General features: G+C 40.1%; 13 protein-coding genes across 23 annotated transcripts in view; 6 read left to right on the top strand and 7 right to left on the bottom strand.

The window, feature by feature from the left end:
* Positions 1 to 914, bottom strand: part of LOC139479759 (neuropilin-1-like) — a 12665-nt gene extending 11751 nt beyond the window's left edge. The window contains exon 1 of the mRNA XM_071262617.1: positions 661 to 914. Within this exon, the coding sequence (XP_071118718.1) occupies positions 661 to 718 (58 nt within the window). The 5' untranslated portion in view covers positions 719 to 914. The remainder of the gene's footprint in view (positions 1 to 660) is intronic.
* A 9373-nt stretch (positions 915 to 10287) lies between these two features.
* LOC139480101 (uncharacterized) lies at positions 10288 to 11117 on the top strand. The gene is made up of 2 exons (XM_071263118.1): positions 10288 to 10899; positions 11082 to 11117. The coding sequence occupies exons 1-2, from the start codon at positions 10384 to 10386 to the stop codon at positions 11100 to 11102; spliced, it is 537 nt and encodes a 178-aa protein (XP_071119219.1). The 5' UTR covers positions 10288 to 10383; the 3' UTR covers positions 11103 to 11117.
* A 5374-nt stretch (positions 11118 to 16491) lies between these two features.
* On the top strand, positions 16492 to 18698 carry LOC139480207 (opine dehydrogenase-like). The gene has a single exon (XM_071263240.1). It carries the CDS (start codon positions 16492 to 16494, stop codon positions 17686 to 17688), a length of 1197 nt encoding a protein of 398 aa, XP_071119341.1. The 3' UTR covers positions 17689 to 18698.
* Positions 18699 to 22618: 3920 nt separating this feature from the next.
* On the bottom strand, positions 22619 to 31980 carry LOC139480505 (high affinity choline transporter 1-like). Its single transcript, XM_071263595.1, has 8 exons — positions 31824 to 31980; positions 29249 to 29356; positions 28407 to 28562; positions 27405 to 27553; positions 26006 to 26152; positions 24762 to 24891; positions 23780 to 23997; positions 22619 to 23059 (listed from the first exon to the last, which is right to left on the bottom strand). The coding sequence occupies exons 1-8, from the start codon at positions 31978 to 31980 to the stop codon at positions 22619 to 22621; spliced, it is 1506 nt and encodes a 501-aa protein (XP_071119696.1).
* An 8593-nt stretch (positions 31981 to 40573) lies between these two features.
* Positions 40574 to 42497, bottom strand: LOC139479906 (uncharacterized). Its single transcript, XM_071262825.1, has 2 exons — positions 41861 to 42497; positions 40574 to 41121 (listed from the first exon to the last, which is right to left on the bottom strand). Exons 1-2 carry the CDS (start codon positions 42495 to 42497, stop codon positions 40574 to 40576), a joined length of 1185 nt encoding a protein of 394 aa, XP_071118926.1.
* Positions 42498 to 82493: 39996 nt separating this feature from the next.
* On the top strand, positions 82494 to 198199 carry LOC139478873 (regulating synaptic membrane exocytosis protein 2-like). 4 transcript variants are annotated; one of them, XR_011654333.1, is made up of 23 exons: positions 82494 to 82576; positions 131193 to 131312; positions 143818 to 144002; positions 145416 to 145632; positions 147150 to 147314; positions 154206 to 155025; positions 158377 to 158445; positions 159955 to 160074; positions 161402 to 161528; positions 163022 to 163062; positions 164354 to 164451; positions 165978 to 166159; positions 167441 to 167534; positions 169183 to 169501; positions 170593 to 170667; positions 172215 to 172313; positions 174011 to 174127; positions 184146 to 184245; positions 185463 to 185557; positions 188890 to 189003; positions 189460 to 189602; positions 192222 to 195479; positions 197292 to 198199. XR_011654333.1 is itself a non-coding variant. In XM_071261543.1 (22 exons), exons 2-22 carry the CDS (start codon positions 131292 to 131294, stop codon positions 192390 to 192392), a joined length of 3372 nt encoding a protein of 1123 aa, XP_071117644.1. In that variant the 5' UTR covers positions 82494 to 82576; positions 131193 to 131291; the 3' UTR covers positions 192393 to 198199. The 4 variants fall into 4 exon arrangements, 1 of the variants encoding a protein (XP_071117644.1); XR_011654334.1 differs by lacking the exon at positions 82494 to 82576 and adding an exon at positions 121752 to 121830; XR_011654335.1 differs by lacking the exon at positions 174011 to 174127.
* Positions 198200 to 199435: 1236 nt separating this feature from the next.
* On the bottom strand, positions 199436 to 222343 carry LOC139478958 (eukaryotic translation initiation factor 2D-like). The gene is made up of 15 exons (XM_071261676.1): positions 222103 to 222343; positions 218213 to 218403; positions 217554 to 217637; positions 216466 to 216568; positions 215678 to 215785; positions 212564 to 212829; positions 212015 to 212132; positions 210240 to 210285; positions 208489 to 208592; positions 207293 to 207439; positions 204290 to 204379; positions 203695 to 203787; positions 202995 to 203115; positions 201861 to 202035; positions 199436 to 199528 (listed from the first exon to the last, which is right to left on the bottom strand). The coding sequence occupies exons 1-15, from the start codon at positions 222156 to 222158 to the stop codon at positions 199461 to 199463; spliced, it is 1770 nt and encodes a 589-aa protein (XP_071117777.1). The 5' UTR covers positions 222159 to 222343; the 3' UTR covers positions 199436 to 199460.
* A 228-nt stretch (positions 222344 to 222571) lies between these two features.
* Positions 222572 to 268811, top strand: LOC139478832 (sperm flagellar protein 2-like). The gene is made up of 43 exons (XM_071261493.1): positions 222572 to 222711; positions 223421 to 223523; positions 223878 to 224130; positions 225048 to 225265; positions 225683 to 225776; positions 226292 to 226365; positions 227207 to 227414; positions 228434 to 228622; positions 231241 to 231428; positions 232251 to 232413; positions 233153 to 233269; positions 234113 to 234215; positions 235739 to 235827; positions 236091 to 236148; positions 236499 to 236576; positions 236824 to 236999; positions 237568 to 237671; positions 238252 to 238523; positions 239182 to 239317; positions 239827 to 239968; positions 241069 to 241146; positions 241717 to 241804; positions 242146 to 242268; positions 242715 to 242869; positions 243294 to 243421; positions 245706 to 245772; positions 246204 to 246413; positions 247337 to 247453; positions 248125 to 248423; positions 249212 to 249413; positions 250873 to 251065; positions 257380 to 257469; positions 257942 to 258080; positions 259372 to 259471; positions 261691 to 261798; positions 262240 to 262368; positions 263828 to 264010; positions 264427 to 264570; positions 265310 to 265464; positions 266510 to 266633; positions 267111 to 267191; positions 267612 to 267737; positions 268580 to 268811. Exons 1-43 carry the CDS (start codon positions 222654 to 222656, stop codon positions 268646 to 268648), a joined length of 5931 nt encoding a protein of 1976 aa, XP_071117594.1. The 5' UTR covers positions 222572 to 222653; the 3' UTR covers positions 268649 to 268811.
* Positions 268812 to 269016: 205 nt separating this feature from the next.
* LOC139478630 (probable histone deacetylase 1-B) lies at positions 269017 to 281134 on the bottom strand. Its single transcript, XM_071261191.1, has 15 exons — positions 281042 to 281134; positions 279439 to 279551; positions 278928 to 279045; positions 278245 to 278458; positions 276734 to 276875; positions 276046 to 276138; positions 275401 to 275509; positions 274758 to 274898; positions 273989 to 274097; positions 273185 to 273243; positions 272643 to 272714; positions 272326 to 272472; positions 271576 to 271648; positions 271171 to 271202; positions 269017 to 270543 (listed from the first exon to the last, which is right to left on the bottom strand). The coding sequence occupies exons 1-15, from the start codon at positions 281085 to 281087 to the stop codon at positions 270464 to 270466; spliced, it is 1548 nt and encodes a 515-aa protein (XP_071117292.1). The 5' UTR covers positions 281088 to 281134; the 3' UTR covers positions 269017 to 270463.
* Positions 281135 to 284950: 3816 nt separating this feature from the next.
* LOC139478946 (axotactin-like) lies at positions 284951 to 479906 on the top strand. Of its 8 annotated transcripts, none has more exons than XM_071261656.1 (35): positions 284951 to 285058; positions 355213 to 355567; positions 381451 to 381624; positions 385077 to 385328; positions 399813 to 399922; positions 404842 to 404999; positions 418843 to 418997; positions 439709 to 440028; positions 441787 to 441920; positions 442486 to 442595; positions 443004 to 443237; positions 444005 to 444239; positions 445038 to 445261; positions 446428 to 446574; positions 446988 to 447167; positions 448300 to 448531; positions 449610 to 449714; positions 449873 to 450015; positions 450741 to 451001; positions 451698 to 451850; positions 452777 to 452956; positions 453407 to 453541; positions 455378 to 455549; positions 456057 to 456145; positions 457407 to 457492; positions 458649 to 458681; positions 462588 to 462732; positions 463901 to 464088; positions 465020 to 465185; positions 465599 to 465823; positions 466185 to 466240; positions 467140 to 467251; positions 468678 to 468787; positions 470679 to 470777; positions 471893 to 479906. In XM_071261656.1, the coding sequence occupies exons 2-35, from the start codon at positions 355231 to 355233 to the stop codon at positions 472154 to 472156; spliced, it is 5724 nt and encodes a 1907-aa protein (XP_071117757.1). In that variant the 5' UTR covers positions 284951 to 285058; positions 355213 to 355230; the 3' UTR covers positions 472157 to 479906. The 8 variants fall into 8 exon arrangements, with proteins under 8 accessions (XP_071117757.1, XP_071117761.1, XP_071117763.1 ...); XM_071261658.1 differs by lacking the exon at positions 284951 to 285058 and adding an exon at positions 326061 to 326442; XM_071261659.1 differs by lacking the exon at positions 284951 to 285058 and adding an exon at positions 329458 to 329539.
* Positions 479907 to 482541: 2635 nt separating this feature from the next.
* LOC139479273 (protein HtrL-like) lies at positions 482542 to 492490 on the bottom strand. Its single transcript, XM_071262137.1, has 4 exons — positions 492468 to 492490; positions 489930 to 490129; positions 488806 to 488852; positions 482542 to 486880 (listed from the first exon to the last, which is right to left on the bottom strand). The coding sequence occupies exons 1-4, from the start codon at positions 492488 to 492490 to the stop codon at positions 485963 to 485965; spliced, it is 1188 nt and encodes a 395-aa protein (XP_071118238.1). The 3' UTR covers positions 482542 to 485962.
* A 3633-nt stretch (positions 492491 to 496123) lies between these two features.
* LOC139478355 (midnolin-like) lies at positions 496124 to 545111 on the bottom strand. The gene is made up of 7 exons (XM_071260791.1): positions 544774 to 545111; positions 508125 to 508212; positions 503114 to 503170; positions 502306 to 502578; positions 501641 to 501791; positions 501250 to 501420; positions 496124 to 500842 (listed from the first exon to the last, which is right to left on the bottom strand). The coding sequence occupies exons 1-7, from the start codon at positions 544983 to 544985 to the stop codon at positions 500520 to 500522; spliced, it is 1275 nt and encodes a 424-aa protein (XP_071116892.1). The 5' UTR covers positions 544986 to 545111; the 3' UTR covers positions 496124 to 500519.
* A 7469-nt stretch (positions 545112 to 552580) lies between these two features.
* LOC139479282 (DNA-directed RNA polymerase II subunit RPB1-like) lies at positions 552581 to 561357 on the top strand. Its single transcript, XM_071262146.1, has 2 exons — positions 552581 to 552629; positions 560486 to 561357. The coding sequence occupies exons 1-2, from the start codon at positions 552581 to 552583 to the stop codon at positions 561355 to 561357; spliced, it is 921 nt and encodes a 306-aa protein (XP_071118247.1).
* Positions 561358 to 569155: the final 7798 nt, after the last annotated feature.

The following is a 569155-nucleotide window of genomic DNA, read 5'->3' as shown; positions in this document are numbered from 1 at the left end:
AAAACATCCCTTCAATTTGACTTTTCAAAAAATCTTTTTCTCTTATTTCATTCGTTTCTTTAACTCACCTGATGAAAAATTTTATTATAAGATATTTCTAATTAGTTTTTAATTCTCTTTAAACCTTAAGGTTTGATTAATAAATCTGCAAACCAAGTAATAATAAAGGGACGGACGATAGCATAATTATCGATTACATTGTACCCTCACTTCCTGGTTACATCTGATTTAGAACTCATTGAATCCTCGCTCGGATGTGCGAGCGGTTTTACACCCGTATCACGATCCTATTATGATGTTATCGCTAGACACCACGAATGGGCTTTACAACTGCTTGTAATGTAGGGAATCTATTCCGGGTCTTCCGCGTGACGCTGCAGGTTATACCTGAACACTTCACATTCAGCTTCGGGAGGACCATTTATAGAATTATAATGAGCAGCCCTACACCAATCCAATCAAACCCCACCGCACATCACACATCCGTGCCTGCTCCACGGAAACAGAACTCTCTCTCTCTCACTCACTCACTCACTCACTCACTCACTCACTCACACACACACACACACACACTCACTCACTCACTCACTCACTCACTCACACACACACACACACACACACACACACACGGTGGATTATGAGTAAACGTTATTGACCTACCTGACTGGTAAACAAGGACCATGAAACCAATACACCAACACAAGCACCTGTTCGCCATTACGGTCCCACAGCAGGCATTGTAACACTTATCAGCACAATTTCCTGACGTTGTTCAAGTTATTGACACATAAATGTAAGAATGGTCGTTGGTTAACATCGATAGACACTCTAAACCATGTACCCTCTTACACAATCTTTGCAGTGCACGTCGAGGGCTATTTTACTTCCTCAATGATGTATAGGTTACCAGTCATAGCCGGGTTGCCAGGGCCTAGAGGCAGTATATCTCGCTATCTATCTACAGCCCATATCGAGTGTAAAAATAGAATGGAGGTGTAGCTTATTCCTTTTGTTCAAAGGATATATGTTATCTACCTGACACGGTGGTTGCTGTTTGAGTGACGTTAGGTCATACATGTTGGTTACGAAGCAGTGGGTACGGTCGATGTGTGGGATAGTGTCAGGTGAAGTTGAGGAGGATAGTATCAGGTGAAGATGTGGGGGATAGAGTGAGGTGAAGATGCGGAGGGTAGTGTCAGGTGAAGATGTGGGAATAGTGTGAAGTAAAGATGTGGAGGATAGTATCAGGTGAAGATGTGGAGGATAGTGTGAGGTGAAGATGTGGAGGATAGTGTGAGGTGAAGATTTTGGGGACAGTGTCAGGTGAAGATGTGGAGGATAGTGTGAGGTGAAGATGTGGAGGATAGTGTGAGGTGAATATGTTGGGGACAGTGTCAGGTGAAGATGTGGGGGATAGTGTGAGGTGAAGATGTTGGGGATAGTGTCAGGTGAAGATGTGGGGGATAGTGTGAGGTGAAGATGTTGGGGACAGTGTCAGGTGAAGATGTTGGGGATAGTGTCAGGTGAAGATGTGGGGGATAGTGTGAGGTAAAGATGTGGAGGATAGTATGAGGTGAAGATGTTGGGGATAGTATCAGGTGAAGATGTGGAGGAAAGTGTGAGGTGAAGATGTGGAGGATAGTGTGAGGTGAAGATGTGGAGGATAGTATGAGGTGAAGATGTGGAGGACAGTGTGAGGTGAAGATGTTGGGGATAGTATCAGGTGAAGATGTGGAGGATAGTGTGAGGTGAAGATGTTGGGGATAGTGTGAGGTGAAGATGTGGAGGACAGTGCGAGGTGAAAATGTGGGGGATTGTGTCAATTGAAAATTGGGAGGACATACTCCCATCTCCACATGTAGCTCCCGTACACACACTTCCATTTTCTCCATTAGGCTCCCGAACACACACTTCTACCTCCTCCATTAGGCTCCCGGAAACACACTTCATACTACACATGTAGCTCCCGAACACACACTTCAATTTCGTCCATTAGGCTCCCGAACACACACTTCCATCTCCTCTATTAGGCTCCCGGAAACACACTTCTAACTACACATGTAGCTCCCGAACACACACTTCAATTTCGTCCATTAGGCGCCCGTATACACACTTCCATGTCCTCCATTAGGCTCCTGTATACACACTTCCATCTCCTCCTTTAGGCTCCCGTATACACAATCCCACGTCCTCCATTAGGCTCCCGTATACACACTTCCATCTCCTCCATTAGGCTCCCGTATACACACTTCCATCTCCTCCATTAGGCTCCCGTATACACACTTCCGTGTCCTTCAGTAGGCTCCCGTATACACACTTCCATCTCCTCCATTAGCCTCCCGTAAACACACTTCCAACTACACGAGTAGCTCCCGAACACACATTCCAATCTCCTCCTTTAGGCTACCGTATACATACTTCCATGTCCTCCAGTAGGCTCCCGTATACATACTTCATCTCCTCCATCAGGCTCCCGTACACACATTCCATCTCCACATGCAGCTCCCGTATACACAATCCCATCTCCACATATAGCTCCCGTATACACACTTCATCTCTTCCATTAGGCTGCCGTACACACAATCCCATCTCCACATATAGCTCCCGTATACACACTTCATCTCCACACATAGCTCCCGTATACACACTTCATCTCCTCCATCAGGCTCCCGTACACACATGCCATCTCCTCCATCAGGCTCCAGTACACACATGCCATCTCCACATGCAGCTCCCGTATACACACTTCATCTCCACACATAGCTCCCGTATACACACTTCATCTCCTCCAGTAGGCTCCCGTACACACAACCCCATCTCCACATATAGCTCCCGTATACACACTTCATCTCCACACATAGCTCCCGTATACACATCCAATCTCCACACATAGCCCCCGTACACACAATCCCATCTGCACATGTACCTCCCGTATACACACTTCCGTCTCCTCCATTAGGCTTCCGTATACACACTTCCATCACTGCACGTAGCTCCCGTATACACACTTGCATATCCTCCTTTAGGCTCCCGTAAACACACTTCCATCTACACATGTAGCTTCCGTATACACATTCCCATCTCCACATGTATCTCCTGTATACACATTCTCATCTCCATATGTATCTCCTGTATACACATTCTCATCTACACATGTATCTCCTGTATACACATTCTCATCTACACATGTAGTTCCCGTATACACATTCTCATCTCCACACGTATCTCCTGTATACACATTCTCATCTACACATGTATCTCCTGTATACACATTCTCATCTACACATGTATCTCCTGTATACACATTCTCATCTACACATGTATCTCCTGTATACACATTCTCATCTACACATGTATCTCCTGTATACACATTCTCATCTACACATGTATCTCCTGTATACACATTCTCATCTACACATGTATCTCCTGTATACACATTCTCATCTCCACGTGTATCTCCTGTATACACATTCTCATCTCCACATGTATCTCCTGTATACACATTCTCATCTACACATGTATCTCCTGTATACACATTCTCATCTACACATCCATCTCCTGTATACACATTCTCATCTACACATGTATCTCCTGTATACACATTCTCATCTCCACATGTATCTCCTGTATACACATTCTCATCTACACATGTATCTCCCGTATACACATTCTCATCTCCACGTGTATTTCCTGTATACACATTCCCATCTCCACATGTATCTCCTGTATACACATTCTCAACTCCACATGTATCTCCTGTATACACATTCTCATCTCCACATGTATCTCCTGTATACACATTCTCATCTCCACATGTATCTCCTGTATACACATTCTCATCTACACGTGTATCTCCTGTATACACATTCTCATCTACACATGTATCTCCCGTATACACATTCCCATCTCCACATGTATCTCCTGTATACACATTCTCATCTACACATGTATCTCCTGTATACACATTCTCATCTACACATGTATCTCCTGTATACACATTCTCATCTACACATGTATCTCCTGTATACACATTCTTATCTACACATGTATCTCCTGTATACACATTCTCATCTACACATGTATCTCCTGTATACACATTCTCATCTACACATGTATCTCCTGTATACACATTCTCATCTCCACATGTAGCTCCCGTATACACATTATCATCTCCACATGTATCTCCCGTATACACATTCTCATCTCCACATGTATCTCCTGTATACACATTCTCATCTACACATGTATCTCCGGTATACACATTCTCATCTCCACATGTATCTCCTGTATACACATTCACATCCCCACATGTATCTCCTGTATACACATTCTCATCTACACATGTATCTCCTGTATACACATTCCCATCCCCACATGTATCTCCTGCATACACATTCTCATCTACACATGTATCTCCTGTTTACACATTCCCTTCTACACATGCAACTCCCTGTTCAAGATACTCACGAGACCTCGGACGATGCAAGCGACTGTCTAAATGTTGTGCCTAGGACTGATGAAGTTGGTAGGGCATCAAGGTTTTGACAACAGTCATGCATAGGCTTGCAAGGTAGTTCTCCTGGAACACCTAGACCACTTGGTCTTGTTTCAGATAATGACAAAGTCAGCGGTAAAGAATCGGACACATATCAGGGATCCAGAGAACCAAGTCATTATTGCATAGACACGAATTTCATGTAAGAACAAACTTATCACAGGATCAATGAAAGAGAGTGAAAAATGAATAAAACTTGTTCATATTTATTAAAAGTAAACTTTTGTGAACTTGTATTATTGTGTGCCTTTGGTTGTCACTTACATTTAAGTTTCCCAATATGGTTAAGTGGCATTATTTTGTATCTTTGCAAATCAGTTCTGAGGTAAAATCATTTCGAAAATGCCTTTCAAGTCGTTAGAACAACACCACTTGTATCACAAATATGATTTATCTCATTTCAAGAGGTACGCTTTCGTGTCTTATTCGTTATAGATGCCATCAGAGTGTCTTTGTGTTTGTAAGGTTACCTATGTTAAAAAAAAACACAGATACAATCACAATAACTAACCAAGTACCTGATAACAAACCACCAACATAACGTTTGTTGACAATACTTATATAATGAAAACTTATTTACACAAAACAAAATGAGGTAAAAACGTTCAGATCTACCCGTGTTGGCTTTCCTCGTTCGGACAGGTTCCCTCGTTCCCGAATGGTTATCTGAGGTTGTGATTTCGAATCCCGGCGCGCCTCGATTTTGTTTCTAGGTTTGTCAGCACCATGCCAGTGTTCGTGTGTTTCAAGTGATACACGTCTGAGACCTGCATCACTTCGGGCTTTCCTCCAACATTAAGCTGACACGCCGTGATATAACTGGGAAATGATGAAAGCGGCGGTAAACTCACTCACTCACTCACTCACTCACTCACTCACTCACTCACTCACTCACTCACTTAACAATGGCGGGTGGCCCTCTCGTCTGAGTCGCCACAGACCACGGTGCTGAGTTACGGCCATTGGCATAAACCTTTCATTCTGGGTCCGAATCCCGGTAAACCCTGATTAAATATCTAGGTTTGTCAACACCATACCTGTGCTCGTGTGTTTCGCCACATGATAATAATGATAAACAGAGAAAGTCTGAAGGCTTAATCTCAGATAGAAATACACAGGCTGTAATGGGACCACATTGACCTCCATGAGATATTACTTTTCTCGAAACCTTTCGTCAGCGATAGGTATCTGAAGCCTTTACTTACGTCGATGGAGAGAAAAAACCAACACTGGCCGAAACTTCCTGAGTCTGAAAGTCATGCTCGGAATTCGGACGTCACCTACAGTGCCTGCCCAGGTCTGTGGAAGCGTTGAAGCTTTCAAAGCAGAGATGGAAGTGTTTCTAAGCAGATGGAACGTCCGCAGTTTCAGAAAAGAACCCGGAGGATGACATGATGAGTTTGGATGGGGAACATTATGGGATGGCTGTTAATTTTGTCAAGGCTAATCTACTTCTTATTTGTCCCGAAGAACTGCAAATTAAGGGGTTATGGTAGATTAATGTGTTATTGTTCGTGTTTTGAAACACGATAACAAATAATTAGTGTCTTAGTTTTCTTGATTGTTCATGTTTCTACGGCAACGTAGTCTCTTCAGATCGAGGTTTTGGGGCACGGGTGGTCCAGTTGTCTAAGGCGCTGCAAATTTGTTATGCAGAGTTGCGACCCTTAGCTACGCCAGGAACCTATGATTGTGGGTTCAAATCCAGATTCACCCCGATTTTGTTTCTTGGTTTACAGCACCATACCCTGATCGTGGGTTTCACCAAAGTGATAAACGTCTAAGACCTGAATTACTTTACATTATTCTAAATCTAATCAAAAGCGGCAAAACCCTTTCTATATTCATCAGGAATCTCTGCCAAAAGCAGTGTCGATTGTCCGTTTCCAACCATATCTCGAGCATATGTTTAAGAATCATTATCAATTAGTGATGATACCAGGTGTTCACGAAAAGATTAGCATAGCCTGCCCCACCGGTGGCACCCGTCACAAACACATGCAAAGGCAAGTCACCTGAAAAACCACGGGAACATGCGATACAAGTCAAAATAGAGAATTGCATCGGACATCAATTTTAGAAATGTCTACATGTGTACCATAAAACCGATTGAAAGCTTTACACAGGCCTTGAATGTTGTAACCGTTATCAAACAACTTTTAAAGCCACTCTTAAGTTAATAACTGGAAGCAGTTGAATGCACAGCGTCGATAAAGTCTGGATTAACAAATGCACAGCGTGCACAAATGTCTGTACAAACGGCCAGGACACAGCAAAGTGGATCCCCTCGCTAGGTGTTTCAAAACACCTCATTATATTTGAACGCGGCTGACGTGGTTGCTTCGCATGATCATACATGTATATACAGCCTCCATATATGCACCAACTACCAACATTTCAATTACTGATGATTTCCAGCGTTTTACGGGAAACTATTGCTCAACATTATACAATATCAGTCTGCCTGAAATTAATTGAGTCTGGGGCAGGCCAATCAGTAACTGAAATGTTTAAAAAAAAAGATATAACATCGTTTACCCGATCATAGTTTATCGAGTTATGTCCCTTGGACATGCCACAAACCTATGATTGTGTGTTAGAATCCCGGTTCGTTTACCCGATCATAGTTAATCTATATATGTTTATTCATAATACTGAGAGGCCACCGGTACATGTGTACAGTAGCCGTACATGTTACATAGTAATGGGTGTATATACATTTATAAGGTAACACATTTGGAACTTCTTAGCTTCATAGCATGCAATATGTACATTGACAGCTTTTTCGTTATTACTAAATTCTTACTTGACATTAATGTAACAAATTTCTGTAAACTGTAACGGATACAATATTTATCAATGAACTGTTTTCTGAGTTCAGCATACAACGAACAAAATAGTAAGATATGGTATTCACTTTCTACACTGTTTAAATCACAAAACTGACAAATTCTGTGTTCTCTCACGATCCCCATATATATTCGTGTGAACCACATCTGAATCTTGCAAGTGCAATTCTAAATGTTTTTAGTGTCACATCTAATAAGTATTGCTCTCCAAAGAAATTGTTTTAAGGAGGGAATAACTTGATAGTTTTTTGGATACTGATAAGGAAAAATGCCAATTTTGAATGTACATATGTTTCAGGGTCTGAGCTCGAGTAAAAGCATCTATGAAATGATCTGGCATATACCTATCCTGTTCTGTCCATATATTGCCATAACCACATAAATAAAGTTGATGCTTGACAGAAGCTGCCAAGTTAGTGTGTCCTTGTTGATCATAAAGTAATAACATGTTATAACATTTCTTTGGATACTAGTATCTTGTTACAGGAATTTTAACTAATTTAATCCAGTATTTTATCGTCCACATTCTCCATTAGATTAGACGTACTAGGTTTCACACCAAGGCATCTTTTGCATGCATATAAAGATAGTTTTTCTATAACTTTTTGTGTTAAAAGGAGTTTGTGAGTTTTTATAGGTTAAGACTTTTAGGGTTTATTTGGCAGCTGGTTTGTTGTACTTTTATTTTTAAATGCGATCAAGTAGGCCTGTTTTGACTAGATATATGCCTAGTTCTTTAAAAGTTTGTAAGTCATTTAGGGAGTTTAGTACCGTTGCTAGTGTCATTGGATTGTTGCAATTTAGTGTGGAATAGAGCGTTGTTCTGTGTTGCTGGTAATGTGTGAAGTATAAGTATTACGTGTTCAGACGTTTCTTTTAAGTTGCAGTGGGGGCATTTACCGGTTTGGTGGTTTTTTTTAATTTGGTGTAGGTGGGAGTTTAACTTAGCGTGGCCTGTTTGTAGTTTAGTGAAACATTCCAGCTGATTAATTTGCTTTTGTAGTCAAGGTATTGTGCTTTAAAACATAACTATACCATCGCCAAACAAAAGAAGAAATAACTTTATAGTTTCCAGGTGAAGTTTGATCCCATCAGAACAGTTCTGCTGAATGTGTTGAGCAAACTCATTGATAAAGAGGGAGAACAAAAACGGATTTAAAATGCACCCTTGCTTAACGCCAATTTTGCTTTAAAATGTGTCAGAAACAGTACTGTTACTTCGCACACAGACCTTTACATTCTGATACATACAGCACATTAACATTCCAATTTTACTGCTAAGAACATGTGCTTTGAAACATGACCATAATTTATTTCTGCTAACAGAATCAAAGTCTTAAGACAAATCTACGAAAATTGTGTATCACAATTTTTTAGGAACAATCGAGCATGCTATTTTTATGAAGATTTCAAAGACCGTCATATGACTTAAAAGTTCTTTGATCAGGGTTACAACATTCATGGCCTCAGATAAGCTTTCAAATGATTTTATGGTAGACATCAGGACATTTCCAAATGTGACGCATTAGTTACACAATACAATTCAAGTGAACATCTGACTTGCCTTTGCACGTGTTTGTGACGTTTGCAAAGGGTGTGGTCGGACCCGTACCCCTTTTCGAAAACCTGATATGATCACTGTAGTGATTCATAAACACATGCTCATGATGTAGTCGGGATCGACTCTGCTTTTAGTTTTTAGTAGAGATTTCTTATGATTAAGGAATGTCTTTTGTCGACTTTTTTTATAATGACCACTAATGATACTTGATCGACTCTGTTGATCAGAGAATGAGGTCAATGTTGCATCTGTTGGGGTTTTGTACAAACTGTAACCGCCGAAATTGTATACGTTGCCTCTACAAAATTCAAAATAACCTGTTTCTTCTCCAGTAAGTCTTTACAAACCACAAGTTTCCATCTTCTTACCCTGCCATACTTGCATTCGGGCATTGGCAGTCGTACACTGTATGGTATTTTGTGAATTTGCCTCAAGAATAGGACAGATTTTGAAATGTTAGAAGTAATTATTTCGAGTATGTAATGAAATATGCCCTTTTAAATGACCATAAGCAGAAAAAGCCACCCACAAGCTCCATTCACTCACAGCACCATCTGTTTAAATCCATAATATGTAATTTAGAATATGTCTCTTTTGTATACAATATTTTCAACAAGTTTTTTTTTATTAATTTCTTATGTCACAGGTGCACATTAGGTTATGTAATAAGAAAATTACACGTCGATTGAAACGTGACGCTTTAATCACCGAAGTCCTATCTGCAGTCTAACATGCTAATCATAGCATATGTCCAGTTCGGTCTTTGTCCAGTTAAGGATAATTATCTACACAATGAGCAATACATATCTTTAACCGGTAAGTCACGTTTTAATTAGCAAACTTATCTCGATGACAATGCAAAGAATAACACAGTTCCAAGTAGTAATTGCGATGTAATGAGGAGCCATCTGGTGTAGGACTGGAAGTGTATAAAAGTTGTGCTGTGTCGAGAAATGAGCATCACTCGAAAACATGAAGACTTTCCTGGTACTAGTGGCGCTCCTCCTGTGTTGCCACATGTTGGTGCTATCCTCTTTGGGATGGTCCCGAACGTCCCGAAGGTCAAGAAAATGAAAGCCCCGGAGGACAAGAAAATCAGGGAAGAAAAGGCCCCGGAGGCCCCGGAGGCCCCGAACGTCCCGAGGTCAAGAAAGAGAAGGCCCCGTAGGACAAGAAAGAGAAGGCCCCGAAGGTCCCGGAGGTCCCGGAGGTCCCGGAGGTCAAGAACAATCACAACCACGCAGACAAGCACCACCAACAGAAGGCCCCGGAGGTCCCGGACGACAAGAAAATGAAGGCCCTGGAGGTCCCGGAGGTTCTGAGGGTCCCGAGGGTCCGAAAGGTCCCGAAAATCAAGAAAAGTAAGGCCCTGGAGGTCCCGAAGGTCCCGAAGGTCCCGAACGTCGCGAAGGCCAAGAATGCGGGCAGGGGACGAGAAAGAGAAGGTCCCGGAGGTCCCGGAGGTCAAGAAAATGAAGGCCCTGGAGGTCCCGGAGGTCCAGAAGGTCAAAAACAATCACGACCACGCTGACAAGCACCACCAACAGAAGGCCCCGGAGGTCCCGAAGGTCCCGGAGGTCAAGAAAACGAAGGCCCCGGACGACAAGAAAATGAAGGCCCTGGAGGTCCCGGAGGTTCCGAGGGTCCCGAGGGTCCCAAAGGTCCCAAAGGTCAAGAAAAGGAAGGCCCCGGAGGTCCAGAAAATCCAGGAAGAGAAGGCCCGGGAGGTCCCAGAGGTCCCGAACGTCGCGAAGGCCAAGAATGCAGCAGATGACGAGAAAGAAAAGGCCCGGGAGGCCCGGGAGGCCCGGGAGGTCCCAGAGGTCCCGAAGGTTCCGAAGGTCAAGAAAAAGAAGGCACCGGAGAACAAAAGGGTGAAGCATCCACAGGTCCCGAAGATAGGCCACCACCTCCTCAACAAAGGAACTGACAAGGTTAGCTTGTTTCTCACTACTTCGATTTCTAATGTACGTTTCTTGAACATAACTTAACGCAATGTAACATTAACTTTAATAAGCAAAGCAAACTAGACCCAATATATCCTCTTGTTTCATTATAAAGCTGTGCATACATCATTGTTGTTACTGTTTTACGGAAGCTTTGCTTTCCTTTTCAGATGGCACTTCTTTGTCAATGAAATAAAAAAATGAACACTGAAAGATTTTGTTGTACATATGTGTTGCATACCTGGATTTGTAATGGAAATGCATGTATAATTTGGTATATGAGAAACAAACACGTCATCGAATTAGTATTTTCCACAGCAAAATAAACCTAAGACGTGGGTGGACCAGTGGTCTAATCAGCTAATTAGAAAGCTGCTGTCGTTGGTTTGAATCCAAGGGTCGCCTTTATTGGTTTTCTTGTTTTGTCAGCGCCGTAACAGTAACTGTCGGGCTTTCTTCACACATCAAGCTACCTCGTCATGATATATCTGATATAGTGTTCAAAGCTGCGTTAAACCAAGCGTACTCACTCACTAACGAATAGGTTGACATTGTACAGCTAGACAATGCATTTTATCGCAGTTAGTTATAAAGCAATGCTTATAATTAAACCATTTACTTTTCACTAATAAACCACTGTAACAGCTGATTTGGTTATTGTGAATGAACATTTAGCTGGCCAGCAATATGTTGACGACAATTTGCGTCCATTCGCTAGAATTATCGGCAGAAAATGTGGACTGCAAAATGGCAATCCCAGACCACATCGTGCAGATCGTAACCGTTTATCTACGACGAAAAGGCATCCGGATATTGGACTGGTCCGCGAAGTCCCCTGACGAAGTCTAACAGACATTTGTCGTCATTACACCTTCACTGAGGAGACACATGGCCATATTTCCCACTCTCACAAAAGCGTTGACATTTTCATACATATTCTTAAGTATAATATATATTTTGCCATGAGTCCCCCTGTTTAGCAGGCCGAATGAATAACGTATTCCAATCAACCTAATCGAACTCTTTCTTAAAGTCAAGAATAGCACTTGTAGTATTTCATTTAGATATTTCTGACAAAGAGAGCGTAGAACCCAAATTGGGTCTGTTGTAGAGTAATTACTATTTATGCACAACATACGCATTTCAAGGGTTTTGCCCACCGCAGCTGACAAGCGAGCGGGTTTATTAACAATCACAAATAAATACACTCATAAAACGCGTAAACATTCCTTCAAGTCAAGCCACGAATCTGTCAAAAACACGTCCATTTTAATCCGTTACCTGATATATACAATTCCATATAAAATTGTGACCAAAGTAAACATGATACAACTTGGAAGTTTTGTTATTGTTGTTATACAGAAGTGTTTCAAATTATAACCATCTATACTTATCTTAAATGAATCTTCATCTGTGACTGCTTTTTCTTCCGTTTTCCTTGGCTTAGTTTTTGGTCCCCACTGTAACTTTACCAGCAACTTCCCACACATCACTCAGATAAACTTTGCTCATCGGCTAAAAACTCCAATGCTTTGTGAGCTCAAATTTTTGAGCCAATATTTAGCAAGATGTAAAACTGCTCGCCTGTGTAATGAAAAAAATGAAGACCTCGAATGGTTCAACACAGTCAGTGAACACTACACGCCACCTTCCACACGTGACATCCACGCGCAATGTACCTGGCTGAAGTAGGCAAACTTTTACCGTATTTAACCCAGAGGTCATGTATTGTTTCGTTGACTTCAATCCAATTACTTATTCTCAGTTCTAGAATTGAGGTGAAACTTTTACCAGTGACATTTGGAAAAAAACATTTACCATACCACACTTGGTGAAGCACCTTGTGTAGTTGAGCAGGTCTGCATTTCTGCACAGCTGACGGGCATAAGCCTGTAACAATGTGAATAAGCTTCATTCTTGTCCCACACCTCCAACCTTATTTAACATCATATGCTTCACTAATATTCCGCCAACCTCTAATTAATTGATTCTGGGACAGTCCAACCAATAACTGAACGCATGATCAGCAACGTGTCAGCTTATTCGTAGAAACTGGCTACCCGATCACATATAATCATCTTTCACTACCAGTAATATGGTGGTGTGAATCTACTCTGATTCTAGGTCCCTACGGGAACGGGAGGTCAAGTAATTCACCACATTGTACACGTAGAAGAGAAGTTTCTGGATCAACTTCGATTTTTACTGGAATGTACCGGAAAGATTATATACAAGAAGTTTCGAAGAAAGAAGGCCATAGACATGTAACGGGCGAAAAGACCATTTTGGTTATAAAAGCAAAGTCATCAGTTACTTGAGCTTTCAAAAATGACCCTTAATGGTATTACCATTTTACACTGACACATAATTTATACCTGTCAAGTTTCCTACTTCGTTCAGTAAAGTTTATCTTCCCTATAACCGACATACCTCTGACAAATATACTGCCGCCGACAGGCTGTCACTTCATCTTTTGACGCATCAGTGACAAAAATGACGTCCGATGCAATTCCCTATTTTGACTTGTAGTTAAATTTATGTTCCGATGTTTTGTCAGTTGAACACATGATCTGCCTTTACATGTGTTTGTGACAGGTTCCAATGGCAGGACAGGAAACGCACAGTTTTTCTCAAACACCTGGTAACAGCTGGTGATTCATACCCATGCTCATGATCGTGCTTATACATTCACAAGCGATTTAATGAATTTAAAAATGCTTATATTTATTTACATGGCCCAAGTCAGTTTGTCTGCTAGAGGTCAGTTTGACCCCGAGACACATCATTAACTTGGTACCATATTACTAAAAATGTTGAACATACAGAAAAAGCTCTTTGGGCAAAGACAGTGAAACTGCCCAACACAGGCGGGACTGCTGCAACATGTGGTTTAGTAGCAATACTCTGGCGGTGATATTGCTGGAATATTGCTAAAAGCGGCTTAAAACCATACTCACTCACTCATGTGGCACAAAAAGTTGCAATAGTTGTCGTATTTTGATAACTTTTCAGCTAAACCTTCTGCATAAAGCCTTCATAAGACCTGTCATGTCATGTCTATGGCGTTGAATGTATCCTTTTTGGGTTGATGTATATGTTGAAGAGACACAACAAGACACAAGTTAGCCAGCAAAGATCGGACATTAACAGAAATTCCAATTGTGTCTACCAACATTTCTATTCTGAAAATCAGTACTCCATCCTTTGCATGAAAGTTAGAATATTAGAACAAATATACCATTCATCTAATAACCTTAACTGCAGTCGACTTTATAGGATGTCCAGAGAACCATTGGATTCGACTGTTATATGCAACAATGCCATGTGGATGTAAAGACAAAATATTAGACGTTTGCAGTCTTTCTAATCACATACTGCCAACGTTAATGTATTGATTTTATTTCAGGTATCACCAACAAAGTCGACGCAGCAATGATCACAAGAAAGGTTAAGGGCCAAAATATAACATTCATTTGTAAGATGTGTTGCCATTTGTTCTTCAGGAACAATTCACTGCACGAGACAATTCTCATTGTCGTTCAAAGGAATCAAAAGACTCCAGCAACGTTTCCTCATGGAAGGGTCTGCAAACAGGGGATTATGTGGATATGGTTCTACTCCGCTTTTAGCAATATTCCAGCAATATCACGGCTGGGGTCACCAGAAAATGAGCTTAACACATTGCATCCAACAAACCGTGAGAGCCCAAGAGAGAATAGTTCTTCATATTGCTTTGAAACATTTGACCAAACCAGAAACAAGATTGCATGCTCCTGAATTTCAAATTTGCAAAATAAGGGAATTGATACCGCCTCATCTGTTTCAAATTTAGATCTATGTGCATAAAGATTCAGAATGAATTCACAAGACTGTGTGACAAGAGGGATGACTTGAACGTCCAAATCCTCTCCAACAACCTCCATGATTTCACTTAAAGAAAAGTAACAGAAGCAGTCCACATTCGCCGCCACAAGCCATCAATCAACAGAGATCAAGGTTATTTCATCCTATCCGCCTACTATGAACTCATCAAGCAATAATCACTTATCCTGTTTAATTGGCTTCATGTCCCATTGGCTTCCACCTATGTGTTCTCTGTCCATCGTGTTGTGGCAGTATTATCCCTTTGTTGTCAACACCTACGTATGTTATCCTACTCATGTAAGCAATTGTTGTTACTGTTAATCCTCCACCTACTATATATATTCTGTACTATGTCCCTCATTCAGCATTGCTTGACAACTGTATAAGGATCTATACCGAAACGTCGCTTTTTACAGTATTAAAGAAGTTGTTATCAATAAAATTGTGTCTACCTTGTCATCCGTCAACTTCTAAGTAATGCCTATCAAACAATTTATCCGTAAGGTTTAACAAGAATTAAAACTTATTAGAAGTATCTAATACTATTGTTCGACAGGTAAATTAACGAAACGAATGCACTGAAACAAATGCACAAAGCGCACAGGTATAGTGCCGGCATAAAAAAATATGACTTAATTAGCTTCAATTGTATCGTCACGATTACTTACAAATAATAAATATCGCCCCGTCGGTCGCGATCCTATTGATTCGATCACTTTGAAGATCACGATCGAAATAACATTCTGTCGCGATCCACTGGCCATTGATCGTCGAACCTTGAAAACAACACTTAATGATTTCGCCAGGATCGCGAATGAGGGGAGGTTAGTTTCGAATGGTAGTGTAGAATAGTCGAACATGAAAACCCAGATGCAGTGCAGCTACCGGACCTCTTATCGCAAGCCGCTTCGGCCTTGTTAGATCCGTGTAATTGAATTAAACAATGCTCCATCAGGAAAGGCCAGCGCATGCCCTTTCAAAGTGTACATCCACTGCTTTCCTGTTTTGTTTCACGCTGACGACCGTCGGCTGTTGTTGGGCTCCTCCACACACTGAACGGTGAGATTTCACATGTTCGACATCTTATGTACAGAAAATATACACTTACACTTTAATCAGTTCATTTTATTGTCCTATAACTCAGTGTATTTGGAATACGTTTTGATCAATCTAATTTTCTATTCTCTCTTAAAACGCAAAACAGTAAATTCAGTTGACTTACCTACTGATTGATATTTCAAATAAATGTATACACATAGAAGTGGCGTGACCCACCAGTGTTACCAGTTCATGTTTCTATGGTCCATGTAGCCTGCTTTACTAAGACAACAAACAGTTGTATCAAACCTAATATCACGTTACTAATTACCCATATATTTCTATTTCAATTAAAATGAGTTGTAGTTTATTTAATCTAATATCGTGATTGGTTGTGATTCTACAATAAGGCATAAATTGCCATGCATATCCATCTAGGTTAACGACGATTCCACCAAATGAATCGTACGTGTATTCGTACGTAATGTATTACTGATTGAGAGAAAGTTTGACTTCTCACGAGGAATTTGTTGTTATTTTAAAAATCGTCTCTTCATCCTGTTCTAGTTTTTACCAAATAACTGAAAGAAAACTTATCAAAATTTTATTATATCATTGGTTGTGAATAAATGACTACGTGTACCTGCTCACTTCATTTTATGTTATTTCAGAGAAGAAATGTCATCGAAAGTACAGAAAATCGTGATTTGTGGAGGTGGCAATGGTGCGCATGTTCTTGCTAGCATCCTATCTTCACGCGAGAACACGGAGACCAATGTACTGACACTATATCAGGACGAGGCTGAGATCTGGAACAAAGCCATGGAAAATGGAATGCTGTATTGTTTACTACCAAACGAATCCGAAATCAGGTCGAGGCCAAACAAGATTTCTAAAAACCCAGCAGATGTTGTTCCGGGGGCCAACATTATCCTGATCACGGTACCTGCGTTTTCCCATGAAGAATATCTAAGAGCCATAGAACCGTACATACGCTACCGAACAATCATCGTAGGCTTTCCCGGACTACCTGGATTTGAATTTCAGACTCGTCACATATTGAAAGCTAAGTCCCAGTTTGTCAGTGTGCTGTCAGCGACAACCTTTCCTTGGGCTTGTAGGATAGTTGAATATGGCCGAAATGTTAAAATCATTGGGGTAAAGAATTATGTGGATGTGGCAGTCATTCAAGATTCCTCGAAGGGTACCTTAAACCCCATAGAGCTATTGCAGTCCGTATTGGGAAGTCCTCCTGTTTTTAACAAAACAAATCATTTCCTGGAACATAGCCTTATGTTCGCCGTGGTTCACCCAGGCCTGATGTATGGTCGATGGAAATACTGGGACGGTATTCCCTTATCAGAGAAACCTCTTTTCTACCAAGGAACTGATGACTTTCAAGCAAAATGTGTAACTGATCTGGATGATGAAGTTCAGGGGATTGCAAAAGAAATATCAAAACGGACTGGCGTGGACTTTCGAGGATGCTTACCTATGCACACGTGGCTCGTTAAAAGCTATGGGTCTGCAATATCAAACCCATGCAGCTTAAAGACTGCACTTGTCACCAACAAAGCCTACGAAGGAATGGTTCATCCAATGAAAGAAGTCAAGGGAGGATATGTGCCAGATTTTAAACATCGTTATCTCTCTGAAGATGTTCCTTTTGGGCTTGTTGTCGTCAAAGGTTTGGCAAAGATTGTTGGTTTAAAAACACCGGTGATTGATGAACTTATCAGATGGGGACAGCAAAAACTTGGCAAAGTGTTCATTGAAGGAACTGAACTGACCGGGGGACATCTTTTTGAGACCAGAGCACCGCAAGTTTATGGAATTACGTCACTAAAAGATCTCCGTGCAGTGATGGGTCTGTGATATCCAGAGGACTTGACTAATACGAACAAACATTATTTATTTTGAGGTATCAGTGTAACTTATCAATACATGCTAGTGTTCAATTATATTTTTAAGAATTGACGTTTTGGTGGATACAAGAATACATCTCTGTTGCTAGCCATAATATCAGTGATACATTAGTGGTATACATGTGTTCAGTGATATCCTGATATGTGTCTTCCCCGGATCCCCGAAGCTTCAGCAACCCATTCTTTTCGAAAGAGACGATAAAAGGAATCGGGTGATCAGACTCGGTGACTTGCTTGACAAAATTTCTTCGTATCCAATTTGCATAGATCGATGCTCATGATGTCAATGAATGGATTTCCTGGTCAAGAATCGATTATTTACAGACCTCCACCATATACAGTGTTTGCACGCAGACGTTGATGGTGTCATCACATCATTTTCATTGGGGCCAGTTTATTGTCAACACAATGATTAAGCTGGAGTTTATGGTATTGGGACTTGAATTTCTGTGTGATGATTCGCTGAGATCAAGGCAATTAATGTGTTGATTTAAAAGAGGGAATTATCCCCAAAAGATTAAACACATTGCCCTTTCTTTTTTGCCAAACTGACATTATAGCCAGGGAATTTAACGTTTGAAAAGCATCGGCATAGGCATTATAAACAGGGTGACATTATAACCAGTGTGGCATTAAAACCAGGGCGGCCTTATAACCAGGGTGGCATTATAACCACGCTGGGATTAAAACCAGAGCGGCATTATAACCAGGGCGGCATTATAACCAGGGTGGCATTATAGCCAGGGCGGCCTTATAACCAGGGTGGCATTATAACCAGGGCGGCATTATAACCAGGGTGGCATTATAACCAGGACCATGATAAATACGGAGCACTGTAACTTGATTATTGCCGAGTGAGGCGTTAAACAACAAACACACTAACTTCCAGGTTACAATTTTCTTATGTAAGTTCAATTATGTCATAACTTTTTATTTTTCAATCATGTATTCATGTTTAATGATAACAGTCCGACTTTCTTCTCCTGATGTGTCTCATATATTCGAAACATTAAATAACTTCGTTGCACACGTTCCCTGTCTTATTGTCTTGCTCAGTGAAAATGACAAGGCACCTCAATTACAACGGAGTCGAGCGCGACCATTTAGATACCGACCGTTTAAAAAAGGTCGCCAGGCTTGGAAATTGAAAGGAGTACTTATTAATATTTTGAAGATACCAAGAAACATTATACCCCTCATGGCGGGAACAACCTATTCCGTTTGTACAATGTACAATGTATGTGAGGAAATGGCAACATGGCACAAAATGCTTTGCTCACTGTAATCATTAATGACTGCTGTTATGACCCAATTAGACTTGGGTAGTTAAGTTATTAATGTCCCAGCAAGAACGACCATGGACCTTTAAGTTTCTTTCAAAATAGCATTGATATTATTTACACTTATAGCGGTTTGGTTATTAATTGGTGACGTGCATGTACACCCTGCTTGGGTGGTTTATCCAGCTCACATAGAGATATCTACGTTTGCATACAGCTATATATTAATTCATTTGTCGATCGCAAACTTTGCTGTTGACAAGTAATATCTAACGGAAACACATATAAGGATAAGTGTAATTTTCCTTAATGAGATAAGCTAGCAGTCTTTCTACTTAATGCAAGGAGATAGAGAAATATTTCCTTTTAGTGATACAAGTGTGTGGTGTAAGTTAAATACCCTGTAGTGCATGGGGCAAATAATTATGTGTGCGTTCGAGTTCCATACTCTGTAGTACATGAGAAAAATAATTATGTGTGCGGACTTGTTATTGACACTGTAGTACATGAGACAAAATAACGACGTGTGCGTGCATGTTACAGACACTGTAGTACATTAAACAAATAATGTGTGCGTGCATGTTACAGACACTGTAGTACATGAATCAAATAATTATGTGTGCGTGTATGTTACAGACACTGTAGTACATTAAACAAATAATGTGTGCGTGCATGTTACAGACACTGTAGTACATGAATCAAATAATTATGTGTGCGTGTATGTTACAGACACTGTAGTACATTAAACAAATAATGTGTGCGTGCATGTTACAGACACTGTAGTACATGAATCAAATAATTATGTGTGCGTGTATGTTACAGACACTGTAGTACATTAAACAAATAATGTGTGCGTGCATGTTACAGACACTGTAGTACATGAACCAAATAATGACGTGTGCGTGTATGTTATAGACACTGAAGTACATAAAACAAATAATGTGTGCGTGTATGTTACAGACACTGTAGTACTTTAAACAAATACTGTGTGTGTATGTTACAGACAACGTAGTACATGAGACAAAATAATGATGTGTGCGTGTATGTTGCAGAATTTATCAATCAACCCTAGTTAGTCTAACCGCTGGTTTGTTTATGCAATGTATAGTACATATAAGTGTCTCCCAAAGGCCCCCTGATTAAGTGTGTGGTGCATGTCAATGTCAATCTACGTGCCCCCTGATTAAGTGTGTGGTGCATGTCAATGTCAGTCTACGGGCCTCCTGATTCAGTGTGTGGTGCATGTCAATGTCAATCTACGGGCCCCCTGATTCAGTGTGTGGTGCATGTCAATGTCAATCTACGGGCCCCCTGATTCAGTGTGTGGTGCATGTCAATGTCAATCTACGGGCCCCCTGATTCAGTGTGTGGTGCATGTCAATGTCAATCTACGGGCCTCCTGGTTAAGTTTGTGGTGCATATACACGGTAATCTAAGGGCCTCCTGCTTAAGTGTGTGGTGCATGTAAATGTCAATGTACGGGCCTCCTGGTTCAGTGTCTGGTGCATGTAAATGTCAATGTACGGGCCTCCTGGTTCAGTGTCTGGTGCATGTAAATGTCAATGTACGGGCCTCCTGGTTCAGTGTCTGGTGCATGTAAATATCAATTTACGGGCGTCATGGTTATGTGTGTGGTGCATGTAAATGTCAATCTACGGGCCTCCTGGATATGTGTGTGGTGCATATACATGGTAATCTAAGAGCCTCCTGATTCAGTGTGTGGTGCATGTAAATGTCAATCTATATGTGGTGCATATACATGGTAATCTACGAGCCCCATGGTTAAGTGTGTGGTGCATGTAAATGTCAATCTACGGGCATCATGGTTTAGTGTGTGGTGCATGTAAATATCAATCTACATGCCTCATGGTTAAGTGTGTGGTGCATGTAAATGTCAATCTACGGGCATCATGGTTTAGTGTGTGGTGCATGTAAATGTCAATCTATATGTGGTGCATATACATGGTAATCTACGGGCATCCTGGTTAAGTGTATGGTGCATATACATGGTAATCTACGGGCCTCCTAGTTAAGTATGTGGTGCATACACATGGTAATCTACGGGCCCCCTGGTTAAGTATGTGGTGCATATAGATGGTAATCTACGGGCCCCCTGGTTAAGTATGTGGTGCATACACATGGTATTCTACGGGCCTCCTGTTTAAGTATGTGGTGCATACACATGGTAATCTACGGGCCTCCTGGTTAAGTATGTGGTGCATACACATGGTAATCTACGGGCCTCCTGGTTAAGTATGTGGTGCATACACATGGTATTCTACGGGCCCCCTGGTTAAGTATGTGGTGCATACACATGGTATTCTACGGGCCCCCTGGTTAAGTATGTGGTGCATACACATGGTAATCTACGGGCCTCCTAGTTAAGTATGTGGTGCATACACATGGTAATCTACGGGCCTCCTAGTTAAGTATGTGGTGCATATACATGGTAATCTACGGGCATCCTGGTTAAGTATGTGGTGCATATACATGGTACTCTACGGGCCTCCTAGTTAAGTGTGTGGTGCATATACATGGTAATCTACGGGCCTCCTCGTTAAGTATGTGGTGCATACACATGGTAATCTACGGGCCTCCTCGTTAAGTATGTGGTGCATATACATGGTAATCTACGGGCCTCCTAGTTAAGTATGTGGTGCATATACATGGTAATCTACGGGCCTCCTAGTTAAGTGTGTGGTGCATATACATGGTAATCTACGGGCCTCCTGGTTATGTGTGTTGTGCATATACATGGTAATCTACGGGCCTCCTGGTTAAGTATGTGGTGCATATACATGGTAATCTTCGGGCCTCCTGGTTAAGTGTGGGGTGCATGTAAATGTCAATCTACGGGCCTCCTGATTACGTATGTGGTGCATATACATGGTAATGTAATGCATGTAAATTGTAAATGCCAATCTTCGGTTCTTCTGGTTCAGTGCGTGTGTAAGGAGCACCTTGTTTTTATGTGTGATACTGATGTATCGCCAAGTGACACCATGCTATTGTGTAGTACATCTTAATGTTCAGCCGATAGGCAATCAATGTGTGAGACACGTACATGTCTTGTTGTGGTGCTCTTGGTGCAACTAGAAGCAACTACAGAAGGCGACTGTGTGTACAAGCAGGAACACCATGTACAATCAGTTGTAGTTTAATGAAAATTGTACACCGTAGATGAACTACACGATGTAACACATTTACAAGGCTATGGGAATGCGTATCCAAGCTACAGTTTTTGTTCACTCCACTCCATATCACGGTTTCTTCATGAGGTAGTTTGTTTTTCGTATGTAGGCCTTTTCATATACAGTAAACTACGGTTATAACGAACACGCTTATAACGAACTGATCGATATAACGAACAAACGTTTTTGGTCCCGTCTATTTGCTGTAGTTAAGCTGTATACATGTACATGCTTATAACGAACTAAAATTAGTAGTCCCTTTGAGTTCGTTATAACCGTAGTTTACTGTACTCTACTGGCGGTTCGTGGATGAATACAAGCACGGACAAGTCTTTCAAAAGGTTCTGTGAGGCGATGTCTTCAAAGGAAGGAGATATTTTGCAGTCTGGTTGCCGGTTTTCTTGTCCACTTATGTATTTTGCCCTGAAGCATTCAGAACGTCAAATCTGGACGGCAGAATCCGATTCCTGAACATCACCTTGGTGACAGCAGACACGCCCAATATTGTAGCAAAGCTGATGATAGCGATGAGTGTTCTAAAGGGAAAAGTCAGGCCGTACACGTCGTCGTAAAGTGGGAAGTGGATGAAAGGTGGAACGTTCAGAAGAGGCTCGCCTGCTCCTATTCTCAATATCAGAGCCACGATGAAGCCAATAAATGATCCATAGCCGTTTGCCCAACTCACCCACAGGGCGCAGGTAAACTGGGGGAACTGAATAACGTACATCAGGTCACCACATGCTACGAAAAGACCGTAGACGCTTTTGCTGACAATAGCTAAAGCACATGCACCGCCAGCAAAGAGAAGGCTGCAGATTCTCATGACCCACACAACCTCGCGATCACTCGCCTGAAATGACATGGACGAATACTAGATTATCTGCTCAATTTGGTGATCGCGTGACAAAGGACATGCTAATGGGTAAAATGGCTACTCAAACTCATCGTCTATTATATCATCTCGATGTATACGAAGTTTTCATCCCATTCTCCCATTCCAGATGGTTAGTAACAGAGAATGGGAGTTAAGCTAGGTGCAGACGGGTTGTCTTAAACCTGGTCTTAAATCCGCGACTGCTTCAAAATGGAGGACATTTCGTAAGGATAGCGTGTCCTGTGTCACGTGTTTAACAATTGTTAGACCAGCAGAAATATATTGTCTTTGAGAAAAACGACTCAGATCTGAATATCCATACCCTCTTTAAACAAATATTTCATCGGACTGGAACAATCTCCTTTCTTATTTCGCCATTTGGGTTACATTGAATGCTTATTGAGTCCTGTGAATCAAATTTAAACATGAATTAATGTCGTTGTATTGAGAAAGTTGTGTAAGAGAGGATAGTTTAAGGAGAGTTCATTGTCACAGTTTAAAGAAAAAGAAATATTTTCAAACTCCATAAAGAGAGTTTTCACAATATTTTCCTTCTAGATGAACGTCGTTCTGGCAATAATCCAGCCATACAACATCGGTTGAAACCAAGAATAGGCTTCAGACATCCCTCTTTCCTTGTGTTATTTTATCCAATTACGTAATTATCATAGTATCAATATTATCACCACAACTTACATTTGGTCGAAATATATCGCTATAAATATTCTTTGCCGCTACAGACGACGCTGCCAGATTCACGGAGTCAGCAGACGACATGACTGCAGCAGAAATTGCCCCCAGACCGATCATGGAAACCGGAAGTGGGCACAGGTAATTGAGGACGAGAGGCAGGATTGAGCTTTGCATCTCAGGAGGGAAAGGAATCACTCCGTCATACGATGTCTGGTTCCAATCTGTAATCACATGACAAAGCCACATAAATAAACTGACTATACATTGCCGTCTATTGTTATGTGAGTCCAAGAAGTAAAGTAAAAATGATACTGTTAGGAATGTACGCAGCACGTGGCTTCTGAGCATTGTGCTGATCTCCCAGGCACACCTACTCTCCTTCACCACAAATTCTTCGTATGTTGCCTTGATATGGTTTTGTGAACATAGCTTCATGAACTGTGTAATAAGCATAAATAGATTCGATTAAATATCTCCCCAATTCACAAAACACCGATTTAATAAAATATATTGCTGTCCGTATTTTCTATAAGATGAAAGTGTTTCCCAAATCAACGCGAATAACTTGTGTTTCTCTTGTTGGGCACACGAGAGAAATGTGCAGATTTATGAAAGGCCCCCAGACATGACCCTCGCTAGATGCTTTGCCTATTATTTCATATTTATGAGATTCACAGGTGAAAAAGTAGTCACAGCTGATATTAGAACGTGTTCGTTCGTGTTGACGGTTTCAGTGTGAACTGCCTGACAACAGAACGTTTGATGGTAGCTAAACATGAAACATATAAGGAATGTTTTAACGGTTGTGTTTTTGCTACGGGGATCACAAACATCATGTCAATGAATATCTCACAATAGATATATATAATATTTTGGTCAAATCCAGTTTTCAAATATATACTTCCTTTGACCAGTAGTTAAGTTCATTCCTTCAGTAAATCATTTTTGAACGTTGTATGTGTTCACAATATGATAACTACCATACCAGTAGCAGCTCCAATAGCACCCATGAAGACAGGAGGAACTCCAAGGACTAGTATCATAACCGATGCTAAAGCAATGGACATTCGGGCCACATGGGCTGTTTTGCATGCCAGAACACGTTGGTAGAATGCCTGTAAAGATGAGAGTAGGATTTCACGCCGTTTTGAATAATCCTCAACTTTATCAATGCCTAGCAAGTTACAGAATTGTTTGAAAATAGATGGAGGAAATGTTGGAGGACAGAAACGTTGAGACGAAAGATACATGTCTTTGGGGTACATATGTTTTTTCATATGATGTTTGTGACTCCGTTACTGTTCACGGTTTATCCTTGGTCGGTGAGCGCGGGGGCACCTGTGTTATATGTTAACCTTAAACCAATGCCATATTTTCGATCGAATTTAATTTTGACCTCACGAATTGTCCAAATTCAAATTAGGGAAAGACCTTTGGATATTTTAGTGACCATTCATGTGAACAGAGGACCTTGTCTATTTATACTTATAACATCAAATACATCAGATGTGCTTGTTGTTGAACGTCACAATCAATACCATTCCATCTATATGACTATAAACATAATTAAGTCCAGACAAGTCAAAACATCATGGGTAAATTCCACGCAATCTGGATACGATGACACTCGATCAAGCCACAGTGTCGGACCACGACAAGCTGCTGAAGACATATAGTTCTACCAGGAATCTTCACAGGCTTAAGGTAGAGTTTAACTCTTACATCAGCACCTTTTTCACACGTGTTAGTCATTCCATTTTCTTAAATCCAAACAAACCCGTGAAGATCCGGGTTAAAATTGGCGTTCAGCAACCAATGCTTGTTGTAAGAGGTGACTAACGGGGTCGGGTGGTCACGCTCGGTGACTTGGATGATGCATGTCGTCGCATCCCAATTGCGTAGATCGATGCTCATGATGTCAATCACTGGATTGTTTTGTCCAGACTCGATTATTTACATACCGCCGTCATATAGCTGGAATATTGCTGAGTGCGGCGGCGTTAAACAACTAACAAACAAAACAACCAACATAAATTGAAACACGCTATTGTTGAAAACAAAACAATAGGTTCCATTCTCAACATGGTTACAAAGTGTGAAGCCCAAATGTTGTTGTCCCCCGCCATGATATTGCTAAAATAAAGCTAAAAACGGCGTAAAACCATACTCACTCACTAACAAATATTTTTATATTTAAGTTTTAAAATTGACATGTATGTAGTTTAATACCTGCCATGGTATGGCTCCAAAGACAAGTAACAGGCACACGTCAATGTAAGATCCCGTCAGGGCAACGGGAACTGCACCAGTCCATGTGGAACTCACTCTGCTGAAATCTACTGCCGGGTGGTTCATCGCAAAAGGGAAGCTTACAATCTGGAATGATCAGTTATACAGTTATATATAGGTTTCTTGCCATTCACACGTGGGTTCTGATATCACTGATAACGGTGTTAAAACCTACAACGAAACGTCGCTCCTAATTGTTGGAATAAAGAAGTTGTTCATCAGTATATCGTATCCTTACTTAGTACTCTAACTTCTGAATGCCCCTCAAAGAAGACATTCACAGGTAGGTCTACAAATAAATACCAAAAAATAAGTCAATATGCCACATTTCCCAAGCTATTAAATATTCTTCCATGTCAGGTTGTTTAAAGACAGTCATCGAGTCATATCTATAGACTGACAGACCTCAAAGTAGCGTGTGGTCTTGATAGGTCCAAATGGAATTCTCTGTCTGCACATGTCACCCGTACAATTAATTATAATAGTTAGCATTGTAGTGCCCTGTGTTTTTATCACACAAATCATACATCCACATGTTGCTGTTCGATAGCTAACTTTACATTGTAAATAAAATAATAAATTGCAAGTGATTACATGGCATTTGATTTGCTAAGTATTTGTGATTGCATGTATTTGTCAATAAACCTAAACAAATTAAGCCACGCCCGATGTTTTGTTTGTTTGTTTATTGTTTATTGCACTCGGCAATATTTCAGCTATGTGACGGCGGTCTGTAAAAAATCGAGTCTGGACCAGGCAATCCAGTGATTTATATCATGCGCATTTGTCTACGTAATTGGGATACGATCAACCAAGTCAGCGTGCATGACCACCCGATCCTGTTAGTTGGCTCTTACGACAAGCATAGTCGCCATTTACGGCACGTATGGGTGGCTGAAGACTATATAACTTCACGTGTTCCACGCCCGATGTACACACAGCGCATTAATCCGCTACTTTTTTAACATGAAAGGAAAGTATGCACATCGGATTTTCCGTTTATAGCTCACAGCTATATGTACCAAACACACATATAGAAGTCAATTCTTAAATTATATGAAACTGTTATTCGACCCACAGAGAAGTCTCCCGATACACACAGCTGCCGGAAAGAAAGTACACATTTAAAAATAGGATTTGTCAAAACAAAATACAAACGTTATCAAAACGTTCCTAGACTGAAAACATGCCGAAAAACTGAAAACTTAAGGTCCAAAACACAACTATGATACCCCTATGAAATACATCAGCATCGAATAATCTTTTTTATTTGTTTCATTTTTAACCACCATCAGACAAAGGTGTATACTCTCTTTTTCCAGGCAGCTTATTACCATACCAGACCAATGACAATGAAGATGAGCTGCACGATGTCTGTGTAAGCCACAGACAGGAGTCCCCCGAAACACGTGTACACCGCTGCCACCACCCCAGACACTATGATCATGATCCACGAGTCCACGTCCAGTATGATCGCCATCGTTGAACCTGGTAAACAGTTTTGGAGCCATACACTGGTAACTTTGTGAGTCTACTCTTACAATGCTCCAGTGACACACACTTGAGGGGCCCAGATCTTACCATTTACAATTCAAGATCATATTTGTATATAGACGGGTATGATAAATATATTTATAATTTGATATTCATGTACAATCACTATTTGCATCGACTGGGTCGCATAACAAAGCATAAATACTTCTCGAGCACATTTCTCTCAAGGAGGAAGGTAGGACCTTTTGAACATTTTTAAGGACCTTTTGAACATTTTTAATTGAAAACGAAAGCGATGGGGATGGAATACGTTTTATTTATTTCCCGCTCAGATTACCAACACACATTAGGCCGTACATTTGTCTTGCTTGATTTACGTATCTGCTGAACTTAAAACTCGAAAATTCAGGGGGATAATTCCGGGGAATAAAGACCGCTTTGACAATAAAAATAAACATACACAATAATTATCATGTGACTAAAACAGAAAAAAATAAACAATAAATCGTCATTTTTAATCACCTTACCGACCCAAATAAAACTTTAAGACGATTATACGAGCTTTTTATTAAAAAAAGGCTACCAAATGTTTCACAACCAAAATCAAAAAGAATTTTTAAAAGTCTGACCTAACGAGGCACATTCAACTCGGCTCTATAATACAATGTTATTATGCAGCTGCTTCGTATGGTGTGGGGAAAAGGATAAAAATGACTGACGCGCATGATTTAAGGTGACGCGCCGCTGCCCGATAAATATTTCCATTTGGCCTGCTACAATGATACAGCTACGTGTATGAAAGGCGTTGCTATAACACACTACTTCATTCCAGTAGATGTTTGCTTACCTAACGCTCCCAGTATGGCCGCTGCCCAAAACAGATCCCCCATCAGTTCTGGGAAGAATAACAGCCCTCCAACATACTTGCCGTATTTCTTTTGCATGGGATCAAACATAGTAACACAATCCATCCTGTGTAATTTCGGTGCATACACGAATGCCACTGAAAGAAAAAGAAAAGTAGAGTCAATTGTACGATTCCTACTACATCATGAGCATGTACGATTCCTACTACATCATGAGCATGTGTTTATGAATCAATATCAAACAGTGATGAAACCAGGTGTTCTAAATCAGATTAATTATCAAATTATGCACTGTTTACATATTGGTTAACCATATCAATGAAAAAATGATTATAATGCAATACGATGATTATAATTTCAATACCCGACTGTTCTATGGGAATCGAGTGAGTGTGTGTATGTATGCGTGTGAGTGTAAATGTGTGGGTGTGTGCTTGTGTGTGCACCGTGTTATGCAATCCTGTATACTGTGTTCTTGTGTGAAATTTTGAGTCCTACATTCTGAAAAAAAGTATTCATCCCTGAAGGAGGCGACTAACAGGATCAGGTGGTCAGGCTCGCTGACTTGGTTGATGCTTGTCATCGTATCCAAATTGCGTGGATCGATGTTCATGATATCATCCACTGTATTGGCTGATCCAGACTCGATTATTTACAGACCGCCGTCCTATTCATGTAGCTGGAATATTGCTGAATGCGGCGTTAAACAACAAACAACAACATGTCTGTATTCCGCTTTGTTGTTTACTGTCAATGTTTTAAATGAATAACCGTGAAATGAAGATGTCTTGTATGTGTCGCAAATACATAATCTTCCCCTTACCGATCATTGCTCCTATAAAGAATCCAGGAGGCACCAGTGACCATGCCAGTCCCAGGAATGCCATGGACTCGGCAGTTCCGTTGATGTATGCACCGCCCACAACTGTCGCTGTAGATTAAAACAAACCTAGGCAATATGCTGATGTAATGCATGCCACATCAAATCGGGTAAAATATATCCCGTTAGCAATTGTTATCCGTTTCTTGATAGCAAAATAGGTGAGTTGGCATGGCACTGCTTCTTTTAGTGGCCACAATGGTATGACCATCGCATGTGTAATATCAAAAACATCTATTTACATATTACCACATGTAGGTTTTTGACACAATATATATAGAAACCGCTAACAGCATATTCTCGATTTTCCAGTGTATGAAATCTCTCTTCTATTCTGTTAAAACACATCTGTGAAGTCATTCTATTGTTTGAACGCTCCATGATTTCCCTTCTATTCTGATAAATACCCTGAATCGATTCCACTTTGTTGAATCTCACTTCTATTACGACAAATAAAATGAACTAATTCCACTTTATTGAATCTCACTTCTATTACGACAAATAAACTGAACCAATTCCACTTTATTGAATCTCACTTCTATCACGACAAATAAACTGAAGCAATTCCACTTTATTGAATCTCACTTTTATTACCGGGATTCGAACCCACAATCATAGGTTCGCCGCGCCTAGCGGATCGACGCGCCTAGGTCGACTGGGCCACCCGTGCCCCATGTAACTGTCTGAAGCCAATGTAGCATAAAAACCTCTGAAGTGTCCAACCAGTAATATTCTAGTGGTGGGTCGGTGGTGGGTGCTGGGAATATTTGTTCTAGAGAGAATAATGTTTTCAGGCGCTGCCTCAGTGTCTCAGTTTAACTCTTGTCACTAATTACATGGTCAAGAGTTGGTCGAGAAATGGACAACAGCTCGTGGAGCATTGATATGACATTTTTATTAAACGGTTTAACCGCTGCAGTTTTTGTCATTTTATAGAACACAAGGCCAAGTTTGGGCAGGTTTCATTGCTGCCAAAGTCGTGCATGTTTAAATGATGTATGAACGTGCCTTATACATATATACAGATCAACTCTTCACCATGTAATATATATATTTGTGTGTTTGTTTATGTGAGTGTTTGAGTGTGTGTTTGTGTATGTGCGCGCGCGTGTCTGTGTGCGTGCAATGTATGTGCATGTGTATGACGATGCTGATACGAGGCCGAAGTACACACTCACTCACTCACTCACACTCTCTCTCATACCTACATACATACATACATACATACATACATACATACATACATACATACATACATACATACATACATACATACATACATCAACGCTGTACATATAAAAGTGTAATCCATTTTGTAACATGCTGGCCATTTGTAGGATCTATTCAATAACATGCAAGATAATATTCAGGATAATAGGTATTAAATTAATATCTATTACGGGGAACTTCCCATTTATGTTCCATCAATGCTCGATCAGAGAGATTTGTATGTGTGTGATTACGTATGAGAATAATTCAGAACAAGTAATTACTCACATCTGTGTGCAGCATTTCACAATCATTTAAAAGGGTCACACGTGGAGTGAGTGAGTGAGTATGGTTTTACGCCGCTTTTAGCAATATTCCAGCAATATCACGGCGAGGGGCACCAGAAATGGGCTTCACACGGTCACACGTGAATAAAGGACTGGTGTATTTATGTGAAGATTACAATTAGTGGACAGTCGAAATTGATGTTATGAGAACTTCAGAAAAAAATATTTCCTTGTTCAGTATCATTATAAAGCCAATGTCAATAATTTAAAGATGAGATAATCAGTCAAATAATCAATCAATAATGTCAATTCGATCAGTAATAATATCTATGAATTCAAATCAATTAGAACGAAATGTTTACAGAACTAAAAATATCGTTTTTTAATTAAAATACCTTTTGATTTTTAAGCTGAACATGTACTGTACAGTAAACCCACGTTTTCAGTGTTAACGAGAAAGGGGTTTTCTCTTGTTAATATAATAATATTTAAAGCCTACAAAATATCAGAAAGCTGAGCTGAGTCTGGAGAGTCGATCAGTGACAAAAATTATGTACGGTGCAATTCCCTATTTCAACTTGTACCACACCTTCCCGTGTTTTGTTAGGTGAACAATTGACTTTCCTTGTCGTGTGTTTTTAACGGGTGCGACATGTGGGGCAAGAAAAGAAGCTCGGCTTTTCTCGACCAGCTGGTATCATCATTATTTAATAAAGAATCATAATAAAAAGCTAATGATCTGGTCGGAATGGTGCAATTGACTTTGATTTTAGTTTCTTATGATTATATGGAAATGGTTTTGACGCTTTGTATTTATTTCATTATAGTTATTAAATAAAGTGTAGTGAATTTGGAACCCAATTACTCAAACTGTGCGATCAGACATCATGTTTGTCACTGATGCATCAAACTACCATAAAACGTTTTGAAAGTGTTGCTATGGCCTTGAATGGTGAAACCAACAAATGACTAAATGAAAAATAACTATAGCAAAACCTTCAGACATCAAAATTATAGTTTACCTGTTATTGAGAGCACCGACACCAACGAATTCATACTACGGCCGGCCAACATGAAGTCATTGATGCTCCGTTTCTTTCTTCCAGCAAAGATGCCGACGAGGAGAATGATGACGTAGAACACCAACACAGCAACAAGTCCTGGGATGTTGACTGCCATGGTTCTTAGATGCTACTGCACACAAACCTGGGGAGATATCAGTTCAGCATCTAGCAGTGACTGATGTTAATAGCAAATGGAGACAGTTGCTGGTCATGTTAAATGTGTTCAATAATGTGCATTACGCTTGAGAGATTATACGGTGCTCGTAACATGTGCATCGTACTTGAATGAAACTATATTATCTCTCGTTTATACTATTAGATGTAATTGAATATATTATTTTCCCATAATGTGTGTGTGTGTGTTGGGGGGGGTATGCGTGTCTGAGTGTATATGTGCGTGTTTGAGTGAGTGTGTGTATGTATGTACACACACGCACGCACGCACGGAAGCACGCAGGCAGGCAGGCAGGCATGCAGGCATGCATGCATGCATGCATGCATGCATGCATGCATGCATGCATGCATGCATACATACATACATACATACATACATACATACATACATACATACATACATACATACATACATACATACATACATACATACATACATACTGATCATGTGCCATGACATATACCTATACTTTGATATTCAGATATTTTGCACAAAAGAATTATTCATAAAAAGGTGTTTTGAAGTTGGATAAAGTAGGAATGTATTTTAAGTTGGAGAAAGTAGGGATGTATTTTAAGTTGGAGCTAGTAGGAATGTATTTTTAGTTGGATACAGCAGGGATATATTTCAAGTTGGTGAAAGTAGGAATGTATTTTTAGTTGGAGAAAGTAGGGATATATTTCAAGTTGGAGAAAGTGGGAATGTATTTTAAGTTGGAGGCAGTAGGGGTGTTTTTTTAGGTCGAGAAAGTGGGGATGTGTTGAGGTTGATAAAGTTGAAATGTTTTTTAAGATTGAGAAAGTTGACATGTCAGCGATTCCCATTCCTGCAGAATACAGGAAATCAATAAATACAGCAAGCATGTTTGACACGCATTATGTCCTTGTTATCTTACCCGCCCACACCCACACCCACACCCACCACCCACATCACGTTTGGTAATAAATCCTTGCTTGAGTGTCAACAATATGAAAACACTGAGACAACCGGACACGTTTGATAGGTTATTGTGTTCACTACTGTGTTACTGTTTTCACAGATGTTGATGGTGTAAGCTACGTCCCACGCCGTTAGGTATAACCGAGAGCGTTATTCTTTCATTACAACCAATTGCTGGGGCCGCCGATGTATTCTTACCCTGATCCCCGGGGCCTACGCCAAGAACAATAAAAAAACAGCAAGCACAAGGTTGAAATGGAGCAAGGAGTATTATAGCAAGGGTAGCCTGAAGTCTTACTATCCTTATCACAATATATATAAACTGCCGGGCAAAAGAAAGTATAGGCTTGAAAATTTGATCTGACCAAAAACTAGGAACGTTATGAAAACGTTACTGAACTGAAAACAACCCGCAAACTGCAAAATGTCGCTCCAAAACACAACCATTATGCCCGTATCAAACATATCACTATCGAATAACAATTTCTTGTTCATTTCATTTTTAGACGACACCAAAATTGTTCTTCCTACTTTTCAGATGAATAAAAGACATGACATAAAATATATTTCACTTACAGATGCGAACATTTACTTACCTTATCTAAAGACTTATTTCTGCTATTGAAGTCAAGGCTGGTATTTCTAAGTTTGTATCAAAAGATATAGAGCAATATGAGGGGTATCGCCTGTCCGAAATACAACTGACCTATGGGAAACTGAACGGTGGACTGGGTCCTTACATGGGTCATTGCCGGGTTGACCTGTGCTGCGATTTATAGGCAGGTCAACTGACCAGATCAGTGACTCGTTGTCCTCAAAGGATATTTTGTAACATTTTTGTAACAGTTTGAAATAATAAGGGATCAATGGCGTGTAAAAGGATTTTGATGTATGATAAAGCGTATTTAAAGATCTTACAGACTTAAGGGATTACACTATAATTTCAAACAAGACCCATGTGGGGCCCTCTGGAAAGAATAAGCCCTACTTCATGTTCGTCAAAAGAGCAAACACATGAGGATTTAGTAATAGTGGTCTGTCACCGGGTCGTCAAACCAGTCTGGTCACGGTCTAGGTGACCGCACCGCTTCCCTCTTAAGTGTCCGGCTTCCGTTGCCATTCGGCAAAGTCCGGCGGTCGTCGAACTTCGGTGTCTTTTCAATCATTGTTAGAGAATTGGTGACCCGTAAATTGTTTTACGGTTCAGTTGCATACTTTCTACACGTATTGATTTGATATATGTCATCTAATTTATGTTTTCTACCTTATTCATGTAAGGAAAATGTTTTCGTAACTTTGATTGTCTTGCAGTAGCGTGATTATTTAGTACTGGTATATATTTCTCATGTATTTATGGTTATTTTGCCACCTGAATACTTGTACATATATTGTTGTAAATTTTTAGTGATACCGTGGGATAGCTAATATTTAGTGCTTTATTTTTTTATCTACTTCTTGAATTGTGGATTAGTAGTTGATTTGGTTTTCGGGTTTTCAATATGTTAGCAATCCCACGACTAACCAGGACAGGTTGTTCTCTCCGTGGTCCGCGCACTCGAATATAAACCTTGGCAAAATCATGTGTGTCATAAAACTCAATAAGCGCTCATCTAAACAATCCTGGACTTGCTCTTATTACATTGGAATGCAAATGGCCTTCAGAGCCATGGCAATGAACTGAATGCACTCGTCAAAAAACAGGTGATAACTGACACATACATAATGATCATGTGCCATGACATATTACCTATATTTTGATATTCAGATATTTTGCACAAAAGAAGTCTGAGAAAATGGCATCACAACTCAGTTTCTCGTCTGTCCGCCATGCGCATTGATGACTGCCGCGCATCGTCGGTACATCGAATGGTTGATGAAGGCCATAGGCACTTGAGCCCACACTCTGAGGAACGCCTGACGCAGTTCAGCTGCAGTTGTCGGCCTTGGTCGGACGTCATTGAGCCGTCTTTGATTGAATCTCGTCCCACAGGTTCTCAATGGGATTTAAATCGGGACTGAGGGCAGGCCACTGCATGGTTCTGATGACATTCTGCTGGAGGAAGTCTCTCGTTGCTCTCTCAGTGTGGGCACGGGCGTTATCATGCTGAAACCGAATGAGGTATGACATGTGGTCTCAAGGCTTGATCAATGTACCGAGCTGCTGTGACACTATTGCTGTAGCAATTCAATAACGAATGAATGTTATCCGATCTGGGTGGATTTTTATAGGGAAAGAAATGGGGAAACACCTGTGCATTTCAATTTGCACGGAACTCACGTGCATCGGGTTACCATGGCCCTTGCCGTGATGCGTTTGGGCGATCGCTTTTATTGCCATCTGCTTTGTTTTTGAATCATCAAATTTCATTTTTCCGGACAAGGTTATGTTAAATTTTAGAAACTTTGACAAAAAATACCCAGATATTTGAATGACAACTTTTCATGCAATCTGCCTTGGGGTGACGTTTCTTTTGCGGTTCAGTATAGAAAAGACAGAAAAAGATAAATACCTGGCAACAAGGGAGAAGGACTAATCGCCCTCTCCCCCACAGCTATACCAAAAAAATATCGAATCAAACGTAGGAAACCTTGAAACCCAAGTTATCTCCCTAACACTGGCGAATGGCAATGAATTACACATACCCAACATATACCTCAGGGTTTCCCCTTCAAACAGATTTGGGTCACTGAACATGCATCAACCAAGTCGCCGAGCCTGACCACCCGATCCCGTTAGTCATTATTGCCATTCATTTCAGGCAAAATTTGCAAAGAAGCGACAAAGGGGGTGAATACATGTTTAATGCCGCAGTCAGCACTATTACAAGCAGTTAAGTAGATCGTGAGCGCCTGTAAATACTCGAAACTGGACGTGCAGACAGCATGAGAGACACATTCACACGATTTCCCCGGTGGACGTAAGAGGCTTCCTATTTGAAGCCACAAAGGGACACGGTTCACTCCCATGTTGCCATACGCTCTTGGAAACGTTGAATCCAGTATGACCAGAGAGTTACACTTGAAGATGGTTGGTCCCTGGTTGATGGTGAAAGATATAATTTATTTTTTTTATTTACAGGACTTCACAGGAAATCGAAACTCTGCTTTGTGTTTCGTCCCTGTTTGAATGTGTAGATTGTATTGTGAGATTATGGTTGGTGAAAATCATGTTTGCTTTGGCACATCCCTTTGTTTAGTCAGATGTTAGATCATAGTATGATTATCTGTCACGACCCTGGTAGTTAGTAAGGAGAAGCAGGTGCACACAGACGCTTTTGTATCTGCGACGTTTTAGATATTGATTATTTAATGCTTGTTTTAAAACACTGAATTGTATTTTCCACGTTATGAACGGCCCCTTGCAACCTATGTTTGTCGTAAGTGGCGAATATATCCATCGACGACGGTGGAAATGTGTTTGTCGGGAATTGATTTTTAACACGTTTATACGCTGCCGTCGTATGTCTCGAATATTGTGTGGTCCTAAAGCACTATTCAAACAGAAATACACTGGAAATTTATGTCTTTCTGTACATATATATATATATATATATATATATATATATATATATATATATATATATATATACTAGTATGTATATACTGAGTCAAATCAAAAACTTCACATTTTTAAAAGTAAACCCATATATGATATACAACGGATAAATGTATCATAGAAGGTAGTTTTTAATCATTAATGTCCAAAGAAGGATCTTAATTAACGGTGGTAACCATTGAAAACTACCACACAACGCCTCGGCATGGACCTTGTGATGCTTGTGAACACATGATTGGGAAGACGACGCCATTGTTGCTGCAAATCGGTGCCAAGATCTTGCAAGTTCTGTGGTTGGTTCTGGAGAAACTTCTGCCAAGAGCATCCCAGACGTGTTCGATGGGATTGAGGTCGGGAGACCTTGACGGCCAGTCCATGACGTTGACTCCCGCATTCTGAAGAAAATTCCTTGTCAAAATTGCCGTATGGGGTCTGGCATTGTCGTGTTGGAACAACGGTCTGCAACAAGCCGATGGCACGTTCACGTTGCACATTTGAAAGGCCTGGCATGACAAATGGCCGTAAAGACTCCTTTTTTTGTGTGTGTGTTTTTGGTTTTATTTGTTAATGACCGCTAACAAGTATGGCTGAAAACACATGCGGTATTATGTCCACGTGACCAGTTGCACGTGAAAAACCACTTTTGCCACTACAGTGCTGTGCACATGATTTTGATCGATTCACCTGCACAAAAACGGGTGTGAAGACAATACGTGGACATTACTGTTTAAATACACAATAAGGGCCCACAATGATAACTGGTCAAAATGTTAAAAATTTTGGATTGAGAAGTTTTTAATTTAATTTGGTTCAGTATATATATAATATATATTTATATATATATATAGATATATATCTAGATATATATATATATATATATATATATGCGGATATCACAAATTACCTTGTAGACACATAGTTTTCATATAGGTATCTTCCACACTCTCCAGAAAAATCAAATTCAATTTACATCTGTGGAGCAAAAACAACTATACCTCTGATTTTATTTGTTAACTGATATTCAGTTTAAAATGTCTTAATTAAATATAAGTTATTATATCCAAAATATGAGTGAGTGAGTTGGGTTTAACGCCGCTTTTAACAGTATTCCAGTTATATCACGGCGTGTCAGCTTAATGTGGGAGGAAAGCCCGAAGTGATGCAGGTCTCAGACGTTTACCACTTGGGTGAAACCCACGAGCACGGGTATGGTGCTGACAAACCTAGAAACATAATCGGGGCGAACCGGGATTTGAACCCACAATCATTGGTTTCTGGCGTGCCCAAGGGACGCAACTCCGCACAGCGAATCGCGGCGCCTCAGACGACTGGGCCACCCGTGCCCCCCCTACAAAATATGAAGTTTAAAAAAAAACACTCAAAGAATACTTCTATATGGTTTTATATATATTTTTTTGCGGGTGGTATCTTAGACATCTTATCTGGACCAAGAGGGAGAATGGATCAAGACAGTTTGATTTATTTGCTGATCATTTCACAACTACCGCAAACCCAAGGTCATTTATACTTCATCATGTGAGGTAAGGAGAGGCAGTTCCCTAATTTTGAGGTTATTGTTCACTTACAGATTCTTAATATTGAATAGTTTGCATATTTTAAATGACTTGAAGTTATTTTTGTGTGAAGTTTGACACTTGGTTCATTGAACCACTAATTAGCCCTAAACATGGTGGAGACCACCAGACCTTCCCGCTGGAAGACATCGCAATGTTGTGAACCACTTTGCTCCGAAATCGAACCACTGCTTCTACCCAGCAATGAAGACAAGATGACAACAGTACTGAAGGTAAAACCGTTGTAAAATTTTGAAGTCTGTTGATGATTTAATAACGAAAGATATGTAATAGCTTGCTCTGGTATGTGAAGTTACTGCACTGGTGCGCTGCGGTCAAATTATGCGACTGATAAATAATTGGAATTAAATTTTTAAAATGGTGAATGACTTACAATAACATGAAAGTTCTGAAGTAATTTCAGAATGTAAACTGACATGAAAGTTGTAAGGTAATTTCAGAATGTACACTGACATGAAAGTTGTGAGGTAATTTCAGAATGTACACTGACATGAAAGTTATAAGGTAATTTCAGAATGTACACCGACATGAAAGTTGTAAGGTAATTTCAGAATGTATACGGACATGAAAGTTGTAATGTAAACTAAGAAAGTATGTAGCAGCCTTCCGATTTAATGGAAACAGCCAGCTGCATGGCCACCCAATAGCCAAGAAAGAACCCTTCACAGTAGCGAAACCGGTTAACATTCGGTAAAGCCAAGACTCCATTACATATACGTCATTCATGTTTTTATGCAACAAAAAAATCACAAAATGTCAATAATCATTCATTCACCATGTAAAGTCACTGATATTATTTTATTCAATGGAATGAACATAAACTACATATTTTATGATGAGAGAACGTTTACCTTAAATTTGCCCAGATAAGACATATATATTCTGTTCTCTATAACAGGATATGTGGAATTTTTCCTTGCTGCCATCATTGATCGAAGGCTGCAGTTTCCAATACAAGCTCGCAAGGCAGGACTTTAAACCAGGGGCAGATCACTGTTTGCTTAAAAGGGGGCCCAATATGGGCCATTTGTAACTTCAGGGGGGTGGGTAGGTGTTTGGATGTCCCACCCTAAAGCCTATTTAAAAAATCACAAACACTATATGTCAACAACTATTAATAATTTTACCTCAACAACCAAATCAAAAAGTTATCATAGTAGGAAATGTGCATATAAAGTGGTATCAGATGTGAAAAGGTGTCATATGCACGAAAATACGGTACAGCGTGTGCAATTACATTTTACCTCTTAATCAGAGATAGATGTTCTCTGTTCTAATAAACAATTAATTATCTATGATAGGAGTGCAGTGCGTATTTTTGTAAAGCCCCAGTGTCGAAAACAAATACTCTATACACGTGGATATATCTTTATATTGATAACAACTTCATTATTATCAGGGGCGGTCGGGTAGCCTGGTGGTTAAAGCGTTCGCTTGTCACGCCGAAGACCCGGGTTCGATTCCCGACATGGGTACAATGTGTGAAGCCCATTTCTGGTGTCCCCCGCCGTGATATTGCTGGAATATTGCTAAAAGCGGCGTAAAACCATACTAACTCACTCACTCATTATTATCAACAGAAGATAAAGGAGAAGCACTTAATATTTCCCATGCTGACATACGATCCACATTTGCTGATCTGAAAGCAGATGCAATGTCACTACAGAATAGGGCTGCCACGGTTCACCAATACTTCGATTCGGTTCGATGCTCGATTGTTTCCATTTGATTCGATTGTTTTCGATTCGATTGATTAGTCTAATAATATACAATGATTCGTGTATAATATGCATAAATAAGTAACAAAACGTGTATTTACTTTAACATTTTTTTTTTTATTGAACAGTGCAACACTGTGCACCAACAGGAGAAACTCATCACCTCAGACTGTGAGGTCAATCCGGTCATCAGGGATGATCATGTTTTTGGATAAAAATACAAGCATGTCCACATTGTCACTACTGAGGGAAGCCCTCTGAGCAGTCACAACATCCCCAGCTGTTGAAAAGACCCCCTCATCAGCCACACTTGAGCCCAAACCTTAGATTTTAGATGACTTGGTGTCAGCACGTCGTCTGTCATGCTTTCAAAGGGAGGTCACTCTAGTCTATTTTCGTTTTCAAGTGACAGTCGTCAAAAGTTTCAAACAAATGCATTTTTGGACATTTTCACTTCGTCGATATGAACGCAAGTCTTTTAATTTTTTTCGCCAACGAGGTAGGTTATTTTTGTTAATTTTGAATTTATTACAAAAATTGGAATGACCGAATCGAAATCTAGACATTGTAGATCGAAGATCGAATCGAAACGACAAGTACAGGTTCTCGGTGCACCGAACCGAACCGTTGCAGCCCCACTACAGAATATCTCATCAACAACAGCTTGTGAAGCTAGGGTATCATATGCACATTTTTTTCATTTACAAATACAATACTGCATGCAACTACCAGTCGCCCCTTTCACGCCACTCCCTTAAGAAACTTAGAAGAAGGTTAATTTTCATGGAGTTGAAGCCAAATCCGTAGTGCACACCGTCAAAACTGAGAAGATCAGAGGACATATTATATGTCTTCAAAATTGGAGTTTTATATGATTGAAGACACTCATCTAACTTCTTATTGAATACTTTCACATCAGCGACCACCTTGTCATAATCTTTTGGAGCTCGAACAAACCCTGGTGCGTTAACTTCAAGCCAAAGTAACTTTGGCCATCTTGACTTTTTGTCCTGCAACAACTGGGCAATAGGTTTGATATACTGTGTACATACCCACTCGTGATTGAAATGGACATGGTACCCTATTCCTGTGAAGAGAAGTGTTTGGGGGTTTTGCAGCATTTTAAGAGTATCTTGGTAAAGCTGCGGTCCATTCTGACTGTAGAAATAACTCGTGTAGGAGAGGAGTGTATTTCCGTCACAAACCGTTCTTGGAGATTTTACATAATGGAGACATGAGCGTTCTGCAAATATACCATGGAACTGACACTCATCTGTAATGAAACAATGCCAATAGTACACAATGTGTATAGTTCATTGGAGGTTTCATGAATGTCAGCAGAGTTTATTTACACGTGACAAAATGGAAATAAAAAGTATATGATAAATTGCAATGAGTATTATTATTAATATGTATTATATTTCCATAACCACAAATACACCACATAGATCTAAAGGATCTGACAGAACCCTCATTTCATTCTGATCATTGTAATAGAATGTTGTTATTCATCTTTTGATTTTGAAGATTTGGAAACAAAATTGGTCATTGTACATTCTACAGATATATACCAGACAGCAAAGGTGCTTCAAATAGTATATTTGAAACAAACCCCTGAAATTGTATGTTACACGCGAAGTATTCACTCTTGCCGTATTCGACGTAATAAGAGCCCCGCACTAATAAGCGCCCACGGCGATATTTGCTAATATATTGGCTAGTGAACAATCCCAATAAGCACCCCTTCCGGATGTTCAATGTACACAAGACCTATTTATTGATGTATAATACGTGTGTTATATGCATCTTTAATTATAGAAATTAAATTCTGGAAAAATATATCTGTCGTATATAAACATTGTATATAAACATCGTATATAAAAATGTACGATCTTTCAACTTTTTTCTCCCAAATAATATTCTAATAGGAGCCCCCTATTTCTAATTTTGAGAGCGCCCTGGGCGCTTATTATGTCGAATACGGTACCTCCTGAAGAGAAACCGTGACTTACCTTTTGGTGCTTGAGGCTCGAATATATCTCTTAAGGGAACGCCTAGTTTTTGCAGAAGAACATAATACATATGCCGCATCAGAGAATCTCCAACAAAATGGATTGTACTACCTTTCAAGATGTCACATATTTCTCCCCGTGTGTAAGAGTGAACAGAACATGAAGAATATTCAGCGAGTTTTTGTTGTCTTATGTCATAACAATTCGGACATACCCATTCCTCCACCGACTTCTTGGTACATGTATTCTGGTAACAGCAAGGGGTTGGTCCTTTAGGATGACACAGAGCTCTTATACTTTGATATTGCAGATGAGTGACATTTCCACATTGTCCATTAGATCTTTGGAAATGTAGAAGATCTTTAAATCCGAGAAATTGAACTCCTAGCATATTGTCGGCCTTTGTGTCTTCCGATGGAGATCGAGGATGTGCCTTCCAATGCCCGTCCATTAAAACAGAGACAGGACATTGTCCATGTGTGTGTTCATCATTATGTCGTACTTGTTTCCCAATTTGTTTTGTCCAATTTTTATTCAACACCAGAAAGGTGCGGTTTTGCTGAGAGGTCAGCAGACAAACAATCACAAGGAGTATAGTGGCAAACAGGACAATCCTAAGCTTCTGCTTGAACTCCATAACACAGATTCCCGAGGCGTGCTGAAGTGTCTAAAATGAAACAATTTGTTTTATAGAATCCTTTTCATGTAATGTTTTAACAGGATGTTCATTTTCATTTCCACACCACATTCAGCACTATTCGTGCCGTCATAGAATCAAAAACCGGTGTATCCACATTTGAAACAAACGCAAATAAGGATAGGAAAATGATATCTCTTAAAGACGATAATCATGTTCATGAATCATATTACCGGATTATTAAATGCCAAATACACCCACCCTAAGATCCTGCTAATACGTACACAATTACACGTATATGTAATTATATTACATTGGTATGTAAATTGACACAGGTGTGTAAATAGTGCATATGGACGCTATTACATAACCGAGTAAATATGCCACATACGCAAAGCTACACTTTGTCAAGAGTTAGTGTAAATGTATTTCTCCATTTATATTTGCCTCATGTTTTATTTTTGTTATATGGACGCAGAGCAAGATTACAAATGTGAGCAGTTGAATTATGGAGATTGGGGAAGGGATTTCGACTGTTGAACAGATGACCAGTATATTGCTAGCTCAGATTTGGTCCTCAACATCAACGGCTTGACATACTTGATGCCTTGGAACTCTCGACAAGGGGTTTCTTCCTTCAATTGGAAGTGTTCAATCCATTGCTGCTCATCAAACTTATCAACCACAACACTTTACCACCAAACCATATTCCTCTATTCCGATGGTCAAATGTGGCATGATTAAAAATACACATGATATGTCTGCATATGATTGCGTTAATATACTATTGACGTAGTTGAGTAAATTTACGCCTGTGGAATAATTACGTACGAAGGTATTATTGTGCATATGAACAGGGTCTTACTAAACTTGAAATATATGTGTAATTATCTGCATATAATAATAACTACCACATATGATTAGGATATGCTGGTAGTCGGAATCGTAAAATGACAGATATGCTTTCTCATGCTTATGGAAAGGGTTATGTTGTTATCATTTCCATACATTTATGGCGTACGCTTCGTACCATGATGCTGTGCGTCTTGTGTGCACTGTGTGCACTGTGTGTGAAATGGCAGACCAAGTGTCTTTGTCACAGCCACCGGTTTAATTTGACTTCTTTAACTTTTTTTCGTTTTGCAATGCTGCCCAAAGGTATTATTAATGGGCACTGAGGCCCATTGGCCCAGGAGACCCACACTAAGTCTGTCATCTGACATCAATAGCTTGAAATGGATAATATATACATGTTCTGACTTGAGTGAATGAATAGGCGAACAATTGTAATGACTTTAACGCAATCAACAGTACATTTCTAAAGCTTCTAGAGCAGGATGGCACAGATGACATATGTAACAACACATGCACGCTACTATGGTTGTCGTATAACCAAACAAACATTCGTATAATTTTAACTCTTCGATAAATTATCGTAAGACTTCGTTCACTTGTCCAATATGGGTGCCAAACCAGATGATAATTGATTTCGAAATATTGCTGATCATACAGGCCATATTGTGACTGAATGATTGAAATTCCAAGACTCTCATCATTTACCTTTTCAATTCAGGTTGGTAAACTGCTTTTGAAGCAATACTGTAAAGTCAATGATGCCACAACATATAGAAAACTTCCATAATGGTAGAGGTGGAGTTTATAAAAGTAGTTGAATTCATGGCCCACTGTAGGTGAGTTACTTTTGTGGGACTGTGTGTTTGATAGAAAATATTTATAATAAAACGGGTGCCAAATTGATGGTTGACGGACTATGCATATGACTTTTTCAGATCCTCTTTTCCAAATCTTAATTCATCCAGGGCTACCATCCACAATTTCAAATTGTGAACGATGTGATATTTTGACATGGAAGCGGTATGGTGTGGTTTCAAAATTGACTTTGGAATCTGAGCTGTTAAGGACCATGTACTTGTCCATTATGACAATACGTGTTCACTGAATGTTTTGCACTTGACTTTCTTCTTCCAACAAATCAAAACTTGATGGCCAACGCACCAAGTAATACTCTTTCCCCGTTTTCCGCTTTTTCTTCAACACCTTTTCACTATTCCATATGTGGTGTAAGTCCTGTTTTTGAGAATCCACATCGTAATACTATTAATTCCACTTGTGTTAAATACTTTCTGTGACTATAAAGAAAGTCCTTCCTTGACTGGATTAAGAATTACGGTTAGTCTTTGAGCCAGGGATTTGCTGGTACATGTGCTGGACCCAGCAATATATCTCTTTTTGTGTGGTGTTTATGGAGCTTTGGAATCCAGTACAAAAGAGGTATGGATTAGTGTCAAGTCAAAAGATGATAGTGCTCATGCAGAGTATTGGCAGATTTCTCCCTCAGTTAACATACTGTCCTTATATGTGGCATCATCTGATTTTATACCAAGTTCTTTGATCAAACAATTAATGGAGTGATGCTTACATACTATGGTTATGTTACATATGTTACATATACTGTACGTTGGCAGTTAGTTGGTTAGAAAGACTGCCAGCGCCTTATATTTTGCCATGTCATCCATATGGATATTGCTGTGCACAACATTGGAAACCAATGATTTTCCCTGTATATTCTATAAGGTCGACTGCGTTTAAGGCTATTAGAGGGATGGTATATTTTCTCGAATATTCTAACTTTCATGCAAATGATTGAGTGATTTTCAGAATTGAAATGTTGGTAGACACAATAGGAAATATTTCTTTTGATGCCGGATCTATGCTGGCTGACTCGTGTCGATAATTTCTGTTGTGTCTCTCCAACATAAATCTATCCACAAAGGGTACATTCAATGCCATATATGACGTTTGACATGAAATTGTCCCTGCCATCATGTCCATTTATATAAAACATTTATTTTAAGTATTGAAATCTTTAACTTCACTAGCTGGCGAGGAAACATGTCTGTTCGCAACAAAAACAAGCTCTTCATAATCCATAACACAGCGAATCAAATTATAGTAATCTCCCTTCGGGACATCGGCAGTATTTAGGAGCAGCAATTAGTTAATAAAGAAAATAAAGTATTAAGCGACAACTCGCATGTTTTACATTCGGAGTAATAATTTATACCAGCTGACCGCCGACTGCGATTGCCGATGTTGAGAACAAACCGGGCCCGGATTTCATACCAGCCAGTACCAGTTTTAAAAATACGTTTTGTGACCTTTTGCTTTTTAAAAGCTTTAAGCTTGTTTACAGTGGGAGTAAATCTGTCAGCCCTATCTCGCCTAACCCCAGACATTGCACGTTCAGAGTCAATCAATACGAAGGCAGTTTGATCGACTAGACTGTTCACTGTGGGAAGTCAGTCTTTCTTTGTTGCATAGTAGTCCTATTTTCAAGGGTAGTTTCGGGGTTGATATCTAAATTTATATTTTCGTCCTCTAGATTCAACTCTTCAATTATAAAGTCATGAAATATATAGTAGTCGATCAAACTACCTGTTCTGGTATTATAATATCCCATCAATGCAACAAATATAGTCAGATATTGATAGCGTAATCAATTATGAATGCCCTATGTTAAATACCTTGAGCATTCAAGTGGCATATACCCATTTCCGTGAAGATTCCGGGGTGGAATAGGTCTTCAGCTACCCATGCTTGCCGTAAAAGGTGACTATGCTTGTCGTAAAAGGCGACTAACGGGATCGGGTGGTCAGGCTCGCTGACTTGGTTGATGCATGTAATCGATCCCAATTGCGTGGATTGATGCTCATGACATCAATCACTGGATTGTCTGGTCCAGACTCGATTATTTACAGACCGCCGTAGTATAGATGGAATATTGCCGAGTGCGGCGTTAAACAACAAACCAACCAACCAAACCATTTCCACAAAAACAAAATCTTGATTAATAATAAAACATTTTCTAGACAACTTGACTCACAAAGTATATATTATTACAATATTTACACATTCAGCAACACCAGAGTCACCTTTGAATAATTGTTTACATCCTTATCATAATTTCTTTTAGCGAGTGTAACCTTCCAAATCAGTAGTGTTAACCACTGAGGGTGTATACTTGCATATTGTTTTATCTCCATCTCATGTCAACTTTCTTTTAGTTTCAAGTTCTCAATTTTCAGCTCTATCAGAGCAGGTGCTTGAACACTTGTACTTTGTCCGAGTGTTTTTAGTTCTGCTTCCCTTGGTGTTGTCTTTTAGCTGCCCACACATCGAATCTTCCATCGATAAACTTCACGCAGTTCTCGAACTCATCAACACGCATCTTCACAGAATCAAACCCTTCCACCTTGAGATCCAGTCTAGCAATGTATGACATCCATCTTGGCCAACCGATAGTCACTTTTGTCAAGTTTCGCAATTATTGCTGACGTGTCAGAAATTAGGTGGGTTTGCATGTGCGTACTGGGGCGTTAGGAGAGTACCACGTGTCCACAGATTGTCGCACAAGGCTACCATATGCCCCAGTGGCCGTGTTGTTCATTGACATCTCCTGATTGCGTGTATATCCCAGTGTTATGTCGGGTTCGGTCTCGTCTCATCTTTTTACTACGTTTGCGTTTCGGTTTGGTCATCATGTGACATTATATATATCTATGCTAATACAGTAAACTACGGTTATAACGAACACGCTTATAACGAACTGACGGATATAACGAACTTACTCTTTTGGTCCCGACTATTTGCTGTAGTTATGCTGTATATATGCTTATAACGAACTACGGTTATAACGAACTAAAATTAGTAGTCCCTTTGAGTCCGTTATAACCGTACTTTACTGTATATAAGACGTCAGCATATTTAACACCTACTTATCTCAAACGTATCAGAGCTCAGCTCAGGTACTACCCTGACGCTTGTCAACCACGCTATCTTGTCGGTGAACGGCAACACGTATACCCTCTACATGGGTTATCGATTGCCTCATTTCGTTGCTGGTATGGTTGCTACACTACCAACCAACTCTGTTAATTTTATTAAATAAATCTACACCAATCATACTAGATTTCAAGCGTACCAAAATCCGTGTCATATATGCATAGCATTTTCGATTTCAGCCATTTCTCCTTCCCCTTGAAGCATTATGTTCAACTATGCAGTTTGTTATCAATATTTGTCTCTTTTTATTTCCAAAGTATTTACAGGTTTAATTTATGTTATGTAGACTGTTTAAACATATTCAACAATCTCACCTGTGAAAACGGTTGGAGCACAATCGCTGGCCCGACCCACCGATGACGTTGAGTCCGTTTAATTATGACCAAGCTTTATAGTTAACACCTGCATGTGATACGGTCATCCACACAGCCTCATCCACATCGGAACAAGTAAACTGGTGTTAACTTTGCGTCATAAGGAGCATGTCATAGAAATCACAATTCTCTAGTCCTTTCTGTCGCAATTCTGTTCCGTATTGGCTCTTAGTGAGGATCAGCAACAGTCAACGCGATCCGTCTGGGAAACAATACACACACACATTACACGCTGTATGTATCGATCTTTATTCTCATATCAAAACCGGTTAGAAAAAGGACGTGGCCTTTATGTAACAGTAGATATAGGTTTGTTACATTACACGTTCAGGATAACGACCGAGGTTTTTCCCCGACCCAAGCGTTTACAATTGGCGAATGTATGACACAAGGTTTTGTTTCATTTGTTTGTTTGTTTGTTTGTTTGTTTGTTTGTTTGTTTAACGCCAAACTCTGCCAAAGTCCAGTTATATATGACGGCGGTCTGTATATCAACAAGTCTGGACCAGAAAATCCAGTGATTGACATCATGGGCATCGGTCTACGCAATTGGGATACGATGACATGCAATCAATCAAGTCAGCGAGCATGACCACCCGGTCCTGTTAGTCGCCTCTTACGACAAGCATGGGTTGCTGAAGACCAATTCTAACCCGGTTCTTCACAGGGTTATCTTTCAACAAGTCTTGGATTAGAATGAAGTGGTTTAAAAATTAGATTTAATAAATCAACAGTTCGCCATTACGGTGTTCCAGACCATGGGGGGCACGGGTGGCACGGGTGGCCCAGTCATCTAAGGCGCCGCGATTCGCAGTGCACAGTTGCGTCCCTTGGGCACGCCAGAAACCTATGGTTGTGGGTTCGAATCCCGGTTCGTCCCGATTATGTTTCTAGGTTTGTCAGCACCATACCTGTGCTCGTGGGTTTCACCGAAGTGGTAAACGTCCGAGACCTGCATCACTTCGGGCTTTCCACCCTCGGGCTTTGACACGCCGTGATATAACTGGAACACTGTTAAAAGCGGCGTTAAACCCAACTCACTCACTCCAGACCATGGGCCTGATACTGTACAATTTTGGGATAACAATCTTAAGGTGTTTCCTGTCCAATTTTGTATTCAAATAAACCAGGAATGTACAGTGTCAAAAACTCTTTACAGATATGTTGTATATGTGCTGACTATTCTGTCTTGAGACCAAGCCTGTTTAGGGTAGGGACCCCCGATCGCTTGTTTGTATGACTTGTTAGCGTGTCAATTTCTGGCAACTGAGATTGAACAGGATGTGATGTATAATCACTGGTTAATCTTGTTTAGACTCTCGATCATATAGTTGGAGTATTGCTGAGTGCGACGTTAAACATCAAGCATCAAGCACACGCACAGAAACACCATATACTGATATCTGACAACGTCACTTTCATCAGTATATTTCGTATCAACTGAACATGTACATGTCACCAATACTGTTTTATGAAAACGCGAATGGAAGCTTCAGTTTGTAGAGGGCCTTGTGTGGGACAGTTTTCTGAATAAAAGAGCCAAACCCTTTCCATAATCATATACAGTAAACTACAGTTATAACGAACACGCTTATAACGAACTGACGGATATAACGAACTTACTTTTTTGGTCCCGACTATTTGTTGTAGTTATGCTGTATATGTGCTTATAACGAACTACGGTTATAACGAACTATAATTAGTAGTCCCCTTGAGTTCGTTATAACCGTACTTTACTGAATATAAGACGTCAACGTCAGAAAATAACCAGTCTCGATTATCCGCCTAAACAGTCCAATGGACGTAACAGGCAAAAGAGCAGTGAAAAATATATGAATGGCTCAACGAATAAATCCTGAAAATATTTCTGCCAAAATCTCTCAAGGGAACGGCAATTCGCTCTGAAGAGTTGCTTCCCTTCGCCACTTCAGGATACGCTGATTGTTGGCTCGAATTGGTCTAACACCATAGTCGTACCCATGCGATTGAGTTTCACAGAGCTGTTCGGGTCTTTCTTCCCCCATTTAGTGGCGCAAAGCAGTGTAATGTACAAGCCTTTTGTATATTTCGGTCAGTATACAGTGAGATTGATCATATTGTATATGTTGTATGCGATCCAGCATACAACCGTAAAGATATACGTTATTGCTATATGATTTAACGCATATCGCCACTGATCTTACTGACTGTTTGTTTAATGTGCAAAAAACAAAATGTGTACACGTTCTAAATCACTTGTTTCGATTTAGAAAACGTGATAGTTCGTATGACATCACCTATATTCGTGAGTCTGTTCCATGAAACTACCCCTTGTGGCATAATGGCTTAAATCTGCCTTGTATGGCTACAAAATTGCATCTTGTGCATCTAAATGCATTGTATATTACTGCATAGCAGCGACACGAAGTAAAATAACTTCTGTCACTGGTGGAATGCAATTTCCCTACGTCCACCGACCGTATCCTCGTGCGAGAGATACTTCCGGTATGACGTCACATTGTTGACAGTTTTATGAGTGGTAAAACGTTCTGAGGCGGGAGAGAGATTGCCGGTTCGAGCCGAGAGATGTGAGTTGTGATTCACGAATTTTACATTTCTTGTACATTTTCTTAACTGAAAAGAATAATTTCATTTTTGTAATGTAATAAATGTTATTGTATATTTCTTAATCTAGAAATTGTTCTTGATAAGTTAAATAATTAAAACTGTGTGGTTGGTGGTATTGGGAGTGATCCACGATTCGCTACCCAAAGCTCTACCCCAATACCCAACCCCTGAACCGTTACAGTAGTGTTACCGAAATTCTGTTCAAAGCTTCATTAAAACCAGTTCACTCAATGTTTAGACGGCTATCGGAAAGTTGCTGTGTGCAGTTACCGAGCTGTCGTTCTTCTGTTGATTCTGTAGACTACGAACTTTGTCAGTTGGACACGGTGAACCCTATATGTAACATGACCATAGTTCACCATATGTCGGGACCACCTCCGTAGTCTAGTGGTAGCCGCCCGGAGAGCGGAAAGTTCGGGGTTCGATCCTCGGCCGCGTCATACCAAAAGATGTTAAAAGATGGTACGTGTTGTTACCCTGTCTGGCGCTCGGTATTAAAGGAGCTAAAACAAGGACTGGTCGGCTCGGAGTCAGTATACTGTGTCTGAGTGGGGTATTCATGTTTCTCCCATAACAGGGCTTGATCTTCAATCGCCAGCAGTGGTTTATTTTTTTTCACCTAATCTGATTGGCTGCCTGAGAGTGGAGAGTTGTGTCATCGTGTTTTGATTGGCTGGCTAAAAATAATTGACGGCACTATTTTCGGATCGGGGATACCCGAGGTCGTCTAGTACAGGAAATCCCCAGCAGGCAAAACATTACCGTAGTGACAATGTTTCCATTGCCGCAAGTTGATGACCGAAGGAAAGTTTGTGGGGGAAGAAGGGGTATGATATATGGAGATATACCACAGAATTTCGGCTTCCCAATGTACCAGATTCAGTTGCAGAATGAGAAGACGGTAACCGAAGCGAGATACCGCATCGATATTACGGGACCAGGGGAGCAACTCCGGTACATTCTTTACTGGGCGTTTTCAAGGCTAATAACAAAGCTCATGAAACAGTTAATTAATTCATGTAAAAATACCGATGAAATAGTGAAACAAACCATATTGTTTGGTATTTTTAAAAAACAACAACTGTCAACCACATAAGAAATGTCACGTTCCAAAAAAGTTTTGATCTAGAGCCGATCGATCAAAAACATATTTCATAGATCTATTAAATTAATCGAGACTTAAATTTCATATTTTAAGAAAATAAACACTCAGATAATTTGGATCTAGAGCAATACTCAATTTTAATGCAGGAAACGATCAATCTTTGCTGGACGGACCGTACATCTCACGACCAAGATGTTTTGCAACCACAGCAGTTGTTTCCCCTTTCAACAGGTGGAGTTTACCAAGATCAATATAATTAATGTATTTTGGCCTATAATTATTTGGGATTTTTTAAACATTAAGACTTCAATTATTTAAACATACTATCTCAGGACAATTAAGAAACTCATTATGAAAAAAACAACATTACCCCGTTAAAACTTATAATATAATAACGAATATATTAAGTCATACCTAAATCTAAATAAACTCCAGAAAGTAATATATGTATTTATATTTTTTCTTAACTATTTTGATTTATTATAGGGAGCAGACAAAATGATGAAGTTCAAGATGGTGGGCACCAATCAACCTTTTTTAGGTATTTTCTTCAAAAGCAATATTCTTTTTTTTTCAACAATGATGTACATTTATGCATCTTAAAATATATTGTGTTTTTTAGATAGGATGAAATAATCTCAAAATTAATTTCTTATTATAAGTTTTAGGTAGAAACTCAATATCACAGTCAATTATTTTCAGAATTTACAGACAGTACAGAGTATTAAGACATGTAGAATTAGGTTTGTCTCAAGTATATTCTTTAAACCAAAGATTTATTATATACCATGATTACTGAAAAAAACCCACTTCTTTAGAAATGCATTAGGAATGTCTAATTTTAATTTAAATACTTTTTGCCCCAAAAAAATCATATATGAACAGGTCACTCAAATACATATTTATTATTATGTCTTGTTTTCATGAAGATAAAAAGAATGTTTAAGAACATGTTAATTTTAAACTACCTTATCAGTAAGTCTTAAATCTAATCTGATAAACAAAAGAATAAAGTTTGGAGGTAACTGTTGCAGTAAAATTACAATGTAAAATTACAAGGGTATTAAAATGCAAATATTTGTAGAACTACTGAAATGATAATTTATTGTTTACATACTATCCTATGTATTTATGTTTCACGCACAAAACATTATTGTGCTTGTCAAATTCACATTGTTTCTTGTCATTCACAAATATGGGGAAATTAGATAACTCATTTAGTAACATTTGGTGTCATGATGTTAAATATTATGTTCAAAAGAAAAACTGTCAACTGAAAAGGGGTTTTTTATATCATAAAAACACATGGGCTCACAATGTTCAGGAACAAAAATAATTGTAAAAAAGATGACATGAAATATTCATCATTTTACACATTAAATTATTTACTGTAAAACTAGTTTTAAAGAGGTAAATTCGTCCAAAAAATTTACAATCCATTGAAGGATTTGAGAAGATGTAATCAGCTGATCAGTTGCCTGAGTTGGTAATATTATAAAATCTTGCCTGATCAATCCTGCTGACAGTTCCTTTGGGCACTTGTTTTTCGTTAACAATAGTTCACAATATATAAGACAATATTTAATTTCCTCTTAATTGGGTTTATAAAATTTGTTTCTAGCGACCAAATAAACGAATAACGTATTTACATACACTAAAAAGGTGGGCCTATTTAGTGTTGCGCATTGAAAATGATAGTCACGGCGAGACGAATGCAAATAAAGTTATGGGCCGAGAAATCCAAAACCATTAACAAATATCAAATCACATTACTAATTCTCAAAACGTTACCCCCATCAGCTTTTAATAGTTATTACAAAAAACATAACACGAATGCTAACAAGTGGCTTGCCTGTCACGGAAACTTCGTGTGAGTTGTCTTCGCTAGAACCTTTTTACCTGTTTATGTTACAGTTGTCTTACTGAGCATATTCGAAAACGAGGCTTGGGGGAATCCCGAGTGGTTACTAAACACGGGAAATCTTCAACTACGAGCTCGACTTTTTATGGCATATTGTTATGGGAGAAAAAGGATTAACCACTGTGTTCGGTTGTTACCGAAAAATCTACACACTCGTGATTAATCTGTCACAATTAGAACTCGGCAAAGCCTCGTTCTAATCGTGACAGATTAATCACTCGTGTGTAGATTTTTTGGTAACAACCGAACACAGTGGTTAATCCTCTATATAAGTGCAATAATCTTGGACGCGACGTTAAACCCCATTTCATTTCACCTCACCTCACCTCACCTCACCTCACCTCACCTCACCTCACCTCACCTCACCTCACCATATGTCGGCATGACCAACAAATACATGTCATGTGATTGTACTAAATATAGACAATCGGTCATTAATGTTTGATTAGAGCCTGCAAATAAGCTTGTTTGTACGTCCTTTATGTGTGGTGAATTAATCTAGTCAGCGTTATTTGGAGACACGCGCATATAAACAGCTATGTAAATAACAGTAACGATAACGGCACTGTCAGACAGTTGAAACGTGCTGACTTCAAGATATACCTATAGCGTACAAACTGGGCCACCTATAGGGCAACTTTTTATGTTTGATGCATTTATCAATTTAACATCTACGAAAGAAATGTTTGGAACGACACATATATAGAATACTAAACGAGCTCCTGTGTAATACCAATTTTATGAAACGAGTGAATAGTTCTGGTATCTGACGAGCGAAAGCAGTAAATACGCTGTCGTGATTGGTCCATTGCTGGATTGTCTGGTCAAGACTCAATTGTCCGGCCTCTTTTCTTCACGTACTTCTTTGTGCACATTGTGCGAGTGGCGGGTGTAACCTGTTGTGTAGGAATTACTTACCCTTTTTGCGAATACCTGGTCTTTCCATTGATTTTCGGGAACCCATTCGTGTAATGTTCACCGCCAGTTTGCCGTTTACGCCAAAATGGTATGTTTCGGCAGATAATCGAGACTGATTTTTCTCTGGCGTTGACGTTTTGTATATTTTAGGTTTAGGTTTTCCCCGGGAGTGGGGCGGTGGGGTGGCCTCGTGACGGTTCGTCATTCAAAAGATGTGAACGTGAAGACTTTGAAGTCAAATTTCTGCTGTCCCGCCACTGTGATATCACCTGCATGTTGGTAGTAGTATCAGCATAGTATTAAATCTTAAAAGGAATATTGAATATTAGTTTTGTTTTTTATCAAAGGGCGACAATGCCAGAACGTGACATTTGTCAAGATTAAAATATCTTCCGTTGTCCCATTTTGTTCGTTAATGGTGCACACGAGTTGTAAAAACTACGTGTGCACAGAAATGGTTAATGTTGGTATTTCCTTTGCTTGGAAAATACAGCTACAAGCAGGAGACGTAGGTATCCTCTGTAAGAGCGTTGGTTCTATCAGTAAACATATCATGTCTGAAGGCAGATACTTGGTCTATGCTGAGGGTTGTTCGCTTCATCTTCATGGCAGTTGCCACGATGTTTCTGAGTGTTTTGACAGTATTCAGCTGGGATTGTGAGGGCCTTCTTCCAAGATGCCTCATTTAAATAATGATCCACATATTTCTCTTAAAACCAGGGATTGATCTGACTTGTTTGCTGTGTTTTTCCTGTATTTTGTTTGCAGTCTATGCTAAAGTCATGATCGTGAGCATCTGGATGGGTTGATGTAGAGGCCATATCCCTCGTATAGACCCGGACAAACTAAAGGGTCTAGAAACGGTCTGGAACAGTGTTGATGATGCATACATAAAAAAGTATAAACATCAACAGCCATGTTTTGATGAAAATTAAAAAAGAAGCGAAAAGAGAAAACGTCATAAGAGAAAACGTCAATATGGGCGATATAAGACTATAAACAAAAAAACAAAGTTTCGTTTGGGCGAGTAGGTAACACAGCGTAAGGCTAAAGAGCACTTATAAAGTGTACAAGAAAAATATGCCGCTAAATTACTTTCTATGAGATCAGCTGATCCGAAAACTGACGATCCACTAATATCTTTCGATGTAAGAAAAACTAAAAATAACATAGATTAAAGAAGGTTCTATGATTATTTCAAAACTTTGCATGACGGTGAGGATGAAAATAATAATAGTAATTCTATTGCTGACTGAAGCATTTTGACGTGTCTTATTAAACAGCGTGGTTACGCAAGCTTGGGTTTTATCAGCAATCAGTGATCTCAAAAGTAACAAAGCCTGTGGCTTGGATGGTAATTGTAAATATAATGTTCCTTATTTTAATCAGATTCCTATGTCAAAGTCTAACAGACGCTCTCTAGATGTGGTGTAGCCCCAATACGAGTTGAGACTGGGCGATATACAAACCTACCTATCAACGAGGGAGTGTGCTTTTATTGTGATACGTGTGTGGAAGACGAAGTCCATGTTCTATTGCACTGCCCAACGTATACTGACGTTCGACAGGTTTTATTAGATAAATGTAATGAAGTGTGGTGTGGTTTTAAAGATGAATGTGATATTGTGAAAGTTTGTTTTATCCTGGACAGTCCCAGTGTTGTAATGCTTAGTGCCAAAACCTGCAAGGCAATTTTACAGCCGCGTAGTAATATCTTATATAAAGCCTAATATATTTTTTAATTTGCATATATATTGTACAGAATTTTATCTTCGATAATGTTTTTAAACTATGGTTATACTACTTCTAGTAGTTTGTCTCTCATAACTCCAATAGGAGTGGCTCATTTAATTTTATATTATGTTATTTTTATAGCATTTTATATGTAAATTGAGGCGAGACATCAATAAACTATCTGTCTGTCTGTCTGTCTGTTATGAGTATATCAAAGCGTCAACTTGTCTGTCATTGTAACTATGTAAAACTGTTTAACCATGTATTAGATAATGGTGTCTGACCTGAATCCTGGCTTACTGGTAACATAATATCCATTTACAAGAACAAAGACAATCCAAAAGAACCAGAAAACTACAGGCATAACCCTTGTAAGCAGTTTAGGCAAGCTCTTTACTTCTGTAATCAGTACACACATCATGTTAATCTTCTAGGTCTCAACCAAGTGATATTCAGGAAAGGCTATCCAACAACAGGTAATATATCTAGTGTATGAAAGGCTCTCATTGATATTTGTTATAGCCAAAATAAACATCTGTTTTGTGTTTTTGTCACATTTCAAAAAGCATTTGAGACTGCGTGGGAATGTGGACTGTGGTCAAAGTTAATAGATAGTAACGTGCAAGAAAACTGTTTTAGAAATTATATATGATATGTATCATAGTGAAGGTAGTCTACCGTGACACGAGCTGTGTGTGGTGGAGCGTTGTCCTGTTGAAACAGCTCCCTCTGGCGGTCAATGATTGAAAGAAGTTGAGGTTAAAGAATTGGATTCATGAAGTGATTTTCTGTCAAATTTCCTGAACCACAACCAAGTCAGATCTCGTGGTGTAGGATATGGCCGCCCACACCGTGACACTACCGCCACCGAAATTGTCGAATTCACGGACACAATGTGGGGCAAAACGCTCATTTCAACGACGATAAAAACGTTGTCTTCGTGATTCGTGATTCATCGCTAAACCACACTCGTCTCCAGTTTCTCATATTCCAAGGCTGTAAGGTATTGCACCTACGCAAGCGTCGCTGTCGATGGATCTGCTCCAAACAGGGACGATAACTGGTCTTCTGGGTCAGATTCCAGCCTTGCGAAGATGGCTCCTGGCAGTCTGGTCCGATATCCTCCTCAAACCAGGGATGTGTCCTGCAGTCTCCGTAACTGTGGCACTGTGTTTCTCGGACGGTCTACAGTGTAACTGAACTCTGTGTGTCGGTCACAAAGGCGGCAAATGGTGCTGTGGTGGACGTTGAAGTGGCGTGCAACAGAAGACTGAGATTCCCCTCTTTGGATACGTCCTATGGCCATGTTCCGATCGGCAGCGCTGAGTTTCGGCATTTTCGATCTTGAAAAATGTTGACAATTGAACTAAAAATGACTGGCCTATGCTTGCCTTTTTATAGCCACTACCACGAGTTACGAATGCCATAACTGGCACGTGCATTTTGCGTTACTGTTTTGCTCATGACATTTTTGAACAAGTGTGAAAACAATGCCGTTTAAGATATTGAAAATCGACAATGGCTGCTTTTTGACGCACCGTTTGTCGCCCTAACAGGACACCAACATCTTCCAATAACATATAACCAATTTATATACCGTAATTCTTTGTTTTGTTTTGTTTATTTATATATATATGTATATAGAGGTTATCACGCGAGTGTGTTTGGGGATGGTAAATATCCTGCATTAGGAATAAACATTGTATTTAGCGAGCCTTGGCGAGCTAAATACATAGTGTTTATTCCTAATACAGGATATTTACCATCCCCAAACACACAAGCGTGATAACCTCTTTATCATATAATGTCATTCTTTAATTCTGTGCTTCAAAATCGCTTTCCCTCACTCACAAACATTACCGAAACATTGCGAGTTTTCCTGGAATGCGCGCATTAATATTTATTACGTCACAGGGTAAGTGATGTGTCAGTCGGACAGTGACAGTAGCCAATATAGTTCCAACTGAAATCTGTTTCTTATACAGTGGCGAAGCAACATATACGCAAAACAACAATTGTTTTTAATTGCCTTTCGCGGCAATCCATCGGTCTGTCCGCTAGAGTAACTGCCCTTTGTCAAAGGGAAGCTACTCTAACCCTAGTCTATGAGACGTCACGGCCACGGTCAGACGTTGAAAGTCGGTCTGTCCTGTCATAACAATAAGAAGTGTAGTCAGATGTACACACAGCGACAAAACGAAACAAGGTAACAATTCAAACATATTTCCGCCAAATCCAACTATTTTAATTTGTGGAGGAGGTTTCAAGCCGCAGAGGTCTACAAGCACAGATATGGCTACTGATCCCGCTTGGCTAGGCCTCGTGCCCTCGCCAAATTGTTTCGAAATTTATATCTCCAAAGTTGCCAAAACTTATAAAATGCCTTAGCTACGTCACAGTTAGACACAGATTTTCAGTATATTAGACTGTTCTTTTGATAATGATAGCAATTATCCCTGTAGTTTATCCAGATTCCCGATGGTTAATTCTGACTCAATCGCCGAATGACAAGGGCGACGCCATGGTTGTTTATAAACAGTGAAAGTAGTCCCTACTTGACCTTTGATATTTGCATCTCTATCCGCATATGACCCCAACGGATATCGTTTTTATCCGTTGGCTTTATCCTGTCGAGAAACCTACCCATTATATGATAAATATATATATCCTCTCTGTACTACATGTTCTGATTTATCAGTATACTGTATAAAAACTTGACTTGATGTTGCCAAGAAGGAATCTATGACATCAACAATGGAGTCACGTCATTGTTATTGCGTCAATTATATCGTCATAGACAAAAACGTCAATTATTCATTGACGTCGCAGACAATCATTATTGCGGCAGTGAACGTGTTTAGCGGGCGTGTTGGTTACGGGGTGTACAGCAAAAGCAGTTTTGAGTGCGATAGGAATGGGGTTTGGCACAGGTAAGTCAGCGGCTTTATTCTTTGATTCTTTGATACACATCAGATGAAACCACGAGCACAGGTATGGCGCTGACAAACCTAGAAACACAGTCTAGGCGAACAAGGATTCGATCCCACGATCATCAGTGTCTGGTCAGCCCAAGGGAGGCAACTCTGCACAGCGACAGGTCACCCGCGCCTCTCGTGTTGATTGCGATACAATGTCCTGTGCAGAAACTCGGTCACATTGTTATTGCATGCATTAATCGATGAGATCTCAAACCTCACCTTATTGTCAAATGACAATGACTGCCCATAGGCCACCTTATTATCGATACATACTTAATTAACACATTGATCGTATTTCCCCGGCGCTTTGGTATCGCCTCACCTCTCTCTGCTTGTTTAGAACTCGATAATGAAATGTGAAAGGGAATATATGACCCGCCAAACAACCAGGTCTGTAGAAGGTAGAACATTTTACGGTAGCTTCAACATTAAGCGACCCACTCGTAAAATCCTCACCAAGATAGCGCTTCCCCGTCTTTGTGGTGATCCTAGATCCACGAAATGGTCCTTGCTGAATCTACGGTTACAGGCCGGCAAAGCCACATTTCGAAAATAGATAGCCCAAATTGATGTGGCGCTCCCGGCAATGGTTATGGTTGCGTGATTGTATAATGTGGCTCTCACGGCTATGCTGTCAAAACATGCTTTGTGATTCTAACAGGTTACCGTATATCACAAAACAAGTCTTGTTTTCTCATTTCTTATTCAACAAGGATAACATATTCATCAGAACTTTACTGAATTGTAAGTGGGGCAAACTCTAGACCTCCTCTACTAGCAAAATCGCATAGGTACTTAAACATGTTGACATAACACTCTTTTTTTCGATTGGACAACAAACAGTAAACTAATGGAAACATATGGCCAAACACCTCAGCATGTAAACAATAAATCTGATCAAACAACTTGGGACAGGCATAAAATGTACCATCACAAAATACAATGTCTGCAGTAGACAAATGTTCAATGTTCTTGTCTGTAGTGAAGATGATGATACTTACTTACTTACTTCCTTTGGAGATTTAACGTGCGCTTTCCGACTGATGCGTATTTCGCACACGGGCCCGGTCAGGCCATTTAATGTGTTTCCGAAAGGGGCGAGGGTGGACTGTGCAACCCAAGAGGGGGCTTTAGGGGTTGCTTATATAGAATTTGGGAATTTTGAGATTTGGAATAGATGCCGATGGGGTTGGGGAGGAGAACTAAGGGAGCTGGGTATGGTGGATGATTGTTTGTTTTTGTGATTTTGATTTGGTAGGTTATTATGGTTTTAGATGCGTTTTATTAGTTCCGTTTTTATTAAGAATACGCCTAAGGCCTTGAAGTTTTCTAGTTTATTTTGTGGGTTTAGTATTGCTTCTAGAGTGAGAGCCTTGTTTAGATTGAGGGTGGTTTGTAATGCGGTTCGATGTGTTAGGTAGTGTGTGCAGTGGATGAGTGCGTGTTCTGGGGTTTCTGGTTGTTTGCAGTGTGGGCAGTTACCTGTAGTGTGTTTTTTAAATTTTTTTAGGTGGTTATTTAGGTTGGTGTGTCCTGTTTGGAGTTTAGTGATTACTCTGTCGATTTTTTTGGATGGATGGAGAATTTTTGGTTTGGTTAGTGGTTTGCTGAGCACTCTTTTGATTTGGCTATTTGAGTTTAGATATAGGTTATGCCATTTTTTTGTGATTTTTTGTTTGTTTACACTTTTAATTTCTGATTTTGAGATGGGTAAGTTTAAGCTTATTTCTGGGATTTTGAGGGATAGTTTAGCTGCTTTATCGGCGTTTTCATTTCCGTATATTCCTACGTGGGCGGGTATCCACAAGAAGGTTATTTGTTTGCCTGCTTTTGTTAGGTCGTTGGAGCTTTTAAGTATTTGATTTATTAATTTAGGTCGGTTTTTGGTATTTTTGTTTTGGAGGGCTTGTAGTCCACTTAGGGAGTTAGTAAGTATTAGGATTTTTTGGTTGTTTTTGGATTCTTGATTGTGGAGGGCTGAGGCCATGCCCATTAGTTCTGCCGTGAATATTGATTGGTTATTTGGGAGTCGGAAGGATTGTGTGGTTTTAGTTGGTTGTGTGGTATGGACTCCGAAACCCGTGTGTTTGGAGGTCGGATCTGAGGATCCGTCCGTGTAAATGTGACACCAATTTGGCCAATTTTTGTGTATGTATGCTAGTGTGGTAGTTTTAGCTATGTTTGGGTCGGTTTGTTTATTTATTATGTTTCGGTTATTTAATGTGATTTTAATGCCGTTGGCTTCTAGGTTTGGCGTGTCTATTTTTATTTCTTCGTAATTTATATCTTCCCTGATAAATATGATTAGTTCTCCTGCGGCTCTTCTTGTTTTCGGTTTAGCTCTGTCAGTTCTAACTGAGTTGTAGTTAGGTAGTGTGAATTTCGATTTTTTTGAGAATTTGGTTTCCTGTATACAAGCAATGTGAGGGCCTTTATTTAGTTTAAATTTAGTTTTTAGTTCATGGCCGTGGGAGGTGAGTCCGTTGGCGTTCCACTGAAAAATATTTAGTCCTTCCATTATTGGTTTCGGGTGATTGGTGATTTAGTTTTTAGTTTTTATTTTATTCGGTGAGTTCTTTTAGATGGAGGTTAAAGAGGAAGAAGGGAAGATCGGTTAATTTTAGATTGAAAGCTACTTTGTGGAAGGATTCCATACTAGCTTTTGGTGAGTTTTGACTATGCATATATGCTAGGAGTAAGGTGAGGTTATTTAGGTTTGGGGTGTTGGCTGGTTGGGAAGTTTGGTTTGTTTTAGTTGGAGTAGTGTCTATTGTTTCCTCAGTAGTGGAGAAATCTTCGTCATGGGTTGGATTAGGTTTAGCTGGTTGAGTTTCCATGGGGGAGGCATGTGATGTGGAGGGTTGTGAAGGTGTTGGCGGGATGGGTGTAGCTGATGTTTTCTTAGTGTTTGTGTTTTGTTGTTGTGCTTGCTTGTGGGAGAGCGTTGTTGCCATATGGGCTGTAGGGTGCTTGGATGAGGGTCGTGTTGTGGTGGTCATTTTGAGGTTTGTTTTGCATGCGGGGGTTGATGTTTTGGGAGGGTTCGTGGTTGGTTGAGTGGCTGCTTGTGTGTGTGAGGTGGGTGCGGTTTCTCGGTAGGGCTCCCAGACAGAGCTGTCGGTTATGGGTGTGGTGTTTGTTTGTGGGATGGTGTTTGGGTGTGGTGTAGGGAGGAGTGGTTTAGATGCAGGTGTAGCAAATTTTCGTGTTTGGATTTTAGCCGTTTCTATGTTTATGTGTTTGTTGGCCTGCTGGGTGAGTGTGTGTCTGTGTGGGCATTGGTTTGAAAGTGAGGTGTGTTGGGTGGATTTGCAGTGGATGCACCAGGGTGTGCATGTGCCTGGGCAGTCTGTTTGTGCGCATTTTTTACATTTAGTTTTAGGGTAGGTGCATTGGGAAGCAGTGTGGTTATATTTGAGGCACTTTGAACATTGCTTAACCTGCTTTATATAGGGTTTGACTTCTAAGTTGGTGTGGGCTCCGAAGGATATGTGTTTGGGGGCTTCAGGGAATTTAGCGGGTTTTTTAAAGTTGATTATGACAATGGAGGTTGGGACCGTTTTTCCGTTTCTAGTTGAGATTATTCTGCGCGTGCTGGTGATTAGGGGTTGAGGGTTTTGGTCTTGGTTTATGTTAGCTTCTAGAGAGTATAATTGTAAGTCCTCAGTTGTTTCCCTTGGGTTAACCCTAATTACGCCTCGTGTATATTGTTGCCAATTAGGTGTTTGTTTGATTACCGTGACGTGGAATATTTGAGTTATTTTATTTGCTGCGTTGTAAGATTCTCGGTTAGGAAAGATTATCTGGTATCCTTTGTTGGCTTTTTTAATATGATGTATGATGTCGTCACTAACACGGTGTAGGAACTGGTCGCCTCATTTAAAGGTATCTCTAAAGAACACCACGCTTAGTAATTTAAATGTGAGATACTCATTTAAAGGTATCTCTAAAGAACACCACGCTTAGTAATTTAAATGTGGGACACTCATTTAAAGGTATCTCTAAAGAACACCACGCTTAGTAATTTAAATGTGGGACACTCATTTAAAGGTATCTCTAAAGAACACCACGCTTAGTAATTTAAATGTGGGACACTCATTTAAAGGTATCGGTAATCGGATTAATTAATTACCCGCTAGAATAGGTGAAATGCACTCAGCTGAAAATGTGGCTGTACCGGCAATAGCCATTTCTGAAATGTGGCGCTCCCGGCTAGACACCGAATCTACCGTGTGTCTATATCATGGCATGACATGGGGGACGGAAAATGGCTTTTTTTTGTTAATATCTCTGGACAATATAAGTGTCTATTTAAATTGGTTCGGTGGAGCCTCACATTAATTTTACCTACATATATGTGTGGAGTCGAGAGAACATAACCACTAGGCTACCTCGTCTCCCCATGATTTTATGTGTGTGTATGAACGTTTTCCCAAATGTCGAAATACGTTTGTATCGGCTTCTTTGGATAATTGTTTGTGTTCTTTTACCACTAGACTAACATCTAGTCTCTGAAATGAACATATCGTACATAAAAAAAACAGTTGTTCAGTTATCTTAATAAAAATATAATAAAAAGGAGCCCAGTGACTCTCTTCATTTTCAGATACTGCAGTGATCTAGACTTGCCAACATTATAGACTTGCATGGGCTGTATTTGATATATATTTGTATCAGGGTCTGTAAGACAGACTATTTTACCACGTGTTTGCCCTTACCTGATTTATAGAATATAAATATACAAATTTTATTCCCCCAAGATTTTCTCCATTAAAATATGAACGCTCCAGCTACTGGCAAACTGGGCCGGAATGAATCCAGAACTATTGAATTAAAACAATGCTGATGACAGAGCAGTAATTATTTTGTGGTTAAGTGTCGATTTACACTGACCACGTAATGTTGCGTTGCTAACATTTCTGCGAGTCCTGTACAGCTGACCTTTCACTATAAGGATCTCAACCAACGAAACATCACAATCATATTTCAGATCATGTCTGCTACACGTGCTTTTCAAATCAAATGTGATGACTGGTTGTTCCTTAGATAAGATAAAGAACTCGTGTCAATACATCAAGACATTAATATGGCCTCACGTAAAGAAACGTTAGCCCCTTTAAGAGGGGCAATACGATGGGGTCAAGGTCAAAACTCCATTGTTAACTGAACAATCTGACCTGTGTAATATGGGTTTTCGTACTGTTTGGTAGATACGCATAATAAAGAATGATGAATTAGCGATAAATACCTATTTTTTAATTATTTTTACTTGAATCACATTTCCTTTGATTGCCTTTTGACCCAAGGTTAGTACCCCTTTAAATAATAATTGTCCATTTGTATTTGGCTTTTTCCGTGCCAGATATCATACTCTAAGAGCACCGTTATTACCCCGGTCAATGGAACAGCGAGTACTCGATTTTCTTGCTCAACTCCCTGGGAAGTATTGAACCCAAGCTGTCTGTGAGACGCAAGGTTAACAGTCACATTACCATTTCGTTCTCCCGGGTACCCATTCACTGCTGGGTGAACAGTGGCATATTTGGAACAAAGGACACTGGTTGAGGAGACTCCACACGTGGCACAGTGTGCGACAGGACCGAAGCCCTAGAAACCCATCCAACTGCTCCCCGCGGCCAACGTTGCTTAACTTCGACTGACTTCTGACCTCCGCGCTGTGCACAGGGTCACCACGACAAATCATCCATTGTTGTTATAAATGTTGGTCTGTTCGCCATGGAGTGAATGTTGGGTGACATCTGTACATGCATTGAGTAGTGGTCATACATTTCCAGGTGTTCACGAACGAAACTGAAAACGAGAAGTGTGGGTGAATGAATCTACATTCTGAACAAAAGAAACCATGGCAACGAGACCTGCAGTGGGACATACATGCAAGGTAGAGATAGACTGGGCTCCTGTCTAACAACAGTACATCCGGTTTAAGGTAGTGATACATAATACTAGGTGCGTTCGATAATTTAAAATTTAAGTAACCAGGGTTGACCAGATTCATCCTGAGTTAAACAGTGTTAACAAAGCATAGCTTAGGGCAGTACCCGAAATATAACGCATGATAACTGCAACCACATCATAATGGCTACCAGGAGAAGGAGAAACATAGCAGCCGTGTGCGCTAATACTAGTACGTGAGAGGTTAACATTGTCAAGTATTTCATTGCTAGATAAAACTGCCAATGTACATTTTCTATTTAATGCATGTAAAACAATAAGAAAGTTCAAAATAACGCGTAGAACATCAAACAGAGATGAAAAATCATCAAGGTGCATTATTAATTCTTAAATAGTCATATAAACGATAAAAAATTACTGGTAAGAATAAATCCTCTATACCCCGCTTCAAAACAAAAAGCCGCACGCTTTTCCCCCTGAATCGATAGAAGTTACGTGACATAGCGCAAGCTCACCTCAGCTCAATCGAACAGCTGTTTTCTATCAATTTTGAATTTGTGTTCACTCTTTTTTAATGTCACATTAAAACATGTCGGTAAGATATATTGGTTGTAGCAGGATCACTCGGGGTACATGGGGTTTTATACCACTCGTACAAAACCTCACGGGGGACCCTTAAAACCCCATTTACTCCGAGTGATCCTGCGACGACTTGTTTGCTCAAATTTTATGCACCGCCTTTTACCAGGAGATGGTCAGGCCGCCATATGACGAAAAACGGTCTTATTACATAACAGTATATCAAACCTTCCCGTAACATCTCAAGACTTCGGTGGCGGTCGGGTAGCCTAATGGTTAAAGCGTTCGCTCGTCACGCCGAAGACCCGGGTTCGATTGCCCACATGGGTACAATGTGTGAAGCCTATTTCTGGTGTCCCCTACCGTCATATTGCTGGAATATTGCTAAAAGCGGCATAAAACCATACTCACTCGCTCACTCTAAACTTGGAGTGAGTTTTGTTTAACGTCCCTTTGAACAGTATTTCAGTAACGTCACCATGGGAGGAAAGTGATGCCGGTCTCAGACGTTTACCACTTTGGTGTAACCCACGAGCATGGTAATGGCACTGACAAACCTAGAAACACAATCGGGTCGAAGTGGGATTCGAACCCACGATCATAGTTTATTGGAACTAAGGAACTCAACTCTGCACAGCGAATTGCATCGCCTTGGTCGCACGTGCCGTGCTCTTGTTTCAAGGTTACAAGGTCGTTCTGTATAAATGCTTGCATGCAGAACGCCTACAGAACGAAGTACACTGCTTGAGTGCTACGTCATGCAGTATTGATCCAACAGTTCGGTATTTTTGAAGTTAGTCGTGACTTACTTGTCATATGTCAAAACAACAGCTGGACAGATTAAGAAAAACCTGGTCAATATATTACGTTTTGGCAAATCATGTTATATTGAATTCTTACATGTACATGTATGTATGCAAATTTTGCATTTATGACGTGCGATGTGTCACGATAGTCGTCACAGAAATGTTTCCATATTAAATACAAGGCCGGGGTGATTCCGAGTTAGAATAGTGCCTCAGCAAACTATGTTTGTCGTAGGAGACGTTTTTATGGATAAGGGCTTTAGGATCGGTGACATTATTTATTGAGTGTCATGGTACCCCGACGGCACAGTCGTTGTTCCTAATGTCTGTCACTGGATTGTGTGGTCCAGGCTCGATTATTTAGAGCCTCCAATCTCAGTGATGGAGTACTGCTGAGTGCAGCCATCAAAGAAAACACGAACAACCATATTAAACTTGTACAAAATGTATAAATGCTGTTGGTTTTAAATTCCAGTCAGGAAGAAATTTTCTGAAGCCACCCTGAAATACCCATTCACGGCAGCTTTGAGGTCGTCATCGTTGTCGTCATAGCGCGTTTTACGAAGGTGTTCTTTCAGGTTAATAAATAGGTAGAAATCAATGGGTGCCAGGTCTGGCAATTGTGGAGAGTGAGGAAGCTCTTCGAACCCACATTGTCGCACAGCAGCCTTTACAGGTCGAGAGGTGTGAGAGTGAGTGAGTGAGTGAGTATGCTTTTACGCCGCTTTTAGCAATATTCCAGCAATATCACGGCGGGGGACACCAGAAATGGGCTTCACACAATGTACCTATGTCGAGAATCGAACTCGGGTCTTCTGCGTGACGAGCGAACGCTTTAACCACTGAGTTACCCGACCGCCCCGAGAGGTGTGAGAAGAGGCATCGTCATGAGAGTAGAACTCCAGCAGTCAGCATCCCTCGCCGCTTTTCGTTGATAGAATCTCTCAGGTGATGAAGCAAATTAGCTTAGTAGGCACCGGTAATCGTCTTTTGACTTTCTAAGCAATCAACAAGGATCACGCCCTTTGCATCCCAGAGTACAGTGGCCATAACTTTCTTCACTGATCTTGAAGACTTGGAATTCTTTGTTGCCGATCGGAAGAAGTGGAATGGTGCCATTCTATGGATTTACGTTTTGACTCGGGATCATAATGGTAGACCCACAACTGACAATACAAGCTGTGTGACAGTATGTTGTTAAAGCTTCCGCTTGTCGTACTTCAGACCCGCTTTCGATTCCCTACATTGGCATAATGTGTGAAACTGCGTACAAGCTCGCTCACTCACTCACTCACTCACTCACTCACTCACTCTGAATGTTAAACACTTGTGTTATTAATCGTTGTAGTATCCGCCTTTCGAACAAGGAAGGAAAATACAAACTGTCGTGATCTTACCTTGTTTTACAGTGTACGACCTTGCACTTAATGCGCCATTTCTCTAAAATCAATAACACAGTTGAACCGCCCACGCCGCTTCCAGTAAAGGTGGATATCACCCAGGCAGTACTGCATCAATTGCGAAATATCCGAATTCAATTGAAACGCTTTAATTTTAACCTGAATGCAGTGAATAGGCTCTTTGATTTCACACGTCAGCATGTTGTTCAATATTCTTTGAAATATTGTAGCAATCACCGTTTATGTAACGGCTTATCAGAACACCAAAGACTGTCAACACAAAATTTAGGATATTAAATTATGACGGCTGTCGGAATGGCCTAAGAGAGACTACTCTCAAAGGGATATCTTAGTTCAAAAGTCGTTGGTACAATTATTCGACTTTTTACCACGTGGTGGCAGAAAAATTCTGAGCTTATCCGTGACGGGTTGTGTTGATGGTTGCTAATTATTTTTCATCATTTTCCATTCCGAGGTCCACACACTTCAGTCAACGATGACGGAGTGCCTAGGTCCCAAGGATGTAGAAAACTTCATCCTGGTAGTGTCAAATGTCCGCCACAGCCATCTTCCAGAGACAATGCAGTTAACTGACTATAAAAGTACAGTGTCCACCCGTGCCGAACAAGGCTGGAATTCCGTGGCTGGATCGTAGCTTCACCACTAGTTATTACGTTATGTCCCTTCTATGCCCCTGCTTTTGATCAAACAGGTTACACCCCTCATATCACATGCTGTTGCTTCAAACAAAATGGCGGCGCCCTGTCAAGACGACCTGATCGATAATCAAGATCAATATTGTGATGAATCGGGTCTTACCTCACGAAGTGCATCAAATAACTTGAACACGTTGATTAAAAAAAAACATAAAGAGATTTGGAAAATACCTGTCGACGCCCAGTTCGATTTGCAATCTACGGAAAAAAATCTGCTAGATGTAATAGGACTATGCATAGATTTATTAGGCCAGCCAAAGTATAAACTTTTATAACGACTTTTATAGTCAGTTAACTACGTTGCCTCGGGAAGATGGCCACAGCAGAAATGACGTCATCACCATTTGCATAATGCTTGCCAGGCAGTTCTTTCTTGAAGGTTTGGAAGAGTTGGAAATCTGATGGTACCAAAGTTGGTGAATACGAAGGATGTTCAAGGAGTTGAAAGTCACACCCGCGTATTGTATCCCTGATGACAATAGACCTGTTCACAGGTTCATTGTCCAGGTGGAACTACACATCTTCATTGAGTTTTCAACGACTTTAAGCCTTGTAGGTTACACGCAGATGTCCATCGCTAGGATTCCTTTGAAATCCAAAATACGAAGCATTCACATTACCAGCTGATGAAGCAGTTTTTGCTTTCTTCTCCTTTTGTTTTGTCTCTGGGTGACAGTGGTGAATTCTAGATTCACCTGTTACTGCTTTAAACGACGTAAATACTCACCTGGAACGTTTCAGATCAGGAGTCAGAACCCTTAGAACCCAGCGTTCATGAAACCTTTGTCACGCCCAAATCATTTCTTAGAAAGCTCTTAACTATTTCTTGACAGTTACCTTCTGTACTGGCTATGCGAAGTGACTCTTCGACCATCCATAATCATATCATGACTTTCCTCAGTGATGGCAGATGAAGATCGTCCTGATCTTTGATCATCTTCGAGGCTCTCCCTTCCCCTCTTGTACATCGCTGCCAACATCTTAACAGTGGTAAAGAAAGCAATATCACCCCCTAAAGTTGACATCATGTCAGCATGGATAACTGTAGGAGCGAGCCCTTTCAGTTGGACATACTTGATGGAGACGCGGTAGAAACTTTATACATTTTCATCAACAGAGAAAATCTACTCAGTGTGTTGCCTGAAGAAATATGGTGCATGGAAAGTAGCGTACTTTATGCATGCTAACTGCTAAGGATGTACTGCACATTCTTCGTATTTAGGCTCAGGAATTCTCAGCCATAATGCTTAATAAACTTTAAATAACGAGAAAATACCCGAAGAAACGAGGAACTTCGACATTTCGAGAAAATAATTGAAATAAAGAGAATATAATCGACTAAACGAGAAACAAATTCGAATCCCCTCTGGTTTTTTGGGGGTTTTTTAAATAAACTTGAAATAACGAGAAAATAATTAAATTTACGTAAAAATAAACGAAGTAACAAGAGAAAAAGTAGAATTTTTAAGAAAACAAACAAATTCTTGAAATAAATATATATTTCGATCATAAAGAGGCACCATTAGGCTTTCGTAAATTTAATCGATGACAAAACCTGGTCGAACTTTCCACACACGTTGAACTGACAAACATGTAGACAGGCCTGAACAAATTCAGATGAGACAGACAATGTTCAATACAGCAGCTGCTCGTTATGGAAACAAGCGATATCGGTCACACGTAAGACGTAACTATACGTATCTGAGTAATACAAAAGCTGTCGACACCTTCCTCAGATGCTCGTGTCAGATTCCCCATAAACAACAGGTGCCCAGGGAATTGTATTGACGCTGGTGAAATATGATCTTTATCATATTAGAAATCCACTCACGTTTCATAGATCGCTCAAACTCTTTTCAGCGTACAATTTTCAACGTCATCGTATAATTCTATAGTTTTATTAATTTGACTGGAAATCGGTCTGTAGCACGGATGACTGTGTCCTTGGGGCGTTAGCTTCTGCAGCTGTACTGCAATAGTTATAAGTGAGTGAGTGAGAATGGTTTTACGCCGCTTTTAGCATTATTCCAGCAATATCACGCCGTGGGACACCAGAAATGGGCTTCACACATTGTACCCATGTGGGGAATCGAACCCGGGTCTTCGGCGTGACGAGCGAACATTTTAACTACTAGGCTACCCTATCGCCCCACAATAGTTATAAACTATGTTGTGTACCATTGCGTTACTGCAAAATAACGGGTTAGAATTGTTCCCCAGAAGGAAATTAGAGTTATGCGTAGAGTTACGCATAGAGTTATGCGCCCCTGGCTGTTTACAAACAGGACAGGCTTTATCGTCCGAGAAGTTTCGGGATAGGACATGTTTCTGAAGGCTGCCTGTACCTATTTATTTGCCAAGTGCGGATTGTGTACCAATGTGAAAACGCCGATATCCTGCCATTTTCTGATTCTGGATTCAAGAAGGGAGACGGGCCTGTCGTTTCAAGGCATTCGACAGTGACAAAATTATTGACATTCGTAAGTACATTATCATTAATTCTAGAGCTTATTGCTGCTACTTCTTTGACACATTGAATTGTCAGTTTGGATTTGTCAACTGATTTTTAATATGATTTCTTTAACAAATTAGTTTCATAATTAAGTTTTGTACGTACCATTATAAACCAATGATTATGATATAGTAGGAATCGTACAGAGAACTATGGTTTTACAAGTGATTTCTTAGGATTATGGAAATGTTTTTTGTCACGTTTACCTGCATTTCAATTTGGAAATCACTTCGTAACACCTCTAGTTACTTGTTAAACACCATGTGTTTTCAGGCTTGCTGGTGTCAGTGAGTATACGTTGCCTGGGAACTATAGCCGGATATTTCACATGTTAATATTTCTACAATCTAATATTCAATAACACCTGCAAATCTGAAAACTCATAATGCTTATCGACATTGTAAATTAAAAAAATATTGACATTTTTCTGTGGCTAGCTCGTTTCACGAGTACTCCAACACATGAATGCAAAGACGAATGATATTATGGATTACGTCATTGATTACGTCATATAACAAATCCCCCGAGTTACCAGAATACAGATAAAAATCGAATTTTCGGATAAATATTAATAAAACACAATATAATATGCGATATCAAGTAATTAATAATGAAACTTCTTAAAGGGATGACCTTCTATGCAACGTATTACATGTATCTTCACTCCTATTTCGTTTGTTTTGAAACCATGTTATCGCGACGAATTTCATGAAACCCGTCCGATATAACGAGGTTTCTCTACCAGTGTTGACAACAATTAACCTTCAACTCAGTTCTGTGCGTATGTCAGTATGAACCCCATAGATACAACGTGTTGTATTCCATTGCTTTAAGCATTCATTAACAGTCCTGACAATGAACATCTCAAGGGGTTTCTATGGCAGCGCTAAATCCGTTATCTACGCCCACTCATCTTCTTTATCTGGTGGAATGTATATTCAGCTGTCATTATTATTCGATTCTCTGTATGCGCATCTCAAACAGACTAGAGCCCATTGTCAGTTAGGTCGATCATATTGTGGGATTTTTCCGACCTGTCATTCATACAACACAACGAGATCGATTTTCTATTGGGGAATATGCATCAATGGTCTGATGAAGATGAAACGTAGAGTCAACCCCAATTCTAAGCGACAACAGATGAAGAGACGGACAGGTGAAAAGAAATTAGCATACCCACATCCAAGCTTCACATTTCGATGCGGATACTTCCAAATTTCACATTTCGATGCGGATACTTCCAAGCTTCACATTTCGATGCGGACACTTCCAAGCTGCACATTTCGATGCGGACACTTCCAAGCTGCACATTTCGATGCGGACACTTCCAAGCTGCACATTTCGATGCGGACACTTCCAAGCTGCACATTTCGATGCGGACACTTCCAAGCTGCACATTTCGATGCGGACACTTCCAAGCTGCACATTTCGATGCGGATACTTCCAAGCTTCACATTTCGATGCGGACACTTCCAAGCTGCACATTTCGATGCGGACACTTCCAAGCTGCACATTTCGATGCGGACACTTCCAAGCTGCACATTTCGATGCGGACACTTGCAAGCTGCACATTTCGATGCGGACACTTCCAAGCTGCACATTTCGATGCGGATACTTCCAAGCTGCACATTTCGATGCGGACACTTCCAAGCTGCACATTTCGATGCGGACACTTGCAAGCTTCACATTTCGATGCAGCACACACATAATATCTACGTTGCACGTGTTATATGTAAATATATTATTATAAGCTGCAAATCGATATAATGTTAATTGTAGGGGTGACTATTGGTCTGGAAGTCACTATTGCGATAACTATGTATTTTGAAAGAAACCATTGTGAAAACTATTGAAATTGCAAGCAACTATTGCGATAAATATCGATAGTTTTCAGTGTATCATTTCAGATGGATTTTTGAGTTGAATTAAACCTTGGAACTGAAGTTTCCTTTGAAGGTGATATGCATAACAACAAATGATAAGTAAAGTTTGAGATATGACTGATTTGTTTTTTCTTTACCCTAATAATTTCAGACAAAGAAACTTCCACATTACCATGTGTTAATTACTAACACTCATGATCAAACGAAAAACAAATTTAAACAGCATTGCATGTATTTTAAATACAATCGAAACTATCGATATTCCTAACTGAAATCAATACCATTGATCGGAAACTGATTTAACAATCGATTTATTGACTTTAAGTGCTTACCAATAGCAATATATCGATGTTTCGATTTATCGTGACAACCCTAGTAAATTGTGGTTATGTGAAATAAATTCAGTTTTGAAAGACGTTGCTAATTTATTAATTAGACATACATATGTATAATTAGACATAGAATTTTTACTATTTTTTTTTTAATTAAATTGCATACATAAAAAAATCTCGAACTGACCCAGACAAATGACATACATGTTTAATTACCTGTAAATGTTGAAATCACTGGTACTCGTGGAAGAGTGCGGTGTTTTCCTACATGTAAATACAACCCATTGTTAACATTCACACAAAAAACGTCCCATGGAGAATAGAAGTATGATTCCTTTTCTCATCCTACCGATCCTTCTTCTCATCTTACCGATCCTTCTTTTCATCTTACCGACCCGTGAAGATTCCGGGGTAAAATAGGTCTTCAGCAACCCATGCTTGACGTAAAAGGTGACTATGCTTGTCGTAAAAGGCGACTAACGGGATCGGGTGGTAAGGCTCGCTGACTTTGTTGATGCATGCCATCGATCCCAATTGCGTGGATCGATGCTCATGATATTAATCACTGGATTGTCTGGTTCAGACTCGATTATTTACAGACCGCCGTCATATAGCTGGAATATTGCTGAGTGCGGCAAACCAACCAACCAATCTCATCTTACCGATCTCAATTGTTGCAGAAAACAAAAAATAATAATTGAAGGGATAAAAATATTTATATCATATTTTGACCACCGATCAAACATTGCGAAAATCATTAACCGACTTATTAAAAAAGAAAGACTAACCTGTACGCACGCTATTTTGAATCTGCGCGTTTGATTTAATTTATTAAAATTCGAGTGACCTGAGTCATCCGAAGTCACCGCGATTCTGGCAAACAGTAGTAGTGGTTCCAGCGGGGTACGAACCCGCCCCTTTTGAAAATCATTAATGGGGTCTCTCATAGCCATTGACTTGTGTCCAAAATGTTCATACTTATAAATCATTGTCGCGTTCTGAAAGAAGTTAGTTATCTGGTGGACGATGTGAAACATTTGCTAACTTTTATCAGAACAATTCTGTATAAATTTATAATAAGAGTTCACATCAACTAAAATCTCTACAGACATTGACTGACTGTTTTCCTGTTGACAATGTGTAGTGGGTGGATATTCAGTGCAGGTGTACTGTCGAAGGTGTGAAGTTGATGTTGCAAAAATGAGTGATCTTCAACATTCGATTTTGTTCTTGAAAATGGAAACTGACAAGGAGCTCAAACTATAAATTTGAAGACAAAGCGTTGGTTCGACCGTATACCAATGTTGTTAAAAACGTAGTTTTCGGTCATTTGAAAGCGGAATATTCAGATCATCGCTTGACACAAATATGGCTGCGGTTAAAATTAAACCGAACGCTGTCTCCATGACAGGAGAACTCTCGCTTCAAAGAATTCAAATAACAATCAATAGTGGATTTCAAAACAAATATTTTTCAAATATATCATGCCATTGGTCAACTCAATCAAGGAACAGTCCTTTTTCGTTCACAATTTGTGAAGAAAGCTATATTTAGCAGTAGAAGTCTTAGACAACACAACAGAAGAAAGGTCACTACGTTTCTGAATTTATCATAAGAATCAAGAAATGTTAGTGTAATGTGACTGGTTTGTTGAACATTATTATGGCACTGTATTCATTGTATCCATTTTGTTCTGAATTTGATCTGAATAGAATCTGCATGAATTCATATTTCTTAGTTACATCCATTGTATCCGTTTTGTTTTGGATTTGATACGAAAAGAATATGCATGTACTCATGATTTCTTAGTGACATCCATTGTATCCATTTTGTTCTGGATTTGATATGAATAGGATATGCATGTATTCATGATTTCTTAGTGACATCCATTGTATCCATTTTGTTCTGGATTTGATATGAATAGGATATGCATGTACTCATGATTTCTTAGTGACATCCATTGTATCCATTTTGTTCTGGATTTGATATGAATAGGATCTGCATGTTTTCATGATTTCTTAGTTACATCCATTGTATCCATTTTGTTCTGGATTTGATATGAATAGGATATGCATGTATTCATGATGTCTTAGTTACAGCGAGGTGTTCCTCCAAGAGCTTTTCTTTATTTTTTTATTTTGAACAGTAATCAGAAAAAGACAGGAATTCTTTCCTCTTTTTAATTGGAATGTGATGTAGAATTAATTAACATTATTACGCGTTCCTAAATTTGAAATCGAATGATTACTACAAAACGTTAGGATATTGTTTTTGTAAAATATATAAAACATCCTAATAGTGTTTTATCAATGATACAGTGTTATTCATAAATCTTCGTTACGATCAAGAAAACCATTTACTAATGCCAAAGGTAATACAGTATTTGATTTTTTTTAAATAAATATTTGTTTTGTCATTGACGAGCTACCCCTACCCCTCCCCAACGGCACACTGAATGACAGAATTCCAAATGTGACGCGTGTTGTTGCTCGAAAATACTGCCATTGTTCCTTTTCTTCTATTTAATGCGACAAGAAAGGTCAAATATAGCGTATAACATCAAACGTCGGTGCAAAATCATCATCAAGGTTGCATTATTGATTCGAAAGTATAATATGTCAACAATCGTAAGGAATCAATCAATTCGAAGTAAATATATGTTATTCATGATGAATAAATGAAACTACATTTGTAGTTACCTTTACCAGTCACTTGAAGGCCACAAAGTACAGAACCCAAGACAGACAGACAGACAGACAGACAGATTGTTTATTTGAGTCTCACCTCACAGAAATAATTACATAAATACATATAAAAGGACATAAAAGTGAGCCACCCGTTAAGGGTTACGAGAGACTTAAAATGTATCACAGTATGTACAGCATAAATATATTGGTGTAAACGGGGTATGAAAATATACTACCGTAAGTAGCCATATAAAATAGTTTGTCTTCGTTTGAGAGTTAAAAAGCAGGTTTTGGCTGTAAAATATACATGATATTTAAAAAGTACAATAAGTTTATCCGTATTGCATAACTCTAGAAAGTTGGGATAGCTAAAACTCACCTTTTCGTATAAACTTTCTCGCAAATCATCGTACACAGGGCAATCAAGTAATACATGACATTCATCTTCAATACTTTGCTTACACTGAAAACACACTCTTTCATTCACATTCATATTCGTATATCTGCCTGTTTCCAACTTCAGAGGAGCAGTACCTGATCTAGATTTGGAGTAGGCAGAGCGGTAAGAACGAGGCATATACATACTTACATAACTTTCACATCCATACCCATCTTTAAACATTCTATACGTACGTAATTTGTTACCACCCGTTCTTCCGCCAGGCTTGCATAACCGTTTATTCCAATCAGACACATACTTTCCCATGCATATATCTTGCACACGTACAACTACACTTTTCACACTTACATTCTCAGAAATATTCAGACCCCATTCTTTCAGCTTTGCCCTCACACGAAAATTCCAGTTTTTCACACGTCCACTAGCATAACGTTCAGACCACATAAAAACATACTTATTTAATCCAAGGGACATTTTAGTAAAACGACAATACTGTCTAACAATACACATCCACTGTCTAACTATCGGAGGAATCCATCCCATATAAGCACGATGGTGAACGGCATTTACAGAAGAAATGTCACGATGACCCCAGATAGATGCCCCATAACTCAAGACTGGCCAAACCATCGTATCATACAATTTGGAATAAGTAGTGGATTGCATACCTCCAATTGCCTTATATTTACATATAAGAAGACCTAATGCTCTGTTAGCCGATTTAGCTGCTGCTTTTGCCATAGCATTGTAGTCAAGATGTTCCGTGAGCAGTAGGCCTAGATAGTTATAACAATCAACAATGTCTAAAACAGAGTTACCAATAGTAAAAACAAACAAACAAAAAACATGTGCTAGCATTGGTCAACCAGGATTAACTTGGATTATACCTTGACCAACACAGGTCCCCAGGTTGTCCAGGGTTTTGAAATTGAACGCAAGCAGTAACAGCGTTTCCTCACGTTCATCAGCAATCAGTCATCATATTGAAGTCGCCATCTACTTCATCAATTTGCTAATCTCGGCCTGCATGCGATGAAATTAGAGCGCGCAGTCAGAACAAAAACCTGTATCAGACTGGTATTGAAATGAGGTCAGATATCATCTACAGTGAATAACTCTGTCAACAGATAGAGATAAGCAGAGATAATGAAAAGTTAAACTATCTCTGAGAAGAATACTATGTTCAGCTTCAGCCGTGTTTCGTGTTTTACTTTGGCTCGAGTGATGCATCATACATCTTGCCTATCCGTGAAGATCCGGGTTAGAATTGGTCTTCAGCAAGCCATGCTTGTCGTAAGAGGCAGCTAACGATATCGGGAGCCTAGGACGCTGACTCGGTTAATTACACGTCATCGTACCCTAATTGCCTAGAACGGTGCTCATGATGTTAATCACTGGATTGTCTGCTCCAGATTTGCTGACCGTTCTCTTATAGATTGAATATTCCTGAATGCGGCGTAAAGCAACAAACAAGCATAAATGTTGCCCAATACCACCGTGGGATATCCAAGGAGAATCGGTTGATTGCGATGTGTGACCCGACTGTGTGTTACCATATTGTTCTGGGGCACGGGTCGCCCAATCGTCAAGGGCGCCGCGATTCGCTGTGCAGAGTTGCGTCCCTTGGGAACGCCAGAAACCTATGATTGTGGGTTCAAATTCTGGTTCGACCCGATTATGTTTCTAGGTTTGTCAGCACCATACCCGTGCTCGTGGGTTTCACCGAAGTGGTAAACGTCTTAGACCTGCATCACTTCGGGCTTTCCTCCCACATTAAGCTGACACGCCGAGATATAACTGGAATACAGTTAAAAGCGGCGTTAAACCAAACTCACTCACTCACTCACTACCATGTTGTTCTTGCCATTAACCAATGGTATTCGTTGCTCGGATTATTTCAAGGCCGCTAGTTATAGCTGAAAATATGTAAGCGATTCGTAAAACAACATTTGCTCTTTCAAACATGAAATTATTCATTCTTGCGAAATAAGTAAGATATAGGGAACCTTATAGTTAATAAGGTGGATGTGGGTAACATAGATGCAGATGCAAACAAGACCCAATAGAACAAACTAATACCACTAAACCACACGTGTAACCCACATAACGTAACCACACCGCTCAACCAAACTGTGTACCCACTCCACTCACCTACACCCCCCAAACCGAAACCACTAGGTGCCACAACTAAACTACACCACTCAAAAAGACCACTAACACACACCAGTCACACGCGCGACTAATACACACCACTAACCCACACCATTAACACCCCGCGAACATACGTCACTAATACACACCACTTACACGCCACTGGCACCCCCGCTAACACACACCACTAATACACATCACCAACGAACGCCACTAATACACGCACGAACACACCACCAACACCCCCCACCCCCACCCCCGTTAACATACACCACTAACACACGCCACTAATACATAGCAGTAAAAGACATAACAACCATACAACAGTAACACTCAACAGTAACACACACCACTAACATACGCCACTAACACACGCCACTAACACACAGCAGTAAAAGACATAACAACCATACACCAGTAACACTCAGCAGTAACACACACCACTAACACACAGCAGTAACACACACCACTAACACACAGCAGTAACACACACCACTAACACACAGCAGTAACACACACCACTAACACACAGCAGTAACACACACCACTAACACACAGCAGTAAAAGACATAACAACCATACACCAGTAACACTCAGCAGTAACACACACCACTAACACACAGCAGTAACACACACCACTAACACACAGCAGTAACACACACCACTAACACACAGCAGTAACACACACCACTAACACACATCAGTTACAAACACCACTAACACACAGCAGTAACACACACCACTAACACACAGCAGTAACACACACCACTAACACACAGCAGTAACACACACCACTAACACACAGCAGTAACACACACCACTAACACACAGCAGTAACACACACCACTAACACACAGCAGTAACACACACCACTAACACACATCAGTTACAAACACCACTAACACACAGCAGTAACACACACCACTAACACACAGCAGTAACACACACCACTAACACACAGCAGTAACACACACCACTAACACACAGCAGTAACACACGCCACTAACACACAGCAGTAACACACACCACTAACACACAGCAGTAACACACACCACTAACACACATCAGTTACAAACACCACTAACACACGCCACTAACACACACCACTAACACACAGCAGTAACACACACCACTAACACACAGCAGTAACACACACCACTAACACACATCAGTTACAAACACCACCAACACACAGCAGTAACACACGCCACTAACACACAGCAGTAACACACACCACTAACACACGCCACTAACACACACCACTAACACACAGCAGTAAAAGACATCACAACCATACACCAGTAACACTCAACAGTAACACACAGCAGTTACAAACACCACTAACACACAGCAGTAAAAGACATCACAACCATACACCAGTAACACTCAACAGTAACACACAGCAGTTACAAACACCACTAACACACAGCAGTAACACACACCACTAACACACAGCAGTAACACACACCACTAACACACATCAGTTACAAACACCACTAACACACAGCAGTAACACACACCACTAACACACAGCAGTAACACACACCACTAACACACAGCAGTAACACACACCACTAACACACAGCAGTAACACACACCACTAACACACAGCAGTAACACACACCACTAACACACAGCAGTAACACACACCACTAACACACAGCAGTAAAAGACATCACAACCATACACCAGTAACACTCAGCAGTAACACACACCACTAACACACGCCACTAACACACACCACTAACACACAGCAGTAACACACACCACTAACACACAGCAGTAAAAGACATCACAACCATACACCAGTAACACTCAGCAGTAACACACAGCAGTTACAAACACCACTAACACACAGCAGTAACACACACCACTAACACACAGCAGTAACACACACCACTAACACACAGCAGTAAAAGACATAGCAACCATACACCACTAATACACATCACCAACAAACGCCACTAATACACGCCACGAACCACACCACTGACACAAATTACTTACTTTAAAGTTTACCAACACCGTGAGATAACCCATACCATACCATATCAGAACCAAATATTAGTCTCTGTTCGCCCCCTTCTCCGATGCAAAGAAATGTTGGTCTATCCCAGTTAAAGTCAAGATCAATATCAAACCCAATTGTACGTGTGTAGCCAAATAACCTACCAACAGAGAACCATCATCCACCTAGCCTAGCCCCGAATAAGACAAACTATTGTTGAGTACCCAAAGTTTGTTTGTTTGTTTTTAACCCTGCACTCCTTAATATTCCAGCTATATGACGGCGGTCTGTACATAATCGAGTATGGACCAGGCAATCCAGCAATTGATGTCATGAGCATTGATCCACGCAATTGGTATACGATGACATGCATTAACCAAGTCAGGATCCCGTTAGTCGCCTCTTCCGGCAAGCATAGTCGCCTTTTGCGGCAAGCGTGGGTTGCTGAAGACCTATTCGAACCCGGATCTTCACAGGGCGAAGTACATGTACCTACCCAAAGAGCTCAAAACAAACCAGAGTAACGAGGACAAGCGGAGACAACTCATGCACAAAAGAGAGAGAGCGTGTGCAGAGCTTGACACATCATCGCCTCTATTCTTCCGTCTGAGAACAGCTGAGCATCTCAACCACAGCAGCGACACCAACACCTGCGTCCTCCAAGACATTTCTGCTGCAGAGACGGGACACTGAGACGTTTCTGCATCCGGTGCTTAAACTCCATGGATCCCGTCTCAGTAAACGTTTTCAGAACACTTTGCTCCAAACACAGCGTGGTTATCGTATAAATGGATGGACAGGCATTCAATGGTATTCCTTTGTAATCTGATACACGTGCTGTTATGAATGTTATGATGTGCAGTTTCATGACAGACAGTATAAATGGTTTGATTATTAAGTCGTACATATCAGTGAGTGGGTGAATTGGGTTTAAGGCCGCTTTGAACAATATTTCAGTTATAAAACACGTGTCAGGTAAATGTGGGAGAAAAGCCCGAAGTGATGCAGGTCTCAGACGTTTACCATTTTCGTGAAACCAACGTAGATGGATATGGTGCCGCCGGACAAACCGAGAAACAGAATCGGGGCGAGCCGGGATTTGAACCCACGATGATAGGTTTTTGACTTTCCAAAGAGACGTAACATTGCGCGCCGAATTTCGGCACCTAAGACGACTGGACAACCCGTGCCAGTGTTGACAATGCATTGTGATGAAACATTTCACAGCGATTTAGATTTAGGCCACTCGGGTTGTTTTTTAATGAAAGTATTTAGGATTTGTTTATAGTGAAATTTCCTGGTGATATACAATAGAAATCAGCCTGGAGAATCTCTTAATTTTCAGATACTAATTATGAAAAAATCTAAACCAAACTATCACAGATCTGCTTTAGATTTTATGGGTATTGTATGAGAGACTGTAATTGGCGGTTCGTGTCCATCTTCATTAGAAGTATTTTCTTTCAAGAATAAACGAACGTTTACCTCTTCTGTTCTCTCCTCGAAAAACAACAAAGGCCAAGGCTGATTTGACTCGGACGAACCAAAAACACTGCCAATGAAAAGCTAAAAGGGTTTCTTTGTTGTATCATAAAAATACAAAGCCCCCATTTACCCAGACTTAATTACTAGTTTTAAATACACGTTCACGTCACGGCCGAGGTACGTGACTGTTATACTGTTCAAACGTCGTAGCACGTTTGAAAATGGCAATAAAGCAAGATACCCAACGGGAATATTTACAAAAATAGTATTACAAATATTTGAGGAGGACTTTGATATTTACAGCATGTCAATATAACCGCAGAAAATAATTATCCCCAAACCTAAACAACACATGCAAATCATTAAAGCAAATGAGGAACCCGTGTTCCATGCAATTCAATTATGTTTATACCACGTAATCAACCGAACAGCTTTAAACTCATGCCCAGGCGAGACCAATGAAAAAGTACCCCTGATCGCTGTGATTAATCGATACATATCAATAAAGTCATCAATGCTGATCGATCGGTTGGCTGAGAAGCTGGGCGCAACAGATGGCTGCTGTGCTGAATCAATGCCTATCAGTGTAGCGTCGTTGCTGCTCACAGTTACCCAGTCCGATGGCTGGCCGAGCGAGATTGTAGCAACGCAAAGATTTGGTTGCGGATTTTACCAAACGCTTGGGAGATCTAGGAGACCACTTGAAGGTAAGAATACCCGTTTTATGGTTGCTCAAGATCAAAGAGCCATGTGTTGATACCAGGATACATTGGAGACGCAGAATCTGGCTTCAAGTACATGTCTTCTTCATTGTTTAATTAATTGTTTAATAGACATGCCAATGTGGTTTATTGGGGATACATTTATTGTTCATTGACAATGGTATGTGCGTAGTTCACAGTGTTTTCGCAAGGTTTGTACATGGTACTGTATTTGGTAAAATAGAGCTTGTAAAGGTGTTTCGCTTCACGCTTTACTGAGTCGCACATTTTAATTTTGTGAGTGTATGCATTATGCACTTGTTAGGGCTGTGAGCCATCATGGTGCTGATCGAATTTCAATACTGTAGCAGCTTTATTGCCAGCACATCCGTTCTACGTAATGCTAACATAGAAAATCTGTTGATTAACACCGTGGAGGTTGCAATCCTTTATGAATGAAATTGAGGAGTGGGTCTAAGAAGTAATTCTGACGTTTTGTAGATAACGAGGCGTGTCCAACTGTAAAAGGGATGTATAAGAATAATTTTTGTGAGTGGTGAGTGAGGGTGTTATGAGTGAGTGAGGGTGTAGCGCCGATATGAATAGTATTTTAGGTATATCACGGCGTGTCAGCTTGAGGTGGGAGGAAAGCCTGAAGTGATGTACGATTTTGGTGAAACCCACCAGCTCGGGTAGGGTGCTGACACACCCAGAAACATAAGGATGAACTACCCATAGCATCACATGACTATCAGTGCTATATAAGAGGTACCATTATGTAGGGAAACTGACATACACGCTATAGAAGAATGCGATTTATTGATCTACAGTAGCATGTGTTTACAAAAACACGTTAAGTTTTAGAAGTAGGCAACTACACAAATACAACACAATACAACCTCATGATAAAGCGGCTAGCTTTGAAAATGTTTACTGTGTTCAATTAAATGTGTCTATTTCATTTAATTTCAAAGTGACTGACACAGACATGAAAGTTAGCATAGTGATAGTGACATGTTCTGTAGACATAATGGCAAAACTGATTGCCCTGTCACGAGACACGTACGTCCACGAGGGGGGTTCCGATCAGCACCTAATGTGACCACCGTGTCCTGTCATCACTGCTCTACACCTTAGCACAGACTGAATTAAGTCTGCGGAGTCTGTCCTCTGGAGTTCTCCTCCATTCTCCTCCATTCACAACGCGTTGGCCAGTTGTGCAGGTGTCTGTGGCGTAAGTAGACGTTGACGTAAACGTCTATCGCGTTCATCCCACAGATGCTCTTCGGGTTCAGATCCAGAGATCTGGAAAGCAATGGTAAGGCAATGACGTTTGAATTATGACGACAGTCAACAGTGACACGATCTGTGTAAGGTGTGGCCTTGTCATGTTGACTCAACACCCTCTGTCGGAAGAAGGTGACGTTGAAGAATTTGGTCGATGTAACGACTTGCCGTCAGATAAAGCTAATCTACCACTAAGTCAGATCTCCGTGTGTAGGATATGGCTGCCTACACCGTCACACTTCTGCCACCGATTATGTCGACCTGTTGAACGCAGTTCGATACAAAACGTTCATTTCGACGTCCGTAGATGCGTTGTCTTCCATCACGGCTTTCGGGGAGAAATCGTGATTCATCACTGAACTAGACTCGCCGCCAGTTTCTCATGGTCCATGCACGGTGTTGGCTCGTCACATACGTTGTCGTCGATGCAAACGTCTAAATACAAGGACAAATACCGGTTCAGGGTCTAATTCCCACCTCTCGCAGACGATTCTTGATTGTTTGGTCCGATACTCTTCAAACCAGGCACATGTCCTGCAGTCTGGGTGGTACCAGCATATCGATGACGTAGGTTAAGGACCCGGATGTAGCGATTTTGTCCAGGTGTGGAGACACTTGGTGTACCACTTCTTGGACGAGCTTGGGTTGAATTGAGGCGGACATACCAATCCCCTAAACGTGAAATGGTGCTCTGGTGTACGTTGAAATGAAGTGGGACACTGGGACTCTCCAGCTTTAAGACGTCCTATGGCGTTGTTGCGATTGGCAGCATTCAGTCTCGGCATTGTCCCACTTCCCAGTGTAGACAAACTTATGACAAAATGTTGACTGACGCTTGACTCTCAATAGTCATTGTCACAACTTGCACGTGCATTCTGCTTTTAATTTCCCTTTTAAAATATTGCATTTCTATTTCATGAATATTCATAATCTACATTTTCATTACCTCCCATACGTTACTTTATTTTGATTACCGTAATAATGATAATAAGAAGAAGAAGACACTATATTGACATATGAAAGGTGTACACTCTCTTATGAAACAATGATCCGGCCCCCGTTCCACAACATAGACTTACGACAGACTTAGCGCTAAGATCGCCCGCCTTTGAGGCGCTAGAAGGTTAACAACCACAATGTCATTTCAACTAACCGGGTACCCATTCAACACTGGGTGAACAGAGGCTTGTCATTAGAGGCAACTAACGGGATCAGCTTGTCAGTCTCGCGGACTTGGTTGATGCATGTCATCGTATCCCAATTGCGTGGACCGATGCTCATGAGGTCAACCACTGGATTATCTGGTCCAGACTCGATTATTTACAGACCGCCGTCATATAGCTGGAATATTGCTGAGAGCCGCGTCTATATCAGACAAACAAAATAATCGGATCTGGGCCAGAACAAACGAGTTATTGATATTAGAAGTACTCCCAACGCCGCCGGGATACACCGACACACAATCAACCAAGTCAATGAGTCTGATCACAGATCTGATTAGATGTATTTAGACCACCATAGGTTACTGGGGACTAATTCTTACCCGGAATACCCACAGATAGGAAACTAACGGTTAAGGAGCTACCAAAAGACGTTAAAAGATGGTACTTCTTGTTACCCTGTCTTGCGCTCGGCATTAAGGGACTAAAACAAGGACTGGTCGGCTCGGAGTCAGTATACTGTGTCTGAGTGGGGTATTCATGTTAAACTGCGGCATGGTATCTCAGTGAGCTAGGACTCTAAATCGGCATCAGTCCGGACTAGTACAAGCAGCCACACACACACACGTGCATGCACGTCGCTATATCAGTGCAATAATCTTGGACGCGACGTTAAACCCCATCTCAGGTTAAGGAGCTAAACATGCCTTAGTTAAAGAAAGGAAACAAAGTATTGCAGATGTGAAACGTGCACTTAAATAATCGTCCTACCTCGACTCTAATATGATACATACACTGGTTGCCATGGCTTCGTGAGTACATCTGCATCTCTATCAGTTTCTTTCATCAATATCACTCTCGCAGATTTGAGCAATTAAATTGAATGGCTATGAGCGTCGAAACTTTATCATCCAGTGGACCCAGGGCATAATGTTAACATAATTGACACTGGATAATCGAGGGCCGTAAAGATTGTAGAGAAACATTTCAATAACTGATCATCATCAGTAATGGAGACTTTCCAGTCACAAAGATGGACGGCGTAATTATACCTACTGGGAAAATTATATTGCTGTGCCTAAAGACATCTTGGATGCAGGCTGGCTGAAAATGAGATCTCGTATGAAATAGATTAATTATTAATAGATATACTGATACTACAGACATTTGATAGTACGCGATAGTCCCGGATAATGCTAACATCCTCTCCGGGACTACATAGCAGCTGAGAAGGACGTGATCAGGATATAACACATCGTATATTGATTTCGTCTATTCAGATATCTCTACTCTAGTTAAGAAATAAACGACGAGGTGGAGTTGTTTATCGTACAATAACACACTCTTGGGAGAATAAACCACGAGGGGCGCGAGCCGTTTATCTCTTATATGATATATCATACATGCACATTCTCTTTAAGGATGTTCATAAAATGTTCCAGTACAAGCTTTAAAAGTAAATAATGATGGCTCCCTGAACATAATCCGACCTCGGCAATGTCGGACAAGTCCGTTTTATAAACGGGCGGGGGGGGGTAATTTTGTATTTCCCAGATATTCTCACAATTATCACGTCCATAATTTATAACTATTCTCCCCCAAAGTCGATTGTCATATATCTCCCACGTTTGGGTGCGATCGTTCGGCCATTGCGTTTATTTACGCTGACCAGTTACATCTAGGAGGAACAACTCACTGGACACTTCCCTCTCAAAAATTTACGACGTCATCAAATTGCGAGCGCATCTTTCGATTCTCCAGAAATGACGTCATGATAGAACAATGCAATGTTTCGTGCTTCATTGCTCTTTGCGATTTATCGAGAAGCTGTCTTCTGTTGAGGTGAGGTCAAATTGGGTTTAACGTCGCGTCCAAGATTATTCCACTTATATAGCGACGTGCATGGCTGCTTGTACTAGTCCGGACTAGCTCACTGAGATACCATGCCGCAGTTTAACATGAATACCCCACTAAGACATAGTATACTGACTCCGAGCCGACCTGTCCTTGTTTTAGCCCCTTAGCCGAGCGCCAGACAGAGTAACAACAAGTACCATCTTTTAACGTCTTTTGGTATGACGCGGCCGGGGATCGAACCCCGAACCTTCAGCTCTCCGGGCGGACGCTCAACCACAAGACCACGGAGGCGATCTTACACGCTGTTGAATATATACATTATTGGTGATTAGCGGCGGTGGGGTAGCCTGGTGGTTAAAGCGTTCGCTCGTTACGCCGAAGGCCCCGTGTTCGAAGCCCATATGTGAAGCCCATTTCTGGTGTCCCCCGCTGTGATATTGCTGGAATATTGCTAAAAGCGGCGTAAAACAATACTCAAAATATCATATTGGTGATTATCTGAAAAAAGTCCTTTTGTAATAAACATCCTTCTATGTGGGTATTAAGACAGTTTGATAAAACACCTACTTTATCTTAAGAATGAAACAATTTAAATCTATGCTAAAAGTAGAGTCTATTTCCTCCAAAGAAATACTGTTAATTTCCCTGAAGAGTGAATCAGAAGGCTTTCTGTTTACAGTCACTTCCCACTCATCACTTCCAAGCCGTCGATGTGTGATTTTGCATCAAAATGTAAATATGAAATATACATTATGCAATGAATTTAATGAGACTGTCCAACACATTGTCAGTGGATGCCCAACTTTGGCACAAACACAGTATCTTCAACGACATGATGGAGTGACTTGTTTTATTTATTACCGTCTGCGCCATGCTTGTGGTTTTGTCACAGAGGTCCACCCATGGTACGACCCAGAATATGTAGAGGGCATCATGGAAAATGATAAATGCCAAATTCTTTGGAATAGACCGTATACAGCCTCAGATCTAAACATGGCAAATATGCGGACCTCGCTTTCGAAATGTCACGCTTGAATCCAAAGTACCAATTTGTCTGCCTCCCCATTGTTCTCGGTGCCTTAGGTTTGGTACCTCCCATTGACATTGGGAGAGTACCCGGGTTTGCTGCCAGGAATACAGCCCTTCTGACAATAGGTGTAATGCAGAAGGCTGCAGTGTTGGGGAGTTTTCATATTCTCCGAAATGTTCTGGGTGGGTTTGACTAGGCAGCGCTTCCTGGGAGAAGTCCCATTCGCTGTCTGGGCTGCGTGTAGAGGGGGAAAGGGCCCGGGGCTGATGACGAGCCTAACCAGCCTGACTGTGCCAGGAACGCCCAATCCCTCTTTGCTGCATTTTTTTATTTTAATCAGTACACAATACCATACTCACAAGAAATTTCGGCTAAAAGCAGAGGTCATTATACAAATCCGACTTAAGCATTAACATGTCTTTATGAATCACTATCAAATAATGATAACACCAGGTGTTCGCGAAAAGGTGAGCGTATCCTGCCCCACCGTAGGCATCCGTAACAACCACGTGCAAAGGCAAGTCAGTTGTTCATCTGAATGAGTGAGTGAGTATGGTTTTACGCCGCTTTTAGCAATATTCCAGCAATATCACGGCGGGGGACACCAGCAATGGGCTTCATACATTGTACCCATGTCGGGAATCGAACCTGGGTCTTCGGCGTGACGAGCGAACGCTTTAACCACTAGGCTACCCGACCGCCCCTTGTTCATTTGAACAAACACGGGAACAATAGGTACAAATCAAAATAGGGAATTGCATCGGGCGTCATTTTGATCACTGATGCGTCAAATTTAAAAATGGCCTCCAAATGTCTGCCATAAACTTTAAAGCTTTACAATGGCCTTGAATGTTGTAACCCTGATAAACAAAGTTTGAACAAGAGTCTTTGTAGAGAATGCATGCTTGATTGTAGGGTGTGATTGTACTGCGGATACGTGTGTTTATGTTATCAGTTTTATAACAAAGTATAACCAACAGCAGCTGTATTAAATGACAACAAGGAGTGGCCATGGTAGACTCTTCCGACACAAGACGTCTAGTTCCTGCGATTTAGAAACGCAAAGGAGTAGCGAAATATTACGGAAAGTCACACCCACAGTGCTTATTGAGAAACCTTTAAATAACAAACTGTTTTTTTGTAATCACACCCATAACCGATGGAATAATCATTGATTCTAAGCACCTTTTATCAGGGGAGGAATAAGTTAGCCGTCCGTGGTGTACGTTGGATGAATACGTCCATCTTACGATGCTCAAATGATCTAATCAGATTTGTTTGTTTGTTTGTTTTTTAACGACACACTCAGCAATATTCCAGCTATATGACGGCGGTCTGTAAAACATCGAGTCTGAACAAGACAATCCAGTGATTGACATCATGAGCACCGATCCACACAAGTAGGATACAATGACATGCATTAACCAAGTCAGCGAGCATGACCACACGATCCCGTTAGTCGCCTCTTACGACAAGCATTGTCTCCTTTAACGGCAAGCATGGGTTGCTGAAGACCTATTCTAACCCAGATCTTCTAATCAAATGGCTGAGCCTGTTATATGACTACCCTGTGGGGACACTGGGTCAGACTAGGTCCCCAGCTACCTATGCTGGTCGTAAGAGGCGACCAAATGGATCGGGTGGCAGGCTCTGTAACATGATTGATTGCGTGTCATCGTATCCCGACGGCGTGGTCCGTTGCTCATAATATCAATCACTGGGCTGTCAAGTCCAGATTCGATTATTTACTCGAGTGCGGCGTTAAACAACAATCCTTTGTATCAAGACGTGTCAAATCAATGTCCGAAAAAATACACCGCTATGTTTGACAATGACATTGGCGAAAAACAAGCGCACGGGTATTGGCTAAGAAAGCCAGGATCATAATTTGGTCATAACAACCCATGGGCGGAGGATCCTGACATGTCAAAGGGAGGAAACTTGCTCTTTTGCAACAAAAAGTTCATTACCTGCTGTTACCTTATTCAGGGAGTAAATATAAACAAAAACACATCTTTCGAAAAGAAAACAAGAACACCTGTACTTCCTTTTGATCAGGAAGTCTTTATAAGTATTTCCCCATGACTCATTCTTGGGCAATGGATGCTATGTCAAAGCAGGCAGAAAATAGAACGACTCATATAGAGTTCCTGGTCAAAAAGACGCACAGATGTTGTTGATGGTTTTCGAAAACAAGCAACTGAGATGTGTGTGTGTATAACTGGTCTATATATTTAAAACCTTCCGTCCATTCTTAGCGTGGGATGTGTGACGTTTTTTAAGTAGCTTGCTAATGTCTTCTGACCTACTTCGGTAACAGTGCCTGGCGTCAGTTTCCAGAATCAATATAAAAAAAACCAGCGAGGATAAAATCGTTGAAACGACGTCAAATTCCTAGAATCGTTATATGTTGAAAGATTGCCAGATTGCCAGATCTGAATGAGTGATAGATCAAAGTGAAAAAAAACCATCATAAGTGTTTTAAACGGGACAGCGTCAAAATATCAGGTATACCATCTGGTAGAATAGACATTTATAATTGACACTAATTGACTGGTCTTTATATAGATCGGTTGACAGTGTCAATTTCACATATCGATTTCTTCAGGCCAATTCATATTTAAAAGGACGGTGACCCGCTCGTTTACAGTTCAAAACACCATAAGCCAGAACAGATACTACAAAAGTTCTGTGCCTGAATTTAGATCGTTGACTGATACGAACATTGTCTGAAAATTCGGACAGTTGTCTGACCGCCCAAGAGCTTGCAGACATGTTAACAACACAATTATTTCATTGACCGGACCGGCGCCTTGCTGCGAGTTATGTAATCACGCTCAAAGATCCGACACGGTCTGTGCCAGTTGGTGTGACTTGATGGAGATGCAGCGACAGGGAAAGTGGATATCTGGCAGTACTGATTTCACTTCGAGTTGGATATTATAACTGGAGCGCTGACATTGAGAGAGTGGCTGAGGAGTTCAATATCGTGGCTGAATGTGGATATATGTGCTTTAATACAACATATTGTAGGTACGTATGACTGTATAATATAGATGTGCTGGTGGTATTGTATGTACCACACCTGTTTAGCATTGTAAGTATTGTGTTATTGTTATGTTCATTATGTATGGATGTTTGTTATGCTGGAAAACATATTTAAAGGTGATGTTTTTCTTCTGGTCATAGAAACATACCTGCTTCATTGTGTAGGGTCTGTTTAGAAGATCGCAGAAATGGATGATGTATTTAGATCTACACTAGATTTAAGCATATACAGTACCGTTGCAAGATAACATTCTAAGATATACAGTGTTACAGTTGACTTTTAAACTAAGTTAATAGGTTCAATGTTGATTATTAGGATATTAGTCAGATGTTTGGTCTTTTTTTCATAAACAAACCATTCCAATGTTATATTTCTTTTTTAAACTCGCTCAGTGTCGCGTTGGCGTAGCCTACAGGTGTAAGCGTGGGTCTTCTCACGGAAGACCCGGGTTCGATTCCCCTAGTGGGTAGCATCATGTGAAATTCATCCCTGTCCCCCGTCATGACATATGCAAAAGGCGGCATTAAAATAACTCGTACTTAAAAAATTAGTTTTTCATCGAAATATATGACGAAGGAGTCACCTCATTCTAGCTGTAAGACATGTTGACAGTACTTTCATCCATTATTGATATTCATTGCCCAAGTCATTTGTTGCAAACGTGATCCAAAATATGAAGTACATTACATGTCAAGGTAAGCGTGATCATCGCGCAGGTATCACATTAGCAAGATGAAGGCAGTTTCTCTGTTCCTGTTAGTATATATAATCACGTTGCCAAGAGACACTTAAACAACGACCAGTGAATTACGAAGACGTTGATCATATTCATATGACTTTACAGTTTCGGTATGTTAATACGTTGCCAAGATACAATCTTTACGTTAATACACAAATATGAATAATTCAGTCTCATAACATATTCATAGAGGTATAGTACATTGTATTTACGAGACAACGGTTAACATAGATCTGTAGATTAGCAATTACTAGAGAACCTATTACCATACAATTTGCGTGACCTTTGTACTAAGAGCAGTGCATTGACCATCCTTCAAGCCAGTACCCTGTGCTCAGCTCACAAAATAAAACCCCGACAGAATTCTACAATGGCTACATGTGACCTCCACTGGACACATGACATCAGTTGATGTCAATCACGCCCGATTCCATTAGAATCCCGACAGGTTCCCATATGGTCACCTCAATTAGTTCGATAGTGCAGTCGCTCCAATTGAATATTTCCATCAAATGACATTTATCAGGAGCTCTAGATCATCATTGAACCAAGCCGGATGTAAAAGCAGAAAAAGTACGACGAATACAAATTGGATTTCATTCTCATTTCTTGGAAGTGAATAAGCATCAGAGTATATGTACTTGTAAGAGACTTAATACAGCCTACAACTATCTAAATCGTACGACGGGATTGGCGGGGATGGTTCCAGAAATACATGTTCTAAATACGTATGTTGACTCGCGTGTTTGTTTACAACGTTCCCTATATTGATTGACAGGCATGGTCACTTACCACGCGCCTTGTCTATTACAGCGAGGTATTTATGTTTTGTGTTCATCTTCGCACACGATATTCACATTAGGACTGATAAATAAGGATCATGATAATAATCTGCAAGTTATGAATGCTGAAACCAAATATCAATGACGTCTTTTTGTTCAAGCTCAACGGTGCAACTGGTAAAATTAAGGGATCGTGATATTAACATCGTCGATATCGAGTTTTTGTATTAAAATATCGGAAAATTGATTGTTACAAATATACCTCTCATGGTGTGGTTGTTTCGCAATTGTGATGGACTTAGACAAAAGCTTCGAGACAACCGAAGTTTCGGATTAGATGACGTTATATCCGGGAAGCTGATATGGACAGACTTACATTGAGTCGCATACAATAATTATCCTTATATGATATAACATTAAAATATATTGATTCAAACGACAATAGTATTCGGAAGATTCGCGACAACCGAAATTTCGAGGTAAAAGACGCTACATGTGGAGGTTGATAAGGACAGACTTAGATGGTTTTGGCTAACACTTATTACAACAGGATATATCATTAAAATGCATAGCCTAAAACGATACTAGCATTCGGAAGCTTCGAGACATCCGAAGTTTCGGGTTAGAGACGTTAAATGCGACGGTTGATATGGACAGACGTACATGGATATGCACACAGTTATATAAACACGACATATCATTCAATTACATCGTTCAACGACGACAGTATTCGGATGCTTCGAGACAAGCGAAGTTTCGGGTTAAGGGCCTGTCACACCAAGCCGATTTGGGTCGCCCGAGCTATACCGGAGCACAAATTTGGCGATTTTCAGGGATCCGGCGAGGTACATCGGTAGTGTGTGACAGGCCCTTTAGGCGACGGTATATGCCATGGTTGATATGGACAGCTTTACATGGATTGGCAAATACATATCCTTACAGGATATATCCTAAAATACTTTCAGTCAAATGACAATAGCTCTGTTATTAACTAGCTCTTTTGTATTTGGCTATAAAGGCTGTGAAGGCGGTATGGGCGCAATTAGCAGCTCAGATATGTTTGTCACGCCATTTGGTGGCAGGTGGCAGGTGACTTGAGCGTGACTGTTATCAACAATCTTTTGAAAGACGTCATTGGTGCTCTATTCCCAGTCAGTGCCACAGCTGCAGTTGGTGTCGTGTAGTGTCGTGGATAGTCAATAGTGATATAGCTGAAAGTGATAATTTACCCGGAAAGCTGTAGTTATAGTGACAGTCGTAGGGGTAGTAGTAGAAGTAGTTCCTAGTATTAATGATGTTGGTAGTGGTAGTGGTAGTAGTAGTAGTCGCAGTAGTAGTAGTGGTAGCAGTAGTAGTTGTAGTAATAGTAGTAGCAGCACTGGTTGTAATAGTAGTAGTAGTAGTAGTAGTAGTAGTAGTAGTAGTAGTAGTAGTAGCAGGAGCAGCAGTAGTTCAAGTGGTAGTAGTAGCAGCAGCAGCAGCAGCAGCAGCAGCATCAGTAGTAGCAGCGGCAGAAGAAGCAGTAGTAGTATTTGCTGGCTGACTTGGTTGATGCATGTCATCGTATCCCAATTTCGTAGATAGATGTTCATGATGTCTATCACAGGATTGTCCGGTCCGCCGTCATGTAGTTGGAATATTGCTGAGTGCGGTGTTAAACAACAAACAAACACAGAGAGCCATTAACAGAGTAACAATACATCATTAGTGTTCAGAAAACCCATGTGATGCCATTTGTTGGCAACGAAGGTAAAACCTCTTAAGATTCTGATAGCCGGGTTCAAATATTTCTTGGCCAACAAATATAGAGATAATATCACTGTCTTTTTCACGCAGATTTGATACCTGTAAAAATCACTTGAAAATAAGTTGTTGTTGTTGTTGTTGTTGTTGTTGTTTCCTTTGCCTTTGCGACCTTATATCGAAATCAGTTTCGGGGAGTAAATACCAACATCTATAATCAAGCAGAGTCTATTATACGATTCCGACTATATCATGAACAGGTGTCCTATATCATGCACAGATGTCCATGAATAACTAATCAAATAGTTATTACACCGGGGTTCGCGAAAAGATGAGCGTATCGTGCCCATCCGGTAAAACACGTAACAAACGCACGCTATGGCAAGTCATTGTTCCCATAATTTATATCTACCCCCGAAAATTCAAACTTTTACCCGTACCCCTCACAACTGTTATCCCGAACACAACTTCCCTCATAATTATGCAATTTACTGTATGCTTTTCATCCTGGCGGAACCAGCCCAGTCCACCAAGAAGCTGGAGTTGATCGTTGATTTAAACTATCAACGGGGGGCACGGGGGGCCCAGTTGTCTAAGGCGCCGCGATTCGTTGTGCAGAGCACGCTTGGGCACGCTAGAAACCTATAATTGTGGGTTCGAATCCCGGTTCGCCTCCAATTATGTTTCTAGGTTTGTCAGCACCATACCCATGCTCGTGGGTTTCACCGAAGTGGTAAACGTCTGAGACCTGCATCACTTCGGGTTTTCCTCCCACATTAAGCTGATACTCCGCGATATAACTGGAATACTGTTAAAAACGGCGTTAAACCCAACTTACTCACTCACTCATTAAACTATCAACCAGTAGTCTAAAAGTTTAAATCACCTAAACTCGGTTATGTATTTAGCACCGTCATAGAGTTGTACTCCTCAGCCATCATCTATCCTATCAACAACACCCCATTCTTGACGCAAATGCCCCCCCCCCCCCCCCCCTCTCCCCCCAGCTACACTCCTCCTTACTCTATAATGCCAACCCACTCATTCAGACAAAAATGTAATCACTCGCCAGTTAGTGGGAACACATTCAACATTCCTCCTCGTCTACATGTTCAACGTGAAGCCCTCCTTTGTCCCTTATGGCTCTCTTTGGGAGATCGGGAGATTGAAAAAAAGCTCTTAATCCTTGGTTTGTGCTATGGAACCGACCAGAAAGGTTTGTTAGGCACTTTTGACGGCGTCGGAGTTGTGTTATGATGCAGGTGGATAATCAATGAGATGAATGTCGGTGATAAGATTGGCAAACAAGATGGGGAGTAGAAAATGAACGTTGAAGCGCTATCAGAGTGAATTTCATTTCAACCTTACGTGATTCCATAACTCAATCAGTTTCGCCGACCGATTCCCCAATACTTGCTGCACCTTTAGTACTCGATAATGGGTTTAGTATTAGTATTTTTGCCGGACATAAAGAACGTTTCTGCTATCAGAGTTGACACTGGTGCTTACAAAGGGCACATTAACTGTGCTCAATCAGCGTCAGGTCACGACACACGATTGTGAATGGTTATAACAAGATTTAGACTTGATACATAATGCATTGTAATTGGTGTGGGTGTTGCACATCTACAACTCGGCTTTATAGTGAGTGAGTGAGTTTGGTTTAACGCCGCTTTTAACAGTATTCCAGTTATATCACAGCGTGTCAGCTTAATGTGGGAGGAAAGCCCAAAGTGATGCAGGTCTCCGACGTTTACCACTTCGGTGAAACCCACGAGTACGGGTATGGTGCTGACAAACCTAGAAACATAATTGGAGGCGAACCGGGATTCGAACCCACAATCATAGGTTTCTGGCGTGCCTAAGGGAGGCAACTCTGCACAACGAATCGCGGCGCCTTAGACGACTGGGCCACCCGTGCCCCCTCGGCTTTCTAAACTGTAAAAGGTGACTGACACTGTGTCAATAATAACTGTAAGAAAGCTTCTGTAATTGACTGATGTACATTGCACGGCTTCCGGTGTCAATTTCAGTCGATGTAGAGCTGCCATCTAGTCAGCTAATCACATTATTGTGGCTTATGGAACGTTACAGGAAGACTGAATATTGATCAGTATTACTTAACGCTCTGGTGACCAATGGCCCAAGGATACTTGAATTCGCACTCAACATTGATTTTGACATATTAAATGCGGATGTGTCTAGTCATGTTAAGAGCATACCGTTGTACTGATGGAAAATGGTATTCGAAACCCAGCTCTAGAAAGCATGGGTAACTTCCGTATTGGTATAAAGACTTGAAAAGGAAATGATCATGAGTGAGTGAGTTGGGTTTAACGCCGCTTTTAACAGTATTCCAGTTATATCGCGGCGTGTCAGCTTAATGTTGGAGGAAAGCCCGAAGTGATGCAGGTCTCGGACGTTTACAACTTCGGTGAAACCAACGAGCACAGGCTTGGTGCTAACAAACCTAGAAAAATAATCGCGTCGAACCGGGATTCGAACCCGCAATCATAGGATTCTGGCGTGCCCAAGGGACGTAACTCTGCACAGGGAATCGCGGCGCCTTAGACGACTGGGCCACCCGTACCCCCGTGAGTTGTTCTGTATGTACAACATGTGTCTTATGACGCACCCCCTTATACCCGACCATTTTGGTATTCGATACATCTATTGGGGCATTATTGTGAAATCTGTTTGCTCCCACGAGGAAATTCCAGAGAAGAGGCCGACAGTGCAGTCTAGTGGTTAAAGCGTTCGCCCGTCACGCCAAAGGACCGGGTTTGATTGCCAACATGGATACATTGTGTGAAACCCGTTCCTGGTGTGCCCTGTTGTGATATTTCTGGAATATTGTTAAAAGCGGCGTGAAACCCAAAGTAGAGTATTTTACTGTACCCAATGCTTATCGAAAGAGCTGCCGAAAGTTAGGATCGGGTGGTTACTATGGGTATCTGATTGTGTGTTCATCGTTATCTGCCAGCATGATTAGTTGCTCGTGCTATCAACCACTGGTTTACACTGGGGTAAACACTGTTTTGAACAGTATTTCTGTTACAGTAAACTACGGTTATAACGAACTCAAAGGGACCACTTATTTTGGTTCGTTATAACCGTTGTTCGTTAAAAGCATATATACAACAAATGGCCGGGACTAAAAAATAAGTTCGTTATATCGGTCAGTTCCTTATAAGCGTGTTCGTTATATCCGTAGTTTACTGTATATCAAGGCTTTTCAGTTTAATGTGGAAGTTACACCGAATTACCAGACCCACCACAACCAATACGTGCTGACATACCGAGGATCATAATCGGAGCGGGTCTTGAATCAACGGGTCCTTGCCCAACTTATGGACCTTACTCTGCACAGGGGATCGAGGGGCTTAACATCACGGACCAACCATTTCGCTCCGGCAGGGTAGCCTCGTGGATAAAGCGTTCATTCGTCACGCTGAAGGCCTAGTTTCGATTCCCTACATCGATTCATGACTCCCATTTCTGAAGTCCTCCGCCGTGATATTGCTGTAATTTGCAAACATCGTCTCAAAAACACACCCACTCACTCCCGTACGTTCTGTGGATACGCGTGTTTCCGTGCCAAACGGCCTTAAATTAATCAAGAAAGGTCACTTAATCGTGTCGATTTTCACACTTCTGTTATCCTGCCGGAAGTGACGTCACCATATCTATCTTTCTCTATCACCAGCCAAATTTCTGAGTGTATTTTAAGCGCCTTGGAATTCGTATCAGTATCAAAACTAAGATATGATAGCGAATGGGTCAATGGTAATTTATCCTGATAGGATGGCGTTATTTTGAAATACAGTTGATAATCGAGGATTGTTTCATATACACTGTAACAGTTATTTTTGAACGGAATTACCATGGCTATAAGCGTACTGGTGTGACTAAATATACGGGCGTGACACATGGCAAGATAATCACAGCGAACACAGAAATATGCCCGTCAGGCGACACTAACTTATGATCATGCTTACAAAGATTTTGTCCCTGAGATACAGTTTCACAGGCTAAATGACATCATTTCAACCAAGGTTTAGTATATTTACGCATTCTTGATTTCGCAATAACCAATACATGTCGTATATCGCTGTTAGCAGCTTTGGCACCAAGGTAAACTGTTAATAGACCATATGGTGGAAATATGAAGCCATAACGTCACACGAAATAATAATAATAATAACGTCCATCGAGTTTATGTGCACTGTGTTGAGAAGATCAGCAACCCCGTAGAGTCAATCGCTTGGCTGAAGTCGGCTGGCCTGGAAAGTGAAACCAGTCACTTGCCACTCGAAACCGTCAATGTGTGATATTGCATCAAAACGTAAATATGAAATGCAGAATATGCAATGAATATAATGAGACTGCTTTGGCATAACCTTTCATTGCCGTCTTCGCCATGCTTGTGGTTTTGACACAGAGGTCCATCCATGGTACGACCCGTAATATGTGGAGGGCGTCATCGAAAATGGGTTTCACCAAATTCTTTGAAATAGACCCGTTTTCAGATCTATCCAGGCCAACAAACCTGACCTTGTCCTTTTAGATAAATCCAATGAAATCTTATATATCATTGAATTTTCTGTCCCTTTCGAAATGTCATGCTTGAATCCCAAGTACCAAGTTGTTCGACTCCCCATTGTTCTCAATGCCTAAGGTTTGGTACCTCCCAATATGTTGACTGACACTGGGAGAGTACCCAAGTTTGATGCCAGGAATACAGCCTTCTGACAATCTGGGTAATGCAGAAAACTGCACTGTTGGGGAGTCTTCACATTCTCCGAAATGTTCTGGGTTGGTTTGACGATGCAGTTCTTTCTTGGACGTCCTAGAGATTGCTCAAGGCGCTATTGTGTGAACATCTTTAACAAGTAAATGTTGGATGTATTTTAGATGTGTTTTAAGTCCGGAATGTATCTTTATTGTCAGTCTAGTTTATGTTGTATTGAAGATTTGCCCATAAGACAAGAGCTGTATTGGAAAATGATTGTGTGCCAGAGGACTTCAGAGGTACAGTCAGAAGATGTTGATGATTGGTGCGAAAGTCACCTGTTTACACATAGGGATGGCTATGTTCAGACATGAAGATATTTACATGTCAGACAAAGAATCTTGACGTCAGTCCGGACCCTTGAGGCTGTCAGTGGAGGTCTTTGAGCACATATGTTATAGGCTCCTGACTTGATGATCAACTAATGATGCTTGCAGCCGTCTTCTGTACTTTCTGTAGCTTGACAATGAGCCCAGAATGAGGTATATAGGATACTGTTGCAATAATCGATTCTAGATGTTACGAGAACTCGGGGGCACGGGTGGCCCAGTCGTCTAAGGTGCCGCGATTCGCTGTGCAGAGTTGCGTCCCTTGGGCACGCCAGAAACCTATGATTGTGGGTTCGAATATGTTTCTATGTTTGTCAGCACCATACCCGTGTTCGTGGGTTTCACCGAAGTGGTAAACGTCTTAGACCTGCATCACTTCGGGCTTTCCTCCCACATTAAGCTGACACGCCGTGATATTACTGGAATACTGTTAAAAGCGGCGTTAAACCCAACTCACTCACTCACTCACTCACTCAGTACGAGAACTCTGACAAGTGCACGTGTGACTTTGGTAGTACTATACTGCCGGATGTCACCGATAGCACGGAAGTAGCATGTTTGACATTGGTAAGTCGGCATCAATAGAGATGACACCGGCAGATATTTTGATACTGGTATCTGTGACTGCTATAATTCCCAAGCTGATATTTAGTTCCAACCAAGCCTGCCTCCGACTTACTGTCGTTGAGTTTAAGCATGCTTCTGACATCCATGCGTTAATGTGTTCAGTACAATCCGTGATCTGACAGGGATTCGCCGATGCTGGACAGGTTGAATATCTTGAGGAGTGTCATCACCGAAAGTAAGCATGGTCGGAGATCCTGTGATCTTTGTTGATATTTGCATCAGGGCCTGTAAATTTAACACAAAGAGTACCGGACCCAGAACAGATCCCCGTGGCACTCCATGATGTAGCAAAATCCTCATCTCGCCAGGTTAATCTTTACAAAATCGATTACCTGTCTCCCAGGAATACAACTCGTGCTCAGGCTTAGTATACAAAGGATTTAATCTACGACAAATGCGTCAAAATATATGCACCTTTTTGTTTGACATTTCCATTTAATGAACCTATAACCGTTGACGTTTTACATGTATAATTGACTACACCTTGTCCTCTTTTGAATCCGATACAATTTGGTTGAAAACTTTGACGTTTGTAAACCGATCGAGCAGTACCAACAGTGTCTGAATGACAAATGCTCGTCAGCCAGAACTCACCCTGAGCTGTAAGAGCGTAATCTACACTTCGGGATTGTATTCTGAACTAACATGAAAATTAATTATATTTGTAAGTTTGAAAAGGTCGTGGGGTGTTGTGACATTTGACATGCTGCTTAATGGAGTATGACGTAAAACACGAAGTTGGATAAGGGATATTATTTGGGAAAGTACATTTGACCGAGTCCCAAGTTAGGGACCGCTCGTAGATCCGGACTAGAACTGATCTCCAGCTACCCATGCTTGTCATAAGAGCCGACTAACGGGATCGCTGACTTGTTGGAGGAATGTAATCGCATTTCAGTTGTGTAGACCGATTCTCATGATGTCAATCATTGGATTGTCTGGTCCAGACCCGAATGTTTACAGACCGCCGTCATATAGCTGGAAAATTGCTGAATGGGGCGTTAATCAACAAACAAACAAATCAAGTTGAGGACATTTTGGAAACATGTCAAGAAATCCATCATGTTCAAATGACTGTTATGAAATTCATCATGTTCAAATTTGGTTAAAATTTTAAATGTCAACATCAACATTATATACACAGTTAATGGTGAAATGTATGAAATGAACAAAGAGTAAATGTAGTTCTCGGTCAAATGAGCACTTCTGATCACATTCGTAATAGTTTCCTTACATCGGACTGTTCTAGTAGGCCCTCGTCAAACTACGTCCTTAACTTCTTCCCTCTGAGAGTTTAATTGAGACAAACATTAAATTTAACTATACTTTTACATACATGCATTAGGGAACCCTAAATTTAATTTCCCCATGATGACCCCCGGTAAGAATAGTTCAACGATATTATATTGTTTGTCGTTAGAAGAGAGTCAGTTAGGTTTGGGTTGTCAGACAAGCTACATTGCGCGTCACCGGGCCCGGCGGCGATGGTTGATGCATGCCATCATATCCAAATTGCGCAGATTGATACTCATGTCAATCACTGGATTGTCTGATTCAGACTCGCATATTAAAAGACCGACGTCATATAGCTGAAATATTGCTGGAGTGCGGCGTTAAACAAAAAAACAAACAAATATCTAGTTCTAGTCTTGGTGTTTGAGCACCGGGTACGTCAAGTTCATTATTGATTTTAAGACGCTTTGCCAAAAGATCAAAGGTCCCGCCTGTACTTTATCCTGCGATAAAGTACACTTTTTGAGGTACGTCATAATGGACTGACGTCATGGCACTGTTCAAATTACCTATCCCGTGATGCAACGTTTCCTTGGTAACATCGTTCTTTCATTACTGTCAAGTAAGATGTCGCATCTACATCATTGTTCTGTGAAATGGTTTCTTTAAACCTGTCTAATATTTGAATATCATTACTTTGGAAGAAATACACCAAGATGATGTCAGGCTTATTACAAACATGTACAAACCACTGTGTCCATGCCACGGCAGTCACAAAATTGTCTTAGGCGAGCACTGGTGCCTCCGAATTATGCCTGTCTCTGGACAAAGGAGTGGGTCAGCTGCAGTCTTCCCCAAAGGAATGAGCAATCCTTGAAAAGTTTCATAACCACATGGTACACCTGTTGCTCAGCGTACGGCATTTAGCAACATACCGCAGCCGGTATATTGCTTTTCCTCCGCCATGTTAGTCCCACGATGGCGCCATAACACGCCCCAGGCCGTCGTTTAACGTCGGTTACAGTATCATGTAGCGCAACCGACTCTATAGGCACGCTATTTCAAGGCTTGCTGTTGCTGAAGTCTGCTAACATTAGTGTTGGAAACACAGTTGCAACTTGCACGACAAGAAAACGCCTCAATTCACAATAACCAGCGACACCGATTTTAGGCTGGCTTTGTTTCCATTTCTTAGCTCGGCCCTACAATGTGCCTGTGGAATGTTTCGCGTCACCTGATTAATTTGAAGCAAATTTGCATAAAACCTTTAATTTAAAAATCCTACTTATTGCTGCATTGGATCATGGAGAACCACACAATGAATGGATAATGAAATATTACGTATTTAAATAACAAATTACCCATTTTAGTTGTGTTGTATTATGTTCAAAACGTAAATATGATATGACTCCCTGAATAGACCTCAGAAATGTCGGACAAGTCTATGGGGAACAACTCACGGGGGGGGGGCGTAAATTAGGTCGTTCCCACATATTCTCATCGTTCTTCATTGTTCTTTGCGATTTATCGCGTAGCTATCTTATAGTATAGTAATAAAGTGTAGTTTTGCCCTGAACTATTATAACGCCAAAGCCCTTTATTACACTACACGGAGGTAGAGCAAACTTCATTTCTTAAATATACGTAGGGATACATTGTTTATTGCACGAACTATTCCCACAGCGAGGTTTGACATTTGAGGAATAGGACTGGTGGACTGAACCAAGAAATTGCGTTTGAAAAAACACCTGAGCTCTGGAAATGGTATCAAACTTTGACATTTGTAGTAAATTAGATCTATTAATCATTTGGTAACCAAGGCAACACGAGTGATGTTGGAGCTTAGCAATACATATGTAACAACGTCCGCTTGATTCTCTCAATATTTGTTTTCTTGATGTTCGCCCCTTGGTGGCTACGGATATTGTGCCTACGAAGATGACAAATCGAACCAGTCGGCGCCGCGAAGAGCCGGTTGAAGTTTGGCACGAGAGTTTCTGGGTTGACTAGACCGGGCTCGGTCTAGCCTTTCGTGTTTATTCAAACACACAAGTTTTCAACAAAATGAAGGCCCCGTAAAAACAATGGGATGACGTCACTATTGATATAAATGTAAGAGAGCGTCATTTCTGGAGATTCGAACATGCGCTCGCAGCTTGATGACGTTGTAAAAATAGAACGAAGTTATTTTTTAGAAGGAAGTGGCTAGTGAGGTGATCCCCATAGATGTAGCTGGATAGCGCAGATACACACAATGGCCGAACGATCACCCTCCAAAAGTGAGAGAGATATGAAAATCGGTATTGGGAGAAAAGGTACATATAATCGACGTGAAAATTGTGAGAATATGCGGGGAAATACCTAATGTAACCCCCCTGTTCACAAATTGGACTATGCATTATTTAAAAACGGGTAAAGGTTATTTTTAAGCGTGTACTTTAACTTACATCCACAGCGAGGCTGTAGGTGACTGAGGTGAAATGGGATTTAACGTCGCGTCCAAGAATATTGCATTTATACAGCGACGTGCATTCACGTGTGTGTGTGTGTGTTTGTTGCTGCTTGTACTAGTCCGGACTGATGCCGATTTATAGTGCTAGCTCACTGAGATATCATGCCGCAGCATAACATGGATACCCCCACTCAGACACAGTATGCTGACTCCGAGCCGACCAGTCCTTGTTTTATGCCTTAATGCCTAGCGCCAGGCAGGGTAACAACAAGTACCATCTTTTAACATCTTTTAGTATAACGCGGCCGGGACACGAACCCCGGACCTTTCGCTCTACCACTAGACCACGGAGTCTGTACGTAATGTTGATATTTCATATAAGAAACAAACGACTTGTGGTCGTTGTTTATCGTACAACAAAACACTGCAGGGAGAGTAAACCACACTGGGCTGGTTTATTGTCCCTGCAGTGTTATATGGTACGACAAACGACTACGAGTCGTTTATTCTGAAATAAATGTACATGTACATATATTATAATTATGACGCAAGGTTAGGTGGAATCGGGTTACCATCCCCTTGTCTCACACATAGCGAACACTATACGTCTTTCCACGTATTTGACGTCGAGTTTTTGCTTGATGTATTCTTTTTGGGGGGCTCCATCACGTGCTGGGGTAGTGATAAGTCAAAGCTAAAACAAAATGTACAATAAACGATAAATCAGGTCAGGTCAGGTCAGGTCAGGTCAGGTCAGGTCAGGTCAGGTCAGGTCAGGTCAGGTCAGGTCAGGTCAGGTCAGGGGTAGGTGTACTATATAGAGAACAAGCTAGTTTAAATATACCTGATCTCAGCACGCACGCACGCATGCACGCACACACGCACACGCACACGCACACGCAAACGCGCGCACCTACCTTTTTCCAAAATTCTAGATCCGACTCTGTCAGGCAAAATTTTTGTATTGGCTGGATTATTGTTATTTTTTCTGTGTTAATAAAGTAATATACACTTAAAGCGAGACTCGAATAAAACGAATTCACACATAATACTCTCTCATACAAAAGATGCTACTTGTTACGCATTTTGCATGGAAATTACGAATAAAGAACTTCTATTACAATCTTATTATATTTGCTCTGCGTATGTGTAAAAAGTTCAATATAGTAGAATTAGAAGTCGTTGGGACCATCGAACATGCATCGAATTTCCAAAGTTCGATTTCCGAATTGAGATAAAAAAGCGTTCGAGGTTTCTCGGTTAAACAGACTGATTGAGTGTGGATTTTATATTCACACCTGATAGCGGACAGGGTCAGGGTTAGGTGTACTATATAGAGAACAAACTAGTTTAGATATACCTCGTCCCAAAGACACTGTTAGATCGTATGTTCTCTGTGTTTGATTTGATACATCAATCGATGTATCATATTTATCTCTTTAAAATGCATGATCTGTATGGTTAATGTCAGAGACTTCATCATTCAGATTGTCATTGACAGTGAATGTGTTCTGTCATTAGAAACAAAGTTCTTCTATCGAACAACAGAAAACATAGGCATACAAACGCTTTATAATGAGAATGTTTGACTGTCTAACTACTTGCATGATTTAATAATTACACTCTGTATTACTGTATAATAGTCTGACGTTAGAAATAATAACCTTTACTAAAATATTTTTTATACTAATACTAAAGTTAATAAATTATTATTATTATCGTCGTCGTCATCCCCATCATCATCATCACCGTCGTCGTCATCTTCATCATCATTACATCAGACTCATCACACACGTGATCAAAGGGCAGGACATGTTTTTACCCCGGTCAAGGGATCAGTGTGCAATTGCAATCTCAGCTCCCTGGGTAGTGTACAACCCAAGCTGTCAAAACGATCAAAATGTGTTACGTTCTTTATTGATTTGATAACAAATCCCAGTACAATCATCAATTCCTTAAAAATATAATTTTGAAATCCCCACTTTCCGTTGCCATTCTGTAGGGGTTGGGGGTGGAATATCTGTTGCAGATCTGTGTTAAAGTCAAATCGCGTGGCCAGGCATTCATATATTTACAAATGTCCTATTTGTCGGATCACGAATATCCTCCTAAATCCGTACCATACTTTGCAACTCACTGCCTGGTTGGTATAGGTAATACGGCCCACCTATGCCGTCTCACGTCCGAGATACATCGTGTATAAGCGAATATCGAACGATGCACCATGCATGTCAATATCAATTCCTCTCAGTCAAAGTCATGTGTATGTCAGTGAAACACTATGCGGTATTGTACATTTCTAACAGCTGGCAAAATGACATTGTATATCTAATGTACATGTAGATGTGTTAGATACAAAGTATAGAATATTTTTTCTATTGTGTTAACACTAGGTAGTTGTGAACGCATTTTATTGTTGCCTGACGGTGCGTAGTGATATTTTAAAGTACAAGATCGGCAGAGGCGGATCCTTTTCAGAGACCTTACACTTAACTGCGCATTGGGAATTTTGTGCAAAAACGCACACGCACACGCACACGCACACGCACACAGACACACGCGCACGCACGCACGCGCACGCACGCACGCGCACGCACACGCAAATGCATGCACCTACCTTTTTCCAAAATTCTAGATCCGACACTGTCAGGCTAAAAATTGTATTGGCTGGATTATTGTTATTATTTTCTGTGTTAATAAAGTAATATACACTTAAAGCGAGACTCGAATAAAACGAATTCACACATAATACTCTCTCATGTAAAAGATGCTACTTGTTACGCATTTTGCATGGATATTACGAATAAAGAAGTTCTATGACAAACATATTATAATTGCTCTGCGTATGTGTAAAAAGTTCAATATAGTAGATTTAGAAGTCGTTGGGACCATCGAACATGTATCGAATTTCCAAAGTTCGAGTTCCGAACTGAGATAAAAAAGCGTTCGAGGTTTTTCTATTAAACAGACTGATTGACAGCTGTAGTGTGGATTTTATATTCACACCTAATAGCGGACATTATCAAAGCGGGTTCAGGACCCGCAATCAACACCGTGACCCTTAAATGGTGTTAGGTGTAGTCAACAGCTCCGAGTGGTTTATTCTCCTTGCAGTGTTTTATTGCACGATAAACGACGACACGTCGTTTATTTCTTATATGGGATATCAACATTATGAACAGCTTCTCTAAAGATGTTGATAAAACGTACAAACTTTAAAAATATTAACCCATATTTAAATAACGATGACTCCCTCAATAGAATCCGACCTCACAAATTTTCGGACAAGTCCATTTAATCTAATTTCCCGCACATTCTCACAATCCTCGAGTCGATTACATGTACCTCTTCTCCCAATACCTATTGTCATATCACTCCCTTTTTGGGTGCGATCATTCGGCGACTACCCAGCTACATCTACAGGAAACAACTTGCGAGACAATGCCCTTTCAAAAATAACGTAGTCCAATACATGACGTCATCAAGTTGCGAGCGCATATTCGAATTTACAAGAATAACGTCATGAAAGAACACTGTTTTCTCGTGGCATAAACCACGCTTCGTTCTGCATTGCTCTTTATCGCGTAGCTATATATATCTACATCGATTTCACATGGAACTGTATTGTAAACATATTTCAGCCAGTGCTATATATGGCAAAGCCAGAAATATTCATTGAATTAATTATGCTTGATAAACATTAATTTTTGAAATACCACATTTTTAAGTCCTCCTGCGTCAGCATATTTTTTATCATATCAGCAGATAGTCAAGATTTATTGAACATGAAATCAGTCCGCGCCCAGCTAATGACAGCTGTCACGGTGATATCTGTTCTCACTCAGATAACCATTCATGTGAAATGGACATGGCTGTGACGTAGGCTTCATGTTAAAAGTTTGCTCCCAACCACTAAATACGATTCACTGTTATGTATGTTCAGTATCTGGGTTTTTTTCATGTCTGGACTAGTTGACGAGATGAGGAGAAGTAGTCATGTAATGTGATAACTTAGCCCACACACACACCTCCCAACCCCTACACAAATCCTCTATGAAAAAAACCTGATGGGGTTATGACAGTGAAGGGGCTACGGGAGGACACACACAATGCTAAGACGGCATGCTCGTCAAGTGAAACAGGGGACCTTGGTCAGTCCAGTGGTCGCTGTGTTCGCTGTTCGGTTCTCAAAGGGATAAAGTCTGTTAAACCTTTTACTTTTTATCTGATGAAGGCATCCACTCCGCATTGGTAGTTGAATGAGAGTTTGTGTCGCATGGCTTAAAGAAAGGAAAATGGTTAATCTTCTGTTCTAATATGGGTGATTCAGCGCTATTTTTGTAACATACCCTTTTTCTCATTCACAAAATGTAAAGAAAGTCACTCGAGTACATTCTCTTTTCGCCCAAGATTCAACTTTTTAACTTTTACAAAAACAACACAGTCGGTCGGTTGGTTGTAGGCGTTTCAGTTCTGTTTACCCGGTTTTATTCTATCACGGCATTATATTGAAAATGTCGATAAACTTGTGTTTTCGTAGTTGCAAGTGTCACTGATTACGTAACGTCCAACGCCCGGGAATTCAATTTAACTGAAGGCGAGACAGCTGTCTAATTCAATAAAACATTTATTCACTGTAAAACATCCCTCTACCACCCACGTTCAGTCACCGCGGGAAGAGGGGATATAGCGGAGTGCTGCAACTAGGTTTCGATCCCTGGGTATGGTTTCACGCCGTTTGGCAATATTACAGCACTATCACGGCGAGGGACACCAAAAAATTTGGCTTCAAACATGTGGAGAATCGAGGACGATCGAACGCTTTAACCATCTGACTACCTCATCGCCATTGGCCAGGGGCAATTAACATTACTGTGCATGTGAAAAATGAACTTACGAACTTAGAGATGGTGGTGGGTTGGGTAACGTAACATTTTTTCTTGAATTATCTCGACACGTCACATTAATAGCGTGTATGATGACGTCACGTGGAGGACATGGGTCAGTTCTTGTCGGTTGGCTGGGGGATGTGGTCGCTGTCGATGACGACGATCCATCCCATCCCATCACATCCATGGGCGGACATGTCTGGGGAGCGTGCAGGCCATGGCCACACGCTGACGTTGTTGGCTGCAATGACGTTCTATACGATACGGGCTGTATTGGGTCTGGCGTTGCCATGCTGATAAAGGAAACCACGTGGCAGCTGTTGTAGAAATGGTAGGACAGTCGGACGAAGAATGTCATCCATGTAATGCTGAACTGTCATATTTCCGTTGACGATGAACCTGGTGTTCTCTCCTGCCCACATATTTCTCCCCACACCTTAACACCCTCTCCACTTTTCGGAACGACCTCCTGAACGCAACATGCCGCCGTTCGCTCTCCCCTTTGGCGGTAAACACACTGTCTTCCATAAGCTCTGAACAGACAGAACCGGCTTGCATCAGTGAAGACGAACCTCTGCCAGTCACGTCGCTGCCAACGACGTACAGTTCAGGTCCATCTAAATCTCTGACGACAATGTTGCGCTTTTAATAACTGTACTCTGCAAAGTATGTGAGCCCGAATTTCGTGAGCCCCGACGCTGTCTGTCGACTTACCATATGCCATTCGTCGCTGATGATGTCACTGTCAGGAATTGATTCCGGAGACGCAAAGTACGCAAGTATCGGTCTTCATTGGGTGTAGTTACCCCAGGTCTGCCGGTTCTTGGCATGCCTGATGTCTGCCCGGTCTCTTTGTCACGTTGCATCAGGTTAGTTATAGCAACACTGGAGCAACCAAAAGTTCTAGAAATGTGGGCATGGGTGGCTCCCATCTTCTGTATCATACCCAGGGACTGCTCGCGGGTGTCAGTCATGGTATTTCTGTGGTGCCTTTTTTATAAGTGTGAGTGTCTGACATGCTGTCCGCATCATTTATATACCCTTATTGCACAAGTTGTTTCGGTTTCTACAAAACACGTGCCGTGGACGTGTGTCACTTTCTGCATAAAGCATTGTTGTGTTTGGACTATGTGTTTTGCATTCATTTGGTTTGTAATTGTGTTTTAGATTTTGACAATTCTTTTTTTAAATCATTTTAAAAGTGGTAAAGTTTCTTTTGGCCGTCAGTTTAGGTCCACTAACGGAGTACTGTTTCCTGATTGGCTAATAATGATAGGAGCGAGGCTTATTGTCGCTGAATGATGTCGCCAATTTCATACTATTGTGTACAGTTTTTGTGTTAATGGCTAAATAAGTAATCTGTGAAGATGTCATTTTTGGCGTAGTTATTCATGAGAATTACACTTTGCGTAAATCAGCTACGCCGATTTACACAGTTTGCACACCGGTTTGCACGTTTATACCTCCATAAATAAAGTCATAGATAAGTCAGTTTAGAAATAATGTTGTAAATCCAGAGCCTTGGCGAGGCACCATCAACGTTTTTCCCTAGTAGATTATTGAATATGAAGTACATTTCATGGAAAATATAGACAAAATGTTGGTCTCCCGAGCATCACCCCAGTCAGTGTATTGGAATGACGTCACATAAAACGCCTATGACGTCATCTTTATCATTTGTGGCAATACGTTGATATGACAACATGTTGCTATGGTGAAAATGTTTTTCTGTCACCTATGTTATATCTGAGCGAGGGAATTTATTATATATTTAAGTGTGAAAGACTGAGATTTCCGAAGGTGAAAAAAGTGATATTTTCATTGCAGTGAAGATAGCAATTGATATTTCACTGCAGTGAACATAACACTTGATATTTCGCTGCTGTGAAAATAACACTTTGACGGAACTATTGTCACACAAGAGTGACTTCCTCGCCAATACACAAACTAGTGATTTATTTTTTACGTTAGTTCAACATTGACAAATCAAGATAATGACAGATGGTCATTTATGGAGTTAATATCTCTTCAGGCTGTTTGTTATTCTCTTGAAAATGTTTCGTTATACACTGTAAATTTCTCACTAAACTCCTCAATCGAGACTGTTGGACATTATGGACAAGCGACGTGGAGTTTTGAACGACAAATGTTCTAGGACTGCCACTTTACCTCAGCAGAGTCCTTCTTAACGAGAAACTATGCTTCTTGGCTTGGTGGTTATGTCAAGGTCGAAACGTTGTAATTAGGGCCATTTGTGTAATTTAGACACTGGCTCTGTGAAAGACTTGAGCAATAACTACCTGATTCATATACATCGTCAAAACCAGACGTTAAGGGTGAAATAGCACAATAACACTAACTGACATTTAGGGCAGGTAAATCCAGCCCTGTTTCATTATCCCATCCAAACCATCTGAGCACGATCAATGGTTGAGGCATAAGATGGGTATTGAATTTCCCTTGCACAGAGAAGAGGATGGTCCTTGTCAAAACGCATTGTGCATCAGTCCTAAATTAAATCAGTCGTACATTTCATCGATATTCGTAGGGCAAATGGTACATCAGACAGATGCATACGCCACTGTTAATATCAAAGGGATATTAACAGACAGAGTTCACATATCGTATATTGATTGTTATAGGAAGCTAGTCTGGTATCCAGTACCTTTATTGTCGATAGAAGTTTCATTAGTTTGAGTCAAACATGACTGAAAGAAAGAAGGACATTATGTGGGGTTATGATTCTGATAGATTGCAAAGTCCTTATGAGTGGCGCACGATCGGACAAGTGCCTGTTGTTCGTAAGAAACAGTTCAGCAAGTGGAAGGGACAAGGCCCCTGTCACTTGCAATAAACAATTTCGGTACAAGGCCAACACAAATCCCTTTCACTGGCAATAAACATACAAGCTACTGCACCGACACAAAGTCCCTTTCACTTGCAGTAAACACACAAGCTACTAAACCGACACAAAGTCCTTATCACTGGCAATGAACACACTAGCTGCTTTGCCAAGACAAGGTCCCTTTCACTTGCAATACACACTCTATCTATTCGTTCAACACAATCATTGGTTCCCTATCATTTGCTATTGCATAAACTTAAGGTCCCTTTCTCTGTCAATAAACACACAAGCTACGACACCGACACAAAGTCCTTATCACTGGCAATGAACACACTAGCTACAATACCAACACGAGGTCCATTCACTTGTAGTAAACACACTAGCCACTGTAACAACTCAAGGTCCCTTTCACTGACACTAAACACACTAGCCACTGTAACAGCTCAAGGTCCCTTTCACTGACACTAAACACACTAGCCACTGTAACAACTCAAGGTCCCTTTCACTGACACTAAACACACTAGCTACTGGATCAACTCAAGGTCCGTTTTACTGACACTAAACACACTAGCCACTGTAACAACTCAAGGACCCTTTCACTGACACTAAACACACTAGCCACTGTAACAACTCAAGGTCCCTTTCACTGACACTAAACACACTAGCCACTGTAACAACTCAAGGTTCCTTTCACTGACACTAAACACACTAGCTACTGGATCAACTCAAGGTCCGTTTTACTGACACTAAACACACTAGCCACTGTAACAACTCAAGGACCCTTTCACTGACACTAAACACACTAGCTACTGGATCAACTCAAGGTCCGTTTTACTGACACTAAACACACTAGCCACTGTAACAACTCAAGGACCCTTTCACTGACACTAAACACACTAGCCACTGTAACAACTCAAGGTCCCATTCACTGACACTAAACACACTAGCCACTGTAACAACTCAAGGTCCCTTTCACTGACACTAAACATACTAGCCACTGTAACAACTCAAGGACCCTTTCACTGACACTAAACACACTAGCCACTGTAACAACTCAAGGACCCTTTCACTGACACTAAACACACTAGCCAGTGTGAAAACTCAAGGTTCCTTTCACTGACACTAAACACACTAGCTACTGAACCAACTCAAGGTCCCTTTCTCTGTCAATAAACACACTAGCTACAATACCATCACGAGGTCCGTTCACTTGTAGTAAACACACTCCCTATCTTCACCAACACAAGGTCCCTTTCACTGACAATAAACACACCAGCTACTGAACCAACACAAGGTCCCTTTCTCTTGCAATAACTACACCAGCTACTCCATCAACATTGCGATAAATACTGGCTACTTCCCCCAACCAACTAAAACCACACAATCCTTCCGACTCCCAAATAACCAATCAATATTCACGGCAGAACTAATGGGCATGGCCTCAGCCCTCCACAATCAAGAATCCAAAAACCACCAAAAAATCCTAATACTTACTGACTCCCTAAGTGGACTACAAGCCCTCCAAAACAAAAATACCAAAAACCGACCTAAATTAATAAATCAAATACTTAAAAGCTCCAACGACCTAACTAAGGCAGGCAAACAAATAACCTTCTTGTGGATACCGGCAATGTAGGAATATACGGTAATGAAAACGCCGATAAAGCAGCTAAACTATCCCTCAAAATCCCAGAAATAAGCTTAAACTTACCCATCTCAAAATCAGAAATTAAAAGTGTAAACAAACAAAAAATCACCAAAAAATGGCATAACCTATATCTAAACTCAAATAACCAAATCAAAAGAGTGCTCAGCAAACCACTAACCAAACAAAAAATTCTCCATCCATCAAAAAAAATCGACAGAGTAATCACTAAACTCCAAACAGGACACACCAACCTAAATAACCACCTAAAAAATTTAAAAAAACACACTACAGGTAACTGCCCACACTGCAAACAACTAGAAACCCCAGAACACGCACTCATCCACTGCACACACTACCTAACACATCGAACCGCATTACAAACCACCCTCAATCTAAACAAGGCTCTCACTCTAGAAGCAATACTAAACCCACAAAATAAACTAGAAAACTTCAAGGCCTTGGGCGTATTCTTAATCAAAACGGAACTAATAAAACGCATCTAAAAACATAATAACCTACCAAATCAAAATCACATAAATAAACAAACATCCACCATACCCAGCTCCCTTAGTTCTCCTCCCCAACCCCATCGGCATCTATTCCAAATCTCAAAATTCCCAAATTATATATAAGCAACCCCTAAAGCCCACTCTTAGGGTTCCACAGGCCACCTTCGCCCCTTTCGGAAACACATATAAAAATGGCCTGGCCGGGCCCGTGTGCGAAATACGCATCAGTCGGAAAGCGCACGTTAAATCTCCAAAGTAAGTAAGTAAGTACCAACGCAAGAGCTAAGTCATTGGCAACATACACAGTAGCTGCTGGACCAACACAAGATCCTTTTCACTGGCTGATACGTTAACACAGGGTGAATTAACACTGATATTGTTGTTTTCTTTCTTAATCAACCGCACGGCCTTTGTCTCAACTACAATGGTACCACACGACTCAGGATATAATTATCATGATCAAATTAACCCTCATATCCTATAACCAACATTAAAAATAACACCCATGTCCAGACAACCAAGCTTGGTGTTGTTAATAACCCATAACAATTACATAACACGTTCGTTTCATGGGCCAAAAATACATCACATTATATGGACGCCGTGTCTATAGCTAATGAAAGGTGGTGATGTATCGCAACATGCACCAAATAATTTCCGAAAATTATGGAATCCTAGGAGTGTGTGAGTGAGTATGGTTTTACGCCGCTTTTAGCAATATTCCAGCAATATCACGGCAGGGGACACCAGAAATGGGCTTTACACATTGTACCCATGTCGGGAATCGAACCCGGGTCTTCGGCGTGACGGGTTAACGCTTTAACCATTAGGCTCCCCGATCACCCCTAGAATCCTAGGAAGGACATTGTCGCATTGTCGCCTTTTGGTAAAATGCCAAATATTATTCAAAGCCCGACAATGCATCAAATGGCCGAAATGTCTGACGTCGCATTGTCGTTAATTATGAAACTTTTTGCTTGGTTTTGTAAAAACGATTTTGCGACAATGTCTCTTTTATGATTCCGTAGAAAACAGATCAGGCAACGTCTGAAAATAGCCAGTTATGGGTTCTTGGCGTGGTTGATGTCTTACACATTGATCTGTGGATAATTCTGTAGCTCACGTACATATCGTTTTTCGGTAGTCGCCGTTGTATCTCCGTTTATTTAATTTTGTTTATTAGAGTTGCTATTTGAGGTTACTGACTGGCCTGTCATGGAGGTTGTGCCAGCGCAGGTATAGATAGACAGTCAGATTTTATGGTATTAAAGGCCAAAGACCATAAAGCCTTCAATAAAGACAGACAGATTTTATTGTAGCAAAGGCCAAAGACCATTAAGTCTTCAATAAAAGACAGACAGATTTTACTGTAGCAAAGGCCAAAGACCATAAAGCCTTCAATACAGACAGACAGAATTTATTGTACTAAAGGCCAAAGACCATACATCTTTCAATAAAGACAGTCAGCTTTTACTGTAGCAAAGGCCAAAGACCATAAAGCCTTCAATAAAGACAGACAGATTTTATTGTAGTTAAGGACAAAGACCATAAAGCCTTCAATAAAGACAGACAGATTTTACTGTAGCAAAGGCCAAAGACCATAAAGCCTTCAATAAAGACAGACAGATTTTATTGTAGTTAAGGACAAAGACCATAAAGCCTTCAATAAAGACAGACAGATTTTACTGTAGCAAAGGCCAAAGACCATAAAGCCTTCAATACAGACAGACAGAATTTATTGTACTAAAGGCCAAAGACCATACATCTTTCAATAAAGACAGACAGATTTTACTGTAGCAAAGGCCAAAGACCATAAAGCCTTCAATACAGACAGACAGAATTTATTGTACTAAAGGCCAAAGACCATACATCTTTCAATAAAGACAGACAGATTTTACTGTAGCAAAGGCCAAAGACCATAAAGCCTTCAATACAGACAGACAGATTTTATTGTAGTTAAGGACAAAGACCATAAAGTCTTCAATATAGACAGAAAGCTTTTACTGTAGCAAAGGCCAAAGACCATAAAGCCTTCAATAAAGACAGACAGATTTTACTGTAGCAAAGGCCAAAGACCATAAAGTCTTCAATAAAGACAGACAGATTTTATTGTAGTTAAGGACAAAGACCATAAAGCCTTCAATAAAGACAGACAGATTTTATTGTAGTTAAGGACAAAGGCCATAAAGTCTTCAATGAAGACAGACAGCTTTTACTGTAGCAAAGGCCAAAGACCATAAAGTCTTCAATAAAGACAGACAGAATTTATTGTACTAAAGGCCAAAGACCATACATCTTTCAATAAAGACAGACAGATTTGACTGTAGCAAAGGCCAAAGACCATAAAGCCTTCAATACAGACAGACAGAATTTATTGTACTAAAGGCCAAAGACCATACATCTTTCAATAAAGACAGACAGATTTTATTGTAGTTAAGGACAAAGGCCATAAAGTCTTCAATGAAGACAGACAGCTTTTACTGTAGCAAAGGCCAAAGACCATAAAGCCTTCAATAAAGACAGACAGAATTTATTGTACTAAAGGCCAAAGACCATACATCTTTCAATAAAGACAGACAGATTTTACTGTAGCAAAGGCCAAAGACCATAAAGCCTTCAATACAGACAGACAGATTTTATTGTAGTTAAGGACAAAGACCATAAAGTCTTCAATATAGACAGAAAGCTTTTACTGTAGCAAAGGCCAAAGACCATAAAGTCTTCAATAAAGACAGACAGATTTTATTGTAGTTAAGGACAAAGACCATAAAGCCTTCAATAAAGACAGATCTTCAGGAATGTGTGTAAAGTGGCGAGTCTGGTTACGGGGTAGGCTGGTGGTATATATATATATATATATATATATATATATATATATATATAGTAAAGTACGGTTATAACGAACTCAAAGGGACTACTAATTTTAGTTTGTTATAACCGTAGTTCGTTATAAGCATATATACAGCATAACAACAGCAAATAGTCGGGACCAAAAAAGTAAGTTCGTTATATCCGTCAGTTCGTTATAAGCGTGTTCGCTATAACCGTCGTTTACTGTACATGAAGATGTATTTTCATGAACACAAGGACGATCATATTACTTCTGACCACTTATTACATTTATGAGGTTTATAACATATTAATATACCATTGGGAAGAATGGTCAGAGAATAAATAATTATCTGTACATATGGAATAAATTGGAACCGAAAATCCAATTCGAGACAACAGTTGATCTACATGTAGTCCAACGATATGACGCTATTGCATGTACAGAAAACTACGTTTATAACGAACACGCTTATAACGAACTTAGTTATTAGTCCCGACCATTTGTTGTAGATATGCTGTATGTATGCTTATAACGAACTACGGTTATTACGAACTAAAGTTAGTGGTCCCGTCGACTTTGTTATAACCGTAGTTTACTGTATATAACGAACATAATGTTACGAAATATCAATTCAAAGGTATACCCACTTGTTTGATGGTGGCTAAAAATGAAACAAACAAGAAATGGTTATTTGATGGTGGTCGAGTTTGCTGTGTTTCGACGACTGTTTAAACCTAGTTACGTTGATAACGTTTGTAATTATTGATAAATCCAATTTTCTATTGTTTACGTTCTTTTGCTCTGCAGTTCAGATTATTTAGCATCCCCTGTGGTTTGTATGAGGTTGTTGTCCGCAGCAACGTATTTAACAATTTTTTTAAGCATACTTTATCTTATAGGATATGGTAAAATCGATTCCCCACATGGGCTGCTACCACTACTACCACTTCCACCACTACCACTACTACTACTATTATTGCTACTATTTCTATCACTACTACTACTTCTACTGTCTACTACTGTCTACTACTGCTACTACTACTACTGTTACTACTAGTGCTACTACTACTACCACCACCACCACTACTACTACTACCCCTACTACCACTTCCACCACTACCACTACTGCCACTACTTCTACTGCTATTACTACGACCACTCCTTCTCCTTCACCTACTACCATCACCACCACCACCCATTAATCAGCTCACAAGGCAGTTGAGGCGGTCGGGTAGCCTAGTGGTTAAAGCGTTGGCTCGTCAAGCCGAAGACCCGGGTTCGATTCCCGACATGGGTACAATGTGTGAAGCCCATTTCTGCTGTCCTACGCCGTGATATTGCTGGAATATTGCTAAAAGCGGCGTCAAACCATACTCACTCAATCACTATGGCAAAATCACGTTGTTAAATGTCACAATGAGAAGGTTTTTCTTGTTTGCTGTCTATCCGAATGAAATTTAGCATAAACAGGATAATACCTGATTAAATTTGTTCGGTGGTATTTATATGCTAAGACATGATCGGGGAGAAACTTAGTTGGCATCTCATTGATTCATCCTATGGTGATACTCCTGACAATGAATCGTCACTGATCTGCTACTCAAGAGACAGTAATGAAAATTAATATTCTTTAATCTTTAAGCCATAGAATGTTTTCTTTTCCTCAAAATAACTTTAAGATCTTATCCCGGACACATAATTACACGTTTTTCATATTGTTTCCACTGTCGCTAAATATCGATATTTGAAGAGGATAACGCAATATTCTATAACCTTCGTTAACAGTGCTCTGACAACTGAGAAAAAAGTTCATTGTGTGAGGGATCGTTTCAATTCGGAAACGGTATAAAAGCAGCGTCTCGTTTTTCGATTGTCAGCTTCCTCGAGATTGACATTGCATGCCAGCCCTCGAAGGGCTGAGCACGAGGGAGGCATTATTTATACTTATCCAGGGCCCTTTTTTTAACACAATCAGCCCATTTATTGCATGGATTGCAGTCCCAATATTGTCAATCGCAAGCGTATACAGTCCAACCAAGAAGTGATGGATTTTATCCTCGTTTGGGGCTGTCAGCTTCGCATCACTGGCCCAAATAATGTATAGATGTCTCATCACATGAGTGGAACCAAATCAATGACTTAAATTACATGTTCTTCCCCCGCAGCTAGGCCATCAGTCACCCCGGCACATAATCCATTTGCACATTTGGCATTTAGGGGTTGTTGTAAGGACTAAGCTTTGACACTTGAGAATTCTGTTGAGAAATTTAATCCGCTTCGTTAATTTGCCGTAGTGTTGCTACTGGTCTCTAAATTATTGCCTCGAATATTTAGAATTGCGAATAACCTTTAGAAATTACAGTAAACACGTAAACGGGATTGGGAATGTGAAACTTACTGAACCAGCTAGGTGGATCTACAAACTACGGCCGATTACATGCCGAAAAGCTCTTACACCTAATAACAGAAACTATAAAGGCGTGTGTCTGTTTACAGTATGAAATGATGTTTCTGCATACCGTCCATACCTACCCTCTCTCTCTCTCTCTCTCTCTCTCTCTCTCTCTCTCTCTCTCTCTCTCTCTCTCTCTCTCTCTCTCTCTCTCTCTCTCTCTCTCTCTCTCTGCGTAATCAAGACGTTTTGACGTTTTAGATTTCCAGAAGTCCATTCTCAGAAGTCCAAATGACTTGTCCAACTCTCGACCAATATTGGTTTTGTCTGGCGGACACAGTAGCTAAATATCAAGCAGTTCGATGCCGTCTATGTGGGTAGCTGTCAGCTCAGACTTTATTAAAAGCCTGGCTCCACGACTTCATTAATAGCATGGCTCCTGTGCAAGTTTGTCGGCGTTACATTCACAGTCCGTCGAGCCAAAAGCTCATTAAAATATCGCATTTCATAGTGCTTCACTGTCTAGAGCTGGATCTACATAACTAAACACTACTCCTTATTCTAGATACGTTACAATCAATGCGTAAAATGACAAAAAGAATTCACTTGGGCAATTTACAAGGCGACAAAATATTTCAGTCATTTTTACAGATATTTTTATAGTTGTTTAACGCTGCCCTCAACAATATTCCAACTATATGACGGCGATTTGTAAATAATCGAGTCTGGACCAGACAATCCAGCGATTGATATCATGAGAATCGATCCACATAAGTTGGGATATAATGACATGCATCAACCAAGTCAGAGAGCCTAAACACCCTATCCTTTAGTCGCCTCTTACGCCTCTCGTCCAATCGAAAAGCCGAAAAACGTGTGTACTTTATATTTAGAACAAATTATGGTTCTAACAATAAGATTACACTTCCAATATGGTTTTAATTATGATGTTATGTTCTATTATCTATGGCGAAGAATATACAGTATGCGGACCCGATGCAGATTTCTTTCGAAAACTTTCAAAGCCAGCATCATATCAGGTGTGTGTTTCGCAGACTATTGACTTTTGACGAGTCAGCTGTGCTGTATAACCCTACTCAACGATATTCCAGCAATACCACACAACTAATCCCCATCCACATTACTGCGCCAATGTAAACATTTGTCCATTACCTTGAAGTGAAAGGTAGATTCTGTTTCAATGCATTTTTCGAGTCATTAGTCTTAGTTACCTAATTTATTGGTTATGTTTGTTTTTGAAAAAGCTATTCCATGTACAGTAAGTCGCGTAACATTGCTGTTTTGCAAACATATTTATTTAAACTGCCTGTCTCATTCTGAATCGATTTACTATATATGCTGAGTCAGGCGGCGATAATGGCCACTGTCACTCACTGGGCTTTTCCAATTGTTTCCACGGATAAGGGGCGGTCGGGTAGCCTAGTGGTTAAAGCGTTCGCTCGTCACGCCGAAGACCCGGGTTCGATTCCCGACATGGGTACAATGTGTGAAGCCCATTTCTGGTGTCTCCCGCCGTGATATTGCTGGAATATTGCTAAAAGCGGCGTAAAATCAAACTCACTCACTCACTCCACGGATAAAGTCAGGTCATGTTGATTTTAAGTGCATATGTGTTTAGGATACATTGGTGGATCTAGAAGTTAAGTGGTCGGTGGGTGTTCAGACACCCCTGGTATTGTTTCAATAAATAGTTTTAACTGCCTTGTGAGCTGATTAATGGGTGGTGGTGGTGATGGTAGTAGGTGAAGGAGAAGGAGTGGTCGTAGTAATAGCAGTAGAAGTAGTGGCAGTAGTGGTAGTGGTGGAAGTGGTAGTAGGGGTAGTAGTAGTGGTGGTGGTGGTAGTAGTAGTAGTAGTAGTAGTAGCAGTAGTAGACAGTAGTAGACAGTAAAAGTAGTAGTAGTGATAGTAATAGTAGCAATAATAGTAGTGGTAGTGGTAGAAGTGGTAGGAGTAGTAATGGTAGTAGTAGCAGGGTGGTGATAGTAGTAGTAGTAGTAGTAGTAGTAGTAGTAGTAGTAGTAGTAGTACTGGTGGTGGTGATGGTGGGGGTGGTAGTAGTAGTAGTAGTAGTAGTAGTAGTAGTAGTAGTAGTAGTGTAACTAGAAATGGTAGAGACTGTGGTGGTGGTGGTGGTAGTAGTTGTAGTAGTAGTAGTAGTAGTAGAAGTGTGTGTGTGTGTGTGTGTGTGTGGCCGTGGAACCGAATGTAATGATTACAACATGTGTTTAAATTTTTTTTAAATAATTTAAAGTTTTAATGTTTTGATATCCAACGTTGGTATAGAAAGTAATTTCAAAACCTCATCATCAATAAAATTTACTAAAGTTTCATCCAAACAAAATAATCCGGTGATACTGCTTTGTATATATAATGTCGGCAATTAAATCGAATGTAACGGTTACTATAGTTTTAATAGCGGATATACCAGAAAAATATCATTACGACTCATAAAAGAAAAACATGTCGGATTTTTTTCTTCTTAACTAATTAGTACATTCGTCTCGTTGCAACTCAACATTACTGACCATATTTTATGGCACTCCGTGAAATCCAGTATTTCAGTTAGAACTATATAACTACTCTCCTGACAACGCGACGCCTAATGCTCGCCATACATAACCCCTAAGAAATCCCGTTGGAGACAAAGGATTAAGAGCATCTGTCTCCGTGAGCGTATGGTGTTGTGCTGTGTTGTGCTGTGCTGTGCTGTGCTGTGTGGGGACATGATGAACACGATACCACAGCTAGACTCGTAACACAAGCCAACAATCGATGTGAGTAAATCACGCTGTATATTACTAAAACAAGAGCCAGTTGGTCGTGGACTGAACACGGCCTCATAGGAGCAGTAATACCTGACTTGTTGAATCTAGGGATTTGTTCCTGGCAATGATCGCCGACCAGGAACCAGGTGGCCGACTGGGGGATAAATTAGGTATTCGTTGTCCAATCATATTTCCCATGGCTTTGACGGATTGACGCAGTTTGACTGTGTTTGTACTGGAATTAACGCATTAACCAACTGTGGATAGACGGAAAGGTAGGCTTTAGTTTACTAGCCAGAATTGAGTTGATTTAACCTGTTGCTTTGAATATGTCAAATGCTTTGTCAGTTTCTCTGCACACGGTTCATTTTTATCTATTAAGACAAAAAAAAGGTATGCATGTATTTGGCCTTAAAAACGAGATTTGTCAATACTACTACTTTCTGTTCACATTTGGGAACCTTTCGATATGAATGTCATTGGTGTTTACAACGACCTTTATGTATCAAATGTCTAATTTTATTCTAGATTTCCGTCTGAGAGAGTGACTCATGTCCACATATAATGTTTCAACATATAGTTACACTTAAACGCCATCAACATTCCTCTTGTAAAAGCTTCAGCTTGCTGGAGTCATTTACAAAATATCAGTCATGAACAGCAATCATTAATAAAAGGTTTGGCCTACATTTCCCTGCAAATATACTGCTGGTATAACGAATGTTGCTGTACATCGCTCCTGTACCGTTTTTTTCTGCTGTATATTCCAGTGTCATTATACAGATAATGTATCGGTGGTCTTTGTTTAGTGCGAGGCCACAGCGACATTGTGCAAAGCTGATTGTTTGTGAAGAGTTGTATAGGAGGAGAAAACTATCTATCTTTGCTATCTATGCAAATGCAACGTTGAAAACTGAAATGCATCTTTCGTTATATTTATATTTGTAAATATGCTGATGACAAGACTACTGTTAAAAATAACGTGGGACTGTCAATCCCTCTTTTTAAAAATATGTTGTTTTATCATCATGTATTATTTTTTGCAGAATGTGTGGTGTGTGTGTGGGGGGGTGGGGGGGGGGGGGGGGGTGGGGGGGGGGGGGTGGAACCGAATGTAATGATTACAACGTGTGTTTAAATTTTTTTAAATTAATTTAAAGTTTTAATGTTTTGATATCCGACGTTGGTATAGAAAATAATTTCAAAAACTGTGTGTGTGTAAAATGTGGATTCAATATTCCTTCTCTATGGATGACGCTGTTTCGAAGGTAATACTCCCTATATACACTATGGTGACAATACAGATTAAGCTGTTTTGACGGCAATACTTTCTATATGCACTATATGGTGACAATATAGAGACAGCTGTTTCGAAGATAATACTCCCTATATACACTATGGTGACAATATAGAGGAAGCTGTTTCGAAGGTAATACTCCCTATATACACTATGGTGACAATATCAATGAAGATGTTTCGAAGGTAATACTCCCTATATACACTATGGTGACAATATAGAGGAAGCTGTTTCGAAGGTAATACTCCCTATATACACTATGGTGACAATATAGAGGAAGCTGTTTCGAAGGTAATACTCCCTATATACACTATGGTGACAATATCAATGAAGATGTTTCGAAGGTAATACTCCCTATATACACTATGGTGACAATATAGAGGAAGCTGTTTCGAAGGTAATACTCCCTATATACACTATGGTGACAATATAGAGGAAGCTGTTTCGAAGGTAATACTCCCTATATACACTATTGTGACAATATCGATGAAGATGTTTCGACGATAATACTGTTTATATACACTATGGTGACAATACAGAGGCAGCTGTTTCGAAGGTAATACTCCCTATATACACTATGGTGACAATATAGAGGAAGCTGTTTCGAAGGTAATACTCCCTATATACACTATTGTGACAATATCGATGAAGATGTTTCGACGATGATACTGTTTATATACACTATGGTGACAATACAGAGGCAGCTGTTTCGAAGGTAATACTCCCTATATACACTATGGTGACAATATAGAGGAAGCTGTTTCGAAGGTAATACTCCCTATATACACTATTGTGACAATATCGATGAAGATGTTTCGACGATGATAGTATTTATATACACTATGGTGACAATACAGAGGCAGCTGTTTCGAAGGTAATACTCCCTATATACACTATGGTGACAATATAGAGGAAGCTGTTTCGAAGGTAATACTCCCTATATACACTATTGTGACAATATCGATGAAGATGTTTCGACGATGATACTGTTTATATACACTATGGTGACAATACAGAGGCAGCTGTTTCGAAGGTAATACTCCCTATATACACTATGGTGACAATATAGAGGAAGCTGTTTCGAAGGTAATACTCCCTATATACACTATTGTGACAATATCGATGAAGATGTTTCGACGATGATACTGTTTATATACACTATGGTGACAATACAGAGGCAGCTGTTTCGAAGGTAATACTCCCTATATACACTATGGTGACAATATAGAGGAAGCTGTTTCGAAGGTAATACTCCCTATATACACTATTGTGACAATATCGATGAAGATGTTTCGACGATGATAGTATTTATATACACTATGGTGACAATACAGAGGCAGCTGTTTCGAAGGTAATACTCCCTATATACACTATGGTGACAATATAGAGGAAGCTGTTTCGAAGGTAATACTCCCTATATACACTATTGTGACAATATCGATGAAGATGTTTCGACGATGATAGTATTTATATACACTATGGTGACAATACAGAGGCAGCTGTTTCGAAGGTAATACTCCCTATATACACTATGGTGACAATATAGAGGAAGCTGTTTCGAAGGTAATACTCCCTATATACACTATTGTGACAATATCGATGAAGATGTTTCGACGATGATACTGTTTATATACACTATGGTGACAATACAGAGGCAGCTGTTTCGAAGGTAATACTCCCTATATACACTATGGTGACAATATAGAGGAAGCCGTTTCGAAGGTAATACTCCCTATATACACTATTGTGACAATATCGATGAAGATGTTTCGACGATGATACTGTTTATATACACTATGGTGACAATACAGAGGCAGCTGTTTCGAAGGTAATACTCCCTATATACACTATGGTGACAATATAGAGGAAGCTGTTTCGAAGGTAATATTCCCTATATACACTATTGTGACAATATCGATGAAGATGTTTCGACGATAATACTGTTTATATACTCTGGTGGCAATGTAAATGAAGATGTAATGACGGTACTACTGTCTGTACATACTGTGGTGGCAATGTAGATCGCGATGTTTTGACGGTAAGACGCCCAATATACACTTTGCTGGCAATACAGATGAAGCTTTCTCAAAGGTAATTCTCCCTATATACAGTGTAGTGGCAATAGAGATGAAGATGCCTTTGAGTGTAAAACTTTATGTACTGTGCAGTGGCAATATAGATATTGATGACTTGAGGGTAATGTTCTCTCTATGAACTCTGCAGAGGCAATCTAAATGAAGATGCTTCCAGGGTGATATTCTCTATGTACTATGTGGTGGCAATATAGATGAAGATGCCTTTGAGTGTAATCCTCTCTCTCTCTATGTTCTCTACAGTGGAAATGTAGATGCAACTATCTTGACATTAATACTCTCTCTATAGTCAAGATGATCCAGACTTATGACTACGTTGTCAAACTTCAATCCTCCCTTTTAGTTAATAAATTTAGGAATGTTTCGCATGGTTTTTTTTATGAATCATTTTTCTAGAAAAACTGGATATAATACAGAATCTCACATGATTCAGATGTTCATAAAAGTCAGAATATCTGCGCGGATTGGCAAAATCAAAACAAGGGAATTTGGCCGAAAAGGGTCAAATATCATACTTCCTTCCACTGATTTATCCACCTGAACTAGAAATAAATGACACTCATCTGTTTCAAATTAAGATCTAATCAATACATGCATAAAGAAAACAATATCCACAATGCAGTATGACAAGATGTTTGTTTCAGGGTATCAATTGACTTGCCTTTGCATGTGTTTGGCACTATACGCTCACCTTTTCGCGAATACCTACAATCACCACTTGTTGATAGTGATTGATAAGCACAAGTCATGCTTCTGGCGGAGTCTGAATCATACAATGAACTCCGCTTTCAGCAGATATTTTTTATGATCAGGAAAAGGGTTTTGTCGTGTGTTTCTTAGACCACATACCAACCCGTGTACCTATGCGTCATAAAAGTTATCTAGAACAATGGAAGTTGTTGATAGGCTTTATCACCATGATTCGCTGTGCATACATCTAAACATTATACAGAGTGGTAACAAGTGGAGCAATTAACCATTATTGAACGATGTCAGATCATCGATATACTTGAAGCTTCAGTTACATTTTTTGACAATACGAGTATTTCCCTTGTTTGGATTTTGCCAATCGAGAAGAAATTCTGACTCGTATGCATGAAGAAACAGAACAAGAAGGTACAGTGAGTGATCATGGGGATGCCTAAATGTCCTATGCCCAAATTTTACATTGATATTATCTATGAGAAAGTCCAGCATTTCACATATTGTTTACTCAGTAAACTTTAGATGACTTTTGTTTTCAATTTTGAAAAGTGCCCTGATGAATGTCTCTTGGTTTACCAGTACCATAGTCGTGCCTTTGGCCTTTTCATCCCTTCTGACCCATCCTCCAAATGTAGGAGATATGACTGTAATACTGGTACTCAAAGCGGCGTTAAACCATACTCACCAACATTATAAGTGGAAATTAACTATTAAATGGGTACTTTTCTTTAAAATGAAATTCACGGCTCTCATTAAGCTCGGTTAACTCGAGGTATCGAAGATATCCATCAAACATCGAATCCCCCAGCATCAGCGAACATATACTGAACGGAAAAAGTTAGGGATCATGAATGTTTTGGGATATTTTTTGTTTTGGGATATTTTTTGTAGTGCGCTCATTTTTTTAAATATATCCGAAAAATACCCCGGTTCCCTCAAATTTTTGGTTCAGTATATATCGAGTTGTCCATAGTCCTAGACAACCATATACTTCTGTGTCGAGTTACGGAAATGCGAGTTAATCACTTTTCAATCGCTATAAATATCATCAGTCGCTGGATTTATGTGTATGGGTGGTCCAGACGAAAAAGGCGACATTGTCTGGGGTTCGCATCCCGCTTGTCCTGATTATGTTTGGAGTTTGTTAGCACCATACCTGTTTTTGGAAGTCATAACCAGACGTCTAGGACCCGCATTACATAGGACCTTACTCCCACATCCAACTGACATACATTTATATAACTTAAATACAATTCATATCGGCGTTCAACCCAACTCACTCCATCACCGTACAGAAATAGAGTGAGCGAATAAATGTGCTGTATTCCAGCAAGGTTACGGCGGGCAACACCAGAAATAACCACATTGTGCCCATGAAGAAAGTCGTACATGGGAAATAGAATTCATACTTTAAATTCATTTATTAACAAACGTACATTTATTAATAACAGTTGGGATTTAAAGATTCATGCATTTTAAATTGTAAAAATCAACCGTATTACATTTCTAGCAATATAACTTTAGCGAGCGACCACTGAACGTCAGACACGTGAAGATCCGGGTAGAGAAAATGTCTTTAGCAACCCATGCGTGCCCTAAGAGGCGACTATGCTTTTCGTGGGAGGCGAGTAACGGGATCGGGTGGTCATGTTATCGTATCCAAATTGCGTGGATCGATGCTCATTATGTCAGTCACTGGATTGTCTGATCTGATCCAGTCTCTATTACATACAGACCGCCGTCATAAAGATGGAATATCGCTGAGTGCAGCGTTACACAACAAACAAACAAACAAACCTGAACATCAAACCTGATTCATTTATATTACTATAGTTAATTTGTCATGGCATATAGGAAAGTAACATAAAGAAATCGGATGTTCTTTGACTTCTTGTGACCAGTATCTCTGTATATGTTCTTGTCAGAGTGTGGGGGGGTATACATAACTGATGGAATAGCCAATGTAATTAGCATATTCAACCTTTCATTAAGACGAAACTAACTTCTGTAATATTGTGAAAAGACGACACAGATAGGCGTTGGACATTTTCAGAATGTATATGCCATATCCATTTTCTATCATTTATTCATGTCACACGCACGCACACACGCACGCACGCACGCACGCACGCGCGCACTCAGGTACGCACACACACACACACACACACACACACACACACACACACACACTGTATGTGATAATATGCTCGCATTAAAACATAATTGAAGACTTTCTCGTGCTATATGTTTATACAGAGTAGTTCTTACTTGTGTATGTGATAAATATTAATATGCTGAATCATCTCAAATGTCAATCACATCTATGCATTTTATTCACGCGAAATGAGGTGCAGGCGTTTTAAGACAAGTGCGCGTGCGGCTGAATACGACACCTGCAGTTGCGCTAGAACTCGTGCAGCACGAGATCGGTAATTGTCTTGTTCAAGTGCACGGGTTGATCTATTGACACGTGAGCAGCTTGTCTTTTCATACCAATGCATCGCACTCAACCAGGTGACCAGAGAAGGCAGATGTGAAGTAGGAGTAGGTGAGGGTGTATTTTACCTTGGGTGACCTTTGTCAACTGCCTCACAATTATACAGTGCTTGAGTTACAGACACCCATTGGTGGGTGAGGTGAGGTGATATGGGGTGAGATGGGGTTTAATGTCGCGTTATGCACATATGTGCGAGTGTGTGTGTGTGTGTGTGTGTGTGTGTCTGTCTGTCTGTCTGTCTGTCTGTTTGTCTGTCTGTGTCTGTCTGTCTGTCTGTATGTGTGTGTACACATTGGTGAGAGACACTTTGATTTAATAGCAGGTGCCAGAACCGATCCTCATGTTTATTATCAGTAGTACTAGTAGTTGTAGGAGGTGGAGGAGCTTGGTGATTAACGCATTAGTTGTAGTTGTAGTAGCAGCAGCAGCAGCAGTAGCAGTAGTAGTAGTACTAGTAGTAGTAGTAGTAGTAGTAGTTTGTTTGTTTCCAGCTATATGATGGCGGTCTGTGAATAATCGAGTCTGGACCAGTCAATCCAGTGATTGACATCATGAGCATCGATCCACGCAACTGGGATACGATGAAATGCATCAACCAAGTCAACGATCCTGACTACTCGCCTGTTAGTAGGAGATCGGGGATAACCGTATTAGTATGAGTAGCAGTAGTAGTAATTTTAGTAATGGTGGTGGTAGTAGTAGGTCGGGCATAAACGTAGTAGTAGTAGTAGTAGTAGTAGTAGTAGTAGTAGTAGTAGTAGTAGTAGTAGTAGTAGTAGTATACCTCAATCGGACTATATCTCGTACCCCCGACTGGCGTTTAATAACATCTAGTTGGTTGTTAATTCATTTGGGAAACATATCCGATTTGTAGCGATCAGTGGTGGGGTTTTTTTATGGCCATTTCACCTTATTTTTCATCAGTACGAATCCCTTTCAAATAAAAACATCCGTAGTCTAAAAGTTGGAACGTCTGCCCGTCATACCGAAAGACGTTAAAATGTCATGACAAGATTAATTGTAGTCATGAAACAATCGTGCGTTCTTTAACTTCTCTTGAGTAGTAAAGATCAGTTTTCAGCGAGTTACATCACCACAATCGTGACATGAAATCCTATTTATAGCAGCACTTAGGGTCCTGCTGTTTGATATTCAATTAAAAACAGAAACGTCGCTGGGTGGATGAAAGAATGTTTTGAGAAAGAAAACATTTTTTGTTCACCCCTTGTTTCGTACAGGAGGTTGGCTCCAAATGAAATCCCAAATGCGCCCTGAAGATGCTTCTAGGTTAGACTGCATCATATCCGTGCCGCAGCTTCCACCAAAGTTATTATCATTTACAGATTAAAATATAAAATGCAGCAAAGAGGGTTTGGGTGATCCTGGCACAGTCGGGGTGGTAGTTCATCATCAGCCCCGGTCCCTTGCCCCCTCCCTCTACACGCAGCCCAGACAGCGAATCGCTTCTCCCAGGAAGCGCTGCCTAGTCAAACCCACCCAGAAAATTTCGGAGAATGTGAAGACTCCCCAACACTGCAGCATTCTGCATTGCCCAGATTGTCAGAAGGGCTGTATTCTGGCAGCAAACCCGGGTACTCTCCCAATGTCAGTCAACAGATTGGGAGGTACCAAACCTAAGGCACCGATAACAATGGGGAGTCGGACAACTTGGTACTTGGGATGCAAGCGTGACATTTCGAAAGCGAGGTCCGCATAATTACCATGTTTTTCCTCAATCTTGTCAATCACATCAGTGTCAAAGGGGACAGAAAATTCGATGATATAAATGATTTCATTGGATGTATCAAAAAGGACAAGATCAGGTTTGTTGACCTGTATATGTCTAAGGCTGTAAATGGGCCTATTCCAAAGAATTTTGTATTTATCATTTTCCATGACACCCTCTACATATTCCGGGTCGTACCATGAGTGGACCTCTGTGTCAAAACCACAAGCATGGCGAAGACGGTAATAAAATGATCGACCTACACCCATGGTGTCGTTTAAGATACTGTGTTTGTGCCAAAGCTTGGCATCCACGGACAATGTGTTGGACAGTCTCATTAAATACATTACATAATCTACATTTCATATTTACATTTTGATGCAAAATCACACATTGAATGTTTCGAGTGGGAAGTGACTGGTCCTAAGCAGCGAACAGAAAGCCTTCAGTTTCACTTTTCAGGCAAGACTACTTCATCCAAGCAAAGGACTCTGCAGGACTGCTGATCTTCTCAACACACTGCACATAAACTCGATGCAGTGGTCGTTCAGAAAGCCTCTCCTTGAAAAACTGAGTCTGGGCCGACTTGATATTGCACTTCGCTTGGTTGACACTCATTTCTGTTCCGTTCAGCAGTACAGAACCATTAGTAGTAGTAGTAGTAGTAGTAGTAGTAGTAGTAGTAGTATCCTGAAATGACATTTGGTTGTTATCGAGAGCCGTCAGATGATGTATAGACATTATACAACCAAACTCAATCATCAAGAAGATGACATCAAGTTGTCCTGTCCATATGTTGCTGCAACCCGAGAGCTCGACTGACAGGGCCACATTTCATATAATGAAGATTGCAAGTATCAAATATATAATTATGAAGGGGATCTCCTAGAGACAGTTTAAACAGATCCATCTCACACTTCCATGTTAAGCAAACAGTTTCAGTGCATAACCCTAACGTGTATCAAAAGGGACATTCCTTAACATTGTTTTTTCACTATGCGTTATCAATGACGTTACATTTTAATAATTTTAAAATGCGAATTTCTTCTTAATATATTTTATTCCGGATCGTTTGAAATATTATGTTTAGGGAAATCGTATTTTCAATTGCATTTAGCATAACAAACTGTGAAAAGGATCTCCTTTTCCGCGACAGATAACATGAATTGTATTTAGTTATTTGCTTGATCCTTTTCTTACAGCACATTTTAATCATGACTTTTTTTTAAATTATATTTTCCAGCAAGCTGTGAGATCATTCTGAGGGCAATAACGTATAAAAATGACATGTTTACTCAGTAGTTTTGTTTTGTCTTCAGAGTCGGGGCCGATGGTAGACGCAGTGGGAGGTGGTGGTACGGTGCGAACACGCCTCGCGCGCACCTGAAGACAATGACGCACACAACACCTCTATCGCTATGGCTTCTCTCATGAAAAAGGTAGGTGTCAGACGATTTTTTAAAACAGTTTTGTCACTTCGTCTTCTATCATAATGTACGCTTCAATCCGGTTATCTTTTTCCAAGGTACGTGGAATGTTTCAAGCTCATCTTTCATCTCATTAATTTCCTGATAAATCACCCTGAAGTTGCTGGTCCCATGCGACAGGTGTTTTAAGATCAATGCGTTCAATCTATAACATCTTTTTTTCTTTATATTTTTAAGTTTCAGCTTTTAACATGACGACTAGCATACGTGTGTATGTGTGGCGGGTGTACCGGTAGGGCAGGATATGCCAATTTTCAATGATACATTCATATAATATTCGCCGCTCCATTGCCTTCACGCCCAGTGTTTCGGCGAATAATCGAGACTAGTTTTTCGCTGGCGTTGATGTTTGTATTTCAGTGTCATTTCAGTGTCGCATCGACAGTAAGAATAATGTTCTTTCATGTACTTTCAAAATGGGTTTAAATCAAGCGATAAAAACCCTTTCCACTATAATAAGAAATCTATGCTAAAGATAGACTCAGCCGAATCCGTTGTACGATTCCGACCACATCAAATGTATTTGAACCACTCTCAAATAGCGATGTTACATACGATGATTTCCGGCACTGGAAAGACCCTTAAACACAAATATCAGAATACTCCACGCAAGTCTACAACTTCGCCTGGGTTACTTCAGTGTCAGGAACATGAAGAGGTTCTCTGGAATCGACTGAATATACTGAACTCAATTTAACAAAAACGAAATCTTAGAATATATTCATTTCAGAGACTAGCTGTCACAATACCTATTACAACAAGAATACTCAATCTTTGATCCTTGTGTTTGGGACGCCATGGCCCCCGAGAAATTCGAAGAAAGAATTGTTATGTATGTTATGTTTTGAATGAGGTAAATCACGAACAAGTTAGCTGACTCATCTTATTTCGCCACAACTATCACCCATACGTTCATCAAGTTAGTTTCTGAGTCACAAGGAATACATTTTTAGCTTGAGTCAATTGCAAATCTTATTAATCTAAGACTTAATGTCTACTGAACTGTTTGTATATGACTATGTGCGTCTCGCAGTTTATGCTCGCCTGTCTCAATATACGATTATGAGTATGTGTGTTTTTATGCGTAGACCTGAACACATTATATGAGTATTTGAAAATGACATCTAAGAGTGGCTAGAGTTGATTTTCATATTGTATAAGCTTTTGTGGGGGGCACGAGTGGCCAGTCGTTTATGGCGCCACAGTTTGATGTGCCGAGTTGCGTCCCGTAGAAGTGCGCCTCCCCAGCAGCGTCTGACACCTTCAATACACTCCCAGTAACATCGCTGTCATCCGTGGGCACGAGGCCAACACAATCTCGAAATGTGTACCCTTACCCCAAATGTAGTGACATTAATGTTTTTGTGCATGTCTTTTAGAATGACATCCCACAAAATTTTAAAAAGGTTCACGGCTGCCAAGGCAAGAAGTAGACATCCCCATGAGCACCGTTGTGGATCTTACCGTCCTTCCTTGTGGGTTCGAATCCCGGTTCGCCCCGATTATGTTTCTAGGTTTGTCAGCACCATACCGTGCTCGTGGGTTCCACCGAAGTGGTAAACGTCTGAGACCTGCATCACTTCGGGCTTGTCTCCCACATTAAGCAGACACGCCGTGATATAACTGAAATACTGTTCAAACTGTTTAAAACTTACTCACTCGTTGACCTGGAACGCTATGAACGGGGTCGATCGTCAACATTTTGGGTTTGTTGGTACCTGTGAAACAGTGAACGTATGGGTCACTGCACGCTGACGTCTGCCTGTTTCCTGCATGCCAAAAGCCCATAGACGTTTTCCGTGCGTTGCAGACATCGAATCGCTAGTTTATACACAAATTATAAATCAAGCAGAATTTATAAGATTGATAGAAATAATGGTCCGCAGAGATAATCAACCTTCCTTAAAAGTGTCAAAATCAGGAATGACATCCGACGAATGTGTGTGGCGCTACCGCCTGAGGCTCGTGCAAACTATAGAATGTGTTTTGGTGTTAAGTTTCACAGACATAAACGTTCTTCAGAGTATGTTTGTCGTCAACGCTTATCTTCTAATGTGACCCCCTTCTAGTTAGAACAGTATACATATGCCTTATGTTTTCATTTTACAGTCGTTCCTTGTGAACAGTGTATACACATATGCCTTGTTTCAGCATCATTTTATTTGCATGTGCACGTGTTTCCTTTGTTTTCTCTTGGGGAACAAAGGATGAAAACATGTCGGCGTAAAGCATATATTTTAAACAGATCGGTGCAGCATTCGTATACACGTAAGAATGAGTCACTCCCTTCCGGATCCCTACGTAGCGCGAATCCAGACAGGCTTTCCTCAGTGTAGCTGTAGGCTTTGTTTCTCGCATATAGCAGCTCAGAGAATTATAGAATGTTCATCAAACTTGTTAATCATCCCTTGACTTATAATCGATGAGATGATGTAGCGTAGTTCGCGTGGGGATGTCAAGGGTGATATAATGGTCCCATTATTGTCATTTCCCTTTGGTGTTTAACCTTAACACTTTTCATCGAAGCCTGCATGTTCAGATTCAAATGTCATAACCTTGCAAATGGCCGGAAACAGAACCCATTTACATTTCAAACGTAAACGTTTGTGAATGTAAAAAACATCTCGATCAGTCTCAGCAATATCATTGTGTCAGATTACCTCAATCTGAAAGTCGGCGTTAGAAATGTTGTTTTCATGTGCTGTATAATGAGATATCTTGGTTTGGTTGATAGATTGTGATCTACCTGACGACAACAGATTGGATTCCGGCAAACGCCATAGTTACCAAACATTGTTATCCACAGAGTCCGTTCTTGCCATGGTAACAATCTATGATTTTGAAACAATGATATATGAACATTGGAGAAGAGAAAGTTCTTTACACGTACCGCTGATTCCAATACTGAATAACAGTTATGTTGCCTTCATAACTGAACTGTGAAATGCTTTGTGCGTGGCTCAGTGTAATCACTGTCGGCGTCTCCCAACTTGTATATGTGAAAATAGCCAGTTATTCACAAATACACATGTCCCCGTAACTTATCTCCTCTCGGTAGACACACTGTCCCAAAATCTTTCATCATTCCCAAACTGCGGTCATATAGCTGGAATATTGGTTTTAGTGCGGCGTTAAACAACAAACGAAACCTAGCATTCCCAAAGTCAGGCATCTGTTTCCGTCCCTTCCAAACCCCTCAGGAAAATTATATGAAAAATCCCAATGTAAATGCTTTAGATTGATGAGGAAATAAGACAGACAATATAAAGAGTGACCAACAAATTAGTATTCAATCATGCATCAATGTTATACAAATTAAAGAAATATACATTCCTCCAAATGCCACGAAATGGTAAATGGTATAAACCTTTTCTTTTCTCAACAGTTTCCCAAACTTGGCTCCTCAAGTGTATTTGAATGAAACTGTCAAAGTTAAAGTAATGTTATTATCCCATTGTACTACAGATCTCCATTCTGCTTGACGGGGCTTAGGTGGCCCTGTCGCCCAAGGCGCCGCAATTCGCTGAAACCTATGATTGTGGGTTCAAAACCCGATTCGCCCCAAATATGTTTCTAGGTTTGTCGGCATCATACCCATGCTCGTGGGTTTCACAGAAGTGGTAAACGTCTGAGACCTGCATCACTTGGGGCTTTCCTCCCACATTAAGCTGGCACGCCGTGATATAACCGGAATACTGTTAAAAGCGGCGTTAAACCCAACTCACTCACTCACCCACTTTTCCGCTGGACTATACACTCGAGAAACTGCTGGAATTAGTTTTGAAAAACTTAAATTACCTGGTAAAACATAAATATTCAAGTTGATAAATGATTCATTTGTCATCCAAAATTCACTCACTCACTCACTCACTCACTCACTCACTCACTCACTCCACCGCGCTGTCCCCTTATTCTCAGTTGTCTTTAACAAAGCAAAGCTATGTCACGGGATATAAAAATAAATAATATGAAATGTGGAGCACAAATGTATAGGAATGGTACCTTGTTTGTTTCATCCTGACACAAGCAAAGCTTAAACATATCAGTCATATAAATAACCAGTAATCTTTAAACAGACAATAAAACGTAATCATTTCCAACCTAGTAGGAACAACTGGAATCTGTATATAATGCAACTGTTGTTGCTGAACCCTTAAAGTCAGAGATGTTCATCGTGAGACATCAGAACAATATTTATTCGCCGGTTTCCCAAATAAGTATAAATATATTCCTAGGAATTATGGGGGTCACAAGTTCAATAATAGATGATGTTTCTTGAATTGTATAAACCTCAAAAGCTTCACATTACATGAAAATCCAGTAAGACCCAAATCAAATGGAACACAGATTTATTACAGAGCATTGATTACATGAAAATCCAGTAAGACCCAATCAAAAGGAATATAGATTTATTACAGAACATTGATTACATGAAAATCCAGTAAGACCCAATCAAAAGGAATATAGATTTATTACAGAACATTGATTACATGAAAATCAAGGAAGGCCCAATCAAAAGGAACACAGATTTTTTACAGAACATTGATTACAAAATAGTATAAACTGTAATCAAGAAGAATATCCCATTGGGAAGCTGAATCTTCTATGAACCATGTGCCTTTTCGATATTAATGTGACACTTCCTAACAATAATTTCAGTACGAGATCTTGCACCACATTTTACCCACTGACACTAGACTATTGAAGATGGGTTTTCAAAATTAACAACACATGTTCAAAGACAAGATAGACACAATTTTATGGATAACAACTTCTTTAATACTGTAAAAAGCGACGTTTCGGTATAGATCCTTATACCGTTGTCAAGCCAGTCTTGCTTGACAACGGTATAAGGATCTATACCGAAACGTCGCTTTTTACAGTATTAAAGAAGTTGTTATCCATAAAATTGTGTCTATCTTGTCATCCGCCAACTTCTAAGTAATGCCTATCAAACAAGTTAACATGTTCAAAGGAAGCAGATACAGGCCCTCTGATTGCAGCAAAGTAACTTCCATCTGCAGGTAACTGGAGAACTGGCTTTACAAAAATCATATTAGAATAGAGCTGTCAAAACCGAACATTTTCCTCGGACTTCCACAAGGAAATGGTATGCCTGTAAATGTAATCATCGCTTTTTAAAGAAATCATATTTAAATATAGACTCAAAACGAATTCCAACTTTCCAGTTCTTTCAGGGGCAGTTATATTACTATTACCTGATTGCGAAATGTTTCAGCAATATAATGTTCCCGGCTAGATCAGTTATATATATCCTGGTATTCTTGTAACTTACTGTATAAAGAGTCCAACTCCAAATATTCATAACATGCTGAAATCGTATCGCAGCTGAAAATGTAAAAACCAAAATTGCAACAAACATGGTGAGTCAGTGAGGTAGGGTGCGTCAGTCAGTGAGGGTGGGTGAGTCAGTCAGTGAGGGTGGGTGAGTCAGTCAGTGAGGGTGGGTGAGTCAGTCAGTGAGGGTGGGTGAGTCAGTCAGTGAGGGTGGGTGAGTCAGTCGGTGAGGGTGGGTGAGTCAGTCAGTGAGGTAGGGTGCGTCAGTCAGTGAGGGTGGGTGAGTCAGTCAGTGAGGGTGGGTGAGTCAGTCAGTGAGGTAGGGTGCGTCAGTCAGTGAGGGTGGGTGAGTCAGTCAGTGAGGTAGGGTGCGTCAGTCAGTGAGGGTGGGTGAGTCAGTCAGTGAGGGTGGGTGCGTCAGTCAGTGAGGGTGGGTGAGTCAGTCAGTGAGGGTGGGTGAGTCAGTCAGTGAGGGTGGGTGAGTCAGTCAGTGAGGGTGGGTGAGTCAGTCAGTGAGGGTGGGTGAGTCAGTCAGTGAGGTAGGGTGCGTCAGTCAGTGAGGGTGGGTGAGTCAGTCAGTGAGGGTGGGTGAGTCAGTCAGTGAGGGTGGGTGAGTCAGTCAGTGAGGGTGGGTGAGTCAGTCAGTGAGGGTGGGTGAGTCAGTCAGTGAGGGTGGGTGAGTCAGTCAGTGAGGTAGGGTGCGTCAGTCAGTGAGGGTGGGTGAGTCAGTCAGTGAGGATGGGTGAGTCAGTCAGTGAGGTAGGGTGCGTCAGTCAGTGAGGGTGGGTGAGTCAGTCAGTGAGGTAGGGTGCGTCAGTCAGTGAGGGTGGGTGAGTCAGTCAGTGAGGGTGGGTGAGTCAGTCAGTGAGGGTGGGTGCGTGAGTATGGTATTACGCCGCTGTTAGCAATAGTCCATTAATGTCACGACGGCAAATACATCAGAAGACATTTCTGCTGTATCATGAGCATGTGTTTAATGGAATCTTTTTGGGGGACTGGTTTGTTGAGCATCGATCTACGTAATTGGGATACGATGACATACATCAACTCAAAGTCGCCTTTTACGGCAAGCATGTGTTGCTGAAAACCTATTCTACCCCGGATCCTCACGGGTGTCGGGGACTGGTTATTATCTGGTGTTGATGGTTTATATGTTTCTGAATCACTATCAAATACAGTAAACTACGGTTATAACGAACACGCTTATAACGAACTAACGGATATAACGAACATACTTTTTAGTCCCGACTATATGCTGTAGCTATGCTGTATATATGCTTATAACGAATTACGGTTATAACAAACTAAAATTAGTTGTCCCTTTGAGTTCGCTATAACAGTAGTTTACTGTAGCGATGATAGCGTCTTCGCGACAAGGTGAGCACATCCTGCCCCGCTGTCTGCACCTGTAACTAATGTTATAAAAGCTAAAGTAATTAGTGATTGTCATATCTTGTGACATTACCGTGAATAATATGACAAGTGTAAGACCAGCTTGTAATTGTAGAATGCCAGGAAGGTTATTTCAGGCAATTTAAGGAATCAGTCTGTGCCTTCCTTTGCATCGACAGTCGAATACGTCATGAAGATATGCATTAGTCAATGAAAAGCTTAAAATAAAGTATTTATGTCACTTAACAATAGTATGACGTATTGAACAATTTGAATTTGATTCATTTGTGCAATTTATACATTCACTTACGAGAACAACAGAGTGAAGTTTGTGACACATATTAAATCCGTTTCATGTGCACACGGTGACTAATGACTAATGCCGATTTTATAGTGCTAGTCCACTGAGATAACATGCCGCAGTTTAACATGAATACCCCTCTCAGACACTGTCTACAGACTCCGATCCGGACCAACCTTTGTGTTAATGCTAAGCGTCAGACAGGGTAACAACAAGTACCATAAGCAAGAGAATGTATGGATGTCAACTTCTTTATTATGAGTAACACAATGATTATTGTCTTTGCAAATTATCATTCTGGCTTTTATTTATTGCCATTTCCGATCATGGTCCCATGACCCATTGCCTATTACTAATAAGTGATAAGGGGCGGTCGGGTAGCCTAGTGGTTAAAGCGTTCGCTCGTCACGCCGAAAACCCGGGTTCGATTCCCGACATGGGTACAATGTGTGAAGCCCATTTCTGGTGTCCCCCGCCGTGATATTGCTGGAATATTGCTAAAAGCGGCGTAAAACCAAACTCACTCACGAACAAGTGATAATTTAAGTCCTGGCTTCCAGCTGTCATTGGTATATATATATATATATATATCATTTATTCACCTAATGAACGAGTATATACTCGGAAACATGTGTTCCTCAATACATAGAAGTTGGCATGTGTATCGCTTCTAAATGTTATTCAAAGACAAAGACCATCTTTTAAGGTCTTATGGTATGACACGACCGGGGATTGAACCCCGGACCTTCCTCTCTCTGGGCAGACGCTTTACCACTAGACCACGGCTGTGTGTAGATGGGGAATAAAAGCGACAAAATCCTTTCCACAATATTATTTCATAATACATAACACATACGTCTGTACATAGGGGGCGGTGAGGTAGCCTAGTGGATAAAACGCGTTCGCATGTCACGCCAAAGACCCGGGTTTGATACCCCACATGGGTACAACGTGTGAAGCTATTGATAAAGTCCATACTCACTCACTTACTCATGTACATAGCGGTTGCAACATGAGTACTAAGAGGCCTTACAAGATAACTTTGATCCACACGATCAACACGGCGCAAAGACATTTTGTAGCATACCTACCTAGTGATGCAAGTACCTAGACTGTCATAAAGCACACATGTGTAACCCGGATGATGAAACAAATTGTAATTTGCATGTGGTACCTTCAGAATCAGGAATGAGAATATGGCACATTTCAGTTTAGATATTTATGAAATATAAAAGTAGAAAACAAACATATCATGAAAACAAAACTGGTAATATGTTTTCAAAACAAGGACTTCCTGAAACATTTATTGTTTTCAAGGAACATGGGGTATTAGGTTGACAGAAGCATAGCAGTGTACATGATACTGTTGATATTGATATATCTACAGTGGTGAAGTTATTATTATTTCTTCATAATTAAGGTTTTCAAAGTAATAGTTACAGTGTAATATTATTTCATAATGAAGTAGATATGCACATGGAGACTTTCAGATATTGTTAAAATTGAAACCCACAATATTGTGTCGATGTCTTTATTTCCGTACTGAGGATGCCACAGACCAATCGTACATTTATTATTTGTACACTCAGAGTAGTAGAGTCTATAACATAATGTCTTTCCTGTGTCTCATTGCATGATAAATGTACATAGATAAATTTTGTAGAAGTAAGTACTTTGAGTTGTTTAACAGAGATGTGAATTTAAAGAAATTGGGATTGACATGGTGATATTCAGGTATATACTTAGGCCTTAATGTTGCATAAAATGGGCATATAAGAAGGAAGTGGTATTCATCTTCAATGTCATTCAGGGCGCACAACTGACAAATGTGTTCTTCTCTTTTAATACACATGTAACGCCCAAGTTTAATACATAGATCACTGAACAACATCGAACTCTTGCTAAGGAAACCCGAAATTGTTTTACATTTAAACAAGATAAATACATTTCGGGATAGAAATCATTTTTCACCATTTTGTAATAAATACATTTGTTTGATTCAGATACAGATTGAGACCAACTTTGTAAATATATATCTGTTAGTCTTTGTGTTAACGATCTAATGAAATAAGAATGACATTGTATATTTTGTTCACACCATACATAGCCATAACCAACGGAAAACAGCAAGTCTTTGTCTGTTACCCAGTTTCGTTTTCCATTTTTATCAAAGAGTACCATCATTTTTTCGGGAACCTATAAGATATATTCAATAATCTTAACCAATATTTAATAACCTTTATATATGAATATATATACATTGGAAATCTGCCACAATCATCATATAAAATAACACTTGGTGTATTAACCTTAACACCAAGGAATTTCTTGTAGGCATAAAAAATGTACTTTTTCTATTTTTTTAAGCTTACTGAGTTCCCATACCTCTACTCCATATAGTAATAACGGACTAATCTTTAAAACAAATATCTCGAAGAACGACTTGTAATAATATTTCCAAGAGTAAAGATTTGTTTTAACACACCAATTAATATACTGAACAACAAAAGTTCCTGTGACATTGAATCAGATTTAATGCAAAGTTATGTTTTTTACCAAATCGGAAACAATTTCGGGTTGCAACAGATAAAAGACTCCTGTTCAAATGGTTTAATTTGCCATACTGACTTCAGAAAAATGCTTGATTTCATAAAAAAAACAAAAAAACATGAACATGCCAAAATGTCAATTTACAAATCAATAGTGTGTGTCCACCTCTGGTTGCGATGCAAGCAACACATCTTCGTCTCATGGAATGAACCAGGCGTCGAACAAAGTCCTGTGGGATATTAGTCCATATCTGCTGGAGCATATTTCGAAGTTCCTGGAGTGTCTGTGAAACACGTGGTTGACGTCGAAGGCGCCGATCCATCTCATCCCACATGTGCTCGATTGGTGAGAGATCAGGGGAGCGAGTCGGCCAGGGGATGACATTCACGTTGTTTTGTTGAAGAGTTTCCTGAACAAGTCGAGCAATATGAGGCCGGGCGTTGTCATGTTGAAAGGTAATGCCTGGGCCACGATGACGCAAAAACGGTAGAACAACAGGGCCGATGATCTCGTCACGGTAGCGCTGTCCATTGAGATTTCCCTCTTCCACTATCAAACGGGTCCTCTGCCTTGCTGTAATCCCATCCCATACCATAACACTGCCGCCCCCTAACTGATCTTCTTCCATGACACAATGATTGACGTAACGTTCACCTCGACGTCGGTACACTCGAATCCGTCCATCGCTGAGGCTGAGGTGAAAACGAGACCCGTCAGTGAATAGAACTTGTCCCCACTGCATGGCCGTCCAGCGTAGACGCTTTCTTTACTACTGTAGACCTGCTTGACGGTGGTTTCCTGTCAAAATGGGACGTCTGGCGGGTCTTCTGGCGACAATCCGTGCACATCTGCGAGGACGTACGGTTTGTGAAGATATTCGTGGAAGGCCAGGGATGCTTCTTGCATTCACTGTTGCTGGCTGGAATCGATTTCGTAGGTGTGTTGTTCGAATCCAGTTGTCGATAATTGGTTACGCGTGGCCTTGCCACTGCGAGGATGGTCTCTGACTGCATTTGTCTGTTGCCAACATTGCCATAAACACCAAATGGTGTTTTTGTGGACGTTAAATTGTCTTGCAACATCACGTTGACTCGATCCTGCCAGACGCTCATTTTCGGACAGGCGTGGCATTTCGTAATGTTGAATAATTGCCTAATTTTGTTGTTTTTCTGAGTGGTTGTTGTCAGCACGATGATAAACAATGCATATGGAATCCCGTTAACGCACATGTTTTTATACCCATTCTTGGGTAGTGAAATGCATGAGGCTTGCATAAAAGTCAACTTTTGCATGGAATGCATGCTTTTCTGTAGCAGTTGCGTTTTTGTGACTTGATTCCATACATGTACTACAATATTGAAAACCAAACTTTACTTGATTGAAAAATACACTAAAATATTTGTGTCACAGGAACTTTTGTTGTTGAGTATACCTTTTGAGCTTGCATCGATGCTGGCTTTGCATGCATAGACCAAGTGAGATGATTTGTACAATATACACCTACATACTTGTAGAAAGAGGTAGTTTCTCTGCGTTCCCCTTTGTGAGACCAATTTTTCCTTTTGAGCAAATTTCCCACCATTTTTAAAAACAACTATCTTCGTTTTTTTCTTTGTTTACAGTTAATTTCCACTGTGAGATCGTTTGTTATTTCTAACCATGAACAATACTTCTCATAAAGAATTACCTCCCTAATGGTAACATGTTTCTGACACTGTACCCTGATTTACAGTTAGGAATGTTTTAAAGCATATTTTCATCATGTATATCGTAAGTACGCATATCATTATACACATGTGAGCCAAGATAAAGTTTATTTTTAAAATTGGATTGCATCTTTCCAACGATTTCTCATCCCCCTGACCCTATGCCCCCATGTCATTTTCCCAAACCCATAACAATTTAGGCACGGTGCCTGCCGCCGTGCAATGACATGATCAACATGTCCTGTGCTGTTCCATATTTTGACTTGTACCATGCAATGTTGTTCCCGTGTTCGTTCACATCAAGGGGGCACGGGTGGCCCAGTCGTCTAAGGCGCCGCGATTCGCTGTGCAGAGTTGCGTCCCTTGAGCACGCCAGAAACCTATGATTGTGGGTTCGAATCCCGGTTCGCCCCGATTATGTTTCTAGGTTTGTCAGCACCATACCCGTGCTCGTGGGTTTCACCGAAGTGGTAAACGTCTGAGACCTGCATCACTTTAGGCTTTCCTCCCACATTAAGCTGACACGCCGTGATATAACTGGAATACTGTTAAAAGCGGCGTTAAACCCAACTCACTCACTCACTCGTTCACATCAACATTTGGGTTGTCTTTGCTTGTGGTTGTGACTGGTGCCACCGATAGGGAAGGGTACGCTCACATTTGATTGCACATTGGAGTAATGATATCACTGCATATTGTAGTTTGTTTGTTGTTTAACGCCACACTCAGCAATATTCCAGCTGTATGACGGCGGTCTGTAAATAATCGAGTCTGGACCAGACAATCCAGTGATTGAGCATCGATCCAGGCAATTGGGATCCTTTGACATGCATCACCCAAGTCAGCGAGTCTGTCCACCCGATCCGGTTGGTCGAATCTTACAAGCATAGTCGCCTTTGACGGCAAACTGAAGGCCTATTCTAACCAGGATCTCCACGTGTCTCAATGAGAGTAATGATATCATTGCATTTCGAATTAATGATATGACTGCACACTGGAGTAATCACATCACTGCACATTGGAGTGCGTGAGTGTGTATTGTTTTTAATATTCCAGCAATATCACGGCGATATCTATAAAATAATAAACTCTGTCTGAAGCATGCAAAGGCCAAGTCTGAGACGGACGGGTATTTGATGGGATCCTCGCTGTGATGTTGTAAACGCCCCCTGTGCTTCCTCGATCTCTCACAATAACTCATGTCTTGCAGATGCTGAAGGGTGTGACGTCACGGTGGGAAGAGGGAAGCGGCAAATCTCATGTAATCTCGCCAGCTCCACCCATGTGTCCCCCCTCCCCTGACTTGAGTGGCCTGACCCCTGACGAGATTGCTATTCTCAAAGATGTTTTCCGACGGCAAGAAGAGTTTGAGCGACAGGAACACATGAGGGTCAGGTATGCTGATTTTTTGTTTGTTTCTAGGTATTTTTAATTCGAACAAATCAATTGAAGTTTCCTTTCACTTAGCATGCTATTCAGGGTGCAATAGCTTGTTACTTGTCATAAAAGTACATGACACTGTAGTTGTTAGAACGACATAGGTGCTATTAACGTGATAAAGACTGGCTTCCGGCGTGGAAAAAATCCTTCCACATGTTTACATTCTTGCCTTAGAAAACAGACATTCGTTCAACCTATTCAGTGCAGGGGCCAACGGTGGCCCAGTCGTCCAGTTGCGTCCCTTGGGCACGCCAGTAACGTGTGATCGTGGGTTCGAATCCCGGTTCACCCCGATTATTTTTCTAGGTTTGTCAGCACTATACTCTTACTCGTGGGTTTCACCAAAGTGGTAAACGTCTGCGACCTGCATCACTTCCAACTTTCCTCCCACATGTTGCTGCCACGCCGTGATATCACTGGAATACTGTTCAAAGCGGCGTTAAACCCAACTCACTCACTATTCACAGCAGAGTTCTTGTTCACTGGGCCCACCTCAACCACAAACTGGGAGGAGTCCATATGGAACTGGTCTCACTAGTTTCACCAGTTCAGGTCACTGTCATATGACACAACACAATCCGGTGGCAGTCGTGACACGTATATAAATGTTGCCGGATATGTCATGGTATACCGTATATACGTTAGCCATGAAAGAAGCTCTTATAGGTATACGAACTGTGTGTGAATGTATCGGTATACGGTTTATGAGGATTGTCACTACTCCACTGCTGCCAGAAGTATAATGTAGCTAACGAAATAAGCCGAGAGGATCAAAAGAGTTATGGTTCATCCGTCGGGATGTTGACAACCCAGTAATTAGGCTTATAAGAGCCGACGAAATTATGTCTTTGTGCCTAAACGCCCCAAATATTTCAGCGTTATGCTTATACTGTCGATGTTCGCTCTGAAAGCCATTTCCCTTGGGCATGCCCCTGTCTTTACACCTGGCATTCGAGGCTGGTCGTAATAGTCAAGTAAAATGGGGTTCGGGTGGTTACAGTGTGGTTACAATTGTTGAATTGCGTCCCTTTAACGTGTCAGGATCCGCTGATCGTGGTTCGAATCCCAGATTTCTACTATTTGGTTAGTCAGCACAGTCTACGTGAACAAGGGTTTCACAAAACTGGTACCTGTAGCTTTAAGCTTTCATTAAAGCTGCTCGGTGTGCCACTGTCAAATGAAATACAGTTCATAATGTCTTAAACCCAACTCACCCTCTCATTCTAAAGTATATAAGTGTTTTTCCACCTTCTTATGCAACGTAATGCAATAGGCATTCTTAATGGGCTTGATTAAATCGTAAGACCGTAAGACGTACATGTCAACACTCAAACCCTATGAAACATGTCCTATATTTGGAAACTCAAGGCAAATCTCGGATGACGTCGAGAAGTACGAGAAGACAGTTCAGAGACAGGCGAGTACGAAGGGTCCGATTAAGCATGTGGACCTACGCCTGTGCCGCCTGTGCTACAAGACCAAGTTTGCTGATGGTATCGGGCGCCTGTGCTCGGACTGCCACAAGCGGGTGTGCAACACGTGCGGCACCTTCTCCCGCGCCAGGTGGGACCGTAAGAAGAACAGGGTAGGGGCCTTACATTGTAAACCTATGACCCGTGAAGATCCGGGGTAGAATAGGTCTTCAGCAACCCATGCTTGCCGTAAAAGGCGACTGTGCTTGTCGTAAGAGGCGACTAACTGGATCGGGGGGTCAGGCTCGCTGACTTGGTTAATGCATGTCATCGATCCCAATTGCGTGGATCGATGCTCATGATGTCAAACACTGGATTGTCTGTTCCAGACTCGATTATTTATAACCACCGTATAATAGCTGGAATATTGCTGAGTGCGGCGTTAAACACCAAACAAACAAACATTGTGAACCGTTGATTTATCATCTTCTTGTTCTACATGATGTAAAGTCGACCTGCTATGCTTCCCTATTCCCTATTTTAATGACAGCCTTTGATGTTATCCACACACATACGAAGTCTGTTTGCAATAATTTCTTGGAATGCAATGCAAATCATGGTTCATGTGTGCAGGAAACATTTCTACCAAGAGAACAAAGAAAATATATTTATCCCACGAAAGAAATCGTTTCTTAAATGTGCCCCTAGGGATTCCATTGTAGAATAAGAATCCTCTGTGATTGTCATGAATGCCGACTAAGTAAAAATGCGTTGGTTATATTTTGAGGTGATGTGAGGTGAACGTCGCGTTTATTTCATTCATATTGAGAGGTGCTTGCACTCTCCGGTGCTTGGACTATTCCGGTTTAATATTGCTAACCCATTGAGATACCATGCAGCAGTTTAGCATGGATACTCTCCGAGTCGACCAGTGCTTGTTTAATCTGTTCTATGCCGGGTGCCAGGCAGGGTGACAACAAACACCATCCTTTAACTTTTTTGTTATTTCGCGATCAGGGGCTTTCCTACATGCTGCTCTTCTGGCAGACGACCGCCTCTGTGGCCTAGTGGTACAGCGTCCTCCCGGAGTGCGGAAGGTCCGGAGTTCGATCCCCGGCCGCGTCATACCAAAAGACGTTAAAAGATGGTACTTGTTGTTACTCTGTCTGGCGCTCGGCTAAGGGGCTAAAACAAGGACTGGTCGGCTCGGAGTCAGTATACTGTGTCTTGAGTGAGGTATTCAAGTCAAGCTGCGGCATGGTATCTCAGTGAGCTAGCACTATAAATCGGCATCAGCCCGGACTAGTACAAGCAGCCACACAAACACACACACGTACATGCACGTCGCTATATAAGTGGAATAATCTTGCACGCGACGTTAAACCCCATTTCACCTCACCTCACCTCTCCTGGAAGACGCTCTATCTGCAAGACCAGGGTTATCTGTGCTCTGGATGCCTAGGTTTGGACTTTCTGCCGCAACGCGTTCATTGACATGCCTGCATAAAACAATATTCACTCACTCTAAACATGTAAGAAATGTCTCACATTTGACCAAAATGATACGGAACAGTGACTCGTCTCTCATGGCACACGTCCTTGCTTCATCCATTGGTTGTCGATATGAGTAATGCATCATCCAGAAGAAGTAGAGTTCGAGATAGTATAAACGCCTTCATCTACATTCCAGAACGTCCGAGGACGATGGCGGTGCAACATGTGCTTGTTGAGGAGGGAGGCACTTTGCCGAACCGGAAGTTGGTACCACGGGGAAAGCTTTCAGGAAGGTACAAATGATGACGTGATCGAGAAACTCAAAACTTCTGTTTCCATGGAAATGGAATCCGATAATTGCGTAAGTATACAATTACAAGTATTTATTTTAGGTCATCCTTTTATTTTGTCCATTTATCATACATAAGGAGAGGACGTTTCAAATGAGTGTACGCATTGTTCTTTAACGTCACATCCTTTGTGTGCAGTTTTGGTCTGGAACGCAAGGAAATGGGCATGTCATCGAAATATGGCTGTTTTCAGGCAAGAAAGGAAAGACTGGGACATTTCATACAGTGTCGGAACATGGTGACTAATTAGTAAACGACACCGCGTATCGTTGGGCAGAGTTGCATCCCTTAGCCGTGTAAGGATTCGCTAGTCGTAGGTTCCAATTTTTCGTGGGTTCGTTTTGCCCTGATAATGATCATTGGTCTGTCGGCACCACACCTAGGTGTGCTTCATCAATATTCTAAACGTCCACGAACTGTATCTTCACTCGTTCATTATACTAACGTTATAAAATAAAGTATTGATGACTTGCCATCATTTTCTAATGAATTGTAACAAGACTGGGAGAGTGAGTGGTGGGACACGCCACTTCAATGGAACACACTCTCACCGTGGTACTAACAGACCAGTGGTCATAATCTAGATACATTTGGGAATCTACTTTCCCTCGTACTGCACCAATTGCTCAACACCATTACTTTAACCGCATGTCAACTTACTAGGAAAGAAAGTCACTTTCATGAAATTCGCGAGAGTATGGTGCCAAAAGACCAATGATTATAATCAGGCCGAATATGAGATTCGAACCCACATTTCCTTTTGTGCAGGCCCTCCTTGAAATAAGACCCGATTAGGAAACGCTGATACACTAACCAGGACCAAGCACCGAAAGTACAAGGCGAGTCGCAGAATATTGGCACCCTACCGTCAGTAATACACCCATATATGCCCCACTTCTTTGTTATGGTTGACGTAGTGACTAGTCCCTTGCCTGCTCCCTATATATTTATGGGTTGTCCCAGTAATTAGCGCACAACTTGATGAGTTTATAACAGAATGTGTGTCCCCCATCCGATCTACCTTTGTGTTCATTTAAGTTTCTATTGAAACACTGACTCACACTGTAACGGTCATTCTTCCAGATTCTGGAACAACTTGTGAGGTGTTTTACTGTCCGCCGGGGACGGTGAGGTAGCGTAGTGGTTAAAGCGTTCGCTCGTGACTCGTGACAGTGAATGCCAGGGTTCTGGTTCGATTGCTGATACCCTAGTCACGGAATGCCTGAATGCCGTCGGAATTAAAATTCTTTGTTTCTTCCTGGATATTCGAAGTACATTCTAAGTATTCGAGCTGCATTCTGTTTGAATTCTTGGATGTTCGAACTATATTCGGCGGCCACTCCGGGAGCGTTCTGACTGCACTAATGGCGAATTCGTACGGCATTCCGGGCACCTTCCATCCAGGCTGGGGGTATTCGGGCAGCAATAGAACCGCACTCGTATGGCATTCGAAGTGCATTCTAAATATTCTGACTGCATTCTAACAGCATACTAAATATTCCTTCTGTGTTCCAACTCTATGCGAGCTGCATTAGAGAGTTAATACACCCGGAATGTGCAAGAATCATTCGAGGCGGGTTCGAAGCGCATTCTAAGAATTCGAACGGCATTCTTACAAAGCTTGGTCAGTTTGAAATTTCCTCCCGAGTGTGGCACGAATTTTGAAAATTCTTCATTCCGGTTGGTTCTGCTTGATTCCTGCTGATTCCGAATAAGTGTGACCGGGCCATAACATGGGTGAAAAGTGTGGAGGCCATTTCTGGTGTCCCCCGCTGTGACATTGCTGGAATATTGTCAGAAGCGGCTCAAACCCGCACTCGGTTACGACTGTCGGGCCTCAGGAATATTATGGTCTTTTTTGTAGTGAATACCGAGGACATACTTTCATAAAAAAATATGCCCCAAAATATACATGATCCCTATTATTTTTTTTTTTTTTTGGGGGGGGGTATATAAATTTCACGACTTCCGTCAGTGTGTGATGTGTCATGTAATAGTCACGTGCACGAAACTGGATCTGAGAGGTACTTTCTGCCAGTGCTAGCTGAGATCCTATATGACTGAGACAAGCAAAAGGTTATCAAGTAGACTCGTGCCTCGGTGTTTTGAGAATTCAAGGACTCTTCACATTGCTTCAGAACGTAATGCTCAAATATTCCTTAATCAGTCGAAGACTGATTTCAATTTTGACACTGTATCGCCTGACATGCCCGGATGAGAATGTCAGCTATCATTGAGCTCGGTACAGCGTGTAATTTGTCTAGACCCATTCAGCTGGTGATAAATGCCTTGTGGACAGGCCTAATGGGACAATTCTCTACACATCACAGTCCCGATTCGGTCAAATCGTATCGGTCGTTATGACTCACAAAGTGCCGTCGCAATATTTGTTTCTGTCGTTTATTGATGTTATTTGCTGTTGGCATTGCTATTAAACCCAAGAATCTGATCCGTGGTCCGTCAGCACCATACCCGTGCCCCGTCAGCACCATACCCGTGCTCCGTCCGCACCATATCCGTGCCCCGTCAGCACCCTACCCGTGCTCCGTCAGCACCATACCCGTGCTCCGTCAGCACATACCCGTGCCCCGTCAGCACCATACCCGTGCCCCGTCAGCACCTTTCCCCTGCCCCGTCTGCACCCTACCCGTGCCCCGTTAGCACCATACCTGTGCTCCGTCAGCACCTTTCCCCTGCCCCGTCAGCACCCTACCCCTGCCCCGTCAGCACCCTACCCGTGCCCCGTCAGCACCATTCCCCTGCCCCGTCAGCACCTTTCCCCTGCCCCGTCAGCACCCTACCCGTGCCCCGTCAGCACCATTCCCGTGCCCCGTCAGCACACTACCCGTGCCCCGTCAGCACCCTACCCGTGCCCCGTCAGCACCCTACCCGTGCCCCGTCAGCACCCTACCCGTGCCCCGTCAGCACTATTCCCCTGCCCCGTCAGCACCCTACCCGTGCCCCGTCAGCACCCTACCCGTGCCCCGTCAGCACCCTACCCGTGCCCCGTCAGCACCCTACCCGTGCCCCGTCAGCACCATACCCGTGCCCCGTCAGCACCATACCCGTGCCCCGTCAGCACCCTACCCGTGCCCCGTCAGCACCATACCCGTGCCCCGTCAGCACCCTACCCGTGCCCCGTCAGCACCATTCCCCTGCCCCGTCAGCACCCTACCCGTGCCCCGTCAGCACCATACCCGTGCCCCGTCAGCACCCTACCCGTGCCCCGTCAGCACTATTCCCCTGCCCCGTCAGCACCCTACCCGTGCCCCGTCAGCACCCTACCCGTGCCCCGTCAGCACCATACCCGTGCTCCGTCAGCACATACCCGTGCTCCGTCAGCACCCTACCCGTGCTCCGTCAGCACATACCCGTGCCCCGTCAGCACCATTCCCCTGCCCCGTCAGCACCCTACCCGTGCCCCGTCAGCACACTACCCGTGCCCCGTCAGCACCCTACCCGTGCCCCGTCAGCACATACCCGGGCCCCGTCAGCACCCTACCCGTGCCCCGTCAGCACCCTACCCGTGCCCCGTCAGCACCATACCCGTGCCCCGTTAGCCCTATACCCGTGCTCGTAGGTTTCACCAAAGTGGTAAATGTTGAAGACCCTCACTGCTTCAGGCTTAAATATTTTCTCCCAAGCTCGTACAGACCGCCGTCATATAGCTGGAATATTGCTGAGTGTGGCGTTCAACAACAAACAAACCAAAAATTCCTTGGCCCTTCAGCAAGAAATGTCTACATCACACTTGTCTTTTGATATGATTGATGCACCAAACGGCCACAAAGTTATGATTGGATAGACATTGATATATATCTAATATACTCTTACATTGACATTCCATAAATGTTCACATTTACTGTCGTTAATACCCATAGTAATCCAAATACCATGTATACTACATAACGTGGATAACACACACGCAAATATCAAGGGTGATAAATGTGTTAACCATAGGTCACAGACTCCCATGCGTGCCTTAGTTTGTGTGAGGATCCAGCAATCTTTGGTTCGTATACAAGATCAAAATGGTAAACGTCTTAGACCGGCGTCTCACATTAAGCTCACTGGGCGTTATACAGCCGAAATACCATTCAAAATGATTTCATTTGTGGATTCTTGCCACCCTGTCCCCTTACTGGGCATTTGGTCCCCACAAAACACTTTTAAAATGGCACCAGTCGTTCTGACCATCATGGGTGTAGCTCACTGGAAAGTATAAAATCATCATTAGAGAATTTTTGTTCGATGTCTACAACGTCAAGAGCTGTTAATTTATAACTACCGCCCGAAGCATGTGACACGATTTATGAACGCTATGGTGTCTGATAGTAATACTTTCATATTAAATATGCGTGCAGACTCGACAATAAATCCATGTTATATAATTAAACACGATGTTTATATTTAGAGTTAATTTTGCACATCAAAGGATAAGGCCATAATTCGATCTTGCATTAATAACAAACATGAAATATTGACATGCTGCAATTTCGAGATGTTTATGTTTATGATAATGTCAGTTTTATACGTTACTGTGGTTTTTTTATTAAAGGACATGCCATTTTGGTAGGTGTTCTGATTTAGAGCAAAATGAGTTAATTAACAATATAAACTCCACCGATTTGTTATCATGTAATGGATCGTAAGACCATTCTGGCGTTTTCTCGTTTTGGTGTGCTAGATGTGAGTAGTTGATTTTAATACTTTATATAACTAACGTGCTTTGTGGGTACGGGGGGTGGAAGTCACATAGTTGCGTCCCTTAGCCTTGCCAGGATATGTTGGTAACGGCTTCGAAACCGTGGTTTTCTGCGATTATGATCCTTGATCTGTCAACATCTTACCCATGTCACCACAATGGTAAACATCCACGTTTTATGTCACTGTGTGATTCCCTCCCATGTCAAGTTAACGCAATGTGCAGACCACCTCCGTGGTCTAGTGGAGAGAGCGTTTGCCCAGAAAGCGGAAGGTCAGGGGTTCTGGCATACCCAAAGTCGTTAAAAGATGGTATTTGTTGTTACCCTGCCTGGCGCTCGGCATTAAGGGGCTGTATATAGTGTGGGGTATTTATGTCAAACTGGGGAGCACGCGATTCGTCGTGCAGAGATGCGTCCCTTGGGCACGCCAGAAACATATGATTGTGGGTTCGAATCCCGATTCGATCCGATTATGTTTCTAGGTTTGTCAGCACCACACCCGTACTCGTGGGTTTTACCGAATTGGTAAACGTCTGAGACCTGCATCACTTGGGGCTTTCCTCCCACATAAAGCTGACACGCCGTGATATAACTGGAACACTGTTAAAAGCGGCGTTAAATCCAACTTACTCACTCAAGTTAAACTGCGACATGGTATTTCAGTGTGCTAGCACTCTAAAATCGGCATAAGTCCTGACTAGTACAAGCAGACACATACAAACGTGCATGCACGTTGCTAAAAAGAGCAATCATTTTGAACGCGACGTTTAACCCCATTTCACCTCACCTAACACAGTGCTGGAAGTGAAATATTGATCAATGCTGCTGATCAGAATGTGACTGCTTGGATATGTTGTAATACGAATAGTATCTGATATTGCCATGGAACTGAAGCATAGTCAGTTTAATTCCAAGTTGATGAACCATAAATACACAGTTCATTAATTTAATTATGTTCATGTTACGTCACAGTATGAAGTGTCTCTGTGTCCCTATCACATATAAATAGGACTTCCTAATCGTGATGAACAGAAGATGTGCTCCACGGTGTTTATTTCCAGACTTGGTCTCGACGTAGTTAGTGCCATTTGTGAAATTGAGACATTGTCTCTGTGTAATTAACATTACCATTTACTTCAAGATTGATATACACCGTAACATTTGAGTAAGCAAATAAGAGGTTTTAAACGACTTGAATAGAAACCTCAGGACTGTCAATTGGCCTGAGCGTTGTTCTATACGTCGAAGAACATAACGAATATCAATCGATTTCGTCTCTTCATTATGAGGTGAGGTGAAATTGGGTTAAACGTCGCGTCCAAGATTATATAGCGACGTGCATGCACGTGTGTGTATGGCTGCTTGTACTAGTCCCGATTTACAGTGCTAGCTCACTGAGATACCATGCCGCAGTTTAACATGAAACCCCACTCAGACACAGTATACTGACTCCGAGCCGACCAGTCCTTGTTTTAGCCCCTTAGCCGAGCGCCAGACAGGATAACAACAAGTACCATCTCTTAACGTCTTTGGTTTGACGCGGCCGGGGATCGAACTCCGGACCTTCCGCACTCCGGGCGGACGCTCTACCACTAGACCACGGAGGCGGTCCTTCATTATGAAACGCTATACATACCCTTATACCTTTCCCATAAAGGGGGAGATTGAGCAGCCTAGCGGTTAAAGCGTTCGCTCGTCATGCCGAAGACCAGGGTTCGATTCCCAACATGGGTACAATTTGTGAAGCCCATTTCTGGTGTCGATTGCCGTGATGTTGCTGGAATATTGCTAAAAGCGGCGGAAGACCATACTCACACACTCATACACTCACTCACTCACTCACTTTACTCGTAAGACCTCCATCATTTCTGGCCTACCCCCCACATCAGGCTGACAAGCCATGACAACTGAAATACTGTTCAAAGCGGCGCTAGTAAGAGGCGACTAACGGGATCAGGTAGTCAGGCTCGCTGACCCGGTTGCTCCATGTCATCATATCCCAACTGCGTAGAACGATGCTAATGATGTCATTCACTGGATTCTCTGGTACAGACTCGAATATTTACATACCGCCGTCTAATAGCTGGGATATTGCTGAGTGCGTCGGTAAACAATAAACAAACAAAGAAACAGAGCGACTCTGAACACAACTCACTCACTATTTATGATCAATTGACATATATTTGTTTGGTACAGGACAAGAAAGATGTGTATAACAGTGATGGAGAGAAGATTCCCTCAGGAAATAGAACAGATCCCGAATTGTACCGCTCCGGTGACACACCCGCCGAACAGGTCCAGTCTTCCGGTAGGAAACACCGCCGAAGGAGTCTTCCTGTTAGTCACGTGATAAGGCCAGATGAAGACGAGGACGACGATGAAGCAGACGAGAATGGTCACCATTGGTTGCATGAGAGACGGATGTTACGTCAGAAGCGCCAGTTACGCAGGTTACGGAGACGTAACATGCCTGACAGCAAAACATCTGACGACCTAAACGAAGCGTTGACATCCGACAGGTCCCAAGAAAACGATGAAAATACTTTCGAGGCACTCTCGGATCCTGATAGAAGTGATAGAGTTCCTAGTGTCCGTATTCGCAAACGTAGAGCGTCTAGAATTAGCCTCAAAGACCGAAGCAAGTCTCAGTCTGCTACATCTGCTGTCGATTATTCCTCTGAATCCACCAGTGATATGTCTTATGCAACGAAAGAAAGCAGTGTTTCAGATGGAGCTTGTTCACCAACGCTAATTAGTAAGATCAAGCGACAGAACGCTGTGTACTGCAGCAGCTCCTCCAGTGTGCTCTCCGATACTAAGCATTCCGATTCTCAGGGTGTTCCGACAAGTCCCCTCCCCGTCAGGAACGTCCGGGATCCCATATCACGGAGCCCGGTCCACGGGGCCAAGGAAAAGCACGTCACTCCCAGCAGATCGGAGCTGCTGAACCGGCGCGTCACGTTACAGAAGTGTGAGCTGATCAGTCCATGTGACGATGCCAGGGTGCGTCGACTTGGTAAGTGAAGGGAATATGAGCTTATGTGATCATTATTTAAGGTCGTTTACTTGCAATAATGCTTGTGTCCGACATATAACTCTAAAACTAATAGGTATTCTTTTATGAAACTTTGCACACACAACGACCAGACTGTCAATTGGGGCCGTTAGCTATTTAGGGATGTAAAGAATAAAACCCGTTTTACTTTGACTAGATTGTCAGGACAGCTATTCGCCAGTGAAGGTAACCGAAGTAGCAGAAGAAAATGTTTGGTGTAAAACATCATACCTATATTTCTGGGGGCGGTCGGGTAGCCTAGTGGTTAAAGCGTTCGCTCGTTACGCCGAAGACCCGGGTTCGATTCCCGACATGGGTACAATGTGTGAAGCCATTTCTGGTGTCCCCCGCTGGTGATATTGCTGGAATATTGCTAAAAGCGGCGTAAAACCATACTAACTCACTCACATATATTTCTGTGAAGCTGCAATATATACTGAACAACAAAAGTTCCTGTGACATTGAATCAGATTTAATGCAAAGTTTTCACCAAATCGGAAACAATTTCGGTTTGCAACAGATAAAAGACTCCTGTAAGTGTTCAAATGGTTTAATTTGCCATACTGACTTCAGAAAATGCGTGATTTCATTTAAAAAAACAAAAAAAACATGAACATGCCAAAATATCAATTTACAAATCAATAGTGTGTGTCCACCTCTGGTTGCGATGCAAGCAACACATCTTCGTCTCATGGAATGGACCTGGCGTCGCACAAGGCCCTGTGGGATATCTGTCCATATCTGCTGGAGCATGTGTCGAAGTTCCTAGAGTATCTGTGGTTGGCGTCGAAGGCGCCGATCCATCTCATCCCACATGTGCTCGATTGGTGAGAGATCAGGGGAGCGAGTCGGCCAGGGGATGACATTCACGTTGTTTTGTTGAAGAGTTTCCTGAACAAGTCGAGCAATATGAGGCCGGGCGTTGTCATGTTGAAAGGTAATGCCTGGGCCATGTCGACGCAAAAACGGTAGAACAACAGGGCCGATGATCTCGTCACGGTAGCGCTGTCCATTGAGATTTCCCTCTACCACTATCAAACGTGTCCTCTGTCTTGCTTTAACCCCACCCCATGCCGTAACGCTGCCGCCCCCGAACTGATCTTCTTCCATGACACAATGATTGATTTTTGAAGATATTCATCGAAGGCCAGGGATGCTTCTTACAGTCGCTGTTGCTGGCTGGAATCGAGATCGTAGGTGTGTTGTTCGAATCCAGTTGTCTTTTCGATTATTGGTTACGCGTGACCTGTCACTCCGAGGATGGTCTCTGACTTCATTCGTTTGTTGCCAACATTGCCATAAACACTACATGGTGTTTCTGTGGACGTTAAATTGTCTTGCAACATCACGTTGACTCGATCCTGCTTCAAGCATACCAATGGCTCGCAGACGCTTATTTTCGGACAGGCGTGGCATTTCATAATGTTGAATAATTGCCTAATTTTGTTGTTTTTCTGAGTGGTTGTTGTCAGCACGATGATAAACAATGCACATGTTTTTATACCCATTCTTGGGTAGTGAAATGCATGGGGTTTGCATAAAAGTCAACTTTTGCATGGAATGCATGCTTTTCTGTAGCAGTTGCGTTTTTATGACTTGATTCCATACATGTACTACAATATTGAAAACCAAACTTTACTTGTTTGAAAAATACACTAAAATATTGGTGTCACGGGAACTTTTGTTGTTGAGTATATAAGATTTCCTTAGTTTTATGTGAGGGATGAACTTCAGTAAATACTGATAAGCTACAGTTGGCAAAGCAACAGATTACAGCATAAGTCACGTACCACTTGTGTGACATCCGCTTACTGGTATCTCTGCAAAAAAAGGTACAAAGTCCTAAGCCCATGGTATTGATTTGATAGGTCAGTAACTACTCTTGTATAGGGAGATTAAGATTAGAGACTTGGAATACTCTCATCAAGTTGGACAGATGACTCTTGTAGGACTTTGTTCTTTCGAATTCGTGGAGGCGGGGGTATTTGTCGTCATCTGATGACTCGCGACCTTTAACTGTTCTTGAAAATGTCAGATGTTTTGGCTTATTTTTATATAAAATATATTGTACTACATCTGTCCGTGAACATACTCAGATTAGGTGTCTCACACTGGCGGTGTGGGTTCAAAAAAGTACGAGAATCTGTTCTTTACCAAGAAAGTGTTATCCCAAATATAACATGTGTTACGCTGTTATATCATTATCAAATCTGTATGTTTAATTGTTAAAAACATACATCTTTTAGCTTTCTGTGTGAATATTTCTTAACCATGGACACTGTGCTCTAATAAAATTGTAAAATGGGTTTCAAAGAAAAGTCGATCTTAACAATTTGCATTGACAACGCAAAGTCGGCATCATATAGGACACACAAAAACCTGCTTCACTCGAACTGAATAACCCGATATATCGTTGAAGACCATGTCGCGTTGTAGATGTGGTATAAACATGAATAGAGTTATGATCTAATACACGTTAAAGGCACCCAATTCGCTTCGAAGAACTGCGTCCTTAATGCTTGCCAGAAACCTATGATTGTGGGGTCGAAGCCCAGGTTCGTCTCAATTATTTTTCAAGGTTTGTCACCACCATACCAGTGCTAGCGGGGTTCACCACGGTGTTAAACGTCTAAGAGCAGCCAACTTGTCTAATGGAGACAATCACATGTTTATCTATAGTGAAACACGACAAATTCACGCTAATGGTGTAAAATACAGGCAATACCGGAGTTTAATAAAAGCTAAGGAGCAACTCAAGAGGGAAACGGTTTAGCATCAGGGATTCGGCTTAACACGCATATACAAGAGGACTTATGTGCACATTGGAGGTAACATCAGATCAGGTCGTTTCTTTATCAGCACAAACTACATTTTTATTTGTCTCGTTTATTCTAAATGTATTTCATAGAAATGTCAAAGCTTATTTTTTCTTTTCATCATCTCATTTACATATTGTTAACGTATCTTTCAGTATTGTGACCCGTAAAAGACGACAATGCTTGTCGTAAGAGGCGACTTACGGGATCGGGTGGTCAGGCTCGCTGAATTGGGATCGATGCTCATGATGTCGATCTCTGGATTGTCTGGTCCAGACTCGAATTTTTACAGACCGCCGTCATATAGCTGGAATATGGCTGAGTGTGGCGTAAAACAACAAACCAACCAACCAACTTTCAGTATTGTTCTTCAAGTTATTGTTGACTCGACCCTAAAAACAAACCTTTTAATGCTATGAATTAAGAGCCAACCGTGAATGTATTTCTATTTCTGACAATAATTTAGTGTTATCATACCGTATCTGTGTTACTACAGGCACTCTGAAGATGCTCAAACCCCATGAGGTGATTCTACATCGAGACAAGGGTGATCGAAGCCACAGAAGTAAGTAACTGGGTGTGATGGGGGGTTGTTTATGCCGCACCCATCAGTATTGCATCTATGTTACAGCAATATCGAGAAACCACTCTCTGACTCACTCAGCTCAGCTCAGCTTATCCCGACTCCACTGTACCAGTCGCATTTCGCGGTGCAGAGTACGTCCTTTAGGCCTGAAGCCTATGGTCGTGGGTTCGAACCACAGTTCGTCCCGATTATGTTTCTAGGTTTGTCAGCACCATACCCGTGCTCATGGGCTAATGTCTGAGACCTGCATCACTTCGGGCTTTCCTCCCACATTAAGCTTACACGACGCGATATAACTGGAATACTGTTTACAGCGGCGTTAAGCCCAGTCATACAGCGGGTATATTGCTGAGTGCGGCCTTAAACAAAAAACAAAAAAACACAATTGGACGAAATGATGGTAAAATCCCGATAACATGTGTCTCTTGCAATATCAGTTTAATTCCATGATTTGTGATAACCGCTGCATTCGATAAGTATTCCATACAGTTTTCGAAAAAGGCTTAATTTAGATATTTGACGAATAAATTCTAAGATTCTTTCAAGTTAGTACCTTGCAATCAGGCAAAGTATACTACTCAAAGGAAGTTAAGGACCACCCGATACAATTATAATATTCTTTAACTTCTTTTGACTAGTATATAGGACGTCATCCAGAGTTGGATGTTACTGCATTGTGTTATTTGTCACACGTGAAGCCATGCCTGTATTAGATATAAATGTCGTATGTATGACAATTGTGTTTTCACCTTTAACAAAGATATTCAGCAAATCTCGGTAATGCGAAATAGTTTGCAAGCACGTAGATCCCCTCAGCCATAAGCCATGGGTTCTTTGAGACCATATTCCTCCCACATTAAGCTGACACGACGCGATGTGACCGGAATACTATTCGAAGAGGCGTTAAACCCAACTCACGCACTCAGTCACTTAACACTTAAGACCATGCCCGGCCAATAATTGGGTTTCACCAAAGTGGTAAACGTCTAAGACCTGAATCACATGAGGCTTTCTTCCAATATCAAACTGACATGCTGTAATTAGTTGAAATAAACTTTAAAGCAGCATTAAACCGAAATCACTGACCCACCACCCCACCACCCCAACACCCCACCACCCCTCACACACCCCACCCCCAACCCATCTCTTACTATGTATGCGAGGATCGATTCTCATGATGCCAGTCACTGGATTGTCTAGACCAGACTCGATTATTTACAGACCGCCGACATATAGCTGGAATTTTGTTTTACATGGATGATTGTGTGATATTTCACCCCGACGGCGAGAATAATTGCTCGTACTGTCAACCACTGCTTTCCCCAGCACAGATTCGATCCTACAAGCCATCCTGAAGAAATTAAAATACCTCACACAACCTATGAAAACTACACCAGAAATATATCACAGACAACATATTTATTGAAAAACCATAATATTTGTAAATCTAGGATTGCAGCGTGCATTACAATGGTGTTTCTTTTGCAGCTGGTGGTCTGGGCATGCGTGTTGTAGGGGGAAAGGACTGCGACAATGGAACCCTGGGAGCCTTCGTTGTCATGATAACCAAAGGAGGCCCCGCTGATATGCAAGGTCGAATACGAATCGGTAAATAGTCTGTTTGTTTCACGAAGTCTCATCGCCACATGTAATCAGTGAAGTTTTTTATCTTTGCTAGAAATAAAAAGAATGTTGGCGAACGATGGTAATTATCCATCAACATCATTTCCAATAGCACAAGCTCACATAGCTTGAATATGATGATATTTATGAAAAGGCGCCGTTGGTTAGCCAAGAGGGTAAAACGTTCGCTCGTGGCGCCAAAGGCCCGGTTCGATTCCCCACATGGAGTAAATGTAAGAGGACCAGTAGAACCCGACAAGAACGTACGGTAAGCAGTTCCAATGCACACTAAGGACAGGACAGAGGTCAGTGTGACACTGGCCTAGAAACACGTCTCTAGTAACTCCATATCGAGTGGCTCTACCTGGTTTATATTGTACATGTCTGATGCTGTAATTTATTGGGGTGAGACTTGATTATCTGTGTGCCTGCCTGCCTCTCCGTCATCAAACAATGGATTACGTCACCAAACGTCGTCAAACGTCGTTATTCGACCCTGGCCTTCGATTCCGTCAACATCACAAAGAGAGCTATTTTGTGAGCTATTTGAACGTCAATCTTTGGATTTTGCTTGACGTTGAGACTGTAATTGACATTGAAATGATTGACAGGGCAGTGATACTGCCACGTGCAAGGAAGGTCAGAGTATCAGACCGCTAACTGTACGTTGTACTTAGCCATGCTCTTTGATTTAGCTTCAATCTGAAATCTGACGAGTATTAATCATCTAAATCACAATATTGGTATATAGAATGCAGGAGAGATCATGGGCCCATGTAACATGATTTGACTCGTTGGGCGCCCGCTCAATCATGCCATTCGACTGAGTCGTACCAATATAGTCAACTGCCATGTTGTTCTTTTACGTTTCACTGCAAATTGACAATGGCGTTATATGATAATGGATCGTCGTTAGGCAATATGAGGGCATGATCGTATTACAGTGGCTCGCACTTTGCCTGATAACATGCAGACCGTTTTATGCTAACTGTGTCCATGTTAGCAAACGAGTGTGACCAGGGTTCGATTCCCGACATGGGTACAATGTGTGAAGCCCATTTCTGGTGTCCCCAGCCGTGATATTGCTGGAATATTGCTAAAAGCGGCGTAAAACCATACTCACTCACTATAAAGCGTGACAATATGAAAAACCGTCAAAGGACACTCAATCGTCTTTATGAAAAAAAGAACGTCTTTCTAACAAACACGGTGTTCCTTTTCCCCCGGATATGGGTCAAATGAAAATCACATTTATTTATCATGCTCAAGATCGATAATAGGTAAAAAAAATATCTATTGCGTGTTCTTTCAGGTGATCAAATTATCGAGTGGAATGGTGTCTCACTTACGAACGTCACGTTTGAAGAAACACGTGACATAGTCAACCAATCAGGGAACGTCGTCCAGCTCAAAGTCATCCACAGGCATATAAAGAAAAGGTTTACAATTTGTCATTATAAAATGATACATCTAGGAGTATTTGTCTCAAATGTCACGCACGTTGCTGTTCTGTCATTCTAGCGGCTGAAGGTGCAAATGCTCCATCGTTTGGGTTCCTTATTAAATCCAAATCATGCCATGCGTCTGTATTGCGTAGCAGTTGTCGATGTGATCGATAGGCGGTAATGGAAAAACAGAACTAAACTAGTCTGTCATGAAATTATACCAAGACAGTCTTCTTACAGAAACGTTCATGATAACTGAACAGAGGTTAGCCGAGGGCTACTTGTACTAGTTCGGTACCCGTGAAAATCCGGGGTAGAATAGGTCTTCAGCAACCCATGCTTGTCGTAAAATGCGACTATGCTTGTCATAAGAGGCGACTAACGGGATCGGGTGGTCAGACTCGCTGGCGTGGATCGATGCTCATGATATTAATCACTGGATTGTCTGGTCCAGACTCCATTATTTACAGACCGCCGTCATATAGCTGGAATACTGCTGAGTGCGGAGTAAAACGAACAACCAAACCAAAACTATTTCGGTATAATGCCAAAATATATTGTGCAACACCACTGATAAACCATGCCGCAGTTTATACCTCACTCAGACACGGTATACCGACTCCTTGTTTTAGCCCCTGATATCCGAGCGCCAGGCAGGGTAACAACACGTACCATCTTTTAAGGTCTTTGGTATGACGCGGCGGCCAGGGGATCGAACCACTGACATTCACTCCCTGGCAGACTACGGATATATTTTAGTATAATTGTATGAAATTTATGAACAATTTATAGAGTCTTGTAGTAGTCGTATTAGTCCTGCATGTCTTCGGATTTATTACTGCTTATTTACTGCTTTATGTTAATATCAACCAACAAAAGAAAAATATATAAAAAATATTTGTGAAATTTAACTTACAATCCACACAATCGTCATAGTGATATACAACAAGATTCTTCTTTTTTCTGATAATGTTTTTAATTATAAAAGGGTTACCAGGTAAATCCCATACAAATTACAGTTTTATTCGTCAATTGTACTTTAAAAGTTCAATTAAATATTCAAGTCGCACAATCCATGAGATGCCTAACCTTCCCACATTGGAAGCCCAGAGTACCAAGCTGAACCCTCGTTAATGCCAGCTTCGCCTTCAAGTCGGTGCATCTATCAAATCAATTCTGCCCACAGCTTTAAGTTATTGTCCAACAAGTACATTACAGGAATAGATGGCAAATAGCTGGACAGGTGTTCTCTCAATAAGTCCGTATCTATTTGTAATTGTTCCTACAAGTGGCAGATTCCTGTAGCATGCGCGGTAATGGACGGATAAAAGAAGGTAATGAGAAGCTGGTCGTGTGTAGTTTTCCCCATCGGTGTAGCCCTATTGTATGTGGCCGCTCTCGGTCATTATCAGGGCTGGACACTGTAACTAGGCCATCATATCGTCGCTTGTTGAAAGACCTCTTATCTTATTATTTGGCAATTTCAGGTTGTCTGAAGACTCTGAAACCCCTAGGGTTACTAGAATAGGTGAGTTTGTGATGATCACTTGGCAACGTTACATCATTTTAAATGTCAATACGAAGAATATATGATAGGCTTGCGTAGGCCTTTTGATATAGTGAGTGAGTTGGGTTTAACGCCACTTTTAACAGTATTCCAGTTATATCGCGGCGTGTCAGCTTAATGTGGGAGGAAAACCCGAAGTGATGCAGGTCCGAAGTGATGCAGGTCTCAGATGTTTACCACTTCGGTGAAAACCCACGAGCACGGGTATGGTTCCTCCAACATTAAGCTGACACGCCTTGATATAACAGGAATACTGTTAAAAGCGGTGTTACCCCAACTCACTCACTCATTCGAGTCCTAATAGTGAAATCCAATTTTGGTATTCCTTGGAACAACACAAAATGTTCATTCAACTCATGAAACCAATATTGTAATCAGTGTACGATGATATGATTTTAAGAATCTTGAAATGTTACTCCGGCATGTTGTGAAATGGACACTTATACGACTCAGATGCTCAAATAATGTCTTTATTACACATTATTGGGGTCGCCGGTATATGCCGCGTTCAAACATCCTCGCCCACTCAGTATACACTCGCTAAAATTATTAGTTTATACAAGAAGATATTTATTTTATGATTACTAAGGTCTAACTGTCCTACAAATTGTAATTTGTCAAAAAATTGTACTGCTCCAGACTTGTGTCCATGATACACAACGTTTGATGTATAATCTTTGTGAGAAGATGACTCTTGCTCAAAAGTGTTTCATGAGGGCAACAGCTATTCAGCATCGTGTGGACTATATCATATTTTGCCTCCCCCTCCTTTTAATGTAGCGTTTCTATCCCCCCACACACACACACACAATACATCATGATACATGTAGCATTTTCCATATCCCCAACCCTTCCATCCCAATATATCTTTGTTGTGATCAACCACCCACCCAAACCCCCACCCCTACCCCCACCCCCACCCCCACCCCCACCTCTTTCGCTGTCAGTTTTTCCCTCATCTCCCCCACACCATCTCCCTCTTCCCTGTAATATATAACCATTCCCCAAAGCTTAGTGAAGCTTTCAATGTGTGGGCATTTATAAATCGGACGCATCGATATCATATGTTACCGTGATTCTTCAGGTGAACCCTTACCTTGCAGTTGCATGTGTTTGTGACGGGTCAGGATACGCTCATCTTGTATCATTACTATTTGATAGTGATTGATAAATACATGCTTATGATATGGTCGGATTCGTACAAGGGACTTCCTATGATTATGGAAAGGGTTTTGTGGCTTTATTCCAACAGAATCTGAAGACTGGGGACTGTATTGTAACCACGTCACCTTCCTCCCCCCTGATAGTCTTCCCTCGCGACCGAGACGGCGAATGCTGCCCAAAACACCGGTAAGTTGTTTCAAACTGTATAATACACTAAGGGTCTAAATTATCACATATTCTGTCTCTATCCCGGGGGCACGGGTGGCCCAGTCGTCTAAGGCGCCGCGAGTTGCGTCCCTTTGGCACGTCAGAAACCTATGATTGTGGGTTCGAATCCCGGTTCGTCCCGATTATGTTTCTAGGTTTGTCAGCACCATACCCGTGCTCGTGGGTTTCACCGTGGGTTAAACGTCTCAGACCTGCATCACTTCGGGCTTGCCTCCCACATTCAGCTGACACGCCGTGAAATAACTGAAACACTGTAAAAAGCGGCGTTAAACCCAATTCACTCACTGTTTCTATCCCGAAGTGAATATACATGAATAGAGACCGATTAGCATTTATACAACCCAAAGTTATAATATTTACATAATTCTTTGATAGACGTGACGTTGATAATATGTTTGTGTAACGTGTTGTAGGACATTCTTACCCTTTTCTCGAACACCTGGTCCATTCTTGTTATTTTCACCTCTTTTTTGCGTTTTACGCCAAATGGTTTCTGTTTCGGCAGATAATTGAGAATGATAATCCTCTGGCGTTGACGTTGTATATTGTATTTAATATCCTAGTAACCCAATCAAAGCTGCATGGGGAAGAGGACATAACCCAGGCGACAAGCAGTCTCTGTGCTGGTTTCAGAAAGAAACATCGCTATCTGGTTGCATTACTTTCAATGCGACTTTAAATATGAACTCATACTTTTATAAGGTAGTAATAATTAGAATAACAATAAAGAAGGCTTATAAAAGTTTATTTTTCTGGACGACAGCAGATCGTCCTTCCCTGTTTGCAGGCGTCACAAATTGTCCGAAAAAAATAACAAGCTACCTAATTTAGCATGCTTCTTAAACATAAATTGCAAGCGATTCTGTGGTGGTTAATTAGGTAATAAAGTAGTAGTATTTGCGTGTATGTTTCCATTAACCGAAAAAGCATGAGGCCATGCCCATCAACGGACGAGTCATTTTTGATTGGTTGTCTACCCTTCTTGGTCGCGCTGAACGATGTCGCTGATTTCGTATTGTTGTCGACCCGTGAAGATTCAGGGTAGAAAGGGTCTTCAGCAATCCATGCTTGCCGTTAAAGGCGACCATACTAGTCGTAAAAGGCGACTAACGGGATCGGGTGGTCAGGCTCGCTGACTTGGTTGATGCATGTCATCGTATCCTAATTGCGTGGATCAATGCTCATGATATTAATCACTGGGTTGTCTGGTCCATACTCCATTATTTACAGACCGCCGTCATATAGCTGGAATATTGCTAAAAGCGGCGTCAAACCATACTCACTCACTCACTTTGTGTGTTAATGGTTAAATAAGCCTGTGAAGATTATTATTGCTGATGTATCTATCATAGGAATTAACTTGATATGTTTTCGCGTTACAGGTTTTAAGTTCATACCTCAATTAAAGCAACAAATACTGAAGTCGGTTCTTTCAGAACATTTTGTTTATGAGCTCTGGATGTGTCGTCCTTGTTTTGTGCCAGATCGAGATGAAGAAGGAGACACGGCGCATCACAGGTCGCATCCTGACACGCATCAACTACCTTCCTTCAACAGAACGGCTGGAGATTTCCATACTAAGAGCTGAACAGTTGTCACTTCCAGACAGCTCTCAACAGAGAGTGCCGAATCCTTTGGTGCTGGTCCATATGCTTCCCCAGAGAAGGTAGGGTTTCAGAAATGCCATAAGGTATCGACAGTGTATGGTGCGTTGGTTGGTTTGTTGTTTAACGCCGCACTCAGCAATATTCCAGCTACATGACGGCGGTCTGTAAATAATCGAGTCTGAACCAGACAATCCAGTGATTGGCATCATGAGAATCGATCCTCGCATACATAGTAAGAGAGGGGTGAGGGGGGGGGGTGTCAGTGATTTCGGTTTAATGCTGAACCAGACAATCCAGTGACTGACATCACGAGCACCGATCCACGCAATTGGGATACGATGGCATGCATCAACTAAGTCAGCGACCCTGACCACCCGATCCCGTTAGTCGCCTCCTACGACAAGCATAGTCACCTGGGTTGCTGAAGATCACGGGTCCGACAGTGTATGGAATATGTCATGATATGAAGTACGTTTATTCGGACTAAAGTGTCCTCGAGCCCCAAGCGAAAACATATGAACACTAAGCGTGACACCCGGAACTGTTCGTGTGACTGAAACACTAGGGGTTGATACAGCAGCCGCTCGTGTTAACTAGTGAACACTAAGGGTTGATACAGCAGCCGCTCGTGTTAACTAGTGAACACTAAGGGTTGATACAGCAGCCGCTCGTGTTAACTAGTGAACACTAAGGGTTGATACAGCAGCCGCTCGTATTAACTAGTGAACACTAAGGGTTGATACAGCAGCCGCTCGTGTTAACTAGTGAACACTAAGGGTTGATACAGCAGCCGCTCGTGTTAACTAGTGAACACTAAGGGTTGATACAGCAGCCGCTCGTGTTAACTAGTGAACACTAAGGGTTGATACAGCAGCCGCTCGTGTTAACTAGTGAACACTAAGGGTTGATACAGCAGCCGCTCGTGTTAACTAGTGAACACTAAGGGTTGATACAGCAGCCGCTCGTGTTAACTAGTGAACACTAAGGGTTGGTGTGCATACATCGTGCGGCCACCTCAAGTGTTCACATTCTTCAGATGAGACGTGAAACTATGTTTTCGTGACATATAGACCTATTGAAGATTACAGTAATTCACTTTCTGAGTTTGTACTATGTTTTTAATATGAAAAACACTCTTAAAATGTGTGACTGTATGTTTGTGTGTAAATGTGTGTATAACTTTCTTAAAACATATCCTTCCATCTTTTCGTAATTATAGCAGCATCCCAAAACTTTGTTCGCCTGCTTTTGCTATTTCTATGTAACATGAACGTCTGTACAGGTTCCCTGTGCCATCCTAGTCACTGATCGAAGCATGCACTGCATCTATTTTCTTGCAGGCTGATGCCGTTCAAAGAGACGGACGTGAAAGAGAATACGAGAAACCCGGAATGGGACAAAACGTTCTACTTCCACAACATTTCAGAAGATCAGGTATTTTTTTATTAATTATGTCTTTTTTTTCAATTATGTTTGGAAATATTTTCAAATGAATGTAATCAGAAGTAATCCCTAAAGTTAAGATTTATCTACTTTTCTCGTTTATATGCATTTTGCAAAGTCCACACAGTTTAAAGCGCTACATTCCTTATTTCCTTACGTTGTAGTGGACAGTTTGATTGTCACATGACCATAGCGGAAAACGTCCATCCGCTTTCTGACCAATCATTTCATCTCCTTTTTATATTTTTAACGGATTTCGACCGACCGGAGCAAAAAGCCACTATCAGAAAAAAAATTGATTAAATGCATTGTATAAACAGTATAAGGATTTCCTTTTTCCACTGAACCGACTCAAATAAATTCATGCCAAATAAAATAAAAAATATGGAGCCATTTATTTTCTGTATGCCCGAAACCGGTCCACCATACTTTCCTTGTATCCAATACTTTACACACTGAATTAAACATACTAAACAAATGACATTGACTGGTTCTTTCAAAATTCAATCTCTCTTGAATTTTGCTTCTTACAATAAGCATGTGGTTGTATTGCAATATTCTAACAATTTTAACAAATTCAATGGACGTTTCCACCCTGTTGGGATTCTGGGGGAGATTTGGCCCCAATGTCTCACGGATGTAAGATACTAAGACCCTACTAAAGAGGATCAGGCGCTCATACTCAGTGATTTGGCTAATTACTGCTCATCGCCCTACGACGACATGGGTCGTCATGCTTACAGTAACTGGATGTCGGGTCGAGTTATTTCCAGGAGCCAGTGATATTTACTGCTCTAAAGAAGTTTAAAAAACACCTGATATTTTCATACGACTTTAGTTAATCTAGCTTGTGGATACATTGTCAACGCGCATGTTGACAGGGAATTGGCTCTTGGGTGAATAAAGGACAAAATCGGCATCACTGTCCCGGAACGATTTATGCACAACATATAAATAATAAACATCAAATACACAATGAGCGGAATACCTGCTCTGACAACACAAACACAGCGATGAGCGGACCTTCAGGCGTACTTGAGGTGAGCGGAGCTCCAGCTCAACCTCAGGGTGTTTTGTATTCCTACGAGCGGCACATCCTGCTCGAGGTCGTCCCTACACCAGCACTCGGAATACCAAGCTGACTAACAGTGTAATGGTAACACATACATAGTAATGAACAACAATAGGCAGACAAAGAATCAATGACGTTGCTCTGGACATGGGACTTATTGGGGTGATGAAGCGACACAGCTCATGGGATGAACAATTAAGGCAATAAATGTTATAAATAATAGTAGATACAGTAGCCCAGGTTAGCTGACAGTCAATATACAGTGAAATATTGGTGAGGATTAACGACGGGGATTAGCGCCTAATAAATACTGTCTATTAAGTTATGGAGACATGCACATGTCGTGGCTACAGGGTAATTAGCCTTTGGAATTAAATGTTCTTTAGACAATGGATGTCGTAAATCAGTCTCTATGACAAGATCAACAAACAGCATTCCATTTGTGCATGTATAACTTGTTTTGAGTAGAAAATATGGAATGTTGCTGTCTGCCTTGACTCACCGTTGCCATTGTCCTGTACGTTTTACAGGAATGACTGCTCACTTTTTCCGCCAATAACATTTCAGCTGTTGAAGAAGGCTATAGAGATCACAGTGTGGAGCCAGGCCGAGAAGGAAGACATGTTCCTTGGGGAGATCCTCCTTGACCTCAGTGACGCTGAGCTGGAGTACGAGGCTCTGTGGTACAATCTGGAGGACCATGATGAGAACAGCTCCCCCCTCCCAGAGCGGAAGCGTCCGCTTGAGATACCCGACACTGTCCTCACAACGGCAGATTCTAGGAATGGGAATAGTCCGAATGCTTCTCCCAATCTTCCTCACAGGTCACTTCCGGTGACCCCTAACGACCATCAGTGTCCAAGGTCGCTTTTTAAACGATCTCCTAGTAAGTATCAACCTTACGTGAAAGTTGCAAAATGTATCACTTTGAGAAATATCAGTATATTATTATAGTCAAGACAATTCGTGACACGGATACCACACTATTTCAGAGGAAAATGTTGTTTTGCTGGATTGAATTTTTTTTCAAAATATGTAATGGGTAACAGACATTGTCAGATTGTCTTCGGTCTGGTGGATACAGCGTCTGTCCGGAGAGCGAAGTTCGGGCGTTCGATCCCCGACCGCGTCATACCAAAAGACGTTAATGGATGGCACTTGTTGTTGACCGCTGTGTGAACTTCATTTCTGGTGTCCCCAGCCGTAATATTGCTGGAAAATTGCTAAAAGCGGCGTAAAATCAAACTCACTCACTCACTTGTTGTCCACACACCACACCACACCACACCATACCGACGTTTACTGCAATATCTGAAAAACTATCGGACCTACTCCAGTCAAAGTTGGTATGAGATTATTAAACAGTCATACATAACTGGATATTACATTTAAAGACAATCGGTGCATGAATAAAAAACGCATGTTGTGACGCCCAACGCTAACACCGTATTCGTGCGTGCGTGAATCCCGTGCACCCTTTCGAGTTGAGTTGATTGGTTCAACTGTGTCATATGGCCCTGTGACGCAGGGGTAGCATTATGCAGATGGCTGTTTCAATGAATGCCCGTTCCATCCGTGACGAACAGGTCTGGTTGTTGATGAAATATAGTGATCGCTAAATAGACAGATGTTTTATTCATGCACCGATTGTCTTTAAATGTAATATCCAGTTATGTATGGCTGTTTAATAATCTCATACCAACTTTGACTGGAGTAGTTCCGATAGTTTTTCAGATATTGCAGTAAACGTCGGTACCTTAAATCACCTTCCAGACTATAACTGCCATTGTAAATATCGATCAAACAATCAAGCAGAAATTGAAAATAAATACATTTCAAAGCTCTTCTCAATACGCATTGTCTCAAATGACTGGAAAAGACCTTTTTAATTTCTGATTCATCCATGCACACACCCACGTCCTGTATTGTAGCAGGCAACGAAACAAAATGTTTGAACATTGATGCATATTTCACCAGGCGCAGACCGCAAGAGTCCGTGCTTGAGTCCACCAAGATCACCAACGAACCAAAGTGACAGCAACTTCCAGTCAGGTACCTGTGCTACACATTCAAAGGGGTATCTTGCGCCATGAATTCATTTCAGGGGGCACGGGTGGCCCAGTCGTCTAAGGCGCCGCGATTCGCTGTGCAGAGTTGCGTCCCTTGGGCACGCCAAAAAACCTATGATTGTGGGTTCGAATCCCGGTTCGCCCCGATTATGTTTCTAGGTTAGTCAGCACCATACCAATGCTCGTGGGTTTCACCGAAGTGGTAAACATCTGAGACCTGCATCACTTCGGGCTTTCCTCCCACATTAAGCTGACACGCCGTGATATAACTGGAATACTGTTAAAAGCGGCGTTAAACCCAACTCACTCACTCACTGAATTCATTTAGAAAAAAACATTTGTTAAATACTGTCACCCAAACAGATATTTTAGTTTGTTACATTTCATACCTCAGTTGTTTTGTTATTTATATCCCGTTCACGTGCAAATGTGCATCATGTCTGGGGCATGTGCAATTGTAAATGTAAAATTGCACTGAATGTATGTGTTGTAATGTGAACGTTTATGCCCACGTCAGAGGATGATGATCTAATTAATATATCTTGATTTGCCAACACCAACCAGTTCTGTATTCCGAAGTTGACGTTCTGCAGTATACAGCAATACCAACTTTAGATTAGTTTAGATAAGTAGAGAGTGAATGTTGTTTAACGCCAGTGCCGTCAAAATAGCTACAACACAGTGGCCTGTAAATAACCAAGTCTAGACCAGACAAGCACATCTTCCCGAGGCAAGAGACTTAACTGACTTTAAAGTCCAGTTTCCACCCTTGCCGAACTAGGCTGGAATTCCTGGGCTCGATCGTAGCGCCACCAGTGGCTATTACGAGTTATGTCCTTTCTATGCCTCACCTATTGACCAATCAGATTCAACCTCTCGTATCACTTGCATTTGCTTCAAACAGATCGGTGGCGCCCAGTCAAGACGATCTGATCGATAATCAAGATCTATAATGTGATAAAACGAGTCTTACATCGCGAAGTGCATCAAATCACGTGAGCACCTTGGTTAAAAACAGGAAAAGATTTAGAAAATATCTTTGACAACGAGTTAGCGGTGCACATGCTTTGCAAATCCTGCAGTCGACCGAAATCTGCATGACACTTTACGAACCGGATTTCGATTTCGGTGTGCGATTTTGATTGGACTATGCATAGACTCGTTAGTCCAGCCAAAATGTAACTCCATAATACCAGCCTAGTTCAGCAAGGGTGGAAACTGGACTTTTATAGTCAGTTAACTCAATTGCCTCGGGAATATGAGACAATTGAGTTAACTGACACCAATCAGCCAAATCATCCAACCTGGCTTTCACGATCCATATACGCCTCTTAAAACAAGCATAGGTTATGTTTTATGAGAAACGATCAGACACACAATGTTGCCCAGTCAACAAGGCCACAAATAATGACAAAACTATCTTCGCTTTAGTCAACAGGGGACTTTTCGTTGAGAGTTTAGAATTTGCACTGAAGCTATTTGTCCTACCAAGTCAAGCGTCAATAGTCAATATAGTTTTGTATTCATCAGGGCACAGAAACAGCTTCACCAGCAAGGTCAAGAAAAGGATGTCCTGTGCTGTGTCCAAGGTGTCTTCCTCGCTGTCTGTCTCAGAGAAGAGAGACTCTGGTAGGGAACGGCTTATACAGTAAACTACGGCTATAACGAACTGACGGATAAAACGAACTTACTTATTTGGTCCCGACTATTTGCTTTAGTTATACTGTATATAACGAACTACGGTTATAACGAACTAAAATTAGTAGTCCCTTTGAGTTCGTTATAACCGTACTCTACTGTACTTGATACATGTATCTACTGGTGTCGGGATAAAAGCATCCTCCATTCCATTTGATAAATACCCAGGACCATGGCTACCATGGCTTCGTGTTAAGCCCGTTTCGAAAAATAGTACTCTAAAAATAACTGTCCAATCAAATCACTCAGAAATTCTGTGCAAAGTTTGATTGAGGTGAGACGTCACCTCCGGAAAGAATATATGGTACCGAATGGTTGCATGTTTTCTTTATCATTATAGAATGGAGATGTTTTACACTGGATCATCGGGGATGGGTTGTGGCTACTGGTTATATTTGCACAAATGTGATCTGAATATTATTATTCTACATGCACATGTGTATTCTCCAGGTAAATTGTTGCTTGCACATGATCAATCATGGTATATCGCACATTATCATCTAGCTCCAAGCCAAAGTTGTGGTATTAAGTGCCTATAACGACCTCTGGGTATCCCTGGTAATAAGACAATAGATAATTGAACTTACTTGGGTCATCTGTTTTTATACTGCACATGCAGAATGGGGGCGTATCGATTAAGGCCACTGGCCCTGATCCTGATCAAGTGTTGTATTTGAAAGTCGACTCTCGTTACATCGAAGTGAAAAGAACTGCGGAAACTTAAAGAATTTTAAAAGTTGAAGACATTTGAATATTGACATTTTACAAATTAATTTTGATATATTATGTGATTAACCCTTGGTCAGAAAGCACGCTTACTTCATACATACACATGGTAGGGGCCATGTGTGTGGATATCAAGGCCCCGATCGAATGTAATTAATCGTCCACTGCAGTACGAGGGCTGGTCAAAAGGTTCAAAACCTGACTAACTTTCAATTTTGGGCCATGACAAAGTGACCTTGTCAATGTGGTGTATTGTTTGAGTTGTTTTTGAGTCTGTTGAGACTGTTTGTATATTAATGACAGACAGTTGAACGTGATATGGGTCTAAATGGACACAGAAATGAGAAGAACGAGTACCGAGCAGTCATCAGGCTTTCGACTTTAGAGAAAAGTACTCTCCAAGAAATTCATGACCGCATGTCAGAATTGTATGGGGATACGTGCCCTAGCTATTCCACTGTGAAACGCTGGGCAGCTATGTTCAAGGCCCTGGTGATGACATTAGGTCTGGACATCCCTCAATTCAATCTTCTCACACCTATCGACTTGCAAAGGCTGCTGTGCGACAATGTGGGTTCGGGGAGCTTCCTCGCCCTCCATACTCGCCAGACCTGGCACCAAGTGATTTCCACCTGTTTCCATAAACTGAAACAACACCTTCGTGGAAAGCGACATAACGACAACGATGACCCCCAAAGCTGTCGTGAATGAGTTTTTCAGGGTGGCTTCAGAAAACATCTTCCTGGCTGGAATTGAAAAGCTTCACTGTCGATATGAAAATTGTCTTGAAAAGCAGGGAGATAATGTTGAAAAATATAATTAAAAACACTTTCACAATTGATGGTTTTGTTTGTTAGAACCTTGTGACCAGCCCTTGTATAAGCCATTGCTTCACACTCCAGTTCTGTCTGACGATGCTAGCCCCGGGGAGATGGGACGCAGTAGAAGTTTCGGAGATGATTCTCGGGACCCCAGTCCAAACAGACCACGCAGTAGAAAGACATCGTCTTCCAAATCAGGTGCACATGCCACTGGACATCTCTACACATTGTGTTTCCTTCTCAGATCAGCCGGACTTCAGACCATCCCCAGGCTATGTTCGGGAAACTAGGGGGGCCGTCACAAATGTTCAGTTTACCATTCGATTAGAATTCTTTCCCATTGGAATAAGTTACCACGACAAGTACAGTTCACTATTGAACAGACGCTAAAAAGTAGACACAGGTGAATAAAAGCGAAAATAACTTTTTCTATGATCACAAGAAATCTCCAGCGTTAATTTGAACACCCTTATCACTTATTATTATTGTATTAATTATTATTACTATCATCATTATTATTTTAGAGGGGAAAGTGACAAACTGTAAGAAATGTGATATAATGGCAAGAGAAATTGGTAAAACTTCCCAGAGTGATAGAGCTATATTCCACGAATCTGCTTCATCAAAGAAATTATGACTTTAGATTACGAACTAACGTGATCCCGAAAGACATTACTTGAAAAGATTGTCCATGGCTATAATGTTCCCTTTATTCAAATGCCATTACACAGTGTTCGTTGTCTACGATAGTATTATTCGATTCCTCGAACTGGAGAAAACATTTCGCACTTCAAACTACATTGAGGTGCCCTAAATAAGACTGGATTGTTGAGAATATTTCTGAAAATACTTACGATTATTTGTTTCGCGAGTAGTAGATAAGTGATAAGTATCCATCCTCACATCCTCATTTGATGACGTCGCAAGTGCACCTAGTAACCTCACGTGACTGATGACGTCACATAACCTTGACCTTGGGTGGGTGGGGGGGGGTGGGGGGGGGGTGGTGTTGTCATGCGATCAATGACCTCGTATAACCTTGACCAATAACCTCGTATAACAGTTGTATCAACAAAGCGTTTCCGGACAGTTGAAAGGAAAAACACTTGTGTAAATACGAGATTGTTTTGAAAGGAAATACCTTAGTCAACGAGAGCGTATTTGAAACGTGTGGTGGGGGAGGGGTGTTGTCAACGTCAATGCCTCATTAATAGGCAAGATAACTCATTGATATGTAAATGTATAAGTGATGTATCAGGTTAATTAGATGAGTACAGGGTCAACTGACCAAATGCAATCATGCAACTAATTACTCGAGCATTCTTTAACAAAGAACAATGGATAGTAATGAATATCCTTATATGAAAACTAAGGTCACCAATCCCTCATTAATAGGCAAGATAACTCATTAATATGTAAATGTATAAGTGATGTATCAGGTTAATTGGATGAATACAGGGTCAACTGACCAGATGTAATCATGCAACTAATTACTCGAGCATTCCTTAACAAAGAACAATGGATAGTAATGAATATCCTTATATGGAAACTTGAAATCGCGCGCGAAATGGAATGTTATTGCGACTGCATTTTGGCGCCGTTTTTAACCTTTTCTCCATGCGCATTCGGGGCTGCGTCTGCTGAGATTATCAACCCGGGAATAAGTGTATGGGTTTGTTTACACAACTGAAAGGCGAATGAGTTAACGCCCCCAATCTCACATACATGTATAGGGAAGTCTCGTACTTATTAACTCAACTTTGAAAAAACAGTGAGGTTATTGTTCAAAATGAAAGGTTTTTTTTATGAGTTTGTGTCTTTTTCTAATTTCATTACATATTTGTAACACGAGGACTGATATTTCAAACATTAACCTTGTCAACAACAAAATCTAACAATGTAGTTATGAAAGTCCTTATATGGAAAATTGTTTACTAGGCCTGTGTTAGGCCTCTACTCGCTTGAAACGGAATGGTTGAGAAACGTTTTACACTTTTCAGATTTCAAGACTTTTGAGGTTTTTTTTGTGTGTATTCTAAATTTCTTTAATTACTTGAAACAAATTCAATAACTAACTTATAAATTTAAACCCACTTTTCGTAACTCAACATCCAATTGAATTTCTTTAAAGTGAAACAGTTTTCTAATACAGACTATACCATAATTTCGAAGCGGGATTCCATCTTAGATAACCTGAAAAAAACACCCCCCTTATAGTCTGTTTCATTGTTCCACGGACTGTTTCACAAATGTATTGCTTTAATTGACCACACACACACACACACACACACACACACACGTATAAGATTAAATTAGATGAATACAGAGAACTGACCAGATGTAATCTTGCAACTAATTACTTGACCATTCATTAACAAAGAACGATGGATAGTAGTGAACATTGCGCGCAAAATGGAACGTTATTGAGACCGAATTTTGGCGCCTTTGAGCACCTTTTCTCCATGCTCATTCGGGGGGCTGCGTCTGCTGAGATTATCAGCCCAGGAATAAGTGTGTGATCTATGTCAATATGTGTTATAAAACTCAACGGTAGTGTTGAGTGACTGACATTTTCACTCTTACCTTGCTGACAGATAAGACGTCCGTTTTGAACATGAAGAGAGTTTCAGAGGATATATTTGGACCTACAGTCATTTTTACAAAGTGTGGCAAGACCAAGTCGAGAAAAACATGTCAGAGAAAATCAATGGCATCAAAGGGGTCGCCGAAGAGACTGGTTGCATCTAAGAAGAAAAAGATGACAACCAAGAAGGGGAAAATGACTATACTGAAAATACAACCTGTGTCGAAAGTAAAGGCTGTTCTGAAACGAATCCGACCTGCCTTGAAGCGTCGCATGGATGAAGGGTATAAAAGAATGTTTCAGACCCTCTCATCGCGCACTTATCGTATTTGATCACTATGGAGGTTACCACCTGTCCAGACTGGCAAGAGTTTTACGTGAAAAGATAATCTATAGAGACATGAGAAGCAGGTGCACGGGTCAACTCAAGACTCACCTTCTCTTCTTCCTCCTCTGGATAAACACCTTACTCCTCCTCCTCCTCCTGTGGATAAACACCCTCCTCCTCCTGTGGATAAACACCCTCCTCCTCCTCTGAATAAACACCCACCTCCTCCTCCTCCTCTGGATAAACACCCTCCTCTTCCTCCTCCTCCTACTCTGGATAAACACCCTCCTCCTCCTCTGGATAAACACCCTCCTTCTCCTCCTCTGGATAAACACCCTCCTCCTCCTCTGGATAAACACCCTCCTCCTCCTCTGGATAAACACCCTTCTCCTCTTCCTCCTCTGGATAAACACCCTCCTCCTCCTCCTCAGAAAACCTGTCTCGAAAATCAAAGCTGCTGTGAAACGAATCCAAGCTGTCTTTAAGCATCGCAATTGTGAAGGGTATTAAAGAATGGTTCAGACCCTCTCATCTCGCACTTGTATTTGATCACTATGGAGGTTACCACCTGTCCAGACTGTGGCAAGAGTTTTACGCGAAAAGATAATCTACAGAGACATCAGAAGCAGATGCATAGGTCAACTCAAGACTCGCCTTCTCTTCTTCCTCCTCTGGATAAACACCTTACTCCTCCTCCTCCCGATAAACACCCTCCTCCTCCTCATCAGGAAATATCTCCACGTTTGCTTTCATCTCGGGAGCACCAGCGACACGGACGATTCAAGTTCCTTATACCATCCAATAGCATCGTTGTTGGACCCAGTGGATGCGGAAAGTCGGTGTTTGTCTTCAACCTATTACGTCATGGATTCGTTCAACCCCTGCCCGACTGTATTGTCTGGTGTTATACTGTGTGGCAACCTCTTTAAGATAGCATTCTTCAAACTTTACCTCAAGTACGGTTTGTTAAAGGAATACCTTACAATCTCGAAGATGAAAACTTTTTCGATGCCCGTAATCAGAACATGATGGTGTTGGATGACTTTTTGTCTGAAGCAAAGAATGACAATCGGATTTCCCGTCTGTTAACCCAAACCTCCCACCACAAAAATGTCATTATCTTTTTGCTATTGCAAAACCTCTTCCCGAGAGGTAAGGAATCTAGGGACATTGCTCTAAATTCTCATTATGTCACACTTTTCAATTCGCCAGTGGACAGACAGCAGGTGAAGTTATTCGCCAGAAGAATATTTTCTGAAGACATTGGTAAATTTATGACTCTTTATGAAAGAGCTGTTGAAACCCCTTATGGACACCTTACAGTGGATCTCAAACCCGTTACAAGTGAGAAGAATAGATTACATGTCAACGTCTTGACAACCAACGACAATCAACCTGATCACAGTGCTTCACAACAACAACAACAACAACAACAACGGGTAAAAGATGTCTCTCTAGCATTTGACGTTCAGACAGCTCCTGACATTCGTGCTGATCACACTTCAACTTCCAAAGAAAGGTCTCTTAGCTCTGACGACGACAACGTTGAAAAAGCATCCATCTCGAGTGACGACACAGGACCTTTTACCATGGCCACTGCGTGTACTGACTGCGGCGTATTGATAGACAATATGCACGATCTACAGCGACATATCAGATCGTGGTATCCAGCAAACGACGACTTGAAATGCAAAAGAAAACGTCTCAGATACGAGAGTGACGACAACGGTGACGACGATGAGGAACGACTTCCTGAACAGAAAGGTGGAGGTCTCGCTGTCAAACGTCATCGCTGGAAGCCGCGAAACACCGATGTGGATGCGGAGGAGCGGCAAAATGTTGGTTTACAACGCATCTGGAATCGTGTGTACAACATCAAGCACGACGCGATGAAACTCAAGAGGAAAATGTACAGACAACAGGGTCGAACAGAAGAATGGATTGACAGAAAAATGAAACAGATGTGGGACAGCGAATTGACCGACAGTCTCAAAAGTGTCATAGAGTTCGCCCAATATTTTAGACAGGCGCCTCTATTTCAACCCATCCTAGACAGCCTGATCGATATGGATCCTGGCACTGATCAATCTATTATCAAAAACAAGATCGCTCGTTTCACGAAAACTGTGATGAAAGACATTCTGACTCGTGTAGACAAACCCGAAGCAGATAGTGACACTGAATCTATCTCAGCCGCCGATGATGGCGATGACGAGCAGAGGGAGCAAGGATAAAAACCTTGTTCTCGTGTTACAACCCTTCAGTCGCGATTTGTGTTACCCACAGCAATGACACGGAAGAATCGGTCACCAAGTCGAGGTAAAGGAAGAAGATTTGGACTTATCCATGTATTAAAAACAGGACCTGTCATTACGTCAAAACAGATTTCTCTAAATGACAGCTCCCTGGCGTCAAAGAAACGCCTGGTCGTATACATCAGGAGACCGGTCAAGCCGGGACCTCCGGGACGCAAACATCTATAAATGTCACAAAGATGGTCGTCTCCATCAGGTGCATCTGAGTGGTGTATTTCATGTCGAGATTAAACGCTTAAAACTTTTCTAAAATCATTGAACCGTCAAGGTTTTTAATGATTTTGTAAATCGTTGAAATCACTCGAACTCTACACTTGTAAAGACAACACCCTGTGCTGTTAATAAAAGCCTCATTACAGTTTATATTTTGTTTTAATTCATATTTCTATGATGTCATACATATGTTCAATATGCCTCTGGAAAGCAATTATCTCTGCAAGCCGATCACACGACAGTTTGTTTGTGTGTTTTTTTAGTATCATACAGTTACTAACACGAACTTGTCTGTCGTAAAACCACACTGTATACACTTCAATTCAACGAGAACCGTGAACCTACAGTGAGTGAGTGAGTGAGTGAGTGAGTATGGTTTTAAGCGACTTTTAGCAATATGGGACACCAGAAATGGGCTTCACACATTGTACCCATGTCGGGAATCGAACCCGGGTCTTCGGCGTGACGAGCGAACGCTTTAACCACTCGGCTATCCGACCGCCCCTCCATACAGATTCACATCATAGATCTATCCTACTTCATTCGAGGTGCTCTGACGTCAGCACTTACAAAAAAGGAGCTATTTTCAACAAATTGTCACAGGATAGGTTTTCAATAGCCTATTTAGGCTGAAATTTGGTTGTTAAAACGAACAAATGTCCAGCTTGGCACTCAAGGGGTTAAACTTTTGGAACTATATTTAAATGAGAATCTCGCGTGCCCGAAGACTTTAGAAAATTGTAAAACTGTTTAGCGTTAGATATTATTGTTTAATCACGTTTGTATACACGCAACGAATAAATATCTTGATGTGAGTGTATTGTCATTTTGTTTGTTTTTTAACATATACCCAACCTGATACAAAACAGTCAATAAACCTTGTGATATTCACTGCAAGAGGTCTTGAGTTAAAGGTAATGAACGCTGTGATGTGACATGGTGGAATAATAGAAAAAATATACAATAGTTGGTATCAATAAACTTAAAAAATTTTGATTTGGTAAAATACAATGTTTAACACTTAGCATGGATTTTTTAAATGTTCCGACTCGCAGACGAACTCGCATTAGTCTTTTCGTTCAAAATCGAAATGGATGTATTTATTAAATTCCAAATAGTATGTACGGATGTTAAACTAGGGATAGATGCATATGAAAATCATGTACATGTTGCTGAGATGATCTCCTGACTTCTACATACTCTTTGGAACATAAACACAATTAATGAAAATTATTCTTATAACCGCAAATTAACACGAATATACACTCATACTGTAAGTAGGTCAAGGGTCAGATGCATTCGGGCAGTGTTTGAAGTAAGATGCTCGAATTTCAACTCGCGAAATAGTCGTTCATTGGTTTCTCCTGTAATTACAAATACTCTGAATCAGGCATAATAGACACATACTTTGGAAGACATCCTCTCTCCGACTATAATTTCTCGTGCAAAACACTGTATTCTCCCACCGAATATCATGTTTCACACTTGAATTTGTTATAACACACAGGGGTGAGGTTTCCAGCTAACACCCCATGCTCTCAATTAATTTCCAATAATTATCAAATTGACTTCCAAGTTATCAGGGAACGACCATTCCGTTAGCTAGCTATCGCGGTATTATAATATGTATCTAGCAAATAATGGTTACATGGTCAGTTTGAAGTTAAAACTATCATGAAATATTACACAATGATTTTGCAAATTCGTACCTTGCAGAGTTAAAGGATATGGTTGTAAATTTCACACAGGCGAATTGGTGTTTTTTCATATAAATAGCTATAGTACTGTTCTTTTACAAAATTAGATCCTGATATTCTTAGTATTCATCATGCCTTTATTGAATAGTATATGATAAAAATACACCAGTTTCTTATAAGTGAAAAATATAAGAATGAACACACCCCACGGAGCGTGTTTAGTTTAGAACCGTATGACTAGACAAATTATTCGTTTAAAATATTTGCGTTATTCAATGTCAGTCAGACAGTTGGGTGTTGGCATCTAACAGTGTCGGGACAGCAGCTTGGGTTTTCATTGACAAAAAAAAACGGGAGGGGTGTTTCAATTGTATTTGAATTACCGACCATTTTTTATTGGATAAAATTCAAAACGCAGTACGTAAATTTTGTCTCTCCATTCACGTGTATCACATGGCATGTGTATAGTAACTCATACCATATGTGAACTTTCTACAACGGAGTGGTGCTGTGGTAAACCACCCCCCTCCATTCATAAGCAGGCTCACGATAAATGGCATGTGGTGACCTCAATTTCAGGAGGCTCTCTAGACGTCAGTATTTCACAAAACAGCTACACTGACAAAACAAGGTGTTATGTGTATAACATATACCAACTCATTCGGAGTGTTGTAAAATAAACCTCACTTGTTACCATATAAGCAATGTGATCTACTGTTAGATGCGTCGACAACTGTGTACATAGTACACTTACTAAATATGGAAATATTACTGTGCCCATTGAGCGTTGTAAAGAAAGTCATCATGTGACTCCCCATCGAATATGTACTTGGTGAAGCTTGCGTTGAATTGATCATCGGGTTATCTTCCTGACCACTGACAGAGGACACAATACACCAAACAATTAATTTTAAGGTTTTAAAAAGCTAATCATGCTAAATTCAGAATATTCTAACATTATCTCGAGTTATAGAAATTTATCATGACAAGGGTTAACTAACACTATGCTAAGATCACCTTTTAAAAACCTTAAGATTAATCGTAACTGTTTTGTAAAAAGAGACAAAAAAGACAATATAAGAATACATTGATCGATGTCTGACTATATTAAACAGCACATAGGTAAAGGTAACTACATCACTTTGTCTCTTCATTACGATGGTTCTTCAATGGGACGCCATTTGTGGTGCACACATCCTGGAACAAAGGGAACATTGAATTTGTACATGTACTCTCTTTTTTTTTCCTCAATGAGAATTCGTTGGACTCATGATAAGATAATAAACTCAATCAAGGTTTTGTTTCCATACAATTACTACATTGTTAGATTTTGTTGTTGACAAGGTTAATGTTTGAAATATCAGTCCTCGTGTTACAAATATGTAATGAAATTAGAAAAAGACACAAACTCATAAAAAAAACCTTTCATTTTGAACAATAACCTCACTGTTTTTTCAAAGTTGAGTTAATAAGTACGAGACTTCCCTATACATGTATGTGAGATTGGGGGCGTTAACTCATTCGCCTTTCAGTTGTGTAAACAAACCCATACACTTATTCCCGGGTTGATAATCTCAGCAGACGCAGCCCCGAATGCGCATGGAGAAAAGGTTAAAAACGGCGCCAAAATGCAGTCGCAATAACATTCCATTTCGCGCGCGATTTCAAGTTTCCATATAAGGATATTCATTACTATCCATTGTTCTTTGTTAAGGAATGCTCGAGTAATTAGTTGCATGATTACATCTGGTCAGTTGACCCTGTATTCATCCAATTAACCTGATACATCACTTATACATTTACATATTAATGAGTTATCTTGCCTATTAATGAGGGATTGGTGACCTTAGTTTCCATATAAGGATATTCATTACTATCCATTGTTCTTTGTTAAAGAATGCTCGAGTAATTAGTTGCATGATTGCATTTGGTCAGTTGACCCTGTACTCATTTAATTAACCTGATACATCACTTATACATTTACATATTAATGAGTTATCTTGCCTATTAATGAGGCATTGACGTTGACAACACCCCTCCCCCACCACACGTTTCAAATATGCTCTCGTTGATTAAGGTATTTCCTTTCAAAACAATCTCGTATTTACACAAGTGTTTTTCCTTTCAACTGTCCGGAAACGCTTTGTTGATACAACTGTTATACGAGGTTATTGGTCAAGGTTATACGAGGTCATTGATCGCATGACAACACCCCCCACCCCTCCACCCCCTCAAGGTCAAGGTTATGTGACGTCATCAGTCACGTGAGGTTACTACGTGCGCTTGTGACGTCATCAAATGAGGATGTGAGGATGAATACTTATCACTTATCTACTACTTTCGCGCATTATTTAATGATTCAATAGTTACGATGTAACATATGTTCGGGTTATTTGATTAGCGCATTATGAAAGCTAGAGATGTCGATAATGAAGCAAAATCGGAGAAATGGTTATCAAGTCCGGCTGGTTAGGGGATACAATGGTAAGCTTAGGCCACATGTAAAAGGTCTTATCTCTCATCACCGACCCTCCATAAAACAATTGACATGCTAAATTCGGTTCCAGTTATTTCGATGCAGAAGTTACACTTTTTGATGTAACCCGTCTAACGACCACAAAGTTACCGTACGTGATTTTGCATATAAGAAACTTCTATATATTATTGCTTTTCCTTCAGTAAAACATGGAATAAAATATATATAATTTACAATTCGACCTACCAACCCAGTTTCTGTGGTGAGAAACCGGAATATCTTTGTGTGGCCTAATTGTGAGTAACTGAGAATAGTATGAGGCTTTTGGTATGCGGAACTGTAATTGGTGGTGGAAATATTTTTGTAATCAGTGCAAATGAATAATATTTGATTTTCCAGTCTGTCACTACAGTCATTGAATTTTAAGAATCATATTTGTCACAAGTAAATGATAACAAATTACTTCCAATGTTATAAATATATCTCACCTGTCATAGTCGTGATAATTGCTCTGCTTCGTTTCCTGTCATTGTGGCACTTCCGGTCACTCCGGGGTGAATAACGGAAGTGTGTCTTTGTACAACAACTGTCAATCAATTTCAGTCAATCCCGACTTACTAGCACCGCCCCGTCCACTGAGTCGAACCAATAGCCAATCCAGCTTTTATGAGAACGAAACGGAGACGGATGACGATCCATACGGGTTTGTTTTGTGTTGGATTTTTTTTTCAATTTTAGTTAGGCAACAAAACAAGAAGTGTTTCTCAGGCATCGGCGCGTCACTTTTTATATCTTGACCGTAAATGTTTTCCAATTCGTTTCTTGATTATTCTTGATGGGAAAATAATTAAGTTCCTCATTACATCTGTTTTTAATGCAAATATATAAGAAAAATTCTACCTTCCTCCTCGCTTTTCAGAAATATGTGCCCGAGAAACATTTTTTTGCAGCCTAAGATTTTTTATCGTTTATTGTTGTTCGTGGTATTTATAAGTCAAACGACGTGTATTAACGTTACCCTTTTTTACAAAAGGCTTTCATAGCTTGTTTTGTTTCAGTTAAATGTCTTCTACTATTGGTTAGCCAGGATAAGTTGAGTTGTGGCCAGACAATTAACCCTGTATTTATATGTATGAGGTCCGCCCACTGGCGCGTACCATTGTGAAGAAAGGGGTAGCGGGTGGTCCGCGACAAGTAGTACGATGGGTATGTGTGTGTCCTGTCTCGGCTAACAAGCAGTTCTTGCGGCGAGTTCAATAGCAAGTTCAATAGCATATAATAGTACGCCTGCTGGTGTGAGGTAGCCAATGACTGAAAACGATGAAAGCAAATTTGCATAGATGACAACAATTGGGAAGTGTCGTGACAATGAAGGGAATTCATTTGCTGTAAAAATGGAACACTTCTGTCAACGACTGGTATCGGCTTGTCAAACCGTCCTTATGAGGAGCATCGTGTTTTGAGCAACTCGTGTGACCATGGGACGTTGTCAATTTCATGCGTACACCCTCTCTACCTGCAACAAACCAAATATGTATGTCTAAATTCCGTGCACCGCCTACTTGTCTCAAACGCGTTTTGCGAGTTGGTTCAACTTATCCTGGATTACCAGTAAGGGTCCATTATCCAAAGAAATTAATTTGATATATCTTTATCCAGACTAAATCCATATCGAAGCTATGGAAAACTCCATACAGATTCAATAAACTTGAGATAAATAGGTTTCACTTTATTTGTATGTGTAATAATCTTTAAGACTATGTGATTGGTGAAATGTTTATGATGTCAGTGGATATGATATCAACGCCCCTTAATAGTCTACAATGAAGATATTTGTTTGGTAATTACTGAATAATGAAATACAGCCAAGCATAGCCAACAAGAAAATATTGATCTGTTTATCCCCTTATAACACTCCAGTGACCTCCCTTTGACGCCAGATCGGCCAGCCTCCGATGGGGATGACATTACATCGTCACTAGGTCCGGGCCAGGTGCCCCCCAAACCATCTGCTGGTGAGTTTAATTATATTAAGATTTTCCTATTATTCATATATATACCCCCTTATTTTCTTTAAAAATAAATTGGAGGCTCGGGTGGCCTAGTCGTCTTAGGCTCCGCGATTCGCTGTGCAGAGTTGCGTCCCTTGGGCACGCCAGAAAAGTATGATTGTGGGTTTCAATCCCGGTTCGCCCCGATTATGTTTCTAGGTTTGTCAGCACCATACCCGTGCTCGTGGGTTTCACCGAAATGGTAAACGTCTGAGACCTGCATCACTTCGGGCTTTCCTCCCACATTAAGCTGACACGCCGTGATATAACTGGAATATATATAACTCACATACTGAAAATAAATAGTCGATCACTCAGATACCATCTTTATTAATTTGGCCAATAATGTTAGCATTTCCTCCCGGCACGAGTGAGCTGTCGTGCTTGATTAACTACTTCCGCGGGAGATGACGATCACTCAGACCTGTACTCAGTACTCAGCGACGAGGCAGACTTAAATCAATATCTTATAGTATTTCAACTTCATCACTGACAGATAAGCAATTTATTATTGAAAGTGAAGACACACCCGTCCGTTAAATTATCATTACAAAGAAAGGAAGAATCTAGACCTCATTGATCACGTAACGGGAGCCAGTATATGCATGAGAATCATGTCTGAGTTCCAGGCATGAGAGTGCCAACTGCAGTGTTAATATCATAACAACACCGTGAAAATAAGTTCCCAGTGCCTGATGGGCTCACTTAGAAGTTATGGAGCGGTGGGGATGCCCTGCGGTTAAAGCGTTCACACGTCACGCCGAAGACCCGGGTTCGATACCCCACATAGGTGCAATGAGTGAAGCCCATTTCTGGTGTTCCCCGCCGTGATATTGCTGGAATATTCCTAAAATCGGCGTAAAACCTTACCAGCTCACTCACTTGACCCTAAAAGATCCGGGCCAGAATAGGTCTTCAGCAACCAAAGCGTGCCGTAACAGGTCGTAAGATGCGACAAACGGGATGGGGTGGTAAGGCTCGCTGACTTGGTCGATACATGTCATCGTATTCCGATTGCGTAGATCGGTGCTCATAATATCAATAATTTACAGACCGCCGTCATATAGCTGGAATATTGCTGAATGTGGTGTTAAACAACAAACAAACACTCACTCACTTATGACGTTATGGTTTTTTATAAACCTAAATGCATTATGATGTTTTTGATTTATGTAGCAGTTGATAAATATACTTTTGAACAACTGAACTCATGACAAAAAATGACTTTGTGAACAGTTCATATTGGAATAACATTTACCAAGTTCGAAGATGGATCAAAGGTCCTTGTTGGTTCACTTTAATTCCCAAAGGCGCGCTTTAACATGTACTACTCAACATTTGCTGAGGACCAACATATTCATATTCAGTTAAAGGTATGATCCTTAGCAAATGTTGAGTAGTATACTTATGAGATCCTTGTTTCATGTGAGAACTGAATGTGATTCACTCGAAATGACATTTCCGGGGAACACATTTAATCGTGATTCTCTCCTGGTGACATGTGAGAACCATGACGAGACACATGTGACCACGACTGCTGAAACGACTGATTATCTACATGAAGAAGCCCATTCGTCAAGTGTTTAAACACCACGGATATTGGCCTACGTTTCAAAATTCAGTTCCCGCCATTGCAGGGAATGCCACGATCGAGTGGAAGTGTTTTCCGTGAAGTATGGTGTGTTTAAATGAATGTTCACGTAGAATGTACCCGAACACATTGCCACAACTCCTGTAAGCTAAAATGGCCGACAATGTGCCCTTTGACAGTATGCTTTGTCATTTGGGTATCCTTACCTGCATATGGATTCTCTGAACCTACTGTGGGTTGGTTGGTTGGTTTGTTGTTTTGTTGTTTAACGCCCCACTCAGCAATATTCCAGATATATGACGGCGGTCTGTAAATAATCGAGTCTGGACCTGACAATCCAGTGATTAATATCATGAGCATCAATCCACGCAATTGGGATTGATGACATGCATCAACCAAGTCAGCGAGCCTGACCAACCGATCCCGTTGGTCGCCTTTTACAACAAGCGTAGTCGCCTTGTACGGCAAGCATGGGTTGCTGAAGACCTACTCTACCCCGGAATCTTCACGGGTCACCTACTTTACCGTGTGTATTCTCCAGTGAGGTGCTTAAACAATTGGAATGCGCACTGACCGGAGTTATAATGTCATTCGTTGTGGAGTGATGTACTGTATGATCGGATCATTTTATTTCATTATCTAGTAGTACTCAAAACACAGAAGTATTTTGAAGACAATTTCGAGACAGGTCAAATTCTCAGCAGGACGTTCGTGACCGTGTTTGGAAGGCCTTTTTATATTATTTTTGTCCCCCGCCGCGCGAAAGCGCAGAGCGGGGATATAGTATTCACGACCGTACGTCCGTCCGTACGTCCCACCTGTTTGTTGCCGCGATATCTCAAGAACTAAACACTGGATTGTCTTCATATTTGGAACTATGGTGTATATACCGACTCCGCAGACACCAGTCGGTTTTGGTGACCTTGACCCCATTTTCAAGGTAACAGCAGGCAAATCTGCTTTTGGAGTTGGAAAACGGTGTTGCCGCGACATCTCAAGAACTAAACACTGGATTTTCTTCATATTTGGAACTATGGTGTATATACAGACTCCGCAGACACCAGTCGGTTTTGGTGACCTTGACCCCATTTTCAAGGTCACAGCAGGCAAATCTGCTTTTGGAGTTGGAAAACGTTGTTGCCGCGACATCTCAAGAACTAATCGCTGGATTGTCTTCATATTTGGAACATGGTGTATATACAGGCGGGGGACATTTCGTCAGTTTGTGACAAATACTTGTTATACTTCGCTGTCATAACTTATTTCCAATGATCCATTTATATATTCTCCATCCCTATTTTGCCTTTTGATAATTCCCTGGTGTTGGCGGGTTTTTTTATTTATACTTTATACTTAAACATTACGAACATCTACTAAATATAGTAAAAAATACTGTTTTCATTTCTGATCAATTATTTACATACATCATATATTATTATTATTATTATTATTATTATTATTATTAACGCTCGTCCCTGTCTTTAGTAACAAATTGAATATACAGAGGTCTCTAATGACAGGAAAGGTTGAGCGCTGTGGAAGGCAGCATGTCACTGCGTTTCCATAGCGGCTCCCATTCAATGTTATTTGTCCAATCCAGAACACCCAATGACAATCACATTATCTGATGGACTGATGGACGAAAGCCTCTATGGCAACATTAAGCTCTTTGATATTGAAGAAACATTCATGATTTTTGTTGCAGAAAATCTTGTCTGTGGGGATATTGGCCTTGGCTTTGCAGTGTCGAAAGGTCAGCTTGAAGTCAATGTCATTAGTGCCCGAAACATGATAAAGACAGAAAATCCCGTTCCAACTGGTGAGTCCAAACTTGACACTGATTAGTTAAACGCACAGAAAGGAGGATGTTGCTAAGGCACCAATGGTTATGAACTAGGCGTAGTTGGGATTCGAACCCACGACTAGCCGCTTCTGGAGCTGAAAATGCAATCTTGTCAGGACTGGGGTTTTCAATCCCCACATCCGCTCAATAAGGATGCCAGGGAATCTTCAGTGAAGGAAACGGACATATCTGAGCCAATACGTTAGTGTAAGCGCCATACCTGTCCTCTAAATTACGCTTACTGGGTTCCTCCTTACGTTGTTGAAACTGTATTATGAAACTTCTTTTGGTATGACGCAGGCGGGGGTCGAACCCCGGACCTGCCGTTGCCATGTACCGACCTCCGTCGTGTAGCTGGATCAATGCTGAGTGCGGAGTTAATCAACAAACAAACACATTACAAGATCATCTTATGACGCTCTCTCCCTCCAGACACCTACGTGAAGACGTACCTTGTAGAAGGGAAGAAGATCATTCAGAAGAAGAAGACCCAGATTGTGAAAGGAGGGGGTGATCTAGTCTTCAAGAAGCAGATCAAGTACTCGGCATGTAATGTGCATGGCAGACACATGAAGGTGGGTGGTGAAGATGTAGTACTATTGGACGAAGTGAAGATCCATGTTGGAAATGCCATTCTTGGCCTAATCGGGTGATCAGGCTCGTTCACTTTGTTCTTCGATACTTTGCATGTCATAGTATCCCAAATGCATGTATCGATGCTCATGATGGCAATCACTGGATTGTCCGGTCCAGACTGGGCACGCCAGAAACCTATGATAGTGGGTTCGAATCCCGGTTCGCCCTGATTATATGTCTAGGTTTGTCAGCACCATACCCGTGCTCGTAGGTTTCACCGAAATGGTAAAGGTCTGAGACCTGCATCACTTCGGGCTTTCCTCCCACATTAAGCTGACACGCCGTGATATAACTGGAATACTGTTACAAGCGGCGTGAAACACAATTCACTTACTACAGACCGCCGTCATGTAGCTGGAATGCGGCGTTAAACAACAAAGTTAAGTAGTAGTAGTAGTAGTAGTAGTAGTAGTAGTAAAAGTGATGAAATCGCGCGCTTTTACCACACCACAAACTGGTGGCACAACTTCCTTCTTTGTTCCCAGGGGCATTTGTCACTACACGTGCTGACTATAGTTATGGTAACATCTTTATATTCATAGGTTCAAGACAATTTGTGCAAAATGAAGGAAATCTTAAGTTTGCTAAGTTTACTGACAAAACACTATATGAAAGGCTGGACTCCCTCATTGATAACATCTACGTGATATTTGGGGGTAAGACATTTAGGCAAGAAGTAGGCATTCACATGGGTATCAACTGTACTCCAACCTTCCTGTTTCTTTTTGCATAAGGGTCAGAATTTCTTCTCGGATTGGCAAAATCAAAACAAGGTATCTGACCAAGCCAATTCCATTCCACTGCTTTACCCATCTGAACGAGAAATAAGAGACCAGTGAATCCGTCTGATCTGTTTGATATAAGCGTAGGCAACAAGACAATAGACAACTACAAAATTGAATTGCTAGGCGCCGCGATTCGCTGTGCAGAGTTGCGTCCCTTGGGCACGCCAGAAACCTATGATTGTGGGTTCGAATCCCGGTTCGCCCCGATTATGTTTGTAGGTTTGTCAGCACCATACCCGTGCTCGTGGGTTTCACCGAAGTGGTAAACGTCCGAGACCTGCATCACTTCGGGCTTTCCTCCAACATTAAGCTGACACGCCGTGATATAACTGGAATACTGTTAAAATCGGCGTTAAACCCAACTCACCCACTCACTCAGCTACCAATGGCATGCAACGCCTCTTATATCGCCCATAATGACAATCCAACACAATCTGATCCATTCTAAATGGATTCATATATCCTTCTGACACGCATTAACTGTAATATGAATAAGGACGGTCTCCAACGTGACCAAAATAACCTTTATCACCAGCTGTAGACCATACCATTAGCCTTCGACCATATCTGTAATCTGACACTAATACTTCTTCACCGTCTGCCTCCTCCAATTTCAATGTGAATAATTTTGTTTTTCATGAAGTTTTTTTTGTGAGATTCGTCAGTTGCTTAGATGTTTGTTAACTATGCACACTTTATGTGAGTCACGTGTTCCCCTCAAGGGAATGGCGGATCTGAACACCCACCGGGGCCATGTCGGCCTACGCTTCGTGCTGCTCATGGCTACTTACGTTGGTTGATGTTATTTCCATTTGACGCCACAGTTTTATACAAGATTATATTTCATATATACAGTTTTACTCGTGTATAAGAATAGGCTATGGTGTTCATTTACAGAGCTTGCAAAATCACACTGACGGTATACATTTGTTAGGATTCCGATAATCAACCTGATCGTATTTTAAGCATCAGCGTGACAGCTTTATTAGAAAGCTGTTTGTTAGTTATAATATATTTAGAAATATGCATGTATTAAAGCCTACCTCGATATATTTTGTTTTTATTCGTGTACCATGTATCACTTCCCCTTCGGTATGAGCAAAGGGGCTTGTAACGCTAAAAATAGCAGCTGCAGGATATATGGTCACACAACGTGTCAGTGTCCCCTGCCGTGATATTGCTGGAAGATTGCTAAAAGCGGCGTAAAACCATACTCACTCTCTCACCCAGTGTCAGGACTATATTTTCAAGATTCTGTATTTAGAATTTGGGGCCCGATGGTCCAGAGGAAAATTTGTAAATATGCATATTTTCTTGTGCATAATATTGCTGGAATGTGACGGACGGCAGTCTTAAAACATTCACTGACTCATGCCACACCATGTCAATGTATATACTGTCATTCTTTGTTTGATGACAGGTGAAACAAGGCTTGCTACTATTAGCACAGTCATTGATGACAAAAGTTCTGATAGCTTTTGCCGGGAGGCGTGCTCATAGCAGTAAGCCGGTCTACATACCTCATATATCCCCGTGTTATGCGTTTTCGGAAGTTTAAGAAACATTCGTAGTTTTCTCGCTAATCACGAGAACAACTTAAAACATCTCACTCGGTTATAAAAGACGACTTTATCTCAAAAACAGGCCATAATCTGAATATTTATAATGCCTGTGTGAAGTATTCGCGATAAACATGGCCGTCCGAAAACGTATGATGTCCGAAAACCTATGATCCGATATTTCTTTTCGTATACTTTTCCCTCCATGTTGCAGGTTAACGTCTGGGAAAGAATAAAGGGGTTTGACAAGAAGAAATCGTGCCTAGGGGAGACTGTCGTCAGACTGGACAGCCTTGACCTCAGCAGACACACCACGGGCTGGTACAAAATGTTCACTATGAACGCCACCGACCTGGGCTCCAGTGATTCTCTGTATCACTGGTGAAGGCATGCTGGCCTTGACCTAACACTCAACTCTAGGCAGGATATATAGGCAGGCCAGTAAAATAATTTATACCAGGGCACCGTATTGCTAAGACGCGGAGGATCAATTGGTGTTTCGAGGTTCAACATCGTTCAAGATGTCCAGGGCGTCCCTGCGTCAGTAGTGAAGCTTGTTGCTGGGCCATCTGAGTTGGTATAACAATAGCAAGATGGCTTCAATGAATGACACGAACCAAGATTCCAGGACGTCACTGTGTCAATGAGGAAGAGTTTCTGCTTAACTATCCAATTTGTTTAAACAAGAACATGACCTCCTTCAGTGAATTATAGTTCCATGACGTCAGTGATCAAGATTTGTTGCTGGCCAACCTGATTTGGTGTAACCATGTGTTGCTAGGATGCCTGACTTGGTATATGAGAATAACTTGATGTCCTCAATCAGTTCCAGCGATCAGTTCCTAAGTTCTGCCCACTGGTGAGGCACCGTCTCAGATCTAGGGTGAACACTAAATCTCAACCCTGTATGAACTACGGAGATGTTGGTTCCTGAACAGTCACTGTACCTCTGAGGAAGACGTGTGGGAAGACATGTTGAAAGACTGGGTTATATTAAAACGATGGCTCACTCTCCGTACCAGTCAGTGCAGCAGCTTTAGGCTAGCTATGCCGTTGACAAAAGTCGTAACGTAGCAAAGAGAATCTTCATTAATCACTTAACTATGAACCAAGGGGGAAACGTCATCATCCCTATGCCAACCTCTGCACTCTTCAGAGTAGGAGTTCGCATGCTTTGCCATGGCACACTACAAGACTGAATCTCCATGTTTACGGTAACTCGAAAGAGTTTCATATAAGGTGTTAGAATCAGTTATTTTATACTTTACTATCTTGTGAAGTCGCAAGTTGACTATCTGATTCACCCAATAGCGATACACAAGTGTTATCTACATTTCGCAAAGCAATCGACTATCTTAACGCCCATACATTATAAAAGACTTGCGATATCCCAGAGCTAAGATCGCTTTGTGGAACCGATCCCTTTGCAGGGCAGTCAATGTAACAGTATTGGAACACGGGAACGTCCGAAAGATGGATCTTCATCTGTGACCGGGAAAGTTTAGTATGTCTAGTGCTGGGCAGTCTCTTAAACCAAGTCTTCAATGTCAAGGATTTAAGGGTAGTCTGAAGAGGACTTAGTCCCAACATTGTCGGCTTCGCTGATGAACCGCGCCCGAACATGCATGTGGCTCGTTTGCCATGTGTAAAAGTGTTTTGGCCATGTAAAATGCCTTTTTTCATATGGTGCACATGTATACAAAGAACATTAATGAGTTCTTTTAGGAAGAACGTTAGTGGTAAATCGGTGACAAGGCATCTAAATCCCGGTGAAATAAAACAGCCTCTGTTTTTCCACAGATTTGGGAACCTATTTATAAGGAATATCAATGCCAAAGATGCTGACCTGAGTCAGCCTTTATGGTGTTATAAGAAGTGTGTATTATACTTTAGTGTTTTGACGTCATCCCTCAAGTAGGATATGACCGCAGGACGTTTTCGAATGAAATATGCCCACGGATCAGAGCAAAGACACCACATCTGTCTTCCTTGGATGTCCAACAAGTTAATCAAAGAAAGATGTGAGACTCGGAGGAACTTGGTTTGAAAGCAATCTGTCGGTGTCATTTACCTTACTCCTGTTGGCCATCCGTGGCATTATATCCCGTTACTTGCTTGTCATCGCAGATTGATAATGCACACATGTCAAGCCAAGGCTTTGCAACGTCTTTTACCAACATAGCAATGTACATTAGCTGTATACAACACAGATGGACAATGCACACAAAGACATTATCGGAACGGGTGTGTATTTTCTAGTTAGAAGGGATAGTAGGTGGTAAAGCATTCATGCCAAGGACAATATAAGCTTAACGACTGTGTTACCAACAGCACAAATTAGAAGCCACGCAGATGGACAAAGCACCAACGGCTGTGTATTATCAACATTTCATATTGTACTTAAATAGATAGTAATACACCCGTGTCAAAGACAACTGAAGCTTCACGACTATGTATTGCCAACATAACGCAGAATGACGGACATAAAAGACGATGCAACCAAGGACGAAGGCTAAGCGGCTCTGGATATACTAGTACTTTTGACCTGCAGTGATGGTTCAATTTCTAGGTCCCATAGCCCAGTGATTCTATTTCAGTATTATCAATAAAGCAACGTAATACTACTTGACATTGCAGATGGACAGTTCACCAAGTTGGAACCTCCAATCTTGCCTCTGTCAGCAGTGATTCTGTCGTACCAAATACTACATGGTGCCAATGTGTCGATCTTCCAGTATTATCAATGTAGCACCGAAATACCACTGACATTGCATAGAGGACATGTACCACGTTAAAGACTTTTAAGGGATCAAATTCTGGCCTAATTCTGTGATTCTGCCGAAACAACTACAATAGGCCAATGCTGCCAGTTTCAGGGCTCAGATCTTGCCTTAGCTTCAGTAATTCTGCCGTACCGAGTATTTCATGTAATCGCTGCCAGTGTGGTCTATCTTCCAGTATTAACATTACATTTTGGCGCTACTACGGAAAACCTCAAATGAACATTGCTGAACCGGCAACGTCTCACCACAACATAACGTCTTGTACAACCCATCCCATCTGCACGTCTTGCCAAGGACCACTACTAACGTGGCCATCAAGAACTATGAAACAAACTGGACACAAATTGGCCAGCTTTGTTGCCGATGGACAATCCACTACTCCCACTGCAAGATACACACAAGTTGCTACAGGTTATGGCACAAAATGCATATGCAATTGCAAGTCTGTCGTGACGCCAGTTCAACGGTCACCTTCGGCTCGGTGGACAAGAACAAATGAATGTTTCAGACGTGTGGAAATGGCTGATCACACAATAGTTACACATAATCCGTCTTATCCTCGAAACCAAGGACACAAGCAGATCGCAGATCGGTCAATACCCTTTATGCCATCTTCTCAGTTTAGCAAGTCGGTATTCCTGATGTATACATCTTTCAAATGAGGACTCTAGAGGGCTGATCGAGTCAAAGTAAGCATTTCTTTGACAAGCATTTCCGAAATTGTGTGTTCGTATAAAAAACGTATTGTGTATTAATTTCTAAATTAAACGCAATATATTTTTTTTTTATCGTTTGCATTACCATTATTACCAATCACCATGTCAACATCACTTGGCAATTGTTTTGTTTTTTATTAAGAACTCTTTAAGCAAACTTTTCATCAGAGTTTCGGTAGGTTTCAACTGGTCACGCACAAATCCCGTTTCGGTAATCGCAATTTGGACATCTGCGTCATGTTTCCGACTTTAGAAATCTAGGCGTTTGAACATTTGATTTTACTTGCCTGCTATTTGAACTGGCTGCTATTGTAATGATATTGCCACTAGGCACGAGCTATGTGATATTTTGTGATCCGTGTGAGCCATTAAAAGCGAGCGATTTTAAATGTCACCTTTAATCATGTTGCAAACTGCCTGTTACGACTCAAACCCTGGGGAAATTGATAGTTAACTAACTGCCACATGATCCGAATCTATTAGGATGGAAACCAATCATCCCTATTGGCGTCTGGAGTGTCAAATATTGCCGCTCGGTTCGCATTGATAATGAAGCTATTTTCTACGAATCACATTTGGTTGTATCATGTTTTTAAATGCAGCCCTCATACGAATAAATAAATGAAAAATCAAAGACCATTCAATCAAACACTTTGATTTTTTTACTTTCATTTATCATTGATACGGGTTAAGGTACTGAGAGTTTGAACATGTGAGCATTACTGTGGGACATTTTAGAGGGAAATCGTGTTTTGGTTGCATCCGAGGGTAAACTTGTTCCGCATGCATTTTATACTGAGGGAATTAAATAAGAGAACGTGTGTAAAAGGGAACATTTGATCATCTATCCGAGGCAAGCGTGTCCACCCTTGCCACATCAAGGCCGCTTTTCTTAGCTCGACCCTGGCGCCACCACGCGTATATCACGAGTTGTGCCCCTTGTAATGAAAACGCGATATCCAATCACATCGCTGTCCTTATCATGTATGGCTTCACATCGATGGCAACTACGACGAACCAGTCGGCAGATAACGAAAACATTCGCGATTTGATCCCTGACAGACAAACACAGGCAATCGCTGAGATGAACTAGACAGTATCCAGTCGTGTCAACAAAGACGTCAATCACTGGATTGTCTAGTCCAGACTAGATTATTTACACACCGCCGTCATATAGCTGGAATATTGCTGAGTGCGGCTATTAACAACAAACAAACAACAATGACATGTAGTTGTAAATCACTTTCGTAAGAATATGAACCAGTCGTGGATGTTGATATTGTGAAACGTTCTGATTGGACAACTGATATGTCCAATCATTTCTGACGGTGAAGTTGGCTTGATGTGGCAAGGGTGGAAACAAGACTTAGGTAAATAGGCTAGTGAGCGCTCTTGCCTCGGGAAGGTGACATTTGATAAACATGGTGTCGTTATGGGTTTTCAGCAATGTAGTGGCACCAGGTAATTATGTCCCCCTGCCTTGTTTTCTTGGCATGAAGTACTTTAATAAGCTGAAGTAAACGGTCTTATTTTTTCCAACAGCATAAATTGTTGACACTGACAATTAGCATATATCTGATGCTGTTTTCCTGGCACTACATATACAGGACTACATAACTAGGATACATGAATACTTTGGGTGACATTTTGATGATATTGTGTGCTCAGTTTTTTTTGGTTCAATATACCCTAAAGGACCTACCCCCATTTTGGGATAGTGGCAAGTTTAGGGGCCCTTGAGACCTGAGAAGCAAAACATTTCATGTAACAAACCTAATATTTCAGGTATTTGACAAAGGTGAGCTATTTGTGAGTGGAGCAGCCTTTGGCCATCACAAACATCTTCCTCCGAGTCTCATGGGGCACTAGGACAGCCAGGCCACCACATGGGAATAATACTGTATTTGATTTTCAAACATCCTTTGCTTATGTTGAGTTCACACTCAATGATATGTGTTGCAAAAGTGTTATTCAGCCACAAGAATTCTTAGGCCACAGCAAATTGAATATTTGTTTGCAGAATTGCCACATCAAGGGAAAATGTCCAATTTATTCAATCTTCAAACAGTTAACATGGTTGTCATTTAACAAACAGATCTTACCTTTTATCTTTTCATGATAAACAAAACTGATTCTCATAATGTCATTAGTGTATATTTGATTAGAATGACATATCTCATTATCCCTATAAAAAATTGAGTTGTATTCATGACAATATCCATCCTACAAGGAAACAATCCCAACAGCAAATAATTAATTTGGTGTGGCATTGTGAATGATTTTATACACTAATATAATATGCCACCCAAAAGAGGTGAAAGAACATCCGATTCTGTAATATTACTACAAGTAATCTGTCATGCCATAATGTTTGTTTGTTGTTTAATGCCGCACTCTGCAATATTCCACCTATGACGGCGATCTGTAAATAATCGAGTCTGCACAAGACAATCCAGTGATTGATATCATGAGCATCGATCCATGCAATTGGGATATGATGACATGCATGAACAAAGTCAGAAAGCCTGACCACCCAATTCCGTTAGTCGCCTCTAACGACAAGCATGGTTTGCTGAAGATCTATACTAATTTGGATCTTTCCAGGTCTCGTGTCACAGCATATTAACTGCTGTAGTAATATGATAGAATCGGGTGTGCTTCAGTCTCATTGAAATCCGATCTTAGTTCTCGGTACGGCTAAACAAAGACCTGAGGACATCCCATTACAGGTCATGTCAGAACAACCTTTCATCTGACCAATCAGAGCATCGCTTATCAGATCAAGAAAGGGACAGTCGGAATGTGATTTTTGATCGTGCAACCTCGAAAAAAAACAACACTTAAGGTATTCCGACAGTTATGGGCTTTATGTCTGTATTCATACAATCTAGACCATTTATTAGCCATTCCAGATGTTCTTTTGTTCAGTTTCTAAGTTTTTAATCAAGTATATGTCAAAATATGTTTCGAAGTGAAGTCGCCAGTTTGAAACTTGTGCACTAAAGCTCGATTAAGCTGCCTTCTGATTAGCTATTGTCAACTTCTTGTCAGTCATTCCATTGGTCAGTCAAAATTCGCGAAAAGTTGGTCTGACGTGACCCGTAATGGGATGTCCTCAGATCTTTGTTTAGCGGTAGCGAGAACTAAGATCTGATATTAATGAGATTAAATGTTCTTTAACTTCTTTTGAGAAGCTTGCATGCACTATAGAATGGTGCAAAGACTATACCAATCATTGGTTCTCGGGCATGACCTTTTAAAAATCTTAAACTGCACAACTTGAAGTGTGAACATCAATAGGAATATTTCATCAGTATTAAATTAGAAAAAAAGGTTATTTTCCTGTGAACCAAGAATGTTTCAGCCCAATATGATGCAGATATGTCTGATTCTAGTGCTTGCATCCATGGTTGCACATGTGTTTCTATATGTGCAAGTGTGCTGGGATTCCTCCATGGTGCTATGTATACCACACGACTGTAAATAGTCTGAATGTGTCAACACTCATCCTTGTCATGCCTTGAAATATGATGTATTTGGAGAAAGTGTATGCAACATGTAAGTCATGAGGTAGCCTTTTCCATGCTTGCCTTGACCTATTCCAATAAATCATATTTCTCTAATAATCTGGACTTGTTTCTTGTGAATTTAGTTAATCCATGGTTTTCACAATGCGGATTTCAAACTAAAGGTCAAATTAATATGGGTTGCATGAGATGGGGTTTAATGTCGCAATCAAGATTATTGCACTTAGATAGCAACAAATTTTTAATGTTTGCACATTGAAAAATGGTTGCCATAATGATTCAAATGCTAAACCTCAAGTCACTGAAAATGGACAAATTTGAAAGACGACATGGTTACCATGGTTCCAGTGAATTAGTCCACATGAATGCAATAGTAGACAAAGTTCATAATTTAATCTCTTTATTTCACTGCTAGTCCTAGAAAATATCATCTTCGTTTATTTTTGGGTGCTTTTTCCAGTCCTTGAACATACTTCCGTGGTACCTTGTATTTGTCTGAAACAAAATATTGATTCTCAGATTCCTCACTGTCCGTAATAGTTCAAACACAGGACATTTTAGCATTGATCAGTTGATGCATATTCATAGACCAAACCACCACAGGGATGTTTGTGACATGACTTCAGTATTTCGCTAAATCCCCTGTGATTCAGACTAACACTGCACATACGAACATGCCTGTTTTAAGAGAAAGCTTAAATAAATCGTCCAGACCAGATGTGTCAATTTCTGTAGCTTTGAAAATACAGACATAATAATGAGAGGGCTGTTAATACTGCTTTAAACAGAAAGTCCAGTTACATATATTTTCAGATAATGTATTCACTGCAGATGTGTCACTAAGACACCAACTACTGGAGTCCACAGAGTGCTAAATGATGTAACCTATTAAAGCCCATGAATCACAATGAAAGTCTTTACATATATTCTCATGAGGTGCCTGACAAATGGGGTATGATCATGATGATTGGGGGGGACTAATCCATTTTACCACTTGGTTAGCAAGCATTGTATAGAAGGCACTCAATTATGGCATTTGTGATTTTAAGGTTTCTGACAAAAAGGGTGAGATTGCCTATCCCGAAGTCTCAGCTTTATATGGGAGGAGATTCCTAAATGATGCATGTCTGTCATTTACCACTTTGATTGAAACCAACTAGCAAGGTGAATATGGTAATTTAACAACCATCAGTTTCTTTGTTTGTTGTTTAACGCCGCATGCAGCAATATTCCAGCTTTATGACGGTGGTCTGTAAATAATCAAGTCTGGACCAGACAATCCAATGATTGACATAAGCATCGATCTATGCAATTGGGATACAAAGACATGCATCAACCAATTCACCAAACCTGACCACTCGATTCCGTTAGTCGCCTCTTACAACAAGCATTATCACCTTTTATGGGAAGCATGGGTTGCTGAAGACCTATTCCAAGACAGATCTTCAAGGGTAACCATCAGTAAATCCTGGAACAGTTAAGGCCCACTGTGCATCCCCATGTTCCTTACAATAATAATAATAATAATAATACAAACTGGCACAAGCCCACTGTTAAATGTAGCCACTTTACATATGGTGTCATCAAATTCTTCTTGGTGAATATTTAACAACATTCCAAATTTGCACCATCATATCAAATCAAATCATATAAAACCCGAGAACACATGTTTGAAATAAGCAATACGCACTCAACATAACGGACACAAGCCCCAATCATGTCTTTCGAGTTAAATGGCTGCCACAGCAATTGTCCTTTTTGTGGAGCTCACTATACTGTCAGTGCTACCAGTCACAGCTCCCCACTTTGCTTGGCAGCCAACAACCATGCATGGAGTTGAGCTTGCAACCAACTGACTGTTACGTTTACCAATAAGTCATGACTCATGACAACAATTACTCTTCGCAAAGAGTAGTTTGCAAACAAATAAATGTAAATTCTTCTGGGGAAAAGTAAATAACAGTGGAATCTTTCCAATTCTGACTGGTTTATGGTGAGGTCCAGATTACACAAGGTACAAAAAGTTTGATTGTAGACAAATCAAAAAGCAACTATCATTCATCTTTATTCACATACACATTCATTGTACATGAAATATTGGCATGGGCTGGCAATTAACTACACATTAAAACATTCTTTACTTGAAAAAGTCATTGATATTGGACTGCTTATGTTTCTGCACTGATTTAAATTCCTCAAAGCAACTTTCTTAGCAAGTGTAAGTTTGATATGCTTTTTCTCAGGCATTGTGATTGAGAAAAAAGTTGTGTTTACCTTTTTCAATGAACACGTTCATAAAACTGAGTTACTCTAATTAAGCTGAGTGTCTCATTTCCAGGTGAGTACATTCCAAATAACTTAGTGGACATCGAAGTGTTAAGATCAATTTGTTTACATGCAGGATTAGGATTAGCATCGTTGTTTTAGCTGACAATGACTGAGCGTACTTACTTCAAAGATAGTTAACTTCCGGTCCGGTCCGGTCCGGTCCGGTCCAGTCAAGACACCTTCTTTTTAATAGTAAATTGGTTGTTGGGATCATAATAATTTTAGTCCGAAGTTCGAAGAGTAAAAAGTCTGAATAAGAGAGTTGTAGGTCAGTTAGAGTAATGATAATTTACTAAGGAACTGAGGGGGCCGAGGAAGTCGGGTTTTCACCAAAATTCAAATTTGACAAAGAGTCCGATTTGGACAGATTCCACTGTAGTCCTAAACCTTTTCACTGGCATGGCATTCCGAAAGACATACACACACAAATAATTTTCACTCCAATTTGTGCAAGAGGGAATATTTTGTAATGGCCATGCAAAAGGGGGATAACTCTCACCTAGAAGTAGGTCTGCAATGAAGGCAATCTGGTTTCCCTGCACCAGCACCTGCATACCCTTGTTCTTCTGGTGATGCGGCACCACGGACGAACTGCAGGACACACTCTTCTGAACGGTGTGGGCAAATGCTGCTGGGTCGATGCCAAAATTCTCCAGGTTGTCTATGACAGTTGCCTGTAACAGGGAATGTTGAAACGTCATCAACTTCTAAACGTTGCTTGGAAGATATGGTATAATCAAGATGGATTGCCTAATGCCTACTTGAATTGACCACAATGTGCTGAGGAATCAAGTATCATAACCAGGGCAATCTGGCACCAAATTCTAGGAATGCATCTCTGCACAGAGAACAACTGTACCTAAGATGACTATGGTCCAACCATGAGTGGGAGTTATTATCCTCATTTTAATAATGATGACTCCCTGAATACAATCCAACCTCGGCAAGGTCCGAAAAGTCCATTTCTGAACAAGATTGTAGACTTTGGCATTTCCCGCATATGCTCATTATTCTCACATTGATTATAAGTACGTTTTCTCCCAATACCGATTGCCATGTCTCGCCCACTTTTAGATGTGTTCATTCGGCCATTGCATTTATCTGCGTTGCCGAGCTACATCTAAGGGGAACAACTCACTTCCCTCTCAAAAAACACTGTTGTCCAAAATATGACGTCATCAAGTTGCAAGCGTATGTTCGAATCTCCAGAAATGACAGAATAATGTTTTATTGTGAAATAAACCATGCTTTGTTCTTCATTGTTCTTAGTGATTTATCGCATAGCTATCTTATATAAGTGTTTAATTTTTATGTGTTTCCTTTGCCATTTGGTGAGGGGAGAGAAAATCTGTATTCACGTGATGTCAAATCATATAGCCAGTGAATGCCACCCATCACCAACAATAGTAGGAGTAGTTGTTTGGTGTTTAGTGCCATACTCAGTAATAGTCCACCTATATGATATGTAAATAATCAGGTCTGGACCAGGAAAAAAAGGAGTTATTTTGAGCAAAATTCCCTACAAGAAGCATAGCATGTTGAGGATCTAGTCAAACCTGGAATCTCCACAAGGAGATGGTGGGAGTAAACTGCATGCAGTCCTCCACAGGTTAAAAGACTTGCATCTAATTACCTTTTTATTGGATGCCCTCTGCTCCACACTGAGCTTGATAGGCTCGATCTTCCCTTTCTTCAACACAGGGGGCTTGCCAGAAAACTCCAACTGGAAAGCTGGCTGCATCTTGTCCACAACCCTAGCAAATAATAAGACGAGGGACTGAATGCCATGGGTTCCCAAATGAATTCCATGTCATACCGATTCCTTACCATACTCATATACAAGGGTATTACAAATATACTTTAGATATTCCCAACCCCTGCCTTACAAACATTTCAAAGTAGACACTTTTACCATGCAATATTGTTCTATATCTGAAATAATGATCCAGGCAGTCATATGCAGGGACAATAATCTTTTGAATTGATTTTTTTCCTTTTGGATTTTTAAGAAATCATTATCTAAAATAAGGATCTTTTTTACTTTTGTATGCACTTGTTGAAGGAACAGAGTCATTGATGGAACCAAAATTTGTGATTATATAATGCTAACATGGCAACATAGACAAATGTAGGTGCAATATGAGAGGAGGTGAAATGGGCCTTAACGTTGCATTCAATATTATTGCACAAATACAGCTAGGTACATGGATCTTTCTGCTCTCAGGTCAGATGCTCCATCCAGTAGTAGGTGTAGTAGGTAGTAGGTGTATCATAAAAGGACAGTCGGCCAATACACCTTCAGATAAAGGAATAACAGTTTGTTGTTCTCCTACCTAGAGAACAGGTCATCCCACTTGAGATGGGACATGTCGCCTTCTTGCTTGGTCAGCAAAATATGAGCAAGATCCGGATCCAGCAGAACTTGACTGAAAATACATGAAGTTGTGTTTCAACCATGAAACCATGTTTCTTCTGATTTACAACCAAATGTCTCAGCCAGGTAACACACTCAAAAACATCCACCTGTAGATTATGTAGCTCACCTGACCGTAGTGTTTTGGTATGTTGATTTTCTATTTCATAATAGGAGACCACAGTGAAATTGATACAGTTTTGTTGTCCTGCCATGTTATAAGTAAAAAATGTCAATGTACACAATAGTATTCGTTCAGTTTCATCAGTAAAGATTTGCTTTTCAGACAAAAGGCATGACATTTAACTGGTTCACAATCTTTGGCAAAATAAGTCCTGATAGTTTTTTATGGGAGGGGCACTGATAGAAGTATTTGTTGGTTTTTTTCTCTTCTCTTTTTAAAATGTGGAACAACTAAAAGTGTATGATATTTGTCCATAACAATCATTCAATCACTATTTTTACATGTTATGCATGTTGAGGAAAAAGGATGTTTGGGGTAAAGAAATGACTACCTTTTCCTCTCTTCATCCTGGAGATTGTTTGCCCTGACATACTCCGTGACTTCCTTCCTTACGTCGGGAGCTGACAAGGCATTATTCTTACTGCAACACACGTTTCACATTCCATGAATAACACAGTAGCATAGTAAACACTGTATATTTGGAGAGACCCAAACATTAATCAATAATAGTATTATAGTACTCCACTTCCTCACTTCATCTTCACTTCCTCCCTCACTCAATCCTTCACTTCCTCCCTCACTCCTACCTTCACTTCCTCCCTCCTTCCCTCTTTCTCTCCCTCCCTCTTTCTCTCCCTCCTTCCTTCACTTTCTCATTCCTTCACTTCATCCCTACACCCCTACCTCATTCCCTCACTTCATCCCTCCCTCCTACCTTCACTTCCTCCCTCTTTCTCTCCCTCCTTCCTTCACTTTCTCATTCCTTCACTTCACCCCTACACCCCTACCTCATTCCCTCACTTCATCCCTCCCTCCTACCTTTACTTCCTCCCTCTTTCTCTCCCTCCTTCCTTCACTTTCTCTTTCCTTCACTTTATCCCTCATTTTCTCCTTAACTTTCTCCATCCTTCCTTCATTCATTCTTCCTTCCTTCATTTCCTCCTCCCTTCTTCCTCAATCACTTGCCTCCCTCACTCCTTCACTTCATTTTTCCTTCCCTCACTTCATTTTTCTTTCATTCACTTCCTCTCTTCCGCCTTCCTTCACTTCGTTCTTCTTTCTCCCCTTCACTTCCTCCCCTACCTTCACTTCCTCCATCCTCCCTTCACTTCATACTTCCTTCACTTCGTTCTTCTTTCTCCCCTTCACTTCCTCCCCTACCTTCACTTCCTCCATCCTCCCTTCACTTCTTCCTCCCTCCCCTCACTTCCTCCATCCCTTCACTTCCTCCCTCCCTTCACTTCCTCCATCCTCCCTTCACTTCATTCACTTCTTCCTCCCTCTACCTTCACTTCCTCCATCCTCCCTTCACTTCATACTTCCTTCACTTCTTCCTCCCTCCCTTCACTTCCTCCATCCTCCCTTCACTTCATACTTCCTTCACTTCTTCCTCCCTCCCTTCACTTCCTCCTCCCTACCTTCACTTCCTCCATCCTCCCTTCACTTCATACTTCCTTCACTTCTTCCTCCCTCTACCTTCACTTCCTCCATCCTCCCTTCACTTCATTCACTTCTTCCTCCCTCTACCTTCACTTCCTCCATCCTCCCTTCACTTCATACTTCCTTCACTTCTTCCTCCCTCCCTTCACTTCATACTTCCTTCACTTCCTCTCTTCCGCCTTCCTTCACTTCGCTCTTCTTTCTCCCCTTCACTTCCTCCATCCTCCCTTCACTTCATACTTCCTTCACTTCGCTCTTCTTTCTCCCCTTCACTTCCTCCATCCTCCCTTCACTTCATACTTCCTTCACTTCTTCCTCCCTCCCTTCACTTCCTCCATCCTCCCTTCACTTCATACTTCCTTCACTTCTTCCTCCCTCTTCCTTCACTTCCTCCATCCTCCCTTCACTTCATACTTCCTTCACTTCTTCCTCCCTCCCTTCACTTCATACTTCCTTCACTTCCTCTCTTCCGCCTTCCTTCACTTCGTTCTTCTTTCTCCCCTTCACTTCCTCCATCCTCCCTTCACTTCATACTTCCTTCACTTCTTCTTTCTCCCCTTCACTTCCTCCATCCTCCCTTCACTTCATACTTCCTTCACTTCTTCCTCCCTCCCTTCACTTCCTCCCTCTACCTTCACTTCCTCCATCTTCCCTTCAATTCATACTTCCTTCACTTCTTCCTCCCTCTACCTTCACTTCCTTCATCCTCCCTTCACTTCATACTTCCTTCACTTCTTCCTCCCTCCCTTCACTTCCTCCCTCTACCTTCACTTCCTCCATCCTCCCTTCACTTCCTCCATCCTCCCTTCACTTCATACTTCCTTCACTTCTTCCTCCCTCCCTTCACTTCATACTTCCTTCACTTCCTCTCTTCCGCCTTCCTTCACTTCGCTCTTCTTTCTCCCCTTCACTTCCTCCATCCTCCCTTCACTTCATACTTCCTTCACTTCGCTCTTCTTTCTCCCCTTCACTTCCTCCATCCTCCCTTCACTTCATACTTCCTTCACTTCGTTCTTCTTTCTCCCCTTCACTTCCTCCATCCTCCCTTCACTTCATACTTCCTTCACTTCTTCCTCCCTCCCTTCACTTCCTCCATCCTCCCTTCACTTCATTCACTTCTTCCTCCCTCTACCTTCACTTCATCCTCCCTTCACTTCATCCTTCCTTCACTTCTTCCTCCATCCTCCCTTCACTTCTTCCTCCCTCCCTTCACTTCTTCCTCCCTCTACCTTCACTTACTCCATCCTCCCTTCACTTCATACTTCCTTCACTTCTTCCTCCCTCCCTTCACTTCCTCCATCCTCCCTTCACTTCATACTTCTTTCACTTCTTCCTCCCTCCCTTCACTTCCTCCCTCTACCTTCACTTCCTCCATCCTCCCTCCCTTCACTTCCTTCACTTCTTCCTCCCTCCCTTCACTTCCTCCATCCTCCCTTCACTTCATACTTCCTTCACTTCTTCCTCCCTCCCTCCCTTCACTTCTTCCTCCCTCCCTTCACTTCCTCCATCCTCCCTTCACTTCATACTTCCTTCACTTCTTCCTCCCTCCCTCCCTTCACTTCCTCCATCCTCCCTTCACTTCATTCACTTCTTCCTCTACCTTCACTTCCTCCATCCTCCCTTCACTTCATACTTCCTTCACTTCTTCCTCCCTCCCTTCACTTCCTCCATCCTCCCTTCACTTCATTCACTTCTTCCTCCCTCTACCTTCACTTCCTCCATCCTCCCTTCACTTCCTCCATCCTCCCTTCACTTCATACTTCCTTCACTTCTTCCTCCCTCCCTTCACTTCATGTCCTCCTCCTGTACTTCTTCCCTCCTTTACTCCCTAACTCTTATATGTCCATCATTCATTCTCTTACTCCCTCCTTTGTGCCCTTCTTCCCTCACTCACTTGTATCCCTGGCTCTTGAAGATCGGCAGCACGGCCGAGGTCACCGTGAACATCTCTGTGATCTTCGGGGGCTGGTACTCACTGTCCTCCCTACTTGCAGACGCCGGCACCTCCACCACTATATCGGGGACTTCAAGCAACCTCAAGCTGAAACAAACCACAACAGGCAATCATGGCACCAGCAGAATGTTGGATGTTCTTATATGATATAATCACATCAACAGTGTACAGTGTACCAGTTGAAAAGGTGAGGTGAGGTGAAATGAAATGGGGTTTAACGTCACGTCCAAGATTATTGCACTTATATAGTGACGTGCATGTACTTGTGTGTGTTTGTGTGGCTGCTTGTACTAGTCCGGACTGATGCCGACTTATAGTGCTAGCACACTGAGATACCATGCCGCAGCTGAACATAAATACCACACTCAGACACAGTATACTGACTCCGAGCCGACCAGTCCTTGTTTTAGCCCCTTAATACCGAGCGCAAGACAGGGTAACAACAAGTACCATCTTTTAACGTCTATTGGTATGATGCGGCCTGGGATCGAACTCCGGACCTTCCGCTCTCCGGGCGGACGCTCTACCACTAGACCACGGAGGCGGTTCCAGTTGAAAAGAATACTCATGAATATCTAATAGGCTGAATGTTATCCTTCTCAAGAAAAATTTAAAAAGTTGAAGTAATCAATATTCCACCAATATCAATATCCTGGTTGCCTGTAAATGTAGTACAGCCCAGACAAACCAGTGGGTGATATTATGAGCAACGTCCCATGTCATCAGCGCACGATAGCACTAGGGCTGGGATGGGTAACTCAGGTACTCGGATCGGGTTGGTACTGAGTAGGACCCGGGTACCCACAGGACATTTTGTACCTATCTCATGAGACCTACAGTGGGTACCCGGGTAGGGTCAGGTAATAGCGTGGTGGGTACCTGGGTAGTAGATTTGGACTTGTCCCAGCCCTAGATAGCACACAATCAACCAAGTCACTGAGTCTGACCACCAGTGAATAACATCTCTTTTTACACCAACAATACAATAGGATACATGGTTCAAAGTCTCTTACAGGGTCTTTCGCAGAACATGTTTAGAACAAACTAAGAACAGCATTCTAAACTATAATCAATAACTACAGCCCCAGCCTATTGACTCTCCAGTATTAATGGTGCCAACAGTGTGTGCTACTCACTCGGGATGAGACTTGTCTACGTCCACAATACTGTCAGCTCCCTTGGACAGCTCCTTCGTCTTCAACAGCCCCTGCTTCTGCATGTGCTGCAGGAACTTGGACAACTGGAACACAAGCCAATACTGTCAACACCATTGTAGGGGAAACACCACAATCACCATATCCTTATAGTAAGGGACACACCACAATCACCATGCCCTGATAGTAGTAGGACACGCCACAATCACCATGCCCTAGTAGTAGGGGGACACGCAACAATCACCATGCCCTGGTAGTAGGGGGACACACCACAATGCCCTGATAGTAAGGGGACACGCCACAATCACCATGCCCTGACAGTAGTAGGACACGCCACAATCACCATGCCCTAGTAGTAGGGGGACACGCAACAATATCCATGCCCTGGTAGTAGGGGGACACACCACAATCACCATGCACTGAGTCAATCTTCCAAAACTGTCATGCCAGACAGATATCATGGTCAAAAGAGAGCTAACTTCACCAACCCCACCCATCACAGTGGCTTATAGATAACCAAGGACCAAGCACACCAGTGGTTGAGATGCCATGGATGCATAAAAACAATAATCAGCCTCGTTACACATTGTATGTTTGTTTGGTTTGTTTGTTGGTTGTTTAACGCTGCACTCAGCAATATTCCAGCTATATGATAGCGGTCTGTAAATAATCGAGCCAGGACCAGACAATCCAGTGACTGACATCATGAGCATTGATCTACACAATTGGGATACGATGATATGCATCAAGTATGGGTTGCTGAACACCTATTCCAACTCAGATCTTCACAGGTTTACACATTGTATGAGTGAATTTTTACTAACACTGCTTTGAAGAGTATTTCAGTTGTACTACAGCATGTCTGCATAATGTTGTAGGTCCCAGATGTTTACTGTTTTGGTGAGTAAGTGAGTGAGTTGGGTTAACACCGCTTTTAACAGTATTCCAGTTATATCTCAGCGTGTCAGCTTAACGTGGGAGGAAAGCCCGAGGTGATGCAGGTCTCAGACGTTTACCACTTCCGTGAAACCCACGAGTACGGGTATGGTGCTGACAAACCTAGAAACATAATCGGGGCGAACCAGGATTCAAACCCACAATCATAGGTTTCTGGCTTGCCCAAGGGATGCAACTCTGCACAGCAAATCACGGTGCCTTAGACGACTGGGCCACCCGTGCCCCCCTATTTTGGTGAAACCCATGAGCATGGGTATGGAGCTTATGACACTAGAACCCCAATCTGCCCTGTTCCCAGGTTAGCAGAAAACTACAACAAATCAACTAAGTTTTCTGATAAATATTAGTCACACATAAGCCCCCACAAGAAAGAATAATGTTTCTGGTCCTCTTCCACATCATTTTTTTATTTGTTAGATTATTGATTAAGAGCAGTATAGAATCTCTACTGAATGTTCATGAATCGCTGCGAAAACGTTGACTGTATGTTGTTTGATGTCACACTCAGCAATATTCCATCTTTATGAATGCAACCTGCAAATAATCCAGTCTGGACCATACAAACCAGTGATTGCAAACATGAGCATCAAATCAATCTACCCAATTAGGATACGCCCCTTACCACCCGATCTCAAACATAAAAAAAAAGCACAAAAAAAAAGCCAAACCAAAAGACCAGAAACATTACACTTTCTTTTCAAATATGGGACATGACACATATCTAGGAAAGTAGCCGATATTCCTCCTCATTCAACCTTGACTGATATTATAATTACCTTTTTAAAACTTGACTTTTTCACATCAATAGACTGACCAGCTGGACTGCAAAAAGGAAGAATTCAATAATACAACAGCTTGGGGCTGAATGTTGTAAGAAGCCATTGTCAGAAATATTATAGCTAGCATGGTATGCTTCATTATTGTGGAAGTTAGTTATAATAGATTGAACACTTACTAACCTATTAAATATGTTATACGCAAAATATTTCCTGTTCTTTATTCAACTTTTATGACAGTTAGGATTGATCCATGCTGATTTTCTTTACCGAGTTCTGTAAAAAAAGTAGCTGTCATTAGCGACTCAAGAGCGGGCAGGCTGTTATAGCGGTATGGATATTTTGTGGCATATGATACCTGTGCAATATATGCTTTACATCACTTCCTGTTTTGAAATATGCATCATCAGTATGCATACGACCTTGGTTTGGTCAAGGGGCTTCGTCTAAACAAATGAGTTCCATTCTAACCAATTTCAAATGGAGGTAGGGTATACTGTGATATACCACAACAAGTCTTGTACATGATATATCATGATATATCGTGCTTAGATTTGCATAAGTAAACAGTAGACAGTGGACGTGGATTACAAGATTTACCAATACCACAATATTATGGAGCCTGCAATAATAGAGATACTATATATCGTACTATACATCACAGCAGCGTGTGCAGGACTTGAGGCAGGATCAGGCAAACCACAGACAGATACAGGGGGGGGGGGGGGGGTCCTCCAGTATGAATAGAGTGAGTGAGATGGGTTCGGTTTAATGCCTATTTGTACAGTATTTCAATAAGATCCCAAAATGTCAGCTTAATGTCGGGGGAAAACTCCAAGTTTGTTTATTTGTTGTTTTTTAATGATGCACTCAGCAATATTCGAGCTAACTGAAAGTGGCCTGTAAATAATCGAGTCTGGATCAAACAATCCAGTGATTGACATTATGAGCATCGATGTACACAACCGGGATACAATGACCTAAATGAAGCAAGTCAGTGAGTCTGACCACCTGATTCTGTAAGTCGCCTCTTACGACAAGCATGGGTTACTGAAAACCAGTTCTAACACTGATCTTCACAGTCCAAAGTCCAAAGTGATGCAGGGATTACACATTTACCAAATTGCTGAAACCCACAAGCACGGGAAGGTGGCGACAAGCAAAGAATCATAATAGGGACAATCTGTTATTCAAACCTATGATCATAGGATTCTGGCATGACTAAGGCACACAACTCTGCAGAGTGACTTGAAGCATGTTGTAGACATGGCTTGATGATACACAATCACCCGTGTCACCACTGAGAGCAGGTCCGTCCAGTCCTCACCCTTGCTGTCACTAATTCATATTCAGTGACCATCCAATCTGCATTTTCAGCTTTAACGATATACATGGCATCAGAATAGGTCCCACACACTTCAAAACGATGGATCAAAATGGGTCTCAGATTGTCATAATCTATGACTGATGTGTACGTTCTTGATCAATCTGATTTGACTCAATTATTAACAGGCCACTGTGATATAGAGGGGTATTGCTAACTGCTCATCTGTTTGTTTATTGTTTAACACCATACTCAGCAAAATTCCATCTATATGACAGCAGTCTGTAAATAATCAATCTGGACCAGACAATCCAGTGATTGGCATCAATGTTCTATTAAGGCTGCATGTTTAAAGAAAACGAGATGGAGTAATCCTTAGACTGGATCCTTCTATGTTGTTCAATGCTTTTGATATAATCATGACCATAAAGAAAACAAAATGAATCCTCACCAAAATGGCTGCATGTAGTTCTTGAAGAAGGCACTGGTTAACAAAGGGAGGTCACTCTTCTTGACTTTAGACTTCAGGGCACACAGGCAACAAGTTTTTAATCGTTCATCCATTACCTCTGAAAATAAATTGGGTAAAGACATCGCTTATTGTTTTGCGGAGAACAGTATCTTTCACTCTTTCACTGTCTTTTGCAAAGAAATGTGGCCACCATGACAGGGTTATCAGTGGTGGATTTTTTATAAATTAATTAGAGAGTGAGATTTATTCGCACCAGAAATGGGCTTCAAACATTGTGCCCATGTGGGAAATCGAACCCAGATCTTTGGCATGTTGAGTGAACACTTTAACCACTAGGCTGATGAACACTGCCCATGAACACTATGAAATAATCTTATTCAGTTATAAATAATCATTTTGGGGGCAAAAAGTGAAGATCATGATTTCTTTACCATTGTTTAGCCATTTCTTACACTAGTAATGAGTAAGATACAACAACATCTTTCTATATCACAAATTCACAATCATCTTATCATCACATTTTCCCACCTACTGAATCCCGAGCCTCCTCCTCCTCCATGCCACCTGTCGCTCCACCGGAGTTGTCTCCCCCTGATTGCACGTCACAGTTGTCTAAGGCGAGATCCTCCACTCCCTGAGCTATCTGGACACTCTCAGACTCTCCTGTCGCCTCAACTTCACTATCCAACTTTCCCTCATCATCACCATCACTGCCATCTTGCTGAGCTGCTTCCAGCAACTCCATTAAACCATCATCTCCGAGGTCTGGGGGATTGGACTGATCTCCAAACTCCCTGAATTTAACACAACGGGGAATAGTAAGCATACAGGTCTACCTTGAAAAGTATTTATGTCATAACATAGCATATAAGTTCAATGTGGGAGAAACGTCTGGAGAGACATAGGCTGTAGCTGTACAAAGGTTGTAGAGATCTGGTATGGTACTAACACCATCTGTGTACAGCTTACCTCAGTCTGTACTAACACCATCTATGTACAGCTTACCTCAGCCTATATACATCTTACAACCTCAATCTGTATACATCTTACAACCTCAATCTGTATACATCTTACAACCTCAATCTGTATACATCTTACAACCTCAATCTGTATACATCTTACAACCTCAATCTGTATACATCTTACAACCTCAATCTGTATATATCTTACGGATCTCAATCAGTAGATATCTTATGGATCTCAATCTGTATATATCTTGCGGATCTCAATCTGTATATATCTTACGGATCTCAATCTGTATATATCATACGGATCTCAATCTGTATATATCATACGGATCTCAATCTGTATACATCTTACGGATCTCAATCTGTATATATCATACGGATCTCAATCAGTAAATATCTTACAGATCTCAATCAGTAAATATCTTACGGATCTCAATCTGTATACATCTTATGGATTTCAATCCGTATATATCATACGGATCTCAATCTGTATACATCTTACGGATCTCAATCTGTATACATCTTATGGATTTCAATCTGTATATATCTTACGGATCTCAATCAGTAAATATCTTACAGATCTCATTCTTTATAGGTCTTAAGTATCTCAATCTGTATATATCATACGGATCTCAATCAGTAAATATCTTACAGATCTCAATCAGTAAATATCTTACGGATCTCAATCTGTATACATCTTTTGGATTTCAATCCGTATATATCATACGGATCTCAATCTGTATACATCTTACGGATCTCAATCTGTATACATCTTATGGATTTCAATCTGTATATATCTTACGGATCTCAATCAGTAAATATCTTACAGATCTCATTCTTTATAGGTCTTAAGTATCTCAATCTGTATATATCATACGGATCTCAATCAGTAAATATCTGACAGATCTCAATCAGTAAATATCTTACGGATCTCAATCTGTATACATCTTATGGATTTCAATCCGTATATATCATACGGATCTCAATCTGTATACATCTTACGGATCTCAATCTGTATACATCTTATGGATTTCAATCTGTATATATCTTACGGATCTCAATCAGTAAATATCTTACAGATCTCATTCTTTATAGGTCTTAAGTATCTCAATCTGTATATATCACACAGATTTCAATCAGTAAATATCTTACGGATCTCAATCTGTATATGTCTTATGGATCTCAATCTGTATATATCATACGGATCTCAATCTGTATATATCATACGGATCTCAATCTGTATATGTCTTATTGATCTCAATCTGTATATATCATACGGATCTCAATCTGTATACATCTTACGGATCTCAATCTGTATACATCTTACGGATCTCAATCTGTATATGTCTTACGGATCTCAATCTGTATATATCATACGGATCTCAATCAGTAAATATCTTACAGATCTCAATCAGTAAATATCTTACGGATCTCAATCTGTATACATCTTATGGATTTCAATCCGTATATATCATACGGATCTCAATCTGTATACATCTTACGGATCTCAATCTGTATACATCTTATGGATTTCAATCTGTATATATCTTACGGATCTCAATCAGTAAATATCTTACAGATCTCATTCTTTATAGGTCTTAAGTATCTCAATCTGTATATATCACACGGATCTCAATCAGTAAATATCTTACGGATCTCAATCTGTATATGTCTTATGGATCTCAATCTGTATACATCTTATGGATTTCAATCTGTATATATCATATGGATCTCAATCTGTTTACATCTTACGGATCTCAATCTGTATACATCTTACGGATCTCAATCTGTATACATCTTATGGATTTCAATCTGTATATATCTTACGGATCTCAATCAGTAAATATCTTACAGATCTCATTCTTTATAGGTCTTAAGTATCTCAATCTGTATATATCACACAGATCTCAATCAGTAGATATGTTACGGATCTCAATCTGTATATGTCTTATGGATCTCAATCTGTATACATCTTATGGATCTCAATCTGTATATATCATACGGATCTCAATCTGTATATATCATACGGATCTCAATCTGTATATGTCTTATGGATCTCAATCTGTATATATCATACGGATCTCAATCTGTATACATCTTACGGATCTCAATCTGTATACATCTTACGGATCTCAATCTGTATATGTCTTACGGATCTCAATCTGTATATATCATACGGATCTCAATCAGTAAATATCTTACAGATCTCAATCAGTAAATATCTTACGGATCTCAATCTGTATACATCTTATGGATTTCAATCCGTATATATCATACGGATCTCAATCTGTATACATCTTACGGATCTCAATCTGTATACATCTTATGGATTTCAATCTGTATATATCTTACGGATCTCAATCAGTAAATATCTTACAGATCTCAATCTGTATATGTCTTATGGATCTCAATCTGTATATATCATACGGATCTCAATCTGTATATATCATACGGATCTCAATCAGTATATATCATACGGATCTCAATCAGTAAATATCTTACGGATCTCAATCTGTATATGTCTTATGGATCTCAATCTGTATATATCATACGGATCTCAATCTGTATATATCACACAGATCTCAATCTGTATATATCATACGGATCTCAATCTGTATATGTCTTATGGATCTCGATCTGTATGTCTGAAGTATGTCAATCTGTATATACTTACCACAACTGGTCCCCCAGGATGTGAACAACCTCGACACCCTTGCCTCTCATGCCCGACATGTACATGTCTTCTCCCGACAGACAGGCCGTCCCCACCGCCACAGCTGCCCTGAAATAATGGTAATAAAACAAATAACCAATGAACCATGTGGACCAGGCATTGACATGTGCTTACTGTAAGATATGACAATATGAAGTCGTTCTGACTTTTAATGAAACAACATCATCATCATCATCATCATCATCATCATCATCATAGTCCATTGTATGGTGCTTTTCCAAGCTGGCTATCAAAAGCAGAGCTCAGTCAAAGGCTTCACTGAACAGATGGGTCTTGGAGGAAGTTCTGAGGGCAGAGTAGGTGGCTGAGATGCGATTTTCAAGGGAAAGACTGTTCCATTTATAGGCTGATGCATAAGGGAAAGATTGCTGTCCATAACTGATAGTTTAACTGGAGGCACAAGAATAAGACGTTATTCTGAATGGATAGATCTGGATGTAGTGAAGGGTGGAAGAGTGAGTGAGTGAGTTTGGTTTAACGCTGCTTTTAGCAATATTCCAGCAATATCACGGCAGGGGACACCAGAAATGGGCTTCACACATTGTACCCATGTTGGGAATCGAATGAAGGGTGGAAGAAATAACAGAGACAAGATGGAACTGTTGGAGAATGGCAGTAAAACAGAGAAGTTGGAAATTGTTGCGCTGTTGTACAAGAAGCAAATGAAAATCTTTCAGAATTGGAATGATGATATCGAGCAAACACAATGACTGCATGGTGTCCATTACCTGTTGCCAACCAAGCTGACCGCACACATAGCTCCCTTAGCCATTTTCCCAAATGTGGTAAGAGTTACCCCCCCTTTGACTACAACACCTGGCAACATCAAATCTGAAAGAAAAACATAACATAACAAGATAAGAAAGCATAACCATACCCACATTTATCATGCTCATGCAATAAAATCCATCGACAATGTAAAACATACAAAATAAAAATAGAATCAGAATTCAAAGTTATTTTTAGGATTTGGTTGTCATGGACTATGTAATGTTATTGATCATGTTGTTTGTGACTCAAGGTCAGTAGGCGTATGCTGACACTTCAAGCATTTTTATCATCAAAGACTAAACAGTTCTGAAATCAGCAAATATGTTAATGCGACAATCCAGTTAATGGCTTGCCTTTTGCCATGAAAAATTGCATATATCATAAGTTCAGTATCACGAGGGATATATGTGGTTTTATGCATCCCGCATTTGGTTTTATACCACGAGGCAAGGATAAAACCATCCCGAGTGATGCTACGACAACAAATCTATCTTAATACGACATTGTAATAGAATTAAAACAAAATCAAAATTCATACAAAACAGCTGTTCAATTGAGCTGAGGTTAACCCTGACTCGGGGAAAGGCATGCAGCCTGTTTTGTTTGTCTGTTTGTTTGCTATTTATCACAGTCTGTAAATTATCAAGTCTGGACCAGACAATCCAGTGATAGACATCATCTACATAATTTGGTTACTATCACATGCATCAACCAAATCAGCAAGCCTGACCACCCGATCCCCTCAGTCGCCTCTTTGGGCAAGCATGGGTAGCTGAAGGCCAATTCTAAACCAGATCTTCACAGGTATATCAGTCCTGTTAATGTCATAAGTGAAATATAATATACTTTTGCAAAACCATAAAAACTAAAACATTTTGGTATTATTAATTATGATAACCATGGTAACAAGACCTCAATTCATATTTCTTAAATTTTAGCAACATTTGCCATACACCTGGTGCTGAATATTGGCCTCTAAGAATTCCCAGATAAATCCTTGGCATGTGTTATCATCATGATCACCAAACATATTGCAGTGTTTTACCTGCCCCTCCTGCAAGCTTCTTGAACACTGGCGGCCATGTTGTGAACAGAGGCAGAAAGTCAGGATACTTCCACATTGTGTAAACTAAAATGAATGACCATGACAGTTGGAGTTAGTACAGTTAAGACTATGACATCCACTCTGCAGATTTAATACAGCTATACCAGAGCAGAAAGTTCAAAATTGGTAAATATGGAAAGCCAAACCCTGATCTTTATGGTGATGCAGGTCTCAGACGCTTACCACTTCGGTGAAACCCACGAGCATGGGTATGGTGCTGACAAACCTAGAAACATAATTAGGGCGAGCCAGGATTTGAACCTACAATCATAGGTTTCTGGTGTGCCCAAGGGACACAACTCTGCACAGCAAAATCGCAGCGCCTTAGACGACGAGGCCACCCGTGTCCCCAATTCCAATCCATGAACACAGTGTGGTACTCACTGATACTTAAACATTTAAAAGTAGAAAACACACACCAAATGCATTTATCTTTCCATTATAAACAATAAATCACCTATACTCTCAAAAATAGAATACACTCACCTAATAATTACATCATAATAAAAACAAAAATTATTTAATTTCTTCCAACATCTCTTTTGAAGCTTAAACATATTCAGGTATGAGTAATGACTGCTGGTACAAAAGTAAAATACCTGTAGGGTAGATCTTGCCATACAGGTCAAAGAAAATGGGGTTCTTCTGCAGACAATAGACCACAGCCGTCTGTCCACCATGGGTGCTGACCTTAGTTATCGACATGTCCTCTTTCTGGGGAACCATGGTTGTGAGGTCATCGGGCGAAAGTTTCGGATACAGCTTACCTAGATCCGCCCTCAGCCGTTTCCTGAAAGAGATACACTGGTATTAATATTTCAGTTTTCAGTGAAGATCTATTACCATGATGTGCAAATGAATGAGAAAAAAATTGACGTTCATGGCACACAAGGCAAGTATTCAGATAATGGTTTGGTGACAAAAAAATATTTCCCAACCACCATCCAGGATTTATAAAATAAATATGTAACCAAGAACCATGAAAAAGCATCTGATTTGAGTGTGCACCAGTAAGTGAGTTGGGTTCAACATGTTCAGTACTGTTTGATGCAGTTAGGATACACTGTTTTTTTATCTTGCTTAAGAGATTTTTTCTGATAAAATACCTGTCAGTAGGCTAGGCAGACTGGGGGAGGGGGGAAACAAAATAAGCAATTCAATTGTCTTTTAGTTTTCTCCTCCCTTTAGGATATACAAAAAATACAAATGGTTTCATATTGGAGGAGAGCCTCCAACACAGCTGTTACTTTAACAATGCAAACCTGATAAGTCAAGCAGGAATACTGTTGTGCATCTATGCGTCATATCAATTTGAAGAACAACAGCAAACTATATATTGACGCCTGTGTGTATGTTTCTATGTCAACTTCAGTGGGTCCATTTTTAGTGCTTATGGCCAGGATTACAAAAGAGCAAATTCTGAAGGAAACATTTTCCATTTCAACCAAATTTTTACAGTGGCCAGATCCCTTAAGAAATTAAAAAACAGAGTGGTCCTATATCATGCTAAGGGATTGAAACCCGGCAGCAGCAGATGCTTGCTCACCTATGGGATGAACTCGACATCTCTCATTCCTTCTATACTGTATAGGTTTTCGGTAGACAAAGTAACCTTGATATCTACTACTAGTACTTCAGAGACATAGAAACAGGCAACATCAAACAAGTGCATGTGGTTGTCTCTAATTCCTTCTATACTGTATAGGTTTTCGGTAGACAAAGTAACCTTGATATCTACTACTAGTACTTCAGAGACATAGAAACAGGCAACATCAAACAAGTGCAAGTGGTTGTCTCTAATTCCTTCTATACTGTATAGGTTTTCGGTAGACAAAGTCACCCTGATATCTACTACTAGTACTTCAGAGACATAGAAACAGGCAACATCAAACAAGCGTAAGTGGTTGTCTCTAATTCCTTCTATACTGTATAGGTTTTCGGTAGACAAAGTCACCCTGATATCTACTACTAGTACTTCAGAGACATAGAAACAGGCAACATCAAACAAGTGCAAGTGGTTGTCTCTATTTCCTTCTATACTGTATAGGTTTTCAGTAGACAAAGTCACCCTGATATCTACTACTAGTACTTCAGAGACATAGAAACAGGCAACATCAAACAAGTGCAAGTGGTTGTCTCTAATTCCTTCTATACTGTATAGGTTTTCGGTAGACAAAGTAACCTTGATATCTACTACTAGTACTTCAGAGACATAGAAACAGGCAACATCAAACAAGTGCAAGTGGTTGTCTCTAATTCCTTCTATACTGTATAGGTTTTCAGTAGACAAAGTCACCCTGATATCTACTACTAGTACTTCAGAGACATAGAAACAGGCAACATCAAACAAGTGCAAGTGGTTGTCTCTAAGGAGTGATTGACAATGCCACTGCACTGTGAGCATGATTGGCTCTGCATGTATACAAATATCTGCAATAAGTTCTCATTGTCCATAGCTTAGCACAGTAACCAATAGAGACATAAAATATTTCCGTTTGGGAAACCAGCTGGTGAAATGCTATATCCTTGATTCCCTTCATTACACTATTCCTACACACACTCTTTGCTGATCTGTTCTATTTCATGTATACAACTATACATATCATTATCAATGTGCAATGATACGAGACAAGTATCTAATAATTATCATAATATGATTAATGTTTAATGTTTCAAATTATATATATTTGAAATGGGTATAGATTTGCTATTTTGGAGACAAGTCATCCTGCTGTTTAGGTATGGGTTATCCAACATTTAGGAAGGAGTCTGCCAAAACAGTTTAGGTACAGATCTCCACGCGTAGAGATACCTCTTTGAAGATCTGTACTATTATGTTCAAGCAAGCTACTGAAAAGTCTCAAATCAAAGATATTATTTAGATATATAACCTTGATAATGTGATGTTAGATTTGACTGTTCTTGATACATTTCACTAGATCTATATCTGGGTACTGTAATGGAAACATGAGTGCCTTCTTGTTTGGGTTAGAGCTAAAACGGCACCTCAGCAAAACATCACCGGGCGAAAACGGCACCAATTGGCGAAACGTCTTCTCGCCTCAAACGAAACAGCTACTGTTGCTGGGCGAAAACGGCACCTTATTTTTTTTTTACACTGGTACTGAAATAAATTAAATTAAACTCACAGGGTCACTTGCAAATACCAATAATTATGGAATGTTAAAACAATTTTACATTAGAAATTAGCCTCTACTCCAACTATATTCCAACTTAGCCTATACGCAACTAAAAATATTGTGGAAACATAACATGCTTTGAGTGAGCAATTGAGTATGGTTTTACGCCGCTTTTAGCAATATTCCAGCAATATCACGGCAAGGGACACAAGAAATAGGCTTCACACATTGTACCCATGTCGGGAATCAAATCCAGGTTTTCAGCGTCACAAGCGAACACTTTAACCACTAGGCTACCCGACCACCCCTAACATGCGTTGAAGTAAAATAAATGAAATTAAATTCACATCATCTCTTACAAACACAAATAATTGTGAAATGCTAAAACAAGTTTATATTAAAAATTAGCCTCCACTCCAATTTACTCGCCGACTCTGATTGGGAGGTGCAACTACCTATTATGAAAACACTATACACTTTGAAGTTTTAAGTACCTTTACTCAGTTTAACTTAATGTCAAGCTGAAACTGTATTTAAGAGACCTAAAATGGTGCTGTCAGATCACAATTGTTGACAATGGCCTTTCGATGTGTTGCATGTGAGAAGAATGTCAGAAAAAATCAACATGCTGTATCATGTGGCAACTGTGACCAGTGGACCCATCGTATATGTGGTACAGGACTTTCTGTATCCCGTTATCGAGAAATTAGCCGGACTGAAGAAGGCTATGAAGAAAACTATGAAGAACTGTATATATGTCAATATCTGTAGTTATCTGTGAACAGAGACCATATAATAGATCTATTATATGGTGTCTGCTGTGAATAACTTGAAAGCAGTAAACGACAATACATCAAATAGCATGTAAATACATTAAATAACATGTAAATAAATCATATATACTACGACATAACTCGTTCTTATCATTATTGAAAATAGATGTGCCGTTTTCTCCTGAGAAATCGGTGACGTTTTGCTGATGTGCCGTTTTAGCCTGCAACCTCTTATTTAACCAATGATTACTACTAGTATTAGATATAGTGCACCACACCCAGGGTATGGCCCTTTCCACTTTACAAATGGTTGCTAATAGTGCCATCCCAAGAAGAGGGGTCTGTTGATACTTATACTGTGTGTGACTTGCGAATCAGGTTTGAACATGGATTAGAATACAAACATGATGAATAGTCTACCATAAGAGGTACTGATCAAGATAGATGTAGGGTTATACATGTAATAGCAAATGTCTTGTGTAAGAAATGTGAGGGTGCTTACACTCAGCCACAGACAGTGGCAGCTTCCTAATACAAATCTATACTAAAAATAAAACAATTTACGGCCCAATTTACCTGTCAGAACCTTTGATGGCTGTCTGTGTTTTTACTCGAAATGATTTATGAAACATATTTGCAGTCTACTTGACAATTATGTCGAACATAAATAAACAAAACACTGTTTATAATCAAAATATATTAAAGAAATCACTGATGTGCTGTTTATAAAAAAAAAGCAATCTCGATCTTATATAAGAGCCGTTAAAACAACTTATTTACAAATTCTGACAGATCATTTCACGAAAACGTGCGGCTTCCGGTTTGGCCGATTGCGGTAGTTGTAAATATTGATTTAAACAATTTCATTAGGAAAATAAATGTAATTGTTTTTATCATACAATTATGTCTATATTTATACGAGATTGGTTGATATCTAAGAAGAATATAGGTAGAAATCCGTAATGTTTAATGTCGTACATCAAATTATGTACCAAAATACGGCAGTCTAGTTACGGTCGCCATAGCGACGCTTGTTCCCCAAACACCTGCTCATGGCCGAGTCCAAAGCAAAGTAGAAATATTATTGTGGACAGGGTGAAGGGGTACGGTCTAACTGAAATATCAAAATGACCGATATTTTAGTTAACTGGCTCAATGAAGAGCTTGCAATATCCTCACCCGTCGGTAAGTTTGATAGATGGACGCATTGTATGTCCCGGTGGTAATAACACAATAATCTTTGTTTTTGTAATTTCTTCATTTTTGGAGGCATTTAGCAGGCGCAGGGCAAAATTATGTATAATGTTCAAGCTTCAAGTGTCTTTCATGTTGGAGACTGCCTGTTATACTAGATGACACCCTTCCAGGATGTGGTATAGGCCTAGTAACTAGCCAGCTGATTAACATCTGCATAAAGATGAGGCACAATTAGGACTGTGTGAAGAAGCTGCTGCACACATGAATGATTGATCAATAATTGGACTGAACGAGTAGTATCACCCCCAGCAAATTAATGTTGATCATGTCGCAGAATCTATATGGAAATCGTTTGGTTTAGGCTTTGTGAGATAATGTTACGTGAATGCCAGTTGAATCATTTATTCACATAGCTCTTAAAATTCTTTGAACAGTGATACCTCGTCAACTTGAATTACATTATTGAAATATGTAATCTTTTATGTTGTTTAAAAATGTATTGTCTCGGAAGAAACCAATCGGCATTGTGGTCTTGTATTAGAACCTGGCTTTGAAATATGAATAATTCAATAAAATATTTTTTTATGGTTCTGGTGTTTACTGAAAGTACACACACAACACTCACTTTATCATATGTACATCAATATGGAACCATCGTGGGTGAAATATAAATAAAATGCATGCAATCATTTTCCAGATCAAAGAGGATTTTCAAGACAATTCTCTTCAGGGTTTTTGATTGGTGAAGTTCTGAATAAGTATCAACTTCAAGATGATTTTGACCAATTTTCTCAGAGCAAGTAAGTTCTCAATTGTAACATTCTTCTACGTCCCAAGTTTGTGAAACTAAAACGCTAACTTGCTTTTTCAGCAGATTTGTTTAGTAATATGTAAACTTATGATTATTAGCAGAGTTAATGAGACAGATTGGAATTTTGCTAGGTTTTCAGACTAATGCCTAGGTCTCAGACTGTTGCTACAAAAACATACTTTTTTAAAGAAAGCTTGTTAAATTTCTTATAACATAATACATGTACAGGTATTTATGTTAAAAATGGCATTATAATTCTTTCTACCCTTTTTCAGGCATGTTCATTTACTAATATTTGGATCCTTGCGTCAGACATATATTTATGATGATGTAAATGTTCCAGAACGGCAGATTCAAAACTCAATAATTTCACCCGCATCGAACCCGTCTTGCATCTACTTGGCATCCCATTTGACACAAATGTGGCTCGGGATATCATGACAGAACGACATGGTGTGGCAACACGGATCATGTACCAGCTGTACATAGCACTCAATAATAAAAAGAAAGCCAATCTGACAGGTGTTGCCATGGAAACTATGAGGCCAGCAGCTCCAGCCAAACTAAATGCTGTTGAAACCGAAATATACAAACAGGTACTTTATCCCCACAGACACCTGAGCATAATGGCTCAATAATCTGCCAGGAACAATTTTCTTCCATTTACCTGAGCAATAATCAATAAATGTTTCTTCATAAAGTCATCCCTACAAAACACAGGGCTCGGCTTCATAATGGCAAAGCAATCTATAGTGATTGCCAGTAAACCCTCCTTAATGAGGTAATCATCACCTTAGCAACTGTCATTGGATTCATTTCTCTGCGTAGATGAGTTGTCTCCCCTTCTGTCTTGTCGGCTGTTGTATCCCAGCAACAAGACACAGATTGGATGGTGCCTTAGATGGGTAGCGTTGCACAATGCGAGACTGATTAGATAATGAATTATTAAGTATCATTGATTAAAGTAGGGTTCATCCTTGGTCTTGGCATGTAGGATACATCAAGCATGTCTACGGACACAGGATTCTGGTAGGACAATCTCTAAGCAATGATTCTTGTAATCCTTTGCAAGCCTTATTCAGCAATGTCAAAGAAAAGAGTCGATAGACATTATCATGATTATTATTACTATTTTAATTGTGTTCTGTGTTGTAGAGTACTGTCTATGGTACATGCACAAGAATTTTCAAAATTGGTATTGTTTGGTTCAGGAATATGATGCTATATTCTCTGATACTAGAAACCTGTATACTTTTTCTAAAAGCAGATCTAATGTATTGTATTTATTTTTCATGTTTTTGCATAAGGATGATAGAGGTTAGGAGTGGAATGGAAAATAAGATGTTTTTTAATTGCACTGAGTAGATTTGAGAATATAAAGATCAGATATGTTGACTTCCAATAGAATAGTGATATTCACATTTTATCTGGGTTTTAAGTATTTTCAGTGTTTTGTTTAGATTAATATGTGTTGTTTTCTTTATTTATGTCATAAATTTTATTTCTAACACAGCGTCTAAAACACGCAACACCTCGGCAAACAGACTTGAACCTTGAGGCACTCGTGAGTCGCTTCCATGAAAAACAGATAGAGATGGAAAAGACTGCATTCAAAGAGCGTTTTGTAGAACAGGAACGCATTTTGCAAGAACAACAGCAACAGCGACAAGCACTGTTGGAGAGATCTCGGCAGCTAAAGGCAAAACAAAGCGAGATGGTTGCCAAAATTCAGTAAGCATGATTTTAAATAAAAGTTTTGGTAAATGAAATAGAAAGAAAAGCAGCATTGAAAGAATATACATGTGGTCAGCAATGAATCTGTGATCTATGTACTTGCTAGATCACTGCATTCTTTTCAGTGTAATTGTATATAAGGCATTTGATTGTTTGTTGGTGGTGATTGTGGTTGTCTAAAGAGCAAATTGGAACAAGGCTCATTGGAAAACGTTAAGAGTAGCCTCCCTTGGATATTAATGATCACTTGTGGTCAATTCTTGGGGAGGAAAAGTTTTTATTATGTTGCAGATATGTTAAAAAGGTGACAAATTTAGTCAGACCACTATGTGATTTTAATGTTAATGTCAAACAGATATTGCAAAAATATTATTCAAACTATACCGTCTAATCCATGTTACTCTCTTATCACAGAGCAGCTACAGTTGAGATCCCCAAGCCACCCGCTAATCGGACAAGTAAAGCAATGCAACTGAGGAGAAACATGAAGCGGAGAAGAGAAGCTCAGGTATGGTAGATAGTTATTGCTTATCAATTAACAACACTCATTTTACTGACAAAATAGTATGGATTACAAGTGTAATAAAGAAATTGATCATCCAAGTTATTGTCATCATATGTCAGCTTTAAAACGATATGTCTTTATTTCTTTACCCTCATTTCAGAAATCTTAATCTTAGCAAAAGAAACCTCTCACAGAATGCAAAAGTACCCTTCATAGTACAGTAAACTATGTTTATAACGAACACATTTATAAAGAACTGATGGATGTTACAAACTTTGAACTTAGAAGTCTTGATGCTGATTGGCTGATTAGAGAGTCATCAGATCACACGGAGATGAATTGTATCTGAGTAAAAGAAAGGTCTCATTTAATTATCACTTCACTTCAGGCTTTAATCCTACAGTAAAGCTGACACACCATGATATAACTGGAATACTGCTCAAGGTGACATTAAACTATACTCACTCGCTTTTATGTTCCTTCTCTATTCATCATTATTATTTCCTGTATCACTATAGGAGGCCATGTCATCCATTGCCATGTTTGAGGAGAAGATGAAGACTATTCTGCCCCCATCTAAACTTGACTCCAGGTAAATATTCTTAGTTGTGTTGTCAGGGAAATTGACAACATTCATCCATGTTCACATGAAACCTTTACTAAGCTACAGTCACTGTATAACAGGGCCACATGCGTGTATTGGGTTAATAGTAGTTACATATTTTACAGTAAGCAACATATCTGTAATTTATGTAACGAATGAGAATGCACATGGTCTTAGCAGGCATTAGGGGACTAACCGTTCTTAGATGCAATATCCTGCCATCTCGATAAGGTCATAAATGATATTGTCATACGTTCATGTCAGAATGATGAGATCTGACTGGTCCACGTGATCTTGATAAAATACTGTGTAACCCCCCTTGGAGAGTTATACATTTCTAAGATGGGGGATAAATCTCTTATACCCCGCCACAAGCAATACAGGCTGGACGTGGATTTCTGAGAGGCAGAGTAAATAAATCCCTTATATCCTGCTTCGAAGCAAAAAGCCTCACACTTTTTTCGAGTAAATGGAAGTCACGTGACATAGCACAAGTTAACCTCAGCTCAATCGAACAGCTGTTTTTGAATATATGTTAATTCTTTTACAATGTCACATTAAAACAGGTCGGTAAGATAAATTTGGCTTGTGGTATAAAACCTACGTTAGATGCATACCCTCACGATCCTGCTACCACTTATAGTGTGGATATTACAATTACTTGCAGACTTGACCCTATGGCTGCTATCAATCCATTATTGGGTTGTTTTCATCCATAAACATATGATATTGTGTATATAAAGAAATTATTTCAGTCCTAGTGTTATGTTTGGGATATTGTTAAGGTGACACAATTTTTCTCTCCGACTAACCGTTACCTTTCTTCCAGTGAGTCTTTTGATGTGGCCTACCTAGTGAGTCGGGAGGATGACAAGCTACACGTGGACCCTATCGAGTTGATCAAGCCAACCTCCAATGATGACTACATCGGCAAGATCAGGAAGAGGCTGCATGAGGACTCGAATGCCCGCCAGGAGCGAGAGAAGCGGCGCAGGAAGGTCCTGGTGGATCAGATGAAGTCGCATGAATCACAGGAGGTTGGCAACTTGCATCATTCATTGTAATTTTACATTTGAAAAAAGTTGACATCAGTTTCAATACTGTATATAGCCAGGCCAATCTCATTGAAAGCAGATCTTAGTTCTTGCTACTGCTAAACAAAGATCTGAGGACACCCTATTACGGGTCACGTCAGACCGACCTTGCGTGAACTTTGCTCATAACATCAGTCACTGGTTTGTCTGGTCCAGACTTGATTATTAATAACTGACAATTTATAGCTGGAATAGTAGTTGAGTGTGGCAAGGACAAACAAATGAATATTGGGAGAACACATTTTCTTGATGGAAAAGGGAACACAAAATGTATTTCATGACAAATGTTATTATAGGGCAAAATACAATGGAACAACTCCTGTTGATGTGCAGTAGGTGGAGAAGATGGGTCATCAGGCACCTGTAATGATACATGTTTTCACAGTAACATATCCTTAGCATGTTTCTCAAAAAGACAACCAGATTATTTTTAAACGTATTGAAAATTTGGTTTTCAAAATGCCTTTTTCAAGAGTGTTTCCAATCTGTGATTAACCATAATGATTTCCCTATTGTGCCATTATAATATCCCGCAGGCTAGAATTTATATGATACAGCTTTCCCAGGACTAATAACTTATTTACATATATATCTTTTGAATACATTAATCTATATACACGACTAAATGACAAATATTTATAAATACCCAGCGCTCCAAGGAGGAAAAGGGTCTGGCGTTTGAGCGCTGATATTTCATTTCTTTTAATCTCTGATTGGTCTTTCTCCCTAAAAAACATACCAGTGTTTTGAAACTCAAAAATTCATTACATTTCAATATGTTTTGGTCATGGAGAGGATATATATGTGCATGGTAAGGTGTGTAGGTACATAAGGACAATAAAATTATGTGAGGCAGGGTATTTGGTAGTTGGTAGGTCGGGATGAAAATCTAATAACTGATTTGGCCTGAAGTATATTCCTCCAGATTAGTTTTACAAATGTATACTCCTCCTCCCTGGTAGGAAGCTCGGCGTGAGGAGATGATGGTGAACCGGCTGATGCGGCAGTCGCAGCAGGAGAGACGCATCGCTGTGCAGTTGCTGCAGGCCAGGCATGAGAAGGAGGTGATCCGAACCAACCGCATCACTCGGGAGAAGCAGTACGAGGAACGGAGACTCCGGGACTTTGAAGATGCTCTGGACAAAGAAGCTGTGAGTCTGAGTTACTGTGGTTTATTTTGGACAGTATTGTATGACAGGGGCTTAATTAACAGAAAAGTATCCTACCCATGTGCCCAAAGATAGTGACAAGATAGGGGCAAAGTATCAAAAGGAGACTATTCTGCTTCTAGGGTTGGGACGGGTAACTCGGGTACTCGGGTCAGGTGGGTCCTGAGTAGGACACAGGTACCCATAGGACTACCCGGGCCCGTGGTTAGTCACGTGATATATTGTTTGATAACGAAAACACACTATAGCTCAGTGGTTACACTACAAGTCACTATTATTAGCATTTCTTTCTGACGATGCACATATTACTTTTGACTTGTATATGTTTGAGTAAAGATAAAGCTTCAGTCAACTTCAGTGTACGTATGATCTGATCGTTTCATACATGTATCCAAATAATTTTTGCCAGGGCTGAGGTAAAACAATTCCCAATCAGACATTTTGTTCCCAACTCTTGAGACCAACAGTGGGTACCCGGGTAGGGTCAGGTATGCGGGTCGTAAATTTGAACTCATCCAAGCCCTATCTGCTTCTATCTGTAAGGTCAGATTTGTTTGTTAATTATTATTTCATCTGAGTGAATAACAAAATCTTTATGATGATAAATGTGTCACAATACATATACTACGAAGAAGGTTAGAGAGACTGGTGTACAGACTTTGTGAGATGGTGATACACACCGACAACATAGTGGGGTTGTTGCAGTGGATAGCCAAGTGGTTAAAGCATTGTTTCCCATGTGGGTGCAATGTGTGAAGCCCTTCTAGGTATCCCTGCTGTTTATAATGCCAACAAAACACAGAAATACAACAGACTATTTCTTGTGATGACATTGCGAAAGGACAATTATATGTAGGACTCAGACCTATGGCAGGACTCTAATGCGTAGAGTAAGCTGAGATCTGTGGCAGATTCTCATGGTTATTTGACGTCATGTTTACAATCATCTCTTTTCAGTTCCATAGTTATATGACGTCATGCTTGAGATGACGTCATGTAAGTTCAACGTCTATTATCAATAGACTCAGCAATCAGTCAAAAACGTATAAGCCGGAAACCATAGAAAATGAAGGTTTTCTTATGGGGGATTCATGCCAGCAGAGGAAGAAACCAATATCAAAGGACCTAAAAGAAGAATCTTTTTGAAATGACTTTTTAAAAATCCTAAAAGTTCCTCGTGTAAAGGAATCCCGAAGTAGGGAAGCGTAAAAATATTCAGGATTTTATCAACTCCCGCAAATGAGAGGATGGTGAGGAAGGTCTTAGAAAATTATTTCTACAATGAAACTTAGGGGAATGTTTTTAAGAAAAGTACCAATATGCAATCCCTGCACCGACGATGCTGTTCCAAAGGGGAAATGATAAAAATAATCCAGTGAAATATTAATCTATATATATGAATCTACATATAGAATACTAAACGAGCTCTCGTGTAATACCAATTTTATGAAACTTGTGAATAATTGTGGTATCTGACTCGCTTTCGCTTGTCAGATACCACAACTATTCACGAGTTTCATAAAACTGGTTTTACACAGGAGTGAGTTTAGTATTTTATTTATTACTTCCCATTTATAACGTTTTTAGAATTATACTGTTGAGTATGAATAGGCTGACATCTACACGATCCACGGCATAGTCCAATTGAGTTTAACAGAATAATACTTCAAACACGTCAAAAGTTGAAACGTATGAATTTAATACCATACAACTGTCTACCTTTAGAATTCACAAAATTATCATAGGGCTAAGATTATCGCAACTCACATACTTTAACTTAGACTAACGACTGTCGTTGCGCTACAATACAATCGCCTTGTGAAACAGGCTTTGCTCCTCAAAGTTTACAATAACGTCACAATACCCGATGACGTAATTTGTGGAATTTTGTTGCAAGATCCATCGGCAAAACAATGCCATGTGACGTCAGCCTAGCAACAAGGTTGCTGGGGTCATCGAGTGTGCTTAAGCTCCTCTCAGTGATCTATCAACTCCACATGCAATGTCGTTGAATTAGCCGAGGGATGTTGAGAGCTTTCAATATTTGTTCGTGAAACGTGTTCCGAGAGTACATAAGCACGCATTTTGGTATTACACAATGTGTAATACAGCTGTATGTTTATTAAACGGGTGATCTAAGTAATAAACAATTATACATACAGCACATACATCAACACAATATGAATTTGGCATTAAGGGGATTCTCATGTTACTATAACGACAGCATCAATTCCCCCCAAGCATTGGGGTATGAGCATATGTGAAGGAGCACCAGCATACAGCTGTAAGACTCAGAGTGGTGATTGAGCATCAATCCCCCAAGCATTGGGACACACTGGCATTAATGGATGCTGAAATTATGCTATAACTGTTCTAGCATTTAGCCTGTAATATTGACTGTACATAAGTGTGTCGGCATCATACGGTTTCCCTTAAGTGGTAAACATCTGAAAGCTGCATCACTGAGATCTTCCCACTTTAAGCTAACTAGCAGTGATATAACTTGCATACTGTTTTAGACAGCATTAAACTCACTCACTCAAAAAAGAACTTGATGGACATTTTCGGAAAAGTTTACATTTCCAAACTTTGATGTACAGGAACTAGCTAGACTGTCCAAGTTGGAGTACATGGAACAAACCAAGAAGGACAAGGAGCTCCATGACCAGATCGCAGCACAGAGGGCAGCAGACCGCTACAAGAAGCACTACGACATCTGTTCCGATGTCGTCAACCAGGTGGTCGACTTCGCCAGCAAGGTGGCAGAGTACAGAGAACTCACTAACGGGTAAGTAGATCTTAGTGCAGGGACAGTCATAACACAATGGAAATTAATCTTAGTATGAAGACTGCGTTGATTATCTGGAATCTGAGTTGTAGAAAAAAGCAAACTGATGTCATATCTGGTCTTACTGGCAGATGTTGAAACATTGTTGCAAAACATGTTGAAACAGATCAGAATGATTGGTATGGTTTGGTGTAAATGAAATAAATGAGGCTTAAAATAATAAAAGAATTGGTTCTCAGGCAATGATATTTTGAAAATATTGTGCGGGCAATCATTGTTTTTTGGGGTTTTTTTTGCTACACAGTAAAGCAGTGCGCATGTAAAGGGAAGTAACTGTGTGCTATATTGGATCGCATTGTTTTTAAGTATTAGGATTATTTCATTTTGTGGAAAATGCAAATATAAACAAAACATGCAGCAGACTTCATGATGATGCGGGCAGTGCCTGAGAACCAAGACTATTATTTTCTTAATCTGAGTGAATGTCTTTTTATGCCATTGTCAGGAATAATATATTCATATCTAGGTGTCCTGCCAGTAATCATGTCTAGACCAGACAAACCAGTGGTTGAATGCATGAGCAACAATCACAATGTGTATGACAATAATAAATTACCACTCAATCCCCAACATGGTCTGCTCTAATAATATTCACAGGGTACTGGGACCTGTTCTACTCCTTAGCCCCAACATGGATCTCAATGTAAAAGATCATAGGATACTGTTTACTGTAGATAGAAGATATGATGAGACTTTAAGATAAGTAATAACTAGCGAGACCAGCATAGACCAGTCTGTGAGTCAGTCCTCCATGGTTTCCAGCTTACTGCCTCCCAAGCTGATGCGGGAATGGACAGCTGTGTTTGTGGCGGGTCAGCCTCTGTTTGAGCCGAGCCCTGTGGAGGGAGCAGAACTGACGCCGGAACAGATCCTGGAGGAGGAGAGACAGCAGCTGCTGGACGAAGGGGACTTCATGGAGTACAAGGTAACACAGCTGTGTGTTGAGTTCAGATCCACTGTGCAGGGTTGTGTCCCTTAACTGTACCAAGATCAAGTGATCATTGGTTCATATCCCAGATTTGCCCTGATTATGATCCTTGGTCTGTCAGCACTATACTCATATGTTTCATCAAAGTGATATGACTAGCTCTCAGTTTCGACTTTTTTTTCTCATAATGTGAAATAGCTGTTCTCATTCATCCAACAATTTATTTGTCCAAAAAAAATAGCACCAGACTTTACACAAGCTTGCTCAAAGATTATTTCATTTCATTTTTACCTCCGTCAGTGTGCGTTATCAGCTCCCTTGGAAGTATACAATGAATATTTCTTTACTGATTTGCATGGAGTTGTATTTTCCATGGGTATTTTTCTATGTAATGACATGAAACTGAAATGTTTAAGGACATTTATCGTCTCCAGATTTTAATGACTGTCCTTAGAAATACAAATAGACATGTACCAGTGTCCTTGCCCAACTGCCCAATATTTAAGGTAACATAAGCACTAGAAGAAATTTGCCATTTTTAAGGGTTTTGCTACATGTTATCATTATAAGGACTAGTGGACTGAAACTGTTTCTACCGTTGCATATACAATGATCTGTGTAGGTTAATATCAGCCTTAGTCTTGGAGATGTCATCATTGCAGATTCTTGAATCAATTCATACATCATCCCTCAAAAGGTTGTAGTTATTTTTTGCAATGTTCTGTTTTTGTTGTAGAACATGATCGGGGAGTGGCAGCCGCCAGAAGGTTCGGAGCAGACAGAACCTCCAAAGGATAATGCTGTGTTGGGCCACATCATACACAGGTTGTTCAACCTAGTGCACCCTCCATCGGTATGTTGTCATATAGTAATTAGTTTCAGATGATTAATTAAATTATTTTGTTTTGATTTTATCCATCTCTAAAGTATTCAAAACATGAAGAGGAACAGGAAAATTATTCATCTATTCAAAAAGAAATTAAAGGATTAACTTTAGCATTTAGCTGTGACTCTTTTTCCAAGTGAGATTAATGATACTTTTTTTGATAGCTTAGATCTCGAAATGATTTTAGAATAGGCAAGACCCCCAGAGAATGTGCTTCATTTGGGGGCCCAGGAGGCCAAGTTATGTAAGCTGCAACAATCTGCTGTGCAGATTTGTATCCCTTAGAGGTGTGAGAAGCACGTGATGTCAGATATCTATCCCAGGTGTTTGCCCTCCTAATGTTTCTAGTTTGTTGTGAGGACCGCCTCTGTGGTCCAGTGGAAGGTCCGGGGTTCGATCCCCGGCCGCATCATACCAAAAGACGATAAAAGATGGTACTTGTTGTTACCCTGTCATTAAGAAGGGGCTGAAACAAGGACTGGTCGGCTCGGAGTCAGTATACTGTGTCTGAGTGGGGTATTCATGTTAAACTGCGGCATGGTACCTCAGTGGGCTAGCACTATAAATCGGCATCAGTCCAGACTAGTACTAGCAGCCACACACACTTACGTGCAGGCATGTCTCTATATCAGTGCAATAATCTTGGACACGATGTTAAACCCCATTTCACCTCACCTCTAGTTTGTTAGCTTCATACTTTGCTTGTGGGTATTACCACAGCAAGCCGACATGATGTAACGGAAATACTGTTCAAAGCAGCATCAATCTAAACTCAGTCATGGTACAGTATTTCGTCATAATCTGTTTCAGCCTCCGCCTCCACCGCCAGAGTTCCCTCCCTTCCCAGTGAGAGCTTGTATTCTCGGCAAAGTCTTCAGTGGCAAAACAACATGTATCACCAAGCTTGCTGCAGGTTGCTATTTTTTACCTTCCTTTTTCTTATAATTTCTTGGGACTACAAAAATAATTCTTATATTTAAATCTAGGGTATAGTTTCGATGATAGTTATTGGTATTTGTTGAATAAAATCAAAAATTTCCCATCTAAGTTAATGTGTAAATGTTATTGATGCTTTGACTTTCTTTACGATCATAATCAATGAAGGCGATATAACAATAGTTCACTTGATCATTTCTTATACCAATTGGGTAATGATATGCTGTAGCTCACCTCACTGTTTCCTCTTTACTCCATCGGTAACATAATACTGTAGCTCACCTCAGTGTTTCCTCCTTATTTCATTAGTAATATATAACTGTAGCTCATCTCACTGTTTCCTCCGTATTTCATCAGTAATATATAACTGTAGCTCATCTCACTGTTTCCGCCTCATTTCATCAGTAATATATAACTGTAGCTCATCTCACTGTTTCCTCTTTATTTCATCAGAAATATATAACTGTAGCTCATCTCACTGTTTCCTCTTTACTCCATCGGTAGCATAATGCTGTAGCTCACCTCACTGTTTCCTCTTTACTCCATCGGTAACATAATACTGTAGCTCATCTCAGTGTTTCCTCCTTATTTCATCAGTAATATATAACTGTAGCTCACCTCACTGTTTCCTCTTTACTCCATCGGTAGCATAATGCTGTAGCTCACCTCACTGTTTCCTCTTTACTCCATCAGTAACATAATGCTGTAGCTCATCTCACTGTTTCCTCTTTACTCCATCGGTAACATAATGCTGTAGCTCATCTCACTGTTTCCTCTTTACTCCATCCGTAACATAATGCTGTAGCTCATCTCACTGTTTCCTCTTTACTCCATCGGTAACATAATGCTGTAGCTCATCTCACTGTTTCCTCTTTACTCCATCTGTAACATAATACTGTAGCACATCACACTGTTTCCTCCTTATTTCATCAGTAATATATAACTGTAGCTCATCTCACTGTTTCCTCTTTACTCCATCGGTAACATAATGCTGTAGCTCATCTCACTGTTTCCTCTTTACTCCATCGGTAACAAAATGCTGTAGCTCATCTCACTGTTTCCTCTTTACTCCATCGGTAGCATAATGCTGTAGCTCATCTCACTGTTTCCTCTTTACTCCATCGGTAACAAAATGCTGTAGCTCATCTCACTGTTTCCTCTTTACTCCATCGGTAACAAAATGCTGTAGCTCATCTCACTGTTTCCTCTTTACTCCATCGGTAGCATAATGCTGTAGCTCATCTCACTGTTTCCTCTTTACTCCATCTGGAACATAATGCTGTAGCGCATCACACTGTTTCCTCCTTATTTCATCAGTAATATATAACTGTAGCTCATCTCACTGTTTCCTCTTTACTCCATCGGTAACATAATGCTGTAGCTCACCTCAGTGTTTACACTTTACTCCAGTGGTAATATAATACTGAAGCTCACCTCACTGTTTCATCTTTACTCCATCTGTAATATAATACTGTAGCTCACCTCACTCTTCTTCTTCAGAACATCGTCTGCAAGTGTTGATTGTGGATGAGCTGGTTGACGAGGCTGTGGAGGCCCACAAGGCAGGGGAGACAATCCAACTACCTGCTGTAAGTTAACATTACTTCACTGGGACAGTTTGACAATTCAGACTGTAGTCAACCCTCATAAGTATCTGACAATCTTCTGTGAATAGGGTTACTATAGTCTTAATAATATTACTTTTAATACCCAAAAGCTGAACTGCTTCAACTATCTATCTCTGAAAATGCATCTTCCTGCAAAGCAATAATTGTGCATTTTCCATATCATGTTTATAGTTAATAAACTATGGCATGAGTGATGTCTACAATCTATGTCTAATCTATTGCAGGAGGGGGAGGGGGAGGAGAAGATTGAGCACACGCCCACAGACCAGGCAGCGCTAGGGGGTGAGTTGGCGATGTTTCGATTTTTTTTGTGTTTTGATATGTTTCAGACGGATAAAAGATCAGTTATAAAGTATGAGACTTACCACAGAAGGGCATGGTGAAAATATATGATGGTAATGCCTTGGTAGATAGTCAGTGTGCATGGGAATTGCATTCTCAGCTCCATAGGGAGTATGTGCAATACAGAATACAGAGTTACTCCCTTAACACTATTGCTATCCAATATATTTACTCCCCATTTTTCTTCGTGGGTTTTCAATGTCAAAATATATATGTATATTGTCAAAATAAATGTTATTTTGAAAATTGTTTAAATTTACTTTCTGAATGTTGGTTACTTTTGGCTCCAGCTCCTGGAGACCCTGCCACAGTCAGTGCTACACCTCTGGACAATGTTCCCCAGGAGATGCCTACACCACAGCCAGAAGGTTCGTAGTGACTGGACACATCAATGTTCAGCCAGAAATGTCATGCATATACGCACCATTCCTCAATTATATACCAGCAGCCATCGTATAGCTAGAATATTACTGAGTGCAGTGTTATTAAACAAACAGAAATATATGAATGTTTTAGATCAGCAATGTGAGATCATCTTTGTCCTATGCTTTCCTGACACAAAAATTCCATGTGAAAAAAGGGTGAAATTCTGATCAAATTCTCTTTCTTAATCAGGTCTTCAGTCTGCCCCTTCTGCTGATGTGACGGCAGCAGACAAACCAACCCCATCAGAGGAATCCCCAGACAAGCCGGCAGAGGTCCCACTGTCAGAGCCCCAGGCCGACATGGCCAAACCTGCCTCCAAGAGATCCTCTAGCAGGAGTAAAGAAGTGGGGCCACCAAAGCCTCAGGTGAGTTTGTTTTGTTTTTTAGGGCCAATAGACAGCAGTATCACAGTATTTTTGGCAAGTCCTGTTAAGTACCAACACCTTCAGTTCTGGTTAAATCATACTGATAATTGATTTTTTTTAGCTTCACTATTATGATGACACTGCTGTGGTGTGAATGTTTTAATTACGAGTGCTTGTTATATTTATGATATGAGATTCTTTTGACTTGGAAACCATGCACCAACTGAGAATCAGCATTTGACACAAAGAACCAGACTTTCCTCTGCAGTGCTCGTGGATGTTTTAAACTCCATTGGTCTGACATAAACATTTTCCTTTGTAATTTTACAAAATATTTACTTATTGTGTCTCGCACTATTGCATTATGTGTTCTGTACACTGCTCTCGAACGCATCCATTTGTAGAAACTTGAAACACCTCTCCCAAATGCAACCTGTCCATGATGCCTGCCCTTAAGTCTTCATTCTTGTCTCTTCTGCTGTGTTAAAAATGAGACATAATGCAATAGGATGAGTATTAGATATTAAATTGAATAAAGAATTATGAAATGTTTCATCTGTTTGAGCAGCCAAGTAATCGAGCCAAGTTGGGATCCAAGGCCCTGAAGTATTTGAAGAGGGGCAAGCCAGTAGATGACCAGGTCATAGTGGACGTGCTGGTGGAGGTCATCAGGTCAGTAGCATGGATACCACCCCCTGCTATTTCTGTTGTGAACTTAAAAATAAACTTCCACCCTTACTCATGTACAGTTTTAGTGTAAACTTTCAATGAAATTACTATGATTTCAAAGATAAATTTGATGGACTACCATACAATGCAAAGAGTGGTTTGCAGGAAATCTAGAGACTTAAAGGTAGCCATCTAGCACTTATTTCAACAGTTTGGGTGTAAGGAAGACACTGGGTTTTGCAGTGTGTTCTCGAACAAATTGCCTCTTTTCAGAGATATGATTAATGAAGGTGTTGTCATTCTGACATTGTGTAGAAACACGAATTGCATTGTGACATATTGTTGCCACTTGTTACATTAGGTCTACCAGATTGTATGAATCAATGACTATCTTTTAGGAAAAAAATAAATAACACAGACCTTCAAGAAATTAACAATTTGAAACATTGTAATTGTTTTGCCTCAATGTCAAAATTTCACAGGATGTTTGTAATGTTTAAAAGGTTCCCCAAAGAAATAATAAGATGATATAAGATGTATATACCTTTGCGAAGTTACCTCAAGTCTGTTCCTTGATCACTAGACGAGTACCAGAGGGTACAGGCTGGGTGATCGACGGCTTCCCCCAGACCTACAACCAGGCCAAGATGCTGGAGAAGGCCCTCACTGGCTTCGATGCCACGGCCAAGGAGCAGAAAGAAAAACCCAAGGACAAGGCTAAACCCCGCAAGTCCAGCCTGGTGCCTGACCCTCGCCCAGCCCCACCCCCTCCCGAGCCAGCCAGTGGGATTGATGTGGTCATCCAGTTTGAACTGTCAGATGACCTGTGTATGAAGCGAGCAGCTGGACGATTCTGTGAGTCTGTTTTGTACGATATTTAGACAGTCAGTGTTTTGCTTGTTTTATGGAAAATCTTACTCTTATATTTATTTTAAGCTGTTGTGTTTATGATTGAAAGTATGCATACATCATGTTTTTATATATGCTAAAATAACAGTAATAGTATTTTAACCTTAATTGCAGACCGTAGTTTTCATGAATATAAGGCCCTTGAAATAGAGGTATTTTCAAAATTATTTTACATAAAAATCTATAAAACAGTATATGACAGTTGAGGCCGAACATTGTTCATGCATTTGAAAAGATAATGCTAATAACAAAGGATTTCTGTATCAAATTGTTTGGCTTGTCAGAAATGTCAAGGATATATTGTGAGGGATTACAGATGACGTTCAACATTGATATTCTTCATTTTAGAAAACTTGCGATAATTATGTTATTAGGCGTACAAATCACAACATCTCCATCAAGAAATTTGATTTGATTTTGTTTTTCCAGCGAAGCATTACTTCGGTATCAAAGGATTTCAGTTTGTTCAAGTTTGGATGGTGTTTGGGAAATGTTTAGAGAGCAGTATATACATTTGAAATAGGAAGCAATTTCCTGTACAGTGTGATGAAAGAATCCTCTTGTAATGAAACATGTAAGTTGCATGAATCTACTTCCAACACAGATGCTGTCCAGGCTGACAAGCAATACCACCAGGAATTTAACCCACCACCAGAGGGCAGTGCTACAGGGGTCGGCAAGGAGGAGAAGGTCATTCCAATAGAGGATGCATCACATGACCAGGAACAGATTCAGCAGAGGTGAGAAGATCCTGGATGGTTTAGTGTTTAATAAGAACCAAACAAACAAACAATCCCACCTAAACACTTTTCCACTGGGCTGGAATGACCTTTTCTCAAAATCTGTCAACATTTACAACCTGATGTTGGCTGTACTGGGATTCTGGGTTTGAATACGTCCACAGCATTCTATTACATGTAGGTGGATTGGGTATCCAAACTCTGTCACTGGGCTGGTAGTGTCATCATACTCTGATGATGCGAGATGTTGCTCTTTATATCAATCACTGGTTTGTCTGTCCTTGAGTGTGATGTTAAACAAAGAACAACCTGCCTTTGTGACTTTGGGCATTCCTTCCACATTAAGCAGACATGGCATGATGTAACTAACTGAAATAAGTACTCACTCAATATTAAAATATTAGCCAGACGGCCAGGCAATCTGCCTCAATTTCATCTGCTCTCAAAACTGGAGTGTGTAAAAGTCTTATTGTCTCACATGATTCTGACCCAGTCGATGTTTCTTCCAGGATCACAGGTTACCATGACTCCTGGCCCAAGTTAGAGAAGTGGTTCACTCGGTTCGGCACCCTGAAGAAGGTTGATGCCAGCGAGGCTCTGGAGACAGTGTTCCTGGAGGTGGAGAAGGTTCTGGAGGATACTGTCAGCAAGGTCGGTGCACATTCATACTTCTGCAGTTCATCTGGAAATGTATCCCGTGAAGATCTGTCTTAGAATTGGTCTTCAGTAACACATGCTTGTTGTTACAGGCGACTAACGGGATCGGGTGGTCAGGCTTACTGACTTGGTTGATGCATGTCGTCGTATCCCAGTTTGGTAGATCAGTGCTCAGGATGTCAATCACAGGATTGCCTGGTCCAGTCTCAATTATTTATAGACCGCTGTCAAAAAGCTGGAATATTTCTGAGTTTAAACGACAAACAAACAAACTTTTAAATGTGTCGAATAGAGGTTTGATATGTGTAGAGTGTACGCTATACAGTAGAACATGGATATAACAAACTACAAGGGACCGGAGAAATCAGTTTGTTATCTACGTTGTTCGTTATATACATTTTCGCTCGGAAACGTCCGCCATCTTGGATAAACCAAACACATAATTGCAGCATTGACTTGTATCAGCAGTGATCACTTCACAGCATTCAATTGATAACATTTGTTAATCAAATATGTATTTAGCATTTCATGATTTACTATAGGAGATGTGTAGTCGGTGATTTCGTAATCGGTATACAATGATTTAGCTCAACAAGAGACGATATGACAAGAAAAACAACATTCAGTCAGATTACAAACATAAGGCACTTCTGAAATGACAAACATTTATCTTTCAATACATTCAATACACCCTAGCTAGCATTCTTTTGTACATTAATGACACATACAACCAAAACGAGCAGTTGAAATTGTTTTAATTCTTTGACTGGGAACCTGTTGGTTTTGTTTCTCATCCTAATGGCTCTAAAATAGTTTGGCTTAAAAGTTCAATGAGTTACTGATACAGTCAAACCTCTTTGAATCAAATTCATTCGAGTTATCTGGTGTTTGAGAGATCAGGAAAGTTTTATGTTTGATTTGGATTGGACACTTGGGTCTCCCGAATGAGTTCAAGACAACCGGGAATTCAACACATCGAAGTTCAACACATCAAGATTTGACTGTAATTAGTTTAAAGAAAGGAGTAGAGTATACCTCATCTATGACATTTTATGTTTCTTGTTGTGTTGAATTGTGTTCATCTCCCCCTCCAGATTCAAGGCAAAGATCAAGAGAGTTCTGCTCCCATTGAGACGGAGACTCCGGTTGTGGAAGAGAAGCCTCCAGAGCCAGTGAGTAAACAGTTCACTTCAGAAGATGTTCAGATACCATGCAGTGAGTGAATGTTGTTTTACACCATAGTCAGCATTATTCCATCTAAATCATGGTGACCTGTAAATAATCAACCCTATTACAGGCAACCCACTGGTTGATACAATGAGCATCATTCCTTGCAGTAACCAATACATGGTTCCACATTGTCACCACTCAATCGGGACGAGTTGTCACAACAAACCATGCAGGGACCAGTATTCTGACTTGGAATCCCGCTGTGGGGAATCTGTGGAACAAGACGTTGTTTTGTTCTGCTGGATTCTTAGACTGTGGAATGAGATCTTATTTCCATCTCTTGGTTTCTTAGATTGTAGAACCAGACCTTTTTTCTCTCTCGTGGAATTGGATACTGGGAAAATTTTCCCACTCCTGTATTCTGAGAATGTGAATCAGACCTTTCTTTCTTTCTCTAAGATTCTGAAACTGTAGCACAAGATTTTATATCCCACTAGATAATGTTGATATAATTTTAGCTGAAACATTTTCATCACAAATTAGTCATCACGCCAAACTGCTTGTTCACACAGGTACCAGAGCCTGTGCCAGAACCTCCAAAGGAAGAGCCTGTAGTAGAAACCAAAGGGTCCAGATCCAGTTCTAAAGGCAGCAGATCAGGTAATGTCAGAAACTCCATCCTGGAAGATAGGGAGAACATGCAGTTGCATCCTTTTGGTGTGCCAGAAACCTGTGATTGTGGGTTCATATCCCAGATTTGCCACGATGTGTGTTGAATTGTCTGCACCATGCCCTGCTCGTGGGTTTCACCAAAAGTGGTAAATGTCGAAGAGCAGCATCTCTTCCTCCCACGTCAAGTTGACATACCATGATATAATTGAAAAACTGTTCAAACAAGAATTGGACCAAACTCATTCACTCAATCAGCACAGAAGAATGATTTTACGCCTGTATCATCTGTATGGGAGGAGTTTGATGTAGTTTGTGTTTCTTCTGTACAGGATCTGGTAAGAAGTCTGCTGGTTCAAGGACTTCCTCCAAGGACAAGGACAAGAGGGACAAGAGTGCATCACCCAAACGAAGTCCCAGTCCCAAGAAAGGAGACTCCAAGAAGGGTAGCAGAGGTAGGTATTTAGAGTGAAACAAACTTTGAATAATTACAGATTAGCTGTCCTGAGTGAATGAATGGTAGCAGAATGAGACTTCTGCTTCCAGTCTTTAGTTTCACATATGTTGGTATTATCTATTACCCATTGCTTCTTTTAGCAAGAATTGTAGAAAACTGTGTGTAGTCAACCATCTTTTGGAAGCAATATGTAACGATGAACACTTGAGGAAGACATAGCTTTTCCAGCTTGTACCCATGCTCATGGTGGATGTCCAAGACCATTATCTTCCCACCCTACACACTGACATAACAGAAATACTGTTCAAAGCAGTTTTAAACAAAAATCACTCTGTCAGAGTCCAGTTTCAGTTGTAAGTCCCATTCATGACCAGAGTTACTATCCGACCCAGAATAATCAAACAACAGTTCTCCTCCAATGATCAACCAATGATTATTCTTCAGGATCTACACCCAAGTCCCCCAAGCGAGGTCGGTCAGGGAAGAAGGGCAAGGTCCCAGAGCCAGAGCCGGAACCAGAACCCGAGGTCCCCACAGGACCTCCTCCACCACTACCAGGGTCTGAGGAGTGGGAGTTTGTGGACCAGTCACTCGAACTGGTTAGTGCCCCTTTACTCCTTCACTACCAGCTCCTGATGTTTAGAGATAGGGGAGCTTTTTGAAACTAAAAGCTCCATGTTGAGCAATACTAATGCTTAACTACTGTTTAAGATGCAGTAGGGACCATTGATAAATTGAATGCTTTCCAAACTGCTGAGACAGCAATTTGAATGAATGAATCCATGGACGGGGATAGTAATATCAAGCATATGTAGTGAAAAGTCCTGTGATATAAAACTGGCCTATTATAAATATATATTTAATTGATAAATATCCTGTGTTTTCCAGGTAGAGCTAGGTTAATTGTAGATTTAACTGCACTACATTTTTTTGGAAGTAAACACAGGGTGTACGGTTTCAAATATTAAATTTAGTATGATGAAGTTGGCAGACTTAGTCTGATGTCTTTGCATCTGATTCCAGGATTTGGCTAAAGTTCTTGCTTCTCACTGGGAAACTGTTGAGAAAAGCTATGTGCTGAACAGCAAACACGTCTTCCGTAACATCCGAGATGAGAGGGAGAGAATTTATAGATACTTCTATCAAATCAGGTCTGTATTAACTCACACAGCAGTGCAAGAGTGGTTGGCACTATCTCAGACAGCAGGGAAAGATGGTTGACATTAACTCACGCAGCAGTGAAAGACTGGTTGACATTATCTCACACAGCAGTGCAAGACTGGTTGACATTAACTCACACAGCAGTGCAAGATGGTTGACACTTTCTCACACAGCAGGGAAAGATAGTCGACATTAACTCACGTAGCAGTGAAAGACTGGTTGACATTATCTCACACACACAGCAGTGAATGAGTGGTTGACATTATCTCACACACACAGCAGTGAATGAGTGGTTGACATTATCTCACACACACAGCAGTGAATGAGTGGTTGACATTATCTCACACACAGCAGTGAATGATTGTTGACAATATCTCACACATGCAGGAGTGAATGAGTGGTTGACATTATCTCATACACGCAGCAGTGAACGAGTGGTTGACATTATCTCACACACGCAGCAGTGAATGAGTGGTTGACATTATCTCACACACACAGCAGTGAACAAGTGGTTGACATTATCTCACACACACACAGCAGTGAATGATTGGTTGACATTATCTCACACACACAGCAGTGAATGATTGTTGACATTATCTCACACACAGCAGTGAATGAGTGGTTGACATTATCTCACACACACAGCAGTGAATGAGTGGTTGACATTATCTCACACACGCAGCAGTGAATGATTGGTTGACATTATCTCACACACGCAGCAGTGAATGATTGTTGACATTATCTCACACACAGCAGTGAATGAGTGGTTGACATGATCTCACACACACAGCAGTGAATGAGTGGTTGACATTATCTCACACACACAGCAGTGAATGAGTGGTTGACATTATCTCACACACACAGCAGTGAATGAGTGGTTGAAATTATCTCACACACACAGCAGTGAATGATTGGTAAACATTATCTCACACACACAGCAGTGAATGAGTGGTTGACATTATCTCACACACACAGCAGTGAATGAGTGGTTGACATTATCTCACACACGCTTCAGTGAATGATTGTTGACATTATCTCACACACACAGCAGTGAATGATTGGTTGACATTATCTCACACACACAGCAGTGAATGATTGGTTAACATTATCTCACACACAGCAGTGAAAGTTTGGTTGACACTATTTCACACACACAGCAGTGAATGTGTGGTTGACATTATCTCACACAGCAGTGCAAGACTGGTTGACATTAACTCACACAGCAGTGCAAGATGGTTGACACTTTCTCACACAGCAGGGAAAGATGGTCGACATTAACTCACGTAGCAGTGAAAGACTGGTTGACATTATCTCACACACACAGCAGTGAATGAGTGGTTGACATTATCTCACACACACAGCAGTGAATGAGTGGTTGACATTATCTCACACACGCAGCAGTGAATGATTGTTGACATTATCTCACACACACAGCAGTGAATGAGTGGTTGACATTATCTCACACACAGCAGTGAATGAGTGGTTGACATTATCTCACACACACAGCAGTGAATGAGTGGTTGACATTATCTCACACACGCAGCAGTGAATGATTGGTTGACATTATCTCACACACGCAGCAGTGAATGATTGTTGACATTATCTCACACACAGCAGTGAATGAGTGGTTGACATGATCTCACACACACAGCAGTGAATGAGTGGTTGACATTATCTCACACACACAGCAGTGAATGATTGGTTGACATTATCTCACACACACAGCAGTGAATGAGTGGTTGACATTATCTCACACACACAGCAGTGAATGATTGTTGACATTATCTCACACACACAGCAGTGAATGATTGGTTGACATTATCTCACACACACAGCAGTGAATGATTGGTTAACATTATCTCACACACAGCAGTGAAAGTTTGGTTGACACTATTTCACACACACAGCAGTGAATGTGTGGTTGACATTATCTCACACACAGCAGTGAAAGATTGTTGACATTATCTAAAACAGCAGGAAAAGATTGGTAGACACTATTTCACACAGCAGTGCAAGAAATGGTTGACATTAGCTCATGCAGCGGTGCAAGATTAAAATTCTTCAATAGCATTTATGAGGTTGAAACACATTGTTTATGTATATCACCGTGACGGTTGTTAATGCTTAAATGAACAAGTTTAAACCCTCATATAGACTTTCTATGAGTTTTTAATTATGTTTTAGTAATTTTGATTGACTTAACTGGTCCATCAAGTCATTTTTATCACATGTTTTGCTGCTGTTCCTCATTTTTCTGATCATCTTGACCCAAAGGAAAGACTACATGGCATACCTTCGCAGACCTGACCACAAGCAGGAATTCATCTCACAGTGGCAAAAGGTGAGATGTGATCAGGCTTATATATAATCACTGGCGGATCTAGAGGATGGGGTGGGCATTGTTTTTTCAGAAACCTTGTGTCAACCTGCATCCCAAGTCATCTGTTTTTGTTTACTCTCTGTCGCAGGTAGAATGCATTCTTCTTTTTAATTCTTGTCTTACCTGTGAATGGTCCATTTTTTTCATGACCGAAGAAATCTTTTCCAGCTTCTCTCGGTAAAAAACATAGTTTTATACATTGGTATCATGTAACTGCAAATTATTATTAACCCACTTTTTGATGTTATCATAAGCTCAGGCATCATAAAGGGTAGACCTGTTAGATGAAAATTGTATCAATGATTTGTTTGTCCCTCCTTAAGATTTGTACTGAATACATAGATCCTGGTCAATTGTCACAGCAAGTGTTAACTGGTAAGCTCTGACTACAGGAGTATAACGAGGTGCCCGATGACATGAGAGAAGATGAGGAGACACGGGCAGAGCTCCACCAGACTGTGGACGACCTGAGGGAGAGACTGTGGAACATCTGTGATGAGAGGAAGGAGCAGGCTGAGGGGGAGAGAGAGACTGTCATGAACGACAGCTGGCTGGACGACAGACTTGGGGTCCTCAGCAACCACTACATCACTCTCATGCAGGTTCGTCACACAGTCGGAGTCATACTGATCCCATTGAGGGAGGGAGTGACTTGAGTTTTACATGGCTTTTATAGTATTTCAGTTACATCATGGCCTGGCAGCTTCTTGTGTGCGGAAAGCCCATAGTCATGCCGGTGTTAGACATTTACCGCTTTGGCAAAACCTACCATTAGGAGTATGACAAACCTAGAAAAATAATCAAGGCGATTCACACCTTGAACATAGGTGTCTGGCATATCCAAGGGATGCAATTCTGTACAGTCGATTGTGACGCTTAAACCACTGAGATACCAGTGCCCACTACCTGTGAAGATCTCGTTTAGAATTGGCCTTCAACAACCCCTGCTTGTCAGGAGAGGCGTCTATGCTTGTCGTAGGAGCCAACTAACTGGATCGTGTAGTCATACTTACTTTACGGACTTGGTTGATGCATGTCATTGTATCCCACCTTTCGAGATTGATGCTCATGATGTCAATCACTGGATTGTCTGCTTCATACTCCATTATTATAGACCGCCGTCATAAACAGTCAAACACTTTTGTGTCAAACTTGATTTGTCAAACTTACGGTTGTCTCGAAGTGAAAGCTTGGTCCCTATGTATTCCTTCTTTATTAATCATTTTTGGTTGTATCGAACCTCGGATAATGGTAAGCATTTACGTAGGTCCCTTCTTCTTCAACACAATGGTGTTTGACTGGACATGGAATATTGCTGAGTTGGGCATTATGCAACAAACAAAGGAACCAGTGCCCAATGTTTTCTGGTTTATGATGCACACTTTAAAAATAATAATTACAACAGTGCAGATGAGTGTGTAAGATGCATTCAGACAAGGATGGAGTTGGAAACTGCTTGCCAAAGATGGCTGTAGATGCTCGTCTTGACACCTGTGATTTTTGTCAATGTTCCATGTGTTTCCAGTCTGAGGTGGACAGATACCAGGACACAGTACGGATGTTGAAGGACTACTACCGGGGCATGGACGGTCATATCCCTGACGAGCTCAACACCCATTATGCCAGAATACCACTCATTGAGGTAAGTTCCATTCACATATTAGGTTACTATTTTAGCCATACATTTAGCTCTTCCTCTATGCGTGAGGTATGACAATTCCACCTTAATTGTAAAGCGTGAGAACTCATTGTATAAACAGTTGAACTCTCTTCATGTGGGCAAATCCTTTGTGTGTAAAATATGCCCATATAAATCATCATCTGGATATCCGATTGTATCTCGAGCCTTCATCTCCCAACCTTTACACTTACTCCCCCCTTCATCCCCTGACCTTCACCTCCCTCACCTTTACACTCCAACCATCACCTCCTGACCTTCATCTCCCCGAACTTTCACACCCCTGACCTTCACCTTCCTCACCTTTACACTCCAACCATTACCTCATGACCTTCACCTCCCCTAACTTTTACACCCCTGACCTTCACCTCCCTCACCTTTACACTCCAACCATCACCTCCTGACCTTCACCTCCCCTAACTTTCCCACCCCTGACCTTCACCTCCCCTAACTTTCATGCCCCAACCTTCACCTCCCCTAAACTTCACAAGCTGACCTCTAGCCTTCACCCTCTGACCTTCATCTCCCAAACCAGCACCGCCTATCCTTCTCCCAAAGGGCCCCAATACACCCCTTCAATAAAGATCTCTTGCACCCAAGATAACACAATGCATGGCTGACGTTTCTGCCACCAGATGCCAGTTGAGAGACCAGAGACGCCAGCAGACAAGGAACACAGGAGTGAGCCCACACCCACACCACAGGAGGAACCACCCAAATCCCCCAAAGACAAGACCAAGTCCCCAAGAGCCAAATCCCCCAGAGACAGATCCAAGTCGCCGAAGGAAAGCCGGTCCAAGTCGCCGAAAGACAGCGGACGCTCCAAATCGCGTACACCATCCGGCAAGAAGCGCAGTAAGAGCCTGGAGAAAGAAAAGGAGAAGCATGTGATTCCAGAAGCAACTCAAGTGGATGGGGATGGACAAAGGAAGAGGTAATTCTGAAACTTATATTTGAAGGTGGAGCAGACAGGTGACATTTTGATGTCATCTTCCAGCATCCATTGTCCTTCTTCCACAGTCCATCTATCAGTTACGCTTACATCCCCTCTAAACCAACAATGTGTATGATTCTGAAACGTTGCAGGGATAATCCCAGCATTGATGTCTGTAATTGTTCACAGAATATCTTTGAAAATTTTAGACATGGCCACCATGGGAGCCAGTTGGTTCTATACTCATGTGTTCATGATTAATTTTTAATTTCCAACGTTTATGATCATCAAGACTGTGACAGTGCTGTAACATATGTTATATCTCGGGGGGGGGGGGGGGGGATGTTTGTTTCATGTGATGATGACCTGCCCAATACTGCTTTGATTAATGATGTTGCAAACGTCTGTAAATGTCTAGTGACCTAGAAAACCTAAGCATTTGGTTTTCTTCTCTCATCGATTTTGCTCTATTGTCTACATTTATTTTGTTTTAATGATTAAAAAAGCAGTCTGTGAAGTTATTATTGTTGACATATTTATTTATAAGAATTTACTTCAATATGTTTTGTGTTTTGGGAGTTATTAATGTAAAAAACAGTTTGCACATTTTGTGTACATTTTTCACATCTATACTTCCATAAACACACAAAAATATTGAAGTCAATTGTTAACTGAAGATATTTCTAACACAACAAACATGTCATCGAAAGTCAAAGAAACAATGGACTTGTTTTTTCCTCCATGTTGTTTTTGCTTGATCTGTATTGTTCCCCATTTCCCTCCTCAAGGATCCCCCTTGTTCCCCGACGCCCCATCTCACCAGACCCTGATGCCAAGCCAGGCACCACCCCAGGGAAAGACAAGAAAGATAAGAAGGGGGGTAAAAAGGGCGGAGACGATGGGGTGGAGAGTCCTATCCCCCCTTCTGATCTGGATGAGAAACTCATCTTTGATGCTGCACAGAGTGGAATAACTGCCATCTCACATATTGTAAGTATGATTATTTTCAGCAACCCAAATGAGGATTCTGAGGCAAAGTCAACAGGGATTAACCAAAAACATCTACGAGCCCGAATTGTGATAACATATGACAATACCGACCCCCATCCCCCTTCAAAATGTTTGAAATAAAACAACATTCACTGGTTAATTCTCATGAAATCTTTTTAAATCGACCATTAACAAAGCTTTTTACTTCATAGTGGGGTAAAAAGGATTTTCTCCCGCTCCGAAATTCATGTGCAGCCTTTTTTCTTTGTGTCGGGGTTTACAGGATTTATTCTCCTGCTCAGAAATTTATTTCCCTCCCAGGCAGGATACATAGAATTTTCCGTAATCAAGATCACATAGACCAATCAGTTGTCATCATTCTGACATGGAGGTAAGATGATGTATGTTATTCTCAACAGTCAGCAGGGATTATGCCAGTAAGTAATATCAGGAATGACTTATCATTGAAGCTGTCACCACATAATTGTTATTTTTGTCACAAGAAATAGACATTTTTAACATGAAAACATTGATTGATTTAGCACTGAATGTCACTAGGAGAGAACAACTAAATCTCTCGCACGTCAACTGTAGAACAAATTATAGTGGGTATCAAAATAAGATATTCACATATTCCTTCTTGATTTGTAATGAGCATGAGTTTATGTACTCTCACTATACAGCATGTCAGGACTGCCCTAGATCTGTAGAGATTTGGATGACAGTGTGTTCAGTATTAGTATTGAACTCTATGAAACTGTTTCACCAAACTATCTGAATGCAACATCGTCATTAGCTGGAAGCACCTATAAAACATCCAACATGCCATCAGTCACCAAATCATCACTTCTGGATGACCGCTTGCATAAATATCTTTTTACATTTCTTGGTTAACACTGAAGTTTCCCTAATGAGTGGATTTTGAGCGCATCAAATATTAAAAAGTGTACCAATTCTCTTGTACATCTAGTGTCATGTTACTAAGTATTGTATTGTGAGTTATGGTATCGATACAGAAGATACTCGTACAAGTAAAAGGAGGGTACATCTTCTGTATTGATACCAGAACTCACAAGTATAAGGAAGGTATAATTGTGATCAAGTCTCCATTTCCCTCATCACGTCTGTGTGATGTGACTGGATGCCCTTGTTTTGCTGTAAATTGAATGACTCGGAATAAACTATGTAAACAACTGAGTCCAGGGTATTAATTTTGATAGAATGGAAATATAACACACTGGATAATCAAGGATACTCATAGGAAGCAACCAAAGGTCAGTCACAGATCAGGTGGTCACAATGACTGCACAGTTGAAACATTACTTGAATGTTGACCAACAGGAGAGACTTGCCTCATCAATCCCATCACAACTTGGATTTCATTGTTCACTGATGCCAAGAATCCTTGCTAACATGTGTGTTAACTTGGATACTTTGACAGAGTTCTGCCTTTCTACAGATGTCCCTGGAGCTCGCAGCCCGTGAGGCAGAGGAAGAAGCAGAACGACAGAGGGAGCAGGAGAAGGAGAGAGAGAGAGAGAAAGAGAAAGCCAAGACTCAGGTTAAGAAAGGAGGAAAGAAGGGCGGCAAGAGTCGCAGTCCATCTCCCAAGAAGAAACCGGAGGCTGATGTTGCACCCACTCCACCTCCCCGTGAGTAGCATACTGTGGATGTCTCTCACCTTTACTTAATGACTGTCCATTTTCTTTATATTTATCAAAGGCCCAATTTGCTGTGAAGAGTTGTGTCCCTTAGATGTGCCAGGATCAGTTGATCGTGAGGCTCGAATCCCAGATGACTCGATTATTACCCATGGTTTGTCACAGTCATCATGTCCTGTGCTGGTGGGTTTCACCAAAGTAGTAAATGTGTAAGACCTGCAGTAGTTTGGCCTTGCCTCAATCAAGCTGACATGCCATGATATAACTGAAATACTGTTCAATGCTGAAGAAAAATGTGCTCTTGTTATTACCTGAGTTTTAGGTTTCACATTTAGGCCTTGTCCGCTTCCCTGAAGCAATCTGTCCACTGGTAGAGGTATTCTTTGGCTGAGCGTCTTCCCGAGGCAAGGGAGTTAACTGACTAAATTACATTAAGTAATACGTTACCACTGTTATACCGAGGCTGTTGTCTCCCACAACTGCTGCTATAGCGAAATCTACCACAGAGATCTCAATTACCTCATGCAGCACGTGCGTAGCCACCTAGCTGCCATGTGACACCCTTCACTCTTGTCTCTTCGCTTGCTCTAGCAAGACGTACAATAAACTGCTCAAGCGTTCCTGTTTCTCCGACCATTCGGTGATATTTATTACTGTTTATTCTCTCTAATAAACTGTGCTTGTACGGGCGTTTGCTGTAACTACGCTTGGAAATATTTTCCCGCCAAAAGGAAATATTTTTCCCGCCCTTTTTTTCTTTATACTTGCGGGGTGTCTCGTATGCACGTTGCGTCTTACGTTCCCCTGTTCTAGTATATCTTGGGTTTTTTACATCACTTATTCCTCTATATGTTATATGTGTATGTTCTATATTCCCATTGCTCGTTTATTTTCTTGTGAAAATACTCGTTTGTGACTATTTGTGGTGCGTGTGTTGTAACCATGTTTTGCTCTTTGTTCATAGTACAAACAAAATGTCTGACATGGATGTTTCGCCGTCCTCCACCCCCTCTACCCCCGCAACCAGGAGCTGCGGGGTGTGCCGCAAGCGAGCGCTACCGGCTGTATGTGCAGTCCGTTTCCACCCCTGTGGTGGCCGGCTCGTCCGGTCGGGGTCCCCTTGCGGGTACCACCACGACGGCTGCGGCGGATCCCTTGGCGGCCCGTGGGCTGTCCGGGGATTCCGTCGCTGCATTACTTGCATAACTTGTGGACTCCAAGCTGGCGGCCTTATCTCAGGATAGGCCGCTGGCTGTTCCGTCCCCGGCCACTTTGGTGGCAGCGGGGTCGGACGCAGGGTCCACCGGTACGGCGGCGGCTCCCGTGGTCACCGGTCCTTCCCCCGAACCGTTGCTCCCGCTATCGGTTAAGGACCGCGTGGCCATGGTTTATGACCTCTTTGAGGACATGCCCCGGCCGGTACCGCGGGGAATCCACGACTGTGGGTTCCTCCGAGGTATACGATGAGTCTTCCGACATGGCTTTCCCCGCATCAACCTTGCTGCGCGGTATCAAGCCTTCCTTGGAGAACGCCTTCGCGGCGGCCTCCGGTCGGGGTCTCCCGTTGCCTCCGACATCGTGGAGAAAGGGTTTATTCCCGGTACATGACCTTGCCTTTCCCGAGGCTGGTCCTACCGCGGAGGCCCATGTTGAGCGGTTGGGTGTCCGTGCCCCACCGGCTGCTACGGTAACGCAAGCTACCTTGCACCAGCTGGACGCCCTCGCTCGGCACTCCATGTCTCACGGAGACACTTACTTGGCTGCAGCGGCCAGTCTGGTCGAAGGTTCTTCCACGGACCGTGACCAGCGCATTTACTACTGCCTGCTCAGTTTAAATGCTTCCCTGGAGTACGTTGCCGAGGACTCTCGGCACACACTTGCTCTTGTTGGGTCCCTGCATAGGCGCCTGGGTGCCGCTCCTAACCGGAGCGCGCCCCAGGGTGCTGCGGCCGGTAGGTCTAAGGGGTCGGGTTCTTCTTCCTCTGGGAAGTAGCCCCGCCCTGAGGGCTCCGGTATGGGCAATCAGCTGCCCTTTCGCGGGAAGACAGGGAACTGGGGGAAGCCCAAGTCGTCTAAGGACGGCAAGGGCCCCTCCAGGTGACTCTCATTGGAGGGGTTCGTATGCCGACAGCGCCAACTTCGGTTGGCCCTAAGGCGAACCCGAGTCACTTGGCCCTGGACAGTTGCGCCTGCCGCAGCCTGTCAGGCCCCCCTTTCCTTCCCCAGTGGGAGCCAGACTCCAGACTTACTGGGAGAATTGGGAACAAGTGTTCGACGACCCGTGGGTGGTCAACACGATTCGGTACGGCTATCGGCTCGATCTCAAAGCGAATCCGCCGCTCACAGTTGCCCCGTCGGCAGGTTTCTATTCGGAAACCGATCTTCCCTTCCTCGCCGATGCCATCGGCAGGTTGGTGGAGAAGAGGGCAGTTCGGGAGTTAGCTCTACCAGAAATAACACCGGGGTTTTACTCCAGGATATTTCTAGTTCCCAAGAAGGACAGTGCCGAACTCAGAATGATTCACAACTTGAAATCGTTCAACGAGTTCTACCTGCGCAAGCCGCCCAAGTTCAGAATGTTGAGCTTGGTGGACCTGAAAGCACTGATCATGCCGGCCGACTGGCTCGCTTCGATCGACCTGAAGGATGCTTATCTGCATGTTCCGATTCACCCGGATCATCACAAGTATCTCAGGTTTGTCTTTCAAGGCAGGCACTACGAATGGGTTGTACTCCCATTCGGTCTTTCATCCGCTCCCTGGCTGTTCACCCGGTTAACCACCCCCATAGTGGGGTTCCTCCACCGGAGGGGTGTCCGGTACTTCGCGTACCTGGACGACTCGCTAGTAGCAAATCGAATGACGGACACCCTGTCACGCCATCTCGTTTTCGCACGTCGGCTCTTGGAGCAATTGGGGTGGATTGTCAATCTCCCCAAGAGCGAGTTAACCCCTTCTCAGAACTTGCAGTTCATCGGAGGTCGGTTCAACACGGTGTCCCATCGCCTCTTTGTCCCCCCAGACCGGTGGCACAAAATTCAGGCGATGATTGCCAAAGTCTTAGCGGTGCAACAGACTGTTCACTTTTGGGAACAGCTGTTAGGGCTGCTTGTATCAGCCCAGGCCTGCACCGAACGGGGTCGGCTCCAACTCCGCCCGCTGCAACGGTTTTTAATCCAGTTGTTAGCTACGGAGGTGAACAGTGCGACCGTCGCCCTCCCGGATCGGCTCCGACCGCATCTGGAGTGGTGGACGGTCCCTTACAATGTCTTATCAGGAGTCTCTATGCGGCCCTACCGGGCCACGTTGAACCTGTATACAGACGCCTCTCTAGTGGGCTGGGGCGCCCATCTAGAGGGGGAGGTGAGCTCGGGGCTGTGGTGCGTAGACGAACTAGGTCTTCACATCAATTGTCTCGAGTTCAAGGCAGTGATCAACGCAGTCAATCACTGGAAGCATCGTCTCGTCGACGCCCGGCTCATGCTGGCGACAGACAACACGACGGTAGTGTCCTATGTGAACAAACTGGGGGGAACCCACAGTCACTCGCTACTCGATCTCACGTTCGAGTTTTACGCTCTGGTGGACAGTGTCCCGTGCCAGATACGCGCCCGTCACATCCCAGGTGTGCGGAACGTACTGACCGATGCTCTATCGAGGCCTCAGGATCCGAGCCCCACAGAGTGGATGCTGAACCCAGTAGTGTTTCAGTGGCTGTGCGAACGTTTGGGTCGTCCGATGGTCGACCTGTTCGCAACGCGGTTCAACAATCAACTCCCGTTGTTTGTCTCACCAGTCCCGGACCTGAGGGCCATCGGTCACGATGCTCTCGCGTTAGACTGGACGGGCTTGGACGCTTATGCTTATCCGCCGACAGCGTTGATACCACACATTCTAAGCCGGCTCCGAGGAGTTCGCTGTCGAATGTTACTGATCGCGCCCATGTGGCCGAACAGATCGTGGTACCCCGACTTGCTGACCCAGGTCACGCAGTCGCCACTTCCACTGCCTGTGAGACCGGATCTCTTGATCCACCCTCACACCCGTCAGCTTCATCCAAACGCAGGGCAGTTCAATCTGCACGCGTGGATGTTGTCACCGAGCGTCTGAGGAGTAAAGGTTTTTCTCGCCGGGCGTCTCGGGCATACGTTAGTATGCATCGTGATTCTACCCAGAAGGTGTATAATGCACGTTGGGTTATTTTCACGAAGTGGTGTTGTAAACATCACATTCATTCGCCAGATAAGGTATCTGTGCAGGATATTGCTCGTTTCATGTCTCACTTGCGAGAGACCCGGAAACTCTCCGGGGGTTCCATTGCCAACTATGTCTCGTCCGTTGCTACGGTACGGGACGTTGCTATGGGTACCAGTCTCTCCAAAGAGCCGGTGATACGGGGTATTATCAAGGGTTTCAAACAGCACGATCTTAAGAAGGGCCGCCTTCGGGCACCGGCCTGGGATCTTTCCCTAGTGTTGCAATCACTTACGGAAGCTCCGTATGAACCCTTGCATAGTGCTTCGTTCCGGCATGTGACTTGGAAAACAGCATTTCTCCTCTCCTTTGCCACGGCGGCACGTGTATCCGAAATTCATGCACTCGATGTCGCCAAGGTATGATTCAATAGGGGTGACGAAGGAGCGTTCCACCTGGGCCTGCTCATGGGCTTCGTCGCCGAGAATCGGGCAAACGGAGAGAGAATTCACTGTAAGATCATTCAAAGAAATCTTACATCCTGCTGATACTGAGGACAGAGCGCTGTGTCCGGTTAGGGCCCTTAAGTATTATCTTAAGGCTTCGAATGAACGTAGACAAGGGCGTGACCGTCTGTTCATATCGTGTAACCCTAATCGCACGGTTGACATAACTCGCAACTCGATTGCGTAGTGGCTTCGTTCTGTCATCAATCTGGCGTACCGGTCTCGGGGGTTACCGGTAGCGGGGTCAAACCCGCACGAGATCAGGGCGCTAGCGGCAACATTTGCCCTACACTCGAATATCTCTGTTCGCAGAATATTACGAGGTTGTTACTGGCGTTCTGACTCGGTTTTTGCCAATCATTACCTCAAACAGGTCGCTGATGCCGTCGTGGAGAGTGTGCACCGTCTTGGCCCGCGGATCGCGGCGCAAGCGGGCACCTAAGGGGTGTGCCCAGCGCAATTCCGAACTCCTCAGGCGTCAGACCTTGCACGGTGGTCAATCTGGGTCGTCTCCAATGTTCCCACTGCCGTGGGTACAGGAGTTGGGGTCCCACAAACCAGCGCACTCACACCACAGGTGAGGGCGGCTTTTTGTGTGCTTTGTCCTTATTTGTATTTTGACAATTATGTATTTAATTGTCTGTCGTGTATCCCAACCTTGTGATGCATGCTTACAAATACTGGAATTAGGTCACGCGCCTAATGCATACTTTAAGTAGGCTTGCTCTGGGATATACGGTCTGAATGAAATTAATTTCCCTCTTTTCGACTGTTTAACCTGATCTAAGATTAAGCTCACGCGGATACAGTGTTCTCATCCGCTGCGGCGATGAAATACCTATCCAGTGGGGCCGTTTGGAGTCACCAATCGTTTTGGCAATGACGATTGAGCCTTACGGTATGCGCTTGACAGTGCTTTGGTATTCCTATAGGGTAACGCCTAGCTAGGTGCATGCGCATCGAGTGCTTCCGCCTTGGTGTTTACTTCCGCTGGTCGGAAGGAACGCTAGCAGTCAGGATTCGGGTTGTAGGTGCTCCCCACCGCCTACTGTGGTAGTCAGCCTCGGTATAACAGTGGTAACGTATTACTTAATGTAATTTGTAGAATTTTCCTATTCGGAATATTCTATAAGTAATACGTTACTACTGGGCTGCTGCCCGCCCGTCCGTACCCGAGCACTTGCTCTCGCAAGAGACAAGAGTGAAGGGTGTCACATGGCAGCTAGGTGGCTACGCACGTGCTGCATGAGGTAATTGAGATCTCTGTGGTAGATTTCGCTATAGCAGCAGTTGTGGGAGACAACAGCCTCGGTATAACAGTGGTAACGTATTACTTATAGAATATTCCGAATAGGAAAATTCTACAAAAGTCCAGTTTCCACCCTTGTGGAACTAGGCTGGAATTTCCAGGCTCGATCATAGGGCTGGAAGTGATGTGAGGGGTGGATTCTGATTGGTCAAGTATATCATTAAAAGGCTGGTTCTGTTGCCTAATGGTCTATGTGAAGGATTGAAATTATGAAGTTTCTGAGAATATGCAGTTGAAATGTTGAATAATTTATCTTTAGTTTGTTCAGGTCATGACAAAATGCTTTCTATCCTACAGAAACAGAGGAAGAGTGCGAGGAAGAGAGACAGAAGAAGTTATTGAGAGCAAAGATGAGAGAGGAGTACTACTTTGCTATTGCACAGGAAGGTATGTGCTAGATTATCTCCCCTTTAGTCAGACCAACAAGCAAACAGATCTGTTGTCTCACAAAAGAAAGAGCTAAATAAATGTTCCTTTTTCTCAGTGTTATATTCTCCAAAGAATCTGTGCTCAATTCTGGAATGGACTATTCTTTAATTAAAATAATTTGCCTCAGGATAAACTGATCTTGCTTCAGTTTCAAAATTAAAACAATGCCTGAAAAAAATACTTATGGTATGTTGTTCCTGTAATAAGGCATATGGTGTCTGTGTATCTATGGATATGTTGGAGATATAAAATAGTTCATAGTCAATCCCAGTACTGAAGACAAACTGGTAACACTCTGTTAATTTGGCTCAGGTGTATTTCCAAAGAAACATCACATTTTGATACTGTATAATCAGTATTTGTCCTCGTCTGTTTTAATGGCTGTTCAACTGGTATACAATATAATGAGTGGCTGACTGTTGACTTGCAGAGCGTGCCGCCAAGGTTCGCTTGGATCTCATCAAGGTCCTGGGCATTGCCATCCTCCAGGACCTCAAAGGCAAGGGAGACAATGCCTTCAAGGACATGAATGACTGGCTTGGAGCCAGATACCTCAAGGAGATGGAAAGGTATGCATCTAGATATACTATTCATGGAACTTGAATATTTGGCCTTGCTCTAAACAGATAGAGGACTCATGACAGTACTTTATGAGATGGAAAGGTATGCCTTTCTGTCAATAACTAAACAGAACCTTTTCATTTAAACATCTGCACTGAGGGTCAGTCTGGTATCATCACACCTATGTTAGAGCTGCATGTACCCCGAGATCTACACAGATACCTGGGTCACAGGTCCTCATGCCTTCAGTTGATTGGACAGTGATGTTTGCAAACACTGTTCACTTTATGCTAAGATATGCTATTCATGGAACTTGAATATTTGGCGGTGCTCTAAGACAGATGGAGGACTCCTGACAGGACCTTATCAGGATAGAGGAACAGTTTACAAGAACCAAAGGACTTATCTGTGACTTGTAGCTTATTATGCTGATAAAATACTATCACTTATCCTCTGTCTACTACTTAGAACACACTGGCAACAGTTAGAACTCACTGGCACCTGTTAGAACACACTGGCAACTGTTCAAACACACTGGCAACTGTTAGAACACACTGGCAACTGTTAGAACACTGGCAACTGTTAGAACACACTGGCAACATTTAGAACACACTGGCAACATTTAGAATGCACTGGCAACATTTAGAACACACTGGCAATTGTTAGAACACAATGGCAACATTAAGAACATGACAGCAACATTTAGAACACACTGGCAACTGTTAGAACACAGTGGCAACATTTAGAACACACTGGCAACTGTTTGAATACACTGGCAACTGTTACAATACAATGTCAACATTTAGAACACACTGGCAACTTTAGAACACACTGGCATTTGTTTGAACACAATGGCAACAGTAAGAACATGATGGCAACATTTAGAACACACTGGCAACTGTTAAAACACACTGGCAACATTTAGAACACACTGGCAATTCTTAGAACACACTGGCAACATTTAGAACACATCAGTAACATTTAGAACACACTGGCAACTGTTAGAACACAATGGCAACATTTAGAACACACTTGCAACTTTTAGAACACACTTGCAATTGTTAGAACACAATGGCAAAATTTAGAACACAATGGCAACATTTAGAAGACTCTGGCAGCTGTTAGAACACACTGGTAACTTTAGGAATCACATTTGCAACTGATTGTCATTGTCAGTACTTCAAGGTCAATAAGCAATATAGTGTAAACAAGAAGTATTGTTGATGACTGATTGAGTACAAGGGTATTGTACACACATCTCCTGTATCTATATACTGATGATGATGACTGTGTTTTCAGCATTGACCACTTGTCGGAGACAGTGAGATATAACATTGAGAATGGCCTGAGAATCAAGGCAGAGCTTGTCCTCAAACAAGAAGACTTCATGATGGACGAAGTGAGTACCTTCAGAGATACCATATAGTGCTTATGACATATAGCCATTTGGATTGAGTGAGTGGAGGTTGAGTACACTGCTGTCAGCAGTATTAGAACTATATCCAATGACCTGTAGAGGTTTGAGAATGAATCTGACAAACCATTTGTTAATAGCATGAGAAAGGATTTAATGATCCTGTTGTTGGGGTACATAGACAGACATTCAAGATGTTCCAATTTGTGTTTGCATGTGTGGCAGGCATGGTGAAACACTGAAGTAACACCACACATTACAAAAATAATTGAAACCTTTTTTGCATAAAATGGAAAACATTCTTGAACTATAAACATTGTTATAGTGGATGTAGTGTATTGGCTAAAACGTGGTATTACAATATATTGCAATACAAGTATCTGTATTGCAATACATATTGCGATATAGTGTTTGACACTGATTGACACTGATTGTACATGTACATCCCCATTTTTAAACACTTAAGTAAATATTATGATGTCAAAGTCAAAGTCCGCGTTTCCACTGTTTTGTCAATCACTTTCGAAGGGAAACGTCATTTGTGAACAAATTTCCGTGTAGATTTTAGGTTAAATCATGCATATGATAACGATACTTGTTAAACATAAATAACAAATGTTAATGAAACTCATCACAGTAAACTGATGACCGGGCATAATTTGGTGCAGCCTGAGCAGTCGGAATAAATGTAGTCATAAATGATATATTACCTCCTCCGAGTGTACATATGAAAATAATTAATTTGGGGCTAATTTAACAGAACCTTATATGGAGGATAAGCATTTATAAGGAACTGAAAGAAGAGAAAACATATTTACATGATTTGAAAGTGAAATCTTTTTAAATGACTTTATAAAAAAATCTTCATTGAAATGTATATTTTTCATCTTGCATTCAAAAGGATATCATCAGTGTTGATGTTGAAGTTGTGAGTTTGTAGAGGAAGTTTCATTCCTAAGCCTGCATCTGCATGTTGTACACCACAATCACTGCTTCCATATGTCAAGACACTTTAGGACAAGATAGTTCACTCACATATATCAGAGGTATAGATTAGCAATGGCACAGCAACATTTGGATATGTGAATGAGGTAGGAGAAAGACATGATTGGTGACACTTTAAGCCTATATATTTCATACACATATATCAGAGGTATTAATTAGCAGTGGCACAGCAACATTTGGGCATGTGAATGAGGTAGGAGAAAGAAAAGGTTGCACTTGTACATGTGGTGATGGAGTTTATGTGATTCACTTTCAACACATTTTTCATACAGATGCAGATTTGCACTTGAGATGATTTTGCTTATTGAAGTTGGTTAATGAATGCACATATTTGCACATTTATCACATTTATAGGATAGTTATAGTTATTTAGATCAGAAATATGAAACAAATACTGTACAAATAGAAATCCTTTCCTTAGATTTAGTTTCAATCGTTGATGTAGTGTTAACCGAATCATTAGAATTCATTACTGAATTTATTAAGTTTCCATAATAATATTATTATGGTGTAGCTTGGACAAGGAGGTTTTGTGACCGTCTTGTAGATCAAGATATGTTTTTTTGTCTTCAGGCTAAAATAGCATGTTATAGAAGTAAGGTTTGGCTGATATACTAGTGCCTGAGGACCAAGAATCTTTCAGTCAGATTTACCAAAGAAATTGTGTATGTATAAAAAGACTGAGGCAAATGTGCACAGTACTTGAACTACCAAAAGCACCAATCTCTGCAGACATAATGATTTGCATCATATAGGAGATACATATATACCTAAACAGTACATGCTTTTAGGTGCAGATGATACGGCAGAATGTATAATATATCCACAATATAATTGTTTTCACAGCTTTAAGTTTTTGCATTCAGAACTCCCCAGTTATATGCGTTTTCTAGATATGCTTGTCTGAATCATTAGCTCATTCATACGAAGAATTTAAAAGCTATGACACTGATTAGCTGATTGAAATGTTTACCTGACACATCTTCAGATCTTCACTCAGAGATATTATACATGTATTACTTTTTTAAATCGATACAGAATTAATACATGATTCGATACATGTGTATTATCATGTGTTGCTTCGTCAGTTACATCATCATACATGTACATACATCGTGAATTTTGACACTAATGTTGAGGGTCGCAGTGTCTTGTATGTATTGCCTTGAACCATGCAACATCTATCTGTACTTTTGCAGGATAAAGTTGTGCTTAGGTCACCTACACCAACGGGCCATCCAGAACCAATAGAGCAGCCAATGACAGACCAGTTTACTGTTGACCAGTTGATGGGACTCTTCCAACAGGTAATGTAGGCTTGGGAATGAGAATAGGGGTGGAGCAAGTTGTCACATGTGTCAATTTACAAAATCTGATATACTTGTTCAGTTCTCACGAGAAAGGCCAAGATATGATCTTTGGCCCCTGGAAATGTCAAGATAAGGAAAACTTTGAAATATTGAAATCAAAGTCTATGGACACATCATGTGACTGACAGCTAACTCTTGGTTTTGCAAGATAATGGGATGACGAAGAACAAAAGAAGGGCAATCAAACTCAGCGATAAAAATTAACTTTGAGCGAATCTGTGACCCAAAAATAAAATGCTCACATTATGTTTGTAATTTTAAATATATCTACAAATTTAGCTGGGGTCAGTACAATTTGCAAAGACATGCATGTTGACATGCTTTCTTTTCTTGTCTCTGCATCACATCATCAACGTGATCAATGCTTCCACTCCACAGTTTACAGCGACGGCACCGACAGGGGTGATGTCCAGTAAGTCCTTCTGTGAGACATTTGAGAACATCGTGTCGGTGACTCATGGCATGGAGCAGCTGCCTGATGTCTGGATGAACATCACACCCAGTCAGGTGAGTCGGTCCCCCACAGTGGATGGGGCTCGCGGTCTGGACGAATAGGTCCTGCTTCTTCATACTTCCAGTGTAGGATAAAGCATGTCCGAGGGTTTTTATGATAAAACCCGCGTCCATGGGATGCTTGAAAAAGACAACCTTAAAAGCATTGTGATTTGTCAGCGCCTCTGTAGGCTAGTGGTACACTCACTGGGCTACAGATACGAAGGTTGCATGTTTTATCCTCGGGAACATAAAGAAAATATTTGTCATCGATTTTACATTATATTACATTGTGTTCTTGATGGAAGTTGTATTAATTGAATCCCAGGGATAACATACCATGCCTGTTTATGAGATTTAATCCCACTGGAAAACAATAGGATGATGTCTCTGGGGGTCTATAAGTAACAGTGCTGTTGTCAAAGATGCCACATGGTTATGAGGCTTATTATAGTGCTATGATGTATTATTGTTATTCTTAAAGAGTTAATTTCAACATTTTGTGCATTTATGGAGATATAAATGTGAAACTTATGTGTAAAACGTAAATGCAAAAAATGTTGATCTCATTTCTTATGAATAAATATGTCAACAATAGTAACTTCACAAACTGCTTATTAACTAAAACAATGTAGACACCAATTCGAACTCAGTGACATCATTCAACACAAGCAAGCTACACAAGCCCCACCTATTCTATCATCAGCCAAACAGGAAACAGCAGTCTGTTAGTGAGGCATGGCCTATTGTTGTTTCAGTTTATGTGAACATCATCTCATAAAAAATGCCTTGGCATCATGCAATTTATGGTGTAGAAATGTATTTAGTTTAACTATAGTCAGAAAAGTCGGGTGGTCTTTAACTTCTTTTGAGCAGTATTTTATAAATATATTTTACCTGAGGAAGAGATGTATTTTACCTGTTTCTAATGACACTTAGTTAAACACTTTTCTCTCTTGCTATCCCTTGACTTGATAGCTGTGTCAGTACTTATGCCGAAGATAATACAGTGAAACTCTGTTAGTCAAGATACCCTGTTTTCTGGGCACTTGTGCTAAGTCCATTACTTTCCTAAAATGTGGAATGGGGAGGTGGGGTAGCCTAGTGGTTCGCTCCTCACGCCAAAGACCTGGGTTTAATTCCCCACATTGGTACGCTGTGTGAAGCCCATTTCTGGTGTCCCCCACAGTGATATTGCTGGAATATTGCTAAAACAGAGTAAAACCATACTCACTCACTCACTCTAATGTGGAATCTTCTGTATTCACAAGGTGTTGCTGTATGTCAGAGGTAACAAATTTTGAAATTGAATTTGTTCTTGTGTCTGAATGGTGGAAAAAGTTACATCTTGAAAGTGTGATAGATATTAGTAGTCTATAGTGTCTCCTGGGGCCTTATCATGTTTAAAACCAGCTGAAAATTATCAGGCCTGTAAAAGTATTACTACTAAATTAAGAATTTTGTTCATAATTAGATCCAGGATATTTCTACTACCCTGGCCTCCAACACTGAGTATGTGGACTGGCGCCGCTTCCTAATGGCGTTGACATCGCCAGTGCCAACACCGACCCAGGCGCAGTTGCTGGAGACGCTGGTCAGATTCAAGGAGATGGACCAGAAAGACACAGGCTTCGTCACCAGGGAGCAGTATGACAGGGTAGGAAGAATTCATTGTAATTCTGCAGATGGAGTTGAAACTTTTCTTCATTTGGGCTTAATGTCATGCCTCCAAAATCAGCAGATCCTGCACAACTAAGGGTTGCGACTCTTACTTTACCTGAACATTAACTGTCAGATGATATACAGATTTTTCTAAACAATTATCGTTGGTAGATTAAGTAAAAGCAATTCTTTTTGTGTGAATTTGAATCTTAGCAATTTGATCTATCAGTGGATGATTGAGGTCTTATGCAAATAGGAATAAATTTGGAAAATATTTAGTTTATTTGCTTGTCTCTGATCAATCAAATCATAATACTGAAGAAAAGTTAAAAAGTGCTGCCTTATCAGGTAGTAGGGTTATCAACACTCGTATCCCTCCTTCATGTTTCCAAATTGAATGTCATCTTTCAGACAGACTTGTGGTTCAACACGGAGGAGTCTATGACAGAGATGACTACCGGTAGCTACTGCCGGCTTTCCAACCTCAAGAAGCTCATGTTTGACATGTTTGCCAACCTTGACAAGACACCAGCTGTGTTGAACTATACAGCCATGGTGGGTGCCTTTAATACTGCTGAATAAATCATAACAAAATGTCAGGTTTTTAATTCACCTCTGTTGAATTTCTGGGTAAGAATTGGTCCCCAGTAACCTATGCTTGTCGTAAGTGGTGACTACATTGATTGGTGATCAGGCTTGCATGCCACTGTACCCCGATGGTGTAGCATTGTGCTCATAATATCAGTCCCAAGTTTGTCTTGTCTAGACTTGATCATTCACAATTCTCCATCACATAGCTGAAATATTGCTGACTGTGTTGAAAACAACAAAACAAATTAAATTTAAAACTAAACATGTAACGGATTGGTGTTCGTACAATAATAATAATAACAACAACAACAACAATAATAATAAGAGAAGGAGAAGAAGAAGAAGTTTTGTTTGTTGTTTAAAGCCACTCTCGGCAATATTTCAGCTATACGACAGTGGTTATAATAATAATAATCTATATAGCGCCTAATATCCATGAAAAGGTTCTCAGTTGCGCTGTACATATAAAATGAAAACATGTTAAAAGTTAGGATATGTTGTCAATTGCTTTGTGGAACAGATGTCTCTTTAGAAGAGTCTTAAAGTGGTATTTATAAGATGATGCTTTGACTATAATATATCTATGTGAAAGTATAAAGGGAAGGATAGCCCTAGATCAGTTTGGGGTCCATGTGGCGGTCAGTGGAGGATGGTCAGGTCCTGTCTGTTGTCCCCTCCGTGACATGGCATACTTCTGTTCCAGCTGATGTACTTCAGTGCAGTGCCCAACAGCCATGAGGGTTTCCTGCGTGCGCTGACCGTGGCTGCAGGCACACACATGCCCCGGCTGGAGAAGCCGGTCATCCCTGTGTCCACTACTCCAGCCAACCCCGACAGGCTCAAGAATCTTGAGGAGGGGTATGTAAATTACTAGGGCAGTACTGCCGCCCTTACTGGCGTCTAGCGTTATCAGTGACACAGACCCATGTAACCATGTACACACTTTGTATAAAGTCCACATGTTTCATGATAAAATCTTTAGTAACCATGAAATGTACATTAGGAAGGCTGCCACTAGTTATGTGTAATATAAGTTGTTATAAGACCAAATAAAATAGTTTTAAAACTGTGAAGTGGGAGGCATTTTATTTTATTATTTTTTAAACAAGGTATGTGTGTACATTAACTGTCAACAGATTTGGTTCATATGAAGTATGAATTCTTGGTAAGACTACATATATGGTGCATTTCATCAAGCTAAGCAGTGAGGGGGGCAGTCAGGTAGCCTAGAGGTTAAAGCGTTCGATCGTCACGCCAAAGACCCGGGTTCGATTCCCGACATGGGTACAATGTTTGAAGCCCATTTCTGGTGTCCCCCGCCGTGATATTGCTGGAATATTGCTAAAAGCGGCGTAAAACCATACTCAATCACTCACTAAGCGGTGAGGTGAAATTGGGTTTAACATCATATCCAAGATTATTGCACTTATATAGGGATGTGCATGCATGTGTACATTAACTGTTTGTGTGTATGTGTGGCTGCTTGTACTAGTCCAGACTGATGCCAATTTAGAGTCTTAGCTCACTGAGATACCATGCCTCAGTTTAACATGATATACCCCGCTGAGACACAGTATATTGACTCTGAGCCGACCAGTCCTTGTTTTAGCCCCTTAATGCCGAGCGCCAGGCAGGATGACAGCAAGTAGCGGTACCATCTGTTAATGTCTTTTGTTTTGACGGGGCCAGGGATCAAACCCCGGACTCCCTTCCACTCTCCGGGCGGACTGTCAATCATTAGACCACGGAGATGGTCTCAAAGGAGGAAACAAATGTTGCAATTTTTTGTCATGTTTTGGTACTTGTATTTCATGTGTTGGCAACAATACATGATGTAAGGCATGGGGGATGAAAATTTAATTATTAATCAATCATGGCCTAATCTTGACTTTGTCTCCTCCAGCTTACCCCTGGTCACCCCAGAGATTGAGGAGAAAGAGGAGAAAGCAGTGGAACCCCCCATGACGACCGAGGAGATCCCTCCCGAGTCTCTGGAAGCCAGGGTGCCCATCGAGGCACTGTACAAGGTAGGTATAGGGAACCTTGCTACACTGTGTTCATCAGATCTGAACCCGAATGTTTTAAAAGGGAGTCCATGTTTAGGAATTTTACAGGACTACATATAGCAGATCACTAACAGAATTATTGCCCTTAGTCCACATAATGTAAGTGCTAAGACAGTTGTAACTCAAGTCTAATAGACTTACCGGTAACACGTCTCATGGCATCATTTTGAAAGGATTTTAGTATTAATATAAGGGCTATTATTATATTAGATTGGCTTATGATCTGAAAATATTTTTTACTCAACTTTTGCTTTTGACTTGTGGCTAAAGTGATGGACCGATACTTTAATACAAACTTTAATTTGTCTTAGTGCTAAGATCACATTTTGGAATGAGCCTAGGTCTTCCAGAAAGTAGTGTCAGGGGGATTCTAAAAAGGTTCTGAACATATATCATGTCAACTTTTGTCATACTTATACTTGCTTTATTACTAATCAGGTACTTCACCATGGAGATAGTTGCCATGGAGACAGTCACCGCTTCAGTGTGTCTGCCGACCCAGAGGATGCCACGTCCAGGGTAAGAGCAGGAAGTAGTACTGACTACATGACAGGAAAAGTCAGCTCCAGATTATCTGTGTTGGTTTAACCTAGATTTTATCAGGAAATCTTTTCCATCATGAAATTATTTCAGTCCTGTCTACATTGATGAATATTGTCATGTGGCAGTGTATATTGAAATACATTTATGATGAATGTAACTGAGAGGAATTTATTGTGGCGCTCATAAACTGACATTAAAACTTTCCTTCTTGAGTTTGCATTGTGAAAAACATGAGCAATATTTGTAAAATTTAGTCATTTTTCTCTTGTGATATCAATGATCATGTCTTTCTCAAATATTCCATTCTTGAATCTGTGTTAAGTCCATCAATTCTGATTATGAGTTGACTGGCTTGAAATTCCTAAATCATTTATGATTATAATACATGCCTAACAGGAGCGTCTGAGTGTGGTGTACCGAGAGCTGGGAGATGAAGAGGTGGAACCAGTCCACTACAAGATCCTTATTGAACACCCACTCATCCAAGACATTGTCACAGCATGCAAGACATTCAAACTGCTGGTGGGTTGATGTGAGGGAATGAATCTTTTCCTTAATTGTTAGTGTGCTATTGTGTGAGTGAGTGTAGTTTTACATCCCAGTTAGCTATCATGGCTGCCAGTGAGTAAATGTATGTGGGCCAGACTGACCAGGGCCTTGTTCCACAAAGTGATCTTAGCTCAAGCCAACTGGTATATTAAAGTATGGGAGTTACCATCATCTTAGCACTGAAATCACTTTGTGGAACAGGGACCAGTGATTGATCAGCAGTCCATGCAGTCTATGATCACACACTATCAGCCAGGAGAGTCCATGGTGTGGTGTACATTTAACTTCTTCTTGTGGTGTGTCTGTGAAATACAGCTAATCACCAGTTTTAAATCATTATGACATCATGCTATTGCTCTTGCAGTTGATTCTGGAACTATAGGTCTTTTTAGAAATTACCTATCAACCAGAAAATGACTCCAATCTTGATTCAGGGCACATTGATTCTACTTCCAGAATCAACAGATTCTCATGATTTCTCCATTACAGTATATTATGAATTGATATACATCATAACTAGCCCAAGCCTTGTTCCCCCATACCCACCTGATTAGTTTAATTACAATAAATACAGATCTACGTCCTTAGGGATGACACAATCAACCAGGTCAGACATTGCAACACCCAATCCTGTTAAGGAGTGCTGGGGACCCTCGTCTTGGGGCCTTGTTTACTTTTACAAGAATTCAGTTGATCAGACATGAAAGCTACAGATTGTAACCTCTGTATTAAGATATTTAAGTGGAATGCTGTGGGTGTAGAAGGCATATTCGTACTGACAAGTATATTTCATGTTTCTTCCTCAACTGTTTCAGGATGTGAAAGGGGTCCTGTCCAACCCTGGCCATGATGTAGACTTCCACAGCATTAAGACCATGGACTAGCAAGCTCAGTGTAATCCATACAACTCACTGTGATATTGTTTAGGAGGGTGTATTGTTTCCTCTTACTGTGCAAAACTTATTATGTATTGTTGTGTAATGTTCTTAAGGGAAAAAATGAAACAATATTGTGAGATCCTTTAAAAGCACCATTAATGAATGGAGTTTGCTGGAAAATTAAATGCTCTAATGTTATTATTGTTGTATATTTTTTCTCCTACAAATATAGTCTGTCAAGTTCATATCATGATGTCAGATTGTCCTGGGACCCTAATGTAAAGGGATTTATGTTCTTTGACACATATCAATGAATTCCCAAGGTGGCAGACCACATATTCAAAGCAGCAACACAACAAAACACCTGTGCTTTTTCGATGTTTATTACAGTGGTATGACAATGATTCTTCATAAAACTTAAGAAAATTAGTATGAAAGTCCAAAAATACTAAATCGAATAATGTCTAGGTTGATAAGATATTATGTTTGAGATGTGTCAAGCCAAAAGATATTTACAAAAGTAAAGACAAAAATTCTATATTTTTCCCAAACGATGTAGTCACATGCATAAACACGGTCAAGAAATGAGCAATTTCTGTTCCAGTGTGACTTGTCAACAAGCTTGGAACTGACTAGACCAGAACATATCACACCAAATAAGAGGACCGATAATGTTCTAAGGGTTGATTGAAGAAATCAATTGAGTTAAATACAATACTATAAGAAAGCATAAATTCCAACAAGAAAATTAGTGTGCAGTTAAGAAAGAAAACACATTCTATGTACACACTTTCAATATACAAACAATGCATCCAAGAAAGATGAAAAGTTTTTTACAATTTTGGAAACTTAATTTATTTTTAGTCTGAAATAGATGCTGATTGAATGTATTAAGAATTTTCTAAAAACAATTTGTTTATGAACATGATTATAAGTCATTGTCAACTGATGCTGTAACAAAGACAAATATGTACACTTATTACTTTGTCACCAATAACTTAACACTATCTTTCCATTTTACTGCTTCACGCCTTCTTGTCCCTCCCTCGTCCACAATTATTTGTTTATTACTCAAACACCTTTTAAAAGAATTCCACTGCCTTGTCATAGACAAAACTAGTGAAGATAAAAGCTTTATGCTGAAAACTGATCAAATTTTACATTTCAAAAACAGATAGTGACAAATCTCTACCACTTAACTTTCAATAAGAAATTTTTAATGAAGGTAAACAGTTTCATAGAAACTAACACCAAATCATGTGTCCGAGCAATGCAGTGAGTTGACAGTGTGTGTGACTGATTACTAACAGTTGAAGTACAAACCCAAGGCAAGATTGCTTGTCATGGATAATACATAGCACTGACGGAGACATGCGTCCGAGATACAAAACATTCTCAATACGTCCCTGTGACAGTTGAGAGGAGATGTCCACCTCATTACATGGTAACAAATACAAAATATCATGGAAATATGATGGGTAAACATGATATATGTCAAGAGTGAGCAAGATAAAAATGATATGCTATGTCTCATGATTTCAATCTGGTTTGTCTGTTCACAGACGTAAAACAACCTGACATATAGCTGCACCAGCTTTCCTAAGTAGCACATTTGTTCATTACAATTCATTCCACCGGAAAAGGAGTGTCCACGAAACCGAGCCATCATGGCATGAGTGCAGTCGTAAATCACCTGCGCCTCAACAGCTGCATCCTACTTTCTTTGTTACAACCATAGTGAAGGGTGATCGCTACACCATAAACTGGACGTAGTGAGTTTATACAAATGTGCCTTAATTGACGTCCTAAAGCATACGAAGCTCAATGTTCCATCTTGGTCGGTTCCTGGCTGCTCTGGTCTGTCTCCTTACTCTCGGGTGCACCAGCTTCTTTGGCAGCCTCTGCAATATATAACAAAGATTAGACAAATGTATCCAAAGTGTTTGCGTATACTGTTGTTTATTCAACGCCACATTCAACAATATTCCAGCTGTATGAAGGCAGTCTGTAAATAAACAAGTCTGTGATTGATATGAGCATCGATCTATGCATTTGGGACAACCTGACAACCCGTTCCCAATTGTTGCCTCTTAAAACTAGCATTGGATGCTGAAGACCTATTCTAACCTGGATCTTCACAAGTGGTTGGTGTATACTGTCTTATGAGCAACAAAATATCATGAACAGACAATTTCAAATACTTGGAGCAAAGACCCCGGAACACTTAACTAACATGATTAATCTTGGACACTGCTAATGCAAACATAAATTATTCCAAACCATTGTCATGATGTTTTTGTTTTTGTTATTGTCACTGCTTCCTTTGTTATATGGACCACTTGTGCTTCTTCCATAACATATGCTGTAAGTATGTCAAATGATACATTGCTTACAATAAGAAATTAGAACGTGACATGCCTCGGCTGTGGGGATGGACTATTCAGTGGAACTACTGCCATACCACACTGACTTCAGTAAACACGATCACTCACTTAACTTTAACATTCATACTCAAACACTCAACGCACCTTTCTTTTCACCGCCTTCACTCTTATCATCACTGAAAAGGAAAAAGAAGAAATGGTCAGTTTGCCTAGAAACAGATTGATGTATGAATACTCAATCACTACCACACCCAAATAAATATGACAATTGGAAGTAGGGGAGTGGTTGTTCCTGGAACACTCTTAATCTATATCACTTTTCCACATGACTGAATGGTAGGCGGAGGTCTGCTACCATTGCTGTTTCCTATTGCCCAAATATCACGAGAATTACGTTAATTCTTAGTTTACAAATGGTTCGCAAAAGTGCCTTCTGATTGATATTTTTCACATTTGTTGGATTCGCAAACTGATGTTAAAACAAGTATGGCCTATGTATAATTGATCCACCCAAGCATGAGCAACTAGGTACTAGTAGTCGTAACTCACCCTGCAGCTTGCTTGCTCTCATCTTTGGCCTCACCAGGCTCTTTCTTTACATCTTTCTTATCATCTTTTGAGTCTGTAACAGGAAAATAAATGTAATTATTCATCTTGTCCTGAACATAAAACAAACCAAACATATTACTAGTGAGAGAATGTTGTTGTCCACATTACAAAGGCCTGTAAATAATTCAGTGTGGACCTGACATACGAGTGACTGAAAACACAAGCAACAACTCACAGTGTCTGACCACCCAATCCCAAATATTTGCACTTATATAGCAATGTGTGTGTGTGTGTGTGGATGCATGCATGCAGGCTTGCAAGTACTAGTATTTGTAGGAGAACCTTCCGCTCTGGAGGCATGTTCCACAAGAAGTAAGACACACTACCAATGTGGTTACCTCACTCAGCCTGTCGTGACTCCTTTCCCTCTGAGCAACTGTGTAGTCTATGAGTGAGTGAGTTAGGTTTAACGCTGCTTGTAACACTATTCCAGTGATATCAGCGTGTCAGCTTGATGTGGGAGGAAAGCCCAAAGTGATGCAGGTCTCAGATATTTACCACTTTGGTGAAACCCATGAACACAGGTATGGTGCTGACAAACCCATAACTGGGATGAACTGGGATTCAAAACCACAACCATAGGTTTCTGCATTGCCCAAGGGATGCAACTTTGCACAGCAAATTACAGCGACCCCCAGTGCCTCCCTGTGTATTGATAATGGAGTATATGGACATTCATATGACACTGACCTTTATCTCCATCTTTCTTCTCATCTTCGTTCCGAGCTCGCTTGGGTTTTGGTTTGTAGTTCATTCTGTCTCTGCGTCCGATTCCATCCTCGTCCTCACTGTCAGACAGATCCTCATCACATGCGATTCGTTTGTCACTGGCTCGAACTGTAACATTCAATGTATCCCTTTAACAGGAATTCCACTGAAGTGGTTTATATAAAATGATTTTATAACCACATTCATATTATGTGCCTGTCTCAAAAAAGGGCATATTTTCCCAAGACTGTTTGAACAAACATATCACAGTGACTAATTACACTTTGATAAATACATACTTGAAATCCTCTCATCAGGGTTTTCCTTTTCATCTTCTTCACTATCATCTTGGATAGCATCCTCTGGTATGGCTGGATGGAAACAAGGAATTTTCTTGTTAAAAGATTTAGTAGAGGGTTGCATCTAGCATTTGCTAGAGTGAGTGAATTTGGTTTCATGCCACTTTGAACAGTTATATCAAGGTATGTCAGCTTGATGTGGGAGGAAAGCCCATAGTTGTTTAGGGCTTAACACATTTACTACTTTGGTAAAGGATATGGTGCTAACAGACCTAGAAACAAAATCAGAGTAGATTTAAACGCCCAATCGGCGCAACTCTGCACAGCAAATTATGCAAACCTAGATGACTGGATTTGAAAGAAAAGGGTCATATGACCTATGACCTATGACCTCAACTGGGCAACATATAAGTGACTGGATAACATTTTGCTGGTTGTTGAAACATAATTCAGCACAATCCGATCCAGTTTCCATAAATCAGTCCAAAAGACTCTGGATAAAGAACAAATACCAACAAATGCATGATTATGATACCACTTACCTTGCATCTGAACACCTGGTGCATGTGGCAACATCCTTAGATTTTCAAACAAACGAGTCCTGAAAACAACATTTAGTTTAATCAACACTCCAGAAAATCAAAACGAATTGTCACAGTAATCTGACAAGCAGAAGATGACTGTGAATGTGTCTATCAGTGTCAGTAAAGTGGGACTAGATGCTCAGATACCACTTTGCCTGTTTGGAACAGCTGATGAAGTATATCAATCTAGCAGTTATGGATTAGGCAAACTTCCCACTTGCTCTATATCTCCAGGACTTGCATTTCAGTAAACCTACACTTACACATTGCTAACCCCTGGATCCATTCCTGTTGTTCTCACTATTTCAAATTACCCACCCTTGATTATCATCAACATAACATCAAAATATGGAAAGGGGAAATGGGTAATGGAGGTACCTTGTATTGTCTGGAAACAAATGCCACCGCCAGTTTTAATGAAGACATCCTTTCCATCAAAAACATTTTTGAGGGCTTTCAATGTTGAACTTCTCGCAAACCCTTTACTGACTCCCAAGCCGACCAGTCCTTGTTTTACCCCTTTAATGCTGAGCGTCATACATGGCAACAACAAGTACCATCTTTTGGTATGACGCAGTCAGGAATTGAACCCTGGACCTTCTGCTCTCCAGGCGGACACTCTACCACTAAACCATGGAGGCAGTCTACAGAGGACGAACTACACAAAGACAAAGTCTCAGTTTCAAACCTCAAAACCTTCACTCATATCCCTGATTCATGGTAATTATAAACTGATTCAGTGGACTCATATTTCAAACTTACTTGATTTTATCCAGGTATTCTGTTGTGTTCTGATTGGCCATATTGGAAGGGCTGATGTGAAGTTTGAAGTCTGGCCCATAATATTCAAAGTAGTCATTATAAGGCAGCTCTGAAACGTAACGACACACTATGAAATTCTGATATATTAAAGAATTCAAAACCTTTCTGATGCCATTTCTAAAACGTGACTAACCTCTTTTTCACACAAAGAATATATACACATTTACCCTCACTTCAGCCAAATGTTCATGAATTGCTCACCAAAAGATTTTACAGGTAAAACTATAACATGCATAGTTTTGACAATAAACATTGAAATCTAGGGCTGGGACAAGTTTATATTTACTACCCCGGGTACGCTCTGTAGATCTGAAGAGTTCAGTAAAAAAATGTCCACTTGGGAACTGTTTTACCAGAGCTCTGGCAAGAGTTAATCAGATACACCTATGAAATGATCAGGTTAAGGAATACCCTGAAGTTGACTGAGTCTTATCTTTATTCAAACAGTCAGAAGGAATGTGTTCACAGTCAGAAAGAAAATCGAACATTAATGTGACCTGTGTAACAATGGAGTTAAGAGAAATTTTGTCCAAGTCTAGAAAAATTCTGTTCAGTTTTGTAAAATCAGCTTTTAATACCATATAATAACATGATGCCAAGAGCCAAGTTCGGACTAAAAGACTCAATAGCTTTTGGCACAGACACCAATGGGGAAAATGGTAAGCAATATACAAACTGGGGATGTAAAAATTACACATAACACACATACCATTTGCCATGTCCACAGCAAGGGCTATGGATGTCTCGAATGTCCAGCAGCGAGCAACATTCCTTATGGTGTAGCCCCCTCCTCCGAGCAGCAGCACAGGCAAGTTCCACTTCTTCATGTACTCAACACACTTTCCATGCCCTGCCAAACAATGCCGCCAACATTAAACTTGAGCAATACAACAGTACCAGTGAGGAATGTTGGGTGGATCACACAGACTGACAAAAAGAGTAACATGTCCTTCAATACAGCTATGTCTCATTGTTTTCAGACTAGAGATTTTAAAGTCATATTAATGAAGGGACAGGCTGCCCTAGCATGACCAGTCTGACATGTTATCAATATTGATTTTAGTGAGGGAGTTTAACATCACTTTCAACATGGTATAAGAGATTGATATAGAAAGAAAGCCCAAAGTGATGTACACCTGAGACAATTACCACTTTAATGAAACCTATGAGCATGTGTTTGGGCCTGACAAGCCTAGAAACAAACAGGGTGAACCAGATTGTAACCAATGAGCATAGGCTTCTGGCATTCCCAAGGGACACAACTCTCCAAGGTAAATTGCAGTACCGTAGATGACTGTCCCCTTCACTGCCTAGAAATAGTAGTACAGACACATGTGGGTGCATGTATTTACCTTTGAGGGTGAGGTTAAAGCATCCAAGCCGATCACCAGACAAAGAGTCTGCTCCACACTGTAGTACAATAGCACTGGGCTGGTACATCTCCATCACCTTCATGATCACCTGGTATTGAAACAAGCATAGTGTTGGGACAGGTAGAGTAGCATATACACAATGGACACTGTGTTAGCATGCTAACATACAACTCAACTCAAAAGTAATTCAGATATATCCTACATTTTGTTTACAGGGAAGTGATCAACTTAGTGTCATGGAATAATCCAATTCAAAATCCAGCTAGGTGAGTTAGTTTGGTTAAAGGTTGGCTTGCACAGTATTTCAGTTATATATCAGAGTGTGTCAGCTTAAAGTCGGATGAAAGCTTGAAATGATGCTCTTAGACATTTATCACTTTGGTGAAGAATGGTATGATGTTGACAAACCAAGAAACATCATGAGGGATGGTTTCATAGATTCCTGTATGCATAAGGGACACTCTGCACACCACATTGCAATGCCTTATGCCATTGGGCCACTCTTGCCCCCAAAGTCTAGTTGAATGTGAGTACTCATATTATCATTGCTCATCAATTAATACTTTGAAAGTTTTTGTTTTAACTTCATTGTTTCAGACCAAACTATAAATTATTTCCACATACCGGTTTAAAAATACTCTCATATGATTCATCGTCGATTCCATCTCTGAGGGGGAAATTCACAGCATAATACTTGCCCTTACCAGCCCCGATGTCCTGCAGAGGAAGAAAAACACGTTAATATAGTCAAATAATACTTCTAAAACTGGTAGGCCTTCTTCCAAGTAACTGTCAACACACATTGGTTTCACAAACATACTACACCACCAGTAGAACTTTGTCTGTCCTGGGTCGGTGTACATAAATAGGTGTTTCTAAGATGACAGTAAAATAAACTATGACAACCTTAGGTATTTCAATGCTTTGTAAATAATGATCAATTAATTTGAATGAAACTATTTACAATTCAATAAAACAACCTGTCAGGATAAAAAAAAACATGTTCAAATTGCAATAATTGTGGGTGTGGATTGGCAAAATCAAAACAATGAACACCAGCATATAAAACACTATCTCTTGTTTGGTATATTTCTTTTACTGAAATCATTATTCAATATACCAACTAAATTAATTCATGAATGTTTTGACATATATGTCTTTGGTTGTTTTGACTGTTTCAGGGCCGTTTTTAAATTTTGGTCGATGGTCATGACTATATTGATAAGTACCTATTTTTGTGTAGTTATCTCAGAATTCTAACTTTTATGTCGTTAAATGCTAAACTGATATGGAAGCAAAAAAGAGGGCATACCCTGAGATCTCCAGTACCAGGGAAGTATTCTCCGTATTTATGGAATGATACAGTCATGACACGGTCTGTTGTGTAAAAAGCTTCCTCAACACCATCACCATGATGGATGTCAATGTCCACATACAACACACGCTGATGGTACCTGAAAATACAGTGTTAATCATGTAAAGACTTGGAAATTTTAGTACAAATTGTATATTCATATATTTATCCTATCTCACACTATGCATATGTTCTTTCTTCGATCATAAGTGGAAATGTGCTTAAACCCTGTTTCCAGCTTCTAAAACAAAAAGTTTTGCCCAAACACACCCAAGCATCCCTCTGGTTACAAGCAACAACTGGGTCAATTTCATGCTCTCATGCACAATAACCTTCCATGCTTTTACCACATTCGTTTCTCTACCAACTCATTCTCATTTCTCATCGTCACTGTGTGGACGTGTTTGACAATTTAGAGAATATATTACTTGAGTTTTGTCTGTGGAGTAAGATTTCCTTAGCCATGGGCAAAAAAGACTGAGGCAGTCCCACAGATTCCCACAGTCTGTGTTATGACTGCCGGGGACAGTGTATGCTGGACTCACACTGTGCAGAATGCCATTCTCTGCCTTAGGCACCCTTATTGCTTTTTAATCCAACGATGTCATAGAGCATTGTTGGACTGTCAATCGAAAGCAAATGATTCTAAGATATTGTATAAGAAATCTCTAACCGTATTGGGAGAGCCTATCCTATCTCAGACAGTTTTCTTATTCACATCAAACAGTTTTCTCAGACATTTCCAACCAGGACCTGTCAACCTCATCAGTCTCCACCCCAGGTCCGTCCTCATTACCGATGACTACATTCTCAAGCTAGGGTAAGTTTAAAATTTATTATTCTCCGATACAGCTCAATACCACCTCAAAACAGATACACAAGAACTTGACACATATGTTCCGATTACATTATTATTATGCTGCATTATCGCAACAGGTTCACAGAAATTGTTGTGACAGTATACTAAAAGTGTTTCAACAGTAAGAATCACAGAAAATGGTCATAACCATGACAAGTATTCCAAAAAAATGTGTAGATAAGAATGTGTATTTGCATGAAATACACATTACTAAAATATGCAGACCAATTAAATCCCTGGCGTATCAAATATGCAACAAAAATGATAAAAACACAATCGAAATATAACTCATCCATATATTACTACTATTAGATAAAATGATTGCTTATCAGCCAATTGGGAAATTCATTTAGGCAGTTACATTCAAAACTTGTTCACTACTGTTCATTTGGTTTTAAAAGATTACAGGAATTGTTACGAAACAGGTTTTCAAGTTAAAATACCCAAATGTAAAGAAACATGTTGGTAAAAAAAACACCCACTAAAAACTGTGGATACCCAAGAAAAATTACACCCATGTGTAAAATACCCAAATAGCTAAAAGCTTATCAACCAAATGATTCATTACACAGAAACATCTGACGCTACTTGGACTAAACTTTTAACTCACTTGAGCAGTTCCAAGATGGCCAACACAATGTCATTGACATAACAGAAACCAGAAGCCTCCGATTTCTTGGCGTGATGAAGACCTCCTGCCCAGTTGACAGCAATATCAGCTGCCTGTTTGTTTAGTTTGACAGCACCAGCCACAGAGCCTCCAGTTGACAGCTGGCAGAACTCGTACATCCCATCAAACACTGGACAATCTTCACCAACGTTGACTGCAACACACAGCAAGACGTGAGGACAAGTGTCATGATGTGTATGGTACAATAACGAGTACATTCTCTTTATAATAAATTCTTAAAACCAAAACAATACACATAAATCTCTACAGTGGTTCTCTTTTGCTGACCAATTCTTTTGTACTCATGTTAAGTAAATCGTATAACTTTATATCTAATACTGACTTCTTATTTCAATACAATTAAAACTCCCACTTGTTTCAGATAGAAAAAAACCCACACTATTTGGAGGATAACAGGAAATTAGAACCACATTCAACAAATGCTAACATTGAAAAGGCCAAATATTTGTTTATTCTTTGATTTCTATTTTTTGGTGAATCATCCTGATTGGAAAGTGAAATATATAAACAATCCATAACAACATTTCTGTAAAGCTCTAACAATGGCCACATAACATTCCACTGTTAACATCTTTAAGCCAGGAATTCTTAGTCAGACTTACACCGCTGCATCTGTTTATTGTATTCTGACATGTTGTCTGGACGAATGCTGCGTAAAAACTTGATGTAATCATCACTGTGGAATTTGGTCATTTCTTCAGCTGTGGCTTTGTGAGGCCTCTGTTGAGTAAGGGTAACATTGTTATCCATTTCAAGGAATGAACATTTAAGAAGTGGTGAGTGTGTTCATTTCATACAGATTTTAACAATAGATTATTTATATCATGACATGTCACTTTCATTTTAGGAGGAAACCCAAAAACATGGGTGAGTATGAGGTGCTGACAAGCCAGAGGAGCATGACCAGAACACGCCCTGGCAATCTAATTCATGGTCAAGCGGAGCAGCTCTACACAACAAATAGTGTACCTTAGATTGGCGTTTACCACTGGGCCATCATTTTGCAATGACCAGTGAACTAACCACTTTAGTTATCATGCTTGCTCTTTTAACCCTAAGTCTGAACATGTTCAACTGAGCAAACATTGCTGCGTAACTTTCACATTTACTCACATAAATCTCCATCTTCCTGTACAGTCCATAGTTGAGGATAAGATTGTGTGTCATTCGTATTCTGTGAGGCTTCATGGGGTGACCTTGTCCATAGTAGTAGTTTCCAATATCACCTGAAATGATTATAGTCCCCTTGACAATTTGAAGCACTGATAATGGTGGGAAAAAATTAAGCATGAAAGCAAGGGAATTACAAGCATGATGTTGAAAGGTGAAGAATCAGCTGGTCAATAAACATGCTAGATTCATATAATGCAGCAGTAAATCTCAAGGGCCTCAGGACCGCCTTATTTTCCAACACAGGGAAATGTGAGTCCTGTGAAATCTAACAAATGCAGTGTTTCAAAAAAAGATATTGTAAAATGTTCAACATACTTTCAAAATGACATCTCATGATGTTAAGTAAACATGTTCTCTGCTGTAACCTGTGTAAGTGTAAGCCAATGACAGCTGCAGTTCTGTTAATTGATTGTTAAAATAACTTGTGCAGCAGCTATCTCAATCTAAGTTTCCTCACATCATCATGAACACATGTGATGCTTTATTGATTAATTGATTAAAACCTATGTAAATGATTTTTTTTTTTGGGGGGGGGGGGGGGGGGGGGGGGACACATTAAAACATATTCAGGGTCATAATTAAACTTCTGACACATCAGGAAATACAACTTTCAATATATTTAGGGACTGTGCTTCCAATATCTGCCACACTCTTCATTCATCAACTAAGCAAGTTTTGATTTTTTGTTTAAAGCTGCACTCAGCAACATTCCAGCTATATGACGATGGTCTGGACCAGACAATCCAGTGATTGACATAATGAACATTGATCCACGCAATTGGGATATGATGCATTGACCAAATTAGCTACCTTTTACGGCAAGCATGGGTTGCTAAAGACCTATTCTAACCCAGATCTTCATGTGTTAAATGATAAAGACATTTACACATGTAGATCTTCATCAACAGTTTCTTAATCATTTTAATCAGCAAAAAAAATCAATAAGCAGTGATAAGACGACAATTTAGGGCCCAATGTTGTCTTGTCATCTTACTCTTGTTATACTGCCATAATAGCACCACTGGTGTGCCATAATTTCCTCAAATATAACTTTCTATTGATAAAACAAGTAAGATTTGAAAATTGTCGCGATGACTCACTTAAATAAATTGCAATCATTCAAATCAGTGACCAAATAGTGATATCTATAGGAATCTGCAGAAGATTTGTATGCCAAAACAAAATTCCAACTTTAACCGCCATAATTCGGAAAACGGGGCTTCCATACTTTTTGTGCGTGTGTTAGAGCTATGTTTTCCTACTATTTACGTTGTAACGCAAAGAAAACAGGAAAGTTGTGAATAAATCGACCAACGATAAAAGGAATTCAAATAGATTTCTGCAAAACTTTCGGAAAATTAACGTTTCTGCATAAAACAACAAAAACAATACTTTTTCTTTGAAATGACAACATAGACCGGCATGGGGAAGTTTCCTCAGAGGCGCTGACCGACAAAGGGAATGAGTGCTCATTTAAAAACCATCGCGTAGAAACTTCCCAAAACCTGCAGATTAATAAAATAACTTGTAAAAGATCATTTACCGTCATAATAATAGCAGACTTTCTTCTTGTGAGTTTGAGAAGCCATCGTTAGTGTGCGCCCAAAACAAATCCACTTTATGCTAATGCTGAAAAACGCCGCCACCTAGCGGGGCTTCCCTCGGTTACGTATTATCTCCCCTTATCACTTTGTGCAGGGGAGATGGCACTAATCTATGCTCATTTAAACTTTTAATTCATTGGTGTGAATTGTTTGTGAATAAGGGACTTAGTGTATATCCACGATTGCATGTAGTAAAGTTGAATTAAAAATGTACCAATGAAGGTACCAACGATCATTTTGTTTTCCATTTTACAGCGGTAGAAACTGTAGTGAAATAAAACCACAACGAAAGAAGGGGAGGCTATTGGTGTGTATTGTGTCGCGGGGGGTACTTCATGTATTCCATGTATTGGGAAGAGGAGAGAGGTCAAATATTGAAGTCTTTGATAGGGTCAAATAATTAAGAAACAAACGACGAGTGGGAGTTCTTTATCGTACAATAAAATACTGCAGGGTTTATACGAGGTCGCGTATTTCTGATATGAGATGTCAACGATGTTAATAATATGAACAAGTTTTAAAAATATTTACCCGTATATAAATAATGATGATTCCCTGAATGCAATCCAACCTCGGACGTGTTGGACAAGTCCATTTTATGAACAGAGGGGTACGTTTGGTATTTCCCGGATATTTTCAAAATTTTCACGTCCATTTTATGTACCTTTCTCCCAAATACAGAGTGTCATATATCTCTCCCACTATATATACATGTATATTTTATTTCAGAATCCCGGATCAGCAAAATATGAGACAGTCCTAATACCAAACGAACCAATAGCGGAACTAGTTTATTGTTTGTTTCTCTCTTTCTTGTTTAACGCCGCACTCAGCAATATTCCAGCTATATGACGGCGGTCTGTAAATAATCGAGTCTGGACCGGACAATCCAGTGATTGACATCATGAGCACCGTTCCACACCATTGGGATACGATGACATGCATCAACCAAGTCAGCAAGCCTGGCCACCCGATCCCGTTAGTCGCCTCTTTCGACAAACACAGACGCCTACTACAAAAAGAAACGTCTAGTACATGTGCGTATCCGTACTAAACGGGTATATATTTCGAGGTCTCATAGACGATTGGACTTACAGATGTACGTTTGTGCAAACGTATAACATGCTATAACTAACTATTTTGGTAATATATTTAAAAAAATATACAATCATGATTACCAAACACATATTGCTTCGCGAATTATTTGCATTTATCGAGCACAGCCATATCAATTTGTGATCACAAAACGCACCCTGCGTTCCCAATAAGGTGTATCCGCGCTTGCTATTTTCCGTAATACCCGGGGGGTCACGAGTAAGAAAAGGTTCTCTTGCACTATCTTTTGTCTTAACAGGCAACTGAACTGGATTGAGTGGTCATTGGTCAGGTCCGGTGATTTGGTTGACTGCGTCCGGTACTAACATGAATTCAACGATTATAGGTACTGAGCCATGGGACATTGTGCTGTAGTAGTAATAGTAATGGTAGTAGTAGTTGGTTGGTTGGTTGTTTTACGCGGCACTCAGCAATATTCCAGCTATATGACGCGGTCTGTAAATAATCGAGTCTGGACCAGACAATCCAGTGATTGATATGAGCATTGATCCACGCAATTGGGATCGATGACATGCTCCAACCAAGTCAGCGACCCTGACCACCCGATCCCGCTAGTCGCCTCGCCTCTTACAACAAGCAAAGTCGCCTTTAGTAGTAATAGAAGTGCCACATGCACTTGTATATGTAAAATATACGCATGATATACAGGGCATGCAGCCATTAATTGACTTAAGAGACACTGAAAATTGTACACGTATACATGGTATACGAAGCATTCATATATATATATATATATATATATATATATATATATATATATATATATTGGTAATGACATTGTTTGCTGAGTTAAACATCTTGAAAGGCGTTGAAGCTAAGCAATTTTGAAGTTAAATATCATTCATGTGAAATATAAACTTATCTTCATCATTAATTTATTAAAAAAGAAGGATTCTGTACAAATGCTGCGTTAAAAAAAAATTAAAACGCAAGTTATAATAAAAGTTACATTGTATTCATAAATTACAATCATATTCTACCATATTAATATGTATACCGTCGAATAAAATGCATTATTTGCGAAGCCTCTCGGTCAGACGCGTAATTAGTAGAACCGCTTCCATTAGCTCCACGTTCACTCATAGAATGTTTTGACAATATTTTTATTTCACACTGTTGTGGATGACGAAAGGAAACTTCTGTACTGATAAAGAGTTGTTTGAATAACACTAACACGCAGTCACATTTACAGGATTCAGACTTCTGTTGATTTTGTGCATATATATTTTTGTTTCAAGTAACTTCATTTGATAGTACATTTTGGTACCAACATTGCTATAAAACCACAAACTATTGCCCCTGTGAAGATCCGTGTTAGAACGCTGCACACAGCAAAATTTCATCTATGTGACGGCGGCCTGTAAATAGAGTCTGGATCAGACAATCTAGAGATTGAGCACCGATACCAATTCTGCGAGCGAGACCACCCGATCCAAATCGTGGGGTACTGAAGTTTAATTCTAACTTTCTAACGATAATAGCTCTCCCCAAAATATTATATATATATATATGCGTGCGTGCGTGCGTGCGCGCGCGCGTGTGTGTGTGTGGATTTTACAGCCCCTTCTTGCAACGACACTGAAACTCCCCTGGTACTGGAGTGAGTGAGTTTGGTTTTACGCCGCTTTTAACAATATTCCAGCAATATCACGGCGGGGGACACCAGAAATGGGCTTCACACATTGTACCCATGTCGGGAACGAACCCGGGTCTTCGGCGTAACGAGCGAACCCTTTAACCACTAGGCTACCCTACCGCCCCCCTGGTACTGGAAGCATTTATTTATATGACTGTTTTGTTATTCATCGTCCATATTGTCTCAGGCCTCGCGGTTGGAAGTCCCCATACTATCATGCTGTTTAATCTGTGATAGTTTATGCAATGGGTGTCTTGTGACACGTAAGCAAACTATATTTCTTCTTCTTTCTCTAACCCGTATCTTCTGGGTAACATTATTCGGCCGACTCGGTGGGGTGCTGGGGACACATTCCACCCCGGTGCCCATGAGGGACAAACCATTGATGTTCATCGAGGCGAATCTTGGTATCGAACCCACGACCACAGGATCTTGGCACGCCTTACGAGGAACGCCAGTCTGGTATGGTTAAAAATGTGACAGAAGAGTATGGACAATTAACTGTGTGAAGCGGACGTACAATATCACTTATACCAGCGTCTTATTTTCTGACAATTTTTGCTCTTCTATTAATAAAGAATTGGTTATTACCCGTGAATGATGAGCAATGGTGCCCAATCAACGTTGTCATATCCATGTTTGCTCACCGATCTGCTAAATTATTACCATGTATATTTTTGATTAGAATCACTTCAGGTTACAAACGGAGATAATTTACAAAATTACTTGACGCAGTTGTAACATTATCAAATACAGAATTCGCTTAGCTGGTCCCCTAACCTTTTCACTTATTGCTAATATTACCTTTCATTGTTAAGTTTAAAAAGGAACTTGACTTATAATAAATTTATATGTGAGATTAAGATGTAGATATTTTTTTTTTGACATAGAAAATTATGTGAATACCGCATAACCTGTCTCCTTTGTTTCATAACATGCATTTACCGTACACTAAACAAGGCTGAAAGTAAGTATGTTAGGACAACAGCCACGAATGATGAAAAGGCTTGTACTAATACGAGTTATCTGCCCTTAACTCTACGCACCTCGCCGTTAGAGCGGGAAAGCGTGGGCCACATACTCGCTGTAACGCGGCTGACAGCTCAATGAAAACAGCAGCCTTCATTCTTCGGCATGACACCGACTGGTTTAGTCTCAGTGGTTATAGCTTGAGGATATACTTGTTATTGTTGTAGCGCTTCGGGTAAGTCTTTTTAATGAGTTTATATCACGGAACGACATTGCTATTGTGTATATATTTCAGAATCGTGATAAATTTTCCAGTGACATCACAGGAATCATGAGAACTAGAAGATTCACTGTGCCATCATCAATGGCATTTGAACGGACAGGCAGAGATCGATTTTTGAATGGAATCGTGCATTGTCATTCCATCATTGCTGTGTCGTGCGCGTGGCCCACTTGCTGCACGCGCATTTCGTTGCATGGTTGAAAATTGCCATTGTCTGGGAGATTTTTTCACCCTATGCCCATGTTCTTCACGCAGCTTATTTGCATGAAAACACATTATTATGTATGCTCTATAATCAGTGGTTGAAATGTCCGACTTCTCGAAAAACAATTGATTATTGGTCAGTTTGGGGCAGTATTTTCATGAAGGAATGCCCAGATAGAATTGTCATGACATGGATCAATGCTGAAAACTGGTCCCCCACAAAACAACAGTAGCTGAAATTGCAGAATCCTTTCAATCAATGCTATAGTATTGTATGTAAATCATCATGTATTTGTTGCGCCTATAGTGTACAGCATTTAAATTAGCTCAGTATCATTAAGTACAGTTCCTGGAATACAAGAACAACGATTTCATATTCATTGTAAATATTGTTGTTCGATATGAAGGTGAACGCTACCCTGTTTGGCATGATTAGTAGGATAGATATTTTGTATTTTCAATAAATTCAGTATTTATGGGCATTTATTCTTTGAACTTTGGTGCCCTCTTTGTTGAGAATGTAGCATTGGAATGTATGCTATGACATGTATATAATATTTCAGTATGGATACTTGTATGACTAACCATAGTATATTGGTCGTATACAACAGCGCCATATGCATGTGCTCATTCAAGCATGAATAAGCACCCATAACCTTGTTAAGCAATCCCATTCACGGGAATATACATAGTGTGATCTGTTTATGAGAGCTTTGTATAGTTAACACCACCAATTGGTCTGTCAGTGGTTACTTGTTAAACAGGAACCATTGTCCAGTGGCATGCTTCAACGACTTGACCACCACGAGTGGACTATCAGTGATACACTTGAGCACACTGTTGGTTATCATAACATTTGATAAGAGAATGTGCTCTTTGGGGCATGTGTGGTCTATGAAATACATGTCTCAATTGCAAAGATGTCTTATTCTTATAAGGCTGTAAAAATATGTTATATTTCTTGCATTGGATGAAATATCATGTATGTTTTTAAAGCTTTATAACATGTACCAGTGTTCAAATTAAAGAGGACTCAGTTAAGCTTTGCTCTGATAGTATTTGAGGGGGCACAGATGGCCATGTCATATAAGGCTGTGCAATTCGCTTTGCAGTTGCGTCCCTTTCACATGCCAGAATCCTATGATTGTTGGTTCAAATCACAGTTTGCCCCAATTATGTTCCAGGTTTGTTAACACCTTACCCGTTTTAATAGGTTTCACCTAAGTGGTAAACGTCTGAGACCTGCATCACTTTGGTCTTTCCTCTCACAATCAAGCTGACACACCATGATATAACTGAAACACTGTTCAAATACTGTTCCTGTAGTGCTGTGAGAGGAGAAGCCTTGGCTTACATTCTTAATTTAGGAACATGTGCATCTACACTATCTGTTTTTAGAAAAGTGCTATTGTATTTTCTTTATCTTGACCTTTCATTTGGATTTTGATGTTATCAGGTCATAATATAATTTAAAAAATTCCGAGGTATAATAAGCAATATGTCATGGTTGAAGTATCTTGTACCTCAATATAAATGATAGGCAAGCTAACAGTTTCCCTGTCAGCTGATACCTTTACATGGATGCAATTGCGTAATATTTTCCTGGAAATATTTTTTTCAGTATATATTAATATCAAGTAGGAATTAACATTATGACCATATAAAAAATTCTGACACTTAATACTTAAAAAAGCCATTTGATATTTTTTTTAGATCTTACATGTCCACACCATGTCTGTGTTTGTTTGTATCAGTTTGCATGCTGTAAGCCTCGACTGAAGTAGAAGCAGGTGTTCAAGCTATATATGCTATGACCTACTACACTACTAACGCCGTTCCACCAAAGTGTTTATGAAATTTGATGTGTTTTTAATACTGGTATATGTTAGTGTAATGAGTCATGGGCTGTCACTTTACAGGTCTGTCAAATTCTCCATTAACCTAGAAAGCTTGAGTAAAGCTCGTCCTGCATGGCTTCTGATGGTTTGTTGTGGTCCCATGCAGTGCATTGCTATCATCCGACTTATCACACTGATGAGGTGAGCTTAGCCCTGAACAGCCCTTTACCCTAGCATAACAGAGGATGTTCGGAAACATTGGTATTGCTTGCTAGTACCATATGTGACACAATGTTCTTTCAAGGAAAATAGTAGCAACAAGTGAAAACAACTTATACTTCTGTTTTTGATTGATATACTTTATCAGTGTTATGTTATGGTTCATAAATAAAGGGACTTGGAAAGGATTTTAAACTAAGTGCCTTTAGCAGGCAGATTGGGAAAAAGAATTTAAATATTTTGTTCAAAATTGGAATTTTGACGTATTTTGAGATTATATTCAATGCAATTATATAAAACTAAATATAAAAAGCTCTTCCTGTTTATTTGTCCTGTCAACAGTGAAATACAGGTTATGTCTCTGCAAATCTATAAGCTTAGTTATAATTTTAATTCAAATTAAGAACTTTTTAATCGTTTGCTGCAGACTTGGGGCCGAATATTGGCCTCTGAGCAGGTGAAAGTAAATAACTGAGGTGCTTAGTACTTGAGTTCTTTTTCCATTATGGTATAACAGATGCAGTGGTTAAATGACATTGACTTTTATTATAGTATCCTTTTGGCTGTGGATGTGAAAAGCATATTTTTATGAAGGTGAGCGTTATTGCTCTTGAAGCTTGGCAAAACAGTTAAATATATTACTGCCATTTTATTGGTTGGAGCCATGTGACTTACATTTTATGTCTGCATGCAAATTACAAAGCATCCGAAAAACACCACTTAGTTAATGAACCTTGCACTTGTCTGTTTGTGTGGGTATGATAGTATATACATGAAGGTATGTCAAATGTCTAGGTGGGTATGTGTAGGTAATAGTGTTCAAGATTAAGGGTGTCCTTGTGGCCTTTGGCCTATGGTATTTTAATCTAGGGACCCCTAAATATTTAATGACAAGAGCCCTGTGACTTTTATGCTGAATTGTTAACACTGTAATATATACTACTTAAAAGAAGTTAAAAGAACACCTGATTCTTTCATATGACTATAGTTAATCTGTCATGAATTACAAATTGGTTCATATCCTAGGACATGGGTTGATTGTTTTATAAAATGTCCTTAAGATACTTCTCAACATCGGTACTATCGACAAGTATTGTATCATCGTGTCAACATCTGATGAAATTCTGATACAGGTCTAGAATGGTCTACTACCGCCATTTGCTTCTAGCAAAATCACTGGAACTATTTCTGTATGTGAATAAAACAACATTCATTCAATGACTGAACTGGATTTTTAAAAATAAATTTATCGATTTTTTAAATGGATGTTGAAATGTCAGGGGATATTGTTTAACATAGTTTGAACCTACCACTACAACTAGTACAAGATCTACAGTGAGTTTGCCCCATAGTGAAACATCTCCATACATCCAGGCCGTTCCTTGCTTCGTTGCATGATGATAATTAGTCCAACTTGCTCAACATCAAGGTCTACTGAACATATGTAAAGATCTTATCACACTCCCTTCAGCCATATGTCAATAGGTGACAATAACCAAAGTTCTATTCAAACTGATCGTGAATCTTATAGTGTTAATCTCCCTTCACTGCCTTTGAGAGCAGATAACACCGATGACAGGGGGTTCATATTATGTACCTAGGATTAACAGTTCTCACCTGGAATATTTGTGTTGATTATTATACAGGCGAGATAGATAGCAAATGTGATATGTAGACACCAAGGGTCTTCGTACCTGTCACTGAGAGTATGGAAAATAGGCCTGTTTATATACAAGGATCAGAATTCATCGATTGCTTGACTGATGAATATATGTGAATGCTTTGTGGTAAACTAAGTGGATAGGATATGTACTTTCACGGTTCAAGTTCAAAGGTTAGCGTATTCGTAGAAATTAAATACCAGGGTACCTACGGAATTCAACTCAGTTTGAAGTTACAGCCATGCTAGCTTTCAGTTATTAATGATAATTTTGATTTGACAAGATTTCAAGTAAAACTGTAATCAAACAAAACTTTTTTTAAAATGTACTTTTTCTATAATTGATATATGGGTTAAGTTGTGTTTGAATACTGATACTTGTAGCTCCTTATCACCCATTTAAAATCTCCAAAGATAACTTATATATACAATGCATAGTGAAAACAGCATAAACAAAGTCAAATTCAAGGAGATTGATATGAATGTATTGAATTATGGAGATAACAATATTAATTTTCACTAGATTTCCAAAACAAATTTGGCATAGTAGTTTCTCAAATAAACCCAGGGCTTCATTATAATGCCCAAATACTGCTTCTGTGAATTTAGAAGGTATGTCTTCCAGGCTTTATTTCTGTTATCAAACAAAGCGTTCCTACCTCGGGCCCATAACGAGGTACCTTAAAGAGTTTAGTAGATTGTATAGACCCAAGCTTCAATGTAACCTAAGCCTTAATCACCCCGCCACTTCTAGTTGGTAACACCCCACTTTTCAAGGCTTTCAGGCTCAAAATTTCATACCACATCTTTTATTATAGAGCTGAGCATAACGGCCTGTATATTGTGGAATTAACAGCCGCAAGGCCAAGGTTAGGGGTTTGCTGGCTCTGGTTTATTGCTTTGTGGTCCTGTGCGGGTAAACATTGATTTCATTGTACCAATTCATTGCCATTGAAATGCAGGGGTGTGAAAGGTGGCATTAGTGTATAGATAAAAATAATGTTTTTTGTGTCCCTTTTCTGAAAGAACGTGTTGAGCCAATGTTATTGTTCAGTGCGTGTTTCAGAAGGCAGATGTTGAACACTGTTGTTTGGATCTGTACAATGAATCCGTGACATGTTACAAGGATGGTACTCCGAGTTAGAGGATGGTTAAGGTTGTTCTGCACTATATTCAGCAATATCACAGCTCTATCTTGGCACCATTCTGTGCACAGAACAAGCGGTTGATAGCATGAGCTTCCATCATTGTCATAGAGGTGTGATGATGCCATCAGTCTGAGCACACATTGTTACCCCAAACTACATTTTAGTCGACCAGTGAAGATCCGGGTAGAAAAGGTCTTCAGCAACCTATGCATGCTGTGAAAGGGGACTATGCTTGTTGTAAGAGGCGACTAACGGGATCGGGTGTTCAGTCTCGGTTGATATATGCCATCATATCCCAAATGCGTAGATCGATGCTCATAATATCAATCACTGGATTGTCTGGTCCAGATTTGATTTTTCTACAGACCACCATCATATAGGTGGAATATTGCTAAGTGCGACATTAAACAAGACACAAACAAACAAACAAACAAACAAACAAACAAACAAACAAACAACATTTTAGTCAGCTGTTATGACCACCATGTGATAATAAGTAACTTCCCCATGGGGATGCTTAGTTAGAATTGCTCCCCATCTGCGACTTATTGGGTGATCAGACTCTGTGACTTGGTTGATCGCTCGTCATCATACCCCAGTGGCATGGCTCGCTGCTCACAATATCGATATAGCTGGAATATGCTGAGTATTGGAATCTTAAAATGGCACCTATTTTGATTTATAGTGAAGTTCATGTTATCAGAGTTCTCATTTATTGTCTCTCTTGGCAGGTACACTGATCTACACTGTATTTATTAGATATCATTCCAACTGTTTTTCGACAAAAATGGCATTTTCTTCAGGGTTATTAGGTCACTTACCAAGCTCTAAAGAAAGAAAATATTCGTTCTTGAGTTACAGGTGGTTATTGATGTGAACCAACTTCAAATAACTCATTCAATGTAGTATCCTTTCGAAGATAATTTAGCTTCACTTCCATTCATCAAATGTGAAAATAAAAGAAATGATTGAAAATGTCATGTTATTTGATGCGACAGCAAACGTCTCAAAGTGCCCATCCACATCTCAGAAACCTCAAATTGTGATCTTTCTGTCGACCTTTGTGAAAAAGATAAGAAGAAGTTGAGCAAAAACTGCCCTTTCTGGCAAGCTTTGTCAACAAGGAAATCAAATAACTACAGTATCGTAAGATAAATGGCCCATTATCGTCCTCCATCTTGGGGTATGTGTTAAACTAAGCAGATGGGAAGCGGAGGGGGAAAAATGGAGGGTCTTGTATGTGGCTGAACTCTTTAACCCCCTTCAGTGTTTTGTGGAGATTATCGGGCTGATGATCAGCAGTGTAAGATGCTTTACACAGCTAGATTTGATGGATTATTTCTACTCACACCATCACCATTGTAGTGTAGATCTCCAGAAAATGGAGACGTTTTTGCATTTGAACTTGTTTCACAGTTGCTGGTAACATAATGATTTGTGTAGCAGTTCATGCTAGTGACTAAGCTTTATGGATGTATAGATTTGAAAGCACAAGCTGAAATAGCAGAAAGAATTGTTTCAAAATATAAGAAATGTTTTCTCACCCTGCAATGTCATTTGGATCCATTGGGTGTGTAAGAAAGTTTAGGCATGTTTTTGTTAAATAATACAAAGCAACTTTGGTCACTTGACAAAGGCTCAGTTAACATAATCAGCTAATTGCATGGAAATGACAAGTTTGAGAGCAACATTCATCTATGAGTACATACCCTTAGTGATTGGGACATTTACCGGTGAAACAGCTGTGTCCGAAATTAGGGGTGTCCCAGGGCCCCTGTTTTTATTTAGAAGTAGGGAACTCCCTCAAAAAAATATTTTTAATGGTGGAGATTATGACAAGACCTTCCCTCTTAATCTGACATGCATAAAACTAAAAGCAACCAATTTTTTATTTTGAACGTTGTACAATTTTTTAAAATACGTATTTGAATTATTAGCTTTAACATGTTTTCAGAATCATTTTTAGAAGATTGTGGACTAGTATTAGCTATGAATTTAATTACACTTACTAGATCAAGCATCAGGCCCTAAGTACAGTGGCAAACAGGGGTAAGCAATACTCTACATTCTCTACAGTAGGAGATGGCACAGGTGGCCCAGTCGTCTAAAGCACAGCGATTCGCTGTGCAGAGTTGCATCCCTTGGGCATGCCAGAAACCTATGTTTGTTGGTTTGAATCCTGGTTCGCCCTGATTATGTTTCTAGGTTTGTCAGCACCATACCCGTGCTCGTTCATTTCACCGAAGGGCTTTCATCCTACAATAATCTGACACGCCGTGATATAACTCACTCACTCACTCACTCACTCTATCTACAGTAGTATGTACTAGGGACAATCCTTGGACTGACAGTTTCGATGACATTTTCAAATGTTTGCTTCATATAATGCCAATAAACATGAAAATGGAAATATTCCTAAATACTGATCGGCTCATTACATTTATAATGGAATTATATAAAATCCTTTCTTTCAATATTGAAATTATTCATGATGGTTATAACATTGCCAGCAACTGTGGCAACACATTTGCAAATAGTTATCAACATAAATGATTAAATTGCATACTTTTATCATATGCTTAAACAACAGAGTCCATCAAAGGTATTAAGAGATTCTTTCCCTCTGTTTCTCAGTTTCAAACATGTTTTGTCCACTATTCCTTATATTGATAACATATTTCAAAACCCTTAAAAATGGCAAATGTCCACTCGTCCTTTTGGGCAGTTTGGCAAGGACTAGAGGACTAGTGCCAATTTCTAATGCTCAAAAGTGTTTGACACAGACTGGCCTTATCTAGACATACCAGGGAATCAGAGCTTTGTTTATAACTATCATTAATATCTTAATTATAGAAGCATTAGATCCACCTGCTCTTTATCACACATTCAGTTATTCCCTTGCTGTGAATCACCACTGTGTCTGGATCAGCAATTTTGTCAAATGTGTCTACTTTAAAGAAAGCCATTGTGTCAAAATCCCAAGATTGTCCCTAAATATCCCCTGACATGCAACTGAGCCATGGGGGATGAACCATGAATAGCCAGGTCACAGGGAGAATTTGTTTGGGCTTTGTGATAGTGGTCGCTCCTGGTGTGTGTTGTCTAGCTCGGCATAGTGTCCACTGATTGGCTCCTTGTGGCTCCTGGTGTGTGTTGTCTAGCTTGGTATAGTGTCCACTGATTGGCTCCTTGTGGCTCCAGATGGCTCCTGGTGTGTGTTATCTATCTTGGTATAGTGTCCACTGATTGGCTCCTTGTGGCTCCTGGTGTGTGTTGTCTAGCTTGGTATAGTGTCCACTGATTGGCTCCTTGTGTGTGTTGTCTATCTTGGTATAGTGTCCACTGATTGGCTCCTTGTGGCTCCTGGTGTGTGTTGTCTATCTTGGTATAGTGTCCACTGATTGGCTCCTTGTGGCTCCTGGTGTGTGTTGTCTGGCTTGGTATAGTGTCCACTGATTGGCTCCTTGTGGCTCCTGGTGTGTGTTGTCTAGCTTGGTATAGTGTCCACTGATTGGCTCCTTGTGGCTCCTGGTGTGTGTTGTCTATCTTGGTATAGTGTCCACTGATTGGCTCCTTGTGGCTCCTGGTGTGTGTTATCTATCTTGGCATAGTGTCCACTGATTGGCTCCATGTGGCTCCAGATGGCTCCTGGTGTGTGTTGTCTAGCTTGGTATAGTGTCCACTGATTGGCTCCTTGTGGCTCCTGGTGTGTGTTGTCTAGATGGTATAGTGTCTGCTGATTGGCTCCTTGTGGCTCCTGGTGTGTGTTGTCTAGCTTGGTATAGTGTCCGCTGATTGGCTCCTTGTGGCTCCTGATGGCTTCTGGTATTGCTAGAAATGTGACCAGATCACTTTGATTGATGTTTGTTGTTGAGCACCGCACTCGACAATATTCAGCTATGTGATGGCGGTCTGTAAAAAATCGAGTCTGGACCAGACAATCTAGTGATTGACATCATGAGCATTGATCCAAGCAATTGGGATATGATGACATGAATCAACCAAGTCAGAGAGCCTGACCACCCAATCCCATAAGTCGCCTCTTATGACAAGCGTAGTCGCTTTTTACTGCAAGCATGGGTTGCTGAAGACCTATTCTACCCCGGATCTTCAAGGGTACACTTTGAATGAATAATCCATGGACTTACAGTTTGTAAGACAGTTTCAAATGTTCACATCATATAATGCCAATAAACATGAAAATGGAAAATGTGTGATTGTGGTTGCTCTTGATGTGTGTTATCTAGCTGGGTATAGTGTCCACTGATTGGATCCTGATGGCTCCTGGTGACTCCTGGTGGCTCCTGATATTAGCTGGTACTGCTAGAGATGTGACCAGATGGCTTCAAGTAGAGTTGAGCCTCACCTGTATGTTGCTGGGCAGGCTTTGTACCGTGGTCAGTTGATTGGATTAATTGCCATATAATTATGGTCCGAACTGATTGATAAGTAGATCTTACTAAGGAAGGATACTCTTGATTGATTTGTTAGGCTTGATGAGGTGTTTGGTTTCATATTAACAAGCATGCAAGCCAGACAGGAATGCAAATCTTCAACAATGTGTTTTCAGAAAGTCATTTTTGTCAGACATGTTAGAGATTGATTTAAGGCTAAATTTGGAGTGAAAGCAGTAGAAAACTGTCTCTCTAAGAAATCAAAGTAACTTTTGTCTCTGTCTGTGCCTAAAGCTTTTGAGACGCTTACTCTGAACTTTACTCTTGGCATCAATTTCAGTAGACTTAGTGTTATATGTACTATTATTAACTGAGCTTACTAGACCACACAGCAGTGCACAATACTCAGGCTTCGGACTAGTGGCTAAAGTTGCAGACTGTTGTCTATGCTGTTTTCAGTGGTAGGCAATACCTACATAACTGTATATGTGTGACAGCTGATATTACCAATATATGTAATCTCATAACATCAACCTGTTACATGAAAATCAAGGTTTGTCCCTTTGACGTACTGTACCCAACATTGAACAAAATGATGAACATGGTGCCATGCAGACATGTAAATATCCTGTTTATCATCTTGGAAGGTGTTGGCAATATGTGTCTCCATCTGCGACACAATTAAAATGAAGTGATCTGTAATGATTCCTTGACCTCCAAGAGAACCATCAATGCCGCTTCCATCCCATTATTCAACAGTACCTGACGACCATCTTGTATGCCCATAAACCGCTGGCACCAGGTCGCGAGTAACATACTCAATATGCAAATTGCTATCTGTGTCCATACTTATCCCATTTTCGCTATCCCTAAAGTGGTACATTATTTTCGGCAACGATATCCATTGTGCCTGGAGAAGAGAGTTGGTAATTGGGGAATAATTGTTGCAGTCGGTTATGCAAGAGAAGGAAGTCGTATTTCTTGTGTAGGATGTTTACAAGTAGGTAGGAGAGTCGGGGTCATGTGGTAACGAGACCCAATGGCTGTGATAGGTCACTGTGGACTACCTTTTGTTGTCGTATGCATAATTCAAGGCATTGAGTATAGGCAGGCAGAAAGCTTTTGATGTTATTGGGACATGCGATTGGTGCCTTGGAAATTATTCAAAAGTGTTCATCAACATTTAAGCGATTTCTCTCTCCATTTGTGTCAGAATCTTTTTCTGCCTTTTGCCTGAATTTAGAAGTTTTCTGGTGCAGTTTGATTTGTTCTGTGGAGGGTTGATTTTGTGTCTAGTTGTCATGGAGATGTTGAATATTGGGTTGTGACAGGTTGTCATGGAGATGGTGAATATTGGGTTTTGACAGGTTGTCATGGAGATAGTGAATGTTGGATTGTAACATGTTGTCATAGAGATGATCAGTGTTTAGGATGTAACAGGATGTCATGGAGATTCTGAATGCTGGGTTGTGACATGTTGTCATGGAGATGGTCAGTGTATAGGCTATGCTTACTATAAATGAACACATTTTTACGATACTTTGGCATTGGATTAGTATCTTGTTGCAAACAGTATTTATGAAATTAACAATCAGTACACTACTGATATTGTACCATTGTTCTATATTTCATTTATGTCATCAACTAACATATTAGTTGTCATCATCGTGACAAACACATGAATGTGATATTTGTAATAAATATTTGCTTTTAAAGAGCTTATTAGTTTAGAAATGGAATATTATTTGCTATGATGACAGAAATAATGTTAGATAAACAGCCAAATTGGAAAATGGATGTACATAACATACGCTTTTTCGCATCTACTTTCATGGCATACATGCTGCATGAATCATAATCTATCAAGCAACCCCAAACATGATGATAAAAGGAACATGTCGCCAGAATGATTTAATGACCTAGATGAGTCAGATATAAACATAAACACATGTAGTTGACTTCATGATATACTGCTCCACTTTTGATAGGGATGTTTTTTATCTTCTCATGACACAACACTGATTCTCGTGTCAAGTGTTATTTAAATATGATATGTCTTATTATCCCTATCAAAAGTTGAAAAGTGTACAATATTTCATTCCCATTAGGCTTGTATGTTGATAACTAATATGTTAATTTCATGATTATCATGTACTGGATAATTGGTGTATAATAATCAAAGCTTTCACAAAGAATACAACATGGCTGCCAGTGGTTACCCATCATGCAGCACTGTCAGTTGGCACTGTCATCGTCCCAGTGTGTTTTGTTAAGTGATGTTATTATTTAAGGATGGTGATGATATGACCAGTTTGAAATGTCAACAGGATGCTGATAGTATGTAATTATTGCCAGTAAATACCTGCATAATGTTCATGGATTTTACAAATGAGATGTAAACAATCCTACATTGCAGATGTATGCAGTGCATATTGAAATTGCAGGAGCTCTTGTTAAGATAGCAAATAAACAAATTTTCAAAGTGTCCGAAACTAAGGTTTTGTTTGTTTGTTTGTTGTTAAATACCACACTCAGACATGCGCTGACATGCATCAACGAAGTCAGCGGTCTGTAAATAATCAAGCCTGGATCAGACAATGCAGTGATTGACATCAAGAGCATCGATCTACGCATTTGGGATACAGTGACATGCATCAGTCAAGTCAGGGTCCCCTAAATCTATCTTTTAACATCATGGTTGACAACGACCCCTTGACTCCATGCTTTGTTTCGTACACTGGATAGCATGAACAAGTAAAATGAAATTAGTGACTTTAGTTGTATCCTGTGTTAGCGTGGTTAGCGCATCGTTTCAAGCCTGTGAGTCAACCTAGATTAAGACCAGCATGGTAGACTTAAGGCATATTCATTTGTGAACTGATGAAAAGGACTTTAAGTAAATAGAGGCCTCTGTAAATCTGTTGTCACTAAAACACCTTACTTTATTTACCGGAATAGTGACTGTAGTGATTGAGTCTTCAGCAGCATTAGAAATTGGCACTAGTCCTATCGTCCTTGCCAAACTGCCCTATAGTTAAGGTATCATAAGGAATAGTAGAAATTTACCATTTTTAAGGGTTTTGCTGTATGTTATCATTATAAGGACAAGTGGACTAAAACTGTTAGTTTCTATCGCTGCTTCAGACACTTGAGCAAAGCCCTAGCAAGCTGAGCTAATAAAATTCCATTTATTGACGCTAAGTCTTCTGAAAATGATTGAGTCTTTAGTACAGAATGTGGTTGTCAAGGTTGTGTTTTATGGTACTGACTGCATCTAAGATTGAAACTCATCACTTTTGGACTGCCGAGCTTCCTACAAGCTTGCTCCTTAAACAGTACTTAGGATCACATTGCTCCTCAGAAATCACTTCCCTGTTTGACTGTTGAAGGTGTTAATTAGGGAAGTAGCATACCGTAAGCTTTGATAAGCTCAAGAGTGCAGAGTCAGCATGAATGTATGGGTGACTGTATTAATGCATGTGTTTCAGATGGATCACATGAACAGGTGAATTTGATGTCTTCCATTGAGCATTTTGATGTAGTATGCAAAATTACATGTGTATGATCATTTTAGTAATAAGAGTTAAAGTGGATATTAAAGAGGCATTGTTCCTTTCCTTTTGGTTTGAACGGAGATGATTCTGATAGATTATTAGTGAGTTGGGTTTAATGCTACTTTGAATGCCAACTATTTCAGTTTTATTATGGCATGTCAGCTCAATGTGAGGGAAAAATTCAAGTGTTGCAGGTCCAAGACGTTAACCACTTTTGTGAAACCTACCAACATGAGTATGGTGCTGACAAACAAAAATCATAATCTGGGATTTGAACCCACAGTCATAAGATTTGTGCACCTTAAGGCATGCAACTCTGACAGCAAAATGTGGTAGCCTTAGATTAAGACTTGGACAACTGATCAACTGAAAGTTCAGTGAAAGTCTATTCAAGTTCAAGAGGTTTTACCAGAGTACAAAGAGATGATAACCGTGAGTACAACACAGCTGAAGGGATGTGCTGCATACAATACATATGTGGAGACAATGTTACAAAGTGGGTGTACACAATTATTTTACAAAGTGTCTTCACGATACTATAAGATTCTTGTGTCGAGAAAGTGCATGATGAACAATAACGGCTAACCTCAGAATTGTTTTTCTATCATTAGAACCAGAGCCCCAGATAAGCTGCGTATCTGCGTAAAATACGCATCAGAAATGCAGAAATACGCAGTAACATAAAATCCAAGCGTATCAAATACGCAACGAGCAATACAGATACGCTACAAAAATAAAACTTGTGCGTATCATCAAAATATTGTGAAGTAACCCTGCGTATTCGACTTGCAAATATGTAACTTATTTTGAAATTATAAACGGGCTTTCCGTCAACTTTGCCAAACTCCACGATGACAGTTACATCATGATCATTTGCCATCAGACTTTCTTGTGGAAGTATCGTGGTATTTTTGAGTCCTATAAAGCTCTCGAACCCACACGACACCAGTTTGCAGGGACCAGATGAATAGTGTTTTTAAATATTTAACTTAAATACCCACATGTGTAAAAACTAGTGGGTAACAGAAATTTGAATACCCAGATAGAATTACTGATACCCAATGATTTTAAAATGCATGGGTAAAATACCCACAACACCAAAAGCTTATCTGGAGCTCTGAGAACTTAACAGATTTACACGAATACAAATTTGATAAACTCAGGTATTTCTGTGGAACATATGCTTCCCTTAAATCAGACCTGGACAACTGATCAAGTGAAAGTTCAGTGAAAGTCTATTAGATAACTTCATCTGGGCCTCGTTCTACAAATGATTATAGTGCTAAGGTGAACGTAACTCCCATACTTTAACATAGTGTCGTAGCGTTACGGTTGCTTTGTGGAACAGGTCCCTGGGTTTGAGTTTTGATGGTGTGGTAGCACAGCGGTTGCAAAAGTGACTTGTCATGAAAACATTAAGGTTTGATTCCTATGTCTACAATGCATGTCTGGAGTAGAAATGGGGATTGAATGGCTATGATGCATGTCCTGGTTGATTGCTTCTGAACATTGGGTTCATTTATTGTGCAGTCAAGTAGATTATTTTTCTGGTCCACACAAGATTAGTTCCAGTTGTTATAATGTTTATTGTTGCTAAACCATATGTAAAAGTGGTCTATAACTCGAATCTACCCACTTACTTTGTTATGTTTCAATAAGGAACAGTGTTAAGTTGCATTCTTAACTCATGTTATCGCCAAAAATATTAATATTTTAACTCCTTTTTAAAAAAAAACCCTGAGGATATTGACAACTTGTCCAGATTGCAACTCTACTTAGTGAAGACAATACTGTATTACCTCTGACTCGAGTTATTAACGATACCTGCTCAACTCATCATAAATACGTTTAGAGAAGGTAATTACACGTTTATTTTCATGAAAAACCTACCCTCCCACAAAAAATATCTGTGTCATAATTCATATTCTGCAAAAGTATGTAAGTATGTTGAAGGCTCACCGATTCTGTTCAGTGAAGCAGCTTAGCCAGCATGTCTTGCAGAAGAAACATGAGCACTGGTCTCAGGTGAGGTGATACACATGGTTTTTTTTGGTTGATGGACTTGACGAAGTATGCTGGCAGTCAAGGGAAGGAGACATGGCTAAAGAGATAGAATGTTTATTTGGTTGATGTTCTTGTGAGGATTTTCTTTGCCAGCTTGTGATGTCTGAGGGTTTTGCTTACTCGTTTACTTATTTGTAAAGGATATTGGTGTTTTTCTTAATTGGCGGAATGGTTTGGATGTTGTGTTATGTGACTGGGTCCACAGCTTGAATATTCAGAAAAACAAACAAAGGTTTCCATTTCATGACCGACTTTTAGTTTCTCATCCCGCAATCATCCGTTGCCCAAAATCAACCAATCATGTTACCGGTACTTGAAATTAGTGACTTATAATATTTGGCATCAAACTAATAATTCCATATTCCATATGTATGTCTAAAGTGGTGGGTGTCTACTGAATATATGAATTTTATAGTGGAGGGTCTTAATGACTCTAAACTGAGACTGAAGTTAACATTTTTAGGTAAGTTTCTCATGTGGTCGTGGTCCAACCTTGTGGAGAAAGTCTGATTGATTTCTGTACATATCATCAGAGATGCCACTTAACCTGCAATATTTACTGGCGATTACACAGAAGGACACCCACTAAAAAGCTTTAAATACCTTTAATGGCAGACAAACTGACTCAAACTTGAGGACTTGGGTGCCAAGTTTCATGTCTGTATCATGTCCCAAGGGGCCTTTACCTGTGAAAACATTTGGCTAAGTTTCTGAAAGATAGGTCAAGAGAACCATATGGCTAAGACATGATGTATTTTCTTCCTGGCTAGGTGATCCAAGCTCCCTGGGGATATGAAGCATGTTTGGGTTTAATGCTGCTGGGCTGGGTAGATGAGAATGTTACCTTATTTTAGTGATGTTTCAGGTTAATCATACACTGATCTTGATAGAGGTTTATATACAGAATGAGGGTATGTTATTTGATGCAGTAGTCAGCAGTGGTACAGCAATATCACGGCAGCCGGTAAATATTCTAGTCAGAGCGAGCAAACCAATGGTTGACAGCATGAGCAACTACCCATGCCTTCAGGGCATGGTGACCCCACTTGGTATCATAACCATCCCTGATAATCCTTGGTAATAGTGTGCTCTGAGGACAAGCATGACATACTCGGGCCCTTTTCTCTGATGGAATCGAGATCAGGTGGATGAAGAAATAGAAGAGACAGAAATAGAGGTGGGGATGGGCTGGGGTCACATACACCAAACAGCCACACATCACACACACATGCCACTCACATAACCTCATAACACCACACAACACATCGCACACACTCATGCCATGCCATGCCACGCCACGCCACGCCACGCCACGCCTCTACACTCCACACCACTCCACACACTCATTTTATTGAATTTTGTGCATTAAGCTTAGGGGAACAACATCTTTACTGATAATTCTAATGTCATTTTAAATGTATATCACGGTTAAAAGTCTATCCGATCGCAATATCAAATTGCAACTGTGAGTCACGGTCATCACATTCACTATAATAGAATGGTATGATAGTTTATCGGTATTGAAGCCCCTCGTGTCAGCTGTGTTCGTGTAGGAGACAGCGCTGTTGAGGAAACTGCCCCAGTGCGAGATGACCTCGGTGACATTTAATTGCACAAATTGATGGGCGGCAATCATTAAGGCTTCGGAATCCTCCTCCAGCTTTTGATTGGAAGGTCAAACGGGCAAGGGTACCTGCTTTCAGCAGCCAACTCAGTGTTGAAAGCTGTAACAGTTTAGGGAACCATTTTGAGGATTTAATAGTGAAAATGGCTTCAATTGATTTAAAACAATTTTTTTCAGTGGCTCAACATTTGAGGCTGAGGCTTTTTTTGTGGACTTGTGTTAGGTCATGTTTGGGCACACATTTGCACCTTGTAGTTACACATTCAGGAATTTCATTTGGGAATTTCAGAAATTTATTTCACTAAAATTATGAGATTTGTGCAGTTAGGAATATTGATTGATTCTGAGATGGTCTTTGACAGCACTATATTGCATTAGGTTGGGGTCAAATGACAGATAAGATCATGCTTGATGCTCCTGGTGTCTTGTGGTGCTATAAGTTATATCTTGATATTCCTCGGATATATGATCATGCCAATATACAGGGCTGAACCCAAACTGTGATAGGAATTGCTTTATTGAAAGATTTTTTCATGCGCCCAATGAAACTTTCTTGTTTTTTATTGCTGCACTTGTCTGATTGATGGTAACTTTATCATTGTAATGCAAACTTTAAGAAAGAAGACAATTTCCACTCAAAGGATACTTTTTGCATAGGGGAGATTTCCTTAGGAAAGTGGAAGGATGATTCAAATCTTTCTGTATTAAAGTAATGAATATATACTGGTAATAGAAAAACAACATTTCATAGCAGATAGGTGTGAACTGGCGATGTTAGTGAGTACAAGGAAGTCCATCTCTCTCTCTCTGCATTCATTCATTCATTCATGCAATATTAAACCCCATTCACCTCACCTCATTTTAATGAATTGTGGAGATAGAGGTCTTGTCATACTTTCTGTTCCATCTTTAACATACAGCCCTGTCCCATGGGCTATTAAGATCAACTTATCAAGATGCAGCTAGTATTGCGATACAGCTGTTAAAAATGTCAACTGATTCTACTTCAATACATCAGAATAATTATGAGCAATTCAGATGAGATTGAGAGACCTTACAACCCTTGGATTTCATCACATGGAAATATGTTTTTTCTGTGTTAATATGTCATTTCAAATGAACAGATTTTGAGGTCTTTGACCTTCCTATATTGTTGTGGATCTTGCAAGATTTCATGATATGATACTCATATCTTTGCTCACAGTATCAGTAAACTGTTACAACGCATTCCCCAGAGGCCATATTTTGTATTGAATGGAAATGGCCTGATGTAAGTACAACTGATAACAATTGCTGAGCTTGAGGGTAGGAGGGGGAGATAGCGCTTATGGAGCAATGTATGCGTTGGAAACCAGTGGTGTGTCACCTGATGCTGTGTTTGTTTCTTGTTTTCATGTTAGGTGGTTCTTGGACATAGTGGCAGGGTTGATATGAAACAAAGCCTACTGACCTGCACATTGTTAAAGTAACTAACCGGAACTGCCTTATGAAAACAGGCTGTAGGACAAGGGTCATACTTTATTAATCAGAAGTCAAACTGTATGCACACGGCAAAGGAGAATCGCATGTGCAGTTGTATTTAGATGAACAATTTGATTCATATATCTGATTCAAATGATTAGAGTGCATGAGTTTTTTATAAAAAAAATCTCAGTAACTCAAATCAAATTTGACAGCTAAGATTTCATCTATTCATTGATCCAAAACTGTGGTTGCACCGTCTAACCTGGGTTGTATCCAGGTATGTATTGACCAGTGTCCAAATTACCATAGTAAAGGAGACAGTGGTCAGTTGACTTAACACTTCAGTATCCATATGCTGTATCAGACGTCAATTTACATGGTAGCCGTCTGCTTGTGTTTCTGATAGCCTCTGCTTGCACTGCTGTTGTATTTAGAGGTTACATTTGCACAACTCGGGGCAATCTAGTTAATGTAGACCTTATTGTGAAAAAGAGCTGCATCTTGTTGGTTTGTGTGAATGTGAATGTATTTGCAAGTTATTTGCAAGTTATTGTTATTTGGGGGTATTTCAGTCATATTTACGTCTCTAACTTATTTGATATTGCCTCTTAAATAATATTTTGGCCTGTCTGTTATGGTGATCAGTATTTTCTTGCATTATTTGTAACTTCATTTAGTAAATGAAGAGGTTCACTGAAATTATCTTCATATAAAAATTGTAAATCTTTCTGACATCTGAAATTTTGGCCATTATTTAAAAAATAACCCATTTTCATAGGAATAGTTGTTGGGATGACATCATCGATAATAACGAGAAGTGACTATCTGGCAAATCGTTCAGTTTTTCTGACTCACAAAACCAATTGACAAGATTTCATCTGAGGATAGACACTTCATTCAGGAGCCTCCTGTGAGCTCTCTTCATTGGTATCTTTCTGCTTAGGCTGATAATCCCAGTCGTAAAAGTCCACATTGAACTCCACATCAATTTACGAATAGGAAAAGACTTGCACAACCCATCAAGACTTCTTGTAACTGATTACGCAGTATGCTGTAACTCTCCATGAAATTTCAGTAATCGAGTTTTTCATCCCAAGGCGTTCGTTCTCGATCAGTAGTTTTACTTCCAGGACAAACCTGATCCAATTAGTATTCTAATGAAACCCATGAGGTGTGATTATAAATTCAGGCAGACCTGGGCATTCAAAGTTAATGAAATTAGATCATTCAGCTGTTGACTAGAAGTTGCGGTTTTATAGATTACCAGCAGTTCTTCATAAATTGCATCTACCATTACTCATAAGGCCACCATTGGAAATCATTTTAGGAGGTGTTGACTGGGTTTTAAATGATTTATGGCTCATTTATCACGTACTTGTGTCTTGTGGCATGCTGATGCTTGCATTTACATCATTGGTAGCTTTAATTTACATGAGTAATTTCATGAAATGTTTTACAGAATAGTTCTCTTCAGTGTGCAGGTAACATTAAAAACATGGTAGCCACAGCGGCCATCTTGAAAATGTCAGCTTTGGCACATAAATATTTCATGGTAGAACTTTGAGTAAGTTTGGTTTTGCACCTTTTATGCAATATTCCAGCAATATCATGGCAGTATGCACTAGAAAGTAGCCTTTAGAGGTTTGTCTCAGTTTATATAGTAGCTAAGCTTTTCATATGTACTTATGCTTATTTTAGCCTTTGCAGAGTGTGTATCTACAGTGAACATGATTCTGCAATAATTCTCTATGTTTCTTTATTTTTATCTCCATCATTATGGCCTTACTTTTCATCAGTATGTCCCACTGTTTCCGTGAGTAGCTGCTGAAGCTTTGCCACGGCTTGCAGCATGTCTTCAACATCCCCAATTAGCACTTCCTGTTGTCACTTTTTGCAATTCTTACATGACAAGGATCACATCAGACCAAAGACCTGTCACTTTTTGCTAATATGAGATTAAAGAGATTATCAAATTGTTATCAACACACTGGCAGTAGTTTGGAAATGAACAGGGATGGTAGCCTGGTAATGGCCGCTCAATTTGTGGTTTTCATTTCAGACCCGTGAAGATGTCTTCAGCAACCCATGCTTGCAGTAAAAGGGCCACTATGCTTGTCGTAAGAGGCGACTGATGGGATCGGGTGGTCAGACTTGCTAACTTGGTTGATGCATGTCATCGTATCGCAATTGCGTAGATCGGTGCTCATGATGTCAATCACTGGATTGTCTGCTTCAGACTTTATTATTTACAGACCACCGTCATATAGCTGGAATATTGTATAGCTGGAGTGTGGTATTCAACAACAAACAAAGTTTGCATTTTAATGAGCTAACCCAGATGTTAGTTTTGAACTGTAGAACACCAGATTCATTTATGTTTTGCAATCATCTGTCTCCAGTGTGCGGTCGGGTGGCCTAGTGGTTAAAGCGTTAGCTCGTCACGCTGAAGACCCGGGTTCGATTGCCGACATGGGTACAATGTGTGAAGCCCATATCTGGTGTCCCCCGCCGTGATATTGCTGGAATATTGCTAAAAGCAGCGTAAAACCATACTCATTCACTCACTCACTCCAGTCTCCAGTGGAGGAAACATTGGTAGTGTTCAGTTTTCAAACTTCAGTTTTCCATCTTCTGACCTCTAAGTTCTAACTCTTCATGGATAACTCTCCCAGGTCCCTTTGAGATCTTCATATTGGCTAAGATCGTTTGATCCATCATTTTTATATGCACCTAGTTTGTCAGTACACTTATGATATATAACTAATTGCCTCCGTATTCTATTCGGAGAGCGGAAGGTCCAGGTTTCGGTCCCCGGCCGCATCACAACAAAAGAGGTTAAAAGATGGTACTTGTTGTTATCCTGCCTGGCGCTCAGCATTAAGGGGCTAAAACAAGGAATGGTTGGCTTGAAGTCAGTGTATTGTGTCTTAGTGGGGTATTCATGTTAAACTGTGGCATGGTATCTCAGTGGGCCAGCACTATAAATCAGCATAGGTCCTGACTAGTACAAGCAGCCACACACACATACACACGTCACTATATAAGTGCAATAAACTTGGACACGACATTAAACCCCATTTCACCTCACCTATGACATATAACTCCACCAAATCGATTACCATATCTACAGCTTGCAGAGCCGTCTGAGCACACACATCATGAGATGACTGAAACATTGTTGGAAGGATTGGGGTGGTGGAAAACAACATTCACTCACTTCTGTTTTAACAAAGCTGAGGGGTTATGTTGCAAGGGAAACACAGGTGTCCTGACAGTATGCTGGAGGCAGAACGAATGAGGTGTGGACAGTGCCAGCTGCTGTTGAAGTGCATGTGTGCACACAGTAGGAGTGCTTTGTCTTAAACAGTCAAGGATGGTTTTATTTTGTGAGAATAGCCTTGATGGTAAATTGATATCCGGCAACATTAACTGCATGTCGCAATACTCTTTTTCATCATGCTTGTGTTACACCTTTATTGACATGCTATACAATAGAGGTAATGCGATGGAGCAGACTCTCTATTGGAGGCTTACCTTGTGTTACCTTCCACAGGTAAACTGTTTGATTAGAAAGTTTTTTAGTTTGATAAACACTATCAGGGATTTACCTGGGCCTTTCTACTCGTTAGACCCATTGGCTCATTGTCCAAGGCTTGAAAATCCGGGTCCCAAATGGAGACCAATGCATCAACGAGTATGGATGGGATTTTCTTTGTTTGAAGAACAACTTAGTGATTAAAAGAAAAGTCGACTTGGAGAAGAAAATGTATGTGCAATGCCATGATGGCTAAAATTGAATTGGTTTTAATGATTCTAACAGACATACTTTTCTCATTCCAGTGGATTCATTGTGCTAATATGTTGCAGCAAACCTCAGATTTTATGTATATAGGTCGTTTATTTTGTGTCCAGTAAAATGCTGCATGATAGTTTGAGCAAGGTTTTATGTTATTGAAAGGACCCTGGGATCTTCAGATTTTCAGATGGTGACATGTCTAGCAAAGGTCTTGGTCAAGGTCATCTTTGATGTTATTTTGAAACATGGTTGTATCATTCATTGCCTGTCACCGTTGCACAGATAACTGTATGATCCTGAGACTTCGGTATTTGTTGGAGATTGAGATGTGATTAAGGTCAAGACCTGGACTAGAAGTACATGATATGTTTGAGGATATGATCATGATGACATCACTTCTGTTTGGCAAGTACTTACAACAGCTCCAGTTAATGACTGATATTTCAAACAGACTGATATTACTTTCTCTTCTCATGGTTATTGTTCACCTACCCTGTTAGTCACGACACTGGTCTATAGCCCACTGACCTTTCAGCCAACTCGTTGGTCTGTTTACCAACTTGGTTGTGGGCATTCAGATGACAGGTAACAATGTCGGACAAACATCAGATGATTATTATATACCCAATGTTCTGAAGGTGGGGGAATGTTTGTAAATCTTCTCAAAGGAATATTTGACATATAAACTTGACATTGGTGTTAATTGGCTTGATGCACAAAGTGGTGACCTGTCAACAGTGAGTGGGTGAAGAATATATCCAAGTGTCCACTTTGTCGTGTTGAGCTTTCATGTTGACATTTCAGAGGCAGGGTTAAGTTTGTGGTCTTTTTAAATGAAATATGTACTACTGAACACAAGTCAATCTGTGCTATGTCTTTGTCAAGTCACTACATGTAAAAAGTATGGTTAAAAATACCACATACTCTGATTTCAAGCCATTCCTAGTGACTCAGGGTTAGAGCAGCTTTCCAGCAACCTGTGATTGTCATTAAATGGATCAGGTGATCAGACTCGGTTACTTGGATGATTGGATGTCACAGTAGCCCGATGGTGTAGATCACAGCATATTATTTCATTCTCTGGTTTGCCTTGTTCAGGCTGGATTATTTACATGCTATTGTGATAAGCCACTGTGACATAAATGTAATATCATCTGACTCTTTCGTAAATAATTTTGATGAATACTGGTCATAGTAACCATATCAAGATATTTATTAAGCGTTAAGATCAAAGATCAGATTCAAAATATTCCTTTTCTAACCCTTTGATCAGACTTATCCTCCCAGGCAGTATTTAAGAGAATGAAACTGACAAGAATGCAGTCCCTTAGCTATGTTTGAACCAGTAACACCTCTGACTGATTCCTGTGAAATAGCCACAGACTGAAATCCTATATCACACAGGGGTAATTCTTATATCAACAGTTAGTTTACACTGACCACTGTAGTGACCATCAGGGGTTGTCCAGGGCAACAGCTGCTTGTCAGCAGAGCTGACCTGGTAACAATAGGTCATTGGGATAGCCAAGTGGTTGAGGTGTTTGGCTGTCATGTTAAGACCCAGGTTCAATTCCCAAAATGGGTATAATATGTCAACCCATTCTTGGTGTATACTCTTTGATGGATGTGGTTCGTAAAAATTGCAAAAAGTGTCCCAAAAACATCAAAGCAGGTTTACAACACATTCACTTTGAAAACAAATGAGGTTTACCTGTTCCACTGGTGGCTGTGTTCTTTCAAATCATATACCCAATACCTAATAGTGGGCTTCATGTTTGAAAACGGCTCCCTCACACAGCCGTTTTCACCACAAGGCTAATCATGCCGCAATATGCAGCCTTGTGTGAACACACCAGTGCCCATGAAGTTAAGTGGTTCCACTGCTGCTGTCTATAAGGGTTTGTTATCAGGTAACATATAGACAGGAGCCCAGTCAATGAATGACTTCATATCTGCTCTCATACAAAACTATTTTGACCACAGGCAGCCGTTGAAACTAACATTTTTAGTAAGTCCTTATAATGATAACATAGCAAAACCCTCGAAAATGGCAGATTTCTACTAGTCCTTATGATACCTTAACCTATTGGACAGTTTGGCAAGGACTACAGGACTGGTGGCAATATCTAATTCTGACAGGGCTAATTGATTTTGTAATATGCAGCTTTCTGAAAACACAAGTGTGCTGGTGACCATGGGTGCCCTTGAGGTTAACTGGTTCCACTGCTGCTACCTATATATGTGTGTTATCACAAATATACTCTGGACAGGAGCCCTATCAACCAGGGGACTTCCTGTGGGAAAACAGCTCTCTCATATACTGCTGTTTTTACCACAGGGCTAATTGATGCTACAGTATGCAAGCTTGTGTGAACACACTTGTGCTGGGGTCAAAAAGTATGGCAAGCTTCAGAGCAAATTTACCCTTTGGTTTGACCAACAAAAATCCACCGGCCCGCAGACTCCATCCATGAACTTAGCACATGTTAACAAATTTTCATCAGGATTACAAGGGTTTTTCTGTGCTGCCCAATTGTTTTGGCAGAATGGCGCTGGACATTGATCCTGTTGGTGTGAGCTGTGGGGGATTTGCACGAGTCCACTAGAAATGTGAAGCAGGACAGACCGTCCGTGTCACATTCTTCCCAAATCATGGGCGGTCGATTGTCACCATCACATCAAATGGTTGAAGCTTCTGTGATGATTTGTGGTTGAGTCCAACATTCTGGCTTAGACCTACAGTTATGCAGGGTGGACATGCTTATTTAGGACACAGGTGGCCAGGCCTTGAAGCTGTAATTTCATTACCACTACAGTCAAACACTGTTGTGTCGAACTCTAATGTAACAAACTCGGAAGTAATTACGTAGGTGCCTTCAACTTCGGCACAACACTGTTTGACTGTTTTGCTTTGGGATCTTGGCCCCTGAGTGGTAGAACATCAGTGTCAGAGATATGTTGAACTGGAACTGGAGCCGGTAGCAGTTTGGGCCCAGATCTGTCTCTTCCCTGACAGGCTTAGACATCATGGGAGGATGTGTTTACTCAGATTATGGGGAAGTTCAACTGTCTCAAGGTGCAGCCTGAAATAGAAATTGTTACGGAATCCTTGGTATTGTTTCTTAAAACACATGTATTCATGGAATTGCTTATGCTTGTATGTAATTCTTTGACTTGATACACTTACTATATTGCCAGGTAATGGAAGTTATGATATAGGGGGCACGGGTGGCCCAGTCGTCTAAGGCGCCGCGATTTGCAGTACAGAGTTGCGTCTCTTGGGCACGCCAGAAGCCTATGATTGTGGGTTCGAATCCCGGTTCGCCCCAATTATGTTTCTAGGTTTGTCAGCACCATACCTGTGCTCATGGGTTTCACCGAAGTGGTAAACGTCTTAGACCTGCATCACCTCGGGCTTTCCTCCCACATTAAGCTGACACGCCGTGATATAACTGGAATCATGTTAAAAGCGGTGTTAAACCCAACTCACTCACTCACTCACTCACTCACTCACTCACTCACTCACTTATGATATAAGGTTTTAGTATTCAGTAATAATGCTAACTAAGTAAAAATATTGATGAAAAGGATTGTTCATCCGCTTTTAGTTATCCTTCATCCTCTCTCGATATTCTAGAAGACTCAAATTCCTCAAGGTCAAATGAAGTATCAGTTACAGGGTTAGAACTAACACAAAAGCTTTACTAGATCCGATAAAGATAAAATGCTCTTGTAATGTTAAAACTATTGGGAAATGTGGAAATTTGTACTTGCCCGCAGGAATTACTAGCCCCAGGCTAGCGGGCTAGTGGGCTAGTGTTAAGTTCTAAGCCTGTACTTCTGAAGGAAACAATGACTGGTCCCTAGGATTTGATTCCTCACATAGGTACAATGTAGCTGTGGTAACAGTATCTCTGAGGCTCCATATAAATTATTTTGTCTTGTCGCTGCACACAGCGCTATCGGTTGTCCACGTATACCTGATCCAAATCTGCATATCGCACTTTATATGCTTCAGCAAAGTGCAGGTGTCGTGATCTAACGACAATGCAACATGATTCACTTCTTAAGACACTTGCCTTCAAACAAGAGTACTTATATTTCAGTTTATGTTTACTTACAAAGCTGGATATAAGACCAATAAAGATTTTTTGTCCTGCACAAAATGTCGGCCAAAATTCTGTACCCTTTTGATGATTGCAACCCGAGAAGTACATTGAAAGTAACATGATCAGAAATATATAGTACATATATTTGAAGGCAAGTGTTTTCGGAAGTGAATAGTGTTGCAGGTTTTCATTGGATCAGCGATTTATATCCATTATGGCAGGGTGGTTAGTGCGGTATGTTCTGAATCAGGAATCTGTTAGGAAAACACTATGGGACAGCTGTTGGCTCTATAGGGATATCAAAATCATTTATAGGGAGCAGCACAGAGTTGTGGTTACCACAGCCAGGGTACAATGTAGAACCCCATTACTGGTGTCTGTCCCTTTGGCCCGAACAATGCTCAAAGCTGCATTCAATCTCATTAAAATCAGATCTTAGTTTTCGCTACCGCTGAACAAAGCTCTGAGGACATCCCATTCCGGGTCATGTCTGATCGACCTTTCGAAAACTTTGACCGACCAATGAAATGACTGACAAGAAACATTAGCCAGTCAGAAGGCAGCTTTCTTGAGCTTTACAACACTGGCGACTACACTTCAAAACATAGTTTGACGTATTCTCAGTTTAGAATTTTAAAACTGTTAAAAGAACATTCTGGAAAGGCTTCTAGATGGCGTAGATTGTGTGGATATAATCATAAAACCCATATCTGTCGTTTGGAGTATCCTCTGTTGACTATTAGGAGGTTGCATGATTAGAAAACACATTCCCACTGTCACTTTCATGATCTGGTAAGCGACGCTCTGATTGGTTGGATGAAAGGTCGTTCTGATGTGACCTGTAATGGGATGTCCTCAGATCTTTGTTTAGCAATAGCGAGAACTAAGATCTGATTTTAATGAGCTTGAAAGCAGCTTAAAACCCTGCTTGCTCGCTCGCTCGCTCGCTCACTCACTCACTCACTCACTCTTTCTCACTCACTCACTCACTCACTCACTCACTCACTCACTCACTCACAGTTGTGGTGCTATGCTCTGTTTGTGTTGTACCTGGCCTAGATACACTGGACAGCTCTCAGCAATGTATGACTGTGGAATTGCTGACAGACGTGAAACCTATTCACTCAGACTAGAACCTTTTCACTATACCTGCACCAGGTGACATTTGCAGAACATGTACAGAACATCAATCAAAAGAATGGTTGAAATGTCGTATAATAATTTCCTCATGTCACACAATATTTCAATCAAAATAATCAACACCTACTTGTAAATATTCCAAATATGAATGAGGAAAATCGAGTTGATTACATTGTGAGGCAATCCTGTGTATTTGAGTGTCTTTGTGAAGCGTACATGTGACGACGGTGCAGTTTTCATCAGCAAGCTGTCGACACGAATTTGTTTACTTATCTCGTTGCATATGCTGCAGGCTAAGAATACTGCCTTTTGTTACTTTGTAATAACTAAACTGTGAGAACCAACACACAAACACAACACAAGGTGAAATAATCAAGTAAGATGCACATACAAATCTTCCCACTACACGGTAGAAATAAATGAAGGCAGGTCCTGAATAGCATATTATATTGACTGCTTGGATGCCAAAAGATTTCACTTGTTTGAATTAAATTTTGTGTAAATATTTTTTTTAATGCTGCGTGAAATTTTGTCGTTGATTTTAGCAAGTGTGGAGGGCCGAGTTAACTTATTAACCAAACAAGTCCTTTGTGGTTTTATGTAAAAAAGCAATGTCAGTTGTTACAAAAAGTGGCATTGTAAAGAAAGTGCTTACTTTTTGTGATATTGATTATTTTTGTTTATAAATTTATAGATAGTGTTTTTCATGCGTTGGTCAATTCTATTTTCATATGGCCCTTTTAATTTCCAACCTACCCACCAAAAACCTTTTTTCACTGTTATCAGTTGTTTTTTACCTTGTTTAACCCTGCCCTATATTTTGTAAGCAATCTTAGAAAGCCCATAAAAAAAATATATATAGGTTAAGCATCATAAAAAGATAAAATAAACATTTACATGTTTAAAACCATAAATTTGTAATTATGAATATGAAAATAGTTTTAAAAACTTATGATCAAACAGAAACAGAGCACACATAGAGAAAACAGCCCATTTCCATATTGATGTGAATTGGTGTTCAAACAAAGGATTTTTCTAACCTGTATTGCAGGTAAAATTTTCTTTGTCTTGTTGCATTCACCTCGTTTCCAATCAGGCAATAACTTTATTGATCAGGTGTGGGGGATATTACGAAAGCTCCAGCCGATGAGAATATCAAATTAACCATTGTGTAGCCCCCCTGGGATTATACACAGGGATGCACGTCAGTGAGGGCAGCTTGATTTATAGATAAGAAATATCAATTGGTGAGCAAGAGCTCACTATTTTAGTTTCATGAGGATTGATACTTTTATGTAAATTTATGTTTCACTGACGAATGGCTATAAACTGATACAAGGAAGCTGATCTGGATCGTGTCCACATGTCATCTTGAATTAGTCAAACGTGACAGTCAAATTTGATTAATCCTGCAATGTGTGGTTTGCGCTTAAACCTAATTTATGAAATTGTATTGTCTCTCTATTTAATTATTTACTCTCAACTAGTGTTTGTTGTTTAACGCTGCACTCAGCAATATTCCAGCTGTGATGGCACTATGTAAATAAACAAGTCTGGGCCAGACAATCCAGTGATTGACATCATGAGCATCAATCTATGCAACTGGGATTCAGTGACCTGCATCAACCAAGTCACTGAGTCTGACCACCAGATCCATTAGTTGTCTCTTACGACAAGCATATTGTATGCCTGATTATGCTTTATATCAGACAGAAAGGTTTAAAATCTTATCAGCTATCTTATTAACAAGCATACAAACATCCAATATCTTGAACAGATTGTCGAAAGTCAGGACAGGCTAAGGAAGAGGGTGGGCCTCAATGATAGAGATATTACATCACCAGAACCCCCATACAAGTGCCGGCATTGACTTTGTTCAGGCAGACGGTGCACATTTTCTAATATTCCTAACCAGACAGGTGTGCGTTGTATCACCTGTGATAAGTACCGCAATCATATCAGATCCGATTGTGAAGAAAATAAATTCTGTATCTTACTGGTAGTTAGTAGGAGTTTGTAACCTTGATATATGTTTCACAGCATTGATGAAATATTTGCAGTGGATGTTCATGGGGTTGTTTGTGTTGTTTTATCTTCATGGAATAACTCCCGCCTGATTTCCACCATTTTATTTGTGGCTTAGATTACAAAGTATGTACATGTACTGCTGTGTTTGGGGAGATATGTGTTCCGGAATGTGACATAATGATCATTAGTAGTCTTGTTCACAATGTAGCAGCCTAGATGCTGATGTGGAGGTCATGCTGTTGTTGATTGGGCAGTTAGGTCATGTTATTGACCGTTTGGCAGTGGTCAGAATAGGTCACCTGTACTCTTATGTTAACACACCCGTGGGGAGTCTAGGTCAATGTTGGTCCTCAGTGACCTGTGCTGTTGTATAGGTGATCAAATGGATCAGGTGGTCAGGCTTGGTTGGTTGCGTGTCATTGTGCCTGACAGCGTGGGTCGTTGCTCATAATATCACTCACTGGATTATCTGGTTCAGACTCTATTATTTACAGGCCTTCTAGTTAGAATATTGGTAGTGTGGCTTTAAACAACTCATAAACAAATTTATGTTAGAAGCAAATGCTGATTGAATGGGTTGAATTGGTTTCAGTGAGCTACCTTTTTAATTGTGTGTCCATGGGTTTTTCCTGATTATAATCTGCTACCATGGGTGAAAATAGATGGCTTCAATGTAACAACATTGTGAATAAGGAAAAACAATGCCATAGTTTCATTGTATTGTGATGGTTCCAGTTTGAACTTGGGTAGCGAAGCAGTTGGTGTGTTTGTTTCATGGTTTGACTCCTTACTTTAGCATCATGTGTCAGACCAAGGCCCAGTTCCACAACACTCTTAGGGTTTAGACGATACCATACATTAACAGAGACTTGAGTGCAAACTTGTACAGAGACTTTGTCTCGTGCTTTGTTGATGTGGTTTGGCTGGAATTTGTCAACTTGGTTCTGTGTCAAGTTAGCTGCCATGGCATAGTTCACAGTTTGAATTACCATACTGGAAACCTAATTAAGTCTGTTAGTCTTGGTCCAGCAACACCAGATGCAATCGACATGGTGCAAGAAATCAGTAGGATAGCAATGTCCAATAATGTGCCTCCTGTCTTGGCAGAAGCTATGACTAAGTTGACCTAGTCAAATTAGGCTCATGAAATTATTCAAGAAAACATTAAACCTGGAAATTATGGTGCCATTAAGATTTTTATATGCAGTTTTTAGGATGTAGTTATTTTAATAAATCATTTTTGGGGGTAAATCATTAATGAAAAAATGATTACACTTCACCATGTTATTGTATAAATTATTGACTGAAAACTTTGTTTCAATGAGTGCATGACTCATGCATACTAAGTCACTGCTGACAGGTTATGGGTTTCGTCCTGTTGCTGTAGTATTCCTGGGGTTGACTGTGGCCTTGACCTTTCTGGATCAAGGAAAGACAATCTTCACTACAGCTCCTATTGCATGGGTCCAATTGCATCGAAACCTAACTAATCCTTTGCCTTGTTGATTGGATTCTGACAGGGCAGTTAGTAGCTTTGAGCGAATTCAACAGAGACTGATGTTAGGCTATCAACACATCCGGATATTCAGGCACTGAAGCCAACATGGCCAGTCATGTCATAGCTGTGTTTATGGGGTAACGGAGGGACAGAGACGGAAATGAAAAAGAAGTTGTGTGGAAGTTACAACACACTACATTGATCTCTGGGATGGCTGGAGGGCAGTGTTTGGAGCTTACACATTGGGATGGAAAGACCAAGATTTATTGATGTGACTATTTGCAGTGATGATGTGATAGTGGTGGTGATGATGATGACGATGTTTTATTATCTCTGATTGATGGAGAGCAGTGATGGGATCTCACATATATGGGTGGGAGATAAAGATGTGTGTTTGACTATTGATGCTGCTGGCCCATGTAGAATCATTTGTACTCTGTATGTTGAAACACCCATGGTGATTCCTGGTTGGAAATGGTCCCTAGCAGCCTATGCTGGTCATAAGAGGCAACCAAATGGATCTGGTGGTCAGGATGACTTGGTTGATCGTATGTCATCGTACCCCGACGATATGGATTGGTACTCGCAATATAGATATTAGATAACTGATTTCTATATCTATGGGTTATTCATGATAGGAGCAGACTTGAAGAGACCAATTTAATATGTTTTGAGTTTTTGTTAAATTTGAGCCTTTTTAAACTTTTATGAATAAAAATAGGATTTGACTTATTAAGAATAATATTACAGGTGAGATGCACTCGCATGATGCTATTGTTGATATTGTTCCCTGCAAGATGCATCTGTTGTACCTGATAATGAGTCACCTTCCCATTTGTTCAATGTTCCTGTTAAAAACAACATTTTATGACTAAGGTATCAAAACCTGTGCCTGATATTGCTTTTATAATGAGTATGGCATGAATTATTTGCCACTAACATCATAAAACACTGAATGATCATGATAATGGTATAATTCTAATGTTCATGGTCATGAGCATATGAAACATTAAATGGTGCGTTCATTTTGTGTTCTGCATTCAATTTCAAATGATCATCGATTCTTGAGTTTTTCAATAACATTTGAATCGATCTGGATGGAGTCATTTCATGACTGTGGACATTTTGTGCTAATTGCATTTTGAGGAGGTTTTTTTTTAGAAAAATTCTCAAATTAGCTGTAATGGGTTTTATCAGTTGTTAAGAAAAGTCTTGAAAGAAGTTAATGTGGTGGATGTTTTGTGGATTGATGTGGACAAATTTTATACTCACATAAATATGACAGCTGAATACTAATGAGTAGAGATCTGCAAATATTAACAGCATCATATAAAGAACTCAGTGTTGACCTGTTTGTGGAACTTGTCAAAGTTACTGTTTCAGTGTTATTGTTCTTACAGGTTCTAATGAATTCATGATCAAATCAATCAGCATATGATGGACTGCCAGATTCAGGTTCACCAAAGATGTATTTTGAGCAAAATGGTTGTATTCTAGTCCTGTCAGCTGTACAGTGCCAATGATAATGGATCCATGAGCAGTCATGAACAATAGTCACAGAAGTGGCTATTTTATTTATTGATGAAAATAAAGAATTTTGGCTATAATTAACACTGAATTCAGTGGTCCATTTTTTGTAATTATCCCCCACCCAACTTTGTTGGGCTCTATCCGTCCGTCCGTCCGTCCGTACGTACATACATACGTACGTCTGCCGTCATGTTTAGTTTCCAGAGCATAACTCAGAAACCGTTCAATATCTTTTCATGAAACTTTGCAGGTTTGTCAGGTACATACTGAACTGGTTGCCTTTTGCTATTTAGAAATTTTTATTTTTTACGTTTTCCGTACGTCCCATCTGTTTGTTGCCGCGATATCTCAAGAACAAAACACTGGATTGTCTTCATATTTGGAACTATGGTGTATATACAGACTCCGCAGACACCAGTCGGTTTTGGTGACCTTGACCCCATTTTCAAGGTCACAGCAGGCATATCTGCTTTTGGAGTTGGAAAACGGTGTTGCCGAGATATCTCAAGAACTAATCTCTGGATTGTCTTCATATTTGGAACTATGGTGTATATACAGACTCCGCAGACACCAGTCGGTTTTGGTGACCTTGACCCCATTTTCAAGGTCACAGCAGGCAAATCTGCTTTTGGAGTTGGAAAACGTTGTTGCCGCGATATCTCAAGAACTAATCTCTGGATTTTCTTCATATTTGGTACTATGGTGTATATACAGGCGGGGGACATTTCGTCACTTCTGTGACAAATACTTGTTTTTACAATTTCCATGACAAGTTCCACCTCAGTTAAAAAAGGTTAGGGTTTGTTTAGATTTAATTATGTCAAAATTCTGCAACAGGGGTGGGGGATATAGCCACGTTAGTGGCAAACTCTTGTTCATTATTGTAATACTACATGTAGTTCATCCAACTGCATAATTCGCTCCGGGTTTGACTTCATCTTCAGCAACCCATGCTTGTTGTTAGAGATGACACTCAAGATCAGCATTAGAAATTGGCACTAGTCCTGTAGTCCTGCCAAACTGCCCAATAGTTTAGGTATCATAAGGACTAGTAGAAATTTGCCATTATGAAGGCGTTTGCTATATGTTATCATTATAAGGACTAATGGATTGAAAATGTTAGTTTCTACTGCTGAAGATCCAGTGGTCAGGCTCGCTAATTTGGTTGGTTGCGTGTCGTAACCCAATTGCGTAGATCGATGCTCATGATGTCAATAGCTGGATTTTCGGGTCAGGACAGATATTTACAGACCATGGTCATATAGCTGGACTTTTGCTGAATGTGGCATCAAACAGAAACAAACTAACAAACAAAAGCATAATTATCTCACCCCTATGGGTATTCCGTGTTAGAATTAGTCCCCAGCAACCTGTGCTTGATGTACATGGAGACATGATGGATGGGGTGCAGGGGGGTGGGGGGAGGTGGCGGGTCAGGCTTGGTTGCTGATGTGTCATCTTACTGTGATGATGTGGGTCTCTGTTCATAATACCAGTCATGGTTTGTCTGGTCCGGACTTGATTATTTACAACTGTCATAAGCAGGAGTATTGCTGAGTGTCGCATTACTCTACAAACAAACAAAACAAGCACAAATACCACAACAACCTGTTGGGATTGCAGGGAACAATCAGTCAACAATTATTGCACAAACTATTTTAGCTCAGCTGGGGATTATTGATGAAATCCATAAGAATGATAAAATTATTAATGGCTTTATCGTGTAGGAATAAGTTATAAGCCAAGTGCTGTTTTGTCTCATCTCAACAGTTCTTATATAAAACGCTGATGGTCTTAAAGTAGGAAATCCTGGTAAATCAGAAAATTATACCTCTCATTATGAATCTGTTAGGCAACATGGCAGAAGCAGAAGACCAAGTGCTGTTTTCACTCCCAGGACTAAGAGGCTTATATACCCCCTAGTCGCACAGCAGACAGTAACAGGATCAGTTTGATAAGTTAATTATCATCCAGGTTGGCTGTGTTATTCCTGCTCCTAAAATGACTGATAATGTCTGGTGTATAAACAGATTAATTCCCACATGCCACAGATCATAGGTGGGCCATTTTGGCAGGGAACTTGATCAGGGATGTGAGACTGTTCGGTGGACAAAAGGATTTCGGCTGTTTGTTGTGGGTTTTGGAAATGCTTTCTTTGTCTATGTGATATCGTATGTAAACAGACTTCTGTATTGTGCCTTGGCATTCTTTGTTTGGCGGTTAATTGTGGATGGAATTGATCTGTCAGAGAGCTTGACTGGATTGTGGTTTCAGTAAATGGAGGGGAGCAGAAATGTGATTCCCTTTGCCTGTGCCAGGATCCGATGAATGTGGGTTTGAATCCCAGATTTATGACTGCCAACAGCTCCAAATGTTTCATATTTGTTACGGACTTGCAAATGAAGTATGAAATTATAAATATTCACACAAATACTAGGTCAATCTTGAAAAAAAAGATCACAAGGACTAAATTTTGCCCTTGCAAAGTCTGCTACGAGCATGTCTTGTTTATCAGCTGTTATGAAGTCTATACGTAGTTATTGTGTTGCATCTGTCTGATTGAGACAGAGATCATTGGAAGTTGCTGTTGTTATTATGATCAAGTCTAGATAAGCAGACAGTCTTCTATGGGAACAACTTGGTTGTTTTATTTATATAATCTAGGAATTATGCTTTGAACCTATAATCACTTGCCTTGGAGACTTGTGCAAGTCTTTTAGGGACCCCTCAAGTTGTAAGGTTTAGCGCTAGGGCTATGACAAGGACCTTTGCAGTCGTGCTTAATTTCAAATTCTGCATACCCATGTGTGTCATTGTGGTACGTCTTCAACCTATGTCACTGCAATGATATGAATGAAATACTGTTCAAGATGACATTTAAACCCATCTCACTCACAACTGATGGAAGAAAGAATCTGATGGGTGGATGGAATGGTGGATGAATGAATTGGGTGGATGTCAGTTTTCAAAATTAAAGGGTGTCTTGGGGTGCTTGAGATGAGCTTCTATAGTATTTGACTTTCAGCAGTGGGGTTGTGAAGGTCCCCTTGCCTTTCATACCTGATCTCGGCAAATGGTTGGAGATTGGCAGAGTCTTTTTGATGAATGAATCAACATTGAGTGTATGGAAAAAAAGTATTGATGATTGTCAGAAAAAGAAGAAGAATGGAATGAAAGAAGGAAATCTAGTAATGGTTGAAGAAAATAATGTTCAAGGTGTTAGTAGAAAAATAAATGATTGAATGAAAACAGGAAAAAGTGATTCAGGAGTGAATGATGAAGAAGGAGGAAGCAGTAAAAGATTGATCAGTTGTTAAAGCAGGGGTCCGGAAAATTTAAAATCCCAATCGGACATTTACATTTATGCCACGCCCCCTTCAAACAGCGTGTATTAGTACGACTTTTTACACACAAATTACAAGTTGTTACGTATTCATAATATGATGAATTATGAATTGTTTCAATTTAAATTGTTTAATTCACCGGACAATTAATAAGAAATAATATCATTAAGATATATCTGGAAAACATACGTTTGTTTCTGTTATTATAACGATCTGTCAACGTTGCGAACGGTCTAATTAATATTCATGAGTCTGCTCAAGTGTACGCGTTGTAACATTTGGATCGAGACTATTATCCCATATTTGGTTATCACGTGACCTCACGGGAAAAGGGTTTTTTTTAAACTAAAGATTATTTAAAAACAAGACAGATAATATAATCATAAATCCTAAACTATCGTTGATAGCAATAGTTATTTGAATACTTTTTCATCTGTACTTAATTATTGACCTTAAAATAAATTTGATATCGATCGTCACAGAAAGCAAAATGACGGTCAATCAAGATTCAATATACGTGTACAACTAGCTACTGAAAACAATAAAATCTGCAAATCCTCATTGTATGTCAACCAAGTGACCAGTTAAAGGGATTGGATTTTCAATCTAAATATTTTAAAGAAAACACCTTTGTTTTTAATGATATTTATCAGGTGTGAAAAGTTGGTTTCCTTTCTTGTGTCCTAATGAGATCCTGATATATGAGGATCATAATTAAACCTGTTGAACACATTATTCGACAGCAGTGAATCAACAGCATGCTCTTTGGAACAAAAACGTCCCGAACATTGATATTCCATTACAGAGACATCCTTCTGATCATTTGTCTGTAATGGAATTGCCATTTCTGTGAAGACACACATCTGATGAGGAACTCAACACAGCTGAATTACAATTGCACCAATTTCATAAAATAAACCGAAGTAGTCAACAATATATTGATCATATTTTACTCCATAATATCAAATATACCGTATGAAGTTGCTGTATTCTCAGTTGTTAAAGAGCTGTTATTCTACCAACAGCCCATATGCGAAATCCAGGCAGCAAGGGGATCAATATTCCGATTATCAGCTATTGGATTTGATATTTGGCTGGACAACCAAGGTTATCGTGTGACCTTATTCACTGAGATATTTACGCTCCTGTGTTGATTTTGTGGCTTTATTTCTGGAAAATATCCCAATGATTAGGCTGTAATTGGAAGACAGTTTGTCAAGTCTGTTTTGCTTGTTTGGCCTTTTATCTGATAATAGGACACTTGTCTGTTAATATTAGATGGTGATTTCAGAAGGTCAAATGGATCAGTTTAACATCATAGTGGAACATAATTCAGCTGCATGAATTTGGAGCAGGTAAACCAGTGGTTGATAGTGTGAGCACCTGTTCATGCCATGGGGTACAATCACACACTGACCCGTGAAGATCTTGGGTAGAATAGGTCTTGAGCAACCCATGCTTGCGGAAGAAGCCACTATGCTTGTCGTAAGAGGCGACTCCCGGGATCAGGTGGTCAGGCTCGCTGACTTGGTTGATGCATGTTATCGAATCACAATTGCGTGGATCAATGCTCATGATATCAATCACTGGATTGTCTTGTCCAGGCTCGATTATTTACAGACTGCCATCAAATCGCTGGAATATTGCTGAGTGCAGCGTAAAACAACAAACAAACAATCACACCAATCTGTTCACCCAGTAGTGAATGGGTACTCGATGGGATGAAGTGGTAATGTAACTGTTAACCTTCTTGCACCTGACCTCACAGTCTGCTTGAGTTGTATGTTCCCCAAGAATGAAAATTAGAATTCGCACTGTTCCAATGACTGGGGTAATAATGTATATAAAGTATCCAGAAATTACTGATCAGAAATTGAAATGAATCCAAATCCAGTATTATTAAAGGCAGCCTTATTACAGATGTCACACATCATCATTCAACAAACAATATTAGTGTCTCTAACCTGTGTGATCAATATCAGTTTTGGTGTATTTGATCAGCTGATATTTATGAGGAAGATACAGTTACCGTATTCGACGTAATAAGCGCCCGGGGCACTCTCAAACTTAGAAATAGGGGGCTCTTATAAGAATATTATTTTGGTTAAAAAAAGCATAGTTGAAAGATAAAATCTGTTGTTTATGCTGACAGCCTGAAATGGTTATGTATGACATATATATTTTTCCAGATTTTAATTGCCCATAAATAAGGGTGCATATAACACACGTGTGCGTATTATACTGAATAAATAAGTCTTGTGTACATTGATCAATCAGAAGGGATGCAAATTGGGCTTGTTCACTAGCAAATATATCAGCAAATATCGCCGTGGGCGCTTATTACGTCTAATACGGTAACTACATTTATGATCAACACGCTTTTAACCAAATGGCAGATATAACGAACTGTTGGTTTGTTTTGGTCCAAGGCATTCCCTCTATGTATGCTGTATATATACTTATGATGAACTACGGTTATAACAAACTAAAATGAGTGGTCCCTTTAAGTTTGTTATAACCATAGTTTACTGAAGTTCAAAGTAACTCTTATTTCTAAAGACTATTCTACATTAATGAGAGAACAAATTCTAAATAGAATTTTAAGCTGACAATGCATCAGCTAATTTTCAGTAGGAACAGGGTTCAGTCTAACATGTAGGACAAACCCCTGTCAGTTCAACCACCCTAGTGCATCTACGACAGAGCTGTGTCAATCTGCACCATGTTTTTAACACAATCTGACAGCAAGTGATGAAATATATGTACATGTGTCGATAAATATGAACCATGGTGTCGAAATTGCTGTTGCATAAAACCCCTGTAGATCTGCTCCAGTGTTATATTGATTATGTCGTTCAGCTACATAAAGTTAGTTGTTAGGTAAGTTGTACACAGATGGTGCACCGTATGACCTATCAATTGTCACTGAATCATTCATAAGGCTCTGTAAAGACAGGTAGTTGTTAGGTAATCGGTATTGTCGTTGCCTTCAATGACTTGCTCCTTACTTGATGCTATTGACTGGCCCAGACTCGAGAGAGTCAGGCTAATAGACACCATTGTTATAGTCTTGGCTTCAGAAGGTTGGCAAATTTAGTGGTTTCAAATTGGATTTGAAGGTTGTAAATGGGTTTATTGATGACCTGATTGTGAAGGAATTGCAATTAGTGTATAGATTGATTAGAAATGTGAGGTTTGATGTCACTGTTAGTGATATCTGTGATTGTGTGGATACTGTGTCAAGGAGGTATATTGATGTTAATATGATAGAATGTGCATGTAAGCTGGGGAGATACGGCTCCATTGTCTGGTGGCCATTTCCTTCTTGCTGACCAATACATTGTGCCCTGTGTGGGCCTGAAACATGTCTCCCGATTAATTAGGCTATCAAGTCATTGTCACAGTGAACGTCAAGGATAGAAATGTATTTTTTATTATAACGGATATAGACACAGAGTTTGTCCATCCGTCTGTCTGTCCACTTCTCAAAGGAGACAAAATTTCTCACAAACTATTTAAGTCAGAGAAATGAAATTATACACACTGATATTGCTGGTCATAATCCCAAAGGAGTTCGAAAATTGGTTACAGTCCTTGCTTAGTGCATACTGTGTGAAATTGGGACAACTTTTCTCAGAAACTACTGTTACATGAATGCTTATCTAAGAGATACTTGTCAAGACTGAGTGTGAAAATTGGTCCCTTAAATTAATTTTTTTACAGAGTTTTGGCCTCTGATCTATGTTATTTTACTTGGTGTATTAGTGTGTGCAATGGGGACAAGTTTTCTCAGAAACTACTGAAGTCAGCTTATCTGAGAGATACTTATCAAGACTGAGTTATTTGTAGGAGAGAAGGGGCCTTTTGTGTGTATAAATATCACATTTATTCATTTTTTCTGATGAAGTAAAGCTGCCCAAGTGCCTTTAGGACTCTTGCTATAGTTTATGTTCACTGCTATATGAACAAAGTTCTAATGTACCCAATGGTGGGGGGTAGTGATAATGCTGTTTTCTTGTTTCAAATATGCCACAATGCCTGCTAGCCAACTAAGACCCACACTACAGTTTAACATGGATGCCCCACTCAGACACAGTATACTGACTCCGAGGCAACCAGCCCTTGTGTCATCCCCTAAATGCAAAGCGTGACAGGCAAGGAAACAACAAGCACCATCTTTTGGTTTTGCCGCAGCCAAGGATCGAACCACAGACCCTCCACTCTCCAGGCAGACGCTATATCCACTCTACCACTGAGGTGGTACGTGACTGTTGTAAGAACATTTGGCCTCCTCGTTTATCTCAAGTAAGGTTGTTCATTCGCAGAGACTTCTCCCACCAAGGCGTTGTATACAATAGCCATGTTAGAAAATAAGTGTAAAATTCAAGGAGTCCTTGTTTGAATCCTTACTTTGAATATTGAGCCTGGTGTCCTCCAATTCAAATACTGTAGGAGAACACCCAGTCTGTACTAGCACACCCTTATTTCATAACACTGCATCAGTAACAAGCTGTTGGTAATAAATAAGGGGCGGTTGGGTAGCCTAGTGGTTAAAGCGTTAGCTCGTCACGCCGAAGACCCGGGTTCGATTCCCGACATGGGTACAATGTGTGAAGCCCATTTCCTGTATCCCCCGCCGTGAAATTGCTGGAATATTGCTAAAAGCGACGTAAAACCATACTCACTCACTCACTTGGTAATAAATAAGAAAATGGTATTTGCATATGAAAGTTCTTGAAATTAAGCATTAAAGTTAAGGTCTTTGTCATAGCCTTTGTGTTAAAAGGTAATGATTTTAGGGTACCTGGATTCAAATTCTACAGCAGCAAACCTCAAGGACCCCAGGGCCCACTTGCACAAAGCGATCTTAGTGCTAAGATGATCGTAACTCCCATACTTTAACATAGGCTTACAATAGTCATAGATCTCTTTGTGCAAGTGGGCCCAGGGCCCCATTAGTTCTGAACACTAATGGGTGATCTGTATAAGTATACAGGTATCTTTTGTCGGGATACCTCACCTCATGGTGATACTTGTATCACTGTATTAAGTCGTATCCCAATGATCAAACAGTCAGTGAACCATCAATTCCTGATACATATTGATGAAAGATTGTAATATCAATACAAACAGCCTTGCACACTACTCGTGACAGTTTATTAACTATTGATGTTACAGAGAAGATGGTTGACAATGGGATGGAATACTTGTTGAATATTGCAGAATAATTGTCGCCATTTGTGTCAGATGGCGACTCGCTTGTGGGTCAGTGTGGCCCGTCGACGTCTAATTGGCCGCGAAACAAATCCAGTTCCTCGGTAATGGCTGTCTGTCATGTGGGCATAGTGACGATTGTGGACAGACAGACGCCAATATTTTATGAAAAGCATGGGCCAAACACTTCAAACTTTTACCTGAGCTATTCAGCTTTGTTGACAGATTAACATGGATTTTGTCGTGGTGGACTCGCAGGCATGAATGAACTGACAAACACCAGTGAAAGATTTTGCGTGTTTCCAACCGGCTGGTCAAAACATCTGTATCAAGTAACCATTATTGTTAGCCTCAGTAGGTGTGTTGAGGGAATTGAAGTGAGCTGTTGATGGATTTATGTACTCTACTTGAGTATTAATATTCAAAATGGCTGTGTTTTGTCTGCATGTTAGCAGACGGGCAGAATCTGGGATGAGGCAATATCTGTTTGGATGTCTGCTTTAGGCAGGTAAGATGCATGATGTATTTTACTCTGAATGTAATTAGGTATAAGATGTATGGATATGATTAATCTTGTACAGCTTTGTGAGTACTTTTTTATATTCATATTTCAAATTCATAACTTGTATCAACATAATATTATGATAGGATTTCATCTGAACATAATGATAAATATGAAATACTGTCCTGAATTATTATTTTGTGCTTTTTTTTGTAATAAGATTTATAGAGTTGCATTGCAAAAACAATTAAACAGTCAATGTGTAATCTTCAGATTTGCAGCAGCTGCTGTTGACATAAAGGGGAGTCCGTTTGCCTTTTGATGGTATCCTAAACTTCTTGTGGATGTCTGAGGGACCATGTAATATTCTGGGGTGGTAGCCTTGGCTTTTAGTTACAGACAGAAGTTTGTTTTGTAAAGCATCACAATTGGTTTTTGCAAGGAGATAAACTATCTTATATCACAACTTCCAATGAGCATTTTTTTTAAATGTGTTAATTGGGAGGACAAATCTTTTGTTTCAGTGACATTTAAAAGAACACAACTATGACTGGGGGAGTTTATATGTTTATTTCTACTCTGCCAATACCAAGATGTTGTCACTAAATGTTAAGTACTGTGATGGCCATAATTCCAGATTTGAATTTGACAGTACACTATCATACCATAGGTCATATCATGGTTTACACATCTATTCTCAGACTCAGGGAGGAGTGAGCACCACCTTCTTGAAGCATATGTTAATTCAAAAAAATTGAAAGTTACATTTTGTGATTTCTAATTGAAATGATACAACTATTAAATTTCGAGTATTATTTACAGTCATATTTAGCACTTGTATGTTGACTTGTCACAAAATGCCTCTCTCCTTTACCAAAAGTTTGTGTTGACTGTTTCTTAAAAAATGTATTTCATTGGACATTTTAGTTCTCCAAACTTTGTACAAGTGTTGACTATGAACTGAGGATGCAACCCAATCCATGCCAATTGCAGTTCATATTATTTTTACACAAATGAAATCCTTCTGAATCAGATATATTAAAATAATCATGACTGAATAAATAATCAAGCCTGATTTAAAAAAATCCTGTAAATATAAGTTGTGATAAGCATGATAAGTGTGCTTAGTGTGACAAACATTGTAAAGAAACTGCTTATAGTGAACCCTGTATTTTTGTCGTCAGAAAGTGGATAAAATGTCATTCATTACTGGAAACATTTCAGCACGGAAGGATAAGCCTTTAACTACTTAGTAACACTGGGACTGTTAAACACACAATCTCGTCACATCGGGATTGGTTGTCTCACCTGTCATTTAGCTCTAGTGAATGGATGTCTGAGTGTATTGACGTCACCTTTGATCGTAGCACACCGATGCTATGCGTGGTTATTGTATGTGCAGCTTTGCATCATTCACAGCACTTTTTATCTTAGCGAAGATATCACGTCTTACAGAGTTTATCGGGTGGGCGGACATTATCATGTCAATGTGATGGACTTAATTTTTGGTATCTCAGTGGGCTCACAATTCATTTTCATACCAAGGAAACATGTCCTCCTGATAGTATCGGGTCTCTTTGTTTGTTGTCAGTACATGACTATAACGCAGTACATATATTATCTATATTACCAGTGGCAGTTTCTTAGCTTGACATCCCTATTCATAATGTCACAATCTGGAGTGATGAAGAACACAACAGGGGTGCTTTAGAAACTACTGGTCCTCTGGCCCATGACCAGCTAAAATTGTAGAGGGCCAATTATTTTGAAGTCATTATAGTCACATCATAATCTTTGTTGATAAACCAGTCTACAATAGCAATTATAGTTGGGCTTCAACAGATAAGCAAACAGACAAGGAAAATATTGTTTTCCATTAGTTACATATGAGATGGACAAAGTTTTATCTTGAAGGTAGCCGTCTAGTGGTAATTTGTGCAGCTTATTCCTAAAACAAGGCTTTCATTATGGAGCTACTTTCTGTATCACTTATTTCTACACTTAAGTCCAATTCGTAACGAACCCATGCTTGTCGTAAGAGGCGACTAACAAGATTGGGTGACTTATTTGATACATGTTATCGTATCCTAATTGCATAGAATGATGCTCATGATGTCAATCACTGGATTGTGTGGTCTAGATTTGATTATTTACAGACCACACTCATATTGTGGAGTATTGCTAAGTGCAGCATTATACAATAAAGAGACAAACAAGCATAAGTCCAGACCGGTGGTTATGGTGATCTGTGTAGAATTGGTATTTAATTTTGATGTGTTTAGGTCATGTGGTACTTTAGGTCTTCCAGCCTTTGGATATTGCTTGATAGCTTCCTTTACCCTATCCATTTACAGTGCATCATAGTTTATAGTTGGCATTATGGGCAGTGTAGTCATCATGTGAAGAGGATTAACAATCACACAATTGGTCTCATGTGAAGAAACTAATCTATTCAATTTTGTGTAGTATTTCGCTACAAATGTTTTAGCATGAAATAATCACTTTGAATGATATGAACATATCAGTGTTCGAAATTAAGGGGTACTGGGGTCCTTCTATGGTGTTTGAATCTAGGACCCAATTTATCATCTTAAACTATTTACATTAGGGTTATGAAAAGGACAACTTGAATTTATGATAAGGACAACTTGAATTTTATTATTACTTTTGAACACTGCATATAAACATGGATTTAGCATAATCTGGCTATCTTTCAACATAATGCAACATAGTTACAATGCATTGGAAATTTCAATGCATGCAAGCATGTACACAATGCATTGTGGGACATTAAAAAACTCATAACCACAACCCTGAACACCATTATGCAATGAATGGAGGTAGGCTAAAAAGACTCCTATTCCGATACACTCTGGTACGCTAGGAGGCAGTTCCTTGGGTAAAATGTCGTGCCCAGTCTAACACTCCCTGTTCAGCTTGATAAAGATAACGCCAGGGGACCACTCATCCTTGCCAACTGAAATATGTGACAATACCGCGTACTGTAGGGATACACAGAGCGTGTGTAACAGGGCAAGTTCCACATAGGTCTTCACCCAAGGTGGAGTGGATTTTACTCGAAGTGAACACGCTGGTTATGTTGGTACGTTAAGGAATTGTGCTTGTACGGAAGTCGTGTGACAATAGCTTTGATGACCTGTCAAAATGGGATTTACTTAGCAGTTCAGGTATGTTTTTATCGCTTGTAGTGTGGAGTTGAATGTGTGATAGACACTTTGTGGGTATTGATTTTGCATAGTAGATGTCAGGTGTTGAGTGCGGAAGTGTAGTTTGTGTCAAGATGTTCGGATGTAGTTTGGTAGGCTGTATGTTATGCAGAGGGGTGACTTGACTGTTAATCTATCCAATGGCTGAAAGAGACACTGGGGAAGAAGAGACTGTCAGTGTGGTGTGGAATCTATTGTCAGTAGCGATAGAAATTGGCACAAATCCTATAGTCCTTGCCAAACTGCCCAATAGTTATCATAAGGACTAGTAGAAATATGCCATTTTTAAGGGTTTTGCTATATGTTATCAATGTAAGGACGAGGGGACTAAAAATGGTTGTTTCTAACGCCGGTCAGGAATCTAACGCATTGAGGATTGCAAATTCAGTTTTGCCCAGAATAATTTGGGTTAATTGACCTGATTATGAGGCATTTGGCATTAGTAAGAAAATTTTTGGTCAAAAGTAATATATTTGTGATTATGTTTATTTATTTATGTATTTTATGCATTTAATAGTAAGTTTATGTAGTACAACTGACAGTTGCGAATGATGATGTGCAGTACAAACATGAGATGTATGTTGACATGTTTATTTGTGGTAGAGTTCACTAGTTCTAGTAGTTGTTGACATGCTAGTGTCACTCGTGAAATAAGGAGGTGGATTTAGATAAGACGGCATCTTACAAGGCAGATCACTGGGTCACATGTGTTAGGTGTAAGATGTAAGTGCAGGTAAGATGATCTTGAAACACGGGAACACAGGTGGGCATGTGTGGACTTGATATGGTCTGTCAGTGAACAATATGGGTTGCTAAACTCATGATCCATGCCAGTGGTTTGCAGATTTTGTTGTAGCGCTGTCATTAGCTGACTATGCTTTATGGACCACCTCTGTGGACTAGTGGATAGAGCATCTGCCAGGAGAGCGGAAGGTGGTTGGTACAGTCCCTCACCACGTCATGCAAAAAGACATTAAAAATGGTACTTGTTGTTTCCCTGCCTTGCGCTCAGCATTAAGGGGATAAAACAAGGACTGGTCAGCTCGGTGTCAGTATACTATGTTTAAGTAGGGTATTCATGTTATACTGCGGCATAGTATCTCAGTTGTCTTTAAAATCCCTATAAATCTGGCATTAGTTCAGGCTAGTACAAGCAGACACACCCACACCACACCACACCACACCACACCACACCACCGTGCATGCACATCGCTATATAAGTGCAATAATCTTGAATGGAACTTAAACTCCATTTCACCTTGTCACCTGACTGTTTCATCATCACATTACTATTTCATCAGTATGAGCACTTACGTTCAGTGGTTGAAGCAGCCATAATGACTATGCAGAGTTGCATCCCTTAGTCATACCTGGATGTGGTGATCTGGGATTCAAATCCCAGATTCTCCTTGATAATTATCAGTATTCTGTTTCACCATACACATATTCGTCAGTTTCTTCAAGTGATTATCTTCTATGACCTATGGTCTTTCCTCCCACGTCAAGCTGACACTGTGTGATATAAATGAAATACTGTTTAAAGCCGTGTTAAACCCACTCACATTCCCATCTCTTTTTAGACAGTTACTCAGACAACTGCGCTAGCCATACTGTCACCTTCTCGCTCTAAGCAATAATCAAGATAAAACATTATCGCCGAAATACTAGTGATTGAACATGGAAAAGATTTGTCCGACATTGATGGCATCTGCCACGGAAACCTTGTGTCTTTTACCTTCAGATAGGCCAGGGTGTTTATGACATCATAGCGAATGGCAAGTCTTCCTCAACTGGACATAATCACATGGCGTAAACCGTTAAGTACAGCCCTGTTCTTGGGCTCCAAGGTGATGGAGCTATGCTCCACATTATCGATAGCTCCTGAACAGGCTAATGGCCCTGAGCAGATATGATGAATTAGGTCTTAACATTTCGTTTGAAAAGCCATCTGAGGTTGTTTTTTTGCACATGTCAGCATTTCATTTTAAAACATCATTTTGGTAGAAATGTGGACGGTTAGTTTATTTAAACATAAAAATATAGATCTAGGTCATCCTGTTGCAGAGAAAGATTTTTGATAATTTCCTGTTAATATTTATTATTGGTATGTGTAACTTTAGATGTGGTTTTCCGTTTCTTTTGAGTCGTATAAGGTTATGAATTTCAGATCAGTCAACCTACGCCATTACAAATTAGTGTCATGTTTTGAATCATTTATTTTGAATTGGCAATATTGATCATAAATATGATTTACATGCTCACTAAGAATATGTAAATATAAGTGACAAAACCCTTTCCATATTCATAAATCTCTTTACAAAGCAGAGTCAATTTACGATTCCAAGTGTATCATGAGCATGTGTGTATGAATCACTATCGAACAGTCATGATACCAGGTGTTCACAAAAAAGTGAGCATATCCTGCCCCACTGGTGACACCTATCATAAACACATGCAAAGGCAAGTCATTTGTTAACCTGAAAAAAAACCATGGGGATATATGGTGCAAATCAAAATAGGGAATTGTATCACACCATATTTATCAGCAGGGCGACAGATTTTGAAGGAGTCTGTCAATATTTAATGGAGTGTACATCTGTGCTATGAGCTGTGTATGTTCCATATGCACATCACACGATGTCAGTTGTTCGAGCATGTTTTGCATTGTAATGCCTGGTTTGAGCATTAATGCTGTTGTCAGGAGAGTCTGACATGTCGACAATGATGAACAGTTTGTAGCTGCTACATCGGCACATGTATCACAACCTGTTTCATCTCAACCGGCATCATATGCTAGATCAGACTGTTACACCAGGAATTACCAGATGTGATATGCTGCATCGTCTGCACACACACATTGAAAACAGATGCCAAAAGAATTCAGTGTGCAGGATGTAGGATGCAGGATGCAGAAAATTTGTATGCATCTTTTGGAATAAAGGTGACATTTCATGATTTGGTAGTCATTTAAAAAATACAGAATGCTTCACGATCTTCTTGTGCTAGCACTTGAAAAATCGTTTCAGTTGGGAAATCCATATCTACTTTTAACAACGTGCCTCTGGTCTGTATTTTTTCACATTTCTTTTGGACTCTCATGTTTTAACTTGGGACCCGAGAGTTAAAGTTTGTGTCCCCCTAAATATGTAACCCAGGTAAATTGTGACTGATGTTTGTGTGAATGACATATAGATCTGACTAAGTTACTTCAGAGATGACATCTTTGCACTGAACATGATGTTGAAAGAATTAAAACTAAATAATTTGCATACGGTTTTTTATTTGTTGAAAGTTGGGACTGGCAAAAATTAGGAGGGACTGAGGGATTTTTAGAGTTGCCAGCCCACAAGAATCAAAAGCCAGCGGGAACACTGTAAAAGTCTTTGAGCAGTCTGTGATTGTGATAAATCAAACTGCATGTTCAAATCTTGTTCATCTGATGCATACCCTGAAGTAGATCCAGCCATGTCCTGAGAAACTTTGAAATACTGTGATTGAGCAGTGCAATGAGTGATTGAGTTTAGTGTTACTCTCCTTGTAGCAGTATTGCATCAATGTCCTGGCGAGAGACACCAAGAATGGACTTTACACATTTCACCCATTTGGGAAATCAAACCTATGGTCTTGGCATGACAAGCAAATGCTTGAACCATTAGGCTATCCCTGGGTGTCCCCACATCAAGATGAAACAATCTGTCAGACATGTTTGCGCAACAAACAACTAAACCCTACGAAGACATTAAGCTTCTGTATGTACTCTCTTCCTCTTCCCTGACTGGTGAGGATGAAATCAGGGCACACACAGTTTATGACAAAGATATTTTCAAACATATGGGACTCTATTTTTTCAGCTAATCAAGTTATGAAAAAGATTTGCAAGTAAACAAAATGGCTAATGTCTTTTCAAGTAACAATTCAATTGAATTTTGAAAATGAAAAAGAGGTGTCAGAATGCCCCCTGGTATTGGAAGGGCAGCCAATTTCCTTCTCTAAATATGTTTAGACGTTTAGATTCACCATGTCGGGCTGGGAGGGCCTGACATTTGACTCAGAAACAATAAACTGTTTGACCGGTCCATACAAGGAATTTCACATCCTGTTGTTGTGAGATTAGAACAGTTGCCTGGCATCTAGCATATTGTTGCAAAGGTTATCCTATCTACTTTCTATCACATAGTGATGATGATGATATATATATAGAAACTATTTATTGACCATCTCACATTGGTTTGATTTTTTTTTTTAAATTAAGTGTTTTGTCAGTTATGTTGTTTTTTTCCTCATGAAAATACTTGTTAGTTGGTGTGTTTTTTATCAGCTGAGGGTGTTGCATTTTGTGGGACTTTTTACAGTCTAACAATTTTAACTTGCCTCCAGCTTATTGAACACCATAGGGATAGTAAAGGTGTCCATATTGGCTATGGGACTAGAGGTTTCTAAACCTGAATGGGGTCACAGGTGGCCCAGTCGTCTGTGGAGCTGAAATTTGTTGTGCAGAGTTGTGTCCCTTAGGCATACCCGAAACCTGTGACCATGGGTTCAAATCCTAGATTTTACCCTGATTTTGTTTCATGGTTTGTCAGCACCATACCCATACTAACGGGTTTCACCGAAGTGGTAAATTTTCCAAGACCTATATCACATTGCTCATTCCTCCCACAAGCTGACACGCCATGATATCACTGAAATACTGTCAGAGCAGTGTTAAACCAAACTTCCCCACTTTAACCTGAATACGTGAACATATTTGCCTTCAGCCTGTTTTGGATGATAAATTTTGACCTGGTTTTCCCAAGAAAAGACTTTATAGAAGGCGAAACAGCCAATATGTCATTCCATCACTTGGATTGTTTCTGTATTTGCCCTAAATGACTAAATTGAAAGGGTACCCAGACAGGGCTTAACTATGTATATATGTGCATTATAAGTCACAGCTATATATTTGTGAACCACCTCTATTTATGTGTATTTTCATGAGGTCTTATTGTTAGTTCAGTGAGTTATTTGGAAATGAGGTAAAAAGACTTCTAGTTTGTCATTTTCATTTCTCATTGAATTTTCTGTAGTGCAGCAGACATCATCCATCTTTCATACCTTTTTTTGTGTGTGCATGTTTTGTGATTGATTGGTAAATTTTTTCAAGGTTGAACAGCTTCAAGTGTGAGAAATAAATAAATGTGGAATTGATGTGCAGTGAAATGATAGTTGAGGCATTGAACTGTGCACGAGCTAAAACTGACAAGTTGGAGATAGAGTGTAGTGCCACATGGTCCTGTGCACAGGTCACAAATATGGCTGTGTTAAGTCATGCTGATTGTAAAAGGAGGTGGAGGGGTGAGCACTTGGAAAGCTTCAGTCCTGACAGTTTGTAGGGCCCAACTCTGAAACATGTAATGATTAGATGTCTCCTTTGGCAAATGACTTTGTTCACAGTTTGCCTGGGGTTTGTTTTGTTCATGCAGCAGGTACTGGTAGGATGAGATGGAAATGTGAACACAGAACTTCCAAGTGCCATTGTGGCCGTTGGATTGGATTCTCCCCAAGGAGCTGAGAGTGTAAAATGAAAGAGTGTGTTGGGGTTTACGCAGCTTTTAACAGTATTCCAGTTATACCAGCGCGTGTCAGCTTAATGTGGGAGGAAAGAACGAAGAAATGCAAGTCTTAGACCTTGACCACTTCGGTGAAACCCATGAGCACGTTTATGGTGCTAACAAATCTAGAAACGTAATCGGGGTGAACTGGGATTCGAACCCACAATCATAGGTTTCTGGAGTGCCTAAGGTAGGCAACTCTGCACAGCGAATTACGGTGCCTTACACCACTGGGCCACCTGTGCCCCTGCAAAATGAAAGAAAGCTTATCAATTGATTGGGGTAATAGTTGCACAAATTGTGAGCATGAGTTTTGTGTTTGGACATCTCTCTGTAAGTGCAATAATCTTGAAAGTGACGTCAAACCCCATTTCACCTCGCCCCATTCATGTTTTGTTTAGGTGATATCACCTGTAACCTTGACCTTCCTTCACTGTAGCAGTGATAGACACAAGTCTGCTGGTCTGAGAAAAGTAAAATGTGGAAGGACTAGTTGATTTCTCTGTATAGTGCTTTGGATACACACTGTCACCTCTCTTGTCTGAGCTGTGATTAGTTGGATGAACTTGTGGTATCTACCCTACGGTGTAAATAACCGGGTTAGAGATTTATTTTCATTTTCACTTCTCCACAATAATGATCTGTACCAGTTGCCATCTACCTCATGGCAAGACTGGGGTCCATAAGGAAATGTCACTAGTCCTCCCTGAATTCCGGGTTTGTGAGCGGCAGACTTACATCCATTTGCTATGAGGCCCCCAGAGTCTGGAATTGCCTGCCAAATGATTTTCGAAAACATGGATCATATTGTGATAAGGGCAGGCTCCATGTGCAAATGCTGTGTGTTTTGTTTGTTGTTTAACGCTGCACTCAGTAATATTCCAGCTATATGACAGCAGTCTGTGAATACCGGGTAATCTAGTCTGGACCAGACAATCCAGTGGTTGACACCATGAGCATCGATCTACGCATGTGGGTTACAACAACATGCATCAACCAAGCCAGCGAATCTGACCACCCGATCCCGTAGTCACCTCTTACGACAAGCAGTCGCCTTTTACGGCAAGCATGGGTTGCAGAAGGCCAATTCTAACCTGGATATTCACGGGTCAAAATGCTGTGTGTAACATGATAATGCAATTACCTGTTGTTTCTCTTCTTTCTGAGTGTGTGAGGTAGTATGGTTTTACGCCACTTTTAGCAATATTCCAGCAATACCACTGCGGGGGACACCAGAAATGGGCTTCAAACATTGTACCCATGTTGGGAATTGAACCCGGGTCTTCAGCGTGACGAGCAAATGCTTCAACCACCAGGCTACCCAACCACCACTCTTCTTTCTGAAACATTTGATTGTAAATCAACTCTGTTGTTATTCTTCTTTATCTGTTAATCTGGTTGTCACAGTGATAGCTAATGTTGTATTTTGTATTTGAATACACAGCAATAAATAAAGCTTCTTGCTTCTTGAATGCAATATTGTAAATACTATGTTAAAATACCTGTAATTTTAAGAAAATAAAACATAAAAAATTCCTGATATTGAACAAAATTGTGTTTTCCGATTTGGCTGCCAAGGTAACTTCGTTTGAATCTTAGATGAACCCCTGCATTGCTGCTTTACAGTTTCAATCATAAAGTTATGTGCAGGACATGTTTTGTTGAAATGTGTAAGTGTTCCTTTGAACTTTTGATAAGATCTGCCTTTAAACACTATCCTGGAATGTTTAAATTTATATATAATTCATCCAAACCAAGATGAACTTGTTTTGAATCATATCTATTACCAAGCAAATTCAAGGAACTCTGTGATGATTTTAAAGTAATAAATATATATTAAAAAATTGAATGTATTACTTTTTTGTCATTTTGGATTCAGCTCTCTAATTCCATAAGGAGATGTCTCTGATTGAAAATTTGTCATCAGGATCAACTAGATTTCTTTCTTTGATGCTTTGATAACCTTTGATTGACCCCTGTGGAAGACCCATCTATATCAAGATACAAACCAGCTCAAGTTTGCAGCGAAATCATTCCCAGTTCAAACAGGAGCTGTGTAACTATTTTCTTTTCAATGCTTTTATTGTAGCGAACTTCACACCTCCAACAAATGACTAAGCAAATGTTAAGCCAAATATCATCAGTCCTTGAATGTGATTGAATTTTGATCTTTAGATTTAATCAATCCGTTTCACTTTCCATCTGCAACAAAGCTGGGGAACCGTTGTTCATGAATCAGGGAGATCGGAGGAATGTCCTAGCGACAATTTTCTAACTTGTTCAAACAGGAGTAGGAGACGGAATGTGTACAATTTTCATTGATCTGTTTTCTCTTATACGTTTCTTTTCCAAGGGGGAGTTGTTAAATTAAGCCCACGAGTGTGCGATTCAAATTTAGCAGAATGTGGACGTAGTTAAGTTGAGCTTCGCAGGAAATTAAAGTTTGTCCTTATAATGCACTGTATTAACCTGCTGCTGGATTCGAGATTAGGACGACGCTATGGGGGCGCTTTGTGTCTGTCTTTGTTTTAGCATTCTTTGTGTTCAACAGATCCTTGCCCATCTTGGCAATTTGATCTCTACAAGGATGTGTGTGTATATGTAAACCAGGGAGAATGTAAGGTAGTGTTGGAAATTGGTTAAGACTTCTTATAGATAATTGGTCATAATTGGTTTATGCTGACAGATCAATCTGTATTTGGCCTAAATTGCATTTCAAATGAACTTTTAACTCTGATTTGAAATTTTAGGGATCATATGATAAACAAAATTACTTGAAATAGAATCTATTAACGTTTTTCTCCACAAGTGTTTGTTGACACACAAGGCAGCTGATGACTCATTGATAATAATCCTTCATCAGAACATAACTAAACTTAGGCACAGGCCAACTCACTGAAACAATCTGATGTATGTAAAAGCTATTCTATGTGACAGTGGAAATATCTTTTTATATTTCTGTATAGTGATACAGTTGATATATTGCTGACAGTACAAAACAACAGGCACACAGTTGATTTGTGAACCCATATCTATTGGGACAGTGCTGAAGTGGGAGTAACATGAAGCTCATTCAATCCTCAGTCAATTAACTCAAACTGAAATGTTCTGAGAGCATTGGTAGCTAACTTATTTTATGGCAGCCTTGTCATGATGAAGTCAGTTTATAGGAAGGCTCATACTCAAGCCGATTTGCAATCCCAGCAAATTTGATTCAAGTCATTAGGCAGGGATGCAACTTAATATGAAAATTACCTGCTTAAAGAGTGATAGCATGAAAGCCTGAAAACTTCTACAAGCAATAGGGAACCTATGACACTTGACAAACTGACTCGGGGTTGGAAGCTGGTGCCAATTTGCATCACTGTTATGCATGTTAAAAACCCACTAAGTTGGGAAACTCAAATCATATGGTGTATATCAATCTACCAGTTGATAATTACTTAATTATCTTCAGACAGTGTCTTAGTTTGACACAAGTATTTTAAAATCAACACAAATGATGGAGCATTGCCCCCTGCATGTTAAGGGTTGTCTGAGGAAAGAGGGAAGGAAGGAAGAGGGTAGAATGAATGTACGTCTAGAAGGAAGGAAGGATGAATGCAAGGGAGGGATACTGTCATGGGAGTGCAAGAAATATTTGTATAACACATCCATCTCCAATCTGTGTTTGATTCACACATCTTTACCTCCTCTCCATTTCAAACAGTATTCATTTTCCTCTTTTTTTTCATGATATTTCATACAACGCCTGTTTACCGTAATATGACCCCTGTGTGTACACAGTGTTTTGAGGCTGTGGTATACATCGGGTATGATGACAGGGGGATCCCTCACAACTACATCAACCTTATTTACACACTGCATGTCTTCTGCTGTGTCCTGCAAACTCTTGCAACGGGCAGTTCAAACAGTTTTGACATACCAATGTAGGTTTTTATCGCCACTTGAATGTCTCTTGTAGGCTATGAGGTTAGGAAGGATTTGCTGTTTGTTTTCCTTTTTCCTTGATATGGTTCTATCAAGCTATGCGCCCTTACTGATTTTGTTTGCAGGAATCCCTTATTTTTTAAAGTTGGGTGATACAAGTCAAAATTAAATCTGTCACTTTGTCTTGCTGCCAGAAGGATGGAGTCGAAATACACAAGCCATTTTATGTTATAAATGAAAACTGGCACTTGGAATGATATCATGCAGGACTGGTTTCAGGGTTAGAACTAAATTCAAACTTTTTCTAGCCTGGTTAAAGATAATGCACTTGTAATATTAAACAATGGGGAAATTTGTACTAGCACGCAGGAATTTGTACTAGCCCTGGGCTATTAAAGTTTTAAGTTCCGAGAACCCAGATGATATAGATGTTGTGGATAGGTGAAGAGGTAGGGAATTATAGGGGTTATCACCAACTTCCATATGTCATATACTATCCTAGGCTTCAGTACCTGACCTTGCCCCATGACAGCAGATTTTCTGTAAATGGCAAGTTACACCCATCAGATCTTTGTATGATGTGATGAAAGTGTGACATTGTTTTAAAATAACACGGGGACTAGTGGTTAGAATACATCTCCAGGAAGCTATGCTTGTTGTACACAATGACGCAATGGATATGGTTGTCAGACCTGTGATTTGGTTGATTGCATCGTACTCCAATGATGTGGATCTTTGCTCATTGTATCAATCACTGGTTTTGCCTGTATGCACAAGACAACATTTTTCATATTTTTCACTGTTCACATTTTGAGTTACCAGACCGAACCGTAAGGTGATATGATACTGTCTCACAGACATATTTCACCAAGTACAATGTCACTTATCAGACGATACAGAGATCAAAATTAACATGTCTACTGAGGACTTGTGACACTCTCTTGTGGACTGCCACTTTTGTCATAAGGTAGATGGCAACATTTTGAAAATGAAAATTATTTTCCTACCCTGTTAGACATCTAATTGTGACGAGCTGTATCTGTACTGCCCCACCATGTACTTTTTCTATGTGCCTGTTTACCTAGAGTATCACCAAGTGAAAAGGCAAACTTGTAGAAGGCAAATATAAATAATCACATTACGTTTCTAGTGGTTGTACTACTGACTGAATGTTTTATCGTCAAGTTTGAACATACATAGTGTCCTTCAAAGTTCATTCACTGATATACTGTCCTCTGTAAGTAAATACCCTCATGAACATATGCAGGGGAGCTGAATCATCATATCCAATCAAGAGTGAACCACATTTCATACAAGAATCATGATAATACTGTCTGCAGTGCCTAGAAAATGGCACATTTACCATTTCTACACCTTGGGCTATTTGTTCAGACTTCCAGAAGGCTACATTGAGTTTGTAGAAAGCAAAGTTTTTCATTTGTCTTTAGTGGTCTTCTTGAACCTCTCCCTCTGACAACTTCCTCAGTCGTTGTTGACACAGATCCCGCAGATGTGCGTCTCAACAATTGCCTTTTGAGGTGGCCTGCTGACGGTCCGTTGGTCAATATTAGGATTGTATTATGATGGGTTGGCATTCTAATGGACCTTGTGTCATCGGCCATCCTTCTTTTTGCCGATCCTTTTGAAAAACTTTGCACTTATCATGTTTGTGTACAGAGTTGCAGGTTGTGTTGCAATTTTCAGATTCACATAAAGAATCCCTTTTCCACCCACCACTCTTGATTATGTATAGAGATTTAAGAAAGCATGGGAACCCTTTCTCCTATGGTATGCACGAGTTGACAGATTGGATTTTGACATTTAACTCCCTGTTTGATAGCAAGTGGAGTACGACAAGGTTCTAGTCTTACAACATGTTTTTCTTTTCTTTTCCCCATTTTTTCAATTTCGCTTGAAGAGTTGTTTTACCTGTTAATATTTGTTTGTTCTTGCAGATTGTCAGTGTTATACTGTACTGTATAGAGAACTTCAGTTAATAATGATATTGCTTTGAGGATTTTTCTCCTTCAATATAAGTGAGGCTTTCTTTACCATTGTTGTTTAAATCACCATCTTGACTGTTTTTGTTATGTATGAAAGTTTAAGGTGTTATTGTTATTTTAGAGGTCTCTCCTGCTTTATGTAACAGAGACAAATATTGTTCCTACGTGGGGAACCAAACCCACATCTTCTCTATTGTTAGCAGCTGCGCTCACAACTAGACTAAACTTCTGCCCATTTGTAACAAGGAAGGCTGAAATCCCTTATAAACAAACATTTTGTAAAAGAGCAGAGAAAGTTTATTCCCAAAGTCAGCTGATGAATATAGATTTCTGTTGGAAATGTGAAAGTTTAAGGATGAGTCTGATGATTAAAATCTTATGAGTTTGTTAGAGAGTTAACATTTAACGTCATGTCAGCATTATTTCAGACTCAAAATCTTATGAAGAACTGGTTTATGTTTTAGATGTTTACATTTCCCCCGGCAGATTTTAACCAGTGTCACAGAAGTTCTGCCTGTGGGGCTGTCTGGCAGTAGAGCCTTATCTAACACCAAGTGTTCTGGCTGGATCTGAAACAGATCCTTGTATTGTAAGGGTTCATCTGGAGGTACATATTACTATCAGATATTCTTGCTTTTACTATGACATTCCTAATTGGTAATAATTATTCCTGATATCAAATTGAAGGCCTACTTTGGGAGTATATCAGAAATAACTTCTGTTTCTAAGGCTACATACTGCAGGACAGATGGTATTTGCTAGTACTGTGCTTGGCATGAGTCCAGAAGCGTAAATATAAAACTCCAGAGAATAATCAGTCTTTATTATATGTCAATACAGATTCCTTTGAGTGTTAAAGGCAAAATAATGGTGAAAATTATAGGATTGGATCACTGAAAATCATGGATAACACCAGGTGTTTAACCTCAATATCGTCTGTATATTTTGAATTTCAAGGTGCAAAAGTCTGTCTTGAAGGTGCCAATGGCATCGTAAGGTCCCTGTGCCTGAAAGGACACACTCATAATAAGAGACAAACTATGCAAGATGTCCCTTTATGAAGAATGCCACTAATTAGTGTTTCCTGAAATAGGACACTAATTAGTGGCATTCCTCATCCCTCTCCCCCTTCAGGGTGTTTGGCTGAGGGAATGAGGAATGCCACTGTTTAGTGTTTCCTAATATAGGGTCCATCCTGATTGTCTTGCCTCTGATGCATGTTTAATGAACAGACTTTCCAAAAGCCTTGTTCTTCTTGCTGGCACGTTTCTACAACTCAGTTGCATGGGTTAGGCATGGTCTGCTAAACAATGAGTTATTAATTTCATACTATTGGTCACTTGTCTCCAGGCTCTAAGGTTTTTGAAATATATTACCCAAGAAAACAAACGATGCTTATTGTGACGTCACATTGGTGAACCCAATAGAAGCAACAGTAGGTCATGTTGGCATTGAGTCTGTTTGCTACTAGTGGAAATGAAAAATCAATTATGAGGCATCGTAATCTCTCTCTGTCAATGTACGTGGGGATCACAGTCGAGTTTGATACTCGTTGTAATTAATAAATTGTCACAGTTACTTCCCTTGTGAGTTGAAGGAGACCAGAAAGTGCAACATAGTGTTTGTGAATAATGAATGCTGCCAGAACCTGATGATGACCTCTTGACCTTCACATTGTTCATGTCAGTTACGTTGACCAGATGATACTGACATAGAGGTTGTCAGACATTGTGCTAAACCTTTCAGCTTTTATGAATAATTAATTGCGTCTCACTTTTCATAATTTCTTTGCTATATAGTATGATATTATGTAATGGATGCAGAGCCACAAGTTATATTTTCATCCAAATTTCTCCATTATGTGGGGTTGGAGGATTTTTTTAATTTACACATTGCAGTGTTTGAGATTAAGGAGCGTCCTGGGATCCATTACAGTCTGTGGCAAATACTACTAGCATACACTTGTCATTTAGCTTTATTTTCAGTAGCTTTTGTGTTAACATTTGAAAATAATTAGCTTGCTAAAAAGAAAGAAATTTTGCTAGACTTCAAATGAATTTGTGGCTAAAATCACAGATTGCCATTGGATTTTCTGCTAAAATATATAAATAGTGAGATCCCCAAAATGTTAATTGTTAAAATTTGGCTTATGACAAGGACTTGTGTTCATGATTTTGAACAATGGCATACCCTTCATTAAAACAGTCATGTTTTTTCCTCAAATATTATCTTAGTTTCAGTTTGTAGTGTTGATAGCTTTGGGTGTTATGCCTTGTGGTTAAAAACATTTGTTGATCATGAAGAAATCCTATGTTAGGTTTGCAACCTCGGTGCAATGTATAGGACACATTCTTGATGTTACCAGTCATGTATTCATTCTTCTCTTGATTCTGTGTAAAGACATGGCAGTGAAGACTTTTTTCTTTTCAAGAACCTCTTACTCCTTTGGCTGTTAAAATTCATGAGGATTCGTTATGGTCCAGTTAATAACTAAACCTGTCACGTAATCTTCTGTGATGAAGTCTGGCTCTTTGAAACTTCCAAACAGTTACTTGAGTGTCTAGAACTGGTGGGATATTCCAACATTATCACCAGCTTCACTGTATATCAATCGACAAGAAAGGAGTCACAAAAGGTGCATCATATGTGTTCATATACTAGTAGTTATTTCAGGATTACATAAAAAAAACATTCATGAACCAATTCCTCGAATAATACCATCCATGTCACCAAAATGGTCATGTATTCATCTTGGCTCATTGAAATGAAAGATGACTTCACAAACATATTATTACTGAGAGCCAAATAGTTGAATACATGGCATTCCCCTCTGCCATATGCCATGTGACCTCAACCTTGCTAAAAGTTGACTTTAATCCTTAACTCGCTTTAAAGTATGTACATGCTGATAAAAATTGAAAGAATTAACTTCATCAAAAAGTCACTAGTGACTTGATCCATTTCCGAGATGAATTATGAGATAAAAAATGTTAACACAAAATATGCACCTAATTAGGGATGGCCTCAGATTTGCTGTCGATATGACAAGAACTTGGATGACAGATCAGGCAGAACCAATCCTTCCTCTGTATGGAACAACAGTGATTAGTGTCGGGGACTCTTCCTATTGTTCCAGGGAGTGTCTTGATAATGTCATGCCGACCTCCACTCCTAGGATCTTCAGAAACTGTGTACAGATGAGAGGGAAGTCGATGTGACTGGGTAAAATGTTGAAGTGTCTGCTCCTCTATCGCACTGTTGTTCGTTTCCGCTTTCAGGTATGGCAGATCGGCTGCCGTCTATATATACGATGTGACATTTGTAAAGTGGTTATTTACAACAGTAGACTGCATGGGCTGGTTGAGTAATTTGTATTGATTGTAGTGTGGAGATTGGTATATTAATGTCACATTGACATGCTGTGGAGATTTTTCATTGACAAATGGCTGTGTGTAGACTGTGACAGATCTGGGCATGGCTGGGGGATGCAGTCAGAATGCAGATGTTGTCCCGTCAGTACGCAAGGGAATCAAGATGGGACTCTCAAGCACTTGGGGTGCCAGACACCGTGATGGCCATTTCAGAAAATCACTGGCCATAGAACGTTTGTTTTTGATTTAGTAGGAAGGAGCGAATGAAATTGTTCGTACAGAGACCAAATTAGAATTGAAATCAATTAACAATTATCTTATATCGTGTTTCAGTTAAAGGAATGTATTTTTGGAAAATTGACATTAAAAGACTTGATTTCTTATCAGATTCAAGTTTTAAAAGACAGTCATACATATTCCTAAATTTCCTGCCAGGAAAATAATGCTCAAGGATGTTAATAGTGAAAACTAGAAAAAAAATGGGACCAAATTTGGAAGTTTATGTTTTTGAGGTCTACTTGATGTGGAAAAACCAATATGACATCTTTTATCCTTCATATTTTGAAATATGTTTAATGTAAAAAATAAGAGGTGACCAAACAGGGTATTCTTCTGAAAATAGAAATACAAAGACTTGGTTTTTGCTTATTATGAGACTTTTGGAAGTCAGAATATTGCCAAGGACCAGTCTGTTAATTAAGCTTAATTGTGATATGGACCCGTGAAGATCTGGGGTAGAATAGGTCTTCAGCAATCCATGCTTGCCATAAAAAGTGACTATGCTTGTCGTGAGAGGCAACTAACAGGATCTGGTGGTCAGGCTCACTGACTTGGTTGATGCACGTCACCCTATCCAAATTGCATGGATCAATGCTCATGATGTCAAACACTGGATTGTCTGGTCCAGACTTTGATATTTACAGACTGCCGTCATACAGCTGGAATATTGCTGAGTGGCAGTGTTAAACAACAAACAAACAAAACAATAATTGCGATATGTGACATATTTATTAAACTCTCAGTTATATGTTGCTAGGGATAGCTTGAGATGTTCTGTGTACTCTCAACACTGATGCTGATGCTGTGATTGATGGTGCACATCAGTGACTAAGGGCAAGTGTGTTGAATGTTAGATGACTAAGATGCCGTACTGACAAAAAATGAGTGCTTAGAATAATGATACTTTAAAAACATAATCCACAGATATTAAAAAAAATAAGGGTGCAGTTTGATCTTACTGCTTTAACAGACTGAGGGTTGATATAGTATAAAACTCGAAACATTTTTTGTTGTGTGCAGAATGAATATTCAGAAACAGTTTAAACAATATCATGTTTCGTATCTCTGCCTGACGCAAGAAAACAACTTGATGTGAGTATTTAAGTTTATGTTTTTTCACGATCTTCTGTTTGTCTTCAGCAGTATTCACACAAGATTCCTTTCTTCAGGTGTGCATACTAGCATTCAGAATTTAGGTACCATTCTGGGCCCTGTTCCACAAAACGAAGTCAAAAGTCTATGTCAAAGTATGGTAGTTACGATCACCTTTGCTATACGATTGCTTTGTGAAATTGGGCCCTGAATTGTCAGTATACAAAAGTATATCTCAAGTCCCTTGCCTGTCCTTGGAAGCAAGTGGCAGTTTCACGTAGCCTAAAATACGCCTAAGTGAAAGCCATTATTCCAGTGCCAGTGTAAGGGGTCTGTACCCAGTGGGGAATAAAAAATAAGAAGCCAGTATTTTAAAAAGATTAAGTGTTGGTCGGGAAATTTCTGTAGAAATTCATACATATTGTATCGGTAACAGCTTGGGGGATTTCCTTTCATACAAGGATAAACCTTTTCATCAAGTATTTTGCCAGTGGGAATTCCTTTTGTTAACAACTGAATGATAAAAAAACAAAGAATTTAATGTTTTATGACTTTCATTAGATGGAAACTGCAGGCACATTTCAAATTAGAGATCAGAAACCTGCAATATGAACAATTAATGTTATTCACAATGCGAATGTCTTTAATGTACCCAGAAACCCATGCCCACTGTTATTTGTTTGGTCATAATGGTTCCATTTGATATGCTATATTAGACATGTTCCACTTGTTCATCAGAGAAATATTGCTGGTACCTTGGTAACTGTTGTTCAGGTTTTGGTCAAGTTGACCAGATTCCCAGGACATGCCTGTACCTATTCTGGACACCAGGTGGCATTAGCTGTACAGTCATATGAAGTTCTTGTGTAGGTTCAGGTACATCTAGTGTTGCTCACATTATCATATGGGTGTCCCTTGGGGTTGCTTGGAAGGTGGATGTTTCCGCCAGTAACCATTGTTTGAGGTGGCTGAAATGGGGTCAGATGTCATATGGCTACTTGGTGCCAACCCCTTGGCAGAATAAGTTCCGAGTATTTTGTGCTTGTGTCCCTCATGAGATTCCTGGAATGAGTATGTCCCCTGCAGCCCTGTAGTGGTTGTGTCTCCCAGCTCAACCACTATGGCAGAATTGGTTCTCAATAACCTATGCTTGTGTCACCGAGCCTATTCCTGTGGCAGAATTGGTTTTCAGTATCCCATGCTTGTTTCTCCCAGGCGATTCCTGTTGCAGAATTGGTTTTCAGTATCCCATGCTTGTTTCTCGCAGGTGATTCCTGTGGCAGAATTGGTTTTCAGTATCCCATACTTGTTTCTCCCAGGCGATTCCTGTTGCAGAATTGGTTTTCAGTATCCCATGCTTGTTTCTCGCAGGTGATTCCTGTGGCAGAATTGGTTTTCAGTATCCCATACTTGTTTCTCCCAGGCGATTCCTATGGCAGAATTGGTTTTCAGTATCCAAAAAAAGTCCAGTTTCCACCCTGGCCGAACTAGGCAAGTATTATGGAGTTATATTTTGACTGGACTAACGAGTGAGTCTATGCATAGTCCAATCAAAATTGTGCAACAAAATCGAAATCTGGTTCGTAAACTGTAATGCAGATTTCAGTCGATTGCAGGATTTGCAAAGTATGTGCACTGCCAACTCGTTGTCAACAGATATTTTCCAAATCTTTTTATGTTTTTAATCAAGGTGCTCACGTGATTTGATGCACTTTTCGATGTAAGACCCATTTAATCACAATATTGATTTTGATTGTCAATCAGATCGTCTTGACTGGGCGCCGCCAATTTGTTTGAAGCAAATGGAAGTGATGCGAGAGGTGGAATCTGATTGGTCCATAGGAGAGGCATTGAAGGGACATAACTTGTTATAGCCACTGCCGGCGTTAAGATCGAGCCCAGGTTTTCCAGCCTAGTTCGGCAAGGGTGGAAACTGGATTTTTAGAGTCAGTTAAGTCTCTTGCCGCTGGAAGATGAACTTGGTGGCAGAATTGGTTCTCAGAAACCCATGATGGTCTCCACAAGATAATTCCTGTAGCATGATATGCTTTCTGTACCCTATGCTTGTCTCCCTTTGGGTTTTCAGTACCTCATACTTGTCTCCCCTTGGGTTCTCAGAACCTCATGCTTGTCTCCCCTTGGGTTCTCAGTACCAAGCTCCTTCCAAGCATGTGACACCTTCATTACACTCTTGGTAACATCGCTGCCACCAGTGTGGGCACGGCCTTTACAAGAATTTTGAACTTTACTACCCCAAATGTAGTAAAGTTCATACTTTTGTTTGTGTCTTTGGTAATGCCATCATTGTGAATTTTGAAAAGGTTTTTGACTGACCATATTTCCCAGATGAATTTAACTTCTTGTTTGATCAAATTGGTTCGATATTGCAGACGAATGGAATATCACCCAAATTCCCCCTTACATTCTTACCATATAAATTTGATGATAGTTGAAATGAAATAGAAATCCAAATTGACAAACACAGAAAATATTTTAGTTAGCGTAAGTGTATTCAATGCCATCGCAGTCATTGTTTGTTAACATAATGGTCATTCGGTTGCGAGTTTTGACTGGTGGCAGCGATAGTATAGAGAGCTCCATGAATGGGATATCACAGTGAGGAGCCTGTCTCAGTACCTGTCAGCCAATGGTTTACTTGCTCCCATCATGATGACATCGGTCAAGCTGTCAGTATATTGAATTAACTCTATACAGGTTGAGAGTCTAATAGTGTGCAGCATTAAGCTTTTTCAGTACAGTTTCTCTCTTTTAGAAGTATGAGATAGACTGATAAGAAATGCTGCCAACATCTGGTTTGCCCCACCCAGAATTGAGTATTCACAAGCCACCATGATATGACTCTGGTGTAAAACCTTCACTTATTCAGTGAATTTTAATATAGCAGACATGACATTCCTATCCACAAGTTAATGAAAACGTTAATCAAGACAACTTTTACATCAACCAGGGGTGCTTCATCCAATAATGTTCACAGTTTTTTTGTCTGGGCCTATTAGAACACCATCTCCAGAACACCATACAGGCATGCGCCACTCAACAATACCTCTTGCATCACAGAAATGTGCAGCAATGCTGACATCAAGGTGATCATGTTGATCATTGACAGTCGTTGAAGCACAGGCACTTTGATGGGTTAATCTAAAGTGAAGGCCAAGGTCACTGCAGCAGATAGAAAATCGATCATGTTGTGATGAATTCATTTTTTTGCGTGGGTGTTTGGTTTCAATAAAAGCAGAGGGTTATATGTGAGATTCTGTTGTTCCTTTGGTCACAGCCAAAGGAATTCTTTTTATTTTTTTTGTACAGCGCTTGATATTTTTTAATAGTATATTTATTTTGTTGCATACAATCTCCAATGAAAAAAGCGGTGTTTCTTATTGGACACTCTCATATTGTCCCATTCGAACACCCTTTAGCTATTCTTGGATAGTGATTAGGCCTTCCTGGGCTTTATCGAGTTTAGGATCTGTTTGATTGATTACCGGGAATCTGATACTGGAAAAGTGTTGGCGATAATTTTCAATGAAATTGTTCATAGCATGATAGCAGAACTGGTCCAATATGACAGTGTGCTAGTGTGAAGCTTGAGTCTGCTAAAATTCAGTTTAGTCTTGTAAGCTCAGCTAATAATAGTCCATATGACATCCCTGAAGTAGGGATTTTGCGAGAGACAAATAGCACACATTCATGATTTGATCATAATTCTTCTATAACTCCACCAAATTTGAAAAATAGTTCTAGGACATTTTGGATGAAAGTCAGTCAATGTCTAAAACGCGGCTAAATAGATCCAATGAAAATAATATTGAGAGACAAGTTCAGACTGGAGCTGACTGATCAGTTCCAGCCCTCCTGAACCCCTCCATGTTTAGTGGATAGATCTTCTGCCTGGAGAGAGGAAGGTTGGTGGTTCAACTCCCCCAAATAGTTTCCTGTTTTTCTAGATTCCCAACAAGTTCTATGTTTCAGTTGGATGTAATCAGTGATCATGTACTGGATGATCTATTAAACAATAGCATGATAGGTAGAAGGCCGTTAATGTGTCAGTGCACGCGATTACTGACTGACTGACCTCTGCCGAGTCTAGGGCAGTTTGGTGCACTGTCAGTGTTTTATATATGGAGGTAGTTCAGTGGTGTGGTGGGAAACTAGTATGACAGGAGTTGGTGTCAAGGTGGGTTTAGTTCAATGCTGGGTGATGGGAATTCAGAGTATGCTGGTATGTTACACTTTCAGCACAGGGACAGCGGAGAAGGAGTGCGAAAATTGTATTAATTTGTTATCTAGATCTGAGTTTTGTTCCAGGTTATGAGTAAAATGTGCGTTGTTTTGGCTGCAGTCAGCAATATTCTAGATTTTCACCATTATCACAGTGGCCTGTAAATAATCAAGTCTGTGGCAGGCAAACGGGTGGTTGATAGCATGAGCAATGATCCCCTTTGTTTCGTTGCGATCATACACTCAAATCACCTGAGTCGGCTCTTGCAACAAACATGAGGAGTGAGGACCCATTCTGACCCCAAATCCATCACCCTTATAGATGTACAACCATAATCATTTTAGCCTTTGATGTCAAAGGATATGGCCCCTTCTTCGAGGTGGGCTCTTTGTACAGCATTATCTATATATCCAGGTATCTTTAGTATCTTGGTAAACCTACACCCTGGATCAATTCCCTTCAGTTCTTGCAAACTCAAATTATCCCCCCCTTGATTTCCATTTGCCAATTTGATTGGCTATACTACTAGGCCTAACAAACCAATCAGAATGCGAGTTACAAGCCAGCCTCAATGTCTGGGTTGGCAATATCAACAACATCGCACCCAGTCCATTGATTATGATCGAGTTTGCGCGAAATTCAACATTGAAAAACTGACTGCTCAAAAGAAAGCCGTCACAAAAAACTTTTTGAAGAAAAGGATGTCTTTCTCTCCATTAGTACTGGCAGTGGTTTTGGTTTCTTGGTAATAAGAGTTGCATCCTTTACTCTTTCCCATATGTCGATGTTTGATTGGTCAGTAAAATGTTCATGAAAATCAAGGGTGGGTATTTTGCGAGAATGGATCCAGGGGATAGTGTAGGTTTACCGAAATGCTTGCCCTGGAGATATAGAGAATGCAAGTAGAGATAATGGACTCCAGCACACATTTCCATTTTGTCTGTTACCAAATTTGGACTAATGAAGAAATAGATAACCTCTATTTGTAAACATAACTAAAATGGACCTGTCTCACAAAACATTAGTTATTATTAATTGTACAAAATGTATGAATGTGAAATTGAGCTGTCCTCTAACAAAAGCAATGTAAATCATATTGAGCTGGCATCTGAATACATTTAAGTTGTCGTCTATGTTCTAGTAGTCTTTGTTGGTAAGTTTTGAATCCATTTTCCTCTTATAATCCAAAAGTCTGGTTGATATATTTGTTATATGCTTATAGGCACATATTTTCAAGGCTGTCATGTCAAGCCTACATCTGTCAGCATAGAGCCAGGTCAATTCGGTCAAATACATTAGTTTCGAGATCTTCCAGGAAAACTGGTGTTTAGGTCCCTCTCATCCATAAAGTCAGTTTAGAATGGAAAAGATCAATGTGATTGAGAACGTAACAAACACCTTTTGATTATGATTCTCTTTGTTTCATCTTCCAAGATAATTTTTAAAGATTATTTTTGTAATTATTTTAGATTTTGTTTGCTGATATAAGAAATTGTAGAAACCGAATCAAAGGAAAAGCTTCAGTTTATATGTTCCCCCCCCCCCCCCCAATAGAATATTTATGATTTCTTTTGGTATTTGATGCCTAATCTTTAAAACGTTTTCATTACTGGTTTTAGTTTGGATATGTCTCAGAGTTACTGCTGCATATCTGTTAATTGGGTCCTATATGAAACTTTTCATCATGCACACAATTAAATACAATAAAACTGTAATGAATTCCTGCTGACTGGCTGCTGTAATATGAAACAACGGCATTATTGATCTTCATGAAGTATATTATTTTTGTCTACAATATGCTCCAAACAAAGCCGAGGCCCTCAATCGATGTCTCAGCCTTTGATAGTGTTTACCCTATCCATTGTGTAACGTTCCCTGGAAGGCGGGCCAATTTACTGTGTCATCCAGGGACATTCTTCTCCTGATCCCTGCACTCTACCTGGTCAGAGACGATAGCTGTTAGACCATTTCTTGTGATGGGAGAGGATTTGGTATTTACGTATTGTTGGTAATGTTGTTAGCATAAACCAAGGGCAGCCCTTGCAGTCAAGCAAGGCTTATTCTGTGAATTGTGTCCTAATGCTTGGGTACAACGTTTCACTTTTAGCCCTAGAGGATGCTATGCTTAATAGAATAGGTCCCCAGAAATCTGTTTTTAGTTGACTGAATGATTGAGGCGGGCGGCCTCAGTGATTTGGTGGATTGTGTGCCATTGTTCCCTGATGGTGTGGATTGTTGCTCCTAATATCAGTCACTGGTTTCTCTGGTCCAGACTTGATTACTTGATTGCTGTCATACAGCTGGAATATTGATGTGTAGAGTTAAACAACAAGCAAACAAATTCACTTTCAGTGTCATCATGGCAGCCATAGCAGGTTAGTTTTAGGTTGATGCAGCTAAGCAAGGGTCATTATTCTGGCATCATATGCATGAGTAGTGTATGATGTTACACAAGTGCAGCCACCTCATGACAGTTCCAGAACATGCAGGGGTGCTGGTGGCCAAGTTGTCTAAAGCGCCACGAGTGTAGAGTTGCATCCCTTGGGCACGACAGCTATAATCGTGGGTTTGAATCCTGGTTCACCTCGATTATGTTTTAAGTTTGTCAGCTCCATACCTGTGCTCGTGGGTTTCACCGAAGTGGTAAACATCTGAGACCTGCATCACTTTAGACTGACACACCGTGATATGACTGGAATACTGTTAAAAGTGGTGTTAAACCCAACTCACTCGCTAACTCTCATAGTGGCAGATTAGATTGGGTTTATGGTGATCAAGCAAGGATAATAATACTGATGAATTGTGTCATATGAATAGGGTATGAAATTACACAGAAACAGCTGGCTCCAGACAGATTCAGAAGTTGTCTCAGGTTCGTGTTGGCAGATTAGATTTGGTCTGTAGCGGCAAGGATAGTGATACTGATGAATTGTCTCATGTGACTAGGGAGTGGAGTAACGCATGTGGGTCAGCTCATGATAAGATGACCTTGACTCTTGGATGGTTTGCACGCTGTGATATAACTGGAATACTGTTTAAAGCTGTTTTAAACCCAACTCACTCACTCACTCACTCACTCACTCACTTGGATGGTTTGGAGTTCAATAATGTTTCAGCACCGAATTCTGCTGTACATTTCAAGTAGATATGCAGAGAAATAGGGTTAACATGCATGCTTGAGTAAGTCTGTCAAATGACGTGACACAGGTGGCCCAGACGTATAAGGCACAACAATTCACTGTGCAGAGTTGCGTCCCTTGAGCACGCCAGAAACCTATGACTGTGGGTTCCAATCCCAGTTCGCCCCGATTATGTTTCTAGGTTTGTCAGCACCATACCCATGCTCATGGGTTTCATCGAAGTGGTAAACGTCTGAGACCTGCATCACTTTAGGCTTTCCTCCCACATTAAGCTGACACGCCGTGATATAACTGGAATACTGCAGCGTTAAACCCAACTCACTCACTAGTCTGTCAAATGTAAAGGGTAGTCTAATATATTTTAATATTCAAGGTTGAATACGTGCCAGGTAAATTCTCATAGATGTCCTTTGTGAAAACATAAAACTCAGTGTTGCTCCAAAATATTTGGAATGCGTCTGCCCATTACGAAGTTTAATAGTCCTTGGACTTCCTAGACATTAAAATTTATGATCTATACATTTTATTGCTCCGACCAAGGTCATATGTATTCTTGGAATGAGATGAACAATGTACACAACAGGTGATTACTGAGTAATTATGAGGGATGTTAGTAACCTGGACATACACACGATAGAGATGTGTCTAAACTGCCAGTTTAGAGCTGCAAGGCAGCAATTGGTGGGTGACCATGCTTTTAACCTTTGAGCAAGGTTGAAATATCTGCTTATGTTGACGCAATGCATTTTCAGTATCGTAATTGTCAAAATTGAGAAGGAATCGAGTTCATGAATCAGAACATTGGACCTGTGACAGTATGTGAACTTTTTTCACGTTTTACGTCAAAACCATGTTGGATAGAAATAGTGGGCTGTGATCACGTGAGTTTCAAACACTCAGGAATTTATTTGAGTGTTATAAACAGGCCATGCGACCAAAGTGTTTAACAAATCTGTCATATTGTTTACATACAGGCATGGATTAGATGTTGCCTGTCAAGGATTTAATGTGGGAAAATGTGAGATCCCATTTAATGCTGAGAGAATTACATTACTGTCATATTCAGATGTATTCAAGTGGAAAGGTGGGAAAGAGATGTGGTTCTAGTGTTTGGAATTTGATTTCTACCTGAAATCATCCAAAAGCTGTAAAATACCATTAGCAGTATCCAATTGCCCAGTATCCCATCTTACACTGGAGTTGGTTTACAAGTGGGACAATTATTAAACTCTCAAACAGGGAAGAGATTCATTTCTCTCAGCTCTTCCAGGCTCACTGTTGAAGTTTGTATTTGCCCATGGATACATTCAACATGTGGCATACTGCTTCAACGACTAAGGATTATCTTGTCGCTGTCAAGGGCTAGATGATGAACTGTGGTAGTGGGATGGTGTTTGTAGTATTTAACATCGCAGTAAGCAAAATTGTGGTCAAACCTTGTTATTACAGACCCTGGTAAAATGGCAACTCTATTTTGAAGATGATTACTGCTGAGAATGCTAACATGTTTAGAAAGTGACATGACTCCCCAAACTTGATTGGTTTATCTAGAAACTTGTTAATCCGGACAATTTCTGTGGGAACCTGACCATGCAATAAAACAGGATTTCAGTGTACATTTATACTACTCAAAAGAAATTAAGGAACACCTGAGTTTTTCATATGGCTATGGTTAATCTATCAGGGTGGTTAAGAACACCCAATATAATCATATGACGATAAGTAATCTGTCATGCCGATGACCATAGTCATATGAAAAATGCAGGTTTTCTTTAACTTCTTTTGAATAGTATATATCATGGTGGCCACAAAACAAATGGTTGATAGCAATGTCATGTTGATTCCCACCTGATACTGCAGGTATTTGACCACATGCTATAGTCTACTTTGGTTTTGTTTTCAGATAATGGTTTGATACAGGATGCACCCGCTGTTAACCCTGTGTACTGTGGTACTGGGACTGCTGGCCTTCAACACACGAGGGGTTAATACCGCCAACTCCACCACCTGGACCTTCAATGGATTAGCACACATCACCTTCAGGCCAGACTACCAAGATGACCAGAGCATTCATCTCAAGTTAAGATTTCGGACACGACAACCGAATGGATTATTGTTTTACCATTACTTGAAGAGTTACGATGCCAAGAAATTCCCGCTGTTGAAGAGCTACGAGTTGTTCGCTGAAATACGTCAAGGCTATGTGCGAGTTGGGAGTAACTTTAATCAGTATTCAGATGTTGTTCCAATTGGATCAGGTGAGTTTTTTAAACCAATTTGTCCTTTGGGATGGAAACTTAGAGTAACTTCTTTCAAAATGCCGTTTCAATAATGGACATATTATCAATGCAGTACATTTATCCTGTTTCAGGTAACTGAACATATCTTTTGCTTCAGGCTCATATAAATAGAGGTTATCACGCGAGTGTGTTTGGGGACGGTAAATATCCTGCATTAGGAATAAACATTGTATTTAGCGAGCCTTGCCTTAGCAACGTCACAGTTAGACACTGATTCTCAGTATATTAGACTGTTCTTTTGATAATGATAGCAATTATCCCTGTAGTTATCCAGATTCCCGATGGTTAATTCTGACTCGATCGCCGAATGACGAGGGCAACGCCATGTTTGTTTACAAACAGTGAAAGTAGTCGTACTTGACCTTTGATATTTGCATCTCTATCCGCATTTGACCCCAACGGATATCGTTTTTATCCGTTGGCTTTATCCTGCCGAGAAACCTACCCATTATATGATAAAACAGTTTCTTTTGCCTTTATGTACATGTTGATATAATGTGACATTAATGTGTTTTGTAAAGGGTAGATCCAGTGGTGAGTGTTGTTTCTTTGCCCAGTTTCCTGACTTTATTGATTGATTTTGAAATGAAATGACCCAATGGGTGCGTGTCTGGAAGCCAATTACAGAATTAGGCCTTGTGCAATACATAGATGTAAACCCATCAACAGGCTTTGCTTCTGGTGCAGGCGATGACTTTTAATTCCAACCCAAGTCCCTTGGTTCAGATAAGTATTTCTGTTAGCTAACACCTTGTGAAAATCACCCGCTCATGATGTCTGACAGATCCCTTTACCCACTGACAGACACATCTAAGTTACAACACAACATGTGGCCACATAATGAATTTTGTGTTGATTCACTTCCACCATCACAGTGGAGCAGATATCAGGATATCATCATGTACTACTTCCCTATCAACTACCTCAATGATAGCAGTCAAGACCCCTCTTCAGAAATGTCTACAAAGCTCAGAATGAGTTAGATATTGGGCATCAAGGCTATTTAATAGATTCAATGCTTATTTCTATTGTTGTATTAAATAACTGGAAACAAACATTGAAATTCAGCAGGCATCATTAGGAAATCCAATGGTACTCCAGATGTTGGGAGGCAATTGGTTTGCTTATCAGCACAGTTGGTATAGCTGTTAGGGAGCAATTAGTGTGGGCCCACAGGCGTTGTCTGACCAGCAGATCCTCAACAATTAGTGTGCACTGGACCTACATTCTGTGCGGGAATTACTTATTCATAGACTGTTTTCATGTCTCCTGTGAGATTTGCAAGTGTTGATGGTTCACACCTGGCTACATCGCTGGTTAAGCCAGAGGGATTGCCATTTACATGTTTAGGTTGAAAACATCATTTTTCTTGTAACACATCTTTCAAAATTCGAGTCAGATGTAAGCATTATGAATCCAGGTCAAACAGAAGATTATTGTATCCTTGGGTCAATATGATTCGAAGCTGGTAGCTTAATCATCATAGTTTGTGACCCTGCGCCTATTACTACAATACTTTGATACACCTGCGTCCATTCTCATCAGAACGTCTTTTGAATTTTATGTACAAAATCCCCAACAAACTTGCATCTGCAAAATTTCATTCAGAAGTTGTATGATTGTGTGGGAAAGCCGTAAGAGTCATAAAAAAATGTAACATGTAAACATACCAAATGCTTTATTTTATTATTAGTTGGTTTATATCATGATATTTTTGAGTCAATATATTGATACAACAATTTTAAATGGATAACATCTATGTAATGATAACAGTGGGTTACTTTTATGACAGCTTGCATTCATGATTCATCATGTCCTAAGCAGACAGGCAGGCAGTGTCTTCAAAGGATTTCACTCCTGTTAAGACATAAGGGCTTGTCTAACTAATAAGGATGGACTGTTTGCAGAATGTATAGGGACATCTACAGGAGGATAGGAAGGAGATACACAATCTGAAGGGTCATTTCCTAATTGAGGAAGGTAGAAACTATTGCCTTGAGATTGTTGGGAAATGTGCCCTTCAACACTCATCTCATAGCCCTAACTATTAATGATGAGGTCTTCTAACACCAAGACCTTGTGAAGCTGACCATACAATGATTAGATCTATGGTACCATTCAGACTTCTGAGTAGCAGCTTATTTCATTCCCCTAGTTTCTCACTGAGACTGGTTCCTTTGGTGAGATTCTCTGGAGGAATTGAACATTTGTAACCTTTGAGAATGAGAACAAGACTTATACTTTATTCCATGAAAGTGGACAGAGACAGTTATCTTATCCTCTGTGAAATGATCCGTAGTACCATTCAGGTCTCTGGGGGAACTTGTAAGGGAGGGAGTGAATGTTGCTTAACACACTTAGGCAGCTATTCTAATGGCGGCAATCAAGGAAACATCCTTATGTTTTGTCATTTTGAATACCAGGCTTGAAAATTCATCTTAAATATGTCTGATTTCAGTTTTGGAAATAGAGCTTGTCAAGCCACTCAAGACTAGCAACATTCAACACGATTTGATATGTTTAGCAAGAATGAATGTTTCCCCACGTATTGTACCAAAAAGTTATGTGCAGGCTAGCTTTACAACGCTGCTGAAAATATGAATCTAGCATTTCTAAGAGCGACATACTTTGAAGGCCAAAGCTACGAAGATAAGTCTGTTAGATGATTTCACCTGTCCATTTCATGTGGTGACAAATTCTGTTCATCCCCTCTGGTACCAGATGACTTTTGGGAGTTTTATGGTTGGCAACCATGTAATCAACATGATAAATAATTGTGGTGGTCAGATAGGTCTGTAAGTATACAAATTGTTGCGATACATTACATATCCAGAATGGTCACAGTTTAATGCTTGTCATGTTAAGGAGCCGTATTCTAGGACAAGTATCGTTATGCCGAGTGTCTCCTTAGTCAGGCCAGAAATACATGATCATGGGTTCGAATCCAAGATTTTCCCTGATTATGTTTCTTGGTTCGTCAGCACCATTATATAACCCATGCTCATGGGTTTCACCAAAGTGGGAAACATATGAGACCTGCATTACTTCGGGCTTTCCTCCCACATCAAGCTGACACCATGCTATAACTGAAATATTAAATTAAGCTAGTGAAAAGACCTCTAACAGACGATGGCGCTAAGGATGGCGATTTCATTTCTTTCCCTGAAGCAATCATCTCATGCACTATGAAGCAACCTTCTCATGAGTATTCCATATTGTGTTAATTATTGTGTTCCTTGGCATTGTGTTCCTTGGCATTGTGTTCGAGTTGGTCGTCTGAACAGTACCAGGCAATGAAATTATCACACGTCTCATGTCTGAAGTGTTCATTATTCCACATGTTTGTCATGAGGTATTGTGGTTTATTTGATGCCAAAGGATCATAATGTTCCATTTTTTTTTATGTATAATTGATATGGCTGTTGTGTTACAACTGATCATGGTGGAACAGATGGTTTGTGTCATGTTTAATAGTTCTGAAATATGAGCCTGTTCATTTTGTGCCTGTTATTAATTATGGAATATGTATCGAGTTTCCGTTGGAACATTTCAATGTGTAACTTGTTGAAACAAACTCTTTTGCATGGAAGTGTTTGTGTATTATGTTAATTGGGGCTTGGATAATTTATTTATTGCCTACTTTATGAGATCATTAACAATATAAGAGATGAGCTGTATCTTGTCATGCAGTTTGTATTGATTACAAATCATCTCAAATGGTGGCACAAAACACAATGTGGCACCATCTGTCCCCCTGATTAACAACATGGTTTGGTCCAATGCTTTGATGTGGACAGTCCCATTTGTGAACTGAGGGGTGGAGAGCAGGTTACCTGAGACTTTGGTGTAGTCACAACCACCTTTCACAAAATCTTCAATCTGCTGCTGGACAATCAGGTTTTTTTCACTTGTCCGCAAAACATATTTGGAACAGACATGACCCTTGCCATCTAACAAATGGTCTCGGATTAGCAGACCATACTCATGTCACTGTGACCTACCATTCTTCTGTAATATCAGTTAGGAAACACTGACTTGTAAGTGGTGTTGACAACTAATTGACCAATTGTCAGCAATGACATGTCCTTCTAGATGTTTCATTGAGTTGATCCTCATGGCTACCAGAGTACTTGAGCATGCAGTGGGAGCAGTCACATCATTTCATTCAAGGACGCACTGAATTCTCACATGTTAAAGAGCTTGTGCCAGCAGTTTCTCTTTGTTAATGATTCATTCAGCATGCACTTCAACCAGATGAATCTGAATGTAAACGTGAGGTCCATATTGCGCACGTATCCTTAACACCAGGCACTGACACTTGCCAGCCCTGCCTCATGTTCTTGTATGTGGAGTAGTTTATGTATATATATGCTGTGTTCAAAATTCAGGGGTGAGAATCTTCCATAAATTTCCGTGAATTTTAGTGACCACAGAGATGTTAAAAATCTGATGCTTTCCCGCATAAACACCTCCAAATTATGAACCCCGCTTCATTGCAAAGAAGGTTCATCTGAAAAGGAAAATATCCCTTCTCATCCCTGAAAATTAAGAATGAAAGTCAATAGGTCCTTTACCAAGGTATTCACAAGCCTTAATTTGGCAGTTTGGCTTTGAAAAGGTGTTTTGTCAGTTTGGTCTTAAAATTGGAGACTAACAGGATCTGGTGGTCAGGCTTGCTGGCTTGGTTGATGCATGTCATCGCATCCCAATTGCGTGGATGGACGCTCATGATGTCAATCACTGCATTGTCTGGTCCAGACTCGATTACTTACAGACCGCTGTCATATAGCTGTAATATTGCTGAGTGTGGCTTTAAATAACAACAAACAGACAAACAAAACTCTGATTCTGATTCTTTGTGTTTGTGGAAAGACCTGCAGCTGCAACCCTTCAGAGTTTCCTCCCACATCAAACTTATGTGTGAAGATGATATATAGATGAAATACTGTTGAAAGCAGTATTAAACCATACTGACTCACTTGCTCATGGATGTATGGCCTGTTCCACAATGGCCTTTCCTCCCACATCAAGCTGACGTTCTGTAAGATGACTGAAATACTGTTGAAAGCAGTGTTAACCCCCATTCACTCACCCAATGCTACATGTGTACCTTTAGATTGTAATGGGTGTCATCGCCATTAACCTACCCATAGCCTTAGGTCACAGCACTGTCATCAAGTCAGAATTGAGAAGATTTGTATCACTACATTGACTGAAACATGAAAGGGTTTTGTAAATATTTTGGGGAACTTGATCTTGCAGTGAACCCTATCCACACTGATTCAACCAAGACTTGCTTGGTGATGCTTGAAAATGTTTAGCCAGCTTTTGTTGCTCATAAGTAAAAATACTCCAACCTGTTTTCAATAAACTGAAGCGTTTCTAAGCTTGGTTAAACCATGAAACATTTCACAGGGTGGTGCCACAGTAATTATGTTGTGATGCACTGAGACCGATATGGCACATTCTTTAAATCCATTGTTCGATTAGAACACATAATATGAGCTGTTTTTGACATTTTTTTCCTAGTGTGAATATTAAACATATGTGTCATTTACTTGAATGAATACATTTTTGGAAGTTATAAATACACCACAAGTATAACATTAGGTGTAAATCTTTAAAACCGTATTTGACCTGAATAAGCCCCCCTCTGTAGAGCCCTAACACAAGTGTAGTGGGAAGTGTGGAGGCAGCACAATCACTGTGCAGAGTTGTGTCCCTTTAGTGTGCAAGAAACCTATGACTGTCCATTCCTATCACAGATTCTCCCTGATTACATTTCAAGGTTTATCAGCATCTTACCTGTGCTGGTAGGTTTTCCCGGGGCTTCGGGTAGCCTAATGGTTAAAGTGTTCACTCGTCACTCTGAAGGCCCTGGTTCAATTCCCCACCTGAGTACAATTTGTAAAGCCCATTTCTTATCTCCCCCGCCATGATATTGCTGGAATATTGCTAAAAGTGGCGTAATTCAAAACTCACTCACGCTTAGGTTTTACCGGAGTGGTAAACATCTAAGACCTGCATCACTTTAGGCTTTCACTCACAAGAGTAGTGAACATACGTCTTATGAAGTTTTCCAATTGGATTGTAACTTATTGGGATGAATACGGTACATCGTTTTCTTCATTGGTCATTGTAAATTTGATTTCTAATTTGTTCCTGTTCTTGCCTTCTCCTGTTTGTGTTCCATCATTGTTGAACATTGCCTGTCAGATTTTGAAACTCATTGTATTAAACTGCCAACTACACAGTTAAATCTTAATGGCAGGGTTAAAATAAGATCACAGTGCCTTAAGGGCACATTAGAAATCACATTGTGTTAATTTAACTTGACAAACATGGGGGAAATTATCAACACATGAACGTAATTTAGAATAATGTTTTTCTTTGTTCACTGAACAAGTTAATGAATGTCCTTGCTTTTGCTCTGTTTTAAATCCTGAAGTGCACCTGTAAACATTAACAGGAGTGCCAAATGTAGACCTGCACCAGTCTCTAAGGCAATAACTATTAGTTCAAATCATAATTGCTATATTATATACATATTAAGAAGAAGTTGCCCCTATAAAAGACTTGCATCCATAGATATTGTCTGGTTAGATTTGTCTGTTACAAGGATAGAATTACTAGACACCCATGGACTTTTCATTCAGTACAGCCTTGGAGCAAGGCTATACCTAATGGCGCACAACAATATATACTACTCAACTTTTGATCGGTATAATCAGATTTATTCCTCAACAATTCCTAAGGACCACACCATTGACTTAAGATGACTATTTTGGTCCTTAGCAAATGTTGAGTAGTATATGAAATTCTATTTTAATATACACTTGACTTATGAGTCATTTCTCTTACAATGGAACGATAAAATATCCCTATCAAAAGTTGAGTGGTATACATTTTTATTCCTGCCAGGATGACCACATAGTTTTGCTGCAATATGCCTCCACAATGTGCCATAATTGATAATAAACAGGTAACATACCTGTCTACATTACAGGTGAGAGATGGAGTGCCCCCCTCGTATATCAGAGTTGTGAATTAGGGGATGGGGGGTGGGTCACAGTAACAATGAATGTTGTTCCGGAGAAACTTTATTGTGTGTGCTCTGTCGTTAATACCCTTGTTGATGTAGACTTAGGACCATGTCAGTTGTAATAGAACATGTTGTGTGTCAGTCTACAGGGGTAAGCTCGGGGCTCACTCAACATGGGGCATATTACATGAGAATTGTCAATTAATGTTTCAGTGTGTTGAAAGGTGCTGATCTTATCCCACTTGTTGCTTGCTGGGGCTTCAGTCAAGGGTATAATTTGAGGATTGTGTTCGTTTGTTGTTAAATGCCACAAGTGGCAATATTCCAGCTATATGAAGATACCCTGTAAACGATAGTGTCTTGACAATCCAGTGAATGATATTGTGAGCAGTGATTCACATCGTTGGGGTTTGATAACATACAGTCACTCATGTCATCAAGCCTGACCACCCTATCCAAATTTCATTACCAATATGGTTTGGGGGAGAAATGATTTTTAAAAAAACCCAAAACAATTTGGTCACAGAATAGCCATTGCGGCCATCATGCACCAAAATAGTTAAACTGTTTACTACATGATCAGTCTTCAGCCATAAGAAGTTGATTCTTAGATTGTCATCAGCCACTCACTGCGAAACTTGTCCACACTCTATTATTTACAGACTGCCATCACATATAGCTGGAATATTGCTGAGTGCGGCGTTAAACAACAAACATTTTGGACAAGTTCCAAATGTTTCATCTACAGCAGACCTATTCTTTCAAGGACAAAAGAGAAGGCAATAGTAGAGTATAATACTGTTACAGTGCTGTTTCCAGCATGGCAATACAGACATTAAGCTTTCTTCAGGTATGACGTATTTGTAGCTCACTGTGTAAATATCGTAGACAGATAATAATTGTTGCAGACCAAGTTTAAATTGTTAACATGGAAAGGTGAACCAGTTTCTCCAAGTTGATTGCCATTCCACAATCTTCAGTCAAAAGTTTGAACATTTCTCATCTGTTATTGTCGAACCTGTCACTCGGGGCGTTTTTTGTCTTCAAGAGAATGTTTACCAGGAATATGTTACCTGGCCTGAAGAACCCACCTGCGAGAGAAAGCATCTGAAGAAAATGCTGGGCCATGTTTTGTGAACCATAAAAAAAATACAATGACAACATTCTCCAAGTTGTAGACGATCTAGTTTGACTTGAAACCAGTACATTATCATCACCCCTTTCACCAGTTACATCAGTGAGGTGTGCAGAGTGAGACGCCTGGGAAATGACCGACAGGGCCCGGTACACTGTTGAATGGTAGGGAAAAAATGTGTTTGAAATGCGGTGAGGTCGCAGCTGGTGACATATTTAATTGTCACATTTAAAGAAACGGTGATAGACAGGTAAACAACTGTTACATTAACACTGCAGTGCTTCAGATGCTGAAGGATCAGTTTAAAGAAGGCTTTAGCCTCTGTAAGCTTTAATCAACAGGTCCTTGGTTGACAGTGTGTCCAGGTTTTGTTCCAGGTATGGAGAAATTGAAACGTGGGTCTAGTTGTAATTCTAAAACTTGATATTTTTGTGTTTATATTCTCAATATGCATCTTGTTCTGAAATTGTTCAACTTGGCAAATGACTCCTAGAATTGATAACATATAGTTGGCAACCAAATAAAGCATAAAGAATTAATGTGACTTTTTTTGTGGAATGTTCTATTGACAGACAACATAGAATACTGCTGCCATTAAGCAGGATTTGAGTTGTCAGAAGTCTCAATGTATTGACTGGCATGCAGGGATTTATGTAGGTTTCTGAACTATGTGCGCTTGGCAAGCAAAATGTGAAATAATCATCTTGTTTAAAATCGCGATTTCTTAAACAACAGTCCTTATTAATTTTTTAAAAATTCAGAGGTATTTAACAGTACATTGAATGTGATGATGTAAAAAATCATCAATAAAGCCTTTAATTTATCCTGTATCATGTTTTTGTGTGTGCTGTTATCACTGCAAATGCAACATTGTACAAGTTGCTTCTAATTTTCAAAGCCATCACAAATATACTGACATTTTAATTTCAATTTGGAAGTTTTAGACATAAATTTGCTGCTGACTTGGGGTTGAATAGCATCATTTGAGGAGGTCCAGATAAACTCATGGTTATGGGCTATTTTGCTACTTATAAACGTGTTTTCTATTGAAAAAGAACATAAAATGCCTCTTGATGCCCTTGACTCATGGTTGAGTCTTAACATTTATGACTATCTCCTTGACAAAATGTTGGAAGTCACTGGCACTTTGGGAGTTCTGGTCATGAAGAAGTTCACCAGTTCAGGCACACGTCTTCTGTCAGGCACAAGAAACATTAGGAGTCTTCTGTCAGGCACAAGAAACATTAGGATTCTTCTATCAGGCACAAGAAACATTAGGAATCTTCTATCAGGCACAAGAAACATTAGGAGTCTTCTATCAGGCACAAGAAACATTAGGAGTCTTCTATCAGGCACAAGAAACTTCAGGAGTCTTCTGTCAGGCACAAGAAACTTTAGGAGTCTTCTATCAGGCACAAGAAACTTTAGGAATCTTCTATCAGGCACAAGAAACTTTAGGAATCTTTTATCAGGCACAAGAAACTTTAGGAGTCTTCTATCAGGCACAAGAAACATTAGGAGTCTTCTATCAGGCATAAGAAACATTAGGAGTCTTCTATCAGGCACAAGAAACTTTAGGAATCTTCTATCAGGCACAAGAAACTTTAGGAATCTTCTATCAGGCACAAGAAACTTTAGGAATCTTCTATCAGGCACAAGAAACATTAAGAATCTTCTATCAGGCACAAGAAACATTAGGAGTCTTCTGTCAGGCACAAGAAACATTAGGAATCTTCTATCGGGCACAAGAAAGATTAGGAGTCTTCCATCAAGCACAAGAAACAGTAAGAGTTTATGTAAGGCATTAGAAACAATTATTTTAGCAGGCATAAGAAACCGAAGTATTTTAGCAGGTATAAGAAACAAGTATTTTAGCAGGCATAACAAAATTTTCCATACTAGAGGATTTCCTTCTTATAGACATATCTTTCAATGGTTAAAAAAATTAGAAAAAAAACAAGAACAAATTCTTTACAAACTTGTCAATGGAGGGGAAAAGAAGTTTTTTGAATGTTCAAGCTTAGTGAATAAAAAGTGTGTTAACTGTTGAGCTTCAGGAAAATGCCCAACATCGAAGGTGGCATGTCTCGATGTTGACAGATGAACGAATAAAGAGCCATGCAGGAATGCTATTTACAGGGTTCACATTTGTATTTAACACTTTCAAATCTAAATTAGCTTGAACAATATTTGTATTTGCTTAAATTTACTGATTTGATACATTCACAGAGGAATCTTTGTTTGAGATTAAGATACATTTTACACAACATTCTTGCCATTGCTACCGTATTTGTCAAATTCCAAAGTGTCAATAAAATTGTGTTTTATTTGTGTCAGTCAATTCAAGGGCAGATGAAGATGAGATGGGAACAATAGAAATTTGGATGTCTATTGATGTAGTGGAGGATAAACATGTTGAGATTAGATTTTGCTCAGTGGTGTTGATGAACTGTCTGATGCTGTTTAATCATGTTAAGACCTGCAGTGGAATGTTGTGTGATTGCTTCCTCCATCAACATGTGAAATGTGATCACACTGGGGGATGCTGGGTCACGGGTCTGTTTGAGAAGGGGGCCCGTGTGGGTGGAATAGGTCCCCAGTACCCAAACTTTGGAGAGCTTCAAGGATAGAATATGCCTCCAGTACCCAAACTTTGGAGGGCTTCAAGGATAGAATAGGTCCCCAGTTATCAAACTTTGGAGGGCTTCAAGGACAGAATAGGTCCCCAGTACCCATACTTTGGAGGGCTTCAAGGATAGAAGTGGTCCCCAGTACCCATACTTTGGAGGGCTTCAAGGATAGAATAGGTCCCCAGTACCCATACTTTGGGGGGCTTCAAGGATAAAAGTGGTCCCCAGTACCCAAACTTTGGAGGGCTTCAAGGATAAAAGTGGTCCCCAGTACCCATACTTTGGAGGGCTTCAAGGATAGAATAGGTCCCCAGTACCCAAACTTTGGAGGACTTCAAGGATAGAATAGGACCCCAGTACCCAAATTTTGGAAGGCTTCAAGGATAGAATAGGTCACCAGTACCCAAATTTTGGAAGGCTTCAAGGATAGAATAGTACCCCAGTACCCATACTTTGGAGGGTTTCAAGGATAGAATAGGACCCCAGTACCCATACTTTGGAGGACGGCAAGGATAGAATAGGTTACCAGTACCCATACTTTGGAGGACGTCAAGGATAGAATAGGACCCCAGTACCCATACTTTGGAGGACTTCGAGGATAGAATAGGTCGCCAGTACCCAAATTTTGGAAGGCTTCAAGGATAGAATAGGTCCCCAGTACCCAAACTTTGGAGGGCTTCAAGGATAGAATAGGTTACCAGTACCCAAACTTTGGAGGGCTTCAAGGATAGAATAGGTCACCAGTACCCAAATTTTGGAAGGCTTCAAGGATAGAATAGTACCCCAGTACCCATACTTTGGAGGGTTTCAAGGATAGAATAGGACCCCAGTACCCAAACTTTGGAGGGTTTCAAGGATAGAATAGGACCCCAGTACCCAAATTTTGGAAGGCTTCAAGGATAGAATAGGACCCCAGTACCCAAATTTTGGAAGGCTTCAAGGATAGAATAGGACCCCAGTACCCATACTTAGGAGGGTTTCAAGGATAGAATAGGTCCCCAGTACCCAAACTTTGAAGGACTTCAAGGATAGAATAAGACCCCAGTACCCATACTTTGGAGGGCTTCAAGGATAGAATAGGTTACCAGTACCCAAACTTTGGAGGGCTTCAAGGATAGAATAGGTTACCAGTACCCAAACTTTGGAGGGCTTCAAGGATAGAATAGGTCCCCAGTACCCAAACTTTGGAGGACTTCAAGGATAGAATAGGTCCCCAGTACCCAAACTTTGGAAGGCTTAAAGGATAGAATAGTACCCCAGTACCCATACTTTGGAAGGCTTAAAGGATAGAATAGGTCCCCAGTACCCAAACTTTGTAGGTGCTGCAGGATAGGGTCCACAATGTAATAATCTTATTTTTTTGTATCTTATGTGACAGTATTTTTTTTTCCTGAGCACTTCTCCATGCTGCTTTTCTTATATGACATGGTATATCATTTCCTGAACATGTCTCAAGGAGTACTTCAGCAGATTCCCCGGAGAGTTTGAATCCTTCGTATAAACTCTGTTAGATATCTCGTCCTCAGGAAGATGCCTGTGATAATTTTGGAAAGTGCAGGGGGAGTAGCAGGGGAGTACTATCATAATTTGTCAAGACTTTGATCAAAGACTAAGTGTCCCATGATAACGGTTTTGTTTATTAACTACTTTGTACCTGTCATATTTTTTGCCAGCCTTTATTCTGAAAGGATGATGGCCACTGGAGCTCTTTTCTCTGTGCCTTGAGCCAGTTTGGACTGAATTTGGCTTTGTGGTGTAAATTAAGTTACTGAGGCTTTCATCGTGTCAAGAAAAATCATTAATCAGGTTTCGAAACTCTGCAAAGTTGAGACCCAAGCTATGGATTAACAGGCATTCTTTGCACGGATGGATCTTCATGCCTATTTTCAGATTTTATGCTCTTGAGCTGGAAAAAGATACCTTTTCTTTGTTGGTGCATTGCATGATGTAGTGGAAAGTGTTGATTGATTTGGTATACTTGGTGACAGACTCCTGAGGAGTAAATTGTCCTTAGAAGTGCATTAGATCTTTCTGCTCGTGCTCAACCATCACAAGATGGAAAGTTGCACAAAAGAATTTACGTGCAGAATATCGATGCAGATGTATTATGAATGTGATGACGATGCAAGTATTGAGTTCTTGGTAAGTGTAGGCAAGTGGTTGATGCATCAGTTTCAGTTGCCCATTTGTTTAGTATGTTACAGCATGTGTAGGGAGGGAGGGAGAGTTGTAGGGAGGGAGTGGTTGTAATGTGGATCCCTGTAATCTTCATTACAGTAATCATTATGAAAGCATGTAGAGTTCATCTGAGCAGATCTAGGGCCCAGTGGTTAAAAGGGTTGTCATTTTCAGGGTTGTGACCCTTAGCTATGCCAGGATCTGATGTTCATGGGTCATAATCCCATATTTGCCACAACTGTGATCAGAGGTTTGTGATCACCGTGTCCATACTTGGGCCTCACTTAGTTGAAACTGTCTCCGACTTAGGGATTTCCTTCTACATAGTTGACATATGATGAGCGCTGTGAAGATCCGGGTTAGAGTGCCCTCAGCAACCCTTGTAAGATTGGGTAGTCAGGTTTGCTGATTTGGTTGATGCATGTCATCATATCCAAAATGAGCGGATCGATAGTCATGAGATCTATCACTGGATGTCTGGTCCAGACTCAATTATTTACACACTGCCGTCATATAGCAGGAATATTGCTGAGTGTGGTGTTAAACAACAAACAAACAAATATATGGTAATATAACTGAAATTATGTTCAAGAGGGTGTTGAACCAAACTCACTCAACTCACTCTGATCTGATCAAGTTATGCTAAGTCATAGACTGACATGGTCAGCAGAGTACAAGCTCAAGTTCTGCCATGAAGATCTCATTGATCTGTGAGTGGACAAACTTGATATGAGAGCTTAGACATTGGGATTTACACGATAGAAAAAGAAGCTAGATTTCTTACAGACTGTGATAGCATCACAGATGGAAGATAGATAGAGCCTTTAGAATTCATGGAGATTAGAAAATCTAGAACCTGAAGCTGGATGGTTAATGTCTCTCAGTCAATTTCGGGAGTTTAGACTGTACAGTTAGTTGTCTGATCTTCTTAATCACTTCACTGTTGTGATAAGACAGAAGCCTTTTCAGGGGTTAATATTTACCTTGACCTGATGCCGGAATACAGGTGACTTTGAAATTGGGCAAGGTATTTCATTACTGGTATTGAAGTGACTTGTCGACATTCTACACAGTCCATACTAACTCTGTTGGATATACCGTATTCACTGTAAGAAGCACCCTGGTGCTTAGAAAGTTGGTACAGTGGGACGCTAGTCAAGACCTTACACAGCAAGTTAAATTTCTTAACAGAGATCAAGTGGTATTAGTGTTAGTGAGATAAAAACGTTTTCTTCTTCTGCTGTGTTTTTTGTAAAATGAGAGGTAAATGCGGACTAAATTACAGATTGGACTAAAGCTTGGTCAGGGTGCGCTGAATTCAGTGAATATGGTAGGCTGTCTGCAGCTTTATTCCACTGAGTCTCAAAATACAGTTGTTGCTTGTCCCCAGATGTACCCATCATGATTTCATCATAAGCAAGTCATCGTACTCCGACGGCATGAATTGTTGCGTATCAAACATCAATCACTGATTTGTGCTGCATGAAACAAGAAATGCACACATGCACACACTTTGAAGGAGTAGCTCACTAATACATGCAGCCCCACTCCACTTCAAATTGCAAAGAGCATCAGTGGCCACGTTGTCTAACCTGTCAGAATTGGCCATGCTGAGTTGTGTCCCTTAGGGCCTGTCAGAATCATGTGACTGGGGTTTGAGTCCCAGATACATGCAATTATAGTTCTTGGTTTGGCAGCACATGTAATAGTGTGATTGTTCCCAAATGGTACACTGCTGTTCTGTTCCTGAATGGCACACTGCTGTTCTGTTCCCAAATGGTACACTGCTGTTCTGTTCCTGAATGGTACACTGCTGTTCTGTTCCTGAATGGTACACTGCTGTTCTGTTCCCAAATGGTACACTGCTGTTCTGTTCCCAAATGGTACACTGCTGTTCTGTTCCCAAATGGTACACTGCTGTTCTGTTCCCAAATGGTACACTGCTGTTCTGTTCCCAAATGGTACACTGCTGTTCTGTTCCTGAATGGTACACTGCTGTTCTGTTCCTGAATGGTACACTGCTGTTCTGTTCCCAAATGGTACACTGCTGTTCTGTTCCTGAATGGTACACTGCTTTTCTGTTCCCAAATGGTACACTGCTGTTCTGTTCCCAAATGGTACACAGCTGTTCTGTTCCTGAATGGTACACTGCTGTTCTGTTCCTGAATGGTACACTGCTGTTCTGTTCCCAAATGGTACACAGCTGTTCTGTTCCTGAATGGTACACTGCTGTTCTGTTCCCAAATGGTACACTGCTGTTCTGTTCCCAAATGGTACACTGATGTTCTGTTCCCAAATGGTACACTGCTGTTCTGTCCCAAATGGTACACTGCTATTCTGTTCCCAAATGGTACACTGCTGTTCTGTTCCCAAATGGTACACTGATGTTCTGTTCCCAAATGGTACACTGCTGTTATGTTCCCAAATGGTACACTGCTGTTCTGTTCCTGAATGGTACACTGCTGTTCTGTTCCTGAATGGTACACTGCTGTTCTGTTCCCAAATGGTACCCTGCTGTTCTGTCCCAAATGGTACACTGCTGTTCTGTTCCCAAATGGTACACTGCTGTTCTGTTCCTGAATGGTACACTGCTGTTCTCCTGCCCTGCAGACCCGTGAAGATTCCGGGGTGGAATAGGTCTTCAGCAACCCATGCTTGTCGTAAAAGGGCGACTATGCTTGTTGTAAAAGGCGACTAACAGGATCGAATGGTCAGGCTCGCTGACTTGGTTGATACATGTCATTGTTCCCATTTGTGTGGATCGATGCTCATGATATTAATCACTGGAATGTCTGGTCCAGACTCAATTATTTACAGACTGTCGTCATATAGCTGGAATATTGCTGAGTGCGGTGTTAAACAAAAAAAACAAACCTGCCTTGCATTGTCAGTCTGTAAACAATCGAATCTTGACCAAACAGTCACATGATAGTGACGAGTCAATCCACTGACACGATAGTGAGTTTACTGATTTTGTTGAAAATGAAAATAATATATAATTTTGAATTATGTCTGCTTTGTATGAATAATTGAGTCTGGTACGAACAGACAGTGATTGAGTGCATGAGCCTTGTTGCACGCTGTCAGGGTACAAAGACACACCATTAGCTAGGCTTACCTTGTAGTCATCTCATCACTAATTTAGTCAGCTGTTATGAAGACGAGTTCCATGTGGAATCCCCATAGCACTGAGGTCACCGTTGAATAAGGCGAAGGGCTGGGATAGCAGTAGCAGCTTCTTCACTAATCACAAAGACAACTAGGATGTGGTAGGGTGCAGTGGTATGCTGGTCGACAACGGTATGCTGTGATATCAACATACCTCCACTGTATCGCTGTATCCTCTGATGAAAGGCATGTTTCATAGATAACACATTATTCTTGAAGGCTTAAGCATTTCTTCACAATGGGCATTTTGTGGAACATGTGCTTTTTCAACCAGGTTGTGCTACATCTTGTTTGTTGTCTATGGAAGTGTTTGGTATACGTCATCACTGTCTGTGACTTTAACCACTCATCCGAAGCCAGAGGCCCATTAAATTTCTTTCTGTCTCGAATGCAGAATTAAATAAAACACCAAAACAACAATAACAACAAGACACACATCCTAATAGTACATACCGTATGTAAACATTAAGAGCCAATAGATGTGTTTCGACAAGCAGGCCAGCCTTTGGCACATACTCTTATCAGTAGGTAATGTATTAACTGAAGCATTCGAAGGATAGTCTCTTCAGAAAGTTGAAGACCTGTTGAAATTTCAGAGTCAGAGCAGTCCCCAGGACGAAGATCCAACTAAAGTCAGGATTGGATGGTCAGGGTGTGTGTCCTGCATCATCATACAGTAATAGACTGGATCATTGTTGTGGCAACAATAGATCTGCCTGGCCCAGACTCTCTACAGGCCATCCCGACATAGCTGCAATATTGCTTACTGTAGCTTACAACATTTGCTCACTCACAGTGGTCTGTCTCGATCAGTCCCTGAAGCACATTATTTTCCCTTTCGCCCATCCGTTGCTGAAATGCTATTGCTCTAAGTGAAGCAAGTCTACATTTTTGGGTGGTCAGGCTTGCTGACTTGTTTGATGCTTGTCATCGCATCCCAATTGTGTGGACATCTGCTCATGATGTCAGTCACTGGATTGTCTGGTCCAGACTTGATTATTTACAGACCACCATCATATAGCTGGAATATTGCTGAGTGCGGCGTTGAACAACAAACCAACAGGTCCCGATTCACCCATTTAACTGGGGCCCTTTTTCAATTTTAATGTAGTTGCTTGTTTCTATCAAAATTATACATTTTCCGAGACTATGCGTTAGTCTTCCACTCATAGCTATGAATGAATTTCCTGTTCATTACCAGCCACATAATCTGAACATGGCTATCTTAACCACATATTAAAGCAATTTGTCAGAATCTCTTTTGATAAGCATGGCAGGTATTCAAAAGCTGCCCCAAAAAGCAAGACATAATTGACTTAGTTATTCCGTCCTTCCAAGAGCTGTACTCAACCTGCACCAAATGATATATTTAACAACTTGCCATTGTGAAACATAACATCATCCTTTGTGTAGAGTTTTATCTGGTGACGACATGTCGCCTCTGAGTTCGAGATGACTCACATGAGATCAGTGGCTTGTGGGAGACCTTCCAGTCGATCACCTTCTTCTCATTACCTGTCTGACAATGATACAGAAAGGGGACTTGTTCTCTCTTCTACTGTGGACTAATAGGCAGGACGGGACTCAGTACATTGTATTTTGGACATGACTGGAAGAGCAGGTGGTTCAGTGGTTGAAGGTGCTGCGGTTTGCTGTGCCAGGATATGCTGATTATGGGTTTGAATCCAAGATATTTCACAAATATGGTATTTGGTCGGTCACCATGAAATCTTTGCTCTTGGCATTTTCCAAGCTGATGTGCATCTACAAAATATGTCAGTTTCAACGTTCCTCTCATATTTGACAGACACATTAATATATAACTGAATACTTTTCAATAGACCTCACTCACTCACTCTCACTCACTCACTCACTCACTCACTCACTCTGAATCATCTGGTTGCTGCTTTACTTCTTCAGACTGAAGTGAGTTAGGATTTCCCTGACATATGGAGAATGCTTCAAACTGTGGAGATTGTGCCGTAGAGGGGTCCAGGACAGAAGAAGTGTCTTGCCTCTGACCAACATGGGAGGGAGTCAGATGTGGCTACAGTGTGTGTTCCCTGCATGTTGCCCTAACCTTGTTGAACTTTGCTAAACATAGTCACTGAGTCATACTAAAAGTCAAGAGGACTTAAAGGGGGCACGGGTGGCCCAGTTGCCAGAAACCTATTATTGTGGGTTCGAAACCCAGTTCACCCCGATTATGTTTCTAGGTTTGTCAGCACCATACCCATGCTCCTGGGTTTCACCAAAGTGGTAAAAGTCTGAGACCTGCATCACTTTGGGCTTTCCTCCCACATTAAACTGACACTCAACAATATAACTAGAATACTGTTAAAAACGGTGTTAAACCCAACTCACTCACTCACACACCAAGAGGACTAAAAGTTTCTCGGGACAGTAACACAATCAGATTAAGCACATCTCTCAAAACAGACAATGTTCCAGTAAAGCCTGTATCCTGTGTTTTTGTGCTATAAAGCTAACACACCATCGTTTATGACATGACTGTAGGACAGTTGGGTAGCCTCTTGGTTGAAGTGTTCACTCATCACAGCGGAGGCCCGGGTTCAGTTCCCCATGTATGTACCATTTGTCAAGCCATTTGTGTGCCCTGTCATGATATTGCGGGAATATTGCAAAAGAGGCCTAAAAGTATGCTCATTCACTTCATGGGTGCTTTAAGTAAATGCAACCTGATTGATTGTGTGTCATGGTACCCTGGGTTGGTTTAGCCTTGCTTACTTTATCAGCAGCCAGTGGATTCCTCGGCCCAGGCTTCATTATTTACAGATGAAGTTTTACTGATTGTGACATAAAACAGCTTCTTGTCTCTTTGATTGGATATTTATTTTTGGATAAAATGTGTTTATGTTGTATCCACTTATGTGGAAATTGACTTGACATTAAATGTGTAGGTGATTATGATGGAATTTCTGTTTTCTATGAAGGAATTACCCTATCTTCATTACATAGGAGCACTGAATTACACTATCTGGCTGTGGATAAAACAATTGAATGGAACATCATGTGCCCTAGCTTGTGGAATAGGATATGATATGTCATAACCTTCGAGATATGATTTTTATTTGGAGGCAGATAGCTTCTATGTGTTTAGATCACTCTGTGTATGCTTCAGAATCTACATACACAAACGTTTGTTAGAATTTGTTTGAAATTTGCCTCAGTTCACCTGGAGTGATTGGCTGTCTGGCAGAATCAAACCTTCTGGCGCCTAACGTACATCTTGAGATCTATATTTCCTAGGGAGCTGAGAATGTAGTTACTACGCACACTGATCTGTTACCTTGGCTATTTATTCTGGGGCATGTAGTAGTCTCTCAGTCCCTGAACCATATTATTTTCTTCCGTCCACCCTTATAGTAATGCTGCAGCCCTGAATGAAGCAAGTCTAGATTTTTCCCATCTTTCTGGGCCATTTTCCAATTTGTATTTAGTTGCTTGTTTCTATGCTATAGGTATAAATGAAGCAAGTCTCGATTTTCCTCAGGTTCTGAATCTCCCATCTCCCTGGGCTTTTTTTCAGTTTTGGTGGGCACGGGTAGCCCAGTCATCTAAGGCGCCGCGATTCACTGTGCAGAGTTGCGTCCCTTGGGCATGCCAGAAACCTATTATTGTGGATTCGATTTCCAATTCGAGCCAATTATGTTTCTAGGTTTGTCAGCACCATACCCTTGCTCATGGGTTTCACCGAAGTGGTAAACGTCTGAGGCCTGCATCACTTCAGGCTTTCCTCCCACATTAACTCTTTCATCACTGGCTGCCCCAGAGTTATGTCCCTTGAAACCCTGCAGTCCCTGACACTGACAAGGCCTGTACACTGGCCTCCCTGGCAGTATTATTAGAAAATCACACCATCATTTTTGATGCACTTTTTCTACCAGAAACTTGCTTTTAATATACATTGATCATATACCATTGTAAAGAGGATTAAGTATACTTTAATATTCTTTGTTGTTATTGTCTCTAACCTTTGTCATTATCTAATTACAGGTGTTTACAAGTGAAATAAAACTTGAAAACACTGAAAAAATGAAAACAGACAATGAATTTTGGCTCAAATTGTATTAAAAATCACAAAACTAAATCACAGATACAAGGTAAACATAACACAGTGGTCTTGTCAACTTGGACGGCACAGGTAATCGCAGGTGTTACAGGTAAATTCTCTTCATGCACATCTGTAAACAAATAAACAAGTTTACAACTCTTGGTACTGACTTTGTTTTCTATACTGATGTCACATATTACTTATGATACACCTACAGTCTCTTAGGTAAACTCGTTAACACAGGTAAACTTGTTAACGCAGGTAAACTCGTTAACACAGGTAAAAACAAATATTTGATTTATTTTGTTCTTTTTCAGGATTTGAAACAAAAATTAAGTATTTAAGTTTTTAAAAAGTAATTTATCACATTACATGAACATTGAACCACAGCTACTATAAGAATGACATCACAGGGAAGATATCACAGATTGATCTGAAGCGGGAAAGATTGTAAAAGGACAGAAAGATCGTAAATTCAAGTTCTGCAAATATAAAAGTTGTGATAACATATTTACAATACACTGCTATTTACAACTGCATAATAAATTAAATCAGTACTTTATTAAATCAATTAATAAATAAATAATTTATACAGTTACTAAAATTTAAATTAAGATGTAAAAACACAAGAGAACAAACATGATTATAGAAATAAATTTTATTCAAATTGAGCGAAATATAAGGACATACGACAAACCGGCAAACTACAATTCGGATTGCGATCAGAAAAATATTTTTAAAAAAAAAGAAACAAATACGTCATGCCACTCACCTTTGTTGTTGTTGTGATCGCTCGTTCACGTGTAGGCTGCATTCTCATTCGTCGCACTGATAATCCGTTCAAACACAGAATCATTGTAAAACAGTTGGAAAAAATCAATAGCATGACTCTTCACTCACCGTACGTGTCAATATATATATATTCTTGAGTCCGGTCGCCTCTTCAAAATCCCTCATGTCTCCACTGTTGTGGTCCCTCTGCCACTCCCATTCTTGAAAGTTGGCGGGGGGGTCACCTCGTCGAAACCGTCAAAATCTTCACCAAAATATTCGCGAAATTCCCTCTCCCCTTCGCTTAAATTATTCAATTCAAACACATTATTATTCCCGATAGAGTCGTTGTTAATCATCTGATCGCTATCCGAATCGTAGTTGGCCGCCATTACGCTTGATTTACGATTCAAGCGAGAAAAATACCTGTCGCGAAAACAGGTGACATCCGCGATTTTCGCGCCAAAAAGACGGGGAAATTCCATAGAATGACGTATCAATCACGTGTATATCTCGTTTCCATATTTAGAACGAGATTACACACGAGAAAGGAAGTAGAAAGAGCGATTTTGTAAACACGCTCGCGCCGCCCGATTTATCGGGCAGCCGGGTGTGGGGCTTGGACTGTTCTCGCCCGATTTTTCGGGCAGCCGGGTTCTGGGACACGGTTTATGCTGCCCGATAAATCGGGCAGTCGGGGCGAAAGGGTTAAGCTGACACTCCGTGATATAGCTGGAATACTGTTAAAAGCGGCGTTAAACCCAACACACTCACTCTTTTCAATTTCCATGTAGCTGCTTGTTTCTTTCAAAGTTATGTATTTTGGGAGACTTGGTGTTTGTCTACATGTGTGGCTCAGCTATGCAATAACCACAGGCCTTGTTGTTGTCATGGATTGTGGCAGGTCAGAAGGTGTCAACAACAGAAACTGTGTTGTTCACACTTTTTTTGATGTGAGCAAAACTTGAAAGCTCTGGTAAATATCAGTTTGTAGTGTTGGAGTAGATGAGGTGATAATGAAGTAAACCAAACGTACTTATCGATGATGCATGTGGGGCGCATACCAGGACTTTCTTTGACACAGAACAACTGGGGAACAGTTTAGTTTCTTGTACTTGCAAGTTGCTAATCTGGACAGGTAATCCAGACATTCTTGACACTGTGGACTGTTTATCCAGACACTTGTCAACCTTGACAGTTAATCCAGACACTCTTGATCCACTGTGGACTGTTAATCCAGACACTTTTCAACCTTGACAGTTAATCCAGACACTCTTGATCCACTGTGGACTGTTAATCCAGACACTCTTGATCCACTGTGGACTGTTAATCCAGACACTCTTGATCCACTGTGGACTGTTAATCCAGACACTTGTTAACCTTGACAGTTCAAATCCAGACCCCTGTCAATACTGTAGAGGGTTTGACACAGCCATTAGTCTGAATGTTTGAGACTTCTGTAAATCCAGAGGGAGTAGCTGTCTTCTCCCCATGTCTTGTTATGTTACTTTAGCAACTAGTCTGAGATGATCCATGAACAAGTTGGATATGACCAATGACATGTAACCCCAGTGTTAAACTCTTGACACACTTTGGATATACATACATCCCTAAAATACTGAACAAAAAAGTGGGGGTGTCTCTGTCACCCAGACTCAAGAGAATAAATTGAAAAAGGAGTCTCAAGTCTAGGATGATTTGCCTCAGCTCGAGGAAATTAAGGTTTCTTCTGGGCTCCTTTTGGATTCCTTTTTAATTTTGTAGATATATATCTTTTTAATAAGAAAACTTTATTTCTGGGACTAAGTGACAATTAAAAAAAGTTAGTGATCATGAATATCTTTTTAAGTAATCACTGATCACACAATCTCATTAGGATATCCAAAAAAATATTCAGTATCCTTTAAAAAAAATGTTGGGTACAGGTACAAGCTTGCTATCATCAGGTTGGTATGAAGTGCTGGCCATATTTGCCACTTGGGAATTCCAACCTGCTGAGGGATGCATTGAAAACAAATAAACACATACACTGTCAGCACCAGAGTGGGTTTTGACAGTAAGGACTTGAAATCAGTGTTTTCTCTCCGCCTTGTCATAACACTGGCAAGGTATTCTTCTGGTCTGTGATTCACTACAACTCTAGTAAGGAATCAGCCATCATTTCACAGTTAGTTCGCTGAAATGTTCTTTCTGAAATACTTTCCCTATAGTTTCTGTGGTGTATTTACTTCTGCTGTTATGAAGATTTAAGGATGGGCATTGTTTACAATAATCAGAGAGGAAACATATGGGGGAAAAAATAGGTGAGGATTCACCAGACATTAATTATCTCAGCCAGGTAACAGTTTTGTCCATGTCTGCATCACTGAAGCGTTTGTTTTAGTACAACTACAGTGTCAATATTGAGACAGGGCTGGTGGCTTCACTTTCAACATGCTGCTGTTGTTGTTCCCATGTTTTACGCTTGTTGATACTAAAACATAGCCAAGATCATGTAGACTATACTACAAAGATCAAAGCCATAATAACACAGGCAAGTCATGTCTATTATTGCAACACAGATCAAAACTGGTACTTCTAATCAAGCTGGTCGTATTGTGTGGAATGTGTGTTGCCTGATATTTTATGATTAATTGAAAATGAAATTAATAATTCATGATTAATTAAATCAGCAAAATCGAAGTATGTTCAGTGTTATTTCTTAGAAATCTGTTCAGGAAGGATACTGTTTGAAACTTTGTCATATGTTCAAGGGACATAACTCAATACCAGTGATCCTTTAATCCTGATGTGTGGTGATGTGTAGCCTCTTGGTTAAAGCATATGCTCGTCACAGGGAAGGCCTGGGTTTGATTCTCAACATGGGTACACTGGTCCAAGCCCTTTTGGCGTCTTCTCCCCCACCCATCCTTGATATTGCTGGAATATTTCTTAAAGCTGTGTAAACTAAATACTCACTCACTCGGTAAGACTTCGTTTTTAATCATTGTAACACAATTCAGATTTCAATGTCGTTTCAAACATTCTTTAAAAAATAGCTGAAAGAGTCTAAATGAACTGCTTATGGACAGACAGACTTCAATATGTTATGGGACTTAGAATCGTGTTAGTACTCTATCAGTCTACAAGCCGTGCCCAGTAGAGATTCACAATGGAGGCAATTTTGATACCCGCACCACATTACTGCTGCTGACACAGTGTGGTGATATATCTCCCTAGGGGGTGATTGGTGGGGTTAGCTTGTTACTGGGACACACATGGGGATCACAGTTTGATTTGCTGCGAAGGAATGTCTTTAGTGAGTGCGGTTATCGAAATTGAGATTGTTTATAGGATTCAATATCCAACTTCCAGTGCTAACTCCACTGTGAAATGATAGACATGTAAGTACACATGATGAAGAAGATAATTGTCAGATGAATGGGTGGATACAGAACCGTATACACTACTCAACACTTGATAGAGATACTGACGTGTGTCATACTGTTGCAACACTCAGTGGACCACATTATGGAAATGTGGACCAGTGTTTATTTTTAGATAAATATTTTGTGAGTGATTCCATGGCGTTTGATTTGCTGGACAAGCAATGTGTTTTTGCATTGTTTCCATAAAGCTTAAGACATTTCTTGACTCCTGACCTATACTTAATCACCCAAATGTGTTTTGGTGGCAGGGTAGCCTTGTGTTAAAACGTTGGCTTGTCACTCCAGACCTTGGTTCAGTTCCTCACCTGGGTGCGCTATGTGAAGTCCATTGTCATGTCCTTCATTGTTAATAGCAGCATAACAACTCACTCACTCAGTAGAGTATAATAGCTGCTTGGTAGCCATATGGTTAAATCGTTTTCTTGTCACTCTAGATCTTGACCGCCTCCGTGGTCTAGTGGTAGAGGGTCCGCCAGGAGATCGGAAGGTTCGGGGTTTGATCCCCGGCCGCGTCATACCAAAAGACGTTAAAAGATGGTACTTGTTGTTACCCTGTCTGGCGCTCGGCATTAAGGGCTAAAACAAGGACTGGTCGGCTCGGAGTCAGTATACTGTGTTTGAGTGGGGTATTCATGTTTAACTGCGGCATGGTATCTCAGTGAGCTAGCACTCTAAATCGGCATCAGTCCGGACTAGTACAAGCAGCCACACAAACACACACACGTACATGCACGTCGCTATATAAGTTCAATAGTCTTGGACGCGACTTTAAACCTCATTTCACCTCACCTCACCTCACTCTAGATCTTACCTGTGAAAATCCGGGTTTGAATAGGTCTTCAATAACTCATGCTTGCCATTAAAGGTGACTATGCTTGTCGTAAGAGGCGACAAACCGGATCGGGTAGTCAGGCTTGCTGACTTCATTGATGCACGTCATCGTATCCAAATTGTGTAGATCTATGCTCATGATGTCAAGCACTGGATTGTGTGATCCAGGTTCGATTATGTACAGACATTCATCATATAGATGGAATATTGCTGAGTGCGGCGTTAAACAACAAACGAACAAACACTAACACTCCAGACCTGGTTTCAGCTCCCTTACCTAGGTGCAGTATGTGAATTAAGGCCATTGCAGGTGCCCCTCCCCATAAAAGGGCTGATTTATGCAAGAGAGACAAAATAACTCACTCACTCACTAGATTATTAATAGCAGCAGGGTAGCCTAGTGGTTCTAGCATTGATTCATCACACCAGTTCTGTGTGTCTTTCCACACATGTATACAGTTTTCAAGCTCATTTAAAGTATGCCCACCGTGAAATGGACTCAATATTGCTGAAAGTAGCATAAGACCACATTCATGGATGTTATCATTTCAAAAACATGCTAATCATTCTCTCTTCTTTCCAGCTCTCAACAATGACAAGTGGCACCAGCTTGAAATATATTTGGATACACGGACAGGGGAGATAACTGTGACTTTGGATGACAAGAAACAAGCCAAAATCCTTGAAGCATTCCAGAGAGGCGGGGCCAAAGACTTACTGAAGTGGTCGGAGTTACATTCAGAGATTACATATGGAGGTAGCATAACTGTTATGACTAGTGTACTGTGTTTAAACTATGGAGTCCTAAATGATAAAATGATGAAACAGAATAAGGTCTTCCTTTTATACTCACAAAATTACCTGTACTTTTACTCCAAAGACAGCATGATATGTTTGACATGTTTATGTCATACCATACTTTGCCGTGTATAAGGCAATTATTTTTTGTACCTAGAGTTCGGGTGGTTTCAAGTGGGTTGCCCTATACACAGGGTAGAAGAGTTTTGATGTTTTTCCCCCAAACACAAAGGCACATAACACTGGAAATACGATGTCAACAAATCCGTACTGAAATACAAAAATTTATCATGTAATTACACTGTCTGGTTATAAAAAGTGTTCCTTGTATATCTGGGCGTATGTTTGTAATCTATTTTATTAATTTTATTCAAAAATATTTTTAAAGTTCATTTTGGCAAAATTGTGTATGAAGTGGTTGCTAGGTTGCACAACACAGTGTCATTTACAGGTTCCTCTTCAGATTACCGCTATTGAAGCCTTGAAATGAAATTTAGTTGACAGTGAGTGAATGCATATATCATAAAGGCCATACAGTGACTCATTAAAAGTCATATTTGTTGTAGTTTGACTATTATATGTCACCATAGAGTTTTCGCGATTGCGAGCGTGTGAGCCTCAACTATGACTGGTCAATCGTTCCATATGTAAAAAGTATCTGGCACTAACGATCAGCTGTACCAAAGTGCTAAGCTTTTGGTTATTATTATTTGATATATATATTGTAAAGCTGTAACTAAAATAAAACAATATTGAAATATATTATTCCTGATAAGATAATAGTTTCAGAAACAATTCTTTGGATTTCATCAAAATTCTTTATAATTATATTTTTGGGTATTTTTTAATCGAATCACCAGTAGATTAGGAGAAAACATCTGGTCAGCTGATTGCAGTTTCTGGCTTAGTTTAAGAGAAAATACACACAGTAATCTTAATCTCTGCATGTAAAACAATTTCCAGTAGACCAGAAAGGCTTTTACATGGGGATCGCCTTATAGGCAGAGTGGCTTTTTAGTTGGCACTATACCGCATACCTGGCTCATCAAGACTAGTTTTGTGCTCATTTACACAATCATTCAACACCTAACTTTCAGCTGCTCTTGGATCAATGGCTACTTAAACTGAGAACACAGAAATATGGCTGCATATGGTCATTGGATTTCAGCTTGTACTCAGCACAGTTTATTCTGTGATTCAGCTAACTCTGCATCATCATACACAGTTGTGGCATTTTGATCATACCGTCGACCACCGGTGTGTCTGACTGAGACCCATTCACTTACAGTTGGCCATGATATAGATGGAATATTGTTGACTGTGGCATCATTACCTTAAAAAAGGTGTGACAATGCATACTGCAGCATGATTCCTACCATATTTCAGTTTATAAACAATAATGATCTCCTTTCATTAATTGAGAAACTTTTAATAGATACAATGTTAACAATGAGAAATAATGTATTCCTTTGGGGATTCTCTGTTAGAATTTTCCCCATTCGACTATGTTTGTCATGAGAGGCGATAATGGATTGGGTGGTCAGACTCTGTGATGAGCTGATGACGTGTCATCGTACCCCAATGATATGGATCGTTGCTTGCAATATCAGTCACTGGATTGTCTGGTCCAGGCTCAATTATTTACAGGCCCCTCCCTGTCATATAGCCCGAATATTGCTGAGCGTGGCGTTACACAACAAACTAACACTTTCACTGGATTCAGAGAACTCTGAAACTATATTGTCTTCTACTTTGTTACTGTGACTTCAATAAATAAACGTAGGACCATTCAACAACAACAAACAAGAAAACTGTTCCAAGACAAGATGCTATGTGCATGCCAGAGTGTCATGCATGTGTCTCACAAAGTTGAACAAGCATTTATGTACATGTTAAGAAACTTGTCAGTTGCATCAACCATGAAATGAACATCCTTTTCTTCTTGAGGTCTGTGGCTGGGGATGATTTTCTGTGACTGTTGTGACTTCGAAAGATAAAAGCTGATGTTTTGTGTTTATTTGGATTGTGTTTGAAGTACTGCTCTTGATTTTGGGGATTCAATGAGGTGTAGAAACTGGGTTGGTTGTATGGCGAGAGTGGGAAGTAGTTTCTTGGCTGAAGACACTTTGTTTGTGATTCTTTTCCCCTGATATGTAGCCAGAAGCTTTGTTGAGGACATTGAATGTGGTTTATGATATATGAGAGCTTCTCACACCTTTTGTTTATGTCCAGCATCTGTCGTCTGTTGTTTATCCTAAAAGAAACACTGGACCAATAATGCTGAAACTTCACATGCTTGTTCCGACCAAAGATGCCAACCCTATTTCTTCAAGATGTTCAAATCCTATTTTCAACATCAGCACCACTACAACCATATATAACCATACACAGTGTTGTTCCAGGACTGCAACCTTGCAGGATTCCCGCAACATTTCTGTGCATGACGCAATTAAAATACAACAATGCGTCCGGTTGGGTGCAGTAAGCTTTTTGCATTCTCTTACCTTGCAACTGTATGGCCATAAGTCATTCATAACTTTTTATAAATGGAATGAAATTTTGTCTTGCTTGACAACGGTATAATGATCTATACCGAAACATTGCTTTTAACAGTATTAAAGTTGTTATCCATAAACTGTCTACTTTGGAATGAAATTTGGTTCATTATGGCTCCACATATATGTCCCCTTTTTTTGGTGACATTTTAAATTTTGACCTCGTTTTGACCCTTGCCTTTTGACCATACTGCAAGCTGATACTAATGGCCAGTTTCTTTCAAATGTTATGAAATGTGGAGTATGTATAGTTCGTTGTGGGGTCCCAACACATATAGTCTGTTGTTTTGTTTTTTTAATATTTCAAATCTTGACCTTCAGCAAACCATGCTTGTTTTTAGAAGCGACTCATGGGATGGTCAGACTCTCAGACTAAATCTATTGGGTAATCAGACTCGCGGACTTGTAGGTGTATGTCTTTGTATCCTAACTTCGTAGCTCATGATGACACGTTCTGGAGTAAGTAAGAAGATCTTCAAGTACTGTTGTGTCATAAGCATTCACTTGAGTTGTAAAACCATGTGACAAATATTAACCCCCAAGATTGTTTACTTTTCAAGAGGATGTTTTTCGCATTCTGCTTCTGACGAGTGTAAATCTTTCCTTATGGGAGTGAGTGAACGTTTGACACAGCAATCTGCAGTTCATCAAATATATTTTGGTGGCCTGGAAATAATTGAATCAGCAAACCAGTGATTGACAAAAAGAACAACATTCCACGCCATCAGGGTGCAATCTCAAGCAACAACAGGTCACACAATGTAACCACCCAATCCAAATTTCAACATCTTAAAGCGTGAGTGACTTAGAACCTATTCTTCATGGAAATGATAATGTTTCTTGCCCTTAATTCCAGGAACTGAGGAACAGTCGGACAGTGAGTTCTTCTACTTTGTTGGCTGTTTATCGGAGATACAGTACACCCTTGAGGATGGGATTCTTATGGCCATCCCCGTGGATGAGTCTAACGGGGCCTCCGAGGGATGCAGTGACCTGTGCAAGGGAGATAACCAGTGTCTGAATGGCGGAACCTGTGTCAACTTGTACACCAGCACGCGATGTGACTGTTTTGGGACAGAGTATGAAGGGGAACGCTGTGATAAGAAAGGTAAGACTTCATGTCATTCAAATATTTTCTAACTATGTTACTATTTTCTTTATTCAATGCAGCAAAATTGATTCTCTTTTTACATCAATGGCCCGAAAAGTGATAAAACGTTGAATGCTTCTCACCTGAAGGATACCTTTAAAGGTAGTCATCAAGTTCAGCTATAAGACTGGAAGACCTGATGTTACACACGACCTCAATATTTCACAATCAGCACCTTTCAGTAGCACAACATCTTGATTAAATGTGTCTTGCAGTACTAATAATTTATTAAGTAAGCATTGTGTAGTGCTCTGTGTTTAGTGGCCACTAAATGGCTACCTCTAACACAGGGCATGTTGTTGCCCGAGTTGGCGAGTGCTAAATGTTTTCCCTGTACATGCTGTCCATGTTTCACTGGTCCACTTGAGGTCGCCCTGTATTGTTCTTGGAAGATGCTTGCATGCTGTAATTGTCAATCAGGCCTAGGATAGGTGGAAGAGATGAGACCTTTTACAAAGAAGTGCTCGCTTCACACTGTTAAAGAACTGTAGAGTCATTAGGAAGCTAACACATACAGGGCTGTCAGTTGTAGCAAGTACAAATGTGAATCAAGTGGCTCACAATACTTACATATGTTCTAAAGCCAGTTCCCAAGTGCCTGGGGTCCAGATGTTTCTTGGGAGCACAAGATATTACTGTGCTGTCAGTATATCCAAAATGGAAAGTCTGCATTGTGTTTAAAAGAAAAGAAGTTCTACCTCAGGGGTGAATGGGCAGGGTAGCCTAGTGGATAAGCATTCATTTAGCATGGGTTTGATTCGTAATGTGGAAACATTAGGTAAACCTACTGGTGTCCTCCATATTGGGTAGGGGGATGGAGGTAGTGTTTGCTTGTCACACTGAAGGCCCGGGTTCTATTTCCAAATGAGTGCATTGTATGATATTGCTGAAATATTAAGGTGGCATAAAACAGTACTCACTCACTCACTTGATATGTTGGCATATTGCCCAAAGAACACAATGCCTGACTGACACTCACTCACAGAGAGGCCATTGGGAAAGACATGGCTTAACTGTAAATTACTTTGGGCGCTCTGTGGTCTTAGTGGTTGAAATTATTTGTTATAGGAATCCATAGTAAGATAACCTTAAATTCAGAATGTGTCTGAGAAAAACCGCAACTAAAGCTAAATTATGGACTTGTCTATTCGGGAGTCTGTGCCGAAAACTTGGTGTCATTTGGATTGCCTGATGCCTGTGGCATGTAGAAATCTTTAGTTGGACAACCAAATTGCCTTCAGTACTAAATGCCAGTGTCAAATGGCATTTCAGAGACTAAACCGTGGATTTTCATGCATAAGTGTTTTCATAAATGTTTATGATTTTAGTGGACAAGTAAAATACATGTCAGGACAAGCAAATATTTCAAGTACCAAGTAGATATATTTAGGATTTGCCTTGTGTGTGCTATCGCCAAAACCAGTCCTTTGGCATCATTTTCCTCAGTGTTTATTTTCGCTAAAGTGGACAAGGGATATTTACAGGGACAAAATAGGGTTAGAAATTGTCCCCAGCAAATGATGGCTGTGTACCATCATACCCTGATGACATGGAATGTTGCTCACAATATAAGTCACTGGATGGTCTTGTCCAGACTTGACTATGTAAGGTGGAACAATGCTGCCGAACGAACAGACCTACAGTGACAGTGACGACATGTTGAGCATAGTAAAGATGTAGTGACCATCCAGTAGTATCTTGAAGTTGAACTGTACTGAGTTCATTGTTGATAAACAGAACCACCATATCCTGCTGCTCATTAAAATTCAGCTATTTCCCTGCCCCACCTTCCGGTGAACTGTGTTCCATGTAATCGCAGGTCTAAACACTTAAATATCATTTATAACTTTATAACCTTCCCCTAAGTGGTGTCAAATGTTTGAATTGTGGCTGATATGATGATATTTGGGACTGAGAGGACATCGGTGGAGGTTGGATGTGTATTGATGAGAAAAGGATCAAAGCCAGATACAGTATTAGATGTAATTACTGCCCCTTCATCAAAGATCAAGTCTCCATTACCACAATACGAAATATGTGTACTCTCATGACCTTGCCTCCCCATGGGTGCCGGGGTTAGAATGCGTCCCCAGCATTCGTTCTCGATGTTAGAGGCGTCTGTCATGAATCATGTGTCCAGACTCAGGGACATAGTTAATTGTGTGACATCATACACCAACGGCATGGGTGTTGCTCATAATATCACTCACTGGTTTGTCTGGAACAGACTTGATTATTTACATCCTGTCATGATATAGTTGGAATATGACTTTAAAACAAGAAATGTGTTTATTAATTTGTACTGAATTCCACAAGTATCTGTGAAATGTTATCCAGCAATATCTGAACCACCTAGATTACTGTCTTCAGTATGCACTTGTAAATGGAGAGATGGCATCTAGCAAACCTCTCGGTTAGTTTCAAACATATAACATGGCTAAGACATGAAGCTGTGATTTGTTTCTGATTACTTTTTCATTGTATAAGTATATTTTCATTCTTATCGTATACGTGGCAGATATATAGCTCTGCATGTTATACTGATTGAGTTCCTTGAACATGTATTCTTAGAAAGATATAAATAATGAATGAGCTATCACAGATTTTATGTAAAACCTTTGTAGGGCTATCGGGTTGGAACTGGTTCCCAGCAACCTGTGCTGGTTGTGAGAGGTTATCAAATGGGTCTTTCATTGGTCAGACTTGGTTCATAGCGAGAGTGTCCTTGTACCCTGACGGAGTGGATTGTTGCTCACAATATCAATCACTGGATTGTCTAGTCCAGATTATATACAGACCATCGTCATATGGCTGGATTATTGCTGAGTGTCGGATCTTTAAGGGTCGCAATATTAGAAGCACCCAAGGAGCCTTTGTTTGCCCTTATTATAAAGTCTGCCTATTCTGTTTTGTTTAGCTTGGTTATGCTTCTGAATACCTATTTACAATATACAATAACCTCCATTGAAACTGGGTTCGAATTGGTCCCCAGCAACCCAGGCTTATTGTTGGAGACGGGTTGGGTGTTCAGACCCAGTGACTTGGTTGATTGTGTGTCATTTTACCCAGACGGACTTGATCATTCATAATATCAATCACTGGTCTGTTAGACACCTTATGACAGGCCATTGTCATATAGCTGGAATATTGCTGAGTGCAGCATTAAATAACAAAGTAAACAAATAAACCTGTATATGTTTATTCTTCATTCGATTGTCATTCTGTACACAACATCCAAGAAAACACATGTTTGAGCTGAGACACAGTAGGATAGTTCTGTATGTATTAAACTGGCACCAAGGATAGGCAGTGTTTGGAAAATGCTTCAGAATTTTGTATTGTGTGATTCTTGAATGAGTGTTTTTATACATAGAAAAATGCATGGAACAATGGCTTGTACAATAATTGTGTCTAGTCAACAGAATTAATGAGCAACTAGGGGCAGTAGGGTAGCCTAGTGGTTAAAGTGTTCACTTATCATGCTGAAGACCCGGGTTTGATTCCTCACATGGGTACAAAATGTCCCTGTGATATTGCTGGAATATTACTAAAACTATAACCGGTGTAATCCATACTCACTCTCCCAGTGAGTAACGACCACTGGTCACAGTTGTTGAAAACTGATTCCTGATTGTGCTTGTGCATGAGCTAAGCAAACTTAAGAAGATGTTCACTGTATTATATCTTCTGAATTGAGCCTAAAGTGCTCTTTGAAAGTGCATTTAAAGGCCTCTAGTCTCTCCAATAGGTCTGTATGAACAGGAGCTCTGTTAGCCTATTACCCGGGTCAACTGTAAACATGACACTTGTACTCACCGATCACCACAGATAACTACAGGTTACTCCCACTAACTGCTTGCTGACGACCCAATGTCACTGTCAACAATTACCTGCACACATCGCTATTTCCGGCAATTTCCCACAATCTACAACAATCAATGCCAGTGTTTAACAACTAAGCGTACAGCATCCCCCCCATCCCTCCCTTCGTCCCCCTTCGTATACCCCAACTATGGTAGTACTGTTTCTTCCCTTCTCATATGGTCAGGAACCTACTGTGTGTCTACTAGTCAGGACTAATGCCAGTTTTATAGTACTAGCCCACTGAGCTATCATGCCTCAGTTTAACATGAATACCCCACTAAGACACATTATACTGACTATGAGCCGACCAGTCCTTGTTTTAGCCCCTTAATGCTGAGCGCCAGACAGGGTAACAACAAGTACCATCTTTAAACGTCTTTTAGTATGACGCAGCCGGAGATCGAACCCCTGCCCGTCCACTCCCCTGTGGATGCTCAAGCACTAGGCCATGGAGGCTGTTGGTTCAGAGTTGAAATTTATATGTGGTGTTGTTTTAATTTTGCATGTGCCAGAGTTCAGTGTGTCCAGGAAACCATTGTGCCACATCTGATGCCATGGTTCCAAGAAGGACTGTGCCACGTGCATTCACTAGCTTCGTGAAATATCCTTGCGGAATCTATCTGCTAGTTTTCAAAAGCTTTCAAAAGTCACCTTGGGTCATGATACCACTAATTCAAAAGACTCTGTGCCAGATATATCTACAGTGCCGTCTTCCAATAGTACCACATCCCTGACTTCCCTGCTGTGAGTGAGAGAGTGGTGATGGGTGATTGGATGGGGGAGTCAGGAGTGAGTGGTTTTGTGTTTTTTCTTCAGTCAGCCATATACAGCCTGTGCCAAAAACTTTGAGGTCTACTAGCCATAGTCTTAGCATTTGGACTATGATAAACTGATCTTACTAGACTAAAAGAAATTTTACTCGGACTTGCTAGGCCAAGAAAACCAGTGAGTGAAATCATGAGCATCCATCCCCTCTGTACAGGCCTGATGACTCAATAAGCCAGGTCACACATGATATACACCCAGTCGGCACCAGTCAAGCATGGAATACTCGGGGCCTTTTCTGACCTGGAATCTCCACATCATGTGTGACATGAATGATCGCAGAAGGCATGGATTGAAAAACGGTGGTACTAACGTTTCACAGATGACCTTGATAGGCAGATGGCTTTATGGAGATACTCACATGGCATCTTACACACTCAAAGTTTCAAACAAATTTTATTTTTGACAGCACAAGATAATCATGGCGGAAATGGTATCAAGTAAACAGGATACTCTGTTCATTTCAATCTTTCAGACGATGTATTTGGACCAAGTTTTTTTTTCGGGGAGGAAACATTAAAGCTGTATATTGAATGAAAAGTACTGTATTTGCCATATTAAGCACCCACTGAACAGCTTCTAGACCAGTGTCTAAGTAATCTTTATAAGCGACAATTAGTAAACACGAAAATGTACGGTCAGTGATAGTCTGTATTTTCTTATGTATTCTGTAGATGTTTCACAGAAAACACTGTGTAGAAGTGGTATGTAATTGCCTTGTAACTTGTATCAAAACAGTTTCATGGACGTTTGAACAAAATTTATTCTCTACTGTACAATCTCTCACAACTTTCACTTAAGAGTGGTTGTAATAAGTGTCCCCATGACAATTTTGTAAATGCCCAAGGTGCTTATTACAGCGAATCCCATAAGTAAATGATATTTTTTCATTTTGTTAAATATGTTTGAATGAAAAGTTCCATATTATCTGGTTGTTTGTTTCTTTCTTGTTTAACGCCGCATTCAGCAATATTCCAGCTATCTGTAAATAATCGAGTCAAGACCAGACAATCCAGTGATTAACAACATGAGCATCGATCCACACAATTGGGATCAATGACATGCATCAACCAAGTCGGCGAGTCTGACCACCCGATCCCGTTAGTCGCCTCTTCCGACAAGCATAGTTGCCTTTTACGGCAAGCATGGGTTGCTGAAGACCTATTCTATCCCTGATCTTCATGAGTGAATAATGCTTCACGCATCCTCGGTACCTCCATTAACACCTCTGTCAAGTATTGTCTATAAACATTAAACCAGACTGGAACACACACACACAGGTGCACACATCTGCACACATCTGCACACACGCACCTCCACACACGGGTTCACTGTCTGACGGCCATGATGTCCAACCCAACTGCATGCATTACTTCCATTTAGTTAACAGCCTTTAAATGAGAACAAGGTTGGACTGTTTGAGGGATGAGCAAATGGTGAAGGTATTAAAATAACTTCTTTGCTTAAACTGGCATGTGGTTTTTTTTGCTTACTATTACCGAAATTGGCGTGTACATAAAAGTTAATAGTCCATACCTTAGTTCAGTCAGGTAGGGTAATTATAGGTTGTATGTTAAATGTTTAAGGACAACATTTAAAAAATACATTTGTATTCAGACTTACCTTCATCCTTGATTGAATTATTAACCTGAAGACACTATGACTGTGTGTTTGTCTAAATATACTTTTAGGCCATATCAAATCAATTATCTGGTTAGTCTGATAATTGTCTCAAAAATTTGATCAGGATTTTTTATTGAGGTTAAACTTACAAAATTAACAGGTGAAAAATCATCCTGACCCAAGGTTTTAAAACCATGAACAAGATTTTGTGTTTTGGGTGTATTTTCAAGGTGTGACGTCGGTCACTTGTCCAAAAACTTGTTAAAATAGTCTCTGTCTTGGAATTTTGAATCATGTTGTTAATCTTGAATTAGGGTTATGAGAAGGAATCCTGGATTTCATGCTTAGTTTAAATATTGTGTATACATGTCTTTCAATATATTTCAACTTGTCCTCAACACATTCTTTCTGCAGTTTGTTTCTTCTGAGGAATCTTTCCCCCATAAAACCCTGACAAGCAGCCCATAACTGACTCCTTTCACGAGATAATATCTTGCACCAGAGCCCCTGACACAGCTCTGTGGTATATACCCTGTATATCCCACCTCCAGTGTGAAGTGCATGCTATGTACACAAGACATGGTTAGGCGGGCAGGTCAACTTGGTGTTAGAATATTGGCCTGTTTATCAACGATCAGTCAATCGTGAAGATCAGCGCCTGATAACAGGATATACTTACACTTAGACAGCCAGAAGTCATATTTGTTGTGTAATGATATGATAATGATATGATGTTTTCAAGTGATACAAGGCACTTGATCCCCAAAGATGATTTGACGGAGAGACTGAGCTCACACTTACATAAGCTTGTGTAGAGTTCTTGGTGGAATCTGGGTTCGTTATCAAGATTTATTGCTGCGAGATTATTTTCATTACAGCAGTAATGGGCTCTGCACATAGCAGTCATAGTGATATGATTGTCATATCTCCCTTACTTCAACATAGATTTATGATAGCCATAGGGCTAGGATGGGTTTGGGTAAATAGTCTCTGACAGAATACCCAAGTTCCACAGTTATGGGTTAGACGTGCACAAGTCTCTGAGGAAATGTTTAGTTCAAATCATTAAGGGTGAAACAATTCATAGGTGCACTGATGCATCGTGAGCTTTTATGTGACGACACACGATATATATCTTTTTGTTTTGATACAATACAACACACATGTTGTAATATATTGTTTTCTACTCGTTTAATGACCCCAGGACCCGTGAAGATTCGGGGTAGAATAGGTCTTCAGCAACACGTGCTTGCCGTAACAGGCGACTAAGGCGATTGGGGGGTCAGGCTTGCTGACTTGGTTGATGCATGTCATCATATTCCAATTGAGTGGATTGATGCTCATGATGTCAAACACTTGATTGTCTGGTCCAGACTCAATTATTTACAGACTGTCGTCATACAGGTGGAATATTGCTGAGTGCGGCGTTAAACAACAAACAAACAAAGAATAACCCCCAGCATTTTTGCCAGTCAAATGTCACAAAATATGTTGTAATGAGCGTTTCATGTTCACTACTAAAATAGCAGCTATGACCATCTTCAGGTAGTTTTTACTTTTGAACCTACTCTGAAATATTTATTGTCAAGAAGTTTCCATGCGATTTGACATAAATATGCGTATCATGATATGTATAGTATCGAGACCCATTACATTACAGCTATGTCATGGCAGCTTATGAATAATTGTATCTGGGACAGAAAAACCAGTGCAGTGAGTGGTTCATATTATGAACAACTTTCTACTTTTGTTGTGGTAAAAAGACACACAATCGAGATAGTAAAAGAATGTGATAAGAAATTAACTTAAATATAACGTTTCCTTCATATACATCTGTGTCAGTATTTTCAACTGAAGGATGGTCTGAAATACACTAATTGAAACAAGGATGCAAATAGAGCTGCATCTTCTGGACCTTTGTCATCACGGAACATCAACATTAGGAGAGTTGAAGTTTAAAGAAATATTTTTCTTGCCGCCCACACTTTCCATCTCGTCTCCTAGTGACTGAAATGGGGATCTTATGTCCAGCTTCTAGTGGTACAAGGTGATTAAGCAGATTACACATGTATTTGCAATTACCCATGACTTCAGAGAACATGTATTGGAGCAAAATGCTCAATAAAGTCAATGGTGCAAATGATGATTAAAGCTCTAAACATATTCTCATATTTGGATTAATGTGTGTTACGGAGTGCTAAGGTATGTTCCAACATGAGAATCTTTATAAGATTCTCTACATAGGGCATCTTTATGTATCTGGACAATTAAAATCATTTGTAACCAGTAACATTACAGCTTTTAGTAATTAGATCAAGACCAATGAAGATCTAGATTAGAATTGGTCTTCATCAACCCATGCTTGTCTTAAGAGTCGACTAACAGGATCAGGTGGTCAGGTTTGCTGACTTGGTTGATGCATGTCACCCTATCCAAATTGTATAGATTGATGCTCATGGTGTCAGTCATTAGATAGTCTGGTCCAGACTCAATTTTTTACAGACAGCTGTCATATAGCTAGAATATTGCTGAGTGCAGCTTTAAAGATCAAGCAAACAAACATACATTAGATCAGAGAAGGGCACAGGTAACCTAGTCATTAAATTCTCTGGACAGATTTGCCTTTCTTCACAGCACCAGGATCTGCTGTTCATGGGTTTGTGTTTCAAATTCACCCTGATTATGATTCTAGGTTTGTCAGCTTTGCCAATGGTCAGTAGATTCACCAAAGTAGTAAAATCAAAGATAACATCACTTCTAGCTTTCTTTCCATATTATGCTGACAAGCCAACATGCACTTGAATTACTGTTCAAAATGGAGTGAAAACCAGCTCACATAGATCAAAGACAGTGTAGAACTAAAGAATACAACTATTGGGTATTAATTGCTATCAGTGCTTATAAGGGAGATGGGTCATTGGCGCCGGGGGAAAATATGATGCTCCATTTCTGAAAATAAAGAAGAAGTTTTTTTCTGGAAGCAGGCCTCTCCATTTCACAGGTAATGACATCTAAACCTGTAAATAGACTCAGCAATTTGAAGCTCTGCTATATCATGTTTAACAAACAAACCAGGTATGTGTCAGAAATGCTTTTCGTTCCAACCATATACATTTGTGTGTGGTAGATTGACCTAATACAGAATGACCGTATCTTTTTTGGTATGGAAATTGGGATGGATATTTTCAACAACCAAATCGGAAAAGCAATTAGGAATTCTAACATATTCAGTTGCTCAGTGTTGAGCACATCTTGTATATTAATTGTAACACAGAGCAACTGAGTACAACAAAAAACCTTTAAACCTATTCCGATACAGATATATTGCTCATACTAATGACAGAATATACAAGTCCAAAGCACAATCCTGGGAAATGAGACTGGCAGCCTAAGAGAAAATGTAATCTCCGTCAGTCTAGTCACAAAGAAGGTGTTTCCTGCAACCAGCCAGCCATTGGTGCTTCTCCACCTAATTCGGTATGCAGCACAAAGTGGCACAGATGAATCCACGGTCAAATTAGTTAATGAATTTTTGTGAGGAAATTGATAAAATTATCCAAGAGGGCCTGTGTGTATTCAGTGGGAGCAGTCCGTGTGTGTCTACCTGCCGTCAGGCTTAGTGATATGATCCAGGGCTTGATGGTATTAGCTGATGCAGGGAGGAGGTGGAGGAGGAGCAGGATGTTCTTGGGAGTGAGTGATGAGGCTTTTTGTGCTGGAAGAAGTGTGTGAACCGTGGGGTGGCCTGTAGGGTGGCCTGTATTGTGGCCTGTACTGTGGCCTGTGGGGTGGCCTGTACGGTGGCCTGTACTGTGGCCTGTACTGTGGCCTGTAGTTTGTGACAAAATAAGCAGCTAATGGGGACAGCCTCGATCATGCTTCACTCAGCAATATTTCATCTTTATGTCATAAATAATCAAATATGGACCAGTGACTGGTATTATGAGCAACATCCCACCCTGTCAGGTTACGATGTCTTGCAAACATCAAAGTCATCAAGCCTGACGATTTTGTCACCTTGTGTGACTAGTAATGGTTGCTAGGGACACACTCGAATCTGGAAACCCCATGTGGCGCTTCAGGGGTTGATGTCACACAAACACATCCCGGTCCATGGGTTAGTGTGAACCCTAGCTATGACTATTCTCATCTCATAATGGGAACGGGTGGCTCAGTGGGCCAGGATAAGTGGGTTCAAATCTCATACTCACCCTTGCTCACTGAACTGATAAGCCTTGTAAAACCTGCATCAATTTGTCTTTCCTTTCAAGTTGACAATGTATCTGCAATACTATTGAAGGTGGTGTTTAGTCAACTTTACTCACTCACTCATAGTTTCATGTGGGCCTACAATAATGAAACAATGACCTTCAATAACTCAGTAGTTGTAGCACTGCTGAACAATCTTAATGCACGACTATCCAAAGTGTATATTGAAGTATTGAGGTCATATCAGTCCGAGTGCTGCAATGTTTTGGTGGAACGTCATTATTTCGCATTGGGAATCCATCCTCCGAGGTGATGATCAACTTCCTTCAGTATTTTCTTCCTCCAAATCATTACGTGGGTATTCTTTCACGACATCAGGCATAAGAAATTCCTGTTTTATTTACACTGTTGCATGATTGGAAATATTGATTGACTTAAGGTTCTTGTGATGACACACAACAGCAATATTTTGGTTCTTCAAAAATGGGTCATAATGGTTATATTTTCAAGAGTATTTTTTGTTTGTTATTAAGTTATATGGAAGTAACTGAAACATGTCAGATTTTGTTTACAAATCTCTAGTCCTGTTGGGATTCAGGCTCCGAGTTGGTCTCCAGCATCCTATGTTTATCATTACCCTGATGGTGTGGGACATTGCTCAGGCTCATTTATTTTAAGGTATTTCTGTATTAAGGGCCATGGTGAACCGCTAAAAGGAAGTAACCTATAGATGGTAAACTTGAACAAAGTGGATTTCAAGGGACTTGAATCCTACTTGTTAGGACTGCCAATTAGCCTAGTCCCCCTTTTAGAAAAATAGGAATTGCCAGAGCCTTTTCAATGGAGTCATCTTAAGCTATGATGATCATACACCCATACTATAGCATACACATTTGCGATAGTTGTAGTGCTGAGATGGCTTTGTTCAACATTTATATAGATTAATTATAAAAGGATTAATTTATGCACCTGATGTGTTGTTGTTTTTCGGTATGATTTCAAATAATGATTGCATCATTTGTCAAGTCTGAATTAAAAATAAGAATCGAAAAGTTTATTATTTTAATCCCAATGTCTTTGATAATACTTTATCCAACCTGAATTATAACAAAGAATAAAAAATGTTCGATCTCTATTATCCTAGGTAAAGCAGCTCTCCTTGACATGTCCAGTCACATAGGTTGTTTATTTCCTCTGGTGTAGTAATAAATGAAATATGCTAATTGAATATATATCTCGTTTCATTTCATCAAGGCCTCCCACAAAAGGCATGAATTCTTAAAAGAAATAGGATCCGTACGTAAACAGGCATGGAGTCAAAGGTTGATGCCACCTTTTAACATTATCCTTTCATACCTGGCATACTGTTGGGGTTCGTGCACAGATGAAGGATTGTACCTGTGTCATGCATGTGGATATGAATGATTATCATCTGATACAGGGAATTGCAGGACAACAGAAAGGCCTTATATGTCGGGTACTGCTGTAATAAAATCAGCAAAGGGAAATTGTCCATGGCCCTTGGAACAACCTAAAGGTGCCAGTATCTGATATTGGTAGGGAATACATAATGCGTTCCATCTACAGTCATGCAGTGGTTTTGTCCTGTAGTCAGCAGTTGTCTCACAACCTGAAGGGGGCATTGGTGGCACACACATATGATAGTGGGTTTGAATCCTGAGTTCATCCTTATGTTTCTTGGTTTGTCTGCACCACGCACATAGGTTTAACCAATTTGGTAAACAGCTGAGACCTGCATCAAGTCTTCTCAAACTGGCTTGTCATGGTTATGTAACTGACTGTGGCAACGTGATTCCTGTGGGGGCCCGGGGTAGACTGATGCCATCTGATCCCTGTGGGGGCCTGGGGTAGACTGATGCCACCAGATCCCTGTGCGGGCCGGGGTAGACTGATGCCATCTGATCCCTGTGGGGGCCTGGGGTAGACTGATGCCACCTGATCCCTGTGGGGGCCTGGGGTAGACTGATGCCATCTGATCCCTGTGGGGGCCTGGGGTAGACTGATGCCATCTGATCCCTGTGGGGGCCCGGGGTAGACTGATGCCATCTGATCCCTGTGGGGGCCTGGGGTAGACTGATGCCATCTGATCCCTGTGGGGGCCTGGGGTAGACTGATGCCATCTGATCCCTGTGGGGGCCCGGGGTAGACTGATGCCATCTGATCCCTGTGGGGGCCTGGGGTAGACTGATGCCATCTGATCCCTGTGGGGACCTGGGGTAGACTGATGCCATCTGATCCCTGTGGGGGCCCGGGGTAGACTGATGCCATCTGATCCCTGTGGGGGCCTGGGGTAGACTGCTGCCATCTGATCCCTGTGGGGGCCCGGGGTAGACTGATGCCATCTGATCCCTGTGGGGGCCCGGGTAGACTGATGCCATCTGATCCCTATGGGGGCCTGGGGTAGACTGATGCCATCTGATCCCTGTGGGGGCCTGGGGTAGACTGATGCCATCTGATCCCTGTGGGGACCTGGGGTAGACTGATGCCATCTGATCCCTGTGGGGGCCCGGGGTAGACTGATGCCATCTGATCCCTATGGGGGCCTGGGGTAGACTGATGCCATCTGATCCCTGTGGGGGCCTGGGGTAGACTGATGCCATCTGATCTCTGTGGGGGCCTGGGGTAGACTGATGCCATCTGATCCCTGTGGGGACCTGGGGTAGACTGTGGTCCCCTGATTGCTTTTGGAGCCTGGGATAGACTGTGGTCACCTGATCCTTGTTGGGGCCTGGGGTAGACTGTGGTCACCTTTCTGTGAGGGCCCGGGGTAGACTGTGGTCCCCTGGTCCCTGTGGGGGCCTGGGGTAGAATGTGGTCACCTGATCCCTGTTGGGGCCCAGGGTAGACTGTGGTCACCTGATCCCTTTTGGGGCCTGGGGTAGACTGTGGTCCCCTGATTGCTTTTGGAGCCTGGGGTAGACTGTGGTCACCTGATCCTTGTTGGGGCCTGGGGTAGACTGTGGTCACCTTTCTGGGAGGGCCCGGGGTAGACTGTGGTCCCCTGATCCTTGTTGGGGCCTGGGGTAGACTGTGGTCACCTTTCTGTGGGGGCCTGGGGTAGACTGTGGTCACCTGATCCTTGTTGGGGCCTGGGGTAAACTGTGGTCACCTTTCTGTGAGGGCCCGGGGTAGACTGTGGTCACCTGATCCCTGTTGGGGCCTGGGGTAGACTTGGACCCCAGCACCCATTGCTAGTGTAAGAGGCAGCAAAACTGGGAACCTGTAGGGATTTTGAATTGATCCCCAGTGACCTCTGATGGTCATAACAGGTCACTTAATGAATCCGGTGGTCAGAATTGGTGACGTGGTAGATGGCATGTCAACGTACCATGACAGTGTGGCATGTCATCTCTGTAGGCTAGTACTTTAAAACTGTCATGAGTCCGGACTTGTACAAGCAGACATGCACTAAGGCTGGGACAGGTCTAAATTTACTACCCGGGCACCGACCCCCTATTACCTGACCCTACCCGGGTACCCACTCTAGGTCTCAAGTTAGGTACAAAATGTTCAAATAAGAAGTTTTTTACTGGCAAACGATCTGATTGTGCATATACTGAAGTTGACTGAAGCTTTGTTTTTACTAAAACATATAAAAATCAGAAGTAATGTGTGCACAGTCAGAAAGAAATGCAAACATTAGTGACTTGTACTTATCAATTGTAACCATGTGATTTTATTGTTAATGTCATAAAACAATATATCACATGACTAACCATGGGTTCGGGTAGTCCTGTGGGTACCCGGGTCCTACTCAGTGCCCACCCGACTCGAGTACCTACCCATCCCAGCCCTAACACACACATACATGCACATCACCTTATAAGTTGCGATAATTTGAACACAATGTTAAACCCCATTGCACCACAACGTTAACAAGATCCTTGTTGTGTCTCTTAGGTCCGACGGTGATGACCTTCCGAGGATATGAGTGGGTTACCTACCAGCTGTATGAGAAGAAGGAAGATAGATTGGTAGCCGACAAAATTCGAATCTCGTTTGAGTTCAAGGTAAGTGATTGAAAATATTGAAACAAAGCTTTGCTATTTCAGCTGTGTTCATATGAACACATAGTGTGATGGCTGATATTCCTGAAAACGGGGGTGATTGTTTTATTCAATATTTGCTCTGGGTTCTGTAACAGAGTCTGACCTATTACTAATTCTTTACATCATGGGTATAGAAAGGTTAAAAATAAAAGAAGCTAATGTGTAGTTGTGGAACGAACATTTCGTTCATGGAGAAAGGCAAAGAAGCTATTTAATCGATTAGTTACACATATGATGCGTAACTTGTTTTCCTAAAATTATTGCATCTGTGGTGCAAATTAGTTATCAATCAGACTGGTAATGATCTGAGCCCTAGAATAGAAATCCTTTCACTTCCTAAAACAATAATTTACATTTGATAGATCAATGATGTCTTATTACTTTTAAGCATATTGTGGTTTGTAGGACCAAACAAGATCAGCTTTTTTTCAGCTTGGACATGAATCTACTCATTGAAGCTTGAGCAACAGATTGATCATGTGGGCAGAATTTGTTACAGCAGACTGACAATAGTCTTTATCATGCATGCAGTTGATCTCAATTGGCATTATCCAATATGCTAATCTGCCGTCTGCTCGTCAACATTTGACGTCTGCTCCGCAACAGACATGCGAAAGCTGTTAAACTGATAGCTCAGGACATGCAACACAAACATAAATGTTAATGAGAACCTGTCTCCGCTGATTATTTATACAAATAGAAAAACAGGGGAAAAATAACCATAACATGACCTTAAGGAAGCTGTGGAAAGATACGACCTTTGTGAGGGGGCATTTTATTGGTTGATAGTTTGAATATGCACCAGTGGGAAGGCTTGGCAGCAATATAAGCCCTGTTAGGTAGATGCAGAGCTCTCGGAGACATTAGAATGGTAATATGGTTCCTGGACGTAATACAATCAGGAGTCTTTGCCATTTGAATGCCCTGACAGAGGCAGTGTGTTTTGTCAATGTCACCTCTTCAAGGACATGGCATTCAAACCAGATTGATTTACTTGGTATGCTTTAGGTTCTTTCTGTACCAGACCACTTCAGGCATTGTTTTTGTCTTGATATCAGAACCTGTCTGGCAGGATCAATATATATTTATCTGAATTGATATCTTTGAGCTTGACGTCTTTTCTAATATCCATGTTGAATTTGATTTGCAACATATGAAAAAATAAAGTCCTCTGTGTTGGATTTCAGGGAAGGTTGTCCTGTTTTGTCCTTGTTCAATCATGCAGATGCTTTGAGTTGATGGATCATAGGATGAAAAGAAGAAATGTGAAAAACTTTACAGTGCTTGAAAATTATATGGAAAGGTTGAAGAAATTAGTAAGGCTGTGGAGAGAGAATAGGAAAGAGTAGAAGATATTTACCTGAAATGTTACTCTATGGAATAATGATAACAAATAAATAGAAAGGGACAAAAAACAAATTTCATAATCTTAAATGAGTGAGTGAGTTTGGTTTAACACAGCTTTTAGCAATATTCCAGCAATGTCACGGCAGGGAACACCAGAAATGGGCTTCACACATTTTACCAATGTTGGGAATCGAACCCGGGTCTTCGACGTGACGAGCGAACGCTTTAACAACTAGGCTACCCGACCGTCCCCCATAATCTTAAGAAATGTCAAGTCTATTTTATGATTCTGACTATGTCATGAGCATGTTTTTCAAACCATGATGATACCAGTTGTTTCGTCAAAAGGTGCACGTACATTGCCCCACCAGTGGCACCTGTCACAAACACATGCAAGGGCAAGTCAATAAACAAACATACTCAGTAACTAAGTCCTGTAACACTATGGATGCATGTCATCATAATTTCAAATGTTTTGTTTCATTAAGATTTAACCCGCGGACAGAACTCCAATGTACTATCTGAGCATGCACTCACTCACTCACACCATTCATTGCTCATGGAAAACTTCAAGCATCTACAGACCCTGCCACATAATAGTATGTCATACTCTAAATGCACACAACCATATAAGTTTCATCCTTTGTGGTTTATGTCAATACAATTTCAGCTCATTTACTTGTTGGTGAAACAATTTCTTAACACGTTTGTACTTACAAAAAGGCCATTATCGCAGGAGATGTCGCAGGATTGTGAGTATTTCATTGAGGACACGAACCAATTTCCTCGTTTCGCATAATAGTAAAACAATCTCTTAATATGTTTGTACTTTGACAAACCACTAATACCACAGATTTTATCATAGCATTGTGGACAACGAAAATAAATCAAGACAAATTTCAGCACACAAACAATTTGGTGAATTAGTAGTTAACTACCCCAGTACTTCAGCAGCTTTCTGGGACAGTCGATATCACTCAGGATATGGGGAATGTTTAATACCGGGACTCAAAGGGGTCCTTGTGATAACACTAAGAAATGTTACCAGTTTAGGGTTAGTAGTATAAAGTAACCACCTCAAGACTTAGGAATATCTGTCCTGCATGAGTCAATGCTGTAAGTCTCTCACATGAGGCTCAGTGCACCATTCCTTCTGTGAGGACAGAGTCTGTAAATCCTCATAGTTCATGGGTTATTGTCTAATTGAATATTGAGTACTGCATTGTTAGAATTAAGTTTTACAAATAGAATCGTTCTGAGGATCCCTTGACTTTCATTCTCAATTCCTTTCCCTGATAAATAAGAACTTTCACTTTAGAATTTGCAATGCAAGGTTTTCTTAAATTATATTTATTCTTCAAATCCAATCACAAATGATACAATCTTAATGAAGTATGATCAGATTACACTGTCTTGTGTGGTCCAGTGCTACAGTAGATTAATTTGTAACTGCACACTCAAAAAACAAACAGTGATTACTAACCAGATGTATATCTCCAATTTGCAAGTCTGATTCTCCTTTCATTTATAATACATGTGTGAAGCCCATTTCTGGTGTCCCCTGCTGTGATATTGCTAAAAGCGGCGTAAAACCATACTCACTCACTCACTCATTTATAACACTTCCGAGATAACCCAGTGACTTTTATATCCCGTAGAATTTATATGCTTTTCCTTATCTAACACAAACGCTATAAACCCTGCTTTCAAAGGGGAAAAACACACCTCCTTTGAACTAAAGTTTTGGTAAATGGATTAAGCAAATCAATTTACATTGAAATGTATTTTAGGTTTCTATTTGAAAGCATCAGGGATGGGAATGGATTTGCTAAATGTGTTCTGCTGGTGGTGGTGCAGCCACAGGGATCAAATAATGACAATAGTCCTGTGGTTTATGAATATTGCATTGTGTTCAGTGTAAGATTAAATAGATTTTGAACTCAATTATTTTTAACTTTAACAGGAAGTAGAGAATTAGAATGATGAAAGTTGACTGGCACAGCTAAATCCCATCAGAAACATGATTAAGATGGTTTAGACTTCATGCATGTTAAAGCACTATTGATCATGAATATGTTATGTGAGGTAATATTTGATCAGTCAGACCATCTGTCACAGCTTCAGGTAAATGATGTATTGAACATTACTTTATAGGATGAAGGAAGTGGTGAACAAATTTCATAAAATTCATAGATCTGGTAATGAAACTTGGATTATATTTCAGAACCAATTCGTAAATTTTTTTGTAACATTTTTGTCACTTACCATGGTCAGAGATATCAAGCGTACAAATATTGCTGTCTTGATTCAGTTCACAATGAGGCAGATAGAAGGAAGAGGCATGTTATCGTGAAGCAAACCATACTCAGGGTTTATCAATTGGGCTTGGCAGGGGGATGCACTCTGTCCATATTTCTTTCCAGTGTGTCAATAAAAAACCTGTTCTGGGGAGTGGTTTGTGACACGGATGAACTTGTGTCGTGGTGACTGTTCCTCGCAGTCTAGGTGCCGCTACTGTCTCTGATCTCCATTGTACAGGTTTCTGGGTAATACGGGTCTTATATCATGATGATCACGAACAAAGATTGGATACTTGAGGAGAAGTGATACAGAGCCCAGGAGACATCTGTATGGGATGGATATCACTAATTGAGCATAGTTTCCATGATAAGAGTCACTTAAAGGGACATTCTGATGCTTCACAGAACTTTGTGAAGGTTATGGATAAGATTACCACCAAATAAAAGTGAAATGATCGAACACAATAAACTTTAAGGGATTTTTTTCCTTCAGAAATGAAATATTGGGTTTCCATATTGATGTGTTCACAGCTTGTATGGGAAGTGTTTGTGTTAGATTAGTGTCTGCATTTTTGATGATATAACTTATTCAACCAAGTTGTAATTTAATAAAAAAAAGATTAATCAAAATGGGAGCACATGCACAAATAATGATCAATTGCAGTGACATATTGGCAATTTTGGAAGTCATATGTCGCATAATAAATTTAAGGCCATAGTGAATCAATTGTCTAGTTTCTGCCCAACCTGCCTCACATGATATGATAGCAATGTTTGAAACTCAGAGGTTTTTGAGGTCCTTGAAATTGGCTCCTGTTGTATTTGAATATTGGGACCCCCAAAATCTAAATCTGAAATTTTAACATTAGGCCTATGACATGGACCTCTATAACCAAACACTAATTAAATAGTGTTAATTAATTAATTAGTTAATTTCAAACACTGAATAGCTATGATTGTCATTTCGTAATAATGTAGCTTGTCCAGCTTGATGCGTTCATTACTAATAAAATCTATGAAACATGAAACGGTTTCTGAGTCATTACTTAACAAACAATGGCCTTCTGATAATAGTTTTACAGTGAGATGGAAAGGCACTGTTTTACAGATTCAGCATAAGAATTCAATTTTTTTTGTTACAAACTAACCAAAGAATTTATTGCATACTGGTAATAAAACATTTCATAGCCAATAATCTGTTAGTCTAAATGAACCTTTCCCTCCTGTTTTCAGACTGAGCGTGGGTCGGGAGTTCTGCTGTACGCAGTAGGGGGTACCCCGTTCCACTCCCACCTCACAGCAGCCATCAATGTGGGGGTCCTCCAGGTCTCCATCGCCATCGCTGACACTGACATTGAGTTTGCCATGGGATTGGGGCTCGACAATGGCAGGTAACCTGACGATTCAGCTCTTTTAATCTCTCTGATCTCTCCACTTCATATTGTTTGTTTTGCCGTACAGGTGAGAATAGTGTCAAAGCTCAACAGTTTGTCAAGTCTTAATCAGTCCTATCGGAAGGGTGTTCGTGTGTGTAGATACTTACTAGGATAATCCTATCATTTACAACAGCTAATATGGATTCCATTGACATGTAGACACTCACATCTTGAGCTTTTAGGCTATATATAACCAAACTTTTGTCAAACATTTTTTTATATATTGTACAATATTCCATTTTTTTCACCAAATATGACCATTCCTTTTGAAGCAAAAAAGTAATGCTTTCAAATGACTACCCAGTTGACATACAATATATGATTAAGGTGAAAATAGTATGCTGACATACAATATATGATTAAGGTGAAAATAGTATGCTGACATACAATATATGATTAAGGTGAAAATAGTATGCTGACATACAATATATGATTAAGGTGAAAATAGTATGCTTATCATAGTTAATCTTCCTGGCTCCAAACAGTCCTCCTCTAGACAGTGTTTTGGTCAGTATACAGCGAAAGGGGATCAGAACAATCTGGTCCTTAGCCAGACGTCTTGCTGTTTGAAGATGGATGTTATTATAAACACGACCGTAGGATTTCCTCAGTACTGTTGTTTAGCACCAAACTGTAAAAGTGTCTTGCTGAAGGAATCCTTTGTAAATTTGTGTTTTGACAAAACATGACATCTCCATTCACTGCGAGATGTCACTTTGTTTGTTCATGATGGAAATATTCACTAATAAATGGTTTCCTGAGTACTTCATGAATATTCATACCAGATAAGCACGGGTCATATGTTATAGATTTCTTCAGAAGGGAAGTAACAAGGGCCATGTTAAAAGTCAGTCTGACACATGAAAGGAATCCTGCATTAAGCAAACATCACATTTGTATGCATGGGAATGGCTAGGACTACTGACAGTCTTAGCATATAATATAATTATATTCACTTGCCATTGAAAGAACATGAAGCATATTTAACATCCATATTTTATTGGTGATCAGGTAATTCTTGACAACACTAGAACTTACTCATTTGGTGATATGTTTTCCAACAAAATGACAGTTACAGCATGAATTGCCTAAAGACAAATGCAGCCCTTTTTGAAAAAGCTTTTCCGTATTGAAAACTGCTCACATGATGTACAAGCAGCGTTAGAAATTGGCAGAAGTCCTATAGTCCTTGCCAAACGGCCCAATAGTTAAGGGACCTGTGAAGATCCTGGGTAGAATAGGTCTTCAGCAACACATGCTTGCAGTAAAAGGCCATTATAATTATTAATTATGCTTGTCGTAAGAGGCAACTTATGGGATTGGGTGGTCAGACTCGCTGACTTGGTTGATGCATGTCATTGTATCCCAATTGCGTGGGGGGCGGTCGGGTAGCCTAGTGGTTAAAGCGTTCGCTCGTCACGCCGAAGACCCAGGTTCGAGTCCCGACATGGGTACAATGTGTGAAGCCCATTTCTGGTGTCCGCCGTGATATTGCTGGAATATTGCTAAAAGCGGCGTAAAACCACACTCACTCACTCACTCACCCAATTGCGTGGATTGATGCTCATGATGTCAAACACTGGATTGCCTGGTCCAGACTTGATTAATTAAAGACAGCCGTCATATAGCTGGAATATTGCTGAGTGCGGCATAAACAACAGACAAACAATAGTCAAGGTATCCTGGGTACTAGTAGAAATTTGCCCTTTTTAAGGGTTTAGCTGTTTGTTATCATTAGACTAGTGGGCTTAAATTGTTAGTTCCTATTGCTAACAAGTATTGTTTGTTTTGAAATTTTGTGTCCAAATTCTTAGACTCCACTCCTTTCATGACCACACAACAAGCAAAGACATATTTGTAATTATTTCTCCTCTACCGTATAATTAGAAAATCTTACACCTACTTTGTACATTCCTGATAAAAATAAGGAGGACTTTTATGATTCTGTTAATAATCGCATGGTTTATATAGCCAGGTGAAAGCCCAACAACCTATTAGGTGTGATGTTTATGAAAGTGACCTGTCCAAGAAATGGGGGTTCATGAGAGTAATAGCCTAACGAGGAGGGAGGGAGGACATAAAACGATAATCATATGAACTGAGAGAGGTCAGGGCAATTACCTCAAAGGTCAGAAAAGGGTAGATAACGAAGACAAATGTTTTTTTTTGTTTATGTCTGATTTGTTAAGGGGTGGCAAAGTTTAATAGTTTTTAGTTTCTTTTTGGGGGTATTAGGGCGACGTTTTGTGGATTGTTACAAGTGAAAACCTTGGTGACGAATTCCTGACTCTCAACCCATGACTGATGGCTAGTGGTGATATGGTATGGTCATTATTATCATCAATGTTATTGATAGATTTTTAACAATTCTTTCAGAATTTATAAAACAAATCTTTGTGGATATGGGCTTCAGTTGTAAATAATGATGAGGTAGAGTCATCAGGTCTGAAACAGACATAAGAAAAGAGAAGATTATTTTGCAAATTTGCATTTACCAGTACTGATCTGGGCCCCGCTCCACCAAGCGATCATAGTGCTAAGGTGATCATAACTCCCATACTTTAACATTAGCTTACGACAGTCGTAGCGCTTGAATATGCTTTAACATAGAGTGATGAGAATTGTAGTGCTAAGATCCCTTTGTGGAACTGGGTCCTGTATCCGATTGTAATGTAAGGGTCCCATGGCTTTTCCTTGATACATGTACTTACACATCTAGTGCTTACTGTGACCTTCAAAATGGTGCTTAAAATATTATATTAGATAACATCCTCTCTATACAGCAAGATGTTTGGACTTCTAATATAGGAATAATTGGACAAGCTGTTGCCAGAAAACAGTATATTAAAAATTCCAAGTAACCCTTGAGATTTGCTAAAGTCAATAAAATGTCAGAGGAATTATTTTATTGGGTCTTGGCGGCATGAGCTTGTTTGCTTCAAATTGTGTGAAGCAAGCTAAGGATGATGCAATTCCTTTAATTGTCAGTAAATATGACCAAAAGCTGCTGATAAACTTGTGACAATCACACTGAGATAAGTCTTCCATCTTTTTTCGAAGGTTAGCAAATCTCTAGTTCCATGTAAGGAGTATGTCGTTATAGTAGTTTTCTTCATAGAAGGATTTCCACGACTCAAATGATCAGGTTTATATAATGATGATAGTGACAAATGTGCAGCCATTATGTCTGGGTGGGAGAGACATGTTGTCTCGGAGTCCCGTTACATGTCAGAGTCAAAATGTCATGCCATTGATATGTGTACAACACAATTTGTGTGCATGTTGTTGTTTTTTCAAGCGGTCATTTACATTACTGATGTATATATTTCGTAATGATGTGTAATTAAAGCTTGTTTGTGATTTGTGAATTACAATTGGTATGACTTTCATTGTTTTGTTTCCAAAAGTGTGTATTGTCATATGAAGACAAACATTCAAATGATTAGATGATGCAAGTCAGTGACGTTTTTGAAAATTTGGCTCTTTTTTTTCAAAAGCTGTTGAATATGATTGATTTTGATACATATTTTGCCTTTGAGTCATCAAATTTTATATGTACAAAACTATTGTATGAAGTCAGATGGTAAGCTTTGGTATGGAAGAATGAGGAAAACCTAATTTTTGTGCCAGGTCCTTGTGGCTAATCCCATGGGGACCCAAGATAGAACAGGTCTGCAGCACTTCATTGTTTATTGTGAGAAGTGACAAAATTGGATCGGGTTGACAGGCAGACTTATTGCTTATTTAAGTGTCCTCGAACCCCAGTGGTATGGGACCTTTAACTCATACTAACAACCATTGGTTTGTCTTGATACAATATAGTTGGAATATTGAAGTAAGTCAAGTTCTATGGATGAACAACTTCTTTATTACAATTAGTGCGACGTTTCAGTGTAGATCCTAACACCTTTATCAAGCAAGTTAGGATCTACACCGAAACGTCGCACTGATTGTAATAAAGAAGTTGTTCATTCATAGAACTTGTCTTATTCATCACACCAACTTCTAAATGCCACTTAAAGAATTTGGAATATTGCTGACCAGATGTTGGAAATTTTTAACATAAGGTTTCCTGGGCTAATTTCTTTTTATGAGTATGAACAAACTCAGGCTGTCATAATTTTCTCACCCAAACAGAAAATTGACAAATCCTGGCTTTGGGCTTGGAATTATTTAATCATAAAAAGTAACTAAAACGTACACAGGAAATATAATAACAGATAATTATTATTTAAACCACCCAAAAAAATAAGTTAAAACCCACCTATTTCTTTGATAGTTAATTAATCTGTCATGGCATGACAGACCAACTATAGTAATATGAATACCTGGGTTAGAATTGGTCTGCAGCAATCCATTCTTGTCATTAAAGAGGCGACTAACAGGATGGGTTGGTCAGGCTTGCTGGCCTGATTGATACATGTCATCGATCCAATTGCGTAGATCGATGCCTATGATGTCAATCACTGGATTGTCTGGTCCAGACTCGATTATTAACAGATCACCGTCACATCGGTTGAAAGACAAAAAAGTAATTTGAAAGAATGAGAGTCCATGACTTTTTGTGAGTAGTATATGATCCCTAGTTCTGTCAGCAGTGTATTGTTACATAGTTGATGTACATTTAAGGTTATATGTTGTTAGAGTTAGTGTTCTATGATGGTACAAACATTTGTATGTTTTATGAATCACAAAATGAAGAAGGAACTATTTCCGCTCAAGGTCTGTAAGTTGATTAATTTCTGTTTCTGTTTGATTTTGTTTGTTTTATGACTTTTGTTTTGTTTTCTCAAACAGATCGAAAAGGTAAGATGTTCAATTCATGTTCCAGCATTGTTTATATTCCTGTTTCACTCCCAGAATAACATCCGGTGCTCATCCTGCTGCTCATCCAACCAATCAGTCATCAATCATGGTTAAATTAATGTTGGTGTGGTAATTAACATGGCCTAATTAACACTGTGGGTGTTCACAGCTTTTTTTATGGTCTATTGCTGAGAGATGGGTAACCAAAATATATTATTCCTTGAAGATCATATCAATTCATTAAATTAGAAAAATTTCATTTTAATCATTTTAGAAGACTTATAAATGAAGTTTTCTCATTTTATTTTATTTTTACATTCAATAAAGACATACATATTTGCGAACTCTATCGGAGATGATATCACTGTGGTTTTCACTGGAGATAATTTTGTTCATCAGGTTTCAGTTATTGAAAATATTTGAAGCAGTAATTGCAATGATCCACACTCCTTGGTACTCTTGAGGAGATCTTGGTAAGTTGATATCCCAGTATTAATATAACTTTCGATGGCCACAAATGATTAACTATTAGTAATTCATCTAAATTTAATGAAAAGTAATAATAGGAAGTAGTCAATTTTGTTTTTTCTCTCGATATTTTTGGGAAATAAACCCTGTTCAAGGCCTTATTGTCTGGTAACTGTGAATGGATGTGGTCCACATGATGTATTAATGTTTGGTATATCTGCTTGTGTGGTGTATTTCATACAAACATAAGGGGAACGCATGTAGCACTTTTCACTGCCAGTAGGTACTTGGGGACAATACAATGTAAGCAGGGTGTAAGAAAATGTGATAATTTATAAAATCTTGCAGTTACCGTTTTAACAGAACTCCTTGAGCAGGGATCAGCAGATGGATGACAATTTCCAGTCTTAACTATTTTGAGATCTCACTGCAAGAAAACGCCCCCATATGTATGTAGTATGGACTTTCTATCAGTTGAAAATATCTTTGAAGCTAACATCATTAGATAGTAATCTGGTCCAGTAAATGACTAAATTGTTTCCTTTTCAAATCTATTCCCATCACTCACCTGTCAAAGTGATTGCTTCACAGTAATCTCACCTTTCCTGGAGTGAATGAGGGAATATTCAAAACTGATTGTTTCTCAGTATGCTGAACCTGTAATATCCATGTGCTAAGGAAAGTACCTTTTTAGCTTAATCTAAAGTATGTAAATTCAATGCCTTGATGGTAATGCTTCTGCAGAAATATCTTGCGAAAGGCAAATTTAACAACTGTAGGAATTGTTTATAAAATAATTAAGTAGTGATGGTAATGATAATTTTGTAAGTATTGTTTGATAATCACTATGTACGTGAATGTTGTCTCCAATGGCCCTATTTTGATGTGTTTTCATCCATAACTCTGGTTTGATATAAAAAATGGCCACTATGGTGGCCATATTGAAATTATGTGACTATCTTTCCTAAAATGTACCAAAGTCTAAGTTAATGCAGTAGGGTTAAGATAGTTCAAAGATGGATTTGAACTAATGGACAAATACCATTTGAGAATGAAACATTTTCAATCTATAATTTGTCATTGTTTTCAAAGTATAACGCAAAGTTATGGAAAAGAAGAGTATCATTTTCTTCCTTATTGCTTTAATCTAATCATGCTGGTATTAGGCTAAACTACCAGATTAGTGTAACCGAGATATGTCTTTAATACATCATTTTTCTTGATTTACAAAATTGATTTTTTTGTAGGTTTAGTAATCTGGTAGTTTAGCCTTAGTGCTAACATTGATTAGGCTTTATTCTTAAGTACAGGATTTTGATTTCCTTTCTAAAATTGTAATGATTATTAAGAATTTAAGCTTTTCATTGAAGCAGACTGATATGATCCTTTATGACCTGCAGACTGTGTGTTAAAGTTACAGTCACAGTTTGGGAATATCTTTGATTGTGCTGTATTAAAGATAGTGTTTTCAGCGCAGCATAATGGTGATGGTGCCCTTTGTTTCATTTACCCAACCTGTTATATTATCTCCTTCCAGTGAATTAATACTAAATCTTGTCATCTGTTACAATTAACTCACCATTTGTGCACCCAACAGTGTGCTAACTTTCCCAATTTATTAACCCTTACAAACTTGTTGCACAGTCGGTGTGTTTTCTTAAGTATTTTTTAAGCATTTTCTTCATCACTGTGGGGAAGCCCTGATTTTACGGCTATGGCCTTCATAACAGAATTGGACCGCCTCCGTGGTCTAATGGTAGAGCGTCCGCCCGGAGAGCGGAAGGTCCGGGGTTCGATCCCCAGCCGCGTCATACCAAAAGACGTTAAAAGATGGTTTTTGTTGTTACCCTGTCTGGCGCTCGGCATTAAGGGGCTGAAACAAGGACTGGTCGGCTCGGAGTCAGTATACTGTGTCTGAGTGGGGTATTCATGTTAAACTGCGGCATGGTATCTCAGTGAGCTAGCACTATAAATCGGCATCAGTCCAGACTAGTATAGGCAGCCCCACACACACATATACACGTGCATGCACGTCGCTATATAAGTGCAATAATCTTGGATGCTACGTTAAACCCCATTTCACATCACATCATAATAGAGTTGATAGTGGCACGACAACTGTGATCACTCCCATACTTTAACATAGATGTATGACAGTTGTGGAACTATACCCGCCCTGTGAATATGCTACCCATAAGAAGTTGACGATGACAGATTCACTATAGTAATATGAAAGAATCGGGTGGTCCTTAACTTCTTTTGAGTAGTACATGACACTAGAACTTCGTTCTTGTGAAAGAAGGGGTCACAGTTAGCCAAATTACTACTGGTGGCAATTTGCTGTTCTGAATTGTGCCCTTGGGTTTTTCATCACTATACTCATGCTTGTGGCCTTCACCATTGTGGTAAAGACCCGCATAACTTCCTCATCAAGCTGACAAGCATGATATAACTGGACTGCTGTTCTAAGCAGCATTAAACCAACCCCTCTTATTTCTGCATCTGGGGGCACGGGTGGCCCAGTTGTCTAAGGCACTGCAAATCGCTGTGCCAGAAACCTATGATTGTGGGTTTGAATCCTGGTTCGCCCCGATTATGTTTCTAGGTTTGTCAGCACCATACCCATGCTTGCGGGTTTCACTGAAGTGGTAAACGTCTGAGACCTGCATCATTTCAGGCTTTCCTCCCACATTAAGCTGACACGCCGTGATATGTTAAAAGCGGCGTTAAACCAAACTCACTCACTCACTATTTCTGTATCTGTTTGAGGGCAAAAGACAAGTATAATATATGTCTTCAGTAATATATTTGTGAGAAAACATTTATTTGTAACAGGTTAGTGATAACATTAAGATAATCTGAACATTTCATGACATCACACCATTACGATCACATCCATTGTTTCCATGGTTGTCATATCATATCATAGCATGACAGGGATTACTGTTTTTACATGCATGGTCAGTTACGATATTCATCCATATATAGTACTGATTGAAATATCCATCTCGGTCAATCCACAGTTATATATGCATTACACAAAGGTCTTTCAATATATTTTATCATAATTTCAGGCGTACGCAGTCAAAAACTATATTTTCTGATTGGGATCTCAAAAAAATAATAATGATAAAATAATCAAGAAATGTTATAATGTATCTGTTTCTTGAATTTATTTCTTAATTTTGGTTCTGTACCTGAGTCTTTGACAGATCTAAGTGTTAAGGTGTAACGGTTTAATATGGATGTATATTGCTGATAAGGTGTACGTACATAAACAGACAAATATTAAACACACATGTTTGAGCTTGTATCACACAAAATTCATTCTTAGTAAATTGTGTATAGATTTTTTCTAGGTGTGTATATTAGAAATTTATTTATTTTATAGCCTTATTAGAAAACTCAAGAAACATGTATATTATCCAATGTATTTTGGACCTACAATAAATGTATTAGTCATTTGTTGGTATATCTTCCAGAGGCAAGGGAGTTAACTGACTATAAAAGTCCAGTTTCCAACCTTGCCGACCTAGACTGGAATTCTGTGGCTTGATCTTGCACCACCAGTGGCTAAGTTATGTCCCTTCTGTGTCCCTTTTACTGACCAATCAGATTCCACTTCTCGTATCACATGCCTTTGCTTCAAACTTAATGGTCAAGATGATCTGATCAAGTTAATCGAAGAAAGGTTTCATATTCCCTGTCAAAGATACTCAGTGCATGTGGATTGTAGCCCAGCACTTGAGCACATTGATTAGAAAACATGAAAAGATTTGGAAAATATCTATTGATGCTCAGTTGATGGTACACATGCTTGCAAATCCTGCAGTCGACCGAAATCTGCAGGGCAGTTGCCATGTTTACGAACCGGATGTCGATATTTATTACGTCATTTTGATTGGACTATGCTAAGTTCCAGCCTAGTTTGGCAAGGGTGGAAACGACTTTTATAGTCTGTGAACTCCCTTGCCTCGGGAAGGTAATATTGGTATTACATTAGATGTAGCTATTGTACTTGAAGATACCACAGGTTATGACTTATTATGTGAGTACCCTAGTGGGTGAGGTGTTTGCACGTGTCATCACGCCAAAGGTCCTGGTTCGATTTATCCACCTGGTACAATTTGTGAAGCCTACTTCAGTTGTCCCTTGCTGTGATATTGCTGGAATATTGCAGCGGCTTTACACCATCCTCACTTTCTATTGTCTATTCGTTAAACTTGTTAATGGAAGTTATCAAAGTTGTACGGGTTGAAGTTTACAGTGAGTATCAACTGACACAAAAGATGCAGTATTTACAGTTTAAAATTCAAAATGAGATAATCCTGAATTAAAAGATTATCTTCTCTTGAAAGTGCTCACTGCACAACAAGTGATTTCGGGGGTACCCTTCAAAAAAGCATTAGGTTGACGAGTCTGTCATGTGCTTCATGGGTTCAGGCTAGGTCGAACCACAATACTACATGCAGTTAAAACATCAGCACTTAAGCCAGTGAATGATAGAGGATAATGGCATATAGATGTTAGGCAAACAGAATAGCACTGTGCTGTGAGTTGTGTTTTTTGCCCAGTAAGCAGTCTCTTGGTAATATCCAGTTCATGATTCTGAATTGATAGAAACTCCCAAGTATGTTCTCTGTAGGTTGATGTCAACAGGCTTGTTTATTGTGTCATGAAATACTGTTTATGATAAAAGATTTGCATGACTATTTGATTGACATGCTCATGAATAACTTTTTCATAATTCTTAAGCAAACATTTTTGTTTATGTAATGGAATATATCATTTTCTTGATATTTTGAGGTCAGTGCATGTTTTTGCAAGATGGATGCATATTTCCAAGCAGGTCAGGAAGATTAAATGTTTTCTTGCAGAGTAAACAAGAATGTATGTATGTCAAGACTTTCAAATATTTGACAAGGTGTTGTACCTGGGCTTTGAGTGCAACTGATACCTGCACGCCTCCGCTGGGGTGAAAGTCCGCAGAACTCTGTGGATTTTGAAGCCATCGGCATAATTTCCTTGGATAGTTGAGGAGACGTAGTTTGCTGTACGAGTTGCATCCCTTGGAAACGACATTGATTGTGGGTTTGAATCTCGGCTCGCCCCGATTATTTTTCTGGGTTTGTCAGCACCAAAGTTGAGGGCACGGGTGACGGAATCACCTGAGGAGTTGTTATTTGCTGTGCAAGTTGTCAGGACCATCCCCGTGCTCTTGGGTTTCATCGAAGTGGTCAACGTCTCCACACCATGATATAACTGGAATACTGTTCAAAGCAGAATCAAACCCATTTCACTCACTCACTCCAGTCAACTAGGTCCCCATAGTTCCATGGCTATTCAGCTAAAATACTTTTCATCCCTGTGTTGCAAATAGGGTATGTAAGGTATCCCAGTAGTTGGAACCTGCTAGACTGCCACATACGTCTGCACTCACTTCATGTCATACCACGTACAGTAAGAACATACTCAGGTGATCCTTCTAGTCGGGCTGGGACGAGTCCAACTTTACAACCTGGGTACCCACACCCCTATTCCCCGACCCTACCCAGTTACCTGCTGTTGGTGCCAAGAGACTTAACTAAAACTAAACATGAAAGCATGCATGTGTCCGAAGTTGTTAGGTTTCTGCAATATCACAATAGGTATCACATAGTTTAAACAGTTTTGAGACACAGAATGGGAAGAAGTTAGTCTTTGTTTTGTGCAGGCTTCACTTCTCTCCCAAGATGACAACCCTAGTCCTTTGTTCTGTTAAATGTGCGAGTCTAAACATTGCTCCTCAACTACTGATGTGCATGCTGTGCTGCTCAGACTCTTACGATAACTATGTCTATCAATGTTTACTTTTGTTCATAAGGAAATAAAGCATAGCATGCATCAGGTCCAGACAAAGTCATAACCTATTTCTACAACAAGGAGGCACAGTTGGCCCAGTCGTCTAAGGCGCTGCGATTCGCTGTGCAGAGTTGCATTCCTTGGGCATGCCAGAAAGCTATGATTGTGGGTTCGAATCCCGGTTCGCCTGGATTATGTTTCTAGGTTTGTCAGCACCATACCCGTGCTCGTGATTTTCACCAAAGTGGTAAACGTCTGAGACCTGCATCACTTCGGGCTTTCTTCCCACATTAAGCTGACACACAGTGATATGAATGAAATACTGTTAAAATGGCGTTAAACCTCACATACTTGTATGACAACATCTCCTAACAACCAATTAGATTTACGCCAACCTGGACATATATCCCTATCAAATGTTGAGTGGTATATTTTTTGGTCCCCTACCCCTCATAGCAGTCCAGCTGTAGTGTAAGGCGATAACAATGGAGGGTACACACATTCCCCGCATGTATAGTAATATTTTCCCCAGAGGGTCATGTATTATTTCTCTAATCTTTATTCAATAGTTCTTACTGAGCGGGATCGTGTTTGTGATTCCTTGGGGATGTCGTACATGCTTCCTTCCTGATTCTGGTGTTGAGGGATTGATCCTAGTTGAGTTGCTCATCCATAGATGGGGAGGCCGATTTGTGTATGAGGCTCATTATTGGCATGCAAGTTAACGTTTCATGTTTTTAGTACAATGAAGACAGAGTTGAATTATGGTTTCAAACTTCTTTATGCTTTCAATACGAGACTGCTTCCATGGCCTGGTGGTAGAGTGTCAGCTCGGGAGAGTGGAAGGTCCAGGGTTCGATCCCCGGGTGCAGCATACCAAAATATGTTAAAAGATGGTACTTGTTGTTACCCTGCTTGCTGCACTGCACTAAGGGACTGAAACAAGGACTGGTTGGCTCGGAGTCAGTATACTGTCTGAGTGGGGTATTCGTGTTAAACTGCAGCATGGTATCTCGGTGGATTAGGACTTTTAAATCGGTATTAATCCGGACCAATACAAGCAGCAACACACACACGCACATGCATGCACATGCACATGATTCATTGCAATGTTTCAGTGCAATGCTTGTATCAATCAGCGGGTTCTCTTGCTCAATAAAAGGTACCAGCATCTGTCTGGAAATGTCACATTGAAGGAATAAAGAAGCTGAAGTGTATGTCAACCCTGTCTTCACAGCTTCTAAAATGCCACTTTAAGATGCTATTTACACAGATGGTGAGTGTACATGAGGAGTTTGATTCTGCATGTGCCGATTGTTACTTCCTGTGTCATGCTGTGATCATGGTGTACAGTAACTTGTGATTGTTTGTTACTTTCCAATGTTTACTTTGTGTGAAAATTCTGATGATTTTATCTGTGGTGATTAACATTAATATCAAGCAATATATTTTGTGTTAACAGCATCTCAAAGACGTTTAACAACAAGAGTTGAAATGATACAGATATTTGGATTAATTTATTTAAAAGAAGCTGATTCTTACTGGAAGCATCTTATAGAAATGAAAAAGACCATGATAGCTATGTTTTGTGTTGATCTTCATCTTTTTGTGGAGACGTTTCAGATTTGAACTTTTCAGAAATGTTATTTGACATGGAGGAAATGTAAGTTGAAGATGTGACATTTACAGTTATATTCAACATGTAACAATAAGTCAGGTGTTTGTCTCATTACGCAGGGATGGCATATCCAGTTTCCTTAGAAATGTCCGAGATGGCAAGAAATGCTTTGATTGTTGGTGATGAGCGAATAGTAATGATACAATGTTTAATTAAATTGATCTTTGGGAGATGTTTCTGTCAATGTGTAAATGAATTATGGCATTCTCAACATGTGCTCAATAAATATTCCACTCTCAAATATTTATTTCAGTTAACTAGCTGTGTTCAAAAAGTTATATTTGAATTCAAAATCTGGTTGTTGTACTGGTAGTTTTTATTTCAATTTCAATTTCAAAGATGGTTTTGGCCTTGTACATTTCAATACAAAGATTCAGATCAGTTGGTCCAACTTTTTTAGACATTATATCAGTTTAAACATATTGAAAGTTGTGGAAACATTCCAACATTGGTGGACGTGAAGTATTGAATCAATATCATGTCGACATCACATACATCATGTAAAAAAATTCTTTTTACCTACAAAAAGGGTAAATATTTGGATATATCCATATTGTCAGTTGAAAAAGATTGACATATGGGGGGAAAAGTTTTATATTTTGTGTTCCAACACTACCTACTATACACTTCTCTTCTGCACAGAATTTCTTCTTCAAGATAAGACAGGAGCTGCTCCATCTTGTCAGGAAGTTGTTCCTGGAGTCTCTCAATTTGTCTCGAAATATATTCTGAAAAAACACCATAATCAATTTTGTTTTTTTCTATCAGATCAATGTTAAAGGAACTGTTTCCCTGCTCATTGGTAATGTACTCACAGCATGCAATTCGGACACAAGCAAGCGCCGCTGTCAGTACAGCGTGTTCATCCCACTCTCTAAGGATAAACAAAAGGGGGATGTTAGATAAACAAGGGCATCTTCAGACCAAAGAAACCAATTCCATAGAAACGAGTGCTAGGATTTATTTTCCACTACAATGTGTGCATGCAGTGTTTTGCTGTTTCAGGTGGCACAATGTGACAATCAGCCACTCCAAGAGAGACGTGGACGTGTTTCTGGATGGGGAAAGACATCACAAACTCATCAACGGAAGCCAGTATTTCATGACACTTGATCCCAAGGTCTACTTCGGGGGTGGACACAACTTCGTGGAAACTAGAGGTAAGTTTAGGTTTTAAGTTGCACCAGAGGATGAAACCTATAAAAAGTACAAAAAATATGTTGTTCTACTTGTTCAAAGGATTCTTAAGAATAGATATTTCTGAAAGGGTGGGTTAAAATGTGGGTTGGGTTGTCAGAATATGGATTGTGGCCCCCAGACAAGTCCCAGGCTTGTTGATAGTAGACCATTGTATCACTGTAGTGTGGATTGTCGATCACACTTTCCATCACTGGTTTATATAGTTTACTATGTTTGTTGACAGCCCTTACAAATTACTCACTCTAATTTATGATACATTAGGGGCGGTCGGGTAGCCTAGTGGTTAACTCTTTCATCACTGGCTGCCCCAGAGTTATGTCCCTTGAAACCCTGCAGTCCCTGACACTAACAAGGCCTGTACACTGGCCTCCCTGGCAGTATTATTGGAAAATCACACCATCATTTTTGATGCACTTTTTCTACCAGAAACTTGCTTTTAATATACATTGATCATATACCATTGTAAAGAGGATTAAGTATACTTTAATATTCTTTGTTGTTATTGTCTCTAACCTTTGTCATTATCTAATTACAGGTGTTTACAAGTGAAATAAAACTTGAAAACACTGAAAAAATGAAAACAGACAATGAATTTTGGCTCAAATTGTATTAAAAATCACAAAACTAAATCACAGATACAAGGTAAACATAACACAGTGGTCTTGTCATCTTGGACGGCACAGGTAATCGCAGGTGTTACAGGTAAATTCTCTTCATGCACATCTGTAAACAAATAAACAAGTTTACAACTCTTGGTACTGACTTTGTTTTCTATACTGATGTCACATATTACTTATGATACACCTACAGCCTCTTAGGTAAACTCGTTAACACAGGTAAACTTGTTAACGCAGGTAAACTCGTTAACACAGGTAAAAACAAATATTTGATTTATTTTGTTCTTTTTCAGGATTTGAAACAAAAATTAAGTATTTAAGTTTTTAAAAAGTAATTTATCACATTACATGAACATTGAACCACAGCTACTATAAGAATGACATCACAGGGAAGATATCACAGATTGATCTAAAGAGGGAAAGATTGTAAAAGGACAGAAAGATCGTAAATTCAAGTTCTGCAAATATAAAAGTTGTGATAACATATTTACAATACACTGCTATTTACAACTGCATAATAAATTAAATCAGTACTTTATTAAATCAATTAATAAATAAATAATTTATACAGTTACTAAAATTTAAATTAAGATGTAAAAAAACAAGAGAACAAACATGATTATAGAAATAAATTTTATTCAAATTGAGCGAAATATAAGGACATACGACAAACCGGCAAACTACAATTCGGATTGCGATCAGAAAAATAAATTTTAAAAAAAAGAAACAAATACGTCATGCCACTCACCTTTGTTGTTGTTGTGATCGCTCGTTCACGTGTAGGCTGCATTCTCATTCGTCGCACTGATAATCTGTTCAAACACAGAATCATTGTAAAACAGTTGGAAAAAATCAATAGCATGACTCTTCACTCACCGTACGTGTCAATATATATATATTCTTGAGTCCGGTCGCCTCTTCAAAATCCCTCATGTCTCCACTGTTGTGGTCCCTCTGCCACTCCCATTCTTGAAAGTTGGCGGGGGGGGGGGGGACACCTCGTCGAAACCGTCAAAATCTTCACCAAAATATTCGCGAAATTCCCTCTCCCCTTCGCTTAAATTATTCAATTCAAACACATTATTATTCCCGATAGAGTCGTTGTTAATCATCTGATCGCTATCCGAATCGTAGTTGGCCGCCATTACGCTTGATTTACGATTCAAGCGAGAAAAATACCTGTCGCGAAAACAGGTGATATCCGCGATTTTCGCGCCAAAAAGACGGGGAAATTCCATAGAATGACGTGTCAATCACGTGTAGATCTCGTTTCCATATTTAGAACGAGATTACACACGAGAAAGGAAGTAGAAAGAGCGATTTTGTAAACACGCTCGCGCCGCCCGATTTATCGGGCAGCCGGGTGTGGGGCTTGGACAGTTCTCGCCCGATTTTTCGGGCAGCCGGGTTCTGGGACACGGTTTATGCTGCCCGATAAATCGGGCAGTCGGGGCGAAAGGGTTAAAGCGTTCGCTCGTCACGCCGAAGACCCGGGTTCGATTCCCGACATGGGTACAATGTGTGAAGCCCATTTCTGGTGTCCGCCGCCGTGATATTGCTGGAATATTGCTAAAAGCGGCGTAAAACCAAACTCACTCACTTATGATACATTAGCAAACAAAGTAACATGGAAAGTCATATTTGCTGAATGTTTAATTCAAAAGTGCCATGTCACAACCCATTCTCAACCAGGGTGTGATGTGCCATGTACTACATGATCGATAACCTCTACTGTTTCTTTGATATCGACAGTATTTTAAGGTAATTATCTTTTTGAAAGCTAGCTAATACAAAATCTTTCTAAAACATCAAGTTCTCATGTGTCCTAAATACATGATTCTGTTTTCAATTAATCTTTTATAATAAGAATTCTCAAAATAATGATTGATAGAAAAGTCTTTTCTTTGAAACGAACAAGAATGCAAGACTGTGACTTGGCAGGTCAAGGAACATTGTCATGGTCTATCTTGGTCATGTTTTGTAATGAGATGAAATTGGCCTCTCATTCCTTCATATAACTAAAAACGACAGCATTCTGAAGTATAGGAGCTGTCGATCAATACAAGAAATAGATGATAGTTTACTTGCATGGAGGAAGAGCAGTGCTTGCAAAGAACCAGTTTGTATGCAATCCATGTTGGAAAAAATATCACAAGTTCTGATTGATTAAGTTCCAATCGACATTATGTTCAGAGGATGTGCTATGGTGTCTCTATGAGAAGTCTCAAAATGGAGGCCATTTGGAAAACTATGATAGTGATTGAACTTTTCTTATGCATGTCTGAATCGTACTATTTGGTGTGTGTGTGTGTCTGTGTCTCTGTCTCTGTCTGTGTCTGTGTCACACATTCTTGATGTGTTCTGAGTACATGTATCAATCTAGCACTACAAAAATGACATGTCATGTTTTCAGTTGATTGTTGAATGAGAATGTAATCAAGTGAGTGTCCCATTAAAAACTCATTTGGAAGGATTTCCTTTCGTTCTCTAACTTTCATAAGATCAAAGACAACATGGAGTTAATTCTTTCCATTTGGCTTGGGAAAGTGAAGCCAAGTGTTCTGTTCATGTACTGCGTAATACTCTGAAAACATGGAGTCCTTGGCACCATGAAGAAGATGTGACTGCTCGTAGATCACAGAAGACTGTAGATTTCTTTAATCATTGCTATCTTATAATTTATACCTTCAGGTGTGTGTCAGTGTGGTTTCACTTGTCAGTTATAATGCATGAGTATTTCAGTAAAACAAAGGTATTTAGTTTATCAGCATCCACAACTGGATCAATACAACCAGACTGTTGGTATTACACTTCAGGTCAGACTGCTCTTCATTTGGGAGCATAAGGTACATCGTCTTATATGAATGGAGTTTGACTTTCAGATAACTATTTTCTACTTCATGTTGGAGCCATTTTCACCTAATACCAACATTCTTTATAATTCATGACCCGTGAAGATCCAGGGTAGAATAGGTCTTCAGTAACACATGCTTGCCGTAAAAGGCTACTATGCTTGTCGTAAGAGGCGACGAACGGGATCGGGTGATCAGGCTCACTGACTTGGTTGATGCATGTCATCTTATCCCAATTGCGTGGACCGATGCTCATGATGTCAATCAATGGATTGTCTGGTCCAGACTTGATTATCTACAGACTGCCGTCATACAGCTGGGATATTGCTGAGTGCTGCGTTAAACAACAAACAAACAAATGAAAATCTTTATTATCATGTCAAAGTTATCCAAAGTTTTGGTCAAATAATAAGAAAGAAAAATGCCCAATAAGCTACATTGTTCGTAGATAGCACTGCTGGTGTTATTAAAGTAGAAATGGAAACAACTTGATTCTTTGTCCAGTCATCATTTTGTCTTTGTCTCGGAAGAGCTGATCAATGTGGTTCTGACAATCATGCTTGATTGGTCAAACTGTTGACCACTGAATGCACTGGTCAAGAGTCATTGTGCAGGATGTTATAAATTGTTTTAATTAGGAACAAAAACACTCATTATTCCCTGCAGCTGGGGCAAGAGGTCAACTAATGGAGAGAAGATGTGGTTCTGTTTTGATATTCTGGTGTGTCCTTAATCAGCCATTTGTTACTAGTTGTTGAAGAGGATCTCATTGCATATGGACATTTGTATGGCAGTGGGGATGCTCATGAATCAAGGATGGGATGTTGATTTGCTCGTCAATTTGCACAAACTTACAGCAGGTTTAGAAATGAGCATTCCTATTGTGCAAGCCAAAAGGCTTAATTATTAAGATATTCTTAAGACAAGATGAAAGGATACAATTTTAAACTGTTTTCCAATGTATGTTATTATGGAGACCAGTGGCTGAAAGAGGCTAATTTCTGCCACTGCTTATGATGATAAGTTATTTTTTGTTTGATATTTGGTAGCTGCAAATAGAGTGATCAGGTGGCCAAGTGGTGTAGAGGCAGCATGTAACTCACTGTGCAGTTTGAATCCCTAGGGTGTTGATGGTTCCAGATTTACCCTGGTTGTGATCCAAGGTTATTCACTGCCTGCCCATAGTCATTGGTTTCATGAAGAGGCAGGTTTCATGACTTGATTTTGGGAGAAAACAACTAGTTTCTCTGGATTTTCACTTGTCTCGGACTAACAGACTGGTGGCTGTCTTTGTCCCTGAAGAGGGTGAGCATTGATGACAAGTGTCACTCTGGGTTTACCTCCAGCATGAAACTGACATGCTGTGATATGATTAAAATGCTGCGTTATCATTCACTCACATTTATACATCATGTCAACCCTAGGATATTTTGTTGAATCCATGAAAGCCAAAGTATCTTTCCAATACAGCAATTCAAAGTGTCTTCCATCTTCGCCTGAAGTAACCACCCCAGTAGGAAGGGCACCATAGGATCACGAGTTAGAATAGGTCCCCAGCAATCTGTGCTTGTTCTAAGAGGCAACCAAATGAATTGTCTTGGAGATTGGGTTGATTGCACATCATTGTACCCTGATGATGGTTGGACATTTCTCTCAGTATCACCCACCTGCTTGTCTGGTCCAGGCTCAAATACTTATAGGTCGCCATGATGTACCTGGAATATAAGCAAAATATTGAACTCCTCACTACAGTAACTTGCTTTAAATTTTCTTTCAACCAGACCTAAAGTAATCAAATGAAAATTGTATTTTAACAAACAAGGAAAAGTGGTTTTCTGTGTTCTAGTTTTTCATCTAGGTGATCATAATTTGATTTTGAATTTGCGTAGTAGAACATAATTGTAGAAGTTAATAAATTGTGATCAGCTGTGATGCATGTCGCATGTGCTAATTTAAAGAAATCAAGTGAGCATATTGCTCATTTATTGGAAACTGGGGTTAGCTGTTTGTTAGTTCACTGTTTAGATGTTGGAGCCCAAACAGTAATCACATTTTGATCCCAATTACCAAAAAAAGAAAATTGAATTTCTTCAAATTAGTTCCAGAACTAAGCCAGGCATGCATTGAGGGGATGAAAATGACAATGCATAATTATCTGTTCCAGATGACATGCCCAGGAGTTAATTTATTCTCAGCCTTTGTGCTGTAACATCCTGAGCAAAGTTTTTGGGGGGTCATTGGCTTCCAATCACTCCCTAGACAATGAAAATACATTAGGAGAAGGCGGGTTCATATCTAGGCAGAGAATATGGAACCATTTCGGGGACATAATATCAATTGATGACTGGCATAATGAAAGTATGGACCGACAATAACCATTATCAGTTGGGAAGATGATCAATAGTTCATCTATGGTCACTTTGCTGATGAAGTGTACATGGATGTTCATATAGACCTGGGTTTGATAACTACGTGCTGACAATTTATTGATTCCATTGGTTACAGACCTGAACTGCGATGTGTGGCTATCTGTATGACGGTATTATTCTTTTGGAAGTGTCTCGGACAAGGGCCTCATTTCACAAAATGTTCTTAAGGCTAAGTATCATAACTCCAATACTCTAACATACACTTACAGGTGAAGCACTAAGATTGCTTTCTGACATGGGGCCCTGCAATATGACACCTCGGGCTTACCTCCCACATGAAGCTGACATGCCGTAATATGCTGTTCAAAGAAGCATTAAACCAAACTCACTCACTCACTTACTCATACCGAAAGACATTTAAAACATGGTACCTCATTACCCTCGTTGGCTTTTGTCATGAAAGGAATTAAAGAAGACCTGGTTGGCTTGGTATCAGTAGACTGTGTATAAGTGTGGCATCCAGCACTATAAAATCGGCATAAGTCCAGACTAGTACAGGCAGCCTCACACACACAAGCGCATGCAAGTTGCTATATAAGTGCAATAATCTTCAATGCAATGTTAAGCCCCATTTCCCTTTACCTCTTTAAATTCAGTGTAAACAGCAGTGGAGCTTTTATATCTCAATTTTCAGCATCCCTCAGTGTCCTAAAGTTTCAGATGGTCGAGGTCAGCCCTTGCACCAAGGACAGTTACACACGAGATCCTATCTGAATGTACCATCAAAAGCACAATTATGGTCAATTTCTGTGGCAAAGTGGAATGAAACCTGTCTATGGTACTGATTGATTAAGCCATATAAACAGACAGCATTCAGCTGAGGCCTCCGTAGTAAACAGGCTGCATTGCATCAGTGTCTGTGGACGTCAACTGGGTCACTCTGGCCTGAGATTCCAATAGACAGAGATTTATAGTCTATGGAGTTATGTTCCAGTAAGAAGATGCCACACAGTGCTGATGGATTGACACAAGGGGATGAAGTAGGTTCAGTCTCTGTCATTCCCCGACAAGCCAGTAACTCCATCATTGGACACAGTGGGCAGTTTCCAGTATATACTCAGGGTCATAATTTAGGCAACAATCTGAGATTTGATAACTGAACAGTTTTTCTTCCCTGTTGGATTTTTTTTATCTAACAATCATTATGAGGCAACTGTGGCACATGAAGATATTGGACACTTCATAATTTTCCAGTCAGTTTCATTGCCATAGAATTATGGTATGACAGAAATAAAGATTACAACTAAGTCATTTTAAGCTCATATGTTTCTCTTGTTACTTGTTTTTTACCTTTGGCATTCTGTTTTCGGTAAGTGTATACCGACATCATTGTCTTTTGTTTGTTGATCAGCTACAGGTATAGTCAAGTTTGCCAGCTGCTATTGACTATAGCCTCCTGTGACTGACTGATTAATAATGGCATTTGATCATGTTACTAAGTGACAAATGAAGCATGACTGTTTGGTAAGATACATGGGAAGTTAAACAAGTAAAGGAAGAAATTTGTGCTGGTCTGCTAGCCTGAGACTACTAAATTGTTGTTAGGACAAGTAAAAGGCAAATGATGGTAACCTCATTGACTAGAAGCATTTAATTCTGAACAGGGGCGGGTAGGCTAGTGGTTCAAGCGTTCGCTCGTCACGCTGAAGACCCGGGTTTGATTCCCGACATGGGTACAATGTGTGAAGCCCATTTTTGGTGTTCCCAGCTGTGATATTGCTGGAACATTGCTAAAAGCGGCGTCAAACGGCATAAAACCATACTCACCAATTCTGAACAAGTTTTGAAGGGTTCCATTTTGCTACAAACTGGAACTGAATAAACCCTGACAAAATGGAAACATAGAAAACATTTTTGTCTTCTTTTTAGACTTCTAGCAGGACTGGCAAAAAACGCTAAGGGCCAGTGAAATATGGTTTGCACTAGTCTTCTGGACTTGTCTTTTGAAAACTATGAATTTCTAAGGCTGCACATAACCATTTTCTGTAGGTACATTGAAACTTTAAATTAATTGGGGTGTTTGGAAGGGAGGGTGACAGAGATAAACTTACTTTGTTTATGACCGGCATAGGTGGCTTGGAACATACTCCTGGGATCCACACATAGACCTACCAAGGACATTGCATTGACATAACTTGTTGCCAGTACATCTCGTCAATACAACTAAATATGTTTACTAAGGCAAACAGACCAGCAGAACTACTTGACGTGGCCCCATGAGTGTCTTGACCAGTCACCTCTGAAGGGCATGTAGAGGTCATAATGAGAGCAAGACAATGAGGAATATTGTGGTCAGTAATGACCTCACCCGCTTTCACTTCAGCAAGACTAAGGCCACAATAAAGTAATTATCAGATTTTCAATCAAATCTCTCATAAGGGTGAGGCAGGAGGCAAACCACAATAATTTTAAACAAAACTATTCAAGGCATGTGTGTGTGAAATCTTGGTGCATGTGATGCGCAAAGCCTTAATGTTTCGTAGGACTGTACATGGTGTAGTTATCAAGTAAAGGAAAAATGTAGGAACAAATATGTTAATGATTCCATCAAGTTAAGAAACAAGACAAAGATTCTCACTAAGTTTATAAGGCTATCTGACTAATAATGACATTGATCATGTTACTGTATGACAAATGATGCATAAATGCTTGGTGGGACTATAATGCATGGTGTAGTAAGACATGCTCACCATTTTTGCGAACGCCTGGTGTCATCACTGATTTTCAGTGGTCCATTCATGTGCTTTTCACTGCTGTTTTGGCTTTTGCACCCAGTGGTGTTTGTTTTGGTAGTTGATCGAGACAATAATAAGATGTGAGGTAGTGATTCATAGTGTTTGTTTGTTAGCAGTTTAATGCCGCACTCAGCAATATTCCAGCTTTATGACGGGGGTCTGTAAATAATCGAGTCTGGACCAGACAATCCAGTGAATGATATCATGAGCATCGATCCACACTACTGGGATACAATGATATGCATCAACCCAGTCAGCGAGCCTGACCACCCGATCCTGTTAGTTGCCTTTTACGACAAGCATAGTCGCTTTTTACGGCAAGCATGGGTTGCTGAAGACCTATTCTACCCCGGATCTTCACGGGTCTGATTCATAGTGAAGTAGGCAGGGATGAAAATCAAATTCATTTTGGCCTAATGGTATCTGACCACAGTCACTGCGGTAAGCTGGGCACACTCAACAAGACAGAGGCTCTATGTCCCAGGCTTAGCATCCGTCATCACCTCCTTAATATCTCCTCATTAAGGCCAGTTATTGATCACAGCTTCTTGTAGACAAGGGGAGGATTTGTCAAAATCAGATGTTTTTCAGCTGGGTGCTTCCATTTTGGAAGAGGCCAAGAATGGGGTCATAGGTGGGATGTCATCAATCCTGTGCTTGTTGAGGCTTGGCCTTGACCTTGACTTTGTGACACCAGAGTCTTGAAATGATTGATGAAGATGAAATGAAGCATTTTGACGCTTTATGGTGAAAGTAAAGTGTGAATTTTATGTAACTTTAAGTCTATTCTTGGGGACCTGGGAACAATGTATGAAGTTCCTTCTTGGAGTGCACCCATCACACCAAAGACCTGCGTATTTGACCCATGAAGATCCGGGGCAGAATAGGCCTTCAGCAACCTATGCTTGCCGTAACAGGCACCTATGCTTGTCGTAAGAGACGACTAACGGGATCGGGTGGTCAGGCTCGCTGACTTGGTTGATGCATGTCATTGTATCCCAGTTGTGTGGATCGATGCTCATGATATCAATCACTGGATTGTCTGGTCCAGACTCGATTATCTGCAGACTGTCGTCATATAGCTGAAATATTGCTGAGTGCGGCGTTAAACAACAAACAAACAAACAAACAAAACCTGCGTTTTGTGTGTGAATTTTCCTCTTCAGGTGTCTTAATTGCACGTGTCTTGCTTCCATCTTGTCTTGTATTGTGTCTTGTAGAACAGTGGCATGCTTGTTGAAAGTCATTCACATCTATGTATTTGCTATTTCAGTGGTTTTAAAGTATTTCTGGTCAAGATGAATGCATTTGGACAGCGTTCAGAAATACTGTTGATGACTTTGTCTGACTGATTAACTCAACTATTTGGCTTCCAAGGATATGTCATGGAAATGGAATGCAAATGTGTTTGTGACCACCACTATTATGTAGTGGAAGTATTCCACCCACATGAATATGACAGACAGTATCTGTCCCAGGGCTGTAATTACCTGTGTGGAGTTGCATCCCCAGCCATACCAAGTCCTGCTGGTCGTGGGGTCCACTTACCAATTATGATAGTATGCTGTCAGCATGATAGTATGCATGTCTGCTTCACCAAAGTGATAAATGTCTGTGCAGGGATGTGGAAATCAATGCCCGACTTATTGCGTAATATCGCTGTGCAACAAGGAAAAATAAGCTTTAGTTGTCCATGACCAGCCTTAAAATTAAGCAGACCTTTGATAAAATATTTCAAGTACTATATATGGCTTGCATAAAGTTCAGATTGCAAGTATGACCAATGCAGCAGATGGCAGTGTATTGTTTACTTCCTTGGTCTGATTTTGAGGGGCGGTCGGGTAGCCTAGTGGTTAAAGCGTTCGCTCGTCACGCCGAAGACCGGGGTTCGATTCCCGACATGGGTACAATGTGTGAAGCCCATTTCTGGTGTCCCCCGCTGTGATATTGCTGGAATATTGCTAAAAGCGGCGTAAAACCATACTCACTCAATTGTTCTGACTTTGATCATGTTTTAGGACATGCAATCTGATTAGTTGATTAGAATACCATGTATTTTGTGCAGTGCATAGTAAGAAGTCATGACAGGCTGCACTGGCTGCTGGCTGCTTAAATGGTATGGGTTTTGTTGGATTACGGACCAGTGGATAAACCTGGTGGGAAAAGCCATTGAGATACGAAAATGATCCATTTATGTCAAAACAAATATTGTGTGATATAAACTAACCGGGTTTTGCTATAAATCACCTTTTTTTGACAAGTAGACTCACAATTTTTTTAATTTGCACACCCCTGCTTTGACCTGGGCTTTCTTCTCACAAAAGGATGACATGCTGTGACTGAAATACTGTTCAGAGCCCTAAACCCAACTCACTCACTCACTCACTCACTCACTCACTCACTCACTCACTCACTCACTCACTCTACAGTAGTATGTATAGATGTAACCATAGTTGCAGAGCTACATTCGCGTTCAGTGATTTTACCAAACTGGTCTAGGGTCCACTTGCACAAAATGATCTTAGCACTAAGATGATTGTAATTCCCATACTTTAACGTAGGCTTACAATAGTCATAGCACTAAGATCACTTTGTGCAAGTGGGTCCTGGTAGTCTGTGACTTTAAGGGGACACAGAATAATAGAACTGAATGATAGCACTGAAGCACTGTCCAGTCTGCATCAACTGAGTGTCAGAATACCACATCCCAGATGTAGACTTGATTGCTTATGGTTTTCTACATGTATATTGCCTTCTGTGGCACTTTGAGGTATGTCTACCATCAAAGGGGAGTGTGCCCTGTTTCCATCAAGATGCCTGTCTGGAAAATGCTTTGAAGATGTTATTGAACGGAGTACTGAATCATCGAAATGCACCTTATTTGAATGATTTTATGATTGAGACATATATGATAATTATGACAATAAACATTGATGTTTTAGTGTAGTACATTCCAGATGATGTAGGAGGTTTGTATTGTTAGCTTATCTTGTAAAGAGAGGATTACATGCTGCTGCAGCATGGGGTTTTAGCATCATTTGTAAACTGCTATAACTCTCCTATGGGGTGGCCGGTGGTCCTATGCACAGTCGTCATGATGTGGCTGAAATATTGCCGATGTGACGTTAAACTTGAACTCACTCACTCCTGTGCACAGTGCATAGGTCTCAAATCAGCTCAAGTTAAGCAGTTAAGAGTAGTTGGATGGGTGACTGCGTTTGGCAGCTTGACTCTACTACTACTACTACTACTACTACTACTACTACTACTACTACTACTAGCCCGGGGTAGAATAGGTCTTCAGCAACCCATGCTTGCTGTAAAAGGCGACTATGCTTGTCGTAAGAGGCGATTATAGGGATCGGGTGGTCAGGATTGCTGACTTGGTTGACGCATGTCATTGATCCCAATTGCGTGGATTGATGCTCATGATATAAAATCACTGGATTGTCTTGTCCAAACTTGATTATTTACAGACTGCCGTCATATAGCTGGAATACTGCTGTGTGCAGCTTTAAACAACAAATAAACAAATAAACAAACAAACAAACATACTACTACTACTACTACTACTACTACTACTACTACTACTACTACTACTACTTTAATATGGACTTTGGCACCTGGAGCTCTGCCTGCAAATGACAATTTAATTACCATGTAGATAGAAGAAATATCATTGGCGACTTGTTGAATTTGTCCAACACTAGGTAGGTGGTTATGACATTTGAAGGTAATGATGTATCATTTTCTGTTTGTGAATTTTGTTTGATCCAACGAATAAAGGTCGTGTGAGGTTTAGGAGTGAATGTGAAATTGGCCGGACGTTCCCCCAAGGGTCAGTGATTCAAACATTGCATTAAAGTGAGGGCTGTTGAGAAGTGTCCTATGATGAGCAGGATATGAGTGATTGAAACTGATAGCCTTGTACGTGTATACAACTAGTCAGTGTTGAACCTGGAGTAGGTAGTATCAGTGTTCTGGAAGTGATGGAAGTTCATGGACAAAGGAAGTCCTAGTTTTGTTTGCTACTTCAGGCAACATGTTTTAGGTTTGTGGTTCACAGAAGGTTGGACCCATGAAGATCGGCTCAGAATAGGTCTTCATCAACCCATGCTTGCCATAAAAGGCGACTGTGTTTGTCGTAAGAGGCGACTAACAGGATTGGGTGGTCAGGCTTGCTGGTTGATGTATGTTATCGATCCCAATTGCCTGGATTGATGTTCATGATGTCAATCACTCAATTGCCTGGTCCAGACTCGATTATTTACAGACTGCGGTCATGTAGCTGGAATATTGCTGAGTGCGGCGTAAAACAACAACCAACAACACAGAATGTTGAAATAAAGTTGACTGGGTGGGTGGTGTGGATAGGGTGGAGTGGACTGGGAGGATGTAGGATGAGGTAGGGTTGGTCAGGAGTGAGATCAGATAGAGTGGGGTATTGGTTGGGAGATGGTACAAATGTGAGGGATAGGTTGCAGTTAGATTGAGGGGTTTTGGATAGCCTTGCTCCAAGGCTGTACTGAATGTTAAGTCCATGGATGTATAGTAATCATACCCCCGACCTAAAAGGGTATATAGTTAAACCAAGGTTCCGTCAGTCCGTCCGAAAACTTTGTCCGCGCGATTTCTCTTAAACTATTCAGCGGATTCATCTCAAACTTAGTACATATAATCTGTGTCATATGGGGGGGTGCAGTCCAAAGAAAAAATTGTTTTGATTAATTTTCCATTTTTTAATGAATTTTTCAAACCCTAACCCTATCCATTATTTAATTTGAAACTATGACACACTAGGCGGGTCGGGGGTATTAGAGAGCCATGCTCACTTTTGCCCTTGTTATTCTTATAATAGGCAGGTCTAGATAAACGGAGAGTACGCCAGTCTTTTATAGGGACAACTTGTTCTTATTATTTATATAATCCTGAAATTAAAATTTAAACTAATAATCAATGCCTAATAAGAGACTTATTCGGAAAAATTATTTGTTTTAATTTTAGAGGAGAGAATGTATTTTTGAGGTAAAAAAGATTTGATAGACTAGTCATTCTACAAGTACTGTTGCACACACATGTATCTCCATACGGTCATCATCTCACCTGTTCAAATATGATGGTATTGCAAATAAAAGCACATGTCTTTAGCCACACATCACATAAACCCATAATCTAAGCTAACACCATCAGGAACTACAATCATGTTCCTTCCGCCTCCTGCCTCACCTCCTCGGGCACGATGTGAAACGGAGTCGTCTCTGATGCCGGATCAAGACTTCACTGCAGCCGACGAGATGGGAAATATAAAGGGAGGAAAGTAATGTAAGGAGGGAATTAGCCGAGACTTACTGTATTAACGAGAGTCAGAACACAGAGGTTAATAAGAAACACGAGGATAGCAATCGGCTGCAGCAAAGCATGGGACACATCAAACAGTTGTGAGCCTAGGTGATGCACAATACGTGCAAGATGGCTGTCTCTTTAATATCTATCCCCATACTGTCTGTGCCAAGGGCAGGATGTAGCATGCTGCGTCTTACTGGACTCCTTTTGGAATGCAAATTAAAAACTGCACTGAGGAGTATTTTATTCGAAACTATTTTAATTATCATGAGAGTGACTGGCATGTTTGTTGAGATTGAGGATCTTCATTACTATTGTGAATGTGTTTCTGCTTACATTAACGGCTTTCTGTTTCTGTTTTCAGGTTTGTTTTAATCAAAATAGCTTTTGATCTTGTCTTGTGTAATTGTAAGAAGTTTTTTACTAAATTGTACTTAATACCCATGTCAGTGGAATTGGAGTATCACTATTGGGAAAAGTTTAGAAAACAGATTTTCAGTCAAGAATTTCTGTCTTGAGTGTTTTTAAAAATATCACACAAAATGTTTTGGAATATTTTTGTTGCACATATTTGGATTAAATCCTTCTGTTCAAAATTGTCATTCCAAAAATATCTGAGAAACCCCAAACAAGTCTGCAATACTTTTAGCAAGATAGATTTTTTCATTTTTTGAAAAGGAGAAAATTCTCTGGGCTCATTTTTATTACATATTAAAAGACAATGTATTCAAAGAATATTCTGCTGTATGATGCTTTATGTAACATTTGGTTCCATCAGTGGACCCCTGTGAACATCAGGGTTAGAATTGGCCTCAACATCCCATGCTTGTCGTAAGAGGTGACTATCCTCGTCAAAAGAGGCGACTAACGGAATCAGGTGGTCAGGCTCGCTGACTTGGTTGATGCATGTCATTGTATCCCAATTGTGTGGATCGATGCTCATGACGTCAATCACTGGATTGTCTGGTCCAGACCTGATTATTCACAGACTGCCGTTATATAGCTGGAATATTGCTGAGTGCTGCGATAACAACAAACCAGACCATCATTCTATCAACTGACAAAAAAATACTTTTTGTTGTAATTTTTAATCATGAAAGAGCAAACTGTGACAAAAGTTTTGAACTTTTACTGTTATTTAGTTTTTTCAGATGAAAACAAGAAGCAGTGTATAAGCCAATCAACTTTTAATAGTCTGTCCTGTCAAGTTAGTCTCAAGGCCACCAGAAGGTCATCCCTTGCTCCGGGGTGTCACCGTCTGCAGCAGACGGTGGATAAAATCAGCATCGCTTTAGGGAATTATGGTGGCTTTGGCTGCAGGCTGGCAGGCTGAAATTATAGAAATATGCCCTTAGATGTGAGCGCTGTCGCTCGTGTCGACCAGTTACATGATAGGTTTGTGCAAATCTCGCAAGATAATTAAAGGTCAAATTGTGATTGAACAAACATTTCCCATTAGATAAGATATGGTTATTGTCATAGAGATTCATAATTCTCCAGGGAATGTGAAATATATCATTGCATTGGGACATCAGGCACTTCTAATGATAAAAGGATTGTGATGACAACAGATTATGTTATATTGTCAGAGATATTGATTGTTCGTAGTCACCTTATGTTCTTTGATTTTCATGAAATCTGTGTTTAAAGATGAAAACATTTCAAATTAATCGAATGGAAATTGTGACCATTGATCATTATGCCTGTTCACTTCAGCCCTTTGATACCATATATTGTTGCATAATATTTATTGATTCATTTGTTCATATTTGTTTTCCCATTTGACAGTCAGGTTTGATTCCAAGAAGTGTATATGTGTGAAGAGGCTTCTTGCATTGTGTTCCTTTCTGTGATGTATACTACTCAAATTTTGATAGGGATTATCAACTATGTCCTGTTTAAATGTACACGACGTGTTGTGAGAATCTGTGTTGCTTATCGTGGAAAGATAAAACTATCCCTATCAAAAATGGTATCTTTGAATGGAATATTGCCAACAACCGCTTAACTCATTCACTCAAAAGGATCATATGGTGTCAAGGCACACACGATTCACTTCATCTGTTTAATTATTTCTGTTTGTTATATCCAAGATTTGAAAAGGCCTTGAATTTGGTTGCCAAGCCTTGAAAAGGCCTTGAATTTGGTAGTCCAGCCGTGAAAAGGCCTTGGATTTGGTTGTCCAGCCTTGAAATGGCCTTGAATTTGGTTGTCCAGGCTTGAAAAGGCCTTGGATTTGGTAGTCCAGCCTTGAAAAGGTCTTGAATTTGGTAGTCAAGCCTTGAAGAGGCCTTGGAATTTGGTAGCCCATCCTTGAAGAGGCCTTGAATTTAGTAGTCAAGCCTTGAAATGGCCCTGAATTTGGTAGTCAAGCCTTGAAATGGCTGTTGAAATTTTAGTAGTTAATTTGAACATACAAATGGAGACATTCTGACTCTGAAGTATAGTATGCTTTAGGATATCCCAATAAGTCTGTTTGAAAGGACACTGGAGTCTTCAGCCTTGAAAAGTGTGATCGTTGCCTTGGAAAGGACTTAACAAGGCCTTAGATTTGATGACAAGTTTGGCGTGAATCTTAGTATAGGATTGGAGCTCCAATCAGATGGAAGCTTAATGAGGACTCTTTGCCGACTAATCTCAGGGTAATACCAGCCACACAGCAATGATTGTATACTTCAGACCAACCCCTCTAATTATGAAGTCAATAACAATAATCAAAGAAGGTAATATACTCCATGTGAGCTGATACTGAAAGTGAATGGGTGGGAAAGTGGCAACATTGGCCCATTAAGAGTAAAGCCTATATTTAAGATGGGACAATAATGCTGTATTTCTCTCCATCAGCCATTTAGGACTAATCCCTTTGTACTATATAGCCATTAAAACTAGTCATGTCATTGTGTGGACATTCAGCTCGCCATTGAAATAGAGTTACCACTGAGAACACAAGTCATTATGCAAATATCTAACTGAATACACCTCTTCAACATCTCAAGGTGTGAATTCTGTTTGAATTTGCATAGCATAACGAATGCAAATTTGAATGATGTTGTATAATTTTATGACATGCTTCTAACACACAATAAGAATAAATCAAATTTTAATTCTCCTAATTCTCATTCCCAAATTCATTATAAGATGAAAATGCAGATTTCGATTTCAGGCAACCTTTATTCTAATTTTGGCTCTTTGATCTTGGATTACACATTGTTCATCCAAAGCTGAATATAAATCAGTCCGTAGTTTGTAATCAGTTAAGTGATTGTAAGATAACTTGTGGATTTCAGGCATTGGTCAATCAACCTGACAAAGGTCATTATTGATGCGAGGGTGAAGGTTGACTGACTTTACCATTCTAAAATGTCCTAGCCTCTCCATTGGGGGCATAAACATGTAGCTATCTCACAACATCATCCCAAATGGCAGCTGATTGTTAATTTATGACTGACAGTTTGTGACAGTGATTGGGAGTCCGTGACATGTACATAAGGATTTAATTGTGCACAGATTTTGGCTCCCATGTGGGTTTCATTCTTTGACTTATCTCGAGTTGAAATCAGTTGGAGTTTAACTCTGCTGGGATATTAAATCATCGTGGTGATTGAGAAATATTTGGATGTGACAGTAATTGTTTCCAGTAAACTAGGTGACTACATTAATGTGTCATTCTTGATTCTTCATTCTCATCGCAAGCTCGTTCTTTCTGTCTTCCTAAACTGTTATTGAAATATTAAAATTGATTCTAATAAATTAAATTTTCAAAAGAGATTAGATGCCATAATTGATTATAGCTCAACTAAACTGAAACAAATTTGTCCATGAAAAAAGATGTCACATGAACAGTGAGCTGGTAGGATTATTTCACACAGTATTTTGCCTAAATGATATTTGAATGAATATTTTATTTAATTTATAAACTTAACAAATTCATACTGATCATGAATATATTGACTTTTCTTTTTTAAATTGTGTGCTCTGCCTTCACTACAAAAACATATCCCCCAAATATTCATGATCCCTAACTTTTGGGGTTCAGGATATATGTATGTAACAATGCATACCAATGGAAAAGTTAATTTAATTGCAATGCTCTTTTTGAAATATTGAAACAACAGGACAAACAAATGTAGACACACTTCCGGTTTGCCCAAAGGACGAAAAAATACTTAAACTCGATGTCAGCATGTATTATGCTGACCCCCACCTCCATGCGCCGCCTTTCTGAAACAGAAAATGTGCACTATACAGAAGAAAATAATGTACCACCAGCAAAAATTTGTTTCATTTTTAATCACTATTCTTTTACAGAAGTTCAAAGAATTTGTAGGAATTTCTAGGCCCCAATACAAGACTGGGGGCAAGCCCAGTTCCTAAAGCATTCACTTGTGTTGAGCACCTCGGTGTGAAGCCCTAGTGTCCATAATGATAATAATAATAAAAATAGTAATAATAATAAAGCCATTTATAATGTGCCAGATTCCATTCACCAAGTGAATATTCATGGCTCTAGATAATTATTAAAACGGTCAGTGGAACAGTGTGCACTCAATATGGCTGGAATGTGTAAGAGTGACATAAACCCTACTCACTGATTGCTACAGTACTGCTGATGCAGGATTGACCACTCACTCACTCACTCACTCACTCACTCACTCACTCACTCACTCACTCACTCACTCACTCACTCACCCACCCACCCACCCACAAATCCACTAACCCAACCACTCACTCACCCACAAATCCACTAACCCACCCACCCACTCACTCACTCACTCATCCACAAATCCACTCACCCACCCACAAATCCACTCACCTACTCACTCACCCACAAATCCACTCACACACCCACAAATCCACTCACCTACTCACTCACTCACTCACCCACAAATCCACTCTCACTCACCCACAAATCCACTCACTCACTCACCCACAAATCCATTCACACACCCACTCACCCACCCACTCACTGACTAACTGACTGTATATAACAGCTCACAAAGAAAGGCATGAGCAGCTACTTTCCCTTCCTAATTGTCAACAGAGAAGTCAATACCCAGCCATTTGCTAATTGAGTGGCCGTCACTGACCGGCGTCAATGTTTATCAACATGCACATAACTGTTGATAATTACTATGGTAAATTAACGCAATAATCTTTTGCTTCTTGGATAATTAAATCACTCAAACGGATACAGCTTGATTGGTAACTGCTGCTCGTACAATCAGATCATATTTGATTGGATTGTATATTAGACAGGGATGATTGTGTTTACTGCAGAAATAATTTCTTTAAACTCTGTTATTTGTTCAAATATTTCGAAGAAATTTAGGTTCCACAATGTGACAACTTTTTTTTTTTTCGATTTGTTTTTTCGAAACTTTTTTTTCTCAGAATTTAGAGTTCACATTTTGAACCATAGAATGAAGGTGTGCACGACTTTATACTTAGGTATCGAGTGAGTTAAAATTTAACATTGCTTGAGGAATATTGCAGACATATGTAACAATAGGGGGTAAACGTGGAAGTATTTACACATGGTGAGAGGAGCGTGGGAACGGGAGGCTGACTGTAGTATGCTGTGATTCCAGTTGTTTGTTGCAATAATCTGTCATAATGTTGTATGTAACCTGCTTTGCTATATATTACGATGCACATATTTCAAATGTGTGTCACAGTGTTGTATGTTTATAAACTTCACTATGTATAATGAAACATATTTGAAAAGTGTGTCACATTGTTAGATCTTTATATACTTCACTATATATTATAAAACACATATTTGAAATGTGTGTCACATGTTATATGTTTATAAACTTCACTATATATATTATGATACATTTTTTAATTGTTTCATTATTCTTGCATCAACACATCTGTTAAGATCAGGGTTAGAATAGGTCTACAGCAACCCATCCTAGCGGAAACAGGCTACTATGTGTTTCGCAAGAGGCAACTAACAGGATCAGGTGGTCAGGCTCGCTGACTCTGGTGAGGCATGTCAACGTATCGCAATTGCCTGGATTGATGCTCTTGATATCAATCACTGGATTGTCTGGTCCAGACACGATTATTTACAGACCGGCGTCATAGCTGGAATATTGCTGAGTGCGGCGTTAAACAACAAACCAACCAACTCTAACATCCAGATGGCATGCCGTGATATAATAACTAAAATACTATTCAGAACAGGCTTTCACTTAACTAATTCTATTACTCACAGTTCTTCAGTGCCTTAGGTGGGTACCAATAGGTTGGAGTTTTAGATCTGCATGTTTTGTTCCTTATTCTAAAATATCATCTTAATAGTCGTATTATATAAACAGATTGCGATATTATTGGTTCCGGATTGAGGCTGTGAGAATAGGGGCAGTGTCACAAATCCGTAGTCAGTCAAATTTTGGGTCATTTTTTCTAGCTTAGTAATTTTGCGAATAACAGATGTCAAGTTGAATCTCAAATGCGAAATCATATCTATGCGGATGTGGATCATCAGCCTGTCTGTTGGGAAACAGGGGGACAGCTGGTTCTGCTTTGGTATCATTACTGCAATTTGTGTTTTGAAAATACCAAACATTGACCTTTTTTGTTGTATTGTTAGATCTAGTTACATAAGACTCGTACGAGGTTTCAGCACGATTACGATTAGTTGTTTTATGCTAAACCCTCATATTAAAAAACATTTTGACTTGTTACAGGTCTCCAGGTGACACAGACGTTTGTGGGATGCTTGAGGAACGTGTACTTCAACGACTTCTCCGTCCTCCACGGCCTCCGCACCACCGACTCTCAGTGTGCCTATCATGGAGGCTTAACCCCGGAGTTCAAATGTGACCCCACCCAAGAGATCCCTTTCACCTTCCCAAGGTCGTCGTCGATGTTGCGACACAACACTCCTATGCTGCAGAATCTGACGGTGTCGTTACAGTTCAAGACAGTCAGGAAGAATGCCCTGTTGTTCTATGTGGAGCTGATCTCTAAGAGGGATGGTGGCGCTTATGACTTCGGTTTCATTGAGGTAGGGACATGTCATTTCTTTATAATTAAATTTTCGTTGTGTTCATGGAAATTCCTGCATTCTGATTAGCTGAATTGGTCACGTGTTATTGCATTCATTTCCCAATGAATGTAAAAAATTAAGCCATGCCCACCGCGGCACACTACTTTTATTACTGCGGAATGTCGGGGAATCCCAATATTACAGTCGAGGGAATTCCCTTTCTGCTCACGTGTATCGTCATGCACAGGACATTTAGCGACTTTCATGCATATTCATTGTCCAAACTACCCTTTGTAACCGAAGGCCGAGAATGAATGAAACAGCAAACGTGCAGGCTCGCTCGCCAGTTTTTTTTCCCGCTCGCCTCGGTTCAACTTTCATGTCTTCGCGTTTCATTTCTAACTAGCATTTCTCCAACTGTTTTACCGTAATCAGAGAAGTAATGTTTGAATCACTCAGTAAATGACCATGTTATTTGAAACAGCCGCCTTCTATCTGACATATTTCTTCCGGTTCGTTACAGTCTGACTGTTGCAAGTTTTTTCGCCTCTTGCCTTAATTGACAGGTCAAATGAACATTGTTTTAATCCCACTTTCCGTTGATTGGCTACTGACTGTGTAGGCGTGTCAAGTCATGTGCATAAATTAAACGATCACCTGATTCATGTCACGCCACTGTATGTATTCCTACACCTGGAATGTTCATCAATGCCGTCATTTTTGTCTGTTTTGAAATATACAACTGTTTGGGGTTAAACTATTGTAGATAAAACATGTTTTACGTTGTCGAATTTAATTATAAGCATTGACTGTGTATTTTTTTCGGTTCATTGAGGTATGAATCGAAAAACCGAAGTGCAAACTTTTGTAAGAATCCGCTACGCTACGCGGATTCATACAGTTTGCACATCGGTTTTTCGATTCATACCTCAATGAACCGAAAAAATACACAGTCAATCCTTAAATGAAGACGTACTACGTAGGGTGTCCTTTGAAAATAGTTTTAGAATTGTGCACATATTTGGTATGTCCAGGATGTATTTTTACAAAAGCTGATTAATTACACAACTGTGTTAGCCTGAATGTCTTGCTCCCAATGCAATGAAGACTGCAAGAGTTATCTCCCCATTTGTTGTGAAAGAAAGTTAGTTTTGCTCAGACTTTAATAACTAACGTAAGAATCCATTAAAATTTGTACTTTCTTTTTGACTTGATTTGCTGAGGGTGCACAGAGAAATACAGGAGACTCATTGGATATCCCGATGGCTACTGTTCAATTATCAGTGTCTTGCAATTCATAGATCAGGACCGCCTCCATGGTCTAGTGGCAGAGTGTCTGATTGGAAAGCGTTGGTACGTGGTTCCATTCCTGGCTGCGTCATACCAAAAGACATTTTACGTGTTGTTACCCTGCCTGGTGCTCGGCATTAAGGGGCTAAATAAGGATCGGTCGACTCAGAGTCAGTATACTGTGTCCACTGTGTCTAATAAGTGTCTCTACCCTGACCTGACCAGGGCTTGACATTCAAAGAATATGTGTCTACCCTGACCTGACCAGTGCTTGACATTCAAAGAACATAGACCCCAGCCAATATGTGTTGCAAGAAATACAATTTATGGCCAAGATTGGTTACCACTCTTCGGTGTATGTAGCATTACCATTGTCTGGTTTGTGATTATGCATTTATTTGGCTTTGACAGTTGTGATGAAGTGAGATATTTGTTGTATTGATAAATGGAATATATGTAACAACTGTCTCCCTGCTGCTGCTGTAGGTGTGGGTGAGGAATGGCCTGCCCCTCCTGTATTTCTCCCCGTCCAAGGACCCCACCCTCACCCAGAACCTCACCCTCCCAGCCCAGGTCAACAATGAACAGTGGCACTCCCTCAAGCTCACCCTGAAAAACAAGTAAGATGTTGGAACGCTGTAGATGTTCAGTAGTGATTATTGATGTTAGTCTCTTGAAGATGTTGGAATGCTGTAGAAATTTGATCATGGACTTATTCGTATATGGCTTTTGAAAGATGGTGGAATGTAAAAATCAAGAGTAAACTTATTGATGTGTGCTTGTTGAAACTTAAGATGGCGGAATGCTATAGAAAGTCAATAATGAGTATATTGATATGTGACTGTTGAAAGATGTTGGAATGCTTTAGAAAATCAGTAGTAAATTTATGCAACAGTTCATTCAGAGGTAAATATTAAGTACCAGGTAGATATTTGGCATTCATGTTATTGGCATATATTTCACGATAACATGTTTCACTGCTGTATCTAACACTGAATGGCCACATATCGTGTGCTCCGTGTGTTTATACATGCATGGAGGTTACACTGAAAAGAGAAACTGGGAATTATTCCCAAGATATTTTCCTACCTATCAAACTATCATTAACAATGCTGGTCAAACCGGGATGGACATTTTTTAACAATGCCATTAAGATATCCAATAACAGCAAGTGTCTCTCCACAGCAAAGCCAAGATCAATGTGGACGAGACGACACGAACTACATCCCACTTTACTCAGACTTTACGACAGCGAGGCAAGATTGTGCTGGGGTATGGGCTCCGACGATATAAAAGTGAGTGACAAGATATGCAAAAGTTCTTTAATTCCTACTTTGGACTCTCTCTGTCATAGGGTCATAAAGGTCTCTGTACCCTTGCTTTACATCCTTCATGATCGCCTCTGAAACTTCCATGATCCACTGGGGGCGGTCGGGAAGCCTAGTGGTTAAAGCAATCACTTGTCATGCCGAAGACCCGGGTTCGATTCCCGACATGGGTACAATGTTTGAAACCCATTTCTGGTGTCCCCCGCCATGATATTGCTGGAATATTGCTAAAAGTGGCGTAAAACCATACTCACTCACTCACTCACTCACTCACTCACTCACTCACTCACTCACTCCATGATCCACCAGTACTTGTCATCATTAAAGACACCTGGCCTAGTTTCACTAACACTTCTATATATATATATTGGGCAGATTCTGAAGGGTTTGTGGGCTGTATGAAAGCCATCAAGATCCAGGACAAGAAGATCGACCCCATCAACACCATCGACACCAGCGCCGCAGTCGGCATCAAGCTGGATGGCTGCCACCTCGTCAACTACTGCGCTGCTGACAATATCTGCGAACACAACAGCGAGTGTCTGTCAGACTGGGATGGCGTACAGTGCGACTGTCCCCAACACTATGAGGGGAAGGCCTGCCACTTCTGTGAGTACACTGGCCTCCTGGTTAACTACGTCATGTGCGTAGACTTGTGTCCCTTTGTCAGGCTAGGATCTGCTGATCATGAGTTCACATCCCAGATTTATACCAACCCGTGCTTGCCGTAAATGGAGATTGTCATAAGAGGTGACTAACGGGATCGGGTGGTCAGGCTCGCTGACATGGTTGATGCATGTCATCGATTCTAATTGCGTGGATAAATACTCATGTTGTCAATCACTGGATTGTCTGGTCGATTATTTACAGACCAACATCATATAACCGGAATATTGCTGAGTGCGGCATTAAACAAACAAACAAACATACCTGTTCCTGGATTACCGTCACTTTGTGCTATCTATTTTGCAGAAATGCCATGAAATAAGTGAAATAGTGTTCAAAGTTTTATTAGATCCACTTCATGCTCTCACAAAGTGAACTTCATGAAACCAAATGTGAATCCCCTAGAACTGACAGACACACTCACAAACCATGTGTAAAGTGATACAAAGTGATAAAGAAATGAAAGACCTTGCCTTCAGACATTTTGTGATTCTTGTAGATAGTAGTAATATGTAAAAAAATTGATTTTATGAAGTTTCATGCTGTTAGACGACAACCTTGACTTTGGCCTCAGATCAATAAAAAGGGCAGATCCAACATTTTTAAAATGGAGGGGTCCAAAATATCAAAATCCTCAGATACTTTTACTGCCTGCAACATACTACATTTAGTACGCCTATGATTAATTTTCTTATTTGATTTTGCTTCAGCCAAATATCCAAGAACATGTGACGCTTACTTTCAATCTGGCCGCAACACATCTGGTGTGTACCTCATTGACCTTGATGGCAGTGGCAACCTTGACCCTGTGTACGTCCAGTGTCACATGAACAAGATGCACAACGATCACATGTACGGGGAAACAGTGATTGACCACAACTTCCGCCTCAATACCACTGTCAGGGGGAGCATGATGAATGACGTCCGCTACCATCTCGATTACAGGTACTGTCTCCTCTTGGCTCACTTGTACTATCTGATTTAGGCGTTGAAGAGACTAACATTGTCATTCATGTCAGTTTCACATTAGATCAGATTAGCGCATAAAGTGCATGGCCAGCCAAACCAGACTGTTCCACTCATGATAGATATTCTTATCTTTCCATGATACCCAAAATTGATTCTCATAATGTGTCAAGTGTATATTTAAATAGAACGAAATATCTGATTATCTCTATCAAAAGTTGAGTTGTGTATTTCTATTTTCCGGATGTAGTAGATCGGATCGTTGTTCATACAGTCATCCACTGTTTTGGTTGGCAAAGGCCTCATTATTTACAGGCCACAATTGGGTCTGCACCCTGATACGAGGGGATGTCGCCTTAATATTCAGAAAGATAGACCCAGTCTTCTATTTCATGACTGACAATTATTTTCTCATCACCCAAATTATCGTCAACAAGTCCGCCAATCAAAAGACAGAAAATTAGTCGTGTGACTAATAGTATTTGTTGTCAAACTACTGATTGCTTAACGATCTAAAGTGGTAGGCATCTAGTGAATATTTGTTATATTTTTGTGTAGGATCATACTTTGTATTAGTGAAAGTAAACATTTCAAAGTTAATATATCTTGCATAACACAGTGCTATGTATTAACAGGTGGTTCTGCTTGTCTGTAGAGCTGCCTGTCCATTAGTTCTTAGTAGTAGTATTGTTGATGATAAGCCTGATTACGTACAACCATCCTGGAACTAGACTGATAGCTTTTGGAACATTCACACTAACTTATTCCAACTTGCAGAGGCATGAGCCGAGAGCAGCTGCGGACACTGACACTGTTCTCCTACGAGTGCCGTCAACACGTAGCATACCGATGCCGACAGGCGCCTCTGCAGCTGGGGATGAAGACATGGTTCAAGGCAGCGAACGGAGAGATAGTGGACTACCTCAGCAACCACAAGTCTGGCTACTGTGACTGTGATGGGAGGGACTCTTGCGATGGACTGAAGTGCTTCTGTGATCACGGTGGGTTGTATGTCCAGGTCATGTGGAACCCACACCTTACCTGTGTATTGATCCCATGTGTATTCCAGGGTACAGTAGGCCCACAGCCCCCTATATTTGTCCTATAAGGCAGCTACATGGATTGGGTGATCAGGCTCACATTCAGGGTGAATCTGAGATTTGAACCCACTGGATCGTAGCACGCCTTGGACCACTGAGCCACCCGTGCCCATTATGTGATTACAATCAGCTTGTGTACACACTGTGCACATGGCCCTGGCCCAGTGAAGATCTTTGAAGATCCGTGAAGACCCAGGAAGACCCGGGGTAGAATAGGTCTTCAGCAACCCATGCTTGTCGTAAGAGGTGACTAATGGAAAGGGGTGGTCAGGCTCGCTGACTTGGTTTGATGCATGTCATCGTATCCCAATTGTGTGGATCAATGCTCATGACATCAATCACTGGTTTGTCTGGACAAGACTCGATTATTTACAGACCACCGTCATATAGCTGGAATATTGCTGAGTGCTGTGTTATACAACAAACAAACAAACAAACATGGGCCTGGTTGTGTTTGTGTGACACCAACCCCTGAAGCACCACATGGGGTTTCTAGGTTAGAGTACATCCCGGGTAACCTATGCTTGTCATGTGATACAATGGTCAGACTTTGTCACTTAAGATTACATGTCATCTCACCTTGGCGGCATGGAACATTGTACACATTATCACAAGTTTGTCTGGTCCAGATTCACTTTTTCACAGGACACTTTTAATTAGCTGGAATATTTTTGAGTGCGGCTTTAAACAACAAATACACAAACAAACAAACATTTGGACTGATCACAAATTTTATAACCACTGCAGATGATCACCCTGAAAATTAACACGATTCCTTTTTCAGATGAAGCAAATATATTCCCCATCCACAGAAACATACATGAAACAGAAAATCAGTATATAATCAAATATGGAAGTCACTGTTGAATAAGAAACAATTTGTTTTCCAAATGTGGTTAAGGTTTGATGTTTAGTGACGTTAAGTTGTACTTTTTCCTGCTTACTTTGCCAACTTCTAGAATGCCAATCAAACAGTCAACGTTTTGTGACATCTAATGAGTCGAATGATTGTCTTGTCATTTGCCCTTTGACCTTCTGTCCTGTAGACTGACATTCTTTGTTATCAGCTTCTCACACGTGGAGAGAAGATGTCGGTTTCAACGGAGTAAAGAGTCAGCTTCCATTGGTGGACATCACAATCCTCCAGAGTGAGATGGAGCACATTCAAGGGGAGGCAACTCTATCTCTTGGTCCTCTACGCTGCTGGGGAAATGGTATGTTCAATGGGAGAAAAATATCCTTCACGGTGGACTCAAATAAGGCCACAATAAATTATTTAGTAGAATTTCAAGAAAATGTTTAAGAAGTGAGGTAGGAGGCATTTAATGTTTGGGGGTGGGGGTGTTAAGTAAACTGTTCAAGGAATCTGTTTGGGTAAATGTTGCTGGATGCGATTCAAGTTAATAGTTGGTAGGACCCTGTATTTCAGGCTGTTGAGTGCACATATAAAGATTACATTTATATTTCAAATGTCGATAAAAAGTGTTTTCTGATTTGTAGGCGTTATTGAGTGTTGGATGCTCCTAATTGAAAAATACATTTTGAGATACTTATCTCTAACATTAACATTCTGCATTGATGCTAATGCGATACAGCAATATGGCCACTTGTGTGCGTCTACTTGCAGTGAACCAGCCACTGGACCAAGCCATCACCATCACCCAAGAGAACAGCTACATCCGGCAGCGGCCATGGGTGCGAGGGGATCTCTACCTCAGCTTCAAGACGCACCAGATCACCGCACTTCTCATCTACCAGAACAAAACTGACACCAATGCTAACAGATTCCTGATCAAGATTGTAGATAGTACGTTCATGATTCCTTCATTCATATTTGTAGGATGCTAAGTGATCGTTTTCATGCAGAAGATTTCATTTCCCACATGGGTACATGGGCCTTTCTGGTGCCCCTCTGATTTACTGGGAACATTGCTGAGTGTGGTAGAACACCATACTCACCCAGTGTCCTAGTGATGGACTGCTGGACTGATTGGCTTGGAGTCAGTATACATCTACAGTGAAGTCTCGTTAATCCAACACCCGTTAATCCGACAGTCGGCTTTATTCAACACTAATGATGGGAACCGATTAAATCAGTGCTATTTAGACCCATGAATCCGACAGTCTCGCACTCCGACTCCGACACACCTAATTTGCAACGAATTACCGAAATCACTCATTAATCAGTCTCGTTAATCCGACACAGTGATCAGCGTACTCCGTGGTCATCTGCCCGCGAGTACACAGCCCGTGTTTTGATGCGAGACGTGTCGGCAAGTAGTTGCATATTTCAACGGCTGCAGAGATAAATTTGCTTAACAATAAACAATTACTGCTTTAAATAAACAAAACAGGATTAATCACATGCCTAGATTACCGCAATCTCATAAAATCGGATACAAGTCCTTGCTACCACTGAGGACATCCCATTACAAGTCACGTCAGAACGACCTTTCGCGAACTTTGACTGACCAATGAAAATTATTAACAGGAAGTCAACATTAGCCAGTAAGAAAGCAACTTTCTTAAGCATTGCGGCACAAGTTTCAAATTGGCGACTTCCATTCCAGACTGCTTTAAAAAGTATTTTGAATCAGTCATAAATTGTGTTAAACTATCATGTAGTTGTCCCATTTTCAATCACAACGTTGATAGTACCTAATTTCATACTTGTTAATCCGACATAATCATATGCAACCAACAATGTCGGTTTAATGGGACTTGACTGTACTGTGTCTGAGTGGGGCACCCATGTTAAACTCTGACCTATCTCAGTGGGCTATAGCTAGCACTGTAAAACTAACATAAGTCCAGGTTAGTAAAGCAGCCTCATATGAACGTCGCTATGTGAATTAAATACTCTTGAACGCTATGTTAAATCCCATTCCACCTCACCTTATGATGAATATCGCATTAATATTGGGGACTCCTGCTTTCAGCTCACCAGGTGGCATTCTACTTCTACATCAATGGTCAACACATCTCCCACACCCTCTACACAGCAAGTGCCCTGGACGGCGATGACTGGCACACAGTCGGCATCGAGCGCGACCCCTACAACATGCGACTGACCCTGGATGGGAAGAGACAGCTCGTGGAGCTGCCAGACGCTCTTCAGCAACAGGAGACTCTGTTTAATGGGATGCTCATGGTTGGCGGAATACCAGAAAGGTGGGTGTTATTGTCATGGAAACAGTTACATTTCACTATTGAAATGTTTTGTGTTTGTTTTTCTCTGGATGCTAAATAGCATGTAGTGTCATGAATAAAATGGATTATATTTCATATGTGTCTGATTGATAGAGGCTCACAATGCAGTGTTGCATTCCTAATCAGTTCTAAGCTTCAAAGGTCTCTCAGCCAAAACTGTAGGGATATCCACTAGTGCTGGGACAATGCATCGGTGGATAGTGATTTATTTACTTCTCGATTCAAGTATTAAACACAGTGGCACATTAAGTCAAAAGATATTGATTCATACCTTAGATGTTTTCTGTAATATTTGTTACACCAGACACTAATTCGTAGTGAAAAATGGTAGTGAAACGTAAACATTTTCATCCATTGCACCATACATGACACAGCCAACTATAAATCGTCAGTGTGCCAGGTATTTTGCAATCCTGTGTATGAAAAAAAAGATGGCTAAGGCACCACAGATAAGAGCACATGCAAGTATCATGATACGTATTGTATTGTGAACAAGGTATCGTGATATGTATCGGATCGCACAGTTGGTGTATCGTCCCTGCCATAATATCCACCTATACACCTCGGAAACTGTGGGTCTATGTCTTACATGCCAGCATATGCATGTGATGAGTGAGTGTTCCATATAAACAAAAGCTCATGACAGGACATTTTGTGTGAGCCTGTGATGACAGAGCATTTTGTGTAAGCACATGATGGCAGATCATTTTGTGTGAGCCTGTGATGGCAGAGCATTTTGTGTGAGCATGTGATGGCAGAGCATTTTGTGTGAGCATGTGATGGCAGAGCATTTTGTGTGAGCATGTGATGGCAGAACATTTTGTGTGAGCACGTGATAGAGCATATTGTGTAAGCATGTGATAGCAGAGCATTTTGTGTAAACACTTGATGGCAGAGCATTTTGTGTAAGCACGTAATGGCAGAACATTTTGTGTTAGTACATGATGGCAGAGCATTTTAAGGACAGACAGCTTGCTTTTATGTTTCAGAAGTTTTTGGTTTCATGCATATTACAATGATTTCCTTGTGTTGTATTCAGGCTTGCTGAGAAGACAGGGGAGAGAACTCCTGGTTTTACTGGCTGTATTCGAGGTTTTCTGTATAATGGAAAGTTCCAAAACTTAGAGAAAGCTATTGATGCAAGGTAAGCTCTCAAATACATCGTCTCTTAGCAATAGTAAAATAACTAATAAAATTAGTACTTGAAAGTTATTATGACTTAAAGGGATAAAACTTTATTAAAAAATGTATGTTAATAGGCAATAGTCCTATCAGTCATGTATATTTTGTATGCATTTGCAGTATGGGTGGCGTGTATAAAGGGTGTGTGTCATCCTGCTGGCCAAACCCATGTGATAACGGAGGGACGTGTGTCGAGTCCTGGGACTCCTACCAGTGCAAGTGCAAAGAAAAGTGGTCCCATCACGGCCTCAAGTGTGAAGTCGGTAGGTGCAACAGTAGCCACAGAGAGACATCAACAGGACAATGTGATATTGAGGGCTGATCCATTCTGCCCAGTAATGATCTTCAATGCAAGGACTTCATTTTTTTTTTTTTTTCTGGTGGGTGGGGGGTGGGGAGAGAGATAGAATTACACACTCAAAACATATTCATTGGATGTCCATGACAAAAGGGTAGGTCCCTTAAAAAAATTATCATCTCTTCCTTGAAGAGAAACAGCCAGCCAGACTGTTCCAAACTGAATCAAAGTTTTTCTGAAAAATGTTAATCAGACGCAGTATGTAATGAATGGGATATCCATGTTGAATACAATGTTTATCAAATTTTGGACAGGAACCTTGTCAAGAACATATATGTTCATGTATGTTTGGTAAAACAGTTCCCAGTCAGACATTTTGTACCCCTCTCAAGAAATTCAATGGGTAAGGTAAGTTAATAGCGGATTGGGTACTCAGGCTGTAAATTTGTCCCACTCTTATTAAGGATCATAATTTTTCTTCCTTTCCTTTCACCTTTAGTGCTGAGGGGCGTTGTGCCAAAGACCTGGGTTCGAATCCCCACATGGGTACAATGTGTGAAGTCCATTTGTAGTGTTCCCCGCCGTGATATTGCTGGAATATTGCTAAATGTGGCATCACACCATACTCACTCACTCTTAAATGGTGATTAAAGACTATGAAACATACTGATCACTTATGTGTTTTCACAGACATCAACCGTGACTCAGTGACCTTTAGCGGACATGCAGCAGACGACTCCTTCCTCTTCTACAACATGACCTCCCACCCGGAGATCCTGATGGACACCATCATCCTGAGTTTCCGGACATTCCAAACCGACGCCCTGCTCCTGTACGCCCACGACCACCTCAATAACTTTGTGCAGCTCAAGTTGACGGACGGGAACACCATCACCATCACCTTCAACTCCTACAAGAACATCATCAGCGACTCCATCACACTGAAAAATGGTAGGATCGTACTTCATCCCTGTGATGTGCTTGCTGTCTAGATGTCTTTAAAAGTCCTTGAATTTTTTTAATTCTTTAAAATGCCTGGAAATGAGATAATGTACCTCTAATATACGCCTTAAATATATCTAAGCAGTCCCTTTTTCAAGTAAATTGCCTAAAAATTATTATATCTTTTCACAGTTTTCAACATTTGAAATATTATGTAATGTTGAAAGTAAACGATTTGTACATAATCTATTTATTGTCAGTAACCTTTTTATCCCCCTGGTTTGGAAAACAGGGAAAAAGCAATCAGCATGTCCGTCGGTCTGTCCTCCGTCCGCTTTCCGTTTCTGGAGCAGAACTTCTAAACCATTAAATATTTCTAGATGAAACTAAGACCCCTAATAAGACCCCCCTATTTCTAATTTTGAGAGCGCCCTGGGCGCTTATTATGTCGAATACGGTATATATTTTATGAATGATGTCTACCTTTGAACATTCAAATTTAAATGGCATGATGAGGATTGCTATTACTTTGTCATGTGTGACATGATTACATTGGCCAACTAACTTCATGTGGTACTGGAATATGGGTCAGGGGAGTCTTGAAAAGGCCATGAATTTTGTGACTGAAATTCAGTACACACCCTGATATACAAAGAGGAAAGCAACATATTTATAGCTGATGGAAACCTGACATTGTTTTTCCAGAGATGTTGAATGACGGCCAGTGGCAACAAGTGATAGCAGAACATTTCTACAACTTCACCCGGCTACATGTACACAGCGAGACCAAGGTCATCCGGGTGGAACGCTACAGACTCGACAAATATGCACGTCTGCCATTTGACAGAACAGAGAAAGGTTTGTGACACCAGTGCCGTAGCCAGCCGGGGGGCAGGGGTGGGGCAGTTGCTCCCCTAGATTTTGTTTGGAAAACAGTTTTATTTGAATCTAATTGGGGACAAGTGATACTTTGCCCCCCTCCCAAAAAAAGTTAACTACGGCCTTGGACACACAACAGAGACCACAAGATCAAATTGGAAAAGTAAATTTTTAAAATTTACATATTTAAACTTATGTCTAATGATTTTGATGTTGTCATGATGGATGAAATGTTTAAGTTGTATTTGTTTCTTGTAATAAATGGTGACTGGTTGATGTTGTGGCATTACATCAATGATACTTGTATGAATAGTACTTGGATGATACATAAATGATGTGCTCTCAACTTTTGATGAGGTTATTTAGATACGTCATTCTATTTAAATATAAACTTGACATGAAAATCATTTTTGTGTATCATTGAAAGATAAAAAATATCCCTTCCAAAACTTGAGTGGTATACATGGATGATGTACACAATATTTCTTTGAATGACGATGATGATGGTGATAATACTTCCATGGTACTGAGAGAATACTAGTGTAAGCATATACAGAACATCCAATCCATGGTTGGACTTTACTGTCAGACTCGTGTTGGTCCGGGATAGAATAGGTCTTCAGCAACCCATACTTGCAGTAAAAGGCGACTATGCTTATTGTGAAAGGCGACTACCGGTAATGGGATTGGTTGGTCAGGCTCACTGACTTGGTTGATGCATGTCATTGTATCCCAATGTCAATCACTGGATTGTCACTGGATTGTCTGGTCCAGACTTGATTATTTACAGACCGCTGTCATGTGACTGGAATATTGCTGAGTGCTGCATTAAACAACAAACAAACAAAAACTTTACTCTCATGGATGTGTCACTGTTGGTTTATTCAAGATATCTCGATTTTCAGAGGATGTTTTAATGAGCCGCCCAATGGTTGAACCTGCTCCCTTTGTCAACCTGTACGTGGGCGGTGTCATGGACGGCGTGACCTTCATCCCGTCCATCAAGGGATGCATCAGGGGACTCAAGATTGCTGACACCATCATCAACTTGGGAGCGAAAGCTCGCGAGAGGGGAAATTCTTCTGGTACGTCGAGACTTCATACAAAAACAACATCATCCATTTCAAAACATTGACATCTGTGGAGAAACATTGACAATTTTGGAAGTTTGATCAATGTTTATGTTTTAACATTCAGTGCCATTCAGAGAAATATTTTACTATTTTATTTACTTGTTTGAAAATGAAGGTCCAGCTGTGGATATGGCTTTGTCGTCTTTCCATCTGTCCATTTATTAACTTGTTCTCTGAAATCCTGAGGATGTCGAGCATCTTAATCACACTGAAATTTGTTCATGGCATCGAAATAGAAATTACATTAATGTGAGATTCAGATTTGCTCATACAAGTAAATCAAAAAACATATTTCTGAGGTATCTATTCATTTGATTGAATTTATGGCTGTATTTTGATTCCATTTATTTTTTTGGTCGCTTTATGTGTTTGTTACAGTAGTTGTTTGTTTGTTTGTGTCAGCTCTGTATCCTGAGTGTGAAGCTGGTTGTTATGAGAAGACCTGTTTCGAGGGCTATTGTGACGAGCACTGGAAAGACGCAGAGTTTAACTGTGACTGCAGTGAGACTCAGTACACAGGAACACACTGCGAGCTGGGTGAGTGTCTCCTCTCTCAACAATAATGTGCACCAATAGATTCCTCGATATTCCTACACTCCAGAGTTTCTAGGACTGCAGTCCTGCATCATGTACATGTTAAAATTATGGTGTCTCCATAGGCAAGTGACTTTCAATTTGTTGTAAACAAATGCCTCGTTTCACACAGCAGTGAATGGGTACCTGGTATGAGGAGATGGTTATGTGAATGTTAACCTTCTAACGCCTCACATGCTGCTTAAGTTGTATACTCCCCAGGGAGCTGAGAAAGAAAATCGAGCGCTCACTGATCCAGTGACCAGAGTGATAATAAGATTTATTATGGTCTAAGCGCACTTGAAAAAATATAAATTGGAAAGTGCAGTATATACATTCATAATACAGTACAATATAAGGCTTCCGGGGTAGAATAGGTCTTCAGCAACCCATGCTTGCCGTAAAAGGTGACTATGCTTGTCGTAAAAGGCGACTAACGGGATCGTGTGGTCAGGCTCGCTGACTTGATTGTTGCATGTCATCGATCCCAATTGCGTGGATCGATGCTCATGATATCAATCCCTGGATTGTCTGGTCCAGACTCGATTATTTACAGACCGCCATCATATAGCTTGAATATTGCTGAGTGCAGCGTTAAACCAACAACAACAACAACAATATAAGGCAATGCAATGCAATTCCAGTGCAGGGTAGGTTTTACATTCCTCTTTGCTTGTCAACTAATATAGGCTGCCCACAATGAGAGGGCAACCCTGGGTTGACCAACTGTCTGGTGCAGCCTGGTTGAATTGCTGTTGCCATGCTGTTAACATTGGGTGGCCATGTATTGATACAAACCGATACAAGTGTGTGGTGAAAATGTAAAATTGTATTCACATAGATTGATAGGATACTAGTTTCTGTATTTATACTCAAGAGCAGAGGTCTCTAACCAATGTCTTATCAATTGACTAATATGTGTAGAATGTGTGTGTTTGTTGGGATATTCATTTCCTTTGATTATGGAAGTGTTTCTTATTATTTCAAATGTCAAGTTTTTAGGTGTGGCACAAAGTGTATTGTTGTAGCCCTAATCCTATGACTATAGGTACCGCCTTTGTGGTGTATTGCATTGAGCATCCACCCAGACAGAGGAAGGTTGGTGGATCAATCCCCAAAGGGATGTTAAAAGATTGTACTTGGTTCTCCAGCTGGCGTAAACATTAAGGGGATAAAACAAAGACTGGTCAGCTTGGATTCTGTGGAGTCTAAGAGGTACACTGTGTCTGAGCGAGGTATCCATGTTAAACTGTGGCATGGTATCTCAGTGGGCTTGCACTAGTACAAGCAGCCACTCACACACACACACACATGGATGCTATATAAGTAAAATAATTTTGAATGTGACGTTAAACCCTATTTCACCTCACACTACTGACCATCCTAATACTCCTGCTTAGATACATAAAATAATACTCTCTGCAAGGTTTATGGCACATATGTTAAGATATACAAAGCATGAGACACTGTTTTACTGTGAAACTTGCGTTTAATAAGCAAATAAATCTCCGTACCCAACTGTGCAGCCCTTGAGGTGCATATATTGATGGGGAATGGATGGAGCAGGGTGTCATCCAACAGATGACATCTATAACTTGTCTCCTGCTGAGAGGGTATTAGGTCAGTTGGACAGGGTGTCCAAGATGGGATCAAAAGGTCCCTGGTTTGAATCCCATCCCTTTAAGTTTGTAAGAATATGGCATACTTTTGTTTTTGAATGGACTTATTTCTGGCAGGAAGGGATGTGGTTTCAGTGATAAGCAGTGCTTTAATTCTTCTGAACTTGCACATGATTTTCAGAGCCCTGTGCAGGAGTTGCAGGAAACACTGTCGTGCAGTACGGATTTACATTAGAGGAAGCCAATCAACATACTCGCCAGGAGCAAGTGTCCTTGACCTTCAAGACAATGGCAAGAAGGAAAAGTGATGCTCATCAGCAGGCGCTGGGCATGATCTTTGTGCAGAGCTCCGAGTAAGATATAGCTGTGTCATCTTAACGTTTCTTACCTAGGTAACAGAATGTGACGTCATCCCACAGATGACATCGTTTCCGTATCAGCAAGCTGACAACGGGGTTAACCTCTTTGTCATTTGGACAAGGTGTCCAACCTCAGTTCTGAATGGCAGGAACTCCTTCGAAGGACTAGGAAATTTTATGCCCGCTACATTGACACCCTACGTGGGGCTGAGCATGTTCATATCAAATTTGAGCAAAATAAGTCTCAGTGCCCTCATGTGAATATGTAGCAGGGTGTGGATGAATCCCATGGATGAATCCCATAACTTGAAGTTTGACAGAATTTGACCATTGCCACACTTTGTTTTTGAAACATGCTTGAACATATGTGGCTGGTCTGGCAGTGGAGATTGTTTATGGAAGAAGTACATTTATGTCACAAGTATGAAGGTTCGTAGTATAGTGAATTCACTCTCAAGAGATTTTATAGAGTTTTCTTATCACAATTTATTTCTGTTCCAGGACGAAGGATTACGTTTTGGTGTGGTACGAACCAGGCTCCTCACGAAGAGGATCCATCGTCATAGAAACCAACCAGGCAGTTGGAGTGTGTACGTATAAATACCCTGCAATATTCAACACCTGTGCGTTTAAATATTCGTTAAGGATTTTGACATGGAAGTAAGTGAAAAGCTGCTAGGACAAGTAAAATGAGAATTGGATGCAACTCTGGTTGTCTGGTAGCCTTTTCATAGCTTACCACTGAATTTACTCTTTCTAAAGAATCGAAAAGCTTCATGAAGCACATGCACGGGTTTAAGTTCTCTCCATCACAAAAACAACATTTTGGAATATTTGGTAGCTTACTTATCTAACAGCAGTAAAATGTGAAACTAGGCAACTGTGAGTGAGGTTTTACGCCGCATTTCAGCAATATTGCAGCAATATCATGACAGGGGACACCAGAAATGGGTTTCACACATTGTACCCATGTCAGGAATCGAACCCGGGTCTTCGGTGTGACGAGCGAACGCTTTAACCACTTGGCTACCCGACCGCCGCAGGAGTATTAATGACAATGGACATTCTATCACCGACTTGAAACAGGGCTGTTGAAAATCATTGTCAAAGAATCTGTAATATATATATAAAGAACACCCACAATTGGTAGGCTCAGTGTTGCAATACCCACAGCAATGACAGATTAACTATAGTCGTACCAAAAGAATCAGGTGTTCTTTTACTTCTTTTTATAACTAAAATGGATAGAATTATCATAAAAATACCTGTATGTTATCAGACATCTACGGGGCACTGTGACTGGATAGCACCCCAATGTCCCTAATGACGGGCTGCTCTCTGTTATATTGATATATGACGTCATTGGCGTCATGTTTGTTGTATGATGTTCTATGACGATGTTGTTTGTACGTCAGTGAACTCCATTGTGAGGTTTCTAATGCAGACACTAAACTTATGCTACCGTTTGTACCGTTCATTTTGGGATAAGATACAACTTCTATTGATTTTGAGCTATAATAATACTAACTATTAATTGATTTTTCAGGGCATTATCATTTGCAGAAGTCCTTGGTGTGTTCAACTACCCTCCTTCGTCGGGCAGTCAATGGCAGACCTCAAGCTTCTGCAAATGATAATTCTCTGAAAAATAATGTTACCCTTATATGAGTAGTATTTATCCAACAAAAACGTGGAATATTATTTTATGACAGTTCACTTACTGTTTAGGGCAAAGATGAATGTGAGTGGTACAACATTCTTGAAGCTATGCCGTATATGCATCGTCAGATCGCTGCACAGTCTGACAGACTGGGATGAACATCCAATGATGAATTTTGACCTTGTATTCAGATCGGATGAAGGTGTCGGGAAACTTTGCTAATGGCGAACCCCACAGGATGACCTACAAACGAAGTGGTCCCGAAACGGTTTTGACCGTAAGTATAAAACAAATCTTGTTGTCCTGTTACAGGTATTCCTTGGGAGAATGTTTGTTTATTGATTTTTTTCTTGAAATAATAAAATGCTTCCCACTTTGATTCCATCTTAAAGTTAAAACCTTAACGCATGGTAAAACAATAAATACTTGGTTTGACTAAATTGTTTTAATCATGATTTTTATTTGGTTGCATGATCTTGGAGAATAGATATACAAGTATATATGGTGATGATTTCTGAAGAGATATATATTATTAGAAAATCATAGTTGTAGGATAGAGATGATGTATCGATAACCTTCTATCCTATATCATAGCTCGGTATCCATCATATATGCTTGTCAGGACACCCCATCTTCCTGCATGAATCATGATCAATATCCGTTTCATATTCATTCCCATTTTTAGTTTCGCTGTCGGGGAAAAAATCCCTCTGACGGCCATGCTTGATTGAAGTCTATTTGAAATTTTTAATGCTTCAGTAAAATGAAAGTGAAAGTGTTTTCTTTTGATCAATGTTGGGCTTGTTTGTGAAGTTAAGTATGTATGTTTTCCAGCTTCTGTAACAGTTTTGCTCCAAATGCAAATTTTCAGTAGTAAGGAAATTGTGTTGAAAACAATTTTAAAAAAAGTTGTATATTTTAACACTGCACAAATTGATAACTTAATGGTCCAAATTTCTTGCTGTTTACTCGGTTTACTTTTTTGTGTGTTTGATGAACACCCAAGTCAAACACTCAGTGGTGTTTGATCAAAATATCGAAATAAATACTGGGGACAGTTTATTGAAGTGTGTGATGTATTTGGTGTGGCAGATTGAAAATGCTTCACACTGGCAAGAATTTCAAAGAATGTCCATACTTACATTTTAGAATATTTAAGAACCAACATCATTCATTTTCATTCATAAACATCAACACGTTTCCCACCTCTGGTCAAAACCCTTGTACTAAATATTGCTCTTGTTTATACACCCAAATCTGCTCGTTCCTCGTTTGAAAACCCAGAACCTCTCTCTCATTTAAACTCCCAAATCCACTCTCTCCTCGTTTGTACACCCATATAGAATTCCCCTTAATAGACTGCTGGAATATTTCCCCCGTATCTTACCAACATGTTACCCAGTATTTTTAACTTTGCTTTGCTAACACAACAGGTGACACCTCTAGACAAATATGGAATTGAAATAGTAAGTACTGATGAGTTATGTCATATATTCATATTGCTATTTGTGCCGACACTGCTGTCAACAAGGGGTCCACGTTTGCTTGTTCATGAATGCAATATGGTCGCTTCTCGGAGGTGGGTTCTTTATGGGCTGACGAACCCACAATGTTTTCAAAGATGACACATCTGCTTGTTCATTTTTATCTATCCCGAAATGTTGCCCCACTTCTAATCTTAACTCCGTACAATCCTGCTTTTTTATCTTACCTTCAGCTGTTTTAAGCAGTTACTGAAATCTGTTGGAGGAAAATAATATTATTGGCTTTTTTCATTATTTGTTGCTAAATTTTAAGATTAAATTAAAAAGAAATCTAGGATCTGAATTGATTTATCATTTATTATGTCATCATTTACCACAAATTCAAAAATATTTCCTCTATTATTTCAAGGAAAATGAATCATCAGTTCAAGATGATTTGAAAGTCAGATTTTTAAATTTCACCTCGCCAAAGGACGAGTTCATGTGGGGTTGATAGTTTTGTGCCTTGTGGGTTTTTTTTAGGGTTATGAGCAAAAGTGTTAACTATGAGTCAATGTATGCAGTGCACAATGTAGCTGTGTGTGTACACGCCCCTTCGTCCCTCACTGATGTCTTTACCCAATATTCTTGCTGTCTTCGCTTACCTCCCCTGCACAACACACTCTCCCTGCTGCCACGGTCAGAGATGTCTAGTGCTGCTCTCTGTCACAGATACTTGTGAATGTTCAAATGAATAATCAAATAAATAGTCAGGACCAGTGATAAGATTCCACAAACTGGAAAGGTTAGATGTTGAATTAAATGTTTCTCCGACAAGTAAGAAATTGTGCTCACCTAAACCTAAGTTTGAGTGAGTTTATGTTGTGTGTTTTGTGACCATCCATCCACTTGTAATCGTTATCATTTTCATCATCATCTCTGAAAAGCCCTGTAAAAATTAAACGTATGATCCCAGCAATGATGTCACTTCAGAATTTTTGTCTGACTTTAAAATGGCCACCATGGCAGCCATCTTGACAATTATATCCTTTTGGTGCATTACATTTTTGCCTGTGTCGTTGTATTGAAGTAAGTTCTTTGATGTGGCATGTTTTGATTTGTTACCCTGCTATGGCCCATCAGTAACAAATATCCATGTTGTTTGGTTCTTTTGACTCTCCTGTTATCTTCTTGAGATTTTGTGTTGGAAACATTTTATAAAAAATTCAGATGAGCTTGAGAGCCTTGTGGTTGTACTCCTTTTCAAAATTGCGCAAAATGTCGAAATATTTTTATAGCTACTGATCTATCTGGTATAATATGTAAATTCAGCAACTGCCTATGTCGCAAAAATTACTAAATATACCCCTTCTCCAGTTAATATATTTCGGAAATATAACTAAGCAGATACTAAAATTCATTGAAGAATTTGAAAGCCTTTTTTTTTGGTACCCTTATGACAAAAAAGGTGGAACAGTCTTTAAGTGGTATGCTGATGCCTGAGAAAAACCTTTTGTGGTCTAATTAACTATATCTAAACCCAAAGTGTCAGACAGAACAACAGCACACATACTTTTCCTGTTGTTGTTTGAACAACATTTTAGCTTTTGATAAAAAACAAGCCTGTGTCCAGTTATATCTGATTCAATAATTCATTCTGATATGTAAAACTTATCTACGATGGCAGTTAAGAAACAATGGTTGCACCAATCTGTAATAATCTGTAGAGTAAGATATTCTTTAATGAGTAATCATCACAAACTATTGAGCAACATGCATCCCCAGCTACTCATCCTAGTGATCATGTAGACAGTAGTTTAGTTAAAGTGCTTCAGCCTTATCATGAGTATTAACACCTCTGACAGTGTTCTGGTGCTTTCTATCTTATATCAATGGGACAAAATTGAAATTTTTGCGTAAATATTTTGCATGTTTGTAATAGGTCTTTATTGCTTTGTAATACGGGGCAGTCAGACTCCTGAAGGGGAAATAATTCCATGTTGTATTAATATTCAAAAGTTGGTTTATATATGGCAGAAAACAGGTACTGTTATGTATATACAAAGTCAAGTTAATTTTGTTGAAACCTTATGTTCGAAATTAACTCATTTGCAGCACATTGATTATAAAGAAAGCATTGAGACACTGTGTAATCCATGAACACTTGTGATAGGGCATAGTACTTTGAATTGCTGTGCCATCTTGTAGGAGGTTGAATCTTATTGGGCAATAATGCATCTCTGCTGCAGATCTGACTGGCTGAGCTTCTTTACTAATAACCAGTGTATGAGATGTAGGCATACAAGGGATCAAATACCCCTTCACCCTGAAGATGTTTCCATGGTGATTGTGGGCCCTGTTCCTGTGACAGTCTGTGGTTGCTCTATAGGATGGTGTGGGTGACACCCAACGTCCTGGATTGTTCATGCTGGCAACTTGGGATCCATCTTGGTTTTTACAAGCTGCTGTGAGGTAGCTGTAATATTGCTGACTCCAGCTTAAAATAACTCATACACACTGATCATCACGCTGTGTCCCACTATAAGCTGGGAGTTTGGTAGCCCAGTGGGTAAGTGTTCGCTCATGTTGAAGTCATGGGTTTGATTCCCAGTACAATGTGTTAAGTTAAGCCCATGGAATCCCCTACTTGATATGGCGGAACACTGCTAAAACGGAGCAAAAACTACTCACTCACGCTACCAGCTTATGTTAGAATCTCATGTGGGGAATACTTTCGGGATCTGGTGGCGTAGTGGTGCATTCATCATAGCAATTTTTAGTGGTTAGGCTTTGTGTATGTAGATTTGGTGGAGGTTTTTCTGTAGACAGATTTGTTGGCTGTTTGGGTCAGAGTCCCATCATAGTGTCAGTACCCAGGTCCTGTGCACTGAACCAATGAAACCTACTGGCTCTGTAGCTGTGACGATAGGGCCGTAGTCACAGTTCAACACAGTTGAGTATCCTCCTAAATCAGTTTACAAAAGCGTTTTTTGACATTATGTAGATAAGCCATTTCTGCAAATAATGTGGTAAATTAACATTATTCTGCGCATTCACACGAACATCTGTGGCTAAAATGACAAAGTTCAGTGGTAAATACTTTACTAAAATCAACCATTTCCCCCTCGAGTATTTATGCAAACTCATTTTTTTTCTATAAGATCTCTTGCATTTAGACATTTCAAGATATAAAAGTTTCCAAATAGATGTGTATAATGTATTATATTCATTTATGTTTAGAGTAAACTTACTTAACATTATTTATGTGGTCCCCTTACCACAAGAGCATTTAAAAGTGAGAATGATATATTTCAATTTTTTTTTTTTTTGTAGGATTCATATTTTGTATGTTGGAATCACATGTTAAATTTTCTGAAAATCTTTCTGCTATTGGAAATGCAGAATTTGTCTGGGACTGACATATTGTCTATGTTGAAACATAGGACTTATAGATTGCTGAGATTGTTTGTAGAAGCAAGTGCGCTACAGAGCCCGTATGTCTCAAGAAATAAAATGTTATCTATGCAACTGGGCACATGACAATGATGCTGGGACTGACTTCAAACATGGACAATTCTTTTGTAGCGGTGGCTGGTGAAATAGGATGGTTTTGGTTTTATGTTTGTTTATTTTCATTATTAATTTTTTAGAGTTGGTGGAGTTATGAGGTATTTTGTATTTTCATCTTACAAATACATTTATGAATAATATTTGAGATAAGGCAATTCATACATATTATTAAAAAACGCCAAAAAACAGAATCTGTTTTTACAATATTTTCTTCTTAAATCTTTCTTTATTGTTCTGTAAGTTCATTTCACTAATACGTTTTCTGAGTGTTTAAGTTTTAGCCACTCTCAGAATAATGAAAAGTGCAATCAAGGCATTAAATGGTACTTTTTATTTCAGATTGATGGCGAGAGAAATGCTAAGTTTGATTTCCCAGACTTCAATTTGGATAAAATCGACACAATTTACATAGGAGGAGTAGTCGACGCTGGAGACCTGTCACCTGTCAGTAACAGACTTGTCAATTTCACCGGCACCATCTCAAGTAAGAGATTCCACATGACCAATATCCATGGCGCCTTGTCATGTACACTTGGGTCCAAGCCCAGTAGTGTAGTGTATCGGACTGTCTTCGAGCGTTAGACCACCCCCTATATTGGCTGGTTGAGTGAAACGGGTCGCCTCGTGGTTGACAGCTGCAATGATTATTAGGATCAGTCTTGCATGGATGCTACTTTGGTGGCGCCACCTGGAGGAATGACCCTTCAGTCATCATTGTATTTTTCTTCGATTATTTTAATTTAAGAAATAAAAGATGAGTGGGAGTTGTTTATCATACCATTAAACATATATAGGGAGAATATACCATGAGGGGTGCAGCATATTCTTACAGTCCTCATGTCGATTGTCTGTATCTTTTCTAATACTGATTGTCATATCTCTCCCTCTAGCTATCATTTGGCCACTGCATTTATCTGCATAGCACAGCTACATCTATGGGGAACAATGTATTAGACACTTCCCTAAAAAAATTAATGTAGAGCGCATATTCAAATCTCCAGAAATGACATCATGATAGAACAATGTTTGATCGTGAAATAAACCATGCTTCGCTCTTCATTGTTAAAGGCGACTAACGGGATCGGGTGGTCAGGCTCGCTGACCTGGTTGAATCATGTCATCGATCCCAATTGCGTGGATCGATGCTCATGATATTAATTACTGGATTGTCTGGTCCAGACTCGATTATTTACAGACTGCCGTCATATAGCTGGAATATTGCTGAGTGCGGCGTTAAACAACAAACCAACCAACCAACTTTGCAAATTGTCCTGTAGCTATCTTTTTTGTGTGTATAGAACTCATTTTGACTCTTTGCAAGTGTTGTTATTCCATGCAAGTGTTATTATACTCCATGCTTTTTGCAACTTATGGCAGGGGATTCCGGGTTAGAATTGGTCCACAGCAACCTACACTTGTCGTAAGAGGTGATCAAATAGACTAGGATGGTAACATAGTTGATAGCATGTCATGGTACCCCATAATAGTTGCTTATAATATCGATCACTTGATTGTTTGGTGCAGACTGTATTATTTACAGGCCACAATCATACGGCTGGGATATTGCTGAGTGCGGCATTAAACAAAAATGTTTATGTATTTTCCTATTCTCATTGGTAAAAGAAACCAAGCCTGATTGTCCCTTGTTGCAGATGTGGTGTTCAAGCCAAGGTTTGATGGAGCTGAGAAGGTGGTTCCCCTGAAGGCAATGCTGAACCCCAAGGACGGGGGCGTGACGGTGCTGGGGGACCCAGTACAGCAGTGCTCCATGTCCCGCCTCTCCCAGGTCTACGTCACCCCCACCCCAGCCATCACTCAGGCTACCGTTAAGCCATATGAGGTACTGTTGCAGCAAGAGCAATCACCCTGCATTAGTCTTGAGGGGAATCACATTTACACATGTTGGCTTTTCCATGGCAACTTACAAAATCAGAGGTCAGGCTTGGTGACTTAGTTGATAGCATGTGTCAACCTACCCCGACAGCATGGCTCATTGCTCATAATATCAATCACTGGGTTGTCTGGTCCAGACTTGATTATTTACAGGCAACTGTCATATAGCTGGAATATTGCTGAGTGTGGCATTAAACAACAAAGGTACACACGCGCACCATCACTAAAGCTACAGTCAAGCCATATGAGGTACTGTTATTGCAGGAACAGTTACCCTGGATCAGTCTTGAGGGAAACCCATTTATGTATACTACTCCACCTTTGATAGGGATAATCAGATATACTGAAATGTACACTTGACATGTGAGAATCAGTTTTGTGTATCATGGAAAGATAAACAAATATGAGAAGTTGTTATCGACACAAAGTAAAGTAAATTAGGTCCCCTGAACACCATCAGGGTGTTTGGGTAGCCTAGTGGTTTAAGCGTTCGCTCGTCACATTGTAGACCCAGGTTTGATTCCCCATGTGAGTACAATGTGTGAAGACCATTTCTAGTGTCCCCCATCGTGGTATTGATGGAAAAATGCTAAAAGCGGCGTAAAACCATACTCTCTCACTCCTGAACCCCATTATTACCACCCCTTAGGGAACCACCCCAGTACCCCATGCTTGTCACAAGAGCTGACTTAGTGAAGAAGGTGGCTGTATTAATGTGTGATGTTTCATGCTGTCTTACCTGGTTGTCTGGGCCAAATGGAATTTTGTGCAGGCTGCCATGATTGCTGTATCATTGCTGACTGAAATTAAGCAACAGTCCCCCTCCTGTGACCTCCTGACAGAACCAGACCGTGTTAACTGTTTGTGACATGTTGCAGACCCTCACTATGCCACCATGGGATGTTGGGAGAGCAAGCATGGACATTATCGGCAGGCGCCCTGGCGTCACTACAAAGCCAGTGACAACTACAACAACATCTCCACCCCTCACCAACCTCACTGCGCCAGTCATACAGGGGGGCATGGCAGACGATCTCACAGTTGGTAAGATGTCTACAAGGAGTTGTCCAAACTGATTTTCAAGGAGATTTTAGATCGTCAATACTCCATGCTAAAAGTTTTAAACAGCTTATGACATGACAAGGTTTAGAACAACCTGTGCCCAAAGCAATCTTTGTACTACAACTGTTTCACATATGTTAAAGTATTGGAGTTACGATCTTCTAAATGCTAAGATTGTAGAACATGCCCTTGACCAGTACCTCATGAAGTAGATAGATTTAGTTTTTTTAAGTATTGTCAAAAGAACCTGCAAATATATTTTGTGTTAGATGTTTCCTGTTTTTCATGATACAAAATTCAGTCAGAATTTATGATACCAACATTCATCAAAACATTATGTGTTGAACATGTGATAAAGAATTTCACTAAAATTATTGACCATGCTCTGTTCTTAGCTGTTGCAGTGTCCATCATCGCGGCCCTCCTCATCGTCGCAGTCATCATCGCCTTCCTGCTGTGCCGCCAAAGGAAGCGGCAGGAGTACGACATCAAGAAGGAGCATGATTTTGAGATGAAACAACCCCTGAATCACAACCACTTCACTCCAAGTCCCGTCCCTGCAGACCATCTGGCCAAACTGGACGAGTTCAGTATGGTGTCGGCCACGCTCGGGCCAAGACGTATGTAGCTGCTTTGTGGAAATCTTTACCGTATTGTTAGACTTAGAGAAAATGTTCTATTTGTACAATGAACCCATATTAACAAATAAACAATTCATGGGTATGGAGTTATCTCCCCTTGAATATATTTAAACATTCCCAGTGGTAAACCCATGATTGTTTGTTTGAATCCCGGTTCACCGCAATTATGTTTCTATGATTGACCGCACGATACCAGTGCTCATGGGTTTCACTTAAGAGGTAAACGTCTGAGACCTGCATCCCTTCAGGCTTTCCTCCCACATTAGGCAGACACTCCATGATATTACTCGAATACCCATCTCACTCACTCACTCACTCACTCACTCTTCTCTCATTCCAGCTGCTAAACGTGTACCACCTCCAGAAGTTCCCAACCGGTTCAGCCAGGGTAGTTTTGTAAGTATGGCAGTGCATCATGTTCCCCATCGCTAACTTCTGTTTGTTAAGAAGGTTCAACTAACTGTTTTCCTGTTCTGAAAGACATCTTACGATTCCGTTTGTCCCTAATATTCCCAACTGTTGGCATGTTGCTTGAAGTTGATTCTGACTTTTATCAATACCTGTTAAAAATATTTACGTCTTCCTCTGTGGACTGAGTTCGATTCCATATCCTTTGACTCATGGGTTCGTGAGAAAGAAATATCTGTTCTGACATAATGAATGTCAGCTTTACCTGATTGCAAATTTGAAGGATCCTCCGAATTGTGGGTGGTATAAGTTTGGGGTCATGAGTTGATTGTGGTACTGGCAATCTGCTTGCCACAAGTTGAGCATAGTACTGGCAATCTGCTTGTCACAAGTTGATCGTGGTACTGGCAATCTACTTGTCATGACTTGATTGTGGTACTGGCAATCTGCTTGTCATGAGTTGATCGTGGTACTGGTAATCTGCTTGTCATCAGTTGATTGTGGTACTGGCAATCTGCTTGTCATGAGTTGATCGTGGTACTGGCAATCTGCTTGTCATCAGTTGATCGTGGTGCTGGCAATCTGCTTGTCGTCAGTTAATCGTGGTACTGGCAATCTGCTTGTCATGTGTTGATTGTGGTACTGGTAATCTGCTTGTCATCAGTTGATCGTGGTACTGGCAATCTGCTTGTCACAAGATGAGCATGGTACTGGCAATCTGCTTGTCACAAGTTGATCGTGGTACTGGCAATCTGCTTGCCACAAGTTAAGCATAGTACTGGCAATCTGCTTGCCAGAGTTAGTTGAGGGCTGCCGATCTGCCTGTCCCCTGCGTTTCCCTCTCCCCTCCTTGCATGTCTTTATGTAATCCCCATCCTCTTTCTCAGCCTCTTATGGACGAGGAATTTCCCAACGTCATCTACAACCGCAAGAAGAAACGTCCGGCATCTTCCATCTCCGAGGTCCTGGAGGAGATGGAGAGGAGACAAAAGGCTAAAGGTATACCAGTGGTGTGGTGGTGGAGGTCTGAATGTCACACACCGCCTGCATACTGTCAATCTGTGACACTTGTATCCAGTCTAGTATTCTCTCAACATGGTAGATCTTTCGTGAATGTTATCAATACTCCACTTTGATATCAAATAATTTATTTCGCTCGTATAGTTTTTAGAATATTAGGTTTCTGCATATCCTTCACTGATTGTTTTTCTCAAAGAAAAATATCTGATGAATGTATCTCCTCTTTAGTTAGTATGTAGTGAGATAAACTGTTCAAGCAGCATTAAACTCAACTAACTCACTCACTCACTCACTCATCTTTTGTTTTACTCTGTATGTAACCATGGTAACCTCATCACTTAATGATTTAGAACCTAATTCACCAGTTTTAAGTTCACGCATGTTCCTTGTCATGGTGCATCTTGGGAAAGGATCATTGTTCACGACAATTCGTAACCTGCATCAACACTCAGGAATTTGTCTGCAGTTACTCCCACCATGCTTGTTCTGAGATGAGATTGGACCGATTCAGCCACTGGTTGTCTGTAATATCATGCACATTCAATTCAACGGTACTGCTCACCATGCATTGTGTGTGACGTACTGGCTGTCAGTCATGGTTTGTGATCCTACACTAAAGTAGCCCGGTTTGCTGTGCAGAGTTGTGCCCCTTAGGCCTGCTAGAAATTATGATCGTAGGTTCAAATTCCAGATTTGTCCTGATTCACCAAAGTGGTAAATATCTAAGACCTGCATCATTTCAATTGGAATTTAAACTGAGATTGCGACTCGTCATTTTAGTTGATTGTAGTATATTTGATTTTGCTGAACCTTTAATATTCAAATGGTAAGTATGAGAAACAACAGAAGCAAACACCCAGAGCCAAAGTAATCTTACTGAAGTCCAGGTAAATTCTGCCTAACTCAGGGCCAAATATTTGTATCTAGGTATGCACGGGTGGCCCAGTTGTCTTGGGCACTGCAATTAGCTGTACAGAGTTGTGTCCCTTTGGCATGCAGGAAACTGCATCACTTCAGGCTTTCCACCCATATTTGGCTGATATACTGTGATATCACTGGAATACTGTTCAAACAGTGTTAAATCCAACTCACTCTCTCACCCAAGTACTTGACAATATCCTGAGAGAGTTTAAACGACACCATGTCCTCTGATTGTGGATTCAAATCCTAGATTTGTCCTGATGATTGATTTCAGTTTTGAAATAGTTTCAAGCCCAACCCACCAGTAAAACCAGATGAGACATATCAGAAACAAATACAATCAAACATTCAGTACCAAACTCATCTTTTTGAGCAGTTAGGTCCTCTAGATTCGCCATGGACCCGTTGTGGATGTGAATCCTCATGGACAACCTGCCCTGCAACCTTGATGCCATATTAATCATTGCTTTGTTGACATTTGTAGACCAGGGATTGGATCCAGACGCAGAATCCCCGGTCAAATTGGAAAACCGTAACCATGGCGAAGGGGAACTAGACTGGGACCCCACCGCTGATACGACCCCACTGACCTGTGTAAGTATACATCCCCAAGCAGGTAATGTCAAGGTCGTCTCCCTGCTTCCGTGCATTGTAGTGGTAGATGTGACACTTGTAGTTGTCTGTCCTGAACTTCTCAATGCAGTCAGGTTCAATGTCTGAAGCTTATCCACAAACATTAATCTGGAACAGAGAATTGTCATTTTCGAATGTGTGTTATTGGTGACTTATCATAAAACTTTGAATTTTCTTTCCACTTATTTATCTAACAATACTAATTCAGTAAATTGAAATTATGAAAGAGAAAAAAAATACAAGCATTAAAAATTTAACTGGACAATTAAGCTAAGTTTTAAGCTGGTTTTCTGAATCTTTTATCTGACCTCTGATCTGTGAGTGAACTTAAACTTTTTAAGACAAAAAGGTGGATGAAGGATACCTTTGATCATCCATTTCTTTTGGCTCTTTGACTCCTCTTTCTAACCATATAAATTCCCATGTATTAACCGTATGGTTCTATTACTAACATCTCACGTTTCATTATTTCACCCTCACAAAATAAACACACCTTGAAATACTTTCAAATATAGCAATGAGATTTTGCATAGCTTTTAATGTCAGATGTATGTTTTTTGTTAAACAGTATTTTGAGAATCAGTGCAGTCTAGCTGTTGTAAGATAGGCCTTAGAATGTCTAGTCTTGAATAATTGTTAAGCTTTCAATATAATGTACAACGCTTTCGTGATTCAGACATTTCAGCATGTTTACATCTTTGCTGTCTTACATGTGCAGCTATTGGATTACATGGAAGAAAATACCTTTTGCTTCAGTGAACGCTTATTGCAGAAAGCAACTTCTCTGTCTTAATTTGCTGCTTAATAATGGGTTGAATTCTAACTTTTACAACAAAGTTTTTCATTTGATGCAACCACTGCATATATTTCCTATTGAAGCTCATATTTCATTATGTATGGCATTAATTCACTGCTTCGATTGTATATGCAATCAACTACAGATGTTGGACAAAAGTATTCCTGAATTATCTGTTGCTCGAAGTTTATGTTTATATGTCAAGCAGATTTCACCATTTGTAAGAGGATAATAGGATATGAAAAGTATTTAAGTGTGCCAACTCCCACCCTGTGGGCATTTCTCTCTCTCTCTCACACATACACACACACACTCACACTCACGCTCATACATTCATATGTCAGTGTAGCAGATAAGCATTTCATCCAGAATACCACAAACAGGGCCGACAAAAGGGGTTGGCACCCTCATGTTAGATTTCAAATTCCTCCAGAGTTGGCTGCCATTCACAGTGTGTTTTTTTAGTTAAAAAATCTATTTTAAGATGTGTTCTTTTTGTCATATATTTATACAGTTTTCTGAACAATGTTCACCGTGATAAATATTAGGATGATGGTATTTTTTAACTCCCCCCACAAACCTGCCATAACTTGTGCTGTTATATGAAACATTGAGGTCAGACAAATTATTTTTTACATTTTTTTATATCCTGTTGAAAGTAATAGAAAAAGAAAGGAATACTTTGTCCAATAACTGTGGTTATATTATGGTAATATGGATTGAGGATTAAACAATTATTTATCATCAATGCTCGGAGAAGATTCAAATATGAAATCATATTGAAACTATCACTTTTTCAAAAATTTATGTTTATGTTTATAACATTGCAAAAACATCCCTTTCAAGGTTATGTTATCTTGTACATTAAAAAAAAAATCAAATTTTGATAAAGCATGTTTGGAGTAACAGCATTGATGGTTACCTGGTTACTATGGTTACAGGGCACGTGCATCACAGTTTGTGCAGGCTAACTCTGTCACTGCAGTATCTTGCTGTGCATGTCATGACAATTGTGCATGTGTTAATCTATGTTTTGTTAACTTTGTTTCCTTATAGGGAGATATTACGTTTTTCAACTCCCCCCTTTTGTTGAGCATACCTGATGAAAATGAGGAGCTGCAGGAAAGTAGTACCTCCCCCAGTAGTTGCGCAGAGGTTTGTATGAACATAATCCATAACAGAAGAGTGTTTTGTCCAAATAACCGTTAAACAAATTGGGAACAGACCCCATTATGTTCTCAATAAGGGGAGACAACTCTACAAAGGGGAGACAACTTACATTGTTGTGTGAAGATATTATTTTGTTTCAGGTAAAACATTTTAATGTATGTTTATTATTTATACCTTGCAATTTACAATTATTCCCAAATAGCCTACATGATATCCCATCCTGTGTACAGTAGAATTCTCATCGTCATCCAAACATGTGGCGCTTTATTTCTTCCAAAATTCTGTTTTGCATAATAAATGGAGTACCGTAAGAGTGACAGTTTCTTTGTGAAATTGTCCAGGGCTGACATGAAATAGTGAAAGAAAATTAAATGAGTAAATATTGAACTCTCATTTTCTTGGACATGTATCAAGTCTAATGAGAAAGGGTGATTAGAATCCCACTGTACCAGCAACAGATGTTTAACTGTCCCTTCAGTATCTATCCCATATGCTAGTCCAGCTCTCTATCTATAAGTTGTGAATCACATAGATTTGCACTTTCTGTTCTTGTCAACTCTGTGAGGATTGTTTGGTGAATGTTGTTACATGCCGCAGTCAGCAATAATACAGCTTACACTGTGAGAAGGAAACATCACTCAACATTGACTCCACAGCTTCTGATGTCACGTTCACACATGTAGATAGGTTTATTGATTGACAGTATTGTATGTGGCTGTTATCCTTGCCAAGTTGTATGGTCAGAACTTGTCTTTTGCATATTGTTTCTCGCCTTTGCATGTTTCATTTACTGCACAATCCATGATAAAGAGAATTTTGCTGATCTTAATTTTTTGTGTAGCTTTATGTGTATTGAGATTTTAAAAAATATTTAAAAAGAGACTTTATTAATTTGGGCCAAATTAAATTTTATGTAATTTCATTTTGTTGAATTTCTTTTGTGGCTGATGCAGTTTGTAAAATAAAATACTAATTTGAGAGTATCTTGATATATAAAAAGAATCAAAACTTGAACTGACAGTGGATCTATGTAACATATGTTGATTTAACTGGATGAAAAAATAGTCACACATAACTTACGTTTAATTTGATTTCCATAGAAACATGATGAAGATGATGAGGATGACGAAAAGTCACCTGACGATTCAACACATCAGAACAGTACAGAATACAATGGAGACAGTGGTTATGAAGCTGAATCTCGACCTGAAAATACAGAAGAGGATGCCACACCAGACTCGACTGTCGACATCCATACCCCGCCCAAGATGTATATGTACGACTTGACAAATCTGGACTTGCAGGACTCTCCTAGTCTCAATGATCCTAGTCGACGACTTCTCACGGCAGAGATTGAGACATGATGTCTCTTTGGGTCTTTTGCTCTCACAGATCAAACTACAGTGTCTTGTGTGATCGTCTTATGTAGAAATTAGCATGAGATCGAGACGATGTCTTGTCAGGTCTTTGGAGATGGAAATGAAGTGTCACATGTCATCTTGGGTTGAAGACATTATTGGGAGATGTCTTTACATGTCTCTAGTTCTCAGAGATAAGGTTCAATGTCTCAAGTTATCTTATTTGTTACAATAACATTGGGTGAGATTGAAACATCACTGTTCTCCGATATCATGAGTGTGTCAAAGGATCTTACAATCGTCTCAGTTTTGATTTCAACATTACGATGAGATTTAGATCCAAATGGAAAGAAATTTTGGAGATGCTGAGACATTGATGTGGGACATTGATATATCTCATGAATCTATTGAACGAGACAGGAAGATGATGTGATATGAGAGACTGTTTGAGGAGCTGAGACACCTTGTGAACTCTCAAATCATTCCATTCTCAGCGGGTTCAATTTTTACGCAAGCAGCTGTCTTATCTGAGACACTTAAGACGACGTCTTAGATGAGATGTGTGAGAAACAAAATAATAACATGAATGAGACGATCATTTGTAGTTTCAGTATACATACTTTCTGATGTGCTGGAAGTCAGGGAACTGAACGTCATGGAATGTGACTGACAATCATCTTGGTTGCAGGGCAAGGAGAGACCTTGTTACAGTTTTATCCATATAACTGGACTTCACAGCCAGATAATTTATATGTGTTCACATCAAAAAGTCCTTGGAGGTCTGTTATAGTGTGGTGCCAAAGAAGGTTTGAAACATTCTGTGTTCAACCCTTTATTTCAGCCCATCTGAAAACTGGATGTGAAGACATAAGGGGTTAATGTGATCTTTTGATACATCAAGAGTTAGTGTACTGTATGTAGTACATCAAATGTTAATGTTTTGTATTAGTACATAATGTAGAATGTATGAGGACTGAAACAGTGGTAGAGTGAGATATACTACAAGGGGAGGTAACTGTTTTATATACTACAAGGGGAAGTAACTGATCTGAACAAAGCATGCCAGTTATATGATGAAGCGCTGACATCAAGGGTCAGGAAGTGACAGCAGTTCAAAGGACACCGGGGTGAAGAATTACAACATTTATTAAACGCTTGACAAGGGATGAATCACGACTGTCTGAAATTGAATATCGTGTGTTGCAATATGCTTACAGAATATGAAATTTTGGTTTTACAATATAACAACTTGTTCGTCTCTGAGGGAGAACACCTTTGAAAGTTGTCATGTTGTATTTGGCATAAGATGATAAGTATCAGATAGGAATACGATTTTGATAGAGGATAGTCATTTATAAACTAGGACAATATTGACAAGATCGTGAAGTAGATGTGTATTATGAATGTGTATAAACAATATTTATAACTTTGCCTATGGAAGATGAACAGTGACAAGCCTGGGATGTGGAGCCATTGTGTGCCCAGAAAAGAGTGTCCAGTGTCGACACGAGCCCGTGGCTCCGAGATGGCTGCCCAAGCAATACTAGATATGCCATGTCCACCATCTTTGTTTCTGTGTGTACGTCAATGAGATTGACTGTTTTGTTTCAGCTTACTTGCCAGTTACTCAGTCTATTGTTACCTCAATCTTTTAAAGATTTTTTTGTGGATCAATTTTCTTCAGAAAATGGAAGTGATTTTTTTTCATGTCATCAAACATATATACATGTATATATGTAACTTGTATGTGATGTGTTTTCAGTATGTTTTATGATATTCAGTTCTGTGTCATTTTTCTGATTACAATGATCATCTTTTCATACAAATCGAAACAAAATTATATTAGTTCTTCACTTTAATATGGTTGTATTTGTTCAGGCTTGCCCTATGTAGTGCATGTTTTTCTGTCATATGTTATCAGACGCATGTTGTCTCGAATGTAGGACTTCAGGGTTACTGAGAAGTAATAAAGACTTTCAAGATGTCTATTTGAAAGGAAGAATCCCAGGAGCATGAATTAAAACTCAGATGGGATTTCATTTCATATTTGAACCTGCATCATTTCATTCTTGTTTGGTAGGTGTTCTCTTTAAGGATTTGTGTGAGCAGAGGGGAGATAACTCTCAACACCAAGTCAGTGGTTGAGCTGCATTCTGAATGTGGAGTCAGTGCTTCTTTTGGATAGAAAGTTGTGTTATCTCGTCAATTTTGTTTTCAAAAAATGTCAAACATGAATTTCACTTTTTAGGTCATTTTTTATTTCAAATTGACAAAGGATTTCTTTTCTTTTCTTTTTTCAAGTCTGTCAGCTAAACTTATGTTTTCACTGATATATCAATTTCAATGTTTGATGCTATTTTCTGTTATGAACATTTAACACTTTAAGTTCTTCAGAATGGTTGACAACCATATAGTAATACACAGTGTTTGTTGGTCAAAATCCTCAGATTAGTAGGCTAGGTGAATAAGAAATAATTCCTTTTGATGACACCAAAGCAACATTTCTTTAGAATAGTGTCTTCAAGATATGAGTTCCCTATATTGCCCAATTGAAGACCACTTTCCTTGAACGCTCTGTGGGAAGTAAACAAGTGTAACATTCAGATAGGAAACTGTTTTGCCCTTGCAGAGTTTGTCCAGGCCGAGTTACCACTAGTGCAATCCAATTCTGAATGGTTGTGGCTTTTCTCATTTTGACTCACTGTTCTTCAATGTTGTGATAAGCTACTGAACATTCCATTGTTAATCTCCGATCGATGTCATCAGTGATCACTCTGTACACAAATCTACACCCGTTAAGCCTTGTCACCATTAGGACTAAACACCTACATAAGCCTTATCACAATTATACTACTCAAGAGAAGTTAAGGATCACCCGATTCTTTCATATTACTACAGTTAATCTGTCCTGGCGTGACATGTTAACTCAAGTGATATCAAAGACTTGGTGGTCCTTAACTTATTTTGAGTAGTTTAATATATTGAACATTCTCACTGGGATTGCTGGTCAAGAAAGGTTTTGCTTTTCTTGGCTGCCATATGTCAGTGGGGCTATTGCCATGTTATCTTATCCTGCCTTGCTACACTTGACTATAGGGTAAAATGTGCTCATGGTGTTGTCATGTTGGGGTTTAAGGGTATGGGCTCTGTTAGTTTTGTGGTCATAAATTAATGTTCAGTTTGTTCCATTTTGGACAGAAAAAAATAAGTTGCTATGAAAACATGCTGTCCATCTTCTTACGTAAAGTTGTTGATATAATTACTGCTTCCCAAATTGTCCATTTTGGGTTCTTTCACCCAGATTTGTCAGCTGTGGGTTCTCTGTTAAAAATATAACAGGCACAAATCACAAACCTGGACCATATCCCATCACACCATGATGAGCCTCATCCAGTCAGTCGCTAGGTCCCTGAGCAACATCTTTCCTCACACATTAATCTGACACACCGTGATATAACTGGAATACTGTTACAAGCAATGTTAAAAACCAACTCCATCACCCTGAAGCTATTATTTTCTCTTCCACCCTGTCCTTACTGTAATGCTTTAGCCTCAGTGAAGCAAGTCTAGATTATCCACAGGTTCAGAATCTCAATGGGACTCCTTTTCAATTTAAATGGAGTTTGTTTCTATCAAAATTAGATATTTTCAGGGACTAAGCGTTAGTCTACATGATGAGCCTAAGCCAGCACTTCCTGTATGTAGCACTGTTACCCCTGGCAACCCCCAGTCCTAGAACATGATAGGTGGGATGCCTGCTCCCAGTTTCCTTAGTCTCCCTGGTGGTCGTAGAGTCACGGCTGTGTAACTAGCCTTGAACCAGAGGGCCGCCACTTGTAGCTGTGTACGAGCTGCTGTCAGTAGTGAGCCCCGTCACAGCCAAACGCAATGGGTCCTTTCTGGACTTGAAAATGTTGGATGTTCCTATGGACATCAAGTCTTTGCTAGGCATTTAGAAGCTGGAAGAACATGAAGACATGGAACTGTTATTGATAACAACATGTAATCTATAAACGTTTCATGTCTGCAATGAAAATGTTATTGTCATATTGCTGTGTAGGTTTTGTATGGGTTTATGAACTTTTTTGTATAAAATGTACGGATCGCCAAGGATATTATCTATTTCTTTGAGTTCCTCTTGCAGAGGGATTGGGGTATTGGCCTAGTGGGTAAAGAATTCACTTGCCATGCCAAAGGCCAAGGTTTGATTTCAGACATTGATACATCAAAAACCATTTCTGGTGTCTCCCATAACAAGTCCCTCTGTCAGAGTCTGTAAAAATCCTGGAACTTGTAATCTTTTGCTGTAGCTCTGTGGCAGGTAAAGTGATATACAGGTTTTTGGGGAAAGATCCTAAATTAATCTCATGTTCTTGTGATGTGTACTTTTGCTGTGACTGGGCTTTAAAAAAGTGCCTTTATCCTGCAGCTTGTGGTTTGTCTTGTCCAATGAGAAAAGTCGTACTATATGCATGTGGTGGCCATGGACACTTTTTCTCTATCACCATTGGCTTAAAATGGCATTTGCATTTCCATGAGTAGTCCCCTACCAGATTCTGTATGCAATATCTATTATAATGTTTAGTCTTACCTTGGACAACATTTAATGTATTAAGCATTTCATGAAGGTTTTATCAGGATATTCATCTCCGTGACTTATTATCCCACGTTGTTGTCGACAGTATACAATGAATGAATTGATGGAAGGTTTGGTACTGATGGTACAGTATATGTATTAATTCACCATTTGTTTAATTGCTTCTCAATGCTGTATTTATTCACACATCATTTATGAAATGTTTGATTGCCAATTATTGTTTAAGATGATATTCTACAGGATGTTCCTAGAATAACTGTTTGTTTTAAGATTAGGCAAGGTGATCCAAATGAGAAAGAAGTGTTGACTTGTTTTCATGACTTGGTTTGAATTTGAAAGTTATGAATCCAGAGACCATATCATATAAAGAGCGATCTTGAAAACATGAAAGATGTTGGTCCAAGTCAGTGTATATATGTGAGTTTGCATTCAGTATTTGTTACATCGTTTACGCAGATGTCAGTTTTTGTAAGAAATACTATTTGAACTACGACTATTTGACTACTAGATGATTTATGAAAGTCCAGCATGAACAGTGCAGAATCGGAGTGTACTGTATGCACTACTCAAAAGAAGTTAAGGACCACCGGAGTCTCGACAGATTAACTATTGTAGTATGAAAGGAATGGGTGGTCCTTTATTTCTTTTGAGTTGTATAGTTAAATATTACTGTGGCTTGTGTGCAAGTCAGCCATTACAATTGTATCACTGATATCCTACTCTAGAAGCCACTGCCAATGTTTTTTTCCTCTCTTGATCTGCCATATGTACAAATGTATAAAGAACAGGGAGACAGACGGACGTTCCTGCCTGTAATCATACTCAAGTGTCCCTGTCTCTGCAAGAAACTTACACAGAAGGAACTGCATTTGATCTACAGCCAATCCGTGCTCGAAGTCCACAGGCTGGAAGGGAGCAGCAATTTGATAATTCTGGGGGTAGACTGGGATATCTTTGAAGAAAAGTATCTGCCTGAAAATCCTGGGGGAATTAATAAATGGCTACACATCATATATTGTTGATGACAGTGAAGTTAACATCCTGGTTGTAAACTTTACAATATCTTTCCTCTGTATAGACTTCTTGCTTTTTAAGCCTTGTATGGTGTTGTTTGTGTGTGTCTGTCTGTCTGTATATCAACAGTGCCATTCTCCCGGTCATAAGCTGTTAATATGTACATTGAACATAGGTATGGTGGTGTAAAATTGAACAAACAAGGAGGTAGAAACTATTAAAGAGTTCGTTTATAATGATTTTGGAACTTCAAAAATGGAAATATATCTGGGATGACGATTTTCTGCAGCTGAGATTGACTGCTAATTTGTGAATCTTCAAACAATCTATGATGACACTTTTGGGTTTTATCAGTTGATTCTGTGAACATTGTCATTTCTGGAATATTGTGTTAATTTTTGGACAGTCATCAAGGTCACATAATTAAATCAATGAATTACGAAATTACCATGGTCTTATCCACCTTCATTCATCTTAACTATGCATATAAATTATTTCTATAAAATGTTAATTGTCTGTTATTCTGTAGCATATTAGAGGAATTTTATGTACTGATAAAAAATTGAAACAGATGTTTTAAGTGCTTGTTTTTTAATTTAAATCAGGAAAATGGAATAAACTGTATTGGAAATATTGTACAAATTTGGAAAGAAGCATGATTGTATAAAGGAGAGGTAGTGTGTAGTAAGTCTGATTTAAGAGGCTGTGTGAGGGAGCAGACTCGATACTTAATCACTGCTACATCTGTTAAATGTCACACAGACCTTCCCAGGTCTTCCAAATTCATTGGGAATTACCTAGACTTTTAAAAGAATTAGATGGGAGAAACATTGTAATTGGATATCTCAACTGCATTTGAAAAAGAGAACAAATTATGTTGTAAACCAACTCCCAATTAGTCAGGATGACAAGAGCTATGGCTTCCATACCCCAACATTGACTTACGATCGTCGTAGGGTTAACAATGCCGAGTGACTTGCGATCGTCATAGGGTTAAGAATGCTGTGTGACTTACGATCGTCGTAGGGTTAAGAATGCTGTGTGACTTACGATCGTCGTAGGGTTAAGAATGCTGTGTGACTTACGATCGTCGTAGGGTTAACAATGCTGTGTGACTTACAATCGTTGTAGGGTTAAGAATGCTGTGTGGAACAAAACCAAAAACTCAGTTTAGAGGAAGTGCTTAGGCAGAGGAATTAATGAAAGTTCCACCATGTGATCTTTGCATTAAGACTTCCATACCCTGACCGACTGTAGGGTTACGAATATATATCAGAACAGCTTTTACACACTGAATTTAGTGATTCACAGACAAGACTGACATGGAGCATATCCGCACAAGATTGTCATCCCTATATTGTTTTCACATCATCCAATCTGCTTCATGAATGTACTATGATTTCATTATGGTGTCCCGCCTGTTTATATATAACCATGTGTACAAACGTCAACATCTCATCCTGTACAGTCAGCTGTGTTACTGTTAATAAGTTAGAATTTTATTTATCAAGTTTGTATGTAGCGAGATTTATTTGCAGATGATTGTTATGATTGTCAAATGAACATGTATTTAGTAGTTATATACCACTCAAAAGAAGTTAAGAACCATCCGATTCTTTCATGCCATGTCATCTAATCCATGCTATGAAACATTACTATGAAAGAACTGTGTGGTCCTTTTAGTAATATGAAAGAATCGGGGTGGTACTTAACCTTTTTTCAGTGGTATATTTGTTACAAACTCCTACCTTTCATATGTATAAATCCATAAGTATTTAGTTAAAACAAAACTCTGATATAAGTTCCTTCATGTTCTGCAATAAGGAATATTGGGTTTGGTAGACAAGATTTGACAGATTTTTGGGGGGGTCAAATAACCAGAGGCTACTACCCCTGTGTACAGGAAAGAAAGGCAAGTTTGAGATGTTTCCAAGGGTTGTTCCTACAGTCGCCCATGGTCAGCTATCCTCTGTCTGGCTGACCTGTAGATCAGCTCATTCCACGGTTGAGTGACCGCAGTAATGGAAAGCTGGATGGTAGGGAGCAGGTTCTACATGATTCAGGGATGCAACATTTACTTTTAGCATTCTTTTTGTTTTGTCTTGTTGTCATTTCAAACAATATGTTGAATTAAAGATTACTTTACTTACGCACTTACCTGTTGTTTGCTTTCACCTGCATCATTAACACTGGCCCATTTGGTTTGTTAACTCATCACAAAATAATCCTGGTAATGATCAGAGTCTGGACCTGACAAAGCAGTAATTTTGTTGTGAGCAACAATCCGTTCCATCCAGGTACAAAAACAAGCAATCCTTTCCTTTCACATTAAGCAGACATGCCTACTATAACTGGAATACTGTTAAAAGCAGCATTAAACCCAAACCCAAGTCACAGATATTTACTAAATATAACACAATATTGAATGTTTCTTGCCCCCTAACTACTGAAAATTAACAGCATGAGACAACGGAGACCTCCAACATGGCGCTGACCAATACCCAGATGCTGCTTCTTGTAACTGTGCCTTGTGAGTTGGGGGTCAGTCAGCTTTAGAATCATCCCCCATGACTGCTAAATGTGGCCAGTCTAAAGACTAGTGCTGATGAATCATAATCGGGGAGAATCTTGGATTCTGGCACAACAAATGGACAACTCTTCCACCTGTTGTAGAGAAGACCACATAAGGGGAACTCAGAGACAAGATAGATTTGTGTCTTGTTTAATCTTGCACTCAGCATTTAATAACTGACTCTGCAAAAGACAATCCACTGATTGCGGGCAACAATTCATGCTGTCTACTGAGTCTGACCAACCGATCTATTAAATGGCCTCTTACAACAGGTTGCTCGGGACCCAGAATCTGAACAAGGAGAAGAGACAAGAAATACGGGGGGCCTTTATGGCCGATACTTGAGGCCTTTATGGCCGATACTTGATGGCAAACACCAAGCTTGATTCCCAGAGGAATGCAGTGTGGAAGTATCACCCTCTACAATAGACACATTCCCCCCATGGACCAGTTATGTAGGTTTTGAGGCTGGAACTTCCACTCTTTTTCCGACACTGGTGTTTATAGTCTAATTTCAAGGCTTAAGCAGATGAACTGAATACATTTTCTACTATTCCACTTTTGACAGAGATATTTTTTATCTTTCCATGATCTACAAAAAAAATATTCATGATCCATAACTATTTTTGGTTCAGTATCCGTCTAACTAGGGATAATCAGATACGGCATTCTATCAAAAGTGGAGTAGGACATTCGTCCTAGATACCAATTCTACAGACTCATCATAGGAACACTGTGGGTTTACATATTTTAATCAGTACACCATGATTTTACATGCAAATGTTAATTGTTTCATTTGCATACACATTGTATAATAAAAGTCTATCTCCGAAACAATCTGTATTCATAACCTGAAAACCAAAAAAATATGATCCCATCACCAAAACATTAGCACACATTTATATGTTATGGTCTGGTAACACCTGAGGTTTTCCCTGGTTTTTAGTCTATAAATAACAACACTGAAAATGAACATTTCACAATGTATTTCAGGGTAAATCTCACAACTTATGAAATTAATATTTAACTTTGAACTGTTTAAGTTCATGCCCATTTTGGATCAGGTTTCCAAACGAGCAGTGATCAGTCTTTATAAAAATGGAATGAAGCAAACTTAATGCTCAAGTGTGTGCCTTAATTCATATCCATACTACCCCAGAAAACAATAAAATCAATTTTTACATCGTGCCACTGCATATGGATATAACAAATTGTTGATTCTCCTTGTATGTTAACCTATTTCTGTTTGTTTGTTTCATGAACTTGGGTATAGGAACTACCTCTGTCATCAAACATATTAATCATAATATCAACACAAGAGGTGGAGTCAAGTGTTTTGTGTGCACCCCCTTTTCCAAAACCCTGACAGAGGGGATGACACATAAAGGTGTGTACTCCCCTCTCTCACTCCACCCATGGCAAATGTGTAACCTCCCCAACCCCTTGTTCATACTACACAGTCGCCTGTTAATAATGAAGTCTGGACCCAAATACCATTGGCTGACAACACCTGCAATCGTCCATGTCCTTTGGGTACGACGGCCCATAAGAAACTCACTTTGCAAACACCCAAAAAGGTGAGGTGAGTTTAATGTCGCGTCCAAGATTATTGCACTTATATAGCGATGTGCATGTACGTGTGTGTGTTTGTGTGGCTGCTTGTACCAGTCCGGACTGATGCCGCAGTTTAACATGAATACCCCACTCAGACACAGTATACTGACTCCGAGCCGACCAGTCCTTGTTTTAGCCCCTTAAGGCCGAGCGCCAGACAGGGTAACAACAAGTACCATCTATTAACGTCTTTTGGTATGACGCGGCCGGGGATTGAACCCCGGACCTTCCACTCTCTAGACCACGGAGGCGGTCTAACACCCAATAACACCATGGACCCATGAGGAGCAACTTGGCCCTGGAATCCCTAGTGATATTTATTTCTAAAAATACATAGATCATGTATATTCTCAAATATGAACTATGGCATAGATGACATAGCATATGATATACATATCACACAGTAAACATGATCATGGTATACAGTTCATATCACAGAGTATACGATCGATATATATATAAAGAGAGAGGTTATCACGCGAGTGTGTTTGGGGATGGTAAATATCCTGCACTAGGAATAAACACTGTATTTAGCTTGCCAAGGCTCGCTAAATACAATGTTTATTCCTAGTGCAGGATATTTACCATCCCCAAACACACTCGCGTGATAACCTCTTTATCATATAATGTCATTCTTTAATTCTGTGCTTCAAAATCACTTTCCCTCTCTCACAAACATTACCGTAACATTGCGAGTTTTCCTGGAATGCGCGCATTAATATTTATTACGTCACAGGGTAAGTGATGTGTCAGTCGGACAGTGACAGTAGCCAATATAGTTCCAACTGAAATCTCATTCTTATACAGTGTCGAAGCAACATATCGGAAAACAACAATTGTTTTTAATTGCCTTTCGCGGCCATCCATCGGTCTGTCCGCTAGAGTAACTGCCCTTTGTAAAAGGGAAGCTACTCTAACCCTAGTCTATGAGACGTCACTACCACGGTCAGACGTTGTTGACAGTCGGTCTGTCCTGTCATAACGCTAAGAAGTGTAGTCAGATGTACACACAGCGACAAAACAAAACCAGATTCCTGATGGTTAATTCTGACTCGATCGCCGAATGACGAGGGTGACGCCATGTTTGTTTATAAACAGTGAAAGTAGTCCCTACTTGACCTTTGATATTTGCATCTCTATCGGCATATGACCCCAACGGATATCGTTTTTATCCGTTGGCTTTATCCTGCCGAGAAACCTACCCATTATATGATAAATATGTATATATATATACCCAGTGAAACCCACTCAAGTATACAGTGAGTGAGTTTGGATTAAATAATTTTTGAACTGTTCTACTTATATCATGGTGAGTGAGTTGGGTTTAATGCCTCTTTCAACATTATTCCAGTTATATCACGGCATGTCAGCTTGATGTGGGAGGAAAGCCCTAAGTGATGCAGGTCCTTGGTTAAGCCACAAGCACCGAAACGGTGCTTACAAACCTAGAAACATAATTGGGGCGAACTGTTATTCATAGGTTTCTAACGTGCCCAATGGACCACTATGCACAGTGAAATGCAGCATCTTTAATGACTGGGCTACCCGTGCTCCCGGAAGAAAGCCTGATACAGGTCTTGTATGCTCACATACAAAGGATAATAATTATGGTGAATCAGGCTTCTAATCCCACAATAATAGGATCCATGTATGTGAAAAGGGGGGATAACTCTTCACAGCAAATGGAACCTCATGTGATTGCCTCCCTTGGCCCTGGGTATTACACACATACGGTTACACTATACAAATTCAAGCTATCATATCACAACACACTGAATAATGTTCATCAGATTGCTTCAAATTCACATTTCTGAATAAATTGTACATGTGTATAACAAATGTATAAAGGGATAATATACTTCACCATAACACAACCACACAAATCAAGAGTAATTACCATGGTAACGCAATCGTGATACATTTAAAACAGCACTAACTTCCTGTGAATACACATGGTCAACAACTCCAGCAATGAAATGAGGCTGCATATAACTCCTGGACGTCCAACAAGTACTACTCTGTGAGAACCCTGGCCTGAAGCAATGTGTTGCATGAGAAATACTGCTGTTTGTGCGATGTAATCTGAATGCTCATTGGTCAGAGAACTCGCTGGGTTTTCTCTTGCTCATCTTCCCAAGGCAAGGGAGTTAACTGACTATCAGACTAAAAAGTCCAGTTTGCCGAACTAGGCTGGAATTATGGAGTTATTTCTGGCTGGAGTCTGCGCATAATCCAATCAAAATCGCAAAACCATCAACTAATCTGCACTGCAAATTGCAGGATTTGCAAAACGTGTACTGTCAACATATATTTTCCAAATCTTTTCATGTCTTTAATCAAGGAACTCATGTGATTTCATGCACTTCGCAAAGTAAGACATGTTTTTCTACACTTTAAAAATTGATTATCCATCAGATCTTAATCACTTAGTTCCGCCATGCAAGTGATATCAGATGGAATCTGATTGATCAATAGAAGGGACATGACTCGTAATAGCCACTGGTGGCACTACGATCAAACCCAGACATTTCGGCCAAGTTCTGCACGGGTTGAAACTGGACTCTTACAGGGAGTTAACTCCTTTGCCTCAGGAAGATGCTCTTGCTGGAAACAGGCCATGACTGGGGGTCATTGGTCAAAGAGGGTGACTACACTGCAAACGTAGTCTCAGTCAACTGAGGAATGTAGTGTGATGATGATGATGATGATGATGAGCTAATTGTTTCTGCTGTACAGTATCTTTTCTGGTGATATAATAAAAGTCTGAACTATATACATAATATACATCAGCTTGCCATTAAACATGGTAAAATCTTGGTCCCATAAACCAAAGCATGAACAGCTGTGTGGAAGATAGATGACATTTTGTAACATACACTCTAACAAGTCATTGTCCCTTCATACAATTTCACATACCTGGTTAGCCAGGTTATATACTACAAAAAAAAAGTTAAAGAACACACCAATCTTTCATATGTAGGGGCCATAAAATTTCGGAGTCCTATAATGGGATTCGAACCACGGTCCTTCTGATCCAAGGTTGGATGACTTATCCACATGACCAAAGAGGTTAACCCTGCCAGCAAGCTGACAAGGTAAGGATATCATCTGTGGTATGACTCCATGCCCTGCTACAACTAGTAAATCTGTCATGGCTAGTGGGTTTTGCAACACACAGCTTTCCTGAACTGGGATGTTCTTTATCTTGTCTTGAGTAGTATGTTGTATTGAGTGAGTTTGGCAGCAGTTTGAGCAGTACTTCATACTTACATTGCAGCATAACTGCTTACTCTGGGAGGAAAGCCCAAACTGCACTGGTCTCAGATGTGTACCACTTTGACAAAACCAACAGGCAAAGCACAGACCAAATATCATACTTGGAGCAAATCTGGGTTTTAAAGCCAGCAAGCTCCTCACAGTGATGGCTTGTTTACAGAGCTCTCTACATTGTCACTGCCTCCCCATGCCTGGAATTGGAACTCACAACCACCTGACCGTTATGTTCACAAACCAGTGTTGACTGTCATGACGCTGTATACTCATCCTCCAGCTAAATTATTTCCTTGGTCAATTTGAATTTCTATTTCAATTAAAAAATCATTAACTGTTCAGGGAGAATGTACAGGGGAAGAAGGGTGACACTATGACATTCCTGCAGACATCACAAAAATATACATATCACTACATTAGGGGTTAGAGTGACAATTTTTTAAAGATTCTTGTAATGGCTGTTTGCAAACTAGTGGCAGCAGTGACACCGAGAGTAATGAAGATGTCCCACGCTTGTTGCAGTAAAAGGAAGCAACTCTGCACAGCGTGTAAACTTCCACATACATTTAACAGTGTTCACAACATTGTTATCAAACACTGAAGCAAAGATAATTGCTCTGTGATTTCCAGTTGTTAAAATAATTTCTGATAAAATAAAATAAACTGTATTTAAGTGCAAATCCTCTAATAGTATGAAAGCTCATGGAAATGAAACACAAATATTTATATATAACTCCACCACAACCTATCCACCAGCCTTGTGTATACCTTCCCATATGTTCTTACACAAAAAGCCAAGACAAAAATATCTGGAGTCTGGTCCATAGAGTCCGAGCTGTCCCTGCCGACACGTGTAGCTGTGAATCTTGATCTGTTTCTTGTTGTAGCGGTGACGCATGGGTGTCGAGAACATGGCGTAGATCACCTGCTGGTCAGTGTTGGCAAGACCGTCCTTCAGCAACGCCTCCACTGTCCACTTATACTGCTGGACAAAACCTTGCAGAGTTTTGTTGATGCCAAGAACAAGACCACCGGACACCCACACCAAGTTACTTCTCATCACAACGCTTGGGTCGATGTTTGGGTCATGTGGCCATGCTTGTGTTAAACCAACCTTCTCTGTGTTGAACTTCTGTGGAGGTAGAAGTTTGAAAAACGTTGTTCCAGATTTGTCTAAGTTTCGAAAATAGCCGATGTCCAGCCAAGCGAATGCTGGCGTTTTAAACACATTAAGATCCAGTGCCTTTTGAATAAATTCATACTTGGCATGCATCGCACATGCATATTCAGGATACACTGTGTTTGGATAATGCTTTGGATAGTTATTCTTTGAATATATTTCTTTGATTTTTTCTATTAGGCCAAAAGCCCACATCTCATGTCTGTCAAATTTGATAACCTTTGTATGAGTGGGTGGCAAACAAGATCGAATCTTTCTAAAATAGGCTATGTCGGCATCGTCTTCCATGAAAGCTAGGACAGGGTTTGTCATCTTGGCCAGAGGCCGCATCCACTGCTTGTATTTGTATGGGGTGTGATAGGCACCAAACTCTTGTCCCTTCTTAAACATGCCCAGGTTCACGTAGGCCGTCACTATGGTAATCTCATCCGGCTCCTTCCTCAACATGTACTCTGGAACCTCTTCATACCGGCACCACTCCTCCTGTGGGAGAAAAACATGGTTATTGCCCGTTAACTGTTTTTCAGCCATAATCCAACTATATGACAGTGGTTAGTAAATAATTTGGATAAATAGTCTGGACCAGACAAGTGAGTGAGTGAGCCAGTATGGTTTTACGCTGCTTTTAGCAATATTCCAGCAATATCACAGCGGGGTACACCAGAAATGGGCTTCATACATTGTGCCCATGTCAGGAATCAAACCCAGGTCTTTGGCTAGCAAGCAAATGCTTTAACCACTAGGCCACCCGACCGCCCCCTGGACCAGACAAAACAGTTGTGAGCAACCATCCGGGGTACGATGACACCCCATCAACCAGGCACTGAACCTGACCACCTGATCCATTAAGTAACCCCTTGGTAGTCTTTCAACCAGTTTAGTTAGATAGCTGAGAACCGATTCTAACCCAGAATCACAAAAAATATGTATAAAGATAAGTGTCACATTAGTGATAATTTGTGTGAAATTCTCACGTTGCTGTAACTATGACATGTTACAGTAAGAATGACATGGACAAGTGAAGATCTGATAAGAAAAGGTCTTCAGCAGATCGATGCTCATGATGTCTATCACAGGATTGTCTGGTCCAAACCTCGATTGTTCACAGACTGTCGTCATAAAGCTGGAATTTAACAACAACCAATTGAGACACCACCAGTACACTATTACAATCAATTTTCTGCAATATATTATGATATATTTGGGGTATACTGTATGCATAGAGTTAAATAGTGCCCTGCTCAAGGTCTTCAACGCTCTCAGCATCCATCATACCGTCCCCAGTCATACCCATCTGTAGTCCCCGGTAGGCGGAAGACTTGGACATTTTACCACCCGTTGGATCATACAGGCCGACCCCTACAAGACTCAACTCCTGGACTCATCAGGACTCCTTCAACCACGCCACCCCACTCCAGGGGGTGCATCTGGCCAGCAAGTTGCAATAAACAATAGGTAGTCTCCAAACAGGCCTTAGAGTGTCTAGATCCTAGTCCCGAAACCCCGGGGTTCTACTAGCCGTTATTTCTGGTCCTGAAGAAGGACGTCAAGAAGTTCTGCTTGGTCTTCAACATGAATACATTCAATATGTTGTACCTTGAAGTACCTGCCCATTTTTACATGATTCCTGTTGTGCTCCTTCGTATCATCATCCAACCAGGGGACTATATGGTCAGCTAAGCCTATTTCCTGACATTGCGACCTAGAAGCATAAAGGGGTCTTTACACTTATTTAGTGTTCTACCCGCTCATGAGTCTACGTCTTTAGACACTATCAGGTGGCAATCTTGTGACTGAAGCATGCTTAGCGTCAGCTTCCTTGTGCACACTACAGGCTTGGGTATCTGTGACCCACGGGATAAATGCATAGTGTGATATTTAATCATCTTTAGGAATTTGAACTTTTTAAATTGAATTGTATATTTAGATACTTATCCTATCTCACACACTATTTGCCGGCCCAACCATCCCCGCATCACAGTAACTCTAGCCTGTCATCTCTGAGAACGAGCATGATGTTGACACAGTGTGTCAGGTGATCAAACCGCCTGGGACACGGTCCATGGGATTGTAATGCGTGATCTATTTGTTAGGGTGGTGACTATGGGGGTGCGAAAAGTGTTTGGGCGAAATGAGTTTTGGGGGCTGGAAACATTGTTTGAGGACGTTTGCACACAAGCATCAAAAGATGAAGGAGGAATGGATAGTGTGAGAAAGGATAAGTTCATGTTCACGACATGGTTACTTCCAATTCTTATGCAATATAACTGAAATGTAGGTAAAATGAATAATTTGTTTCAAATAGCACACAACTGACAAGATCATCAGTTCAGGTGAGCTATATCATAAGGGAGGTAATTAGATGTGCTGAAGCAAACCTAATTTCAGGTTTAGCCATGGTGACCTACCACATATGGGTCTCCATACATAAATCCTTTTGACTGCAAGATGCGATCTGAAAATATAAATGTTTAAAAGCAACAGGTCAAATAACATAACACTGTCAATGACCTGTTTATCATTTATCATTTATGAGTTAGTGAGTGAGTTGGGTAAAAGGCTGCTTTTAACAGTATTCCAGTTATATCATGTCAGCTTAATGTGGCAGGAAAGCCCGAAGTGATGCAGGTCTCAGACATTTACCACTTCGGTGAAACCCATGAGTACAGGTATGGTGCTGACAAACATAGAAACATAATCGGGGCAAATCGGGATTCGAACCCACAATCATAGGTTTCTGGCTGAAGGAACAAAACTCTTCACAGTGAATTGCAGTGTCTTAGACGACTAGGCCACCCATATGATGTGTGGAAATCAATACGAAAACATCTATCACTTTTTTCCCCCGAATATCTTAGTTATACATAGAACTACATACATAACAATCTCTTATCAGTTTGGGGTCAATTCTCGAACCAGACTATAACATTTTTATATTCAAAAGTGTGAAAGATTTGACTAACATTTTTTTATTACAATATATACTTGTAGGCATCTCATATTTAACAAGCATGAAATACTCATATCATGTTCGGTTGTATGCAATGCATTAGCTCCTATGAACTATGTTCACTGGACCTTTTTGTAATTGGCCTAACTGCAGCACTAAAAACAGTTATTACTGGTGTTGTTTTGCCATCTGCAGTTTATGATAGAATATGTAACTGTATTTGTAATGATTAAGGATGAGACATATGGACAAACAACTTCTTTATTACAATTAGGAGCGATGTTTCAGTGTAGGAAAATATATACAGGATAGGAGGCAGTGGTTATACAGTTGAGTAGGTTTAAGATCAGTTACACAGAGTTACAGTCTAAGTCAAAGTCGTTGCCATGGAAACTCAACAAATATTTTTTTCAAAAATCCCAAACTATCAAAAGGCACCAGTTCATCACTAGACTTATCTATGTGCCAAGTTTGGTTAAGATACCATTTATGTTTTTTGTGTTCTGCTCCAGAAACTAAATGTGACGGACGGACAGCACCCATTCCTATATCCCCCTTCCACTTTGGGGAAACCAAACTCACAGCCAATAAAGATAACAAGAAGGCCAATGAAGACAACTGCAGCACGAAGATACTTCTTAGGTCTGTGTCGGATGAACAGTCGAACAAAGCGGATCAGCTGCTGAAGGAAATTCATGACTGACTCAAGATGGCTGCCAGAGCCTTGTGCTGACCTTGACCTGAAACTCCAGTCATCAGCAGAAACGTTGTTGGCTGATATTCTGTAATTAAAGTGAGTCAGGATTAACACCTCCTATTTCACTGTCAGCCAGTTTAAGATTTGGGAGGATATGTCCTGAAATGATGCAGGTCTTAGATGTTTATCACTATGATGAAACCCATGAACACAGGTATCAGGTATAGTGCTTAAAGGGACAGTACGACAATGGTTATGTGTGTTTTTAAATCATTCATAAAACATTAATCCGAGTGTGACGTCACATGCCCAATAGAGCAATAAAGCTTCACACAGTGAAGCTGACAACGCCAGTGCTGCCAAGAGTAAACATCTTACACAGTCTATTCATGTGTTTGACTTTGGACATGCCTACAAATACAGATAAACATTACGGCTGGGACGGGTAACTTTGGTACTCAGGTAGTACTGAGTAGGACGTGGGTACCTACAGGACAACCCAGACCTGTGGTCAGTCACATGGTATATTTTTTAATGACAAAAAACATACAGAACTCTATCATGTTTATGTGGTTACACTCCACTGCTCCAAGTCACTGATGTTCGCATTTCTTTCTGACTACATGTATGTAGCCATTCCTTCTGACTTTTATATGTGTGAATAAAGAAAAAAAACTTCAGTAAACTTCATGTATGCATGAAAAGATCGTTTTATACTTGTATGAAAATAGTTTTTGCCAGGCTCCGGTCAAACTATTCCCAAACAGACACTATGTACCCAACTCTTGAGACCTACGCCAGTACGCAGGTACCCGGGTAGGGTCGGAATAATAGAGTGGTGGGGACCCGGGTAGTAAATTTGGACTTGTCCCAGTCCTAATAAACAACTTTCAATAATCTATCCTCCACATCCATTCATCAACCCCAACGGAGAGCAAGAGATATTACGGTCACTTTAATGTGTAAAGTTATATTGTCATGCACCTCACTGTCGCAGTCTATATAATTAATCAAAAAATGTATAGTGAACTGAAAGGCTTACATTAGGCCTGTGTTTCAGAATAAGAACATTTATTTACAAACAAGAAGAAAGTCTGGTCATGTGATAGGCCGACATCTGCAGTGTGGTCACCATGGTCACAGAGCCGAGTAAGATGGGGTGTTATCGGCTAGCGTTAAGAGAAAAACAAAGTTTCAGAACAGTCAACGTCCTGTCCCTTTAACTTAGAACAAAACAAGGTGAATCTGGGATTCAACCCCAAAATGATTGGTTTCTGGCACGCCCAAGAAATTAGGGCTGGGACGAGTCCAAATCTACTACCCGTGTACCCCACCCCCTACTATACGACCCTACCCGGGTACCCACTGTAGGTCTCAAGAGTTGGGAACACAATGTCTGATTGGGAATTGTTTTACTGCATCCCTGGCAAAAACTATTTAGATGCATGCATCAAACAATCAGATCATGCATATGCAAAAGTTGACTGAAGCTTTATCTTTACTCAAACATATACAAGTCAAAAGGAATGTATGAGTCGTCAGAAAGAAATGCAAACATTAGCGACTTGTAGTGTAACCACTGAGCTACAGTGAGTGAGTGAGTATTGTTTTACGCCACTTTTAGCAATATTTCAGCAATATCAAGGCAGGGGACACCAGAAATGGGCTTCTCACATTGTACCCATGTCAGGAATCGAACCCAGGTCTTCGGCATGACGAGCGAACGCTTTAACCACTAGGCTACCCGACTGCCCTCCTTAGCTGTAGTGAGTTTTTGTCATCAAACAATATGTCACATGACTAACCATGGGTCTGGGTAGTACTGTGGGTACCCAGGTCCTACTCAGGACCCACCCGACCTGAGTACACCGTCCCAAACCTACAAGAAAATCTGCACGACTTATGGCACCTTAGACAACTGGGACCCTGTGTCCCTCTGTAAATGGAAGAACAATAACTGAGTGAGTGATGTTTAATGCCGTAATCTGCAATACTCCAGCTTTGTCATGGCAGATTGTAAGCAGAATGAAGTCTGGGCTAGGAAACTGGGACTGATTTTGAAAACACAGGCCAGAAGTTGATGCCTCAATCAAATGATTGTATCTCCTGAATGACAACACCTGCCTTGCTAATTGGGTCAGCTATCAGCTAATTATAAAATGCAGTAATATTAGATAACTCCACTGTATTATTATCTAACGCATGGATACTAATATTGGCTACTCCTCGTGGGTCTGCCCTTTCGTTGGTCAGTTGTCGAATGTCTCAACATGTTCTCACTGACAGTTAGATTATGTGTGTGTAATTTTCGTCTTTCAAATTGTATTGTTGCAGTTTACAACTCAGAGTAGCAGCAACATAAATATTACATCCACCAACAACCTGAAAAGCAGCATTTAAAAATACCCCCTTATTTTACGCACCTGCGCCAGGTATAACCGGACATGTTTTACTCGTTTACCTCCCTTTGAATTCATTGAAGGGGCATAACTCTTTCAGGACTATCGTTAAAACGCAACTCGCAGACATCGCGTATTCGAAATGCGGGTTCGAATCAAGAAACAAACTGCCGTAAATATCTTATGCGTCTTTTTACAAAGAATTGCTATTCTCCTACGGTGTTTTATATAACAATATATCATATTTTCAATACGATTCTAATGTGGTATTCTGAAAAGCTGACTGTCCATTATGCGGTCAGTAATATTTTACATATACATAAGTAATAAGTCTTTTCTACCCATTTAGTTATATGTTATCGATTATTTGCACATATTCAATAAAGAATCATTTGTTTTCGTCTCCATAATTCATGCTTATTTTCAACATAACTAGTCTCTGAAGTGCATTAATATTAAATTAAAGGGGGTGCATGTACTCTAGCATCAGTAGAATCATCAGCTCAGAATTCCACACAGTATATATACTAATAGATTACTATTAAAGTGAAATGCATAAAGTGCCTTCTATTTTGTCCTTATTGATAAATTATTCTGATACTATTTCTAAGTGAATTATATCTTATTATGATTTCTGTGCTATTCACTGTTGGCCATGGTATTGTTTCTGTGATATTCACAGCTGGCCATGGTATTGTTTATGTGTTATTCCACTGTGGATCATGGTATTGTTTATGTGTTACTCCACAGTTGGCCATGGTGTTGTTTCTGTGATATTCACTGTTGCCCATGGTATTGTTTATGTGTTATTCACAGTTGGTCATGGTATTGTTTATGTGTTACTCCACAGTTGGTCATGGTATTGTGTATGTGTTACTCCACAGTTGGTCATGGTATTGTTTATGTGTTATTCCACAGTTGGTCATGGTATTGTTTATGTGTTACTCCACAGTTGGTCATGGTATTGTTTATGTGTTACTCCACAGTTGGTCATGGTATTGTGTATGTGTTATTCCACAGTTGGTCATGGTATTGTTTATGTGTTACTCCACAGTTGGTCATGGTATTGTTTCTGTGTTACTCCACAGTTGGTCATGGTATTGTGTATGTGTTATTCCACAGTTGGTCATGGTATTGTTTCTGTGATATTCACTGCTGGTCATCGTATTGTTCTGTGATATTCACTGTTGGTCATGGTATTGTTTATGTGTTACTCCACAGTTGGCCATGGTATTGTTTATGCATCATTCCACAGTTGGTCATGGTATTGTTTATGCATCATTCCACAGTTGGTCATGGTATTGTTTATGTGTTACTCCACAGTTGGTCATGGTAATGTTTATGTGTTACTCCACAGTTGGTCATGGTATTGTTTATGTGTTATTCCACATTTGGCAATGGTATTGTTTATGCATCATTCCACAGTTGGTCATGGTATTGTTTCTGTGATATTCACTGTTGGTCATGGTATTGTTTCTGTGTTATTCCACAGTTGGTCATGGTATTGTTTCTGAGATATTCACTGTTGGTCATGGTATTGTTTCTGTGGTACACCACAGTTGGCCATGGTATTGTGTATGTGTTATTCCACAGTTGGTCATGGTATTGTTTATTTGTTACTCCACAGTTGGACACGGTATTGTTTTTGTGTTATTCCACAGTTGGTCATGGTATTGTTTCTGTGTTATTCCACAGTTGGTCATGGTATTGTTTATTTGTTACTCCACAGTTGGCCACGGTATTGTTTTTGTGTTATTCCACAGTTGGTCATGGTATTGTTTCTGTGTTATTCCACAGTTGGTCATGGTATTGTTTATTTGTTACTCCACAGTTGGACACGGTATTGTTTCTGTGTTATTCCACACTTGGTCATGGTATTGTTTATTTGTTACTCCACAGTTGGTCATGGTATTGTTTATGTGTTACTCCACAGTTGGACACGGTATTGTTTCTGTGTTATTCCACAGTTGGTCATGGTATTGTTTCTGTGATATTCACTGTTGGTCATGGTATTGTTTATGTGTTACTCCACAGTTGGTCATGGTATTGTTTTTGTGATATTCACTGTTGGCCATGGTATTGTTTATGTGTTACTCCACAGTTGCTCATGGTATTGTTTATGTATTATTCACTGCTGGTCATGGTATTGTTTCTGTGTTATTCCACTGTGGGTCATGGTATTGTTCTGTGTTGTTCACTATTGGTCATGGTATTGTTCTGTGATATTCACTGTGGGTCATGGTATTGTTTCTGTGTTATTCCACAGTTGGTCATGGTAAGATGTGTGTGTTACTCCACAGTTGGTCATGGTATTGTTTCTGTGTTATTCACTGTTGGCCTTGGTATTGTTTATGTGTTACTCCACAGTTGGCCATAGTATTGTTTATGTATTATTCAACAGTTGGCCACGGTATTGTTTATGTGTTACTCCACAGTTGGCCACGGTATTGTTTTTGTGTTATTCCACAGTTGGTCATGGTATTGTTTCTGTGATATTCACTGTTGGTCATGGTATTGTTTATGTGTTACTCCACAGTTGGCCATGGTATTGTTTCTGTGTTATTCCACTGAGGATCATGGTATTGTTTATGTGTTACTCCACAGTTGGTCATGGTATTGTTTATGTGTTATTCACTGCTGGTCATGGTATTGTTTCCATGCTATTCACTGTGGGTCTTGGTATTGTTCTGTGTTGTTCACCGTTGGTCATGGTATTGTTCTGTGTTGTTCACCGTTGGTCATGGTATTGTTTCCGTGCTATTCACTGTGGGTCTTGGTATTGTTCTGTGTTGTTCACTGTTGGTCATGGTATTGTTTCCATGCTATTCACTGTGGGTCTTGGTATTGTTCTGTGTTGTTATGTTGGTCATGGTATTGTTTCTGTGTTATTCCACTGTAGGTCATGGTATTGTTTCTGTGATATTCCACTGTGGGTCATGGTATTGTTCTGTGTTGTTCACTGTTGGTCATGGTATTGTTTCTGTTTTTCCACTGTGGGTCATGGTATTGTTCTGTGATATTCACTGTTAGTCATGGTATCGTTTATGTGTTATTCCACAGTTGGTCATGGTATTATGTATGTGTTACTCCACAGTTGGTCATGGTATTGTTTCTGTGTTATTCACTGCTGGTCATGGTATTGTTTCTGTGTTATTCCACTGTGGGTCATGGTATTGTTTCTGTGCTATTCCCCTCTGGTATCAACATCTTGATAATAAATCCATCTCCCAATGTTCAGCTTTTGCAACCACGTCACAACAGAGGTGATACCAGCCATACCAGTAATAGACTCAAACCCGGGTCTTAGGTGTGACAGTCAAGCACACTAAGAGCTGGACTACCTCACTGCAATCAATGAGGGCATGAGTGGCCCAGCTGTTGAAGGTGCCTCAATTCTCAGAGCAGAGTTGCATCCCTTGGGCACGCCAGAAACCTATGGTTCAAACCCTGGTTCGCTCAAATTATGTTTCTAGATTTGTCAGCACCATACCCATGCTTGTGGGTTTTACCAAAGTGGTAAAAGTCAGAGACTGGCTTTACTTCAGGCTTTCCTTCCACATCAAGCTGACATGCTGTGATATAACTGGAACACTGTTCAAAGTGGAGTTAAACCCAACTCACTCACTCACTCACTCACTCACTCACTACAATCAAATCCAAAGAGAAGACAACTCCTCTGATACAGCTTGAGTGATATTTATTGCTAGGTAAATTAATATAATATAAAAGGTTCCTACTGGGGAATCACATTAACAAGTCATTTGCCAACCTTATTCAAACCACACACATATACCTTCCAACAAAAATAGTTTTCTTAGCATAGTGATGAGTTATCAGACACTAAGAATAGACAAATACAGTTATTATACACATTGTCTATAGAAAACCCACAACTTGAAAATCCGTTAAAACATGTTAATGTTTGACTGCAGGTTTTACCATGTAAGTACATTTATATATTAAATGCAATAAATAACTGTTAATATTTTCCAACTAATATATTCCAAATACAATTCTTGTACCATAGCTCATTGTGTCACATAATCATTTGAAAAGATTAAATCAGAACTTAATCAGTTTACAGAAAGGGAGACAACTCTGGTGTACAGCTTTACCTGTGAAATAACATGTGTAGATTCTACACGTTTGCCGAGACACAGATAATGTCAACCATGATATCTAACCCTTTGATCTCACCACTCTTGAATTTCTTAACTATTCATATGTTTGGGAAATAACTGAATGAAGTAAAACTTAGTCCTTCTTTTGCATACAACCTCGAAGGATCTAACTGGCTGCAGTAAAGTATTTTGCACAAAATCAAAATTGAAAAAATTATTAGTGATACACGTCATTATAATTTTTGAAATAATAGGATGAATTTAATTCCATCAGTTGTGTCAAACAAACATATTTGAAACAAAACAGCTGAACAAAAAGAAATCAAGGAAATTGTCACTTTGCTTTGCAACACTTTGCAACTGTGATATCGCTATAACAGATATGATTCCATTATAAGAAATATATGTTCATTATGTTTATCTGAATCATAATGAATCACCATGCAATTTCACGGAGTAGCAAACCAGTCTGCATAATGTTACAAAACAGAATGATTCAACAAATGATTCAAAATGATGGAATTATCATTTCAATTTAGATAAATGTATTTATGCGCATAATATTATGTCAGATCAGCTGACAAATAAAACCAAATAAATATGAAACATCACTCACTTTTAAGTCAATCAACCTTAGGGACCTGCCATGTATAATAGGGAGAGGGTCAGAGGGAAGCAGGGGAGGGACACCCCCCACAATGACAGTCTCTTGGGTAGGGTCATAAAAAATGATACACACATTTTGGGAAGGTCATGAAAAAAAGTGAAAAGGAGGGTCAGCCAAAACTATGACAAGCATTTGGGAAGTATAATTATTTTCAATCATTAATTTAATCAAAAATTTGGACCCACCCAATTCAGTGATTAATGACCAGTCCCATATTCACACCTGCCTCAAGTACTTTTCCTGATGTAAAGACGGGTAAATATTGATTGAAAATTGTAATATGTCATTTTTAATAAAGAAAAAACATATATCACCCATTGATTAAAAATTGTGGGAACGAACAAACTGTCAGTAGGAGAGGAGCAGACGAAGATGCACAGGTGCTGTTTTTTATTTAAAGATAATCATAAATTAATATACCTGGATTGGAAACAACGTGATATGACTGATATAGTTATTTGCAGTTATGAAAAAGTCCAAAATATATTTTGATTTTGGTTCCATTGTAAAATTCTTTAAGATAAATATAAGAAAGTTGTGCATATTGCAGTGCATGAGTTCTCAAGAGTCCATATACACACTGATTATTAATATTTAATCTTTATTTCATTCACTGCAATGTGTTCAACCTGTTCGAACATTTCATTAGTTTCCAAGTTTCATTAACAGATAGGAATTTGTGATATACATAGTATATCTATGAAATATAAATATACATAGTATATATTTTTAGATTTTATTCTTTATTTACAACCTTAATTTCTGAATACTGACAGCATTTTTTAAATAGATTTATTTTTGGTCACTGACAGCAAAACACACAGTGCTTATACATCTGTGTGGGGCACATAAGTGATGTGGCGCGGGGTGGAAGTGCATCATGGGACTGCAAGAACAAATACGGAAACTGGGAGACAGGTGACTGAAGCGATACTATAATCAATATATTTGTCCTAACAAGAAGAAAGTCATTCATAAAATTCAGAAAACCAATTCCTGTCACGATTGAAGAAGAGTATTGTATAGGAAAACACTTCCTTGTTTATATTTCATACACGTTACTCACAGCCCATAATTAAATTGTTAATACCCATCATATTGACAATTTCTCTTTCTAAGTACCGTATTCGACATAATAAGCGCCCCACTCTAATAAGTGCCCACGGCATTATTTGCTCGTGAACAATTGCACTCGGGTGTGATATGCACCCTTAATTATGGGCAATTGAATTCTGGAAAATATATCTGACTTTTCTTTTGTATCATTTCATGTCAGTATAAACCACGAAATTTACACTTTCAACTCTGTTTTTTTTTCACAAAATTTCTATTCTAATAAGAGCTCCTATTTCAAATTTTGAGAGCGCCCTGGGCGCTAATTATTTCGAATACGATATATGTGCTCATATACGCTAGCGTTTTCCTGAGACATTGACAAAGTGTCATATAATACAATTATTGTGATTAACAAAAAGAAATAATGTTTAATTTTAAATAAAATGTCATTCATGGATTTAATTCAAAAAGAAAGATAGTTACTTATTGTAACATATATGCACATGACATTCCAAAGTTCAATACAAAATTTAATTTGATTTATAAAAAAATGCTTTACTAAAAATACCTTTAAAATTTTAAACAAGTCAGATGCTACATCAAGAACAGATTTTGGCGTATCTTTTTGTCATTATGGAAACCAAACCAATCAGAAATGATTACCCGGTAACTAGCTATAGATTGCTGGAGTAACACACATATTTAGAATCACTTTCAGTTTTTGATATCTGACATCCATTCACATTCACTCATTATTCAAACTTTAACAACAGGGAGTACATGAAAGTTACAACATGATTTAATAGGTGAAGATCAGATAAAAATGTGTAAAATGTAAAAGTAAGAAATGCTGTATTTAACAATATTAAACACACATTTTTTTTCTACATGTCACAGTGACTACGGTAATTGTAATTTGTGCCAGCACAAACACCAATAATTGTTATACAGATCTTGAAATCTGTTAGTGTGAGGAAGCCATGGTGCTTTTCAACATAGCGATATAACTAACAAAAAATAGTACATATTGAACAGAGTGATATTTTCCACACAACTTAATATATTCCTGCTTCATCACCAAGACATATTTGATTCTTCGCTCCATCTTCATCGTAATAAGTAATACATGTATCAGTTACTAAAATATTACTGATGATACATTTTTTTCTCTTTAATAGTATGTAAAGATTATTCTTGAAATCATGCTGAATTAATAAAATTATATCTTAATGCCTGAAAACAGTAGACAAACAGCAGCATCTTAAACGTCTCTTTCACCCTCCAATTTTAAAATCTATTTACTTCACTGATAAATTAAATTCATTTAGGGGATATACAAATGTGATGAGAATCAATGTATGTTCCCTTGGCATATGATAAATATTTATGGCTGACTAGTATTGTAGACCTATATATTTACTTCTTATCAAGTTTAAGTGATTCGACTTGGTTTGGAGCCAGTTTTGCAAGGGATTTTCTGTCCGATCTTCATGAGTTTCATGTGGAATACATCACTCAAAGTCTGGTTCTTGTGTATGACATACAGCTAAACATGTCATAAATAGCACTAATAAACATCTATATATACAAGAATTGACCAAAAGTACACATCCATATGGACTGACATGAAGGCTTGAGTTATTAACAAATCGACACACGTACAACCATATACAATCAGAGAGATGGCTGTTATGTAACATACTCTCTGTAAAAGCAGGTGAGTTGCACCATCAGAGAACAACAAAGTAATAGTGAAGAAAAGAAATTCCCATACCATGCAGAAAGTGATGAGAAAACGAGTCAATGTACAAAGGTATGTCAACATATGAACTACACTGATCTAACCCTACACAGTAATACAGGGTATAGCCTCTTTGTGAGGGCTGTCACTAGACTAAGTGACAAACAGGCCTGGACATCACTTCCTGTCACATGACATACACCGAGATGCGGAATCCAGCAGCAGATTCTCAGCTTTTTTGTCAGCCACGCATCCATAGCCATCCCATAAGCCACCTGGCAGCTAACTTCCTGTCAGATCCATCAAGACATTTGAACCAATCAATGGAGAGTCTCTTTCTACCAGTTACGATACGTTCCCATTATGGCTCATGACCTTAAAGGTCAAGCCAAACAAAGGCTCAAGGGCCATCCAACAATGCCGCTAAGCATTTGACCTTAATTTGGGTAAAGGTCAACCAAATTTTAAACCGACCAATCATCTCAGAGCTTTCAGACTGCAACAGTCTCCTGCTCCAAGTTTGGGTTTCTGTACGAGGAAGACTCCATGTTATCCGGGATTTCCATCTTGTTCGTGTCCGAATGTCCAGCTGAAGTGGTAGGAACATTGTCTCTAGGGTTGCCTGCTGCATGATGGCAGTATGTGGGCGTGTCCTCACTAAGTGACCGGCTATTTGTCCATTGGTAGGGAGCCTTCATTTCCCGTCTGGCCTTGCGACGCAGACGTTTCTCCTCCATCATCATCTGCAGCTGCCTGACCTTCCCCCGAAGAGCAGAGTCATCAGGCTTGCCTTGACTCATTGAGCTGGACAAACCTAACACAAAAGAAATGTTCATCTTAGCCAACAATTACAAACTTTAGTCTGACAATATGAAGGGGACCCTTATATTACCGGTAGCAATCATAGGATTAGGTTGCACTGTAGGCCAAATCTTCATAGAATAAGAAAGGAGTTTGGGGGAATGTGCTTCTAAATATATATATGAAAAGAGAATTTGGAAATGATCACAATTACTTTGGAGTATATATTATCTGGCAACCAAGATCAGCTATCCTTCATTAATGGCTGGTGATCATTGATGCGGGCGATAAAAGTTAATTAAAACAGAGTGTCTTAAGTTTATCAAGAGGCGTTAATATTTCAAATATGTCACTGAATGGGACCCAGATGTTTGTCAAGATGGGGTCATTCTTCAGCGATGTCAAGAGTGCTTGACGTACCTGTAGGTTCTCTGTGGTAGTGCCGCCTTGGGGTAGGATGTTGAACTAAAAACGGGCGGCAAGTATGAAGATGTGGTGAAGCTCCTAACAGATCATTCAGTATATGTACAATAGTTGCAATATCTTTCCTAGGTCGACCTTCAACATCTTGTAAAGTTGGATCAAGTGTTCCTAAAAGACAAAACACATACCATCAGCTGTTATTATCAAAACAAAAATGAGATCTTAAAAAATGAATATATTAATGAATATATTGACACTTAACATAATTAAGCTTATGATTCATACAAAAGCAAGAACTGACATGAGGAAAAAGAATAGATTTAATTGTGATTCAGAAACGAATTTCAAACATTAATGAAAGTCTGAGCAACTCACTGAGAGAACTCACCTGAAAACGTTCCCGAGTACACTCCCTGTCCAAGATGGTGCATGCTGTCGATCACAGCACCTGGGCTTGAGCAGGGGGGATGGGGCGTGGAGATAGGGGTGGAGGGAGTGGGAACTCGGGAAGAGACAGTCACTTGGGCAGACTCGCCAACCTGAAAAATAATTACAATAATGTAACTTTTATGCCAACATATGAAAGAAAATATACAGACTCTTTATCTTTCGTTGGTATGAGAGAGGTTTGAGAGGTCATCATGACTTTTTGGTCCTACAACATATGACAGTCTATCATCTGTAGCCAAAATGTTCAGCAGAAACTCAGCTACCAGTAATGTCGAGTGAGTTAGAGAGTTGGTTTGTTTGTTGTTTAACACCACACTCAGCAATATTCCAGCAGTACGACTGTGGTCTTTAATAATCAAGTGTGGACCAGGCTCATTGACATCATGAGCAACGATCAACGCAATCGGGATACAATGACGTGCCTCAACCAAGTCAGCGAGCTTGACCACCCGATCCCGTTAGTCGCCTCTTACGACAAGCACAGTTGACATTTCCAGCAAGCATCGGTTGCTGAAGACCTATTCCACATAATTCTTCAAGATTGCTCAGCGGTGTAAAACCACACTCACTCAGTAAAATAATTCTGCATTTTGGACTTCATACCTTTGCATGCCCTGTAAGTCGAGTCAGCTCTCGCAGTTTCTGTGACAGGTTGCGGCTCGCTTCGGCCAGCGAAGCAGGGGTGATGGCAGCTGAGGGAGGGAAGACAGCATGGGACTGGGATGTTGGTGGTGTGGACATCATCGGTGTAGTGTGACCACGTGAGCGCCGACTGACACACTGTGTTGTTGAAAGTTGAAGCTGAACAAACATCATGTGGTCGCCCAATCTCATTGCTAGTAAGAGTGGTGCCCGGCCAGACAGAAAATCATTCACCTAAAACCAAAAAATAGTTGTATCAGCAGCGAAAAAATTATTACATATGTGAATATTTGAATGAAAGTGCATCACCAAATGTCTTGAAGTTAAAATATGTATGAAAGCTGTTTGAATGAGACATAGATATTTTAACACAGGATATATATATATATGTACTACTAATAAAAAAGAGTTAAAGTACACCCAATTTCTTCATAATATTATTATATTAGTTAATTTATCATGGCATGACAGATTAACTCTAGTCAGATGAACTTCTTTAAATCTTCTTTTGTATTTATTCCCATAGGGGAATTCAATGCATACATAAATATACAGTCTCAAGCCTCCTGGCCTTCATCAGGCACTCTGTTGGTTTCGTACTGCATCATTTGAGATCAATTTTCAACCATTGCTATATTCTTTTGAATAATATATTATGATCCTAACTGTTTATCTAGTAGACTTAGTAGATTTCATCTTGAACATTAGAACCAAGTTATAATTATAGCCTTATCAAAGTGTTGAAAAATCTAACACTCTTTCCACTTACTTGTGACTCGGTCAGATTTTCCAATGCTTGCATTACTCCATTTTCTGGCCTTTGAAACTGAAAACATGAAAGACAGGATTCAATATTACTTAATACTAAATACATTGAGTAGGAACCTCTCCCAATACGTTCCTGGTATGAAACTGTGGCATGATATCCTTATCATGGCCTCTTGCTTGAATCAACAGCATCGTGAAACTGATAAGACACAACACCTTATGTGAAACCAAACACCATAGCTTGGGTTTTATGTTATATTCTGTAGATATATATCATTAAATAAGATAACTATTTCTGGGACTAAATGTTCGTCTAACCATAGACCCAGCAAGATGATATATCTGTATTATACTTGATTTCCCTGTGTATTGTTTTGAGGCTGACTGTTTAACATGTTTTCAAAGGATTTAAAGAAGGGTGAAATAACTTAATTTTTCATATTTTCATTCTTAAAAAATGTGAGGTGTGAGGAATTATATTTATTATACTTCATGTTTTTCAAACACTGTTCCCGACGGCTGTGTACATAAGCTGTCCTGTGATTCACACCAGGGCCCACTTGCACAAAGCGATCTTAGCGCTAAGACTATCGTAAGCCTATGTTAAAGTATGGGAGTTACGATCATCTTAGCGCTAAGATCGCTTTGTGCAAGTGGGCCCTGGTGAGGAGAAATGGGGTGTAAGATTATTGCACTTATATAACGACCTGCATGAACATGTCTGTGTGTGGCTGCTTGTTCTAGTACTAAATGCTGATTTTATAGTGTTGGTCCACTCAGATACCACGCCCCAGTTTAACATGGACACCGTATACTGATCAGTCTTTGTGTTATCCCCTTAATGCCGAGCGCCAGCCCTGGAATCAAACTGACTTCCTGTTCCCCGGTCTTCCACTAGACCACGGTGGCAGTCTGGGATTCAGATGATACCGGGTGAATGGTCATACTATGTACTGGTGTATGTCCACAAGCAAACACAGGAGTGAAAGAAAGGTTTGTCAGTGAGCTTCAAAATCTAATGATTAATTTATTGAAACAAACATGATTACCATAAAAAAAATAATCATGCACTAAAACTTTTAAAATAAGTAATGTCCTCCAGAACAAATGACTACTTTCTCAAAGTATTGTGTAGGGTTAATAGGTAAAAACAGTCCTGTTTCATGTTTAAATTATATATAAATTGGTTATTTCTTGCTCATTTCTATATTATGCTCAGTTTCACTGGCATCCTTAGCCTGCTGTTGTGGTGGGATGAAGTAGATGGAGACTGGCAAGTGATAATCTCTATTGTTATGTGTTACATTCCAAACACCAATGAGCTGACTGGTTGCATGTCCGGACGTATCAGCAGATGTGTCATCACTATTGTTAAGCCTGACAAGGACGTGTCAAGGGATACGATCACATGCCCAACCACAGCACAAACAAGAGTTTTTTTCCTGGGGTTATAAGCCATGAAATTATAAAGTAGCCACTAAGAAAAAAATACTGCTTTCATAAACAAAATTGTGAAAGTTAGGTTTTATTGAAACCAGTTATTTGCCAGCAGTCATAAAGTGTATAGTAACGCACTAACAATCATGAACATCATCATCATCATCATCATGTCAATTACTGAGCCAACCTTAAACTCGCACACTATACACTCTTGTAAGTTTGCTTTTTATAAAATGATTGAAACCACGCCCATTTAAGTCCCCACATACTCTAGAGCTGTAAACTCAAGTAGCCTACACCCATGGCGAGCTGATGTACATATAATATGTATTTTACCTGGTTACAAATTTCATTACAAAACGTTCTTACCACATGCAGCATTCACCTATTTTATTTAGATTTGACCCCAAATAACAAGGTCGCGTCGCTACACATGTGACAAGTGACACAGATGTGGGTCACATTCCGGCCTGTATATTCCCTTATAAGGACCGCAGTTGATGACTCTGCCTTACACGCCATTCGATGCTGTTTACAATAGCAGGGTGTTAGTCTATCTGTTATTGATAGTGGGAAACGTACGTCATTGCCACACAGCTGTGAAATCCTCAACGATCTGTTTTTGCCTGCTTTGTTCTTACATCCAGTATGATCAGAAGGGGCATGCAGTATGGGAAATATACAACAATGAAAACTTGTGCAGATCATAGACTATTGTCTTGAATGGTTAAGTGGGGTGTATTCCATGTACAAGTTGAAATGAACATAATAAATGACTTGTCCTACAAGTGAAATGTATTTTTGAAAGAATGTGGACTTTGACCTCGTTTCTTGATAACTTTCATAATTATTATAACAGACAGATAGAGGATTATATTTCATTTGAGAAGATTATTTGATAAAATGAAATATATCTTTTTTTTGTCTGAATTGACTTTCACATCAAACAAATTAATATTAGAAAGTCTAAAAATAGTTCATTAAATGCAAACACATTTAAATATCATTTTAAACTTTTTATCTATAGTTTCATTTATTTCATTTGGAATGATTATAGCATTTAGCAGTTTTTATGCAAGAATGTCCCAAATTATTTATGTTTAATTGTCATTGAAAATGTGGTATACACGTATCAGTGAGCTGGATGATGTATATGTGAAGGTGTTTATTTCACATCAGTTCCTGACACCACCTGTCCATCAATCGATAACAGGTGTTCCACCCACCAGGAAATGTACGATAACTAGTAAACACATCTACATGTTTACCATGACTTCATTGTCTCAGTTCCGACTCAGTGCCAAATGCATAGACTTGCATTTTCCCACATGAAATATACATACAGAACTATTTATGTGTCGATTTCTGCATCATACTATGACTGAGAAGCACTTTAAGTTTATTCAAAGAGTCACCAATTCATTGAACATTTTAGCAAATCTATACACAGTTACTAAAGATAGATATTGACACCTCATGATTTATTATTGATGAACTTTATTCTATGTTGTCTGTAAGATGGGTATGTGTTTTAGTACATGTATATCGATGTTGATGAACAAGGCTGATTCTGGTCACAAACCTGAACATGGTAATTCATTTTAATAATCATGTCATGACTTGACCATAAAGAGCTCAATTTGCAGTTCCATGCACGAGCTACGCCTTCATCTGTGCACCAATATGCACGTCAGGCACACCCACTTCAGCATTGCATAATAACACACGCTTTAGCATTGTATAATAACACACGCTTCAGCATTGTATAATAACACACGCTTCAGCATTGTATAATAACACACGCTTCAGCATGGTATAATAACACACGCTTCAGCATGGTATAATAACACATACGCTTCAGCATTGTATAACACACGCTTCAGCATTGTATAATAACACACGCTTTAGCATTGTATAATTACACACGCTTCAGCATTGCATAATAACACACGCTTTAGCATTGTATAATAACACACGCTTCAGCATTGCATAATAACACACGCTTTAGCATTGTAAAATAACACACGCTTCAGCATTGTATAATAACACACGCTTCAGCATTGTATAATAACACACGCTTCAGCATGGTATAATAACACACGCTTCAGCATGGTATAATAACACACGCTTCAGCATGGTATAATAACACATACGCTTCAGCATTGTATAACACACGCTTCAGCATTGTATAATAACACACGCTTTAGCATTGTATAATAACACACGCTTCAGCATTGCATAATAACACACGCTTTAGCATTGTATAATAACACACGCTTCAGCATTGCATAATAACACACGCTTTAGCATTGTAAAATAACACACGCTTCAGCATTGTATAATAACACACGCTTCAGCATGGTATAATAACACACGCTTCAGCATGGTATAATAACACATATGCTTCAGCATTGTATAACACGCTTCAGCATTGTATAATAACACACGCTTCAGCATTGCATAATAACACACGCTTCAGCATTGTATAATAACACACGCTTCAGCATTGTATAATAACACACGCTTCAGCATGGTATAATAACACACGCTTCAGCATGGTATAATAACACATACGCTTCAGCATTGTATAACACACGCTTCAGCATTGTATAATAACACACGCTTTAGCATTGTATAATAACACACGCTTCAGCATTGCATAATAACACACGCTTTAGCATTGTATAATAACACACGCTTCAGCATTGCATAATAACACACGCTTTAGCATTGTAAAATAACACACGCTTCAGCATTGTATAATAACACACGCTTCAGCATTGTATAATAACACACGCTTCAGCATGGTATAATAACACACGCTTCAGCATGGTATAATAACACACGCTTCAGCATGGTATAATAACACATACGCTTCAGCATTGTATAACACACGCTTCAGCATTGTATAATAACACACGCTTTAGCATTGTATAATAACACACGCTTCAGCATTGCATAATAACACACGCTTTAGCATTGTATAATAACACACGCTTCAGCATTGCATAATAACACACGCTTTAGCATTGTAAAATAACACACGCTTCAGCATTGTATAATAACACACGCTTCAGCATGGTATAATAACACACGCTTCAGCATGGTATAATAACACATATGCTTCAGCATTGTATAACACGCTTCAGCATTGTATAATAACACACGCTTCAGCATTGCATAATAACACATGCTTCAGCATTGTATGATAACACATGTTTCAGCATTGTATAATAACACACGCTTCAGCATTGTCTAATAATTAAATGCAACTCTGGAATTCACTAGCAATTCTCTGATGCGTTATCAAACATAATTATTATTTCTTTTCAACAATGCCATGGAATAACAGATATGTCATAAGTGAATCATGATTGTTCATCGAGGATTGCAATTACTGTTACATTGAGTAAGCGTTCCTGATTTGACTATAACTGACACTTAAGTCCTGGTTTTACAATTTCAGATTTGTGCTCGCCATCCATCATCCCTTGCAAGCAAAATATGTGTGTAACCACTTACAGTGGCTGTTCATTCATGAAATGGCTGACCGCAATTATGTAAACACTCACCGTCATTCCACTTGCCATATTTGGTAACAGAGTAATCCTGCTTTCAGATACCACTTGGTTGTCAAACAACGTTCCATCTTTCAAAATCCTGAAACAGAAATAGAACTGTAAGCAAATTTTCTTTACTTTACACAGAAATAAAATCAATGGATGAATGTTTTGTTAATGTTTTAATTAATCTAATAATAGGTTACTGCTCTGACATTTTTAGTTACAATTTGTTTTAAAATCATCATCATCATTCCTCATCCTCATAGTCATCATCATTCCTCATCCTCATAGTCATCATCATCATTCCTCATCCTCATAGTCATCATCATCATCATCATTCCTCATCATCATTGTCATCATCATCATTCCTCATCCTCATAGTCATCATCATCATCATCATTCATCATCATTGTCATCATTCCTCATCCTCATAGTCATCATCATCATCATCAATCCTCATCACCATTGTCATCATCATCATCATCATCAATCCTCATCACCATTGTCATCATCATCATCATCATTAAAATTATCATTTCATAAAGTTAAAGATAGGTTATCAGGCTAATAAAATCATTGTGAAATAATGTCACAGGGGAGGATGTTTTTGCAGTAACTGACTTCCTCCTGTCCTGCCTATTTCCGAGGAATATTTGAAGCTGGGATTGGCAGGACTAAATGTCACAGTTAGGATTTATCCAAACATATTTTTATGTCACATGAAAAACTGCTTTCTTGTAAGTACCTACACTATAGTGTTGTGACTTTGGGATAATTGGCAAAACCTTTATAAACAGTTGAAAATCATCTGTCACATCACTGATTGCTTTAGCTGTAAGTCAGGACACTTTTCCAGGAAAGTGCTCGGGTGTATCAGAACTACATTGACGAGAGACTCTCCTATGATTACATCATGCCCAGGAGTACAGGCATCCTCAATACTTACAACAGGATATGGGATTAATTTCTTGGAATATGACAACTCTGTAGTCTAAAATCTTAAAAAACCCATTTCAATACAAATAAATCTGAATTTAACTAGCCCTCCAAAATGTAGAATGTGTTATCTTGAAGGAACATTACTTATCCGAGCTATTTTCAAATTGGGTTCATAAACATTTAATATCATTAATCCTGATTCAAAAAGAAATTATGTGAAATCTTGATATGTCTAAACTATTTCAGTACGGTCAAGTAAAAACACATCAATGTCAGTGATAATAAATCGGTGGTCAACAAATATTGATGTGGGTGCCAATTTTGACTAGTTTATTTAAAAAAAACACCTCAATTCCATAAATACTGATGGATAATGGCACACAAGAAAAATATTTCTCAAGAAAGAAAATCAAGACTTGGGGAGTCCTAGACTTGCACAGGTCTCTTAGGCAATAATTATTAGTTTGAATCATAATTTCTATATTACATAAATAATAAGAACAAGTCGTCCTTATAAGAGACTGGCGTCCTTGTCTGCTTATCTAGACTTGCCTAGTATATGGATAGAAGTACTATACACCCATGGACTTATAATTCAGAACAGCCCTGCAGCAAGGCTAGTGCAACCCCTGCAGAAAGACATCAGTCTGTATTAACGTTTAGAGATAACTCTCAATGGTGCATTGTAAGGACAAATGATCTCACAAAGACCTCTAAATCTTCTTAAAGTTGCTCTATAAATAATTCTCTAGGATTTCACCACAGAGAACACCAGTGGGAGCAACTCTATACAACAAGGAAGTTGGTTGTTGTGGCTTGTGATTGGCTGACACAGCATTAATTATTCATGTTTGTGTTACCTCTACTTTAGTCTGCTAAGATGATGTTATGCTTCTCACTGAATCGCAATCATGATTAATTGATAAATAAACAGGACTGAGGCAGGTTGGTGCTGGTCGAGATGGCAAGATAGTAAAAGTATTTCCTGAGAAAGCGAAATGCATATGTTCGAACTTTGTCACTGGTGTGCCAGAAGTATGAAACTTAATTCATTAAAGAAAGGGTGCTGCTTCGAGTCACTATTACAGTACATCATCATCATCATCGTCATCATCATCATCATTATCAGTTTTTCAGAAAAGTTTCATGTGTTGCCTCATTAAAACTACAAAGAAAGTAACAACTGATTTACGGAGTCAAACCTATCAATAAAGCAGGTATGACCATAAATCATTTCCCTAATCTTCAGGAAATACTGGAAACGGCATAGTTTTGCCAGGAAATAGAACAACCACATAAGATAGGTTATCAGCATTGAAAATCATTGTGAAAAAATGTCACAGGGGAGGATGTTTTTTGCAATGTACTAACTTCCTCCTGTATACCCATTTCTGAGAAATATTTCAAGCTTGGATTGGCTAGACCAAATGATCATCATTATCACCACCCTCATAACCATTCTCATCATCATCATCATCATCATCATCATTAGTTGAATCATTTTGGGGGAAAGATTCGTCATCATAATTGTCACCATCCATCTTTATAGTTCCCACAATGCAGTTGGACAGCTACTGTCCTGACCCTCTGTACTTTACATGCAAGGGTCAACGTGTGTCATAGTCACCAGCTGGCCTACTTCTAAGTGGCCCCGGTTACCCATAAACAAATCAATAGCTGTCCTATTAATTACACTGGCTGTGGGACAGTCGCCCACACAACTTCATGCTTGAAATGTTATCGACACGATTATTAACATAACTGTGTCTAATTGCTGACCATAATTGTGACAAAGCCACACTTACATGCATAACATGACCTTAGTATTATCAAGTATAACTACAAGTAATCCAACCCGTTAAGATTCCTGGTTAGAATTGGTCTTCAGCAACCTATGCTTGTCATAAGAGGCGACTAACAGGGTCTGATAGTGCCTGCCAGTGTCTGCCAGTGCCTGCTAGTGTCTAATGTATTTTAGCTTAACAGTTAACTTTACCGAAATAACACATAGACAAACCCGTGAAGATGGGGGTTAGAATTGGTCATGCTCATGATGTCAATCACTGGATTGTCTGGTCCAGACTCGATTATTTACAGACCGCCGTCACATAGCTGGAATATTGCTTAGTCTTGCAATAAACAACAAACAAACAAAACTTGTAATCCAGGATAAGTTGAACCAACTCACAAAACATGTTTAAGACAAGTAGGCGGTGCACAGAATAGGCCAAACATATTTGGTTTGCTTCACATGAAGAGAGGGTGTATGCATGTTGTGCACATGCAAGTCACCACGATGAAATTGACTACGTTCCCTTGGACAAACATGAACACGTACTATTATGTGCTGTTGAATTTGCCACTAGAACTTGGTATATCCAAGACAGGACATGGACAAATCCATCGTGCTACTTGTCGCGGACCACCCGCTACACGCTATACCCGTTTGGTATGGGTGGACCTGATACATACAGGGTTAAGTGTCAGGTCACAACTCACTTACACACTTGTGCTGCTTGGAAACTGTATTTGAAAGAGTTACTTCCCTTCTCATATTAATGTTCTTCAGTGATTGTTTGTTATGCCTGAAATGTGCTAACCTGTTCGGCTGTACAAGAAAAAATCAGTTTTATTTTATTGCACATTTGCAACACTTCATGTCAGGGGGCCTGGAAACAAGGTTACCCAAAACATTCGAGATGTCACGTATAAAGTGCTACCTTGCATTGCCTTCACGCAAAATAGGTTCTGATAACTGTCACAAGAACAGTCTTCAAAATAGTTTAAGTTAATGTTTAAAAAGGGAACTATTAAATAAAAAGCGAGAGCTAAGGTCTGTATGGATGTACATTCAGTATATTCCTAAAAGAAAACAAAACAAACACGAATCCTTGTATGAATTGAATAAATTTCATCGTACATGACATCACTGCTTTGTACAAGACCTCGGTTACTGTGTAAATAAACATTTCCACAGATGCATGTAACCTAGACCCTATAATCTCTACCTGGTCTATATGCATATATGTAAGCATGTACATGTCATGGATAATTGTCAATTTTCATCACCTCAAACATTTCATATGAAATTGTTACTATGATACTAGCATGCATTACTGTGTAAACACCAACACCCACTTGCTTGTATAATTGATTTGTGGCCTTGGTGACTGTGGTCATCTCTTCTCTCCCACGCATATTGACCGCTCATGACCTTCAGCCTCCAATGAATCTACAAACTTCTCCGCACTGTCAACAACCTCAACTGACCTCATATGCCTGCATGAGGTCTGTGCATGGAGTATAGGTGGACTGGAATGCTATACGATGTATATTTCCCTATCAGCTGTCCATATTTACATACGATTAAAGCGTCATATTCCTATCATCGATTTCATGTTAGTTGTAATCTATTTTTGATTACTAATGTGCAATGTTGTCTTGTTTGGTTGTTTACAGTGCAATTTGGCCGTAAACGAATTAATTGTTTAATATTTGTTTTCTACTGTATAGCTTTTCTGTACAAAGGATGAAGCTATACATGCACTCATAGTTTGTATAATATTACTTGGAATGATGAACTTCATAAATGTATTCCAAAACTTGATAGATTTATACCTTTTTCTAAAAGCCTTGAACTAAATAACACCAATTTTGTTTCCAATTGACAAAATCGAAACAAATACCCTCAACAGAACTTTTAACTAAGAAGTTTAGAACTATTGGGTATGATTAATCATATCATAAAATCTAATGTGTGGCAGGCCCTAGATGTGGGACTCTTTGTATTGATATATCCCTTGGTTGCAATCTGTCAATACAAATCACAAACCACCGTACAAAACCTCAGCCAAACACCCACCTACCCCTTATGTAACGCTCACATGATTGTAAGTAATCAAGTCAAGACTCGACCTCAACTGGAGGGAAATTTATTCCATACAATCGTAGTGTTATATTCTTCCTTGATGCCCGTCACACATAGACGTCACCCTGCCGCCAATCACCTCATGTCCCGAAACACCCACTCCTGCACAGCAGTCATATGATCGTCACATGTGAACATGACCTTGATTCAAGTCTGACATTTATAGTGCATTTATATGTTTAATACCTGTGAAGGACGCACCATAAGGGGTGGTGGGTGAGCCTTGTGGAAGGTGTGCTTGCTTGTCTGCAGCTAGCTGGGTTCAAGTCTTAATTGGGCATATGGTCAAAGCCTATTCATAGCAGGGTTGAGATTTTAGAACTTCATGACTGATAGCCAATCAATGCATTAACAGTGAGTTACATTTCACACCACTTTTAACAATATTAACAACTACTTGTACGTGTATGAGAGGGAGAGGTGGACGAGAGGGGTACGAGAAATGGGCTTCGCATATTGTATGGGACTAATGGTGAATGGAACCCCAGCATGACATCGACAGTTTACCTACTAGTCCACCCACCCCCTTCAAACCAAACAATATTCAATCTTCTACGACTTAATATCATTTTTGTCCTTGATACATCTGTACTTTACCTCTTTTTATATCATCAGTCACTCTGACCCCACAGTGCACTGCACACTAACCACTGAAAGGGAATGATCAAATTAATCCCCTTGATTCCCTGGATACCACTCTCTCATCAACTCTCCCATTAAAGACCATTTACGAGCACAGAGTAATAATGCATGCATGATCCAAAACCGACTGAAATACATGATTAAGTATAGTAGAAAGTTAAAGGGCAGTTTAAGTCTTTAGACACCACACAACGAAACAATGCATACACAAAATTGGTTGTTAAATTTGCTGTCAAAACCATTTGTTAACACTGTAGCAAACGAGTTGATAGAAAAACCACACTGTTATAGATTCTGATCAAGTATGACAGCAAGCAAAGGGCTGTTTACAGCATCACACAATATTCACCGTACAAAGCAACTATAAGAAATCATTGTCAAATCGCCTATCCAAACTGACACCAAGACAAACCACAGTTGCATTGATTTTTAACAAAGCCTTTAGAACACAACATTTCCAAACTCAAATAATCCTTCAGCTAAACATAAAATATGTTTTTAATACATTATAACATCATGAAGAAAGGAAGCTGAATAACAGACAGCAAAGTGGGGGATCAAGTATATGATAATATGTCCATAAATGGCAGTCATATCTGATTGTGTTGATCTTATCGTCACCTTCCAGTATGCATATTCAATCGTACCCCACTGCACTGCAACATAAACCTCTCCTACATCACAATAAAATTAACTTTGTGAAGAATTTCAGTCAACATGAATAAGAATGAACCTGTTTGAATTATACTACTCAACGATGTTACGGATAACCCGATTAATTTATATTACCATAGTAAATCTGTCATGGCATAATATGAAAAAATCAAATTGTCCTCAACTTCTTTTGAAAGGTATATTTCAAAGCAGACATGAGCTCATTCTCTACAGGTAGCCGACACGGCGGTAGACGAAGGGTGACACATCATCGTCGGGTGTTTAATGACTACCATGCACTGACGACTTAACCTGCACTAACCTCGCACACTGAATATTCACTCCATCTTAATACCTTACGGTGACAGTCCCATCATGACTCACTTTGATTGATTGAATTCTCTTGTCGTATCACGCTACTGCTTACATCGCAATCCCAATCTCAGCCAACCATTACTTATCTTGAAAAACTAATTAATAATCAACTACACTTAAACATATGGTTAGAAATGATTGCCAATTTTTGCCTAGACATCATACTTGTGGACAACTGTCAATTCTTAGAACCAAGTTGGGCTTCCAATGAAAGATATATATCAGTTTATTTTGGCTCTATCATAAGAATGTAACAAGGCTTAATCAGTTTTTTTTGTGACTGAAAAAGATCTGCCAATTATCAGTAATCCAGATTATACAAAATTTAAGTAGCATTCAAATCCATAACAAACTCATACACGCTGCCTCGGTAGAGCATCAGCATAACAGCTCATCTTTCACACAATGAGTTATTACTGTGTTTACATTTATGTTGTAACCAGACTCCTAGTCATCAATTTCGTCTGATGACTTCCTGGTGTTTAGACATTACATAACATTAGTTGTGAGGATAGCGTGTTGCACAAGAACCTGAGAGATCATGTAATGACATGTCCATGATATTAATCATTGGCTCAAATATGAATTTTCTCTTCTGTTAATCTTAACAATCCTATTCAATGTGGTGGACTGCAGTTTCCATCTGTGTCAAAGTATGGTAAATAGACCTACCTCTTCACATGCATTTTATCTATGATGGTCCTCAACCATTTTTGGAATCTATATTGTCAGAGTAAAATGAATTAAGGATCAGATAATATTAACGCAGCCTCTTATTTACCATACACACAAAACATGAAAAGTGAGCCTTGCCTTTTTTAATGCAATGCTTGACTATTTGTCACTTTTTGTAAAATTATGTTTTAATTACATCAGCAACAGAGGAGATATGCTACATAACAATTTGCAATGTACTGGTATGGATGGAAAGTTCAGACAGTTGTAATGCAATCTTCCAAAAGGGTGGTGGTAGGGGTGGAGTGAGGGAATATAGGCCCCTAGGCCCCACCCCCTGACCCTACCCTTAGCCCCACCCCCCATACATCTTCTACGTATAATTACCATTAAGTATGAGTATGTCCTGAATCTAGCCTATGTTCTTTTAGTCTAAGGGGCAGTCGGGTAGCCTAGTGGTTAAAGCGTTTGCTCGTCACGAGGAAGACCCGGGTTCGATTCCCGACATGGATACAATGTGTGAAGCCCATTTCTGGTGTCCCCCGCCGTGATATTGCTGGAATATTGCTAAAAGCGGCGTAAAAACACACTCACTCACTCGTTTAGTCTAAATCCTTTGAACAGTCAACTCTATCCCATCAGCAAAACATATTATTCATAACATAGTGCCACAGATTATCAGAACTCAAACTCAAAAACAATTTGATGAACTTCCATCACATCAACAAGCTATCACTCACAAGCAAACAGTAAATCCAATTTCACTAGCTTCCCCATTGAAATGATATACGGCTGGAGAGGCGTCCATTGTCGTTGTGCGTCACTAAGCCACCAGCTCTTAAGCATATATCGGTCACTTCCTATGTGTTGATGTTTGACAACAGAAGACATACGAAACATCTTCTAGGTGTCACCAAGCCTTGACGTATGTTCAGCTTTACCTCCACTCACATGAGTGGGCCTTAAATTGATATTTGATTAGAGGAAAACATGTTTGTTTCAAGATTTATTTGAATCAAATCAAATTTGAATTTCAGTTAGAGAAGAGCTTTCATATAGGAACTTGAGGTCAGGGCAACAAATTAATTTAAAAAACGCTTTTTGTAACAATTGTACTTTTGAGACAGGAATAAGAAACTTATTATCGGTTTCTGTTTCATGATCGCCTACAACAATTCATTCAATGTGAGGAAGTTTATCATCAAAAACATGTGACAAACATTACTGATATTAATGTTGCCACGCACTTTGACAGTGACTTGATATATTAAACATGTCATAATAATGCAAAGTGTTGCACATAAGTTGGAGTTACTTGTTGACTGGATACTTGAGTTTGTATAAAATGTGGGATGTTATGAAACTTCAATGTTCTACTGTCGCTCAACAGCTGTTGATGACGTCTTGTTGTGCCAAGTTGCACTTGTCGCTGTGTTGTGGCCTGGAGATACCGTTTAACCCTGTTCTGTTGTGCCAAGTTGCACTTCTTGCTGTACTGTGCTGTTGTCACCTCTGTTGCACTTAGCAGTGCTGTTGCCTCACTATGCCATATTATTACAAAAGGAAGAGAATTTATGATTGCAACTTTTTTATTATGAGGAACACACCGTTTCGGAGTATTTACTTACTCCTTCATCATTCACCTGATGAAGGAGTAAAAATATACTCCGAAACGTTGTGGTCCTCATAATAAAGAAGTTGACATTCATAAATTCTCTTCCTTATTATTATCACTTCTAAATGCCTTTCAAAGACTTCATATTATCACACTCTCGTTTTGCCATGCTATTATTAATTTGTAACCATTTCCAATTAAACATAAACAAGTATCGACACATGCCCAACAATAATGTATTCCCAACAACTACTTTGTCTAAACACCACAGGAGAGCATGACTCATGCACCAGCAACCATAAATGTCATCATACAAGACAGAAATAACAGTGGCACACTAAATACCTACATATCAATATGTCTCAGAAATCATCCTTGCTGAAAACCAGTCATCAGCCGTAGCACAACACGAAACATATGCCATTGTTTAATCACAGCCGCAGGCCCTGATATGCTGCCATGTCTCCTGTGATGGTGTCTTACATAAACACATGTAACCTCGGGTATGACAGTCCATATCCTTGTATATGTCTTACTCTACCACTTGGGGAAGTGTTGAAGATTATTGTGACAGATGATAGATACATGTACAAGAAAAAGACAGTTCTTGCAACACTGACAAGTTGTATGGTTTGGAGAATGTCTGCTCGGAAACAGGTGTTTTCAAAACTTGGAAGGGTGTAGAGTGTCCTGCAGTTAACTTCGATCCATCTTGCCTGGTGCCTTCATCCTTATCAAAATTTGCTAATTACATGGCTGATTATTTTTTTCAGTTAAATTTAACAAACTGGAGCCAAAACAAATTTTCTGATTTTAACAAATATCTAAAAACAAACAACAGCAGAAATTCTAACTGAACAAAACACCACACAATGGAAAACAATTTTTAAAGTTCACCAAGTGTGTACAGGAAACGTCATTGTGTTTTTTCCTTCCTTCAGTTTATGCAGTGGACATAATTATTGAAAAGAGAGTCCTTCCCCTGCACTCCCCCTTCCATTATCATGTCCCATGATGCTTCGCTGTGAAGTGCTTGCAATGCAAGGACAGGAGTGAATCAACTGTACTTGATGATCCCTTGTACTACATGTACAATGTTTCATTGTTATAAACTAAATCAATCAGGATTTGAGTATGAAAAAGCTTTGAGACAAGAAAGATATGGACGATAATAACTTTTCTCCCAGAGGAAATGTTATTTTGGAATCTAATTTTTTCTGTGACTACTGGGTGGGTATTTATGTCGTATGAATGTATGTAGTTTGTCATCAAACAAAAATATTGATAAGAATATCTGGAGTTTGTCATCAAACAAAAATATTGATAAGAATATCTGACAGCAAGACTCCTTGTAGATGTGACTAAATAATTAAAATGTCCAAAATCAGTTGTGTTGTGCGAAATCCCTGGTATAGGATGATGCATTGTACTTGTCATATGGCTGACCGAATACATCCAGTCCGTGATGGAACAATCGAGCTGTCATCCTTCACATCAGCTGATGAAATGTACATAGCCTGATTGGCCCCTTGCATGACAAAACAAGCAGGTGTGTGGAAAGTCAATGCCATGTAAAACTCTACAAGTCTCTCAGTACATTTAAAAATCACATTATGTTTTAACCTGCACCCTACTGAACTAGTTATATTTTGTAGGGGCACAGGGGATAAGCAGTTAATGTGTTTAAACTGGATAACCATATCTGGGTTTAGCATGTGGGCGATACGGTTATAACCGTAGAAGGCCTCGCCTGCACTGGATGAACAACCTTAGTCACACTTCAATGAAGCTCACTGCATGACTAACTGTGATATTTTTACACCTTGTTGATTCTTAATGTTTTTTACATTTTTTTCTTCAAACTGAAATTACAATCTTACTTATCTGTCAAATGAGTGAAGCAGAATTCTGCCTACACTCAATCAGTCGAATGTCCTATTTCAGTTATAATTACTAACACTTGGACAGTGTGACACTGAACCTTGTTGTCGAAGTATGAGTGACTGAGTGAGTATGGTTTTACGCCGCTTTTAGCAATATTCCAGCAATATCACGGCGGAGGACACCAGAAATGGGCTTCACACATTGTACCCATGTCGGGAATCGAACCCGGGTCTTCGGCGTGACGAGCGAACGCTTTAACCACTAGGCTACCCGACCGCCCCGTCGAAGTATGACCATGTGTAATATTTAAATCAAGTGTGGAGTGTACGAAGGACAGGCTGTTGTTACAGAGACATGTGGGATGAACCTGTTCAGCTCTCTATTCCCCCTCCCCAGTATTCAATATCCCCTTACCTCTTCTCTAATGTCTTTAACACCCATCCAGCCCCTATCCTACATTCTTATTCGTACATGAAATATCATTGGCATCTGGAAATCAAAACAACGAAGCTATTTTGTGATGATGGTAAGGAAATAGGGAATGGAAAAAAAAAAAGGGGGCGGGGTTTAGATTGGGGAAGGGGAAGGGAGGGGGTTATGGATGGTGGGGGATGGTGTTGACTGAGATTCAGCAGCAGCAAGGGTGAAGACAGAGACAGGTTGAAAAAATAGGGGGGTGACTGTCAGAGATGGAGGGGGGAGATTTGTGTATCAAGGGGGTGAGGTGTGAGGGGTGTGTGAGAGATTACAGGGGGTGACTGTCTGGGAGAATGAGGGCAGGGACGGCATGGAGAGATATAAGTACCAATGGTGTCAGGGACGGCATGGAGAGATATAAATACCAATGGTGTGAGGGGTGTGTGAGTGATGACAGGGGGTGACTGTCTGGGAGAATGAGGGCAGGGTCGCCATGGAGAGATATAAGTACCAATGGTGTTAGGGGTGTGTGATAGATGACAGGGGGTGATTGTCTGGGAGAATGAGGGCAGGGACGGCATGGAGAGATATAAGTACCAATGGTGTGAGGGGTGTGTGAGAGATGACAGGGGGTGACTGTCTGGGAGAATGAGGGCAGGGACGGCATGGAGAGATATAAATACCAATGGTGTGAGGGGTGTGTGAGAGATGACAGGGGGTGACTGTCTGGGAGAATGAGGGCAGGGTCGGCATGGAGAGATATAAGTACCAATGGTGTGAGGGGTGTGTGATAGATGACAGGGGGGGACTGTCTGGGAGAATGGTGTCAGGGACGGCATGGAGAGATATAAGTACCAATGGTGTGAGGGGTGAGACAGCAGGGTGACTGGGAGGAAGAGATGGGTAAGGCCAGCGTGGACAGAAATAAGTTGCAAGGAGGGAGATAGTGTGTGTGTGTGTGTGTTGGGGGGGGGGAGAGAGTATAAAGCCTGCTAGTAAAGAGAACCAGCCCAGATATGTCTGGCTGGGATACGTAAGGGAGCAGGCATCAGGACCTAATCTCCTATATCTGGAGAAGGGAGGGAGGATGAGCAGATGAATCTGATCCGGAAGCAATAGATGAACATGACTCACTCACACAGGAACATGCACATCAGCTTCATGCTCCACATGCACTCTTGGGGGTAACAGGGTCAAAAGGTCAGACTGTCTGGTATGCCAAGCCCCCTAAAAAGTCTAGTAGTCACATGATTGAGAACCTAATCACATGACATGTCACATGATAATGAACCTAGGACCTGTAATTGCTCATCCAGGTCCTATGGTCCTCCTTCCATTGCACAGCTCCAAGGTGGTATTAGATTTCAGTGACTGAATTCTACACAATCATGTTATAGACAGCTTTTGTATCTGTTTCAATGCTGCATGTAAACATTCATGTCTTTTCATGGATAAGTTCACTACACTATTTGAACTTTCAACACAATGAACCAAATTCTGAATTCATTCAAAATATTCACAGCATCATGAGATCAAACAGACTCTGTCTGCTGTAAACAAACAACCAACAGAACATCTGCAATACAACTACGCCATTGCAACATCTCAGACAATATCAGACAATAAACATAGTCATCAATGTGTCCGACGGCAATGGTCCGGATTTACATGCCCACCAACAACACACAGCAGAGGTCACAACAGTAACACCATTCAGGACTAGCAGAAACAACAACAACAACAACTGCAGCTGAGACATCAAAAGGAATCACAACAACCTGTCGCAATGATGCATACTGCAAAATAGTAATTGTCTCACATCGCTTCCTCTTCGAGTCTGACAACCAAATTAATGTTCTTTGTTTCGAGTTATGACGTCAAAGCATTCCCCAAAATATCAATTTACCAATTATCCTCCTTGATCGAAGATCCTACTCCCCCTGGTGGTCAATGAGTGAGTCACTCGCATACTACTAAACACTGGCAGTGTCTTCTGGCAACGTGTGTCATCCTCTCTCCCCACCCCCATTCCCCCAACAGCCAGACATTTTCCAATTACTATTGTCTGGCGTGCTTCTGAAGTACCATGGTCAGTTCCTATGGTCAGTTTGACAAAAGAGACTGAAAATTAAACATGATTCTCTTTAGTCCTATATAACCATGAAAAATCCAAATACAGAATTTTTACAAAAATTAATATGGTCCTTTGAAAAGAAATGTCTGATTAAAAACAAAATGGAATCCTGAGTTATAATCATATGATTTAGAATGAATTTTAACATGGCCACCAAGATTTTTTATGAAACTAACAGGTCCTTTTTTGAAAACAAATATGAAACTTGTGACATTAAAAAACATTATGATTGACAGGTTCTTACAGGATCATGTCCAGTATACAAAATCCATAACACTTTGAAAAATAGTATTCTTTATGTTATAAACATAAATAAATAAATAAACTGAAAATTATTCCAAGCATTTGACTAACAACCAATTTTGGGGGAGTTTATGATTCCATAAACTGAAAAAAATACAGGCCACACCCACTAGCAGACTTCTATTTCTATTTCCTGATTGGTTGATAATAGAACTAGCAGGGTTGTGTTGCATTATTGTGCAAAACAATGTCATTAATTCGCTATAGTTTTTTGTGCTAATGATTAAATTAGAAGTCCGTGAAATTATTATGGTTGACATTTATTTATAAGATTTGACTTCAACATATTTTAGTGTTTATGGAGTTAAAAAAGTAAAAAACGGTTTACACAATTTGCTTACATCACACGTCCTCAAACTCAAAAAAATATTGAGGTCAATCCTTAAGTATCTTTCTCAAAAAGCAGGAACTCTTCTATAATCAGTGTAGGATATCATGTATTGTTCTTGCAATTAGTTTAAAAGTCATAATTTTCACAGAGCCCAAAGCATTTTTTCCTGTCTTAATTCTACAAAATTCACATGTCTAAGCACATGTATTACAGTTATTCGTCATGGAGAAGACGTGGCTTTAGAGTGGGAGGGCTCATGGAGATGACCTGACTGCAAAACAACTCCGATATACAATCGTAGATGAAACACAATGCCGATATTGACAAACCTACAAAGGTAGTGAGTCATCAGCGACAGGGAAATGTCATCCGAGTTCTGTCAATCTTAGAGTAGGAAGTCGTCTGGCGTACCTTTCACCTGATGGACGTATCAGTACATGTTAGTGTTGTATATTGCAAGTATCACAATGTAGATGTAACATAATGTATCAAGTGTTATATATTGCAAGTATCACAATGTAGATGTAACATAATGTATCATGTGTTGTATATTGCAAGTATCACAATGTAGATGTAACATAATGTATCAAGTGTTGTATATTGCAAGTATCACAATGTAGATGTAACATAATGTATCAAGTGTTGTATATTGCAAGTATCACAATGTAGATGTAACATAATGTATCATGTGTCGTATATTATAAATGTTACTAGGTGCAAGTAATATCAAATATCTGTATGGATGCACACTGAATCAAGATTACGTACATTGCTTGTAAACACAAGTCAGTTGCATGCCTCTTTGAAGACATGTGTCACCCACTAATCATCTGGTCACATTCAAGTGTATGCCATGCATAACACAATATGCATCATTCCTCAAAAGTACACCAGGCATAATTCAAAAATCAGTTATTAGAATTATATCTATATTAATTGAAATAGAACATCACTGATTATGTCAATACCTTGTCATGTACCTGTCTTCCACTGTTATAACTCAATACCCAACCATTGTACAGCGGGTTTATAACATGATGTACATAGTGAATATACCAAATCTATTTCTTACTTGTGATGCATTATACAGATCCCTATCTTGTCTATAGGGCGTCGATTGCAACAAGGTTAGCACTGTAACTGATGACGCAGGTAACGTTCCAGAAAAACACAGCTGTCAATCAAACCAAACACTAGGTATTCTAACCGCCAGCCTAGCTCTCATACAAATGTACATTTCATGGAGTTTTCTCTGGCTAGGGATACAGGCTTATATTGATAAATAAGAAATGTGTGGAATGTGAGGGCTGCAGGTTGTTAATGAGGTACAAGGGCTGTAGATGAGTTACCATCTTAATCAAACTTAACTCAACGTGCACTAAAATAGGATAATAACATGTCAGCCTGTGTGATGTGCACTCAACGTCAGTGTAGATTTCATGGTCAATCTTAATTCATCCTGTATCAAGTGCAATAAAGTCGCACATAAAATGTTGCCTTCACACGAAAGTGAAATTGGCATTGACGGGTTGATTAAAGAATCAAGAAGAAGACCACTTTAGCCTCTGAGTGAGGGAACAACATTACAGCTGGACATTGAAGGGTTTCCATGATGCAAAAAGTTCACCAACTCTGTAATTAAGCCAACTTATTTTGAGGACATTTCTTCATGGGTTTAGTTCCACATTTAGTTGATCCATGTTACATTTATTCTTTCCTCAGTCCATGTAGATTTTGTGGGTCCAGGGTCCTGATCCACAAAGCGTTTGCTGCACTCTGACAGTTGTAACTCAATGCTATATCATATAGAGTTAGATAGTCATAGTAAATGTACTACAAACACTGGATTGGAGCCACGGGGTCTAACAAACACTCTTGGATTTTTTAATCCAAATGATACATTGCAAAATCATATCAAACATTTTTAATTCGGGTATGTCAGAGACTAGCAACAAGAGCAATAACATGGCAATAAGTTGTCCTGTGTTAACAAGTTGTTGGGAAAATCCCTACATCTTTGTGAAAAACTACATCTTTCCCTGCAAACCACAAGATGACCCAAATTTCAGGAAGGCACGCACTCATAGCTGATAGTCAGCTGGTTTGGGTAACAGGCAGCAGTCCTTATACACCCACGCACAGCCTGTCCTGGACTGCTTGAGTTATCAGCTGTATGTACGCGAGGTGTATCTGGGTCCTGGCAAGCTACTACTGGGCTACCTCCCACCAGAAGTCAAGGTCCAACAAACTCCACCAACCTACCCACAAGCTGCTGCAACATCTGCTTCTAGAACTACAACCCTCACCCAACTTCCCTGTGATTCTTAATTTGAAAACATTTGCGTTTTCCTGTTTGCTGGTGAGTGAGTGAGTTCATACTTGTGAGAGAGTGAGTTCATACTTGTGAGAGAGTGAGTTCATACTTGTGAGTTCATACCGGTGAGTGAGTTCTTACTTGTGAGTGAGTTCATACTGCTGAGTGAGTGAGTTCATACTGGTGAGTTCATACATGAGAGTGAGTTCATACTTGAGAGTGAGTTCATACTTGAGAGTGAGTTCATACTTGAGAGTGAGTTCATACTTGTGAGAGAGTGAGTTCATACTTGTGAGAGAGTGAGTTCATACTTGTGAGTTCATACTGGTGAGTGAGTGAGTTCTTACTTGTGAGTGAGTTCATACTGCTGAGTGATTGAGTTCATACTGGTGAGTGAGTTCATACTTGTGAGTGAGTTCATACTTATGAGTGAGTTCATACTTGTGAGCGAGTGAGTTCATACTGGTGAGTGAGTTCATACTGTGAGTTCACACTGTGAGTGAGTTCACACTGATGAGTGAGTGAGTTCATACTTGTGAGAGAGTGAGTTCATACTTGTAAGAGAGTGAGTTCATACTTGTGAGTTCATACTGGTGAGTGAGTGAGTTCTTACTTGTGAGTGAGTTCATACTGCTGAGTGAGTGAGTTCATACTGGTGAGTGAGTTCATACTTGTGAGTGAGTTCATACTTGTGAGTGACTTCATACTTGTGAGTGAGTTTATACTTGTGAGCGAGTGAGTTCACACTGTGAGTGAGTTCATACTGATGAGTGAGTGAGTTCATACTGGTGAGTGAGTTCATACTGTGAGTGAGTTCTTACTGGTGAGTGAGTGCTTAGATATGGTGGATCGTAATAATGTTGAATGTAGGATTCGAACAACAATCTTTAGATTGAGATTATTTCATTATGTTTGTTAAAAACCTACATGTAACAAATGAACAAATAAACTTAGAACTTAGCTTTAAATATGTTAAAATAAACATGACTAAATAAGTCTCCAGGCATGCTCAAAATAGTCTTACTCATAAACACATGACTTTTTTCTTTCCCAACACTGGACAGATCTGGGAAACTATTGAACCATGCTTCCAATCCCTATATCCCCAATCTATTTATTCACTCAATTTTGTGGTGCAGTCCTGTTTGGATCAGCATACTGGATAATTCAAGACGCAAACAATATTTTAATTCCCTGTAGTCCTGCTGTTATGGATCTTGTCATATAAACCTGTACGTGTTGCAGCCACAGGGTGCACGTTTACTCCTGGCAGTTAGGTATGCAAGCACTCTGGGACTCTATGAATAGGCCTATTGTTTAACAAAATCAATAGACCGTCTATCATGGTTTTAAGAGCACTGCAGAGAAATGCAAATCGGACTCCGGTTACAATGTTGCATTAAGATCATATTTGCTTAATATTTCCTGAAAAAAGACACACAGAGATTACTCAAGGAGGATGTTAAGTTCTTTATTCTGATTGAAAGTTTCAGTGAAATAAAATAATTTTACTCTTCCAACATATGACTGAAGCTACAGACTGATTCACTGCAGTTTCACGTCTGCCCTGATAGTGAGATCACAAGCAGACGCAGGACACCATCAATGGGCTTTACAACTGATTGAAAGGAAGTTGCATGGTAGGGACTAATATACAAAAGCTTTGTTTTAGTGGAACATATAAATGCAACACAAACAATGGAGAACACCCCATCTAACCAGCCAAACCATGCCCCCATCTCTCAAACCCACTTCCCACCATTTTCCACTCTTACCATCAATTTCCTACCACATCACTCCACCTTCTCCTCCTACCATCCACTTCCCCTATCACTACCCTTCAAACCCTTCACCTCTACTAACAACCCTCTCACCCTTTCAGATGTTCTCTCCCAGCAAACCTCAGATGTAGCTCAACACATCAAAGCCTCCCCCTCCCTTATCACTTCCTCGTCCCACTCACATCAGGTTCATCTGGTGTATAGTATACAGTATACTCCAACTGGTGTATACATGTGTTATATACACCACATCTTGTATTGATCTGCTGTTGGGTCGATGAGTCGTTCCTGATCGACCTACACAGAGTTACATCATTTGTTAAAGTCACCAGACCTTATCCACGGAGTAAAGCACCACAGCTAAAATACCCAGTCTCTGGATCCATATCAGTTGACTCACTGGTTATGTACACTGTCCTCTTTGTAGGACGTCTAACCATGTGCTTGTGTCCTCTAAACAAACTCTGGAAACAAATCATTGAACTGAACGCACTGCAGGCAGACCTAGTCATCAATACAGAAGTTCTCCCAGATTGGGATTGTGTTCATGACTTCATGAATACACACACACTTCATGTATTGAAGCAAGGTTGAGCAAGATGAAAGACAATTAAAAACTACACACATTAACTTTCATGGGAATAGTCAAAATATCCACTGATCAACTTTCCTGGGAATACCTAAAAATATCCACTGATCAACTTCCATGGGAATAGCTGAAAATATCCACACATATACTTTCATGGGAATAGCCAAAATATCCACACACAAACTTTCATGGGAATAGCCAAAATATCCACACATGAACTTTCATGGGAATAGCCAAAATATCCACATGAACTTTCATGGGAATAGCCAAAATATCCACACATGAACTTTCATGGGAATAACCTGATCTAAAACTGGTTGACAGTAAAACGTTTAACAGGTGCCATATCTCAGTTGACATCATGTGTGACTGGACAAACTGCTACATTCAAGAACGGCTTAATCAGGACAGTCAACAGATTTACGGCGCCAAAGGTACCTGACTAGACTGTGTATCACCTGTTTGCTCAGAAACAGTTGATGCAGGACTTGTTCTACTTCTGCAGCCATTATAATCAATATCTATTATAAATTACTGTAAAGAGTCAATCAAAAGAATCTATCACGCTAGGAATTTTAATTCTATTTTATAAGAGAAAAAGAGTTGTTGCTGTAAGATTTGCTTTGAGAAATGGAGTAGTCTTGTTTCTAGTCTTGTTCAGCTTTTCGCACCAAGGACAAAGGCAAAGCTCTGCCTCCTTTGTCCCTCAAAAATTTCATTATCTTCAATCCTGAAACGTAAATATTTAAAAGATCGTGAAGATCCGGGTTAGAATTGGTCTTCAGCAACCCATGTTTGTCATATACGGCGCCTATGTTCGTCAAAAGGCGACTAACAGGATCAGGAATATTGCCAAGTGCAGCGATAAACAAAAAAAGAGAGAAACAAACAAATATTCAAAATAATTAAAAATGATGACTGCAACTCCTTGTGTCATCATTCCCCTCCAACACAAACAGCAATGAACACACTCCGTACCCAAACTGACAAAGGTTTCATATCCTTTGCCACAAACCAAAATGATTAGAAGTTGTGGCAAGTATACCAGTCACACCCTCACTACACCCCTACTCCTTTACCTTCTCCATTCACCAAACCCTCACCCTTACCCCCCAGGCTAAACAACAACCTGATCAATACTATGTCAGTCCCCAACCCCCAGGGCCCACCCTCACTACACCCCTACTCCTTTACCTTCTCCATTCACCAAACCCTCACCCTTACCCCCCAGGCTAAACAACAACCTGATCAATACTATGTCAGTCCCCACCCCCCAGGGCCCACTTCCACTACACCCCTACTCCTTTACCTTCTCCATTCACCAAACCCTCACCCTTACCCCCCAGGCTAAACAACAACCTGATCAATACTATGTCAGTCCCCACCCCCCAGGGCCCACCCCCATCCCCAAAACAAGGCCCTACAGGAAGGAGCTGCAAGCGTTTCTCTTCTGTCATAAACATACATCAAACTTGGATCAATTTGCCAGGCTTGTCCAATACAGTGGTCAGCAAGCAACGGCTTCAGTGGTCACTAGTCGGTAGTGGTTCACCTGGCTTGCCCCGAAAGGTCACATTCCTCCAGATTTACGTCAATGGCTGTCTACAGAATCAATACCTGTCAGTGAGGACAATACCAACACACGCTTAATCCTTCAACCTCAAAAACAGGCTGAGTAAAACCCTGTATGGCCACACTGGCCAGACAATAAGCTGTAACAAGCTTAGGTCAAGCTCAAAAACAAATTGTCTGGTTGTGGTCAGCTTTGCAGACCAAGATGATGTTTTGCACTGATTGTATAATACTTCCTCCTGGGAGGAGATTCCAGAAAAGTGTCCAACGTTACCATTGTACTGACTTAAAAATACGCTGGCCACTCCCAGGTCAATCTTAAAACAAACTGTGATCTTTCTCCATCAATATATCAAACTCCTTGAGGTTGGGCACTGTTTTAAATTTCCACCTTCGTGGTATGCGCTTCAATAATTTAATTCAAATACCTGTGATTAGCCTGAGATAAAAATTGGCAAACTCAAATACAAATCAAGTGGGGTTCATGTGGCTTGAACTTTGAGTATTTACCACTGTTGATGTTTTGAATTGATTTAATATGCCATACTTGGGGAAATGTTCAAACTGCCCTGGAGAAAGCCTGCAGGGATGGCTTAACAGAACATAGGCATCAGAGTTAACAGCAGTTTCATGTCACCTCGTCCTTTACTCATTATTGACTTACACACAGAACACAGCAACAACCATAATGAACTAAATCATTTCAACAATTACAAAATGCTGTTGTTCCCTTTCATGAGCAAAGCATCTTTGAAATCTGAATTAACAGATCTGGACAAAAATATTACATAATGCATCAGCGTTGTAAAAGAGTTATCAAACATTCATAACTTATGACAGCACCATTACCAAACTACACACGCTGCAGTGCCATGACAGCAATCTGACACCCCTCCATTCTTTCCTTATTGGACTGTACCAAATCATTATCATGATGTGAATGAAGGCAAGCCTTGGACAAAGGAACAGAGGCAGGGGTCACAGGACACAGTGCAATCAATACTCTCATCCAGTGCAAGCTGTCTCTGACTGACACAACAGACAATGAACAATGAAAGTGACTATTTTTAAGGCATAAGCTCTTCAATATAAGACTGAAATGGTGCATTTTCAAAAACTGATTATTTATGAATGAGTTTGTCGTAGTACTATCAGTGTCACAAGACTGTGGATGCACTGTTATATTCATACATATGGCATAGCAAAAGATCATATGCATGTTATTTAACACAAATATAGAATGTGTTTCAGTTTAATAAGCAAAATTTATTACATGTATGCACAATGTAAATCCATTTAATTTGTAAATGATGGTGAATTTCAAAACAAAATCAGCGTTCCAGTTTACTGGTAATTACCAGCTTTTTACCGGTAAAATTAGGCTTGGACTGGTAATTCATGTGACTGCCAGTCCCTGTGGACCGGCAAATAAGTACCTTATAAATCTTTGTTGTTGAACAAAACATCGGTGATATTCAAGTTGGCTTGTCTGTTACCATCAGGGTTTCCCCGTGTCTATTTCTAGGTTAAATATCCACTTGTAGTGACTTGTCTCGAAATATATAAAAAAAGAAGAGAAAATTGTGACTGAAGTTGGTGTGGATGGCATATAGATCTGACTAAGTTACTTCAGAGATGACATCTTTGCATTGAACATGATGTGGCATGAATTAAAACGAAATAATTTTCATACGTTTTTTTATTTGTTGAAAGTTGGGACTGGCAAAAATTAGGGGGGGACTGGTAATTTTTAGAGATGCCAGTCCACAAGGACTGGCAGTTTCAAAAGCCAGCGGGAACACTGAACACATAATCTACATTGATTCAGAGAAAGAAATTTGGTATTCAGTTTTTCAAAGTTATTGAATATATACCTGTTATTTGTTAATGATAAGTTTAAAAAGGGCAAATTAAAAAGCAAAACGTGTCATTCATAAAAGTATGTTTGTCTTTTTCAGAATCATCGATTATTGTATTCAAGGGAGACACACATCATCATTGGTATGAGGCATGGTGTTTTTGAGTGTTAACATTCACACAGAACACTAATCAAGATTTGAGTCAAGCGGTACCACACACTAGTGTTTCTGAGTGTACCCTTTACATTTTGTTGTCTTCTCTTCTGAATAAAAACAATTACTGATGTTGCAATACAGGAACAAATTGACACACCATTATTAAATCTATTCTCAATGATTCAAACCTTTCTGCATCTCATATGTATGAGAGCGCACAAATTCTAAGGAAAATGTAAACTTGAGCTGATCTTATGTCAAACTAATTTGCAAATCATCGATGAGAATTCTGAATTATCGGTAAGTTTCTTGCAGGAAATGTCAAACAGCAAATGATTATTCAAAACAGTCACTTCTTGCGAAATCTGTACTATGTCTCTTGTTTAATCATGGACTTGTCACATAAGGATCTTGATGACCCATCACCACTGTGCACTCTATGGCGCTAGTCCAGTAAGCTTATTTCAGCGGCCAATCGACAGCAGATCTCACTTGCCTCAGGTGGATCACAGTTAGCTGGGACGAATCCCGACAACGAATCCCGACAACGCTAGGTGATCTTGTAATTCATTCTGGGTCAGTACTGACGTAAGCAAGGCCTGAAAAGTGTTATGAATTTCACAATAAATTAGCCCGGAATCTCTGAGTCTCCCATCACTGTGGGTCAGGCGGTAATCAAAAATTCAATGAGGCTGTCTGTTTCTTAGGTCACCACCCTTCATTGCATCAATTTTCTTTCCTGTCCACCTTCTCACTCTCCAAACCCATCTCCCATCAACTTTTTCTTGTGTAATTTTGCCACTGGTATCTTCCAAACATGTCCTGCTCCTATGGACTTTGTACAACATCTTCCCCAGGAATTACAACCAGTTTACTTGTGTAATTATAATGGTTTGGTTTTCTCATACAGAATGCAACAGCCTCATATAATCTGTTATTGTTTAACTACAATCTTGTGGCTTTAATTTTCAGTTTTTGAACAGGTATAAAATTGTTATGAATTCTTCAAACAGATTCTAAAGTCGGTATTGATATCTTCCCAAGATTTATGATCCAAAGTATAGTCAACCATTTGATCAAGTCTACATGACACAGGTGTGACAAAAAGTCCAGTCAATCAATTGAGAAGGCACGGGTGGCCCAATCGTCAAAGGCGTCAAAAACCTACGACTGAGGGTTTGCATCCCGGTCTCCACCCAATTACATTTCTAGGTTTGTCAGCACCATACCCGTGCACATGGGTTTCACCAAAGTGATAAACGTCTGAGGCCTGCATCATTTTGGGCTTTCCTCCCACATCAAGCTGACACGCTGTGATATAACTGGAATACTGTTCAAAGCGTTGTTAAACCCAACTCACTCACTCAATCAATAAAGCAAGTCTACATTTTACAGTTGTGATACAAAGTCCTGTCAACCAGTACGGCAAGTTACATTAGACAGGTATGAGACAAAGTATCTTGGGCTTTTTTATAGTAAAGGACAAGGGTATACTTAGTATCCATAAATATGTTTACCATCATCCAAACAAAGAATATCCACAGTGGTAAGAGACTTTGTTAGTGGGATGCATGAAATACAGAAAATATCCAACAAAATCTTATCTCTATCCTGATAGCTTATTTCCTTTTCATATCTAATTGATAACACACAGAATCTATCCAACTAAATTTCTTATCTCTATCCTGATAACTTATTTCCTTTTCATATCTAATTGATATCATACACACCTCTGACCTCTTTTTGGTCCCAACCTACGTCATACTTGTGGAAATACTCAAACACTACGTAACAAAGATAAGTATGTGTCGGTGTATGAATCTCTTTTCGGGATGTAAATATAATACATAAGGAACAAAAAATATAATATATCAGGAAAGTCACAAGGGTAGCTCTCTCTTATCACATAAAGGTATTCAAGTGGGGCAGGATATGGTCAACTTTTGCAAACACCTGTATCACTATTTGGTAGTGGTTCATAGCCACTTAGGATATAGTCGGAATCGTACACTGGATCGTCTGGTCCATGACTATTTACAGACTGCCGTCATATAGCTGGGATATTGAGTGGAGCTTTAAACAACAAACAAACAAATGAACAAACACACAATGGATGGGCAAGATAAAGCTCATCATAATATTGTGTTTGACGTCAAAAAGACATATTCTTCTGTCACACAACCATTTGCTTCAGAATCTCTCTTAGTAACACTTAAGTATCATGCTTCCTCATGAATAATAAAACAGACTATAAGAGGGATGTCCATCAATGAAGCGCTGCTGAAGACTCTGACGTCATAGAACTAGTCTCAGTGGACTTGTAGAACTCTCAGTCACTCGCTCTTCCATCGCTGACTCCATTAATAAGAGGTAAACACTCTGATCATAAAACAATGTATGTCTTCAGGGTGTATTTCAGCGTATGACAATTCGGCACGTTTTAGTCGGGTTTTTAAAGTGCAACTGAAAACATTGTCTCATTAGCCACGGCGTCAATAACAAGCACGGCCTTTACGTCGCTCGGACTGAATTGACCAATCACCATGCATTGCTTATGACATTAGAAATTGCAGAAATATCTGTCTGTCTTTGGTTACAACTGTAATGATATGAGTTTTGTAATATTACAATTGGCAATTTTATCTTTAACTTAACTTATATACATCTTATATAGGATATGTCAATTTTTATTATCACATAAAATATCTCACAGTTGATAAGTAAAAAGCTCTATCGATTGTAAAGTATCATGAAATCATTTTAATGTAGCCTACCTAGTTGTATATGAAACCATATTTGGTCATACTCATGCCAACAGCCTCAAGGCCTGACAGCTGTCAAAAATGGTATGTTATACATACTCTATCACCAAGGTAATGCGTGACATGCCCCAAACATGCATAAGTAAAACATTATAGACCACAGCATACCATTAAACCAGCTGGTGAATCTGTTGTTGCTTGTCAAGCAATTTAGTAAGGTAAAATTAATCAATTACGTACAGAATAATATTGAAGAAATGACTTAATTTTATGACATAAAAGTGACTCAGAGACACTAACAGTACAATATGACCGTAGATCAATAGGGGTGTTAAGTTCTAAATCATGATATACATACAATAGCTGAATCCCAAGCAAGATATTGACAATTGCAAAGCATGCGTCATGCACTTACTTTATACGACTAAAATCTGATAACTGGTTTAACACGTCAACTGACACAAAGTCTAATTTCGTCATGGACAACTATTGGCTTTTTAACATTTCAAATATAAAAAACAGATCGGGTGGTCATGCTCGCTGACATGGAAGATATTGTCATCGCATCCCAATTATGCAGATCGATGCTCATGGTGTCAATCACTGGATTGTCTGGTCCAGATTATTTATAAACCACCTTTATACAGTTAAAATATTGCTGAGTGCAGCATTAAACAAACAATCTGTCCATGAATATACACTATGGGTTTTTTTCAAATCCTTTTCATATTGTCTTCTATACTGGATGCCAGTCAAAAACAAACCTACACACATATACAATTCTATGTATAAGAACCTGACCTATAATAGACAAAAATTGCTTACTTTTTCATATTTGAAACAACCTCAAGGGTAGAGCTTTAAGCTTCAACAAGCTTCCATATACACATAAATTCCGCCATACGCGCTATCTCACTAGTCTAGCTACGTTATGCCACAGGCCATCTATTAAAATAACATACGCTTTGCCTGGTGGAATACAAGCCCGCTATTTATCTAAAAACAACTGTGGTTTCACAATCTTGGCAGGCAATGTCAAACCACAATCCTCACTTGAAGGAAAAAAGGCTAGGGGTACATCAAGATAATATTGGCCTGGGAGTTTGTGTGTATTTAAACTGCATTGTACAGTATAGCGGACTGTGTTAGTTAATAAACCTGATAGGCGCCCATGTTTGCATTGTATTTACTGGATTGAGATTTTAACATGCATGACACATCACAAAGATAACATTAGATAAATACAGAATATATTAAACGATATTAGGGCTGTAAATTGTTTACCAAGTAATGCTTGAATATAAGTTTATGACGTTGTTAGTAATATTCCAGCCATATCATGGGAGGGGACACCAGTAGTGAGTGTCACATAGTGCACCCAGTTGGGGATTCCAACTGTGGTCTTTGGCAAGCTGAGTGAACACCCAATGTTACATTGATCGTCAGGAAATTATTATTAGTCAATTCTGTTTTACTTCTTGAAATGAAAAATTTACTAGTTTTATACTATAACTGAATAATAAAATATAACACATCCCATATGTTCATGGTCAAGGTTTATAATACTGATTTGATAAAAATGACTATATCAGTAACAATATAAAAGAACAAAGAAATAATTTCCTACTTAGACAACAGCAAGTCACTTAAAATCCTTCATGTCAGTCATTCTTATGGCCATTAAAAAATATTTATATTTCAAATATCCCATATCAATGAAGCATACACACTTATTCATAACAAGGGATGCGTAACAAATGACAATGTATTAAAGCATTGAATTCAATGTGGGCCCAGTTTTATTTGTTGGTATTCTTGGATGAAAGAATACACAAAGTGTTCCTCCCTCATCACTCTTGTTTTCAATTCCCTTTTGAGAAAAATTTCCCAGATAAACACTTAATTTTAGGCAACCTCACATATGTAATAGAGGCAGTGTGTTGTGAATATAATGTTCCTTTAAATTATCAAATCAATCAACATTCTCAGTGTGTGTATGCGTCCCATGTACCAGTCTCCACAACTGTCCAGGTGTAGATAATGTTAATGGCGTACCTGTCCATACCTGTAATTAGCGGGTGTGTCAGGTAGGAACAGGTGAAGACTATCGCCATTACCTATCATCCTGCCCCACCTGTTGTACTAGATCACATAGATAAACATATGGCAGCATGTGTAACACCATAGCTTGCTTGAACAAACAATCTATTGTTTCTTTCATTTCATTGTTCATAGTAACACGTCTCAACACCCTTGTACATTTACAGGCTAATATTAAAAAAACTAGGACTCAATTCAGTTATTCAGGGCAACCTGTTTTTGAAAAAGGCAACTTAATATTTATGTCTACATATATATATGTAAAAAAACTCAAATCTTTGTCAACTAACCCTTTCGTGTCCACACAATTTGTGAACACTCTCAGTACCCCTAAGCTTTAGGTACCATACTAAACACTCCCTGTTATATGTAATTCATGCCAGTCATCGGAGATCAGAGATTGTACTTATTTAGACTAGTTTGTGCATCTATGATTCAACTATGATACATTTAAGGGACCAGGGTGCAACCTGGTTTTGACTGGTGCAACCAGTTTTTCATGTCCAAATGCACCTGGAGCAACTTAAATCAAGGTCCTTAAATCGAGCCCTGGCAAGATATCCTATTACTGCAATCATTTCTGCACTACATTTTTAATTTCTTTTCTAAGTGTCCTGTTTTATAACAAATGACAAATGCATCATAATCTAGGGCATTAAATGTTCACAATTTTGTTCCGGATCCTAAACCCTACTTTTTTTTAAATACCATTTTATTTACTACTGCATGAAGAATGGCATTTCCGTTGCGCTCTTGAGCCTCTCTTTGTTCTCAGCTAATCAGTTCATTCATAGTTAGACACAATCTTCCAGTTCAGAAATAAACTTTAGAAATGAATTATCACTACTCCCACTCATGGACCTTGTACCACCTACAAAAGTCTTGCTTCTCTTGAACAAGCTGAAAGAAGGTCATTATGAAACACATCATCGTAGCTTTTCAAAGTCTCTCACATTGATCTTGAAATAAATGCCATCATCCCACTACTCCCAGAATATATTTCCAATACCACCTTCTCTACCATGAATAAATATCCTTATCCTCTTATCTTGCGGAACTATATATAATTTTGACCTACATATTCACGATTGCAAAAATTCTAAATCAGAACTGCTTGCAGTCATTACGTCTTCGCCTTACCATGGAGTGCTTTAACAATTTTGGATCAATGCAAAACGCTCAAACCAGGAAGATTTTTTTCCATCTCCTGTCTCCATCCCATTTGTGCCAAATCAATGCTCTATAAATGGTCCAAATCCGCATGACTGCCATTGTGTAAATAGTGAGGATGGGTTTTCTATTTAGAAACTTGGCTTGAATACTAGCAGAACAAGGGATCTATTCCAAGTGAGTATTGATGAACCATCCTGGCTCTGTAACCATTTAGGTTATAACAAGAGCCTCATACCAATTGATTAATTCTTTATTTTAATCTATAGCAAAAAGGGGTGATGAAAGAATATCACGCCATGCATTTGATAGCCATGAGAACATTATTGCTCAACTTTTGAATTCAATGAAGGTCAAGGTCCTTCTCAAAGAAAGATTTGTGTCACATTTTCCCTAGGGCACGCCTGAAATCTATGATCATGGGTTCGAATCCTGGTATGCACCAATTATGTTTCTGTTTGTCAGCCCCACACCTATACTTGTGGGCTACACCAAAGTGAGTGACGTCTGCGGCCTGCATTACTTCACGCTCTACTATGGCCATGATATAACTGGAATACTGATAGCTGTGTTAACCAAGTGACTCACTAATTGTTATATCAGGAATGTAATTACTTACAGACGTATATCACTTTCACTGATTCTGATGATCAATGCTTTGGTACTTTACCAAAATCGATAGAAACTAAAAGATTCCATTTGTACTGTTTTCCTCAGTAATGGGAAATATTGAACCTATTGATAATATCTCTCTAACCACTTTCATTAATCATGATTTCTTTTACCAAACGATCCTGGAATAATGGCCCTGCAGTCTTATCTAAGTTAAAATCAATTGGGGCCTTTCTATACAACTGGGTCAACCTGTATTCTAACACTTGTAAACCTTTTTACGAGTCCAATTCACCTCCATTCCATCAATATACTCTTGATTTGAGGGAGTTACCTCCCTTTTTGCGCATTCGGGACAGTCCTGACCTCATTTATCTATCAGTGACATTTCAGTAATGAATTCTTTCGGAGGATTTTACCATTCTCCAATAATCATGCGGGGCATTTTATCAACTTTTTCTCCCTAAAAGTCAATTACAGTCACGTCTGGTATTTTGGACGATCGAATCTGGTCGCAGCATTTACGTTTCTTCCAAACTAAAGGCCGACTTATGTGATTCACGATTCGTTTTTATTGATTGAAGGACACTTTTGGTATTGTTTCAGTGTAGTGACCTTTGATCAATTATTTTGGTCATCAATGTATCTTCCTTGGATTTCTTGTTCGTGGAATCAAACTGAATGAATCCTGTCGCGTTCCGCGAGCAAGAGATTCAGAATACATCCATTACAAAAAAAATCACTTTAGGGACTTTTTTTTATAATATAAGAAATAGTCAAGTTCAATAAATACGACTTTTACGTAAAACCGTGTCACTGAGAATTGAATACCTCTATCTCAAACACACCAGACTTCCAGTGGCAAATTACGAATTCCCCACCAAGCAAAAAATAATGTCGGCCATGTCTAGAACAACTACATATTTACAGGTCTTAACCGCGTTCTGGTAAACCTAAAGAATACTTCACTTCGCGACTTGACTTGACGGTCTTTACCTGTTCGCGCCCATCTACATAGTCACAACGTTTGTGAATGTATACAGCAACTCTTTTTATTCGCCGATAAGAAACCTAAAATACGGGGAATGTTAACCCTAGAACACCCCACCCTAAACAAATCACCCCGCCCTTGTGATGGGACGCGTCTGTCTGTATTCTCGCGAGCTACAAAAAATAAACCTCGTACCTTCAAATGCAAAGACAGGATACAAGTCTAGTAAACCCAAGACAGACGTTCCACCGCATATGTCTGTGTACACGTACAAGCGAAATATAACTTTCACATGCACTCGGCAAGTTACTAAGGAGGCAGGAATGCCAAAAGGTTGTCTTGTCGTCTGCTCACACGGAGAAAAACCAGATTTGATACCGCAAACCGCACCTCGTAAAATATGCAAGTCTGCATCAGAAGCCAGTTTTTATTGGAACGAAGGCTGCAACCGATTTATCTACATCATACTCAAAACAGTCCTCTGACGTATAGGCCGACCAAGGCTGTCATTTATACCATTATTGTTTGAAGGCCATTGCTATGGATTAGACCATGTACGTACGTGTGTTCCTATGTTACTGGTTCATCTTCCCACGATGCCCCTACACGTCGCATCTGCGTTACATATGTAGACACTCATGCACTTATTTTAATATTCTCCAGCAACCGTAACTCAGTATGGCAAAAATAACACACTTTTCATTAGCACACGTGATCATAATACAACCGAACGCTAGGGGTCAGCAAACGCAGTATGTTGACTTCACAAGAAGGATGTTTTCTTATAACAATTCACCATGTGGATAAATGCTTAAGGCGTGTATATTTTTCTCTTTGGTCTCAACGCGTGTGTGACATATCAAAATATCTGGAAAATACGCGTGGAGTAGATATAACTCCCGTCAAAGTTTACGAATAACTTGATTACAACTAAAACCTGCATACACAAACAAGAGATAGTTCAAGTACTAAAGGTCTTATATCGGTCGTGGACGCTTATTGCAACAAGTTATAACACACTATCCCCTCTGGGGGCAGGTGTCAAATTCCGCAGACGACATCTTGCGTTTCTCACAGGTTCGAAGGAACCGTTGACCGCGGCTGGCTAAGGAAATATTAAAACACTCCGTCTGTGGCGTGACGTGGCGAGGCGTTCTTTACCTGCACCGGAACAGACCTGCTGTTTCATGCCAGGCTTAGCGAGTGTTTGACACAGGTAAATGGCCGGTGGAGAGAAGCCTTGCGGTTTTCAGACGCCTTGTATTTCACTGACATTTTACACGGCCCACAAACTCCAAGACACAATAGACGACGCTCCGACTTGGTGGAATTCTACCCAAAGGCTTTGTCAAGGGTGATCCTCTTGAGAAGACTAAATAGCGATTGTATGCTTTTAGTTGTGATAGTTTGCTTTATGGATATCGACATATCGAAATCAAATACTAATGAACGTAATAAGTGAAGTGTCAAACGGACAAGGTGACACACCTTAATTCTTTATATAACTATTGAACATGTTTGATAACCATTTTTCTGTGAATTCCAGGAGTTGTTTATGGCACAGAATAGGACCGATAAACTATCAGGGACGTCTTCCGGTAATAACGCTTTGTCCTCTGCCCTCCAGATAACAGCGGTTTAGAGAAAGCCTGTCGTTCAGTACCTCCCAAACAACGTGTTAAACATGCTCACTGACAACTATGACTCGTGGATATATAAGGACATTGTAATTTGCCATTTACGCATTCCAAAGAAATTAACACTATCCGACGGAGATCGTCTTCATTTAGGATGACAAATGACATGTTTTGGTCATGCATCTTGGATAAGTATAATACTCTTACCCGAGGAACTTGAAATAACGTCACATAAAACAAATTGTAAGAGCTATATTTCACCGCAACAATCGTAAAATGTAAAGAAACGAGCATAGAGAAATGCAACAAAGTAGGCCTAGATAGCCCACATGAAATCGAGAACATTTCTGGCCGCGAAAAAATGGCGAGCGTGGGCTGATTTGTGAGTGTATTTTGGGAACCGACCCACCGCCGACACCGTCCACCTGTGCAGTGCCAAGGCGGACATAGCACTTTGGCACGGAGCTCCCCGAACATGCCCCGAACAGTTGAACACGTTGCAAGACAACACAAAACCAAAGTAAAGATGTCCTGTACTCCTAAAGTAGCGGACCCCACCAGTCTCGGAAGAACTGATTAAACACGACCGTCCCCGCCGTTGCCACGTACCTAACGGCGAGGCAGGGTCATCGTGATCTCCCGAAGCCATCATCTGGCTAATGTATCTCTAAGTTCATTAGTTCTGAGAAGTCTATTAAAGACTGACCGATGTTACCGCTTCAAAGCTTGTCACTGCTGTAATTACAAAAGATGGGAGTCTAGCGCGTCACGTCGCCTTAATAAGACTGAAGAATGGGACGGAAAGCTTGACGGGAAAACGTGCACCAAAAACGCTGAATGAATCAGCACTTTGGTTGTGTGACTACTGACTAAACATACCAGGGCCAAATATAGACCCAGCTACATTTTCTTGAGATTGCATTGACTATCTGTTTCTTGCTAATTCACGTGGGCTTGATCGCTCCGGGGGTTGCGGATGAGGTATGTACCCCCCCCCAGGCGTTCACGATTACTTAACTACCTTTTGTCAGGACACGTGAAATACATATTGATCAGTAATATACTCACATACCGTTAAACTGGCATGCTTCGAATGGCGGTAATGCTATGCAGTGGGAACCCCGTGGCTTGGTTTCAACATGAACTTTCTCACACAACGGTACAAAATAATGGTTGGGAAGGTTATTACGAAAACATGTGAGCAATGTTACGTGTTACTTAAATTACTTTGAGGAAACGTACTTCAAGAACGAAAACCTCTCAATATATACCAACAAGATGAGACTTGGATGTCATTGCTTTGGTTTGAGAGCCATGGAAGAGATTTGAAGGAGAGGTTTGAAGGAGCTTTATTGCATTCAAACCAATAACACATTTGAGACCAAACACAATTTTGACTCGGAAATATTTCTATTAAACATTAATATACAGCATGAGTGAGTTGGGTTTAACGCCGCTTTGAACTGCATTTCACTTATGTCGTGTAAGGAAAGCCGAAAGTGATGCACATCTTAGACGTTCATACCACTTGGGTGAAAATAATGAACAATGGTATGGTGATGACAAACCAAGGATCATATTCAGCGAATCTGGAATTCGAACCCACGCGAATAACTATTAACCTGACAAGATAAAGGGACGCAACTCCACACAGCGGTTGGCCGTTTGTGCCGTACCGCTAGGAGCAGACCGATAAACTAAAAAAAGATGGCTTTAACATAGAGTTCATAGCAACTACATGCCTGAACCGACCACAGTCACTTATCTAAACGCCCACCTACCTGTCGTATATTCAGTGCAGTCGAGATTAAAGTACCTACCGATAACTGACACATACGACTTAATCCATGTTAAAGTCTGTCGACACCTGGGGGATATAGGTAACGTTTTACAACTCATATCCCAAGAATAGGCGTAGTTTAAGTCCTGTAGACAAAGTTCAATTACTCAACAACAATATGTTTATGTGTTTATTCTATAATACGGGTGTTTCGTCTCTCTTATTGCACATCACAACAGTGTCAATCGCCTCACGTGGATTTATATGATAAAAATCTGGCGATACCACTTTGCCGACTTCCATATCTAAAGGAACACAGGACACGATCAATATTATTAGTGGCATTGGAAGCTGTAAGTTGTATGAATGAAGACTTGGTACAAATGGAGTTCAATTTCTTTATTCCATCAATGCGATGGTTCGCTGCAGATGCAAGTGCCTTATCAAACAAGTGATATTTGTACTTAAAGTTGAGGGGCGGTCGGGTAGCCTAGTGGTTAAATCGTTAGCACGTCACGCCGAAGACCCGGGTTCGATTCCCGACATGAGTACAATGTGTGAAGCCCATTTCTGGTGTCCCCCGCCATGATATTGAAGGAATATTGCTAAAAGCGGCGTAAAACCATACTCACCCACTCACTCAATGAAAGCTGCGTTGAAATAATATAGAACCTGAAACACATGATGCGTGATCTATGCCTTTCGTAAGAGGTGACTAAATGGATCGGGTGGTCAGGTTTGCTGACGTGGTTGACAGCATGTCACGTATCCCAATTGCGTGTATCGATGCTCATGATGTCAACCACTGGATTGTCTGGTCCAGACTATTATTAACAGACCGTCGTCATATAGCTGAGTGCAGCGTGAAGCAAGAAACAAAACAAAACAATTAAAATTGTACAATTCAAAATGATCAGATCTAACAAAACTCCATTGGCGTTTGCCTTTCCACGCCATTGACTGATGCGCGTACCTGCTTATAAAGGGAAACGCCCACCGGAACATAAGAAAAGTTCACCGCTCTTCAATAAAATCCTATCACCCTAAAGACAAGCTGAGCTTATGACCTACAGACCCCAAACGTAATAAATTCTACTGCTATATAAGTAATGCGATAGACAAACCACAGCTATGAACGCCGTACCTATAACTGAATGCTTTCGACACGATTTGACCTACAAACCTGACCTACATACGAAGGGACATTCACTGGCGTCTAGAGTGCGCAGATCTCCGCTGTCAGCGTCACTCCCCTCCCTCCTACCTGTTGATACACCCTCAAGGCGCGATACAAACAACCGAACACCGAAACTGTGAAAAATATTCACCCAAGGTGTGTGACACACATTAACGCTCCATGACACACAATGGACTTGAGTCATATAGTGTAGGTAAAACATGTAACATGCTCTAGACATGCCCTGTGAAAAGACAGGCTCGTATTTCGATGGGTGGTCTTTTAGCACGTTTAGCCATGTGGGTAAATGTTAGCTACTTCCGTTTAGACCGAGTTCGATTCTGTCAGTGAGTACACTAGGCTGTTTGCAAATGGTTGAACAGACCCCCTTCGTTACATACACCCATTTATTCTCATAAGGTGAGTGAGGGAATAACGATGGATAAGTGTGTACTCAATTCTCAGCTCCCTGGGGACTATACAACCAAACCGTCGTGTGAAGCGGTGGAAGGTTAACAGTCACCATTTTCATCGCGTCCTACCGGGTACCCATGCAATCACTGCTGGGTATTCCCAAGATGCTTCATACAAGCATTGGAACTGACTTCATTGCTATTTATAAATCATTAACTCCTCACTCCTGAAGAGTTCCGTGTAAACTACCGGCTATTAACAACTATTGAAACATGTCCCTTTCCCCCAGGAAATCCAGACGCGTAGATATACGAAGTAATTAATACGGTAATTGTATAAATGTCAATAAGTTCTTAAGAAGTGATGACAGCGAGCTCGCGGCTTCAACGTACCCACGCAATCCTGTATGCGACTTCACAAAGACTGTGAACTGTCTACTCCAGCGTTTGTCGTCAATTACGACAGAGCATAGTCGAGGCCCTGTGGTTTTCTCAAAGACGTCATCACCCCTTAATACAGGGAAGTGGGTCTGAACGCTCTGGTTCAACTTCTTACTGCGCAGTTGACCATCTCGCAGCCCTACCCACACAACCAACACACCCGTTTAGGCCCCTGTATTGTGTGAGGTGTGTCGCCACTGCCGCGCCACACGTAGATACGGTACGATTTCCAGGAAACAATGTCTATTACGTAATATGTCACCGGTGCAAACACCTTGAACTAAAGTTTATTTCATCTAATGTAATTGTACTGTATAATACCGAGGTTGAAAACCCTTGCAGCTGATTAAAGTCCATGGTCGTCCAAAAGTCACGTCTTGGCATTAAACTGAAAAGAAATCTGCGAAACGTCTTACAAAGTGAGAACCCATTCTACAGCTAATGGTATGACGTCAAACTGAGCATAATCTGTTATTTTTATCAATATTTGCGAAATCGATCAATTATTGTTCCACTTGCATAAATTACTCGATATCTAGTGGGCAACACGTGCACTGACACTAGCTAAATATCAGCTCGTGTTGTGACATCATCCAACCATCCTTAATTAATCATTAGTGTGATTAACATCACACAACTTGTGGGATACGTCAAACAGTACACTTTGATAAAGTCTCCCTATACGACGCCTACAACGCATGGAGCTGGCAGTGCAATGACCCGTATCGCTTGAGGTCTGCGCTTTGTCATTGTGGGTGATCTCAACGTTCATTAACCGGCTGCTCAAGTTCCATCCCTTCCCCAGGGGAAGAGCAGATCTTGGCACAAGGGGGTGGGGACGGCAGATGCGCTCTGGCTTTCTTCCCCCGACGTGCTAAAGATTCCTTACAGACGAAAACTGGGTGGAGATGCTATTCCCTTTGCTTAATTTGCAACATTGGGACCGATTGCCAAATTGAACCTTTTGCAAACATAACGGATATATTCGGGGGTAAATGTGTATTTGTTCCATAAGCTTAGCGTATGTTAGTTCCTTGAGCGCGTCACCGTTCCGACTGGTGCTTTGTTAGCTCGACGCAGCGCCGTTAGATAATGAATGAAGTTCTACTAGTGACTGTGTCATTGATCTATATCCCTGTTACTACTGTTCAACGCATCGTAGTAAAATAATGCAAGGCTCCGCGCAGGAAGCGAACAGAGAAATCGCTTGCAAACTTATAGCGTTAGAACAAACAGAATGGGGAGACTTTCCCTCAATTTACACACGCACGCCCAAGGGTTACTGGTGTAACGAACTGGGTTGTCCCACGTTGTTTGCAAGGGAGGTCAACAGTGCAAACGAAGAATGGACACCGAAAAACACAATGGTGCCAGTGTTGAGATTTTGCAAACATGCATGTAACTTACTTGTTTTTGAATAGCAGATTAATCCTCTCCGGTGGAATCCGTATCTTTCGAGCTATGGCCACTTTTAGTCCATGCACAGTTTCTACTGTAGGTACAACCACTCGAACGGAACCCCCGGTCGTGGGGCAGATATACAACTTTAGTTGACCAGGTCGTGCGTTGACGTTGTTTGGTTTAGCCATTCGGTTCACTGTTATTTCCTCTTCAGCCATAACGCCAATTATAAGTCCCAGAAATATGCAGATAGTAAAAGAAAATGAGAAAAGTCTCTTTTGTTGTTTTGTTTTCAACAATACATTCAGGATATAAACACACCCGCCCCCTTCTATCTGTGACGAGCGTCTGACGCCTGAATGTTCATAGCGAAGAAAGATCTTTATATAGTCGAGCGATCGACCAATCAGAATAGGGCGAATCCATTGTGGTTGCGTGGGAATCGTTGATATGAACAGCTTATGGTGCAGCATACGCAGCAACGTTGTAACTTACTTCTCTGTTAAAAGTGATATAGTGTCATATATTTAAGACATTGTCTTGAGGGGAAACTGTCTGACGAATGTTTTAGATTAATACAACGTTTGTAATACTTTTTGTAATCACCCGACAATGCTCCTCGGTGCGCGACGCTAGTTTCCTTCCGTTATGGGATGTAATGTTTACATTCGCAACTCATGTAATAATTTCCGAGAATAACTGCCTCAACTCTTACATCCATTCGATTTCATGTGCTACATTTGGAACTTGATAAATAACACATGTCAACAAATAAAACTGCAATATCATATTTGGCAAATATTTCACATATTCGAGAGGAACGCATGGCCAGTAAACCTCTTTCATTCGTTCATGCTGTCTTAGCAAGTTTTGTGAAAAGGGTTTTCTTGAAAATAAACATTTGTATTGAATAAGTCTTGCTAAAGTAAAAACTTTGGATTAATAATTATACGATTATACGGATAAATCGACATGTTTTCAAAAGACGCTTCGGCTTCAAGTTAACGATTAATCACCAATAGTTTAATATGAGGAGAGTGAATATTGCTTTGCGCAACTCTTATTAATATGTCATCAATATTACGTAGCGATTGAAGTGTGAGTGTGAATGTGTGAGTGAGTGAGTGAGTGAGTGAGTGTGTGTGTGTGTGTGTGTGCGTGCGTGCGTGCGTGCGTGCGTGCGTGAGTATGATTGTTTGTGTGTGTCTGTATGTGTCTGTGTGCGTGATCGGTGTATGTGTGTGTATGTGTGTGTGTGTCTGTGTGTGTTGGGGTAGGGTGTCATCAGATATTGGCTTCACACAACGCATTTTAAATACCGTATTTCCTCTATTAAATGACGGTTATTCAATACACGCCGGCCTATAATTGACGACGAGACATACACCCGGTCCAATAAATAGAAACCGGGTCTCAAGGCAGGTTTAATCATCTGATGAAATTAATTATCTCTATCACATTAACTTACGGAATGAAATGATCATTTAGTAATGACCGTTTCCTGCAATTTTTCCCTTTGTATCACTGAACAATTTGGGATAGGCAGTTATTTGCCACTGTGCCAGCATTATACAGAATAGACGCCGGGCCCCCAATACACGCTGGCCCCTATAATAGAAGCCGGGTCTGGCTTGCGCGAAAGTAATAGACGTCCGGGCGTCTAATAGAGGAAATACGGTTTGTATTTGAATTGTATGTCCTTATATAGATAAAAAGTGAATGTTGTTGGCGGCAGCGATTGGCATTATATGCGTGTCTCTCGGAAAGGATAAATCCGAAAACTCCCAAGCACGCCCATATTACTTGGGCAGAAAAATATCCTTTTGAAAATGAGAGTAGCTGGGGTTCTTAAATTAATATTTTATCTTAAAAGTCACTTTACAAATACATAAATCAGAGTGTCAAAAGACTAAATACTGGTCTATAGTTAGCCGTGTATATCCGAGCTAGAATTGGTCTTCAGCAACCCATGCGAGTGCGTCGTTAAGCAACACCCAAACAAATATAACAGACAACCATATTGTTTGAACGCATGGACCATCTTTGCTAGGCCTGCCAATTCATCTGGGCCTAGTTTCCCTTTAAGGTCTACACTGGTGTCAGTAGACTAACATCTAGGCTCTGAAATTAACATATGGTACAGAAAAAAAATAGTTGTTAAATTATCTTAATAAAAAATTGATAAAAAGGAGCCCAGAGACTCTCTTCATGTTCAGATATTTCTGATGCTGCAGAAATCTGGACTTGCCGAACATTATAGACTTGCATGGGCTGTATTTGATATATTTGCATTAGGGTCTGTAAGACAGACTATGATGTCAGGAGCTGTAAGAGTTAATAAAGTTGGAATCAGTGAGCGGATTGGCTTACACTTGCACTAGCTAGATGAGCTAGGTTTGTTTAAACATACGAAGGTTGATTGAGACGATCTGAGCCTCGAATAGATAGACTTAACATTGATTTTCCAAGATAATCCTCTTCCACCTTGACACACTTTTGCCAAGGAAGAATTTTGTTCCAATTACGCAGAAGTCCTTCTCTTGGCTGTCCAAGACAAAAAGTTTCCCAGTTCCCCACAGCTGTTATGACGTCATCGTCGGAGTCAAAATGGGTTCCGACTAGAGTTTTCTTCATGTTTGGGAACAGAGGAACTTTTACGGAGACAGATGAGGAAAATAAGACGGGTGCCGAAGGAGTTCAAAGCTGCACTCGTATATTGTTGCCATGGAAATGTCTGATGTGTGCACTGGCGCTTTGTCTCGATGAAAGTGCACACCTTTTCTCAGCTTCCCACGTCTCTCAGTCTTAATTGTATCTCATAATTACCCCAAAACTGCAGCATAATATGCTCGTTTATTGTCGATTATTCCAGAACACGTAGGCCACAATCTTTCTTGGCGATGGTACAATCTTTAGTTGTGGTGATGTCTAATGCTTCCTTTGTTTTGATTGTTATTTGGACTTAAACTGGAGGAAGAGAACCTAGGTTCCTTCATTGCCACGAATCGTTGCAAGAACCTTTATGGGTCAGCTTCAAACAGAGCTAGATTATCACGAAATATGTTGTGCCTGGTGCGCTTTTGATCAGATGTCAGAAACTTTGGAACACACCAACCACTACCAATACTTTCTTCTTTGCCAAAGTGTATGCGATAATGGAATATACTGCCTAATGAACCAGCAATTATAACTCGTTCACCGATCAGTTATCACCACATCGTGGATTCTCTGGGTAATTTCTAGCGTTGCTGACGTCCCAGGCCAATTTTCTAGTGTTGTAGTCATATCTTCATGGATGGATTTTAGTGTTAAGCACTTGTCTGCAAGTACTTGACCACTGCACATTCCTAAAGTTTGTTCATTTTCCAAAAGTCACAGACCCCTGTTTGGTTACTGACTTAAAGCGTCACATTGAAACAATCTGCTCAGTTGACTCATGTTTTTGTGGATACACCTCTATGACATCATGTATTTCCACAACAAAAGATTTCATTATTATGCAATTTGTTTTTGCTTAGTAGAAGTTTTCAGTTTTCGCAAGTACAGTTACTATGGCAACAGCTACACAGAGATGGTTTATAACTACAGTAAACAAGGTACAATCTGACACACTTATATTTCGATATTGTGAAATAAATGTGAAGTCTAAAATTGTAATATCTGTATCTGGAGTTTGCGGGTTCTCTGTTCTTGTTTCACAATTAACAATTATAAGTACCAAGTTTAAACCCCAGGTGACAACACACGCACTAGCCATTTATACTTGTGTCTCAAGATATATAACATTGGGGGCACGTTGTGGATCGCACGTGACTTCATTAGCATGTACTGTGGAAGGTTATCGGTTGGCCGATTAGACTTATTAGAATACAGTTCTTTTTGTTTCTCAAAAGCATCACACTCCTAATATTTATTTTTATGTTTAAGCATTGTTGAAAAACGACTTTTTAAATTCAGATTTCGTTTTTGCACCTGATTCCAACTAGCTATGCCATTAAAATGTGTCAGATTCGCGGGGCATACTAGAAGCAGTTGTCATAGCCTTGGACACGTCTCTTCATACGTCAAGCCAGGGGCGTGGTCAAAAGAGATCACGTGGTACATTAATATTAACTTTAGTGTTATAGATTTGTGACCTGAAAAGAGAATGTCGAAATAATCGAAAACGTGTAGGAGAACCATGATATATAGCAGTGGCAGTAAAAGACGAATTAGACTTAAATGTAACAGTAGTAGGGGTAGAAGGCGCATCTTCCCGAGGCAAAGAAGTTAACCGACTATAAAAGTCCAGTTTCCACCTTTGCCGAACTAGGATGGAATTCGTGGGCCCGATCGTAGCGCCACCACTGGCTATTACCAGTTACATCCCTTCTAAGCCTCTCTTATGGACCAATCAGATTCCACCTCGCATATCACTTGCATTTGCTTCAAACAAAATGGCGACGCCCTGTCAGGAAGATCTGATCGATAATCAAGATCAATATAGTGATATGTACTAATATAGGGAATCGAACCCGAGTCTTTGGCGTGACGAGCCAGCGCTATAACCACTAGGTTACCATACCGCCCCTAAGTAGTAGTAGTAGTAGTAGTAGTAGTAGCGGTTGTAAGTAGATTAAGCAGTGGTAGTAGTAGTAGTAGTAGTAGTAGTAGTAAGTAGATTTTGTAGTAGTTGTAGCCCCGCACCCTGCTTTTAATTGTAATAAAAGATAATAAACCTATTTGTTAGCCTACATAGTACTAATTAATAAGTAAATAGAAGCAACAGAAGTAGCAGTCGAATTAGATTTGGTTGTTATAGCAGCAGCAGTACTGGCAATAGCAGTTGTAATAGTAGTAGTGGTCGTACTAGTAGTATAGCGGCCGCAGTCGCAATAATGGCAGCATCTGTAGTAATCGTATTATTAGTCGAACAGTGAGTGCGCGTGGTATTACGCCGCTTTCAGTATATTCAATGCAATATCAAACAGGGAGAACCAGAAATAGACTTCACACCTTGTACTAGAAATCGAACCCTGACGAGCTAACGCTTTAACCACGAGGCTACCCACCGCCCGAGTTGAAACAGGAGCAGTGTAGCATATGTTTCTCGGTTGCTGGCCACACTTGACAAGAGTGTTCCATCGCGCATGTTTTACCGCTAGATCTCAAAGGACATATACCTTGTATACAAAACTGCAACATTGAGACATTGTATACAATAAGATTAACCTGCCCCATGTGACATCACAAACAAGATTCAAACCGCTCCCTGCCCCAAATATTTGTAAACATAATTGAAAAACGTTTCCACGAAGGCACCTCCAGGCCTGTACGCTTCAGTTGACAGAATAATGTATGCGTATCATATGTACATGCCGATAGCATAACGACACATAAGCGGCAGAAATAGTTCGTTTGTTCGAGGTCCCTCTTTTTGCCAACGCCCACTAGTGTGCGGAGTAGAATCCAGGATATGAAATCCATGCAGATCGCAGCACCACCCATGTAAATAATATATCTCTTGCTTCAATCAATAGTAAAATTATAGGATAGTGAAGCTGCAGGTTAACTATTCATTCCCGTATACACTAAAAAAGTATATAAACTGTTTCGCTGTGAGCAAGGGCGTCGCCGGCCTGAGAGCTGAGCGGAAGGTAAATAGGGCACCTCAGTGTGTATTATTGTTGGTGGTACTATTTTATATGACGTATTTGCATATTGCGTACTGCATGTTCGGGGCGTGGTGATCTTTCCCTTGGTTTTGTGAATTTAAGGCATAAACCAAATTTGCTTTTCAATCATGAAAACCGAACCGAAAACCTTGTGTTTCATTAAAGCCTTATACAGCAAATTCAATATTCTATGAAGGTCCATGGATAAGCCAGATACACGATTTTGGACCTTGCACGAATCATCCTTGGGCCCCATTTATATGGACAATTCACGATCCGCGTAGACACTGTATATAATGGTCAACGACTAATGCTTAGGTACTCTAAAGACGAGCCATGATCCAAGCATAGGCGATCTGTGTAGATGTTCCATGATCCAAGCATAGGCACTATATGTGAACGGTCCATTATCCAAGCATAGGCACTATATGTGAACGATCCATTATCCAAGCATAGGCACTATATATGAACGGTCCATGATCCAGGCATAGACGCTCTATATGGACATTCCATTATCCAAGCATAGACGCTCTATATGTGAACGGTCCATTATCCAAGCATAGACGCTCTATATGTGAACGGTCCATTATCCAAGCATAGACGCTCTATATGGACATTCCATGATTCAAGCAAGCATAGACGCTCTATATGGATGGTAGATGATCCAAGCATAGACGCTCTATATGGACATTCCATGATTCAAGCAAGCATAGGCGCTCTATATGGATGGTAGATGATCCAAGCATAGACGTTCTATATGGACATTCCATGATTCAAGCAAGCATAGACGCTTTATATGGATGGTAGATGATCCAAGCATAGACGTTCTATATGGACATTCCATGATTCAAGCAAGCATAGACGCTCTATATATGGATGGTAGATGAGCCAAGCATAGACGTTCTATATGGACGGTCCAGGATACAAGCATAAATGGGCACTCTAAATGGACGGCTAATGATCCAATAACAACATATGGACGGTCCATAATTCAAGGATAGGCACCCCATAGAGACGATTTTTATGGACGGTCCATGTTAGATGCGTATGGACGTCCATGGTCCATGCTCTACTCGTGTATTGTCCTTGTGAAGACACACCACATAAACAGTCAATGCACCAAGCAAATTAAGCCTCTACATTAACGTTCACAGTTCAACCATGCAACCATGACGCAAATATGCACTGGTTTCAGACTGAAAGAGTATAATATACAGCCTGTAAAAGACTGACACAAAAGAACGACTAATGCTTAGGTACTCTAAAGACGAGCCATGATCCAAGCATAGGCGATCTGTGTAGATGTTCAATGATCCAAGCATAGGCACTATATGTGAACGGTCCATTATCCAAGCATAGGCACTATATGTGAACGGTCCATGATCCAAGCATAGACGCTCTATATGGACATTCCATTATCCAAGCATAGACGCTCTATATGTGAACGGTCCATTATCCAAGCATAGACGCTCTACATGTGAACGGTCCATTATCCAAGCATAGACGCTCTATATGTGAACGGTCCATTATCCAAGCATAGACGCTCTATATGTGAACGGTCCATTATCCAAGCATAGACGCTCTATATGGACATTCCATGATTCAAGCAAGCATCGACGCTCTATATGGATGGTAGATGATCCAAGCATAGACGCTCTATATGGACATTCCATGATTCAAGCAAGCATAGACGCTCTATATGGATGGTAGATGATCCAAGCATAGACGCTCTATATGGACATTCCATGATTCAAGCAAGCATAGACGCTCTATATGGATGGTAGAGCATCTATGCTCATCTATAGACGTTCTATATGGACGGTCCAGGATACAAGCATAAATGGGCACTCTAAATGGACGGCTAATGATCCAATAACAACATATGGACGGTCCATAATTCAAGGATAGGCACCCCATAGAGACGATTTTTATGGACGGTCCATGTTAGATGCGTATGGACGTCCATGGTCCATGCTCTACTCGTGTATTGTCCTTGTGAAGACACACCACATAAACACAGTCAATGCACCAAGCAAATTAAGCCTCTACATTAACGTTCACAGTTCAACCATGCAACCATGACGCAAATATGCACTGGTTTCAGACTGAAAGAGTATAATATACAGCCTGTAAAAGACTGACACAAAAGATGCCGCACAATGCACTCCGACATTCTTGCACGGTGTCGGAAACAGAGCCGGGATCGAGGTATAGATATGATCCCACGTCAACGTGTCACATCACGGGCTGGTAATATCAGCTTCAGTTTATAGTCGTGACGTAATAACAAAACACGGGTGTGTTGGTGTATGTCTATATATGTAGAAGGATGTATGTCTATGTATGTAGAAGGATGTATGTCTATGTATGTAGAAGGATGTATGTCTATGTATGTAGAAGGATGCATGTCTATGTATGTAGAAGGATGCATGTCTATGTATGTAGAAGGATGCATGTCTATGTATACAGAAGGATGCATAGTTATGCACACAGAAGGATGTATGGGTATGTATACAGAAGGATGTATAGTTAAGCATACAGAAGGATGTATGGTTATGTATACAGAAGGATATATAGTAATGCATACAGAATGATGCATGTCTATGTATACAGAAGGATGTATAGTTAAGCATACAGAAGGATGTATGGTTATGCATACAGAAGGTTGTATAGTTATGCATACAGAAGGATGTGTGGTTATGTATACAGAAGGATGCATAGTTATGCATGCAGAAGGATGTATGGTTATGTATACAGAAGGATGGATAGTTATGCATACAGAAGGATGTATAGTTATGCATACAGAAGGATGTGTGGTTATGTATACAGAGGGATGCATAGTTATGCATGCAGAAGGATGTATGGTTATGTATACAGAAGGATGTATAGTTATGCATACAGAAGGATGTATAGTTATGCATACAGAAGGATGTATGGTTATGTATACAGAAGGATGCATAGTTATGCATACAGAAGGATGTATGGTTATGTATACAGAAGGATGTATGTCTTTGTATACAGAAGGATGTATGGTTATGTAAATAGAAAATGCGCGTTTTTGCATTAAGATTTGTAGAAGCATGTTCATGTATATAGCACGTAAGTATAAATACATACAACTTATGAGATTGTATCCCTTTGCAATAAGGTATTCGATTGTTAGATCGATGTTCATCACCGAAGCCCGCACAAATCTGGTGTAGAAAGTTCAAATCATACTTATTGCAACTGCCCCATCTTAGCCCGCCGGTTTCTAGACGGTGCACGGGTCACATGGTGGAGTCAACAAGCACAAATGTACTTGCAGCATGGTAATATACCATGCAGTTAAAGCCTATTACACTCGCCGGGGGCTGTGTCTCGTGATATACCGGCCCGAAACGAGGATATGGGGTCAATACATTTAAATTGACCCCACCCACTCGTATACATAAGTAGATACAACTGTATCACGAAGCCGTATAGTTGATGCCCAACAACAAATTCAGATACCACACAGTCTGACCCACTTTGTTAACTGACTAACATATGACGATGCCCGAAAATTGTAGCCAGTCAATCCCCCTCACCCTCAGCCCCTTGCCACACACACACACACACACACACACACACACACAACCCCCCGCCCCCACCCCACCCCTATCTCTAGCGAAGCGACATGTAGTGTGTACCTGAAGCTAAGCTGGGGCCCTCTACACCTGGAGTGTGTATGGCCCGACTGTAAATTGTTGCTATGTACGCTACGATGCAAGGTTAGGTCGTGCGTCATACAAGGAATACTATGTGTAGGAAGTATGGATCTCTTGATCTGATAGCACCCTAGATGTGTGACTTACGCTCATTTGGGGCCGCATGCTATTGTTAGCCAGCCCTCACCAAATGTGTGGGATGTACGCGCGTGTGTGTACAGTACTATTGACCTCGTACTCATGTACTATTACATAGGTTATTATGTTTAGTCATTAGCAGTTGGGGTCAGGTGGAATACCATTCAGCCCTGACTCAGTATATAGCTTTGAGCTAGGTTTGATATATAACTATGTCCATTTTTTATATATTCAAGACCAGGGTCTGCATTGTGGCACTTTGACCTGACCGAAGAATAAGGAAATTAATTGAACAGACATGTACATATTTCCCAACAATATATACTCATCCTATTACGTAATTGTACCCTGGTAATCAGTCTACCATGGACGTATAGGTACGCACATTCCACATAATGCGTCGGTCTAGACATAACTGTATAATTAGTACTAAACGCAGTCTAATTTCAACATAAATAGGAATCTCAATACACAAAAACACTGATACTGATTCTGAGTGTGCCTGCACTCCAAGTTAATGTGTGCACAACGCCGAATAAAACTTGAAGCAAGCTTTGTTTGTACTAGCGTTTATTGAATATGTTCATAGTGAAGCTATGCATACGGTGATACCCCATTAAACTGGACAGCAGCATTCCGATTGGTATCATCCGGATCAACAATCGTCCGTATTAACGCTTCATTGTTGGGAAATAATCCATTGTATTGTGCATGTAGGCATTCCCAGCAGTGACCTCCCGGAATGTGGTGTTTCCGGTTTAACAGAATCCGGAGTAATGAGGGTTCACTGTACAGTGGCGTGGCGTTTATCTATGCATATTTAATGCTAAACGTTCATTCTGCATCTCGTGACGTATATATACAACCATGCGAGGGATAACATGATTGAAGCCGATGACTGAAGAAAATGTCGTTATCGATTAACGTCATGCAATCACGTGCAACTTGGAAGACTCGGTTGATACTATTACTATCCGCCTCGCGAGGACGTGTGTAAAATAGTACCAAAGTAACCTATATGGTTGTCGTGCGTTGCGGCTTAATATATCGATGGTCATAGCAGATGGCTTTGTTGATCGAAACCGTCATCGTATTCCGACGGCATGGGAATTTGCTCATTATATTGATCACTGATGTGTCAGGCCCAGGGCATCAAGAAGCAAGAGACGGATCCATGATTTTGAAAAAAAAGGTGGCGGGGGTGCACTTACACGTAAGGGGACTGGAAGAAAAGGTAGGCTGGGGGGGGGGGGGGGGAGGAGGGGCCAGTATATTGCTGCCTGCAGCATTGTCAACATCAATGTCCTCCCCGTGCATGCCAACTACTACATCTAACAAAATAGCCATCATTTTTATCTGAATGAATTCGCAACGGTGCATTTATTTATGCAGCCTTCACAAGGGGATCTTATTTCCTAAGACAGGAGCGTCTGCGCGTATAGCAATCTCTCACACAGCCCAGGTCAATAGATTTCCTTTGAAGACATTATCAGCAGGGGGTCCTTTGAGACGATGGCGAAGTACCCGCCATTCTCCCTGGAAGATCAATGGGACAATCCAATGCTCATACCAAAACTGCTACCATTCTTTTCAATTTTCCTTTATTTTATGCAACTATGTACCAGCAGTAAAGAGTATGAACTTTATGCACATCAGGAACTTAGGGAACGATCTTGTAAATATTATTGTTTAATATTAATGAAATGTTGTTATTGTAGATGTTATTTGTTTGTATTGTATTTCATCGTCCTTTGACCTACAGTTACTAGTAAACACGGTCAGTACTAGCCTACGCAATTCGCCGACATCTGTTTGTAAACAACAACGACTCGGCGTACAAAACACAAAAACTCGCCCCTAGAGAACAGGGGAAATCCCGATACATTATACTCTTCACACCGCCTGTCACTACAATAGCAGACGATTAGTATCCCTACCTTCAGTGTGTGGAGTTTCAATGACCAAGTACATCAGTCGAGCATTGATGTCGTAATGACGTCAATGCAGTCTGGGCACTGATTGGTGCAATTGTAGAGCTAGTAATTGCATCACCTGAGGCACATACATACCGAAAAGAGAGTAACCTCCCTTGCCATTGAGTGGGTATTCACTAGAACAGTATGACTGGCGTATGTTTGCGAACGTATTCAGGTTGAAATGTTCTCGTTGTGAACGAAGCCAAGTCGACTGCAGCGCTTACAACTGAACAAATTCGAGCGAACATTTTTGTAAATCCAAGCATGTAAAACCTAATAAATCCTAATGCATTTATAAGGAAAATTCCAAGAAATACCACTCGAAACGAAATGATGAAGTGAAAATAAATGCATATTGATGAATTGGGTTATTGCAAGGCGGTTGATTGAGGGAGAGTGTTTCACAGCAAGATTGATCTGACGGCAGAACAGTAACCAAAGGGGATGATATGTTACACATTTTCCCCAGATGCAGGGCTTATTAACGGGGTTTGTCTTGCTGAGACGATACCGCGTTTTAACCGGCTAGCATGCATGTTCATGTCCAGTTTCGCTATCAAATAAGCTATTTCTGGAATTGCTTCGATTTCAACATTGTTTGGAAGCTTTCCAAATAAGAAACTGGTTTGGCGCCTGTTGGTAGAACGATGACTTTGGACATGCTTATGTAGGGCAGAAGGGATGGGGTATATTGCAAATACTGCAAAATAGCATGATTTTCTTTTAAAATGTATTGAACCGATTTAGTTTGCTCGTTGATTAACGCCACACTCAGCAAATGCCATGCTCTATGACCGCGGTCTGTAAATAATCGAGTCTGACCAGACAATCCAGTGATTGATATTATGAACATCGATCCACACAATCGTGATACGATGACATGCATCAACCATGTCAGCGTGCCTGACCACCCGATCCCGTTAGTCGCCTCTTACGACAAGCATAGTTGCCTTTTACGGCAAGAATTGGTTGCTGCAGACCTATTCGACCCCTGATCATCTGAGTTTATGTTATTTATTTACAACATTTGTGCATATTGTGTCCACACCATTAGTATATGGCAGTTGAATAATCAGAATATATCCTAGGTTAATTTTGTATTTTGAGACATGATTACAAACTTAATCAACACATACAGCCTCATAAGCATCTCCCAAGCTGTAATCTCAGACAAAAATACATCGAAAACATATATGTTCAGCTACGACACATCATTTGAAGGGTAGCGTATCAAATAGAAAAAACAGACATGTTCAGCGACGGCAGAACCATCTTCCCAAAGCAAGGGAGTTAACTGACTATAAAGGTCCAGTTTCCACCCTTGCCGAACTAAGCTGGAATTATGGAGTTATATTGTTTCTGGGCTAACGAGTCCAATCAAAATCGCCTAACGAAATCGACATTTGCTTCGTAATCTGCCGTGCAAATCATGTGTACCGTCAGCTCGCCGTCAACATATATTTTTCCAAATCTTTTCATATTTTTATCACGTATTTTGATGCATTCGCGAAGTAAGACCTGTTTTATTACAACATAGATTTTGATTATCAATCAGATCGTCTCGATTGGGCGCCGCCATTTTGTTTGAAGCAAATGCAAGTGATATGAGAGGTGGAATCTTTTTGGTCAATAGGAGGGACATAGAAGGGTCATACCTCTTAATTGCCGCTGGTGGCTCGAGCCAGGGAATTCCAGCCTGGTACGGCCAGGGTGGAAACTAGATTTTTACTCAGTTAACTACCTTGCCTCGGGAAGATGCGACAGAACACTGCGACGTAGCAACTGCAGAGGAGGGTTAAGGGCGGGTAAAGATATTCTTAATGACGACACAGCACTACAGAGCATGGGTCAGATCGGACAGAGATATGTTCACCTACGACAGAGCACTTGCAGAGCAGCGTTAAACAACAACAGAGAATAATATCAACATTGTATATGTAACTATGTTTGTTGTTTAACACCGCACTCAGCAATATTCGAGCTACATCACCGCGGTCTGTAAATAATCAAATCTCGAGCAGAAAATCCATTGATTGACATCATAAGCATCGATCTACGCTATAGGGATACGATGACATACATCAACCAAGTCAGCGTGCCTGACCTCCCGATCCCGTTGGTCGCCTTTTACGACAAGCATAGTTGCCTCTTACAAGCATGGGTTGCTGAAGACCTATTCTAACCCAGATCTTCACGGGTATCGATGAAAGCAAAACTTTATCAATAATTGTTACAAGGCAATTATATACCCTTCTCACACAAATGCGTTTTATGTAAAAATTAGATCAGTAATTACACACAAAAACATGGCCTCATGTAAATTTCTGTTATAATATTATAACCCGGGTCTTCATGGCTCGTATGTAACAACTGGGTGCTGTACATCCGCTCATGTAGAAACCACGAAGCGCCACGCATCTGCAAGTGACAGTGCATAATTTAAGAAAGACGCGATTGAATCTCCAATCTCACTGGGGCTCCTTTTTTAGTTTAGTTATATGTATCTGTCAAAATGATATATTTTCAGAGACTATTTAAGCGTTAGTCTAGAACCTTCTGATCTACAAGGGGAACATTGATGTCTTCATGTTCACAATACTGTACAATAAATCACACAATTTAAAGAGAAAGTTCGGCAAAAGAAAGGAGAAAAGGACAGTTGCCCAGTCTGTTCTGGGTAGCGACAAGAATGTTTTGTGTTCCACCGGGGTGCATTGTGAACGTTGGGAGCAACGAAAGGCTAGGACGTGCATAATAAGCGACACCAATTAGAGCTCAAATACCGACCCACGGGGGTATTCGGTCACACAGAGACATTGACCTGCATGTATCTTTTGTTCAAGCCTTGCTGCAATAAGCGTAAAGTCAAAGGTGACGGCTAGACGCTAAGAAATACTGCAGGGGGTCAAGCCATTTGCCCGGAAACCAGCGCTGAGTGTGTGTCACGCATCCCCTATAGTCTTACATTACTGCGATGCGCGGACAGGTTTGCTGTGTCTATATACCGACCACGTGTTAAGCTGCAGTGTAGTCGTGTGCATGCACAAGGTCAATCCAAACGGGGGAATAATCCCCTTGTTGTGTGGGAGGTGGGAATTGGGGTCGGGGATATCTTGGACACTCCTGGTTCGGAATACCAAAGACCGACCTTTGTTCTAGGAGAGAACCGAAGACGGAAGAGACTGGGATCTGTCTAACGACTGTCTGTTGGCACATTTTCCAAGGCGTCCTTTTCTTGGACATTTGAGAAAGGTCACTGACGTAATCAGTAGTCTTGCCGATACCATTTTCTACAATCCGACCTCTAAATTTATACACTGTATGGGACGAAATATATTTGAAAAAAATGACAATTTCTTTGTGTAATTGAGGTATACTTGTCAACTGCAGGACTGATTCAAGTTCTACAATTTAAGGAAGCAGACAAAGTGGGTTTGAATTACGTGCTAGGGCTGCCAATTAGTCATCACTTAGAGTAGAATAGGTCCACTCCAAAGTATGTTTGTCGGGAGCGACCGACCGAGTTGTCCAAGAAAATGCTTTAGACTGTTGAAACAACTTTGTTTTGACGAGAATTGTTTAAAAAACTATCTGGTATTGCAGCAGTAGCGGTAGTCCTGCACCATGACCGTGGAATATATTTATTTTATGAAAAAAATAATCTAAAAATGCATACAAAAGCAAGTCTAGCCAGTTCAAGCAACCTCTATTCCACAAAATCATTCTGAAATCAGCATAGGAAATTTTTTAAATATTTTTAGAGTCAAGAAGGATATTGTGTAATATAAGATTTCAGAGACTAAATGTTATTCTACAGTAGCGGATAAGATGTCTCATCTCCATTCAAAATCCCAAGTCCTTCCACCAGAATATCAATTGGTCGTTCCTACTCTATGGTCGTATTGTCATTGATTGCTTATTATCGTATGACAAAAGCGTGTGACCATGTTCGTAATATCAATCACCGGTTTGTCTTGTCCAGGCTCGATTACTACTGCTATGGAGAGCGTGTCACGCAGCAAATATAGTATCGGAGCAAAATATCGGATTTTAGCAGGAGTTTAGTGCACATAAGTCAGTGTTCAATACACCAAAGACATATATAGATAGATCTATATACGTCTTTGAATACACGCATATCTCAGCGTTCGGTACACTACATGGCAGTGTTCAGTAGACCAAGGGCAGTGTTAAGTACTTATAGCTCCGTGTTCAGACTACTCAGATCAGTGTTCAGTACAGCCACGGACTTGTTATATAGGTCCGTGGTACAGCCAGGAAAGTGTTCAGTACAGCCAGGGTAGTGTTCAGTACAGCCAGGGTAGTGTTCAGTACACCCGGGGTAGTTTTCAGTACAGCCAGGAGAGTGTTCGGTACACCCAGGGTAGTGTTCGGTACACCCAGGGTAGTGTTCAGTACAGCCAGGAAAGTGTTCGGTACACCCAGGGTACTGTTCAGTACACCCAGCAAAGTGTTCAGTACACCCAGGGTAGTGTTCATTACACCCAGGAAAGTGTTCGGTACACCCAGGGTAGTGTTCAGTACACCCAGGAAAGTGTTCGGTACACCCAGGGTAGTGTTCGGTACACCCAGGGTAGTGTTCAGTACAGCCAGGATAGTGTTCAGTACACCCAGGAAAGTGTTCGGTACACCCAGGGTAGTGTTCGGTACACCCAGGGTAGTGTTCAGTACAGCCAGGAAAGTGTTCGGTACACCCAGGGTAGTGTTCGGTACACCCAGGGTACTGTTCAGTACACCCAGGAAAGTATTCAGTACACCCAGGGTAGTGTTCATTACACCCAGGAAAGTGTTCAGTACACCCAGGGTAGTGTTCAGTACACCCAGGAAAGTGTTCAGTACACCCAGGGTAGTGTTCAGTACACCCAGGATAGTGTTCAGTACACCCAGGAAAGTGTTCAGTACACCCAGGGTAGTGTACAGTCCACCCAGGAAAGTGTTCAGTACACCCAGGGTAGTGTTCAGTACACCCAGGGTACTGTTCAGTACACCCAGGAAAGTGTTCAGTACACCCAGGGTAGTGTTCAGTACACCCAGGAAAGTGTTCAGTACACCCAGGGTAGTGTTCAGTACACCCAGGAAAGAGTTCAGTACACCCAGGATAGTGTTCAGTAGACGACGGACGCTTTGTGCAAGTTCAAAGTCCCCATGCAGGAGTTCGGTACTTTTTACCATGTTAATCCCAACTTAATCATCGGTTTCCCAGGCTGACTGTACTTAGGTCACGCATACGCACCTCACAGCCGCGTCTAACAACAACACACGCCGCGTTATGGCGAGTAAGCACGGAAAAGACAGTCCACACGCTAGTGGCACTCGGCATGTCGCGCCTATCACTAGTGACCTAGCCACACCATTAGGACCACAGTGGCTACAGGTAGCGCGGGCAATTATACCCTTCTGCCCATCCTCTGCCAGACTCGCATGCGAGGTCGTCCCATCCCCTACCATACTCGCACACACGCTTTTTCTGCCCTAGTTCCTCAACCCAGGGGCATAACCCTTAGTCTTGAGACCGTCAAGCATATTTGTCACACCCATGTTTCCGACAACATTGACGTCTGTCCTCGTTTCTGTTGTTATCCGACATATAGCCTATCATACAGGCCCTGAAACAAAGTATCCGAAATATCTCAAGCAAATCCACAAAACTTTGGCAAGTCTAGATTTCAGTAAAATGAATGTTTCTCTTTGCTACTTTCCGTTATATTTCAAAAGAACATCGAAACCCCAAAATGAAATCATTTGTTTCTGCTGCTGAGAATGTAAAGATGGAAAAGAAATCACTCGAGATAATGAAGTTTTATCTTGTTTTATATATACCTTATATATACTGACAGTCAGCATGTCCATCAAGCTTTCCAGAAATTTTTGACAAAGGTCTGAAAAAAGTCAAACAATTTATTTGGTTTCCTTTCTTGAAGTAGCGACCGAAAAGAACATGGTTAGTCCATTTCCCTATGTATATTTCAAGGAGTTGGGTAGTCTGTCATACATACCTTAAAACAAATATATCCATGCAAGTCTATAATATTTGGCAAGCCTAGATTACTGCATTATCTGAAAATGAAGAAAGTCTATGGGCTCCTTTTTCATTATATTTTATAACTATGATTTAACAACTGGTTTTTTTTCAGAAATGTATGTTCCTTTCAGAGACCAGATGTTAGTCTAGGAATTGGACTTTACGTGGCTTGTAATTTTATTCCAGCCACATCACGAAGCGGATCACCAGGAATGTGCTGCACACAATACATCCATGGAGGGATTTGAACCAGGGTACAATGACACCATTACCAACAACACCTATACATTGTAACCACCCCATCGTCAGTATAGGGCTCTCACAAGCATTAAATGCTAGAGTGGTACATTCGCGCCCCGGAATCTCCACATAATCACAACATGCAAGGATCACTAACATCGGATGCGTATGTCTAGAAATCCCGTGTGTACATACCTCTACATATGCTGGTTCCATGTATCCCAGTCTGACGTCTATTTGTTGGATGCCTGCCTGGCAGTCATTGCACCTAATTCCCAAAGTATTAGAATACTCTATAATTATTTGGGTGTTGCCAAAGTATTACAAACTAAGTAAATAGGAAGTACGTATGACTGCCACATATGCTCTTCCAAAAAAGTAGGGGATCATGAACTATGAATGTTATGATGGTCGTCAGAAGAAAGATCAGCTATGAGAAATGACTGCCTGAACGACGGAACCAAAATCTAACGCCCCAACACACTCGAAACATTGCACGTGGGCCATGTAGTTCTCCGTGCACGTGGAGACGGGCCATTCTTGATTTTGACACTTCAGTGAAAGGTTGTCAAATCGCTCTGATCTATTAGTATTGAGGATTTTCGTTGTCCAAAGTAACACGTTAGCTCTCTACGCTTCTTTAATGCAATATTTGTGATCGTATTTGAGGGAATGTCCGGTTTTCAGCATGATGAACGCCTGAAGACTATTGGCGTTCTTCAAACTGGTAAAGCAAGACGTTTAGCCAATTTATTCAAGGTGTCTCCAGATCCGGGGTGGAATAGGTCTTCAGAAGCCATACTTGCCGTAAAAGGCGACTCACAGGATCGGGTGGTCAGGCTCGCTGACTTGGTTGATGCATGTCATGGTATCCCAATTACGTGGATTGATGTTCATGTTGTCAATTACTGGATTGTCTGGTCCAGACTCGATTATTTACAGACCGCTGTCATGATATGGCTGGAATATTGATTAGTGCGGCGTTAAACAAACAAACACACACAAAAAACAAAATGTGTCTCAGTCTGTGATTTGCAGACTCTGGAACAGGTTTCTACAGACTCAAAGTGTTTCTGACCGGCCCCGCACAGGGCGCCCTAATTCAACAACACAAGCCGAGGATCATTAATTAGAAACAAGATTTTAAGTTATCGAGCCCAAACAGCCAATCAAATCGCCGTTCACTTTGCTCCCGGCCACCGGAGTTACAGCAACTTACTGACCAGACAATTAGAAGTCGTCTTTGTGCACGGCGACCACGTGCCACCGTTAACAAATCGACACATTCTAGCCAATGTGTGTTTAGAGCGTGGAAACTTGGGGAATGGCCTATGTATATGGACTTTCCGGATAGGCACGGACGTGGCGTGTCTTGAGGCGAACGTCATGCTAACGTCAACGTATGGCAACAACAGATTTGGGATCTATATGACTGCCAGAAAGCCACTGCCCATTGAAGGGTCACTGGAGGGTCACTGGACAGTTTACTACATAGACAACATACGTTTGCGCGCCATGATGCACGTTTTCAAGACGATAAGCTCATGCCCCCTGTGTATATGTATCTTAACCGACTACCCGCAGCAACAAAACATCACCATAATGCAATAACCAGCCATGAGTCCTGACCTGTCCCCCACAGAGCACGTCTGGGACAGGATCGGGAGTCGTGTACGCCAGCGTCAAAGGCAGACCGCTACGTCAGACTGGGCCGGGCGCAACCCAAGGATTAGACAGGGCTTCTTCACATTTTCATTGGGAAATTGATTTGGGTCACGCCAGGCCCTATAAACAAATGTTTTGACCAATCGCAGGGGCATGATCCATTATTGATCAAGTCATCTCAAACGTTTAACTTCTGTTTTTTACAACACACCCATGTCGTCTTTCTTGGTTGTTTGCACCCTATAAATACACCGTCTGTACGTTCTACAGATTGTCATGTTACACCTAGTCCTTCCTTTTAGCCTCCTATAGGGGTAGCCTAGTGGTTAAAGCGTTCGCTCGTCACGCCGAAGACCCGGGTTCGATTCCCCACATGGGTACAATGTGTGAAGCCCATTTCTGGTGTCCCTCGCCGTGATATTGCTGGAAAATTGCTAAACGCGGCGTAAAACCATACTCATTCACTTTAGCTGTTTTTGTCCAGCTGTTAAGCAATGATGCGTGATTATTTATACGCTATTTGATTTAGAGTAAATACTTACAGACATTCATTTTCGAATGTATTGTATATCGACGCTTGTGCTATACTATGTGAGAATCGAACCGTGGTCTACGGCGTGATACACATAGACTTAAACTACTACATGTATATAAAGCTATCAAATCGCCCCTTGATTTTAGAATTTATATTTTCTTTCAGAAGTGTTCCAAACTGGAGTGTGATTGAATATAAAGTTTTAAGAATGTTGACACTAATACCGAAATATCACGGCGGGGACACCATAAATAGGTTTCACACATTGTACTCACGTGGGAATGGAACCACAGGTGGTGTGACGATCGAACGCTTCAACCACTAGGCTATCCCGCCACCCTATCCTGTTGTACAAACTGCGTTAGACTGACATTGAGTCCAAGTTTTCTTATTTGAAAATATATACCTACACACGCGAAAATATAATACCCCTTCCAGATGGAGCCCAGAACAATCCTTAAGGTCAGGCAACCTAGACTTGAGTTGGACTCCTTTTTTAATTTATTCTCCACCGTCTGGGAGACTAAAGGTGCGTCTTATTAGTCAGTAAGATAATGCCTCTATCTTAAAGTCATGACTGATATTGTAATTCTGTAGCGAAGTGATATCAGATATCGACGAGACAATGACGTCACGCCAGAATGCAGAGGCGCCCTAAGCAACAAATATTCGGATGACCCATTAGTGAGTTCTGTAGTATAGTCTGCCTAATTACCACATTTATTTAATCGAATGGATGAAAAACGCTCCATATATTTGGTACAACATTACTGATTTTATTGTAATTCTATACTCAATGTAAATAGTTTTCGAAAGAAAATAATTAAACAACAATTTCAGAGACTTGATCTCCTGAATACCTAATTGCGTTTTGTTCAAGGAAACACATGACGTTAGATGACGTCATTTCATTTAAAAGTGACGTCAGAGTGGCGATATGTTATATCTGATTGTCGTCATTCAACAGATGTAGGTGTTATCGACCAGGTGTACCATGTAAGTATGTATATGGTTACGTGTAGTTATTAACTTTGGTTGTCGCTATCTTTTTTCACTTTTCTCTTCACAAACCACAAGTATATAATACCACCATGTAGTTCTAAAATTCAACTTAATTCAATGTTTTCGCCAACATGTTAAACTTGAAATATTTATATTGTTGCTCGTAAATATGTATAACGCAAGGTTACCGCATATCTGTTACACATGGAATATCTGTTACATATGGAGTATCTGTTACACATAGAACAGAAATATATAATTCTTCAGCACTTTAGCTGATGAGCAATATTGTCTTACAAATCCTTCATTTTCTTTAACCAGGGCACTGTGGAATATATTGTTTCTGCTATAATACCTAAACGTGGCACTTCAGACTTATATTTTCAGCTCTTTCGATTATAAAAGTGTAAGTTGCATTGCAGATAAGACAAAAGCACACACGGTTCCATTTAGACATCGATGAAGTATTGAACAAAGTTTCGAGTGTCTCAGTTTAAATAGGTCCCCTGAGAATATACATTTACTTTCAGTGATATGCTGAAACGGGAAAGTGATAGATATGCCATTAAACACCAACTCGGTAATGTCAAAGTATTTCGACATCCTCGGAACACGCATTGAAAAAGAGTCACACGTCTCTCCTTGGCAACGCAAGACAGAATCAGTTTCATGCGTCAGGCTGGTTTAAATTTTTAATTCAACAATTAACGCATTGAAAGTCATATGTACTCGTTTGGCAGACAAGCGCTCCCCTTTCCCCCTTCTCGGCAACCGGCTTTATCCAGCATGCACAAGTGCAGGTGACCATTGGATGACCCTAGCCTTCACCACGCACTCTGAGAAGTCAATAATCTGAAGAGCGGCTCCCGCCCGTCGTTCAAAACATCGCCTTCGAATAGGCGCACTTTCCTCTTGTCATGAATAGTGTTGCACTTCGTTCGCGATGTAAATGCCGCCAAATACGTCACCGCGGCCGGAGAATCACCAAGCAGTTTATGGGCGTGTTTGGTTCAGATCTGCTTCTGTAGACAGTCGGTTGATCATTCCTGAGCTCGGAGTTCGTGGCAGGCAACCTATATATTTGTTTGCGCTATGTGAGTTGTTGTAATTAATTTATTTTGATTTTTAAATGTCATGTTTTGAATGCATTCTGTCACCCCGAAGAGAAAGACCAGTCGTCGGAACAGAGCCTAACGCAAATAAAACCCATAATGTATGAAATGGAATCTGGTATTTTTTTAGCATGAGGTATTGGATATGCTGAAATACTGAATTGTAATGTTTGGATTTTGCAAATCTTTGCGCTTATATACACACACACACACACACACACACACACACACACACACACACACAATGAGAGCATATGCATTTCTTTCTCAGCATCCCCAACCCCACCCAAATTCCACATCCTACCCGAAAATCGTATGGTTGCTCCTTTAATCTGGAAATATGTTTGTTCATGACTTTATTCCACGGGAGTTGATACTGTCCGGGGTAGCGGTTCTCACGATTGTAAGTGACCGTCACTGATGCATTGTTTGGGGAAGAGGTGAGGTGAGGGTGGTAGCAGTGATTAGTATTGGTTTCTACGCAAGGGCATCTGAGTTAAATGAGAGTAGCTTGCGAAGTTCACTGGGCAGACTAGTGGTCGATAACGCGAGCATCGATTCACGCCCTTGGATACGATGATATATGTCACTTTGTTTCATAGACTATGGGTATAGGTGTTCTGTTAACTTAGCGACGAAGAGCGTGTTGGTATTGCCCTCTGGATTTGCGTCCAATGGCCGGATGATTGCATAAACTGGAAAGTTGTCCAAGAAGGAATGGATGTCTGCGTACAAAGGATTGTCATGGGGTGGGATGAATGAGTAAAATGGACATCGTGGGATGCTGTGGACGATTGATTCTGCCTTCAAGTGACTGGGTGTCGAAGGATGAGCCACTGATTGTCTAAAACAGAGGGATGCACAGACGAATGCGTAAATGTATGGGCGTTTGAAGGACGATACGACGAATGGGTGTCGGATAGACGGACGATTGCATAAAATGGTAAAATTCTATGAAGTCTTCTCATGTCTAATTGCAAATAAGGGACTTGTGGCTGATAGATGACTGCGTTGGAAGTGTCGGTGGTGGAAGCACTGTCAGAGAGGACAGGACGTGTATGGAATAAATGATCATCTCTGAGCAGAAGACGGACAATAGAATGATCACAGTTGGCGAGGAAAGGCGACTTGAGCTGGCACAGACTTCATCACTCGCTGTTTGTTTGTTGTTTAACGCAACACTCATCAATGTTCCAGCTACATGACCGCGGTCTGTACATAATCGAGTCTGAGCCAGACAATCCAGTGATGGATATCATGAGCATCGATCTACGCTATAGGGATACGATGACATGCATCAACCAAGGCAGCGAGTCTGACCACGCTATCATGTTAGTCGCCTCTTGACACATACACACTTTAGGATTTTATTTATTTTGAAGGCAATAATATCGTGTTGTTGAAATGCCAGACATGATAGTAGCCAAATCAGAAACAGCCGTGACAAATATAACCTAAACAGTAACATGTGTTTGCTGTATTCACCATCTGTGAAAACGCACGACCTTAGATAGAGTACCCATTGGCGTCGTTCAAAGACCCACGATTCGCTGTACAGACTTGCGTCCCTAGGCATGCCAGAAACCTAGGATCACAGGTTCGAATCCCAGATTTGCCCTGAATAATTTTCTTGGATTGTCAACACCATTTGATTTAACCAAAGTGTCGAACGTCTAAAATCTGCATACAAAATGCATAAGTTTACACGCATATGTATGATCGTTGAGCTGGCTACCATATTACCCCGGTCAATGGATCGGTGTGCAATTCTCAGCTCCCTGGGGAGTATACAACCTGTGAAGTGCTAGGTTAATAGTCACATGGCCATCTCATCCGACCTGGTACCCAATCATTGCTGGATGGACAAAGGCATATTTCGAACAAAGACACTTGCCAAAGACACCACATGAGTTACGCGTGCCTCGGTGTGGGGCAGGGGGCACGGGTGGCCCAGTCGTCTCAGGCGCCGCGGTTCGCTGTGCAGAGTTGCGTCCCTTGGGCACGCCAGAAACCTACGATTGTGGGTTCGAATCCCGGTTCGCCCCGATTATGTTTCTAGGTTTGTCAGCACCATACCCGTGCTCGTGGGTTTCACCGAAGTGGTAAACGTCTGAGACCTGCATCACTTCGGGCTTTCCTCCCACATTAAGCTGACACGCCGCGATATAGCTGGAATACTGTTAAAAGCGGCGTTAAACCAAACTCACTCGCTCACTCATTCGGTGTGGGGCAGGACCGAAGCCCCAGAAATACTCTCAGGAGACAATTTAAGAAGGCGAACATGGGCACCTAACCAAGGACTCTCCGCGACCAACGTTGCTTAAAACAGAGACC

The sequence above is a fragment of the Haliotis cracherodii genome, unplaced genomic scaffold (assembly GCF_022045235.1).
Source record: "Haliotis cracherodii isolate W230 unplaced genomic scaffold, xgHalCrac1.p SCAF_4, whole genome shotgun sequence".
NCBI lineage: Eukaryota > Metazoa > Mollusca > Gastropoda > Lepetellida > Haliotidae > Haliotis > Haliotis cracherodii.
The sequence above is the reverse complement of the archived record's forward strand: the minus strand, read 5'-3'. Positions and strand labels throughout refer to the sequence as shown.

Bases quoted from the DNA above. Each gene is read 5' to 3' on its own strand.
- LOC139480101 (XM_071263118.1), top strand. From the start codon at position 10,384: ATGCGGGCAGGGGACGAGAAAGAGAAGGTCCCGGAGGTCCCGGAGGTC. The intron at 10,900-11,081 runs GTTAGCTTGTTT...TTTCCTTTTCAG, and splicing joins TCAACAAAGGAACTGACAAG to ATGGCACTTCTTTGTCAATG.
- LOC139480207 (XM_071263240.1), top strand. From the start codon at position 16,492: ATGTCATCGAAAGTACAGAAAATCGTGATTTGTGGAGGTGGCAATGGT.
- LOC139480505 (XM_071263595.1), bottom strand. From the start codon at position 31,980: ATGGCAGTCAACATCCCAGGACTTGTTGCTGTGTTGGTGTTCTACGTC. The intron at 26,153-27,404 runs GTATGGTAATAA...TGATCATTCCAG, and splicing joins TCTTCATTGTCATTGGTCTG to ATTGTAAGCTTCCCTTTTGC. The intron at 23,998-24,761 runs GTATGGTAGTTA...ATGTGATTACAG, and splicing joins TGCTATTGGAGCTGCTACTG to ATTGGAACCAGACATCGTAT.
- LOC139479906 (XM_071262825.1), bottom strand. From the start codon at position 42,497: ATGGAGTTCAAGCAGAAGCTTAGGATTGTCCTGTTTGCCACTATACTC. The intron at 41,122-41,860 runs GTAAGTCACGGT...GTTTCATTACAG, and splicing joins CGAGCCTCAAGCACCAAAAG to ATGAGTGTCAGTTCCATGGT.
- LOC139478873 (XM_071261543.1), top strand. From the start codon at position 131,292: ATGGCTTCTCTCATGAAAAAG. The intron at 185,558-188,889 runs GTGAGTTTAATT...TTTTTGTTGCAG, and splicing joins GCCCCCCAAACCATCTGCTG to AAAATCTTGTCTGTGGGGAT. The intron at 189,603-192,221 runs GTGGGTGGTGAA...TCCATGTTGCAG, and splicing joins TGCATGGCAGACACATGAAG to GTTAACGTCTGGGAAAGAAT.
- LOC139478958 (XM_071261676.1), bottom strand. From the start codon at position 222,158: ATGTTTCATAAATCATTTCGAGTAAAAACACAGACAGCCATCAAAGGT. The intron at 212,133-212,563 runs GTGGGAAAATGT...ATTTATTTTCAG, and splicing joins GGAGGCTCGGGATTCAGTAG to AGGTAATGGATGAACGATTA. The intron at 202,036-202,994 runs GTAATTAGATGC...TCCCTGTTACAG, and splicing joins AGAGGGCATCCAATAAAAAG to GCAACTGTCATAGACAACCT.
- LOC139478832 (XM_071261493.1), top strand. From the start codon at position 222,654: ATGACCGATATTTTAGTTAACTGGCTCAATGAAGAGCTTGCAATATCC. The intron at 237,672-238,251 runs GTCAGTAGCATG...CTTGATCACTAG, and splicing joins GTGCTGGTGGAGGTCATCAG to ACGAGTACCAGAGGGTACAG. The intron at 239,318-239,826 runs GTGAGAAGATCC...TGTTTCTTCCAG, and splicing joins CAGGAACAGATTCAGCAGAG to GATCACAGGTTACCATGACT.
- LOC139478630 (XM_071261191.1), bottom strand. From the start codon at position 281,087: ATGGCTTCTCAAACTCACAAGAAGAAAGTCTGCTATTATTATGACG. The intron at 279,552-281,041 runs GTAAATGATCTT...TAATCATTTCAG, and splicing joins AGTCTGCTATTATTATGACG to GTGATATTGGAAACTACTAC. The intron at 271,203-271,575 runs GTGAGTTACGAC...TTTCCTTTTCAG, and splicing joins GAGAGCAAGCAAGCTGCAGG to TGATGATAAGAGTGAAGGCG.
- LOC139478946 (XM_071261656.1), top strand. From the start codon at position 355,231: ATGCACCCGCTGTTAACCCTGTGTACTGTGGTACTGGGACTGCTGGCC. The intron at 355,568-381,450 runs GTGAGTTTTTTA...TCTTCTTTCCAG, and splicing joins TGTTGTTCCAATTGGATCAG to CTCTCAACAATGACAAGTGG. The intron at 451,851-452,776 runs GTTTGTGACACC...CTCGATTTTCAG, and splicing joins ATTTGACAGAACAGAGAAAG to AGGATGTTTTAATGAGCCGC.
- LOC139479273 (XM_071262137.1), bottom strand. From the start codon at position 492,490: ATGTCCGGTTATACCTGGCGCAG. The intron at 490,130-492,467 runs GTGCGTAAAATA...CTTTAATTACAG, and splicing joins TCCGGTTATACCTGGCGCAG to AATATCAGCCAACAACGTTT. The intron at 488,853-489,929 runs GTGAGTTTGGTT...TTATATTTTCAG, and splicing joins TCTTGTTATCTTTATTGGCT to ATCGCATCTTGCAGTCAAAA.
- LOC139478355 (XM_071260791.1), bottom strand. From the start codon at position 544,985: ATGGCTGAAGAGGAAATAACAGTGAACCGAATGGCTAAACCAAACAAC. The intron at 502,579-503,113 runs GTAAGTGGAAAG...TTTTGGTTTTAG, and splicing joins AAAATCTGACCGAGTCACAA to GTGAATGATTTTCTGTCTGG. The intron at 501,421-501,640 runs GTGAGTTCTCTC...TTTGTCTTTTAG, and splicing joins GTACTCGGGAACGTTTTCAG to GAACACTTGATCCAACTTTA.
- LOC139479282 (XM_071262146.1), top strand. From the start codon at position 552,581: ATGCACTCCGACATTCTTGCACGGTGTCGGAAACAGAGCCGGGATCGA. The intron at 552,630-560,485 runs GTATAGATATGA...CTTGTTATATAG, and splicing joins GAAACAGAGCCGGGATCGAG to GTCCGTGGTACAGCCAGGAA.